The sequence below is a fragment of the Sturnira hondurensis genome, unplaced genomic scaffold, assembly GCF_014824575.4.
Source record: "Sturnira hondurensis isolate 20B ecotype Veracruz unplaced genomic scaffold, ASM1482457v3 Scaffold0021354, whole genome shotgun sequence".
In the NCBI taxonomy this organism is placed as follows: Eukaryota; Metazoa; Chordata; class Mammalia; order Chiroptera; family Phyllostomidae; genus Sturnira; species Sturnira hondurensis.
In genome coordinates, this window is record NW_028093985.1 from 8,210,869 (window position 1) to 8,787,584 (window position 576,716).

Genomic DNA, 576,716 nt, shown 5'->3' on the forward strand with positions numbered 1-576,716 from the left:
ACATCAAATTATAAAGGTAAAAAAGAATGGGACACCTAAAGTGCATTTTCTGGTAAGAGAAGGCAACCAGGTGATTTTTTCTTAAATGTCTCTAAATTAGATACTAATTTGTGTTATCTACAGAGAAACTTCTCTTCCCCAGGTAGCCGCTAAACCTCAGTGCATATATGACTAGGTAAGACAGTGAATTATACATGTTTCCCTGTATAATTCACCATCCTAAAATCATCCATGACTTCTAGCATCAAAGTAATAAACAATTAGATTACTTTTAAGATGTACTTGTAGATAGAGCATGTCCACTTTTGTAACAGGTTCTATTTTCAAACAAATGGAACAAGAAATTAAACTTCATTACTGATGCAGGCATAACATAACTGAATATTCCAGATAAGTGATATTTTAACAGATTACTTAGATTCCTCTCCCAAGTCAGTTTCTGAACCAAAGAGATTGACTGTTGCTCAATAATACCCAAAACACTGTGAAATAACTTAACAGTTTACTCCCATCCTGGAGCTGAGAGGGCCAAGAAATTGACCCACGTTACTGTTGCCCAAGACCCAGTGACAGGTTCTGCCACATCCCATGACACAGACAATGGACAAATGTTATAACTTCTATTTCCTGCTATTTGTGGAACATTCATGTCCTCACAGATAACTTTTTAGGCTTTCTCAACAGGTGCAGGCCCTCAATTTTTGCCAATAGGAATGTTAAGTGACAGCTAATAACTTAGAACGGAATTTGTCCCAATTTCATTGTCTCAAATCAACAAGACCCCCACTCGAAACTCCAGTGTGACAATGACCTGCCTTATCCTCGTTATCCAGTTTATTAAATGTCGATCTTATATTTCCTTCCCTTGATTCCTTCTTTGTCTTGGCTGCTGTACTGTTCATCAGAAAGAAGATTTAGAAAGAGAAAAAAATTAAGTTAAAATTTATGAATTATTCTTTATTACCAGGGCTGCAAAAACTAATTTGGATTGAAGTGTTTAAAAAATAAAATAAATAAGGCTTCAGTTTATCTATGGGTTTGCACCGTTGTCCCTATTGCAAACCAAGTTATGTAAGAAATAATATGGTATTTTTATAAATACTTACGAAGCAAAACCTTACTCTTTTCAAAGTACTTTCATGTCATCATCTCATTAGGTCATTCCAAAATTCCCACGATATATGTTAAACAGGTATTATTTATTTTTAGTTTAATAGAATCATTAAGCATTCCATTTTATAGATGAAGAAACTGAGAACAAAATGTTCAGTGTCGTTTAGTAGTGTTGAACTGGAGACCAGATACCAGCTCTTCTGCTCTGTGGTCCCAGATGATTTCTACTTGCCCCTCTGTCTCTGCTCTCTGCACAGTTACCCAGTTCTTAGCTGGACGGGTCTTACATGCAGTTAACCTTTCACAGCCTTCTGTGCTGCAAAAATGCAGTCGTAGGACTTAGAATGCGTTGTCTCACTAAAACAATAATGCCTACCTATATCCCCGTGTCAGTTCACAAGAACCTATGCCTAATCCACAAGAATTAAGTGTGTTACTTAAGTCAAAACATGTTTCACAGAATTTCCCTCAAGGAAGTTTCAAAGAAAAAAAGTTCCAAGGTCAAATAAGTTTGGGAAACAATGCATATCATATATCCCACTCAGAGATTCATAATGTACATTTGCATATTAAAGACTTTAAGAAGTTCTGTAGGAAAGAAACTGCTTAAAATTGTTCCATTGAAATTTATCAACCTTCTTTGACTTTGAAACCCTTTTATTGAATAATAGTTATTACCACCCAAAATTAACTAGAGTTCCCCAAAACACATTCTGGAAATTTCTCCTGTAGGAAAATATATTGAGTTACATTTGAGATGTTAGGAGCATCTTTGCTGTTCTGAGTTTGGGGATTACCCTGAATGTAAGATAGACACTGGCAATCGTTACTGTGATATCAGCCTGGGGCTAAAATTGGCAATAGATATTGAGTCAGATATTGAAGGGTAAGGAACAGAACAGAGAAGAAGAGGGATGAGATGAGAGCAGGGTAACGGGGCTGGGGACACACCACTGGTGAGAATGACAAGAGAGCGGCTAACTTTGAGATTTGTCCTGCCTTCATCTTTCTTATTCCTGAAATCCTGCTGCTGCAGACACTCCCCTGGACCACACCAAGTGTAGGAAGCAAGGACGAGACTGAGAGAAGGGAGGAGACCCAAGCACTAACGGCTGCCATGGAAGGGGAAGACAGAGGAAAGGCATGCCGAACAGCTGGAGCAAAGAAGACGCCTGGTAGGAGCAACTGCGTTTTGGTTGTCGTGCTCAGGAAAGGATGCAAGCCAGAGGCTGCCTTTAGATAAAAAGCCTGTGTCCTCCAATAGTCAGATGACCATCCCATGTGTCATCTATACTGGGACACTTCTGGAATGAAAGGGGCACTATTAATAACCTTGTGAGGACAATAGGCATAAACAAAACTATTCCAGGCACACCAAGATACGTGTCCCTCTTATCCAGTACAAATGGTACCCAAACATATGGAAGAGTTACTTGGAAGTGGTGCTTGTTTCTTTTGGAACTATGAACCATGGCATTCAGAAGGGGGGAAAAAGAGATATGTAATTGACATTGTGAATTATAATGGGTTCCACTTTAAATAAGCTGTTCAGACAAAAATGTTTTTGTGATCCTTCATCAGAATGTACTGAGCATGTGTGTTGTGGAGAGCAGGGTGGGCACTGCTCTGGAGGATGTAAAGATAAACGATACACGTTAATCCTCTCAAGGAGCCCCCAGTCAACACAGTGACTTAGGAGACTACAGTACTCTCTCGGCGCAGCAGCAAGTTCATGACTGGAGATGGTCATCAGAGAGCTGAGAACGAAATGCTGGGGAAGTTCTGAGAAGAGTAGAACTAGGGAGGCCCTGGAATTTTGGCGATGTTTGAACTAGTCTGTGAAGGACAAACAGGTTCTTAACATGCCCGTGGTGCAGGAAAGTGGAGATCGAGCTTTCCAGGTGACAAGACAGCACCAGCAAAAGTACAGAGGAGCGTGTTTGGGATACCATCAGCCCAATTTGGCAGGAGTATAGGATTTGTCGAGAGAAATAATGGGAGATGGAGTGGAGAACACAGGCTGGGGCAAGCCTATGTAGAGACTTGAATACCAACATAAATCATGTGGAAATAATTAATTCAGGAAGTGATCAAAGGCTTTAATTGTATAGTCGCAGTCCAGGACAACCACCAAGAAGAATTCAGCTCCTTACCACTTCGGAAATCTTTGGAAATGTTGAGGCCAGCTCTGCACTTTCACAAGGTTGAACCTAGAAAGCTGAAGGACTTAGAAACACTTGGATTAAATACAAGTGTTAAGATTCTTATCAAATCGAAGTTAGACAATTACGTTAGTTTTCTGCTGCTGCGGTAAACATTACCGCAAACTTAGTAGTGTAAAACAATAAGAGACGAACAAAACGAACTAAAACAAAAATAGAAATTTATTCTCTTTCAGTAGGTCTGACGTCCCACATCAGTCTCAGTGGGCTGAATCACGGTGTCAGCAGGGCTACGTTCTTCTTCAGAGGCTTGAGGGGAGGGGCTGTTTCCTTGCATTTTCAGCTTCTACAGGCCATTGCATTCCTAGGCTCAGGCCTCCTCTATCCTCCAAAGCAGAATTGTGGGTGGAGCCTTACTTACGAAGTATTACTCTAACCTCCTCTTTTGTCTCTTCCACTTTTAAGGATCTTTGTGATTATATTGGACCCATTTTGAATAATCTGAGGCGATCTCCCCGTCTATCGGTTAAGGACCTTACTGTTCCTTTGCCACTCAAGTGACACACACACAGGTTCCTGGGATTAGGACTAGACATTTGGGGTTGGGGGCATTGTTCTGATGACCACAGCAACCTACCTGACAGTCAGGATCTTCCATGACTTTTTCACTCTTCCCACTCCCCTTTGCCCCAAGCCTGGGCAAATGACCTCATCCTTTACTCCTCCAGGCACCACTAATACTCTTGGTTGTGTATAACATACTTTCACTGAAGGTGTGGAGGTCACCTAGGGCGATCACAGCAGAGTATGGAAAAGCACTTCAATTCGAGTATAAAATGTCTTTACTTCTAGAATGTTTAGCTCTTGGGAGTTTTTTTAAGACATTTTCCCCTCCGGTCTGCCCACTCTCCCATCTCTGAGGACCTTTTTTTCACCATTATTCTCTTTTCTTCAAGCTCTTGGCCTTTCAAAATACCTTCCTCCCGATCCTCACTGAAAATGGAAAATTCCTGTTACTTTCTTATTTAAAGCAGTTTGGCTTGCTTTGTCCCAGCCTTTCTTATCTAACATGTATCCTGGGCCTTCCCTTCATTATCAAAAAGGTCTATCAACATCTTTGGAGACATGCTCTGTGTCTGCAACCTGTTTTAATTCTTTTTAATAGCAATCATTTTGTTCTCCCTACATGCTACTAGAGCGGGCTTTAATACCAATTTTAGAAAGAACATCCTCTCTCCATAAAAGGTGGGTGACCTGTAATGCAGGGACTAATGGGACAGTGGTTTACAAAGAATTGAAATCATCTGGCGTGCTGTCACCTGGGATGGTGAAATCATCCTGACTCTGGGAATCTAGGAACCTGGGTACCGATTCAGTTGTGCCTCAAATGACCTGGTAACTTTAGGCAAGTCATAACCTTGAGTCACCATTTTGTCATTCCGTAATACAGGCAAGTTGAATCAAAGATTCTCTCTGAGTTCGAAAATTCTAGGTCTCTAGAGTTCAAACTTTACACTTTCTTGATGTCAAATGTGGCTCTGAGTGATCTGGAGAATGTTCAGCCACTGGATCACTCCTAAAAATTTACAGGATTTTGATGTAACAATGAAGCTGGAGTTGTATGTTAAGATACACTTTCTAGTGCCTCCAGGGTCTCTGGTCCTACTGTAAATACCTTATTGAATTAGTGCAGTTTATGTTCGTAGCCTGGGGAGTTTATTTGACATAATGAGAGTTGGAAGCAAACCAGTGTCACAGGAGCTTTGGGGGCCTCCCAGAAACTCTACTACTGTGATAAGTTATGCTTCTTGGATTGCATTCAAGTTGGGGACCATACGTTTTTTCTTTTATTTTTGAAAGAGCTGTTGAAATTGTAGCCAACCTGTGGAAGCAAGTCACAGTGGTGGACTAACAAGAAAAATATGACAAGACTGTTTTTTAGAAAGATTTATCTAGTAGTTAGGTATGGTTTGGAATGAAACGGGGTGATAGGCAGCAGGAAAACCAATTAAGAGACTGTTATAAAAGTTCAGGCATAATAAAAATGTAACAGGATGCTAGATGGGACTTTTCCTGTTGTCTCAGGGTTTCCGCCAAAGCACAGAGGGCTGAGGACAATAGGCAGTAAGAGTCCACACGTTCTAAAGGCAGTTGCTAAACACATCGACACAGGACTAGCTAAGTGTCCGCTCTGTCAGGCTCCCATCCTATACAAGTGAGTGAATCATTGAAAAGAACAGTCTGGGATGGAAGGGAATTTGCAAAAGTGTCAAGTACTATGGCTTGTCTTTTGTGTCAAATCCCATGTTCCCTGGAGTTTGAGGAACAGAGAGGCTGATGTCTGACTCTTGCCTGGACATGGGCAGGGTCAGAGAGAACAGCAATGGCAAAGCCTGCCCTTCCAGAAGTTGGCAGGAAAGGGGGAGGGGACCTTTTCTATAAACCAGATATAGACGGTGTGGGAGGTAGCTGGGTTCCAGGGCTGTGTGCTGACCAGAGTATCACTTTCTTGGGAGAAGAAAGCAGGGAGGTAGAGGAGTGGGCGTCTTAGAAGAATGCACTGAAGTGCTCTTAAAAGAGAGTTTGGTTTTTAGGAACAACTATCCAAGGCACATGGACAAACCCAAGGGGGAGTAGGATTGGGGGAAGGGAGGTGGGGATAGCTGGGGTCGGGGGTAGTGGTGGAGGGAAAATGCAGACAACTGTACTTGAACACCAATTTTAGAAAATTTCCCATTTACAACAACAAAAAAAAGGAAAAAATAGAGAGTAAGGGTTAACAGTTGCTGGGATCAAGGCCATTTGAGAGCATACATCAAGAGAGAACCAAGAAAGCAGTATAACAAGTAGCAGCTACCATCTCTTCCAGTCCCCTCCACCCCTTTCACTCCCCAGCCCCCAGCCAGACAGAGCCAGAAGCAGGTGACAGAGAAGGTACAGCAAGGAAGGACAAGGAACAGACCCCACGTTGCATCTGATCTGTGGACTCACTGGCCAGGCCAGAATTGAGGAGAGGAGAGAAGCTTTAAACTGGACAGTAAATGGAAGTTTTGATTTAGATAGGACTAGACTTTTTAAATCCTGAAAACAAGACTGTTGTCTGGTGTCCTTCTGTAACAGGAAAGCACACAGACTGTCCGCGGTGTCATCCAGGGGCAGGAAAGGAGGACGTAGCAGCACACATTCGAAGACAGTGAAATTTAAAAATAAAGCCGTTTCCTGTTTGTACCTCACAGAGGCCAACTCCTATAGCACATTGGTACCACGGAAATAGTAGTAAACACAATAACAGCAATAATAACCATTTGTTAATTGCTGGCACTGTGTGCCAAACTCTGTTAGGTGCTAAAGATACATTATTTCATTTAAACCTAGCAACAATCTCATGAAGTTAAATATAACCGCCTTTAACAGATGTTAAAACTGAAGCACAGAGAGGCAAGTAATTTGCTGAAAATATAGCTAATAAGTAGCTGATTTTAGACTCCACAACACATTTAGGGCTAGAATAGGGTGGCAGTTATATATAGAAGAGGAAAGAAGCAAAAAAATTAATGAACGAATTATCTGTGTTTATCATTGTAATCCAAGAATGGATGACATAATTGATAAAAAAGCAATGAAATAATTTATGTACATTGATAATACTTCAATTATCGTACAAGCCAGTAATGCTGTTTGTTGCTAAGTATAAAAGTAGTAAATGCATATCTTAAATAACTTGCTTTAGGTCGGTTGTCCTGCTTTTTTTTGTTTGTTTTTAAGAAGGGTTACCTGGACATTTTGAAATGAGTGCCCTGGAATATAACCAATATATTAATGTGTCATTTATTCCATGTAAATGTTTTATTATGTCTAGGATAGTCATTTCCATGTTGATGGAAATGACTGAGTGTATGTCCATTGTTTTATTGATAATACAGATGCTTTAAAGAAACAGCTGAATTCAAAAATAACCACTACACTGCAAACTCCTTGAAGCAAGGATCTTATCGGACTCATTTTTGTGCTGTAATCTTCATTCATGAGATAAGTGCCTGGCACGTTGCAGGTGCTCCTTAATCTGGAACCTTTTCACTGGGTGCCTGCTGGGTGCCAGGCACGGAGGTGAGTGTTGTACGTGTGTGACAGAGCAAGCCTTTTTAGGGGGGGTGTTCCTGGCCCCTGCCACACCCTGCTGTGATCTAAAGAGGATTCTGGCTTCTGGTCTATAGGGTCTACTCCCTGCCCTCTGACGGGAATCAGACTTTTGCCAAGTTCGGAATTTGTGATACAGCGTTGAGAGGCCCGGAGCCAGAGAAACAGAACTAATGAAGTGGGGGGCATGGGGGAGAGAAAGAAAGGACAGCCCGTGAAGGCAGCCTTTGGGGAGACAATGTTCTAGGGAGCACTGCTGGAGGACTTCCTTCTCCGGGCTCTGAGAAACACGAGTAAAGGATATGATTTGCTTCTAACTGCTTTTTGCTTTTGTTTCTTCTCCAACATAGGAAAATGGGGGGCCTGGATTACGTACATACTATTTCTCATCCTTAAAACACCCTGCCAGTGGAGACATTATCATCTTTAATTTCTGGGTGAGGAAGGAGCCTTTAAGCACATGCATGATTCTCTCAGGGCTGCACAGTGACGGCTAGGATTTGAATCCAGCTCCCTCCGCAACGCCACACTGCCCATAACCTGCTGTTAAACTGAACTGAATCAAAAGGCTCCCCCTGTGAGGGGCCTCTGCTTGCTCTGGCGCCATCCATAAATGGGAAAGCCTTGTTCCTGACGTTCAATTCGGGTGAGAAAAGCTTAACTCCTGGCCTGAAAAGCAGGCCTGCTTGCTGTGCTAGGGTTGCCTGTGGGCTTGATTTTGAAGTCCCGCCACTCTACACCCAGGAAATGGCACTGTTGACTGCAAAGGTCCAGCTAAAACTGTTGCTAAAATTGCTCTGCGGCCATTCCTGTTTCTGGAATTTGATTTTCTGACCAGGTAGCTCACTTGCCTGATCCTAAGAAGTGAGGAGTAAAATGTCTCTTCACACTGCCGACCAAATTACCCTAGCCCTTTCAAATGGCCAGGTGGTAAACAAAATTGTATGCACTTGTTTTGGCAAATTATCGTCTTAAATGGCTGGAAATAATGTTCTCATCCACTGTCGTCATAGAAACCATTGTAAAATTTCTTATAAATACCTCAGAAACAGGACTACCTACTCCTATGGAAATGGATAATGGGTACAATGGACCGCCAAGGAAATAAATGACTGGTTGACAGAAAAAATATATAACCCATTAAAATAGATCTCTTCATGACCCAGGTCCTAATGGGCAAGCTGAGTACGTGAACAGGTAGGGAAACAAAGGGTCTGAACGTAGGAGATGGTTTGGGAATAGGTTGTGGTTACCACTTTCCAGAGTTGAGTAAACTTCTCCTGTTGAGGGCACACTCCGTCGCGGAGTTAGCAGCAGAGGGATTCCGTCGATATTCAGAGGCACACGCCACGGAGCCATGACGGACCAGCCGGGAGTCGTCTAAAGGGACTTGCAGAAAGAAACCGCCGGTCTGCTGTGCCGGAATCCAGAGAGCTTTCCTTCGAGGTGAATCATGTCCCGTTCAAAATGTCAAATAGATTCAGTCATTGTAGTCTTTTCATTCGATTAAAACTTGATGCCTTTATGAAGGCTAAAGGACTGGCATATAGGCTCCACCTTCTTTTTCATTGAAATCCCAACTTTGATAAATTGTGTGATCTTGAGCACGTTGCCTGGCCTCTCTAAGCTTCAGTTTCCCCGTCTCTAAATTGAAGGCAGTGCTTATATTTATAGCAGGACTAAATAAAATTACCTGGGCAAAACATTCAACACCGTCTTCAGCACTAGTAACACCCCAAAGTGAATATTAGAAATTATTGCTATCAAAAGAAATAATAAATAGAGTAACTAATAATGAGTTTCTCAGCTCATCAACATATATTGTTAATTTTTATATTCTCTCTTTCTCTTGAACTCATAGGCAATATGTGATCTTAAATAATTGAAAAAAGCATGCCGAAGGCTAAAGAAAACATGGATCTTAAAGTGGAGCCAAAACCATTCCTGCATGGCTCGGACCAGTCTGGTATTGGTGGATCTGGAAGTTTCCATGTTCCACCGGCATCCTTGCAGTATTTCCTCCTAAGGCTTGAAAAGAAAGTCTGTTTTCATAAGACCTTGGGCCTGATTTCCAGTGGGAAAAGGGCTGAAGAAATTTGGTTTCATTTCCAAGTATCTTTGCACTTTTCCCAATTGCACAGAACCTCCAAGCTTCCCCAGATTACCTCGTTTCAATGACATCGAATCTTTCAAAGGGAATGTAATAATTCCACAGAGAACTTAGCATTTCTGACAGCCTGCCTCCCACTGTCCTCAGTGCTTCATAAATTATGCTGCCTCTGAATGTGAGCTGGGCAGCACCATTTTCCCGGCCCCTTATGATTCATGGTTTCTCTTAACTATGTCAGTGCCTCGTCAGCAGAGCTGTTTCTTTTGGACAGAGTATGATGTGATCTGCTTCTTGGAGGGCAGCTTACTAATTATGTACTGATTTTATATACCGATGGTATTTTTTTACAATTTCAAGGTAACTAAAGTGATTAACTTTGGGAATTACTTCCAAATTTAGAAAACATTACCATTTAATTAACAATCTGCTCTCTGCAATATACTGTGACCTGAGAAGCTACTTTAATGGTAGTATGGTGTTATCATTAAAATTAAGTAAGAAACCCCAAGAATGGTGCTGTTCAGGTCAGATATGAAGAGACCATCATGAAAAGAAAGTGAAACTAAAAACAAGTATTAGGCCAAAAGAACAAAACAGTGTAGAGAGAGCCCCTGTGCCAGCCCCCCTAATTTGCACTGCCGAGGCAGGTCCTGCCACTCTCCAGCACTTCTAAATCCAAGCCCTTCTGCAACACAGGGCTGAGCCAATTTGTTGGGTAGTTTGATAACAGAGGCCTAACACAAATAGGATGAAAAGTTCCTGAAAATAACTTGCTTCTAGACTACTTTCTTCTGTATCTGTTCTCTTTATATCTAAGAATATAAATCCTTTCTTGTGAATGTCTTCTTTCTCTAGCCTCCAGGACTTCCCAGAAGTCTTCCCGGTTACGTAGGCTCTTCCTGACATAGGAACCTTACACTGGGAGGCGGAGTGGAAGTTGGTAGGAGGTGGCCCTCCCAGCATTCCCCTTGGGGCCTTCTACTCAGAGAGGGTTCTTCCATTGCCAGGGTGCTTCTTTGGTCTTAGGGAATGCGGCACTGGGAGAAGGGGAGTGGGAGAAGAAGAAATGAAGATGCGTGGGGTATAGCTAGGAATAAAGTTTTTACAGGATTTGGAGAAGGGAATTCTAGAAAACCTACAAGATGAAGCCAATGGGAGAGCAAAAAATTTAAACAAAATGGTTCTGTGGACTATGCATTGGCAGCACAGTATTTGAGAGAGGCAAATGTTTAAATTATTTTGTGATTTCCTCTTAGTTGTTGGGTCATGTTTCTCCAACGATACGATAACCCTGAGATTGGGCCTTCTGATTTTCTGCCTCAGTAGAATTACTTCAGGAATTAACTCTGACTGACAGATTACCTGCTGCTACAACTTAGTTCTCCTACTACCAGAGTCCATCTGACTTCTGAAGCTTACACATAAGGACCCCAGAGTCACTATTGGTACAGGACTCCTTATATGACTACAATGCCCTGCTCTTGCTAAGGCTTCTCCACCCTTGCTCACCAGCTCCATCCTATGTCTCTCTCCTTATAGGGTTTTAAGAGACCCAGTTTTATAGGAAATGAAAATATGGGGACCATGCTCCCTTAAAAGGGTTTAGAAATAGGCTCAGGTTAGAGAGCTAAAAGCCATTGTGGATTAAAAAGAGATTTTTTTGTTTCTTTTTTTTTACTTGAATCGATAGCCTACCATTTAAACATTGTTTCTATGAGAAAACTGTGTTCTGATTTCAAAAAAAAATGTATAATGTATATAGGGACTTTAAAAAGATAACCCAAAGTAAGTCTAGGGTTGCCTTTTAGTGCTTCTTAAGTAATACTGGTATTGGTTACATATAATTTTTATTTTAAGGGACAACTTCATTTATCATTTACACACTTTAAATGAATGTTGCTATGCATATAAACAAGCCTATTGGATATATACCAATGTACTAATAATAATTATCTTTGGATGGTAGTATTATAACTAATACTTTTTTTCTATAGCCTTGTATGTTCCACACTGAGAAAACAAGAAGGATTTTAATTTTTTTAAAAAGCAAATAGAATAAAAAAATAAAACTTATAGTGGCATCTGAAATGTTGTGAATATGAAGGGATAATTTAATAAAAGAAGTACAAGACTTCTGTGCTGAAAAAAATATCCAGTATTGCTGAGAGATTTGAAAAGAAGAAAAAAGACCTAAACAGAGAAAAACATGTTCATGGATTGATACACTCTATATTGTCAAGATGTCAATTCTTCCCAAGCTGATTTATAAATTCAATGCAAACCCAATCAAAAGCATTTTGATAAAAATTTACAAGCTGATTCTAAAATATATATGAAAAAGCAAAGAACTTAGAGTAGCCAAAACAATTTTGGAAAAGGAACAAACTTGGATGACTTAATCTTCCTGATTCCAAGACTTATAAAGCTATGATAGTCAAAATGGAGTATAGTTGACAAAAAGATAGATAAACCAATGGAACACAATAGAGAAGTCCAAAAATAGACTCATATTTATAGGGTCAAGAGATTTACAGCAAAGGTGCCAAAGAAATTCAGTGGGGTCAGAAAGACGGTTTTATTCAGTAAATGGTTCTGGGACAAACAGATACCCATATGGGCAAAAAAAATATGAAAGGACTCATCTCATATCATATTCAAAAAATTAATTTGAGATGTACCATAGACTTAAATACAAAAGCTAAAACTAAAAAGCATTTAGAACAATATGAAGGGGTAAATCTTCATGAAGAGGAGTAGGCAAAGATTTTTCCTAAAAGGGAAATATTGACAAATTGGACTCTATCAAAGTCAACAAATCCCTGCTCATCAAAAGACATTGTTCAGAAAATAAATTGGCAGTCTACAGAGTAGGAGAAAATTTCACTACATATATTTGTCTAAAGACATGTTCAGAGCCCATTGGTAATTTAACAATAAAAAGATAACACACTGTAAAAATGAGTAAAAAACGTGGAAACATCAAAAGGGAAGACATAAATATCCAATAAATACATTGAAATATGTTCAACGTTATTAGTCATCAGAGAAATGCCAATTAAAATCACTGGTATACCACTATGAGCCCACTAACATGACTTAAACTGTAAAACACTGACAACATTCAACACTGGCAATGATGTAGAGTAGCAAGAATTCTCACAATTGCCGGTGAGAGTGTAGAATGGCATGACCACTCTGAAAAGCTGTGTCGTTTTTTTATATATATTCATTCTATGATCCAAGAGACATTTTTAAAAATATGTTCACAAAAGACGTGTGCTATATTCATAGTCATGTTATTTATTATAACAAAAAAACAAACAAACAAAAACCCTGTAAACAACCCAGATAGGAGGCTCTTTCTGGTCAGACCCCAGCTCCCTGTCCAGTGTCATCTTCCATGGATCCCATGCCCTTTCCACCATTTCACTTATACTCCGAGAACATGTGACTCTGTCCCATGTTCATGCCTCTGACCAGTGCAATTCCAACTGCCCAGAATTCTCCACCCCCTACTCCTCTTCTCTCAGTCCCTCCTCTCAGGATTGGCCTGAGTTCTGTGAGTTGCCTCCCTCACTCCTCAGTGCAATCATTAAGCTTGCTTTCCCTTAGAATCCTGGACTGATCATGCTTCGTTACAACTTTTATATGCATGTTCACCTTCTCCACTAGCTCATAAACTTCTATCTTCATATGTCCTTTACACCTGGCATTACCTCTAGTACACAATAGAGAATAAAATAAAATTTCAGTGTTTGCAAGAATCTAACTTACTTTGCATCTAATACTAAAATATATATTTCTCACTTATTTTTATTTCCAAATGTAGTTAAGTTTCAGAATAATGTTGCCAATTGAATACTTTACCTGGCATGACCCCTACCCCCCAAGCGGTGCCTGTGGGAGAAAGTTGAATAAATGCTGCTGTGATGCTATTAGCCAATTTTTGTACTGTGCGAATTACCACAAGATCTCACTGAATCTTACCACTTGCTCTTAGCCCTTTCGATTCTTTAAAGATTTACATACTAATGGGAGATTCTTAAGTAGATGATCCTCTGAAAAGTGTTCTTTTTGCTTTTTGTAGTGGCCTTGGCATGTAGGTTTTTAGTCGTTTATAATCTATATTAGTCCAAAGGAAATATCACCTTTTAAAGCAAATACTTTTCAAAAAAAGTGTGTTGTTGTTGTAGAGGGCTTTCTTGTACATTGTACAATGTTCCGCAGTGTCGCTAGCCTCTACTCGTTAGAAGCCAGGAGTATCCCCAGACTGCGACTACCCAAATATCTCCAGGCATTGCGAACACATGCCCAGAGACACACGGCCACTCCTGGTTGGGAACTACTGCCCTTTAAGTTCAGAGCAGTGTGCTGGCATCAGACAGATCTTGGCTCCAAGGGAACCAGGTTAGGCTATGACCTCTTCATATTGAGTTTCCTCAATCTATAAAATGTGAATTTTGGAAAAATGATAAAATCTTAACAGCCAAAAGATTGTAGGGTGCCTTCAGTGAAAACAAGTCACGAATGTGTAGCACATCCTAATGTTTCTGGTTCCGTGGGAACTTCCATTGTTTTTGTGCTGCTTCACAATTGTGTTACTCATAGAAAATTGATAAACATGCAATTCTTGATGATAAAAAGCGTAAATTGTGTCCAATGGGATGCAATAATTATTTGCCTGTGGATATCAGCACATTTTTCCTAATTTTGGATCTATCCTGAAATTCATTTCAACATGCTTTATTTGACCACATGTGTGTGGTATTGTGAATTCTCCTTTGAATTCACTGTAACATCTTAGTGGTTTCTGTATTAATTAATTAATGAAATGAAATCTTTGATGTGTCAAAAAAGTTGGTTACATCTGCAACAATACATTCATTCTTTTAGAGATGAAAACATGAGACACGTGTCTAAAGACCTCCAGGGCAGAGGCTTCCAATGTGCCTACTCCAACTAAGCAACTCCTTTCCTGATTCCATACAGTTCTTTAGTCTTGGTGTGCTTTCATCACATTAAGTGAGGGGAATACAGTGAGTGCTTTGGAGGCAGCGGTGCTGCCTACAGTGCTACTCAGATTCTCTGGATTCCTTGTTTGCACTGTAAACATGCATTAGTTTAAATGTCAACCTATACTATATAACACCTGACCCACTTGGGGACTGTAACTGGGAGAGGATCTCTGACATCCAACAGCACACCACTGCCTCATCATTTGCAAAACCGCATTGTACTTTGCCGGTTAATTGATAGAAGTCCTATTTCCTACGGAAGTCATTATTTATAAAAAACAGTTTTATTGTGTTAACTATCCCATAGTGTTTCAATTTTAACTTATTTATTGAAATGAAGTGTTCCACTGTACACCCATGGCTAAAACAGTTTCAAAAGGGTAGAAAATTTACTGGAACCACAAAAACACAGTCCTGAGATCTAGGAGAACTTTGGTTCTTTCTAGCTCTCTCCTTTGATGTGTATGTGATTTTAGGAAACTCTTGGGTTTCTGAACCAATCTTTCTTTCTTTCTTTCTTTCTTTCTTTCTTTCTTTCTTTCTTTCTTTCTTTCTTTCTTTCTCTTTGTCCTTCTTTCTTTCATCTTTCTTTCTTGTCTCTCTCTCTTTCCTCTCTCTCTTTCTTTTTGTCTACAAGGCATTTGAACTAGAAAGCCTTAGGTTATTGTCAGCTTCAAAATTCAATGGTGTTTTAATTTTTTCTCTCTGAGTGCTCTCTTGAGAACCAAACAGAATCAGAGGGTCACAAGTATAGGGAAAATGTGCTGATATTCCCTTACTCTCCACCCCTCCCAAGTTATGACTCCTTCTGCAACTTTTGACTGGTCTTACCTTCCCACTTTGGGTCAATAATAGTGTTGCCATTTGGGAACTGATACTCAGGCTCTGGTTCTTCCTCGGGCACACCTTTGTCAAGTCACCTTTCCCTTCCTTTGCCTTGCCCTCTGCATCTTAGTGAATTATTTCCTCATCACTATGGTCAAAGGGATTTTTATTGTTGGGGTGCCCTACTGTTTTCAAGCCTAGGAATTCTTCCTTTGTTGTTTTCCTTTTTTCCCCCGATTCCTTGTCCACCATGTGTTTTACTTTCATGGTTGCGTGTTTCTTCTTTTAGAGATGAGGGCTAGGTCAGCAGCTGCAGAGGACTGGGGGAGCGCCTTGCCTCTGTGCAGACGCATTTCCCCCCCGACAGCATTGATCCCGGGCACTTTCACTTTGCAGGCAGCTCCACAGAGGAGGAGCCTGTGCTGCAAGAAAGGGAGACTATTGTCTGGTCAAGGTGAGACTGGGACAAGCTACTAGTTCACTCCTCTTTTCTCAGTTATTAATTTTGCTAAAATAAGAACTGCTTGCAAATTTTTATTTAAAATGCACTGCTTGACTAAGATCTTGTGATAGCAAGATTCAAAGACAATTTTTATTGCTAAGTTATTAGTCCTTTGAAAGAAGGAAAATTTGATGTTTAATATTTAAACAGTTTCTATTTTGCTGAATTCTTTGATATCTGAATGTTAGCTGTGTAACCATTTAAGGTCCATTTATAGAGACTTCTTCAGACATTTAAAGCACTACAGGAATTTATTTGTAAGGCTCTTGCATGAAAAATTGCCATCCATTTCTTACCATGGTGGTCATTGCCAGTAGGTCTGTCCATTGGGAATGAAATACAGAAATGGTTTATTCTTTGATGCATTTCAATTTGTCCATTATACTAGACTGTTATTTTCTTGTGTACAGAAATAAATTCCTTTCACTCTTAAAATGTTATCATTTCTTTACATTTTGGGAAAATTAACAGAATTTAGCACAGGGGGCATTGCATTATCTCTGGACAAAGAGGGTATAACTCCAATCATTTTCATTCAGTACTTTTCTTGACTTTTGGTTTGAGATTCAGGAGTCATTGAAAAAAATGACTGGCACAAGTGTGCCTGGTTGTAGACCTGACTAAGGATTCATTTTTCCATGCATTTTAGAAGCATTATTTCAAGACATCCTCACTGTCATAGAGCCTGTGCTTCAAGGAAATGTTCCAGCTTCCCAAAACTGTGACGTGACATGCTGTAGGCCTGTTCTATTACCTGTACAAAATTGAACTACAGCTACTCCACATCCCCACACAATCTAGTCACCTTCTTTTTTCAAGGTATTGGTCATTCCTGCATGCCTGTGCTATACCACTATTAAAAAAATGCATTTACAAGCTTCTAATCAAGTGGAATTCTACTCCTTAGGGACAATACAATAATGGGGCATCATGAAGGGAAGACAAAACCCACTGTGGTTTCAAATCAGCAAATTCATTTCATGAATGCCAACTGTGAATTAAACTGCAGATTCAAGACCACTGCCACAGCAAATTTCTTCCATAAATTGTGTTCATTTCTAGGGACAAAGGGGCAGCCTAGTAGGGTGGAAAGATCTAGGCTTTAGCCTCTGGTACTGGGTGCTCCATTTATGTGGCCCAGTGACCGTCAGCAAATCGTTCAACCAGTTGGTCATATTTCCCTTAAGTGTAAAATAGGAATAAATATTTCTAGGTCCAAGGAACTACGTGAAAACACTCCAAAAGCTGTAAAAGCATGTTCACATACTTTTTGCTTATGGTCGGAGATGTATTTGGAGTGGGCATCATGCAGAGCCCCTCTCTCTAAGAACTGCCTTACTACACAGGCAGTTATAGCAGTCATGTTTGTGCTTTCCTCCCCTGTGACACTAGTGAACACCTGACCAAGGATGCCCAATGGCCACAAAGAATCAGATCTTCTCTTGAAATTAAAGAGACTCAAGAGTAACCCCGGGTGGCAATCCAGTGTTTGCGAGAAGCCGGGATCTGTAGTGGTCATTTTCAACAAAGAACGTGCTGATGAGTAAAGAGAAAATGCTGGAGAATGGAGGGATGTGCAGAAAGAAGCAAACCAGTGAATCATGAAGTGGCAGAAGTACCTTAGTTCTAGGTCTAGATCTTAATCTACTCCACTGTGTACATTGATTATTTTTCCCTAGGAAGTCCAGGAGGTGGCCCGTTTAACCTCACAATAAACTTCCCCTTGAGTGGCTTTCTTTTCCTGGCAATGACTAGAGCTTTGGCTAAAACATTAATACCACAATTGAAAAGGTCACTACCAAGTACACTGTAGATTTATTGTACCCAAAGCGAAAGTTTCCAACTGTTTTTTGTAGCTACCAAGATGAAACTCTTTCCAGATACGCATTTTCCAATTGCAAGCTGCAGACTGGACCCTAAGAGGTTCAAGAACAGGCCTGATTTCCACATGTAGATTTACTAACTAGGTTCGAAAATGCACTTCAAACAATATGAGATGTTATCCTCTAAATGAATTCTCTAACTCTGGCCCTCCCTACGTGAAGTTTCAGAATCCATAAAAAGCAGCACAATATAACGGAGATTACGTAAATGTTAGACCCAGGTGGGAGTTCAGGTTCCTCTAAAGATGAGCTCTGTGGATTTGGACAAGTTATTTAACCTCTCTTAGCTTCAGTTTACTCACCTATACATTGCAAATAATATTTCCCTTTTCGTTTGTAGGAATAAATGAGATAATTTATGGAAAGACCTTGGCCTGTATCAGGTACTTAGCATAGTTCATCTCTTCTTTCTCCTCACTCACCATGTGATTTCTATTATTTTCTAAACAAAACCCACATAGTATCACTCCAAATTAATAAGTAGGAACTAGGAAAGGAGAAAAAAAGATCTTTTGACTTCTTGACCTAGTCAGCCAGAAATCTTCTTACATTATTGTCAAAAAGAGGAAATAGGGCTTAAAATCAGACTTTAGGCAGAGGGACTGGGATTGAAGAGAGCACCACAGAGGCCCCATTTAATTCAGATACACATACTTCGGTCAACAGATTACCTTCCTAGTGCAATAACATCTGGTGCTGATGCATGCCCAAGCCAGTGTGTGCCTGTGCCTACATGTACGCACAGGGCACAGCCCACACAGTGGCTTTTTCATCCCATAAACTCAAGATTGACTGAAGTATATCTGCTCATTTCCGTGAAGGAAGCTAAAATGCTTCACATAACAAGCAGGCTCACTGTTTCAATGTCCAGTAATAAAATCTATTAAGCTTCGTAAATTGTTATTTAGCTTATAAGAGGACTGACTGCTTTTGACAATGAAGCCCTGTGAGAAATGTACTCATTGATATCACAGGGAATGATTTCCAAGGACTGGGATGAGTCCAACCAAATCATTTCAGGCACCTCCAGCCCTGTCAGTCCATGTAATGTTATAGAAAAGCATGTGTGTTCATTAAAATGTCTGATTTCCTACGTGACGCATATAGCAAATAATCTCCGGGAAGCCAGACTTCAGTGGCTATAACCAGTTTGAAGCCTAGTATTTTGATGCATGTTTTCAACATAGGGGTAGAGAAAGAAAAGAGAGCAGAAGGATCCTGCACTACTAGCTAAATACATGAATAATTATTCCTCGAGCAATCTGATACAAAGTATGTAAGAATCAAGAAATACTTTTCTAAAGATTAAGACCCAGACTTTCTTCATCCATCTATGGACATCCATCTCTCGACATCCATCTATGTCTAATCCTGGTGACAGGCCCCAATAACTTTAAAGTAGATACACATGTAGAGAAATATTTATATTCTAAAAGAGGCACTTTGTTAAAAATGAGCAAAATATCTACCATACTCTAATACATTGCATCCTCACATTGATGTTCTTTTGTGGTTATGGAAACACATGACTCTGTAAAGAATGAGAACAATGCAATTATGTTTATATTATTATTCTTATGCTGTGCACATTACATGCTAATTCAACATTGTGTGGAGAGGTATCAACAATGACAAATCAAGTTTAAGCAGGTTATTTAAATTGGAAAATTTAATAGCATACCAAAATTAATAACCCATAATCCACCAATCCATAGTTTTACACCAGCCTCTGTCTATTTAAGGTTAATTTAGAAAAGTTTTCAAGCAACTACTCTAAACCTACCCCCCTTTTCTATTTTGCTATTTGATTAGTGTTTAACTAAATAAATTTATGATATAAGCAGTATGACTTTCTAAAAAAGGGCTCCCTCTTCTACCCTAAAAAAAATCCTCACTAATTTAGGTTAAAAACAAAGTAAAGGCAGCAAAAGTGTCTTTAAGTTTTGCAATAATCCTTCCAGTACTTTTGCATCCCAAAAGGCTCCAGATGTGACCAGCCACTGCAAAATGGTAAGTTGTTTATCAGCATTCCACACTGGGAACTGGCACCTGTAATTTTACTCTTATTTTGCATCAGCATTATTAAAACACCTAAAAAATGACCAAGCGAAGATTCTGTGTAATCACACATACACCCTCAGGGTGAAAGGCCCTGTGTCCTGCTGAAGGTGCCCACACAGCAAGCAGCTTCTTTCTCTGTGGTCTGTGTAGCTATCGGCCTCCTTCTATAAGGAGTTTCTGCGGGTAGCTGTGGCTATAAAATGATGGTGAAACATTGTACTCACAGCCTTTAAAGAATCGATTATTGATCACTTTCAGTAATGCAAATAACCACGGTCCTTTTCTTTCATTCGTTCTTTTTCTTTCTTTCACCTTGTTTGTTGTTAATAGTCAATGGTAGTTTAAAAAGAGGCCCCTGTCCACCTCAGTCTGGGGTGAATGTTTAAGAACTAAACACATTTGGATCATGTGATGACAATTAACCACTTTGTTAAGCCATAGATGCGACTTCACCCTTTCCTTCTCTTTCTAACCCTGGGGCTCTATTGCATCCTGCCCACAGTTTTCCTAGCTGCCTGCTTCAGCCTGTTCCCATCTTGCCAGTGGCTTAGAAACATGACATGCTACCTTTTGCTTGCTGGCACTTTAATAATGCAAATTCTTGGAACTTCACTTTTGCTTAACTGCTGATTTCTAACCCTATATGGCAACAGACTGTAATTTGGTACCGGTGCAAAATCAACCCAGGCTAGAAGCTGGCTTTTTAAGAGTTCCCCTTCTTTGTTCCTGTAAAATGATTTCCCATTTAAATGCTTGAAAACGGGTCATTTTTTAGAAAGTCTTATGTAAGGTCATGTGTACACGTGAAAAGGAGACGAGTGGGAAAACTGAGGGGCAGGGGGTTGCAGTGACTCATTTGGGGCTGCACAGTGAGTCATTGCCATGCCGAAGCCGGGACTCGGGATTCCTGGCCATTGCTGGTCCGCACAGCGCACTGCATCGCATTGCCTTTGGAGCTAGAGCTCCAGAGTTCTCCTTTCTCGTGTCACCGGGGCTTTAACCAGTTTTGCTTCGGCTTCTTATTGATGGTGATTTAACATGTATGTATATATGGAAATAACCTTAAGACCAAGGACAGTCTAGATAAGTTATGCAGAAACTTACAATTGCTGCTTGCTGTGCATAAGCATCCCAGAGCTTAGAGTGCGGGGAGTACCCAGAAAACCCTAGGGCTATCTTTATTTTCTGAGTTAGTTAACTTAGCTTAAGTGTCAGTGATGGTTAAAATGTTTACATCCATCCAAAATAACTTACTGCAAAATAAACCTTATACCTCTAGCAGTTCACCTATTGCTCAATGTTAGGAGAGTCTCTTGCCAAGTATGCAAGGCTGTGAAATGAGTGGGAGTGCGGGAAGGCAAAGGATGTGCAGAGCAGTTACATCTCTGCTCCAATGTGACTAAGACCTCGTGAGTGACCAGCCAGATGGGAGCGACTGTGGTGTCCCAGCAAGGGCCATGCCAGGATGCGCTCATGCTTCGTAACTTATGGGGTCCCTCTTTCAGGATGCCTCTCTTTAACAGAATTGGGGGGCTGATAACCCCAGTCTTTTGCATGTCACTTCCTTTTAAAAGGCTATTTTTCAAAATTGGGAAAAACTTCCACTATCAGAGGTCTCAAAGATGAGTTCTTTAATGGATAATAGAGTATTTTCTGACAATATTAGTTATTTTAAAGAAATAATAAGGTGAGACTTAAAAGCTGAACCCCAAATAGCCTTCCGATTTGGATGCAGATGCAAAGAGCCGTACCGCCCCCAACATAAGCTCTTGGTGGAAGAGCGTCCCTTGAGAGCACAGAGAAGTCTGGAGAGAACCAGGATCCCCCCCGAATCAATCAGAAACCCTTGGAGGAGTCCTAGAACCACCTGTCTCTAATTAATCTCCTCCACTGTATTCCCTCAGCACGAACACAGTTATAATTATATTTATGATTGTAATTGTATTATATTACAGTTTAGATCCCTGTACAATAAATACCATTGTAGTGAAAACCTCACTATTTTAAGAAGATTTCCAGGGAAGGGGTCCTGGCTGATCCTGAGATAAGTCGTGTGTCCTAAAAATCAATCAATGGATAAGCCAACGAACAAGGGATACCCTTGTCATTTGTCTGGGTTCACATATATGTTACACCCGAATGCTTGGCATAGTGCCTGAAAAACAAGCTGTTTTCTCAGCTGTGAAGGCAAATATAACCTTTGAGCCTGTGGCACGGGTTCAAGGCAATAGTCAGCCCTGTGAACAGGAGGGTGAGCTGACTGTGGACTCTAGAATTCTAACAATGACGTATTACTAAAAAACTACCTAGTTCTGAGTATGAGGCAGAGCCAACTGGGCATTTTGTCCTGATAGACAGACTCTATATATGGTGGTTTGAACCAGTGAACCCTACTCCCTACTCATAACCACTGCAATCACTTGCCAACCTTTTAATCAATCATTTATTCAGAAATATTGTACATGCAGTGCCATGTAAGAAAGAGAAGTATTTGTGAACAAACCAGGCCAGAACTGAGAAACCTATTGCAACAGTTTAATCTGTGGTAGCCTTAGAGAGAGCAGATTTCACTGTAAACAAAGCCACTCTGTACCAAACGCTTGACAGGTGCCTGCAGATGTCAACGAGTCAAATCTACAGCTGAAGAAACTGATGCTGTGGGAAGTTTAATTTCTCTAAGCACATCCAGCTAGGAAATGATAGAGAGAGAACTCCAAGCCAGAGCTGCTCTTCATCATTACAATATCCTTCTTGCACTACAGAAAACTACCTTCCCGACTACTAAAAACCGTGTTGGGAGAAGTCTTCTGTCCTCTAAATCAATCATGGCCCACAAATTGATGAAATTGGAAAGTAACCTGATAGGACAGAGTTATAGAAATCTAGAAAAAAATAAGTAATTTAAGGCCATACCTTATGGGCTTCAACGAGGGTGATGGTGATCTGATAGAAAGGAAAACCATGGAGGTTAACATTAAAATTAAATGATTGAATCGCTGATGGAATTATAAGGTTATTAAATACATTACCCTTTCTATACTAGTCTTCTTATATGTCTCTACTTTATTTTTATTTATTTTTGCCATTTCTAAGTCTATTTTAAAAATTTTAATCTTTATTGTATCTTTTCCATGACCATTTAGTCCTATACTCCTTCTCCCAGTAATTACCACACTGCGGTCCATGTCCATGAGTCGTTTTCCCTTTTTGCTCAATCCCATCCCCCTTACCTTCTCCCCCTGCCCAACTAGCTGTCACCCTGCTCTCCATCTATGAGTCTGTCCCCATTTTTCTTGTTAGTTCAGTTTGTTCATTTAGTCCCACACAAGAGAGGAATGATATGATGTATATCCAAAGGAAGGGACTAAGACCCCCAAGATCTCCAAGAAGTGGGGCTGCTACAACGAGCAATATAACAAAGCATCTGGAGACAGACTTAGCTGAAATCCCAGCTCTCCTACTTAGTAATAAGCAAGTGTCATAGACTTTCCAAACCTGTTTCCTTATTAATAAACTATGGTGATCCTACTAGTATATAGTTCATAGGATGACTTTGAGTATTAAATGACAAAATGCAAAAATCACATTTGGCACATAGTAAGTGTTCAGTGTTATTTACTTATTATGTTAATTGTTATTTGTTTACAAGTTAAAATTTGACAGATATTTCTCTTACTAGATTTATTTTTTGTTATATTGCTCTCCCCAGAGGAGAGAAACTATTTTCTCTTAAAAAAGATAAATTAATGATTATGCAAACTTCATCTTTCAACACTTTTGTAGGACTTTTGGACTTTGTAGATTATTCAGGAAATAACACTAAAATTAGATTAAGACTCCTAACACTATTAGTGTAGTTGATGGTTTTCCTCAAAGTTAAAAACTTATCATAATTTATTCCAAGAAAGTATCATCAGTGCTCTAAAACTCCTTCAGATTCATATCCCTGACAAGAAAGAAGGACATCAGGAGCTTCAGATAGTAAATGGCACTGTGGGTTTAGAAGACGCTTGAGTAATACTGTCTTCAAAGTTCTCAAGAATTAAAGGATGTGCATCAGAATAAAACCAGTTCAATAGGTGGGGTATTTGCACGGCTGAAGTGCCCCTTTCCTGCCCAAATCACCTGCTCTAATAGGTCTTCCTGAGTTTGTCTCGACACAGGAGTCATCCAGCCCCTGACAGTGCTTTGCACATAGTTCAAACATAGAAGTTATCACACATATACCTTGGGTTTGGGTTTGGTTTCACATGGTTTGGCTTTTCTTTTATCCATTGAGTTTTTGCCTAAATAATTGAAATAGAAATATGCTAATATGTTGCCTGTCTGCTCAAAATTTCTCCCATTCACTTCAGGCAAACCAACCAACCGACAAACACCCCAATCTCTTCAATGTGGCATTGCAGACCATTTATGGTATTTTCTTCTCTAGGTTCATCTTCTTCCATTCTTTCCCCACCAGCACCTCCTCTCCCCGCTGACCCTCTCTCTGTACGTAGCAAATATAAACTGTCCAACTCTGTTTGGCCTTCTGAGTCCAGGACCTGTTCTTTCCTCATGAGAATGCTGCCTCCACTCTTCCCTTCCCCCAACACTCACTTTCTCCAGAAAGCCTTCCTCGACCTTCCTCCCTCAGAGAGGGGTGGGGTGACTTTTGAAAGTGTTCTCCTACAACCAATATATTCCCCCAATATACACTTGGCACTCTCAGTTGAAATGCATGTTTTCTAGTCTTTCCCTACTAGAGAGTAAGCTCATTCTGGGCAAGTCCTGGGTCTTGCTCATGCCATGGCCCAGCTTCTAGCCCATTGCCTGGCAGATAAAAGACCCTTAGTAAGTATCTGTTGAAAAGATGAACCTGGATCTATACACTTAAATTCAACAAACACAATTTTACCTTTCAAATAATAAAGGATATGTAACATATGGAGAAAACACTATCTTCTTGCCAGCTGGTGTGAGAACTCCTTTGCAGGAGGAAGAGGTTTGCTTTGCTATAAATACTCTGATAAGCCTGCAATGTGGGGTAGAAGCAAGGCTCCTGCTGGGCTCCAGGCTTTTGCAGATGAAAAAGATTCTGCCTAATGGCGGGGAGAGAGCAGGCAGGTGGAAGGCCAAGGGCTTCCTGGACGAAGAGGTCAAAGAAAAGAAGATTCCAGCTCATAGCTCACCTATAATGGGACTTTGGGGGGAAATGCATAATGGGGCTTTATTAAATTGTTTCCTATGTGGTGTGTGACAGAAACTCTTTTCTTCCATCCATCCTATTAAATCTTCAGTAGGTCTACTTTGATAGTGCTCTGTATAAAAATTTCTGTGATTTGCTATTTCAAAAGCTCAAAGAAGACAAGGGGGATATCAACATGTGGTTATTACACATTTTTTAAGTATACATCTTCTTGAGTGTCTCTATAAACTTTCAAAAATTTAGGCTCCTAAGAGCTTAAAATGTGGAGGTACCCAAAACCTGAATTCATCTTTAGATCACGTGGATCTATCCTTCTTCCTTGAGAGACAGGAATCGGCCAGGATCAGTTGGCTCACTTGGTTATATCTTGAGGATATAAACCCATCCCAGCCTACCATACAACCACATATAACTCAGGGTTCCTCTGAACAGTTATTTTGAACTAAGCATCCAGAAGTTTAGAGACATTATAGAAGCTCCGTGAAGTGCCTTATGCACAAAGCAATTTTACTGAAGTAGTAGGAGGCTGGGTGTGGAAGGTGGGTTTGGAAAGCTGAGCGTTGCACTACAATGGGGGAAAGAGGTCTGCTCTAGAGTGGGGCTCGTGTCATGCCAGACAGAGGGGCAGAGAGGCCCCTAGGCCCTATTGAATAGAAAGAAGGTTTATGAGAATATATCACAGGCAGGATGCAGTGTAAAACCTTCCTTGGTCTTCCTTTAAAAAACGAGTACATTTTACATGACTGGCTGATGCCTTTGGTTTGAGTGGATTATCTCACACCAACAGTGCTCGTAAGTGACTTGAGAGTGACTCTAAGGACTATACAGAAGGCTGTGTGACTGACAATTATAACAGTATTTATTCCACAATTTTTTTTCTTCTCAGATTGCAGAAAATTACTGCTCAAAATTCCCCACTTTTCAACTTATTCTTAGGACATTTTTTTCAGAAGCTTCGATCATCATCACTCCAGACTTTGCACTGAGAGGGGCCTAGAATCAGTATTGGTTTTCCTCCCCCAACAGTCAGCAGGGCTGGTGGCAGCCAGTGGAGCTGGGGTGTTGACGTCCCCTGAGGCACGGAGCGGGTGCTGGGACTCTCCTCCTGTCTCATGGGGTGTGGGGGGGTGGGTAACTACCCTTTGCCTGACCTGGAGTCATGTATGTGCCTTCAGTGACTAATGAAAATAACTACGATTTAGATTTAAGGCATTTCTTGAAATGTTGAAAAATCTTTTACTTTTAAAGAAAAGAAAATATTGTGCAAGGGTTAAAAGGCTGGTAAGTAAGGGGAATAAGGTTAATGTTAGGACCAGGTGGACGTTTACTTCTGACAAAACTAAAAGTATAAATATCTGTATAGTCCACCACCACGTGGGGCTGGTAGTGTTCAGAATAATTTTAACTATTAAGAAGAAGGAAGATCGTGAATCTAAGATAAAAATAAAATATTGTTTATTAAAATAGTGGCTTAATAAAAGGTTATTTGTTTTTTATTTAAAAAATTTGAATCACATAGTAGTATTACCTGGAATGAGCATTGCTATTAACCTTCAGCTGTAAAATGATTTTCAATAATCAGAAGAGCATAATAGCATAGAAAATTTTGTAATAAAAATAAAGATGTTTAGAAAGACTGAATAAGAAGTGACACTTCTTCATTGGCCAAAGGAAGATGTGAATTTAAAATTCATGTAAAATAAACTAAGAACCCATTTCATTAGAAGTAAAGCAAAATAAAGCCTTCAGCCAATCGAAGTCACACCCTAGTGATTTAATTGGAAAGGTCTTTCCGTATAAACGGGATTAATTCCAATTAATGGAAAATTCAAATTATGTTTATAAACACTAACAAAATGCTATCATTCTATAGCATGTTACTTGTACAGCATCTATCCTATAAGACAATTTATGAAAGACAAAGGTTCATTAATTTTGCTAATTCTCCATTTTATGGATGAAGAAACTGAAGCATAAAGTATTTAGAAAGCAAGCCACTACAGGTTTCCAGAAAAGCTGAAGAAATTCCTTCTCTCTTAGTCCTTTGTTCGTGATATTCCCCCAAGGGTAAAAGAAATTAAATTCAACAAAATGAAAAGGGGAAAGTTTTATAAGTGTCTATAGCAGCAATAGAGAAGAGGTGTGGAATTGAAAGTAAATAAACATTTACAAATTTCAATGACAAATTCCCTTCTCTCTGGTCCTTTTAATAAGGCACAGATTCAAGGTACTGCCTCAAGAGGAAAATCTTATTGTTACAAAGCTGTTAGGTTTGTAGCTTCTGACATCCTCCTTTTTAGCATCTGGTAGATATTTAGCATCCTTGGAATGAGCAAAGTTTATGCCATTGTTGACACCATCAGCCACAAGGTGACATGGCAAAGTGGGGTTCCTTTGTGGAGACCTACCCCTAAGTTATAGGGCCAGCTCAACCCTTGACCTGCTGCACTGGGACTGAGATCTCAATGAGAAAAAACCCACAGCCCAGCAGGAGGGATCAAAAGGCTGTCTGACCCACCAGTAGAAAAAGACACCTGCTGAGATTTCTATATGCAACCCAGAAGCCATTGGTGTAAGTGATTGTCCTAGGCTGTGCGTGAGAGGGGGAGGGAGGGGAGGGAGAGGGAGGGAGAGGGGGAGAGAGAGAGAGAGAGAGAGAGCGAGCTCAAGGGACCTTTGTGGCTGCTCTCTGCCTTCCAGAGGAGCTCCTGTGTTAGTTACCCAACAGAGCCCGGGGCAGGAGAGGAGTCCAAAGGATGTGGCTGGGGAGGAAGGAGGAGCTGGGTCAGAGAGGGCACGCACTGCTCTCCACGCTGAAGAGCTCGGATTTCATCCAGAAGGCATTTGGAAGCTGATGAAGATTTTCAGTGGAGAAATGCATTTAAGAACTATCGTTCTGGCTGAGTGCAACGTGGAGTGAAATGAACAAGGATTGCCTTGTTCATCATTATAGAACAGTGTCTGGAACAAAATAAGTAGGTGCTCAACAAATATCTGTTGACTGGATGAGTGAATGAATAAATGAGTGAATGAATAATTTTAGTGGGGAAGAAGAGGCTGGCAAAGCGCTCCCTTTGTTGAAGATTGCCAACAGATCTCAATCAAAAGGCAAATGAGATTTCTTAATGTGTAAGAAAGGGTAACACTGTCTGCTTCAAAGGATTGATTATGCCTTTTGAATGCTTTCATTAGAGTAGAGGAGGCAGAAACAAAGACAATTAAGTAAACTGTTAACAAGTTGTGATTGGTATCATGAACAAAACCAAGGGCCAACAAAGGGAATGACAAGAGACCTATTTAGAGCTTATGACGGAGGAGAGTCTTGCTGAGAATGATATTTAAGCTGAGCCCCAAAGGAGAAGAGGAACTAACTATGTGGAGAACCGAAGGAGGAGCTTTACAGAAGAGGAATGGCTGATGCAAAGGCTGTAAGGCAGGAAAGAAGTCATTTTGTTCCAAAAACTGCAAGTCAAAGCCTGAGCAGGAACGTAACAAACGCGGGGGCCAGAGAGATCACTCAGGGCTGGGAGATCAGGAATCCGACAACGTTGTCCAGCCGACACTCTTCTCTGTTCCAGCAGGAGGAATGAAAGGAATCTAGGAGAGGTAGCCGAACTGACAAGCCACAGGACGGATGAGAATTGCTGACCGGATTTACTCTAGGCCTTCCCAGAAGGGATCGCCGTAGCCTAGAAACACTCCAGGGGGGAAAGGGTTTGGGGGGTGAAGACAAAGACGTCAGCTTTATCAAAGGAGTTGCTTGGGAAGTCAGCCTCCTGGACTACCGACCTTTGCCCCCAGGAAAATCTCACTCACCTGCCTCATTGAAAGAGAAGGGTAAACAACGAACGAGGGGAAGGTGTTGCCAAGAATGTGCAGAGCGTGGAGAGGTAGAGAAAACGAGTAAAAGAACTAACCCCTGCCCCTCTTTTTTTTGCCCCTGGCTCCTGCTCCCCGTCATTCTCATCCTAGTGAACACAAAACCACCCGAGTGCGGCATTATGGGCCCCAGAGGAAAGAGAGGTGTTTTTTTTTAATGTCCTATCCTCCTTGAATTTGGTGTCTATTTTTCTCCTGAATGAAGTATACCTGCATAGGAAGTTTCCCTTACAGTGGGGAGGATGTTTTCTTTTATTCTCTTTGATACTTCCTGATTAAAGTTTCTTCCTTTTTTGCCTACAGCTCTATAGTTCCATAACTTGTCTAGGAAGAAACATTTTGTAGCTGAAAACAGATGGGATCCCAGTAGGAGGAGGAGGAAGTGTGTATCCTCCACGAACTGAGAAAGTCTGTGAGATGGACTTGTAGTGCCTTGGGTACCTCTGATGGCTACCTCCTCCCTGGAACTCATCCGCGTTCAGCACCAGAAATGTGGGGACAATCCTAGCGCCACCATTCAACAAATTATGTAGGCGGGTCAAAAATAACTTTCTTATAGCTCTGTGTCTTTCCAAGATTGGCCATCATTGAGGGGTCATGAAGTCAATTTATAGGCTGGACTATCATTAATTAAAAAGAAATAGAATAAGATAGAAAATGATAGGGTTCTTTAGTAAGGGTTAGGTATGCTCTATGAAACCAGTTTCAGGTATGTATGTGTACACACAAACATACACCACCCAGGTGTCTGCTAGTCACGTTGTTGAAGGCATTGTGTGTTGTATGCTGTGAGAAAGAAGTTTGATGAAGACAAATAACTTGGTTTCTAGCTCCCATTCTCACTAAGAAATAGGAAAAATATTGAGATTGTACATTCAATACTACTCAGCATCTTTCAGTTTCTAAATGCCTATTTTGAGAATATTTATGTCTATTCTCCCCCTCCTCTTTTACTTCCTTCTCTTCCTCTTATTCGTGCTTCTCCTCCTTTCCTTAGTGGAGTCCGTCTTGGCCTCAGTGCTTGGTGTTAATGGTATTAGAACTTGGAGGAGACCAACCAGCTGACAGCAAACCCTCAGCTTACCAAGAAGGAGAGAGACAGCAGGAATTGTATTTTAAAGTAGCACTCCACACTACATACATAGCCCATCCGAGACTCGGATTTCCTTATTTGTTAAGTGTGCTGAAGATCAAATAAGCTTAATATTTAAGTGCCTTAATGCTACACTTTAGGTGCAGGATAAATATGAAATCTTTTGTTCTTTGGGCCCTTATATTGCTCAAAGAATTTCTCTACGCTAGCCCTTACGCTCTGGGATCTTCAGCTGGAATATGGATGTGTATGGTACATAGGGACAGCTAAATGAAACGAATCAATACGTCAGTGGAGTGGAAGGTATTTATAGCATACTCAGGTCAAGTGCATTTTATGGCCCATGGCCAAAGGTCTAAGATTTCTCAGTTGGTGAATCCCCCAGGAAACTAGCTCTAACATATTCATATGTTTTTTAAAGTACTGTATTCAATTAAACTGCTTGGGCACAACACTAAGCAAAATTGGGAGTGGTGAGATGTCTGATCCTGAGCCCCCGATTGCCTGCCCTGCTCCCTCCTCCACAGCCTGGCGACAGTCTTCCCACTGAGCATGCGATTGTCCTCGTGCTCTGCTCACAACCTAACCCCAACCTCCCTTAGAAGATTCTGGTAGCATGAAAGATAATTGGCACTGCAACAAAGCCCATTCTCACTGAAGTGTTCCTGTGGGTGTATGTGCGTGTGCATATATATATATAATTTTTTTTCCAAAAAATTCCGACAGGATCAAAGGCGAGGGACCAACAAGGACCTTAATTTAGCTCCCTAGTATGACATAGCAGACGGGGAGTGGAGTGGAAGGGGAGAGGGCCTGCGGGCCCATAGTCTGGCCTGTCTGCTCACAGGGCACACCCTCCCCAGCTGCAGACCCTCTGCCCTGGCCCAGAAGCAGCTGAGACTGAGAAAGATGCCTCCTCCTTTCCAGGACTGAAGCTTTCCTAATGAGAACTAAAAGCCCTCACCCTCCAGGTCATTATGCCCTAAATGCTCTCCCATTTAACTACTTAACTGCAGCATTGGTCAGGTTTCTCCAGAAAATAGAACACACACACACGCACACATATATTTAGATATTTATATATATTTTCAAAGAGAGATTTATTTTTAAAAACTTGCTAACATGGTTATGGAGGCTAGCAAGTTCAAAATCTGTAGGGTGGGCCAGCGGCTGAAGACTCAGGGAGTAGCTGATGTTACAGTTGAAGGTTATCTTTTGGCAGAAATACTTATCGCTTGTGGGCATCAGTCTTTTTTTTTTAATTCAGGCCTTCAACTGATTGGATAAGGCCCACCCACATGGTAGAGGACAGTCTCCTTTACTCAAAATCAGCCAATATAAATGTAAATCTCATCCAAAACTCCCTCACAGAAACGTGCAGAATAATGTTTGACCACATATCTGGGCACTTTATAGTTCAGCCATGTTGACATAAAGTTAACCACACACAACCATCACAACTGCTACAGCCAGAGCTGCCCTTCCCCCACACGCCAACCAAACTCAACCGTGTTCCAACTCTGGCATTCTGTTCAAATTCCCAGGTTCAAATGTTGTAGTTTAGTGCATTCCAAGTTATTCAAAAGTTTAAAGATTTTTTTCATAGTTGTAAGTCCCTCTCCTTTTTTGACACATAGAAGCATTATAATGATGTATTGGGGGAGAGGATCATGACATACAGTTGTTCTCAACTTTTTTGTTTTTAGGACCCTTTTACACTCTCAGAATTTAAGACTGTAAAAGAGCTTTTGTTTTCGTGGGTCATAGCTCTAGATGCCATGCTTTAGAGAAATATATGTATCATGTTACAAATGAAAAAGGAGACATTTAAAAATATGTTTCTGAATTCCTTTCAAAATAATAATGCTAGCAAATGTGTTAGCATAGATAAAATATTCTTATAAAAATAACTGTTTTCCAAAACAAAAATACTTAGTGAGAAGTATATCACTCTGTTGCATTTTTGCAAATCTCTTTAATGCCTGACTTAACAGAAGACGTAAGAATTCTCACACGTGAGCCTGCATTTAACCGGTTCTGCTACGCTGCTTTAGTTACCGTGTACGAAGAAAACCCAGCCTCCCACAAAGGTCTAGGTGGAAAATGGAAGACCTGCACCACACATTGAGAACCACTGGTTTCATAGAACCGCCTCTTCCTGTGAGGCCCCAGGTCCTGGTCTGTTGTGCTCTCTCAGCGACCAGCTGTGCCACCTTGGACAAGTCACCAAACCATTCCGGACGGCAGCTTCCTCGTCTAAACAAGGGAAGGAAGTAACATACTGCCAAACACCTACTATGGGCCAGGCAGAGTGTATCTATCAGTTAATTGGATCTTCATGGCAACCTACAATCTAAGCTGTTTTGTGGTGGTACATGCTCATTATCTGGGGAGGAACTGGTCCAAGACCCTCTCATTTGCACAGTGGGATGTTGAGCCCCAGAACGACATCTACCAGCCTAATCTGCTGCCTGTGTGGACCCCTATTACTTCTTTCCCGTGAGAAGAAGTAGTGGTTTGGCATCAGATATTAAACCAGGAACCTGTTTAATACCAGGCACCATAAACCCCTCTATTCAATTAATAATTTTTTTCTTAACGTATGCTGTAAAATATATTCAATAAAATGTGGTTGGCCTTAAATTGCTGGTTTCTGTTTCTGGCTCTCCTGTTCCTCACCCCAGGGCATACGGAAGGGGTGAAAGAAGAAGCAGGTATCTGGTAAAACAAGGGCAGGTAAGGGAGGGGAAGAAGCAGATCAGAAAGGAAGACCCAAATCTAAACTGGAATAATGAGGTAGGGTACACCGGAAGTAAAAGGGAGGGGTTAGGGTTTGCCATGCCCACGAAGGTCAGAGGGTTAGGGCTAGCACGCCGGCCTAGGGGAGGCCTGATCTGTAGCCTTTGCCGATTTCCACGTATAAATACTTCCACCGTGGCCAACTTCAAGCTCCCAGCCCAACGTCTGAACGAGGAAGGCGTTGGGAAGAAACACACACAGTTGGCTTTCAAAAACCAGTGCCAACACAAGCTTCTCCTTTTTTACAACAACAGGAAGAAACTGAGGCTTAAGAGATTGAAGGGCTTGATCAAGAATGTACAAGAACTAATACATGCTTGCTACAGTAAATGAAGTGAGTTTCAGATTGTAGTTAGTATAAACTCCATTCCATAAAAAAATGCATCTGTGTTTAAATTAATTGTATGTAAATAATGAAAAAAAAGTCCAGACAGCAAACCGTGCATACTGACTTGGGGGCAGGGGAAGGGGATGAAATGATGAAATGTGAACGAAGATGATGAAGAATTTTATTTTTTATTCTCTATATTTCTGTGGTGTTTTAGTTTTTTACTATGAGCATGTAGTTATGCATTCATGGTATAATTTAAAACAGAAGTCTCTTTTTCAAAGAGATTCAGGGATATGATTAGGCATTTTGTTATACAGCTTTAACAGATAGGATTAACATTTTTCAGTAGTGGACTTCAGAGGGGGCTGGCAAGGGTTGCAGAGAGAGATTGAAAAAGACTTTGAGAGAGAAAAAAGACTATATATTGATGTAGTCTGTCCTCTGCCAGGTCCCTTAGCAATTCTCTCTTCAAATAATTTCTCTCTAGTGGTTAAACTTGAAGTATTGAACACAGAATGTCTTACATTCTCTGGCTAATTGGAAAGGCCAGTCGCTTCTTGAGTAGACTAATATTAAAATGAACCTTGAGTCCCATGTATAAACCAGGGCCCAGGTCTTGTTTTGTCAATACTTACTGAACCACTTAGCTCGATTGGCTAAATCTGGGGCCAGCATAAAGCAAACTTCGAATTGTTAACCTCTTAATCTCCAGGTATGTATTTGTGGGTATGCCCAAATTGTGTGTGTGCACAGTTCTGTGCGCATGTTGGTAGGGTGTTTTTGGAGACTTAGCTAAGTAAGGGAAAACAGAAAGACATTCCACCAAAAAGACAGTTTTCTTATATGTTCCACAAATTTATGACTAACTTGACCTGACCAATTTTTCGTGTAGGAATAAGAATAATCAATATTTCAGCACAGGTTAATTTAGCCAGGCAACTGTCTTGCTTTTATCCTTACAACAAAAACTTAAAGAATGAGAAAACATTATTAGTGAGGAAGGGTAAGGTGCTCTTTTGTAGTATAGACACTAAATTTGGGTGGACGGGTGGGTCTCTAAAGTGGTTTGGCAGGAAAAGCAACCTGGATGCGAATCTGGGCTTTGTCATTGTTCATTTTGCTACCTAGGGTAAATTTCGTCACCTCTCAGGTGCCACATTTTCTCTGCCATTGTGTGAATTGCAGGATTGTTGTAAAGACATATATTCAAAGCACCTGAACAGAGCCTGATACACAGCGACTGTGCAATAAATAGTAGTTAGAATTTGGGCAGAAAGAAAGGGCAACAGAAAAGACTTGAGGGAAAGGCTCTGAATCAAGATACATTGAAATAAGTTTCAACTCCATTAGTACGTACTTGGAATACTTTGTATCTGTTCTTGTGTTTTATAATTATTTGTTACATAAAATTTCTTGTACCACAATATGTTCAAAAATAAAGGCTAAAATTTCTTTATAATACAAAAGCCAAGTATCTAAATATAAATAAATAATTGAATGAAAAAATTAAAAGATTTTTTCCCTGAAAGTTTGGGCCAAAAAATGGGTGCGCGTTATACATGGCAAAATACGTTTACTTTTAACTGAAGCACCTACAGTTTAGAGTATCGCTGAGGTGTCAGAGTTGGAGCCAACCACTTTCTGAACACGGGTTCTTAGATAGTCATAGGTACACAGGGAGCCGAATGGTACAGAAGGGATGTGGAAAGAGGACAAGGGAAAACTCTCTTCCGTGGTCACTGAGGGACCGACCCTACCACACCCATCTCTGAAATGCGTGCCTGTGGGCAGGAGGAGACAGAATGAGGGCGAGGGCGGTGCACCATACCCTGTGACTCAGGAAACAACCCCAGTGGGTAGCCCAGAAAATTTGGTCCCCAATTCTATCTTTCGAGAGCAAGATCATAGTATGTTAATGCGTGCTGTGCCTTACCCATAAGTAGCAATCGTGGTACTGATGAGAAATTAAATGAGGGGAGCCAGTCCTCCTTGGGAAGCCTCAATTCATATAGAGGGCATTGGCACTGAGAAGAAAGGAATGTGTGAAAGGCAGAGCCTGCAGGCAGCAGGGAGAGATTACTTTCTGTCGCCCATCAGTCATCGCTGACACTGGACATTTCTGAGGTGGTTGTGATGGTCAAGGAAAAAGCCTTAGAGGAGAAAATGAATATTGTGGAGAGATGTGAGGTTGCTAACTCTGGAAGCCAGAGGAGGGGGTTGTAGGAGGAGAACAAGACCGGAGGGATGGAAGAGGAAGACTACTGGGAGAGGATTTTGAACTGGCGGAAGCCAAGAGGGGGCAGAAAGTGAGTTTGGAGCTACAGTTTGACACTGGTGGAGGTGGTGTGGTGACGCTCGTGCCAATGATTTCAAAGACTGTAAAGAGTATAAAATTCAACTACCCTCATAGCTTACAAATGGCTTTCACGTTCATCTTTCCACTGATTTCTCCCCATAGCGCCCTGGAGGTACAGAGAGATGGTAAACAAATCATCAAAATTCACCAGTGGAATGCATTAAAACAAAAACTGTCGATATCAGAACTCGCATGGGTGAAACAGGGCTGGGGGTATGGGGGTGTGGAGGGTTACTAAGCTATTTCAGATGCATCACCACTTTAAATGTGTTTGTAAGTGTCTGGAGAAACAAAGACTTTGCAAGAACAGTAAACTATATGGTTTTTCAAGGACCATGAATTAGCTAAAAAGTGGCCCTTTATATCATTCAGGTAGATGCTCCGTATTCCGGGCAGCAGTGGTAAAAATTCAACGTCTCAACAATGGTCATCCAATCAGGTAAACTGTCTATGTGGGCCGTTTTCCCTCCTCTACTAAACATTACTGTAAAATACTTGAAAATCTAAATTAAAATGGTCACTGTAAAAGCAGGCATAAAAAATTAAAATGGCAAGGACAACTGCTAGCAAAAGCACTGCAGATTGGCCAAATTCCATTTAACTCCACATTAATTCTCTGAAGGAATTTAACACAACTTCTCTCATTCTGACTCAAAAATTAATTTCTGTATATTGTCCTTGAGGTTTGGATTGGGAATGAAAAGGAGAGAAGTGTTGAAAGTGTGAAGATTTTGTATGAATTAATCAACGGAGAGCTCAGACACTGGGGACCGAAGATTAAACTTTACGGTTTAGAGACCCAAGGACAGTACTTTTTCTTGTGAGCACACCTCACAGCGTAAAAATCTCTGCTGATGGATATGCCTCATTTATAACATCCACCTCAGGAGGTAATCTCTGTGATGGCCCAAATGAGAAGGCACAAAGAGGTTAAACAATTTATAGAAAAGTCAAGGAGGAGCCCGAATTAGAATAATATGGTCCCAGTGCTGGCATTATCTGCGTTCCAGATACAAAGATAATTTGTCCCTTTGCCCATTCATGTTAAAGCCTACAGCAGATGAGATATTTCAGCATTAAAAACTCAGAGACCGAAAGTTATTATCAATAGGGTTTTGGTATTCAAAAAGAAACTTTGAAGGCTATCGTCACTGCTGTGCTATTTCTTTTCTTATTATTGTATTTTTTCGTTACTACTTATCTTCTTTATACCCTCTCCCACCTCCACCCACCCAAACCTACCCCCCACCACCCACAATCACCCCACTGTTGTCCTTGTCCGTGAGTCCTTTTTCTTTTTTGCTCGACTCCTCCACTCCCTAACAGTTCCCCAGAGCTGTCAGCCTGATCTCTATATGTGACTCTGTCTCTAATTTTGCTTGTTCATTCAGTTTGTTCATTAGATTCCACATGAGTGAAATCATATGGTATTTGTCTTTTCTGATTGGCTTATTTCACTTAATGTTCTGCAGGTCCATCCATGCTGTCTCAAAGGGTAAAATTTTGGTTTTGTTTTTTCATGGCTGAGTAGTATTCCATTGTGCAAATGTCCCATAGTTGTTTTGTCTACTCATGCACTGATGGACACTTAGGCTGCTTCCAAATCTTGGTGTTTGTAAACAATGCTGCAATGAACATAAGGGTGCTTATATTTTCCAGTTAATGTTTTGGGCTTCTTCAGATAAATTCCCAGAAGTGGAATTGCTGTGTCATAAGGCAGTTCCATTTTTAGTTTGTTGAGGTAACTCCATATTGCTTTCCATAGGGGCTGCACCAGTCTGCATTCCCACTTCTCCAAAGAGGACATACAGATGGCCAATAGACATATTATTTCTGTCTACTGGTGATAGCCTGTTGAACCTGTCAGCCACTGCTTGAAAGAATCCATCCTGGTCCTGGCCACACTACTCAGCTAGTTAGAACATCATCTCATACACCAAAAAGCTGCTAGTTCCAATCAGGGCACATACGTAGGTCACAATTCAATCCTTGGTTGGGGTGCATATGGGAGGCAACCAAGCAATGTTTCTCTCTCATTTGGGGAAAACCTCAAATAAAACACTTAAAGATACTGAGAATTTTCTACTTCTGGGAAGATGGAGTAGACATACTTTTTCCCATTCAACCCACTAAATACAATTAAAGGCTCTGGACCTTATATATAAAGCAGAGATAAAAAGATTCTGAAAGGCAAAGAGAAGAAGATGGATATAGAAGGATGTCAGAATCTGAGGAACAATGTGGTGGTGAGTACCCTGGGTTTCTTTTTGCTCATTTATCCCAGGCTTGGAATTGAAGATGCCAGGAACCCAGAAAACACCAATGGGCACAGATGAAAAAAACTCCAACAAAAAGACAAGGAAATGAGCCCTGGCTGGTGTAGCTCAGTGGATTGAGTGGGGGCCTGGGAACCAAAGGATCAAGGTTCGATTCCCAGTCAGGGCACATGCCTGGGTTGCAGGCCAGTTCCTGCCAGGGGCCAGTTCCCAGCAGGGGATGCACAAGAAGCAACCACACATTCATGTTTCTCTTCCTCTCTCCTTCCCTTCCCCTCTAAAGATAAATAAATAAAATATTAAAAAAAAAAAGACAAGGAAATGAGTAGCCAGAACAGAAAAAAAAAATATGAACAATGATTTGACTACTCTAGCCAAAAACCAAAGAAAAAACTCATACCCATACCAACAAAATCAAGTAGAAACCTAGACTTTTACCCTCATGAGACTGTGACAAGGCGCCCAATACTCTTGCTGGGTGGGGCCAGAGAAGGCAAGTAAGGAGCAGGGATGTTCATTGGCTCTGGAGGGAATAGAGATTCCATTGCGATAGTAGACTATTGTTTTGCAAGACACCTTTTTGAGTTTTTGTTCCAAAGGGAGAGCAGAGAGTTTCCTCGAGCTGGGGTCGGGGGAGTACTTTGATACAGAATTTTGGGGGTCCATTCCTTCCACGGTGTCTGACCCAGACAAGTGATGGGTGAGAGTTATTTTGAAATTATTTCAAACTGTGGATTTACTTTGAGTTACATGAAGTATGTATTCTAAGGCACCATCTGGGAATGGAGCTTCGTGGGCCATGATGTTTTTTCAGGATAAATTTCTATAAGCAAAATTGCTGGGCCAAAAGGAACACTTTAAATTTTGGTACGCAATATCAGATCTCCAGCTCAAGAAAGGTTATGTCATTTTGCACCCCAACAACTTGTTCCCCACAATTTTACCATGCTGAGTATTAATGCTCTTAATGTTTATCAATAATGAGTTCTCAATAGTATTTGAAAAATTCACATCTTGAAAATGTGAGAACAATGTCTCTTTCCTATGTTTACTGACCATTTGTATTTCTTCTTTGGCAAATTGTCTGTTCATGCCCTATGTTTTCTATTGGAACGTGCATCTTTCCTTACTGAGTTTGTTAGAACCATCTGTATTGGGGGGATATTGTGCCTCTTTTGCCTCTAAAACACTGGAAGTAGGTTTCCGAGTGTATGTACTGCTAGGGGTTCTTGGGTATGTGCAACAGGAAGTGTCTGGCTTATTCCCACAGAAAAAAAGAAATGTTTCGGAAGGATGTTTGGTAGATCACAGCATGGAAAAGCTGGGAAACTGGACTCTGAAAATAGGGTGGCACCAGGAGAGGCGTGGCAGACAGCAGCCCACACCACACTTAGAAACTGCGCGGTGAGGACCCTGCGAATGCTGCCATGGAACGCTGAAAGCCGCTCTGGGCACCTCTGCCCCCATTAGCTCTGCAGAGTTGCTGTTGCTGCTGCCCAAACAGACTGCCCTCTGTCCCTGATTCAGAGCTCCAGGCCAGAGGGTCTGGTTGCTGAGCCACTGTCACAACCTCCATGTTAGTTGCCAGAAAACCGAAAAAGTAAATAGGGGAAATTATCATGTCCTGTGGTGGAAGGGGAACCCTGTATTCATGGAGAGTCATACATTAGAGAGTTCCCAAAACATAAGGGGACATCAGAGGGAGAGGCAGAGAGAGAGAGAGAGAGAGAGAGAGCATCTTATAACCAGCTTCTTCTTTAACTTTCAATTTTGTTTATAGTGCTCTTAGCTTTACAGAGAATTTAAATTTTTGGTGGGTATAATCTAAAAATGTATTCCTTTATGATTTCTGACCATGATAATTCTGCTGTGACCTTTATCCTCTCCACGCTCCTGTATTCTCTGAGCTGAACCAACTAGGTCTGCATTCTCTCTGTTTAAGGATTTTGTGTGCTTGTATCAAGGGCTTCACAAACTCTTCTTTCAGTTTTTAGGCACCTCTCATGTTCCAGGCCTTCCTCTCATGTCAGAAATGTCCTTGATCTTGGGACATGTGTGGTTCTGCTCTGAACCTGAAGCTAATTATTTTAGATGGCAGCCTTATCACCTTCTAAACTGGGAGTCTATTGCGTCTCAAAATGTTTAACATTCTGCCTTTTAGACAGGGTGATTTTTTTTTTGACCTGTTCATCAAATATGTGCTTTTATATCTAAGGAGTCTCCTGCTTTAGGTGTATTTGTTACTCAGTGAGTTTCAATTGGCCCAATGAAACATCATGGAATACTTGACATTTCAATATCCTAGGCATTAAATTGAAAAGCGTCCAGAGGCACATTTTCCTACAGTAAGTCTGAGTTCGGCTTTCCCACTCAGAGGAATATGGCACAGTTTTAAGGACATCTTGAATATTTTTTACTGGTCTTGGAAGGGCTTAGTCATCTTTGTTCTTCTTGTGTACATGGTTGGAACCCTGTCCACACATGCTGCACAGACCAGTGCCCCTGATACATGATAGTCCACAGGAGCTTCTGGGGGTATCTTGGCTCATTCAGTGTGGAGTAAGAAAGCTAGAACTCTGGTTCCTGGTAATGGTTCTCTCCAGACTCAGCTGTGGAAAAAGGGGGGTGGATTAGCAGGTGTGAAAATGATGCGGCCATCCTGTTCCACAGCTGGGGTACTCCCCTGAAGACAGGAGCCCAGCATGACACCATCAGGAATGGAGCTTGGGCCATTGTAGTCAGAGCTACGCCTGGAGTTACTGGACATGTGGGACATCTCCAGCATGCCGGATGTGGGGCATCCAATGTAGGTGAGCAAGAGGCTTGGGAAACCAAAGTCCCTGAGGGTGATGGAGAAAGTCCCTGTCGGAAAGATGGCGTCTAGGATGTTTGGAGACAGGTCTCAAGCAGCATCCCAAGCAGGAATCTAAGGCAGAGAGGCCCATACTTGAATGGATGGATGAGGGCTACAGCCCAGGGCTCAGGGATGGACCAACAGCCCTCTGTACTGAGGGCTTAAGGAAGCTCATCACCACAGTCTCTGGGCAGGCTGCCCAAGTTGGAGACCTGATCTTTAAGACAGAAGAATAAGCTAAGGGCTGAGACTGAGGAGTAAAGGAGAAGTTCGTTGGAGAAGTAGTTTGGTGTGTGGTCTGTACAGCCAGCCTGCCTGGTTCAACTCCCCGTTCTGTCCCTCACTACCCCTGTGGTTTTGGTCAAGTTATTTTGCCTCTTGTACCACAGTTTCCTCCTCTGTAAAATGAGAACAATAACAATGCCTTCTTTATAGGGTGTTTGTGAGAAATAAATAGTTGATATATGTAAAGTGCTTAGCACAGGGCTAGCACAAAGTAGGTGTTTAAAAGTGTTAGTTATTACTACTAGAACCGGCACAAGCAATCAAAGCAGAAGCCACAGATGCCGCAGGATGGTCCTGAAATGGACTCGCCGGAGTTACTCTTATCCTTCAGTTTTCTTTGAGTGAGGACAGGATGAGCCACAGGTCTGGCGTGAGGCCGAGCTTGCAGGCGAAGGCCCTGGGAGCAAAGAGATCTGCCAAAGAAAGGAGCGGATTCTCGCACGTGCTGGTGGAGGAGTGGCATTTTCTTTTTTGGCAAACCGACGCACACTGTGCGCTCTGGCCTGTCCAGAATCGCTGGCCTGGGGCTTGGGTGAGAGCTATGAGTTGTGGGAAAGAAGAGTCTGGAAGGCTGTCTACCATGCTGGGGACCCTGCCAGGGGCTGGCTCCCCCAAACCTCCAGCGTGTGCCGTGGCCACGAGAAGGATCATCCACCTCTGGCCTCCTGCTGACCCTCTTGGTGGACCTGTGGGTCCCAAAGTGAAGATGGAGTTTGAGGCATTAAAGTACAGAGTGCAGGTGTAATTTGACAAATCATGCTGTCATGGATCCCTCCCATACACATGACAGACAAACCAGGGCTTTAAAAACGAGTTATTTGCAATAATGATAATGGCTGCTGTTGCTGGAGAGCCTAATCACAGGCCAAGGTATTTTCTATGACCTGAGTGCCACAAATGGATGACCTAGCTCATTTAGTCCTCCTAACAGCTCTGGGAGGGAAGTCCTATTATTATTCCCATTTTGCAGATGAGGAAGCAGGTTTAGGAGGGTCGAGTAGCTGGCTAATTCCAAATGGCCAGCAAACAGAGCCAGAATGCCAGCTCAAGTAGTTCAATATTTGAGCCTGAGCTTTTAATGAGAAGAAAGGACAAAATGCTTTGGAGTTGACATAGGAAAGGAAACGCTACATTTTGACAGGAATGAAATATGTGCTGTTTGCTCCCTTCCTTGGTGAGCTGACACCAACTTGAAACATTTGCCCCCGGGGGCAGCATCTGTTTTGACTCTCGGAGGACATTGATTCGCGCTGTGGAGACTCTCTGGGAGAGGCCAGAGTTTCTTCTAGCTTCTGGGACCACAAAACCCTTTTCAACAAGATCCCTTAGGCCCAGGCTCCTAAAAACTATGTAATAAATTTACCATCAAAACAATCTCACTTGGTCCCTCTGAGGCCATTATGCTACAAACAAAGGTAACATGATATTCCAATAAATATTTCTCTTGTGAAGTCATTAAGTGTTTCCTTCCTACACTAAACTGTATTCTTCGAATTTAATATAATTTCACAGTTCCCCTAAATCATTCACGGGTATATATCCAATGTTCAAGTGTTCTGCATCCTGTCATTTGAATAAGAAGAATTATTAAAGTTTAGGCTGAGCCTAAAATGCAATCGCATTTTACTGTTTTTATTATTTAAAAATGCCATAATGAAATATTTTAAAACGTGATAGCAATTATCTTTTCATTGCACAAACCTGCACTGTCAACTACGCCACATTCAAATGTTAAATCACTATTTTCATACCAATTTACACACAGAGGGGGAAACACTGCTAAATTCCTGTCTTTGTGCCACATAGTTCCCTGCAACATCCTAGTCCATGTGGTCTGTCGTGGCCGAGAGGTACCGCCTCACACAGGAAACACCACAGATTTGGGGGAGTCCCAGGAAATAATGGAGGTCTTGGCAATGTGTGCTTCTTCATTATTTTTTCAAATTGGGACAATTAGCCATTTTTCTGGGTTTCCAAACTCCAGCAGGACATCAGTGGGAAGCGAGCAAAACCTAAGCAGCCGGGCTTACAAAAATGAGAAGGTTCGGGGAAACCATTCTGGAAGTTGTATGCTTTGGGCGTCAACGTTGTGGCCTCTCTGGTCCTGCTGGGCCAGCTGCGCTGGGCCGTCACTGCTGGAGGTAAGAGCAGAACAGTAGGGCAGCTCTTGCTGCCCTGGAACCAGTGTTAACGAGGAAGAGGCAAGCAGATGAGAGATACTACATTCAGCCTCTTGCCTCTCAATGACTCCTGCATGGTTCTCACAATATTATCAGCATGTCTTCATCACACTGAATATACTCACTACACAGAGGACTTTGACCTGGGTCTTTGTCCCATTAGGTGATTAAAAAACAAAGAAGTACATTTTTAACAGATTTCGTGAGGAGCTAATTGAATATGACCAGTTGCTTATAGGATTCTATCAGGACAAGGTCCACACTGGGTCATTAACTCACTTTTGAGCCCTTGAAATCACATGATCTTCTATGCAGTGTTTAGAAACAAGCTTGTTATGGTCAAGTCTGAAAATCATCCGAATAGTACCGACAGGTTGTGCTGTAAACCAACTGCGTTGGTAATAGGGATAGTCAGAAACTAGCTGTCTTACAGGTGGCTAGTAAATACTTGACTAATGGAGTTACAACGGTGTTATTTCTATTAATAATTCAAATCAGCCTTAAAAGATGCTACAAATTGAGAACTTACCACCTAAAATATATTAAGATTGTCTCATATTAAAAAATAAGTCCTTTTATCTGCACTCCTACCTCTTCATCCCCACCACATTAACATCTTTGTTTAGTTCCTGGGGGTCTTTGGTTTGGGTCCTCAGGAAGCAGAGATGAAGATCTGTACACAGCATCTTTATCAGGGTGTGCTCTGAAAAACAACACTCGTAAATGGATAAGGAAAGCAGGATTGGGCAGAAGGGGAAGTTGAATTGTGATGCAGTTCCAAGGCCTCAGCCAATCCCCCCGGGTGTCTGACCTGAATGTAGACAGCCTGTCAGTGAGGTCTCCAAATTGAGACAAGGAGCAAGGACTGGGTACCCTTCATCAACCAGTCATTGGTTGATGGCTACTCTTACAGAGAAAAACATAACTTTGGGCAAGATGGCTCCTTTGGCTAAGGGAAGGACCTGGAGAGGGCCTCGGCTGCAAGCCACCAACAGGTAATGAGTTGAGAGGAACATCACAGAGCCCACTATGCTGGGAGATGCCACAGACTTGCCATGGGGGAACCAAACCCAGCCTCCTCTGAACAAGTTAAATCTTCTTTCTGACTTTCCTCTCTTTGTTATCAGCATCACAGTTTTTCCTTACCCAAGGTAGTAGATAGAAATCTGAAGATTTCTAAAAATTGCCTCGGGCGATTTTTAACAGTCTGTCACATTTAATTTCCAGCATATTTATCATTTTAAACAATTTTAAATAATTCACTACAAAGTGAAATCTGGCATAAGTCCTATCTGTCTTTTACTCCCTGAATTACAGAAGAAGCCAAAACAACAGATTTCTAGGCAGTTCCTAGGGCCTGGTTTGGGGACTAGTGATAAAACGAAGGAATGGGGAAGTGGCTGTCTCTTTTTCCTATTTTAGAGAAGAAAGCTTGAGTCGTTGGTTGGGCAAAAAAATATTCATCTCTTCTCTGGAAGTCCAGCTCTGTTTATAAGAATGCAAATGAATGACCTTGAAAAAGAGTGTTGTTATTTTATGTTAAAAAAATTTTTTTAGCATGAGTTAAATGTTTTCAGAGGCTTAGATTTTTAAAAGAACCTGGCCAGTAATCTTGGTGCAAACTCCCCTTCCACTAGTATGACTATGCTGTCCAAGTCCTAGCTGCCACCCCAAACACTGGCCTCGCCGTTCTCGCAGGGAAACACGGGAGATATTAAATTATCATGTAATTAAATTAAATTATCACTTTTCAATCCCATCAATAAGGCTAAGATGGCACTTCTGTTTTGAATCCCTGCTTGCAAATCCGTTTACTCTGGGACGAGAACTCCTTCCTGGCAGAAGCAGTGTTGGCTCACAGGTGAAGTTGTAGATTGAGGCGATTGTACAAGCCTTCTTGCACCCAGAGGATTCTGAGAACAAAAATTAAAACTCATTTGTGTTTTAAGATTCATGATCTCTGGTTTTTGAATAATTTTTCTTGCAGAAAACATGGGTCTATATTGTGCATATTGATGACTTCACGTTCTATATATAATGCTCTTTGAAATCTTAAGAACACTTTTTGGTTGGATAGTAAGTGGGATATTTTAATGTTAGGAGCTTTTAGATATGCAAAGAAGTATCTACTTCTGAATGAATGGGCTGGAAACCAGGGCTAATGGTTCGAAGCCACCGGATTTTGTTATCCCTTCCACACCTACTGCATACCCAGGACACACAAGATACCATAATTATGTTCAAACTGCGAAAAAACCCACGATCTTAGATTTCTAACAATATAAAAAGGAAAACAGGGCAGAAAAACACTTGGGGCTGTTTCCTCTTTAAGACCATACGGTCTCTTAAGTCCAGTTGGTACAGAGAGAAGGCAGTGTTCCCCCACGAGCCACCCACGATGTCTCTGGGACTACAAGGAGCCTCTGTAGCTGACACAAAGACGTTCCCCCAAGCACCCTTCAGATACGCTTGTGCCTGCACAGGAAAGGGCACATCCTCCTTGCAGGAGTGCCCTGCCATGAACGAGCCCTATAAGAGACGTATAGAATGGTTTCACCTGGCCTACCCCTTTCCCTCATACTCTCTCGGGGATCTACTTGGATGACCCAAATGGCAATGATGAATGCATAGTGCATAGTGGTACCACATAGTGGACACAAAGAGGCCTGCTGAATGACATGTGATGATAATATGCCAGCATCCTTGAACCCCAGGGTCTTCACTCAGAAATGCTTTGGAAACCGTCTAAATGAGGGGCTGTTGAAAGGATGGCTTAAAGTAGAAATTCTCAAATGTTCATCTGAAGGTTTTGTTAAAACACAGATTTCTGGGTCCTATCCCCAGGGTTTCTGATTCAGCATGTCTTGGGGAAAGCCTGAAATCTGCATTTCTAACCAATTCCCAGGTGATGCTGATGCTCCCGGTTTAGGGATCACACATTGAAAACCTGCGGTGTAAAGAAAAGAGAGTGTCCACCGTCCTCTTCGGAGGCCTTCAATTTCACTCAAGTTGCCCGGCTCCATGGTGAGGATGACTGTCAGGTAGAGGTGAGCGAATGTCTTCAGGGGAATGATTCTAATGTCTTGAGTTGAGCCAGTGATCTGAGATGGCAGCAGAGCGCGTGGAATACATCTGTACGGGTCCTTGGGAATTAGACAAAGGAATTCCATTTGCTCCTCTGCTATTTCTGTAAATGGCATGGTAAAGTTTTATAGATACACCTCTTCTCATAAATGTAGCTTATTTTGCCTGCTCAAAATACTGTTCCTTTGCAAAACTGCTCTTTCCCCATCATACATTGTTGGTGGGTTTAGAATCAGATCCTTGTGCTGATTCAACCACCCCACAGGGGTGGTTGCATGACCTTATTGCCTTGGCAAATTTTCCCTTGGTATGTGACTGAAGCCTAGCCAACCAGAGTTCTTCCCTGAGAAATGTGTAAGTTTCACTGGTAAGGAAAGTTCTCAATTATTTCTGGTCACAGAGCTGTAAGAATGAGTTCAAGAGCTGCTGTCAGCCGCATCCTCCGCCATGTAGACTGTGCGAGAGAATGGAAAAGACAAACGCTGAAGAAAAGGAGAAGAAGACTGTCAGCAATGCCTCCACTTTCAGTCACTAAGGGCTCAGCGCTCTTTGGGTTCTGCAACAGTTTTTTCAGTTCTGCATTCTCTATTGGTATAGTTGTAACTCCTACTCCTCCCCCATCTCCCTTCTCTACCCTCTAGCATTTATTTTTGTTGTTTTGTTTTTGCTTAATGTGGTTTTAGTTGTGTTTCTGTCCCTTGTGAAGGAAAGCATCTTGACTAGTATCCCTTGTAATTGATCCATCAAGAACAGAGGTAGGGAAAATAAGCCACAGAAGAGTGTTGGGAGTGGGATGCCCGTGCAGACTGTCAAGCTCTTGTAGCTGCAGGGAACAGAGCATCACTTGGGTCTTCCTGAGAATAAGTGCAAGACTGAAAGCTGCCAAAAAGCTGAGAGAGGTTTAGGGCCTGCTGGCCTCTCATCCATGTCATCTCCGCTCCTCGGAATGTCTGCTCTGTTCTCCATTTACTCCTATCTCATCAACACTTCCCTGACACTCTAGTCCAAACCCCAGGAGTTCAGCTAATTACTGTGCTATCCCTACCGCGCAGCGCTCTCCATTCCCAGCCACTCGTGGCCACTCTTTGGATGAGGCACCATCTCTAGTCCTATCAGGGTTCCAACCCTGAACAACAATAACAAGAGCTGGGGAATTTAGGATGACGCAGACCCTCTATTGTATCCACTGTAAGAGATGTGTTCCAGAATACCAGGAATGAAAAGTCATACCATGAAACATCAAACAAAATATTAAATAAAAACGGAAGACTGAAAGTGCACCAGGGAGGTGGGTGTGGAGGAGACACAGGGCAAAGACCTGCTATGGTGACCAGGTTCCCAGACAAGTGCTTCAGGTCCTGGGAGAGGCCGTGAGAGCAGGGTGAGTACTTAGCTCAGAAGCTGAGGCCTCTCACAGCCATAGCAAAGCCATTGGCTGCACACTTGGCTTGACTTCGACTGCCTGACAAGATAGAGGAAGCTGGGGATAGTCCCAAATGCATTCTACCCTTTCTACCTTCTCTCCGGAAGACGGAGCTGTCACTCGGACCTAGGAGGAGGTCCTAATAAGTGACCTTGGGCAAGATCCTTAGCTTCTGAAGCCTCTCTTTTCTCACCTGAAGAAGTGACATTGTCTGCTTTTTTAGTGTTGTTGTGAAGAGCCTGTGAATAAGACAATGCCTGCGAAACGGTTAGTGTAGCTTCAGGCACAGATAAAGTGCTCATCGAATGCTAGTTATCATTGCTCCCTCATCATCACCATCATCATCATCATTACCATCATCATTTTCATTATGATACTTTCAAGGTGAATGGATTTAATGTGACTCCAGGGATACATTTGTGAACAAAGCTTATCTCTCTACCTGTTTGCTGATACTAATCATTTTTCTAACAGACATCTCTCACTTACAAATAAAGTTAAAATCCAAATATATTTAAATTGTATAGCTATATGTCCAAAGTGAACACTACTTCATTTAGTTAGAATGTTTTTTAAAAAGGAAAGGAGGAAAGAAGACAGGAAGGAAGGAAGGAAGGAAGGTTGGCAGGGAGGAAGGAAGGAGAGAAGGAAATCACTTGTAAAAGTCCTTTTCCCCTTGTAAGATTTTATGCTTCTTTATAAAAGAGATTCCTGTTGTTAAATGAGGTCTCAGTACAACAGCAACAACCAAAAATACCAAAAATCCCTTTCACTCTGTAGTGCAGAATATCTGGGTGCATTTACCTGTGTGAGATTATGCATTTGGTCCAACGTGTCCCTAGTATCAACTACAGTTCACCTGAAGAGGATAAGAAAGGTTGGGAGTGTGTGGCTTAAACATAATCTACAATTTTAAAATTTAACTTTACACATCACCATGCTGTTTCATTATATATGCAGAAAAGAGAAGAACAGTATTCTTCAGACTTGAAAAAAATCCTTGTTTCTCAGCATGGACAACCAATGTTATATTTAAAATGTACATATATAATGTGAGACCCAATATCTAATAAAAATCATGAAATCTAGCTTGTTCGGTTTGTAACTTATAACAACTGGAAGTTGATCAAAGAAAACTACGTTCCTTTTTATTACATTTTTACCATTTTAGGGATAAAATTTAAAATGTATGATAAAAATTCAATACACAGTAATTGAAACATACAGTCTGACCTCACAATGCTCTGATAAATCTGTTCATTTCTGGCCATTTTCAGTGTTGCTATAGTGAACAGTGTTGACAAGTGGATGAAAAAAGCTTATAAATGGAATTCTGATCATAGATAAAACTGAACATAAACTACCCCCAACATTTCTGCATGTTAGGGGGCCTGGCGTGTGCCACAGATGGCCATCTCCCAATAATACATAAAGCATTTCTTGCTGGAGCTCGGCACACATTGTTGAATGTACAGGTCATTTGAACAGAACAATAATTCAATTCACATAATAATGACCTCACTGGGAAAAACCACAGACACAGGATGATGCTGTTAGAATAAAATCATACCAGAGTTTAAAAATGAAAATTTTTTAAAGCTGCCATGCTTTCTTGTCAGAATAGCACTTAAGTGTATTCCCTGTTTAGCGACCAGGCAGGCTCCCTGAGTTTATTTTAGTCTCTTGAATTTCACGGCTGTGTGTCTGTGCCACCTTTCTTCTGCTTTCAGACGGGTAGCTTTCCTGGGGAGGTCAGAGGTGCCCACCGAACCCTCTGTTGGCTTCTTGGCTGAGCTCATTGATAAAGAGGCCTGGAGTTCATCATTTTTTTCTTCTCTAAGAGCTGAGATGGCAGTCAATAAAGAATGACAGGAAAAAGTTTCAGAAGGACACATGGGAATCATTTAACCAGACCAATAAAATCAGCTATTTATGTAAGTAGCAGTTATTACAACCACAGCCATCGAGGCCATATTTTTATAGAATAATTTTTAGGTTTAGGGCTAATTTTATTTCTAGCTTGGAAGGCTTAAAATCCAGGATTCCCTGCATTGGCAGAAATGAATGAACTCAGCTGGGGGAAATCAGTATCTAGAGTGACCTCCTTTTAGCGTCTAGATACTTGCTAACATGGTAGTTTCATGTCTGACACCACTAGGACACATGAGATCATGCCCCATCTCCCCAGAATTTTTCAGCCATGTTGTTCATTTCCATGTATTAAAACTAAGCACAAGTACAATGGAATTGAGGCACCTTATTGTTGTAGTTTGAACTATTAATACAATGTTTTTTTTTGTCATCCACATTTACTGTAAAAGCACACTTAATAAACAGCAGGAGCTTTAAATATGTTTCTGTTTAATACATTTTATTAAAAAGGGCTCTAGCTTTTAGAATCCAAATCATAAATTTGCAGAATACAGGGGTTAAAAAAACAGATTAAAGATATAATCTATTCAATTCATTAAATTATTTTAATTTTGCAGAACAGGGAAAATTTGTGTAGGAATTGAGTCAATTATTTTATAGTTTAATTATTTTATTCATTATTATTTTACCCACTCCATCTACTCTAGAAGCCTTGAAAAAATGAAATTTACTTCCCTACAGAGTAACGCTTTTATGCTTGGGAAATACATTTCTTTATAGGAACTAACCCATTAGCTTATTTCTGTATGTGCCTCATCAATATCAGCTGGAATACCCTGTAAAAGTAGCAATTTATTAACCTCTGCTGTACAAAAGCAAGAGAAAGAACACTCAGGCTATTTTTTCATGAAAATGGCGGTGAGAGGAAGGGGTGTTTTAGGGATACAGTGATATGGGGGGAAGCAGAGAGGGAGTTAAAAAAGCCGAGTCCATTTGCCACTACACATATATAAATTTTTAAAGATTAAAGAAAAATCTATAATCCAAGCAAGACATCCCTTTTGCCTTCATCTTCCCCTCCCTCCTGTCACTGATACTTCTCCCAGAAGATACAGTCTTTGCCTCTAAAAGAACATAGTGTCCGAAGGAAAGAAAATGTACAAGGTAAATGAATAAACATAAAAGGCAGGGGGTAACTTAGGGGCCGTGCCAATATCACAGGAGTTCAAAGACACTGATATCAGGAAAGGCTTCTAGAAGGAATTGCTCGGCGCACGTGCTGATCCTGCTCCGGTAATATACAATAGGTTTGTATCTCAATTATTTGCAACCCGTAGGGGATTTCCCTTCCTCTCACTACCCCTGGGTGCTGCTTTCTCTTCCCATGTCCCAAGATGCCGGTGATGCTTCTGAGGCTATGTCCACCATTTCAGGGGCAACAGCTCAGCTTCATGGTCCACCAGGTACCTGTCCGAGGGCCCAGGAGGACTTGTAGAGGCTGAGGAGGAAGCTGAGGGTCCATGTACCAGGGAAAAGGAGGGAGGCGAGGCTCAGGAGACCACACTCTCCTCTGGGCTTCAGCACTTGGAAATGGGGAGCGAGAGGGAGGAAAAGTCCATTGAATGCTGCGGATAATCACAATAGTAACATTTACACAACACTCACTGTGCAAGGAACTGTTCAGAGTAGCTTACACAGGTTCCTAATCCAGGTGATCCACACAGGAACCCTATGAGAAAGTACTATTAATATCCCCATTTTACAGACGAGGCACAGAAATGCTAACTAACTTGCCTAAGATCATGGAACTATTTAATTGGCATAGTTGGGACCTGGGCCCAGACACAGACGGACTCCAGCACCTCCTCTCTTATGTGGTTCACAACCCAGGCTGCACATTAGCGTCATTTGGAGAGCTGTTAAGCAATATTGATACCTGGGCCTCAATCCCAGAAAAACCGATTTAATGATCTGCTGTGGGGCCCAGGGCAGGAGTACAGTTTAAAATTCCCCCCAGTGATTGTAACGAGCCGCCAGGATTGCTAGCTGTGCTACTCGGCTTCTCACGATCCTGTTTCCTCAGTGTCTCTGTACCTGTCCTCTCCTTCCGGTTACTCAGACCGCTCTGCCCTAATCTTAGAATCTGCTCTGCTTCTTTTTTCCTCCCACACAAAATGGTCCTCGTGGAGGTTTTAAAATATGCCCAGGAATGCTTTGACACTCCTCCCTTCAAAAGGTGGAGCCAAAGTCTCCTCCTCTTGAGCTTTGCCTAGATGTCATGACTCTCTTCTAACGAATGGAATTTGGTGGTGGTAATGGTCTGTGCTTTCCGGCATCACGTCATAAAAGACATTGCAGCTTCCTCTTTGTCCCATCTTGTCAGTTGTAGAAACCCTTCTCTGGTGCAGACCGCTTGCTCTGGAAGAATCTAGCGCTATGTCATAATAACACTCAAATAGCTCTATGGAGAGGACCTCATGGCAAGGAACTGGGGACTCCTGCCAATAGCCAATGAAGAACAGAGGCCCTGGAGCAATAACCTCTGAGTGAGCCAAGTCGGCAGGAAATCTCCCAGCCCCAGTCAACCCTCAAATCTACTGCAGCCCCAGCTGACATCTTGAATGCCAACTCATGAGAGACCCCGAACTAGAGGCATTCTACTGAGCTGCGTCCAGATTCCTGACCCTCAGAAACTGCGTGAGAGAATAAATGTTCATTATTTCATGCCGATGGATTGTGGGGTAGTTTGTTATGTAACAAGAGATAACTAACACAGCTATCTTCATCCCTCACCCATACCCAGGATCTCCCACACTGACTTGGAGCTGGGGAAGTTGCCAGGGCTTCGACAGAGAACTGTTCTGACATCCCAAGGTGGAATTCTGAATGTACGTACCATAGAAACATAGCTCCATGCATATTTATAAATGTGCATGCGTGTATGTAAATGGACCCGAAAAGTCTGGAAGAAACACGCCATACTATTCGTAGTGGCAGAGCCAGAGCTAGAAGAGGGGCTGGGATCCGGATCGGGGCGGGGGAGGAAGCCAAGGAGAATCTCCCCTCCTGCTGTGTAGACCACTGGGTTGTTTGGATACTTCACACAGAAGATGTATCTATATTAATTACCTGGGTAATTAATTATATTTTTCCTACATAAAGTGAGGGAATTAAAGTAAAAAGAAAGAAATATAATCATACCTGAATCTGGGTTCTGTAGGAAGTTACGTATTAGGAATATAGTTCTACAAGTATATTAATACTCTACCTGAGTATTTTGTAGCCAGTCCTGATGGCCTTAATATCAGGTAGAGCATTGCATCATATGCACATGGTGACAAAGAATTAAATAAGAGTTCTTAAAGCCTGACCCTGCTCTGGCTGTGACACCAACTGGCTTGGCACGTCATGTGATTGTTGTGCGCCTGTTTTTTCATCTGTAAAGTCAGGATGGGGGATAAGGATTAAAGAAGCTAAATATAGCAGGAGCCTCAGACAGCAAATGAAATATCACTCACAAAGTGATAGCTATCGTCCTATGAAAAATGTTCTTAGTTCCAAACAATACACTTTTTTATTATTATATGTAAATATACTGAGGGCTCCATGAATTATATGTTTGTTGATTTCCCTTTTGGGGAGAGAGACAAAAGTTTCATGACACAAAGTAGATTTTCAAGACACATTTATTGCATTAATAAAGCAAATTTCACAGTGGTCAAATACTTGTTTTCTATTAAAGTGATAAAGACCTGAACAATTCATATTCAGCTGTTACAAGAAAGAAACTGAGGACACTGGAGATGAGCATATAACCCCAAAGAGTTGAAACAATGCTAGTCTGAATTCTACTGGACATTAGCACCGAAGAGAGCAGGACAATCCCATCCTGTATTCATATCAAAGGGCACACACCAGGAGCCTACAGACCCCAAAATGTCAGCAAAGGTGTTCTGTTTAACCAATACGGTGTTTTCGAAAAACATTTGAATTTGCTGACCACACCTAAACTTGGAAAATACCATTTTTATCCTGCATCTAAAAAACAAACATATCTGGCTATTTTGGGCCAGCTGTCTAAGTCATGGATTCCTCCTTTGGTCATCACAGATGAGGGTCTCTGAGAGGCCGTAGTTCGAGCTGGACTGGCCTGGGTTACTCATAAGGATACTTACTTGCCCCAGTAAACAGTGAGTTTGCACTTCTGAAACTTTGGGTGTTTGCTCCAATGCTATAAGAGCGTTATTGGGATAGGATGATCACATGTTTCTAAAATTATAAAAACTGCCTAAGCATGCCTGCAATGTAGTGATCCTAGAAATGGGGGCCCTCTCTCGGTTTACTTTTTAACAAACTGAAGAAGAGAAATGTGGAGCTCTCTACCATGTCTCTATCCGGAAACGAAGAGCTGCTATTTATAACCTACTGCACACTTCTGCAATGAGCTAATATTTATCAGGAGGACCTCCAGCCCCTGCAATGCTCTGCAGTTGCATGCCATCCCAGCAGATCCACTGTGTCATCTTTTCCATTTGACTAAGCAGGCTGGGATTCTTTCCTTCTGCACGAGCTCAAATACGACAGATGGAAGCAAAAGCTGAACTATGACCCTTGCTTCTGATATGTAGAGTGTGATACTTACCAACTTTGGTCATACTGTGTTCATTTTTAATACCATGGAGCCACTTGTGAGCCCGTATGTGCCCAGTGCTTGTCTAGTAAACGTTCCTGTCTGATCGTTGTTAAAAAGACAACAACTCAGTCCTATTTTCTGCTTGAAGATCTCCCTATGATAAAGAGATTCCCCATAATTAGTAAAAGCAAAATATAAATTTGTGGTAAGAGAGTCTTTCAATTGCTAGTTATTGTTTAACCTAGGTCATTTCACCCAACGTCTTACCGAGAAAACTTTCAAATATACACAAAAGTTGGAAGAATGGCACAGTGAACACCCATACATTTACCATCTGCAATTTGCATTTGCTATATTTACTTTATCATGTATCCATGCATTCCTCTATCAATATGTCAATTCATCTTCATTTTTGTTATATTTCAAAAGAAGTTGCAGGCCTCAGTTCATTTCACCCCCAAACATTTCAGCCTGCAAGTCATTAGAGTTCAGTATTTGTTTATGTGTTTTTACAGTTTTTGTTTAGTGTGGCAAAATATGTATAACATAAAATCTACTATTGGAACCATTTGTAAGTATAGAGTTCTGTGGCAGTAAGTACATTCACATTGCTGTGCAACCATCACCACCATCCATCTCCAGGCCTGTTCATTTCCCACCTGGAACTCTGTTCTGATTAGACACTAAATCCTCAACCTCTCCTTTCTCCAGGGCCCACCAATCACTCTTCTACTCTCTCTTTCTATGAGTTTGACTACCTGGGGTAAATCATACAATATTTGTCTGTTTGTGACTGGCTTATTTCGCTTAGCATAATGTCCTCAAGGTTCATCCATGCTGTCGCATGTGTCAGAATTTCCTTCTTTTTACAGGCTGAATAATATTCCATTGTATGTACACAGCATATTTTGTTTACCTGTTCATCCATTGGTGGACACTTGGGTTGCTTCCACCTTTTGCCTATTGAAAATAATGCTGCTATGAACATTGGGTGTATGAATATCTGTTTAAGTCTCAGTTTTTACTTCTTTTGGGTATATTCCCAGAAGTGGAATTGCTGGATCATATGGTAGTTCTATGTTTAATTTCTTGAGCACCCTCTGGTTTTTATTTTATGCAAAATTTAAACAGTGAAATGCACACATCTTAATATACCATTTGATGGGTTGTGACAAATGCATACTATAGTGAATATTTTTTGTTTCTTTTTTAGGTCCTTAATATATGTAGAAATGTTTCAGTTAGAATGCTAACACTTTTTGCGACCAAAATTGTGATGGAAAGAATCTCATAGTCCTGAAATCAGAAATTTGCAAAAATAATTATGTCCATTTTTTACTACTGACAATAAACACTTTTTCTTGTGTAAGCAATTACTACAATAGTTTTGAAGAGGAATTTTTGAACCAAAAATTCATGTTGTGCACAATATTTGGGCTCCTGCCCATTACCAGGGATGAGATCTCTCCCTATACCTATCATGCAAATCTTCCATAGTCTATAATAAAGCTCTTCTGAAAGTATCTAGAAAACAGTGAGCAAAGTTTCTTGCAGATCAAGGATTTATATTATTAAAAGTGAAAACAACAATATATATAAAAATTTTTGCAATTGGTTTCACAAAAAGTTATAATAGTCTCATTTGTGAAGGGTGTGGAGAAACACATTCTCAGACACTGTAGGTGGTATGAAATGGTTTTCTAATGCTTATTAACATTTTTATCATGTTTTTAAGTTATATTTTATTGATTATGCTGTTACAGTTGTCCCAATTTGTTCTTCATACCTCCCTCCACCCAGCACCCCTCAATCCCTCAGGCAATCCCCACTCCAGTCTTCATGTCCATGGATAATGCATAGGTTCTCTGGCTACTCCATTTCCTATACTGTACTTTACATCCCCATGTGTAACTACCTATTTGTACTTCTTAATCCCCTCACCTCTTCACCCATTTTCCTATACTCCTTTCCCATCTGGCAATCACCAATAAACTCCCCATATCCATGAGTCTGCCTCTGTTCTTCTTGTTTTCTTAGTTTGTTTTTAGATTCAATAGTTGATAGATATGTATTTATTGCCATTTTACTGTTCATAGTTTTGATCTTTTTCTTTAACATTTCATATAATAATAGATTGATGATGGTGAAATCCTCTAGTTTTTTTCTTGTCTGGCTCTTGTCTTGAAGCTCTTAACTGCCCTTTAATTCTACATAATAGCTGTGCTGGGTAGAGCAGTCTTGGCTGTAGGTCCCTGCTTTTCATGATTTGGAATATTTCTTGCCACTCCCTTCTAGCCTGCAAAGTTTCTGACAATCTTATGGGAATTTCCCTGTAGGTAACTAACCGGTTTTCTCTTGCAGCTTTTAAAATTCTCTCTTTGTCTTTAAACTTTGGCATTTTACTTATGCTGTGTCTTAGGGTGGTCCTCTTTGTATCCATCTTGTTTGGGATTCTCTGTGCTTCCTGGCCTTGCACGTCTACTTTCTTCATGAAATTAGAGAACTTGGGTTTCATTATTTTTTCAAATAGATTTCCAATTTTTTGCTCTTTCTCTTCTCCTGCTGGCATCTCTGTGAAGTAAATGTTGGACCTCCTGAAATTGTAGCAGTTGCTCCTTACACTATCCTCATTTTTTTGGATTTTTTTTCTCCTTGTTTTTCTGATTGGTTGTTTTTTGCTCCCTTATGTTCCAAATCATTGATTTGGTTCTTGGCTTCATCCACCCTACTGTTATTTCCCTGTAAATTTTTCTTTATTTCAGTAATGTATCCTTCATTTCTGACTGGATCTGTTTTATGCTCTTGAGGTCCTCATCAAGTTCCTTGAGCATCCTTATAATCAATGTTTTGAACTCTGCATCCGATACATTGCTAATCTTCATTTTGTTTAGTTCTTTTTCTGGAGTTTTGATCTATTGTTTCATTTGGGCCATGCTTCTTTGTCTCCTTATCTTGGCAGCCTCCCTGTTAGTTTCTATCTTGTTAGTTTCTATGTATTAGGCAGAGCTGCTATGACACCTTGTCTTGGTAGCAGGGTCTATTGTAGTAGGTGTCCTGTAGGGTCCAGTGGCACAGCCTCCCCTATCACCCAAACTGGGTACTCAAGGTGTGCTCTTTGTGTGGGCTGTGTATACTCCCTTCTTGTATTTGAGCCTTGTTTGCTATTGGCAGTTCATTGGGAAATATTTACCCAGGATTAGTTAGCTGCAATGATTGGCTGTGACCACCTACCACCAACATCTAACTTCTGTGGAAGATCAGTTGTGCAGGGGCAAGATGGTGATGCTCTGATGTGGTCTGTAGCTGTCTTCTGGGTTCGATGCCCTGGGGTTTCCCAGGTGGTATAGGCCAAGGTCAGCCCCTATCTGTGTTTTGCCTGGGGCCACCCTCCCTAGGCTATAAAGCAATCTGAGGTGGCTGCTACTTTTGCTGGACTTGGGGATTTCTGGAAGAAGACAAGCTGTGAATCTAGGCTGGCTGCTGCCAGTGTTGTGCCTGGGACCACTTAGCAGAAAGCACAGGGGCTAGAGGCTCACTGAAGCTGTTGCTTGTTTGAAAGGATTTAGGGAGTTGTAAAACATGAGCCAAGACCAGCCATTCATACAGAAAAGTCACTGTTAACAGCTGTAAGTTGGGTGAAATGAAGCCTCAGGGGATCTCCAAGGCAATGCAAACAGTGTTAGCCAGGGTGATAGAGTCTCACATATGGTAACTGTCCGCTGGCTCTGTGGCTCTGTGGAAGGAGGGTTCAGAAAAGAGACAATGGCCTCTGCTCACCTTGTGTCTGGGACAAAGCTGTCCTTCAGCTCTCACCTTGGAACTAGACACTTCAGGTCTTTTCTGTATACCACTGGTGCCTCTGAAGCTGCTACTCCGGTGCTAGAGCTCAGAGGGAGTAGGCTAAGTAAGTCCATTGTGGGTTCTTTACAAGGAACTACTTGGGACTCCAGAAATTTCTTCCACCAACTCAATCCTCGCTAGTTTTTGCAGCCAGAAATTGTGGAGACTCATCTTCCTGGCACTGGAAACCTGGGCTGGGGGCCTGGTGTGGGGCTGGAACTCCTTGCTCCTGAGGTATTCCTCCTGAATTTTTATCTACCACATGTACGTGTGGGATTAGTATGTTGCACATTTCTGCCCCTCCTGCCAGTCTGGATGGATGTGGTTTATTTAATTCCATAGTCATCAGACTTCTATTCAACTTGATTTCTGACAGTTCTGAGTGATACTTGTTCTATAATTTAGTTGTGGTTGTGCGAGGAGGAGAGCCATGTTTACCTATGCTGCCATCTTGACTGGAAGTCCCCTATTAACAATTTTAATATACCCTTTTTAACCCCAGGAATTTCACTTCTAGGAATTTTTCTTACAGAGATGCTTGTAGAAGTGCACCAAGATGTATTCGTACACAGTTGTTCATTGCCGCATGGTTTGTAATAGTAAAAAAATTGGAAACAACCCAACTCTTAGTAGGTAACCACTAAAAATAAATCCTGATATGCCCACATTTAACTGGTATAACTTGCTTTACCAGCTTGGACACAAATAAGGTTACATCTTTTTTATTTTTTCAAATTACATTAGGCCCCAACATCTATGGTCCGGATTAGTGTCAGAGGAAGTCCACTGCCCTTGTCGTTTCTTAAGGTCTCTTCCCTCCCCTGAATGATCCAAACACCTGGGGCTTTACTTCTTGCAAAGTGGCCAGTCCTGTTTCTAAATGCCTCACGGAGAGAGAAGTAGGGAATCTGATTAGTCTATTTAGGAACCTTATTTTCAGCATCTGTTGTTTCTGTTTGCCATAATATCTGTTGAAAGCTGCAGAAGTAATAGAGTCTGGCATTGTAAAATAAAGAATAAAAAAGGATTGATTGAGACTTTGTTTTGAAAAAATAAAAGTAAGGATTATCTTATCTTTAAGCATAATTTATCTTTGAAGATATACATATAGCAACTCTAATTGCAACAATGCTCTAATTTTTAGAATAAACAAAGGATGAATCAAGTGTTGGTTTGGTGAGGGGGATAATTTTTCTAACAAAATTATTTGATGGCAAATTTTGACACCTTTCATTTCACACTGACTTTTATAGTCGAATCATACAAAGGTCATTTTGAAAAAAAGATGTGAGGGTTTCATCAATTTTCCTGAGAGCCTCTCTTAATCCTTTGATATTCAAATAATATTCCTTTCGAAGAATTTATCCTCTTATCATCCTTGTTGTTTTTCTCATCTTTAATTGTTAACTGGGCTAACACTGCCAGATACGCATTTGCTTACGGAACAGTCTTCCAAAATCACTTTCAATGACTTCATAAAATCCTGCCTCTTTTGCAAGATTAGCAGTTTTACGTGGCAACTGAAATGCATTTTATTTACCTTGTGCTGCTGGAGGTTTATAACGTCTACAATAGCAACACTGACTGGCTGAGCGGGGATAGTTGCTGATATTAAGTCAAGAGGGCTGAGTGGGGACTCATTTAGTAAGTGGCCAGTTCATTAGGGCACATTTTCCTGTATGACCAATTTATGCTTCCCTACACAACTTAACAACTACTGGCATTCGGATAATGATAATGAATAATTGGATAATAAGAAACTTCTGTGCTTTTCAGCATTAAAAAGAAATGAGGTATGTGTTGACATGGAAAAAATGTTTACAATTCATTGTTAAATGAAAAAAGCCAGTTCCAAAAAACTATGAATAGTATAATCATCTTTCTATGAAAGAATAATACATATTAGTATATGTATGCATAAAAAGTATAAATAAATACAACAACCTGGAATAGTTTACTCCAGACTATTAGCAGTCATTTCTAATAGGTGTGTGGGGAATGGAGCAATCCCATCTTGGTAGCCTTATTTTTTTTTAAGACTTTATTTATTTACTTTTAGAGAGAGGGGAAGGGAAGGAGATAGAGAGGAAGAGAAACATTGGTGTGTGAGAGAGAAACAGTTGCCCCTCACACACCCACAGCTGGGGACCTGGCCCGCCACCCAGGCATGTGTCCTGCCTGGGGGCTGAACTGGGGACATTTCAGTTTGCACTTCAGCACTCGATCCGCTGAGCCACACCAGCCAGGGTGGTAGCCTTATTTTTAATGAGTATTTATTACCCTTTCAAACATGATAAAAGTCAATTAAAAATATTTTAACTAGTATGGGACAAGAAGTAAAAAGAATAAAAACAAGAAAACAGCTGTTCCACTACGTTACTGTCCAAACAGGGTACTCCTAGAGAGTTTTATAGGTCCATTCTGAAGGGGCATCATAGGATTCTTCAATATAAATCTCTTCTGTTGTAAACACCCCAGAACTCTTTCTCAGAATAATCAAGCCAGAAACACTTGCCAAGCATCTGTTATTTCTCAAGGTCCTGTGTTGCACTTAGCACTCAGAGGAACATGGGGCCCTTCCTCCAAAAGCTAACAGGCCTGTTTCTAAGGTAAGAAGCTCCTCAGTGACTGAGGCTGGGCTACACCTGGTCATCGGTGACCCAGCGCTGAGAAAGATGCTACAACTGTGTGAGGGCAGAGAACACATTTGTCAGAGTCTGTGCCCCCGCTTAGGATTTTTTGGGTCGAGCATTAGATGAGAGTCAACATGGAGCATAAGATAATAACCTTCAGAGAAAAATGCAACCCATGACCCTGTATTGGAAAGGAAATTCACGGATTAGTCCAAAGGCTGGTTAGAACTTCACCCAGATGTGATAAGAGCTTCAGGGTAATTTTAATGGGCATATTAATGAAGTGAGAGAGTGAGCTGTGTGTATGTATTTTTTTTAATCTTCTGCCGCATTTTATCAATGAGGCCCTTGAGACTGGCTCAAGATTATACTGCTGCTAAGGACAGAACCAGGATTTAAACCCAGCACTTGCGATTCTAGAGCCTGCACTCTTAACTTTTATGGCCCACTCCTTCCTCACCGCAGGCTACAGGTTCCTCGGGCCCTGGTTCATGCGGGAGGGAGAGATGTTTGACGTGCTGCTCATCTGTGTATATATTTACTGTGCAGTTTATGCCAGAAGGAAAGAGGAAACTGGTTATGTGGATGGAATTTGGAGAAAGGTAATACCTCCTGGCCAATGACATATATCCGTGAAATCTCTATAGTCTTCCTGGATAAGAGGTTGCCAAGATTTCTGTAGACTTGGTCTTCCTTTCCACTTCTGGAAATAATCCCTTTAGGGCATAGTTGAGGCACATTAGCAGAGTAACACTTTCCCTTCTGCCTGTATTCTGCCTAAACTGTGGATAGTTGGAGGCGCTTTGAGTTCTGAAGTCAGCTGCAACAAAAATCATTTTCTTAAAAGTTACTATTGAGATACTTCAGTTATGGATTCTCTTAGTATGGCATATTCAATATCCAGGATAAAAGTGCTTTATATTTGCTATTACAGCATAACCTACAGTGATAATGTACTATGCCATAATATTTACCACTTAATTGTACCAACTTGTTCTTTAGAACTCTGAACTACAAGGGAAGTACCATTTAACTACCATTAGAGTTTAGCTTGGATTTATGGCCCATTCATAAAGAGTTAAAAAATTGAAAAAGTGCACATTTTTTAAAAGAAAAAAATCATTTGATCTTTTAGGTAAAGTTTATATGTTAGCTTGCAAAATAGTATCATAGAAGAACTAAACGGAGTCATTATGAAATACAAGACAAGTTATTTAGGTCGCTTCCCTTGCTTCAGAGTGAAAACAAACTGCTTCTTACATGCACTCTTGAGATAGTACATGAAATGCAAAACTAGTCCTTTTTTATGAAGGATGTCCGGGAGTCACTGGCTTGAAAAATTTCTAAAAAATATTCTCAACATCTCAAACTATAGGAAAATAACTTGTGGATAACAAACTACAAATTCTTTCCTTTTTGTTCTCTTTATCTGTGAGAGTGTGAAGACTTGGCGTTGAACATGGCAGTGACTTAGGGACAACCTCAAAGGTCGATGCAAAATAATAATTGGCAGTGTTGCTGAGGCAAGCATCAGAATCCCAAACATTATTGCCTGAGAACAAATCACTTGATTAGTGAGTGGTCCCAGTCATCTACCCGGTGTTCACATCTTAAGCAAGATTTTATGGTTTTCTCTAATTGTCACATCTGCAATAAATCCTGCAAAGAGACAATAACTTTGTTTCTTTATGAAAAATGGCCCTGAAAAAAAAGGCAACTGCTACTATAGTGCTGGAAAGTAATGGCATTTATTAATTTGCATGATTATATTTGGACAATTGCATGATTATATTTATATTTAGATTATAATTAGATGCATGACTGCTGAAGGTCTCTTGATATACATACAAATCTGAACATTTTCTGTGCATGTGGGCATTCCTCTGCAGGCTGGCATGTGCCTTCTTTGAACAGAGATGAAAAGATACCCTCTGGTTTCACCTGTTGGTTAGAAAGAAAAGAAAATATTTACTACTATGATATTTTAGGGGACATGCACCTTGTCCCTAACTGCTGGGGTCTGAGGTTGCTATTTGGCAACAAATCTCTCTTGGGTCAGTGAAGTGGTTGCCTTTCTTTAAATTTTGCTTTAAAAAAAAATCTTGTGTAGTTGACTTTGTTGCTCGCCATTCTGCAGCTGAGAATGGTCTAATTTTTTTTCAGTTGAATGTTCCATATAGTAATCACAATAATCCCAGAATTTTTCCAACCACGGAATGAAGGCGGTTCCCTGGCCTGAGATCATCAGACCGTAGAAAGGTGCGGGGCTGCTTCCCTCTTTGACTCGCATCCCCCTTAGCCACTTCCTGGAAATGGGATTAGGCACGTCAGGTTCTCTCACTGGGGCCCTACAAGTTGAATCACTTACCATTCTGCACATGCCCCTTACTGGTAGTCAGTGAAACTCAGACGAGAATACCTTCTCCAGGATTTGAAGGTGATGACAACATGGCAAGATGTCAAGCATTTCTAGAGATCTTAGATGTTTGGCCTATTGCCATTTGAGAGATGTCCTCTAATTTTCATTTGGCCTTCATGAGCATGTTGCAAAAAAATTATTTTCCTAAGTGGTTCTAGCTGTAATTTTTAATGGTTGTCTTGGAAAGGTGGTAGCATCATAAAGCTGGACTTGTAGATCCCGAAGAATCTTAGCTGCCTCAGAAGAATGCAAGAAAACTTAATTTCCAGGTCTGGAAAAGATCCATTTTTTGAATCACTTGTTTAGCCTTGTTGCCTTGAGTCACATAAAGTGAGTTACTCTTTATGAAGCATGAACAATGCCAGAAACACATCATTAAAATGTTAATTTAATTTGGCCTGTTGAGGTAAGAATCCAGACAATTTCACCTAAAAGTGATGGAGATTGATGATACTCTTTTTGGTCTGGAATAATTCTGGTCACATCGCTGAGAGTTCCAAGGTGAGGAGAGGGAGGGCAGTGATGAAGACTTCCCACCTCTGCCATGGATTCTGGACCAAAGCATAAAATGTGCTTTTCTCAGAGCTGTTGATTTTGTACTTTTGGCAAACATAAAACTCACTTTTAAGAGAAAAATAAATGTTAAAATCTACTTGACTAATACATTTAATTATGTGACCATGGGTTTTTCATTTGTTCTTCCCTTCCCTGCCAACTTCTCTGAACTGAAATGGGAAGATCTTTCTCCAATGCTATGACCTTATTTTGCAAATCACCAGCAGGTTCATAGCAGAAGTTAAAACTTTGCAGGCCTAGATATCACAAGAGTACTTTTTTTTTTTCTATTTGCCAAGATAAAATCCCAATTTACAGCTTGGGATCATACTGTAAAATGTAAATAACATTTTAATGAGCACTGTAGAGGAAGAGTGTTCTGGGCCAGTCGCCTACCCCTGAATGGCTGAGTTTAAGTGCACCTTGGGTCACAATGAAACTAGTTTGGTGGTCTTAGCCTCCCCTGGACATTTTCCCACACTAGAAAACCAGCACAGGAGTTCCTGCAATTCCCTACAAAGGATAATTGCAGTTCTGCTCAAAACCAGAACTGGAGTGTGGATGGGATAACTGGAGGAAAAGCTAGAGGAGAAACAATGGGGAGCCTCTTAATCCTAAATTAAATTCCCTTGACCTTAGCTTTAGGGGAGGAAAGAAGGGGGAAATAATTGCATGTGTATTTTTTAAAATTTCTGTTCATATTCTATAATTTCAAATTCAATCTAAAAACATCTCCTTGTTCCCATTGCCTTCACTGTCCATGTTCTTGACTCTGAGAGAATACATTTTCCAAAAACATGGAGTAAAAACATTGTGTTGACCTCGCTATACTAATAACTCCAGCTCCTGGGGCTATAGGACTAATGACTCCATCTCCATTGGATTCCATATGAACTGTTCATGTCTTTCTTACTTCTCCCTGATTCCAATTTCATCTTCCCTAACTAGCTGCATCTCATCTGTCCCTTAATTCAGGCCAAGTCCCTGTTCCTATTGGGAGCCCTCTGTAATGACAGGCACATACCTTCATCTCTTGTTGTTTACATTTGTCTATATGAAACAGTTAATGTCTAATCATATATATCTGATCATTGAATTTCCTACTACTACTCTATTTGACTGACTGAAAATATAAGTGAACATTTAAAAGGTAGAGAAAAAAATCCAAACATAAGATGCTACATTTCTGACCTCACTATAGTTAAACAAAGAGGATTCTTTAGCCCTTCTTCTCTTCAGAAAAAGACACTGGCTCTAAATCTTTGAATAATTCTCCCAGATTTAAATCCCACTTTAATCCTGCATGATAAATTAGGACTCCATACCTTTTCACCCTTGCCTTTTGGAGTAGTTTGTCTAACCCAACACCTGCAGAAACAGATCAGATCCTAAGTGGTCCAAAGGCGTTCTGGGTGGCATGGTGGCATCAGGTCTAAGAGGAACAAATGGTGCTGACTTCTACCCCGCCAGGGGACGCCTTCATCTGCGGTTGCATTTACAGACCTGCTCACAGAAGGGAAGACATCTGATCTCTCTGATTGCATGGAGAGTTCCCTGGACAGCCACTATAGGTCTCCTCTTACAGCATTACCAGTGCCCCCTCCAAGTCTCTCAGTAAAAAAACAGAGGAAGAAAGCACTGTCGCTGAGAGGATCCCCGGTAGCCGGCCAGAAGGAGAAACCCTGAGGTTTGTCCCAGCACAGTACTTCCCTGTAGCAGGATAATGTGCCTTTCCTGGAGCTGGGCCGACTTTGCCCTAAGGTTACGTTTCCACACAAAGAAGCCTTTAAGGGTGCAGTTGCAGGCCTTCACACTGGAGGTTTATGTCTGTCAATCTTAGGGGAAAAAGAGGCCATAATAAAACTGCAGGAGCCAGCAGTGGGGAATTACAACTCCAGAATCAGTGGAGGTCTGCCCCACAGCTCTGCTAGGTGCTGAGCATTGGCCTCTCTAAGGACTGAGAACAATAAAGGAGAAGGAATTTCAGTCAATTTGCTGCTAGATTGCATTAGCAGAACTCAGAGACGGGGCCATATGCTGAGTGAGGGTGGTGCATGTTCTTGGCCACTGCCCTAGTGTCAACATGCTAGGAGATCTAAAGTATGAAGAATGAGAGAAGTTCACCCAAGTCAAAGAAGTCAAGGAGGCCTGTAGACACCCAAGTTGGAGGCTGTATGTGCACCAGCCACTGCAATTCCAAGCGTAAGTCAGTTGATTTATGGTTAATAAGAACAAATACTAATTAAGGCTTCAGCTAGTGACCAGGATAGGCAGAAAAACAGGAAATACATCAAAAGATAGGCCAAAACACGTTGCAGAAACAGGAGGAAAAACAAAGGTGGTGGTATCTGAGAGCAAGGCAAAGAGAGGCATGGGTAGCTACTGGTTTGGGAGATGGGGGGAGCAAGAGGGCACCGCTGCCACCTGTCTGGCAGCTCTGCAGCCCTGATTTTGGCAGTGTGGGCCTGATGCTTGCACGGAAGGCTTGTTGGACCCAGTTTGAGAGCTTCCTAAAATATCCTTGGGCCTGATGCAATATCACTTTGTGATGGCACTGCATTGCAATGTGGTGACAAGATAACCTGGCGGTGTGGACGAAGGACCTTTTATATCTTTATATGATTGTGTATGAGAGAGGCCAAGTGAGTGGACCACTCCCCCCAAAAAATGGGTTCCTTGGAAGAGTGGTTAAGCTCTCTGATATGGAAGGAATAGTGTGTCCACCTGCCCACTCCCACTACAGAGGATGGACACCTGGGGAGGTCTCAGTCAGGGGATAGAGACTGAGAGGGCAAAACCAAGGGGCCCATCCGCAGTCCACAGGGAACTCTAAAAGCAGAAGTGAGGAAGGGCTATGCTCACACCAGCCTTCACACTGGAGAATGCAGTAGGATGAACAGGGTAGCTTTTCCCGGAGTAGGTCCTCTGGGCAAACCAGAGGGAGCTGGTTTGGGGAAGAGGAGGCAAGCCGAATCTGGGGAAAGCCACCAAGAGCCAACAAGAGCTTGCAGCAGCACCTTCCAGGTTGGGCCTAAGTCTCCAAATGAAAAAAAAAACCAAAACAATTTACCTAGCTCTAGGCAAACCCCTGTTCTACACAATGATTTGAATTTTGAAATGTGAATTAACCCTTGCAAAGGAATGCAACTCTTTTCTCCCTCCCTTGAGCCATTCCACCATCCTTAGAGGGTGAGAAGTGGGTCAGAAGGAGGAAGATTTAAAATTGTCCCTTTACCAAACGGTGGAAAGTGTCAACCACTGTCTCCCACTATCCCCTCCCCCAAAGCTCAAAGTGTTGAAAACTAAAAGCTGCAGCATCTTTTCAGCAAGTAATCAGCACAAGTTGAAAGGCACATGCTGTTGCATTTCTGATCAGATTGTATGATAAACTGGAAAATGCACCCCCCCCCCTTTTTTTTTGGCTAAATGCATGCCCGTTTAAAGAAGCCACCAGGCAGTGCCTCTCACTTTGTCTTGGCAGGGCACAACTATCAGACGAAGTGGGAGGAAGAAACATTAACTTCAACAGCTGTTTCTTGACCCCGGCTGTCAGTCTTCCCAAGAATAAATTTTGGAGAGTCCTATTTGAAACAAAGAGGGAGTTTGGGGGGGAGAGAAAAGTTGGTTGGTTCCAGGGCAGCCACCCAAAGAAACAGGGAACAAGATGTTTGCAGTTACCATGCAGCCTGCAAGCCTCAGCCGAGTGCAGAGATGGAGCAAAGTAACTTGAAAGCTCTCCTCTCGGCGCCCTGTGCCTGCAGCTTCCCCCCCTAACGTGCGCCCAGATCTAGCGCCGGTGGTAAGAGCCGTAGCTCGACTACAGTAATTCCCCAGCTCGGGCGGCTTGAAACTGCTCGGGCTGAATAGCATTTGCTGTTCCGTCCTGCGGCCGCCTCCCGCCGCCGCTGCCGCGCTCCCTGCAAAGCAGCTCTCATTATCCCGGAAGTTGTGCTGACACAGTCTCGCTGCCACCAGAAGTTTGTCAACATCAAACTTCTCCTGTGTGGGGTACGTTCACCTTCCACGAGTATTTAATCGCGCCAACAAGCAAACAAACAAACCCAAATAAACCTGCCGTGATGTCATGGTCTTTTTTCCCCGCTTTCCTTGAAGGCTGGGGCTGTTAAGAATTTCTTGTGGACGCCTAGAGTGCCTGTGGGTTTCTGGGGGGAGACAAGGGACAGCCCCCCCACCCCCGGGGTAGCGAGTGCAGGAAGGGCTGAGGAGGGGCACGCGGGTGGTTGGGGCTGGGCGCAGGGTAGCGAGGGAGGGGGCTAATTAAGGCTGGGGAGCCTGTTAGCTTCGGACGGTGGGAGGATGCACACAGACTGGGTCGAAGGTTGTCGCTTTGCGTCCCCCGACCCTGCAATAAAGGTTACCTGGAAGCCATGGCTAGGCAAAGCCAGAGGGGGCTGCGTGGGGTGGGGGTGGCGTTCTACACCACTGTAGGACATTTCTGAAGACACTTAAGGGATCTTTTGGAATAAAGGGCAAAAGAGTCATAAAATGTATTTTGAGGCTTCAACTGCAGCCTAAAAGAAGTCCTTGCGATTTGAAAGCAGGGATGTATCACCTTTTCTGTCTTTAATAAGTCTGTTATGATCCCTTGATTACACCATTGGGTCTAAACTTAACCGACTCAATGTTAAGGCAGGTTTACAGGTTTAGTTCAAGTCTCCCGCTGCTCAGTTTGGGTGTTTGTGGTTTCCAGTTGTTCCCCGCTGAGATGCTCCAGGCACCCCGCCCCCGCTCCGAGTGTTGGGGGACTCTGATTAACACTTTCTATTCCCTACTTTTATCCGGACACATTCTGTCTGCTCATACTGCTGGAGAGGACAAGGCCTGCCTGACTTGCAGAGTTGTGACTTGTAGGCATTCATGAAATAGTGCCACTTGGGGGCCACAGGTTTTCATGGAGGAGCTGAACACTGACGTTAACTTGGGGTCTCCTTTGGAAGGCCACATACTGCAGTCAGACCCAGGACGTCAGAGACTGCTGCTGTAACCCCCATGTACTGTTAAGTCAGACATGGATGGCTCAGGGTTCAGTACCCCTAAAGAGGGCAACCGAAGCCTGCTCCCTTGAGTTGGAAGTCTGTCCACTGTGGGTACAGCAAAATTCTTGTGTACTCTTCAACAGTAGTTAGAGGGACGAAGTATCTTTGAGGGGCATGCTGTCCATTACCCCACTATAGCTGAGGGGGTGGGGAGGCAGTTTATTTCACTTAGGGCGCCAGGCCCTGGATTTACTCCTTAATGGTTAGCTGTTAGTAACCATGTTCTTAGAAAAATTGTGTCTACAGTCATATAAATTTGATAACAAGAAGCAAGTTGCTTCCCCCTAATTTTCAAAGTGCCCCAAACGGAAAAATGTGCTAGTCCCCAAGGGCCAGCCCTACCTTAAACACAACACACAAAAAAAAGAAAATTAAAAAAAATGCAACTGAAGTGTTTCTCAGGGACTGGAAGGTACTTTTGACAAGCACAAGTAAAACAGATTCAAATATAGTTATACACAGGCAGTCTTTTTAAAACACATGCACAGAAATGTGTTTTCTTGAAAGGTTAGCTATTTGCTATAGGGAATTTTCCCATTGGCCATACCTCAAAAATTTCCCAGAATTATTCAGACTTCTTTGGGTAGTATTTTAATTTTTACTTATTTATTTTCTTACAATCCACAAAGTAGTGCTCACCATTGTACCTCAGTGTGGACATGAATCAAGAAGGACATGTGGAGGATTCCATTTCCAACTCCACATGCATGAATTATTTGCCCTGGTTGTTAATCTGTCCGCATGTAAAAAGCCTGCTGTACAAAGGCTGAAGGACTTCTGCAGAGCACGGTATTATATGGTTTCTATGGCTGGGCTTGTTTACAAATAAAACTATAAAACTACTTTGCATTTCTCTCCACAATTTCCTGGTTGCACAAGGGTAATTTTCAGAGTTTTCAGTTTCTAGTCCTGAATGGGAGCAGTAAACACGAGGAAACAATTTCTTTTTACAGTGATGTGAGCTCTATGCTCATCTGGATTTAGTTACTTCATAAGGTAAATATCACTAAATGTGCACGGGAATCTTTGGGGAACTAAGGTGCTGGATGGTAAAAACAGTCTACTGTGAAATCTTAAAGAATGTCACACAACCAAATTCATTTGCAGAGCTAATTGGGTCTACCATGGTATTCTTTAAAGTGGAAATTCAGAAATTTTACAAAAGTATTTTCAATTTACTTTTGGTTACATTTAAGTTATTTTAGTCACTATGATTTTTAGAATTTTACCCCAGGAATTCAATGAAAACAAACCCTTCTGAAAAATATTAGATCCTCCCATGAATGAGATCCTCTAGTGAAAACATAGGTTTTGAATTCCATGCTAATTACATTTTTAAAAATGAAACTCTTAAAATTATTTTTATTTAAAGGTAAAATATCTGTATAGATAATGACCAAAGCTAACCGAACTGTTTTAAAAATTAATGAATATTAATGAAGTTCATGAATGGCATGGTACTGCCCCTGCCTGGCCTTCAGGAAAACAGACGTATTGACTTCATTCTCCTAAAATAACAACCCTAGTTACTAATGGTTAAAATAATTTTATTGCTAAAAAGATTGTATATAATGCAATTTTTACAATTCATAAGACTAGACCTTGTTTTACTAGAATTAGATCTTCCAGAAACTAAGCACATTTTCTTTTAACATATCTAAATGCTATTTCTCTTTATTAATTTGCCATCTCAAGACATTTTATCATTTTTCTAGGTGCCCCTCCCTGTCACTTTAGTAGCTCACATGAATGACTCAGGACTTTCAGGCCTTCGTTTATATTTGGAATATAGATAATGGCATCATTAGTCAGCGCTTCCATTCATCTAAATTTGTCTAAGCGCATTGGAAGCTGCCCATGAAAATTTCCAGTGAAAGTGACAAATGGATGTCAGTTAAGTGGCCCCGCCCATTATTTTGTATGATGTGTAAATGTTTGTGCATATTTCTTCTAGAAGGATGGGTTATTTTTTGATAGGGACATCTGCCTGCTAAGGCAAGTTTCCCAGGCAGATCACTGGTTGGCATTAGACTAAATTTGTAAAATTTAATGCCAAATGAATGACAAAAGAAAAGAAATGGTATATAAAATTAAGTAATGGCAGAATCCATTTCCTTAAGATAAATAATTGTTGATGCTCTTAATTTGAAGATTCTACAGTTTTACATCAAATGAATTTGTAATGAGAAAGGTAAAATCACTTCAAGTGTGCCAGAAAATTTGGGTCAAAATAAAAGCAGTTCTGGAAGAGAGAGAGAAAGACTTTCCTGCTTCCCACAGGACTGGATGGAATTTTCTGTGCACGCACGCACGCACGTACGCACATACGCACGTGGACACACTATACTATACTATAGTCTGGTGTCCTACTTGTTTTTTCAATTTTAATAATCAATCCAATCTCTAGTGCTGTTTGGTGGGTGATATGTTTATTAGAACTTGATGCCATTTTTAATCTGAGATGACTTTGACTGCACTGGGACTCTATTGCTGTTTTATAACCTGTAACATGTTTGTACATGTTTTAGGGTGCTGCTGCTGCTGTGAAAAAACTCTGTGTTGATATTATGAGTTTATGTGTTTAGCCAAAAAATGCAGTATGCCAAGATTAGACAGTGAATATTCTAAAATCCTAAATGGATTAGTAAACCCTTGATAATAATTGTAGTTTTACAGAAAAAAATATTTTTAACACTTTCACAGAAGCGTAGTTTGTTATTTTTTTCCAAGTTGTTATGGAATTTCTTTGTCCACAAGAATATTAAAGAAGGGTTTATCATTCGAAGTTTTTTGACTTGCAAATGCTTTGGAGTAAAGCTAATCTTTACACCCAGGACTACAGATTACAATTTCATTTACCATTATCCATGGCAATATGTTTAATTTTACTCCTGTGACCCAAAGAATTCTTAGTGACTTTTTAAAAGTGGAATGTGGAAAGTAGCTCCAGCTAATTGTGAATGTGGGAATTTGATAAATAGTGCTCTCAATGACCATTCACTCCATGATCCATTATACAGGGTCCGGCAGAAGTAAGGCCTGCTTGAGTGTGGTTGGTAGGGTAATACCACAGGTGTAATGATTTATAGTTGTAATTTAAACATTTCACCTCAAGTGTCATATGGTGTGCTTGAGTGTGATACTGTGATGTTACAGAATTAGGTGCTGATGATTTCATAATAAGTTGGGGGCGTTACTTGTGCCAGACCCTGTGCAATGATTAGACGTGAAAGAGAAGCTGCCGACTGAACTGTGGGTGAGTAGTGTAGACTATTTTGTTATTGCGACTGTAGTCAGTTATTATGGCAATTACATTTAGTGTTTGGTGTGTTTTGGGTCCACTAGTGCTTTTCTTTCCAAATTTCCTGTATGTGAAGGTATCAATGAGATTTTTCTAACTGTCTATTCTGCAAATTTAACTTGCTTTCCAAAAAACCAGGCTGGGCACCTTGTTCTGTTTACATATGCAAACAAAGAATCCTAAATTAGAAAAAAAAAACTGGATCTCTTACTTATGATGTTAGAAACAAAGCATTATAATTTTATAGGTAGATTTATATCAAAGACCTAACTCTCTTTTTTTTAGGGGGAAGGAGCAGCCTTGGTTTTGTTAGTAGATAATACTAACCCAGCTTGGAAGTATTATTAAGAATTAGATATGGAAAGGTTCAAACTATTCTGACTTAAATTTTTAGATCTATAACATATGTGATGGCCACCCACCTAGTAGGTAAATAGTATCTTTACACTCCTACAATTTTCTGAGCCCATTCGACTTTGGAGATTTAAGTATGGCCTAAATCCCTTTGCTCAGGAACCGGTGTGGGAATTCTAATGCAGCAGGAGACCCCAGCACTGACTCCAGTCCTGCCAATGTTTTCTTTAGGTCAGTGGGTGGTGGGTGGTGCGTTCTCCCTTTCACATAGTTGGCTTTTTCTCTCCCCTTAGGCCATTCTCCTGTGGCCTGCCCCACCCCCCCACACTCACCCCCCGGGCCCATCTAGAGCACCCAGAAGGCAGCTGTTGAATGGCTGTATAATATCTGGGGGGTTATAGTTTGACAGGTTCAGCCTCACATACAAGCTCTTTGAGGCTATAATTAGCTAGGTTCACCTCCCCCCGGCCCCATTTCTGAAAGACTATATTTAGCAAAAGGATCTTAAGGATGGAGAAGTTATAGAAGAGTCCTGGAAGCTAAGGCTGCATTCAGGTTCTGGTTCCTGAAGAATCCACAGCCCAGGACCCAAAGGCCCTTTAAATGTTTTATGATCACTTGAGGGCTTTGCAGGAATCTTTAAACGCCTTTACAAGTCCCTGCACCCTCCCTTCTCATTCAGCCAGTGGTTGCAACCACACAGGGCCCATTCCCCTAACAAGGGCATGAAGAACTTTTGGGTAGGCTCAGAAAAATGGCGAGGATGGATGTTTCTCATCCCACTATTCCAAGGAGAAGGTTGGAGGTCAGACCGTTGAAGGGGCAGACATCTAGTGCAGACGCCTGACAACTCCTGGGCAGAGGTCCAAGCACTGGGCCACGCACTGGGCACAGCTCCAGAGACCGGGCCCATGCTTGGGGCACTCAGTGGTTGAAGTTGGCACTAAATGGACGCTCCTGCCGGCAGGAAACTGAGTTGAACAGATTGGGAAAGTGCAGAAACAAGCTGCCCAGGACGTTGTCTTCCTGGCCAAGAGTTTCCAGTTGTCATTGACAACCCAGGGTAGAGCAGATTCTGGTCTTCCTCCTGGCTGGGGTGCTGGTGGGCATGGGACAGAGTGCAGGGAGTGTGCAGTGCGCAGGGACCCAGCGTGGGAAGGCACAGAGGACCGGGCTGGCGGGCGCCCAGCTGGGAAGAAACCCTCCATCAACAGGATTCCCAGGTCAGTTTTCTCTGGGCTCTGGACTGCCCTCTGGGAGTGAGTTCTCGTGCTTTGTAATCTGTGTCAAATATTAGAATGTCCTCCTCACCTCTGGGTTTACCTCAGGAAGTTTCTTTGAGAAAGGTGAAGCACATAATGTTCTTAGCTTCTTACTTCATTTCTCCTATTTAGTGCTGACCTGTTTATGAGAAAAAGACAAAGCAAGGACTGTGCTTCATCCCTGCCTGTTGCTGTAGTGTACTCGTATTTTCCACAGCTGAACCACTGCAGTTATTTCTTAGGGGCTGTAAATTGGGGAATCACTCACTCCCCTACTCCTAGAAAAAGGCAGAATAGTATTGGAGTTTTATAAGAGAATTCTGCATGGGGTGGGGGGGAACCCAGGCATTGAGTTGGAGCCAAGTGAACCAGCAACAACATTAACCTTTGGATCTGCAGAAATCCAAATGGGCTTCAGGTTAATAGTAGGGATTTCAGCTGGTGGCTCACATAATTAACAGATGTAAAAACCAAAACCAGAAAAACACCTCCCCCACTCTTTAAGTAAGACATGACGGTAAAACTCAGTAATCAATCACCTTAGACCCCCTGAACCAGCATCTTAGGTGAGGGAGGGGAGGAATGTGCTCAGGAATCTGAAGTTTCAACGAGTGTCACAAGTGATTTTTATACACGCTGAATTTGAATGCTATAGCCACACAGCCTGAGAATAATGTCATCCTTCCATTCAAAGTCATTTCTCTGTTATTTTTGGAAGCCTTGTAATCATTTTGTGGCACATTTTTCTTCTTAGTTGCCTTCACTCAGAAATTTTACACTGGTTAATACTTGGCAGCAAGGGATTACTGACGTGTTTTAATCTGGGCATCAATAATCCTACAGCAAAAAGTTATGCTGCTCACTTTTCTAAGTGCTGACATATGGTATCCCCATTTACAGTTGGGAAAACTTGGGCATAGAGAGGTCAGCCCCCTTCCTGAAGGACAGCTAGCCTCTTCTGTGCTCCCACAAAATGCAGTTACACCTCTGTTATAGCACCTTCCACAAGATATTTCACTGAAATTTGTCTTGGGAGCACTTCCAGGCCAAGGACCATGGTTTACACATCTCTGTGTACGTCAGGAATCAGCACAGTGGATGGCACATTTATTTTTTTATTTTTACTTTTTATTTATTTTTATTTTCATTGTGTTACATAAATGCTTATTAAGTGAATGAAAAGTTTTTAAGTAGCACAGGATTTTTTTTAATTAAAAGGAATTTGATCGTATGCAATTATCTGACTGGTTTTCCTTGGGCTGACCTAAGGGTCCTGGGTCATTTATTGTGATAGAAGAAATGAACTCAAAGAAAGGAACCTGCTGTCCTGCACAAGCATTCTTTCTGTCCTCATCTGTAGTGGTGGAAGTCATGCTTAGGAACCTGACCTTGGGCAGATTAAAGAGAACAAATGACCAGCAGCAGGAATGATGACTGCAATTGCATTACTAGAGGTGGAAACCTAGAGCAGATGGCCTTGGCTTAGCACCTGAACAGCTGAGGTCAAAGTGAGAGATGATCTTGGAACCTTTAAAGACCAGTAATGTCTGTCATTCATTTTCAATTGTCCCCTATTCTGAACGATGCCATATTTCCCTCTTTCTTACCACTGGACTCTCTATAAAAAATTCTACTCTTCACAGTGGTCTTGGGCTAGTGGTGAACTGGAAATTAGGGAAAGAATAAAGTAAAGCCTTTTCTTTGTTTCTCTTTGGCTTAGACTAGCACTTTATCAAGAAAAACGGTGCCCTCTAATTCTATGTGGTGACCAGTGGTAGAATGAGTGGAAATTCTGGGCCCTGAACACTCTGAGCATCTTTTCCTTCCAGCATTATCACAGCACACTCTCTGTATCTCTCTGCTTCAGCCACATAGGTTCTTATTCTTTATGGCTCCTTACAGAGACTTTGCAGATGCTATTCCCATTGGCTGGGGAGCTCTTCCATTCCCTTTTTGTCACGTTCATTCTTTTTCATTCTTAGCTCAATTATCATTTATTCAGAGAAACCTCTTCTCTTCTTAATAGCCTCTTAATAGTAGCATGTATCTTAATTAAAATTTTATATTTATTTGTAAGATTTCCTTTAAGGTGTGTTTCCCCTCTGGCTTACAGAAATGTAAGCTCTGTGAAGGCAAATACCTTGTCTGTTTGGACACCATTAATATCCCCAGTTCCTAGAATAAAGCCAGACACAAAGTGGGTCTCAGTAAATGCCTGTTCAGTGAAGTCAGGCAGAGAAGCAGGTTTCAATGTGGACTGAATCAGAAGCAGATATGAGAAAAAAATTCCCCTTCCCTGAGATGTTAGAATAGGTGATTCCTAAAATGGAAAGCAACAGTCACTTGGGTACCACATCCATTCGCTGAGGCCCTCCTGTGTGTCAGAGTCTGTGCTGCATCTTAGCAGTACATGTTGAATGAGACACTGAGTGTTGCACTCATGGTTTCTTTAGAGCTTCTCTTAACTCTGCGTAAGCGAATGATAGTGATAGCACTGTAAAAGTGATAATGTGTGTAATAGATTTAGCATCTACTGTATACCAGATACAGTATAATGTGGGCACTTTTACATTCATCAGTTCATTTGATTTTTACACAATGAAGTAAGCATTTTATCACATCTAGTTGATAGCCAAAGAAGTAGAAGCCACAGAAAAGTTCAATTTTTTGCTCATGATTACTCATCTACAGCTGGGACTCAACCAGAGACTCTGGTCTAGATGAGTTTTTAAAATGTATTTTTGGATATTAGTGATATGAATAGAAAAAATCAGGCAGAAGCAAATCTGAAATCTCCCTAAAATATCAAACTCAATATTCTACTCTCTGACCACAACCTCTGTCCTTCCAAGTCTGTCTTTCTCATACTCCTCACCCCCAATTAACCCTTAGAACCTCAAGTTCTTCATCTCCCTCTTCCATTGGCCTCCTTCCAACTCCTCATCCACCCTTGGTTTTCACGAAGTCTTGACCCCCCGCGTAGCCTTCTGCTTTCATTGCATTCTTCAGTTGGATCTCAATGCCACGGTCAACCTCCTCTGCTCCTGCACAATTTGAACTTATAAAACTCTCACTGAGTTGTTATGAGGGTTAAATTAGTCAGTACAAGCACTTTCTAAGAACAATGCAAAGCACATACATAGTATTCTTGTTTTTGTTTACCCCCTGAGTATCCAAGCTCTGTTGGATGAAATCTTGTCTGTGATGACTCAGTCAACCGCATGTGGATACTTTGTTTCTGCTTGTCACACTTGTTACTTGGGAAAGAAAGTTATGCTCCCATTTTATTATTTTTATTTTTTAAATTGTATCGATTACTGGTATGTTATTACAGTTGTCCTGATTTTTTCTCCCTTCGATCCTTCCAGCAAGTGCCTCCCACTCCCTCAGACAATCTCCACACTATTGTTCGTGTCCGTGGGCCATACATATAGGTTCTTTGGCTTCTCCTTTATTATTCTTAACCTCCCCTGTCTACTTAGTACCTACAAATTATGCTTCTTATTCCCCTATAGCTTTCCCCCCATTTTCTCCCTCCCCTCTCTCTGCTGATAACCCTCCATGTGATGTCCATTTCTGTTCCTTTTCTAGGTGTTTGATTAGCATTTTTTTTTAGGTTCAATTGTTGATAGTTGTAAGTTTGTTATAACTTTACTGTTCGTAGTTTTAATCTTTTTTTTGATAAGTCCCTTTAACATTTCATATATTAAGGGCTTGGTGATGATGAACTCCTTGAACTTGACCTTATCTGGGAAGCACTTTATCTACCCTTCCATTCTAAATGATAGATTTGCTGGATAGAGTAATCTAGCTTGTAGGTCCTTGCTTTTCATGACTTGGAATACTTCTCTTCAGCCCCTTCTTGCCTGTAAGGTCTCTTTTGAGAAATCAGCTGATAACCTTATGGGAACTCCTTTGTAGGTAACTGTCTCCTTTTCTCTTGCTGCATTTAAGAGTCTATTTTTATCTTTAATCTTGGGTAATGTAATTACTATGTGTCTTGGTGTGTTTCTCCTTGGGTCCAATTTTGTTGAGACTCTCCAAACTTCCTGGACTTCCTGGAAGTCTATTTCCTTTACCACATTGGGTAAGTTTTCCTTCATTATTCTTCAACTAAGTTTTTAATTTCTTGCTCTTCCTCTTCGCCTTCTGGCACCCTGTGACTCAGATGTCGGAATGTTTAAAGTTGTCCGGGAGCTTCCTAAGCCTGTAACTTTTTTAAAAAAATTATTGTTTCATCTTTCTGTTCTGGTTCAATGTTTATTTCTTCCTTCTGCTCCAAATTGTTCATTTGTGTCCTCGTTTCCTTCCCTTCACTCTTGGTTCCCTGTATATTTTCCTTTATTTCACTTTGTGTAGCCATTACTTCTTCCTCTATTTTGTGTCTGTACTCAATCATTTCTGTGAGCATCCTGATTACCAAGTTTTGACCTTTGCTTCTGATAAGTTGGCAATCTTGTTGCTTAGTTCTTGCTCTGGAGTTTTGACTTGTTCTTTCAAATGAGCCATATTTCTTTGTCTCAGTGCACCTGTTACATTGTAAGGGGTGGAACCCTAGATATTCACCAGGGTGGCACAACCACTTCTCTGGGTTGTGGAGCTATATGTGGGGAAGGGGTCAGAGAAGGGAAAATGCCATTTGCTTGGATCTTGCTCCGCCTTCAGTCATTTTCCCCGCTACCCACAAGAAAATTATGCCTTTCTGGTGCCGATTCCTGGATGGGTGGGCTTGCATACATTCTAGGACCCCAAGAGTCTCTCCAGCAAACTCTTCTGTGAAGCTGGGAGTTTCTCCTGCCACCAAAATCCCCACAGGTTTTTACTGCCAGAGGTTTTGAGGCTTTAGTTTCCTGCACTGGAACTCTGGGTTGTGTGGTCTGTTTTGCTCCCCAGTTGTTCCCCCTGGCTTATCCACACATGAATGTGGGACCACCCGGTCCACCAGGGGTGCCTGGCCTGCCCAATCTGCCACCTTGGCAGGCATCCTCTTAGCCCCAGCTTCCCATCTCCATTCTTCCTACCAGTCTGGATGAGTGTTTCTTCTTTAATACCTTGGTTGTCCGATTTCCATCCAGTTTGATATTTCTGGCAGTTCTGGTTGTAATTTGTTTTTAAATTTGTTGTTGTCCTTCTTTTGGTTGCATGAGGAAGCAAAATGTATCTACCTATGCATCTTGGCTGGAAGTCCCCAAAACTACTAGATTCAATTGTTGATAGATGTGTGTCTTTTTGATCTTTTATTGTTCCTGGTTTTGACCTTTTTCTTAAATAACTCCTTTAACATTTCATATAATAATGCTTTGGTGATGATGAATTCCTTCCATTTTTTTCTTGTCTGGAAAGCTCTTTATTTGCCCTTCAATTCTAAATATTATCTTTGCTGCATAGAATAGTCTTGGCTGTAGGTCTCTGCTGCTCATGACTTTGAATATTTCTTGCCAGTCCCTTCTAGTCTGCAAAGCTTCTTTGGAGAAATCAGCTGACAGTCTTACGGGAACTCCTCTGTCAGTAACTCTCTCCTTTTCTCTTGCTGCTTTTAAGATTCTCTTTTTATCTTTAACCTTTGGCATTTTAAGTATGATGTATCTTGGAGTGGGCCTCTGCATCTATCTTATTTGGGACTCTCTGTGCTTCCTAGACTTACATGTCTATTTCCTTCATTAAATTAGAGGAGTTTTCTTTCATTATTTTATCAAAAGATTTCCAATATCTTGCTCTTTCTCCTCTCCTCTGGCACCCCTATGATGTGAGTGTTGGACCTCTTAAAGTTGTCCCAGAGGCTGCTTACGCTATCCTCAGTTTTTTGGATTCTTTTTTCTTCTTGTTGTTTTGATTGGTTGTTTTTTTCTTCCTTATGTTCCAAATCATTGATTTGATTCTTGGCTTCATCCACTCTACTATTTTTCCAGTAAATTGTTCTTTATTTAATTTGTATATTCTTTGTTTCTGACTGGATCTTTTTATGCTGTTGAGGTTGTTACTAAGTTTCTTAACCATCCTTACAATCAGTGTTTTGAACTCTGCATCTGATAGATTGCTTATCTTTATTTTATTTAGTTCTTTTTCTGAATTTGATGTGTTCTTTCATTTGGCTCGTATTTCTTTGTCTCTTTGTTTTGGCAACCCCCCAGTGCTTGTTTCTGTGTATTAGATAGAGCTGTTTTGACTCCCTGTCTTGGTAGTGTGGCCTAATGTAACAGGTGTCCTGTAAGGTCCATTGGCATAGTGTCCCCTATCACCCAAGCTATGTATTCAAGGTGTGGCTCTTTATGTGGGCTGAGTACACCCTCTTCTTGTAGTCGAGCCTTTGTTGCTGTGGAAGATCAATGGGAGGGATTTACTCAGGCCAGTCAACTCAAGTACTGGCTGTGAACACTTACCACCAACCTCTTCACTCCATGGAGGATCAGCTGTGCAGAGGCAGGATGGTGATTCTCCAGTGTGGTCCGTAGCTGTCCACTGGGTGTGCTGGTCTTGGGTTTCCTGGGTGGTGCAGGCCAAAGGCAGCCCCCACCTGTGTTTTACCTGGGGCCACTCTGTCAGAGCTATAAAGCAATGTCAGATGGCTGCTATTTATGCTGGCCTTGGAGATTCCCAGGTGAAGCCTAGATTTGTATCTAGGCTGGCCGCTGCTTGTGCTGGGCCTGGGGTTCACTGAGGCCAGTTGCTGCTTGTTTGAGAGGCTTTAGGAAGTTGTGTAGCCTGAGCCAAGTGCAGCCATTCATATGGAAAAGCAGCTTGGGTGGGCCCAAAGGTTGGGTGGGGTAGAGTCTCTGGGGGTCTCCAGTACAGGTCAAATAGTGTTAGCCAGGTTGGTGGAGTCCCAGATATGGCACGAGCTTGCCAACTCTGTGGCTCTGTGGGGGAGGATTTAGAAAAGGGACAATGGCCTTGGCTCCCCTTGATGCCAGACACTTAGGTTTCTTGTAGTATGCCAGTGGTGCCTTTTAAGGTGCTACCCGAGTGCTGGAGCTCACAGGAAGTGAGTCTAGGCAAGTGAGTCCATGTATTGGTACTTTAAGAGGAACTGCTTGGAACTACAGAATTTTCTTTCACTGACTCAATTTTCAATGGTATTTGCAGGCAGAATTTGTAGGGACTTACCTTTCTGGCACTGGAACTCTGGGCTGAGGGGCCTGCTGTGGACCCCTCGCTCCCGAGATATTCCTCCCGTATTTTCATCCACCACTCATGGGGGTGGAACCAGCCCATTCCATGTCTGTGCCCCTCCTACCAGTCTGGATGGATGTGGTTTCTTTAATTACATAGTTGTCAGACTTCCATTCAACTTGATTTCTGACAGTTCTAAGTGATGGTTTTTCTATATTTTAGTTGTAATTTTTGTGTGGTTGTGCAAAGAAGTGAACTATGTCTGCCTATGCCACTGTCTTGACCAGAAGTTCACTCGTGTTATGTTTTAAAAGGACTATTCCAAATCTGTTTTTCACAAGTTTTCACTCCCAATATCTTGGAATTGGTTACCTCTTATTTCTTGCTCAGCATCCATTGCCCTTTTATTCTGGTAATACAAATCCCCCATTCACCATTTTTATGTCTGTGGTTTGGGTGGATAACCAGAGTGATTGGTTCAGGGATAGGCATTTGACCCAATGTGAGCCAATTAAGATCTTTCTTGGGATTTTGGAAGCATGATTAGAAAAGAGACACTTTCTCCTCTTGAGATCATTTGTGCGAAGTAGTGTAAAAAAATGTGGATGGGGGCACATGGATAGAGCCTACCTGGAAATGAAATACAATAAATGGAGGACAACAGACATCAGAAGCAGACATATCTTGATGACATCACTTTGGTTATTTATTCTAGCTGCACCTGATAACAGTATACTCCTTTTCAGTTACACGAACTAATTCATTTTCTTCTTTGCTTAAGCTGTTTGAGGTTGGTTTCCATCTTTTGTGATTGAAAATGTCCGACTAATACACTTTGCCTCCCAGTCACTGATAAATTGGAGGGCAATACAATTGCTTTCCTTGATGCCTACTCTATATTGTATCATTTATTCTTGGTCCAGAGAATGAATGCCACCCCTTCGTTCAAGTCTCACCTCTGCCCCTTTGCCCTGTCTCACCCCGGTGCCTTCCAGACATAACCCCATATTTCATCTCTGTCCTCTCTTCAACTGTTCTTTTCTACTGGTTCTTTACTCTTCACCTAGAATGTGCTGGTTTTCTCCCTTCTCCAGCATACTCCATCTTTGCTTCCCCTTTCATCAAAATGACTCAGCGTGTTAGTTTATATCATTCTTTTGACTTCTTTACCTTCCATTCCCTTCTCCACTTACTGCTTTCACATTCCACTACCTCTGAGTCACTAGTGATTTCATATTAGCAGGTCCATGTCATCTTTAAATGGTGGCTAACTGTACCTTTCTTTCACATTTGACAGCATGTGTTACTTACTTCTCAAAGCTCTCTATCTTGGTTCCAAGAGGAGAAACTAATCTCTCCCAGGCTCTGTGAAACCTTCCTAGCCATTCCTCTATCTTCCTTACAGGTTCCTCTTCTGTCCACAGCTTTCTCATGCTACAGACGCCTTTGGTGACCTAACTACTTCATGGTTTTCATTTTTACCATATGATGAGGATACTCAAATCTATATATGTCCAATTCAGTGGGTTTTTTACTGCTGTTCTATTACAGTTGTCCCAATTTCCCCCCATTGCTCTCCCCTGCCCTGCCTACCTCATGCTCCCACTCAGTATTCTACCTGGAACTTCAAATGTTTGCTGTATATTTACACTCTAATATTCCAAAGATATTTCCAGTTTAACTTAATAAAAACAGAATTTATTATCTTATTCCCAAATCTGCCTTCTCTGCTATATTCTCTATCTCACTTTATAGTACCACAATTTGCCAGAGACACAGGCCCAAATTCATTCATTCATTCATTCATTCATTCATTTTTGTCTTCTGATTTTCATCTCCTAATACTTTGTTGATTTTCCAAAATATTTAGAGTCTTTTCCCTTCTTGTAGCAGACAGGGATGGTCACCTGCCCAATGCACATTCTCCTTGCCTTCTTCCTTGCTAACAGAATCCCAATTTTGCTCAGGTAGCCATAAGATTCTGTAAAGATATTTGCTTGAGGGAGAGCTGGCATCATTCTCTGTCCCAGCTCCAAAGTCTTGATTTGGAGCCTTGATTTGTCTATTCTAAGCCAATCATGATAATTCTTGTCAAAGAATAACTCAGAAATATTTAGTTATCTGCATAGAAATACTTGATTCATATACGAGGGAAACAGTAGATTGTCGTCAATGGACAAAGTCACAACAAAGAATTATGGGGTGGAAGGAGAAATACTCACCCCTCCCCTCCCACCAGACATTCAGAAAAGAGCAAATCTTGTTTTATATTTTGATAAACGGATTAGCCACATTTTGCAACCCCCTTTTACTCTTTCACTAGCTTAGCAGGTATCACCACTTTCTCTGGAAAATGTCCCTAGTCGACTCCCACCCTCTGTTAAACACCAGGTGTATTAGAAACCCTTCCTTTGTTAAGGAAACACACATACACAACATTGTAGGCTAGTGGCTGTGTTACTCTTTCTCCAGTTAGAGGCAGGGAAATCTCTACAGTTTAGGGGGCAAAATGTATGCTACATGCTAAATGTAGACCTAGTTGGGTATGGTGGGTGAGGTTTTAAAACAAGGGAAGAAAAGGCCATGTTCATTGCTCCTGATTAGTTGCGACAAAGGAAGCGTGATGCTTTACAATTCTAGAGGTTGGATGGGCTCATCTACGGCATTTCTTTTTTTTTTTTTTAACTTTTTTATTTCACTTTTTTAAAAGATTTTATTTATTTATTTATTTAGTTATCTTTAGAGGGGAAGGAGAGAGGGAGAGAAACATCAATGTATGGTTGCCTTTTGTGCGTCCCCTGCTGGGATTTGGCCTGCAAGGAACCAGCCGGCAACCCAGGCATATGCCCTGACTGGGAATCGAACCGCGATCCTCTGGTTTGCAGGCCCACGCTCAATCCACTGAGCTACACCAGCCAGGGCTCATCTACAGCATTTCTGATACGCGTGGCTCCTAAAGCCAACCTCCCAGATAACACAGAGGGACTCCCCAGGGAAGCACACACAACTAGACACCATTTATTTATCACTTTATTCAACACTTACAAAGTGTTTCCTAATGGCCTTGTTAATAGAGCCTTACCCAGGACGAGTAACAATTTATTGAACAAAATATAAAGGGTCCCATTTTATTTATGTACTATCATATCTATTTTTTATGGAGAAAAATGACTCCCAGAGCTTTCATTTTTTTCCCCTGACTTTTTATTTTGAAAAATCTTAAGTAAGATAAAAATGCACTTCAGCTAGAATCACCAGTTACTGATATTTCTCAATATAAGCACTCTCTCCCTTCTTCCACTCTACCTTTCCCAACATGAACACTCACACCACATTTTTTTATGGCTGTGCAGTCTGACAATAAGTTACAGACTTCATCACTTTACCCCTTCATCCTTCAGGATTATCTCCTATGACTGAGGACATTCTTCTACCAGCTGCAACATCATTGTCATATTCAAGGGGCTTAGCATTGATACAATAAAATTCCAGATTATACAGTCAATATTCAAATTTCCCTAATAGTCCCCAATCTGATTTTGCTTTATCTCACCTGGATCTTATCAAGAAAATGCATTGCATTTAGTTGATATGTCTCTTTAGTCTTTTTAAAATCTGAAACAGTTCCTCCACATTTTTTTGAAATTTTCACGACATTAACATTATTGGGTAAAATGTCCCACAACATGTATCTGATTGTGGTGTATGGCTAGATTCTGGTCAAGTGTTTTTGGCAAGAATACTATACAACACATGTTTTCCTCACAGCGCAGAGCATGAGAAAGTTGTTCCATTATTGGTTGTTCCATTACATGTTCAGTATACGCATACTTTTCTCCCTCTTTTTTAAACACTTCTGAAGTGAATTATTTATTTTGGGAACCTCATAGAAATGAGTCCAATATCTCTATTTATTGAACATTTAGTAAAGTAAAATGGAGACTCGGTAATTATTTTTTAAAAATACCTTAAAAATAAAATGTTCAGGTTTCAATTATCTGGATACTTTCATTAAAACATTTTTAGCCTCTTAGGACAAAGAATTACTTGCACTCCTGTCTCAGATCTGTAATTCTCTCTGTTCACGCAGATCTAGCCAAATAACCGCATCTATTGTTTCCAATTTGCATATTAGCACAAAACATAAATGGCTTAAAAGCCCTGTGGTATAGTGAACAAACGGGATTAACCCAGAATCCAGAGCTGTCAAACTTGTCTCATACCTTAAGTAAATCATGTGCTCTTTTTGGGCCTCAGTTTTCTCTTCTGTGTAATGGGGAAATAGGACTCTAGGATCTTCCAAATTGTATCATTTTAAAGTTCATTCAAACCTGTAGTTAACTGCCATAGACTCTATCATTTTGACTCCTAATTATAAATGTTTATGCCTTGTGCAAAATCAAATTAACTTAATGTAGTTTTTTTTTCCTAGTGGATATAGTAGAATTTGGGGAATAAGAAGGAACTATGGAAGTTACTTCATCAACCTGTTACTTGATGTGGGAATCCCATCCTGTTGTTGGCCGTCTAGTCTGTGCTTAAACCCAGAGGTGATGAGACAGTAATTGTCCAAAGCAAAGTGTTTCTATATAGATTTTCTCAAGTGCTGCCCCAGCCATTCAGATACTTCTTGATGATCCATGAAGTCCCTAGACTCACTATCTAAGCACCTTCGAGCTTCTGTAGCATATCATGGACTGATGAGTTATAAACAACAGACGTTTATTTCTCACAGTTCCAGAGAGTGGGGAGTCCAAGGTCAGATGCTGGCATGGTTGAAGCCTGATGAGAGCCCTCTTCTTGGGTCAGAGCTGGTGCTTGCTCTGTACCCTCACTTGGGGGAAAGGAAGGGATCTCCCTCTGGTCTCTTTTATAAGGGTGTTAATCTCATTCATCACATGATACCTAAGGCTCCACCCTTATGACCTAATCACTTTCCCAAGGCATTAGGATTTCAGCATCTGAATTTTGGAAAGACACAAAAATTCAGCCTGTAGCACTCACCTTCTCTTGACTTCAGACATCCTTTCCTTAACTCCCCTTCTACAATGCCCTACATGTCTATTCCTCGAGCTGATTGTGGGGGTAACTTTGTCGGCAAAGTCCCCCTGTCCACCTCGGATGAAAGTGAAACAAAGTGAAACTACCAAGACATGATCTGCTTGTGGAGGAGAGGTGGCCAGTCTCTCAGAGGAGAAAGGCCAAGAGTCCCTTTCTTAAGGGGCTTTTATTGGGTTCATTTGCATAAGAATATAAGTAAAGATCAAACAATAGATAGCATTCAAAGAACTATGAGGGCTTTTTCTCAGTCAGGGTCAGATAGCTAAAGAGCCATAAAACTTTGAGGAACAAACTTCTTGCTTGGGCCCTTATCAGTTAAATGAGAGCATTCTAAACAAAGCAGGTTTCACAGGATTTTACATATTCTTTCTTAGTCGTGATCACCCCATCCCGCTCTAGCTGGCAAAGGGCTACACCGCCTTCCCCATCATAGGTTTTCAGGTTTAAGTGGATTAGAGCCAGGAAGCACTTATCCCAGAGGACTGGGGACTTGGGCTATGTCAGAATAGCCTGGAGATGAGGGTCCATCACTCCCTCTTCGTTGCAACCTCCCAAGTCCTTCCATGATGGCCTTCCAAGTGATCATGTCTGGCTTAGGTTGCCCCCCTCTGAGGGGTTGTACCCATCTCTGACTAACCAACCATGCATTGGGGGCAGGGGAAGATGCAGAAGCAGTGCTTGCTGCCAGAGACAAGCTTTATCTCCTTAGTGGCTCGAATTCCGGAAGTCACTCACTCAGCCTTAGCCATGGGAAAACAGTTACAACTGAAACCAGGCAGAGCAGTTCCCAACAACTGATAGCTCAGCTCTTGTCTGCCTCTGAACTCTGGACTTCTTGTCTTCTTCCCTTTGGCCATCTCTCCCCTCCTTCTCATTGCTCTTGAATCACACTAGGGTGTAAAAAATCTCTGGACACCTTCCTTTCTCCTTACCCAATCCACTAATTTCTTAGGACTGAATTTATCTTTTGTCCAGCCTGGCTGATCACTTCAGCATTGTCCTTACAAGTTCCTCAAAACCCATAGAATTTCTAATTATAGCAAGTGTACTTTTATACTTATGTATGTGCCAAATACTGCACAATATAGAAGCATAACAGAACAACTGTGCAGGGAAACAAAAATGAATTTGTGAAGAATGTTGTCAGATGAGTATACGCTTTTTAGAATAAAGATATGTATTTAACTATATTGTAACATGACCAAGCAAATACCACTGACCAACTAATATACTATTCATATAAAATAACAAAGTTAACTTTTCCAGGTGAAAATGAGACACGTGCCAATTTACTAATATAAGACTGAAAATAGGTATATAATCTTAAAGGCTTTACAATATAAAGTACTGCAGACACACAAGGAAACAAATATGTCCTTTGATCTATAGTGATGTGCTATGGTTTAAATTGGAGATGGAATACAATCATCATAGATCAAGAAATATAACCCTGAAGGTTTAGTTCTTTTTTATTGTATTTAAAGATTTATTTATTTTTTAAAGATTTATTTATTAATTTTTAGAAAGAGGGGAAGGGAAGGAGAAAGGGAGAGAAACATCAACGTGTGGCTGCCTCTCACACACCTTGTACTGGAGATCTGGCCCACAACCCAGGCATGTTCCCTGACTGGGAATTGAACTGGTGACCCTTTGGTTTGAAGGCCCGCACAGAATCCACTGAGTCACACCAGCCAGGGCTAATTGTATTTTTTAAGAGGAAATAAGTATATCATATTTCAAAACAACATGTTGTTAATGTTAATGTAAATCATGGGTGCCTTTCTTCATATTTACTCCCAAATGATTTCTTTGCAGATCTTAATATGAATACTTATGTTATATTTAGAAACCAGAATAAAACCTTGGCACTAGAAGGAGTCTTAGCCATCTTTCATTTTATAAATGAGGGAATTGAGGCCCCAAGGGGCAAAATCACTTTTCCAAAATCATACAGCTCTGGTGACTGAGCAAGATCTAGACCGTGGTTTCAAGGTCAAGCAACTTACTCAGTGACTCTCAAACTTTCAGGGAGCTTAGTGGTTCCTGTAGGTGTGTTAGGACCGCCTTTGGGGAAAGAGTTGATTGTTCCTCACTTCCTTAAACTAGAACCGCACTACTTTTGGATTTATGTATTATGGTTCTACTGAAAAATTTGAATTAGAGAAAAGGAGCTTAATGATAAAATATATATATTTTATAAAAAACTGGTACCCATGCTATATCTGTCTAAATGGTGATTGAAAGTTTTCCCTATAGCAACTACTAAGTATTAGTATGAATTCAAATACTCATCATTTGCATTCACATATTTTTACTTAAGTTGATTCTTTAAGTAAATGCATCACAAATATTTAAAAATGCAGATGCAGATAAAATGTTAAAATCCTCTCTTTTGCTCTCTTCACAATTAGCAGCTTTCTCTTTGACTCAGCCACACACTCCCTAGCTCTTCAAAATTAAGAGAAAGAAAATAAAGCAGAGGGCGTAAGATAAAAATAATATTCTTTTTATAAGCAAGTTTAGTTTTCTAGAAACTCACCCAGCACTTACCTGGTGAGAACCTGATGTACTGTAGTGTATAAATGGCTAGAAGCCTATCAGATTTAGCAGAAACATTTCGTAGCAGAAACATTTATTTTCACGTCTGTCCTTCCTCAAGAATTTCTTCCTTAAGAATACAAATGTTGACGGATATCAGGTTAAAAAACAGCACACATTTTCCTAAGTTGTCTTGCATATTATCATGAATAGTAAGATTCCCCTTTCTGACCTATGGCGGCTGTAGCTCTCTATGTCTTCTTGGGGTCAAGGAATGACGTATACTTTCGTCCCTGTGGGCTTTCTGACTTTCTAGTTCACTGATAGTTTTGAAGTTAATTCAGACTATTTAGTGCCCCAAGTTTTTCATTAATCTTTTAATCCTCTCTTAATCCTAAAAAGATTTGATCACCAAAATAAATTTGAATAGACTGTTAAAAAACAAACCTCAAGCATGAACATGGTGGTTTTTTTTTTAAAGAATATGTCTTGCAGTGGTAGTTTTCCTCACTGGGACAAACTCAGTTTGCGCAATGAAAACTCACAAGCATTGCAGATTCCAGTAATGAGCCTCTTTCCTTTATTAGAACAATTAAGTTTCATGAAAATGAAAATATGTTTCAAACATACCAAAAACATAAATTTCCCTTAAAATTTTCCTAACTCTCATAGAAAATTAAGATGATCTGAGCTATAATTTCATTCTTTTGGCACTTTAATAGATGTATAGCTTTCTTCATTCCTGCTGTTTTCCTTCACTACCTGTGGTGATGTGGTTGCAATATTTAAAACCAAAGGCACACACTAAACTCTGGTAATAATATTTTAAACTAATCCAGCATGAGAAGAAAAGTGATTAGAAAGGAGACAGCTCCCAATGGAAGATGGATAAGCTATTTCTAGAAACTACTGTCACTACAAAAAAAAAAAAACCTAATTGCTTTCCTCTCATTTTTGGATATTTCTACCAGTTCAAGGAAGGACAAAGTGGAAAGAAACTTCCCCTTGCTGCTACTTACAATGTTGTTTTCTTCAAATTGTAGAGAGCTTTGGGTCTCCAAAGCAATTTTTTGAGATAAAAACTAATGTGCTTAACAGAGAAAAGATGAAAGTGTTTCTGTGTCTATGAATGATTAGATCAGTACTTCATAGTTCATTTAATAAATATGATGGAGTGCCTACTATGTGGTAGGCACTGTGCTAGACAAAAACAACTAATATAGTGACTTCTGGCCAAGATGGAGGCGTAGGTGGGAACACTGTGCCTCCTCGCACAACTAAGTTTAAAGACAACAAAGTTTTAGTAACAAAAACACAACCAAAACACAGGAAATTGAACTGTACGGAGTCCGACAACAATGAACCATTCAGCCAGACTGGTAAGAGGGGCAGAGTCAGCGGCTAGTGGAGCGGGGTCGGGCAGGAAAAATCAGCTGGACCGACCCAAGAGCGCAGGCAGTGGTTGGCAGATCCCAGGCGTGGGGTGGCCACGGGCGGACCCAGTGAGGGCACAAGGTGGCTGGCTAACTGCTGTCACACATTCACGTGCAGATAAACCAGGTGAAGGAGTGAGCAATGAGACAGACTGTGCAAACCAGGGACCCAGTGATGGGAATTAAAGCCTAAAAGCACCAACTGGAAAAACTTTCCAGGTTGAGGTGCCAGAAGAAGCTCCCAGGCTCACAGAGAGTTTGTTGGAGAGACCCACAGGGTCCTGGAGGGTGCACAGGCCCACACACCTGGGAGCCAGCACCAGGGGGGCCTGGTGTGCTTGAGGGAAGCAGCAGAGGGGACCAAAATCTGAGAGAGAGTGGAATAAGCACCATTGCCCCTCTCTGACTCCACCCCCACATACAGCATCACAACCCAGCAACTGGATCACCCCATACTGGTGAACACCTAAGGCTCTGCCTCTCATATGTAACAGGTGCAAACAGACCAAAACATTATGGCTCAAGAACAGCTCAAAGCCCCAGAGCCAATAATTCTAAGTGACCAAGAGATAGCTAACCTATCAGATGCACAGTTCAAAATACTGATGATCAGGATGCTCACAGAACTGGTTGATTATAGTCACAAATTAGAGGAACAAATGAAGGCTAAACTAAGTGAAATGAAGGGAAATGCACAGGAAACCAATAGTGATGGAAAGGAACTGGGACTCAAGGGAGTGGACCAGAAGGAAGAAGAAAAAAAGACCAAACAGAAAAGAATGAAGAAACAAGAATTCAAAAAAATGAGGCGAGGTTTAGGAACCTCCAGGACATATTTAAATGTTCCAACATCCAATTATAGAGGTACCAGAAGGGGGAGAGGAAGAGCGACAAGTGGAAAACTTATATGAGCAAATAATAAAGGAGAATTTCCCCAATCTGGCAAAGGAAATAGACATCCAGAAAATCCAGGAAGCTCAGAGAGTCCCAAAGAAGTTAGACCCAAGAAGGAACACACCAAGGCACATCATAATTACATTAGCCAAGATTAAAATGAAGGAGAGAATTCTAGAAGCAGCAAGAGATAAGGGGACAGTCACCTACAAAGGAGTTCCCATCAGACTGTCAGGTGATTTCTCAAAAGAGACCTTACAGGCAAGAAGGGGCTGGAAAGAAGTATTCCAAGTCGTGAAATCCAAAGACCTACATCCAAGATTGCTCTATCCAGCAAAGTTTTCACTTAGAATGGAAGGGCAGATAAAGTGCTTCTCAGATAAGGTCAAGTTCAAGGAGTTCATCATCACCAAGCCCTTATTATATGAAATGTTAAAGGAACTTTTCTAAGAAAAAGATAAAAATATGAACAGTGAAAGGACAGTAAACTCACAGTTATTAACAACCACACCTAAAACAAAAGCAAACTAAGAGGACAGCTAGACCAGGAGTGGAACCATAGAAATGAAGATCACATGGAGGGTTAGAAACAGGGGAGTGGGAGGAGGAGAAGGAGAAAGAAGGTACAGAGAATAAGTAGCATAGATGGCAGGTAGAAAATAGACAGGGGGAGGGCAAGAACAGTATGGGAAATATAGAATCTAAAGAACTTGTGACACATGGACATAAACTAAAGGGGAGGAATGTTGGGGGTGGTGCGCAGGGTAGAGGGGAATGAAGGGGTGAAATAGGACAACTGTAATAGCATAATCAATAAAATATGTTTTAAAAAAATAACTAATATGGAATAATTGCCCTAGGTGGACTTACATATTAATTGTAATATGACTTATGTAATAATAGACAGTAAGAAAAATTACTGTGGAAGTTTCAGGAGAAGAAATGCCTTTAAATATAACCCTGGTACCCTATTAAGGCTTTGCAAAATTTGTTTCAAGCCAGTTCTACCAAAACTTATATTAGGATAACAGTCAATTATTGGTATGGTTGATAGATTATCTACTTTTAAGTTCAATATAATGTGCTAATTATACCTCATGAGATCTAGGAATATTTGGGCTGATGGCTGAAAAAGCAGGAGCCTCAGAGTGGACCAAGGAACTGTTCTCCATGGGATGGTATTTTAGAGAGAACATAGGTTCTGATCTAAACCTAAGTTTCTTCAGCAATTAATTGAATCAATGGGAGCAAGTCACTTCCTTTTACCTAGTCTTGGTGTCCTTATGTGTGAAGCTGAGCTAAAAATATTACCTGCCTCGTGAGATTGTTGTGAGAATCAATTGACTTAATATATGTGAAAGCACTCCATAAAACTTGAAGTCTAATAACAAGTTATTTTTATAGCAAGTACACATATGTCCATTCATCAGCATGAAACAATATTGCTGTAGTCACACTACCAACTTTCAGATGACGGATGCTTGTCTAGTTTGCCAGAATCTCTAACTGAAAATGACTGCAATGCTGTGAGTGTTCATGGCTAATGTTACCATATGGCTAGTTAACATTTTTAAGTAATGACTATTTGATTTCATGGAAGGAAAGATTGTATTCTTGAGGTTACCAATTATTTAAGTTTTATATAAAACTGGATGAATAAACCTAAAGGGCAAATGCAATAACAATCATCTTCATAATCACATGACAAAGTAATAAAAACTGTCTTGAAAGGAAAGGAATTGTGTTGTTGGGATGTTTTTGATTGCAAATATCAGAAGATCCCCCAAAACATTGGTTTAAGTCCAAAGGACATTTATTGTTTATTTAACAAGAGTCTAGTTTTAGGCCATCCCAGGGCTTGTTTGGTGGCTCAACAATATTAGAGCTCTGGGTTAGCATCTTTGACATTATCTTCATCTTCTATCATGTTGCTGCCTCATGGGCAGTCACAAGATGTATGTTTCAGCTCCAAGCCTCGGGCCTTTACATCAATATCTCAGACAGGAAGAATAGGAGCACTCCAAGAAAATCTCCTTAAATACTTATCCCTGTTGTAACAGAAAGCAAAATATTACCCAGAAAGCCCCTGGAGATCCCCTCATACATCTGATTGACAAGAACTAGATCACATGACCACTACTAACTGCAGGGGAAGCTGAGAAAGCAAATATTCAGCAACAGTGGTTATGGCTGTAAGTAAGGGCCTTAGAACAATCATGATTCATTTCCTAGGGCCGGGCACATTGTGGCCAAACAAAATCAGGGTTTTAATAATTAAGGGAAGGGAAGGTGGAGAGACGGTGGGAAAACTCCCTGATGGTGTCACTCTGAGATACTTTGAATGTGTGTATACAAATGGTTAATGAGCTGGGCCCTATTCAAAAGAAATATTGTTTTGCCTTTTACAACAGATTCTGAAAACCACAATCTGAATGATGAATTTCTGGTAAAGAAAGCCCAGGAGGGAAGCAAATAAAATAATATATATTATAGCAAAACATTTTCAGACTAAAAGCCAGTTGCCTTTATCACCCCTGAAGCATGTCCACTCTGTGATGCATGGTTGCTTTCTCCCTTGTAAGTACTAATCCTATGAGATAGTTGTTTTAGTGTTTGAGCCAACAAGTTTTTACCCATCCAAGTATCAGTTCTGTGATTCATTACAAGGTGTATAGCTTGTCAACCCATCAGCTTTTTCTCTTAAGCCATTTAAAAATTTGTTTCCTAACCTACGCTGGGCTCTGTTAATACAAACAGAAACAGTTAAGATTCAACTTCTATCTCTTGATTCAAAGAGAAGGCTGTTGCTATTTGTTCTCATTTTATGTTGTATCTCATTGATAGCAAACTTTACATCATTGCTTGTTTCGCATTAAAGCTAGATCTAAGTCGTGACAAATTGATTTTTTTTTATAAATGCTATCTCTTTAACCCCCACTGGATCTAACCAGAGAAACATATCATCTCATGATTCCCCTGAATATCCTCTGAGAAGGAACATTAGTTTCAGAAGGAACATTAGCTGAGGAACAGCCTAGAAAGTTGATGACAATGTGTATTAGTTCAGACTTTGAATCCCTACTAAATTTTATAAAGTGATCTGTCTGAATGCTTATTTCTTCTGGCACTTAAAATTTTAAAAATCTTTCATTTTTCTCCTTCACAATTTTAATAAATTGCAATAGTATTTTTGTCATACCAGATAGCAGATGAAATGAGCCCAACAGCAAAAACAAAAAAAAATCCCCCAAAATAAATTTGTATAATTACAAGTTCTTACCCTCCCTCCTCTCATTGTACACCATCTCTCAGTCTTGTTTCAGATATTAGTAAGAAATGGACTAATACACAGGAAATGAATAGCCCCTCCCCCGCTCTGTAAATCAGAAAAGTCATTTACAGGAGCTGAGTGAACGGAGGAAGAGGTAAATGGCAAGGGAATGAAACCTTAATGGCCCCTCAAGGGCTATACCCGTGTGTGTGTGTGTGTGTGTGTGTGTGTGTGTGTGTGTCTCTCTCTGCTTCCTCCCTGCCCCCACCTCACCTTTTTCTTCACTCTCATTCTCTTTACATCTGTCTCAGTTTACAGATTTCCCAGGCACAAGGGCCTATCATGTTAACAAAAAGTGGTCTCTGTGTTTGTAACATTGAATGAATAGTTCTCCCAAGTATCGAAGTGATTCCTTGTGGCAAACTTCACTGTTTTTCAGACAGTGGAGTGCTTGGTGTCTAGTCCTCCCTAGTAGGAGGTTCTGTTTTTTCATCTGTGTAGTTTTCTGCAAGATGGTAATTGTGTGGTCTAAATTTATGTTGCCCTCAGAAGGTGTCAGATTCATGGAGTGATCAAACTAGTAAGTGAAAATGTCATCAAAACATTATTTTGGAATGCATTTCCTACTTATATTCAGTTATGGTCACTGGTAAACTAAGAGTTTTCAAAGCTTCAAGCAAGGTAATGGATAGTTCTATCCAGTTCTGAAGTAAGAGATATGAAGAGTTATCATTGTCCGTTATCTCCTTTACTACTTTGTACCAAATCCTTTCCTCCTTTCAACTTCAGACTAGAAGTGAGCTGTATCGTTTCTCAAGACACCAATAGGTCGTCTAAACCTTTTAAGCCTTGATTGCACATTGAAATCACCTAGGGAATTTCAAAGAAATTCTGATCATTGAGTCTCTCCCAGAAAGCTCTGGCTAGGCATCAAGATTTAATAAAAACACCCAGGGTGAGTCTAAGCAACCAAAGTTGAGAACCATTGATCTAGTCTTTGCATTTTCTAATCTCTACCAGCCTGAAGCCACGTGACTTATTGGTGCCACGTTTCTAGGACAGAGATCGAATTGTTCTACTTTGAACATGTTCTTTTAGAGCATCTGCCAAATCAGAATAAACGAAGACGTATTATTAGTCAGGGCTTTCCAGAGACAGGGAGGAAAGAAGGAGAGAGTGGGCTGGGGGCAGGGAAAGAGATTTTAAGTAACTGGCTGATGTAATTACAAAGGCTGAGAAGTCATAACCCCTGCAGTCATTGAGTTGGAGACCCCTGAGAGCCAATGGTGTAGTTCCAATCGGGGAGCCAGGGAGCTGATGATGTAAGTTCCAGTCTGGAAGTTGGCAGGCTTGAGACTCAAGAAGCGCCAATTTTTCAGTTTAAGTCTAAAGGCAGGAAAAGGCTGATGTCCTAACTCAACAGTCTGGCAGGCGGTGCTCTCTCTTATTAGTGGGAGGGTCAGCCTTTTTCTTCTATTCAAGTCTTTAAATGATTTAATAAGGACAACTCGCATTAGGGAGGACAATCTGCTTTACTCAGTTTACCAATTCAAAAGGTAATCTCACCCCAAAATAGCCTCACAGACACATCCCAAATAATGTGTGACTAAATATCTGGGCACCCTGTGGCACAGTCAAATTGGCACATAAAATTACCTATCACAGCCACATTATACTTAAATTAAGAGTGGATGGCAGCTTGGATGGAACCGAAGGCAAATTAAGCCAGAGACAATCCATGCTTATAATCTGCAGTGGGTAACAGATTAATATGTAATTTTGAACCCATTCTAATTCCAATTAAATAATTTATCTTCTGTTGAATTCTCCAAGACACGGGAGGTGAGCAAATTTCTCTTCCTTATCAGTTAACTGATTCTCTGTTATTGATATCTTCAGAGACTCCTTAGCAGTTGGAAGGGAAAGAATAATTAGAAGAGTTTACATTATAATTGTAAGATTTATGGACTTTCCTTCCAAAAGCTTGATTCATCAGTGTTTGAAGAGCACACAGTAAATTCTCAATAAAGTTTTTTGAATAGGTAAATAACTAAAATTAAAAAGTGGGACCCAGTCTGTGATTTCAGATAAATATTTATTTAAGGGCATTTAGAAAAAAAGCAAGAAATGTAGAGGAGGGGATATAAGAGAACCTTACGTGGTATGACAGGTACGAGATTTATGAGTGTGTGAGTATTCTCTGCTTCCTCACCCTAAGGTGAGTACTCTATCAGCCTGGTTTCTGGATCTGTTGAACTACAGAGTTGGAAGAATGTATAGAAAGAAAGAAGACCCACAGGAAGGTAGGAGTAAAGGAGAAGGAGGTTCGGCTGATCCACATAATAAAGATAATGAGAACGGACAAGGCATTTTGTGGACTCTTGTGAAGCGGGGTTTTTGGATTTGGCAAGTAGAAGATTTTAATTCTAAATCTGTAGGGTATGAGAGAATAGAAAAGGAAAGGGAGGGAGACCTGGAGACAGACTCTGTGAACTGAGAATTAAATTTCCTTTGGAAGATTTAGATTAAAAATAGATTTTCAAAAAAGATCCCGTTTGGCACCAGGACTTTAAATATAACTCAGTTTAGAGTTGAGCCACATGGAGCTCCAGGACTTACTCAGGTTACGTGTTTCAAGTCCTTGAATGCTCTTCTCCCCTCTAGACCCTGTGATCTCTTGATACCACATGATCTCAGTTATTTTCCTTAGGGAATGGAGTATTCTTAGTGTTTGCTTTTAATTTAGGGATGGGAGTTAGGAAGAAATAAGACTTTCTTGAAAATTAAATAAAACATTTTTTCTCATTGCCTCATATGAATATGAGAATGCAAATTAAATAAGAATCCCACTTACTCTTATAAATGGAAGTAGAAATGAAGGGGCTGAAATTTGAGTGTATGCTGGGGTTCTGAGCTCTTTATGTATAAATTATCATCATTTCATTCTCAAAACAGTCATAGGAGTGGGTACTATTTCACTTATTGTACTCAAGGTTATATAGCTAAGAATTGGTAGAACTGGAAATCTATTTTCTCTACTATACCCTGCATAATAGGAGCTTTATTATCTAGCCAGCTTTTAAAAAAATTTCATATAAGAAGTAATTTTTGATTTATTGGCTAATCACACCATCAGTCAGCCTTTCCTTGCTGGAATATATGTGAAAGTCTTATAAGGCATATCACTATTTTCTCCCCTCCAACTAAATGTCAAGCCAATGTTTTTGTAGCAAACTATTTTCCAACTCTTTCATTCGGTCTGTTTTGGAAGGAATACCAGTTACTTGGTTGATTTAAAGAGATGGAATAAGGCCTCTAGGTTATAAAAGAAGAGATTATCTCTATTAGTAAATGACATGATCTTGTATCTAGAAAACCCTAAGAAATGCACACATTTAACTATTAGAACTAATAAAAAAGTTCAGCAAGGTTGCAGGATATAAGACCAATATACAAATCAGTTAAGTTTTTATACATTAGCAATGAGCAATACAAAAGGCTATTCAAATGTACTGAAAAAGCATCATCACACATGTTAGTATAAGCCGCAAGAAAGTCTATAGCACTTCACAGATCTCAGTCCTTGGCCATGTCCTTGGGTTTGGTCAAAAATCTAGATGGAGACATGATTGGAAGATATTAAAGTATGATAAGGTATCAGAAAAATAAATGAAACAAGCTGGAAGAAATAAATGGAATGAATATTTGGAGTGGAATTTAGCTGCTATGTGACTATATAAGTGAGAAAGAAAAAAAGAGTTTTATATTCATTTGAAATTAAAGTAAGGGTTTAAATCCACAGTTTAGACTTATATAAATTAAACTCTATGCTTGAAGTCAACAGTCCTCTTCTTTGGAAAGTAAAACTTTTAAATGAACAGAAATTATTTTTACTCTATGAAAAATGTGCAAAAATTATGAGTGAGAGGCTAAACAAGGCACTGTGGACAGAAAATGTCTGTCTTTTTTCTTTTTCCTCAGTCTTGGTCCTTGCCCTTGAGGTTGTCATAGTTTAGAGACAGTTTGATGAGACATAGTATGGATCAGGGTCCCAGGAGAGACAAATAACACATTCAAAATGGTAACTTGAAAATAATTTAGTGATGAAACCATTTATAGATGAATAGATAGGATGAAGAAGGACCACGAAATATGATGAAGCAACTCAGAGACTAACAATAGCAAGAAGCTGTTACTGCCTAGCTACTTCTGCAGCCTGGTTATCATGGTGCCCACTAGGAAGGGCTGACAGACAGGAGCTATGACGAGGAGCTGGCTTCCTTATGTAGAAAACTAGAACCTGTCATATTGTGGCCTGACAGAGAGAAAGTTGGAAAATGAATGTCTTGACATCTTCTCCTCTTCTCCGTTAACTTTCAGTCTCCTGAACTCCATTGGCCAACTCCAACTGGAAGCCAGCGGTCAAAGGTCTCAGGGATATGTAACCTGTACAGACTTCTTTGGCACAGAGCAGAACAGAGCAGGTCAGAGAGTGGATTTGGAGAGCCAGAGAGAAAATATACAACATCAGTTGAAAACAGATAGTTACAATAAAAGATTGACAGTGCTATATTTAAAATGAATTTCGGATTTTGAGTGAGAGCTTAACAAATGGAGGAGATACTGATGCCGGAAGGGATAGCGTGTACGGACAGGGTACATGCTTGAGTGCCTCGCTTGGGAAAAGGCATGAAGTTCCATGTGAGTAGAGAGTTGTGTGTGAAGGGTGTAAGGAAGCATTTGTAAACCAAAGATGGAAAAATATGTCGGGTGGGCAGGTCCCTGTATGGAGGACAGTACAACTCAGGCTATAGGTTCGGCTGCTGTAACAGAGATCCAAAATAACAGTGGCTTATGTAGAAAAAAAGTCATTTCTCACACATATGACACTGAGCTGGGAGGCGTCTCTGCTCTGAGAAATCCCGAGATGGACAGCTCCATTCATCTCGTTGCTTTGCCCTCATCCACATGGTTCGGAACAACTCGCCGTGTCCACATTCCAGTTAGAAATCGCATGCTTGTTCCTTTCAGGGGAACAACCTACAGATTGCATGCGTCACTTCCATTCCCACCGTAATGGCCACAATTTAGTCACAAGGTTACACCTTGTCACAGGAAAGGGGGAAAATGTGGCCTTCAATGTGAGCAGCTGTGTGCCCTGATGAAACCTGGGGCTGCTATTAGGAAGAAGGAATATTGGAGGGAAACCGGCATTCTTTGTTACAACATCTTACTGTCTTCCCATGGTGAGATGCTGGTGGTCCCGAAAAGGATGGGCTCAATGGGAGGAAAGGACTAGTAGAAGAGGAAAGATAGAACTCGGTGGTTAGAACTCTTTCAGTGATCCAGGAATTGGAGTAGGAGCCAGCCAGGAATTGACTGGATGAGTCAAGTGGGGACAGATGAGATTCCCGGAGTAAAGGAGGTGCAGGGGCCTTGGGCCCCAAGTCCCACGGGTGGAAGCCACTAGCACAGAAGGCTGTTGTCACCTAAGCCTGCACTGTGAATGATGTTGCTTTTCCTGTTCCACGTATTTAACTAAAATAAAATGGGGGCTATTTATCAGGTCATATTCTAATCCCTGGGTTGGGCTTAGAAAGAAATGGTTTTTACGAGCATAGGATTGCAAAACTTAGTGCTGGATGAGGGATTTATACTTTCTTTTAAACACAGGCCACTGCTGGTGGGCATAGCACTCTGGGAGCGTTGATTGCTGACGTGATTTATGGCAGTCTCTGTGTGTTCAGCTACATCCTATGACCTTGCTTCCACAGTGTCCTCTGCCTTGATAAAAATCGGTCTATTTTATGTCAACTCCTTTTAATCCTTTTTTGGAATCAAATATGAAACAATTTCCAATGCATTCAATTCTAACTTTCTTTGCTTATTGTTTAGTCCCTGGAGGCTGAATAATACATTTAGAAGTTGAAAAATTGCAAGCTGCCACTTTGTGCACAGTGCCTATAATTTCTTAACCCAGGTTTTCAGCATGGCCTCAGATGAACTTTTTCAATTCTTTTTTACAAGCAAACTTTAGGTCCCCAAAGTTAAATACTTGGGTACACAATTAAGAATTTATAGCCCTCAAATAGACAAAATTATCCAATTGGGCACATGAGGGGACAATGTACACCTAAGAAAGAATGGTCATGGAGCAGCTATGCACAAAAGTAGCCCCGCAAAAAGGGGGGACTTAGGAAAAGACCTGGAAAGTGGGCCTTTGGTGGCCCATTTGTCCATTTATCCATCCATCCATCCATTATTCCATTGAGAAATCTTACGAACTGTCAATTGCTATAGAACTAACTAGGGTTCCAAGATTATTATGTTTCCAGTCATTGAGGAGTTTACATGTGATAACTTGAGTGGATTTCAGTTTTGAGGAATGGTTAGGAAGAAAGGGAGGAAGGGAGATTATGCACCAACTAACTATGTCTTAACCACTGCGCAAGCTTCACATGTATAACTTTATTAATTATTGGAACTAAGGATGGCAGTTCAGTAGAAGAACACAGATGTATAAATAACTATAACCCCATGTCATTGGTGCTATAATAAAAGTAGGAGCCCAGATAAGAGACAGGCTGCTTCTTTCTGGGGTAGATGAGGAAAGATTCCCACAGGAGCCCAACATTCAACTGAATGCTGATGGTAGATTAGAGGTGGCCCAAGTAGAAGGGTAGGAAGGGCACTGTAAGTGAAAAGAATAGTGTGCACAAAAGTGTAGACATGTGAGGAGCAGAGCAGGTTTGGACTATGTCAAATGGTTAAGTGCTAAGAATAAAGATTGGAAAGGTGGGCTGGGATTCTGTATGCCAAGCTGAGGCATTTGAATTATATTCTGTAGGCAATGGGCAGCTATTGAAAGTTTATAAGATGGGATTGATATGACCATATTTATATTTTGCAAAAATGGGAAAAATAAAGGGAGAGAAAGGCTAAGTTTGCTTATTTTCACCTAACAGATATTTATTGAATACCTATTATGTGCTGGGCATTCATTAGGGGCTAAGGATATAGCATTGGGTCAGTAGTCAAAAATCCTTGCCTTCATGCAGCTTCAAGTGGTAGAGAGACAGGATGTAAACAAAGGATACATACACATATCACCATTCCGGTGGCGATAAATGCTATGGAGAAAATAAAGCAGGGCATGGAGGTGGTTTCAATCTTCACTCTACTTAATATAACCATTTCACCCTACTTAATATAACCAATTTCTCACTGAGAAGGAAGGAAACTTTGAGCAAAGACCTGAAGGAGATCAAAGAGCAAAGCCATGAGCCTATCTGTGGGAAGAGAATTTGAAGTAGAAGGAACAGCAAGTGCAAAGACCTCTGTCTCATATGAGAGCTCTAGAAACCCCAAGATGACAAAAAAGAGGAATTTAAGACTTAAATTCCCATATTTATATGAAGGAGGCATTGAGCCAAGGAAATACTGATCACCTCCTATGTCTCTTTCAAAACCTATAGTCATCTGTTCACAAGTATTTGAGTTCGACAGACTGGAGCAAGATCTCCTATTATAGATTGTGTGGGGACAGAATTTTGGACAGAGGTAACTAAGCTATTCTCTGCTCTACTCAAGACCCAGGATTTTGCATTTAAGCAGTGAAGCCCAGTCATATGCCAAAGCCAACAAAATATATTTCTTCATCTCCTTTGTAATTTTAAACCATTCATTTTATGTTCAGTGCTCAAAATCTGTACATAATGACCACATTTAAGAGAACTTGCCCCCAAACCTAAGAGATACCACACTGGCTTGATCGAACATGTGGAAACCTTTTAACAAACAAGCAAAATGAGTGAAACCAGGAATGTGTCGGGCTGATCGTGATCTAGCTGAATGCATTGCACATGCAGGGATAAAAATAAAGCCAGAATCTGGAATGAGATCATTAGTGTGTACCCTCATGTTAATGTAGTCAGACCACACACATATTTAATGCACTGAACCCACCTTGAAATGCCCCTCAGCCCCAAGAGAACAAAGTGCTAGAAAAAATAGAGGCAAGGGGAGGGCGCTGAGTGATCCGTAATGCTGTCAAAGTCACAATCCATCCTGAACAGAGAATAAAGTTAATAAGGAAAGTTCTGTAGTGCTTATTCGACTGCCTGCCACTGTGGCAGAAAAGCAAGGAGGAAATAGATATATCATTATAGAATACATCAATAATAAATTATAGGAATATCTTACGTATAAGAAGTAGTTCCCTGTATTTATTTGAAGTGTGAATTTTTAGGACTTTTCATTTAAGCACCCAATGCCAAAATATAATGTAGACAGTCTTAAGTCATTTGTTTTTTTTAAGACTACTGGTGTTTTAATAATTAATTAAATTGAGTCGAAAATATTGAAGAACTGAGTTTTTAAAAATGTCAAAAATAGAAGAGTAGCAATATTTTCCTAGTGTTCAATAAATAAAAATTACCTTGGAATAAACACAAAATCTATGTATGGAATACAAAAAGGAACATCTCTGGAAGTCAGATATTTTATCTGAATTCTAAGCATTATCTTTCAGCTCAAAGGATTTCATGTTTTAGAGTAGACTACTTTTATTTCAAATTTGTGTGTCTTTTAATGTCTAAAAATATTCCCTACATTTTTCCAGCATTGCACTAATTGGTTACAGAGTCAAGAATATACAATTCAACTAATAGCCATCGAACATTTATTTAGAAGTTGAACATTTTCTATGTGCAAAGCATCCATTGGGCAGGGTATACGCAGGTAAACTGAGTAAACATAGGAACTCCTATGTTCCTAGTGCCCGCCTGAAGGAACATAGGAGGTAAAGTAAAAAATAACAGTACAATGATGTAGTGTGTTCTGTGCCCTAAGGGTTCAAAGGAAAGAGAGAGATGACCGTGGGTTAGAGAAATTCAGGAAGGCTTCAAGGTAAAGCAGCATTTGACCTGGGATCATGATGGATGAGTAGGGTTTCAGTAGGCAGAAATGAGGCTGATTTGAGTATGGTGGAAGGAAACTCAGGGAAAAACAAGAGCTTATTTGAGAAGAGTTTCCTGTTTTGCTGGAAAATGGTGTATGCACATGGGAGTAGTGAGACTAAGGTGGGAAGGTGGGCTGCATCATAGAGTCTCTGGCTTCGGGTGTCAGCCCGAGGAGTCTGGACCGGATTCAGCCAGCAGTGGGGCTCCATCCAAGTCAGTGTGACATGATGTGACATGACACATCTTTGTTTATGCTCTGATGCCCATGCTTTTGTACTCAGTCTCATTCTCCTGCTGAAAGGGTGAGGTTGGCCTCCAGCCCTGGGGGAAAGGTTGGTTCTGTACTATGGAGTTACGTGGAGGACAGAGCACAGTAGGGGTCATTTGGGTACGGTTCCCCCCGTACCCTCCCAGGGACAATCGAGCTGCTGAGTGTGGCCTCTGCATTCTGGCTATTTAGGTGTCATTTGAGCTCCTGAATATTTTTGTGTGAATGAAAGGAAAGTCATCATCCACAAATATTTAAATGTTTGCTAGGTGAACAGTGGCAGTTTTGTCCTGCTCTAGATTTGTGGGAAAGAAGCAATGCCAGCCAGAAGCCAAAGAAAAGCTGAACTCCTATCAGAATCAGAACAGGAAGAGGCTGAGGATGGCACAGCCTATAGATAGGCCATGGAATACTGTACTACTGTATAACAGCTTCTATGCTAATTTTTTTAAAGTTCTAATTTAGGAAAAGCAGGAACAGTGTTAGGTATTTAGGGAGATACCAAAAAAAAGTGATAGCTATTCTTTAAACACAGAAATTCAATAGGAACTTTAATCTATAAATAATGTACACAATAGGACATAATGTACAAATCGTATGTAAAATCCCAGGATGTCTTCTGCTGTGTTATGATGTTCAGCACACACCAACCTTATTTCGATAGCATCTTACTGGGCAACTGTGTGCCCCTGTGTCCATTCCGGGCACCAGAAGCTGGGCTGCAGTAGTCGGCTGGGTTCCCGCAGTGTGAATGGAGCCTTTAACAATACCTGAAACAATCCCTTCACTCGAGACTTTTTAAAGATGTAGAAACCTTAATTAAAATTGCCTGAAACTCTTGTACAATGATAACTTTGTAAAAACTATTTGATATGACCAAAAGCAGAATTGGGCAATTAATCCAGAAAATTTGGTTACAGCCCAAAATCCTAAATAAAACAATTTGCTTTGACAATATTTTTATGCAGAGTCAAGGCCTCTTCCCCACTGGGTGTACATCTGTGTTTTGGAGACTTTCTTACCTAAATCACATCCATAATTATCTATTTCGAGTATCAGTTTATTTAAAGTAAGGCAAACATTTCTGAGGCCATCTGATTCTAGAATCTGGTGGGGCTTTTTATGATTCCTATTACAGTTTTTCAAATTTTTTTCTCACACCTATTGTAACAGTAATTTTTTTTAGTGATTTGAGATGATTGAGACTTTCCAAAGCATTCAATTTAATTTTTAGAATAACTGCTTTGTTTTTAGCTCTCTTGGTTTGTTGATTTTCATTAAAATATGCTTAATTTAATTAATTAAAATACTGCAGGCACAAGTAAAATAATGCAAACACGCCTGGGAACAGATACCACTGACACTCGTTTAGTAAACCCATGGTCAGAGCAGAAGTCCTTGGGTGTACTGGGGAGGAGTTACTGCCCTCAAGTGCTCAGCAGGCTGTGCTGATCAGAAATTTGGTTTGCAAGGGAAATGGAGAGCATCTGTGAGTCCAGCAAGTCACTTAAGTGGAAGTAGTTGAGAGCTTCTACTGAAGGAGATTAGCTAAGCAGCTAATTTATGGATATTTAATTACCCAGAAAACGCTAACTGATTCTGGATTAACATCACTTAAGAACTGGTTAAACACATACAGACAAGTACATATACCTAAAAGCAAAAATATTTTTATCCGGTGTAGATCAAGGAAATGTTGGTTCTGGCCCTCTTGTGAACTTCTATTTATTTGCCTGTTGATATTCTTGAGAGTTTTACCTGGAATGTCCATTGTGCTGTAATATCTATATATCAGGACTTTTATGTTAATTGCAGAATTAACATAATTAACATAATCCCAATAATTCTGCAAAGTCTTCATGAAAAGTATATCAAACAACTTGAAGGACTTGCCCCTGGACAAAGAAAGCACCAGAACGAACCATGACAGGAATTGACTAAACACATTGAATTTTAAAAATATCTATGAATTCATATAGATAGGAAATAAATTTAAAGGAGAGGGGGAGAAGTCCTTTAGTGAAAAATAGCAATTAATAAATATAGAAGGAATAATAGAAATAAGGTATTACCATTTTATAACCATAATAGTAATTATGATTATTTATTCAAAAATTTTCAGTGAAGGCTAAAACACTGGGTAAAAGAGCATTGGGAAATGGGATTTCACAACATTTTAATCCATAGATTTCTCCTTCACTACAAAGAGAGGTTATGTCTTTAATAATAAAGAGAGCTGGTAAATACCACCTTCACCAAGAGAGACCATACTTTGCACCACCACTGAGGTCCAATCAGATATTTTGAGGCCCCTAAGTTGATGCACACAATGTCATCCAGTCGTATTCCTGCCCAACTCTCCAACACCTAGTTTAACCCGAGTCTAATTATGAGAAAGTAATGAAACAAACCCAAATTTAGAAACATTCTGTAAAAGAAAACAACATCGCCAGCAAAATATGTATATCAATGTTGTAAAAGAGAGAGAATGATTGTAAACTCATTTAGCTTAAGAGACAAAAACAACAACTGGGGACATTTAATATTTCCTGATATTATATAATGGTATCATATCAAGTTTGAATTTCCAGTCTTACGGTTATGTAAGAGAATGTCTTTATCCTTAGGGGTAAAGTGTCAGCAAAATAATAAACAAAATGTACATTTATATGTGCCTACATAAAAGTATACACACACGTGTCCACATGAGCAAATACACAAGTACTGAGAGAGAAAACCAATGCAACAAAATATTACTGACTGGAGATATGGGTATGCTTTGTACTATTCTTGGAAATGTTCTGTAGTCTTCTAATTTCCCCAAATAAAAGCTGCAGGAAATAAAGGTATATCTGTAGCTCCAGGTGTACTCTGCCTAAATTTGCTGTTACATAGATCTATACAGACCGCATGACTGTCCTCTGTCCCCCAGAAATAGATAGGTCTGCTTTGTCATCCGTCGTCTCTCCCTCGGCCACCACCTATAGCAGAGCATGCAGAGCCGAGAATTCCCTCTTGTAGAACAAAGCAGAAGCAGCCTCAATATCTTTAAGTAGATTGTATGCAGATTTTAACAAAACTTGGCAGTGGGAAAAGACAGGGAGAAGAGCAGGACCCGAGACAGGGCCTTAGGGTATTGGCTGGCATGCCCACTAACTGAATGGAATGTTAAGCTAGTCATCAGGATTCACTATGCAATACATCAACCTGCAGTATACATCATTGAGAAGATTAGGAAAAATAAACAGGTCATAAATCTGACATAAAAATCACAAAAGAAAATACCGTAGATGGCAATCATATGATAGAAGTTATCCCTGAGCAGAGTAAGACAAAAATTAGTAGAAAGTCTCTGCCCAAACAGGCCAAAAGAAGGAAGAGCATGCTCTGCCAGAGGTCTCCCCGAGAAGGTCCCAGGGAGCAGGAGCACCAGGGTCGTCCCGGCAGCTCATCAGCAGAATCACAAGGTATAACCACTCTGAGAAGAGTGGCGTGTTACTGCTGTGGAAAATCTGGGCTCTATAACAAAATGTGTAGGTGTTTTCTACACTCATCTCACCAATGGTTCCATTGGCAAGATTCGAGTATAAGAAAGGGAGTCCTCATGTTAAGGAAAATTACCAGGGTACAATCCAAAGCACAAGATCAGGAAATACACAGGCAAGAAGATGTAACAGAGTGGTTAAGGCTGACTTGCTGCCTGGAGGGTTGATTAAGACAAGTCTCCCTCTTCAGCAGAGTAACTGAGAGTGACTGTCTTAGAGACTGGCCAAAACCATGTGTAGCAATTCTCCTCTTCTTCAACTCAAGAACTTCTTTTGGTTGTAGTTAAAAAGAGGAGATACAGACAGAAAATCGTATTTACAAGAATAATCCCCACTTATGTGGGTTGTATCCTATAGTAAGAAATAAGAAATGTATATGCTGGCAACAGAGCCCTGGACCTCTGCTGTGAGAGAATGGTTATCTTTGCTTGAGCCAGAGTTTAGTAGCCTAGAATAGGAAGGCATTTTGAAAAACAACAAAAAAGCCAGTGTCTGGAGACATGTAAACCCAACGGCCAAAACAAAGCAGGCCATGGGGATTAGTGAACATATGACCTATTGCTCCATCTACTTTATTTATGTGAATGTTTTGAGTCCAGAATCAGGTCCTACAGAAACTGCAAACATTCTTAAGAATACAAAATATCCAAAAAAATAATTAAAGGAATGCTTTAAATGTGATAATTCAATAGGAAAATAATCCGTAAGCTTTTCAAGTCCTTACTATATGTAGGCACTGCTCTAAGCGTTTATCTCCATACTCCAATCCTGTGAGTTAGGCGCTACTATTACTAATGGAGAAACGAAGGCACAGGGCAGTTAAATAGCCTACCCAACACACAGCCCAGGTTTGAAGCCAGGCAGGCTGGCCTGTAACTACTGTTGTATGTTGGAGTGTTATAAAACTATCACAATAATTTTTAAAAGACTAATAGCATGGTAAAGTAGGAAAAAATTTTAAACAGTAGAAAATCTGTATGTGCAGTATTTCCCAGTTTTAACAAAATAACGAACCTGAAGGAGAGAGAGAGACTCAGACTGAGAGAAGCAGGAGCGAGTCCGCAAAAGGGAAGGTAAGAAGGCAGTCTACAAGGTGTAGGTGGTAATCTCTCAATGATGGTTTCTCCATGGTTTTTACTTTCTTCTTCCTGTTTTTATGAAGTTTACAAATTGTCTATAGTGAAAGTATAGAAATTTTCATATTTAAATATAGAAATGCTATATATAAAGAAATATTCTGGAACTTTAGAGATCACCATGCCATAGACTATTGGATACAGAAGATGTGGCACGTATGTACTATGAAGTGCTGCTCCACCACAAGAAAAGATGAAATACTGCCATTTGGACAACATGGGTGGATCTTGAGACAGCTGTGCTAAGCTAACTGAGTCAGATGGAAAAAGGTAAGAACCGTATGATTTTATTCATATGTGAGATATAAAACTGAAGACAACAAATGAATGAACAAGACAGACAAACAGAAGCTCACTAACACGGACAGCGGTGTGGTGGTTGCCAGCGGGGAAGGAGGGGAGGTGGCAAAGGACCAAAGGGGTCAAGTATATGGTTACAGAAGGAGATTGGGCTTTGGATGGTCAACATGATGCTCTGTACAGATGTCGTATTGTAGAATTGTGCACATGAAACCTGTATAATTTGATTAACCAGTGTCACCCCACTGGATTTAATCTAAAAAGTAATCATGTTAAACATTCGTAGAAGCAGTCCGAGTCCTTGATGCCCTGCCGCTCCTATTTTATCATTGTCGGCCACTTTCATATTGTTCTATGTCAGTTCTACTTCCACTATCATTTACTTCATAATATTTTCCTTTAACCCACTCTTTCTGTTTATCCTTCTAAGTAGTATCTATGAAACCATGTTGTGCCATTTTTTGAAAATTTTTAATGTAAACTAAAATAAACACGTAACTATGAAAATCTCTTAAGCCACCACAGTAGGAATGGCCCACTCTGGGAAAGAACGGGCCCCTCCTGTTTCTGGCTTGAGGATCGCGTGGGTGTCCTGGACAAAGAGGCAGACCCTGTGCCCACTGAAACAGCTGTAGAGAGGAAGCCTGGAGACCTGCCTTCAAACAGAATCTCCAGGACACTCTCATGCAATGTAAAATTTTATAATGTAAATCACACTATGGGTTCCCTATGAGGATATGTAACGGTCCAGGATTTGGTATTGAATCTGAAGCAATTGAAGAGCTGAGCAAGATAGCCAAGGTGAAATTCAGAACTGTACCACATCATCCCAGGGGATAACTTGGGGAGAGTGTTAGCAATAACCTGGATGATGGTAGAAGGGAAAAGCTAATTATTTCCAAATAAATAAAATCTTTAGTTTCCTCTGTTACCAAGAAAAACACCCCTGGAGAGCCGCTGTGCTGGCTTGTTTGAGTGACAGTTCTTACTGTTGACCAATCTTATCGCAGAAAGTATTATGGTAACAGTATGTGACAGCTTGGGTTTAGGGTAAGGTAGACCTATAGAGGTAGAGGCAGGAAACCGCCCCGAATCAGAAGTCCCCAAGGAAGGCAGACAGCTTCCTCTCCGCAGCAGGGAGAGCAGCAGAACCTGAGGAGAAGGAGCCCGGGAAGAGCTGGACACTGTGGGCAAAGCAGAAGTTGGCCGACCAGTGGAAATCAGACGTATGAGCCTATCTGATAGGAGTTCTGACAGGATTCAGTTCTGACAGGAGCTAAAGGAAGAAATGTTTCCAGTCTCCCAAGTGGTTGCCAGGAGAGATTTCCATGTAGGAAGAGACCAGCCTTTGTGGAGAAGACGTTTTGATAAGCCCACTGCAAGGCAGAAGGAAGCTGCAGGGCCTGGTTTCAAACTGGAGAAAAGCCCTTCTGTAAAACCAAGAGAAAGAGCTAGAAGAGGCCTGGAGGTTGGAGGCAGTGTCTGAGGAGGGGGCTCTGTGACAGCTTCCAGACTCTGGGAAGCTAGTGAGGAAGGGGTTGACAGTAGCATCGGTGTCATCTGTGCTAAATTAACCCCTGCACAAGAAGGGACCACTAGCACATGGGTCATACAATGAATGGAGAGTTTGTAGGTGCATATGACCAGGCAGAGAATAGAGATGACTGAACATGTCCTGGAGGTATGTGGTGCAATACAGGTTTGTGAGAGTCCCTAAACATGCTAAATGAGGCCCAAGTAACCTTGTCCAGCTCAAGGTGGGCTAGGAGAGGAGTATCACGTGAAGAAAGATTTTGGGAGGGATTTCTCTCAGGAACACAGGTAGAACATTCGCTGGGTTACTTCCAGGAGTAACAGGGCAAGGGAATCTGTAACTTGTTAGTTAAAATTATCTAGACAAAGAAACTTTCTCCTTGAGATGAACAAATATCTAAGAACTTAGAAGGAGCATTTTCTGGTAATATGAGAGGAGTAACATGTTACCTTTCTTGGGGCAATGTAAGAATCATGTTTTAATTCAAATAGACTTTAATAATGGGGAAACATGGAAAGAGGACCTTAAACCCCCAAATCAGTACCACCCTAACCTGTGACCTGGAAGCTGTCCTCTTTCTGTCACAGAGTGTCATGGGGCCCTCAGGACTCATTGACTTGGTTACCTCTGGCCTAGGAGCCTTTGGTTTTTCAGTGTAACAATTGCACATGCATTTTCCAAGTCACTTCATTTTCTCAAAGTCTGTTATTCCACCTCTGAAATTCTGAAATGATTAACTTTGTATTTCTAACCTCTTCTCTACTATACAAACATCATTTTGAATTTTGACTCCATTCTCAATATTGGTGATTCTTAAGGATTTTTTGCTCCAACATGTCCTTTGGATCCAATTTCCCTTAGTTTTCACATTAAACCCTTCAAAAACAGTCCACCTCCCACCCTTCATACCCCAGCCCACTCCCCAAAAACTCAGCGTAGCTGACCAGCAAAGGAATTAGAAGAAGGAGGGGGAGGGAAGTTAGTGTTCTGTGGAAGTGGTTACCCCAAACACCCAGGTTCTGGATGGTTGGTTGCAAGCGCACTCTGTCACTGTGCAAACGGACTCTACCCTTCCAAATTTGAATTACACAGTTGTCAGCGAAGACATGATGTGATACTAGGTCTGCCGTGATTTAATGAAGGCGCATCTGCTTCCCTACTTCCACCAAGGAAAATGTATTGAGGAAGTACTAAAGGTCAGTTGTCCAGGATGTGAAGTCTGCTGGGTGAAGAGAGTACCAAAAGGGGACTGTTGCTTCATTTTGTGTCCCCTGCCATGTCCTGCTGAGATTCCAACCAAATTACTTTATCTAGGGGCAGAACTACTCTGGGCCAGCTGCATCATCTAGACCTAACATTCAGGTTTCAGAAACGGTTTCAGAAACATTTTCTTGTATGTTACAGAACTATGTGGACAGACAGGCCAGAGCTAATGGAATAACACCTGGGTATGTACATGAGCAGCTACACCATGACACTGTGATGCTGATCCACATGTGGGCAATGCACTCTCATGGGCTCGGCGGGCCTCAAGGCAGAAGAGGCACTGAGCATAGCAGGTTGGACTGGCCACCACTGGTAGCTGTGGTCTGAGGAAGGAGGGGCCTGGGCTTGCAAATGAGCCTTCAGCAGTGAGGACAGTGGGACAGGGCAGAGTTGGTGGTATAGAGCTGCTCCAGTTGTCCCTCAGACACGGGGTTGAGAGAATGCCCAGCGATGCAGAGAAATGAATCGACTCACACCCACCGACCTGGAGCTCTCCAGCCAGAAGGCCACTCTCTAGATCACCATGACTCCTGCTCCCTCCTGGAGCTCCATGGTCACCAAAATCCAGATTATTCATTCCTTAGCTTGCTTCATGCCAGTTAAACTTGTCTTTATTATTAATAAATTAAATTAAACCTTACCTAAACATACAAAATGTGGCTGCAAAAAGAAAGTTGTTTCTATGAATACTTGGTAGAATATTTCGAAAAGGTCCAATGAAAGTAAGTTGCTGGGCAATGGTTAAAACAGAAAAATCTAAAAGGTCTCTGTAGTCCGTTTGTCCAACAGGAGTCTTTAAGTTTTTACTTTCTTTTAAAGAAATTATTCTTAAAAATAGTAAGGAATGTGTAGTGGCTGTGGTATATGCAAGGAAGATGAGGTGGAACTGTAATCAACAGACCAACTTTCAAAAACAAAAAGCCTGGACCTTTTATCAAAAGCTTGGCAAAAGGATATAGTTTTTTTTTTTAATTTAAAATAAAAATATGGTGTACATATCCATGATTTTTTATGGTTCACCTCTTAAATCAACAGCCTCCCTTAACCAGCCAACTCCCTGTCCTGACCGTGGATTGAGGGGGTATCTGTGGAACTTCCTCTCTCATCCTCATTCTGTTGAGATCCTCAGGGTTAGGAATTCTCGTAATCATTCTCTTCTTCCAGAGGAGTAGCACTTCATGAGGGAGGACTTTAGAAGAAGGACCTTTCTAAAGATCTAGTGCAATTCAAACCTCCTTTAATTTCACCCTAATTATGACAAAAACGGCAGGTATTCCTACTTGGCAACCACAAGCAGCACCACTAGAGTAACAGCATAAACCCAATTTATGAATCCCCGTCATACCAGCTTTGAAACTGAGACTTGGTAAATTTAGAAGGAGTTTCAAAGTTTTCTTCCTTCCTATTTTGTGCATGAAGAGTTTATTGTTTTATATTACCTAGCTTCAAATTGCCTTAATTCTAATTTGCAAATAATGAGATTGCCATCTCTCATTTCCTGGGTTGGTGGAAGTCAGCCTCTGAAAGAAGACTCTTCCAGTCAACTCCTCTCTTCTTGATGCTGCAGGTCTCTGCTCTTGAGCTTGGTTTTGCCCTAGAAACTTATGCTCATTAGAAGCAATAATCTTTTCTGACCTTTTTCCTGAAATGAGTCACTTTTTTGAGCTTTTCTCTTTCCTGAGATGTCTCTAGCAATATCACTGGGCTTTGGATTATTCAAGTTCCTCTATAAAGTTTGTGAGTGACTTTGCAGGTTGTTTTATTTTTGAAGTATAGAACCAACATATTTATCTACAAAAGCATTTAACACCTCTAGGCAATTAGATTTCTTCAACATGTCTTTCTTCGTCACTGTGTCTGTGACGGGAGTGCCAAACAAGGCAAGGCCACTTCTAATACTATCAGATGACCTATTACTGTCCTTCAGATTAAATGAAGCCCTGATGCCCAGCATCTTGGCTCTACTGAACGGCTCTTACTTACCAGTGTTTCTCAGACTGAATTCTAGGACCTGGAAAGGTCAACAGGAAGTTCTGAGGGCATTATAGAAATCAGAGGGAAGAGATGAGGACTCCAGCAAAAGGAACTGTTCTCCTCTTCCCTTGCCTCCTCTGAGTTTCCTGCTTTTATTATCTGGCGCTCTCTTATGCAGTTCCAGTAATCAGCTGGCATGTTTGTTGTATCCAGAAATTGGGGCAAAAAAAGGCTTCTGAACTCCCAAACTTGTCAAAATATCATGCTGTTTAGGCTCATGACTGTTTTTCTTTTTTTTTATTGCAGCTTTACAGAAATACTATTCACATGCCACAAAACTCAACCCTTTTAAGTGTACAACTCGGTGGTTTTACTGGGTATACATTGTTGTACAACCATCACCATTAGGCCATTCAAGAACTTCTTCATCATCCCCAAAAGAAAGCCCAAACTGATTAGCAGGCACTCCACATACCCCTCCCCACCCCCTCAGCTCTAGGTCATTGCTAATCCATGATCTGTCTCTATGGATTTGTTTATTCTGGATATTTCATACAAATGAAATCATATATGATTTGAAATCATATATGAAAGTCACAATGTGCCTTTTTGTGTCAGAGTTACTTCACTTAGCATAATGTTTTCAAAGTTTAGCCATGTTGTACCATGTATTAATAAACCACTTTTTGTAGCTGAATAACATTCTGTTGGATGAATACATCAGATTTGGTTTATCTATTCATCTGTTGAGGGACATTTGGACTTTTTCCACCTCTTGGTTATGGTGAGTAGAATGCTATGAACATCTGTGTACAAGTTTTCATTTGAACACCTGTTTTCAGTTGTTTTAGGTATATGCCTAAAAGTATAATTGCTAGACCATATGATAATTTTATGTATAACTTATTGAGAAACTGCCAAACTGTTTTCTACAGTGGCTGCACCATTTAACATACCTATCAGCATTGTCCAAGGGTTCCAATTGATCTGCATCCTCTCCAATACTTATTATTTTCCTTTATTATTAAGGCCATCTTAGTGGAAGTGAAATGCTAACTCATTGTGGTTTGCTTTGCATTTCTCAATGACTAACAGTATTCAGCATTCTTTTCATGCTCTTATTGGCCATTGGTACACCTTCTTTAGAGAAGGTGTATTCATATTATTTGGCTCTTTTTAAATAGTTGTTTTGTTTTGAGTTTTGAGTTGTGTAATGGTGAATTTCACGTGTCAGCTTGGCAAGGCTAAGCCTACATGTTGCTTTGAAGGTATTTTGCCAGTGTGATTACTATTTACAGTTGACTTTAAATAAAAGATATTACCATCAATAATGTGGGTGAGCCCCATTTTATCAGTTGAAGGCCTTAAGAGCAAAAACTGAGGTTTTCCGAAGAAACATGCCTCAAGACTAGAAATCATGCCTGAGCTTCCAGCCCACAGGCCAATCCCCATGATCATGTGAGCCAATTGCTTAAAATAATATTTGTATATGTTTGTTTATATATACTACAAGTTATATATAAATATGTCTGTGCAGAAAGTATCCAGCCATGGACCATGACAAATAGAGACACCTATTGAAGAAGATACAAAATACAAGAAACATTGTACACAGGACAATGATGCCTCAGTCCCCTTCAAAGCAGACCTCTTGGAACCTCACACAGTTCTCTGGGCATCTCTTCCACTGCAAAATCCTTTGTTGACACAGACATCAGCTGTCCTATCGAGTTCTCCTGAATCTCATCAATGGCCTGAAATCTCTTCCCTTTCAAAGGTGATTTTAGTTTTGAGAAAAGCCAGAAGTTGCAGGGTGCCAAATCTTGGCTGGAGGGGGCACTGAGTCACCCGGGTGATTTGATGTTTTGCAAAAAAATTCTGCATGAAATGTGATGTGTGAGTGGGCATGTTGTTGCAATGAAGGTGCCAAACACAAGTTGCCCACAACTGCTGCCATTTTCATCATATTGCATCTTTCAACTGATGAAGAACTGAGGTAGTAATTCTTATTAATTGTTTGGCCTGGAGGGGAGTACTTGTGATAGACAACACCTTTCTAATAAAAAAAAAAACACAGAGTTAACATGGTCCTGATCTTCCTTTGCTGTTCATTCTTCAGGCCTGGAGAACCAGGCAACTTCCATTGGGATGACTGGGCCTTTGTTTCTGGATCATAGCTGTAGGCCCATGATTCATCCCTGGTTATGACCTTCCTGAGGGAATCTGGTTCATTGGTAGTGGTTTGAATCAAGTCGTTAGCAACTGCAGCACGATGTTCCTTCTGCTCTGGTATCAGAAGCTGCAGAATGAATTTTGCCACTACACGTTTCATGCCAAGATCCTGCGCCAGAATCTCGGACTCATTTTTGGAATCCCCAGTTCAGCTTCTACTTCTCACACTGCCAGTCACCAATCTTTGTTGATTGCAGCCTGTACACGTTCAACATTCTCAGGTGTTCTGCTTGTTTCAGACCTTCCAGAATGTGGATCACTTTGAACAGATTTTCAATCGTCTTTGAAGCGTTTGTGCCACACTTTTATTTGCACTGCGCTCATTGCGTCACCCCTCAAAACCTTCTGAATCATCTGACTAGTTTCTCTGGAGGAATGTTCAAGCTTAATGCAAAATCTGGTGCAGATTTGTTGCTCTACTCACTCAGTCATTTTGAATGGGACGGCCATGCAGTCCCCATGCTCACCTGATGGCATCTACCGCCCCCAGTGACTAGTACAGTGAAGTCATCTTTGTTCACACATGTGCATTCCAGTCCACTCTCCTTGGCTGCCTGGTTACACAGATGTCGCACAAATTGTTCTCATTACATTAACAATGGCTGGACTTCTTCTGGACACACTTTGTATATTCACACATAATACACACACGATATATAAATATATCTTTTTGTTTCAGGTTCTCTGGAAAACCCTGACTGATACAAATTGTTAAATTCTGTGTATATTTGTGTATTCTGGATACTGGTCTCTTATTGAGTATATGAAACCTGTGTTGGTTATGCCACTCCAGTTGAGTTTGTTACGTGACTTTAATAGGTTTTCTGAGGATCAGGTAGGATAATGCATGTGAACCACTTAAACAGTGCTCGACACATAACTCAGTGTTATTACTATTATTTTCATCCCATTTGAATTCATTTAGACAGAGAAATGAGCCCTACACCACTCACTAGGCCTTAGAGATATTATTCATTACTCGGTAAATGCGTATGAATCCCTATTCTGTATAAGACACTCTGTGGGGTGTGATACAGGGTCGGCCCCACGGCGTGTAGCTTGTGCAGACATACTGGGCTGGTGCTGGGCTTAGCATTCTACTGTCAGAATTCTTATTAAGTTTTAACGAGAGGCTCTGCATTTTTATTTTGCACTGGGCCTTGCACATTGTGTAGCCAATCCAGTTATGGTGAATAGAAAGTTCTTTTTCTTCAGAATAATAACCAGTATTTCTAAAAATTACCAGGTGTTATTCAGAAAACATGAAATTCTAAATATATTTTGTTTAAGAAGGCTGAGAAATATACAGTACCTTTTGAAAACATTTTACCAAACATGATGTAAATAACTGAAGTTCTGACAGTTCACAGGTAAGTTTTAGTTACTGAAAAATGCACTTATTTAGAACAGTCAAGAGCCTGGTAAATTAAATGTTAATATTTTTTGCCATAACAAGAAATAGAGAAACTTCCAGCTTTGCTACGGCTCTGGTTATTAGGAGTTGGGGAATTTATATTGCTAAGGTTTGGGGGGATTATGAAATAACATTTTTGAAGTAGATATCTTGTCCCCAGTAACTGATGTAATACACAGGCACTTGCTGCGAGATGTTGGATAAGTTGCTTAGCTTCTCTTAGTCTTGTTTTCTCTTTCTGTAGTGTCAGGATGACGGACAGCTGACCAGTCTATTCAGAGGACTGGGTTTTTAGCACTGCATCATATGAGGTACAATAAATATCCTTTTTTCCTACATTTTCCCTTCCAAAGATATGTTGAGCACCTACTATGTGCTATGCTTCATTCTAAACACTCTGAACACACAGCTGAGTAATCTCTTATGCTCAAGATTATATTCTAATATTATAATCTAGCAATATTCTAGAAGAGATGATAAGCATCATAAATATGATCACTTCAGGATACAACAAGCGCTATGGAAGAGGACTAAGGCTGTGGGCTGCCTCAGTTAAATGGGTGGTCAGGGAAAGCTCCCTGTGAAGGCGACATATGAGCTGAATTCTGAAAGATGAAAATGAGGAAGTGAGGTGTGGAGCCCCAACAAGCTCTCTCACAGCAGAAAGGCCCAGAGGATGGGATGAGCTTGGTTTGTATGGAGACAGTGAGAAGTCACTGTGATGGGAGCACAGGAGCCAGGGAACAGGGGGCCTGTGAGAGCAAAGACAGACAGTGGCCAGATCTGGTAGGGCCCTGAGGACCAAGGGCAGGAGTTTGGACTTTATTCTGGTTTAGGGAGAGGTTTTTCAAGGGTTTCAAGCAGAGGAAATATGTAATGTAATTTATGCTTCAGGTGGATTCCTCTAGCAGGCTGCTCTGTGGAGGAATCAGATGCACTGCAGGTTGGCAAGAGTGGTGGCAGTGACCATTTGGGGGGGGGGGGCGGTGCCTGTATCCAAGAGAAAGAACATGGAGGCTTTGACTGTGGCTGTGGTCTTGGACGTTCTTGAGAAGTGGTTGGATTCAGGATGTATTTTGGAGGTGATGCTGATGGGACTTACTAGTAGACTGAATATAAAGGTAAGGAAAAAGACTTTATTTTACTCTGATGAAAAATTTAATACTTATTCACTATAGAAAACTTGGAACATTCAGGAAAGTATTCAGTGGGCTACCTGTTTTCATATGTAAACCTAGCTTTTTCTTGCACGGGAATAATACTGTTATTATTGCTACCCCTTTTGGAGATTTCAGTGCACTTTAACTTATTAGAAGCTTGGAGGATTATTGAAGTTGAAAAAAAAGGAGAGAAAAAAAGATTGTCTCATCCTTTTAAGTACAGTTTCCTAACTTCAGCAACCTTTTAATTTTTTTGATGGTTGTTTTATACATCTATTACTATCTCTATTTATTATCCCCAGAAAACATAATCTAATACTCATGGGATCCTTTCCTCCTGTTTCTTACTATTTTGCTTAACTATGGAAGTTAGATTTGTAGGTGCTAAGTTCAGGGTGATTTACTGAGTGCACCAAGATGGTTCTTCATGAGAACATGCTGAGAATTTAACCTTGCACTGCCTTTTATTCCTTCTCTTAACATTCCAGGAGGCAAATGTCTGGATGACATTGTTTTATACTCTTTGTAATGTGTCCCTATTCCAGAGGTATCAGTTGGTCTTATAAAAGAAGTGGGAAACTTATATAAAATTGTGTAAAACTGACATCTTCCAACTATCCTTCTCTTAATGTAGAAAGTGACAGCCAGTGGAATATGAACTACATGGGTAACACACAACTAGCAGAGATGAAGGTAACTGAGTTTTCAACCTGAAAATGCACATCTGGGTGTTTATAAATGTATTCAGTCAAAACGTTTTAATTTAGGCCCTGGCTAGTGTAGCTCAGTGGATTGAACGCAGGCCTGTGAAGCAAAGGGTCACCAGTTCGATTCCCAGTCAGGGCACATGCCTGGGTTGTAGGCCAGGTCCCCAGTGGGGGACATATGGGAGGCAACCACACATTGATGTTGCTCTCCCAGTCTTTCTCCTTCCCTTTCCCTCTCTCTAAAAATAAATAAATAAATATTTTTAAAAAAACTTTTTAATTTAAATCTCTATTTAGTTTTCAATTGGTTGCAACAACCATGGGTATTTTAGTAAGGCTCCAAACTTCCTGGGTTGCTGGTGGCAGGGTGGGGGTGGAGAGGTTGTAGAACGAAAATACTTTTTCTTTGTCCCTGCATGACTTGGAGTTGTCTCAGATGTCAAGAAGGAAAACACATCTCACTTAGAATATACTCTGGACAGATGCTGTAATAATAGCAATGGCTGCTTTGGTGCCCCGGCGACAGTTGGTGCTGCCTGTACACTTAGGTGGACGCCCATAATGTGCCTTGCACTCAGCTTAACGGTAAAATTTTAATGAAAGAAAATATCTGCAGAAAGTATGGTATGTATTATCACACTTAAAGCAGCCAATTTAAATTAGTCTTATGATAGAGGCTATTTTATAAACTCATTTATCACACAACCTAGCTTGGTCTGATCTTTCCATCCCTTCTTGGGTAAGGGTGGTAGCAATTTCTCAGTAGCAAAATTATTGATTTTCTTTTCACAGAGCTTCTTTTCTGGTTTGATTTTTCTTCTTTTCTGCACTTCTGCTCTTATGTCACCTTCTCATTTACACGTTGGCAAGAAAAATGCTATTTGGAAGGACATGGGAAGCTGGATCGTAATGTTCAAGCTAATTAGCCACACCTAAACAATTTACGAAGGCATTTTGCTCATTATTGAGTATTTTCTTTATTCAACAAACAAGAAAAGGTGTTGAGTGTCTGTAAAAGCTTGGCAGGCTCGCTGAGCAAACATTAATTCTTCTTTTGTTGCACTATTTAACTTCATGAGCTCTAATACCTTTTTCCTGAACTTGAATGCTTTTTCCTAGATGTTAAATGACAATTTATTTGTCACATGCAATATTGACGTAGATTACTTGCTCAGCTAGTAGACAATGTTCCCTTCTATCAGTAATTTTTCATGGTTTGGGCAAAGTGTCTCTTTCCAGGGAACAATTAGAAGGTAACTATGTATAGCCTTTTATCAGACTTGAGAGATTTAAAGAAAATAATTATCTTATTCCAACAATTGTATCTGAAGTCAATCTTTCTAAGCATTTGAGATCTTCCCAGTAAAATAAAGGGGACTGGGGTCATGGATGGAAGAAAACTTACATTTACTGATTGCCCATTATAAGCCAGAAACTATGCTAGGAGTTTTACATACATTATTTTCTTTAACACCCTGAGATGTGTCTTGTATCTGCATTCTGTGCTAAAACTGAGGCTCAGAGAGGTCAAGTGACTCCTGCAATCAGTGGATGGATGTTCGGTCTGGGATTTAACACCACACCTGTTGCACTAAATTCCACTCTCCTTTCACTCCACTATGCTCTGCTGCCCAGTTGGCATGATCTACGGGGACCCCACGTTCTGAGGGTGGCAGCCACCCACTGACCACGGCTGATTCAGATGCAGAGCGCTTTCTTGACTGCTGTCTTAGTGGTGTTGATAGAAGGACAGGAGACTCTTATCCCATGTAACTTTGATCTCTCACCCATGGTTAAAAGCAGACAATCTCCTGGTGTGAGGCTGAGATACAGACAATCTCTGTGTGCACTTACAGGAGGAAACAAGACTACTCATGCTTCGTAACAATGGTGGCTTCTGTTTTCTCTTGGTAGCAGGGATTTTGTTCTAAGGAAGGAGACTATTATACATTTTCTGCTGTGCTACTCACACCACTACTGGTAACCATTCATGAATTACTGATAAGTTCAATACCCTAATGTCTAGACTGTATTCTTAGTATTAACAAAACTGTTACAATGTCTGTTAACAGAAACTGACAATGAACCGTAAGAGTAGCTCTCCTGTGTTTATATACGCTTTTATAAACACCAATGCCAAGAAGAAAATTCTTATTGCTTCGGATTGTGTTAAAGTTTTCTAAACATAGTACAATTGTCTCAGTCCTTCAAAGAACTATTGAGTTTTAAAACAAATAAAACATATGTGTAGATCAAATTTGAGAGTTAAAAAAGGTAAAATTCTCAAGAATTTTATTTTTACAAAATATATTAGCATTTCTCTTACCCTGACACTCATCATTTGCCCAGGCCAAAGTCAAGTCACCAGCTACCTTATTCTAACAGAACCAACACAGATTTCACTTGAGTAATCAAGTTTATTGTTTTCCAACAATTAAAAGCATCAGAGATCCAAAGCAATATCAAATTGCAAAACCTTTTCTTTCTAATAAGATAGTATCATTTTACTAAAGTTTTAGGAAACGCACATCAGAGGAAAGAAGAAAAAAATGGCCTGTGATGCCACACATCTAAAGATAACCATTATTAACATTTTCTGCACATCAAGTCTTTTCTTTTTGCATTTTAAATAACACTGATACACTAGTCAGGATTCTTAGCTGCAAGCAACAGAAAGAGCGGTCACTCTTTAAGGAAAAAGGAACTCATTGAAAAGATGTTCGGTGGCTCCGAAAGCCACAGGGAAGCCTCAGGAACCAACCTCGGGAGAGAGTAGGGGTGGCAGTGCCAGAGGGAGGTTCCTAAACCAGAGCCACAGGCCGGGGAACCCCGTGGAAGTGGCCCAGCGAGGCCAGTGCTAAAAACCTTCACTGAAGCTAGCATTTCTGCCCCTGCAAGCCAGACTCTGCCAGGCCTGCCGCCCTCAAAACTGCCTTGCCCTCACTGATGGAATGGAGTTTCCACTATCCTCTGGGTCACTAGTTCTCAATTCCAAGTCTGGAGGGGTCTGGGGGCTTGATCAGCTTTAGCCCACATGCCTGTCCCAGCTGTCAGGGAAGAGTGACAGAAAGACTCTTAATTCCTTCTCTCTATACATGTAGGAGGCCTTTATAGACACATGGTGGGAAATTTACCAGACTTGGGGAACTTAGATGCTGAGCAGCCCAAATCCCACGCGATGTCTGCCAAAAAACTCATAAAGCTTTATATAACTCTGTATTCTGCTTTCCCCTCTAACATTAAGTCAAGACTATTTTCCTAAAACATGAAATATTTTTTCAAAATTAAGACTTTCAGTGGCGCTGTAATGATAGTCCTAACTTGATTAGTAAATACCATGTGTGATATTAACTATCTAGAAGCCTTGAAAAGCATGGCAGTCACTAAGGTAGAAACATCAATCTTAATATAGAGCTATCTAAATTATTTTTCTAGCTTCAGTTAGTGCACAGCTCAAGGAGAAGTCAGCTTCATGAGCGCAAATCTTCACGTCTGGGGGGCGTGGTCTGAGATGGCCTAGATAACCCGAGTGAGGCAGGACTGACTGGAAAGGGCAGGTTCAGGTTCAGGACCTGCCTCTGTCTGTTAGGCTGGGTCATAAAGGGGCCACCGGCCCAGATGCCGGAGGAAAGGAACTCTGTGCCTCACCCGGTTGTAGTCCAGCCCGGAGGCTCTCCACTTTGGGGCGTGACGCCGAAGGAAGAATCCAGAAATTGTCAGGGCTTGGGAGTTCCAGCCCTTTGCCTGAGTTTCAACAGCAGCCTGGGGTTGAAAAATAGGATCAAAATGGGTTTGAGGAACTAAATCTAGGAGGACACATAATGAGCAAATTACCAAGACAGGCAGAAGAAACATAGCAGGGCTGCAGTTACAAGACCAGTGAATGGGACGGCGGAACAGGTCTTGTAAGACCGGGTATCAGGACCGAAGCAGACATTGATTTCCAGGCTCAGTTTGCTTAAGTTGTTCCTAAGGTGGAGTGTGGGAGCTTGGTTGTAGGGAAGGGGTTCACAGAACAGCTGGACATGCATGGATCCCAGGGACCCCTAGTGAGGACAAGGTCAGGGACTGAGAATAGAGGCAGAGAAGACAAGCTCAGTTATCTGGGGGTTTGCATCTGTGCGTAAGGAAGTCAGAGCCTAAGGAAAGGTACTCCGCAGTTCGGCTCAGAGGAAACGTGCCTTCTCTCTGTCCTTCTGCGCTCTTTGAGCCTGTGGAGATATACCTCTTTTGTTCTCCCTGGGACCCCACTGAAAGGTGAGCTCCTCTTCCCGTCAATTTGTATGTGGTGTTCTGATCCCTACGTGTGTCCTGAAAATTCGAATACAGGTTTCAGGGGCCCTGGTAATAATTTACAGATAACACACCTCAACGACTTTGCCCTGGGGACTCTTATCTTTCAGATAGTCTGCACGACGTTGAATGTTGAAGGGTCCAAAGCAGAGCCAAACCACATATGGAGTCAGAGCCCCCAGGTACTAGTCAGGTACTAGAGTGAAATTGAACAGAGTAGCAGTTGTCATTCTATTTCTCGAAATTTTGTGTTTTCATTCTGTGGATTTTAGCCACAAGAATGCTACTCGTGGATCCTGTCTGTAGTATGTTTTGTACCACACAACAAAAAGAGCACTGCGTTGACCACAGCATAATTACACTTCCTTCTGCATAACTTCACCCACGCCTGACATGTGGATTCTGCCCAGGACGGGCTTTGAACCTTGCAAAATCGAGATACGGCGATCAGTTACCATCATGATTCTTCAGAAGGCTGTTTCATATTTGCCTCCTACCATTGGATGGACCTACCTTTTAAAAATAGATGTGTTTCTGCACTCTTGAAACGACTTATTTTTCTACTCTCTGTCACATTTAGCCTAGTTTAAGCTGACGGTAAAAAGAGGTTTTGGAGGTTTTCCACCACAAGGTTATTTAAAGTTCTTTGAGCAGCCGCCAGCCCTTCATTTAGCATCTTAATAAACTTCCTGGGCCAAGGAGTAATTTTCTTGTATCCTCTTTGTCCTCAGCATGAAGTAATAGTACAAAAGAGGGCCATCATTTTTAGGCCAGTCATCTGCATTAATTATAAAATTATCCTTATAAATAACCAGATATAAGATCTGGGATAGAGAAAAAGGGGGAGCAGGCTTCTTTCTGTGCTTAACATGTGTCATGGACACATCAAGGATTTAAGGAACCACCAACAGAAATATTTCTCACACAGATAATTAGAAAAAGCATTAAAGGAAGCTGCAGACAGTCACGTTATAGCATGATAACCAGAATTAAATTGCCTAGACGTTTGCTTACTTGCATCCTTATCTGGACTCTCTCTAAGGGCAGAGGTACCAATAGACTCCCATGTTTACACGGTGACATGGAAATAGGCCTCTAAGACAGTTAGTTGTGAGGATCCCCAGAGAGTTTTTTGGAACCTGCATCTCTGGTTACAGTGTGATGTCACTTTTTAGAGTTTCTAGGCATTGAGCCAAAACTCATTTTCAGGAAAATAATTGCAAAAATGTTTAAATAATTTGCATGAGGTTTGTGAAAGCAAAAGAAAAGCTGCTTGCTCCATTCCCAAAGGAGATTTCAAGACACAGTCAATGTTAGGCCACAAAACACTGTTTAGACAGAATAATTATCAGCCCTTCCCCTTCTCTTTCATTATTAAACTGAGGCCTAGTCCCTCTGAGGGTTTCACCTGGCATATGGGAAGGCTGTTGTTGCTAAGTCCCCTTTATGGATGTTCAAATAGGCTAAGTAAATTCAGAGTTTACTAAATTGGCTCATTCATGGGCATTATTTGACATGAAGTTGCTTCTGTGTCATGATTAGCCTTTCCATTTCTATTCATGTTATAATCAAGTATGATGGAATTATATGAGATGGTGTCACCAGACTTTTATTTAGCATCTTAATAAACCCCTGGGCCAAGGAGTAATTTTCCTCTATCCTCTTGGTCCTCAGCATGAAGTACATGAAGTAACAGTATAAAAGAGGATCATCATTTTTAGGCCAGTCAGCTGCATTAATTATAAAATTACCCTTATGAATAACCATATATAAGGGCTGAGACCGAGAAAAAGGAGAGCAGGCTTCTTTCTGTGGTTGACATTGGAAAAGAGGGTTTCACTATCCCGTATAATTCCATTATATTTGATTGTAACGTGAATAGAAACAGAAAATCTAATTGTGACATAGAAGCAACTTCATGTCAAATAATGTCTATGAATATTATGTGGATAATTCTTGGAAATGTATTCCAATGCTGAGTTTACTTTATTCATTGTTGACTCCTTAAAAGTGAGCTCAAAGATCTCTAAGTGACAGGATCATCAAAACAACACCCAGAAGGATGTAGTAGGTGGAATCCTATTAAGACAAAAAAGTGAAGCGGTGTTTAAATAATGTTACAGCTATCAATGCCCAAATTACATCACATTTCTTTAGGGAACTACTTAAAGCATTGTTTGAATTGAATCAGAGTTATTTTTGCAGAGATTCTTGAAATGACATTATCTGACTTAAAGAGACATGACTACTTTTCATATTACACTTTATTGATTTTGATAGCTCAAGAACGAACATATTGATTGAACAAGTGGCACTGCTGGAATGCACGTGAGTACAATTCTACTTTTCCCTCCCACCCACCTCGAACGCTGCCTGTTCAAACCCACATTGTGGAACTAGTTTTCCCCTGCTTTCGGCCTAACCTCTTCTTTCAGGGCAGAGTTGGGTAGCCTTTACTAATTCTTTTACAAGCCTCTTAGATGGCCTTGAAAGTCACTTTGGAATGTTGCTACAGACGGCATCCAAGACCACTGCAAGTGATTCTGCAGCCTGTGCCTTACACAAAGATACTGAGCTAAGTCGATGAGTGAATGCTAAACCCTAGCCTCTGCTCCTCTAGCAACACAGGGAACCAGAAAGGGCACTTTATTGTAATTCACTACAATAAAGTTGCTTTTTCGTTAATTTGCACAGAAATACCCATCGCCTTAGAGCCCTGGTGAAACTGAGACAGAGTCCCTTTAGAAGCCCATTGCAATTAAATAAATTGCAGGATTAGCAGTTTTTCTATACGAAAACCATCTACAGATATTAATGACACCCATGACAACATTCAATCTCATGTAAAAATTACCGAGAGGCTGAAGGATACCCACTGTCCCTACTGCTTTTTGTTAGAACAAAATATCAAGTTTTTAAAGCAGAGGAGTTTTTTTGTTGTTAATAAGAATGTCAAAACATTTCAATGGGGAGAGAATAGTCCTTTCAACCAAAGGTACTTGGGTAACTGATATCCATATGCAAAAAAATGACCCCTACCTCAATGTACAAAAATTAACTCCAAGTAGGATCTAGGCCTAAAGGTAAGAGCAAAAACCACAAAAGTCTTAGAAGAAAACATAGGAGCAAATCTTTGTGGCCTTGGGTTTGTGTGACCCCAAAGCATAAGCTACCGAAGAAAAATAAGATCAACAGGACTTAATCAAAATTAAAAATTAATTTTTTAAGACAGCCCATGAAATGGGAGAAAATGTTACCAGGTTGTATATCTCATAAGAATATATACAGAACTCACAAAAAAGATAAATAACCTAAAAATGAACAAAGGATCTGTATAGACATTTCTTCAAAGAAGTTGTTCAAGTGACCAATAAATGCATTAAAAGATGCTCAACATTATTAGCCATCAGGAAATGTAATCAAAACCACAATGAGATACCACTTCACATTCACTAGGATGGCTATAATAATAAGGACAGATAATAAACAAGCATTGATAAGGATACAGAGAAACTGGAAACCTCATATACTGCTGGAAGAAATTTAAACCAATGCAGCCACTTTGGAAAACAGTTTGGTGGTCCTTCACAAAGTTAAATATAAAGTTACTAAATGACCCAGAAATTCTACTTCTAATCATAAACACAAGAAAGTTGAAAACATGTATCATCACAAAAACTTATACATAAATGTTCATAAAGCATTATCCATAATAGCCAAAAAGTAGAAAACAACCCAAATGTCTATCAGTGGACAAATGAACAAAAGTGATATATCCATACAGTGGAATATCATTCATCAATAAAAAGGAATGAAAAACTGTTTCATGCTACAAGATAGAAAAGTCTTGAAAACATCATGTCAAGTCAAAGAAGTCAGTTACAAAAGACCACACAGAGCATAATTCCACTTAAAGGAAATTCTCAGCATAGGCAAATCCATAAAGACAGAAGGTAGATTAGTAGTTACCTAGGGCAAGTTTTACTGTTGGATAGTTCATTGATAATGTATAGACGTAAAGTTTCTTTTTATACATTGATCATGTATCCTGAAATATTGAAGAAATTTTTGGTTGATTGGCCTTTTAATGGATTCCTTAGGATTTCTGTACAAAGAACGCTTCATCTGCAGTACAGATAGTTTTACTTCTTCCTTTTCAATAGATACCTTTTATTTATTTATTTATTTATTTATTTTGCTTCCCTGACTTCACTGGCTAGAACCTCCGGTACTATGTTGAATAGAAGAGATGAAAGCAAGCGTCTTTGCCCTGTTTCTGATCATAGGAGGAAACTATTCAGTTTTTCATCATAAAGAATGATTTTTTGCTGGAGTGCACTTTCCATTTCCACCAAAGAATGAAGACTGCACCCTCCTGGCTGAGCTGAAACACAGATGTCTCACCAGAGCAGAGCAAAGCAGACCAGCGTGGAGTGGAGCAGAGAAGACCAACAAGGAGCAGAGCAAAGTTGTCTAGCGGGAGAGGGGCCCAGCCCCAGCGCTGTTCTACAGCCATGCTGTTTTCACAGCCACACGGCAACACTACTGAGCTATTTGTACTGAATCAGTCAAGGGTGGAGTCTGGGTCTGAACTCGGATAGCTTGGTTCCAGGACTTGCATTCTTCAGCACCCATTTTTACTTTCTCTCTTGCAGAGTTCATGGATGTGCTGGTAGAGTGACTACTGGAAGGTGGAGGAAATGCAGAAATCAGATATGACTTAGGTTTTTGGTTTGAGCGTCTTGGTGGATAGTGGTGTTACTAAGATTGGAAACATTAGGGAAGCTATAATCTACATGTAGATGAATGTGTTTGGTGGGGGTGGAGAGGGTGATAAAGGGAGGAGAATTTTTTGTTCCAATTTAAAAATATTAAATGTCAGGTATCTCCAATGGAATGGCAAGTAGGCAGTTTAATGTATGACACTGGGAACCAGGGTTAGAGCTGGAAAGAGTAATTTAGGACTCATCAGTAGGGGCCTGGTATTTAATGACAAATTCCTAGATAAGGTAGATCTAAAAAATAAAATAATATGGTCCACATTCAAGTTCTGATACACTTAGATGGAAGAGGAGAAACCAATAAATGAGATGGAAAACAAGTAGCTATCGAGGTTGGGAAAAATTTATACAGAGTGTGGTATCTTAGAAGTCATGAGGCAACTATTCCAAAATGCAAAAAGTTTATTGAACAACCCATCCCTTCCCCTGTTGATCTGAAATGCTACTTTTATCATATTTATTTGCCATATTTACCCAGGTTTATCTCTAGACTCTTACACTTACATGTTTATTCTGCCCTAAGTACCAAGGGCTTGCTCTAGCAATCACCACCGTACTTTAGGTTTGATTTTCAAGAAGCTTCTGCCTACTCTCATTATTTTTTCTAGATATGCGCCAACTTGTCATGTTCCAAATGATCCCATTGGAATGACGTTGAATTTATTCAACCATTTGAGGGAATATTGACATCTTCATAAGTCAGTCCTTGGCCCCTGGAAAAGGATGTGCTCCTGTTCTGTCCAGGTTTTTTCCTATGTCCTCAGCAACAATTTATCGCTTTCTTCCTGGAGGTCTAGCGTGCTTGCTCGTAAGTTTATTCCTAGATATTTTATGCTTCTGGTTGAAAATATATATCAGCCTCTTTTTATTGCACTCCTTAATTGATTATTGTTGGGTTTGTTAGAGTTCTTTGTTGTAACCTCCAGGTCTACAACCTCCTTTGTTGTAGACCTCCAGGTCTTTCTTCCTGGAGGTCTAGCGTGCTTGCTCGTAAGTTTATTCCTAGATATTTTATGCTTCTGGTTGAAAATATATATCAGCCTCTTTTTATTGCACTCCTTAATTGATTATTGTTGGGTTTGTTAGAGTTCTTTGTTGTAACCTCCAGGTCTACAACCTCCTTTGTTGTAGACCTCCAGGTCTTTCTTCCTGGAGGTCTAGCGTGCTTGCTCGTAAGTTTATTCCTAGATATTTTATGCTTCTGGTTGAAAATATATATCAGCCTCTTTTTATTGCACTCCTTAATTGATTATTGTTGGGTTTGTTAGAGTTCTTTGTTGTAACCTCCAGGTCTACAACCTCCTTTGTTGTAGACCTCCAGGTCTTTCTTCCTGGAGGTCTAGCGTGCTTGCTCGTAAGTTTATTCCTAGATATTTTATGCTTCTGGTTGAAAATATATATCAGCCTCTTTTTATTGCACTCCTTAATTGATTATTGTTGGGTTTGTTAGAGTTCTTTGTTGTAACCTCCAGGTCTACAACCTCCTTTGTTGTAGACCTCCAGGTCTTTCTTCCTGGAGGTCTAGCGTGCTTGCTCGTAAGTTTATTCCTAGATATTTTATGCTTCTGGTTGAAAATATATATCAGCCTCTTTTTATTGCACTCCTTAATTGATTATTGTTGGGTTTGTTAGAGTTCTTTGTTGTAACCTCCAGGTCTACAACCTCCTTTGTTGTAGACCTCCAGGTCTTTCTTCCTGGAGGTCTAGCGTGCTTGCTCGTAAGTTTATTCCTAGATATTTTATGCTTCTGGTTGAAAATATATATCAGCCTCTTTTTATTGCACTCCTTAATTGATTATTGTTGGGTTTGTTAGAGTTCTTTGTATCTGTGGAACCCACAGATACCGGCTCTGACCAACTTAGTCAGAAGGGAACTGAATAAGCGCAAATGGGGGAGTTTGTGTAATTAAAGGAAGATTGAAGAACTGGGCTCATAATACATACTGCGTTTTATAATAATAAGAAAACTGTTTTCATTAGTACATTTTGTAACACTTATAAAGTTAACATAGTTAAGAGGTCTAAAGTGGGAACATATTAATATCTATATTATATATGTAAGTACTAAAGTTGTAAAATACTATGAACTAAAAAGATAAATGTATAAAAGAAAACAAACCTTTAAAAAGTAGAAGAAAACAATTAAAGCATACAAAAAATTATTCAGCCTCATTGCTAGTAAAATAAATGTAACATAATAAGGTACTGCTTTTTCATCTGTCAAATTAACAAAGTTTTTTTTTCCTTTAATGTTTAATTCTGGCGAAGGTTTAGGAAAGTCATATTTCTATTCATTGCTGAAAAAATGTGTCAAAAGCCTTAAAGATGTTTGCAATTGACTTAGGAGTTATACTTTTAGGCTTCTGTTTCTGAAAGTGATTCTAAATATAGAATAAACTATGTGCAAAGATGTTCAGTGCAGCTTTATTTATGAAATAGTGAAAAATTGGAAGAAGCTCAAATGCGGGAAGTGATTAAGGATATTATAGCACATCCACTTGGTAGAATATTAAATGAACTTTAAATATGAGCATTATGAAAGCTAAATAACTTGAATTATAAATACTAATATGTGGAGGGAAGTAAAAACACCTAATTATCTAGAAGGTGATGCACTCTAGTGATTATCTTTATTTCTCAGGACTTAGGCAATCTTTCTTTCCACTTTTCTACAATTTCCCCAAACTTTATATGCATACATTTTACTTCTGGAATATAATAAAAATGTGAAAAAAATTCCAGTGGACCCTATGCCTACTTGCAATTGACTCTTCTTTTAATTCTTATTTCTTAAAGGCAAGGACCTCATAATTTTTCCATCTTACCTGCTCCCTGCCTTTAAATGTCTATCTCTCTACACCATCCTGGGTGTTCTCTCCTTTTTCAAGGCTAACTTGTTTCCTCTATAATCCTGCCCTCAGTTTTCTTCGCTCTCTAGCATCTTCAATCTCTTCTTCTTCTTTGGCTCCTTCCCCTCAAGCAACACTTGACACAGGTCCCATTTATCTTGAACAGCCGTTATTTGACCCTCTTGTCTTTATGCTCACAATCCTTCTTCTCTCCCTTTTACCGTCACACTTCCCCTTTCTTGCATTATCTCCATGTTTTTTTCCTCTCACCTCTATCTGAAACTCATCCTGGAAGGTCACTAGCAACCTTCTAGTTTTTATATATTAAAATGACAGAGCTACAAGGTCCTCCTATACTGGCCAAGCCACCCCATTTTACAGATTCTGGCATTGACATTTACTGGCTGTGTCTCATTGGGCTGTACTTCAGTGTCCGCTGGGCATCAGCTTCTTTGTTTATAAAATGGGAAGCCTATAATAAAAATATTGTGGGGAATAAATGTGTTAATACACATAGTGCTTGTAGAAACATACAATGAAAGGTAAATTTTTAATCCATAACAACCCATGACAAGGGAAGGTTTCACTGAACAGGGAGCCTTGCCTAAGATGTGGCCATGCCAAGACTGGAGGCCTGGTTCTTCACTTCTAAATCAGTCCTCTGTCACCACATTATACAATACTTCATCCTAAAGTCCTTTCTAGATCCTCTCCTCTGTGACCTTTCTGTGAGACTTGAGATGATGGTTTCCTCCTTGAAATCCTAATTAACTCATGATACTACTTAGTCACTCTTATCCTCTGACATGGAAATTCTGTTTTGCCCCCTATATTTTCCCTGAAGTGCAATCCTAGCCTTGTGCTCTTTTCTGTTTGCTCTCCCCTTCATCTTTTGTCCTGGCTTCATCTATTTCCTCCCTGTGGTAATTCCCTGCCCTGCCCAAGATTATAGCTTTGTATAACTCCAGGGGGAGCCGCTACATCCTAGTCTACGTGAATGCCATGCCCCTGGAGTTACACTGTGCACAGCCCACATCCCTAAGCTATGACTCTGATCCCTGTACCTCTCTCTTTAGTTTTACCCAATATGTTAGGCGCACATTGGACATTTTCATTTGCATGTCCGACTGTCTGTCACCTCTGATTTGTGTGTGAAAGGTGATTGCCTCACCTTACTTCCCAGATTAGTTAGTGGCTTTTCTTCGCCTTTCTACCTGCATACAGAGCCATTTGCTTCAACCAGTCCTCAACCCCAGGTCCTCCACTCCAGGACCCTATCCTCCCTCCTAATGTCTTATCACTCATTCCTGATCAGTCTGTCACACAGCTGAGTTCTGGTTTTGAAACCAGCACAGATCTAGAAAGAATACTGGTCTCAGTAGTCTGAGCTTAGGCCAGGATTCAGGAGAAGATGCACAGCTGGGTGAGGGAGGGGGACTGATGTGCACTGTAGTGATGAAGAGACATTACAGAACCAGACCAGACACAGTTTGGTGTCACGGTTACAGAACCAGACCAGACACAGTTTGGTGTCACGGTCAAATCCAAACTGTGAGGCAGAGGTACAGAGGCAATTGGACAAGGGACTGGTGCTGAAGACAGACAGAGAAAGTGTGAATACAGAGTGAAAGACTGGTGGGAAAATCAGGCTGGGAAGGAGCTGGGGACTAACGCTGAAATGTACTGCTTATGTAGCATGGGGACTGATCCCTAGGGTCTTCCTATTAAAAGTGGCTCCCCATTCCCACTGCCATTATCTTAAGTCACTGCCTTGGTGCTTTCCTCTCCTATTGAACCTCCTTGCTTCTGACTCCACCCCTCCTTCCACATTAGAGTAATTTTTTAAATTGCCTGCTTTAAGACTCTGTCTTTGTCTTTTTGAGTTGCTATAACAAGGATACCATAGCCTGGGTGGCTTATAAACAACAGGCATTTATTTCTCAGAGTTCTGGAGGCTGGCGCATCCAAGATGAAGACATGGGCGGATTCAGGATCTAGTGAGAGCACACTCCCTGGTTCATAGACAGCATCTAAATGTCATGTCCTGCAGCAAATAAACGCAGAAGAAATGGGGCCTCCTAAGTGGGTGAGGATAGTGTGTTTGTCTCCTGGAGGCTTTCGGTGATGCTGGGGTAGCCGCAGCCTGGGCAGAGGCAGTGGCATGCTGGGTTGCTGTTCATGTAAGAAGGCCTCCTAAGTCATGCCAGATGGGGGACAGAAAGAGGAAACCAAGTAAAGAACCAGAGGGTTTATTCAAAGAGAAGCCATTCAGAAGAACAAATATCTCAGATGAGAACAGTGTGAGAGCAAAAGTGGGAGGGAGGCGGGCCAGGCATTCTGCTGAGGGATTACAGGGTGCCACTGCTGCTGTCTCAGCCGGCTTGGCAAGACGCACCGTGACCTTCAACATAAATTGCACCTAAGTCTACACCTCCCTGTAAAGCAAGGCTTGAAAACACATGGTTCTGGGCTTTTTTTCTGTTGTTCTTTCAGCCATTTTTTTCCTCCAGAGCAGGACTTACCAATACCTGCACACCCCAGACAAATGCCTGTGGAGGTCAGGATGTGAATCTCTGAAGTAATCATGAGGCATATGGAATAAGCAGTATCATCACTGTCCAGATGATGCTTTGTTAGATTCTTCCCTTTCACCAACTCCCTGCAGTGCAGTTTCCTGCCTTGGACGATCCAGGCCAAACTGTGGACTTGGATGGAGGCCAAGCAGCTGAGGATGAGTCTACGTAAGATGGAAGGTGATGTTGCTCAGGGGAAAACAGCTGGCTAATGTTATTCACTTCATCTTGGCTCTTCTACCTGGGTAATTTTCCATTTTTATCAAATTTTGATATCTGATACTTCAGTATCTAGGATTGCTTTTGAAGTTGCAAATCATAGTTCAAAATATCAATAAAGCAATATCATAATGAGAGATGATATTAGAAGCAACACATGCATAATCTTATTCTCTTTTTAAATATATTTTATTGATTATGCTATTACAGTTGTCCCATTACCCCCCTTCATTCCCCTCCACCCTGCACACCCCCTCCCACCTACCTTTCCCCTCTTTAGTTCATGTCTATGTGTCAAGTTCTTCAGCTTCTACATTTCCCACACTACTCTTGATCTCCCCCTCTTTTCTCCCCACTGTTTATGCTACTTATTCTCTGTACCTTCTCCCCCCTTCTCCTCCTCCCACTCCCCTGTTGCTAACCTTCCATGTGATCTCTATCTCTGTGGCTCTGCTCCTGTTTTAGGTGTCCACTTAGTTTCCTTTTGTTTTTGGTCTGGTTGTTAATAACTGTGAGTTTGCTGTCCATTCACTGTTCATATTTTTTATCTTCTTTTTCTTAGGTAAGTCCCTTTAACATTTCATATAGTAAGGGCTTGGTGATGATGAACTCCTTGAACTTGGCCTTATCTGAGAAGCGTTTTATCTGCCCTTCCATGATAAATGAAACCTTTGCTGGTTAGAGCAATCTTGGTTGTAAGTTCATGCCTTACATGATTTGGAATACTTTTTTCCAGCCCCCTCTTGCCTGTAAAGTCTCTTTTGAGATATCAGCCGATAGTCTGATGGGAACTCCTTTGTAGGTGACTGTCCCCTTATCTCTTGCTTCTTCCAGAATTCTCTCCTTCATTTTAATCTTGGCTAATGTAGTTATGATGTGCCTTGGTGTATTCCTCCTTGGACCCAACTTCTTTAGGACTCTCTGAGCTTCCTTGATTTCCTGGAAGTCTATTTCCTTTGCCAGATCGGGGAAGTTCTACTTTATTATTTGTTCAAATGATTTTTCCACTGATTGCTCTTCCTCTTCCCCTTCTGGTACCCCAATAATTTGGATGTTGGAGTGTTTAAAGATGCCCTGGAGGTTCCTAAGCCTCTCCTGATTTTTTTGAATTCTTGTTTCTTCGTTCTTTTCTGTTTGGTTGTTTCTTTCTTCCTTCTGGTCCACTCCATCGATTTGAGTCCCAGTTTTCTTTCCATCACTATTGGTTCCCTGTGCATTTTCCTTCATTTCACTTCATTTGCCTTCATTTTTTCATCTAGTTTGTGACCAAAACCGACCAGTTCTGTGAGTATCCTGATCACCAGTGTTTTGATCTATGTATCTGATAGGTTGGCTATTTCTTGGTCGCTTAAAAGTATTGGCTCTGGGGCTTCTGGCTGAGCCATTTGTTCTTCTGATTGAGCCATTTTTGGTCTGGTTGGACCTGTTACATATGAGTGGCAGAGCTTTAGGTGTTCACCAGGGCTGGGCAACCCAGTTGCTGGGTTGTGACGCTGTATGTGGGGGTGGGGTCAGAAAGGGAGCAATGGTGCTTGTTCCTTGCTCTCTCGGATTTTGGTCCCCTCTGCCATTTCCCAAAAGCAAATTGGGCCCTTCTGGTGCTGGTTCCCGGGTGGGTGGGCTTGTGTACGTTCTAGGACCCTGTGGGTCTCTCCAACAAATTCTCCTGTGAGCCTGGGGGCCTCTCCCAGCACCTCGAGCCCTGAAAGTTTTTCAATTGGTGCTTTTAGGCTTTATTTGCCTACGCTGGGTCCTGTGCTACGCAGTGTGTCTCACTGCCCGTTTTTTGCCTGGTTTATCTGCATGCGAATGGGTGTCCGCGGTCAGCCAACTGTCTTGAGCATCTCACTGGGTTTGCTCATTTCCTCCCTGTGCTCTTGTCTGCTAACCACCACCTCTTCCTGCTGGGACCCCTCTCCACACCTCTTATAGGTCTGGATGAAAGGTTCATTGTTGTTGGACTTCAATACAGTACAATTTTTCTGTCTATTCTGGTTGTGTTTTTGTTTCTAAATCTTTGTTGTCCTTAAATTTGGTTGTGTGAGGAGGAAGAGTGTCTCCACCTATGCCTCCATCTTGGCCGGAAGTCCACATAATCATATTCTTGTGAGAAGACGTTGGTGTGTATGTACATATACAGACAACTGGGGACATTAGCATCCCTTATCCATGGAGGTTATGTTCCAAGACAGTGGATGCCTGAAACTAGGCATAGAATCAAACCCAATATAAACTGTTTTTTTCCCTATACATAAATACCTATGATAAAGTTTAATTTATAAATTAGGCACAGTAAGAGATCAACAACAATACCTGCTAATAAAATAGGACAGTTATAGTATACTATAATAAAGTTATGTGAATGTGGTCTCTTTCAAAATATCTCATTGTACTGTACTCACCTTTTTTCTTGTAATGATGTGAGAAGTTAAAATGCCTATGTGATGAGAAGGGAGGTGAATGAGGTAAGCATTGTGTCACAGAGTTAGGCTACTACTGACCTTCTGATGATATACAGTAAGCACTTTGTGACTCTTCTTTAGCATATCTGAATTCCCAGCATGGCTACACTCGAGACTTGGGGCCATTATTAAGTAACATAAGAGGAACTTGAATGCAGCAGCCAGCCTGATAACCCAGACACCTACTAAGTGACTGATGAGAGGGCAATGTATGCAGCATGGACATGATGGACGAAGGGATGATTCACGTCTTGCATGGGGCAGAAAGGTACATGAGAGATTTCATCACGCTACTCAGAATGGTGGCATGCAATTTAAAATTTATGAATTGCTTATTTCTAAAATTTTTCAGTTAGTATACTTGGATCATGGTTGACTGCAGGTAACTGAAACCACAGAAAGCAAAACCTCTATAAAAGGGGAATACTGATAGTTCAGCTCACCAAACCTTAAAAAAATGTAACATATGAAATGTCAAAGGGATTTTGTCTAAGAAAAAGAAGATAAAAAATATGTACAGTAAAATGACAGCAAACTCACAATTATTAACAACCACACCTAAAACAAAAACAAAAGCAAACTAAGCAAACAACCGGAACAGGAAAAGAACCACAAAAATGGAGATAACATGTAGGGTTATCAGCAGGGGAGTGGGAAGGAGAGAATGGGAAAAGGTATTGGAATAAGTAGCATAGATGGAAGGTAGAAAATAGACAGGGGGAGGGTAAGAATAGTATGGGAAATGTAGAAGCCAAAGAACTTACAATTATGACACGTGGACATGAACTAAAGGGGGGGGGAATGTCGGTGGGAGGGGGTGTGCAGGGTGGAGGGGAGTGAAGGGGGAAAATGGGACAACTATAATAGCATTAAAAATAAAAAATATTTTAAAAAGGTAATGTGGATTTAAAAAGTATATGTTGTTACAGGGACAACTAAAATGATGAGTAGATAAAAAAAAGCTGTAATACATTCACACAATGGAATACTATTCAGCAGTGAAAAAGAACCTGGAGAACATTATGCTAAGTGAAATAAGCCAGTCAGAGAAAGACAAATACCATATGATTTCATTTATGTGTGGAATCTAGTGAACAAACTGAACTAACAAGCAAAATAGAGACAGACTCACAGATAGAGTAGATGGTAGCTATTGGGGGGCATTAAGGAGTAGAGCAATGGAGCAGAAAGGAAAAAGGGCTCATGGGCATGGACAGCAGTGTGGTGACTGTGTCAGGGAGGGAGCAGTTATGAACTGGTGTGCTGTCTCTGTTGTTTGACATTGTAGCAAAATGATTTAAAATATATATACTCCCCTATGCCACTATGATTGATTGAGGGAAGATGAGATCACCTGCCAAGTAATTGGAAAGTTGTATTTAAATTAAATGTGAGAATTGCTTGATGGGAGTTTGTTTTAAAATGCACATTCCAAGGCCCACCTCATTAGTCTGATGGGAGAAACCCATAGTTTTAAACCACTTCTCAGCAGATTCTATGTAGTTAGTCCGCGACCATGGTTCAAGAAACAATGAAAAAGGGGGATTCCTTCAGCATCGTTGCTAGCCCATACAGTGCCTTCGTGAGGATTAGAAAAAGCCCCCCCCAACAACATTTGATTTCCATCTGCCAGAAACTGAATACACAGACCCACAGGAGTGAGCAGCACTCCAGAGCTGCGCAGGGCACAGCCTGCACACATGTATGTGGCCTTGTTTTCTTTCAAGCTTTCAGTTTAAAGCGTAAGCGTCCTTTGTGCATAGGAAGCACCAGAGAGTCAGTGCATCTGTCCCTGGCAGGAGGCCCTGGCAAAAGCTCCTTATTCCCTTTTCACCCTTGTTATCATATTTGACTTCTGGCCAAAGCACGGACATGAAGAGACACCTTGACAAAGCAAGGGGTAGGGAAACAGAGAGGTAGTTTTAGCTTTTTAATGAAAAAAAAAAGTAATAATCTTTTACACCAATAATTTCAAAATAAATCAGTAGCAAGTATGGTATTCATTTTAAAATAATAGCCAGACTAAGCCTCAAATCTGAGCCACAAAACAAGTTGCCACTTTTACTTGACATTTTGGAGTATTTGCCATTTTGTGCTTCAAGTGTTCCATCTACACAATGGCAACTTTCACTGCAAATTCAAATACTTTCTATTCTATACAAACAAGTGGCGTTTATGTTTCTCTATGGCAGCTATCATTTCTAACAATGCAAGTTTTATCATTATCCCTATCTACTTGCTTTCTTTCCTGCCTTATTTCCTTCCCCCACTCCCTTTGTGTCTTTCTCCTTTCTCATCAGTGACACACATTACAAGCCATGTGGCAGTTTCCTAACACTGTCACTCAGCTTCATTTACTCTCCTCCATCCCCGTAGTTGTCACCTCAGCCATCTGCCATAATGTCATGCTTGGATTACTCTGTCCAGCTCTTCTCAGTGTCTCTGCCTCCTGTTTCTTCCTCTGATCTGGACATCACAGACAAACCAGTTTCTTAAAATAATTTTTCAGAGTGTCTTCCTTGTTGAAGAAATAAGCAACTCAATCCACTGATACCCACCTCACCTGTCCAGTTTTTCTGTTGCTGGCTCCACGGTATGCAAGTGATTTTTATCACTAGTTTGGTTCCTTTGCATAAGTGCTCAACCGAGGCAAAGATTTTTTCACATATATTGAATATATGTACTTAAATACACCCTTCTATGGTGGTTGCCTAACTTGGCTGTGCATAAGACCCCCTGGGAGAGATTTTAAATAACACAGTACTGATCACCAGCCCTAGAGGTTCTAATTGGGTAGGTCTGGGTGAGGCCAGGGCCCAGAGACAGTTTGAAAGCCCCCCCACGTGACCGGTCAGAAGTTTCACTCAGTGCTGGGTAGGTAGCAAGTAATTAGTAATTACTCAGGGAGCTAATGCATGCCACTCTTTTCCTTAAAATATAACAAAAGCTCCCCATAACTCTTAGGAGAAATACCAAATTCTTTAGTTTAACAAAGAAGAGTCTTTATGATCTGGCTCTTGCCCACCTCTCTGGCTTCATCTTCCACCTTTTCTGCACATTCAGCCTCTATTGCAATCATATTGAATGTTTCCTCCCCTAAGATTTGTACTCCACATTGTATAGTGCTTCTTACCTTCTGTGTTATTATTTGTGGCCATGCCCTACCTCTCCTACTAGACTGTAAGCATTCTAAAGACAGATCTCTCTCTACTGCATCTTTTTCCCAAGGTGCTAGCACAATATCACACATACACATGTGTGGCCTTTGTGAATACATTTCACTAATGTTGTCACTAATATAAACTTGTATGAATAAATACATTTCCCTCTTCCTTTCATTGTTCATTTTAGATCAAAACTTATTGTAGAATGAGAATGTTTTTACACCTTTTTAAAAACATTCTCATTCTACAATAAGTTTTGATGGAATATTGACAATACTTTTAGTACATAGTTTGTATGTGAAACAGTAAAGGAGGTTAACACATACAAACTTTTCATTAAAAGTTGTTACAATTTTGTAATTTTGATCAAAATTACAACTAAAATGTAAAACAACCATCACTCAGAACTGTCAGAAATCAAGTTGAATGGAAGTCTGACAACTACAGAATTAAAGAAACCACATCCATCCAGACTGGTAGGAGGGGCACAGATGCAGAGTGGGCTGGTCCCACACATGCATGCAGTGAATAAACATTCTGGATGGATATCTCAGGAGCAAGGAGTCCAAACCCCACACCAGGCCCCCACAGCCCAAGGCTCCAATGCCAGGAAGATAAGTCCCCACAACTTCTGGCTTAAAAACCAACGGTCATTGAGTTGGTGGAAGAAACTGCTGGAGCCCCAAGCAGTTCCTCTTAAAGAACCCACACATGGACTCACCTACTCAGACTCACTCCCTCTAAGCTCTAGCAAACAGCTTGAAAGTCACCTGTAGCATATAGGGAGGAACAGAATTGTCTAGCATCAGGGCAAGCAGAGGCCGTTGTCTCTTTTCTGAACCTTCCCCTGACAGAGCCACAGAACTGGCAAGCTGGTGCCATATCTGAGACTCCATCAACCGGGCTAACACTATCGGACCTGCCTTAGACATCCCTAGAAACTCTGCCCCACCCAAATTACAGGTCCACCCAAGCTGCTTTTCCATGTGAGTGGCTGCTCTTGGTTCATGTTACACAACTTCCTAAAGTCTCTCAAGCAGGCAACATCAGGCTTCAGTGAACCCCAGGCCTAGAACTGGCAGCAGTCAGCCTAGATTCACAATTTGGCTTCTTCCAGTAATCTCCAAGACCAACACAAGTAGCAACCACCTCAAACTGGTTTATACCTCAGGCAGAGTGGCCCCAGGCAAAACAGAGGTTGGGGGCAGAACTTGGCCTGCATCACCTGGGAAACCCCAGGGCTAACATACCCAGTGGACAACTACAGACCATGTTGGAGCACCACCTGTACCTTCAAAATTGATCTTCCATTGAGGTCAGAGAGTGGTGGTAAGTGGTCACAGCCAATCCTTGCAACTGACTGGCCTGGGTAAATCCCTCCCATTGATCTGCCAATAGCAAACAAGGCTCAACTACAAGAGGAGGGTGTATCCAGGCTGTACAAAGGGCACACCTCAAGTACTCAGTGTGGGTATTAGGGAGGCTGTGCCTCTGGACCCTACAGGGCACCTTCTACATTAGGGCACATTCCAAGACAGGGAATCATAGCAGCTCTATCTAATACACAGGAACAAGCACAGGGAGGATGCCAAAATGAAGAGACAAACAAACATGGCACAAATGAAAGAACAGACCAAAACTCCAGAAAAAGAGCTCAACAAAATGGAGAGAAGCAATCTATCAGATGCAGAGTTCAAAACACTGGTTATAAGGATGCTCAAGGAACTTAGTAAGGACCTCAGCAGCATAAAAAAGATCTAGTCAGAAATGAAGGATACACTAATTGAAATAAAGAAAAATTTCAGGGAAACAACAGTAGAGTGGGTGAAGCTGAGAATCAAATCAGTGATTTGGAACATAAGGAAGCAAAAAAAAAATGAACAATCAGGATAACAAGGAGAAAAAAGAATTAAAAAATAAGAATGGAATAAGCAGCCCTGAGACGACTTCAAGATATCCAACATTTGCCTCATAGGGGTGCCAGATGGAGAAGACAAAGAACAAGAAATTGGAAATCTATTTGGAAAAATGGTGAAAGACAACTTTCATCATTTCCTCATTTGGTAAAAGAAATAGACATGCAAGTCCAGGAAGCACAGCAAGTCCCAAACAAAATGGATGCAAAGAGGACCACTCCAAGATACATCATAATTAAAATGCCAAAGGTAAAAGATGAAAGAAAGAATGCACACCAATGTTCATAGCAGCACAATTTACAGTAGCCAAGAGTTGGAAGCAACCTAGATGCCCATCAGTAAATGAATGGATAAAAAACTATGGTACATTTACACAATGGAATTCTATGCAGCAGAAAGAAATAAGGAGCTACTACCCTTTGCAACAGCATGGATGGAATTGAAAAGCATTATGCTGAGTGAAATAAGCCAGGTAGTGAAAGACAAATACCATATGAACTCACCTTTAACAGGAACCTAAACAATGAAACAAGCAAGCAAAATATGACCAAAGACACTGAATTCAGAATAGGCTGACAGGGACCAGAGGGGAGAGGAGAGAGAAATTCAGGGGGAAAGGGGAAGGATTCACAGAAACTAGAATAAAGGACACATGGAGAACAACTAAGGGGGGTGGAAATGGGAGGGAGGTGGGGAGCATGGGGGGGTGGGCTGGGATGGGAGTGGGGGACAGAAAACTGTACTTGAACAATAATTAAATAAAAAATATTTTTTAAAAAGAATTTTTTTAAAAAAGATGAAAGAGAGAATCTTAAAAGCAGTGAGAGAAAAAAAGTCAGTTACTTACTGGGGAGTTCCCATAAGACTGTCAGCTGATTTCTCAAAAGAAACTTTGCAAGCTAGAAAGGATTGGCAAGACATATTCAAAGTCATGAAAAGCAGAGACCTGCAGCCAAGATTGCTCTATGCAGCAAAGCTATCATTTAGAATCCAAGGACAGATAAATAGCTTCCCAGACAAGACAAAACAAAAGGAGTTCATCATCACCAAACCATTATTACATGAAATGTTAAAGGGACTTATCTCAAAAAAGAAGATCAAAACTCTGAAGAATAAAATGGCAAAAATACATATCTATCTTAGATAAGATCAAATTCAAGGAGTTCATCATCACCAAGCCCTTATTATATGAAATGTTAAAGGGACTTATATAAGAAAAAGTAGATAAAAAATATGAACAGTGAAAGGACAACAAACTCACAGGTACTAACAACCACACCTAAAACAAAAGCAAACCAAGAGGACAGCTAGATCAGGAGCAGAACCATAGAAATGAAGAACACATGGAGGGTTAGCAACAGGGGAGTGGCAGGAGGAGAAGGGGGGAGAAGATACAGAAAATAAGTAGCATAGATGGTAGGTAAAAATATAGATGGGGGGAGGGCAAGAACAGTAGGGGAAATATAGAATCTAAAGAACTTTAGACACGTGGTCATAAACTAAAGGGGGGGAAGGGGGAGGGGATGTGCAGGGTGGAGAGGAATGAAGGGGGGAATAGAACAACTATATTGGTATAATCAATAAAATATATTTTAAAAAAACAGTTGAATCTGAAACACCAACTAAGCAAACAAGAAAAACAGAGACAGAATCATGGATACAGAGAGCATTTTGATGGTTGCCTAATGGGAGAGAAGTGTGTAGGAATGGGTGAAGAGGAGATTATCTTAAGAAGTAGAAATAGGTAGTTACAGAATAGCTGTGGGGATGTAAAGTGCAGTATAGAAAATGGAGTAGACAAAGAACTTACAGACATGACCTGTGGACATGAACAATGGTGGAGGGACTGCCTGAGGGAGTGGGGGTGCCTGATAGAGGGTTGCAAGCACAGAAAAATCAGAACAACTGTAATAGCATAATCAATAAAATATAATTTTAAAAAACAATAAAAATAAAATCGCTACATTCAGGCTATAACAGAGAGTTAAAAATAAGAGCCCACTTACATTTTAAAGTATAATTACACTAACGGTAAGCATGTGGACAATTTGTGTTTCTATTTAAATTTAGGATAATTTGTTTTTCAAATTTGCTTGAAACATAGAATAGTATTTCTCAACGTGTGGTCTAGGGACTGCCTAGGTCAGTATCCTCTGGGGTATATTTTAAATAGAAAAGTCTGGTCCCACCCCAGATACTCCCTTGGTCAAAATCCCCAGGTGATGGGAACCCAGAATCTGCATTTAAAACAATCTCCACACATGATTCATAAGGCAAAAAATGTTTGATGCCCACCTGTCTAGGACTAAAATAAACGCTCCACTGCATTGATTTAGTGCAGATAATGGCCTGATTTTAGAGCCTATTCTTATTCATGAGAACTACTTAGGTAAAAATATATTAAATTAAGGACTAGTTTGAGTACAAAGTAAAAGAACAAGATAAGAATCTCCTTAATATTCACTAGAATGACAGCTACACAGCTCAGGTTTTATGCCTCTCTTAAAATTTCTGAGGTACTTTTTCAGCAAGAAAAATTTTAGAAAGGTCCCATGGAACATACAGATATCACAGTGGACTTTTTGCAGCAATTAAAAAATTTCAAAATGTAAATTCTTGGCCTTGAATTTTTGACCGGTTGTTGACTTCTCTAGTACGTCCGTGTTGCTGCTGAGATACCAGGATACTGTCTGTATTCTGTGGGGTCACACCAGCAACAAGGAAGGTGGTTGAAGACCTATAAGACTGGTTTTATAGACTCCTTCTCCAGAATCCCTTTTAAGGTTGTATTCATCTGCTTGAACTGCCATAATAAAATACCACAGAATGATCTAAACAAGACTCCACAGTTCTGGAGTCTTGAAGTCCATGATCAAAGTGCCAGCAAATTCAGTTTCTGGCGAGTCTCTTCCTGGCTTGCAAACTGACACCTTGTTGCTCCATCTTCTCATGGCCTTTCCTCTGTGCTCATTTTGGGTCGTGGAAGAGGTAGAAAAGTCCGACCTGGTGTCCCATCCTCGTTTTATTAGAACACCAGTCCTTATGACCGCATTTAACTTTAATTACCTCTCTCTACTTGAATCCATACTCTGAGTTCCTCCTTCCTTTTCTTTCCATAATCACATAGACAATAAATAATTCATCACATAATTCATACTGTGCTAGGTACTAAAGGGGGTATCAGAATATAATTTTTAAAAAAACTCCAACAGCCCTGACTGGTGGGGCTCAATGGATTGAGTGCTGGCCTGTGAAGTAAGGGGTTGCTGGTTCTGTTCCCTGTTGGCAACTGCTCTACCTGGTTCCAGGAGCTGTAACCACCCCCATGGCTAAGGCTGAGTGAGCGACCTTCGGACCATAAACAACTAAGGAGACAAAGCTTATCTCCCTGGCAGGAGCGCCGCTCCTGCTCCTTCATCCATAACTGGCCCCCAGTGCTTGATCAGTTAGCCAGTGACGGGTAAGATTCCCCAAGGGGGGAATGACCTAAAACAGGCACCATCACGTGGAAGCCCCAGGGAAGGACTTGGGGGGCTATAGAGAAAGGGGGTGATGGACCCTCGCCCCTCAGCTTTGACAAAGCCTGAGTCCTCCTTCTGTCTGCTATAAGTCTTCTAATCTCTTGGTTGCTTTACTTTCCCTACCTGATTTAAGCCTGAAACAATGACAGAGGGTGGTGCAGCCCTGTACTGGAAAGGGCGGGTTCCCTGGGTGATCAGGCCTGAGAAAAAAATACGTAAAATCCTATGAAACCTGCCTTGTTAAGAATGCTCTCAATTAAATGATAAGGGACCAAGCAGGAAATGAGTTTGTTTCCCAAAGTTTTGTAGCCCTTTAGCTAACAGACCCTGACTCAGAATAGGCCCTCATAGTTCTTTATATGCTATCTATCATGTGATACTTACTGCCTGACAATAATTAATGAACTTTACTTGTATTCCTGTGCCGATTGAAACCCAATAAAAGCCTGTCTGGGCAAGGGTCAGAGCACTGTCCCCTTGAGAGAGTGGCTAGGCCGCTCCAAGGCTCTCCCCCATTGAGGGAGTAGCCATGCTGTCCCTTTTCCTCTACAGAACTCAGTAGTCCCTGTGAATTTGTCTTGTATCTCATCCATAATGCCACGGACACTTCGGGCTGGTGCATGTATCAGTTCCCAGTCAGGACACATGGCTGGGTTGATGAGCAGGTCCCCAGTAGGGGGCATGCAAGAGGCAACCACACATTGATGTTTCTCCCCTTCTCTTTCTCCTTCCCTTCCTCTCTCTAAAAATAAATACGTAAAACCTTTAGAAAAATTAAAAAGTTAAAAATATTCCAACAATCATGACAACTTTTATTAGAGGCTAGTAGTTGTTGAGGAAACACTAAAAATGAAATTATTATTTTGAATAAAAGAATCCTTTTGGAAGCATTACTTATATATGGCTAGGAAAGTATACAATGAAAGATTCAGGGACGTGTAATTTTATTAATATGTAACTGTAGATCAAATGATTTAAACTTTTAGGATGTCAAATATTGATACACACATGAAGGAGTCCATTGAACATCATATAATGACTTTATAAAATGTGCAGGAAGAAATTTTAGGAAAGTATACCTGGGCAAGTAAGTTGGTTGCTACTGAATTCTAAAAGGAATTCAATGTTAGCACTAATGATAACAAGCTGCTTGAATAACAAAGTTTCATAATACTATTAACTGACATCAGTAACACATGCACACATATTAATATTTTTCCTGGTAGAACTGAGTGTGGAAAAGCCTGAATTGAAGGTGCATTTTTCTAGTGAGGATTTGTCTTTGTTTCTGCCAGATGCCCCAGGGCATCATTGAACCTGAAGCACTTGGCATGGGTTTTCTAGACCACACAAATCAATACCACACCCGTGGGTGGGCAGGTTTGTGCTCATGAATTCACCAGATAATTTTTCCCCCTTACCCCATGATAAGGCCTGTGAGAGACAGACTTCCTTCAATGTTACTTTTTCCAGCAGTGATTTTTCTTCTCTCTTATCTTTTCACTTCTAAGCTTCTGGCTAATGGTTGTGAAGGCCCAATTCTTATTCTCCATTGCACAGGTTCAAGGTTCCTCCTAACCCTACACTGCCATTTCATCCTGAAGCTCTAGGTTCCTTTTATTAGCAAATCCCTCCAAGTAGCCTGTGGTATTTCCTTACACTGGTTTCAGCTCTCAGTTCAACTTTGGTAGCTGTGGATTTCCCTTAATTGTACGGATAGGCTCAAGGTAAATGCCAGCACTAGCATTTGACAAAGGAGGTCAACAAGTACTGTGTCTATCTGGTGAAGAGGCAAGCTTGGTCTGGGGCGTTGTCCTGAGTCTTGGCTGCAGGCAAGGGTGCTGCCTCCCTTCGTAGTGGAGAGTGTGAGGATAGCTTTTCATGGGTTGGAGTGGGTGTTTTGTTAACTTGTAAATAATTTTTAGAGTATGGAATTCTTGATGACAAGTGATTTCATCTCGAGCCTTTATAATTATTATTATATTGACTTTTGTATAACGTTTATATTATCACATGCCACTCTACATTTTATTCCTTTATAGATAATATTTTCTTCCTATGGTAACTCTGAATAGATACTCTTTGTGTTTGAGGTTCTACAGTTTCACTATGATATGTCTGGGTTTTGTTTTGTTTTGTTTTTTAGTTATCTTTCTTGGTATCCGTGATCCCTGAATCTTAAGATTCTCATTCTGTTATTTTTAGAGCTCATGCTCATCCGTTCTGGAAAGTTGACAGTTGTTGCTTGGAGTATTTTCTCCCTCCCATTCTGAATATTCTTTCATCTTGCAAATCTTATGTTGGCTTTTCTCATTCTATTCTCTGCATCTGTTAACTAGGGTGACCGATCATTTACCTTGCACCGGAATGAGGAGTTTCCCAAGATGTGAGACTTTCAATACCACCAATAGCAGGAACATACCAGGCAGAACAGGAGGGGCTCTCACGTTTTCTTACGTGAGACATAGTTAACTTACGTTTTCTATGTCTGTCGTTGCTACATTCTCTGTAATTGTTTCCAATCTATCTTCCAGTTCACTGTCTCTTTAGCTGTGACTGTTAAAATTTGTAGTATGTTTCACTTCTTGAAGTTATATTTCTCAAATCAAGCTATTCTTTTTATAGTTCCTCAATTTTAAAAACAGAATTTGGATTTTAAATATCTTTAAAATGACCACATTTTTGTACTGTAGATTACTCTGTGAGATTTTTCTATTATATAAAATTATTAGGGCTGAATCTTAATATTTATTAGGTCTGCTGACTCCAACTCATGGTGGATTATTTCCATACACGTTTTGTAGTTTTATAATTTCAAGCCCATTTTCAGAGAGGTTTGATGTGTATCATCTTGAGTAGTCTGGTTAAAGTGCATCTCTTTACAGGGGTTGTATGTTTTTCCTCTTTGAGCCACCCCAGAGGTACCAGTAACCTAGGGTTAATTTTTCTGTTAGTTACTCAATTTGAAAGGGTCCAGAGCGGGTAGTAAGTATAAACTTGAACTCCATAGTCAAGTGAATCAAAGGCCTATGGTTTCAAATTTTTGAGGGAGCCATTTCTACCTGAAACTCAGCCCAGTGTAAACAAACGTTCTTATCTGGCAAATGGAAATCTTGTTGACTATTTTATTGGGGATATAGCTTTTGGCAGGAGTTTTATCTAAGTATAAAAACTCAAGTTCTTAGATTGTTGAGACAAGGTAGCCATGGGGCCTGGTCTGATATTTTGTTCTATTTTAGTTTGAACACCTGTATATTTTCCATATTTGCTTGACAGATAACAAGTCATGTTAACAACAACAATAACAATAACTACATATATATATATAATGGGCCAGAGAGTATTCTAAGCATTTTTCATTTAATCCTCATGAAACCTTCTATATATCATAAAATCATATTTTTCCCACTCTACAGATGAGAAAACTGAGCCACAGATAAGCTCATTGACTTGCCCAAAGTCACACAGCTGTTAAGCAGCAGACCCAGGGTTCAAACCCAGACATTGTAACTCCAAGTCATGAGATTTAATCATTAAAAAAACTCTGCCTCTTAATTATGGACTTAAAGTAATATTTTCCCAATATTTCTTAAAGTAGTGGAGTTTTCAGGTTATTTCAATTGTCATAGTTCCAGAAAAGCAAATACCAAATCCTGACTTTAACATTTCATCACTGTGATGATTAAATCTATGTGTCCACTTGACTGGGCCAAGAGGCAACCAGGTTAAACGTTATTTCTGACTCTGTCTGTGAGGGTATTTCCAGATGAAATTAGCATTTGAACCAGTGGGCTCAATAAAATAAATCGTCCTTTCCCACGTGGGTGGGCATCATCCAATCTGTTGAAGACCTAAATAGAAGAAAAATGTGGAGGAAGGGGGACTTCACTCTTTGCTTTCTGCCTGCCCACTGGGCTGAGTCACAGGTCTTCTCCTGTCCTTGCGCTGGAACGTACACCATCGGTCCCCCTGATCCTCTGAGCTTGAACTGCAATTATACCACCAACCTTTCCTGACTCTCCAACTTGCAAATCGTGGGACTTCTCAGCCTCCATACTTTGTGACCCAATTCCTTATGCTAAATCTCTTCTAATAAGTATATCAACTAATCAATCAATCAATTCTATTGATTATTTTTCTGGAGAACCCGGGCTAATACTATTTTACTCTAATAGTTCTGAACTTTCACCTTCCCATCACGTTATTAAGGGAATGCAATAAAAAATATGTTTATTATAATAGTCCATGACTATTCATTTTCAAGTATTTCTAAGGGATTCCCAAAAGAGATGTTTATAAAAGAAAATATTGAATTTTCTAAGATGAGAAGAAATGCTTAAATCTGAATGAAGGGTAGAAGGATACAATAATAAGTGAAATCACTAAAGCTATGGTAAAAGGAAAGGAGTTGCTGTGTCTACTTGTTCTCAATGTGTAGCCCCCAATAGGAAGCGTCAACATACTTAAGAACTTGTAAGTGTTACAAGTTCTCAGCCTCATCCCAGATTTACTGAATCAGAAACTCCAGAGGCAGAGGCCAGAAATCTGTGCTTTCACAATTTCTCAGATAGTGCTGATGCACCCTAATGTTTGAAAACAAATTGCCATAATCTATTCAGGTTTTAACTGATCACAAATACCAGTGTTTTTTTAATGGAGTGGGGTGTTGTTTTCCATGTGACCACAGAAAGTTTCCATGCACATAAAGCATTAACCCTCAGGCTAAGTTTGCTGCCTCTGTATCAAAAACAGGACTATTAGGTCCCCTTTCAACTTCTTTGACTTCTTCGTATTGTGTTGCATCTTGTAGTACTTCCCTTTAAACATCTGTGTGTGTGCGTGTGTGTGTTTTAAGGAGTCTTTGTCGTTTAATATAATAGGAATATAAAGAGTTTGGATGTTAACCCTTCTATTTATGTAAAAAAAGATATGAGCACCATTACTCTTAATCTCTTTTGCATTTCTATTTAGTAAGCAGCATTTAATAATATTTTAACTAATTGTCAGAATTGTTTCTCCAGCAATTATTTCTTCCCATGGGTAAATTGTTTTGATGATGTTCTTTTCTCTAGTAAACATTATTTATCACCCTGTGCCAGGCACTGCACTAGATGGTGAGAATACCACAGTGACCAAGACTGACATGGTCCCTGGTACCACAGAGCCTAAAGGGTGGTGGAGAAATAGACAAGAGCACAGGTGATTGCAATATAGCATATTAAGTGCTATGATAGGTGAAATAAAGGGCACTATTGGAACTGTTCTCAATAAAAATGCAATATAATTGCTGTCTGAGTGATTTATTGCTCTTGATTATAAAATATGCTCAAAAGATATTCATCCTTCAGAAGATATATCAGGTTGTTTTATCCTTACATCTTCTAGTGAGCCTTCCCTGCTACCTACCACCCTGCCCACCACCTTGGAGATTAGGGTCTTTCCTACATGCCTCCATCAAACTCTGCATATATTTTCATTACCGTACTTCTCACACTACATGCAAATGGTCTATTCGAAAATCTGTCACTCTGCTATACTCTGAGCTTTTGGAGGGCAAGGGCTATATCTTATGTGTCTTTGCAATTCTAACACAGTCCTAGCATAAGTAAGTACCCTTTTGTACTTTTTTATTGCATAATTTAGGCTTGCCTTTCCACTATAGATCACTGTTATATTCTTTATCACCTTGAAAAAAGTGTACTTTTTAAATTGATCTCTTCACTGCTAAGAACATGACCTCATTATAATACCTTCTCCCCAATAAGCTTACATAGAAGATCTACCTTAACATTACCTCAAAATCAGAACCAGCAACAACTGTCTCTATGGAGAACAAATTTCCATCACGCTAACCTCCCTTAGAAAAATAGGGAATACCGACAAGCTGCAGTGGCGATGACCAATGACTATAGCATCTTTTGAGGGAAATATGGGGAAAAGGGTGTATGGAGAAAAGTTGTGGGCTGAATTAGACATTTATAATTTTTTTGGTTATGAAGCATCTCAAGTCTCTTTCTATTTGAGGGAAATTTTCCCTTGTGTGAGTCTAGGGCCCTAACTCCCTTTCTAAATGCCTAATTAGCCAGATATTTCCTCTTCCCAAAGCCAGCATTGAGGGGATGAGCATAAAATCCAGGCTTGGCCAATCAGGATTGGGAATTTAAATCTGAAGTGAATCATTTAAATGGGTAAGGATGGTTCAAATATGCTCCCAGCAGCCAGTGGGGCCAGCATGGCATCTAGAAGTACCTTTACTGTGGCGGGGCCAGCAGTAGTAGCCTCACCAAATTTGGATGTGACCTTGTCGTAGTCGCATTTTACTATAGATTGCACTTAATCCTGCCTGTTTTTTAGCCTGGGTCTTCAGTCTTCCTGTTGATTCCATGAGCTATTTGTTATTCTGCCAATACATTCCTTTCCTGCTAAAATTAGCCAATTTCTATTACTTGTGATAAAAAAATTCATCTTAATAATGATTTGCTCAAAGTGCTTTGTGCTTACTGCGTAAGTATCAATAGTTATTAAATGATCAAGTAGCTATCATTTTTTTGTACCTTGCCCAGGTATGTTTTCTGTGTACCATATCCCCGATTTCACTTAATATAAGATAGAAGAACATTTATGTTATGAAATGTTAATGAACATTTTCTGGGATGCATATGTTCTATAAGACAAGTGATACCAATGAAAAATTTGCAGTACAGCAGGAAAGTAGGGGCCTCTGGCAACATCACATGGAGTTTGGGAAAGCAAACACAGGATTGAGATCCCCAAACCCGTTCTGAGCCAAATCCCTCTTCCTAAGGGAAGGACAGCTTGTGTTTCAGCCTGGTATTTGTTCACTGAGCCTCACCCACAGTGAAACGGGGGAGGGGGGGGCGGCAAGCCTCCCGAAGACTTTACTCAGCCCTAGAAGATTATGTTCAAGCCTCAGGTTTGGGAGGATGTGCTGAGAAGGCTAAAGGGAGCTGCTGGCTTCAGGGTTTGAGGCTTGAGCACTTTTGTGCTCTCAGAGTATGGATGCATCATCGTAAAAAGTTCTTGTTGCTTCGTATTCTTTCCTCTATTTTCTCCCGTCTTCTACAGAATGTTATAATCTATTAATGGTCTTGATTTTTTTTGTCTTCAATTTTATTAACCTGATGTTAATAAATTTATGTAATCATGGAGAACTTTATCTCTGATAACTCAGACTTTGTCAGTTTACATTTTATCTACTCAATACTATTTTTATAGAAAACTATTAGTATATTGATTATATTTATAGATATGGCAATGTAAGAAAGTTATTAGTCAAAGTGGATCTAAAATGATTGTCTCTGAAATGTATTGATTGTAATTGATAATACTATTATTAGGTAAAGCTTGTCAAAGGAACGATGATCTTGCATGTAACTTACATATGTCACATATTATCTACCTATAATTCATTTGTAGTTCTTTTCATTTGCTCTTATCATTTGGTACTTACTGTAGAACAGCAATCAGTAATTGTGCTTCTGAAAGCATCTAGAAAATTTCCATTCTGCATGCATATAACATTTAAATTTAACTTTCATGTGGTTCATAGGTATTCTGTTTTAGAATAACATTATACAGTTCTGTGGTTGTTTCCCTACTAAAGCATTCTTAACTGATTTCCATATCAATTCTCTGCCTTGTTGTAATGTAAATAGCTCCTAAAGACACAGTAAACTAGTGTTTGCTCTTCAGTAAACAGCTGTATCAGTGACTGTTTTGAAGAACAGGAAGCTTTATCAACATTATCAATATCGATGTCTGCCAGATTGTGTACATATCTTTTTTCCTGGGGAAGCTTTGGTGGATTTTCATCTTAATAGTTCCTCCAACAACCAGATCTGAACAACCTCATAAAATTCCCAGGTTGGAAAGTCTTTTCTGAGTACTGGTCTGGGATCTCGCTGGCTAAAGAGACTGTAAAGTCTATTCACACAGGGGTAATGTTTGTCTTGATCATTGCATTTCCAGCATCCCGCACAGTGCCTGGTATATACTATATTCTTGATAAGTTTGTGAAAAGAATGGATGAATGTTAATATGCTTACCAGTTTCAGTTTTGCAACGAGAGCCAGTATGATGTAGACTAACCATAATGGTTAATTTTACATGTCAACTACTGTGCTAAGAGATAGCTAGATAGCTGATAAAACATTATATCTGGGTGTGTCTGTGAGGGTGTTTCCAGAAGAGATTAGCATTTGAATTCATACGCTAAACAAAGAAGATCACCTTCACCGTGTGGTAGGCATTAGTCAACTTGTTGAGGGCCCAAATGGAACAAAACTGTTCAGGAAAGGCAAATTTGATCTTTGTGCTTGTGCCGGGACATTCATCTTCTCCTTGGCTATTGGCCCCAGTTCTTGGTCCTTTAGGCTTGGAGTGGCACTTACACTGTTGGCTCTCCTGGTTCCGCAGGCTTTTGATTTTAAATGGACTACCGGTATACTACTGACTTCCTGAGCTTCTATTTTGCAGGCCTTGGGATTTCTCAGTCTCCATAATCATGTGAGCCAACCACTCATAATCTTTCTACGTATCTGTGTATGTCCTATTGCTTTTGTTTCTCTGGGGAACCCTAAAACACCTGAGACTGGAAAAGCCGGTGTTCATGCTGCCTGTCACTACCAATGAGTAGAGACAAAGACTGAATTTTTATGGGCATTTTATTCAGATGTTGGCAATCTGAAAAGACCCTCAAAAACCATCTTAACATCTCATCTCAAGCCAAAATTTTTATAAAGAGAAGAAAGAGTAGGTAAGTGGTTTGGGAAAAGGGTTAACTGGTTAAGAGTTGCAGTCCAGTGGTGATTTTCTTAGTACTTCTTTATCTGTTGATCAAGAATTCTTCATCTGCATCCCTCTCTGGAACAGAATGGCTCAAATACTATCTCCCTGGGGCCCAGGGTTGAATTGCTGGTCCACCTCTGGAGTCTGTGTCATATTCGAGTTCCTAGAATAATAGTTTTCCACAAGCTTTAATCACTGAAGCCTATCAACTATGACTGAAGCCAAAATCTTTCATTCTTGAGTTCCCCTATTACACCTACTCATTTGAAACACAGGTTTCCTTGAGGTCCCCACTTCACTTTAGCCTGGTTCCTTTCCTTACTGCCTAAATGTATTACTAGCATTCTCCTAACTCCAAGGTGCCAATTCCAGATCATTTTATGGTTCTCCATCAAGCAAAATTTCTCTTGAGTTGGTTTTATACCAATCTATTTGTACCATTTTTTAGCTCCCTACCATATCTTTTTCTTAATCCTCCATGTTCATCTAGGTTTTGGGTACCACACTCATTGTCTTTCTCCCCCCCCCCCCCACTCCCNTGCCAATTCCAGATCATTTTATGGTTCTCCATCAAGCAAAATTTCTCTTGAGTTGGTTTTATACCAATCTATTTGTACCATTTTTTAGCTCCCCACCATATATTTTTCTTAATCCTCCATGTTCATCTAGGTTTTGGGTACCACACTCATTGTCTTTCTCCCCCCCCCCCACTCCCCGAATTCCTGCAAAAACTTCAATGCCTTCATGAATGAGCCCATTTACTACTATAGTATGGACCCCAAAAGGGACTCTATACAAGCTAACCTTATGGGCAATCTGATCATAAATTCTTAACAGGGTAGGTCATGGTGGGTAACCACACCCCAGGCATATAACTTTTTAGTAAAAGCTTTATTCTTCCTTAAGCAAGTCCTATTCTCTGTTTCTGTACATCTAGGTTAACACATCTTTGAAATAAGCCATAATCACCTTAGAAAAAACATATAGTCTTGTTAACTATCCTGTAAGCCAATCCCTGCCTTGCTTTCTCCCAACTTCATGTAGGCTTTCTCCTTTTCTTCTTAATTTCAAATGCAGAGCATTTGAGATCTTGCTCCCAGGCATATGTTGTTAGTCTGGCTCAAAGAAACTCATAAAAATTCTCTACAGGTTTGCATGTGCTACAGTCTCTTCAGTGCTATGGTTTCTTTTCCACTCTGCTTCAGCAACTCACTTTGGATTGACCACTTGGGTCTTGTCCTCACCTGGAGCTAACTGATACACCTTACCTGGAATCTCAAATATCAGTGCCCTCCTCTCCAAACATACCCTTCTATTTGGCTTCCCCTCTTACTGATACCATAATCTTTAGTTTCTTGATTCCTACCTCTCCTTTTCCAAATTCTTTTGGTCCCTCTTAAAATCACTTCCTCGCCATTCATTCCAGATCCTATGAATCTCACTTCTATTAATCTCATACCAACAACCATAGTTTACCTGACCTGTTCAATTCTCTTTAGCACCTTGCAAGCTTACAATTCTGGACTCATCCACACTCTTCTGTTTTATACTTCTTTACCCAAGCAGGGTAAGTGGTAGTGAAAAAAAAGTCACACAAAATATAGGTACTAATACCTCTGTGAATATAGGAACCCAGTCTTAACTATACCCTCACATCCTGTACTGTTTCTCAGCTTCTCTTATTTCCTTTGAAGACTATTAAGCCCCTTTCTCTTTCAGAAAATGGCTCTGCTAATTTGTCATTTCACAGAGAATGTAGGAACTATCAGAGATAAACTTTCCTTAACTCTTCCCCAGCAGCATTTCTTCCTCCCAAATACAAAGGCATTCATTTCCACTCTTCTCACTACATCTTTCTCCTTGGCCTTTCTTCCTATTATGCAAATTAGACCTGGGACTCAACCCCTTTCTTTCTTTTTGGGGATTGTGTTGCCTCAGTTATCTCCTCTCCCCCTTAAGTTTTTGTGCTTGGTTTAAGGACTGTTTTGAGTTACACCCACTTAGAAAATGAAATACCAAAGGGTATCCCCCACACACACACCTTGGCTCTAATTCTGGGCTGACACCCTATCTTCTCCTTCTCTTTACAGAGAAGCTTGAGGCTTCTACTTCCTTGCTACTTCCCTGTTTTGTTGCTTTTATTTATTGTTTCAAAGACCCATCCTCTGTGTAACCCATCAGACACTGGCTTAGAACACCACGTCATCAAACTTGATTTTGCTAAGTCACCAATGTCTTAATTTCCAAATCCAGTAGTCACTTTTCAGTATTTATCTTACTTAAATTTTTGCTTTATTTTTGATGTTGTTAACAATGAGCTGGAAACTTTCTTCTTGTTTTTTTTTTCTTTTCTTTTTATTTTTTTGATTGCACTAGCCTTTTCTGTCCCTATCCTAAATCTCTTAGAATCCTTGTGGAGTTTCTTACCTATGTTATTTTTTCCCTTCTCTTTTACTATATTTTATTTTTAAAATTATACTTGACATACACTGTTATGTTACTTTCAAGTGTACAATGTAGTGATTCAACATTTATATATCTTACAAAGTAATCACCACAATAATTCTACCATCTGTTACCATTCAAAGTTATTATATTATTGGCTATACAAGGTCTGTCCAGAAAAATTCCAGCCATTGTTAGTATAACCAGAATGGTTTGTGTGACATCCATGTAACCTGGCAGCAAGGAGAGTGGACTGGAATGTGCGTGTGTGAACAATGATGACTTCAGTCTTCTAGTCGGTGGGGATAGTAAATGCTGTTGAGTGAGCATGTGCACTGTGTGGCCATTGCATTTAAAATGACTGAGCAACTAGAGCAACAAATCTTCATTAGATTTTGTGTTAAGCTTGAACATTCCTTCATGGAAATGATTTGGATGATTTAGAAGGCCACAGCTATGGGCAACTGGTGATTGGCAGCTTCATCATGAGAACACACCCATTCATGCAGCATGTCTCATGTAGAGTTTTTCACAAAACATCAAATCACCCAGGTAACTCAATTACCCTACAGCCCAGATTTGTCACCCTGTGACTTCTGGCTTTTCCCAAAACAAAAATCACCTTTGAAAGGGAAGAGGTTTCAGGCCATCAATGAGATTCAGGAAAATATGACAAGGCAGCTGATGGCAATTGGGAGAACTGTGAGGTACCAAGGTGCCTACCTTGAAGGGGACTGAGGTGTCACTGTCCTACATACAATGTTTCTTGTTATCTTGTATCTTCTTCAATAAATGTGTCTATTTTTTGTATTACATGGCTGGATAACTTCCAGAAAGACCTCATATTCCCTATGCTGTACATTATATCCCTGTGACTTATTTTATAACTGGAAGTTTATACTTTTTAATCCCCTTTTAAAATATTGATGTTCTTAAGATTCAAACTCCCTAAATTTCTTTTCTTCTCAGTCTATATACTCTCTTGCATAGTGTCTTCTGTGACCATAGCTTCAACTATCACCTATATATCAATGATACTCCAATACAGAGGAGTGACTTTTCTGAGGGGGTTAGGATCTAAAGTCAGTGTGAAAGGCAAGAATAGAGTTAAAAGTACCTTTGAAAAATCTCTGAATACTGTACACATGATTTTGAATATATATACTTTCAATCAAGAAATCCTACACAGCCAGCTTTCCTCTGCTATTGGAACAGAAGGCTGTTTCTTGAGTAGAATGCCAGATGAAGTTGTTGGCTTGCATTTAAGGGCCAAGTTATAAGAAAAATATGTTTTTGTTTTTTTGCCAAGCACACATAGTAGAGTGAATATAAGTTAAGTAAGTATAGGAGATAACTTCACTGTATATATTTTCAGGCTGACCTCTTCCGTGAGTTCTGGACTTCTACACTAAACTGCTGAATGGATGTTGCCTTTTGGATATGCCAATCCAGATTGTTTTAGTTAGATTTCCGAAAACTGAAGAAATGCAATAACTTACAGTCTACTTAGCAAAAGCATTTATTGAAAGCACAGAGTGATGTTACGAAGACACAGCTCACGTGTGGATTGTTTTCATATCATCTGGATGGATGTTCTTATTCCAGGGAGATGTCCTCTAGCACCACACAGCTGCCCACACACCTGTATGCCCAGCTGGAGCCACAGGCAGCTTTAGATTGGTGGAAACTCTAGACCAAGCGTCACACAAGCCATTAACCTTTGGCTGAACAGCTTCACTGGGATTAGTGTATAAGAAAGTATTTCAATTCTTTACTGGACCTTTCAAAGTGCTGTACTTCACCCATGGCTGTTTCGTCACCCTACAGAGCATCCTCATGAGGCCACCATGACAAATCAAAGAAGCAAAATCCCATTATTTTCCCACTGACCATATTGAGCATCTGACTGACCCAAGTAGGGTGTGCTGTGTGTATTAAGTGCTAATATCAGAGTCAAGTATATATGGAAATAAGATTTACCTCCTCTGTATCACACACACCAAGCAGCATAAATACTGAAAAGCATCAGCTCTGACAGGTGTGGCTCAGTTGGTTGAGCATCCTCCAGCAAATGTTGCCGGTTCAATCCTCAGTCAGGGCACATGCCTGGGTTGTGGGCCAATCCCTAGTTGGGGCATGCACAAGAGGCAACTGATCAATGCTTCACACATTGATGGCTGCCTCCCTCTCTTTCTCCTTCCACTCCCCTCTAAAAATAAAATCTTCAAAACTATTTAAAAGCATCATAATACAAAGTAGTCAAACATTACATAAAAAAGTAGCAACACTACTCAACAGTGTCCTGTTTCACTTCACATTTAGCATTTTAACATTACAATTACAATGGAACTGGACATTTTTCGTGGTGTCCTTTTTCTTTCCCCATCACTACTTATGTTACATAATGTACCTTTTAATGTACTATGAGTATATATAGAATAATGATGTCTCTTTACATCCTTTTACAATCTATGCCTACAAACTTACACTATCAGCCCTTTAATTTTGTAACTGAAAGCAGGTCAGGCTACCTGTCGCTACAAAAGCCAGTACTCGAGAGGCAGGTGCTGATGATAAACCAGGAAAGTGGTTTATTTGCAGGTGCTGGCCATCTGGAAGATGGGGGACTCATGTCTCAAAGCCCATTTCCACCTCTCAGTGGAGGCAGAGGTTTTTATAAGGAGGAAGCAGTGAACAGAACAAATAGAACAAAAAGATTAAGGGAGGGGGATGCAAAGTTCTCTACATGCAGACAAGCACAGTCCATTCTGATAAAGCAAATGTTGGTCTGGTGTGTATCATCCTTGTGTAGTCATCCTGGCTTCACGTCATCCTGACTACATGTCATCCTGGCTCCATGGTTGAAGGTCAGCAAATCTCCTGCAACTGAGATGCTTGAAGGTCAAAGTTTGTATCTTTTGAAACTATTCCCTAGTATACTTATACAAACAGGCTGTTCATCGATAAGCTGCACATTAATCAGAGTCAGCACTTACAGAAACACTGTGAAAAATGGTAGAGTGGGTTACAATTTCCACCATGACAATTTTCCACTGTTACAATATAAAGAAAGCTGAACCATATAGGGGCATTCTCCATGGCCATCTCCGGGTTGCAGAAGGTAGGAAATCACACATTTGGAATGTCCTATAATCATCCTTTGATGACCATCACATTTTGGCTTTTCTTTGAAGTTGACCTCTTTACCTCCATTGTTATTCCATTTATAGAACAACAGGATATAATCTGTATGAGGATAACATTCCTTTCTTGTGTCAACTACATATTCAGTAATGTTAAGATCATAAATAATTTGCTCTCATTTAAAGTCCAGATAGCAATGTTAATTTTAATTTTTATTTATTTTATTTTCTCAATGTTTATTGGTTTTTAAGTTTTATTTTTTCTTAAATTTGTTAATTTTAGAGAGAGACATAGGAAGGGGGAAAGGAGTGGGGAAAGAAAAAGAGAGAGAGAAACATCAATTTGTTGTTCTACTTATTTACACATTCATTGGTTGCTTCTTGTATGTGTCCTGACAGGAGACTGAACCCACAGCCTTGGTGTATCAGGATGATGCCCTAACTAACTGAGCCACCCAGTCAGGGCCTCAATGTTAATTTTTTAAATTGAAGATAGCATTCTTTATTTTTATTATAAAAAGTAACACATTGATACTACATTTTTCCTTAAATCTGAAATATAAAAAAATAAATATGAAAAACAAAAGTCATTCATAATCCCTTTACCTAGGGATAACCATTATTAATTTTTGGTTATAACCTTTACCATTTTTCTATAGGAACATAAATAAGGTCATACTTTAACATGTTGTTTGTACTTGGCCATTTTTCCAGGTTAGGAAAACACAGATTACATGATCATATTCATGTTTGTATTATGCCATTGCCTCTGTGTATCAATCCAATAAATTTGAAAATATATGCCTTTTTGTTCTCCACAGCTCTGCAAAACTGGGATTATTACTAAGTCCATTTTATAGAAGTATAGATGCTAAGATACAGATTAAGTGACTATATAAAATTTACATATCAAGTAAGTGTCAGAAATAAAGCTTGCTCTATGACTCCTTGGCTCCAAATTGGTGCCCTTCCCTCTGTGTGACTCCTGTCTCTCTAATGCGATAATGCAGATGAAGGGGCTGTGCCAGTGTACGTTGTTATTTATTTTAAGAGAGAAGCTAAAGAGAGTCACTGCCATAGGAGCAACGTCTGATTTGGCCTGAATTGAGGGCAGTTTTCTGAATTAAATCTGTACAAAGGCTCTCCAAGCTGCAAACTGAATTTATCTTAATGTAAACATCATTATAACACACCAATATCAATACACAGTGAATCCTACAATGAACATTAATTCCCGATTTGTAAAGATAGCCATGCCACATTAAAGAACAAAATTTTCTCTACATTAGAATCATCAAACAAGACAAGCTCTAAGCTAAGAAATGTGATATATAATCATAGAACACAATTTTTATTTCCATATTGATCATAAAACGTCTAATTTATATCCATAGCTGCTGCAACATGTTAGGAAATTCATCTTTACTAGCAGTATATATTTAAAAAATTGAATTTAAAACTATTTTACATGCAGTAAAATCTATCGTTTTTATGCGTTTTGGGAAACAAAACAGTGGTGTAATCACTAACATAATGAAGATATAGAACAGTTCTACTGCCCCGCCCCCACTCCAAATCCCCTCATGCTTCTTTTTGGTAGCCCTTTCCCCTAGTCACCCCTGATGAGTCCTTTTTATTTTCAGTAACTATAGACTCACAGGAAATTGCAAACGTAGTACATTAGAGTCCCACATACCTGTCACCTGATGTACGTTTCTCTAATGGTGACTTTTAACATAACTTTCATATGAGATCAAAACCATGCCCTGTACATTTAAAGGCAGGTTTTCCTTTCACTTCCTTGCCTGTGTTTACTCTTTACTTTTCACACTAGTTTGATTCTGCTGTTAAAAGGAGCAGATGCTAGTTTCCCCTCAAATGTCTGCTGCTGCATTTTCCTTATTTCAGTTCGATCGCCTTTAATTCTCCTACATCTTTCGCTAGCTTTTTCTTTATCCCACCGTTTTCCCCTAATTTAATTCTGCTGCTACACTTTTTTCTTTCTGATATATGTGGTGTGGATTATCAATTCGATTTCTACGGTGCTATCAATTCGGTGTTTCTACGTCGGTGCTTCAGTTAGGTCCTTTCGTTTTAATGGCGGGGGACAGGAGGTGGGGAGTGGTTAGTCCTGCTTGGGCCTTCCTTAGGTGTTTACAGCAGTTTTGCAGTGTTTGTTAGCTGGTATGGTTCTCCAAGCTCTTTGAGAGTTGCTAGTGGCACTGCATAGTTCAGCCCTGTCCTAGCTCTCTCTCCACTGATCACCCTTTTATTTTTCAGCTATTTTGCTAACGTTGTTAGAAAGTGTGCAGACGCCCCCGAGCTTGCTCCCCGAACCTCCGTCAGTGGGCCGCCTTTGTGCTTCCCAGAGCGTACAGACTTCAGTTCCGGGGTCTGCGGGAGACGTGAGGGGCGTGGACTGGGCGATAGGGAGGTCACGCCCCCAGGCCCTCTCCAAGAGCGCGGGGACTAGAGAGTGTCAGCCTCCTGCTCGAGACAAGCCTCCTGGTGCGCGGGAGGCGCTGCGCGCATGCTCCAGCTTGGTTGCTAGCGGCGGTGGCTGCAGCGGCTGGGGGAGGGGCTGAAGGAGGGGCTGGGTAGCTACTCTGCTGAACCTCTCTCAACTGCGACTCTACTTCTACGCCACCATCCCTCCGGTTCTCTGGGGCCGGTCCCACTCCTCCCTGAGGCCGCTGGCGGGGCGGTAGCTTGTGCGATTAAGGGTTCCTCGCCCCGGCTCCCCTCCCCCAGCCCTGTCGCCCCGCCCTCCCGGGGCTGGGCGGCTGGGCCGGGCCGAGCGGAGCGGGGTGAGTATTCCCAGAGCCTTTGCGGGCCGCCTCTTCCCGGCCCAGCTCCCCGCACGGCCCTCTACACTCCGGAGACCCGGAGAAGGGGCGGAGGTGGGTGGGCGGGGACGAGCCCAGCCCTGAACAAAAGGCCGGGAAAAGGGGCTTCCGCACGAGAAATGCAGGCATGGTCCCCGCTGTTGCGGTGGAGCCGCATTTCGGGGTGATCTGTGGTCCGGGGTGGGGAGTGGAGGGGGCCCCCTTTCCTGGGGGTCGGGCTGGGCCATGCGCGCTCTGGGGACGCTGCCGGGGCCTCCCCGTCGACTTCGGTGGTTAGTGCCCTGTGGTTAAAGCTTGCTAGGGGATAGTAAGTCTTTATCCATGTAACCTTGAAACAAAGGGCATTAAATTACTGGGAAGTACAGTGGCCAAGCCCCACTTAACTTGAAGGCGTTTCAGGTGGATTGTTAGAAGGAATAACCTAACATTTATAAACTATTTCTCCTCCCAAGTAACCTATGTACTCATAGCATCTGAAATCACGAGGGGGTGGGGGGTACCAGAATAGTTAACTGATTTATAGAAATACTTTGGTAAAAATAAAGACTTCGGAAAGGCAAAAGGATAGCTACATATCTTTTTAAAGTCAAAATGGAGTCTGGTCTCTCTAACACGCCCACCTGAGGACGAGTTCTTTATCTAGGGGACTGTACTTTGCTTGACATAATACTGATTACAGCCCCAGCTGTGCAGTTACTTTTTTGTTTTTCTTGTTGCTTGAGATGCAAATTATTTCTGAGTGGGAGAACAAAATATAGAAGGTTGTGGTTTTTTATTGCCCTATTTCCAAGATTTTAATAATTTTTACCATTCAGCTTGTTCCTTCATTGTAAGTTCAATAAATCTTTGCTACAAGTTCACTTTGTTTTTCTGAATCATGTTTCTAAGTTTTAAAACATTACAATCTGACAACGGCTTCCACTTCTTAGTGGCAAGGGCTTACATTTGTACTTCTCAGGATTGGAAAACACAGCCCTGTTTCATACTCAGCCACGTCGTGGGACCTTTCCTTCTTGCTTCTTAAAGGTCAAATGTGGACGAAACATTTACAAAATGAAAACTTGACACCTCCCCCACAATGTTGAATATTGAGAAATTCGAATGAAAGTCTTGCAGTTACAAGGTTTAAGAGTTACTACTGATATTTTAATGGAGGAAACTAGTGGAAGTGGTTTGCTCCAGTTCTCAACTGGATTCATGTGGAGGTGGAAATTACAAGATTATTTCCCCACTCACTTTTCACTCCTCCCCACTTCCCTTTCCCCTTTATTTAGGATAAGGTTAACTGAGATTTTACTATATGATGAAGCCATCGAGTTGGGCAAAAATGTTTTGTGACAAATTATAAAGTGGTAGCAGTTCCTAATGCTTACATATTAATGAGACAAGATACCCAACCCCTTAGGAAAAGCAAGAGGGTAAAGTTTATGTAAGTAGATTATTTAAGTCTGGGCTTGGTTTTTTTAGTATCATTGGACTCTAGAAATGTTTTGGGAATCTAGAAGCATGGTTTGAATCATACACTTAGGGAATCATAACAACAAAGCACCATAGAGATTATTTGGTGATTCTCTCTTGAAAACAGATGTCTTAAAGTGTCAAGCAGGCCGAGTATAAAATGATTGGAAAGTAGGGGAATAGAGAATAAACCCTACCTAAAAGCATCCAGATTAGGGAAAGGTTGCTAGAAACTGCAGAATCAGAGTCTCCACGGATGTACATGGCACCCCAAGCCTTGAAGGGCTTGACCTCCTAGGTTTATGGGACGCAGGAAGAGACTTCACTAAAGTGAATTTATCACTGTCATGTAATAGCTTTCAGAGAAAAACTTTTTAGTCACCTCTTTTGAGCTCGAGAACCTACAATGGTTTCCTGTTGGTCACTGCTTAAATGAAATCTCTTTATAGAGTTTTAAGAGTATTTATAAACTGCCCCCCCTTTTTCTTGTATTTTTTAATCTGTATGCCCCAGTTGGACTCTTTCCCTATCTACCGTGCCTCATTTCAAACTCATTCTACCACCTCTACCCACTAATAATCCTTGTCACCCCATTATTTATTGTGTTTCTTCCTTTCAGTATCTTCTTATAATTCTTATAATTAATTCAAGAATTATCTGAAGTATAACTTCAGACTTACGTAGGTCAAGTTGCCACATTTAACAGCTGTGTTACCTTGGACAGATTACATAACCTATCTGTCCCAATTTCCTCATCTGTAAAATGGAGAAAATCATAGTAAGTACTTTAGGGTTGCAGTGAAGTTTCAACGAGTTGATAGAGTTTTTGACATATTGTAAGAGTGCAATGCATGCTACTAGAATTATTATTTTAATCTGCATTAATTCTTTAAGCAGTGGTTAAACAATTTATCACTAGTTTTTGCTGTCTTCTAATGTTCTTTTCAGTTTGAATCTTTTCTTACAAATTTGGTTACAAATTGTCAAGGTAAAGACCGTACATTATATTCTTTTTGAAAAGTCGCTTAAAGTTCTTCCAGGATGGTTCTGAGGACTCAATACATTTTTTCCTATCTTACTATCTAATATTCTTTTCTTTCTGTTTTCCATTTTATTTTATGGCTTATATTTTAAAATTTATCCTTCTTTGGTTCTAAAAGTATTTGAGTTAGCTTATAATCTATATATAACATAATAACATATGAAATAAAGATAAATCAGGGTCATGAAAATAGGAAGCTTAAATAGAAAGACTGGAGTGTGTTATACTGAAATACATACCATCGAAAGTTGTATAATTGTTAAAGATGGACCACAACTAAGTTCTCAGCTTCATGATGGTCAGAGAAAAGAACACAGCATTTCGCTTGTTCAGGAAAAATCACAGCTTCTTTGGAAGTAAATATTTTGTGAGTGAAATGTAGATTGTGATAGATTTCAAAACTAGGCTAAGAAACCCCAGGGTTAAATTCTCTGGACTTTGCTAAGCCCTAGCCTACTTCCCTGTGTTTTTTCAAAGGGGTCTTAATTGACATTTTTATGGGACTGTCTCATACCTTGTAGGATGCTTATTGTACCTCATTCCCAAACCTTAACCAGCAATAACAAACATGTAGCCCCTGCTTTTTGCGACGGCCAAGTATGATCCCACTCATTTCCAAACAGCTCCTTTAAAACTGGTCCCTCCTTATGCTGGGAACCATTGAACCTCATCTGCCCATATTTTACCAGCCTATGCTCCATCTACCGCCACTTTTTAAATTTTTTGAAATTTAGCGCACTCCTTTTAGGCCTTGTCTTGCAGGAGCTGTTTCATCTTTTGGGCATGCCTTTCTTTGTCTCCACTTTTTAGGCCCTGCTCAGACTCAAGATTCACTTCTTCAGGAATGGAACTCAGGCCTTTCAGACTCCCTTTTTGGGGGTCTTTTCTGATTTCACCAGGAAAAGTTTGATATTCCTTTCTGTAAGGACACACACAGAAAGCACTAGGATATTGTAGATGCTGAGTGAATGAATGAAAAGCTTGTGAAGATGAAAAGGCACATTAATCTAGTCTTCAGGGAAGACTTTGCGAAAAGAAAAAACTAAAGGGGTTGTCAATTCCGTTACAAAAATATCCGACCACTTATTTTCTTTTCAAAAAGTGTAACAGTACTTGGTGGTATATTTGAAAAACAGCTCTATTATCTACATTTAGACTAACAGCAAGTCTGTAGCTTATAAAACAGTGTTAATCGTTTTCTTTACCTTTTTGCTTGTTGAATGTGGCATTAGTTCTTGGTTCTGACTAGAGTCAAGTCCCTCTATTCAAAGGCAGCAAGAGAGTTTGAGCTAGTGGATCGGCTCAAACTAGTGGTGGAACAACTTCTCATGTACTTTCAGAGAAATCTTGTTTTGTAGTAAGAGATGATAACCTTCTGATACAAGTAATGACACTGGTCTCAGAAAGCTTGGATGTCATAAATCTATTGTTTAAATGGGAAGAGATACAACTTGTCTATGGGCTTGAAAGTTGATTAGGATAAAGATACTATAAAGAGGTAGGGGTATGTATTGATAGAATAAATTCATTTAAATTTTTCAGTTTTTCTTGGATTTATTATGACTTTTATTTAATGTTTATGGTGTGCCTAGCTTTGTTATAAGCATTAAGATACAGAAGGCTAAGTCAGAAACTCTCAGATGTTTGTTTAGACGTTTTAGTGCTCCTTGCTGTTGAGCAGATGGATGAGGCTACCCTTGGTTTTGCTTCTTTGTAGATTAACTGATTTTTCTGCATGCATTTTTGTTTTTACTTTTCAATTTTATTTTGAGATATTCCACTGGTCTGCCTCTGGACTTAGGTTTCTTTCCAGCCGTTTTCTCAGAAGCATAGTGAATTCTTTCAATTAATGGGAATAAATCTTGTTGTTTGTTTTTTTATTCTTTTTGTTGGGAGTAAATCTTTTTAATCCCTTTTTTTTCTAGCTCAGGAGTAATTTTTCAATTTCATGTTTGCTTATACGATTTCAGTTCAGCAAAGCCAGTTGTTTGTAGGTTACATCTGTGTTCTTTGTACTTCCTGTCAATCAATATGCGTTGTTTTCATCTTGGTCCTTTTCCTTCTGTGTGTTTTGAGATCTCACGTATGTATGCTAAAATACTAATTAGATTTTTTCCAGCTTTTAGATTTTCATCTGTTGCCTCTAATGTAAAATATATCTGTACTGTGAAGACATGCTTGGATTCCTTCCAATTTTTCTTTATCCAGTTTTCTTTTTAATCTCAGCTGTTGTCCCCTCCACCACCTGACCCTCTCCTCCACCATCTCTTGCTTTTGGAAGGTGGGTTTTTCTTTTTCCTTTTCAATTGGGTGCATAAGGCAGATATTCAGAGTTTTTTCTCCTGATTCCCAGTGTAAGCCTACTTCAGCAGCAGGCTTTCCGTCTTCCTCTTAATCATGGTGCTCCTCTTTCTTACGGGGCAAGAAGCTTCTTATTGGCCCAGTACTGTTACTGATGTTTTTGGTTTTGTGTTGACAGCACAGGGACTTGTATAGGGATGGTGCTAACCTGGCCAGAGTGTGCCAGCTCCCTTCGTCCCTTCTGCTACACCTGGATGTTGGAACATTCTTGTGCTCCATGTCGGGTTGGGAGAACAGGGTGACGGGTATAACCAAAATGTAAAGGATAGATCTTTTCTGTACTCAGAAACGTTCCTTCCTTTCTTATTGTTTAATCTTTTGCTCCTGTGTTTATAATGAGGGAAGTGATTTCAAATAATTTATGTTTTCTTGACATGTGTTTTTTTTAGGGAAAGGATAGTGATGCAATTATTCTGAGGCTCATCCTATTCCCACAGCTTCCCGTTGCTGACTTTATATCGCAGTGTGCAATGCTCCACTTGGCTTCACCTTCCACTTCTGGCCATGAACATTATATTTTGGGGTGACAACTGCCTTGAAAGAGAATTAATGTGCATTGGAAGCCAGTAGGGGAGGGGGCAGCTCAGGTTCTTTTTTCTGAAGGAAATATAGAACGTGGACAGTGAGATGTTCTCTTATCTTCTTTCTAACCAGAGCGCAGACTGCAGAGGTCATAGCAAGTGCAGCTACCACTGAAGATCCCTCAATTCCAGTCCAGGTACAGTTTTGTATCTCATTTAAACTTTGATTTGGGAATGTTTCAGTGGGAACCCAGGGGGAAACACTGAGCCTACTGTTCAGCTGCTGTCATGACTGAACACACATCCTCCCTTTTGCTGCTTCCCTGTTTATTGGGCTACCTGGGCCGTGCCCGCTGTGCCCCACTCGGCTGCCAAATGCTTTGACGTCTAGGCCCTTCACTATCCCCATCAAAATGATCCTTTTCTTTGTGTGTGTGTGTGTCAATTTTCTAGCATTATTCCTCCTCAAAAGTGTTTCTGGTGCTAATTATAAATGCTTACTTGAGGCCTTCAAAATCAGGTAATCCTTCTGGTCTGGGGTTAGGATTGCACAATTAAATTTGTACTCTGGGTGCTTCTTTGCATTCTAAAATTTGAGGACCATGAACAAGAACCCTGCTAGGTAAGTGATTAACTAATTAAATGAACTTAAGCCAAATTCTCATAAAGGTAATGGATTGAGTTTACCTTTCTGGCAAGTAATTGCATGCTTTGTTGGGAAAGAGTCTAAGTTTAAAGTTACAATAATGTAAAGCTGTTGCAGGAGGGACAAGTACAGAGGAAGCTGCTCACTTTTATTAGCTAAAAATGATCTTTAATGTATAAAGGTATCCGTAGTGTGTTCTGTGATAATCACATTTTTATAAATGATCGTAAGTTCTGCAGAAATTTAGTTATATTTCTTAAGGTGTTTTAGTCTCCTTATAACTCTGATACACATTGATTTATAGATTCATCAAAAGAAATGTCTCTGGCCAGAAAAAAAAAAGTCTGAGTTCTCCACACATTAGATTGAAAACCACATAAAAAATGTGGAGCATAGTAGTGAAAAAATGTTTTTAATTAAAAAGGGTCATTTGAACAATGATTATACATGGTGTTAGAATTCACTGGGGCTGCTTTTCTGAAAGGACACATTTAATAGCATCAGAATAGGCTGCTTCACACTGTCTAGTCCTAGGACTAACCTGCAGTTTAGAAAGACTGCTTTCAGTGGGTGGGCAAAAAGGTATGCTGCCTTTCCAATCTGCAGGCTCTGCCGAAGCAGTCAAAGACAGGCTTTGGTTGAGTTAAAAAGAATCAAACAGCTGTTTGGCGAGAGTGAGACTCCAACAAAATAGATGTATTAACTGATTCTTTATGACACAAAACAGCTCTCTTTTCTAACTTTTACTTGTAAGGACCAAGAGGCTCATTGTTTAGGATGAGATGAGAATGAGGATTCACCTTTTCGCTAAGAGTTCGCCTGTGTTCTGTGGTCACCCCTAGTCTAAGAAGGCTCAAGTCTGGGAACAGGCAGTTCGCATCTCAGGTTTTTTATTCGCAAATTAAGGATTATTTTTGCCATTGTTGCTTAATAAGCTGCAGTTGTGTTTGTCATTGTCTCGATCATAATTTAAGCCATTTCATAATAGGAAGTTTTAAGATTCTAATTCCTGCCTCTATTAGTCTATGAACTTAGAGGACCAGAGAGTATTGTGGCTTGAAAAGTACATATAAAAATGTTGATTATATTATATTTTTACTTTATTAGTCTATGAACTTAGAGGACCAGAGAGTATTGCGGCTTGAAAAGTACATATAAAAATGTTGATTGTATTGTATTTTTACTTTTAACAAGGTGAAATATTCTTACTTGAGCAAAGAAACAATGATTGTTCAGTACAATTTCATTAAGGCAAATTACAATGATTTGAATTGAAATGGCTATCATTTCAATACAGTACAGTTCCTAATTTTGTAATCAAGGCCTAAGTGTTTGTATTACTGTATATAACATCCTTCAGCAAAGTCCAGCCCGTAATTTTAAAAGTATTCAACCAAATATTAATTAGTGCTTTGATGTTCACTCATCTTGCTAGTGGCACAGTGTGTTAATTAGATAAACTATGGCTACTGAGTGAAATATTATGTTCCAACTAACATTCTGAATAGTTCAGTGAACCTCAAGTAACTGGAGGGCTTAGGGCATGGAGTGTTTTTACTTAGTTCAATTTTGTTGTTAAGTGAGGGTTTGTTTGAAATTTACGAACTGTTCCAAGAAATATTGGCATTCTTTGTGAATTAAATTCAGGTTTTTTTATTGAATAACTTTCAGTATATGTCAGGGTCATCACATGGTCGGCAGAACTGTGTCTCTGGCTGTCCCAGTTCATTTTTCGGATTCCAGTTTGGTGTCCTCTCACTGCGTAATTGAATGTGTTCTGTTGTCTGCTGTGTAATGTTGGTTTACAATCCGTATTTCCATATTTCTTTCTTTTTTTTCTGAGTTCCAGATCTATGCCAAAATGCCTGCTAGCTATCATCACTTGGGTATTCCACAGGCATTTATTTATTTATCTTTTTATCTATCTATCTTTGGGGTGAAATCTTTTCTTTCAAAAATTTTTTTCAGTTACAGTTGACATTCAGTATTATTTTACATTAGTTTCAGGTGCACAGGATACAATGTACCTGAACAGGTGCGCAGTTATACAATTATGTAATTTACAAAGTGATTCCCCTGATAATTCAAGTACTGACCTGGCATCTACACAGTTATTACAATATCATTGACTGTATTCTTTATGCTAAACTTTACATACCATGGCTATTTTGTAACCACCAATTTGTACTTCTTAATTCTTTCACCTTTTCTACCCATCTCACCAATTCCCTTCTCCTCCAGCAATCATCAATTTGCTGTATCTATGAGTTTGTTTCTATTTTGTCTGTTTGTTTATTTGTTCTTTAGATTCCCCATATAAGTGAAATCATATGGTATTTGTCTTTGTCCGTCTGACTTATGTCACTCAGCATAATACCCTCTAGGTCCATCCATGTTGTTGCAGATGGTAAGATTTTATTTTATTTTTTATGGACAAGTAACATTCCACTGTATAAATGTACCACAGTTTTTTTATCCACTTATCTGTCCATAGGCACTTGGGTTGCTTCCATATCTTGGCTATTGTAAATATTGTTGCAATGAAAATAGTGGTGCATATATTCTTTCAAATTAGTGTTTGGGGTTTTTTTTTTGGATATATACTCAGAGTGGAATCACTGAGTCATAAGGCAGTTCCATCTTTCATATTTTTTGGAAGAACCTTCATACTGTTTTCCATAGTGGCTGTACCAATCTACATTCCCACCAATGATGCACCAGAGTTCCCTTTTCTCCACTTGTTTAACGCTATCTAACACTTGTTTGTTGATTTAGTGATGACAGCCATTCTAACAGGTATGAGGTGATATCTCATTGTGGTTTTAATTTGGATTTCTGCGATGATTAGCGACATTGACAAACTTTTCATATGTCTATTGGTCACTTGTATGTCCTCTTTGGAGAAGTGTCTATTCAGGTCCTTTGCCTATTTTTAGATTAGATATCTTCGTGTGTGTGTGTGTGTTGAATAGTATGAGTGCTGTATAAATATTGGATATTAACCCCTTATTAGCTGTATTATTTGTGAATATTTTCTCTCATAGTTTGTCTTTTCATTTTCCCGAGGATTTCCTTTGCTGTACATAAACTTTTTAGTTTGATATAGTCTCATTTCTTTAATGTTTTTCTCATGTTCCCTTCATCCAAGGAGATATATCAAAAAAATATTCCTCAGAGAAATGTCAGAGACTTTATTGCCTGTGTTTTCTTCTAGGGTTATTATGGTTTTGAGTTCTACTTTTGCCTTTAATCCATTTTGGTTTTATGTGTGTGTGTAGTGTGAGAAGGTGGTCTAGTTTCATTTTTTCCCCATGTATCCAATTTTCCCGACACCATTTATTGAATAGACTGCTTTTACCCTATTGTATGTTCAATTGATCATATAGATGTGGGTTTATTTATGGGCTCTCTATTCTGTTTTGATCTGTATGTCTATTTTTATTCCAGTACTTTGCTGTTTTGATGGCTATGGCTTTGCAGTATAGTTTGATATCAGCTAGGATAATACCTCCAAATGCGTTCTTCTTTCTCAAGATTGTTGTGGCTGTTTTGGTCCTTTATGGTTCTATATAAAGTTTGGGATTATTTGTTCTAGTTCTGTGAAAAATGGCATTAGTAGTTTGATAGAGATTTTGTTGAATCTATAGATTGGTTTGGGTAGTACTGGCATTTTAACAATGCTAATTCTTCTTATCCATGAGCACAGTATATACTTTCAGTTATTTGTGTCTTCAAATTCTTTCTCAGTGTCATACACTTTTGAGTATAGATCTTTTACAACCTTGTTTAGATTTCTAGGGTTTTTTTATCCAATTATAAATGGGATTGTTTTCTTAGTTTCAGTTTCTGATAATTCATTGTGGGTGTATAAAATTTTAACCAATTTCTGAATATTTAATTTGTAACTTGCAACTGTACTGAATTCACTTACCAGTTTTAGTAGATTTTTGGTGGAATCTTTAGGGTTCTCTATATGTGGTATTATGTCATCTGCAAATAATGACTGTTTTACTTTCTTCTTTCCAATTTGGATGCCTTTTATTTCTTCTTCATGTCTGATTGCTGTGGCTAAGACTTCCAATACTGTGTTGAATGAGAGTGGTGAAAGTGGACATTTCTGCTTTGTTATTGATGTAAGGAAAACGCTTTTCACTTCTACTTAACAAGTATAATGTTAGTCAGAGGTTTGTCATACAGGGCCTTTGTTGTGTTGTATGTTCCCTCTAGTCCCACATCGCTATGAGTTGTTTTTTTTTTAAATAAAAAATGGGTGTCATATTCTTTTTCTCTATCAATTAAAATGATCATATGATTTTTTTATCCTTCATTTTGTTCAATTTGACCAGCCATTCATGTGGATAAGTCTCTGTTAATAGCTTGGGTGGACCTGTAATTTGGATAGAGTCTCAGGAGATCTCCATGGTAGGGTAACCCATGTTAGCCAGGTGTATGGAGTTTCAGATATGGCACCCACCTGCTGGATCTTTGACTCTGTGAGGCGGGGGGTGGTTCAAAAAGGATACAGTGGCCTCTGCCTACCCCTCTGTCTGGGAGAAAGCTGTTTCCCAGCTCTCGCCTTGATGCCAGACACTTTACTTCCTCTCCACATGCCACTTGTGCCTTTCAAGCTGCTACCCCAGTTTTAGAACTCAGAGGGAGTGAGTCTGAGTAAGTCCATGTGTGGATTCTTCAAGTGGAACTGCTTGGGACTCCAGCAGTTTTTCCCACCACTCATTCCCCGCTGGTTTTTGCTGCCAGAAGTTATGAAGACTTATCTTCCTGGTACTGGAACCCTCTGCTGGGAGACCTGGTGTGGGGCTCAAACTTCTAGCTCCTGAGATATCCCTCCCAAATTTTTATCTACCAGATATGTCCTTTCCTCCCACCAGTCAGGATGGATGTGGTTTCTTTGATTCTGCAGCTGTCAGACTTCCATTCATCTCTATCCCTGATGGCTCGAGTGATGGTTGTTCTGCAGTTTAGTTGCAATTTTGATGTGGTTGTGGAAGGAATCGCGCCTTGCTTACCTATACCTCCATCTTTCCAAAGATTTTTTAATTCTGATCTTTTCAGCTCTAAGTTCCTATTCCCTATTGTCTGTGGAAGAGTCCAGACTTTTGCATTACACACACACCATCCCTCCTTTGTGAGGGATCCGTCTTGTGCCTACTATAATCTGTGTATAGCTTCATTATTGTATAGATGTTAAATAGAAATCCCCCTTTGCAATGCTGTGAGAATTGAGATTTGAGCAGTTAATTGAAGAAGTTGATTAAAGGTAAAGGTAAAAAATGATACATACCAAAAAAAGAGTTATGGATAAGCAAGGAGTTTGATATAAAGGAAAATGGTGAAGAATATTTAAGATACTTTCTGCTTAAGGTTTATAAGTTACAGAAAAGTAGAATCTATAAACCTCTGTAAACACTCACTTATGTCAATAATGTTTGATTTTTCTTTATCCTAATGATTTTTTATTACATTTAAAAAGAATATTACTTTTATGTTAAAAAATGCATACTTGGAACATTTTGTTTCAACTCAAAACACAGAAATACATTTATTTGCCATTTTTTTCATATAAAATAACCAAGGCATTTTTTAAAAGTGTGGGTACTTAATGGGAATTTACTTGTTTATTCTTTGTTTAAAGATTTTATTTATTTATTTACCTTTATAGGGGAAGGGGAGAGGGAGAGAAACATCAACGTGTGGTTGCCTTTTGTGCGTCCCCTGCTGGGAATTGGCCTGCAGGGAACCGGCCTGCAACCCAGGCATGTGCCCTGACTGGGAATTGAACCCCAATCCCCTGGTTCGCAGGCCTGTGCTCAATCCACTGAGCTACACCAGCCAGGGCCTACTTGTTTATTCTTAATTAAACTGAACCTAGAATGTATCCTCTAGAGATTTTGTTTAAATGACAGAGCTTAAGCTGCATTATAGCGGTCCGAGTGCAGAGTTCTAGGTTTGTGTGATCCTTAGCACCACCGATTTTCCATTGCTTCATCCATATCTAGTTCAATAATAGTATGTTTTTCTAATGGAAACTTACTTTCATAAAGTATTTCCAAGGTCTTACATCTTAGAAATATTAGTTGTATGTGTTTTTAAATTACATCTTACTGGTTTGATTAGTGTAGTGTTTCATTAAAGTATACTTATATTATAATACAAGAATGTGGTTTGTGGACATACCCTCAACTGAGGCGGGTAGAGGTTGCTTCCTAATCAGAATGCTGTAGATATTAGTTATTTTATAGAGGGAATGGATATTGTGCTGATTAATATGGCAAAGTTGGTTGAATGGAGGTTGATTAAGAGAGTTTATACTGTAATTATTATTGTTATTATTTTTACTTATCTCTCTTATTACAATGTAAATTCTTATAAGGCAAGGGCTATATTTATTTTTCATTTTCATATATCTAACCTTTACCTATGCTAACCTTAACCTTTACCTAATGACTACCACTTAGTAGATACTGTATTTGTTGGATGAATGAACAAATTCTTATGTAGATCATACTACATTTGAATAACTGGAAAGGAGAGTGGACTGGGAATTAGCTGGTATAGACAGATCATTGGCCCAGGAGCCAAACTGAGGTTTACCTCCTTTCTCATTTATATTCTTGAGCAGCTTACATTGACTTTTTCATTTTAAAAGATTTTATTTATTTATTTTTAGAGAAAGAGAGAGGGAGAGAAACATCAGTGTTTGAGAAACATCAGTCAGTTGCCTTTTGTGTGCCCCCTCCTGGGGACCTGGCCTGCAGCCTGGGCATGTGCCCTGACCGGGAACTGAACCACAACCTTTCGGTTTGTAGAACAATGTCCGACACACTGAGCCACACCAGCCTTTTCATTTGACAAACGAGGATAACAACAACTTCTGTACTATGTGAGGATTAAATGGGAATGTGCAGTATCTAGTATAGTGCTTGACAAAGTAAGCAGTCGACAAGTACCACATTTTCCTGAAGATGCCTGTTACTAAGGAGAATGAGGGAATTCACTTGGTCAGTCTTTTCTCATTGAGAAACTTGAACTACGTACTTTGAGTTTTCCTCCAGCTCTAAAATTCTCTTTTAATAAGCAATGTTTTATGTTTTAGACAGATTTACGTAACAAATATATGGGGATTTCTTGATTTGTTACATTTTTAGACACAATTTATAAAGTAGGACCTTGAACAAATATTTTCAGACTTTAGAGCATCATTTGTGAGTTTATTCTCTACTAAAATGTAAAGAACAGCTCAGCTCTGCCTGTCACTGTCATACCACCTACATAAGAGCTGGAGAAGGGGCATAAAAGGAAGTTCTGAGACACATTAGTTTAGAAGAAGTGAGGTAAAAGTAAGCTCTTGAAACTAAATTCGTGGACTTGTATTTCCTGATTAAAAAGTGGAGATAGGATGAGAAAGATGGAAACAAAACACAATTTTTGGAATGGCTCTGAAGTTATTTTCCATTTACATTCCAATTTTGGTGTGTTGACATAAATAAGTGAATTAGCATTCCTTCCAGTATTCATTCTACAGCTGGTGCTAATACTTAGTTTTTATGTTGCAGTTATCATTTAGTATGGAGGAAGATGAGTTTTTTGGAGAAAAAACATTCCAGCATTATTGTACAGAATTTATCAAACACTCACAGCAGATAGGTGATGGCTGGGAATGGAGAACTTCAAAGGTAAGAATAGAAAATTTTATTTTTCTATTTTGGTGTTTTCTTTTTCTTTCTCTTTTTTTGTCATGTAAACCCTTAGTAATTGAAACTAACTATGAAAGCTAGCTTGATTTAGTAAAAGGCTTAAATTGGGGAATGTTTTAAAACAGATGTTCATTTTATTACTTCAACTATATGTACTCATTATAATTAGGCTAATGAAGTATTATCTAGAAAAGTCTTTAGGTGACCTGCTTTAATTTAATACATAAGGATGCTTAGCATGTTAATTATCTGAATATAAATAGATGCTTCTGTGGTGCCTCCAACCATTTGTTTACACTATTAATTTTCTTAGGAAACTGTCTTCATCCAGAGAGTGAAAAGATAATCCTGAAATCAAGCCACAGTCAAACAATCACAAATTCTGCAATACTGAGGACTGTGTTAATTGAGAATTTTTTAATAGTATAAACACGTTTCAAAACATTCTTTTGGTTTTATTTAGTAACAATAGTGAAAAGGTCTATGTACTCATTTATTTTTCACACATATATTTAGTAAGGTTTTTTGCCAAAAGCTTTTAAAGAATTCCTTGAAATGCCTTCCTCAGAGAGTAAATTTTCTCTACTTGACATCTTATCTGATTCTTGAAAAAGTGATGGATCTTGAGTCTCTGCTGACTGACTGTTTCCCATATGTACTCTGAGAAACATGAACAGTTTTGATCTGATTCCTGTTATTCAGAACTGGGCCAGGGAGATGTAGGTCTTGATCAGATCTGGAGTGTCACTGGTGAGAGAAGCCATAATTTCTTCTTAATTTCTTCTTGGGTCGTATGCCGTCCAGTCTTTGACAGGGTGATTCGGGGGATGGTTTGGAGGTTGGAAGATTCCAGCCCCAGTCGCTCCATGACTGGACAGCCCATAAGCCTGCCCCTAGGGCGTCTCCTGCTCCAGGGTAACGAGACCTTACTAACACCTTTTATTAATTTTTGTTTCTGAGAATTTTATAATATTATTTGCTATGGTGTTTGAGTTTTTGTTCATATTATTTCATCTATGATTATTATGTGCCAACATAGAAAAGAAGCGCTAAATTTTGTATATTAATTTGGTAACTACTCAATCACTAATTTATCCTTTTAGTTTTCATAAATTTTCATTGATTTCCCTGTAATTTTCTGGGTAGAGTGAGGTCATCTGGCAATGAAGAAGTTTTTTGTTGCCTTATTTGTAATATATTTTTCATTTTTATTTTATGAATGGTTTGATAAATGATAAATAATGGTGATACAAGTATTTTTGGCCTTTCTCTTTATCTTAATATTAATACTTCTGATATATAATAATTAAATAAAATAATTGGCTGTTGGTTGTTTATTTGTTTTATTTTTTAAAAAGATTTTATTTATTTATTTTTAGAGAGGGGAAGGGAAGGAGGAAGAGAGGAAGAGAAACATTAATGTGTGGTTGCCATTAATGTGTGCGTGCCCCAAACCAGGGACCTGGAACGCAGGCATGTGCCCTGACTGGGAATCAAACTGGCACCCCTTTGGTTCACAGGCCCTCTCTCAATCCACTGAGCTATACAGCCAGGCTGTTGTTTATTTATTGAATGAGTAAAGGTTTCTGCCCCCTTTTGACCTGCAATAATTTGTGTTGTTACTCCTAGGAAACTTTCCCTTTTCACCAGGTTTTGTTAAAAAAAAAAAGAATTTATCTTTTATCTTAAGCTTGAGGCAGAATGATATAGATTCCTGTTATCATTTCTGTGACCTAGTAGAATGGAGGGGGAGAAGGTTAGGGAGGGAACTAGGAGTAGACTGCACGCATGCACGAGTGTGTGTGTTGTGGGAGTGGTGGGGCACTGGGGAAGATCTCCAGGAAGGAATTATACCTGTTAGAAGTTTCTTCACTAAATTTGTTGAAACTAGTTCCAGGATTTGTTTATATTCTTGTTTTGGCCTGGGCTTCAGGTATGGGTATGGATATCTCTAACTTCTTGTTTGCTGCCACTGTCTGCTGAGTTAAGAAAGTTTCCTACCCTTTGGAGTGAGAATTGCACCTTTAATTAAGGATAGTTCTTTTTAGTCTGGGGGTGAGCCCAAAGATAGTATCAAAGCAAAACAAAACACTGTTGAGAAAAAAATTCTGCTGCCTGAGGGCAAGGCCTGCAAACTCACAGCTCTGCAGAGACCAGGCCTGGTCATGTAAGTGGGCAGAGCTGCCAGAGGCACAGCAGCCTCTGGGCTGTGCTGACCACAGTGGTGGGCCTGCTGCCAGGCTGGAAGTGTGGGCCGGAGGGTTACCAGATCTTTCAGGAAAAGTCTAAAGGATTTTGGGAGAGAAATATCTAAAATTTTAAATGTTGGCAAGTAACGGATGTTTTTTAAACATGGTGAGGAACAAAGACAACATGCCAGTGGTGCATAATAAAGGGGGGCACGTGTGGCCAGCTGATGACTTATGGAATGGGGGGAGCAAGCCTGGGGGAGGGACTGGGAAGAGGTCCCACCTCAGCTCGTCTAGGTGAGGAGAATGAGCGCATCAATGGCTGCGTGCAACTCTTTGGCTACCATTTCTACGTGGCTCGTGGTTTTGCTTCCAAGCTTCTTTTCCTAATGTTTTTATTCACATTCTTAAAAAAAAAATCACAAACTCAGTACCTTTTACAAATCATCAGAAAAGATGCCACTCTTCTGCAATGCTTGCAATGCAAGAATTAAGCCTTCTACCCTCTGTCTCAATAGTCTGGGGTGAAACTTGAAGAAAAGTTTTATTTTCAATCTCCTTATTTGTGTGTCTCAGTTCTTCAGAGGAAAGCCTCTGGGAGTGAGGGGTGGTCAGGGGAAATGGAAAGAAGAAGCCAGATCAAATCCATGGGTTGAGTTTCCAGTAGAGACACTTTTACTTTGAAAACCTTGGAAGTAATATTCAAGTGTGTGATGTACATGAATTTGTGCAACTATCTTTTTCAGTATTATTGAAATTATTGAATTAATGACCTAATTTTCTATCTGGTTGCTCTTGCTAGAGAATAAACTTAACAAAATACTAAATACACACACAATTGAGTGCACACAGAACTGATGAAATCTGAATAAACTGTGTATTGTGCCAATTTCCTGGTTATATTATCATATGGCAGTTATGCAAGAGGCTGTCATTGAAGGAAACTGGATGCAGTATAGAATATCTGTGTTATTTCTTACCATTGTATATAAATCAACAATTATCTCAAATTTATTTTTAAAACATGAATGTTTCTCATTAAGACCCCATATCCAATGAGTTTGGCCAAAATACCTTTGTGCTCTTTTTCTCTGTATGTATATAATTGGGGCATAGATGCTTGGCTTAATAATGTCCAAAGTAACAGCAATTACTTTAGACAATTAGAGCACTTTGTTTTTAGGCTCCTTGTATGTAGTAACTCATTTAATCCTCACAACCAACCTAGAAAGTATATATTTTATAAGAAAACTGAGGCACAAAGCAGGTCAGCAGCTTGTCCAAAGTTATTCGGTTGGTACTTAAAGAAGTTGAGATTCAAACCCAGCTCCTGAGCCTATACTCAAAGCACTGCTCTGTACTTTCTCTCAGTAAATATTTTTTTAAATAATTTTTTTATTTAATTCTTGTTCAAGTACAGCTTTCTGTCTTATATTCCCAGCCCTACCCACCCCCTGCCCAGTGCTCCCCACCTCCCTCCCATTTCCGCCCCCCACCCTTAGTTATTGTCCATATGTCCTTTATACTTGTTCATGTGAGTCCATCCCCTTTTCCCCTATGATTCTCTCCCCTCTCCCCTCTGGACCCTGTCAGCCTGTTCTGTATTTGAGTGTCATTGGTCATATTTTGCTTGCTTGTTTGTTTTGTTGTTTAGATTCCTGTTAACGGGGATATCATATGGTATTTGTCTTTCACCGCCTGGCTTATTTCGCTCAGCATAATGCTTTCCAGTTCCATCCATGATGTTGCAAAGGGTAGGAGTTCCTTCTTCCTTTCTGCAGCATAGAATTCCATTGTGTAAATGTACCATAGCTTTTTGATCCAGTCATTGACCGATGGGCATCTAGGTTGCTTCCAGCTCTTGGCTATGGTGAATTGTGCTGCTATGAACATTGGGGTGCATAGGTTCTTTTGGATTGGTGCTTCAGGGTTCTTAGGATATACTCCTAATAGTGAAATTGCTGGGTCAAAGGGCACATTCATTTTCAGTAAATATTGTTATGTTTTCATTGTTTTATCTATTATCTTAATGTGCTGTCCATGTTATATCTAGAGAGGCTTTAGATTTCTAATTATATGATCTGTAATTTGTAGTACTATTTCCAAAGTAAAATGGTGTACAATTGGATAGGGTTAGGACTAGGTTATCTTTGTTCAGTGTCATCCTAATGTTTTTGCACTTACGTAGGGCTTGGTGAATCCTCAGCTGCAGCTGAGTCTTCCCACAATAAACCTTTAGATAAGAACTTTAGTTTATGGAGGGCCCTAAACCTTTGGTGAAAACATTTACCTAGGCTCCCTTTGGATCTGGAAAAGCAGGTGGATTCTTCACATCTGAAATTCAAACTGGTTGTCAATCATTGGTTATATTAGAATGATTGGAAAGATGAGGGTAATTATATGAGATAAAAAGAACAATGTGTCTGGAACTCAAATAAATTGGCTAATTGGACTCCTCTGTGATGAAACCTCATTCAGGCCTGGTCATTTTAAGGGAAAAAAAGTGTTCATGGGTAATTTTCTTATACAGCTCATTAAAAGTTCATTTCTTTTTTTTTTAAATATATTTTATTGATTATACCATTACAGTTGTTCTATTCCCCCCCTTCATTCCCCTCCACCCGCACACTCCCTCCCCCACCCTTCTCACCCCCTTAGTTTATAACCACGTGTCTCAAGTTCTTTAGGTTCTATATTTCCCCCGCTATTCTCACCCTCCCCCCTATCTATTTTCTACCTACCATCTATGCTATTTTTCTTATCCAGCTCTTAAAAGTTCATTTTACTTTTAGCTTGTTTTTCAGTGCGGAGTGTAACCATTTACAAAGTTTTAATAGTTAATCAGACAGAAAATATGATATTTTGGAAGTAACATACTTAATGCTGTTTTACTCACAATTGGATTATCATTAGTGGTGACATTAAATGTTAAAATAAAGAGACTTCAATCATTGAAAAAAACAAAAACAAATCCCTGCTTTACCATTTACTAGCTGGATATTGGAAAAATTACTTAATGTCTCCAAACTTCATTTTTTTCATCTATAAAATAGGGGTAACAATACTACCAACCTAATATGGTTATTGTGTAAATTAAGTGAGATTTGCACTAAAAGAGTTTGGCATACTTTTTGGCACACGGAAAGCCATATATAGTTAATAATTTTTAGTTGGTTGAAATATTCAGTGTCTTTTACAGAAGAGTGCCATAAATGAAAATGTAGTTATGTTTTTAGAAAACTCTAGGAAGGTCTGTTTAACTCCAAATATACTGTCCTGGTCTGTAATATATTATTCAAGATAAGAAGGGGGAACAGAAGATGGCAAATAACAGTTAACGTGCTTGTTTGAAACACATTAAATATTTAAAAAATCTGTGAGTTTATAATGAGAGAGAAAGAGAGAACATCAGAGAGAGAGTGGAGTACAACAGTCTCCAAACCTAATTCACTGAATATCATTGGAGTATCTAGGCCATCAACTCCTTGCTCTGAAAATTGTTAGAAAGAAAGATGTGTTTATCCTATCTTTCCTTTATGAGCTATATTTCATGTTAACCAAATAGCCTAATTTGATAAAGGAAAATGTTTCCTTTTTAGAATTTTATCTGGTAAACATGGGAAAGATGATAGAATTTAAAACATCACTTTTCAGTCCCTAATGAAGTGAATTAGGCAGTAGTAATCAGTGGATGGAACAGTTAGATGAAAGGCTGATGGGGCGTTCACAGAGGAAGGACTGAGCTATCATCACCTGAACCCAGTGATCAATCTTGGCATTACTGAAAAGAGGACATCCAGGTATTATATACTTTCTGAAATTTTATAACATGAATCACAGAGCATAATCTATGACATATTCCTGTCCCAAAAGTTGAACCTGAATAGACTCAATTAAGGAGCTCAAGTGATGCAGGACCAAGTTAATTGACACCACAGGAAGCAAATAGAAAAATCCAGAAATCTGAAGGACAACTGACCCAATTTCCTTTAAAGTTAATGGCAACATAAAGAAGTGAGGAGGGCTGCATCTCTAACTATCTAGGATTGAAGACCAGGCTTTTGTTTGTTTGGTTTTGGTTTTTGGTTTTTCAGTATTCTTTGGGGGACAGTAACCAGTAAGTGGCCACAGGGCTCAAGACTTGTGTGCAGCTCAGGTTCTGTGCGAGTCACCCCAGGAGGGTGACGACTGTCATCAGTGTGGTTCAGGGAGATGGGTCCACTGACCATGCCGTTGGGTATTTAACAGTGTCAACTTGCCCTGAAAGTTTCTAAGTCCTCACTTTCTTTTTTTGGATTTATCTTATTGACCTGTAACAAGGAGTTTTTGGACAAGTAACACCTAGTTCTCACACTGGTCCCAGTTCACATCACACTTTGAATAGCACTACTCTAGATGAAAAAAAATTCAAACACGTAATCTAATGTAATGTGTGAAACTTATCTGGATCTTGACTCAAACAAATCAACTGTAAAAAGAACTATTTCAAACAACTGGGGATATTTGACTATCAACTAAAATATAAAATTATACCAAGGAGCCTAGCAAAGAAAAAACAAGCCAGGGATAGAAGAAGCAATGTGACAAAATCTTGGTATGTATCGAATATGGGTAATGTGTATATATTGATTTTGGAATTATTTTCTCTACTTATATCTATGTTGTATTATATGCTTCCCATTCTTCTGTTTTGCCACAATTTACTCTCTATTCTAAATTTTATTCATAATTACAAATGTTCTTAGCTTTACCTTATCTTAGATTCAAATGCCTTTTGGGAATTTGTATAAAGTTTAAAACTTCAAAGCAACTTCCCTAAATTTTTTTTTAAAAGATACATTTTAAAATTTTATTGTATTTGTTCCCATTACTATTTAGTCCCCTTATACCCCTCTACCTCTTGCAGTCATGACGTTGTTGTCCATGTCCATCAGTCCTTTTTCCTTTTTGCTCAATCCCTTTACCCCCTATCCTCCCTCCTCAATTTTTTCTCTGTGTGTGTGTGTGTGTGTGTGAGAGAGAGAGAGAGAGAGAGAGAGAGAGAGAGATTACTTGCTAGCCATGAGTACATTAGTTTAGGACCACACTTATATGATTCGATCGATAGGTGTTCAACTCTCTTCCCTCACTTTCATATAGCAGAAATAGGAAGAGAACACAAAACAAAATATTATACTAACATGGAGATTAGATTTTATGCAATTAATACTAGATCACTTTGTATGTTATTGTTAAAGGAGAAATAAAGCCCTCACCACTAATCCCTGTCTTTTCAGTTAAGCTGATTTGATTATATTTTGAAACTTATATAGCAACACAGAAGTATTTTGATTACTTCCTTTGCAGCTTGGAACTGCTGATTGAAAGAGCTTATTTTCTAATTTCTATAGAATAAAATTTTAAAATTTTGCTTATTCTTAGAAATTCAAATTGATTTTTCAAAATTATATTTTATTGATTATACTATTATACTTGTCCCAATTTTCCCCCCTTTGCTACCCTCTGCCTACCACCCCCCACTCACTCAGGCAATCCCCACACCTTTGTTTGTGTCCAGGGGTCATTCGTATAAGTTCTTTGGCTACTCCGTTGCCTATACTGTACTTTACATCCTCATGGTTATTCTGTAACTACCCATTTGTACTTCTTAATCCTCTCACCTCTTCATCCATTCCCCCATACTCTCCTCCCCTCAAAACACTCTCCTTATCTATGATTCTGTCTTTGTTCTTCTTGTTTGCTTAGTTGGTCTTTTAGATTCAATTATTGATAGGTGTGTATTTTTTGCTATTTTATTGTTCATAGTTTTGATTTTCTTATTTTTCTTAAATAAGTTCCTTTAACATTTTATATAATGATGGTTTGGTGATGATGAACTCCTTTAGTTTTTTCTCGTCTGGGAAGCTTTTTAACTGCCCTTTGATTCTAAATGATAGCTTCCCTGGGTAGAGCAATCTTGGTGGCAGGTCTCTGCTTTTCATGATTTTGAGTATTTCTTGCCAGTCCCTTCTAGCCTGCAAAATTTCCTTTGAGAAATCAGCTGACAGTCTAATGGGAAATTGTCTGTAGGTAACTAACTTCTTTTGTCCTGCTGCTTTTAAACTTCTCTCTTTATCTTTAACCTTTGGCATTTTAATTAGGATGTGTCTTGGTGTGGCCCTCTTTGGGTCCATCTTGTTTGAGACTCTCTGTGGTTCCTGGGCTTGTATGTCTGTTTCCTCCACCAAATTATGGGTGTTCTTTCAATTTTTTCGGATAGTTTTCCAATTTCTTGCTCTTTGTCTTCTCCTTCTGGCACCCCTATGATGGCAATGTTGGAACACTTGAAATTGTCCCAGAGGCTGCTTACACTATTCTTATTTTCTTGGATTCTTTTTTCTCCTTGTTCTGATTGTTGTTTTTCCTTCCTTATATTCCAAATCACTGATTTGATTCTTGGCTTTACTCATTCTACTTTGTATTCCAGGAAATTGTTCTTTATTTCAGTTTGTGTATCCTTTGTTTCTGACTGGATCTTTTTTATGCTGTTGAAGTCCTTACTAAGTTTTTTGAGCATCCTTATAACCAGTGTTTTAAACTCTGCATCTGATAGATTGCTTCTTTCCATTTTGTTTTGCTCTTTTTCTGGAGTTTTGGTCTATTCTTTCATTTGGGCCATGTTTCTTTGTCTCCTCATTTTGGCAGCCTCCCTGTACTTATTTCTATGTATTAGGTAGAGCTGCCACGACTCCCAGTCTTGGAGCATATCCTAATGTAGAAGATATTCTGTAGCATCCAGTGGCACAGACTTCCCTATCACCCAAGCTGGGTACTCAAGGTGTGCCCTGCGTGTGGGCTGAGTACACCCTCCTCTTATAGTTGGGCCTTGGTTGCTGTTGGCAGTTCAATGGGAGGGAATTACCTAGGCCAGTCAGTTGCAAGGATTAGCTGTGACCACTTGTCACCAACCTCCACCCTCTGTGGAGGATAAGCCATGCAGTGCTTCAACAAGGTCTGTAGCTGTCTAATGGGTATGCAGGCCCTGGGGTTTCTTGGGTGGTGCAGGCCAAGGTCAACCCCCACCTGTGTTTTGCCCAGGGCTACCCTGCCAGAGCAGTAGAGCAATTTGAAGTGGTTGCTACTTGTGCTGGGCTTGGAGATTCCCAAGTGAAACAAAGCTGTGAATCTAGGCTGGCTCCTGCTAGTGCCCTGTCTGGGGTTACTTAGAAAGTGGGGCCTGGGCTGTTGACTCATTGATGTTAGGGGTTGCTTGTTTGAAAGGATTTGGGAAGTTGTAAAGCTTGAGTCAAGACTAGCCATTCATATGGAAAATATATTGTTAACAGCCGTAAGTTGGGTGGGGCAGAATCAGCGGATTTCCATGATGGGGTATACTGTGTTAGCCAAGGTGATGCAATCTCAGATGTGTCACCTGCCTGTGAGCTCTGTGGCTCTGCCTGCCTTTCTGTCTGGGAAAAAGCTGTCCCCCAGCTCTCACCTTGATGCCAGACACTTTGGTTCCTCCCTGTGTGCCACTGGTGCCATTTAAGCTGCTATCCCAGCTGGAGCCTTAGGGGGCGGTGAGTCTGAGTAAGTTCCTCTGTGGGTTTTTGAAGCAAAACTGCTTGGGATTCCAGCCATTTCTTCCACTGACTCAGTCTCTGCTGGCTTTTGTAGGTAGAAGTTATGGAGACTTATCCTCCTGGTACCCTGGGCTGGGAAGCCTCGTGTGAGTCTTGAGACTCCTTAAGTTACTCCTAAACTCAAGTTACTTTAAGTTTATTTATCACTATATATTAAAGTTAATGAATACATTTTAAAAAAGATCTTACCCCTTGCTCGTGTGGTTAAGTGGATTGAGCACAGACCTGCAAACCGAACAGTCTCTGGTTTGATTCCCAGTCAGGGCACTTGCTTGGGTTGTGGGCCAGGTCCCCAATGGAGGGTATGCCAGAGGCAACCAACTAATATATCTCTCACATACTGATGTTTCTCTCCCTTTCTTTCTTCCTCCCTTCCCATCTCTCTAAAACTAAATAAAATCTTCAAAAAAAGAGAAAGGACCCTAGAGGCATAATATATTATTTCTACACTTTTTTATTTATTTAAAAATTGTAGTAAACAATAAGTAACATAAAATCTATCATCTTAACCATTTTTAAGTGTTACAGTTTAGTGGAACTGAGTAGTACATTCACACTGCTGTGACACCAGGTTCCTCAACATTTTTTTTCTTGCAGAACTGAAACTTTGTACCGTTCAACAATAACTCCTCACCCCTCTCCCTGCAGCTCCTGACAGCCACCATTCTGTTTTCTGTCTCTATGAATTCAACTGCTCTAGGAATCTCATATAAGTGGACTCATACAGAATTCATCTTTTTGTGACTGACTTATTTCACTCAGCATAATGTCTTCAAAATTCATTCATTATTTTTACTAGTTTTGAATTAGGATTTTATGAAGTAGGGAGCTATACAGAAAATTGGGAATGAATTTCTGTTAGATGACAACATCTTGAATTACATAGCTTCATTCTGTTAAGATATTTCATTTATTTCTGAAACACAATATTATTAAAGAGGCTTAAATTTTATACATATACATATCTACCCATATATGTGTGTGTGTGTATGTATGTGTGTATATAAATATATATATCCATGTACTGACACAGAGACCTTTTAAGAGGGGTGGAAGTGTTACTGGCTCAGGATGTTTGGGCATACGTTCAACCAATCATTGACCACAAAATTATGCATAAATGTAATGTTGAGAGAAACAACCCATACTCAAAAGCATATTTCTTTTTTAGTCATGAGTTGTGTATGCTTAGTTAAGGAACGTGAACTATATTCTGAAATATTGGAGACGCACTAAGGGATTTAACCAGGAGTAATGGATTGGAATTGCATTTTATAAGATCACTTTGGCAAGGTGGAAGGCAGGTTGGTAGATGGCTAGATTAGAGACAGAAAGCAGAAATAATGTCCGGAACCAAGACTGTGGCAATGGGAAAAGAGGTCAGAGGATGCAGAGGTATGCCAGTTTGAGAGATTTTTGAAGGTGAAGTAAACTGATATAATAATCCATTAGGTCTACATATTGAGGAGACTAGAGTAAAAACCTTCAGGTTTATGGCCCGAGCCAGAAGGATGTCGGAACCATCTACTAACACAAAGAATTCAATCATTAGGAGGTTGAAAGATGATGAGCTCAGTTTTGACCATGTAGAGTTCGAGGTCAACAGAACTCTAATCTATGAGACTGCTTAAATAATTAGACTTTGTGTACAATCTATTGTTTAGAAAAAGATAAGGAGTATAGAGAAATATGGGACTGTATTGGGTTAGTGCTCAGTTCTAGCTCAAACTTAGCCAAGTCAGTTGTTATCTTGGTGCCTGTGTTTTTTTAATTTATATTAGTTATCTTGATACAGATTAAGACAAGACTGCATATATATTTAGATGAGTGTTGTGAGCTTAAAAAGATGCTATAAAACAAGAATATATGTGATTGCTGCTACAGCACACAATTTGTTCTAGAAATTGTAACTAATGCAATATGACCAAAATGAAGCCATGCACTTTTTTTTTATCCTCACCCATGGATGTGCTTATTGACATTAGATTGAGAGGAAGGAGGGAGAGAGAGAGAGATAAACATGGGTGTGAGACAGAAACATTGATCAGTTGCCTCTTATTATGTGCCCCAACCAGGGACCCAACCTGCAACCCAGGCATGTGCCCTGACTGGGAATTGAAATTTTGATCCTTTGTTTTACGGGATGATGCTTCCAACTGAGCCAACTGAGCCAACTGGCCAGGGCAATGAAGCCATAAATGTTGAAAAAGAAACCACATTTTCATTATGTAAGGTGACATGGAAAGCACCAAAGAATTATTTTTAAAAAGTAATCAGTTAGAAAATATACCTAGCAAAATCAAGTTTTCAAATGAACAGCTGTGGTGTTGCTAAAAGGAAAGACAATGTTGTAGATAGGTAATTTCTCTCCAAATTTATAAATTTAAAAGAACAACCATTAAAATCACAATTGGGAAATATAGCAACACTTGTTTTTCTAATTAAGAGTACCTAAAAATGAAAGCCTACATGAAAGCCTACAAAACGACCACATTTGTATTAGGTTTGTGTGATTTTTTTTTAATGATTTTTTTTTAGTTTTACAAACATGCATGATTATAATAATGTCTGTAGTTGGAAGCCATCTTTTAGGCTTTGGAAATAAGCATTTTCTAAGTTCAAGGATGAAATTAACTCATAATTGATCAGAACAGATAGGCAAATTACCTGAGAGAAACAATGGCTTCCTAGGCTACAAGATTTGACTCTTACCCAATAGCAGCCAAATGAGAGACTAGGTCAGTCATTAAAACTTAGAAAAAAATTAGTGAAAGAGACATTGGCAGTGTCTATTACACTATGTGAAGAGAAAGATTCTTACCCTACAAATTTTAAACAACTTGGCTTCAGTGGTAAGAATACCTCTATTGCAGAGCAAGATATGTGATGCCACTATTAGATTATGCCATTAAATATTTCATTCATAGAACTACTCATGAGAATTTGTACTCATTCTGTACTCACACTATTGTGATTTGGCCATCTACAAAATGAAAATGAATAATCATGATGACAGGCACATTCTGGTTCATTTAAAAATTGTATTTACACATACTTAATGGGCAAAACCTAAAAGCTTTCCCACTAAGATCAGGAACAAGACAAGGACATCCACTTTCACCACTTCTATTCAACATAGTACTGGAAGTCCTAGTCACAGCAATCAGACAGGAAGAAGAAGGTATGTAAAAGGCATGCAAATTGGAAGGAAGGAAGTAAAACTGTCATTGTTTGTAGATGACATGATAGTGTACATAGAAAACCCTACAGACTCCACCAAAAAACTACTCAACCTAATAAATGAATTTGGCAAAACAGCAGGATACAAAGTCATGTTCAGAAATCAAAGGCGTGTTTGTACACCAATAATAAAATATCAGAAACAGAAATCAGAAAAAAAATCCCATTTGCTATAGCAGCAAGAAAAATGAAATACCTAGGAATAAACCTAACTAAGGAGGCAAAAGACCTATACTCAAAAAACTACACAACATTGAAGAAAGAAATTAAGGAAGACACAAATAAATGGAAGCATATACCATGTTCATTAATTGGAAGAATTAACATAATCAAAATGTCCAAACTACCCAAAGCAATTTATAGATTGAATGCAATACTTATGAAAATACCAATGACATATTTCACAGATATAAAAGAAACATTTCAAAAATTTATATGGAACCATAAATGATCCCAAATCATTTTGAGCTGTAGCAATTTTGAGAAAGAAGAACAAAGTAGGTGGGATCACCATACCTGACATCAAACTGTATTACAAGGCCACAGTGATCACAACAGTTTGGTACTGGCATAAGAACAAACATATAGATCAATGGAACAGAATAGAGAGTCCAGGAATAAACCCAGATCTCTGTAGTCAATTAATATTTGACAAGGGGGCAGAAGCATAAAATGGAGTAAAAATAGCCTCTTCAACAAATGGTGTTCCAAGATCTGGACAGCTACATAATTTTTTTCAAAATTTCTGGACAGCTACATAATTTCATTTCAAAAAATGAAATTTATCCACCAACTTACACCATACACAAAAATAAACTGAAGATGGGTAAAAGACTTAAATATAAGTCATGATACCATGAAAGTCCTAGAGAAGAAGATAAGCAGGAAAATTTCAGATATTCCATGCAGTGATATTTTCACCAATATGTCCCCTACAGCAAGGGATATAAAGGAAATAATAAACAAATGGGACTTTATCAAAATAGAAAGCTTCTGCACAGCTGAAGAAAACATTAGCAAAATGAAATGGGAACCAACTATATGGGAAAATATATTTGCCAATGATATCTCGGACAAGGGTTTGATCTCCAAAATAAAGAACTTACATGACTCCAATGATATCTCGGACAAGGGTTTGATCTCCAAAATAAAGAACTTACATGACTCCACACCAGAAAGACAAGCAGTCCAATTGAAAAATGGGCAAAGGACCTGAATTCTCCAAGGATGACATACAGAGAGGGTCCAGAGGCATATGAAAGGATGCTCAGCATTACTAGCTAGCAGAGAGATGCAAATTAAAACCACAATGAGATATAACTTCAAACTGGTCAGAATGGCCATCATAAACAAATCAACAAGCAACAAGAGTTGGACAGGTTGTGGAGAAAAGGGAACCCTAGTGGACTGGTGGTGGGAATGCAGACTGATGCAGCCACTGTGGAAAACAATATGGAACTTCCTCAAGAAACTAAAAATGGAACTGCCTTTTGTCCCAGCAATTCCACTGCTGGTATTATTTCCTAAGAATTATGAAATAATAACTCCAAAGAACCTATCACCCCAATGTTCATAGCAGCACGATATATAATAGCCAAGTGTTGGAAGCAGCCTAGGTGCTCATCAGTAAATGAGTGGATCAATAAACTGGCACATTTACAAAATGGAATGCTACTCAGCAGAAAGAAAGAAGGAGCTCCAACCCTTTGTGACAGCATGGATGGAACTGGAGAGCATTATGCTAAGTGAAATAAGCCAGGCGGTGAAAGACAAATACCATATTATCTCACCTATAAGTAGAACCTAATTAACAAAACAAACAACAAACCAAATATAACCAGAGATATTGAAACTAAGAACAAACTTACAGGAACCAGAGGAGAGTCGGGAGGGAAATAATGTGGGAAAGAAGGAAAAGGGTTGTAAATGGACATGTATAGAGGACCCATGGACAAATCCAAATGAGGGTAGGATTGAGAGTGGAAGGTGGAGGTGGAAGGTAGGGTAGAAGGCAGGGCAGGGGAAAGTGGTGGTGGGAAAATGGAGACAAGTGTATTCAAACATTAATAAAATATATATATGTATAAAATAAATAAGTGAAAAAAAGAAAATTGTATTTACAGTTATAAATTCATAATTGGATACTTGGATTCTATACAGATATCTGGATATTTATATAGATATATTGTTTGACATTGCTTTATGTGGATCCATTCCAATCTTTCCAAACCTGCGGGTCAGATCTTGGGCTTGATACACTCACCAGTAGAAAGACAATTTCCTGCAGGGCTTTTTTAAATACAGCCTACCAGCCTGACCAGTGAACCCAAATGCCACAGTTAGGCAGGAATGTACTTTTAATTGTTAAAAGTACACAGTTGCTATCATTATTTAAATTTTAATTTATAAATTTATAAAGTATTATAGCTCTCCTTTTTCTGATACTCCTGCTAATCTTTAAAAATGACATTAAAAATATTTAATTCACAAGTGACACAACCTGTTCTTCTGTACTGATTGCTTAAGTTTGCATATGCTTAAGTGACAAATCATATCATAACATGCACTAAATTATGAATGAAAAATTTAATGTAACTGAGTATGGTTCAGTGTTTATTACAAAAACACAGCATGTTACTTGAAGTACATTTTTCTCCTAATCTCTGAGGATAAACTAAAAAAAAACCAAACTACTTTAGTCTAATCAAGATACTATATGAGTGCAATATATTTAATTTTTATCTAGTGGCATTTGGCCCCAGAAATGATATTTCATTAACTCACAGAAGATAGTTTAAACAAATGCAGCATTACACAAAACTAATAGCAGTAACATGCTCACAGCCTCCATAAAAAGGATGATTAATTCAGGGATATGTAATTTTTTCAATAAGTTAAAGGAGAAAGGATAAAAGTTAAGGGAAAATTAAGTATTTCCAACCAACAGATGATTTATTTGTTACTCACATAAAGCAACATTATACCTAAGAAATTTGTGGGAAATGTCTATTTTTTTTGGTAAATCTTAAAATTGTCACTAAATTGTCAGATAGCAAAGACTCTAGCATGTTCTATACATAGAAATAAAAATTTAAGAAGATATTTAATATTTTTGCCTTTGAAATAATTTACTTCTAACAACTCTGTATAAATACTGTCAAAGGCAATATTGAATGGGTAAAATAATATAACTGTATTTAACATTAATTCCATTTTTTACTTTCAATTCCATTATTTACATTAAAAGTTCAGGCAGGTTTGTTTTAGTCTGCCCTGCCTCCTTTTGGCCATGTCCTCTGTGCCTGTGTTCAGCTGCACCATCAGCCTGGGACATGAGGACAGCGTTGTTTCCTAAGCATTGTGAGTGGAAGGCAGCCAGGGCTGTTTGCACAGTTCAAGCCTCTGTGGATTTCTGGCTTCCAGGATCTCCCTACTACCTTTCTGGTTTTGTTGCTGCTCCGTTGCTTGGCCCAGCAGAGATGGCTTCCTCAAACTGCTACTGGTGATGCTGCTGGACAGCATATTTTCCCCTTGGGCTTCAGATCAATTGAGCCTCTCTGGCCATGAGACTGTCCCAGCCTGCGGTCCAGGGAGAGTACCTGCCCTGACCACCAAGGTGGGATGGCAGCAGCCCCAGACAGGAGAGCCACAGACCCCCACTGTTCTTACCCTGATTTCAACAGCGTTTTGTGAATAAGTGTTTCTTAATATGTTATTTGACTTTGGTAGATTGCCAGATCCCTGAAATGGTGGTTTTTTGGAGAGGAACATTTACAGTCCTCTCTATTGAGGCCACTTGATGATTTTAATTTGCATTTTCTTGAAAACTAGTTCATTTGTACACCTTTTAATATATTTATTAGTTAGTTGGAACCTTTTTTAGCAATTTGTGTGGTTAAGTCTTTTGTCCATAATCACTACATATTTTTTCAAGATTAAATTTAAGCATCATGTCCTTCAGATAGGCAACCCTGACCTCAAGTTTGGCTAAAATGCTCATCCTCTGTATGTCCAAAAACTTGACTGCACAATTCTATGTGGTGATTATCTGCGTACTTGCCTGATTTCCCATAGTGGTCTGAAAGCTCCTTGACTGCAGGGATTTTTACTCCTATGTTTTTGTTTCTATATCTTGGCGTTTAGCATAGTAAAACCTTTATATATGCTAGCTTAATTGAATTAAAATCTTATAAACTTCAAGGAGTTTTCCCAGGTTTTTTATTTATGTAAACACATTTTATTATATTTCATTTTGTTGTATAATATATTATTTGAAATAAGTGGGTCATTGAGTAGTGCTTGAAATCCTATTTGTTTTAGAAGAATTTTCATTAAATAGGAAAATTCCTTTTTAGTGGAATGAGTCATTAGGTGCAATATTATTATGTAATGGCATCAGTAACCTCTAAGTTCATTGCTACCAAGTTCATTAGGAACTTCTTTGATCTTTTAGTAGTATTTGATGGGATTAACCATTTTTTCCCTAGTTGATATACTTCCTTCACTTGGTGTCTTCCTTTTCTTGGTTTACCTCCTGTTTTTCTCTTCATTCCTTTTCAGTCTCCTTTGCTTTATTTCTTTTCATAAACTCATAGTATTCATGCCCAGATCTCCGATGTCTTATTCTCTTCTCTAGCTATTCTCAGGACCATGGATGTACTCCATTTAAATTCCATCAAACGCCAATTACTCCCAATTGTATATCCCCTGCCCAGGCTTCTCTCTTGAATTCCACATGCATAAGGTCAAGTTCTCACTTGACATTTCTACTTTGATGTCCTTACTTAGATCCTAAAGTCAACAAACCCAAAATTAAACTAATCTCCCTCCTCCCAAAGTTGCTCATCCAACTTTATTCAAATTAACCTTCTCCTCTCAATAGACTGCAACTCCATTTTTCCAGTTGTTAAGCTGCTGGAGTTATCCTTAACTTCTCTATTTCCCTTACTTCCCCATACCCAGTCTATTCAGATGTCCCATTTCCTCCACATTATAATATCCAGAATCAAACCATTTCTCATCATTTTCCTTGCTACCACCCTGATGCAAACCACCATCAGCCCTTACTTACTTCACTTTCAATTTTCCTTCCTTTCATTCATAACTCACTGGGCACACTGACTTCCTTACTATTCCTTAAGCATACCGGATAAACACTCCTGCTGGGGGTAGGGGAAGAAGTCTGAATTACTGCGCCTCTCTGCTGTCTAGAACAGTCTCCTTCTGGATATGACTAACTCCTCTTCTTTCCACTTCCTTCATGTGTTTGCTCTTATGTCATCTTCTTATTGCGGTCTTCCTGACCACCCTAGTCAGGAGTTCAAACAACCCGGTCCCTCTCTGTATTAGCCTTATTCCTGGTACTTCTGATTCCCCTAATCCCACTCTTTATTTTTCTCGTTCTATTAGTTATTTTTAAGATTCTCTGTAATTTACTTACTTACTGTGTTTATTTCTTAATGTCTCTTTTTTCCTGCTTAGTCTATGAAGACAGGTATTTTTGTTTTGTTTGTTGATATGCCCAGGAATGTCACTGGGTATAAAGTAGGTACATAAATATTTGTTACATGAATAATTGACTGTCTGATTTTTCAGAAAAAAATCATAACTTATCTGGAGAATTTTATTGGACAAAAAGTTTTATTTGAAAAATATGAGGAAAAGTAAAAACCCACAATGTTCCTTTTCTACTTCTTAATTAATGAGCTAGGATTTGTGAAAACAACATAAAATTTACATGAAAGGTTAGTAAGTATCATTCAAATAACCTCTTTAAGGCAGTCTTTTAAATAAAACTGGTATTTCTGTAAAAATGGAATTTTTCTATAATGATATGCAGTATAGTAGAATTTAATGCATACTTTAGATTTTAAAATAACCATGTAACAGGGTGTTGAGTGGGACCTTTTTATCTTGTTCCAGAATTTCAGCTAAAGCCCCAAGCTGGAGACAAAGACTCTAAGGAACCAATTTTCTATATTTGGATTGCTATGAATAATCTAGTAGCCACTAGGGCCAGAAACCTGTCTGCAGAGAGACTGTTCTGAGGAACCATTCTTGAAGAACTGGGATCCTCCATCCCACCCCAAAATGAAAAGAAAATTCAACAGAGAAATGCAGAGTTAGTCCTGAGAAATGATTCCCTTCCCTCCAAAAGCCTCCCTTCTTTCTCCAAAGACCCAATTGTAAAGAGTACGGGGTGCTTTCAAGTAAGCAGGTAGGTCATTTCATTGCCTAATTGAACATTTGCTTAGCCATAGACTTGCTGATCTGCTCTTTTCTGCTGGAGCAGGGCTAGGCAAAATTGAGAGTGGTAGCAGGGGGCAGAGGACACCATTTAATCTGTATAATACGATCACGTCTGAGAGTAGCTAGGCTTGACACGTTTTTCCACTGACCTGTTCGAGGAGCTGTCAGCCAAGAGGTAATGGGACCTCAGGAGTGGTAGAGGATGGATGGTGACTGTGTAGACCAGGGAAGTATTCCAGGGGGTGGTCTCACTGCAGGATCCTCTGAAGAACCCATGAGATCACCCCATGAGGGAGCTGACAGCTGCATGCCTGCCAGATGCAGGGACATTGACGCCTAATTAGTGTCAGCCAGAGAAGCAGCAGCAAACAAGAAGACTGTGACTGCATCCTGTTAAGCAAGGGGATGACACTCCTTCCTACTTTGAATTCTCAAGCCATGGCTCCTGGGAGAAGTAGTGAGGGATAGGAAATTTCTCTGAGCAAGACCATGCTTCATTTCTCCATTCAAACTGCAGAATGTGTGGGTTGACTTAAGGGGAGAAAAGAGTTTCAAATTGATTTTGAGTCTGAAGTCTTCAAAATAACAAAAATAATAATGAGTCTTAATTTTCTGAAGGATAATTTATAATAACTGACAGCATCTGAAAGTTGTAGCCTGGAATCAAGTTGCTGTTTTATGTGCAGTTAGGTATTACTACGCAATAAACCATTACAAAACTTCATGGTTTTTGAAACAATCATTTATTATTTCTCAGAAGCCAACAAATTGGCTGGACCCATTCTGCTGATCTGTGACAGGTTCAGTTGATGTCTGTGGTACTTGCTTATGCATCTGCAGTCACCTCAAGAATGCTGGGGAGCTGTCTGGACTGAGATGGCCTCAGCCAGGGCTGACTTGGCTTGGCGCCACGTTCCAGCAGGCTGGCCTGAGCTTCTTCTCATGGTGGTGGTAAGGGTCCAAGAGAGGGAAGTAGAAACACTCAAGCGCTTTTTTGGACCTCTACTTGAGTTTTTCTTGGGGGCCAAGCTCAGAGTCAGTGTGGGAAGATATTACCAAAGGGCAAGGATACAGAGAAGTGTGAAAAATTGGGGTTGTTAGTGCAATAAGTCTGCCACAATTACTGGGTGGGAAAGGAGATTCCACATTGGAGAGTTAAGTGTAGGTATTGGAAAAATATAATCATTTCCTCTTTATACACACACTGGGGAGTAAGGACCCCAGAATCAACAGACTGGACAGAGCATGGAAAGGGGTAAGAAAGGGACGCTGATTTTTGATATATATATGTATATATTAGGGCTATTTGGCTTTTTAAGCTGTGTGCTGTATTACTATGATTAAAATAAGTAATAATTTTTTCAAAAAGGAAAGTCCAAATGAAAGTACTATCACTGTGCTGTTATTTACATATAATATTTCATTTAATCTAGTCTACACAATGTCCCTATGAGTTCGCTGTTATTCCACTTCAGATGAGGCATATAGGCTTAGAGAAATAAAGTGACTTGTTCAAAGTTATAGTCTTTATGTAAGAGGCAGGGTCAAGATTGAAATCCAGGTGTGTCTGCTTCTAAAAACTACCCTCTTAAATCCTAACCTGTAGTTTAATTCTGAATTCATCCACTTAGAAGCTGAAATTTAATCTGCTTCATTCTAGAGACCCACACTATTATGTAGTCAACACAATGGAACTGGAACATATGCATTTCTTCTCCACTAATGAACGTTAGTTGCTTCTTATCAACATCTAACCTTGAAATGAAAAAATTGCAGTTGAGTAAGTTCTTCCAGTGGGTGTATGATGAATATTCATCATGTCTCAATTTGCTCTAGGGAAAAAAATGTTTACTTTTATTTAATACTTTGCATAGTATGTTCTATGCTTATATTTCAGGTATGGGGTTATGGTAGTGCATGTATTTAGACTTTTCTAAAAATGTATACTTGTAGTTTAAAGAAAACATTTACATGTAGGCATTTCATTAAGAAGAACTGAGCTGTTTTTATTAATTTTCCAAGTTATCAATAAATATCCAGCTGTATTATCTTACTATTTTAGGTGTTAAATTTGATACAAACTTCATATCCTAATTGCCTTTAACAGCTGCTATAGATATTTATTGCAAAATGCCCTTGAAAAGACAGATTTAATGTATTAGTTTAGTATACATGGTGATTTAAAGATTAGAATATGTTAAACAAACTATGTCAGAAATTATAAATAAACTGAGTAAAATTATCCTTAAATTGCTAGACAAGTCTTCACATTTAATGTTACATTAATGAGTTTTGTACAAAGACTGTTTAGAATAAAATCCTTTTTCATCAGATGTTGCACATATGTTTTCACTGTTTGTTTTTCTTCAAAGCAAAACTTAATGAAACAGCTAATAAAACCCAATTTTACTCGTGATTCTTGAAAGAAACAAGCCCTTGAAGTGCACACACTGTTTATTCTTTTGCACTGGTTTTTGCTACTTTTCAGCATGTAAATTTTCCAGTAATGGAAAACAGTCAAAGCCATAAACCTTTTCTTCCAAGTCTTATAAACCTAGTGTTTATTTCTTATTTGTAAAGCGATTGCACAAGAGAGACGTGCTTTGCACACATACAGAGAAGTTTGTTCTCAGATCTTCGTGTTCACCTCCTGCTGGCTTCAGGAGGGTGTAGTTTGTGTGCATGTAAATGGATCTTTATTATGTAAATAATCAAGGACCAGAATAGGGGTTTTAACTACCTTAAAAAAATGAGAGGTTTCAAAGTGAAGGGCATATATGAGACTCCTGGATCCTGTTACTCTCATAAACCTGTATTAGATTGGTGAATAGCTTATGAAAAAGGATCAGACTTAGAAATCTGTAGATGGCAGATGTGTATGTACCCCGAGTGACTCTTTCACTAACCAGAGCATATGCCATTCTCTGTCTTCCTGCTTCTTTATGGAGAGGTCTGACTCCAGTGACTGGGTGGAGGCGGATATTTGTGTTGGAATGAGAGAGGCAGGACTACTCAGAGTGTGGTCTGGTCCTAGATTGGAACCAGTGCAAGGAAGTAAGTACAGAAATTGGAAGTGAATGCTAAAAAACGTGTAAGTAATTGGACAGAGTAATTTTACATTTGTCAAATATAGTTTAAAAACTGGTACTGATAATGGGGAGAAGTCTCTGCATATTGGAGGGCAGGTGGTCTATGGGAAATCTCTGTACCTTCCTTTCAACTTTACCGTGAGCCTAAAACTGCTCCAAAAATAAGTTTCTTTAGCTTTTTTTAAGTTGGGGGCTAGTATTTTATATGCTTTGAATTTTTTATTTCATTTTTTCTAGTAATTCATTTTTAGTGTTTTTTTCACAAAAGTATGTGTATAACAGATTGGAAATAAAAATCCTGCTCTTTCACCACAGATGGCTGGAGAAGCATTTGGTCCAGGATGAGATTTTCAGATGTTGATTTATGTCCCTTTGCCCCAATATACAACATTAGATATTAAAATTTGAATAAAGAGAAAAGATCATTACATATAATGAACTAAGGATTTGGATTGTAGAGCCTAAAGTGGAGATATTCTGTGTTTCCCATTAAAAGCAGGCCCATATGCTCAAGTGACCACCAAGTGGGAGTTGACATACTCATAAGAAAATCAGAAAGTCTGACCAAAATTTGTAGCCAAGTGGAGGTGGGCTATTGCCAAATTGAGATTTTTAAAAATCACTGCAGGTTTTAGGTGGAGGAAAGGGAGGAAAAGAGAGAGCTAAGTTATGTACACCGTGGCAATTTGGAAGGGTTAGGAACTTGGACCACGATGGGACATTATATGGGCAATAAAGTAGAGGTAGAAAGGAGAGTGCATCGACGACAAGTTTCATTCACTGCTTGGCTGTACCTAGGTGTCTTAGTGCTACTGAAAATTACTGCAAGGCATGCCTCTTTGGTATGCATTTTATTCACTGCTGATACTGAGACTAGCAATCAGAATATGAAGTTGAGATTTATGTATTATATAACCTTGAGCCCTAAAAAGGTTCATGAGTCATAGAAATAGAGGTTTGGAGTTAGAATGTCATATAATTTACCTTGTTCAGGATAACTGCTCCTGTTATGGCCGCTTATGATGCATTAGCTTTTTTGTAGCCATGCTATAGTTTCTGCTCATGAGGGTGGAGTGTGGCGAAAGGGAGAGACATTGTGCGTAACATTCAAGAAGCAGAGGTCCCAAGCCTGTGTCGAGCTAGGATGAGATTCACCCAGAGGATTATCCAAGAACATTCTAAGCTTGAGAGAGAGAAGGAAGCTTATCAGGGAGAAAGCTGGAAGTTGAATACTATGTCAGAGCTTCCTGATTGCTATGCCACGTCACTTTGCTGTGCCATGAACAGCCTATAGGTGAGTTCAAGACCCTAATGGTCACGCTTCATTACCAGTGTTCTGAACAGCCATTGAGGAATATGTAGTAGTGGACATGCTATGTTAGCAATATTTCAATTGCTCCCTATGTAAACTCCTTAAATTTACTATTTATTTTGGTCCAAAAAGTGTTAGTTGTGGCACCTGCAGGCAGGAAGTTCTCTGTAGTAGCCATATCACTTAGCATCTACCCTTGACTTTGGACCTTGAACTATCCCAGCATGTCTGATTACACACTTGTATTATCTTGTCATTGGTAAGTTTCTTTTTAAATTTTAAAATTATGTAAAAATATAAATACCATAAAATGTGCCATTTTAACCATTTGAATTAAAGTTAAAAATAATGATTAAAAAATACATTACAAAGTTTACCATATTAGCTCATTTTAAGTGGTTCAGTTCAGTAGTACAGTTCAGTAGTATTAAGTATATTCACATTATTGTGCACACATCACTACCATCTTTCTCTAGAATATTATCTTAGTAAACTGAAACTCTTTAACCACGAAACAACTTCCTCACCCCCTTACCCCAAGCCCCAGGCAACCACCAATTCACTTTCTGTTTCTATGGACTTGACTACTCTAGGTACCTCATATAAGTAGAATCATATAATATTTATCTTTTTCTAACTGGCATATTTCACTCAGCATAATGTCTTCAAGGTTTATCCATGTAGTAGCATGGGTCATAATTTCCTTCCTTTTTAAGGGTGAATAATATTCCATTGTGTGTGTGTGTGTGTGTGTGTATTTATTTATCTGTTTATGTGTTGATGGATATTTGAGTTGCTTTTAGCTTTTAAACTTTTGTTTTTTAATGCATGTAAAATATTTGTATTTTAATCAGCTTAACAATAACCCACAACCTTCAGACCAACTAGGAATATTTGTATTTTAATTTCAATTTTGTTTTCTATTTTTATTATCATCATTTTATCATTATCCTGACTTAGAACTTATGTATGATTACTTTTATTGCTTTCATTATCATTTCCTGATATTAAGTGTTTCTGATATTTTGTTTCTGATGAAACAAAAATTGATTTTTGTTACTTCTTGATTTATGTAGTTTTTGCTTTCATATTAACAATTAGCCAAAGTCATATGATTGATAGAATTCTGTAGTTATTTGTTTTTGAAAATTAAAAAATATATTTCAGACATCAAGTAATAATTGAAGATAATTTAATGAAGTTGACTCATTAAAAGGCTTTCTAGCTTCAGAAAATAAATTTGTCAAAATATTTTAATCATATACCAGTTTATACATTATATATATTTTGTGGCTATTTCCAAAGTTTTTTGAATAAACAAAATAATCAATAATTATTTTAATTTTCATGAAATTTATTTTTAAAATATTCCAGTGACCACAGAAGATTTCCCATTTCTGTAAATATATTTTATGTAGTTTTAAAAAAAGATTTTATTTATTTATTTTTAGAGAGTGGGGAAGGGAGGGAGAAAGAGAGGGAGAAACATATCAATGTGTGGTTGCCTTTCACGTGCTCACTACTGGGGACCCGGCCTGCAACCCAGGGATATGCCCTAGCTGGGAAGTGAACTGGTGACCCTTTGCTTCTCAGGCCGGTGCTCAGTCCACTGAGACACACCAGCTGGGGCAGATTTTTGTAGTTTTAAAAGCTTACAGGCTCTACTAGTTATTTCTATTTTAAAAAGATTTAAATTTTATAGTTATCATATTCCATTTTTTATCTTAATGGATAACTTTTTGTTAAAGCTGGAAAGCCATCAGTTTTACACACTAACACTGATATTTTTCCAGTGTAACAAAAAAATTGACGTGCCTAGTTAGGTAATGAAATGAGAATCATTTCAAACTTGGAAGTGTGTCCTCAGTAACTTTTTTTCTCCCAGCCTAAAATAGCCTTACTGGCAGGAAGAGTTATCAGATGGAGACAAGGTACCGAGCAAAGGGCACTGGCACCTCCCCACAAAAACTCCTCCTGTGCAGGAAAGACTGGAGCATTTTCAAAGTTTTGCAAAAGCAACAGAAAAAAAACCCCTGAGCTATTTTTGAGATTGGTTCCAACAATGAGCTTTTTCAGTTTATTTAGATAAAGTTAAATAGACAGTTACAAGGTCACAGCATTAAACACTGAAGCCAAACTGCCTGACATAAGGACAGAAGCCTTCATTTTAGCAGCCAATCTAGGAACTGAGGCCAGTAAAGCAAAAGAGGTGGGGAAGATGGCATTCCCAAGTGATCCTTGTAAATACATTGATATAGTAACAGTCTGGATTGTTATTACATCAAACAGAAATTTATTTCAGATTGATGAATCTACTCACATCGGGAGCTGCCAGATTCCAGCACGGTTAGAATTCCTAAAAAGAAATGCTGGGAATAATATCAGTTCACTGTAAAGAAGTATCAAAAAAAGTGGCTGGGGATGAAATATTGAAGGCGGTGCATTCAAACTTCCGAGCAAAGAGGTTCGTGCTTGAATTTGTATGCCGATGGAGTGGCTGCGGTGACAAGACATGTAACGGCTGCACGTCAGGAGTCGTGGAAACACCAAGATTCAAATAATATGCTGTTTTATTCCCAGAGGAACTCTGTTGGGTAAAACTTTGCTTATATATGAGTTACACATAGTCTGATGTATCAAAATGGAGACTCTAATATAACTGAGGCTATTTCTCTCACAGCTGTTCTTCAGCCTCATGTGTAGAATTAGGGTTAGAATACAACTCTCCACTGCTGCACAGTGAAGGGCCATAGAGGTCTGTCAGAAGTTTGTGATCTAGAAAGAGAATTAGAACCTTTTTCGGTAAACAGTTCTTGCGTTGAAGATTCGTTAAAAGGTAGTTGTTGGCTTGAAAACATGGCATAATTAGCTGAATGAATGAACCTAATAGAAAATTACCATGACCTCATGATAATGTATTCATGTACACTGATAAAATATATGGATTCAAGGCAAAAATTGGGACTTGGAAGTGTGGGGTTAAAAAATATTCACTTCAGGTGTTTAGTCTGTCACCATTTGAGTAGCAAAGAATTATTATTAAGACAAGTAGAGCAACAACTCATATACTTAAGAAAAGCTGCATTGTTGTTCTGAGATGCATGATTTCGGGTGTATTCACAATTTATTCGTACTCTCAAAAGAAATTTTCACATTATATATTTGTCAATGAAAGTACTAAAGTAATATCTATTTGATTTATTAAATGATGGGACTTTTGAGATACAGATTTAAATGACCCATATTCTGATTAGTGATGAGAAGGGAGTTTCTATTATTTGGATAAAAGTAATAAATACTCTTCTGTATATAAACAGAAACATTAGTCTGGGCCTGGGGTAGGAATGAGGATTAACTGAAAAGATTATATAATACTAAGAAAATGTACTTAAGATTTTTTTAAAAGTTACATGTAAGTACCACCAAATCCGCTCCACTTTACTCCATTATGCTGTTCAACTATGCATTACTGTGTGTGGCATGGTGTGAAAGGGTTAAGAAACAGTGGACTGACAATTCGGAAAGCTGAGGCAAGAACGTTAACTGTGACAGGTTCCAAATTCACTAAGAAATTTAAGCCAAATAGCTGTTCAGGTGTCATGTAAATGTATGTAGGGGAGGAAGAGTAGACTATCACAGTCTTCTCTCACTCGTGGGGATTGATCAAAGTCAGTGTACTCATGGAGGAGAAACCTATTTTGGGAAAAAAAAAACACTTGTTAACAATTATTTAGTGTCAGATTCTATCTCAAATGTTTTGTATGTATTAACTGAGTTTATGTTCACACTGGTTGGTAATTGTCATTATTATCCCCACTTTACAGATGAGGTACCTGAGGTAGCACTTATTATTTATGGCAGAGCTGAAATATGAATTTAGGCAGTCTGTACACTTGACTCTATGCCATAATGCTTTTCAAATCCCTGATAATACTAACTACCCATCTCCTTCTCAACTCCCACCCCTGGTCCCAAGGCATACTGGGCCTTCTCCTCTGCGGGGCATGGCCTCCAAAAATGCTACATGTAGTAGGGCCTACTTCTGGACTGTGACTTAGATGTTGCTGGGCCTCACTCACTTCAGTTGTTTTTTTGGGGGGGAAGCTAAAGAATATAGTCTGATCTTGAAATGTTTTAAGAACCTTTTACTCTGTAGCAGCAAACCATTTAGATAGCTGCACTTTTAGAGTATGGTGGCCACTAGCCACATGTGGCTTATTCAAATTGAAATTTAAATTTAATAAAATTAAATAAAATAAAAATCTTTCTCCTTAATTACACTAGCCCCATTTCAAGCGGCTACTGCCCATTTGTTCTGGACGCTGCAAACAACATTCCCATCATTGCAGCTGATTTCGTTGTCCGGTAGCATTCTCACCAGTCTTCTAAGTCCACTACGTCGGAAGTGAGCACTTATTTCCTCTTGACTTCTAACTCTTTAGGTTGTCTTACTTTAGTTGGTGCCCCGTTGATTCTGTCTTTCCTCACCTTGTGAGTGACAGCAGTACCAGAATATAACAGGTTTTTGTGGTCATTAGTTGTTGTCTTAAACAGTTCTGCAGTACATTGTTCTCCTTACCTCATCCTGCAAATGCAACAGTTACAAACTCAGGTCTAAGAAATCCCTATTTGACAGCCTGTCACACTTTGGCTCCTATTGAACTTGAAGGCATCTGGTGCTCTTGTGGGTTAAACGTATGTATTACTGTTAAGCAAGAACTCCAGTACTTGTGTACTTGGATTTTTAAGCCTAATTTTAGGATTTTATTTTTATTCATGCTGAATATCATCTTATTTTTGACTGTTGTTACTGAGGATTTTTTAATTAAATCTTGATTTGATCACCTGATAGATCATTACTATTATTGTACCCAACTTTGATAAGCACACCTTTGTAGGTTGGCTAAAAAGAAGTCCTGTCAAACTGATCTCTTAATTCCTTTGAAAAGGTTATCAGGTTGTCATGATGGTATAGGAGCAGTGAGTTTGATCTCAGCCAAATCATTTTGAATGTTTTCAGGGGCAGGCAATCAGGTTAGTAAGGGCTACATAAATTGTATCAAATTTGAAAAAGCTGAGAATATTTAATCTAGAGAAAAATAGACTATTTTAGACATTCATAGGACGGCGCTGAGTGAATAGTGTTGATCGGAAGGAGAATTTATTGTTATCAAAGGAAATTACGAAGGTTAGTATGAAAAATATAAAGTGTTTTGAGTGTTCAGGGGAACACACATAGGTTCTCAAGACCTTGGAGCAGCACCATGTAAGAAGAGGTAACTGCAGGATATTGCCATTCTATGACCATGTAAGTGAAGTGAGCCAAAAAACACAGTGGGAAATAAATGAAGTAGGGTTAAGTTTTCATTAAAGGCTATGCCTTGCATTCACCACTCCTGTTGCCCTGGCAACTAGGCTCCCTCGAATACTAATGACATTATAATGAGAACAAAACACATGCAAATACAGTAAATAGTAATTAGAGGCAGAGAGCCATATATGGAGTAGTGAGCTCCACCTTGGGAAGGTCTGGGGAGGAGCTGGTGGAGGATTTATCCTGAAGACAAAGAAAGAAAGAAAGGAAGAAAGAAAGAAAGAGGGGTGAAAGAAAGACTTGGGGTTATGCATAAAAGAGTTAAATTGAGTCTGCCTAGAGCATGCTTTAGCATTTGTCTCCTACAAACGCCTGTTGTTTCTTCAAGCAGAATTTAGTCAATGTCAGAAGCTATGCAGCTGTACAACCACATTGTTTTAAACATTCTACCTGTTAGCATCTCTGTATATAAAGAATCTTAGCTGTATTTGCATAAGGTTTGGAGCAGTGGAACAGCTTGCTACTTGGAATGCCCTCTCTGCCCACACGGGGTAGGGCTGGGCCTGCTTAGACAAGGCACTAGGGCTCGGATGTGTAGCCAAAAGTCAGTCTTGGTGAAGAAAGAGACTTAATTCTATGTTGCATCAGATGGGACAGGTAGGAACAATGAAGGACTATATTTGGTTAACTGACTACTAACTTGTGCTGTCTGTGTCACTGAAAATGTGTCAGGAGATGCTGGGTGACTGCTTCTTCAGAGGTGATAAAATTTTTTGAAAAATTTATTTACTTATTTTTAGAGAGAGAGGAAGGGAGAGAAAAAACAGAGGGAGAGAAAAATCTGTGGGTGAGGGAAACGTCAATTGGTTGCCTCCCACATGTGCCCCAACTGGGGACCTGGCCTATAACCTAGGCATGTGCCCTGACCCAGAATCGAACTGGTGACCTTTTGCTTTGATGGGTGATGCTCAACCAACTGACCCACTGGTCAGGATGACATAGGATTTTTGATTTGCCCAAATGATTAGATTCAAAGTCTATGAATTTGTTGTCAGTTTTATTCTTTTCCCTTTATTTCATTTTATTCAGGCTCTTCTGTTTTTCTATTTTTATTGCCACAGGTTTGTGTAACTTTTTTGGAAATGGTTAGGAAATGTTATATCGTCTGCTTCATATTATCCCAATTCTTTGATTTATTTTCTTGGTGTCAGCTAAACCATAGATTATTGATTTGAAATCTCTAGAAGTATGCATCAAGATCCATAAACTTGATCTTTGGACTACTTTTTTTTTTTTTTGCTAATTAGATTCACTCCTTAGGAGATCTTATCCAGCTCCTTGGCAGTAAATACTATACATTCACTGATGATTCTTTGACTTTATAATGTCAGCACCTATCATGTCCCTAACTGTAGGCTTTTGTATCCAGGAACTTAATTGACATTCTATTTGAATGTCTATGAGGCATATTTAACTCATTTTTACTTAACCCTCAACCTGCCACTTTCATATCTCAAGACAAGAACCTGAGTTCCCCTTGACTCTTCTCTTCTATTCTTTTTTCATTTCTTGGTTAAAAAATGTTTAAAAATTTTACAAGAAATGCACATATACTTTTGTAAAATTTGCATTAGTTTGTAATAAAAAATCCAGGTGTTACAGATGTGTATATATGGTAAAATCTTTATATTCCACTCAGTTGCCTCTCACCCTCTGCCAGCTCCCTGTCCAAAGTTCTCCTCTGAAAAACCAGTGTTGATAGTTTGGCGAATAAACCTCAAAATTTCTTATTATACACTTATATGTGCAGTTGTCATATATTATAATCCACACTATTAAGACATTACTAATATCTCACACTTGAGTGATTGCTCTCTGCCAGCAAGAAGAAACTGACGTTTTTGTATATTAGTTCCTTTAATCCTTAGAACCTGCCTTTGAGGGCTTTATGGAAGGGGAAAGAAGGCCAGAAGAAGTTATGAAACTTGTCCAAGGTGACAAGCCAAATTTATACCCCAGAAAGTCTGATTTGGAACTCATGCTTTCTCTCACACATGAGCCTGCCTGCTCTGCAGGTAACATATAGTACATATATTTTCTTTTTCTATATATCTGGAATCAGTCATTCCATATGATTATTCTTCAAGTAGTTTTTTTAATGTAATATTCAAAGGTCATTTTATAACAATAACTTACCTCTTCCAGGTTTTTTTAATCATTGCATTTTATTCCCTTGTTCAAATGTACCATAATTTAAGCATTTCTCTATTGACAGGCATTTAACTTGTTATTACAAATAATTTACTAAATATTCATGCAATATAATTTTTATGTGTACTTATATATTTCTGCAGAATAGGCAGTTCAAGATAGAATTGCTGAATGAGAGAGCATGTTTACTTTACATTTTGAAAGATATTGCAAAATTGGCACATCATCACTCCCTTCTTGAAATATCCTTTGCTTGGTATTCAGAACACTGACTCCTTGGTTTCCTTCTACCTTATGATTACTACTCCTTGGCTTCCTCTGCTGGTTCCTTCTCATTTCTCAACAGCTCAACACTGGAGTGCCCCAGGCCTTGATCTTTAGACTGCTTCTTTTTGCTAATTAGATTCACTCCTTAGGAGATCTTATCCAGCTCCTTGGCAGTAAATACTATACATTCACTGATGATTCTTGACTTTATAATGTCAGCACCTATCGTGTCCCTAACTGTAGACTTTTGTATCCAGGAACTTAACTGACATTCCATTTGAATGTCTATGAGGCATATTTAACTCATTTTTACTTAACTCTCAACCTGCCACTTTCATATCTCAGGACAAGAACCTGGAGTTCCCCAGACTCTTCCTCTTGCATTCCATGTTTAATCCTTTAGTACATCCATTTTCTCTACCTTCAAAATATAGTTATAATTAACCACTTCTCACCATCTCTATTGCACCATGTTACCCCAAGCTGCCATCATTTTTTGTCTGGCTTATTGCTATAGCTTCCTAATTAAGGCTCACTTAGAATCTCGTCTCTAAACTGCAGCTAAAGTTATCTTCTAAAAATGTGAGGGAGACTTCCAGGCGAGATGGCAGAGTAGGCAAACATGGCTTGCCTCCTTGCACAATCACATCAAAGTTACAAAATATAACAACCACCACTCAGAGCTGTCAGAAATCAGACTGAATGGAAATTCTGCAAGTATGGAATTAAAGAAGAAACTATATTGAGACTGGTAGGAAGGGTAGAGGTGCAGAACAGGCTAGTCCCACACTCACATGTAGTGGATAAAAATTGGGAGGGATATCTCAGGAGTTGGGGGTTCTAGTCCCACACTGGAACCCCCAGTCCAGAGTTCCAGTGCCAGGAGGTAAGTCTCCATACACCTGGCTGTAAAAACCAGTGGGGATTGAGGCTGTGGAAGACAGAAACTTCTAGATTCATAGAAGTTCCTCATAAAGAATCTGTGCACAGACTACTTGGACTCACTCCCTTTGATCTCCAATGTGGGGGCAGCCGATTGAAAGGTCTCAGAGATGTACAAGGAACTGAATTGTCAGGTCTCAGGGTGAGAGCTGTGGGCATCTTTTGCTCAGACAGAAGTGCTGGCAGAGGCCATTGTTTCTTTTCTGAGCCCTCCCTCGACAGAGCCACAGAACTGCCAGGCTGATGCCCTTTCTGAAACTCCATTAACCTGGCTATCATTGTTTGACCCACTCTGATGATTCCCTGAGGCCCTGCCCTACCCAACTTTTGGACCCACCCAAGCTATTTCCAGTGGCTTTTCATGTGATTGGCTTGTCTTGACCTATGCTTCAGATTTCTCTAAATTCTCTCAAATAGGCATCAAGCCCTGTGCCTCTTAATAAATTGCCCCTTGAGTAAAATGAAAAGCTTTGACCAAGGCAGTTAGTGCCCCTGGCCCTGCACTAGCAGCAGCTCACCTTGGTTCAAAGCTTAGCCTTGCCCAGGCACCTCCAAGCCAAGCACAAGTAGCAGCAATCTACAGATTACTTTGTAGATTATGTGACCCTGGACAGAACATAGGAGGTAGCTGACTTTAGATGTGCCAACAGTAATCAAGGCCCAACTACAAGAGGAGGATGCATACAGTGCATATGGTGGGCACATGTTGAGTAGCCAGCTTGGGTAATAGGGAGGTTGTGCCCCTGGACCCTACAAGAAACCTACTACATTGGGCCACTCTACCTAGCATGGAGACATAGCAGCTCTGCATAGTACATATAAACAAACACAGGGATACTGCCAAGATGAAGAGACAATGGAGCATGGCCCAAATGAAAGAACAGATCAAAACTCCAGAAAAAGAGCTAAACGAAATGGAGAGAAGCAATCTGTCAGATGCAGAGTTCAAAACACTGGTTATAAGGATGGTCAAGGAACTTGGTGAGGACCTCAACAGCATAAAAAAGATCCAATCAGAAATGAAGCATACACTAATTGAAATAAAAATTCATAGGGAATCAACAGTAGAGTAGATAAAGGCAGGAATGAAATCAGCAATTTGGAATATAAGGAAGCAAAAAACAACCAATCAGAACAGCAAGAAGAAAAAAGAATTTAAAAAATGAGGATAGTGTAAGTGGCCTCTGGGACAACTTCAAGTATACCAGCGTTGCATCATGGGGTGCCAGAATGAGAAGAGAGAGCAAGAAATCAAAAACCTATTTGAAAAAGTGACAGAAACCTTCCCTAACTTGGTGAAGGAAATAGACCTTCAAGTGCAGGAAGTACAGAAAGTCCCACACAAGATGAACCCAAAGAGGCCCACACCAAGACACATCATAATTAAAATACCAAAAGTTAAAGACAAAGAAGAATCTTAACAGCAGCAAGAGAAAGGCAGTCAGTTACCTACAGGTTAGTTCCCCTAAGACAGTCAGCTGATTTCTCAAACAAACTTTGTAGGCTAGGCAAAAAATAGTCAGTGTAATGAAAAGCAAGGACCTACAACCAAGGCTACTTTATCCAGCAAAGCTATCATATCATTTAGAATTGAGGAACAGATAAAGAGCTTCCCAGACAAGAAAAAGCTAAAGGAGTTCATCACCACAAAACCAGTATTATATGAAATGTTAAAGGGTCTTCTTTAAGAAGAAGGTAAAAAATATAAACAACATGGCAACAAATACATATCTATCAAAAATTGAATCTAAAAAAATAAATGAACAAGCAGAACAGAAACAGAATTATATACACAGAGAATGTTTTGATGGTTGCCACATAGGATGGGAGTCAAGGGGATGGGCAGAAAAGGTGAGGGGATTAAGAAACACAAATAGGTAGTTACAGAAGAGTCATGGGATGTAAAGTACAGCACAGGGAATAGTGTAGCCCAAGAACTTGTATGCATGACCCGTGGACATGGACAATGGTGTGGGGACTGTCCAAGGGAGTGGGGGGACTAGTTGGAGGGGGACAAAGGGTGAAAAATTAGGACAACTGTAAGAGCATAAAGAAAATATAATTTAAAGAATGTGAGTACAGTCATGTAAGTCTGTGGCTTATAACCCTCCAATGGCTTCCAGTTTTAGTCTGAGTAAAATGCAAAGCTTTGACCATGACTTCCAGACCTAAACAATTCTTGTCCCCTTTTCTCTCTAATCTCATCTTAATATTGTTCTTCAGCTCCTTCAACCGAGCTTCAACTGTACTAATATCCCTGCTGTTTTCTGCCACGGGACTTTGGCACTTCCCATTCTTCCCCCAGCTTTCTGACTGTTCCCTCGCGTCTTTCAGATCTTTACTCACCTTATCATGTAAAATAGCATCTTCCTAACCCTGTCACTTCCCACGCCCCTTATCTTAATTTATTTTTATTTCACTTAAAACCATCCTCTCTACAGGATCTGGCAGAAGTAAGGCCTGCCTGAGTGTGGTTGGTAGGGTAATAATATGGGTGTAAAAATTGGCCATTTTAATTCGAACATTTCACCTAAAATGTCATAGGGTGTGCTTGAATGTGATTATGTTATAAAATTACATGCTTATGATTTTGTAATAAAAGTTCTTGTAATAAAAAAGGCATTATTTGTGCTGGACTGGTAGTTACTTGTTATCGTCTCTGCCCTGCCCAGGCCCTCCAGGAGGCAAGCTCCAGGAGGGCAAGAACTGTTGGAGACTTTGGTCACCGCTGTATTCCTAGGGCATCCTATGACACATTGCACAAAATAGGTGCTAGTATTTATTGAATGAATGAATGAGTAAATGAGAACATGGACAAATTTTCTCTCCATCCTGTGGCAATTTATACTCTTATCAAAAAGTGTATGAGTATGCCCATTTTCTCATACTCTCTATAAAACTGGATATTACTGATCTTTAAAACTTTTTTCATTCTAAAAGAAGAAAATGATCCATTGTTTTGATTTACATTTTCCTTATTACACTGATATTGAGCATATTTTCATGATTATGGGTCACTGGTATTTCTTCTAGGAATTTCCTGTGTATGCCCTTTGTCTGTTTCACTGTAGGGTTGTTTATCTTTGTAGTCTTGATTTGTAGGAGTATCATATATTGTGACTATCAATCCTTCATTTCCTATACATATAATGAATATTTTTTCCCAGACGGTCACTTCTCTGTTAACTTTGTTAATAGTATCATTTGTCATACATGAGTTTTAATTTTTAATAAATAAACCTGCCAGTCTTTTGCTTTATGGCTTTTGGGTTGGTTTTGCTCAGGAAATCCTTCTTAATTTTGAATTATGAAAATGTTTTTTTATATTTTTCTCTAACCTTTATTATTTTATTTTTCATGTTTTAGGGCTTTAGTCCACCTGCAATTTATTTTAGTGATTGTGTAATGTGGTAATGTAGCTTATTTTATTTAATGTTGAACCAGTTGACTTTATATTTATTATTGACTCATCTTTTCTTCCATCAATAATCCAGAGTTTTCTTTTTATCATATATTAAGTTTCAATATATAAGTGAATCTATTTCTAGACTCCATATTCTAATCACTGATCTATTTTTCCTTTCTGTTACAGTTAATGATTTTAGTTATTACTAATGCTCTTTAGTTGATTTTGATATCTGACAATCTTTCTATTCATTAATCTTTTTAAAAAATTAACTATGTCTCTGTATTTATTTAGGATACATTTGAGAATCACTGTGTAAGTTTTAGTAAAAATATGGATTTTTTTCATGTCCTACAGTAAAGTTGTAGAGTTTTCTTGACATAATGGTAGGTATTTTCTTAGATTTTTGACAATTATTGACAAAAGTATACCAAGAATGATATATTTCATTTTTATGATTTTAATGGATTACTGTTACATTTGTAAAGTTACTGATTTTTACAACTCAGTAACACTCTAGAACGCTTATTATTTTTTCTGTTGATTCTTACACTAAGCAAACAATGAAACCATCTGCCATCTTATTTTTTCTTTTACAAAAAATTGCTCTAAGCAGTGAGCTGGAACATTTATAAAACTCACTTTGTTATTTCTCCTAGAGATCACTGTTTTTCACTGCCTATGACCAGTATCTGAAAAACCCTGATTTTATATATTTTTGTTTGGTTTTCTAGCTATTTAAAACGGGTGGGTAAATGTAGTCTCTGTTATTTCTACATGGTGAGAAAACCAAAGAAACACAAGAATGAAAAAAAATATTGGAGGGTGCCAGTATGTCCCCCCATTATGTGAAGCGAAATTGAATAAATACAGATTGCAGGCTAATATATTATTAGACGTATGATCATAAATCTAGGTGGTCTGTTTCCAGTCCTAAGGTTGGGTGCACAGCAGTGAGAGAATGTGATTTTCTCATAGAAATGAAGGACAGGAGGTATTAAAGGAAGAGGCCCTAAGATTTGTAGCCTAAGTGTGGGGTGAGATGCTGTGCTTCTGCTTCTGCCTCTGCTATTTCTTTGTCTGCCGAGCTTTCGGGCAGCCCCTACCTGATGCAAAGGCAGCCAGCTTCCTTCTTCTGAGACTTCCGATGTCAAGCTCTTGAAAGCATGAGTTCTGATGGATGGTACAGAAGAAGAGGGCATTTATTACAAGAGCTTCCAACATGCACAGACTTGGAGTGGTAATGACAATGAGGGCAGAGATTGTGACTCATTCTGGGAAATATGTCAGGAAACTTTTGTTACCTTAATAACAAAGGTTGAGTGGATAACACCCTCCCTGTCTCCCTCCTCCTTTTTCCTCTTGTCTGCCTGCAGTGTGGGTTTGCCATGCGTCTGGTATCAAACCAAGTTGTGGATACTGGATGCTCTTTTTTTGCAAGTAGAATGACCAGTAAAATCTTCAGTCTCACATTGTCTAGTCCCCAGGATAAAAAGCAGTGATTGTGCTACCATGCATCCTTCTCTAAAAGCTGCGGTGCCTCCATTCCCATTTTTGGTTGAAGTCCTTTTGGGTTCCAGCAGCAACCACGAGAATAGGCTGGTGTTTTCAGGCTGGCACAGCTTCTGAAACACTGGCCATTAACCCTGTCCCACCTCAGCTGTCCCTCTGGGCAAGGTGATTTTGGACTTTTAGCCTCTAGATCCAGCCCTGGGAAAGAATGAATTTCTCACTTCCTCTTTCTTTCTTCCCACCCTCATAGCTGAATCCTTCTCTAAGTAGGACTGCTGAAGCTCAAGCATCCTTTATTTCACAAAAAGTGGTAAAGTTAATAAATTACTTGTACTGCTTTGCAAGAATAGTGCTTTGATATCAAAGTGACAGCTTGCTACCCTAATAATTTTCTACTGTCAGACTATCAAGTTTCTTTCAATTTACTTTATTAAGTACAAATTACATTAATACTCTTAAGTCTCTTGAATAATTCTCTTATAACAGATAATATTATAAAAAGAAATAATTTATTTAGAAGAGGAATAAGACTTGGAGTAACTTTCAATCCAGAAATCAAGATGGGAAAGTTCAGACCTTGACTCATTTGTATGTTTTCTTCCTTATTTTCACGATGATATTGGAAAAGCAATGATAAACCTTGGAGAACATTTCCACTAGAGCAAAAAAGTATGGTAGAATGTCTACAAACTTAAGTTGGAAGTAGAAATGAAGATAGCTGGCTCCCCATACCTCCTCCAATCAGTTAAACCGTCCACTGGCCATTCCTTGGGCACCAAAATCAGCAGTGCTCTGGGAAGCGAAGCTGCCTTGTTTAGTACAATGAAAAGTATGGGACACACACGGAGGTCCTACATCTGTGAACTGAAAACTGAAAGATCAAAATGGGCAAGCTGGAAAACCTGAAAACAAAACTTTATTAAAAATTGAAAGAGGGAAAAGAGAATGAAATCCTACAAATGCTTACAAGTGAAACCTACCATTGTAGAGCTATCTGTTGAAAGTGTTAATAAGGAAAATGGAACCAGTATGATGTAAATTACCTTTGATGCTTTGGTTCCAAGAAAGAGAAGGCATTTAGCATCATTTACACTGTAACCATTTAAAAAACATGTGTGAAATAAGCAGACTGTTTAAGTACATGTGTTTACGTATGCATGCATACTTCTCCTCAAATAAAGTCTCTGAGAGGCCCCATAATCTTTTTTGGCCTCATACGTAGCTGATTGTCTTCTGCTCCATATCCCTTAGGGCTGTTGGCTTTGTTGTGCTTTGACCCATTCATGGAAGGGGAGAGGGATGAGTTCTACTGCTCATCTAGGAAGTGGACAGGGGCTGGAGGTGGTCCTGCCAGGAAAAGAGAACAGGACTGTAGTAAGAATACTAACTTTCTATACAAAGGAGCACAGGACTGGGATTCACAGCATGTCTTTATTGAACAGGATTGAAAATCGAGGCCTGAAATAGCATAAAAAAGTGTTCACTTAAAAAAAAACAAAGTGAAGGTATGCTATAATTAGGTTGCAACGTAGGAAAGAAGTATTGGCCTTGTTTTGGTTTAACAACTAGACAGTTAGTTTAAAAAGGAGAGGAAATAAAAACAAAAAGTAACATTGTATGTAAGAACACTTTATGGTCCCTAGAATAAGTTAGCCTTGGCCAGGATCCACACAAGCATTTAGAAGGTATAATAGTATCAGAAATTGAAACCAGAATTAGTGAAATTGGGTGGGTACTAGGAATGGGCATGAGGTGGAGATATAGGACCATATTCAGAACTGTGTTCTGCGGGATTCTAAATCCTTAACAATTACTTTCCTACACCATCTAATGTTGGCATTTTAAAAAATGGACAGATTAGTTTAATGTCTGACCTACTCAGTGTAACCATTGCTTTTGGTTTTCAGCAGCAGTTTTTACTTTTTTTTTTTTTGTACCCAAGATTAATCAGCTTTGGGCAGCTACTGGTAGTTTTGGTTTGATTGTTCACCAAGGGAAAAAGACAACTACTTGAGATCTGTGGCCTAGGTTTGGCCTGTTCCTCAGGGTTCCATTCACCCTAGGGTCGTGCTGCTCGGTGCCAGCAGTGATTTAGAAACTCCCACTTGTCTGAATTCCTCCCCAGTGGCCTTGCCGAGCCTATCCTGCAGCTGATGACTCTGGGCAGTTAACTTGAGTTTAAGTCCCTTATGCAATAATTAATTACAAGGCAGAGCTGAGGCCCTTAGACAATCACCCAATTATTTTAGGTAACAGTGCTTTTCTAGAGAAGATTGTTGAAAACTTAATAAAATCCAACAACAGAAGTCCTACAGTTATTGGGGTAGTTGGGTTCCAACAAGCACAACAGAGCTTCCTGGGTGGCCTGGCCCATGGCGGCCTGTGGGAAAGCAGACTCACACACGTTTTGGTAGGAAATCCTTAGGTCTCCATCCATGCCGCAGTCATCACTAACTAGAAAACTTGGTTATCTCTCTGGGGTTCTATCAAGCCTTCAGGACATTTTCTCTCTGGAAGTTCAAGATTGGAATGTATTGCAGCAATGTGATGGCCTGGAGGCCTTTGTTCAGAGAGCCGCAAATGAAGTATTTGTTTAACATAAAACATTACTTATGTTTAGGCACAAAAGGGGTTTGTACACTAAAAAAGTAAGTTTCCTTCCTAACCCTCCCATCCTCTTCACTCAAACCCTCAGAAGTAACCACCAATATCAATGTTTTGAATGTCCTTTCAGATATATTCTGTGCACATATAAGCATTTGCATTTATGTTTAAATAAATGATAATATAATATACATACATACATATGGTTCTGCACATCTTTTTCTTTACTTAATGACCTATCTTGATTATTATTTCATATCAATAGTTATAGAACTTATTTTTATGCCTGCACAGCATCCATTATTCGATATACCATAATCTATTTAACCGACCCTCACTGATAAGCATTTAGGTTATTTCCAATATTGTGTTATAAAAATAATACTTTAAAACATATCATTGCATGAATTCTATTTCCTGATATTCAACCTTATCTGTAAGATATATTCTTAGAAGAAGTAGTATTTCTGGGTGGAAGATATGTGGGGTTTTTTTTTTTGTACCTTCAATTTATATAATCTAACCTTAGGATACAGATAAAAACAGTAAGAGAAATCAACAAAAGCAATGCAAATGGTACATGAAAGTGTCATTACTATAAACTAGCAATCTGCCCTGTATCTTTAATTTACGCAGCTTGGACAACTTTGCAATTTGGAAGGTGGCCTCCTGCAGGGTGTCTCTGGTTTCGTGGCCTTTGGCTGCTCACTGGCGCATGAACTCCAGACCAGTACCCTGGGCGTGTGGGGGCAGGACTGCAACCAGCTTTGCCTGATTACATCCGCTGTCATGAAGTTGATTCTCAGACCTTGAATGAACATATTTGGGGATAGTGCAATTTGGATAGTTTTTGCCACCTTGCTCTTCAGGAGGGGATACTAATTTAAAGTACCCTACCCCTGGCAATGTGTGAGAATACCTGCCTGTTTTTCCCATATCTTTGTCTACATAGTATATTTCATGCTTTTTGAGCTTTGCCAATCTGACAAGTAAAAAAATGACATCAGGTAACTTTAATTTGCATTTTAAACATATTTTCATGTGATTAATATCATGTTGAACATATTTTCATGTGATTAATATGCACGTGTACTTCCTCTTTAGTCACCTATCTGTTTATGTTCTTCGCTCATTTTCTTATTGGGCCTTTTTCTTTTGATTTGTTGGTACTAATAATATATAGAGGAAATTAAAGCTATTAATATATTGATAAAATTAGTCCTTTTGTATAATATGGGCTATACATATTTTTTTCACACTGATGTTTGTCTTTCGATTATATGGTATTAAGAATTTTTTCATAAAGTAGAACTTACAATATTTTATCATGACTTTGAAGTTTTTGTTAACTTTTAAAATATCTTTTTAATACTATATATGTGTATATATATATATGTTCCCAGTGTTTTAATCCCAATGTTTTAAAGGATACATTTATGATATCATTTTTCTCATTTAAATCTTTATTCCTTATTTTGGTATAAGGTGAGAATGTGTTCTATGTAGATAACGAGGAGTTTTGACTGTGAGGAAGCATTCTTTTTGTTAGTGGTGTTTGGATTATAGCATTTTCTATGAGTTTTTCTTCTAAGAGATGCTATGAGAAGCATCGTGCTCTGTGGTGGAGGGCAGCAAGAAGTCCTGATGGTTGACATTCAGTTGGACGTGGGACAGTGACAGTTCTAAGTTATGAGATTGTGGGAGTTACAGAAGACGGTCAAGGTTGGGCAAGCTGCCAGAAGGCATGGTGTGAGGTGGTAGTGAAGACCACTTACAAAGCAGTCTCAGCACTTCATGGCTCCAAGACGGGCATCCACAGAGGTGAGCACATGGAGAATTCCAAGTGAGCTACCTTATTTCTGTAGGTCGGAAGTCGTTTGTGGCCTCTTCTCCCGCGGCAGCTGCAGAGTGCTGGGTTGACTTTTTTCTCAGAGTTCAAAAGGAGAACTCCTGTGAATTTAGTGCCGTGGTTCTCTGCTCTGGCTGCTGCATTAGCATCTACTGGGCAGATTCTGACTGCACGGGTCTGAGGGGAAACTTCTGCAACAGCAGTTTGCAAACTCCCTGCTTCTTCTGATGTGCAGCTGGGGTTGGGAAGCACTGTTTTATGCTTTCAGTTTGCAATCCCTTTGAGTCAGGTACTGCCAGGCAAGCTGCCTTCATGCTTCCAAATGTGTACACGAATCACCTGGGATCCTGTTAAGTACAGGTTCTAATTCAGCGGGTTTGGGGTGGGGCTTGAGATTGTGCCTGCCTAACGCTCCTACCCAAGTGGCGCTGAGGCTGCTTGTCCCCAGAGCCATATACTTAAGTGACTTGAGCATTCTACTCTATGCGCAAAGCGCTGGTTTACCCCAGCCCATGAGGTCTGTAGTGAGCATTTTTCTGCCACGATCCTGGTGTCTGGCAGAATTTGTTTAGTGTAGTCAAAGAACACTGGGGTCAACACCCCTGCTTTCCACTTCCAGCTCTGCCCCACACTGGCGGTGAGACAAGGCTCTTAAAAGTGCTTCAGTCCTTCACCCTCTAATCTCTGAAATGGGAGGGTGGGGCTGGATAAGCTGTAAGGGTCTTTTTGTTCCTGCTTCCACCCGTGCAGGTCCAGGGTGTTTTTATGGGAAATGGCAGATACGGAGGACTGGACTCTGGACTCTGTACGAAGGACCCTGACTTGCCTTAGTGGCCTTTCTATCCCAGGGGCTGCGCTGAGACCCTGAATTTAGCATTGACCAGAGGAAATAAAACTAACCAACGTTAAAAAAAATAAAGAAGATTTTATGTTAAATTGTAAGCTATAGTAAGTACAAAACGAATTCAGGGAAGCAAGAGTGATGCGTTGACTGGAAGAGTCAGGGGAGGTACGAGTTAAACTTTGTTTATTGTCCTTGATGGCCTGTAATGCTGATTCAGGGTGGTGGTTCTCATGTTTTCACATTTTTTGTCTTCAAAAAAACATTCTTCAACAATGAAGAAAAACCATATTTTTCTGTCTTAAACAGATGTAGGGGAAAGACCTACTTTTGTGGAGGTAAATGTTTGAAGAGAAACTAAAATGCTATAAACTCTTTCTTTTTTTTAGTAGTCTTTTTCTCCTCTCCTCTCTCTTCTCTTCTCTTCTTTTTCTTTTTCTTTTTCTTTTTCTTTTTCTTTTTCTTTTTCTTTTTCTTTTTCTTTTTCTTTTTCTTTTCCTTCTTGGAGGGAGAAAGAGAGGGAGAGAAACACCAGTGGGTGAGAGATACATGGATATGCTGCCTCTAGCAGGCCCCCAACTGGGAACCCGGCCTACAACCCAGGCATGTGCCCTGACCAGGAATCGAACCGGTGACCTTTTTGTGACCTTTCAGTTCATAGGTGACCTGCTCAATCCACTGAGCCACACCAGCTAGGGTTCTTTTTCTATATTTAATTTTTCAAGGCTGATCTTGACTTTTAAGAGATTGATACTGAAAAGATAAATCACTACAACCAAATATAGATGGAAACAAAAACCTTTGTGCACCTCCTTGTAGAACTAATAAACAGTATCAGAAATTACCTAAAATGAAATTAAAATTTTAAAAATTATAAATAATGTTAAAAATGACATATCTGTCTACCTTAACTCATTGAAAAGAGACCAGATAACTTGCTTAGATTTTATAGCTTAGGTACATAGGGATTTTTGACTTAACTCTTTTGATTTCAAAGGAGAAGTGTTTTACATTGTAAGTAGAGTTTTACCAAATCATGGCTTCTTAAGAAAAGGTTGTATGACCAGTGCTTAGGTATGAAAAAATATGAAATAATACAGTTACCCTCATTTGATGAATTATATTCAATATACACAATTTAGCTAACTAGTCTCTGAATATCTCAGAGTTTTGTTTTTTTCCTGTATTATTTAATTATTTTTAAATTGCATACTGTCAGCCCTTTTACTCAGAAACACATAGCATTATAGTTGTATTGTATTTGCTAAATCTTTATATAATCAGCTATTGATTTTCTGTCATAACAAGAGTGGCAATATAATAGAGTAGCAAATCTTCTAGTTTTAAACTAATAAACACAATGTATGTCATTTTATAGAAAGAATATTTTGGTTGCAACTGACAGAAAACCCAACCCAAACTGGGTGAAGCAAAGAAGAGAGTTTTGGGGGTCATGTAATTGAAAAATTGGAGGGTAGAGCCAGCTTCAGATATGGTTGGTTTAAATGGTCCCTCTCCATCTCATGCCCTTGCTTGCCTTTGTGTTGGCTTCATTCTCAGGCTCCATTTAATTACATGGTGGCTGCCAACACTGCCATGGTTTTATATTTCTGGTTCAAATCCTGTAGAAATGAGAACAGCCTTCTCCTTCTCCCCTGCCCCTCCAAGTCCTGAATCACATCTTATTGGCCCTGATGGGAGGGTCCTTTGCCCTCCTCAGTCTCTGGGGCCAGCAGGACTGGTGCCCTGATTGGCCAGATCGGAGTCCTTTGGCTGTTCCTGGAGCTGGGGGCATGTCCACACTGATGGAAGAAGGGAATGATTCCTTAGAGGAAAAGTGGCCACTGTACTGAGAGAATGGATACTCGATGTAAAAAGCATCAACAACAGAAACTACGTATCTCTTTCTCTGTTTAAGCCAATACTCAAAGTCACTGATACGTGTAAATACAGGATCTTAGTGGTAGAAGACAATCAGGAATATGCTTTGTCGTTGGATCATATAGAACTGGAATTTAAAATGACATTTTTCTTTTATTTGATGTTTGATTGATGAGTAATTATTTAAAACATATTTACTCAGAATATAATAAGAACCATGTTAAGTTGGACCCTGAGGACACAGCAGTAAAGAAGATACAGTTGTTTTCCTTTAAAGAACTTATTTGCAAATGGAGGATCTAGAGTGGCAAGCATAAAACAATATTGTCATCTATAAAAGGCAGAACCTTAATGAAATAATAAAAGATTGTGTAGTATTAGATACCTGATTGCTTACCTTACAGGCAGGAAAGATATTCAAAATGTTTAAGAACCTGTGGCAGTGGCATCAACCAATCAGAATGAGTTGGGTCCAGTCTATCAGAGCTGGTGCTGACCACCACCAGCCAGCAGGGCCCAGCTATCTGGGAGGCATTGTAATGGTCTTGCCATATGTCTAAAAACATGCAATATCTGTATTATTTTCATGGGGCTGCCATAAAAAGTATCAAAAACAGGGTGGCCTAAGACTCAAAAATTTATTTTCTTGTAGTCCTGGAGGTCAGAAATCAAGGAGTCTTCAGGGCCATGCTCTCTCCAAAGGCTCTAGAGAAGGACTGTTTCCTGCCTCTTCTAGCTTCTGTTGGTTGACGGCAGTCCTTGTCATTCTCTAGCTTGTAGATCAGCAACTCTAGTCTCTGGCTGTCTCCCTGTGGCCTTCTACCCTGTGTGCCTGTGTCTCTGTTGCCAAATTTCTCTATTCTTATAAGGACATCAGCCATACTGGATCTGAAATCTACCCTATTCCAACATGATCTTAATCTTGTCCTGATTATATCTGCACAGACCCTATTTCCAAATAAAGTCACATTCATAGGTTCTGGGGAAACATGAATTTTGGTGGGACACTATTCAATCCAGTATAGTTACCTAAAATCAAATGCTCTTGCATAGTTGGCATGACACAAATTTTTAGCATAGATGGTAGGTAGGAAATAGAGGGAGGGCTAGAATAATATGGGAAATGTAGAAGCTAAAGAATTTGTGACACATGGATATGAACTAAAGGGGGAAATGCTGGGGGAGGGGGTGTGCAGTGTGGAGGGGAATGAAGGGGGAGAAATGGGACAAGTATAATGGTACAATCAATAAAATATATTTAAAAATTTAAAAATATTCATTATTCAACTACTCACAAACACTATAATTTTTCTTTTTCTATTCTATAGAGGAAAACGATATTTGAATCTTAGTATAAGTATTTAAGTGAATTATGAATTTTTTAGTTGAAATGCTAATCTGTATTTTTTTACTGGGTCAGATTGAGTAACCACATCTTTCTTAATTATAGTTATTTTTTAATCTATAGTTACTTTAATCTGTGAAAATGTGAATGTTAGCATATCAGTTTGGGGAAAAATTTATAATTTTCATTAATATGTGAGTATGTTTGCGCATGAGGAGGTATTACAGTTTTATACACGACCTTATTGAATTCAAACAAGTGTAGCCTAAAAAAATAGAACTGACAACAATTAGATGAACATCATCCCATTAGTATATTTGAGAGCAAATATAAGAAACAGGACAGAAATGCAACTGATGAAGGGCTTGGATATTATACCTTTCAAAGAACACTCGAAAATGGTGGTAATTGTCTTCAACCCTTTGAACAATGGCTCTGTGGAAAAGAGTTTAGATTCTAGAGGGAAGAACTAGGACCAGCAAGTTAAGGTTAAAGGGAAACAATCCAATGCAAGGCAAGACAAAACTCTCCCAGTGAACAGTGTGCCGTGTACCAAAATTGAGGCAGCAGTGGTGAAGGGAGTAAAATGTAAGTTTCCGGAAGTGCCCAGGCAGGTGCTGTGTGATGACCTCCTTGGGACGTTTTAATGGTGATTTTGCTTGATCAAGAAATTGAAATGGAAGGTCCCTCATTTCAAGATCCGTTACAAGGTCTCCTAAAATTTCTCTTTTTGTATATTTTATGAAAATCAATATTACTTATGTGACGAGATATTTCTGTAAGTTTATATGCTTTTTAACAGCCGTGAACCTGAAGCATTGTGCTACGACTTCTATGCTAAGTGGTGCTTAGGGAAAAAATGAGGGAGAGGCGTGGATTTAATCTAAGAGAAGTATCAATAAGTGAGAAAGGTGGAGAATTAAAACTTTTATTTATTGGCCCTGGCTGGTGTAGCTCAGTGGATTGAGCGCGGGCCTGTGAACCAGAGTATCGAGGTTCGATTCCCAGTCAGGGCACATGCCTGGGTTGCAGGCCAGTTCCCAGCAGGGGACCCACAAGAGGCAACCATACATTGATATTTCTCTCCTTCTCTCCTTCCCTTCCCCTCTAAAGATAAATAAATAAAATCTTTAAGAAAAAAAACCTTCTATTTATTGGATGAGTTATCCATATTATCTCATTTCATTTAATATACTTGGTTTTTCATTGCTTGGCTTGGAACTTATGAGTAGCAATAAGTCTTAGAACAATGAATTCTTAAAATAACTGGCATTTTCTTGTGTATTTTTTGGTGATGGAATACAGGACTGTTCAGATGGATACATGTGCAAAACGCATTTTCAAATTAAAAATGGGACAGTGGTGTCACATCCAGGGGCATCTGCCCATGGACAGACGTGTCTTCCCCTGGAGGTGAGTGATTTAACATGCCATGTTCTCCTTTTCAGTTTGTGAAGTATAAACTTAAAAATTTAAGTCTGTTAAACATATACTTAAAATAATTAACTGCCACTGGGTCTCAGGCCTGCTGTTTAGGGAAAGTGAACATCATTTGTCAGGAGGTATTTTCTTCTATAATAGTTTAATTTTACTTTGTTTTATTTTGCTTTTTATTCAATCTATTGGAATGGCATTAGTTAATAAAATTATATAGGTTTCAGGTGTACAGTTCTATATTACATCATCCTTATATTGCCTCTCTCCCCTCTGATAGTGGTCAGCCTGTTCTCTGAATCTATGAATCTGTTTCTGTTTTATTTGTTAGTTTATTTTGTTCATTAGATTCCACATATCAGTGATTCCTATGATACTTGCCTTTCTCTGATTGGCTTATGTCACTTAGCATAGTACTCCCCAGGTCCATCCACACTGTTGTAAAAGGTAAGAGTTCCTTCTTTTTTACCTCTATAATGTTGAAAGCAGGAATTGTGGTAAAGTTGAGATCCACTCAGTCTGTACAGATTGTAGTGATCCTTCATGCCTTTGGTTCCACAGACGCCTTCCCTCCATTGCCTCTTGCTTTTTTCCCAGGAAATCCCCCAGGATAATGCAGACCTTCCCTCTGCTGTTCAATACCCGGCTGCAGACCTCTTTGCTTCGTTTGCCTTTAACTCTTTCCCCCTATGCTCTTTGAAATATGCGGGATCTAGGTTTCATTCTGTAGGGGGCTTTGACCTTGACTTGAAAGTCTTGCTAAATTAAATTTTAATATGGCTATAAAAGCTGAGTGGTTTTCTCGGATATTTTTAATTTAATTTTTATCAAAATGTAAATAACCTTATTATACTGGTTGTTATTAATAAAATTTTTATATATCAATTGTAAAGATAAACAATAGAGAAATATATAAAAAGAGTAAAAAACCTCTCATGTAATCTTCAACTGGAGGTAACCACTGTTAATATTTTAACAAATATCTATCCACACATTTCCGTCATGTACACACACACATACTTTTGTTTTGCAATAGATGTTTATATCATGGACATCTTCCTGTGTCAGTAAATGTAGAATTCCATCATTCTATGTTCATGGCTCCATTACATCCATTCCCGTGGATGCACCATAATTATGTGGAGTCCGTACTGAAGTGAAATACTTGAATTTGAAAATGGAATTTTTGAGCTCCAATCGCTTCAACACAAAGGAAGATATCACTTAGAATTATTTAGCATTCTGAGTATCCAGGTAAAAATGGGTGAGGAGACTTGTGAAGGAAAAGCTTCTCAGGATCTAGTAAATGAGATCCATTTGGCAATCTGGCACTAACCTGCTCTGCCTGTGTACAACACTGGCCTGGAAATAACTATCACCAATATAATTTGGCTCACAACTTATTCTTGAGGGTGTTGTACTTGGTCATATATTAAGTGCCCCCAATGGGTACTCAAATCTTGATCGCTGCTTTATAGTTTGAACAACCAACATCAAATCTGAAGCCAAGCATGTTAGGGAGCTTTTTAGTTCATTATATAATAATTTTAAAAATGCACATGGAAATGATGATTTAAAAGATGAATTATCAGCTTTTGCCTAACAAGTTGGCAGATATTTGAAAAGCACTAAATTAAAAAGTGGTGTTGACAGTGTGAGGGAATCGACACTTTCTGGTTGACGTTTTAATTTCACAGAGTTTAAAGATGTGCACATACTATGAACAATCTACTCCAAGTCTAGGAATTTAGTTTCATAAAATATAAATTTTTCTAACATTTTTCATTTTCAACACTTCCCAATGAATTTCAAACATAGGAAAAAAATTGAAAGAATTTTGCCGTGAAAATTCATGTACTCATCACCTAAAGTCTACCATTAACATTTTGCTGTGCTTGTTTTGTTGTATATCAATCTCTCTATTCATTTATCAGTATGCCTTTTTTCATGCAAAACTTTTACAACAAAGTAAATTGCAGGTGACTACTTACAAAATAATCAGAAATGAATACAGAGATTCACCTGCGAGTATGTTCATGTCATGATTATTTATAATAGGATATAATGGAAATAACTGAACTGTACAACAGCAATGGATTAGTTCACTGTGGCACATCTCTGTGATGGAGTTCTTTATTCACTAGCTCTGGACTGGGGCCTGAGAGTGTGCATTGCTAACAAGTCTTCAGGGGATACTGATGCTGCTGGCCCAGGGACCACACTCTGGGAACCACCGCACTACTCTATAATAGAATGCTTAAGTGCGTATCAGATGCTGAACAGCTGAGATGGTTAGTTAATATGATGTATGATACAGTTGATACTGCAATAATCTTGGTGCAGTGAAAGATGTTTTAGGTTGAGCCTGAGATGGAGAGTTCTGTTCAAGTGATTTGTTAGAGATGTGCCCTTAGGAGAAAGAGAGTGATGGAAGCAACATAGACACCGAGGAATAGACACCGAGGAAGAATGTGATCTCAGCTAGAGACTGACTTTAGTGTGATCCCCTGGGAAACTCTGGAGCACAAAATACAACCAGAATTGGCCCCACTTTGTGCCATGAAGCCAGCCTTTTGTGTTCTGTGACAGTTATTGATTTGTCAGTCAGCCGTTGGCTGAAGTGAGGGGGGCTGCTGTGTGTTGTCAGTCAACAATCACACCCACTGAATGGGGACAGGCACATGATCTTTAAGGGAACCTGGGCCTGGCACCAGTGGCATTTACTGCTGAAGAGTAACCTGAAGCCGACAAAATTGGATCTACAGAGAGAAATATATGTTTAAGGTTTGCATTTTAGATGAAAAGGAAGAGGCTTGGCAGTCCGACAGCAATTTGTTTGAGAAACAGCTGGTGATTTTAGTTGACTACAAGCTCAACATATGTGAAAAGAATGCCATGGATGTTGGGAAAAGTAGTTAGAGCTCAAGCTATGTTAATTAAAGCATAAGTGGGCCCCAAATATGGTCTGTGGGGACACTGGTGGGGTATCCCAGAGATACTTTCAGGGAGCCTACAACATCTATTTGCATAATAATAATATGTTATTAACATTTTTTACTCTCATTCTCCTTGAATTTTCTAACCTACCTGTTACATTGTAATAGAGTGAATGCAAAAATAGTTACCAGAACCCAGCAATCTTCTATGAAACCACACATGAAAAAGATTTACACAATGGAATTCTACTCAGCTGTAAAAAAGGAAAATTTTACCCTTTGTGACATATGGATAGACCTGGAGAACATTATGTTAGGTGAAATAAGCCAGTTAGAGAAAGTCAAATACCGTGTGATTTCATTCATGTGTGAACTAACTGCACTAATGATCAAAACAGAGACAAACTCATAAGATGACAGCTATGAGTTGGGGGGGGGAGGGATAGTTAAGGGATGGAGAGATTGAGCAAAAAGGAAAAAGGGCTCAGGGACATGGACAACAGTGTGGTGATTGCTGGGTCGGGGAGGGTGTAAGGGGACTAAACAGTAATAGAAAAGATCTAATAAAGATTAACTAAAAAAAGTGGAAAAAAATAAATCACACACATAAAAATCAAGTGTTAGGAGATTGTACATTTCCACTGGGAATTAAAAATATTATTTTATAAATAGTTTCTTTTCACATATCAATTTCTACCTGACTAAATGCAATATGTAAATTAGGAGCAGGATCATTGACAAATCATACAATTATTAAAATAGTTATAAAACTTAAACAAATATTTGCAAAACTGTGAAACAATGTGACTTACTAATTTATGTTTTGGAAACATAAATTGACACATATTTTAAATAAATTAACAAATATTTAAATATTTTTTAGTTTTAATTTCTAGTATAGTGAATATCAGTAGATATGTCTTAAATAAAAGCCCATTGGAATCCTTAATGAGTTTAAAAAATGTAAGAGAGTTCTGAGACCAAGAGTTTGAGAACCAGTGATCTAGATCAACTAAGTATTGCATTATTACATATTGAGAACATTGGTAAATAGAATGTATAATAAATGAGCACATAAATAATAGCTTAAAAATAAATTATAAATGCAATTCATCCATACAGAGAAGCATGCCAAGGGCCATGGTGGGCTTGGAAACATTATTATGAGGAATATTTGAGGGTTCTTCTGATGTTCAACTAGAACAGAAGACCTAGGAAAGTTAGTTGTCTGCAGATATATCTAGAAGTGTTTCTTGTGGAAGAGAGACAGTAGACTTAATTTGTTTCCAAGGGTAGAACTAGTATGTGTCTGGAAATTATTCTAGCCAAATCTCTCTAATGTTTAGAGTTGCCTTCAGTGAAAGTGGTCTATTGCAAAGTTGTGAGCTCACTCTCTTTCATGGAGATGTTTAGCTACAGAGTAGAACCCTCTCTCCAGAACAGTGGTCACCAACTGAAATGCTTGGATGTTTGAAAGCCTGAGGCAGATGACGAGTGAGTGACGTGGGTCAGTGGGAAGGGGTGGGAGCTATGGAGAAGCGGAGAGGGCACGACTCCTTCAGAGGGGCACCGGGCACGTGGCCCCCAGTGCATTTTCAAGAAAAGGCAATGATGTAGATTTTTGTGTGTTGGCTTAATTTTTAAAAAATCTGTACAGACCAAATAGACTATGTTTATGGGCTTTAAGTGGTCCTCAGGCCACCAGTTTATGACCTAGCTTCTAATACTATGGAAAGGAGTCCTGTATTATATAGAAGACTGATCTAGGGGACCTCTGAGTTATCTTTAGAATTTAAAGGCTGGTAGTTCTGTATCTGTTCTCTATCTGTACATCACATTTGCTATATAAAGATATTCAAAGGAATGCCTCTGCTAATAGTCATTTCAAAAAGCTTTTTGCTTTGGTCATACATGATGTGGGAAATCAACTCACTTCTTTGTTCTAACTAGATCTGGCAGTCTTGACTGTAGAAAGATAGCTGGATTCATGATTTTTATGCCTATAGTATATAACCATAGAGTTTAAAATATCAGAGTGAAGTAAAATAGAATATGTAAGTGAAATGATTTATGACAATTGTAATCTACACATTCTTTGACATTTTCCAATATAACTTAAAATGATAGTTAAAAGAATGAGATAGTATTTGGAAATCTACTAAATATATTGGGGTATCTTTAGTGCTAGGGAACAGGGGTTCTTATAGGTTAATCATATTAGATCAGGCATTTATTATTGAGAACAATTAAAATGATTTGCTTGTGACATTTCTGATTTTGTGAAGTAACAAGCAGGACTATGGCAATTTGTGAACAAGGTCTTTTCTTTACCAGCAATCAAAAGAAATTTATAGCCTCAATTTAAAATCTAAATATAAATGAGTATTTTTAACAAGAGCCAACATAATCAATGATGGGCCTTGGGATATCTTATTATATGGAACTCTTATTTCCATAAATTGGTGTTGGTGCTAACATGTCATTTTATCACTTATATTTTAAAAAAATTTTTGTAGTGAAATTAAGGTATAATAATTTAACAGTAATGAAAATATGATCCAATGATTGTTAGCTTTAACGAATATGAGCTTATTATCCACATCAAAGTTCTATTTATATAAATAAAATTGTAACTTGAGAATGGAACTGGGAACACTAGCTCTCTATGCCAATTAGACAATTTTTGATGAAAATTAGTCAATATTAACTTTTAAAATTCATATGTGCACCTAATTGCAAAATAACTGGAAATTTGAAAAATACTGTTTAAGATTCTAAATTAACTCACGAGCTAATAAAGAGTGCAAATGACTGGAGTTGGGAGACGAGGTGTGAGTTTCCGGCCATGTTTAGCATTAAACCACTGTTAATAAAAGGAAACAGTGAGATAAATATTCAATATTGATATTGATTGTTAATAATCAGCAGCAGAAATTGCTAATAAATGCTTAGAAGAGAAAAATACCTGAAAATGTGTAGAACTAATTTTCTGTCTGATGTTGCTCTGCTTTTTCTTTTGTTATCTCTAACCTCTTCATTTATGAAACTCTGAATTATTTTCATGGAATAGTGATAGCTCAGATTTTGCCCTTTAGGTTAATTCAATTCAGATACCCATACATATTTATTTTAAGTTGGTCAATGATCTTTTTTTTTATGTTATCGAAGTTTAGATTCTCCTGTCCGAAGTTAAATTACTAAACTTCCATTTCTTCCTTTTGAAGAGGTATCAGAGACAGGTATTGAGCACATTTTATTTATTCATCATGCTATCTTCATTACTTTAGACCCTCAGGTTGCACCTTTAGATTATATTTTTTAAAACTATGAAATGATAGAGTCATAAAAATAGCAATAGTATGCTACTGGGGAAAAGGGATTTTAGTCCTAGGGCCTTGTAGAACACTAACTGGGACTTTCCTTGGTCTGGGGCAGGTAGACTATCATAGAGAGCCCTCACCAAAGAAAACAACCTGTCATAAATTCCCTGGAGCAGAAAGCTGAGAAACAGGCACAGGAGATGATCTCAATTGCCAAAAGAACATATGCAGAGAATGATGGGCTTCTGAGGCAAACACGTCTTTGAATACACTCATTTGCCCTAAGGATTTTATTAAGTGGCTTCTAGGATGAGTTCTATTTTATATGTCCAAAATAGACTCATATGTCAGAATCTTGTGTGTTTTTTTAATAATGGAATAAACAACAAGCCACAGTTCTCAGTTAGTGTTAACAATTTCTTTGTAAAACAACTGCTATTTTTAGACTGAAGTATAGATTGTTGATAAATGTAAATGATGAGTAATAAGCATGATTGCCCCTAATATTTGAATATGCACTTATTAAAGCAATGTTAAAGCACAAGAAAACCTGTTGTGTGTAATGTACATAGGTACAAACAGAAGCATGTATAGTTGTCACTCAGTGTTTGTTTATTTATATGATGAATCTTATGCTAACAAATGGATTTGCAAAGAAAATAATTGTAGCCCTAATTCCACTTTTGTGGTTTTCTTGAGGTATTATGAAAAAGTTCCATGACAAAGTAAAATTCAATTCTATTTCATTTAGAGTATAAATATATACCATAGAGTGGTGTGGGGTTTTAGAGGGGAGAGTATAGGATATTTTAAAAGCCATTCAGGTCTGATTAGAATTTGCAATTCCAGTAAAATTGTGAATTATTGCACTAGATATAGTATTATGCAAATCATGTTTCTTTATTATATGTCAGAAGTATTTCTTTACTTGTTCTTAGAGTGCATTAGAAACCACATATAGAAATGTAGCACTAAAACTATTTGAACTGTCTAGTAAAATCTTAGGGGCCTGAAAGCAGCTTAGTGTTTCGCTGCGAAGCCCAGAAGTCTTACATAGAAGAAGGGGCATGTTCCACATTCTCCTGAATCTTCTTTCTTTTCTAGTTCCTTGGTTCTTGTCTATCACTTTGCAAAATTCACATAGTGTATTAGGTTTATTGAGAACTTATAACCTAAATGGCTTTTTAAGGTTACTTCTACCTTTGAAATTTTCTGCGCTCTGTTCTCCTTGGCAGAGCAAAAAGAGAATCTTTTTTTAAAAGAGAAATCGAGTTGAATCAACCCAGATAGGTAACAAATTCTCTTTCTATTTATCAAGCTGGTAGAAGAACCTTTTTGTAAAGGCACTTGCCATAGCCATTATATTTTAATTCAGCCATGAGTTATATCAGAATGTTTCCTTTATGTGCAATTCTAATATTGAGATGTTTTTAAAAATCAAAAGTAAGATAATTTCTAGCAGCAGATATGGACTTGAGAGAATACTGAGCTGATATTTCTGTATGAAAATTGGACTTTCAATATGAAATGCTTATGTGCAAGTTATAAATGTCTAACAGGACCCAATTGTTTCTGAGAAAGGTCACAGCGCCTTATTTTAATTGTTCTAATTTTATATTCTTCCTATTTCTTTTAATAAGTTTAAGTTGCCTTCTATGATATAGCTTTAAAAAAATTTAGTGGATTGATTGAAGGTTTCAGACTTTATGTGGGAGAATTACTGAGCCTGCTGGGGTTTATAATCAAATCTACAATAAGTGAAAGTGAAACGACTATATAATACTTCTTTCTCTCTTTAAATTATTTTTTAAGCCAGTGGAAACTCCATGTATTGGGATGGATGCATTTCTTGGAACATATTGCAATGAGATGTGGTCTAACAAAGGATTAAGTAGAATTTAAAGTATTTGAGTTTTCAAAATTATTTTATTAATTATATCTAAAATTCTTTTTCTTCCTTAGTTAAATGAAAAAGGTTAATTAAAAAATATTTTATGATATGAAAGAAATTTCCATTAGCATAATTTTCTATGCAAGGCTGAAAAATCAGTCCTTGTTATGTAGTCTGAAAAAATCAAATGTTAAATTGGAAATGTGGAATCTTGTGGTAAACTGAAATGTTCAGTTAGTAAAGGATTGTTAAATTTTTGTTGTTGTTGTGACTTGAATGAAATTAGCTCCTTGTCAGGATTTTTTAAACTGTCAGATAAAGACTATTATATAGAATAATATTTTACTACAGAACCGTTGCTCAGAGCTGGGGACAGCCGTACATGTGCATTGTTACTTTTATGAGGGGGCCCATAGAGCCCCCACCCATATTTACTTCAGTAATACTTGAAATGCTCATAATAAATAGCCTTTAGTAAAAATGCAGATGGGTTATTTGATGGGGAGAGAAGAAAACATTTTCAAATTGGAATAGTAGTTCAGAACCCAACTAATAGACTCCAAACACTGATCTGATTAGATCACTTCAGTCACCACTGTGTCCTTAACATTTATCTCAGTGCCTGGCACACAAATGCCAGAAACTAACACAGCCTGTGTCTTGGTTTCTCTGGGTTAGAACTACCTAGGATTTACCATCTCTCCAATATACCTTAACTAAAAGTCAGCAATGTTAGAATAAATATTTTGTCATTATTAAATTATAGTCTATTTAGCAAATGGTGCTCATCAAATGAAATGGACAAGAATATTTGTTAAATTTCATTTCTTTTTTTAAGCTTTTATTTATTTCTAGAGAGAAGGGGAGGGAGAAAGAGAGGAAGAGAAATGTCATTATGTGGTTGCCTCTCACACCCCTCCCCCTCCACTGGGGACCCAGCCTGCAACCCAGACGTGTGCCCGGACTGGGAACTGAACCAGTCACCCATTGGTTTGAAGGTGGGCATGCAATCCACTGAGCCACACCAGGCAGGGCTAAATTTTATTTCTAATTTCTGTGCCCAAAGGTGAATAATATTTCATTTTATCTTTAATTAAATTAAAATAACCAAGTGTTAGACTGAGTTAAAGGTTTTCGAAGTGAAAGGCTAAGGGGAAAAACTGTAAGGGGGTGGCATCAAAATGTTTTTAACAGTGTTGTATTTGATTGCAGGAGCCAAAATAATGGGAACTTCAATAATGTTCTTCCATACAGTACTTGCAAATTTGCTGTGTTAGAGCTGTTTTTCTAAGCAAACTGTTAGTCTTGCGTATTTGTGAGAGAAGATTTAATGTGTATGCACTGAGAAGAGTTACATCTAGTTCTAGCTGACCTCAAAGGAGACTTTGGATAGGGATTATAGGTTTGTCTCAGCTATACTTTAGAATGGCTTGAAAAGAGTAGAAAGGCTGTCAAGCTAGCAATATTACTTACATAAAGAACATCTGGATGGGCTGCCTGAAAGAATGCCCTCTTTGGCCAGTCAGTCAGATAGTACAGCAGCCTGGTCAGTTAAACTGGTCTCTGTGCTCTGGTTGCTCCACCCTACCTGATTTTGAAGAGAAAGAAAAGTAGTTGTAATCTGAAAGTGACAAGACAGCTTAGATGGGATTATTAAAATGATTATTGACTAATTTGAAGTGATATTATTAAGTGTTGTTTTTCCAATAATTATTTGTGAAATAGTCTAATCTTGGTTTCTCTTTAGGGAAAAAATAGAATGATGATCTTAAACTCTAAAATCTTCCTCTTTGTGTATAATTTCCTTATTGTTATCTATATTTACACCTCTCTCTGAACAAGCTTTGTAGAGTCTTTTTGTCTCAAGACACCCTCAGTGACACCAGTCCTTTTTGCCTTCTTACTTAGTGTTGACTTTAGCCTTCTCAGTAATGCCCCTCACACCAAGGTTCCATGGCTCTTGGCCCTATTTGTTCATGCCAGCCAATACTGACACCTCTCAGTTCTCTTCTACAATTCTCCCTTCTTCCTTTCACTACCTGATTTCTTGAATAAGTAATCTTTACTCTCTTGTCATTCATTCCAACTTCAGCTCTTTGTTTTGACTTTTACAAAAATCCACCTATGAAAATTGCTTCCAAAAACAACCAATGAGAACAACAAGAAGAAAAGAGAATTCCCAAAAATGAGGATAGCGTAAGCAACCCATGGGACAACTTTAAGCAATCCAATATTCACTTCATAGGGTTGCCAAAAGGAGAAGAGAAAGAGCAAGAAATTGGAAATCTATTTGAAAAATTAATGAAAGAAAGCTTTCCTAATTTGGTGAAGGAAATAGACATGCAAGTCCAGGAAGCACAGAGAGTCCCAAACAAGATGGATGAAAAGAGGCCCACTCCAAGACACATCATAATAATTAAAATGAGAAAGGTTAAAGATAAAGAGATTGCAGGACGGGTGTAGGAGAATGGGTGAAGAGGTGAGGGAATTGAGAAGTTCAAATTGGCAGTTACATCCAAGGGGATGTAAAGTACAGTATAGGAAAGAGAGTAGCCAAAGAACTGAACACACATGACATGTGGACATGAACAAGGATGGGGGGATTGCCTGAGGGAACGGGGGGGGTGCTGGGCGGAGGAGGGCAAAGGGGGAAAATCAGGACAACTATAATAGCAGAATCAATAAAATATAATTTTAAAAAAGAATAAAGGAAATTGCTTCCAACTTAATAGTTACCTTATAATAGTAACCTTATACCAAAGATACCACAGTTAGTGTCTTTGTCCTCCTTGACCACACTGCAACATTTGACACTATTGACTAAGGCCTTTCTTGTTGAAATTCTCCTTTTTGTCTCTGTAATATGGTGACAGTGATTCTCCCTTTCTAACAGGTTATTTGCACTACTCTTCTGTGGCAGTGGTTCCAACATCTTCCCTAAGTCAGAGTCTCGGGGAGTATTGAAGGTCAACCCATGCAAACCAAGGTGAATCCAGAGGCAGGAGTGGGAAAGTTGGAAATGAGAAACCGAGTCAATAGTCACGAGTGTAGTGCTAATCAGAGGACATTGTGTAGTTACCTCAAGTAAAGTTGAAGTGCCCCTAGCTTTCCAGTTTGGCAGCTGGTGTCTTAAGTTAGACGATTTAAAACCGTGGATAGAATCTGGCAACAAGAGACTTGAGAACCAAGGAAGGATTCCATTTGCACCTTTGACTGCCTTATGAACCTGTCACTCAATCTTAGTTTCTACAGTTGCTCTCAGTACTTAGGAGAGGCTGTAACACATTGTGGGCATTCTTTAGGTGGGAAACCAACTTCTAAACATGTTTCTGTAAATCCTACTCATTTGGTGGCATGAGGTATTAGAATTAACCTGCCAGAAGGAGTCTAGTCCCTTTCCCACCATATAGTACACTTTGGGTTCTTGGGAATGGCTGTAGGGGATATACATGGTAGTGAGCACAGAAGGTAGTGGGGAGACGCAAGAAGGACTCTGCACTAAAACAAAGAATTGGTGGTGGAATGTGAGAGTGTTAAGTTATGACTTTAGATTGCTCTGAGAAGTTGGAATTTTTAGCCTGGATTCTCTGGGGGTAGTAGGCTGGTTGTGCTGGGGCATTAGCCTGATTGATGGTGTGTTATTAGGTCCCTGATTCTGGGACTTGCATTCAATTTGGTAGGGAGAGTACAGAGTACACAGAGTCAGAGAGACAGACTGAGTCAGAATCCATTAAGGAAAGCTGAGATTGAAACACCAAGAATTCCAGTATAAAACACTAACCCACAGTGTTACAGGGCATGACAGTGTCATGGATTTGAAGCTGCACAGAGAAAAGACTACAGAGTTAAGTTAGATGGGGAAAAAGGGAGGATGATTCTGAGTGATTTATTGAGCCAGTTTGGGGTGTGCTGGATCTTCTTTGCCGTTAATGGATGAACAGTGTTCAATTGTGTCAGACAGGTTTAAAGGGTTAGGCAGAGCAGAGGCAGATAGTGTGAGTATGTGGGTAGGAGAACCAGATGGAGTCTGCGACTTACATGCTTTTCCTGACCCTTGTCCTTGTCTGTGTATTCCTTGTTCTAGTCTCTTGCCTGTTAGACGGTATCTCATGAGTCTTTCTGGATAGTCTGCATCAACTACAGGTACTGGCTTATAGCTTAGGTTATTTGTAGCTTTGCTTGGAGGTGCTGCACAGAACTGAGTGGAAGCCGTAGTGTCTAGTGTAATGTCTCTTCTCATAAACTGCTGATTCCTTTAGTGTAGGATCCATAGTTTGTTTACCTTTGTAGCACTTTCCTGGGGAATTATTTTGAATGAATGACATGATAAGAGAAGTATTATAAAGAACAATTTAGTTTTATTCTGTAGAAATGCTTTTTTTTGTGTGAAAATAACCAGTGTGGCATTAATGCTCTATGATAGGCATTTCATGAAATAATGAAGAAAAAATGAGAACATACTTGTCTGAAATCTGTTGTTTGTAGAAGCTCCAAGGTATGTTAAAGTGAAAATGCAATTGCCATTTATCCCAAAGGACCTAAAGTGTCATACTTGACAGAAGGTCTTTTTCAAGAAAAGTTTACCAGTTTCTACACTGGAACTTTTACATATAAGATAATTGGTAGTTTAGTGTTTTTTTGAAAAGTAGTAAATAAATGAATGTTTTATGAAACCTGTGATAGACTGAATCAGATGGAACTGATTTAATGTTATGAATAATTACATAGTTAGTGCTGTAAGAAATGAACCATACTGTCTCCTCGATGGACTGGAGCTACTGAGACAGAGGTGTGTAATCACACAATCGGCCTCCCCCTCCTCTGCTGATTCTAGATAATCCTTCTTCTGCTTCGATAAAGAAGGGGCTTCTGCCTTGTGTTTTCTGGTGTCATTTAGGTGAACAGAGCTGACTACTATAGTTTTCCAGACCTTGATAAGTCTCTCCATGATCCGGGTCTGTGTGAGAGCATCCTCTGAGACCAGTGGCTTTAAAACTTTTTTGATATAAACCAACCATAAGAAATACATTATTACATCAGGGCCCAGTGCACTTCACGTGTGCATATCTGAGACCAATTCTTATTCTTTCTGATCTACTCTACTGTATTCATCTATTCTGCTCTATCTTAATTTTTTTAAAAATGCTGGTTGAAGCCCACCAGTTGATTTCAGAACCTATTAATGGTGATTTGGAAAATATTACTTAGAGACCTTCGGTGATTGCTAATGTCCAGGAAAGGGCTCAGAGAGTAGCGTAATGGGGCTGCTCTGGGCTTTGGGTAGCAGCTGGTGGGCCATGGTTGAAAGAGCAAATTCGGTTCCATATCTCTGCTTTTCCTCATTTTAACTTTGTACTTTGAACTTCTTTGAGCCTCAGATCTCTCATCTGTAAACCTGGGTCCCAGATACTTAAAGGAGTCAGGAGGAGGGGCATTGGGGGCTGTCAAGAAGCTGGGTGATGTGTGCATTGAATGATCTCGTGGAAGAAAACACCTGGTCAATAGAAAGGTGTGGTAACAATCCTGCCTTCCGGGGTGGTTATAGGACCAAAGAGGACAATGGCAGCCAAGGATTAGCGAATGTCAATTTCTATTAGTGCAACCTGAAGGCAGCTTCACCATTTTAGAGTAAATCTTTGCACAAGTGGGATAGAATCCTACCACGGTAGAGCGACAACCCTAGAGATCAAAACTGGTTCTGAAACTTTTTGCAATGACTGTTCGTAGCAAGGATTGTTTGAGATACGTGGAATTGCATGTCGTACAGCTGTTATGCAGACTGCCGGAGGATGATTTATAGTGCCTATTATAAATTACAAATCGTTCCATACATACAGAATTCACGGACACTTTAAAATTATTCAGCAATGGCTTTTGCTTCATCAAGACCTGGAAAATGAACATCAGAAGACAATTAATTACCTAGTGTATAATAGTTTTGCTGTTTCCTTCACCTTAACTGGAATGTAGTATACTAATTTAATTGTGAGACTTCCAAAAATGTAACCTCTACCTCATAGCTTGAAATCTTTGGAGGGAGAGGAATTTTCATTGTATATTTTTGTAAAACCACTTTCTTTTCTTCAAGTGTGTCATAGTTTTTACTACTTCTGAACCAGTCCATGACTGTGAGATGCTATTTTCTTTCTTGAGTCAAAGGAAATTCCTTGGGTTTGATACTGTCTGTGTGTCTCCCATTCATCTTTTCTCTGGGATTCTGCTGATATTATGATTATTTAGTGGTAACTTGGGCTTTGTTGGTCATGAGGAAGGGACATAAATCAGCCAAGGCGAGTGTGAAGCATTGGCAGCTGCAAAGCACATTTTACATATCTCTTAATCTCTGCACTATCAAGTCTCTGGTTGCTTTGAAATGTTTCAGTCTCCCATTAGGCCTATGCTGGTTGATTACACTTAATTTCTATGCTATTTCTATGTTTCCAGTGCCTCAAAGAGAGTTTAGGAAATCACCCAACACTTCATGCTAAGTTCAAATCGCACTTGCATTCAGGGTGGGGATCGGGGGGGTGGTGGGGAAGGCCTGGCTCCTTCAAGACAGAAACACTTTTTTCTCTGCCAGAAAGCTCATTGTAAAACTGAAGTGCTTAACCAAAAAGGGCTTCAATGTAAATTGAATATTGATAGAGAAGGAAGGTTAATTGGCCTTAGTAACTTGGTTGCTAAGGAAGCATTTTTCTGATTGGGAGGAAACTCTCCTGGGTGTTCTGCAGCTTCTTGTGGGCCTAAGATGCTTTGTTTTATCTCTTGCTTTCTGTTTCTGAGTTGGAAGAGGAAAGAGCAGAAAGCTATCATAGGAATGAAAAGCTGTGGGAAGCAGATGGTTGCTCTCTCTCTTAGCTACAGAAAGAGAGAGCTAAATTCTGACTAGCAACAAGCCATTGCCAGCGAGGACTCTTTGTTTAAGGCAGACAGTTGGAAAATACCATGAGGGCAAGATATAAAGAGCCTGCATAGGAGAATGTAGAGAGGTTATAGATTAGTATTTTTTCAGTGCCTGCAAAATGTAGGTGAGAGAAATTAAGGATATTTAGAGTGGACATCTAACATCCATGTCAACTAAAGGGGTTGCATGTTTTCAATATGCTATGGCTTATCAAAAGAAAATATTTAGTTTGTATTTAATTGTTTGCACTTAGAAGGTGTTGTACTGTATTGTATATTAAATTTAGTAGATTTAGAATTTGTTAATCTATAGTTATTTTAATAAAGAATGTTTAGTTACAAACATCTATTTATGTTATTTATAGCCCATCACTTAGCAGTGATAAAAGTAACTTTAGTGTAAGTAAATTATAAATTTTTCATCGAAATATTTTTCTAAACAAAAGTATCTTTGAATATTGACTACCCATATATGCTAAGCTCTCTACTTATACTTTAAGTAATTTGTGAAGTACTATTTTTGCATACTAAATGATACTGCACTGACCTCAGGGTATTATTGCCTATATTTTGCTTAATTTTATATTTTTTAACTCAGCACTTCATTCAGCAAATATCTTTTGGGTTTCTATTGAGCATCAGGCACTGTGTTAAAGCAGTATTTAGGAATGAAAGCACCCCCCTGTCACTACAGGGAGTGGTGACATAATTCTCAGAAGAGTTTGGAAAGTAAAAATATTTTTGCTGATATTTTGTGGTCTGCTTTAGGTGTCCAAGGTTCTCTTCATAATTAGTATTGAATATTATCATTTGTACTGAGTATTATTATTTAGTTTTTTGTAGCACTTTCAATTATAAAATTATTTTTTAACTGCTTTTTAAAATTTAATTCTTATTCAAGTACAGTTTTCTGTTTTATATTCCCTGCCCTGCCCCCCCCAGTACTCCCCACCTCCCTCCCATTTCCACCCCCCACCTTAATTATTATCCATGTGTCCTTTATACTTGTTCATGTGAGTCCTTCCCCTTTTCCCCTGTGATTCTCTCCCCTCTCCCCTCTGGATCCGGTCAGCACGTTCTGCATTTCAGTGTCTTTGGTCACATTTTGCTTGCTTCTTTGTTTCGTTGTTTAGATTCCTGTTAAAGGCGAGATCATATGGTATTTGTCTAAAATTCTTTTTTAAAATAATTTTTCACTTTTCAGTCAAAGTTGACATACAATATTATATCAGTTTCAGGTATACAACATAAGGATAGACATTTATATAACTTATGAAATGATCACCCTGATAAGTCCAGTATCCATCTGACACCATCGTAGCTTTTACAGTATTACCGTTTTTGTAACTGGTAATTTGAACACTTAATCCTTTCACTTGTTTTACTCATGCCCCCCAAACCCCATCCCATCTAGCAACTATCAGTTTGTTCTCTGTATCTATGACTTTGTTTTTGCTTTTTGTTTGTTTGTTTATTTTGCTTCTCAGGCTCCACATGTAAGTGAAATTATATGGTATTTATCTTTCTTTGTCTGACTATTTCACTTAGCGTATTACTCTCTAGGTCCATCCATGTTGTTGCAAATGGCAAAATTTCACTCTGTTTTTATGGCTGAGTAACACTCCACTGAATACTTGTACCACAACTTCTTCGCTCATAGTCTATCATTAGACACTAGGCAGCTTCTATATCTTCACTATTATAAATAATGCTGCAGTGAATATAGGGATATATATATATATCTTTTTGAATTAGTGTTTTCAGTTTCTTTGGATAAAATTCCAACTGGAATCACTGGGTCCTTTTTTGTCTCTTGTTATAGCCTTTTTTAAAAAGTCTAATTTGTCTGGTACAAGTATTGCTACCCCAGCTGTTCATTTTTATTTCCATTTCTATGAAATTTCTATTTCCATTCCTTTCCTCTTTTTCCCTAAACTTTCTTAATTTTATTTATTTATTTTTAAAGAGAGAGAAAGGGAGGGAGAAAGAGAGGGAAAGAAATATCAACATGTGGTTGCCTCTTGTGCGTTCCCTGCTGGGGACCTGGCTTGCAACCCAGGCATGTGCCCTGACTAGGAATCGAATGGCGACCCCTAGGTTCACAGGCTGACACTCAATCCACTGAGCCACTCCAGCCAGAGGTCCATCCCTTTTCTTTAGTTTGTGTGGGTGTGCAAAATTTTTTTAAATGGTATTATTTGGATCATTTTTATGGATATATATTTTAAAAAGACACCTAGAATTTCTTGGCTCCTACTATAGTGCTAATGTATCATAGGTGGAGACTCAAGTCTTCCTTGGTAACCTCCTTCGGATTTACCTTTTGTTTTCTTGGACACATAGTTCTTGTCTTTGAGTGTGGCTGGAGAATCTTATAGGAAAAGCAAAATCTGATACATTTGAGGGTCTCTGATTATAATATTGGGTTTGCCAAAAAGTTTGTTTTTTCCGTAAGATGGCTATAGTATCATGTAGTTGTTTAAATTCATTAGAAACAATTTAGTTACATTGTACTGTGACAGCTATCATATCAGTGTGCATTTAAAAATATTTTATCAAAATTGGTGAATTTTTGTGTGGCCACTTTAATATTGAAGATAGGGGAAAATATGCAACATTTTGGCATATTATTATGCTTTATCATTTTAAGAAAGGTAAAAACACAACTGAAATACAAAAAAAGATTTGTGCAGTGTGTGGAGAACATGCTGTGACTGATTGAATGTGTCAAAAGTGGTTTGTGACGTTTCACACCGGAGATTTCTCACTGGACGATGCTCCACGGTCAGGTAGAGCGGTTGGAGTTGATCGTGATCAAATTAAGACACTAATTGAGAACAGTCAGTGTTATACCCTGTAGGAGAGAGCCGACATACTCAAAATATCCAAACCAATAAAGCTTTTGGTGAAAATGAGAAGTGTGTCCTTTGTTCTACAGAAAAAATGATACAGACTTTTGGCCAATCCAATAATATTCTCAGAGAAGGTAGTTTAACGTGGAAGTATTTCAGTATAACCAGAGGGCTTAGTAAATATGTGGGTTGTCATCAGTGATGACTCTTACACTAGAAGGCCAGACAAGATTAGCAAGTAAAAAAATGGATAAAATAATGAACTAAATTGGACTCCCACAATAATACAGTAACATAGAAGTATATTAAGTATATGAAAAATACTCAATGGTCCTCTTTCCTTTTTAATGCAAAGGTGCAGGCACATTCTGATAGTTTCAAAAAAATGTTTGCTATGTTTACATTTTTCTGAGTTATTTGCTGCTTAATTCTAATCTTGCTAGACAGTCCATTGGTTTAGGCTTTTTATAGCCTTTGTAACTTGGACTGTCTTTCAAAGCTCTGAGGTTTAGTAAATGAAGGGTATCTTCAGGTAGAAAGGAGAGCAACAAATACAAGTTTCAGTGTTAAAAGGTAAATATTTTATAGCTTTTGAGCAGAATGACGAACAAATTTGAAAAACCAGAGTTTGTAATAATAATATTTAGTGACTCTTTAGATGTCACATTTATTTTAACTCAGAATTCATTACTTTAGAATAAGTGTATTGCTTATTTTTTGTAGCTGTGAAAGAGACTGCACTGATTTGAGATTTAAAAAAATTTTTTAGAACTCGACTACTTCTATTAAGATGAAGCTCAACTAGTAAACTCATTAAGTAAGGACCCTAGGCAGTTCTCTAGTGCTGAGACTGAAAGCACAGTATTGCAGACATTTTTGCATCACCGTCATGAATGACCTTGAAGGAAGCCAGCACTTCATAAAGCAAAATCCTCTCTGTGGCACTTGGTTCTGATTTGATTGATGCTTTAGAAAAAGCTATAAGATTTTCTTTTCTTCATAGTGTGGAGAATATACTACTTATACCTCATAGATTTTGCACTTGTCTGGAGTATTTAGTTGGCAGGTTCTTATAGGTTCTGATCTTTCACTGGCTGCAGTACAAGTAAGCAGTGAAATCTCTCTCCTTTGATCAATTATTATTAGGGAAGAAGGTCTTGGTGCATTGGGATCATGGTTTTTAAGAATGGAAAAATACTGACTCTAACTTGAGGGTAATACAATAATTTTTCTTCCTTTGTAATCTTTCCGTATCTCAGTGGGTTGAAGGGTCTTTAATACTTTTTATGATTTATATTATTCAAAGGATATACCTTTTTGTCTAGCCCTATCCACTCTGCTTTCTTAAATTGATAGTACCCCACCCCCACTTTTTTTTTTAAGTTTTTCACTTTAGTGTGCAGTGAAGGTTTTTGGTATACATTTTTATATTCAAAGTAGAAGACACCAGAAATCTTAGAAGATAAAATGATTACCATATTTTTTGAACCATAAGATGCACCAGGTTTTAAAGGAGGAAAATAGGAAAAAAAATTTGAAGCAAAAAATGTGATAAAATATTTAATAACATAAATAACATAACATTTCACCAATGTAAATTTAAAGCTACACTCAGACTATAAGATGCACCCCCCTATTCACCCCAAATTTGTGGGGGGAAAGTGAGTCTTATAGCCTGAAAAATACAGTACTTTATCTCTTGGGCCTTACTTGGTCACTTCCTACATAAGAAAGACAAATACCATATGATCTTACCTTTAACAGGAACCTAATCAACAAAAACAAACAAGCAAAATATAATCAAAAACACTGAAATTGAGAACAGGCTGACAGTGACCAGAGGGATTTCAGGGGAAAAGAGGAAGGGTTTGCAGGAACGAGTATAAAGGACACATGGACGATAACAACCGGGGTGGGGGGGGCTCGGAGGGTGGACTGGGATGGGGGTAAAAGGCAGATAACAATTAAAATAAAAAATAAAAAAGAGAAGTTATAAGTAAGGATTATATAAAGGTGCAACCGTTATAAAAATGTTTAAAAGCTATGTCTGTTAATAAAGAATTGAGTGGATTCTACAGAGAAAATGTGAATAATCTGATTATAATTTATCATAAAATAATGGAATAAAAAAAGAGTGCCAATAGAATTAACAATATAAAACCATGAAAAACAACAATAGATAAATAAAATTATAATAGCATTAGGGACATGACTGGAGTAAAAAAATGTGTATTATAATCCTGTTCTACCTATGCCTGAGTGATTATGTTTTAAGTATACATTTTAGTTCTATATCACCTTAAAAACCACTGCAAAATGTAATGGCTTTAAACAACAGTATGGGATTAGAGTCTCATGCAGGCTCACCTGGGCTGGACATCCAAGGTGGCTTTTTCATTCAGGTGTTTGGCACTGCAGTTGGAATAGTTGGGGCTCGCAGGGCATCTCCGTTTCTACCTGTCTTTTCCACATGGCTATCTAGGGCCTCCCCAGGCATGGGTGTTTTGAGCAAGTTGGACTTCTTAGCTGGTGGCCTTCTCCCCTGGAGCACATAGTCCAAGAGACTCGGATGGCAGCTGTGGGACTTCTTATGACACAGCCTTGGAAATCGTGCAGCATCACTTCTTCCACATTTTCGTGGTCAAGAGTGAGTCTCAGGACCAACACAGATTCAAAGGCAGGAAACCACACAAGAGCATGTATACACTCAGAGGCATAGCTTATTGTGGGGGCAGGAGAGGCCAGGAGAAGGAGAGATATCTTTAGAAATTATCTACCATACTGTATCATATTTATTCATAATATATAACAATCATTTCACTGTATATTTGATAAAATTTATATCAGCATACTTCCAAAATTAAAATTCACATTAATTTTATAAGTAACTATGTTATAGCACAAAATACTTTTATATGTAGGTTAGTAAAAGTGTTAGTTGCAATGAGAAAAACAAAACTAAGTGCTTTCATTTCAATTTCATTTCAGGGTCATTAGGGAAAAATATCGTGAATTATAAGACCCTGCCTTACAAGACCTAGTATTCAATCAAATTTTAGTTTTTGAGACAAGGTTTACACATCAAGAGTAAAATAGAAATTGGCAGCAGTAACACAGAATTTCAAGGAAGGGAGAAATAAACATAGTCTGAAATTATTCAGTAAGTTTTCATAATAGAATTGAGACTAAGCTAAGGACTGAAGAATGAGTGAAAATTGGGGTAAGTGAAAGGTCCAAGGATTATGCAACTTGAATATGTGGAAACTCTTAGTATATTGAAAAGTACTCTGTACTAATGAAAATTATTATGAATGGGGCTTAGGTCCGTCCCCTGATGACTGAAACAGAATCATGTAAGTAAGGTATGGCTAGAGTGTTTAGAGCTTTTGTGGATGGTATCTGTTCTTTTTCCCTGTTCAACACTCATTTTCTACTTTTCTGATTAGGTATTTGTATTTTCTCTCAACCCATTCATTAGGTGAGTATTTACTGAGACTGCTGTATATGCTGGAGATAAAGTGGCAAGTCTCACTGTCAAAGCCCTGCCCTCAGCAGTCTTCCCCTGTGGGAACTGTTTTGGTGCCACAGTTAATCAAAGTGCTTGGCCTGCCCTGGCAGGGGTGAGCACAGGACTAACCTGACCTGCTCAGGGATGGAAGGTGATTAGAGTTGACTCATTCCGATGGTGGTGCTCTGCAGAGTCTACTAGCTCCTTTCATTCACATCCACAGAGCTAACATGTTTCTGTCTTTCCTCAGGCATAGTTGTTAAGTTTTTCCTTAAGTCCTAGCAACTACCACTAATCCTTTTAATAAATTCCCTTTTGCTTAACTTGGTGCCAGAGTCTTAGAGTGTTATTGCTTGTAGCCAGTGAGCCTTAAGACAGTATTACATGCCCATGTCTCTTCCTAAAGATTTGAACTATAGCATGTAATCAGTGAGATACTCTTGGCAGTTTTTAAACAGAGAGAGGGTTATTTTAAAGCAGATTTGGTGACATCCTGATAGGTTAGAAGAGGGAGTGATTGTAACTAAACTGACTTATCAGAAGGCTCTTAAATCCTGATATATAGAAATGAAGGGGTGAATTAGGGTGATTGCAGGTAAAGAATGAAGTGACAGGCAGGAGCAGGCTTGGAACTAGGGGGAAGCAAGAGTGATGTACTCATCCAAAGTGAGTACTTTACATTTTGTGCCTCAGGTCCCTCTCTTACATCATCCTAGCTCTGGTCCTGGGTGTGACGTTTGAAGGCATTAAAAGGCATACATATTAGATAGAAAGGAAAAAATAAAACTGCTTCTATTTGCAGATGATATGGCATGATTTTTATGAAGAAAATGCTGAGAAATCTACTAAAAAATCTTTGAACTAATAAGTGAGTTTATAGAGGTCACAGGACACAAGGTAAACATATAGAAATCACTTTTATTTCCATATACTAGCAATGAACACATGGACAATGACATTAAAATGATCACTTACAGTTGTGCTAAAGAAACTGAAAATATTTAGCTGTCAGTCTAATAAAATGTTCATAGGACTTGTATGCTGAGAATTATAAAACCCTGATGACAGAAATTGAAGAAAACCTAAATAAATGGAAAGATTTATTCCCTTCATTTGTTCATGGATAAGAAGATTCAATATAGCAATGATTTCAGTTCTCTCTAAATTGATATATAGATTATACGATTCTTGACAAAATTCCAGCAAGATTTATTATAGATATAGACAATATTGTCCTAAGATTTATATGAAAAGGCAAAGCAACCAGAATAGCTAGAACAATTTTTAAAAAGAAGAGTAAGGTGGGAGGAGTCAGTTTACCTAGTTTCAAGACTTGTTATTGCCAGCATAGTAACCAAGACTGTGTGGTGTTAATGGAAGATAGACATGCAGAGCAATGACATAGAATGGAGAACCCAGAAGTGGACCCACATAGAGAAGTCCAACTTATTTTTGACAAAAGCACAAAATAATTCAGTTGAGGAAAGATGACCATTTCAGTAAATGGTGCTGAGCAATTAGACATCCACAGACAAAAAAATGAACCCTGATCTAAGACTCATACCTCATATAAAAGTTAACTCAAAGTGGATCATGGACTTGAGGGTAAAATATAAAACTATAAAGCTTTTAGGAAGAAAGTAAGAGAGAGTCTTTGGGATGTAGGAGTAGGCAAAGAATACTTTGACTTGAGATCAAAAGAATGAGGCATAAAAATCAAAATTTATAACTTGGACTTTCTCAAACTTGAAAAAAACTTTTGCTCTGCAGAAGATTTAGTTAAGAGGAGTGGGAGAAAATATTTACAAACCACATATTGGGCAAAGGACTTCTGTTGAGAATGCATAAAGAAGTCTCAAATCTTAACAGTTCAGTAAAAATAGGCAACAGACATAAAGAGTCACTAATGAGGATAAACAGATGACAATCACATGAAAGATGTTCAATATTATTAGTTTTTAGAAAAATGTAAATTAAAATCACAGTGAGGTATCACTACACACTTGTCAAAATGGCTAAAATAATAATAATTTTAAAAGGTTTTAATACCAAATATTGGCAAGGAATTAGAGAAGTGAAATCACTCATATGTTTCTGGTTGGGATATAAAATGGTATAGCTACTCTGGGAAAAGGTTGGCAGTTTTTAAAAAACTAAACATGCAACTACTATATGACCCAGAAATTATACTCAGGCATTTATCCCAGAGAAATTAAAACTTATGTTCTTATAAAAATGTATATGCAAAATTTTACAGAAGTTTTATTTATAATAACCCCAAACTGGAAACAAATCAGGTACCCTTTAATGAATGAATGACTAAACAGATGGTGGTATGTTCATGGTATGTCCATACTATTCAGCAATTAAAATAAACAAAGTAATGATACACACAACAACCTGAATGAATTACTAGAGAACTGTGCTGAGTGAGTAAAGCCAATCCCAAAAGGTTGCATAATGTATGACTTCATTTATATAACACTCTTAAAGTGATAAAGTGGTAGACTTTACAACTTTCCAGTTGTAGACTGGAAAATAGGTTACTTGTTGCCAGGGTTAAGAAGAAGGTGGGGGTAGCTATAAAACAGATCTTGACTGCATCGATGTCAATATCCTTGTGTCAGTTTTGTACTATAGTTTTGTAAGATGTAATTATTAGGGAAAATTAGGTAAAAGATATGCTTGCTGTATTAGGCTTCTTCCTACACATGTATCTTACATGTGTGCCTATAATTACCTCAAGAGTAAAAGTTTAATTAAACATGATTTTAGATATCAAAGCCAATAACCAAGAGAATGAGGTATTTTTTAATATAATTAGGAAAATCCCACATTTTCTATGAAGATGATTTCCACAATCTGTTAGAAAAATCCAGGAAAAGGACTAATTAACACAAAAGTGATACTCAATAAGCTCTTAAACACCTAGAGATTTTTGTGTGTTTTAGAAAGAGAAAACCTTGATTGAAATGAATCTCCAATTGACGTGCTTTCGGACAACATGACCACATCAAGTGGAGCCGTTTTGTCAGTGTGGGGCATTTTTTGGAAAGGGAGGAATGTGTGAGCATGCTGTCCTTTCTAGGGATTCCAATTAGAAGTAAGTTTGTTTTGCTATTTCTGCCTTTTTAAGTTTTTGTTTCTTCCTCTGATTCAATGGCTTCCATGACACAAGGGAAAAAACTTCACAGTGGAGTAGAGCTAAAAGGAGGCAACTCAAGAGTGATCATTTGAATGCGGACTTCTACTTGTCAGGGTTGGATTTCTCCTTTAACATTGCTAGCATGCTTTTTTGGTAGAGATATATGGTTTAATCTTGTTATTACAATAATTTTCATAAAATGTCTTCCAACTCACAGATTTCACTTTATGGGACTGAGAAACTCCTAGGAAACCTGCATGTTGACAGTGTCCTACCTAGAATTTAATAAGATCTATTTTTCACATATTTTTGCAATGTGGAAAAATTTGATTTGAATTTTATCACTTATTTGATAAATTACAGTGAAGCCTTCTCAACTTCTCAATTTTCAGTTGTATTTGTGCTGACTTAAGGTCATTTGGTTAATACGTAGTCAGGGAGCTGTAAAAACCACATTACAAGACCAGGGTTAATTAGTACCAGTAAAATCATATTACAGTGAATATAATACTAAAAAGCTTTCTGAATAAGGCTATTTCCATGACAAAATGTTGCAAAACATGTGTTTCTGATTTTCTTCTTGAAATGTAGAAATGTTATAATAAAGTATGTAAATATATACATAAATGAAAATACGGATTTTTTATAAAAGTGCTACTAATTTGGTTTAATAGCATCTGTATTTGAAGGAGGGTTTGAATATTTTTCTTTTGGATTTATTTCATTAAAATGTTCTCAAAATTTAATACATAGTAAAAGTAGCATTCAGAACAATGTGGGGAAAGTGTGGTTATTTATTAAATGTTATTTGGATAACTAGATAACTATTTGGAAAAACAAGATTAGATGCCATTTTCATATTATATGCTAAAAGAACTTGAACTGCTCAGTGTACAAATTCAAGTATAAAAGCACTAGAAGAAAATATAGGTTTATATTTTTAAAATGTGAAGTGGCAAGGGCTTCCTACACATGACACAAATTACCAAAAAAGTATGTTTCCGAAATGTATTGCCATGTAAAAAATCATCTCAAAGCCCAGTGCTTTAAAACAGCAGTGATTTATTGTTTTTCAAGAGTTTGTACATTGGTTAAGCAGTTCTCCTGGGGTCTCATCTGGACTCATTTATGAGGCTGTTTTCTTCTGCCAAGTTGACCAACGCTGAAGGATCTAAGAGCCTGCCACCCTCCCTCCCTGTTGTGTCTCATTCAGTTGTCTAGCCCAGGCTTCTTTAATTTTTACATGGTGGCTGGTCTCGAAAGAGTAAAGGCAGAACCTAAGGGGTTGTTGGAGGCCTAGGCTCCAGAAGTCATATTCACTTCTGCCACATTTTACCGATGAAAAGAAGTTGCAAGGTCGACCAGATACAAGTGGGGAAAGAGACTCCCCTCCTTGAGCAGCAATATCACGGAGCAACGGCATGCAGGCATAGCGAGACATAATTCGTGGGGAAGTATTATTACAGTGATCCTCCTCAGTATCTCTATCTCTTGCTGTCTGGAAAGTCTGCCTGAAAACGGGAACCAGGTAGATTTGGATGAAGTTTGAGATAAGTCTCTTATTCTCTGGACCTCTGCTGCTCGCTGTCTGAAACTGAAGATCTGAGTAGATAGACATGTGGTAACCTCCATCTCCAAACTTGCCAGCCATATTTACACTCTCCTAATTCACAAACAAAATAGGTTTCTCACTGGTTTTAAGCAATTTGATCACGATGTGCCTTTATGTAGTTTTCTTCATGTTTCTTGTTCTTGGGCTTTGTTAAGCTTCTTACATATATTGGTTTATAGCTTTCTAAATATTTATTTGTCTACCCCTCCCCATTCCTCTCTTTTGGGGGCCCCGATTACACTTACATCAGGTTGCCTAAAGTGGCCCCACAGCCCCCTGATGTGTCTTCATGTCTGTTTTCAGTCTTCTCTCCATTCTGTTTTGTATTGTCTGATTGCTACATGTCCAAGTTTACCCATTTTCTTCTGCAATGTCCAATCTTTTTCAGACACTGTAGTTTTCTTCTTTATAAAGTTTGGTTTGGATCTTTTTTTTAATACAGTCAATGTCTCTACTTAACATAGTAAACCTTTCCTGTAGCTCAGGAGATGACACATGATAGCCTATGAGCCAAATCTGGCCCACCAGATTTGTTTTGTAAATACATTGTACTGGAACACAGCCAGGCCCATTTGTTAACATATTGTTTACAGGCATAAACCATCTTTTTTTGTATTACAATGGCTGAATTGAGTATAGTAGTCGTTACAGAGACTGTATGACCTAGAAAACCTAAATTATTTACTGTCTGGCCCTTTATAGAAAAAAATGCTGACCTTGGGCTTCTTGAACATACGAATACCTTTATAATACTTGTTTTCCTGTTTATCTGCCAATTTTATCATTGGTGTCATTTCTAGGTGAGTTTTAAATTGATTGATTTTTCACTGCACTGTGCCATATTTTTCTGCTTCTTTCCATGCCTTTTTATCCTTTACGTTTTATTAGATGCCAGACATTGGTGGATTTTACCTTGTTGGGTATCGGACAGCTTGTATTCCTATAAATATTTTGAACTTTGTCCTGGGAATCTGAGCTAGGTTATCTGGAAACTCTTTTATCCTTTCAGTCTTACTGATAAGCTTTGTTAAGTGGCACTAGAGCAGCCTTTTATTTAGGCCTAATTTTGCCCATTAATGAGGTAAATATCCTCTAAGGACTCCATTCATTGCCCCATGAATTATGACTGGTAAGAACTCAAACTATTATCAGTCTTATTCAAGTGTCAGCTATTATTTCTTCAAATTCTTTTGGGTGATTCTTTTCTTGACATGCGTTCTTTTTTCATACAAATGAGCTAATCCATACACAGCTGAAGGTGTGAGGGACTGCTTTTTCTGCCTGGCTTTCTCCCGTCTAATTCTTAGCCCAGCAAACTCTTAACTGGTGGCCTCCCTGGATTCCAGGTTTCATCTCCTCAACCTAATGGGCTTGGCCTATGTTATGCTTCTGTGCACGGGGCCTAAAACTCTCCCTGGGCAGTAAGCTGGACAATCTGAGGGCTTACTTTGTTTCTTTCCCATAGTTCAGGGATCCCTATCTTTTGTTGCCTGATGTTCACTATCTAGAAAAATCATTTTTCACATAGTATTTTTTTCATTGTTTTAGTTGTTTCAGGTGGTAGGATAAATCTCTTCACTGTTACTGCCTCTTGGCAGGATGTGCGGTTCTTCAGAAACCTAACTTCAGAGGACAAGTGATATTTGTATTTTACTATATTAAAAATAGATAAAAATACTATAAAAAGTCCTGTAAACGAAGTTGAAAGACAGATGACAAACTAGGAAAAGTATTTGTAATTATTTGTGCCCTACTATGGGTTAGTAGTTCCAGTTTATAAGTAGCTCTTGTAAATCAATAAGAAAAAGATCAACAATCCCAATAGAAAAATGGAAAAAGGTATTTTTTATTGTTTTGAGATAATTGGCAGTTGGCAAAGGAAGAAATGGAAGTGACCAATAAGCAAATGAAAATATATTCTGTCTCAGTGCTAATCAAAGAGTTACTAATTAAAATGACTAAGAAACACTACTTTTCACCTATCATATTGTCAAGGAAAAACACGATGCCATGCTTGGGTGGCAGAACTGTACTAATAGCTTTAGGTGAGAGTGTAAATTGTCACAGTCTTTCTGGAATGCAATATGGTAATATGTCTGAAAAATTTAAAAAGCTACCTGTCTTAGCATTTCTAAATCTAGAAACTTATTCTAGCAAAAAATTTGATAAGTTTATAAAAAAATGTACAATTATTGATAGAAACTGGAAATACTACAATGTCAATTTTTAGTTAAATAGTTCATCTTTTATATGTAATTTTTATTATTTTTAAATTCTATAATAATTATCTTTCCAATTTTTGCAATTATTTTGTCAATTGTTAAATATATATATACATTTAAGATAACACAATTTTATTATAAACAAGGACATAGGTATATATTTATTGACACAAAAAGATGTCTTCAATACATTAAGTAAAAAGGGAAGGTACAATCTAATATATATATATATATATATAAGATTCCACGGGAAATGTACATGCATACAAACATACACTATTTCTCTGGAAGAGAGAATTACATGTGAGTTTTATATTCCAGGTTTTGTTTTTACACTTTTAAATTTTTCAAAATAATGGGCATATATGGCTTTTACAGTCAGAAACAATCAAAGAAACCCGACAGGAAACCTCACAGAGAAGCTTAGACAGTTCTGAGACACTAGGCTGTAAATTGGAGGTGAGGTCTGTGATTTGCCTGTGGAAAGGTCTGGGAGGTAGAAAAATCAGGCCCCCAGTTTTAATCCTTTTAGGTGTGGGGTGATCTTGGGCAAGTTATTGAACATCTTTGTTTTTAATAGTTTATTAAAGTCATTATTTTCAAATTGCAATATATCATACAATTATTATTTTTGTCACAGGTAAAATACTCAGCAAAGTGTAGTTTATTCTTTAAAATTATAGTTTTAAAAAGTAAAATAAGGAATAAGAATAGTTTTTATCAGGCATAAAATATACTTGAATGATGGGATGAGTTTATTATTATCATGGTGCAATCAATTAGCAATTATTGATTATCTCTATGAGAGCTGCATGTTTGATTTCAGTTAAGCTCACCTTTTGTCTAAAATGTGGAGAGAATCACAGAGTATTTTGTTTCATTTTTTTTTTAACCAGGAGTGGTGTCTGTACTTGCAGTCAGTGTTTTCTCTTGTCTCATCTTCTCTCGGTGTGTCACAGCCCACCAGGGCTCCTGCTTGGTTCCTTCTGGCTGGGGAGGGATGGCTTTAGGCGGGAGGTGCAAGGCTTGTATCATTGAAGAAGTCGGCGAGTGACTTGGTGCCCTCCCTCCTGAGGATCTGCCAACCTTCTCTCAGTTTCTAACCACTCCTTCATTCCTAGAGATAGGCTGGCTCTGAAGAACAAGAGGATCTTTGTGTTTTGAAAACAAAGTATATTTCTTTAGTAGGAAAGTGAATAGACAGTAATGATCTTGAACTTTTAAAATAAAATCATTTCTTAGCCCCTGTGTACCCTTATGACAGCCCAACTCTTGAGACTTCGCAGAGGCCGTCTGTCAGGTTCTTTCCTTTGCCTTAATATAGTTTCTTGCCAGTAATGTTGTACAATGGGCACCAGGGTTTACTACCAGAGATGTTACTAATCTTTCAAATGGAAACACGGCACACCAGCTATCATGTGGGGATCGTTTCACAGTCAAATAAAGATTCATACAGCATCAGTTCTACAGTCTGTCTGGGTTTGGAGTATGTTTGTGCACTGCTGTGAGAAAGCCAGGTGCATTCACACATCTATTCTAAGATTTGTCTGTTTTGTCAGATGATTTGGGTTTAACATTTTTGCAGATGTCAATATCAGCCTTTTTTGGGAGGGTATTAGTAGAGCAGCTTAAAAGTTAGCTGTTAGAAGTGTAATTTTATGTTTACTTCAGAATAACGTAAACCTCACAATGTACTTTATCTCTCACATGTGTTTCCTGTGGAATCACAATGTGGAACCTCTGCCTCCTGGAATATTTCTGCTTCAGTGCCTCCCAACCTTCTCCAGTCTGTGGGAGCAACACTGCTTTGCAATTTCTCTCGCTGCTCTCCCTCTCCTTGGCTTCCCCATTGGTGTGTTTCTCTGATGAGTGTCTGTGCCAGGCTGCTGGGGGGAAGGGTCCCCAGGCTGTGCACTCACCGGGCCAGCTGTATTATTGAAGACTTGAGAGCTTGTAATGAGGNGTGAGAAAGCCAGGTGCACTCACACATCTATTCTAAGATTTGTCTGTTTTGTCAGATAATTTGGGTTTAACATTTTTGCAGATGTCAATTTCAGCCTTTTTGGGGGGTATTAGTAGAGCAGCTTAAAAGTTAGCTCTTAGAAGTGTAATTTTATGTTTACTTCAGAACAACGCAAACCTCACAACGTATTTTATCTCTCACATGTGTTTCCTGCGGAATCACAATGTGGAACCTCTGCCTGTTGGAATATTTCTGCTTCAGTGCCTCACAACCTTCTCCAGTCTGTGGGAGCAACACTGCTTTGCGATTTCTCTCGCTGCTCTCCCTCTCCTTGGCTTCCCCATTGGTGTGTTTCTCTGATGAGTGTCTGTGCCAGGCTGCTGGGGGGAAGGGTCCCCAGGCTGTGCACTCACCGGGCCAGCTGTATTATTGAAGACTTGAGAGCTTGTAATGAGGCCTATCTACCCAAAATATTACAAAATTTACTGGTATTAGCATTCTAGTGAGAAGTGTGAGTTGGCCTGGTAACTTAGCCTTGTACCCTAAAGTAAAAGTTCTATAAACATACTATATAGGCTAATGTCCTTACTTAAAAGTAATCACTAGTAATTTCATATACTTTCATATAGTCCTCTGCCACACCCCACTGCTCTTTTTTTTCTGTAAAACCATCTGATCAAATAATAGCTTCTGTCTTTTAATTACTGTGTTTCATGTGCATATTATTATATATATTTTTTCTTAAACTACCTTTAAAGAAATACATAGGGATGCCTATGAAGGGATTACCCATGAAGAAATATTCCTGAGTTACTTCAAGGTTAATGTAAAGTAGTTCTACTTACTTAGTAGTTGTGTATGCTTTTTGAAGAAATAATGCACTTTATTTTTACTTTATTTAGCAAAAGTAAATCCTTTGCAAAATTATGTCTCCCATAAATTCCCTGCCAGTTTATATCCAAAATATCTTAGACGAGGACTTCTTAGACCAAGGTCAAGATGGTGGCATAGGCAAACTAGGCTCTCCTCTTCGCTCAACCACATCAGAATTACAAGTAAAATATAGAGCAACCAGCACTCACAACTGTTAGAAATCAAGTTGAATAGAAGTCTGACAACTACAGAATTAAAGAAACCACATCCATCCAGACTGGTAGGAGGGGTGCAGATGTAGAACGAGCTGGTTCCTCACCCACATGTGGTAAGTACATTTTTGGGAGAGATACCTTGGGAGTGAGGAGGCTCAGCCCCACACCAGGCCCCCAACCCAGGGTTCCAGTGTCAGGAAGATAAGTCCCCACAACTTCTGGCTGCAAAGTCCAGTGGGGACTGAGTCAGTGGAAGAAACTTCTGGAGCTTCAACCAGTTCCTCTTAAAGAACCCACACATGGACTCATGTAACTCAGACTCACTCCCTCTGAGCTCCAGCACCGGGGGAGCAGCTTGAAAGGCACCAGTGGTATACAGGGATAAATGGAAGTGTCTAGCATCAAGGCAAGCAGAGCCCATTGTCTCTTTTCTAAACCCTACCCAAGCCCACACACAGTCACAGAGCCACAGAACCGGCAAGCCAGTGCCATATCTGAGACTCCGTCAACCTGGTTAACACTGCTTGACCTGCCTTGGAGATCCCCACAGACTCTGCACCACCCAACTTACGTGCTCAACCAAGCTGCTTTTCCATATGAATGAGTGGTCTTGGCTCATGTTTCACAACTTCCTAAATCTTATCAAACAACCAACAGCTGTCTGACCCAGCAGTAGCAGCAGCCAGCCTAGATTCACAGTGTGACTTCTCCTGGGAATCTCTAAGCCCACTGTGAGTAGCGGCCATCTCAGATTGCGTTCCAGATCAGGCAGGGTGACCCCAGGCAAACACAGGTGGGAGCTGACCTTGGCCTGCACCACCCGGGAAACCCCAGGGCCAGCATACCCAGTGGACAGCTACAGACAATGTCGGAGCACCACCACCATGCCGCTGTATAGCTGATCCTCCATGGATGATGGAAATTGTTGGTAAGTGGTCACAGCAAATCTTTACAGCTGACTGGCCTGGGTGAATCCCTCCCATTCATCTGCCAACGGCAACCAAGGCTCTGTACTCAGCCCACACAAAGCGTGTACCTCGAGTGCCAGCTTGGGTGATAGGGGAGGCTGTGCCACTGGACCCTACAGGACACCTACTACATTAGGCCACACTACAAAAACATGGAGCCAAAGCAACTCTATCTAATACATAGAAAGAGACCCAGGGAGGCTGCCAAAACAAGGAGACAAAGAGGCATGACCTAAATGAAAGAACAGATCAAAACTCCGGAAAGAAAGCTAAACAAAATGGAGATAAGCAATCTATCAGATACAGAGGTCAAATACTGGTTTTAAGGATGCTCAAAGAAGTTAGTGAGGAATTCAATAGCATAAAAAAGACCCAGTCAGAAACAAAGTATACACAAATTGAAAAAAAGAACAATTTATAGGAAAGCAACAGCAGAGTGGTAAAGCTGAGAATCAAATCAATAATTTGGAACTTAAGGAAGTAAAAAACAACCAAAAAAGAATTTTTAAAAAATGAGGATAGTGTGAGCAGTCTCTGGGACAATCTCAAGCAGTCCAGCATTCACATCAGAGGAGCATCAGAAGGAGAAGAGAAAGAGCAAGAAATTGGAAATCTGTTTGAAAAAAATAATGAAAGACAATTTTCATAATTTGGTGAAGGAAATAGACATACAAGTCCTGGGAACACAGAGAGTCCCAAACAAGATGGATGCCAACAGGCCTACTCCAAGACACATCCTAATTAAAATGCCAGAGGTTAAAGACAAAGAGAGAACCTTAAAACAACAAGAGAAAGGAAGTTAGTAACCTACAGGGGTGTTCTCCTACAAACCACTCTCAAAGATATAATTTAGAATCATAAGATAAAGATAAGATAAGATAAAGCACTTCCCAGACCGGAAAAAAAATAAAGGAGTCTGTCATCACCAAATCATTATTATATGAAACATTAAAGAGGCTTATTTAAGAAAAATAAGATCAAAACTGTGAACAATAAAATTGCAAAACATACAAATCTACCAACAATTGAATCTAAAAAATGAACTAAGCAAACAAGAAGAGCAGAGACAGAATCATGGACACAGAGAGCATTTTGATGGTTGCCAGATGGGAGGGGGTCTGTGAGAGAATGGGCGAAGGGGTGAGGGGATTAAGAAGTAGAAATAGGTAGTTACAGAAGAGCTATGAGGATGTGTACTCTAAGGAATGGAGTAGCCAAAGAACTTCCACATGTGACCCATGGACATGAACAGTGGTGGGGGGATTGCCAGAGGGAGTGGAGGGTGCTAGGTGGAGGGGAGGCAAAGGGGGAGAATCAGGACAACTGTAATAACATAATCAATAAAATAAAGTATCTTAAACTTTGTGTTCTGTTAAACAGAATTTTGACCTTTGGTTAAGAAGAAATTTTTTTCTTTGTTGAGAAAGAATACTATATAAATACAAAGTATTACTATTGTTATTATGGACACTAATGACCTTTATCCTTACAGAAATTAGTATTGAAATTTAAAAACACCTTCTTTTTGCTAAGCCCAAATATTCCTGGATAAAGATCAAAGGTCAGAGAGCTGTGATGATTCAGTAGTAAAATATCAAAGTATTTGGAAAGTCTTTTTCACAATTACTTAAAATTTGTGAAAAGGTTAATCAAAAGGTCTCAGACCATCTTAAATTATAGTATAATATTTCTCCAAAGAAGTTGAAAGAGAAATTACAACGAATCCATGCGGCAAAAATTTCAACCTAAGCAACAAAATAGCCATGCTTAAAAATAACCCAAACTAGAAACATGAATCATTTAATTTAAAAATACATTTATAGACATTTCCCATTATATTACCTTTATTTTAATAATAGAAGATGCCAGATTAGTTTGCAAAGTAATGGGCATATTTGTACTTAAGGAAAATTTTGTTTTACTACTATTCCTGTTGCTCACAAAACCAGTGCAGTCTTGTAAAACTGGGGTGTTGTTTATCATCTCCTGTTCCCAGTGGTGGGGACCAAGGAGAGAATTGGAAGCTAGAGTACTAGACAGAAGAGAATGGCATCTTAACAGCAATAACAGCTACAAAAATAATGATAAAGATACCTTATAGAAAAGGGAGAATGTTGCTCTAAGGAAATCTTATTTCCCACTGTGATGTTTAGTCTGTATTCTACTGCTGTCTTGGCTGTCTTACTCAACATGGTCTAGAAAGTTCTCTTTCAGTCAGACTTTCAAAGGCTAAATCCAGGTAAAGGTATTGAATGAAATTAATTTAGATAAACTAATTAATTTTGAAACAGGATAAAATAGTTAAGTCTTTCCTTAAGTTTAGTATTTTAATACCTAAAGAAATAAACTATATGGTAATAGTGAACTTAATTTTTTTTATTTAGCTCAGTTTGTTCTTTGCAATTATTTGCTAATGTTGGTTTTAACTAACAGTGCAAAAAAGGCAAATTATTGTTTCTAGACTTTCATACGTGATTTGACCTAAAGACAAAGCTGTTAGCTATTAGGACCAATAAAACCAATGAAACATTTTCAGGTCCTTTATTATTCAATAAGACTTGTTGACACAGACCTAGTCAGCTGCGACAACAAGTTTACCAGTACTGAATAGCTAGTTCCCATTCACATGGTCCCCAGCAAGTCCGCCTGACCAGACTGCACAGGCCTCAGTCCAGCTCAGCCACAGCACAGAGACTTGTTGACAGCATTGAAGTGAAATGGAAAAATGAACCTTAGAAGAGCAATAAAACAGCATTGCATCTTAAATTTAATTTAATTTAGATTTAAGTAGAGACTTGAACTGACATGAACCATGAACCAAACACTAGACAAAATCATGTTAATTGAAGATATTTTGTCCCTCACCAAAAAGGAATAGAAAAAGCTATTAAAGCTATTAAAGACAAAAAATGCATTCAGTTTGTCCACTACTTCATGGCAGTTTAATAAATTTAAAAACTACATTGATTGATAAACAACTTAACAATTAATTTTAAAGCAATAACTTTATATATTGAATAATTTCAGTTAAGATGTAACTTATTTAAGGGATTTTAGTATACTTATTAATTGATAAATTATTATTTACTTTATATGTTCATCTTTTAACAAAGAATTATAAATGCATATTTAAATATTTCTGTACATTCTTTTTATCAATGGAATAACATTTATAGGTCTAGAGAAACCTTAGTTTATAGTGAGAGAACCTACATCAAATTAACAGTGACATTCTAGTCAATATCCAAATGTTTTGCATTGTGTATGATAGACTGTGCTTCTTGTTCAGAAAATAGTGATATAGCTCTTTTAAAATTAATAACTATAATCATAAACAAGATAATCCCATCAGCATAAGTTAGTCCTACTCTGCATAAATTAATTTAGCACAGCACTACACTTAATAAGTTATCATTAATCATTAATACATCTTCAGATGTGCATATTTAAGTTCTTTAACATTTGCTGTCTTGGTTTTTCTGTAGGGCTAAGGTATAAGATACTCATTTCAAATCTGAAAAGCAGCATCATCAATCTTTTGAAGCCCAGTGCAGTCAATATCTATGCAAATTGGGTGGTTTTGGAATTTACATGGCTTTGTCAATCAATCGCTGATGGAGTCCCCCTTCCACCCTCCACTCAATATACTAATAGATTTTTTTTTCTATTTAAAGAGACAATGAATTCCTTTTATCTAAGTATTTGCTCTACAAGTGAGTGCTGTTGCTTTGATCACCTCTTTTCCCTCACCGTGTTTTCTCTGTACACGTACCCACCTGCACAAAAGGTTAAAGGTGGCTGGGCCGTGCTGCCAGGCTGTCACTAGGTGGTAATAGTTAGGGATGGGGCTTCCTTAGCACCACCTGTGGATGTGCTATGGCCCTGCCCTTGGCCCCGAGTTCTTGAAAGAAGGAACAACTCCTTGGAACTGAGAACTGGCTGGACTAGCATCTCTAAAGTGTTGGTTGTGTGCTTCCCACCACTAAGAGCGAGGTCTGCAGTGGATCACTAAAAGGCTGTTTCTTATCTTGATCATGTCAGATTTTTACCAGCGACATGGTAGGGACTCAGACACTTGCTTACCAAATAAGGAGAAAAAATAGACTCAAAGAAGGATAATTAATTAGGTTGGTTACCAGAATTGGACTTCTAAGTTTATTTCCATTGTATAGAGTAATAGACTATGACTAAGAATAAATGTAATAGGGAGAAATATGAACTACTACACATAAATTAAAGAGAAAAAAACCAAGTGACAATCTACACAAGGTAGGGAAAAGCCTGGCTTAAGATCGCTTCGAGGTGGAAAACAAAACAAGGTAAAAAAACTAGGGTTTTTTTACTGCCTTTTTAAAAGATTTTTCAAATTTATTTATCTTTAGAGAGGAAGAGAAGGAGAGAAGGAGAGAAATATCAATGTATGGTTGCCTCTCATGAGTCCCCTGCTGGGAACTGGCCTGCAACCCAGGCATGTGCCCTGACTAGGAATCGAACCGCGATCGTGTGGTTCGCAGGCCCAAGCTCAATCCACTGAGCTACACCAGCCAGGGCTTTATTTTTTTGACTGCTTATAACCACATATGGATATTAATCTTGAAGACTGCTGAAGAAGCTAATGCATAAAGCTGTTTTGGAATGGGAAAAAATAAATTAATAATTCTTCTGTTCTCTACTGGTCAGATCACATCTGGTGGATTACATTGAGTTTCATTCTGAAACTTTTGAGGGGGGAAATATCCCAAATATTTTACTTTATTTTATTTTTTCTCTTTTTTTATTGTTGTTCAAGTACAGTTGTCTTCATTTTCTCCCCACCACTTGATCCACTGCAGCCATCTCTACCTCCCACCCTCGATCCTACGCGCCTTTTGCTTTGTCCTTGTGTCCTTTATAAAGCTTGACTCTGTAGAGAAGAGGCCAAATTAGATGATGAAGAAGCTGAAAATGTTAAGTTTAATGTAGAGAGGATTTAGGTAGAATGTAATGTTCCTCTTCAAATATTGAAAGTGTATCTGCAGACTCACTATATGTGGTAGGAATTAAGTTCCTGAGTTATGGGAAACAAGAGTGTGCCCACAGGGTTATTCTCTTGTGAAAATTAAGTCTGGGATGGGTAGTCCATGTCTAGAGAAGCAGCTTTGTAAAGCCATTGAGGACTCTGACTCTGATATCTTCAATGAATGATTGTTTCCATGTTCAAGTGCACCTCATGTTAAGTTGCTGGAGCTCCTGCAATCACATCCCTGTGCCAGACAGCAAGAAGAAAGGTTGTTGTGGTGTGGGGGACACCTTTTAAGAAAACTTCCCCAAATTTCCACAAACACTTCCACTTACATTTTGGGGGGCCACAGCTTAGTTTCATGGTCACATCTGGCTGCTATAGATGCAGAATGGAACCACTAGGTAGAATATTTTTAAAACACAAATGTTTCTAAATACAGAGAAGAATTTCCTGATAGCATTGTCTGCCCCAAGTTAAATGGGATTTTTTTAGAGGTACTGATTTCATTGTTATTGAACATTCAAAAACAACTAGGAAATTGCTTATTAGCAAAGTTTTAGGGGGAGACCTGATATATATAGTTCCATACTGTGTTATGTATCACAATACATAATACAGTATTACAATACATAATACAGTATTATATGCTGACTGTTTCAGTACATGTGTGCACAGGCCATGCCAAGTTTTAGTTTGATTAAATTTTCTAATCAGAGGGACTCCCCCAAAACTGAGTTATCTTCTGGAGGGCGGGCCTCTTATAGGCTTTCCCCACTAGGTGTGTGTTCTAGGAACCCATCTGCATCAATGTACCAGCTGGCATTGTTATGACAGGTTGTGTTTGGCTTCAGTGAATTTTTTTTTGAAGACTCTCTCAACCTGTTCGCCCATTGCATGATGGATGATTTACAAGTACACCTGCTCACACCTCTGAGTGTTCAGTGGTTTTTGACCAAAAACAGCATGATCCCCATGCCCACCTACTTTATTTACCTGATCTTGCCCCAAGCAACTTTTTTTGTTTCCCCAGATGAAAAAGTCCTAAAAGGGAAACATTTTGCCCATGTGTAAGAGGTGAAACAAACAATGGCGGAGGCACTAAAAAGCATCGTAATCAACGAGGTCACAAACTGTTTTTAGCAGTGGAAAAAAATGTCTCAATAGGTGTGTTGCATCAAATGGAGAGTGCTTTGAAGGTGACTGAAGTTTAAACATGTAAATACACATTTTTAATAGATTCTCTTTTGGGGGTCCCCTCTTGTAAAAGTGATTGTAATAAAATTAGATATCTATTTGCTACATATTAATAATGTCAAATGCTCCTTAAAGTGAACACTTAGTACATGAGTCTTATTTTTATGTTATTCAGAAGCCAGCACATTCTTTTGATAGAAGCCACCGGTGAATAGTGAAACAGGATTCTGTGGATGTACATTGCCTTCACACACTTAGTCATAGTTCTGATACATGAGGCTCTGGCCTTATGAATTTTGTTATTGATTAATTTGCTACAGGAAATATTGATCAATTGACCTACATTTCCTTCACTGTAGCTATAAGAGATGTATTTTGATATTTGTGGTACATGAAGTATATAGCTTAAGTCTTATTTTGTGATAGATTTTTTATTTTACTTTGGTATTTGAATTATGCAAGTTTCTTCAGAACATGAAGTATATAGCTTAAGTCTTATTTTGTGATAGATTTTTTAATTTTACTTTGGTATTTGAATTATGCAAGTTTCTTCAGAAATTAATTGATGTGTGTATTTTTTTATTTTATTTATTTATCTTTAGAGGGGAAGGGAAGGAGAGGAGAGAAATATCAATGTATGGTTGCCTCTCGGGCATCCCCTGCTGGGAACTGACCCAGGCATGTGCCCTGACTGGGAATTGAACCTTGATACTCTGGTTCGCAGGCCCGCGCTCAATCCACTGAGCTACGCCAGCCAGGGCGATATGTGTATTTTGAATTTGCACTCACAACCCTCTAACTAAGAGATCTAACATATTTCAGTTACGAGTTTTGTAATTTTAGACTGCAGTACCCTGCCTGCACTGTAAGTCTATAGAAAGTAGCCTGAGAACACTCCGCTGCTCCTAGACCTGTTCTTATTCTTACTGATACCGATAACGATGAGTTAGACACAATTGTTATTGCATACCTACTGCATTAGAAACAGGAGAAAATCTATCACTTGCCAAATTAGAAAAATATCACATAAAAAAGAAAGTTTGTTTTCAAGATTTCAAATAGGAAAACCAAATGTCAATAAGAATGCAATGGTAAACACAGCTATATTGTACTTGTTGAGAGACATAATGAATTTTACATGTAAAAATATAGGTCACAAACAACTTGCCCTACTCATTTTCAAGGATTAGTTTTGATTATATATCTTTGTTTTAGTTACTCACAGAAAACAATTCTGGAAGTATTTTTGTTTTGACCTGGTATAAAGCATAAAAGAACTGGGGTGTGGGGAGGTCTTGGGGAGACCGTTCTTCCCACCAGTGTGTGGCCAGTGCCTAACCTGATACATGTTAGCTCGGCTCTGCTTTGTGGAAGCAGCTGTTTGGATCTCAGCTGTTTGGTTCTCCTCTTCCTTGGCATCTGAGCCGTATTTCACACCCAATTTGAATACTTTTACTTGGAGGAATTCTAACTTGATCCTCAGAGGAAATCCTTAACTAATGTGATATGCACTGTGTTGAACTAAATTGAGCTTTGCTTTCTAAAGATTACAATTTATTTTGCAGGGAAAGGATTAAATAAAAATGGAGGGATTGATGACCTTAGTCTCTTCTTTCTTCCCAAATCCTCCCCAAGAAAGGAAGGACCAAATGCCTTTTACCACTTGTTATTCTAAAACTTTGTGCAAATAACTCATTTAGGCTTTTAGGTTCTTTTTCTGCAGACAACAATGCTAATAATTAATATCTATTATGTAAGAATTATGGCAATTAAGTTAAATTCAATAAAAATCTTCTGAGCTTTTTCTGTACTCTTGGTCTAGTAAAATGTAAAATATATTTCTTTTTAATGTCTTTATCACAGCACTTGGCACACAGAGATCAACAATTGTGACCCCTTTGCATTTTAAAAGGTGTTTCTAATATAACAGGGACCCCACCGAGCTCATCCTCCCAGCCCTCCCTTATCCATTTACCTCTCATTTAGCTGCTCCCAGGTGTGCTTGTGGGGTTGCAGCTCATTCTTACATAAACCTGCCTATTTCTTGTCTTATTATACCCCAGGTCTGTGGCTTGGTAGTAGGTCCATTCCTAAGCTTCCCTCCCTCATCCTGCTTCCTGCTTGTCTCCCTCCCCCCAGCAGGTGTATGTATGCCCAGGTGAACTTCAGTGGTTCTTCCATTGCTTATGCCAGCAGTTTTTAAAAACTCGGTGAGTGTTCACAAATCAATCACACTCACATGTCCAATGCCAAGGGGAAGAAACAGAGTGTTGCCAGCACCTGGGACCTCCTGTTGACTCTTGACACTTTCAGTGGCCACCTGCCCCTCAGGGGTTACCCCTAATCTGATTTCTAACACTTAGGTTCATTTTTGCCTCTTTTTTTCTTGATTTCATGTAAAAATATCATACACTATATATCTTTTGTGTCTGTCTTTATGTTTGTAAAATTCGTCTGAGTTGTGTGTAGTTATTTGTTTATTCTACTTGTTGTATACTGTTCCATTGTGTGAATATGCCACATTTGTTTATACATTCTTCAGAATGGTGGGAATTTGGGTTCTTTCCAGTTTTGGCTATTAGAAAGACTTCTGCTGTGAGTATTCTTATATATCTTCTTTGGTAGATATTTAAGAATATATCTATCTGGACATATTTCTGCTGGCCTATACTTGGGAATGGAATTAATGGACTGTTGAGTATATATATATGCTCATCGTTAGTGGATTTTACCAGTCTTCCTAGCTAATTGTAATAATTTACACTCCCAGTACCCTAGTAGTTTTGAAAGAGCCTATTCTCTGTCTAAAAGGTGATGTAGATTATTTCTGTTTTGATATTTTCCCCTCTCTTCTCCTCTCTTCAGAATTAATTAATTTGTAGATAATGATAATACATTTTCTATCAATTTTGGATCAAACTGTGCAAATAGAAAATATAAAAATTTAAATACAAGTAATATTTTTTCTGTATAATATTCAAGAAACGATTTCACCTATGATTTTGCAGCCAAAATAAGTAATAATGTTAGCTAACCAGATTCTACTACTTTTGGCTGCCATATTGGAATTAGCTGAAGACAATAAATAGAATACGGTCATAACAATTTAAAACTACTAGTTCTTTTATTAAGCACCATTATTTTACTAAATTAACTTTTAAGCAAGGGTCTAAGAAAGCATATCTTTAGAGACCCGCTGTTCTAAAGGGGAGAACTTTAGGGACAGAACTTAAGCTTTTGTTATTATTTTCTAAGGGAAAGACCTCTAGAATATAAAGTTATGCTCATTTCAATGCAAAGTATCGTGTGTTTATTTATGTTAGGTGTTTTGGAACCAACGTGACAGACATAGATGCGTGGGTTGGTTCTCAGTTTAAACTGAGTTGTAGGGTCTGCACAGGACTCCGGATGGTGAACAACGTCAGTGCCTGATGCCAACTTGCACAGAGTGATACCAGCACCGCTGGGGCCTGACAAATGGCCTTCCTTGATACTTTGCCTATGGAAAATGTTCAGTAATTTCACTCAAAAATGAAATTTTCTTTACAGAAATGTTCAGAAATTGTTCAGTAGTTCATTGCAATGATTTTGGCTAATAGGGTCAATGGATTACTATAAGTAATGTGAGAAGCATAACTTTTATTGACTACTAGTGTTTCCATTTTGCAACAAACCACATCATAAATTTCCTGTATTCATTCAGTGTTGGATTATACATTAGGTTCAATGGAAATGAATCACATATTCTGAACATTCTTCCTCCACACTTCAAAATGTCTTTTGTAGATATTGCCTAACTAGCAGCTAATTTGCTGTTCTGAAATCTTATATCATTTAAGAATAGAGCATTCAGCCCTGGCTGGTGTGTAGCTCAGTGGATTGAGCGCAGGCCTGCGAACCACACAATCGTGGTTCGATTCCCAATCAGTGCACATGCCTGGGTTGCAGGCCAATTCCCAGTAGGGGACACATGAGAGGCAACCACAGATTGATATTTCTCTCCCACTCTTTCTCTTTTTCTTCCTTTCTCTCTAAAAATAAATAAATAAAATATTAAAAAAGAATAGAGCATTCAATAATTTAATGTGAAATGAATTGCTATATGATGAAGAATCCCTGTTAAATCTTTCGGGGTGTAAGGATTCCTTTGCTATAGTCATATATGTAATTGTGCATTTCCGTGAAGATGCCCTATGAGCATTAGAGGACACATTTGTGAGCTGAGATTCCAAAAGCAAGTCTAGTGATTTGACAGCCCTGCTCCAAAGGAGGAATGCAGCACTTTAGAGGTTGCCGTGTCCTGCATCACAGACTCGGGGTGAGCCTGGGACTGTCACTCTGTGCTCTGACCTTCTGCCTCCTCCCCTGTGCCTGGCTGCCATTGTCACATGGCACTAACAGGGAGGCACCCTGTCACCAACCTGTCTCTCGTCCCAACAGTGCCAGTGTGGGGGTTGGGGGTAGGGAGGGGTGGGGACGGAGAGAGTGGCCTGTGCTCATCCTGAATCCTGGCACCAGAATGCCAGTGGTAGCACACTGTAGTGGCCAAAGCCTGTTCTTGTTCAAAAATATGGTGATATCTTAAGGAAAAATAATTTTCAGGCTCTGTAGAATAGATTAAAAATACTATTTTGATATTCTCATAGCTGATTTCAACAAAATTCTTAGTGCCTTCATGTTAAGAATAGAATATGTATTTCATAAATTCTTTGAAGGTGTCCATAAACAGGTGCAAATATATTGACTCTTTTTCTTCCTTGGCTTCTTCCAACTAGACTACTACTTTTAATATTATTGAACTTCCTTTTCATGGATAATCAAGAAGGTGCATGAAACCTTAATTTCCAGCACAGAAGGATAATTGCTCAGTGATCATTTACTTTCTTTAAAACATAACTGAATATAAACTAAGACAGGAACTGAAAAAGCTATTTTTAAACATGACATTGAAATGGTATGTGAAATCAACTGGCATATGAAAAACACACTCACCTTAATGGATTTTTTTTTCTACCTTGTTTCTGTAAGTTAAAGTGGACCTAGAATCCAGTTGACCCATGTAGTTGCAGAATCACAGGTAACATCTTACTGGTCATTAGTAGTCTGAACTCTGACTTGGAGAGTTGAGAAATGGAGCTGACCACGTTAAGTGATTTGCTCAGTGACAGGTAGCTCCAGCACCCATACCACTTATTACATGAATCCATGGCTCACTCCCTTTGTCTGTGGGTTGCTATTGTTCTTTGTTTTACTGACGAGGATGGGAGCTCATGTAACATGTTTTAGATTAAAAAGATTGTATAGTACAGTTAAAAGCATGGAGAAGGTGAATTTATTAGAAAGGACACTGATTTTTTTAACAGTGATGTCTTTGCTGGTCTTGAGTTAATCTTTCTATGGTATCAGTTTTAAACCATTAAAAATTAATTGCCATAAGCCATATCATAGTTCTTGTGCACAATATGCAAAAACAACTGAACTAGTGTGTGAATAAATATTCCCTTATCCCATCCTGATTTTCTTACCATTTTTTTTTCTATGAGCAATCAGAGGGCCATTTAAAGTAAGAAAAGCAGAGGAAAGTAGAGAAGTGATAAAGGGCAATTTGAGCAGTAAGTACACGGCAGTATCCGTGGGACCCTTCTCCGACTCCCTGTGATAGCGTGCAGTATAGAAAAGGTTCTTTCAGTGAGTGTTTAGGAAAATGTGTTCCAAAAAGATCTGCATAACATTAGTGTAACCAAGTGTTCCTCTCTGTGGCTTCCTGTTTTGGAATTAAATGCCTTCAGGGTACTCAGAATAACTCTGTTTAAAAACACAAGAATTTAACCTGTTGTGTTCCTAATCATTTTTTTAAAACTATAGGCTAATTAGAGAACAAAAAATCATATTCTACTTTGTTTCTCAATAGTTTTTAACTAATATATAAAATTGTTTATACATAGAGTATGAGGTTTAGTTAGAAAGCAAAGGTATAAACAGAAATTGTGATCAGTTTTGTCTCTTTATAAACCATTTTTATGGACCAGCCTTTTTTGCAGATCGTCTTGTTTCCAAATGAACTCAATGAAAAACTTGTACTCTGGTCATTTGCAGGAGGTCCGTACAAGGGAGCATATAAACTAATTCTGTGTTTACTTCTCTCTGCTGTTATTGTTCAACATTTTTAAATTGCTGCTATAAAGCCATCAGAGGGAGCACCACACAATATTTTTGCGTAGTGTAAAACTTAATAATGTATTTTAAAAATGTCTCCATTTTCATTTAAAAAGATATCTACAACTAATCATTTATTGATTATACATTTCACTATAGCCTTAACTTTCTGTGTTTCTAATTCTTCTTTGAAATTGAGTCTTAAAGGGAACTTGTTTATGCAATTCAGTTCTATGTACGTCCATTAAATGCCTAATGAATACAAGACTTAGTAAGTGATGGAGAGTTGAAGGTGAATACTATGCAGTCCGTGTCTTTCAGGAATTTATAATCTAGTTGAAGAGAGAAAATTTTAAAGGTAGAACACGGACCACTTATCTTGATGAAGCATCAATGGCGCTATTATGGAAAAGGTGATATTTGAATTGGACCTTGAAGGAGAGGTTTTCTAAAATGGAAATTCTAGGCTGGAGGGAGCAGCATAAGTGCAGGGTATATGTGAGCAAAGGAAATTGGGGTTATGGTTTGATGGAACATGGGTGGTGTGGGAGGTATTGGAAGGGAGGTTAGAAGCTACAGTGGGGTCAGGTAATGGAGCACCTGGAAATCCATGCTGAAGAGTTTGGTTTTATTCTTTTGGCAAAATATAGCAGACTGTTGACCATTAAGGTGGTGTAAATGAGGTTTTAATAAAATAGTCATTCTGAGTAAAAAGTTGTGTGGAGAACTCAGGGATTAAAATTAGACAATTTTGTACCAGGTCAGATGAGGCGTAACAGCCTGGATAATGATGATACCTTTGTCTAGGTACTTACCATACATATTTGTGTGTGTGCATGTATATGTGTAGACACCTGTAATATGTGTGTGTATATATATTTTCACACACATGTAGTATATATAATCATAGTATTCCTATATCATATATACACATACAAATTCTGGCACAAATAACACCTTTTTTATTATAAAATCTCTTATTGCAAAATCATAAGCATGATTGTAACATAATAACATAATTGCATAATAACAAGCAATTTTGTAACATAATAATATCACACTCAAGCACACCATATAACATTTTAGGAGAAATGTTCAAAGTTAAACTATAAATGATTGTACCCATATTATTACCCTACCAACCATACTCAAGCAGGTATTACTTCTGCTGGATCCTGTATATAGAAATATATAGAAAATATATATATTCTATATGTCTATTATATATAATATATACACACACATATATATTGTTAACTGTTATTTTGTGATTTAATATTTATGCTAAAAATATGTTAGGTACTATGTACAAGGTCTCAAAGCAAAGTCAGAGCAAAGCTAGTACTCAAATTCTACATCTTTTGAGTCAAAACCTTTTTTAAAAATATATTTTATTTATTTATTTTTAGAGAAAGGGGAAGGGAAAGAGAAAGAGTGGGAGAGAAACGCCAATGTGTGGTTGCCTCTCATGTGTCCCCTACTGGGGACCTGGCCTGCAACGCAGGCATGTGCCCTGACTAGGAATCGAACCAGCGACCCTTTGCTTCACAGGCCTGTGCTCAATCCACTGAGCTACGCCAGCCAGGGCCAAACCTTTTTGCTATACTGTGCTGCTGTGGCATTAGATGCTGTCAGTGTAGGCAGGAAGGATAGAATGTGCGTGAGAGATATTGTGGAGATACAAAAGATGTGGACGCAAGGGAGAGGAAGGAGTCAAAGGCAATGCCCAGGTTTTTGTTCTCTGTGATCTGGAAGCAGGTTGTGTTGCCATTGCCCCCGATGGAGATGGAAAGGGGATGCAGGTTGGCCAATGTGATGACAGAGGGTGGGAGGTAAGGTAGGGGAGGGAGAAGATAATTTAACTCAGGAATGTCAGACTTGAGACTCTGGAGCGCATCTTTGCAGAGATGTCCAGCATATGCTTCCAATTTTAGATTTGGAGTTCACACAGAAGCCAGAGTTAGAGTTTGGGAGTGGATGAGATGATTCAGGGAAATTAGACTGAGAAGCAGAGTGAAGTGAGAACCAAACCTCGGGGGATGCCTGCATGTGGGAGGGTGAGGAAAGGAAGAAGCAGGGGAAGGAGGCTGCACAGATACTGACGGAGATGAGAGCAGTCAGGAGGACGCCCCTTCAATGCTCAACGATATTAGCGCTGCTGCTGTGTGCAAGGTACCGAGGCCTTGGTCCCGAGTGTGAAGAAGGGTGCCTCAGGGCTCAGCTGTACCACGGGACAGTTTAGGATGAATGCTGAGGGGAGGATAGTGGGTTGTTTACTCAGGAGATCAGGCTTCCCAAACATGCACGGAGCTTAGTTGTGTACTAAAATACCAAGTAGACTTCCACCTCAGAGTCCTGGCTGTGAGACGTTAGAGGGTCCCAGAGGAGCACCTGTTGGCTCCAAATCTGTGAGCTACAACAGTGATATCCATATGGGCTGTTTGTGGGTCATACTCACTGGTGTAGTTTCCACAGTGCCCTGTAACCTTGATTGTTTATCTTTATTTTATGACTACTTTTTATTTGACTTTTATAACAAAAAAATTCTGTTATCTTTGCATAATGATACATTTATGATGAGAACCTAAAGTACAAAGAAGAAATTTAAAAGTCACCCCTCAAATAGCCGTGGGTCACCAGAAGTACAACTTCCTTCCCTTTCGACTTCTTCCTCCCTCCCTCCCTTCTTTCCTTCCTATTGATCTGTTGATCATATTGTGCCTATTATTGAAATAAAAAGGATTAAACTTAATTTTGATTGAAGTTATAAAAAGGAAAAGAAACCTAAAAGAATTGTACAACATCTAAATATGTACTTTTTCACTACAAGAGGTAGCATATATTTTGGAAAAATTGCCTAAAGTAAAGAAATGAAGTACATGATGAGGTTAGAGTTATGGTTTTAAGTCACATTTCTATTTCTGCCATCTGCACTGATCTGCTTCGAAAAATGCACGTATACACTCTAGCTTCCTGCCCCTCCCTATTTTTGTTTGTTGCATTAGTTTTACTTATTTGAGCTTTATAACATTTGCATTCTGCTTTGTAAATAAGGTTTATACTTGTTCAATTCTAGTTCTAAATATTTCACTGGAATATAACTAACTAGAATTCGGTACTCGCTATCATTTTTTTACCTGGACTTTTTCATCCTCGAATTTTAATTTTGATTTATATTTTAGTTGGCTAGTTTTCATTATTAAGGAGAATTCTTCAGGAAGATCTCATGGGGGGCTGTTTTATGTTGAGAATGCCTTTTCTTCTGTTAATCCTATGCAGACACCCTGGTTAGGCAGACTGCTCTTGGGACATGGCCTCTTTATTCAGAACACTGCGAACCAGTCGGTCAGCTGTCCTCTGGTGCTGGAAGTTGATGTGGGTAAATCTCAGGCTGGCTTAATTGTTCTCAGTGTTATGCGTATTTTCCTTCTCTTCTCTTTTTAAAAATTTTTGGGTTTTGGTATCCTTTATTCAACTTTAATGTCATAAGCGTGTGGAAATGAATTAAATCGAAACTTTATTTCATAGTGTGCCCTGGAATAAACTCCCAGATGGACTGAATAATTAAATTTTAAAGTGAACCCATACAACTAGTAGATGAAAACACTGGTAACCCTCTAATTTTTCTAACAATGCCCTCAAGACAGAAACTAAAGAAATGATCTGTAGTTTTTTCTGCATCGACATTTTTTTAAAACCCGGAAAATAACATTCAACAACAAAATATGAATAATGTTAAAGAAAAAATTGCAACGGGTAAAATATTCACAACCAAGGGTAGATGATAGAAGTGTGTTGTGTGTGTACATATTTTATTCACATAAAACCAACCCTACAAAAGAAAAGTGGGTAAAGGGCATATAGAGGCATTTCACAAGTGGACAAATTCAAGAGAAGAGAAAATTCCTATTCATTTCACATAGGCATATAAGTGAACAGTTAAGAAATCAGAAAGAAATTTTTCTCTCTTGAACACAGGATTTCTCATGAGTAGTTACATATATTGGATTAAATAAACTTGAACATCCCATTCAACCTGTGGATTTCCATGGTTCTGAAAATGTGTGCCTTATCCTTGCTGTTCTATTGTTTTCTCCTGGATACACCCAAGAAAGATGTCTTATGCATCTTTCTGCCCCCACAGTGCATAGCTCAGAACTTTGCATGTACTTGTCCTGAAATAAATATTTATTGAATGAGAGTTGTAACAAGTTTTTAAAAATGAAATATATTTCAGGGGGCTTAGAATATTTTGCATAGCTACTGTAATGAAGAGGAATTTATTTTAGATTTTAAAATTTATGATGATTAGTTTTGTGCTTAGAATTTTTACTTTATTACATGAATAGAAAGATATATCATACAGTAATTATATACCTAAATCTTATTTTACAAAACCTGATGTTTGTCTATTTTATTAAATGATCATATAATGAATTGTATTCTTAGACCCTGATTCTTGTGAGCCACGAAGAATTTTGTTTACTGTGTACATGGTTTAGTGGACATTGATGCTATAATTATTTTTTAAAAACATTTAAAAACAATTTTAATGTTAAAATGACAAAACTGTGGCATCCAAATGAACATTATGTGTATGATTAGAAGTTAGTGATAATTGACTATTTTTTTTAAGTTGATTTAAATAGGAAACCTGAAGCTTTTCTTAAATGGAGGGGTATATTCAAAATGATAGAATGATTTTATAGGCCATTGAACAGCAAATTTTCTTTAGAGACCAATATTGTGTAAGTGGTTAGTGACATTAAAATTGGTATCAACCTTGGGATATCCAATGTATTTATTTTTAACTTTTATGCAGATACAGTTATTAAAATTTACATTTCATGTATATTTGGAGTATCTTTGAAAGTATTTCATATGATTTCCACTTGAAGAGTAAGGAGCTAAGTTTGTTAGTTATTAATTCAAATATAGTACTATAGCTTATTTTATTGATCATTCTATGATTTTAAAAATTAGGATTGAGAAAAGTCACAGTTTGTTGACATATTGCAATCCATATGTGTGCTTTTCCGACAAGGAGGGTATGGTATATACCATCTTCCAGGACATTTAGCACCAGGTTTATGATTTTGCTAATTTGGTTTGTAGCTTGCCAAAGAGCAGCATGTGAGTACATATTTGATCAGAAGCATATTTTGCCTGGAATCAGATGAAGAATACTTAATGAGTCACTGCCAACAAGCAATGTACAGAAGATGCAGACTGGCAGGCTTAAAAGGCTTTAAAATGCCTTAATGTGAAATATAGTAGAGATAAAGTAATGTTACATAAAAAGTCAAGTTTTTCATGCCCATCCCTTTAATAAAGTTGTCTGTTATTGTTACTGGAAATAATATTTTATATGTACGTGATGCATTTTGCATGTCCAGTGTGATGCAGACTCCTTTCAGCTGTGTTACACTCATTCTTTCTTGGGGGCTGAGAAGGACATGAGTTGGACCGTACGGGTGCCAACAGCTCGGCCTCTCTAGCAAGCCTGCCTCTAGGGATGAATGCCAGAGGTTATGAGCTAGTTATTTTTTTCTTTTTGCTTGTTTGATAGAAAAAAGTGATCTCTTTGTTTCAATTTGTATTTGTTTTACCAGTGAAGGTGCAAGAATGTCTCAGTGTTTTGTCCATTTTTTAAATAAAGATGCTGTCATTTATAAGATTCTTTATTTATTGAGGTTTGCGCTTTGATGTGTATGCTAACATATTTTGCCTAGTTTATTGTATTTTAAATTTGCAGTGTTTTGTGGTATACATAATTTAAAAATAATTATAGTCAAATCCAGTAATCTTTTAGTCTATGGTTTCCTTTTTGTTAAGATTTGAAAGACCTGCACCCGCCCTACATTGCGTAAAATTTTCTTTCTCTGGAGACCGTGGCACAGGGGAGAATCATCAGGGAAAGCCTTTCTGTTGCTTAAATAAGTTATAAAGGATTATCTTTGTTGGACTGTGATTTTTATTTATAATGGCTCCTGTATAGATAAATAAATATATATGATCTGACCAGAAGGTGCCCAGCTATGGAATGTGAAAAATAGAGATATTTATTGAAGAAGATACAAGATACAAGAAACATTGTACATAGACAATGATGACTCAATCCCCTTCAAAGTAGTAGTACTTTGGAACCTCACACAATTCTAGTTGCCATCAGCTGCCCCATTGTATATTCCTGAATCTCATCATCGGATCTGAAATCTCTTGCCTTTCAAAGGTGATTTTAGTTTTGGGAGAAACTAGAAGTTGCAGAGCACCACATCTGGGCTTTAAGGGGGCTGAGTCACCTGGGTGATTTGATGTTCGGCAAAAAAACTGCACAAGACGTGATGCATGAGCACACATGTTGTTGTGATGAAGCTGCCAGTCACCAGTTGCCCAGAGCTGTGGACTTCTAAATTGTCCAAGTTGTTTCCATGGAGGAATGTTCAAGGTTAATGCAAACTTCAATGCAGATTCATTCCTCTCCTTGCTAAGTCATTTTGAATGCAATAGCCACACAGTACACATGCTCACTTAACAACATCTACTGCCCCCACTGACTACTACAATGGAGTTGCCAGTATTCATGCATGTGTGTTCTAGTCCACTCTCTTTGGCCGCCAGGTTACATCGATGTTGCACAAACCATTCTCATTGTGTTAACAATGGCTGGAGTTTTTCCAGACAGACCTGGCTGTTTAACCTCAGGTTGTGGGGAGGGCTCTTCCCAAGTGAAGTGTCCTGAATGTTTTGTTTTCATTGTTGCTATTTCTTCCCCATTGTGAAAGAAGTGGAGAAAGAAGAGTGAGGGATTAGACATGTTTCCATTGACACTCTCTTCTCCACCCTGAAGAACACTTTACATACGGAAATTATACCATGCATAATTATTTGGTTTCCAGTCTAACTCACAATAGCAATGATAGTAGCCACCCCCCTGCCCCCACTCTGTTCATTGTATAACATTCCAGCCATGTTTTGAATTGATTGGGGTTTTATGGATAGGCTGGAACTTGAACAAAGTGGTTTCAGGTTCAAAACAGCTTACAAATAAGCTTTGGAAGCATAGCTCATTTGTAGATTGTGGCCTTCCAGTCAGTTTTCTTGAGCAACCGTATCTAAGGACCAGGAATGACCTAGTTGGTTTCAGATGACTGTAATGGGCCTTCAGTGATTCTGCACAGTAGATTTTCAGGGAGACTTCTTTTCTGAGTCCCCTGAAGTGAGACACAGTCTGAGTGGGGCATAGGCGTGTCTTTTCCTTAGGATCTGGGGCAGCATTGCCCAATAGAACCTCCTGCAGAGATGTGAACTGGACACCATAGGGGTGTTCACATGCTGGTGGGGGAAATGCTCTGTACTTTTGCTCTCTAGAATGGCAGTCACTAGCCACATGTGGCTACTGACCACTCGAAATGTGGCCACTCTGACTGAGCAACTGAATTTTTAATATTACTTAATTTTAATTCATTTAAATTTCAGTTTAAATGACCAGATGAGGCTAGTGGCTATTATATTGAAAGCTGTAGGCCCAGAGGCTTGTGATGAGTGGAATGAAGGCCTCAGTTTCATACCAAACTTGTAAATTAAGAAGTCAAGTTAATGCCCATTAGAGACTTTCTTCCTTATTATCGGATACAAAGTGTCATAGACTATGTAGTTCTTAGTTGAATCCTGTTTAGAAGAAATGATACTATGAAAATTTGAAAAGGCAACTTTGAGAGTCTGGAAAATTTGAACACAAATTGGGCATTAGGTGATTTTAAGGAATTAGTGTTACTAGGTATCATAATAGCAGTGGGTTTGTATTATTAAAATGCCAGAGTGAAGTTTTCAGATGAAGTAATGTGACGGGTGCCTAGGGTTTGCTTTAGGGAAAGATGTGTTGGCAGAGGAGTGGACGAGATAACATTGGCCCGTGTTCACAGTTCTGGAGCTGGCTGACGGGCACATGGGGTTCATCATACTGGTTTTACACTTTTGTATGTGATGGAAAGTTTTCATCATAAACAGTTTTGAATTGGAAGAGCTTCTTGTACATCATGCAGTTCAGTTGTTACTCCAAGATCATTTACTCAGCCATTAAATGTCAGTTAGGATTCAAATCTGTCATTCAGCTCTAAGTCTTATTAATTTTTTCTATGACACCACACTGTATTGTATTTTAGATACATGGTTCTCTATTCTACCTCTCAGTGACCCTTGACACATGGTCTCACACATTTCCCTCTTGTGTGGGGAAGGCCAAATTTGCTAGCAGAGCTGGCTCCGCAGGTCAGCAGAGGCTAGAGTTTCCCATGGCAAACTGGAAGAGGTTGGGATGTTACAGGATCCAGATCTGAGGGCTGAATATAAGCAGTAGTTTGGGAGGGAAACCAGAAGCAGTAGGAGCAGTTGCAGATTCAAGAGAGGAAGAAACCAGGTCAAATTCCTAAGAGATCTACAATGCATACAAGATGGGGCCAGGTGAAGCTGAGAGCTGAGTTTGTACAGAAAGGAAGGGTGCCGACTGCTAGCTTTTATTGGGAGGTACTTGCATTTCTCAAGGGCGAGTTAGCTGCCTTGGCATACAGCCAGATTGACATTCCTCACTGCGCCATGCATGTATCACTACATCTGATAGTTTCTATTTATTTAATCTAAAATGATTGTAATAAGATTGAATTTTTATCTAGAAGGAGCTGTTGAGGTCATCTAATTCAACCCATTCATTTCTAAGTGTTGTCAAATTCATATTCATTTCCAAAGGGTAGTTGGTATTGAATTTTATGCCATAAGGTTTGTAAACTCTCAGTTGTGAAAGGGGGACATGTGTAGTAGTGTCAACAACGAAAATGAAGTTAAAATTTGTTACGTTTGAGTAATATTTCTTCTCAAATTTACTCAGATATACAGATACTTGGTTAAATGGATTATTGGTTAAAGTAGAAGAAGACGAATTTTATTTATAAAATACATTTATTTTATGAAACATTATTTATTAGTTGTATTTGCACTTATGATTCTGGTCTTAGGGCTGTTGTTAAGCAAAGATTTATCCCATCAATAAGTGAACAGCCACATACTGTACATTTTATATGAATGTTGTAGGTCTTCATGTTTTGTATTTCATGCCAGGATTGGAGGGTAGTTCCAGCAAGGAAGCCATTAATGCTGGAAAATAAACTAGTGAGTGGGATGTCTATTGCAGCATTGCCCTACTAGGATGTAACTATTTAAAAGTTAAAATAACTTTTAACTTTTAAAAACAAAACATTTTTAACTAGCATAATGAGGGCATTGTGATAATTTTATAATTTTATTTATTTGCATCCCTCTTGGGATATTTGAATATTTCTTCTCGAGTCCTACTTCTGAATGTTTTAGTTAAAGCTAAGAAAAAGTATTGTTTCTCCTCCTATACCCTGACTATTCTATAGTCAATGCAACAAGCTCCCAGAGTCAATTTCTAGTAGCAGATATCAGTATTTATTAGGTATCATTGTTAGGACTACTATGCTCATGTTTGTTTACTTGGAATTTCCTTATATTTATTCATTAATGTAAAAAACTTGCTGTTATAATATTGAGGATAAAAGCATGAATAAAACACACCCCCTAGGCTCATGCTGCTCAGATTCTAGCTGAGTAAACAGATGTGTAAGTAACTGTGACTGAGTGTTCCGATTGCTGGGATAGTGGCATACGCAAAGGTCTATGGGAACATGAAGAAACAGTGAATAGCTAGGAGATGGAATGGGGTTGAGGTAAAGATAGTTTTCAGAGAAGAGCTTTGAAGAATTAATTTAGGTTGATTAGATTTCCTATTATATTAATATTGACAACTGCAAAAAGCAGATTTAAAGAAAATCTATAGGTGCTGTCTGTTTTTGGCTTTGAAGTTACTTCTGGTTCCATTTCCCCACTGTCTGCTTCATATATGTGTGTGTGTATATATATATATATATATATATATATATATATATATATAAATATATATACACACATATGTGTGTGTGAGTGTATGTACGTATATATATATACACATACAGAATATGTGTGTATATATATATACATACATATATATTCTATATATTCTGTGTATATATATATATATATATATATATATATATATTCTGTGATCTTTGATCTCTTTCCTGTCTGCTGCCTGGCTTCATTCTGTGGATCCTGGTTGACATCTCATTCATTTTAGATGATTGACCTGACTTTGAGCTATTACACGTAGTCTGATGTGGCACTCTCAAAGTACCCTGCTTCTGGTAATGGCTTTTCTTCTTGACCTATTGCAGCTTTAAGCAAGAGGAGCTTCTGTCACATGATCTGACAAAGTCTCCAGAATCCTACTCCATCCAATGTCTTCCATCCAATTTTGTTTATTAATTTTTTGAGATGAAGTATGAGAAAAAGAAGGTCTGAGAGAATGGGTATGTGATATGGCTAGAGGCTGGTGTTCAGGGAATTTGGAGGGATGCAATAAATTTGGAAAGGCAAGTGGTGGCTGAATTGTGAATGAGAAATGTGAATATCATGGATTTGAGGCTTTATTCTTCAGGCCAAATCAGACCCATGATTGGTTTTCTGGGGGATTGTGACATCACCACCTCTGTCCTGTAGAAGTATAATAGTGTCATGGCTGGACCATAAAGAAGAGAGATTGCAGTCAGAGAGGCCAGTTAAAGAAAAGAGATAATGAATCCCTGAATTAAACAAGACATTAATGATGGAGAAGAAGAAACAAATCAGAAAAATTTCAGAACTGGAACTAATAAAATTTGGGAACTAATTGGAAATGGAATGGGAAGGAAAAAAAAACTTTGAAGATATTTTTAAGTTTTCTGGTTTTAGTGATTTTTAGATTGGTTATTTTTTCCTTTGTAATTACACGTATAATTAATGTAAAACAATCACACTTGTAACTGTTTATTTAATGGCTGCCTTCTCCAGTGGACTGAACTTCACGAGGGCAGGGACTTTGCCTTTCTTGCTTGTGTCTACAGTCCCTAGCACCTGGCAGAGTGTCTGGCTGTACTAATATCCTCAATTAACAGTTGTTGACCAAAGAGTAGTTTCACTCATTCAGTAAGTTTTTATTAGTGACCTGACACTGTTCTAGATTAATTTTCATCCCTTTTACTAAGACGTGATACTTTAGAATAAACAGCTTCAGTGAAAAATAATGGATTATATTTTGGACACATTGAAATGAGATGCCATGGAATCTATCTAAACTTTAAATAGTGATCTTGGTAGAAGATTCAGGTTTGGGATATAAGTGAAACCTGCAGTTGTGGGATAGTTGAGATTAATAAGAACGTGAGTAAAGTGAGGCATGATAATGGCTCCAGGCAGAATTCTGGGGAAGACAATATTTAGTTAAGTAGAGAAAGATGGCTTTATAGCAACTGAGAAGGATGTCCAGAATTTTAGGAGCAAAATCATGGTATACTGTTGTCATCAAGAGAAATGGGGAGAGTTTCAAGGAGGATTATATCTTAGGATATAGTGTTCATAAAATTTGAATCTCTGGGAGAGTCCTGTGAGGATCAGGGATTCCTCAAGTATTCTTTTTGTTTTGCCTTCAATTTATGCCTGAGCTCTTTAATTAATGGTCAAATTACCTCAAACTGTGGTGATTTTTCCACTACCTTGTGCCTATAAAATCCAAATAAAATTCCTTCAGTGCTGGTGTTATTCATGTAATAAAGCTTTGTCGCCTGACTCTAAACTGCAGGAGGAAAAGACCAAACTTTGGAAAGAAGTGTTTACTTCTGATGAAGTGTATGTCCTAAACTAATTTTCCCTTCAAATGTTCATGGTCTATTGATTTTTTTCCACCCGAAGAAATTTACTTTTCAATTGTGATAACACTTTTAAAGCAATTAAAGGACAAATGAGTTTCTGGCCATTATAGATGATTGTTAATGCATGAGGTATTATTATAACATTTGTGCGTGTACTGGTGTGTGTGGTAGAGTGAGGGAGCTGTAATTCTTTGATTTGTAAGTCTTTTTGAGTTGCTGTGATTTTTTTCAAACCACAAAGAATATTGCAATCTCGCTTTTATTCCCCCGATTTTCTTTGGAAAAACCAGTTATTTTAGCAGTAGACTAGGTTCCTTAACATTTAATCACTAAGAGAGAGCTAAAAGCGGGGGTTGGGGGGTACTCCTCTGGAAATAGAAACACTTGAAGCACTGTTTGGCGGCAGGAATCCATGGCTTATTGTCTATGTGTGGGCGCAACCATGGAGATGGGTTCTGTAGCTCTGAATTTGTAAATTGTATGGGCTGCTATTCACTGAGCGTGAGATATTTCCTTGTAGATACATACACCCCATCAGTATTGCGCTGTGCTCCCACCTGATGACCAATAAATTTGCATTGAAAGATTGATAGTCGACAAGATTTAGAAACTACCTGATGTTTCAGAATACCTGATTCCTTGCAATTATATACAAAATCTAGAGCCTTGAAGGGTTTCTTGAAATGATACACTTGATTTGAATACAATCATTACTAATTAAGCTAATTAAGAAAATTGCTTTTGAGGGTTCAACTTCTAAGTGTCCTTTACTTAAAATATCTGTAGACTGCAAAAAAAAATGTGTTTTCTGCCTAACAACCTCTTTCAGGGTCAGGAATAATTCCAGTTTGGAAAGGGGCATAAAAGTGAAGAGGTCATGCTAAATTATTATTTGAAAGTATCTGTCACAATATACACAGAAAAGACTGAAGGATGAAAAAAAAATAAGCTAAATAGAGTAAAAAAAGCCCAGAGAGCCTGACAAATGTAGCTGGCTTTAGACCAAAAAGGAAAATAATAATGACTATATTAAACTTACTGGTAAGAGTCAAGAATTTCCCTCCTTTGTTCCAAGTAATCCCTTCTGTCTTAAGGACCATTCTTATATTTTTAATAATCCCAAATTCTAATTAAGGGGTACAATCACACACACACACTAAAGCCATTAAAGAATAGTGTGGAAGATCCTAGTCACCCACAGGAGAGCCTCATGTTGTGCTGTCAGTTCTTCGATGGCACGGGTTCTGCCTTCTTGCCCCGTCACGTTAGCATTTTCTCTCTGTATGCTGTTGAATTTTCTCTCTTAAAAGACACCAGTGATGACGGAAGCATCAGTTCAAATTGCCTTTTCAGGCTACCCTTTGTTTTTCTGTCACATCCAAGGCTGGTGACCATGATGTGCTAGAAGCTTTTCCTTCTGTGACTTCTATGTCATTTTCATGTCTTTATTTTTCTTCTTTAGCTGTGAATTTCTCCTTGCTAGCTTCCCTTCTCCTAGCTCTGAAATACTATATTCCTCACGATTTTTCCTTGGCCTTGTCTTTTTCTCTTTTAGAAATTTAGTCTATTATAGTTGTTCCAGTTTGTTTTTCTATGCTGATAATTCAAATCTAAAATATCTCCAAGTTTTAACGTTACATGTGTGGGCAGAATTCTTTCCCTATCTTTTACTGATTGTGGTCTTAGGCAAGTTTGTAGCTAAGATCCTCAGGATCTAGTTTGGGTGAAGTAATAAGGGCTTATCAGGTTGCTTTTGACACTGACACGCATCGTTTATAGAACGATGCTACACGCATCGTGTAGCAGATACTTAATGCTCAAATAATGGTAACTATTATTACAGCATTTCTGTAGCCCCACTTCTCATTAGACTTTTGCCCTGCAAATTCAGTGCCTGTGAGATCCAGTTGTCTTAAATCGGAATCTCCCAAATAGAACCTGCTACAAATGCCCCTTTGACTGTTGAGGACACCATCTTTTCAGTTATCTAGGCTCAAAACCTTGTGGTTGTCTGACAAACGGGGGTCTCTTTGAGGCCCCTTATAGTCAACAGTAATTTTTTCTAGGAGCACCTCTGTCATCTGTCCTTTCTTTCCCAATACCATTAAAAAAATCTCTTATGACCTCTCTTGAGCATCATTCTGTTTTAATAGGCATCTAATTTATCTCAGCGTGTCTTTTCTAATTTTCCATTCATCCTTCAGCTCATTTCCAGATTATTCTTTTTGAAACAAAGCTCTAATCACATTACCTACCACATTAATAATAATGATAACCATACTCTAACATTATTGTTTTCTTACATGCTAAGCAATGTCCTAAATGTCTTACATGGATTGTTTTATTTAGTCCTACCAACGGCTTCATAAACCGTCTCCCGTACAAATAAGAAAATTGGGCCTTAGAGAGCTGGGTTAGCCTGCCCTGTCACTCAGCTGGCATCAAGGGGATCAAGGAGTGGGGCCATCGAGTTCCACACCCAGGCAGAGTGACTCCGAAGTCCGTCCTCATCCTTTGTTAGATTGTCTCGTGACTGCTTCCTTATGATCCCCAGCACCTGCCAACTGTAGTTTAAGTTCTATACTTCAGTGCTCCACAGTCTGTTGTCAGATTAACAGTTCTATCCCGTGTCAAATCTCTTACACGCCACTACTTTCCAGACAGGGTGACTTGCTAACTTGGCCATGAGCTTCATTATCTTGCACCTTAGATCATGCCATCATTTCTGCCTGGAATAACCTGTTCTTCATTTCTAACTGTTGGAATACTTATTTATTTAGGCCAGTGACACCTTCAGTTTTTTAAAATCCTCACTTGAGGATATATTTATTGATATTAGAGAGAGGAGGGAGGGAGAGAGAGAAACAGATGTGAGGGAGAAACATCGATCCATTGCCTCTTGCACACACCCTGACTGGATATTGAACCCGAAACCTAGGTGTGTGCCCTGACCATGGATCGAACCCGCAACTCTCTGGTGCACAGGACAATGCTCCAACCAAACCACCCAGCCAGGGCTGAATGACACCTTTCAAACTGAGCCTTTGCATCATCTCAGCGTACAGTTAAAATTGAGGTCTTTATCTGTAATTCATGAATATTGTATACTGCTCATGCAGTCATTATCACAGTTTGCTGTGGGTTATAGTCCCTGTGGGTATAATTTATATGACTTGGCTCCCTTGCCTAATTGCACAACCTCTGTGTAACAAGTCGTGGGGTTTATCTTTCATGTTTTTAAAAATCTACTCAGCACACTGTCTTAGGTATATTAGATGCTCAATTAATGTTTATTGAACGCAGAAATGTTTGTGATTGTGGATCTCAATAATTAGGATAATTAGTTTCTCAAGGATATAAGCTTGAGAAACTGATATGGAAATTATGTAAATGCTAATTTAATAAAGTCACCTTTAAAAAAAAACTGAGACCTTTACTGACATTCATACTTTAAACTCTAATTTTAGTTGGATTTTAACTTTTTTGATGGAGTTTTTGAAGGTGTAGGGTTCTGATATTTTAAATGGGAATCTTAAGACTGTTAAACATGATAGACCATGGTAAGGAGAGGGCTCTGAGAATCCTGGTGAATAAAAATACTCATATAGCTAAAAAGTTTTACTAGGAACTATAGCTGCCATTCCATAATAAGCCTAGTGCACAGACACTTGAACATACAAGTATAATAATTGCAACATTTTATTGGTAAGGAGATTTGGTTAAACATTAGACCCATATGGTTGATTAGTGAAGATGTTCCAGGACAGAGGAACTCTAGGGCAGAACTGAATCAAGAGGAAGGCTTGTGTTCTAACGGGGAAGGGAGACTATTCTTGCACAGGGATGGGTTAGGCAAAGATCTGGAAGTCAGCTACAGCTGATGAGTGTGATGGTGGTTATAGGGCAGGGTGATTTGTTCCTACTGGATGCGTGCTGTGATCCCCATTTCAGTATTCATTGTTGTCTATTATCAGATTCCTCAATCAGGTCTTACATGCTTTATCTGTATGCCTAGCCTTTGTCATCTTCCTTTCTTCTCTTTACCCTTCTATAGCAAAGTTTTGGGGACTAGATTTTGGCAACAATGTAATTGGAGCATAGCAGTACAAAACCTGTTTGTCTTGTTATTTCACTTAGTCTTCATTTAAGCGCTCACTTTTTACTGATGCTTTTAGCTTTTTATTGTAGTATTGTTGTCTATCTCTCTCTTCTTTTCCTTTATCCTCATTTCTCTTAGTCTTTATTTTTCTTTTCCCATTCATCCGCTTTTTTCCTTTCCCCAGGTTTCTTAATCTGGTAATTGCTTAGAAATTTATTCAGTGCCTTTTTCTCAGGGAGGTCAATACAATTCTATCTATATTATTATGCTCAAGAAAAATCTAATGGAAGGGTAGAAGTCACCAAAAAACTGCATTCTTACAATCCTTGAGCCACATTGTGTTGTGGAATTCAGAATTTTGGGCATTTTAGATAAGTAATGTAATCTTTTGGAAGAAAATTCTGTATCACGTTTCATTCCTAACGGTGTCTGGACAGCATCCCTGTTCTCAAAGATGTTAATATTTGTAGTAAAACAATATTCATCAAAAGTAGAATAAATAAAGACTAAAAAGTTTTACATACAAATTGCTACGATGTCTGGTGCCAGACATATGAGAAGATATATTTTCAAAAAAAACTTCAGAGTGTCCTGGATTCCAGAATTGAGACCAAGGGGTTGGGCGCTGCTGTTAGGCTTGGCCCAGATCAGTATCAGTGTTCTCTTGCCCCACCCGTGTCCCCGGGCACTTCCCCTTCCTGTGGGATCTCGTGATAAGTCCAGTGACTTTGGCAGCCTGAAGGCACAGTGTGAGGTAGCCCTGCAATTCAGGGAGTTAGCATCCTGAAGGAGACAGTCCTCCACCAGTTACAGGTGTGAGTTGGTGAATACACATTTCAACTTCCCAGCTGCTCAGATGGGACCGCTCTGAAGTGTGTCCCCCATAGTGTCTTCGATGTTCTCGGTGGGAATCAGCTCTGGCTGCCGACAATGACTGCTGGCTCACTAGTGTACCCTGGACGCCTTTCTCTCCCACCCCTACAGCCTTACTTCCCCACACCCTCATGGGTGCTCCTGAAATTAGCACCTAGACGCTGCATTTGCACCCACCTCAGGAGGTCCTCTCTGGGAGGAAGCCACCCTAAGACATGGGTCCTGAATAGACCCTAGATCTTGGTTTAAAAAAACATTATTTTTGCAGACTTTCATGTGGTTGTTAACCACCAAAATTCATGTTTTTAAATTTCTTAGAGTTAGGGGATTTTATTGGACTAAGAACGTGCTACCCATTTGTAAGTGCTGCGCTTGTGTTGGTTGATGCGCAGTACCGGCTTCCCCCGCTGCGACTGCCGGTTCCCGTTCCCCTTCCCATACTGCGAGCCCACTGTCAGCTTGAAAATCTTGGCTGAGACTTTAAAAACCTTAGTAGTTTAATTATTTGCCCCTAGTCTCAGAGCAAATGCTTACTCTCCTGGCTCCGAGGCACAAAGAAGTTGATCTCCGGTGGCTAACCCTCTGGCTCGCCTACGGGGAGGCGGCCGAGGGATTTGGTCTGGAGGGGCCTTTTCTGCACCCTCAGATTTCATCATGCCGGGTGTGAGGCTGAGTCTGACCCCTTGTTTTTATTGCTATACGTGATTTTGTGTTCAATTTTTTGCAAGTGAATTGCTTGAGTTAAAAGTTGAAGTTTTTTTTAAAACATCTGTACTTGTTTTGTTGTTGGCCTTATTACACAATACCATAAATATTTATCACATTCCCCATTAAACTATGAGTTCCTTGAAATTTTTTTAAATTTAATTTATTGAGATGACATTGGTTAATAAAATTGTATTGGTTTCAAGGATACAATTCTATAACACATCATCCGTATGTTGTATCGTGTGCCCACCAACCCAAGTCTCCTTCCATCACCACTTATCCCTCCTGCCCTTTTCTATATCCCCCAACTCCTTTTCCCTCTGGGAATCACCTTACTGTTGTCTGTGAGGGTTTTTTTTAGTTCCTTCACAAAAGTTGAAGTTCACAACACAACTTTAAATCCATTATAAAACAAGTGAAATTCACTTCTTGAGGAGCTGAAGCCATTAGTTGTGCTGTAGCTCCTTATCTGGGGGGTGGTGCTCTCAAACATCTGCTCAGTCGTCCCTGATAGCCGGCACAAGAATGCCTTCCCATGAACGCGATAAAGTAGCAGATGCTTCTTAACGACAACTTCCCAATTCATGGAGGAAACAAGTCAGTGCTGGATTTGGTTTTTTCCTTCAAGTGTGGCAACTGTGCAGGCAAATGATTCCAAAGAGGTTAGAACTGACAAATCAAGTCATTCTGCATAATTTTTTAGGATGCTGCAAGTTAGTCTAAAAGCCTTATCTAATAGCACTTTAATAAAATTAGCATTTTTCTTACTATGCAAATAATTCTTTACCATTATAAGTAACCAGGAAAATACATTAATTCACTACTACCAGCATAAGCTCCTTTTATTTTCTTTGGAAACTTATGTTGAATGTTGATTTGTCATTAGCATTACAAATAGAAAAAGTGGTTGAATGCCCAGGCTTAGTAACAGGGAGACATGGGGATACAGCGGGAAGTCAAACATAGTTGCTTCCCTCCAGCAGCAATTTCTGTCACTTCAGAGACAAATCGTGAGGCCCTGGTGCTGTCCACGTGCCCTTCCAACTGGCCTTGGCAGGGCAGACTTTTCCTCATGCAGCAGGCAGTCACCCATATGGCATACTGACAGTCTGGAGGGCGCCGGAGAAGCCACTGCTGTCCCCCCATCCCGGCCCTGTCCCCTTTCCCATTTCAGGGTCTCTGTAACCGAAACTGCACGGCCCTTGATTCTTTAAGATTTCCCTGTTGAAGAAAGCTTCTCTTCAATGCAGAGGCTCTAGGCTCGATTAACATGCCTGGCCTGTAACATTACCCTTGGTCAGTGTATCAGGTCCCCTTCCTCTGGAGATCAGATCTGAAGAATTGAATTCGGGAGCTTTGTGTGAAAGGGGAAAGCAAGATCATGCAAAGTGAGGTGTAGGGGATGCCAAAGATCAATTCTGCCTTCTTCATTATTTTGTTCAACGATGGTCGGGGTCACCAGCACCATCTTTAAAGCGAATGGATGCATGTGCCCAGAGGGCTTGCAGATCAATCCACGGAGATGTGGGAAATAACATTAGAAAAGCTATATTTATATTTACCTCATTTTAAATGAATATTTACTAATATTTAAGCATGAACCCATGGTGGGTCATCACGGAGTTCATTTGTCTGAAGACCGACCAGGTGTCCGAAAGGTTACTTGAGGCACCTGGAGGTGAACAGAGGAGCCAGACCATGGGATGAGCTGACAGTGGTACTCTCACCCCTGCCAGTGCTTGTTACAAAATGTAGGTACTGTGCCCTGCGCTTACCAGGATGATGTGTCCAGTTCAAGCTAGCACGGCTCTTATTGGTCAGACTACGGGCTTTCAAGATGCCGGAAAAACTCTAGTGAAGAAAAATGTGGCAGTATGCAAAAGCAACAGTAAAGCAAATCTTTTTAAAAGGTGGCTCTCCAGATTTGAAATGAAGATTACACGAGACAGAATTATATTTCCTGTTGTTAGTAATGACTCCTGACCTGTGCGTGTGCTGTGCCGGACGACAGTATGAAGCTGTCTGTGTTGGTTAACACCTCACTGGAAATCACCCAGAACATGAAGACGAACCCCTTGCACCCGGAGGAGGGAACTGGAATGTGCGTGTCATGATTAGCTAAGCACAGCCCATGACAGACTTCTCCCGCGTGGGTCTGTGGGTCTTTCTTACGTATGGCAGCCATTAAAATTACCTATCAGAAAAATGGAAAAGGAACTGAAACTAGACCTTTGAACTGCTGTATCACAATGAAGATTTAAAAGAAAATGAAAAAAGGCAGCATATGTCATCAAATTGCTCTCATTAAGATATTACTGGCAAAAAAAAATGTTTTCACAATTGATAAATGAAGTAACCGCAACTTTCTGTGACACTTTATTTGCCGTGTTGATTTACGTATTAGAATGGGATTCTCATCCAGAGGAAGGAAATCACCTCCGGGATTTGAATGAAAGTTGCTGCCCTGAGGGCTGGACAGGGAAGCAGGCTGGCCGGGCAGGCAGGATCTGGGCGTTGGCCTTCCTGGCGTCTGATCGTCCAGGACTGGGATCAGGCCTGGCTGCTCAGCAGCCATGGTTCTGAAGCCGGGCGCTCAGTGTAAGGCAGGCGGCAGTGTGCTCGTTTGCATGTGTGACCGCTTTTAGGTGTTACCTTTTTCCGCACGTATCTTAACTGCAACTTTATTCAGCCACAACCCCTAGACAAGAAAGCCAGGTACCACCTGGGCAAGACTCCCACGGGGGCAGGGGGGCCGGCGAAGGTCCTCAGGTGGTCAGAGCAAAGAGCAGGGTGGGAAGGCTGCTCCTATTGGTGTTCCGATCATCACCTAACTAAAGTAATCACTTGTGAAATATTTTCCTTCTTCTTTGTCTTGTTCTTTAGGTTTTAAATTTTAATGTGTTTTACACATTACATGTTACACTATAGAGAAATACTGTTCATAATTGATGAAAAGGTAAATACACATTTTAAGCTGAGTGCTAAAATTTTTTGACTCTTAGAGTTACAATCAACAAAGACTAGAGACCTTTGATTTATAGGATGGAAATAGGTACAGTTTACACTCATTTCATTCATTTATTTTATTTAACAAATGCTGATAGGATGCTTACTATGTGCCAGACACTGTTCAAGATATGTGGGATACCTGAGCATATAAGATAAATGTATGAGGGGGACCCTAAAACCCAGAATTTGTTTATAAAAATTGTGTATTTATTTTTACGTATTTAAACTTCAGTCACCTTCAAAGTAATCTCTATTTGATGCAGTGTACCCACGAGATGTTTTTTCCTCTGCTCAAAATAGTTTTTGAGCTCCTCGGTTTTGATGCCTTTTTGTGCTTCTACTGTTTTTTGTTTCACCTCTTCCAAATGGGCAAAATGTTTCCCTTTGAGGACTTTTTTCATGGGGAAACAAAAAAATCATTGGGGTGAGACTGAGTGAATAGGGAGGGTAGGGCATGGGAGTCATGTTGGTTTTGGTCAAAAACTGCTGAACACTCAGAATGGTGTGTTCACTTGTAAATCACCCATCATGAAATAGGAAACACATTGAAAAGAGTCTTCAAAAAGAAAATTCACTGAAGCCGAACACAGCCTCTCACAACAACACCAGCTAGTACACTGATACAGATGGGTTCCCAGAACACTCACTTATTGGAGGAAGCCTATACTACTAGGGGCCTGCCCTCCAGCGGGTAATTCCGTTTTTTTGTGGGTCCTGACCTTGAGGTGCTCACATTCTCAGGGGCTTGTGTGTGCCATAGCAGGAGAAGCCTTCCCCTGACTCCAGACCAGATAAGGCCCTAAGATGCATCCTTACATTCTTACAGCGTTTGCAACACTACAGTCAAATAATTGTTTATGCAGCAGTTTGTTTATTCTCCATCTTCCCTCTAGTTATAAGCTCTGTGAGAGCAAAGATTGTGTCTGTTTTGTTCACCAGCATCTCTGCAGGGACAGCACCATGCCTAGTACATCGTGGATGCTCAGTGATCATTAGCACATGTCGGACATGCATGTGAATGTGAGCATGTATGTGAATATGAGCAAAGCTGAGAAAAAAATTTGAGGAGCCGTGTCAAGCTGAAACTGTTGTTGAGGGCAGGAGGACATGGAGTGAACAGAACAAAGTGTACATACAAGGTGACCTTTCAATGGGCTGCAAGGAGAGTGTGTTAGGAAGAAGTTTGGTTAGAGATGATCAGGGTGACAAGTTTTAGGCGATAAGGCAGCCTGGTAAACTTGGACAAAAAAAAAAAGAACTAAAGATCTATCTGGATAGAGGGTATGATTGTCAAACTAGAATTAAAAATAAACCTTGGCGAACGTGACTAGGACATCCAAAGGGTCAGTACTGCATACAACTGGTTGATACATAAACGAGGTGAAACAGAAAAGATTAAAGTCTCACACGCCAGTTTTATGGATGTGGTAAAATTATATGTAACTGGGAACTCTGCACGGGTTTTCTAGTAGTGCTCACTGTGATGGTAATTTTGTTGCTGTCTGTGTGGTGATTTAACACATCTCCTCTCCTTAGAGCACAATGCCTGCTGTTCTCCCCGCCTGTTCCCAGAGCCTAGGACAGTGCCTGGAACAAGAATAGGGAAACTATGGCCCACTGCCTATTTTCATATACAAGCTAAAAATGGTATCTAAACTTGTATGGATAAAAGAATCAAAAGAATAATGTTTTATGACATTAACATTATATGAAATTTAAATTTTAGTGTCCATAAATAACATTTTATTGAAACAAAGCCACACTCATTAATTTACATGTTGTCTAGGCTGCTTTCATGCTACAATGGCAACGTTAAGTGGTTTTGACAGACACATAATGGAGCTCAAAGCTTAAAATATTTACTGTCTGGCTTTTTAAGAAAATGTTTGCCAACCTCTGGCCTAGAATGCAGAAGATAACCTGTAACATTTAATGAGTTAATGAATAAGTTAATAAGTATACCTATTATGCAACAGTTTTACACTTTATCCTGTTTAATACCCTTTAAACAAGGGAAACGTGGGAGGAAGATGTTATCATTTAGCAAGTAAGGAAACTGAGGCGCAAAGCGTTTAGGGCTCTGCCCAACCAGTGAGTGGTAGAGCCAGGAACTGAACTCAGGTCGAACTCCAAATTGCATGCCCTTTGCCGCTGTTGAGTCTCCGTTTTCGACTGTTTCTCTAATGTCTGGATGTTTTTAGCTGAGATTTTGAGTGTGTCCTTACACCCCAGTAGAAAGATGGGAACCTTCGTTGTGCTTTTATCGCTGCTGGAATGTTCATTTGAAAGCAGCGCGCGTCTCTGTCCTGGCGCAGGCGCAGTGCCTGCCTGGCGTGCGGTAGGTACTTACTGGAAGTCTCAAGGATTCTCCTGCTTAGGAAAAGAAAAAGCCAACAAGCAAACCAATAACTCTCCATTCACATCTGCATAACCCAGAGACAGTTTTGAGGAAGGGGAGGGAGCTGATGGCCGATTGGATCCTTGAGAAGGGTTCCGTGCTCACTCCTAAGACGTGAGGTTTCCTAAGCGCAGGAGGCGCATGAGTGAGCTCAAGCTGCCCTCTGAATTACTGCGGGGCTTGCCTTTCCGCCTGTTCATCAAGACCTTATCATTTGAAATGTTGGCAGTGAAATTTATTCATGTGTGGATTTGAGTGCAGAAGTTTATTCATATGCTAAAGGAATTTGCAGTTTATTCATCGAGACATTTAAAAATCTCGCTTGTTTAAAGTGGGGTAGTGCTCTCTCTTACTTTAGAAAATGACTGCAGCCAAACTTCAGCCTGTTGGATTCAGTCATCATCGCGCTTTTAAGGCTCAGGGTTTACCACCCCTTCGGGGAATCTAATGTGACATCTGCAGACAGAAGAAAACAGAAAAGGGGGAAAGTTCACCAAATAGAGATGCAGGTCCATTAAAAGGTTCTGTTTACTACTTATAAAATTACAATAAAATGATGTTCGAGAGAGCCCGAAGATGGACTTGAAGGGGTGGCAAACTAAGGTCAACAGGCCGGAGCTTGTTTTGTAAATGAGTTTTCCCGGGAGCATGGCCACACCATTTGTTCACAGTGGCCCGTGGCTGTGCTCCCGCTACAGCGGCAGAGACCCACGGGCCCACACGGGCCTCAGACATTTACTATCTGGTCCGTTAAGAAAACCTTTGCAGACCTCTGCAGCTAGGGATATAAGAAAAATTAGAAGAACTAGGATTGTTTAATGTGGAAAAGAGAAATCTGAAGACAATAAATTGATTCATACTTTTGAGAGGATATTACATTAAAGATGACTCTTGTTTCTGAATTTTCTGCAAAGAAAAATCCAGTGGAAACTGATTTACCCTGCAGCACAAGGAAGTTTTCTGGTTGTGGGGTTCAAAAGTAGAGTGGAGTATAAAGTATTACACATGCATGGTGCAAAATGTACCCCTTGGAGCCACCCAAATTTCCCTTTGCAGATTCTTTTGCTTAGAGTTATTACTACAGACCTACCTCTGATTGTCATAATTGATAAAGGAGTAATAACATACTAAGGCATTAATGACCATTGATACCTTATCAAGAATTAATCAATACATTGAAAGGAAAAGGAGAACATGAGGAATTGTTTTTGGATAGAAGGAGGAAGGAGGAAGGGCCAGCCAAAAAGCCCCTGTCCCTGGGAGGAGGGATAAGGAGCTGATGTCTTAGGTTAGTGGAGGTGCATTAGGCTCCCACCAAGAGGAGACCAAGAGAGATAGCGATATTCCTGAACATGCAGCTGAGCAGCCAATGAGGGCAAAGGAGTTTGTGGCCTAATTTTGAGTCTTGGAAACTGGACTTCTCAATCCTGACGCCACAATCCTGTAGATGTTATCTTAGTGAAGGATGCTGAAATAGACCCTCTGTGTGTGTGACGCAAGGTTTCCTGGACTGGTCTGCTGACCACCTGCATTAGCATCACCTGGAAGGTAGTGAACGAGGTGGATTCCTAAGTTCCATCCCAGAACTACTCAGTTCAAAAGCAGAAGTTTGAGGGGGAGCCCTGAAAGGACGTATGTTTTACATTCCCTAACCGCCCCCAAACGGAACATCTTTGCAGAGTGAAGGAGCCCTAGGCTTGGGGCCTAGGGGCTTGAGTTTATGCCACTGCAGTTTCATACCTGCTGAGTGACCTTGGGCCTTCCTCCTAGAGTAAGGGAGCAAATGATAAAACATGCATAAATGTGTCTAGAAAAACTGTAAACCCTTGTGAACTGATGCTGGTCTCTTATGTAGCATGCAAAAAGTAGCTCTGACTAGAAATACATTTGACTGATTCTGAAGCTCAGACTACCAGGTACAAGTCTTCCCTTCTTCCTTTACTTACTCATGCTTTCCATAAAGAATTTCTGATTTTCAAATTTCTTCTCCTGCTAATTCTTTGGCTTTAGCTGCTCAGGAATCTTAAAAGTAGATAAGAAGAACTTAACTTTAAAAAAAAAAGTCCTTCTTAGCTCTTCTGATTTCTTGTCTAGAACATAACACTTTTTAATCTATTGTTCTGATTTATGGACTTATTGGCATTGGGATATGATAGGTGCTATTAAGCATTGTTATGATTTCCTCCTGCCAGGGGACCTGCCTCTCTGGCATGGAATCTAAGGGACAGCCTTCTCTGCAGTCCGCTTTGTACTCAGCCTATTCGCCAGCTGCCCAGCTTCGAGCTCGAGCTGTCTTAGTGTCTCCTGCGCAGCCCTGAAGGGAACAGGGCCTGAGAAGCAAAATGGAGCCAGACACTGACTTCCAGAAAACTGCCAAGTGTGCTTCGGCAGATTTCTGGGTCCCCTCCCTCCTGCCTTGTCCCGGAGCATGCCAGGCTGCAGAGAAGGGCTTAATCCCACAGGAGACAGATTCTTTCTCAGTGGGCACCTGCACTGGCCATGCCAATGCTAATTCACTCCCCTCTGAAGGACCTGGGACAGCAAAGAATGACACCTCTTTTTTTTCTTTTATTTTATTTTATTTATTTTATTATTTATTTATCCTTAGAGGGGAAGGGAAGGAGGGAGGGAGAGAAACATCAATGTATGATTGCCTCTTGTGCATCCCCTGCTGGGAACTGGCCCCTGCTGGGAACTGGCCTGCGACCCAGGCATGTGCCCTGACTGGGAATCGAACCGCAATCATCTGGTTCGCAGGCCCGCGCTCAATCCACTGAGCTATACCAGCCAGGGCTTTATTTTTTTTTTTCTTTGAAGAGTCAGGAGTAGTAGTGCTGGTATGACTGGGAAAGGGGACCCTCACTCAAGTGCTATTCTCAGGACCACCTTGTTGACCACCGCTTGTTTCATGGTCACCCCAGATGCTGTCAGTCACGTGGCTGCCTTACGTTGAACCCCCTTGTGATCTAGATACTACATTTACAGTTGCTCAGAGAGGACCATCACATGCAAAGGTTCTTGTGACAGTCACTTGCTCAAAAGCCACAGAGATCATGACAAAAGAGTCATTCTAGGAGTAAAGTTGGTGAAAAGACCACCTTGATGTAAAATGATAAGCACGTGAAACAAAAAAGGGTCTGCCTACCATACGTCTCATGTAGATGATTTTTCTAATTCGCCTTAGGTTTTAATAATTAAGTTTCTTTTTTTAAGGAATTGATGTTTTAGTGGTTTGTCAAAAGACTTTGACAGTCTTCATCACTTCTGAAAAAAGTGAAAGGGCCGTTGGTTCGGGAGAATCGGAGGGAGTCTGCTAGGTAGCCCGTGCGCCCTGGCAGGCAGGCGGCTGGTGTGTGCCCTCCCAGCCAGCGCTGCTCCTCTGTCCCTCCGGCTTTGTGCCTGTGAGTCCAACCCATTCAGGTCAGGTTGGAACTGAAGACCTCGCTGGCAGAAGACAAACAAATAGATGCTGTTTTCCTCGAGTGTTGTGAATAAAGCTTCTTACTCAATGTTTTCTCAGTAACAGTAATAGAGATTTTTAGGGATAGAAGAAAAGTTTTTTTTTGCATCAGTTACTTTCTCCTGCAGGCTGAATAGAGATATGGATCTCATTTCCTAAGCCCAATATACCATTGGGTTTGCTTTCAGTAAAATATCTATGAAGTGTCTCTAGCAATGATCCCTATTTAATGGGATTTAGTTGTGAAGCTTAATTCATATCAGATTTTCTAAGTGAGAGATCACTGTCAACTTATTGTTAATTGAATTAAATAAAATCAAGGTTTCTATAATTAATGTGAACCACTTAATCTTTTAGCTCCTTGAATGAATGTAATTTTCTCCACACAGGTATCTTCTCATTTAACAAAATAGCAACATTTGGAGGTAAATAAATGTAAACATGACTTCATTTTCTAATGACTAATAATATCACAAGTCCTTTTAAAAACATAGTAAAAGGATATAACTTATAAAATATTATCAAACTTACCCCAAATGTTGATATTACGTTGTTGAGAATGTAAGTCTAAATCAGCTACAGTAATGGGTAAGGAGTGGCCTGCTGTAGTGGAAAGAGAAATGGTTTCGGGGTTGGCAGACGTGGCTCATAGGCCCACCTGTGCCTCTACCCACATGGGTGACGTTGGGGGAACCACCAGCCTCTTCGGACCTTCCGTGTATCTGCAAGGCGAGTGTGTTGTGCTAGATGAAATGACTCAAGTTTCTTTCTCTATTAAGAGTTCTGTGATTCTGTATACTGTAAGGAGGTATCAGAAACTTTTATCTTAAGCTGTTTTTATTTTGGAGAATTTATAATGTTCACAAAAGTAGAAAGAATGATACAATAATGGTAAATACCCAGGGACTCGTGGAGCAGCTTCGGTGGCCAACACTCTGTGGCCAGTCACACCTCTCCTGCGTCTCTGTCCTCTGACCTTCCTTTTTGTTGCTGGGAAGCAAATCCCAGACCGTAGACACTATTTATCAATGTAATCCCTCTGCCATTGGTTTCGTTAGCACCTGAGGTCTTAGAAATTTTATTTTGTTTATAAAAGGCCTCATACTTCACAATTTCTTTCTTTTTCATTTTCAGTTGAAAATGTTGAGGTAACTGTAGATTTGTGTGCCTTAAGAAGAAATGATCTGAAAGAACCCATATACTCTTTGCCCAATTTCTTCCAATGGCATCATCTTGAAAAACTATAGATAATATCACAATCAGGATATTGCCACTGGTACAATCCACTGATCTGATTTAGATTTCACCAGTTTTACTCGTATGTTTTACCCATTTGTGTTCATGGGCACTGCGTTCTATATAATTTTGTCACACGTGTAGGCTCACATGTCCACGCCGACAGTCAAGATACACGGCAGCTGCGGAGCCACAGGGACTCCTCGTGTTGCCCTGGTGTAGCGATGCCCCACTCTCCTCCGTATCATCCACCCCACGTTAACCTCCCCTGTTCTTCATTTCTACAGTTGTATCATTTCAAAAATGTTGCATAAATGGAACCATACAGTCTGTAACCTTTTGATCTGTTTTATTTCAAGGGGATTTACTTTAATTTATTTTTCATTTGCAGTTGACGTACAATATTATATTAGTTTCAGACGTGCAACATAATGATTAGACGTTTATATATTTTAGGAAGTGGTCACTATCAGACATTTTTGGAAATGGAAGCAGAAAATATGTAAAAGTCTATGATTTTCAAATTTCATGATTTCAAGGGATGATATTTGCACAGGTATCCTAAAGCTGAACACAAATGATGGAAAGAGCGTAGCAGACACAGGCCGAGGATTCAGATTCATTTAATACGAGCTAAGTATGCGGCGTGGCTTTGCACATCATGGCTTCCCAGAGCGAGGCACTGGCTGACACAACAGCAGCCCTGAGAGAGGACCAGCACTCAGCCTTCAAACCCCACAAAAGGACTTGGCTGCCCGTGAGAACGGCGACGGGGGGAGACTGCTCACAGGCTCTTCAAGAAGCTTCTTCTGTCCCTTCTCTCTTAGTCCTTGGGCCTCCTAACTCTTCCAGAGAAGATAGATCTGTGTCTGGTTGATCACGTGGTGTCCACCTCAGCATGTGCCTGAGTGCCTAGTTTGAGTCTGGGTGAAGGTCATTCTTTCCAGGAATTTTATCTTCCCTAGTAGAACTGAGTCTCAGGCAGTGTATTTCTGTAGTTTTCTGCAGAAATTAAGGAGCCAATTCAGTATTTACTTAAGAATTAGACAGTGGTGGTCTAAAAAGATAAATAGCTCAGTAGAAGAGAATTGGGAATAAATATACATGAAGATCTAATTTACAGTGAAGGTACATTAAAAATCAGTCAGAAAAAGGGACTATTAGAAATCATCTGGGAAAAATTCCTACTCACACTGTACACAAAAACAAAACTTAAATGGATCAATGACCTAAATGTAAATTTAAAAATATGTGCATGTGTGTATGTGTGTGTAGGATAAAGGAGTTTTATAATTTTTAGGAGGAGGTGGGACATAGCAGGGTGAGGACAGGTTACCTAGAAGCTGCAAACAGAAAATGTACAGATTTAATGACATAAAAGTATCTCTACACATGCACACACATATACATATCACATATTCTTGCACACCTCTGTTTTTCCTATGATAACAGACATATAGATATATCTAATAATAAGTTACTATATCTAATATACAAAGATTTTATATAAAACAATAAGAAAAATGCAAACTAAACACCAGAAAATAAGCAAAGGATAAGAACGGGCAAATCGCAGAACAATACAAATTAGCAATAAATAGATGAATAGATGTTCACCAGTAATAAAAAAAAATAGAAATTAAAGCAATGACATTTAAAAATTCATCAAATAGGCAAAAACTTAAAACACAAATAATGTTCAGTATTTTGGGGGTATGGAAAAGAGCATTCTCATGCATTTTTCCTAGGAATACATTTTGCTGAGGACGGATTGGCACTATCGAAATTTTAAAGTGCACATGCCCTTTTGTACAGTAATACCTCCTTCAGGAATCTACACCCTGAAAAACAGAGGCATAGTAGAGGATGCATGTGCTAAGATATCCATCACAGCATTAGTTGTAGTAGCAGAAAATTATAATCACCCTGAAATACTCAGCAATATAGAACTGTTAAAAAACAAGCCATGGCGTAGTCCTAGAGTGGAATCCGCTGAAACCACCAGGAGAAGGAGCGAGATCTGGGAGCGAGGACTGACATGGCAGCACATGGCAGGATGTCCAGAGTGCAAAATCAGACCGAGAACACACGTTTACACAGCGTAATTTGGCTGAGGGTAGGCGGGTGGGTGGGTGGGTGATGTGTATATGTGTGTGTAGGCATTTGTAGACCAAGAAATTTTTTTTAAAGTCTTGAAAAGAAACCACAGACTGCTAAAAATGATTACATATCTGAGGTGCAAAAGTGCTGGGTTGAGGGGATTTTGACATTTCATTTTAGGTACTTATGCAGGGCTTGCAATGATTTTTTTTATCACAATGATGTAATGTTTTATACTGTTAACAAAGAAAAGAAGTTATAAATGCTAAACAATCCAATCATTGACCAAAAGAAAGAATTTGGTTAAAAGAATGGCTTTAAAAGAAGGTATAGATAACTTTGCCTAATGCAAATTTAAATAAACAAAGAAAAACCTCTTTCTTGCGACTGTATTAATTTTCTGTGCCTGGAATATTTATTTAAGTGATTTCTCTCTGGTTGTTAATTCTCTGTGTTTAACTGATAGTGTTTATGGGAGTTTAGTGAAAACTATTTTGTAACCATCTTCAGTTGTGATTTATCCCCCCGGTGAATTGACGGTGAGTGGGGAATTAGTACAGCAGATACAGATCTGGAGAGCCGCCGTTGGCTTTATTTATCTCCACAAGAATCCTCATTTCACAGTGATAAAGTCTGAAATCTTTTCTATAGCTCTTTCCAATTGTTTATTGTTGTTGTTACTGCTGTAATGAGAGGTAGAAATGAGCCAAGCCAACCAGCTCTTTCCTCCTTCTAAATTAATTTCAAAGGAAATTCTCTAATCCAAATAAATAAATGAATGTGGGTGGAATCAGATTCTGACTCAACATGTCCATTTAATTGCTTCTAAACAGTAAGATACATTCTTAAGAAACCTTCGAGTATGATTAAAAAAATCAGCCAGTAAAGAATGATTAGGTGAGATGTGGACTGGCTGTCACCATCTTTGCTCACAGATCCCTATTTTAGTTGACACTGATATTTGTCTCCTACTCTATTATTATAAATCAAGATTTGTTATAGAAATATACCAAAGACAGCACAATAATAAAACAGATTCAGTTCAGGTTTTGAAATGTACCTAACAAACTCAACCTCTTGCAAAATAACTTTCTTATTCAAAATGGAATTGGGAATTGTTCAGCACACAATGAATCATCTTTTGGCAAGTACAATAGAATCTTTAGGGACATTTCACAGTCTCTTGTTCAATTGTAAGGATGTTTTTAGCTTTCACAGGTAGGAAAGAAGGAGCTTGTATGGCCATCATCTTGTTGCTAAAATTGAACAGTAAAGATTTTTCAGAGTTGCCATTGCAATACATTTTTTTTCTTTTCTTTTCTTTTTTTTTTTTTTTTTGTTTCTTTACATTTCTCTCCTCAGAGCTGCTTTGTCTCTGAAAAACAATCTGGAATTACTTAATGCTAATGTTTTCTGGTTTTACTGTTTATCCAAGACTTGAATGGTAAACATTAATGTGGGAAACTCCCTTTTCCTTACCTCATAGTTCTATATTTATTTAACTGCTATTCTGTGAGGAGAAAACAGTGTCTTCTCTCTCCATGTTAGTGAACTTCTTCCTGTATTTTAATTGACAAACATTTTGATTCTGCTTGTGTTTTTTGTGTTTTTCAGGAGACTTTTGAGTTACCTCTGGATGATTCTGAAGTCACTGAGGCTGCAGCAGCAACTGAAGTGATTAAATATGAGTATCATGTCTTATATTCCTGTAGCTACCAAGTGCCTGTGCTTTACTTTAGGGCAAGCTTTTTAGGTAAGACCATGTTGGAAGCTAAATGTAAATTCATAACATTTACATATTAAGGCAGAAAGCAGGGTTGGAAAATTATACTTGAGAGAAAAAAATAGAGTTAAAAATACAAAAACTGTGGGTGAGGTAAGGTTTTACCAGTAAATTTTCTCATGCTTTAGAGAGAGTATTAAGACTTCGGAGTGAATGATATCATCCCAGCCATAAGTCTGATCTTCAGATTCTTGGCCTCCTGCCCAACGTTGACTAAGCCCCCTGGCCCTTTTTTCTGCACTTTAAACAAGTAGGAACAACTTAAAGCTACAATGTTTATTTATTTCTAACTTTATAGTAAAAATTCCTTTCAATCTCAAGTGATCCCATTAACACAAAGCCCCCATGCCTTTCCCCCTAAATGCTAATAATTGCTTCAAGAACCACTTATCAATCCGTTTAAGCTATACTTAAATATAGCACTAATATTTCCTTTGGCCATCTATACATCTCCAGTGCCTCTGCTCCCTGCAATGCTGTTACTCAACTCATTTCCCTTGCCAAGAGGGTGGAACACCCTGTCTCCTCCGAGGCCTTTGCTAATAAAACTTATTTAATCAGCAACCACATCGAGTGCTCGCCCTGCAGTGCAGCCATGACTGTCCCCTTCGTGCCCCTCAACTAAACCAGTCAGCGTTTCCAGGCCCCGCTGTCCCCAGGTTCAGGGACCAGAGGAGTCGCCTCTGCAGCCCACCCCTCTTCTAGTGCCCCTCCTTTCCTACCGGTCCTTATCAACAGCATTTTGCATTTTGAATAGACTTCTAACTTTTTCTGGGTAGCTAAGACATCTGAATTTAGCCAGTGATATTTTATTTTTAATTAAAAAGTAGCTTAAGCTGCTTTGAATGTGTATTTGGTAGATTTAATCACTTGCTGCCTTATATTGTTTAATGGTCTCTAATTTTGCAGTGTTGGCGATTTAACAAAGCACTTAGGATTTAAAACACAAGAACAAATTCTCATAGGCTCCCCAGTGAGAAGATTTTAATCTGAGGTGCAGTTCCTAAGAACTGACAATTTGGGGTAAATTTTCAACGTGGGACATGGGGAATTGAAGACACTGAGAGTTCACTAATCACAAATCCTTGCTGCAGATTTATCCACATGATTATGACAGGACTTTAAAAACACTTGTTTTTTTGCAATTCTGTTTTGTTTGAGCCCAGAGGTTAAAGCAGGTTTCTTGTCAGTGAGCTGTGTTATACTACAAAGTAGAAGCAAATACATTATTTACCGGGCTGAGGAAGAAAATACCTTTCTTGGTTTTGGTTTGCAATGGCTCTTACCTAGTACCTTCCAGATTCTAAGACATGTCCAGGCTGCAGGTAGGGGAAATAGGGCACTACTTCTTCAATACTGTACTTTTATATAATTAGTATTCACCGTAAGCAGTTAATCACCAGAGAAGAGCTCCCAGAGACAAAACAAGTTGTTTAGCTTGTCAGCATTAGGGAATTGGAGGTGCTGGAACATGACTTGCTTCTCACTGGAAGTGGGTCTTGCCGTGGCTGCAGGATGAGCTCACACGTGTGCTCTGCTCCGGCGTGCCAACAGCTCCCCTTAGAGTGCAGCCCGGTAATTGTTCCTGCAAGTCCAATTACATTTTAATGAAATTTGTATACTTCCTAAGATCTCTTCTTCGTGATGGTTTTCTATTTCTTAAAAAAAAAAAACTAGCATCCTTGAATTCCATTTATATACTTTTCAAAGATTCCCTTTATCATGCTTCACAAAGGAAACTAAACGAGTCATTGATTTTGTGTGGAAGCATTCCTCCTCCGTCCTCCCCCCCCCATTCTGTGTCGTATAGAATGAGTATGAGAAATTTTTTGACTCCAGAGTTCATTTAGTGCTTGTTCAGACACATGAAAATATCAAATTTAGTCTTTGTAGAGCACACTGAATGTTTTCTTGGGGAGAAATATGAACAAAAATTCTTTCCTTTATCATGTTCTAATAATCTTTTTCACCTAACTTAATAGGTGTTCTAAAAATGTATCCCTCTTTACTCTGGAGTCATAATTTTTCATTTTTCCCCCTTAATCCATTCCCTTTTCCTGTGATATCTGATTTCTCTGTTTTTGCATCTGTTTTTTAAACAAACCTCTGCCAGTGTGGTGCATGGATTCCCAACATCTTCCTATTATTCCAGGTCCAGATTTTTCTTTGTCTCATTCTAAGAGTTCGACCTAGAAAGGAGGATGACTATAAAATTTCTTGCCCAGGGGTCTTTTATTGTTGCTTCAAAAACAGTTCAGTTAGCCTTGTTTTTGACAGATATTTAGAATTTTTTTTGCATTTGATTGCTAGTAAAAATTAGTTTCTCTGACTTGCTCTGAATTTTCTTTCAATATCTCCTTTTTTTTGGAAAAGCAAACACTAAATATTCTCCTTTACATTCACATTACTTAAAAAAATCAGCTGGGTTATATTCCAGCAGAAATCTTTATTCTGGTTCTTGAAATGCAAATCCATTGTACTGTAATTATTCTTTATTCCTTTATATTGTTATGTCCACCAGGCCAACTATTGCCCAAGAGTCAGCCTACATGCTACTTGTTTTTGTCAATCATATGTCATTTTGTGTCCTGTATCAGATCACATATCATATCACACATATCAGATCACATATCACATCACACATATATCACATATCATATCACACATATATCAAATATCATCACACATACCACATCATATATTATATCACACACATCAGATTGCATATCATATCACACATATATCAAATATCATCACACATATCACATAATATATCATATCACAAGTTGCACAGTAACAGAATTATTTGTTTACTTGTTCCCTATAAAATGGTAAGCTAGAAGTTAGGGCTTTAAGTTAAAAGAAGAGAAGAAGAAACTTAATATGAGTACCTACAACCTCCAAAGCTATCAGCCTTATTCATGGCTGTATGTGTGTATTACTTGTCTTACCCATTTTGATACTCATAGTATCAATTGTGGCAGAGCATCCACAGGTAGTCATTGAATGAACCACTGAGGAGTTGCTAACCCTTTCTGAACACATACGGCCCCAAATGGAAACGTGTGGCAGCGCCTCTTCTGAACTGCTCCCATAGGTTGTATGGAAGGGAGGAATGCTGTCGTCTCCAGGAGATGCAGAGCCCAAACCATCTAAATATCTTTACTCTTTAGTGGGGTGCTCTCAGAGACAGTAGGATTCGTTGTCTAAGGAGAATAGAAAGTCTTGAAGACTCGAAGGTGGGCATCTAAACCAACAGAGCAGCTCCCTGCTCATGTAACAGGTTTTCATTCGATCTTTTAAGGCAGGCAACTTTCTGGGTGCCTCTCATTTCTGTTACTTGAGCTTCTAGGAGTTCAGGTTCATAACATGGATTTAAGGGAAGACATGCATCCTTTCTGCTGTTCCTTTCCCCCTAACAAGTCTCGCCGTTGTAGGTTTGGGAGAGGTGGTGGAACGTGGTCAATGCCACTTGCTGCCCAGCAGTGGGTTGCACTTCTGTCAAGTACTAATAAATAGCCTATATTTGAATAGTGCTTTGTAGTTTATGAAGTCCATTCTCACAAAGCACTGATGTCAAGCACCCACTGTTTTTTTCTCTCCTATTTTTGAAATATACTGTGTTAAAGAATTATTTGTACCATGCCAGAGGCTTCTATCTACACCTCATCATTCTCTCACCTTTTTAAGTCCCATCTTCCCTTTTGGGAACTTGGCTTTAGTCAAAAGCTGATGGAGAACAGAAATGTGGTAAGTATCTCAGGCATATACACAGTGGCTTTGGCTCACCACAGTCCTAAGCTTATATATTTTCCCTTTTCACTGATATAACTGGAGATTTATATATTTCAGCTTGAATTCTGATTTATTTCTCCTCTGTTCCTCTTCCTTTGTTCTCAACTCTATTGAAAAATAGACCAAGTGGTTCTTCTCATTTTCAAAATATTTAATTCTTTGGCTGACATATGGGTTCTTCTTGGGAACCATTTTGACATATTTCTTTAATTAGTCAGATGGGTCACTTTTGAATAAGGAAGGAAGCATTTCTTCCATTCAGCAACCGAATGTCTGTTCTTTCTGTAGATTCATTCTATTGTTGTCTCAGAGAGTAAGGGGACAGAATTAAATGTAACCCAGATATTTTACATGGAAGATTTGTCCTCTTGTTATATGCCTGAAGGTTGTTCATGGACAAATAGGGCAAAAGAAATAGCTGAAGAATAATTTCTTCCCAAAGGCAGCGTGAACCTAACCAAGAGAAAGGCCAGCACTAAGAACAAATAATGGAAAGTTTGGGACTAGAACAGTGTGTGAATCACTGAGAAGGAGGAAGAGGTTTGTCCGTGCTCTGGAACAAGAGGAAGCCTTTGGAGTACAAAGGAGAGAAAGACAGAAACACGGGAATGGTGGGGGTTGGAGGGAACCAGAGAAGAAAAGTAAGATATCTGTAGCCCAGACCAACAATCTGCAAGGGAAGGCAACATGTTGGCTTTTCGGAAGGGTCTGGGAAAAGCATTGGCAGAGGGGAGGAGGGCAAGTGCCCTTCTGTAGGCTGGAGAGAACACAGCATATGAGGGGAACAGAGGCAGGGCCAGTTTGGAGTAGGGTTTTCTTGAGATGAATTGTGGAAGAAATGGTTGAAAAGATATTTGAGATCGCATTGTGGAGCAGACATGGATGGGAAGGAATTGGAGGATATAAAGAAAAAGTGAAAGAGATTGAGCAGAGGCGAATGGGACTAGAGCAGGGATTTTTTGGAGCAGAAATTATGACTGAATAGGACAGAGAAATATATCAAAGATGATAAGAAATGATGAAGAATGAAATTTAAGTAAAAGGAACTTGGTTCTTTTTGGATTGTTGTTAGCATTGTTAAAAAATAACCTTGGGGAAAATGAGCTGGGGAGAACACATTTTCAGGGAGAAATTATTATGGCCAGTAGAGTAAGAGTTAGAGCAACTTGTTGAACAAGGAAAAAAGTGGATTAGAGAAGCACTTAAAGACTGAGGCAGAAATGATCTAGTTAATTATTATAATGAGCAGAAAATAAAAAAATGGCTTGATAGATTATTTAATTTAGAGTCTAATTTGATTATAGAGGCTTTAAGAAAGTTCATATATGTCACTTGTACTTATATAAACAGTTAGTAAATCTAGCCAGTCATAATAATGAAATGGAACATGCATTCAGGGAGATTAAAAAGAGATTCTAGGGGTTGAAGTGAAATTTGAAGAGCAAATAGTGAAAGGTATTAAAAATAATGAAAAATTATTTAACTAATACAAATATATTCAAACAAAAAAGTCCAAATAATAGAGGAAATTTAATAAGAACGATTTGTTGAACTATCTAAATGTTTGAAACATTATGGGAAATTAGGGTACGAGTAGAACGCTGGATTAGGACATGTGATGGGAAAAGAATCTCCCTGGGAAAAACCAAGCCCTGATTTAAAAGTGTGCTAGAGAAATGCGAATCAGAACTACAGGGACCTGTGTTAGTATAGAACAGCACATACATAAAAAGCAACAGGTTTTAAATGCATCTAGAGGCCAGAAAGTGGACATTAAAGGCACATGATTTATTCTCTTACTTGCAAGAGACTATACTTTAGCTTTCCTTGGCATGTGAGTGTCTGTTTTGTGGTCCAAAAAGAAGAAACATTTCTTTCTTACTCTTGGGAAAATCAGCCCCCTTTGAAACATCCATTAATATATACATAAATGCTTACTGTGTACCTAGCACAAAACCTCATTAGCCCATTTTTAAAATATGTGGAAAATTATTGCACAAGTTGAAACTAGCTTCTGGCTTTTCTCCTCCTTTCCAGTCACAGAGTTTTTCAACTCCGTGTGCTAGGTGTCCTGCTGAGGGAGGTAGAGACTGTGTTCTCGATGAGAGGGAGACCATGTTCGGTGGTGGAATAAGGGTAGTCAGGATGCTGCTATAGGCATGGTAGGTCCATGTGATGGGAGGTGTGAACAGAGCCAGAAATCAGAGGGACAGGGAAGTAGACGAGGGTAGAGGAGGGATGAATGGTGATGGGAGGGGACTTGACACGGGGTGGTGAACACACAATATAATATACAGAGGGTGTATTATAAAATTGTACACCTGAAACCTGTATAATTGTATTAACCAATGTTATCCCTATAAATTCAACAAATAAAAAACACTAAATTGTTATTGAAACAATGATTTTTTTAAAAAGACTGAGAAGCAGTTACCAGACACCCTTCCAAACATGTTTGTGTATCCACTTCAATCCAATGGACATGCTATGAATGGCTCTCCCTTTTAAAATGACTTTTGAAAAATTTGTTTGAACATGTATGTGTGTAGTTTTGCCTCTATATCACACTAAGAAGACTCATAATTCTCACTTCCTTTGAGTAATCCCAGATATTGTCAGGCATTCCTTCCTGTTTCAGTCATCGCAACGTGTGGGGAGGAAAGGAGGAGTCTGGGGTAGGGGCAACAGTTATTTCCTTACCGAGGAAAACAGACACCAATCAATCTGAAAAAGGCTCGAATCTTAAATCAGTTATTTACTTATTTATTTATATTGCTGTTCAATTAAGTTTTCCCTATGTTGCCTCTGTTACTCTCCTCTGCCCTGTCCACCCCCACCTCCTACATTCAACCTTCCCCCTCTGCCATTGTCATTTCCCATGCGTCCTTTATACCTTCTCCCTCTTTGCCTCTTTATCCCCCTCTGGTTACTGTCAGTTTGTTCTTTATTTCCATGTCTGTGGCTATATTTTGCTCGCATGTTTGTTTGGTTGTTTAGGTACCACTTACAGGTGAGATCGTATGGTGTTTGCCTTTTACCATCTGGCTTATTTCACTTAGCATAATGCTCTCCAGTTCCATCCATGCTGTTGTGAAGAATAGAAGTTCTTTCTTTCTGCTGCATAGAATTCCACTGTGTAAGTGTACCACAGTTTTTTGACCCACTCATTTACTGATGGGCACTCAGGCTGTTTCCAGCACTTGGCTATTGTCAGTTATGCTGCTATGAACATTGGGGTGCATAGGTTCTTGTGGATTCTTAGAATCCTGAAACACAGGAATAATGGGGGTTGGAGGGAACCAGAGAAGGTTATAATCCTAGCTTCATCAAATTACAAAGCTTGTGCATGGCTAAAGAAAACATTAGCAAAATGAAAAGGGAACCAACTGTATGGGAAAATATATTTGCCAATGATCCCTTGGACAAGGGTTTGATCTGCAAAATATATAAAGAGCTCACATGACTCCACACTAGGAAGATAAAAAATGCAATTAAAAAATGGGCAAAGGGCCCTGGTGTAACTTGGTGGATTGATTGAGGGCCTATGAACCAAAAGATCGCGGTTCGATTCCCTGTCAGGGCACAAGCCTGAGTTGCAGGCCAGTTCCCAGCAGGGGATGCACCAGAAGCAACTATACATTGATATTTCTCTCCTTCTCTCCTTCCCTTCCCTTCTAAAGATAAATAAATAAAAAATTTTAAAAAATAGGCAAAGGACCTGAATAGGCACTTCTCCTAGGAGGACATAGAGAGGGCCCAGAGACATATGGAAGGATGCTCAGCATCACTAGTCATCAGATAGGTGCAAATTAAAACCACAATGAGATACCACTTCACACTGGTCAGAATGACCATCCTTAATAAATCAACAAACAAGTGTTGATGAGGCTGTGGAGAAAAGGGAACCCTAGTGCACTGTTGGTGGGAATGCAGACTGGTGCAACCACTGTGGAAAACAGCATGGAATTTCCTCAAAAAACTAAAAATGGAATTATCTTGATACGGCAATTCCACTGCTGGCATTATACCCTAAGACTCCTTAACTCTTAAGGTTTTGATTTGAGAAGCCAAGGAAAGTTTCTTTCTACTAACTACCACCACATTCCACAGAAGTACAAGGCCTTACCAGAATGCTGTTTTGAGGGGAACTTATATTCACCAAGGCCTGAAGGTCTTCACTACGAATTTCATACAGCACAGGAGTTAGAGCCACAAAATTAGTTCTGACTGAGAACAAGAAGTGGCAAAGCTGAGTAAAGCGAATGAAGGATGGTGATTGGTTGAGGAACTACATTGCAAATTCAAATGGAACTCACACAAGACTCATGTGATAGACTCATGGAAGGACCTTACCTGCTGACGAGCAAAAATGAACATACAGCCATAACTGTATGGCCAGGAGAACCGTGTTCCCAGCCCTTCTAAAACTAACCACTTGGCCTTGGGAGAGCCACTTCCCCTCAAGTGTTGTGTTTCTCCTTGGTCCAGCACTGACAGCACTCTGGATAAAGTTTCCAGTTTCACCCAGGAGTGAATTCTGCGTTTTCCCAGAATGGTGCTGAGGAAAGACAGCGGGTCTGGGATGCCCAGGAACGTGTTTCCAACCGTGGCTCTGCCTCCCACTCCTGCGCGCACATCATCCGACCCTGGGGGGCCTCCTGCTCCTCACCTGTGAAATGCCAAAGCTGGACTAGAGGAGCCCAGGATCCCAGTCAGCTCAGAGATTCTGTGGCTGGAGCTACTCTGCTCATAGAGGAGCTACATATTTATCCCCTTAAAATACTTCAGACATCAACAAGCCATGATTAGCAGCCCAAGGAGATAGGAAAGGCAGAAAGTGAACAATGGTGAACCCAATGCCACTTACTAAGTGTTAGAATAAAATCCACCCGCAAACAGAAACAGAGAAATAAAACAAAATGTGAGTGGTAGGGTGTCAGGCCCGCGGGCTGGAATCAAACTTCAGAGTGCTTTGCAGAGGACTGAAAGTAGAAGGTCTCGTGCTTTGGAACCAGCAGACCCAGCGCCACTATTTGTGTGGCAGCGTGGACTCAGCGTCCTGATGAATATAGTGGTATCTCAAAGTTGGTATCTCGGTATCTTGAGAACCCAATGCTGTTCCCCTGGGGACATTTTCTGATTTCTTGGGAAGTCTTACTTGTCCTTCTTATGGTGAAGTGTTTAATTTTATTTTAAATGAGAGACTAGAGCATCAAGCATTGTTATAAGTTGCTTAACACAGTGTGTGAACGGTTTAAGGTGACTCAAAATTATCATTGTTTGTTGGGCATAAAAACAGACTGTAACATTCATAAACTTTATTGTGTAATTAAGAGACATCTTACATTTATTTTCTACTCAAAAATTACTAAGCAGAAACATAACATTTTAAAAATTGGGGCTGATAATTTGGAAAACAGATAATTAATAAGCCAGAGGTTTAAACCATTTGTTTGGGCTATATTAATTAGGTATGCTTGGTTGCAAACAATTTACCATGACCTGAGAGGCAGGAAAAGGATCTATTGAAGGTTGGATCATAGATTCAACGGAAGGCATTAGAATGACAAGATGAAGGAATGCCTCTTTTGGACTTTAGGAGTGCAAGATGGCTCTGTCTTCCACTGATTTTAGAATTAGTCTCTTAAGTTGGAAGTGTGTTTGGATACTGAAAAATGAAGTATCCATAGTATCTTCATCTACTTAATACTATGGATTTATGTATAAGTATGAGTTTTTAAAAATATAACAATGAAACACTTAACTAATAGATTTCTTATCATGATTGTTCAATCTTTATTCTCAGGAATATTGTGCTAATTGCTCTAGATTAATGTTTAATATTCATCTATCCAACCACTGGGAAATGTTTATGCATGAGATATGAAGATGCTCCTGGAATGCAGAGATGAGTAAAGGAAGTCCTAGGTGGATCATGCCCTCAAGGAGCTTACCATCTAGTAGGGGAGCTGGGTCTGAAATTCAGTGCAACAAGAAAGGATATGTTAAGGGGCCTAAGAGAGGTCAAAATTGCCAGCAGGCAGAGAGTAGATTGGTGTTTGCCAGGGGCCGGGAGTGGGAACAATGGGCAAATGTTGTTCAAAGGGTACACATTTTCGGGTATGAGATGAATAAGTTCTGGGGATCTAAAGTACAGCATGATGACTATCGTTAACAGTATTGTATTATGTACTTGAAAGGTATCAAGAGAGTAGATTTTAAAAGTTCTCACTGCACACATACCACAAAAGGTAACTAAGTGACATATGCATTAACTAACCGTATTGAGATAGTCATTTCTCAACACATATGCATATCAAATCCTCATGTCGTACACCTTACCTTACACAATGTTATGTGTTCATTATATCCCAGTAAAACTGGGTGAAAAGAATGGTCACCAGGGCTTGGAGGGCAGAGATTACCTTGAGCTGGAGAAATGAAGAGAGGCCATTGATGCGGACCCCGGCTCGTGGGGTCCTTGGCGTTGTGGATAAGACGAGACAAATTCACAGGGACTGCTGAGTCCTGTGGAGGAAAAGGGGCAGCACGGCCACTCTCTCAAGGGGAGAGCCCTCAGCCCTTGCCTTGACAAGCTTTTATTGATTTCCTGGGTGCATTGCAATGAGGATGGTCCTCGTTGACTATGCACACGTTCTTCATTTGTGTTAGGTGGTTACCTTTTATAGAAAACAAAGGAGAAGATGTTGCTAATTACATGAAAAAAGAAGGATGTTTGCAAATGCAAAGGGAAAATGGTTGAACTGGTTACACTCATTCTTGGAAGGTTTAGCACAGATTTTAGGAAATTACTTTAAAGATATGTGCTAAACATTTGCTGCCTCAATTCAGGGTGAGAGGGTACAATACAAAGTACCCTTTTTTAGCAAAAAGCAAGTCTCAAAGCAGCCCAGGTACAATGCAGGCCTGATTCCCCAGGGGAGAACCTATCCGCGGGTGTGCACCGGACCTCGATTTCCACTGGCCTTTCTGAGTGGGAGCTGGGCCCACGCCACGCAGAACAGTTTCCTATAGGCCATGGCTGCTGGACTTGGGATTTGTCCATGTTGTGATGAGGAGAAGGGTAGACCAAACCTATTCAGAAAACTAGGGAAGGCAAAAGTCTAGATACTCCTAGTTTAGGCAGTGTTGGTGGAGACTACTAGTAATGACAACAGCAGCAACAACTAACGTGTGTGTATGTGTGTGCTTGTTTATGGTTTACAGAAAGCTCCTGGGTACAGAGATACATAGCCTGGTGTTAAGTGCAGGGTCTGGAGCTGGAAAGCCTCGGTTCCCATTCCTAGTCTGCTACTGACTCACTGTATGACCTTGCGGAAGATATTGAACTTTCTTTCCCTTCTCTCATCATCTGAAAAAATTTGAGATAATAATAATAAAACCAACTTCATAGAGTTTTGAAGATTGTGAGCTAATATGTGAAATGAGGCTTGGCACATAGTACTTTTCAACAATGTTAGCTGAGTTATATTTCTTGATGCTCACAGTAGCATTAGGAGGTAGGAACTGTTGTAACCCATGCACAGGCATGAAAACTGAGTGCTCAGAGGAGCGAAATGATTTATTCAAGGCTACATGGAAAACTAAGGAGTTGAGGCTCAAACTCCGTAGCCTTTTCCCCCATATGACGCTGTCATTCAAGCAACAACCGAAATTTAAAGAACACGAGTCAATTAATTGATGTCATACATAAGTATAAAGAGTCTGTATTTGGGGAATTTTCATTCAGATTTTCTGAAATTAAGAGACATACAAAATGCAGGAAAAAAGTGTGTGTAGGGATAAATAAAAATTGCAGAATTAGTCAGCATAGTAGCTGATATGAATGCACATGTACAATTAACACTCATTATATATCACAATGTAATTTTCTCACTGAAGCAAAAATGAATTTCCCCCTTTGTGGAGCATCATCTCTGCCTTACTGTGGAGTATGACAGTATATTGAATAATGGCATTTTCATTATGAAAAATCCACTCTTTCCTTTTTATTTCTAGTGACCACATTGTGGACATCATTCTTAAACTTACTCTAAATAATTTACATTCTCTCCAATTTTCATTTTAGGAGTTATAAAACTCTAGTGAAATCACGTGCAATAAGATAAAGGTGACTTCAGCATGCTTGCACTCGAGTTCAGTAGTGCTACTGAACTTATTTGGTTCATGAAAACTAATAGCCTTGAGAAATTTAATTTAGAAAGCTGCACATTTTGAGTAATATATAGGTTACTTGACATGTAGGTTATTATTCAATCGAGAGATTTTATATGAAAATTTTAAATTAAATGCTACTGGCAGTTGCTAAAGATTGTATTTTTAATTATTCTATTTTTCACCCAGTGTCTCTTCTTTTGCTATTGACATTTTAGGTTGCTGACAGAATATTCCTTTAGCTCAAATTTGTATTAGGATTCTAGGTGATAGAGACACACAGTAGGCACCCGGTAAAGGCTTTGTTGTTAAGTAAATGACCTTCTTTACCATGCTCACTTTGTGGGTTGCTCCTGAAATTATTTTGGCTTCTACTTTGCTTTTTCAAGTATACAAGGGATTTCGCTGCGCTTCTCAGCCTCAGTGTGATTAATGAGATTTTTAACCACGTTCCAGTTGGTGCTATTGAATATCTAGGGTCTGAAACGAGAGAGTTGTTGACTGAGTATGCTTATGTCCCCTCTGACTGAGGCCAGACAGAAAAAATAGACCCTGTTAACAGGGCTTAAAGTTTCTGATTAAAGATACTTTGTACTATTGGACATGAAGGCCCAGGATGTGTTACATGGGTTTAAGCAAGTACTTGTTTGTGCCCACGTTTTAACTTAAGTTAAAGGTTTGTATTGAGATAGAGAGACATAACATTACAAAATCCTTCAAGTGTCTGCCATATTTTAAGCTCTCTTTGTAATGTGGGCATTTTTTGTGTATTTGACTCTCTCAGTACAACTATTTCATTGGGATTTCTGAAGGCTCAATTTTGTTTTTGGAATAATTAGCCACAATCATATTTGAGTTTATTTTAGGTGTCAGTAGTATATGGCACAGATGAAAATATTGCTGATTAGGTCAAACATTTTGTGTGTAAAAAAATGTAAAACTAACTTAAAAATTATTTATTTTTATTGTTTATGCTATTGCATTTCCCACTTTTTCTCCCTTTCCCCATGTCCACCCCTCCCTAAGTCAGTCCCCATATTGTTCTCCATGTCCCTGGGTTGTACATAAATGTTCTTTCTGTAATCACTTCACTGTCTTTTCCTTTTCAGCAGCTTTCAGTCTGTTTCATGTATTTAAGCTTCTGTTACTCTTTCATTCATTAGTTTATTGTGTTCATTAGATTGCACATATAAGTGAGATCCTGTGGTATTTGTTTTTCACTGACGGGCTTAATTCACTTAACATAATATTATTCTCCATGTCCATCCATGCTGTTGCAAAATGTGAGAGTTTCTTCTTTTTTTACTGCTACGTGGGATTCCATTGGGTAAATGTACCACAGGTTTTTATCCACTCATCTGATGGGCACTTAGGCTGTTCCCAAATCATGGCTATTGTAAATAGCACTGGGGTTATAAACAGGGATGCATATATTTTTTTGTATTGGTATGTTGAGATCCTTAGGATATATTCCCAGAAGTGGAATTGCTGGGTTGAAAGGGAGTTTTTAATCTTTAATCTTTAAAGGATATTTAAAGCATTTTTAATCTTTAAAGGATACTCCATATTTTCCATAGTGGCTGCACCAGTCTGCAATCCCACCAACAGTGCACTAGGGTTCCCTTTTCTCCACATCCTTGCCAACACTTGTTGTTTGTCAATTTATTAATGGTAGCCATTCTGCTGGTATAGGGTGATATCTCATGGAAGTTTTAATTTGCATTTCTGTGATGAGTAAGTTTTGATCATGAAGGTGTGAACTGTGACTAGGCAAACCAATGATAAAGTTTTAGGAAAAGAATCTACATCGTACTTTATTGAATCGTTTTTGTTGTATCTCTGTGTGAGAGAGAAAGCTATATCCCTTAACTCTTCTGTGGTGAAAACGGTCAGCAGAAACTGGAGAGACAGACACACTCACCAAGGTAGCGCACACAAGCTCATTATACTGTCATCAATGCATGTGTTTTTTAACGGTTCTGTAAATGCAGTAGGAAATGCAGTCACATCCATTCACTTAAAACACACCGTTCTCTTTATAGCAAGTGGAGGCACTCTTATTAACGTTCATACAAGAGTGTCATGCCTATTTTTATGTTTTGAAATTATTTTTAGCCCTGGCCGGTGGAGCTTAGTGGATTGAGCGTGGGCCTGTGAACCACACGATCGCGGTTCGATTCCTAGTCAGGGCACATGCCTGGGTTGCATACCAGTTTCCGGCAGGGGACACACCAGAGGCAACCGTACATTGATATTTCTCTCTCTCCTTCCTTTCCCCTCTAAAAATAAATAAATAAAATCTTTAAAAAAAAGAAATTATTTTTAACTCCTTGTGACTGTCTGCTGTTCTAAGTTGACCAGATTATTTCTTCATTTCTATATTTGAAGGTGTTAAATTTTTCCCTTAATTTTGTGTTGTTTGAGAACCAATGGCAGATAACCTCAATTCTAGCATCAAATCTGATGAAAATATTCTGTAACATTTGTTGTGGGTCTCTCCCAACTGCTGCTTTGCTGCTGATTATTGCATTTTGTACACTGTTCCTGGAAGAGTATGCAGGTTTTCGACAGGGGTGTATCCAAACCATTTACTCTACCCTTAGATTGTTGACAGAAATATTTTCAGTAATAACATTAAAATCATTAGGGATTACCAGATAGTAAACCAGGATTCTTCTCTAGGTCTCCAAAGCCTTTCTCTGTCTCAGAGGAAATAAAGTTAGGGAAGGCATTCTTTCCCTTATCAGTCATTCAGTGAATATTTACGAGTGTGTGAATGCAGCTGAGAACCACACAGCAGTGAAAGGGTAGATGCTGTCTTTGCCTTCAGAGGCAGTATGGAATAGCAGGAAGAGCACTGAATTGTGAGTCCTGGCATTTGATTTCCAGGTCTAGTGCAGTCATGAGCTAGTTTCATAATTTTGGTAGATGTGTATTTCCCAAGACTTTGGTTGCCTTATTTATAAAATTAGTAATCACACTAGCTGTAGCATTTTATTATCGTGCAACTTGGTTTCTTCTGATTTTGACCTCTGAAAATTATTTTAAAAGCATGTAATCATTTTATAATTTGATTATTTCATTTACTATTTGACACTGAAGTACTGAAGATCCCATTCTTCTCTTTCAACACCATACACACACATGTACCCACACACATGCACCCACACACATGCACACGTGCCTATTTTGAAGATGTGCAGTGCTTACCTTAAGGGCAAAATTTGGCCCAACTCTGTAAATGTGTTCAGAAAACCATATAACACAGATACTGAAGGCAGCTTGTTTTTAACTTGTAGCTAAACATGACATTCAAATGTTAATTGGATGAATAAATCTTGTTCATTTTACAGACATGGAAATGTCAATGGAATAAAACTATTTATCACAAGATAATGGTCGCCTGCCACCAGATAAATGCCAAGATGAAGATACTTATTGAAAATGTATCAAAATATTCTATTGCTATTTATTGAAAATAAAGGTTGAGGAAAAGTTCAACTTCTCAGGTCAAACATGAGAAATGCTCGGCCTATGGTATTAGTGTATTACTATATCAGACTCGGCGTGCGCGGTGTGGAAACATGGAGACGGCTAGGAAATTCTGGTCTACGAAGGAACCTTTCAGCTTTGCAGTATGAGCATCGCTGGAATGGTGCAGTGGGGGCTGGGGGAGGCTCCTGATATTTATTTAGCTCTTATTAGGTGTCTGACACAGTCCTGAATGTGTTCGCTAATGCAAGCCTCAGGAGAAAGAGATTGGGAAAGAATTACTGCCCTCATTTTACAGGGACAGCTAAAAGTAAAATAACTTGCACTCACATAGAGAGGAAGTACGAACACTAGGTTGCAAATTCAGCCCAGACTCCAAATCTTCCTCTTGCCCACCAAATCTCTTAATTATACGCTGTAAGTCTGAATGCAGTGCATTTTAGTTTTAAGGTTTTCTGGTAGATTATTTCCCCAAGTTTTGTTGCATTTGGTAACCAAATATTTCTTTATATGTAATGATTTAATACACTGATGAATTTCCTTTAAATGATGTTGTCCCCTTGCCTAAGAAAAACAGCGCACCCTCACACATAGAGTCTTGAGAACCCGATGGCTCCGAAAGTCGGCACTGAAGCCTAGCAGTTAGACCACTGCACACGTACTTCTAGCGGTGTGCAGTTACAAGTCTAGGTGAACTTCCCGCTTTCTTTTCTGACCTTAGATATCAGTTTTTCTATATTACTTATCATCTGCCATAGTGACCTTCATAAAATACATTTACTTGAGTGGTTAAGAATATCGATGAGTAATTGAAGCTGTTTAAACAAAGAAAAGAGGAATTACTGTTCACTAAAGCTTTTACTAATCTCTTCACGCCAGTCCCTTCTCAGGTCCCTTCAGCCCTAACCTCACTCTGTCCACCTGCCACCCACACTGGGTGTTATGTCCCCCTCCTCTGGACTGTCCGAGAACTGCAGTTTTCCTCTGGCAGCAACCACTTGCTTTCTACCCACTATTTTATGTTTAAATGTCCTTCAGGAACAAAGTAGTAATTCATGTAGCATTCTTTTGATATGTAGACAGTGTGTGGACAAGTATGGATTTTTTAAAGCCATACTAGTCTTCTGATAGGTTTAGATAGACCCCAAGCACCACTGCGTCACAGATTCCTAACCGACAGTCTCTACCATGCGCTTTAACAGATGGACGGCCTCTATCTCTGCAGGACATATGGGAAGGAGCTGGTGAGTGCTACAGGACGCGGCTGCAGCAGGGGCCCTGGGACACCATTACCCAACAGGTTGGACAGTGCTTTCATTTTATTACGTGTGGTCCTTTCCCTCTGCCTGTTTTTTCATCTAGTTCTCTTTTGCCTATCTCATTCTTCTACGTACTTACAAATTTTGATTCAAAGATAGTTTCCTTAAAAAAAAAAAAAAAACAAGAAAAAACACCTTCCCAGACCCAGGCTTGGGTTAGCCTCCCTGTTATCAAGTCTCATAACAATCTTTAATTTTTCATAGTGCTTATCACATTTTGAATTCTATATTTAGGTATTGAAAAAAATGAATGTCTGTGCTCTACACTGTACTACATGCTGTCACATGGACAGACCCTGTCTGGTTTAGTCTTCTTTGTACACCCAGTGCGGGCACAGTTCTTCAAATGTAGTAGATGCTCAATAAAAGTGTATTCAATAAATGAGAATAGAGGCTGAGTTGGCATATATACTAAAAGTGGGTGATTTAGCTGGTGTCACCTCTGATGTTTCAAAGTTTTACTTGTAGGAGTACTCACAAAAAAATTTAACTTTTGATTAATAATTGCTTTGCATTAGTGATCTAAAAAAGCAGAGAAAAATATATCTTCAAGAGTAAATATAAAAAGTAGATTTGCAAAAGGAGAGGAAATAGATCTGTCAATCATATATGTCATTATTACTGCCTTGCTAAAATCAGCAGTTAATTATTTGAGAAATTTAAAAATACTCATCACCTTGCAACCAATTATGGCTTCCTTAAATATAATTTTTACTCATATCAAAATCTTATTTCTCCAAAGCTCTGTTAAGCTTAATCAAAGCTTCCTTTAAAAATGACTTTATCAATCATTAGCATTTTTGTGCCTCTTCTGTGTTTGATCGTAATAGTGACAGTTTATCTCCCAATCAGCAGAAGAATCCTCAGCCTTTTGTAAGTAGTTCTTTGACAGTGATTACAAATGACCATTTTCTAGATTTTAATTGAGGACAAAACTAGATTTGAATGTATGTGTCTTTCACGTTGCCCCTCAAATTGATTTTTTCCTTTTCTGTCCCACTTTGACTCTCCTCGATGACACCGTGTGGCCTCACCTGAAACAGTCAGTAAGGCCTCTGCCTCTGGGCCTCTGCTCCTTTGCCCTCTGCCTCTCACCGCTAGTCACACCTTCCTATTGCTGCTTTTCTCTTACTCACATGCAAACCTGCATAAGATCCCCGAGGGCCTGTGGCATGTGGTCTAGATGCCTCAGCTGGCTTTCAGTGGCTGTCACTGCCTGGGTGCCACACGTGGCCATTCATGTCCCTGAGCCTATCTTCTGCATTTTATTTTTGTAATTCTTTCCAGGTTTAATACCGTCCCTGTTGCCTTTGTTCTGTCTTTATATTTTCTCCTCTTGTTCTCTGCCATGTTTTTTCTCTGAAATGCACCCAGCTCACAAGAGCACCCCCCCTTTGAAATCCTAATTATGTAGAATAGGCATGGAGTAGTCGCTGTGATAAAGGATAATGAGATATATTAGCAAATTCGCTGTAAAAGATTTTTGGCAAGAGCATTTTATTTTATACAAAATGTTTTAGATTGTCCTTTAAGTGTGTCAAGGTGAGTGCTAAGAGTTTCAATTTCCAATGTCTTGTCATTGACCACAAGCCATCCAAAAATGTACACTGCAACATCAGAACCCACAGGACCCAGAAAATGTTTGGTTGCAAGAGTGAAGGAGGATGGCAAAGGACAGAGGAGACAGCATCCAAAAATACATGTTTTTAACTTCAGTGCCTTTTTCTCGGCTCCTTCTCAGTTATATTTGCCGTTGTGTGCCTGAGCCTAATTCTCATCCTTTGCCTTTTTTGTCTCTAGCAGATCTATTATTAATCTCCTCACTGCAAGCCTATAGCACAATTGCTGGCAGTCTATGTCATTTGAGTTTTAATTCCACACGTCTCTCTTCTGGCTCATGTCATATGAACAAGACTTTGAACTCAACTCTGTTTTCCTAGTTTTCTAATATGATGTTATGAGTAGATTTCATTCAATTAATAGGACTCCTGAGTTGCTAAACCAACCAAATGTACCAGTCTGTGTCTTACCCGTTCTTAATCTAATTGATTAATGTCTTTCAATTTATAGGCATTTAAGTGTCATATTGGTAGACTATTAGTATAACATTTTTTCCTGCCTATTATAGCGTAGTAATAATTATCAAATCTGATCACAATGAACATTACTATTCCTACCAGCAATTGTGTTAGGAATAGTAACAGGAGAGATATTTGATATAACCCAATTACAACACAACTATAACATTTAGATGTTTCTTTGGGGTTTGTCTTACAGGGATTGATCTGCGAACAGCTCTCTCACTTTGGTAACAAACTTTATTTAAGCATGAGAATTGCTTATCCCAGTGTGTGTACAGGCACTAAAGACCTAGCAAGAGAAACACATTTGTTGTCCTTGTACTACTTGGCATTTGAAAGTCATGGTGAATATTTCCTTTGAGGTCTTGGCTTTTAATCCCAGATTGGCTAATGGGTTGGTATTGATGTCTCTTCTTCGCTTGAGATCTTTGAGACGATGGGCCTTAATTTTTGTGAGGCTGCCTGTGGGGAAAAAGCGGTGCGATGAAGCGGAAGTGTGGTGCAGCACAGGGGAAGAGTGAGCTGACAGAGTACAGGGAGGGGCAGAAGGAGGGTGACGATCGCCAGTTCACAAAACACAGTGTATTCTTGTGTTCCTACTTACTAACGAATGTATTATTTTTTGTACAAACAACTGTAAACCTACTTTTGTCCCACCCTGGATTGGTGGCCCCAAATATTAATAAATAACCATATTGCAGAATTACACTAAGGAACCACTAGCGTACAGACTGAACACGGTGATAATATCTTGTCCTCTAGAGAGACTTAAAAACAAAAGCAGCCTTCGCATAATAAAAAATGCATTTCAGTTCATCTTCAAGCTTGATTGTGCTTTTATAGTTTTTTTGCTCTTCATCTTTAGTAATCACACTTCTGTTCTCTCAGCATTTGTCTTGATGAGAAGGACCTGCTCACGTCAGACATGAACCCTCTCCTTTGAAGGCAAGCTGCTCGTGAATCTCATACATTTGATTATGGTGATTACTTATCTACTTTTGTCCAACATTACAGACTACCTAAGATCTCAACCCTGCAGCCTGATAAAGAACTTCCAAAAGAAATCGAACTGATCCCTGGGTGGGATCTGCCTAAATTGGTCCAGTGAACATTTCTGTAATGATCACTGGAAGGTGTGGGCTCTAACGCTGAGGCAAAAGCTCCTGTGATCTTGGCACCCTCTACAGTCATTAAACTAAAAATGCATACTTGCAATTTTACTTGAAAATATGTGTGGTTATGTATGTGGGTGTGTAGTGGTCAGATAACTGTTTTTTCTTACTGTTCTCTTTTTATGAACATACACGAAAGTAGAGGTGACAGTATAGTGTACTTACAAACTCATGGCTGGTAGTAGTATTGTTATTGTCAGCAGCAGTAGTAGTAGTATTTTGCCTAATGTGGAATTTTTGGAAGCAGATCCTAGACATCATGTTATCTCACCCGTAAATATTTAAGGAGAGACCCTTAAGACATAAGTGTCTACACAAATGTTTGTAGTGGCTTTATTCATCATAGCCCGTGGAATTAACCCAGACGGCCTTGCGAGGGTGGACAGTTAAAGTAACTGTCTTGGATCCTTACAATGGAAGATTACTCAGCTCTGCAAAGGAACCAACTGCAGATACACTCAACAGCCTAGATGAATCTCTGGGTTATTGCGCTGAGTGTGAAAGGCCAGTCTCAGAAGATTGCACAGTATATGATTCCATTTATTTAACACTTTTGAAAGGACAACTGCAGATTGGAGAACAGATACATGGTTGCTAGTGTATTAGAGAGGGAAGTGGGTATGGAGGAAAGTGCTATGTCTGACTGTAGCACTGTCAGAACCTTGGCTGGAATACTGGACTGTAGATTTGCAAGATATTATTACCATTGGGGGAACTGAGTGAAGGGCAGGAGGGATCTCTTTGGATTATTATTTTAAAAAAATTTTAAAACTCTTGTTCAAGTACAGTTTCTGTCTTTTACTCCCATCCCAGCCCACCCACCCAGTCCTCCCCCTGTCCCTCCCATTTCACCCCCCTAGTTTTTATCCATGTGTCTTTTATACTTGTTCCTGTAAATCCTCCCCCCTTTTCCCTGAAATTTTCTCCCCTCTCCCCTCTGGAAGTGTCCTGTTCTGCCTGTTCTCTATTTCAGTGTCTTTGATTATATTTTGCCTGCTTGTTTGTTCTGTTGTTTAGGCTCCTGTTAAAGGTGAGATCATATGGTATTTGTCTTTTAACACCTGGCTTATTTCGCTCAGCATAATGCCCTCCAGTTCCATCCGTGCTGTCCCAAAGGGTAGTATTTTTTTACAACTGCATGTGAATCCACTGTTATCTAAACATAAAAAGTTTAATTTTTGAAAAATGTAAGAACTCAAAAATATAACCACAATTCTATTATCACAACTAAAATTTTAAATTTCTTAACACCTTTAAATAACAATTGATATTTAAATTTTCCCAAGTGTTTCATTTTTTAATACTTCCTTTGATAAGGACCCTAATAATTTTAATACATTAAAATAATTAACATCTCTTAAGACATTTTGAGTCTAAGATTCTCATTTCTCTCTCTCTTTCTTTTTTGCATGCAGTTTCTTGTTGAGAAACAAGGTTGTTTGTTCTAAAGTAATTCATTCTGGATTTTTTTCCTAATTGTATCTCCATGGTGTTGTTTAGTGTTTCTCCCGGTATTTTGTATAAACTGTAGTTAGATCTTGAGGCTTGACCAGACTCAGGTTTGGCTTTTCAGGAAAGAATACTCCCTAGGTTCTGTATACTTCCATCAAGAGGCACATGAAGTCTGGTTATTGCTCTTTTTTTATGATGTTAGCAGCCATTAATGGTCACTGCTCAGACTCATTAGTTCATTAAGGAGTGCATAATGGCAATTTTCTAATTCTATCATTCATTATTTATCAGCTGGACTACTTTTACAATGATACATTTTCCCTCACAGTTTAGTTACCTGAGGCATGCTTTACATAGAAAAGGCAGAATAAGTACTTGATTCTTTCTCTTTATAGTCTAGCTTTCAAGACGAGCTGATTTTCAGCATCCTCCAGTGGTGACCAGGAACTTTTTTTAATGTATCTTTATGAAGTCATGGATATATTGTAAATGTTTTATGCAGTTGAAGTCATTGTGGTGATTATCTTCAATGATGCTTGATTTGCCTTGTCTTCATCCAGTGAACGTCCCTTTAACTTGGCTCCTGAGCTATTTCAATACTACTCAAGTAGCTTTGCTGGCTTGTTGCTTTTTGGTGTGACCGTTGCACATCCCTGCCCAGACTTGGGTGTCAACCGTTTTCCAAGGAGGCCTGCTTCCCCTCAGAGCCTTTGCCTGGGTGTGGGGGCCAGAGAGAGTGGATTAGACTCTGAGACCACTTACTGGCTGTGTGACCTTGGACAAATTATGAAGACTCTCTTATGCGTTCCTTAAAGATAATGATAGAATCTACAGAACCTTGGTGGAAGACTTAGAAAAGAAGATTTTATATAAAACTCAACTTGTATCACACCTCCTTTCAAACGTATTCAAATACATTTGTGCACTTTAAATCTGGAAACTCAGGCTTTTGAGAACACTGTTTTCTCCCTGCACACGCCTAGGGAAGTTTGCCTAAGCACAGGTAAATGAATGACCTTGGGTGGGTAAAACGGAAAGGAAGTCGTTGGTGATTTTTTCTCCGATGATCCTGAGGTGGTTCTCACTGTGAGAGAACGGGGTTGGTTCTCTGTAGGGAGGGGAAGGAGAGGGGCCCACGCAGTGCACAGTTTGCACGCTCCACACACCACTGATTTCCTTCCGTAGACTTTAGCGTGTCTAAAACAGGCAAACGATGATCATCACTTTCAGTGAGTCTTCATTATATTTCCATGATAAATCTCTCAAGGCAAAAAAAATCAAAACAACAAAAAAACAAAACTCTTCAGGTGCTATTTGGCGAGTAGGTTGCTTCAGACTCACAGTGATACAGGAAGTCGCTGGTTAAGGATTCTTAAATAATGAAGCTTGATATGTTGCCTGGTGATTTATAATGATGGTTGATACGCTGATGATTTAATTGAGCTTCCTCTAGTAATAATCTGCAGTGCTCAAGTGAAGTTCCAGTGATTGGCTTTCTTCTGAACTCAGTCTCCCTGGAGTCCTTAGGCATCTCTTTTACACAACATCCGATAACTGACTTTTAACTGTTCCTATTTTAAATAATACCAATCAATTAAAACACACAGCTGTTTAACAGAACTTCTTGGTGTTGGTATAGGTCTCAGTGGGTATTTCCTGATGGCTCATAATGACATCAATTTAGTGCACCTGGTAGGATCTGTGTGAACTCAAAGTGGCTTAATTCTTAAATGACTGGAAAATTAAGAAGCCTTTGTGGACCACTGGTGCTGCTTCAGAATCACTGCCAGTTCCACTGCCGGGCTCTTTCACTGTCGCGTTTTATTTAAATGGGATTGCAGATCTCACACAATTGTTTTCTCTGCTAATTTGTTGATTCCGAGTTTCTAGGTATTCATTTTGGACATTAATAAGTCAGTTAGCAGGCCGGTATATAAATGTCAAAGGATCTGTGTAGCCTATGTATAAATATCTACTGTGTGTACACAGTAAATGTGTGTCATCTTACAGGCTTCTGTGGAAACCTTCCAATGTTTTAAAAATACTCAGGGATTCCACCACACTTGCCGGCCTTAAGGGAGTGAAATAGGCTTTCATTGTGGTGTCTCACCTTCTTCAGTATCTTAGGGTAGCACTGGGAGTGTTATTTTTCTCTGTTTTCCTTTGCAATTATTTCTAGATCGTCAGTCTGCACATGCTGTGGGTCCTTGCATTATCAAAGTACTTCAATTTCCACATTCATTTTTAAAAAATTGATTCGGAAATGTCTACTTCCAAATGCTCCATTGTGCTTTTCTTGTTTGGGGGCAAAAACACATTTTTATAAATTTTGTTTGTTCCTTTGACTTTCCTTGAATTAAGAAATACATGGAACTTCTTTTTCACTATCTCTAAGTAATTTTTCTCAAAAATTTTTTGGCTTTATACCCTGGAGTGCTTTTAGAAAGTCTTAACTTCACACTAAATGCTGTTTAGACATTCATATGGTATTACTTTCTTATCCAGCTTTTGCTTTCTGAAGTTTTCTGACCACTAATCACTAATTAAGTATTCAAATTAAGCTAAATAAAAGAGAGCATGATTTATTATTTGAGACCCATGTCTTATGAAGGTAATGTCTAAGGTGTTTTGTTTTATTCCATTTTAATGAGAATTCAAGTTATAGAGTTAAACAAGAGATTGATATGGAGGGTTTCGAGGACTGACAGATGGGAGGGGCTGTGGGGGAAGGGCGAAGAGGTGAGGGGAGTAAGAGGTACAAATAGGTAGCTACAGAATAGCCATGGGGGTGGGAAATGGAGCAGCCAAAGAACTTACACGCGTGAGCCATGGACACGAACAATGGTGGGGGCACTGCCTGAGGGCGTGGGGGGTGCTGGGCAGAGGAGGGCACAGAGTGAAAAATCAGAACAGCTATAATAGCAGAATCAATAAAATAGAATTAAAAACTAAAAAATGTATTTCTTAGAACTGACCAGATTATAGTAACATATTTTGATTTTGCTTCTTTAAGTTTATTTCTGGAGACAATATAAACGAGAGACTGGTAATGTTCTGTTATGCGTATCTGGTTGAGCAGGATACTGCTTTTTCTGTTAGCTTTTTACTTCCAAAATCATACATGTGCCTTAAATTTATCCAAGGTCTTCGTTTAAAGAATTTCCCAGCATTTCATTGATCCTTGGAATTTTTACTCCTAAAAAAGGAGCAGCTTATAAATGTGAAAATAAAAGACCATTTAAAATATTTAATAATTAATTTCGATATCACTCATCTTAGCACATTTCATTTTGATAATTACCTACCATCAATTTTTAATTTTTAATAAACATCAAGTTTGAAGAATATTTATATTCTCATTTCCAGTTTTTGCGGAAGAGGTCATTGGTGGGCAGTGAAACAGCAGCTGGCTGCAGGGGGGCAGGGGAGCGACTTTCAGGTTCACTGACCCATATGGAGTTTGGGTCCCTTGTACGGGTAAGAGCTTCGGAAGGAAGATGCCATTTTTTCATCCTGTTTTGGTACAGTAGTTGCTGCAGATACATATTCTATGGTGCACTTATTGCGTCGTGTTTTCATTGCACTTCTTACCCCTTCTGCTTCTCATTTTACCTGTTGTTCTCCTAATTCATTTTCCTGTCAGCTGGTACATGTCCCATATCGCATTTGCAGTCTATATTTAATTGTTTAAAATTTAGCCAATAGAGATAATACCAAAGTATACAAAGCATTTGTGCAAGTAATTACAAGTATTTTATTGCATGCTAATATTATTTTTTGAGTATGTTAATTTAGTTCTATTTCCCTCTGTCCAATCTGACTTTCAAAAAGGTTTCGAGTGGTGTATATACATACACTATCACATAATACATATACTGTGGCCACCAGAGCAAGTGAAAAAGAACTGAATGAGGGAGGGAAAAGGCAGTGGTAACAGTAAACCTGGGCTAAGGAAGCTCCTGAGCTTTCTAGAACAAATAAGAGAAAGGGAAAGCTAATTAAATCCATTGCTAATTGAATTTATTCTGTTATGGAGGGAGGCAAACAAGTTTATAGGAGAGACAAACTTTTTTTAATATTATATTTTAGAAAGATAACTTTACAGATACAAAAAATTGTCTCCTTTTTAGACACCACTTAACTTTAGGAGGTGGTGAGGGAGGGATGTTCAGTTGTCCTTGTGTGAGAGTTGTAGTAATGTACTGTCCGTGTGGGGTGATACCAAACAAGGCCTAACTCGCAAATTAATGCTCAAACTGAGCCTGCAGTTGTATTTTGAGTGCTTGGAAATTTTTCTGAATTTGAATGCCTTTGGACTGGGATGTGCTCTGTAGTTCGTTGTGGTCACTTCCCCTCCCTATTGCCTCATACCCTTTGTATTTCAGTTACTCACTTTGCCTGCCTGTCTTCTAAAGGCACTAGAGTTTGCCTCTTCCTGTATCAATACAGCATAGGAAGAAAGAGCGTAGAGATTCTGTGTGATTCTGAATGTGTGAGTCTCAGTATGTCTCTTGGACTATCCTCAAATGAAAGTGTTACCTGAGCTAAAATTTTTTTCAAAGATTTTATTATATATATATATATATATTTATTTATTTATTTATAGAGAGGAGGGAAGGGAGGGAGAGCAGAAGGGAGAGAAGCATCAGTGTGTGGTTGCCTCTCGCATACCTCTTACTGGGGGCCTGGCCCACACTCCAGGCATATGCCCTGACTGGGAATTGACCCAGCAACCCTTTGGTTCATAGGCCAGCATTCATCCACTGAGCAACATCAGCCAGGGCTAATTTCTTTAATAACTTATTTTTTATTAAAAAAGTAATACATAATGATATTTTTAAATAAGATACAGAATGGCATAAATAAAAATAGCTATTCAAACATTAAAATTTATCACTGTTAACATTTTGGTGCATAGCTATCTATAATTATTCAGAATTCATATAATTATATATGTATGTAATACATATATTCACATATATGTATATGTTATATATAAATATACACAAACACAAATGAGATCATACTATGAACCTGGTTTTAAAAATTTACATCTTAGACAACTTTTTGTACCAGTACTTACATATATCTAAATTTTCCTTTTGATGACTGCATAGAATTCTATTTAAGGCCATGTCGTAACTGTTTTAATCAATTTTATGTTGTGAACATTGAATTCTTTTCCAATTGTTTGTGTTTTAAACAGTTATTAAATGAACATTCTTTTTTTTAAGATTTTATTTATATACTTTTAGAGAGAGGGGAAGGGAGGGAAAAAGAGAGGGAGAGAAACATCACTGTGTGGTTGCCTCTCGAGCACCCCTTACTGGGGACCCGGCCCACAACCCAGGCATGTGCCCTGAGTGGGAATCAAACTGGTGACCCTTTGCTTTGTAGTCCAGCACTCAGTCCACTGAGCTGCACCAGCCAGGGCTTAAATGAATGTTTTTATACACAGTTAGTGCAATTGTCAGACTAGTCCTTTGGAATAAATTCTTAGAAGTGGAATTGGTGAGTCAATGAATATTCACTTTCTTTTTTGAAGTGTTTTTGTTGTTTATGCTATTATAGTTGTCCCAAATTCATGCCTCTTTGCCCCCTTCCCCAGACTCCCCAGTCTGCAGTTAATCTCCACATCGGTGTTCAAGTGATGCATAATCATGGCTGTGTCTAATCCCCTCACCGTCTTTGAACCACTCCCAACCTCACCCTGCTCTCTTACAGCTATCAGTTTACTCCTTGTTTCTGTTCCTCTGATTCTATTTTGCTTATTTTGTTCCTTAGATTAGTTATAAGTGTGGTCAAATGGTATTTGTCGTCTAAAGACAAATGGTGTCTTCTTCACCAACTAGCTTATTTCCCTTAGCATAATAGTCTCTGGTTCTATCCATGCTATCTCAAAAGAGAAGAATTCCTTCTTTTTTACTGCTGTGTAGTATTCCATTGTGTAAGAGTACCACAACTTATTTATATACTCATCTACTGATGGGCACTTAGGCTGTTTTTAAATCTTGGCTATTGTAAATAATGCTGCAATGAACATAGGGGTGCATAGAGTCTTTTGAATTGGTGTTTTAGGATTCTTTGGATATGTTCCCAGAAGTGGGATCACAGGGTCAAAAGGCAGTTTCATTTTTAATTTTGTGATGAAAGTCCATACTGCTTTCCAGCATCGTCATACTAGTCTGCATTCCCACCAACAGTGCACTAGGGTTCCCTATTCTCTACGTCCTCACTGGCACTTATTACTTGTTGATTTATTAATGACAGCTGTTTTGGCAGGTGTGAGGTGGTATCTCATTGTGGTTTGAATTTGCATTTCTCTGATTGCTAGTGATGTTGAGCATTTTTCATATGTCTGTGGGCTATCTGTGTATCTTCCTTGGAGAATTGTTAATGCAGGTCCTTTGCCCATTTTTTAATTGGGTTATTTATCTTGTTGGTGTTGAGTCATATGAGTTCTTTATATATTTTGGAGATCAAGCCCTTCTCCAGTGTATCATTGGCAAATATGTTCTCCCATATGACTGGTTCCCTTTCTGTTTTGGTGATGGTTTGTTTAGCTTTGTAGGGGCTTTTTAATTTGATGTAGTTTAATTTGTTCATTTTTCCTTTGTTTTCCTTGCTTTAGGAGACATATCAGCAAAAATATTTCTACTCAAGATATCTGAAATTTTACTGCCTACATTTTCCTCTAATTTTTAACTTGTACTTAAATCTTTTCTCCATTTTGAGTTTATTCTAGTGTATGATGTAAATTGGTGGTCTGGTTTCATTTTTGCAAGTATTAGTCTAGTTCTCACAACACCATTTATTGAAGAGACTGCCTTTTATTTTTAAAGATTTCATTGATTTATTTAGAGAAAGAGGAGGGGAGAGAGAAGGAGAGAGTGAGGAGCATTGGTGTGTGAGAGAAACAAGAGAAACATTAATAGGTTGCCTCTTCCACGTCCCAAACCGGGTACCTGGCCCACAATCTAGTATGTGCCCTGACTGGGAATAGAAGTGGTGACCTTTTGGTTCACAGGCCAATGCTCAATCCACTGAACCATACCAACCAGGGCTGAAGAGACTGTCTTTACTCCTTTGTATGTTCTTGTCTCCTTTGTCAAATATTAATTGACCATAAAGGTGTGGGTTTATTTCCAGGCTCTCTATTCTCTTTTATTGATCTATGTCTGTTCTTAGGTCAGTACCAGACTGTTTTGATGACACTGGCCATATAGTATAATTTGATGTCAGGCATTGTGAACCCTCCAACTTTCCTCTTCTTTCTCAAGATTGCTGAAGCTATTTGGGGTCTTTTTTGGTTTCATATAAATTTTCAGAATATTTGTTTCAGATCTGTGAAATGGCATTGATCAAGTGAAATATGCCATTGATATTTTAATGGGAATTGCATTGAATTTGTAGATTGCTTTGGGTAGTATGGACATTTTATTATGTTAATTCTTCTAATCCATAAACACGGTATATTCTTCTACTTATTTTTATCTTCTTCAATTTCTTTCTTCATTATACTTTAATTTTCCAAATGCAGGTCTTTTATCTCCTTGGTTAAATTTGTTCCTAAGTACCTCAATTTCTTGCAATAGTACAATAAATGGTATTGTTTTCTTATCTGCTCTTTCTGGTAGTTCATTAATGGTGTATAGAAATGCCATCGAGTAATGATTTTGTATCCTGCTGCTTTTCCAAATCCATTTATTAAGTTGAGCAATTTTTTCTGTGGAGACTATAGGGTTTTCTGTTACAATATCATGTCATCTGCAAATAATAACAACTTTACTTCCTCCTTTCCAATCTGGATGCTTTTTATTTCTTTTTCTTGTCTGATCACATAGTACCTCCTGGTATATGTTGAGTAAGAGTGGTGAAAGTAGACATGCCTGACTTGGTCCTGATTTAAAGGAAACAGTTTTAATTTTTGCCCATTGAGTATGATATGATGTCTGTACATTTTTTGTACATGGCCATTATTATGTTGAGGTATGATCTCTCTATTCCCACTTTGCTGAGTGTTTTTATTATAAATTGATGCTGGATTTTATCAAATGCTTTTTCAGCATCTATTGATATGATCATATGATTTTTATCTTTCATTTTGTTTATGTGATGTATCACATTTATTGATTTGCAAATATTGTACCAACCTTGCTTCCTAGGGATAAATCCCACTTGATCATGGTATATAATTTTTTAATGTGTTGCTGGATCTGGTATGTTAGTGTTTTGTTGAGGATTTTAGCATCAGTGTTCATCAGTTATATTGGCCTATAGTTTTTATTCTGTACTGGGTTTACCTGGGTTTGAGATTAGGATAACACTGACCTTGTAAAAATAGCTTGGAAGTTCTTCTTTAAGTGATTGATAAACTTTGCCTGTCAAGCCATCTGGTCCAGGGCTTTTGTTTGCTGGGAGTTTTTTGATTACTGCTGTGATTTCATTAGTTGTTATTGGTCTATTCAGGTGTTCTGCTTCTTCCTGATTTAGTCTTGGAAAATTGTATGATTCTAGAAATTTATCCATTTCACCCAGGTTGTCCAAATTCTTGGCATATGGTTGTTTATAGTATTTTCTTACAATCCTTTGTATTTCTCTGGTTACTTGTACTATTTCTCCTCTTTCATTTCTGATTTTATTAATTTGAATCCTCTCTCTTTTTTTCTTAATGAGTCTGGTTAAAGGTTCATCAATTTTGTTTATCTTTTCAAAGAACCACCTCTTGTATTCACTGATATTTTGAATTGCTTGTTTTTTAGTTTCTATGTCATTTATTTGTGCTCTGATCTTGATTATTTTTTCCTTCTACTCCCTTTTGGCTTTGTTTATTGTTGTTTTTATTGTTCTTTTAAATATGGGGTTAAGTTGTTTAAGATCTTTCTGTCTTCTTGAGGTATGCCTGTAATGCTATAAACTTCTGTCTCAGGACTATTTTCACTGTGTCTCATAGGTTTTGGGTTGTTGTGTGATCATTTTTATTTGTTTCCAGGTACTTTTTGATTTCTTTCTTGACCTCCTTGGTGGACTATTCATTATTTAATAACATATTATTTCACCTCCATGTATTTGCATGATTTTGAGTTTTTTTAATTGAGGTTAATTTCTAGTTTCATCTGAGAAAATGCTTAATATGATTTCAGTTTTCTTGAATTTGTTAAGACTTTTTGTGTCCTACCATGTGGTCTGTCTTTGGCAATTATTAACGGGTTACTGAGAAGAATGTATTGTGATACTTTGGTATAGTTCTGTAAATATTAATTCAATCCATTTGATCTAGTGTGTTGTTTCAGGTCGCTGTTTCCTTGCTGATTTTTTTGTCGGAAAGATCTACCCAATGGTGACAGTGGGGTGTTAAAATCCCCTATAATGACTATATTGTTGTCAATCTCTTTCTTAAAGTCCACCAAGATTTTTAAAATATATTTAGGTGCTACTGTATTGAGCACAAATATATTTATAAAGGTTATGTCCATTTGTTGGGTTGACCACTTTAGTATTATGTAGTGACCTTGTTTGTCATTTTTTATGGCTTTTGTTTTGAAGTCCATCTTGTCAGATACAAGTATTGCTATCCCAGCTTTTTTCTTTTGTCTCCATTTGCATGGAATGTTTTTTTCATCCCTTCACTTTCAGCATGCATAAATCTTTTGTTCTTCACTGGGTCTCTTGTAGACAGTGTATATATGGCTCACTTTTTTCTTATCCATTTAGCTACTCTTTGTATTTTGAGTCAAGCATTTAATCCATCTACATTTAGGGTTATTATTTAAATGTAGTACCCTACATTTAGGGTACTTTTTCATTGCCATTTTATTTTTTTATACCTATGCCCCCCCCCTATTCTTCTTCTTATTAAAGCAGTCCTTTTTAATATCTCTTGCAGTGCTGGTTTGGTGTTAATGAACTCCTTTGGCCATTTTTCCCCTGGGAAGCTCTTTACTTCACCTTCATTTTTAAATTATAGCCTTGCTGGATTGAGTAGTCTTGATTGCAGATTCTAGGTTTTCATTACTTTGATACTTTATGCCAGTCCCCTCTGGCCTGATGTGTTACTTTTGAGAAATCAGCTGACAGTTTTATTGGAGCTCCCTCATAGGCAACTATCTGTTTCTCTCTTGCTGCCTTTAAAGATTCTCTATTTGTTTTTAATCTTTGCCATTTTAATTATGATGTGCGTTTCCATGGGTTCCTCTTGATTGGGACTCTCTGTGCTTCTTGAACTCGTGTGACTTTTTCCTTCACCAGGCTAGGGAAGTTTTCTGTCATTATTTCTTCAATCATTTCTTCTGTCATTATTTCTATCCCTTGCTCACTTTCTACTCCTTCTGGTATCCCTATCATATGAATATTGCTATGTTTCATGTCCCTAAGTTTCCTTAAACCATTCTTGTTCTTTTTAAGTCTATCTTTTTTTGCGTTAAGGGGTGTTTTCTCTACCTTTTCTTCCAAATTGCTGATTTGATCCTCTGCTTTATCTAGCCTGCTTTTAATTCCTTATAGTGTACTCTTCATTTCAGATATTACATTCTTCATTTCCAACTGGTTATTATTCAAGTTTCTAAGTCCTTTTTCATGCTGCTGTAGATCTCACTAAGCTCCTTATAATTCTCACTAAATTCCTAGAGCATCCTTCTAACCATTACTTTGGACTCAATGTCTGATCATTTGCTTGCCTCAATTTCAATTAGCTCTTTTGGGGGGGGGATTCCTCCTTTTCTTTTGTTTTATGGTTGTTTCTTTGTCTCCCCACTTTAGCTGACTCTTCTTTTTGTTTCTCTCTCTCTCTCTCTCTCTCTCTCTCTCTCTCTCTCTATATATATATATATATATATATATATATATATATATATGTATTATATAGATCTAGTCTGATTCTCTGTCTTGATGGGGTGGCCTCATATGGTAGGAGACCTGTGGGACTCAGTGGTGCAGCCTCCTTCATCTCCTGAGCTGGATGCTCTGGGAATGCCCCTTGTGTAGTTTATATGGGCTCCCCTATTGCATTTGGGTCTTGATTATTGTTGGCCTGTTTGTTGGTGCATTCTCCCTCTGGCTGGCTAACTGAGAGGCTCAACCCCACCACATCTTGAACACTGCTGTACCAGGGCTGACAGAACAAAGCAAAACAACACAGAACACAAAACTTACACAAGCCCCCCCCAAAAAAGCAAAATCAATGATAAAGGAGCAAAGAATAATAAAAATGGAAAGAGAAATAGTTGTTTATTTTGGGTGGATGTTTCCCTCTTTATTTTCACCTTGCTTCTGGGAAGCAGTGTGAGATAAATTCTCCTGCTGTTATCTCTGAATATTTACTTTCAAAGATTTTGTTAGATGTATTCATGTCAATCTCAGGAAAAGTATAATCCTACCAGCAATATATTAGAGAACACATTTGAACCCTAAGTGCTGACTGACACTGGTCATAATTGTTCTTTTTAATGTGTTATAATATGATGTCAACCAAATTTCTAATTGGAGCCATGTATCAAGCAATTTAACATGGAAGTTACTAACAAATAGATGAAATGTAGGTTGTCCTTGCTGTTGATTGGCACATACATTTTAGACAGCGGGGAGCTGTGGTATGGCCAGCATTAGAAGGTCTGATTTCTAGTCTTGCCAAGACTGAGCATCGTTTCTGCTGTGCAGGGGAGCCTCCGGAGTACCTGCCACAGGGCCAGGGCTTTTCTTTTAAGCTTCCTTACATGTGTGCAAATGATTAGACAGAATCCGTGGCAGCTCCTAAGTCCTGCTCCACTAAGCATGAAGGTAGGATCTTGGGTTGCAAGAGTTTTGTGAGCTGGAGATATCTGTCATCTACCTCCCCCAGATAACAAGACTTGTGTGGAATATTTGATTGAGTGAAATTTGATCAGAGTGGGCCTGCCAGAATGAGGTGACTATAAATACACTCCCCTCCAAATAATGAAAGAGTTGGCATTTTGAATACTTTGAAAATATTATCCATTTCAGTCCTGAACATCTTTAGGACCAACAAATTTGGTTAGGGCACCGTTGTACTGGAGCTATTCTTCCTGGTGGTAACTGGCTGCTGGATTAATGAGTTCTTTAAGTAGAACCAGGTCATCACCATAAAGAGGAGGGCTTGTCTTTCTGTCTGCTGTCACAGGAAATCAAGCTCTTACTCTTAAAAGCTCTGTGAAATTGGAAATGCATTTAAAAGTGTGGGGCTTGACTGCAACTCTATTATATAACCTTTTAAGATTAGACCTTACCTTCTCTAAAGATTATCCCAGTAACAATATTTCGGCAGAATTTCCCAACTACCAGGCATCCTTCTAGGTACTTTACACATATTATTTCACTTCATCTTCTGAACACCTTTATTAGGTTGATACTACTTTCCACTTTTTAGACAAGCAGACACTGAAGAACAAAAAAGTTAGGTAACATGCTAAGGGTCAAACACTTGCTAACTTATAGAAGCAGGCTTACAATTTAGATAGCTGTACTTGAAAGCTGACATCCTTGAGTACTGTTGTAGCTTCTCCCATAATGTTAATCTTATTTTCAAGATGGTATCATATGAATGGTATGATATTAAATGGGTCTGGTCCATTTGGGGTCATGGAGCCCTTGAGAATCTGATGAAAGCTCTGGAAACACAAACTTGTGCAGCCCTAATCTGGAGACCACTCCAGAGGACACCAAATCCTTGGAGCTTATAGTCACTACAGTGGATTAGAACTCAACATCTAGTTCGCCCTCATCTTCTGCCGCTCCTGCACTGCAGATGCTGGAAAGCCAAAACACAATTCTCTCTTTCCTGTTGGGGGAGAGGTCTGAACTTGAGTTAGACTCATCATATCAGGTGCATTTGTGCAGCATTTGGAAAGCAAAGATGTGTGGAGATTGCACTTGGTGGAAGCACTATGAGTCATGGAGGTTGTCTGCGTGGCTCCAGTGTCAATCACTAGCTTTGGGGGTGTCACGTGGCTGAGGATGGGGCAGTCATTTTGCTGGTGTGAATTGCAGTAGGTATGGCATGGCCTTGGAGGTGGCTGTAGGGGGTGTAATTCTAGAATGGCAGATTACTGAACTGAGAAGATTCAGTAGGTCCCATAGTGTTCAGTTCTCCAGTGGGACTTTGGGAGTTACCCCTGGGAAGTCATCTAGAATGTGTTTGTTCAGCCATTCCAATGAGAGCTTGAACTGGTCAGAGCAGATTCTGGGTTTTTTTGCAGCTGAATCTCGACTGGCACAGTAATATATGCTGCATCCAAGGACAGTTTTCTCAACAGGCTGGGAGTTTGGGGGTGAAGTCAGAAACACTCAGGTTCTTACTCAGGTTGTTTCCCTTATTAGCAGTGTGCCCAAAGACAAGTTATTTGACCTTTCACCTTCCTCATTTGCAAATTGGGAAATTATTTCTGTATAGGGACTATGTTAAAGACTACCTCATTGTGTTGTTGAGAGAATTATGGGTTAATGCATGTGATGTGTTTAGTGTAATGCCTGGCACATAGACATAGTCGATGGTAAGAATGTGTGCTATTATTATCATTAATCCATAAATACTATGAAAAGGAGAAGCATAAGATGTAATTTTTTCTGTATGAAATATACCACTGCAGTGGTCAATAAAAGAATGGCTGAACTTCACGTTTCCTAGAGCAGTATATTCACAGACCAAGGCTTCTACTTCCTGTAAAAGGGAGCTGGTGTAGAGTACTGAGCCAGTATAGAGTACCATAGCTGCCCTATGTACTCTGTATTTTTACTTGCTTAACTAGATAAGAGTTTTTGTAGTTCCCATTCAAAAGAAGACTTAAAAAGTTCTGCTAGCAATTACCTTTATCAGGAGAGATATTCCGTTTTAAATGACTGTTTGGATGTGCTGGGTTTTTTGTTTGTTTGTTTGTTTGTTTTTGTGGGACGTGGTTTGTAAATCCTGGGGGAAACGTCCCAAGGCTGTGCTTGGGCCTCAGTGAGCATGCAGCGCCACGTGCTTCCCCCTAAGCCATGCCGCGAGCAGTTAGTTACATTCTACAGTTAGTTGTTGTTGGGCTTGGGGCTGAACCTGAGCCCCCCACGAAGGTATAGACATGTCCTAATGTACCCTACAGTGCACCTGAAATTGAATACTATAGGTATGATAGTCAGTTTTTCAAACCACTTGTTGGTGAAAGGAGTTAAGTTGAATACGTGTCTAAGTAGTTTCCTCTAATCAATATGCTCCTTTCTGCCAGGTTTTCTCCCCACTCACACCTGATCAATAGTCACGTAGTCTTTAGTAATCAAGAATGCAGTGACCTGTCCCTTTTACCCTCCCCTCACTCCAGGCAGGTTTTTTGAACTCAGACTTGTTAACACACAGCCAGCAGGAACCTGCACAACAGGACAGCCAGGGCAGCCCATGCCTCAGACCTCCGCAGGTTCTTCTGTAACCCATTTAAAGCTGTTCTCTCCCACCTTGACTTGCAGGTCGCCACATAATCAAATTAATTGCAAATACTTGTTAAATGAGATCATACAGTTAAGAATCCTGCAAAATGATCACTTTTGATCCTCCAAAGTCTATCTCCTAGGTAGAAATAATCAGCAAAATGCAATTAGTTTTCACATTTTATTCAAATTCCTTACAGGTGCATTTGGCATCAGGGCCTTTATTAGCACCAGGAAAGGCTAAATGATCAGTAGAACTAGTCTCCTGAGTATGCGAATGATGTTTCCTCTTGGACTTGGGTTTGGGAGAATTGCGTTATAACTTTATACAAGCATGGACGCTGTTTCCCCATTCTCGCCCTTCCCAGAGGTGTGGACTACAGGGCACCAGTCTTCCCCTGAGAGAACAGGTCTTCTGGGAGCTTTTCCGCATGCACGTTAGGATGTGTGTGAGGGTGTGGGGGAAAGAAGGGCCATATTTGGAAGAGTCCCAAATAAATAAGTGGATGGGTCTTCAGAGCCCTCCAGCTTCCTTCAGTCCAGGTACCTCTACTTCCGTCTCTTTGTTGCTTCCTTGTAAGAAGCACTTGCAAAGTGTTCTGCTGCTTTTAAATGGTTGAAAACATCTGGATTGGAGGTCGTGTTGCTGATATAATTAAAAAGACTGTCAGGTTAAAGCCAGGCAACTAACATTGCCTTCTTCTTTCTTTTAGTATTGCGACATGCCTGGTGTGTCTTTTGAGGGAGTTCAATCAGGAATATATAAGTCTGTCTTGTTTCTAGCAGGTTGCTCAGAGAAAAATCCCTTTTGGACCTAACAGAGATCACTGTGCTCAGGCCTCCCTTTGTATCTGCTAAAGTTATTTTGTCAAGAGATTGAATAAATGCTTCTTAGACTCCACAGCCCTGGATATTCTTTCAGACTAAGGCAACTTTAACAACTAATGATATGACCCAGGGGAAGGTGATGAGGTTGTTTGAATTTCCACATAGGGACTATTATACAAACTATTGCATTGGGTTGTTGAGAGAATTGGTTGAGTTAATGCATGTTTAGCATATTGCTTGGCCAATAGCTGATGCTAAGAATGTGAGCTATTATAATAATTAATCCATAAACACTGTGAAAAGGAGAAGCAGGGGATGTGATTGGCAGTTCATGGGAGGAATGTCCCAGAGGCTGCATGAGCAGTAGCTTGGTCCTTTGGATATGTTCTGTAAGCTCCCTTAGAATCAGAAAATGTAGCTCATTAACTTTGGAAACTAAAGATCTTAAGTTTCTACAGCTGCCCATAGTGTCTGCCTTGCTCTTTAAGCCAGCTCAGCTCACTTGTCCCTCAGATAAAGACGGCCAGCCTGCACACACACGGAGGTAGCTCAGGAAAAGCACCCAGGACGCCCCCTCTTCTTCACTTGTGTGCAATCTGCTTTCACTTCTGTCTCATTCCTGCCTGGAGCACTTGGCTGTGTGACACTATGTTGACGCCTTGTGGTCCCATAATCTTGTATTTTTAAAGTATATTTGGTTGCTTAGGCTATTACAGTTGTCCCAGTGTTTTCCTCCCCTTTGTCCCTCTCCACCCTGCACTCCCCCCGCATCCCACACTATAACTCCCCCCACCCCCCACCACCGGCCCCCTCCTTAGTTCTTGAGAAAGGTCTTACAGATGCACAAACCTCAGCTCTCCCTAGCCAACGTTGGCTTTGGTTTTTTTCCCTGTGCTACTTAAAGAAAACTTCCTCTCTTGTTCTGGCCCCTAACAATGCTCTATCCCCAAACTTGGCAGGATCTACCTTAACATCCCAATCACTGTCCAGCCAGGACTGGACAGAGATTAGAGAAATCTGAAGCACAGCGTAACCAACCAGTCACTCTGAGGTGCGTGGGGGTGGTGGGGGTGAGGAGATTGAAACCAGTCTGTCTGACGGTTAGCAGTGACTTTTCAGGTAATGGATTAGGAATCTTAAGTACTCCTTATTTTATGTCTGCTGTCTGTCTCTATAAATAAAATGATTTGTGCACTCATATCAAGGTCACACTCAGGTGTTCTGGTGACTGACCTCAGCTGAGCCCGAGTGCCCTGAGGACACTGCTGAGGGTTGGAGTTTAGCAGGAAGTCAAGTCTTTTTTGTAACCTGTGACTATTCTCCCCAGGTCCTGGTTAGTGCATGGTGTCACACACCTGTCCATGGGAAAGAGAACCACCTGCACAGTTGGAAGTGACGACATGAGGAAATCTGGGAGGCAGGGAGAGGCTGGACCTGAGGTTTGAATTAGGGGATTCAACTAGCAATGCAGTATGTTTCTCTTGGGGTTTTATTTAATTCACCTGCCTAATTCTAGATTTTATTCATAGACATTCTAAGTAATATTAGACTGCATATAGGTGAACAGAAGAAACCAAATTTGCATTTAATAAATAAAATAGAGGGCTAGGCCGAGGATGCACATTTTCAATATGTTTTCTGCAGCTTTGGCCTTTACTTTATACTCCGTCCTACAAGCAGAGATTTTGCAACCTGAATCCACGGTCCAAGAGGGTATTGCTCTCATTTTGCACCGTTCTAAGGATAGGCAGCTATTGTATTTCAACTGAAAAAAAACTCCTAGAAGGGAGCAGTACTAGAATAGTTTCTTGGGATTTGGGGACTTGCTTGAAACTTTAATTGCTATTTTGCGTGACTTTTCACACTGGCTTTTCTGAAGACCTAATATTCTAATTTTGTCAGTAGAAGTATTACTTAATGTGATCGTTTACCTTTAACTTCGGTTAAGGAGCAAGATGTGCCCGAAATATTTCCAGGTACAATACGTGTGCACGTTGAGCTCTTACAGTGCTACTTTATGTAGCTCATTTCCCTCTAGGTTTTCCTGAAAATGCGTTGGTTAAAAGCGGGCAGGTTCCTCTGATTCTTTATTTTTGCCTCAGGGACTTGTCGATTCTAAATGCTAATATCAATTTCTTTTTACAAAGAGGTCTCAAAAAGTTTTGAAATTTTGAGTGGGAGTAATGAATGATTTCCATTAATATGAATGGAATTAATAAAGGTAAGAAATCTTTAAGTCAAACAAAATGTTTCACCAATATTAGTTAAAGAAACATGAAAAACGTATTTATGTCATGGTAGAATTTGTATGCTTGCTAGGGATTTTCTCAAACTTTCTTTTAATTAATAAATTCCATAAGTCTTAATAACTAGAATGTGAGCCACTAAGATATATAATTAAAAAGAGCATAGACTTGCCCTGGCTGGTGTAGCTCAGTGGACTGAGCTCGGGCCTGTGAACCACACGATCGCGGTTCGATTCCCAGTCAGGGCACATGCCTGGGTTGCAGGCCAGTTCCCAGCAGGGGACTCACGAGAGGCAACCATACATTGATATTTCTCTCCCTCTCTCCTTCCCTTCTCCTCTAAAGATAAATAAATAAAATCTTTAAAAAAAGAGCCTAGACTTTTGCAAGAAAGGGGCAGATGAATCCTGCCCTGCCCCTTATGAGTCATCTGCTGTGGGGCAAGTTCCGTAAAAGTCATTTTGCCTGATATGAATACAGCTACATTGGTTTTCTTTGGAATATATTTATCTGGCAACTCTTTCCCTACCTCCTTATTATTCATCTCTCTCTACTTTTTTCCAACTAAGTAATGCATTATCTTTAAATTTTTTATATATAGTAAAATTCACCTTTTTTTGGTGTACAGTTCTGTGAGTTTTGACAAATTCATAGAGGTGGGCTCCCACCACAATTAAGACATGAACCAATCAATGCCACCCCAATTCCCTGGTGCGGCCCCATGTCAATCCTTTTCCCATCCCAACCTTTGTTCTCTATACCTATGTTTTGCCTGTTCTAGAATGTCATATGTGGACCTGTACAATAGAGGGTTTTGATTCTGGCTTCTTTCACTCAGCACACTGCATTTGAAGTTCATTCATGTTGCTGTATCTATCAATAGTTTGTAACTTTTGTTGCCAAGCAGTATAGTATTCCATTGTATGAATGTACTACATTTTGCTTATTCATTTACTGGGTGAAAGACCTTTGGGTTACTTCCACTTTTTGTTAATTAAGAGTAACACTGTTATAAACATTTATTAACATTTTTTGTTGATATAAGTTTTCATTTCGCCTGGGTAAATATTTAGGAGTAAGATTACTAGTCCATCTGGTAACTTTTTGTAAGAAAACTGTTTTCCAAAGTATCTGAACCATTTGCAAACCCACCAGCAACTTCTGAGTCTTCAGTTGCTCCACATTCTGCCTTGTACTTGCTCTTGTCAGTTTAAAATTTATTTTATCCATATCAATTAGAATATAGTAATATCACAGTGTGGCTTTATTTTGCATTTACTTAATGAATAATCCTTTGGGTCTCTTTTTATGTGCTTGTTTGCCATTCTACATTTTCTTCAATGAAGTGTCTTTTTAAATATTTTGCCTGTTTTTTAATTGGATGCTCTATATTCTTATTGTTTAGTTTTGAGAGTTTTGAAAAAAATATTCTAGATACAAGTTCTTTACCAGATATGTGATGTACCAATACTTTCTTCTAGTATATAACCTGTCTTTTAATGGTATTTTTCACAGAGCAAAAGTTTTAAAAGTATATGAAATCCAGTTTATAAATTTTTTAATGTACTGTAATTTTAGTATTTTATTTTTGCCTAACCTAAGGTCACAAAAATTTTTCATAGACATTTTATGGTTTTATTTTGTATACTTATGTCTGTCATCCACTTTGAGTTGATTTTTGTGTAAAGTGTGAGGTGTGGATTCAGGTTTATTTATTTACTTATTTTCGATATGAATGTCCAGTTGGTTCAACAAATTTGTTGCAAAGACTGTTCTTTCTTAATGGAGTTGCCTTGCACCTGTGTCAAAAAACAATTGACCATATATATATATATATATATTAGTAAGTCTATTTGTGGACTCTCTTTTCTCTTTCTTTGATGTATTTTTCTATACTTTCACCAATAGCACACTGTCATGCTTATTTTAGCATAATAGTAAGTCTTAAAATCAGAGTATAAAACTTTTAACTTTGTTCTTCTTTTTCAAAAAGAAAAGCATTTAATTTTTTCTGTGAGATATAATTAATTCTATTTTTTGTGCAGTATAATGTTAGCTGTAGATGTAGCCCTTTCTAGATCCTCTTTAGAAAGGACATTCCCTTCTTCCCTAACTTGATGCAAATTTTTTAAAATCATGAATGGATATTCACTTTTGTCAAATGCTTTTTATGTCATATGGTCATATGATTATTCTTTTTTAGTCCATTAACATGGTGAGTTACACTGCTTAATTTTTTGCATATTGCTCCAGGCTTACATTTCATGGATAAATTTCACTTCATCATGATATACTGTCTTTTTAAAAATATATTTTTGGCTCTGACTTGCTGATGTTTTGTTGAGGATTTTTGCATTAACTTTTGAGAGATATTAATCTATAGTTTGTGAAGTTCTTTTTCTTCATCTTCTTTTTGAGACATGAATAGTCTTGGACCATTTTATATATTTCCACAAGTTTCACTTATTTAAAAAATTATTTTCTCTCTCTAGTTTGGTAATTTCTTTTGTTATATATTTGGGTTTTCTCCTTTCATCTTCCTTCTACTACAGAGCCCATCCAGTGAATTTACAATTTCAGATAGTGTACTTTTCAAAGTTTTAACTTGGTTCATTTTCATATTTATTTATGGAGAACCTCTATGGTTTTTCATTTATTTCAAGAGAGCTCTGCTTCACCTCATAAGCACGTTTACCGTAACTGCTTCATTGTCTTGCCTAACAGTTCCAGTGTTGGGACTTTCTGAGATTGGCCTTTGTCTCCTTCCTTAAGAACTGGTCGGATTTTTCTAATTCTTTGTTTATTAAATACTTTGGGATTACATTTTGGTCATTTTTACTATTGGGTTGTGAGATTTTGGATCTTGTTAAAATCCTGAAAAGAATGTTGATCTTGTTTGTTTGTTTATTTTAGCAGGCCATCAACACAGTGAGGGTCAGACTTTGAGTTCTGCCTTATCTTCTGGGAGTGGTGTTTCCAAGGTCAATTTAATGTTCCAAGCATTTGCTAGACTCCTTTGCATATCTTCTCAGGGTTTGCTCTGAGACTTGGGTAACAGTTCAAATTGTTGTGGTTCAGCGCTCAAAGCCTCTGCTTGGCTGGTTTGGATCTGTCCTGATAAGCACAGCTTACAGGTGAGCCTGGGACATTTTTCTGGTTGTGTACGGAGTCGGGGGACCTGTGTCCCCAGCCCTCTCTGTGCTGGGGTTGCTCCCACATTCCGGATCCCAGAGGCTCCTTTTCCAGGTCTTCGGACTAGAAAGCCTGGGGCCACCCTTGGGGTAGGACTGGGAGTAAAGAAAGGGGGAAAGTAAAGAAAAACAAGAGATCTTCCCCACCCTCTTCAACTTGGAAGGACCCCTTTCCCTGGTTGAGTGTCCAGAGAAGGGTTTCTCCCAGTGCTTCTATGGTGTGCCCTCCTTGCACAGTTCCACAATGGAGCAACCCTTTGGTCAAAGCTAGGAGGTGAAAGAGTTAAAACCAAGGAACTCACCCCCAGAGAAGTTGTTTTTAAAGTTTTGGCTATTCCCTCCAATTTTTTACTATTTTTAACTTTTCAGAGTCCTAAGGTAATTGCTTTTTAAATTCTGTCTAATTTTTTGGTTTAAATCAATGGGAGAGAAAGGCTGTAGTGAGCTCACTCCATCTTGGCTGGCACGTGGAGTGCGGTGTCCTTATGTTTAAGTGCTATATATAGTTTTTCTCTCATTTTGCCATAATTTTAAAAATCCAGTCTATAATTTTTGTTTTTAAAACTGAGCGTTTAAGCTGTTTACTTTTATTTCGATGACTGATATGTGCCCGTTTTCTCCTATGTCTTATTCATGCTTCTGTATGTCTGACCTTTTGGTTCCCTCCTGTGACATTCCTCTACATCTTAAGGAGGGATGTAACTTTTGCGAGACTACTTTTTTAAATATCTAAAATGGAGATAAAGAGGCCTGACTAGAGTGCTATTTTAAAGATTAAGATAAAGTATTTTACCTCTCAAGCACAGTCCCAGGTATATAGTCAATTTAATTTAATAATATTCAGGGAGTACCCATTTCGTATCAATTACTGCTCTAATGGAGCTTACATTTCTAGTGGGGGAAACACCAATAACCAAAATAGTAAGTCAATTATAGAGTGCAATGGAAGATGAAAACTGCTGTGGAAACAATAACCCAGGGCAGGGATTAAGGAGGACGGTGGCTGCAGTTGTCCTCCTGACAGCAGAGGTGGCTGTTGTAACCTGACAGGTTCGTTCTCTCCTGTATGAGAAACGGAGCTGCTTTAGTTTTTGCATGTTTCATTTGTAGAACTTTATATGCCATTTTGCAAAGCATATTAATACCTCATATTTTTATATGTATTCTCATTCATTAATATGCCAAATGCAGACCAGACTTGGGCTACTCTGGCGTACAAAGGAAAGCAGGAAGAGACACGTCATCCATGCAGTCTGTAGGGGATATTCCAACATTATTTCCGTATTAGATGAAGTCGGTGTTGCCAATTTATTTATCTCTTCCAAAAATATTTCTTTTATTTTACAGTGTACCAGTGCCTATAGTAATTGATAGGTTAGCAAAATAGACACGATACCCATTCTCAAGAATCTTGTAATTTAATGAGAAGACAAACATTTCAACAATGTGATCTTCCTCTGGCTATAGGATGGAGGAGATCGGAAGAGAGGACTGGAGGCCGGAGACCAGTTAAGAGCAAGCAAAAGTAGTGCAAGCAGAATACGGTGTATAGAAATAAGGGATGTTACTAGAGATGAAGAGAAACTATATTTTAGGAGGCAGAATTGACAGTGTTGCAGAAAGTGGGTGATGGAAAATGTCATTTGTAGAGGAAGGAGGGCTAGTCCAAGATCCTGTTTAGAGAGCATGCAAGATCCTGTTTAGAGAGCATGCAAGGCCTCCGAGTGTCATGTCTCTGACCTTCATGGTACGAGTCAGGAATAGAAATGTGGATTTGGAAAGTTATCAGCAACAAATAGTCATTGAAGCTATGGAAATAGGTGAGGTCACCCAAGCATATGTAAAATGGAAAGAGAAAGTGGCCTAATAGAGAACTCAGAAGCATGCCATCATTTAAGAGATTAGCAGAAGGCTGCCTACAGAAGGCACTAAGAAAGGGTGGCTAGAAGGGTGGGAGGAGACTCCAGGAGACACCCAGAGCCTAGGGGGGAGTGCACTGTGAACATGTCCAGTGTTCAGAACAGCCCTGTAAGGAAAGCCTGGAAAGGCTTGGGTTCAGCAACAACGAGGTCATTTGCATACTTGTGATGAGTAAATAGATTGTGTGGTTTGATATCTGAGTGGGGACATGACGAAGCAGACAGAATTAATATTTTTTTCATTAATTGGGAGAGAAAGACAGGATATTTCTTGGAAAGGAAAATAGAGGGGGAGGACAGTTTAATGTTCATTGTAATTGATTTGTTTGCTTGTAAGATGAAAAGGGCTTTAGTATTTTAAAACCTGATGGGTAAGAGCCAATAGAGAAAGAGGATATTGGAAGAAGAGAATTGAAAGAGCAAAGTCCCAGAAAAGGTGGGGCTGATGGAGGGACAAGAGATGGCTCTTCTGTTTTAACAGAAGTTATAGAGACAAGATATGGTTATGGATTCAGATGTATTTTTAGTTTAGCAAGAAAATTATGTTTTGTGGTTCTATATTTTCTGTGAAGTTGGAAGCAAATTCATCTGCTGACAGAGAAGGATTTCAGAGCTTCAGAAAGAATGGAGATTTTTCTTCCATGGGGGATGGAAGAGCAGACTAGAGAAATAGGTCAGGAAAGGGGACTTGTGGAGGGTCCACCTGAGGTATGTGAAGTTATGTGATCTTCTCAAGCAGTGCTTGGCAACCTGGTACAAGTGCAGAATAGACAGCTAGCAAACTGAAATTTTGCCAGGTGTCAAAATGGAGAGACAGTAAGCAAGGAAGATGAGAATATTGATAAGAAAGTGACTGAGATGTCAAAAAATAGAAGCTAATTTTAATAAAAGAAGAGAGGAGGTGAACTCATAAGAAATGTGGACTAGAAGGTCAAAGAACTGAAATCTTGGAGGTCTTCTGAGAGAGCTGAAAAGATAAGATATTTTGGTCTGAGGATAGATTTAGGAGTGGCATTTGGTGTTGACCAATTTCTCAGTGTGACTGTTGTAGTATAGTGTTGCAGTGTACTGGGTCATCCTCATGGATGTAAAGTCGCCCTGGGTGATAGTGGGACTTGTGAGGGAAGGAAAGACTATGGACCAAGTGCTAAAATCTTAGAGAGGCTAGATCAACATACCATCAATAAGGAAGAGGCAGAAAGTTCTAGAACCCAAGTAGTATATTCATCAGAGGAACTGATTTTAAAAGCATTTTATTATTGAAGTAAACCACACCTTCACAAAAGTACACAAATCAGATGCATACTAATCAGTAATTACCATGCAGTGATTCCACCTACGTAGCCCCCATTCAGTTAGGGCATTTAGAAAAGCTCAGAAGCTCCTATCTCCCACCTGCTCCCTCTTTCTTCCACTTCTCCATCAATGAAACCATTGTTTGACTTCTCCAACCTCATATGATTTTCCCTGTTTTTGAATGTTTTGTAAATTCTGGTTACTTAAACACAATGTTTGTGAGATTCATCTGTGTTGTTGCACATGTCAGGAGTTTAACTGTTATTGTTGTATAGTACAGTATTTCATTGTATGAGTACAGCACAATTTATCTTTCTACTGTTGATGGACATATAGGTCCTCCTCCCACCCCAAGTGTCCACTATGATCAGTCTGTGCATATATGCATGCACTTCTCCTGGGTATATGCCAAGAACAGAATTGCTGGGTTATGCATATGTTCCACTTATAGCAGTTTAATACCAGTTTTCCAAAACTACTGTATCAGTAGGTACTCGCATCAGCAGCACAGGAGTTTCAATTACTGCATATTCTGACCACTGTTTGATATTTTCCATTGTTTTTAATTTAACTGTTCTGGTGGAAGTCTTTTTGGTATTTCATTGTGATTTAAATTTGATTTCCCTTATGATTAATGGGGTTGTTACATTCTTTTATGAAGTACCTGTTCAGTTTTATTACCACTTATTCTATTGAATTGCCTGTCTTTTTCTTATTGACTTGCAGGAATTTTTGATATATTTGAGTATGAGTTGATTGGTGGGTAAATATATAGCAAACAGCTTTTCCTGACCTTTGATTTTCTCTTTTTTTGAAAATGTAATGTTTACTTAATTGGAATTATCAATTTAGTTTTGCAACCCCCAATTTTTTTTAGATGCAGGTATTTGGCAATTTGGAAGGCAAATATTTTAGTTGCCCTATGAAGGCCAGTAGATTTTGATTACTAATCTTGATTAGCTCAGAGACAACTAAAAGCCCACAACTATAATTTTACCTGTACTTGTCACATGGAACCCATGTTATATGGCACTGCTTTTCAGTCTATACTGTACATGAAAATCACAGGAGGATTTTGTTCATATGCGGGTTTTGATTTATTATATCTGGAACAGGTTAGAGATTCTTCATTTATAACAAGCCTTCTGGAGATGCCGGGTGTTCATCTGTGGGCACACACTTTCAGTAATGGTATAGTAGGAGATACAAGTTTTAAGCAGATATTTTTTCGTTAAGAATTCTGCAGCCCTGGCCAGTGTGGCTCAGTTGGTCGGAGCGTCGTCCTGTAAAAACTGAAGGTTAGCAGGTTTGATTCCCCATCAAGACATAGGTGTAGGTTGAGGATTCAGTCCTTGGTTGGGGTGCATACGAGAGGCAACTGAATAATGTTTCTCTCTCTCTTACATCAGTGTTTCTCTCTCTCTCTCTCAAATTAATAAGGGTGTCCTCAAGTGAGGATAAAAAATGTCCTGAGGACATACTGGGGAGACAAGATATAAAAACACACAAAATATTTTGTTAGAGCTGAATGTCTCAGTAGTTTAATCTGTTGACTTTTGATTTTCTTTTGATATCCAGGTGTTTTTAGTCCTAATGTAATCCAATTTATTTACCTAATTTGTGTTTTTTGTAGTCTGTCTGAGAGAATTTTCTACCTGAAGCTCGTGAAGATAGTCTGTGTTCAGCTCTACACAATGGAACTCTTTGCAAAGACACATATATACCCTACTGTCGAATGTAGTGGTCACCAGACATGGATGGCTGTCAAGCCCTGGAAATGTGGCTAATGTGACTGAGGAACCGGATTTTAACTTTATTTAATTTTAATAAATTTAAATAGCCATATTTGGCTGTTAATTGTGCTATTGGGCAGCTTTATATCTAGATACTTTATTATTTTACTTTCAGATTATGCCTGTGAGCCACTGGGAAGTGGGTTTTGTTATGGTATGAGGTATGGTGTAAGTTTTATTTTTTATCATATTGGCACAGCACCATTTATCGAAAAGATCACCCCTTCGACCCTGCTCCGTCGCCTTTGCCACATACTGAGTTCCCACTCACTCAGAGGTCTGTGTCCCGTTCTGCATCCCGTTTCATTGTCTGTCTTTGTATCAGAACTGCACCACCTCCGTAACCGGAGGGCAGAGGAGGTCTTGATATCCAGGAGAGAAAGTTGACTCATCTCATGTTTCTTTTTCTTAGTTACTCTCGACTGTTTTAATTTTTATTTAAATTTTATAAGCATCCTGTCAATTTCCACAAAACCATCCTGGGACTTTGGGATTAAATTGTATCTGGAGATCACTGTGGAGAGAGGGGGAGTTTGTACAGTGCTGACTTCTTCAATCTGTTCATACGTATATCCTTTCATTAGTTTAAACTAAACTTTTTCCCTTTAAGCCCTGGCTGGGTAGCTGAGTTGGTTAGAGTGTCACCCGATACTCCAAGATTTGTAGGTTCAGTGCCCCAGCAGGGCACATATAAGAATCAACCGATGACTGCGTAAGTAACTGGAACAACAAATCCATGTTTCTCTCTCTCTCTCCCCACTGCCTCTCTCTAAAATCAATAAATTAAAAATATTAAATTTTTTTCTTGAATATTATCTTGAAGTATACTAGTTATAGATCTGGCATATCTTTTGCAGAATTTTTTAGTCTCTTGCTTTGTTTAGGGCATCCGGTACATTGTTACATAGAAGTGGTGATATGGGTATCTCATTCCCAATTTCAGAGGGAAAACTTCCAGTATTTAAGTGGGGTTTGCCTTAGGGTTTTTTGTAGGTGTTATTTATCTGATTCAGGAAGTTTTCTCCTATTTCTTCTTTACTTGTTGTTTTTGAGATGTTGATTTTTAAATCAAATTATTTATCTGCATCTTTTGAGATGATCAAATGATATTTTTTCCTTTACTCTTTTAATATGGTAAATTGCATTGATTGATTTTTCAAATGTTCAATCAACCTTACATTTCTGCGACAAAATCCAACTTGTTCTTTAATTTTTATTTATCGAGAGAGAGAAAGGAAGGGGGAGAGAAAGAGAGAGACAGACAGACATCTATTTATTTTTCCACCGACTTCTCACAAACTGAGCTATCTAGCCCAACTTGGTTTTAATACACTATTCTTCTAATGTATTGCTAGATTTAGTTTTCTGATATTTTGCTTAGAATAGTTTCATCCACATTCATAGGAGAGATTAGTCTGTAATTTTTCTTTCTTATAATATCCTTCTCAATTCAGGTCAAGCATATGTTACCTTCATAAAATTGGTTGGGAAGGAAACTTTTTTCTGTTCTGTGGAGGAGTTTATGTTATGATGGTGTTATTTCTTCTTTATATGTTTGAGAAATTAATTGGTGAAGCTGTATGGCCCTGGAGTTTCCTTCATGCGGTTTCTAGATTTGGTTTCTTCCATACGTACGTATGGTACTGCTGTCCAGCTACCTATCAGTCCAGTTGTAGCTTCACTGAAGATACTCTTTCTTTTTTCTCTGGCTGATTTCAGGATTGACTTCTTCGTTTTCTAACTAGTATATATCCATGTGTTTTAAGTCTTTAGATGTGTCCTCCTTGAGATTTATGGTTCCCTTCAAATCTGTGGCTTGATGTTTTTCGTTCATTTTTTAAACTTTTGGTCATTTCATTTTTAAAGGTATTGCTTCTGTCCCAGCCTTGCTATCCTTTCTCTTGATGACTCCAATTATGGATATTTAGACCTCTTCACCATATCTCATGTTTCTGTGAAACTCCCTCCCCCACCCCTACCTCCACTTTTGTTTCTCTGTACTTCATTCTGGATTGTTTCTGGATTGTTTTTATTTTTTAACTTTTCCTTTTTATTATTGACACTATTACAGATGTCCCCATCTCCCATCCCCCCTTTGCTCAGCCCCCCAGAGCCCCCCCTCCCTCCCTCTGGCCATCACTACACTGTCGCCTGTGTCTGTGTGTTATGGATATGTGTTCTTTGGATTTTTTTCCGAACCTATCTTCCAGTTTCATCTATGAAAATCTGCTGTGAAAGGCTTTCATTGAGCTCTAAATTTGAGTGATAGTATTTTTGGGTTTAGCATTTTAATTCAGTTCATTTAAAGATTTCCAGTTTTCTACCAAAATGCTTAAGCCTGTGTTGAAAACATTAATAGAAATTCGAAGTTCATGTCTGCTAACTCCTTTATCTGAATCATCTGGGTTTTTTCTATTGTCTGTTTTTCTCTTGGGTTTTCATCAAGTCTTTTCATATATATTTAGCTTATTATTAGGAACCAGATGTTGTGCATATAAAATTTACAGAGATAATTTAAGACTCTGAGATGTTTCTTTTCTCCAGAGAGGATTTATTTCTACTTTAGGTAGGCGGCCAGCTTAGGGCCCTAGCAATTTCTGGTCACATCGATCCAGCTAAGGATTGAGATATTTTGAAGCTGGTCTTCAGTCACTATAAGGGCTGATCTGTTTCTAAGGCCCTTAGTTTTGAAGTGTAGTCCTTCCAAATCACATCCCAAATCCTCCTGTGGTTATCAGCTCCCGTCTTCTTTGGTAGGCCCTGAACTTCCAGAGTCAGCAGTCCCAGAGGAAAGGCAGCTGCAAATGCCAGGCCCACGTTGCTGGGCTTCTTTGGCCCACGATGCCATGTCTTTGTAACTCTCTCGTGCCTTCCAACAGAATATGAAATTTTTTCCAGCTGGTGGGAGCCATGCTAAACATGGAACTCACTGGAGCTGGGGCTTTTGAAGAGGGCTGGGGTGGGGGCTGCCGTTTGGTCCTGCCAGTGGGGAGGGGTCACACCTGCCCCACCTCCAGGCCCTGAGTTTCCACTTGACAGGCTGCAAGAGAAAGAGAGTCCTTACGGGCGCTCAGATTTTAGTCAGGACAAGAGGTAAAGGACATATGCTCAGAAAGTTAGAAAGTTTGGAGAACAGGAGGGTTAATATAAAAGGTGTTTCTTCTTTTCTTTTTTTGATAGGTTGGTTAGATGACATCTAAGTTTCCAGGTAATTTGAAATTCTAGAATCCTATTAAATGAGCTGGGCTTCCGTTCAGGTTAATTTAGAAGTTTAATTAGAACTTAAAATTTCTCCTATAGAGATAAGGTGGCTTATCATCATGAAGAAAACTTCCGGGTTTTAATTTTAGCACAATAGCTCCCAGTTGTGAAATACTGAGCAGCTTCTTCCCACAGTGCACGATGGGATTCTAAAATCTTAAGTCCAAAGGAAACCGGTGGCAATATTATCTGCTCAGAATTTGCTGTTCTGTGGATCACTGTGTAGTATACATTTATGGAAACTGCCTCATTTCCTCATATCTTATACTGTACAATTTTATTATTTCTCATATAGATTATCTACAGATTCTGGGTTTTTCTCTGCTAGTGATATAAGTTCCTCTGCTCATCTAACCTTCCTAGGTCTTCATGCTCCTTCTCTTCTGTCCTTTCTCTCCCCTGACCCTGCTTCCCACTCCTTGCCCGACACTGTGCTTTTCACTGTGCTCTCTAGAATTCCACTTCTTTGGGGGAAAGAGCTTCCAACATTCTCAACCTGGAACACTGAATGTTTCTTTGAGCTTTTTTTAAAAAATCTATTCCTTTCAGTTTTTGTCCTCAACTGAATCTTGGCTCTCTCAAGAGGACCCTGTTTCTCCTGCAGCCTCCTCCTGCCTGCACATCTTCAACTGCTATTTTAGGCTCCTGACTCCTTCATCTTTGAGTGAAATCTTCAGCTCCTTTAGGCCTGCACTATCTGCTGCCAGCTCTCCTGGGTGCTCTCAGGTGCTGCCTCCTAGGACTCTGCCTATGCACATACTCCTGTGTTCCTAGCAGTCCCCGACTTACCCTGAGTCCTTCCGTCCATCCCCTGCCCTCTGTTTACTGTTAGCACCTCTGCACCTCGCTGTTCTCACATCTCTCCGTACTCAGGGCACGTCCAGTGGCCCAGGTCAATAATCATTCTTGTTCAAACCCTTTAATATCTTGTCTCTCTCTCAGGTTGCGCCCATACCCAAGCGATCGAACTCCTCTGGAGAAAGATCACACAGACACATCGTCAAGGCTCACTTCCCATTCCCGACCACAGATCGCCAAAGGACATGTTGAACTGTCAGGTCATTTTATGCAACAGTTCTAGTAAATTCACTTTCCCACTCCTCAAAGGACTATTTCACTGTTGTCCCTCTGGTGGCTATGGCTCCTCCCCACCTCTCACACCTCCCAGTCAGAATAGGTACAATCGGGAGAGAGCCACCTCATCTTCTCAGCACCAGTGCTCCAGCCTCCTGACATCTGTGCCCACACACCTGCCTTCCCCTCTGTTACCGTGGGAAAGTGCACCTGCCCCCTTCCTAACGCTCACCCCCACCTTGTGCCCTGGATCCTGACCCTCTTCCCTCTCAAGGACGTGGCTCCTACAGCAATGCCCTTTCTTGCATCACCATGTCTCCCTGTGACGCTGCCATGGGACCCTTCTTATTGCTATTCAAGCACCTTTACTTTCACCTGTCTTGAGAAACCTTCCCTTCAGAGATTATGAACAGCCAGTTCATGGGTGAGTACCAACAAACATCTTGAATATTTGAAAAGATGCTCAAGCTCACTCGTAAAAAGAGTAAAGCACATTAGAACTGCACTGAAATACCACTTTTAACCTATCATGTTACCAAGGATAGAAAAGTTTGAAGCCCTGACCAGTGTGGCTCATTGTTTGGGTGTCTTTCCACAAAGCAAAACGTTGCCAGTTCGATTCCTGGTCAGCACACATGCCTTGGTTACAGGTTTGGTCCCCAATTGGGCCACGTACAAGAAGCAACCACTGTTTCTTTCTCACACTGATGATTCTCTCTCTTCCCCTCTCTCTAAAAATAAACAAATAAAATCTTAAAAAAGAGAAATGTTTGGAAACATCATGTTGAGATGGGTGTGGGAGAAAGGGTGTGTTCATATTGTGCTGTTGGGAGCAAATAGGTACAGTCTCCGCACAGGCCCGTCCCTGTAGAAAAATCAGCGAACGTGTGTGCACTTCCTGGGATTACCCTGCAGCAGAGCTCTAAGCGCGAGGGTGCCCCCAGCCCTTTGTAGGTGTTCTGTCTGTCTTTTCTCCCTAGATGGTTCTACCCAGTTCCACGTCTTTAAGTACCTTTTATATGCCAGTAACTCTTAAGTTAAGCCTTCATCTCAGAGACTCCTGTGCACTCCTGACTAGTTTGTCTAAACAATCTATGTGACAGTTTAACTGTATCTCAAACTTCAAGTGGCCCCGATAGGATTGATTTTCCTCCTACCTAAATTGTCTTCCCTTCTCACCACGCCTTTTGCATTTCAATAAGTGATTCCGCTATTCTCCTAGCCTCTCAGGCCAAAAAAACTAGCAACAACTTCTTTCACTTAGTCCTGAACTTTTTGCCTCTATTTATTCCTTGACTTTATTCCATTTTTAACTTAACTTGAAGATACTGACTTTGCTCCTCACTCTCCAATTTCTATTTTAAATGTCGCCCTTGGACTTAAGACAAGTGACCATTTTCCAGGCTAGGAGCTGGACTCCTCCTGACCATGACCCTGGCTGTCATCTCTCCCTGTCTTGGCTGCTTCCAGCTACTTCTCCCTCATCTTGTGGTGACCTTCCTTCCTTTGGCCACCACCTTGTTTCAGCTTTTGGGGATAAACTCAGACAGAATCACTAAACTCTTAAGTGATTGATATGGAAAACTTAGAATACCAGTGTATTAATTGATAATTATCAATTATAACTGTCAAGTAAATGGGAAAACTTTTGTCAACTGATTAGCACTTATAACAAGACTATTATCTGGTAAGCCTAGGAACACAGCAAGAAGAGTTAGATGATCTTAAAGATAACATCTAGCCTGGTGTGGCCAATCCACTCTGCATATTCTTGCCACTTAGACTAGTTACTCTGTTATCTGGTCTACCAGAATGTAGGGGTCATGAGAGAGCGGTCCATATCCTTTGTGCTCAGCACGTAATTCAGTGCTTAACACGTGAATGAATACTCCCAGAAGTCTCTGTCCCGGACTGTGCTACCTGAGCAGTGCCAATGTCTGCTCTCTGACTCCTGTTATCCCCTGATCTCTGCTAATTCTCTCCTTTCTGTGGACACATTCTTTCCAAATTATTCAAATCAGAGTTGTGCTCTCTCTACATTGGGACTTAGTATCTTTTCAAGGAACTTAACAAATTTGGTCCCCAACATTTGGGGTTGATTCCACCAGTGTAGTTACAAAGTTCTTTCTGGCCCACTGTCACCTCCGTGTACCACCTCAGCTGCTCCTCGGTCCGATTGTGTGTCCAGAAGCTGGAAGAGTAAGACGTCTACTTCCACCCATGAACTTCCACGTAGTAATGTTTGAACCCTACTGCATAATCCACAGATATTTAAATATTAATGACAAGATCTTTTTAAAAATGTAACTGGTCTTCAAGAATAAAGATTTACCACCAAAAGAATGTGCCACAAAATCTGAAGAAAGTGTGAATAAAATGGACTTTTTTAATAGGTAAATGAACATAAAAATAGGCATGATAATGAACCAAATATATGATGTCTTGCAACGCTAGGAATGATTTAGTAGAAGTAGATGAAGACTACTAATTTACAGAAGATTTGCAGTTGCATTTGTTGCTGCAACGATTTGTTGTTGCAACGATTATACTTAGGTTCTAATTATAATTACTATTATGATTAGACTAATGGGGTAAGGTTTTTTAATATGAGAAAAATTTGTTTAAGGCTTGTTCTTGTCCCTCTTGTGTCTGGGAATCTGGGTAATACAGTGTCAGTACTTACATATGCCAGGATGCTTGTTCCTGAGAAGAGCACTGTCAGCCCCTGGAAGCCGGTATCAGTGTTCCAGCCAGGCTGCGGCTTACCAAAGGCCTCTGAGGAGGCCGTATCTCTCAGGTGGAGGGGCTTTCTTGTTAAATGGCAGTGAGCATGCATCAAAGTCCCTTTGGGGATCCAAACGAAAATTGACAGCCAGGGCGCAGTGCACAGGTGATCACCTCCTGGGCCCAGAGGACAAGGACCACGTGTGTTTCATCCTCCACAGCATTCTCAGGGCCTCACCATGTGCCCGACATATAAGAAACTCTTGTAAAATAGTAACTAAATGGCATGAATAATGACATTGTATGTTTTAGAGCTTTTCTTCTTATTTATTGCTGTATAACAAATTATCCCAGAGGTCAGTGGCTTAAAACATTTATTGTATTCCACTTTCTGTGTGGCCAGGAAAATAGGCATGGCTTCCCTGGGTCCTCTGGGTCTGGGTCTTTCACTGGGTTGCAGTCCTCTCAGGGCTGGACTGGGAGGGGTCTACTTTCCAGCTCATGCGCATGATTGTTGGCAGGACTCATTCCTCACAGGCTGAGGGCCTGAGGCCTCTCCATAGAGCATCTCCCCACATGTCAGCCCACTCCATCAGCAAGGAAGTGGGAAGGCAAGACCACGAAGTCATAGCCTTTTGTTGCCTAATCATGGAAGTGACACCCCATCACTTTGGCCATATTCCGCTCATTAGAAGCAAGTCACTAGGTCCAGTCCACACGCAGGGAGAGGAGATTGCACAGGGAATGAGTATCAGGAGGTGAGGACTACTACTGAGATTTTAGAAAGCCGCCTACCAGATCTTGAGGTTTTAAAAAATTATATTCTCAGAAAAATAATATTAATTTATATATATATTTAAAACATTTTAATCAAATGTGCCATATTTGTTAAGAAACATGAGTTCATTTTTTTCTCAAATAAAAAACCCAACATTAACACTGGTAAGTACAGCACCTATACTGACCATATTTTAAAAATATTCCCAGATTGTTAAATTGTAACAGATCATGACCTTCTGGGAATTCAAAGACCCCAATACAAGAGAATGTATTGCAGCAGGCATAATCAGTATTTAGTGATGATGGAATGTAAACTCGAAAAGCCAAGGATGGAAATCAAATTGCCTTTCTGCCAAAAGATCCTCAACAATTGAAAAACTGCTCTATAAAACCAAAGAACAGCTTGATGATTGAGAAAATAGAAACTGCAGAAATATTCTGTAGATCCAAGATATGTCCCCACTGCTTATTAGCTTGTCTGTCTGAGAGCAAAGAGGAAGGGCAACAAAACGAGATTCAAATTGGTGAATTCTGCTCTGGCCCTGAGCCCCCCTGCCTCGGGACTATTAACTGCAAGTGTATCCTGGGGTAAAAATAAACCTCTGCCCATCCATTGTCAAGTAACTTTCCTTCTTCATCTATAAACCGGAACACAGGCACATATTATTAAGTTATATCTGTATTTACTTGATGGGTAAAATAAATGTGAGTGGGTTTTGATGTTCTGATATGGGAAAATTATTCACTATATCATCAGTGATAGTATTGTTTTAAAACAACATAATCAAGCTAGTCACCTCAGCAACTTGTGGGACTTCAGGCATGCTAATCGGATGTGTGTAGAACAGGAGGTCAGTGACAAACTGGCAACACTTCAGCGGAAGACACTTCTAGATACTTAACCTACAACCAGGAAATGTCTTAGTCCGGCAATATATTATTCTAATATGCCTAGCCAATAAAACTCACACTATCAGTAGTTTTAATTAGATTTATTTGAGTTTACAGCTCTTAAGCATGGAGATGGTAGCCACAGCAATATTCTTTTTACCTAAAACCCATTTCATAGAAGCAAAATGTTCACCCCTTCCATAAGAAAGCTTAGACCTCATGAACTTGGAAAGGTCGTAGAGCTTGCACTTAGACGGACTTCAGTCTCTGCCCACTCCCTTGGTGGCTGTGTGACTTTGAGTGAGTTACCTAGCCTCCCTGGAAACTCAGTGTCTTTGTTAAAAAATGGGAGAAGTGATGGTGTTGATGGTGGTGATGGTGATAATGACGATCACAGCTGCCATTCATCAGGCACTTGCTGTGTACCGGGCAGTGTGTTATTTTATGTGCATTAGTTTGCTTAGTCCTCATAATAACTGCATGAGGGGTAAATACTATTATATGTCCATGTCCTATTACACACACACAGAGGAATTCTTTTGATCCATTCATGACATGGTGATTTCACCATTTTTGATTTTACCTACCTCTACCCCAGAACCATAATCACAGATTTTGGCCAGATTTCTGCTTCTCTTCTTCTATTGAAAGAGGCACATTCCTTGGGGAAGCTTGTATCCCCATAGATTATAAGGGGTCATTCTTGCTTTCTCTACCATATGATTCTTTTCTCCTACATGTTCTAAATGCTATTTTCTCCATTCTTAATGCTGATCAATATGCTGACTCCTTTGGGGTGAATGACCTTGAATTCATGTGTCTTATTTTCATCTTTGAGTTATTTGTGTATGTATGCAAAGTGATCATTACTATGACTGCTTGCTTTTATTAATCAAGTTTAGTTGTTTTGGGTACAACATCCAGCATGGAGTGATGGAGATAGACCCATCATCACTGGAATGGGTCAGTCTCCTTCATCCTTATTTACTCTCCAGATCGGGGGCTATTTTTACATGAATCCAGAAGCTGTGCTTTTTCTAAGATGTAGTTAACAATCTGAATGACACGTTCTTTATAGTGCCACAATAATTCCGTCCATTACATCACTTAATTTATGGGAGTGCTAACACCAAAATCGATAAACATTATTTCTAAAATGTCATGAGTGTTAATGGTGTGATTAAAAAAGAACAGGATCCTAAAATCTCTCCACACAGAACCCTGTGATATACTGTTGTCAAGCGCACCTACCCAAAGCTGTGATATGGAAGACTTAAATCATTAAGACTCCGTCAACTTTTAGAATGTATGTCGGCAGCTATTTTTAGCCATATGAATCTTTTGTGCCATATTGTGGGATTCTGTTAGCAGAGAGAGGGAGAGACTACATGTCTCAGAGAAGATCGTCTCAGGTTGTTTTGAGACTTATCAACAGTTGCTAAGGAACCGTCGCTAATGCTTCTGGGAAATTTTATAACATTTCACTTAGAAATTGGGAGAAATTTTACAGAGCAAAGCTCCTTAGACACGGAAAGCATATGAAGGATGATATTAGGGAACAGTTTCAAACTGGAAAACGTATTTTAAAGTTTCCTAGAAGATTGAGCTAAAATGGGGTTTCTTAGTGCCATATAATCGCCTCTTACAGAATCCTGGAAGCTTTCATTTACATATGATTTTAGAACAAGTGGCATTTTAAAATCTGGTCACATTTCAGTTTATTTTCATGATTGATGCTTTAAAATGGAGATTAGTACTTCTTTTCACACAGAGAGTTAATTAGCATGCTAGGATGGCGATCCCACTGAATGTCTTCTTTTTTAGTGAAAAGGCTATATTAATGGTAAACGTTTGATAGTCACTGACTGTTTTGTAGATGCTGCAGAGACATAACCTTAGTGTGTAATGGTTGCATGCTCAAATAGTCCTCTTGATTAGTTGTGTCATTGTACATAGTGGAGGGACTTTCACCAGCTACTTTCTCTGGGGCTTCCCTTGCTGGGGGACAGGAACAAGCAGCCTTCCTAACACCAACTCAGTTAACCATCCCAGTGAGCGCTGTTGGGCTAATCACTTACACCTCCACATCCTATTAGCCAAAGTTTACCTGGCCATGGAGAGAAGGCTTGCTCCACATGAAAACATTACTTTCAGCGAAACTGATTTTAACTGTACCCTCTGATCTACGTACTTCATTATTTCTGGGCTTTTTATTAGAATCTGGGGAGAGAGTAGAAATTATACATTTTTCCCTCTCACTCACAAGCATTAAATGAGCACCTATTATGAGCAAGGAGCTGTGGTTAGTGATGGGGCCAGGAGATAGTTAACACATAGTCAGTCATTGCCTTCAAAGAATGTATATTCTAGTGAGGAAGCAGCTCTGCAAACAGGTAAATGCAAAACACCAAGATAAGAGCCACCGTGAAAAGGTGAACAAGGTAGGGAAGGAACAAGTACAGTGTTCCTGCCTGGGAGACAAGCCAAGAGGCCTTCAGGTGGCGTAATCCTCTAGCTCAGTAGGAGTTGGTTGGTAATACACATGGGGATGGGATTAAGGCAGAGCAAGCAGTGTGTGCAAGGTCCCAAATGCACGGCCAGGGAACAGGCTCCAGTCAGCCTTGAATGCTGGCACCTGAGAGCACAGGAGAGCATCAGAAATAGAGCAGATGGGTGAACAGGGGTCCTATCATGGAAGCTTGTTCTTTCCATTTAGAAGCAATGATTCTCCAACTGCTTTGAAACAGTAGACCCTTTTTTCCTCCTCCTCCTTCTTCTTCCTATTGTTTATGATACTACATTTGTTTCTGCTTTCTCTCCCCCTCCCCACCTTCACCCAGCCCTTCTTTCTCCCCTCCTTCAGTCAATCTCCATATCGTTGTCTGTGTCCATTGCAATGGACCTTAATAAGGATAGAGAGGAAGGACTAACATTAGGAGGGAAATAATAATGGAGAGAAATATCAGGAGGGGAAATACATGAGACTTGTATACCAAGAGCTGGGAGTGGGTGCAAGTTGAGGAATAAATATAATCCAACCCTGCCCCAACATGCATGCCTTCTTCCTCTTGTGTTCTCCATCTCCCCAGGGCCCCTCTGTAACCAAACTGCTTCATGACTCTAGGCCTCTGTTTTTGTGGTTCTCCTTGCCTGGAATGCTTTTCCCAGCCAGCATAGTGAACCTTTCTGAGGTCACATGGCTAGCCCTTGTGATGTCTCTGCATTTCTCTATTTAGGAAACCAACTGAAAGTTCAAGGCTATATCTCTCTTGCTTAAGGACATCCTCCTCCATGATAGGGGATATATTTTGTTTTGTTTTAGGTAACATGCATAAGCAGTTTGTAAGTTTTGCATAAGTAAGGGCTAATAAATATTCATTGACATGAACTAACCTGGTAGTTTTCGAAAAAACTACATAGGTGCATTTTTAAAGTTTTTTTATTTATTAATTTTAGAAAGAGGAAGGGGGGAGAGAGAGGAATGAGGGTGAGGGGAGAGAAAGAGAGAAAGAAACATTGCTTTTTACTGTTCTACTTATTTATGCATTCATTTGTTGATTCTTGTATATGCCCTGAATGGGAATCAAACCTACAACCTTGGCATATTGGGACAATACTCTAACCAACTGAGCTACCTGTCCAGGGACATACGTGCATTTTTTGCCTTCAGGTTGCAGATTGGATACCCAGATATCATATAAACACAAGGATAGGGTAACCCAGGCAACATGTCTTGGTTTTGCCACTTTTCTTGGTGTCTGTTCACACTGAGGCTTTTCCAACATCCAGAGAAGCCAATTGCCAAAGTGGCATCAGGCTATTTGACAGGATTCAGAATCCACAGTGTAGAGATGATTCCAAGACCTGATGCTGGCTATGTAAGATATGACATGCAAAAATGTAGATACAAATAAATAAAAACTAACGATAGCAGCAAAGGAATACTAAGAACCAAGTGAATGATTTAGATTGTTATGTATTAGTAGAATACAGAGGAGATAGAGAAGGCCTAGAGACCTGGAGTACGTAGTTAGCAGACTCAGTGTTTATTCCAAGACTGAAGCCCTGACTTTGCATCCAGTCAAAAGGAAACATTTTGCTAGTCTTTTACTGGTAGGTTAACAGAGAAGCTTGTGTCAGAGTTGTATTGAAGGTCATGCTTGAGGTAGGCCGCAATGTGAAATCGACCAGTGCCTTTCTTCCTAAGTTGGAGAAGCAGGAGCTATTGGGGAAAATGTCTGTGGTGGTTTGACTCATACCCTCTCCCCAGTGTTATTGAGAGAGCAGCGGAATTATTGGTGATGTTATGTTTGTTTTAGCTGAAACCATCCAGTCAGACAAATTGTTGGTCATCACAAAATCTATAATACAAACAATGGCATAGAGCCTGTTTCATGATATCTGAAGGAAAAACCAGAATGTTTAATACTAGATACCTGCCCAAGGTCATCCTACTGACATCAATATTTGGAGTTACAGTAAGTACCTGACACCATCTTTGCTGGGACACGGCAGGCCAGGGTAGAGCTGGTGATACCCAAACTTCCCGATTTAGGAATTGAACTAAATGGGGTTCTCATCACGAGGGACACATAAGCACATTTTTTTCTTTTTCTTTTTCTTTTTTGCTTTAACTATTTGAGATAATGGATGTTAAGTCATTTTGATGCGGTAACTATTTCACAACATATGTAAGTCAGATGAATCATCATGCTATCCACCGTAAACTTACACACTGCGGTACAGCAGTAAAACTGGCAAAAGGGATGGGATTAAATAAATGAGAAGCAATACAGCGGAGTGGTTAAGAAAATCTGACTTAGCTCCAAATCGCTTGGATTCAAGTGCTGGCTTTTCCAAGCCAGCTGTGAAAAGCTTCTCTGTGCCTCAGTTTCCTCGTGTGTAAGGTGGTCATAATAGAAGCACATGTTTCATGGAGCTGGCACATGGATTAAATAAAATAGAACATGTAAAATATTAAGGACAGGCTCTAGTACATAGTCATAGCACACACTGAATAGTAGCTATCGCTGTTATTAATGACCTGATCCCAAGTTGATGATGCACATGGCCTTCATTATTTGTTCACCAGACTCACAATTAACACTAGTATGTGGCTAGTACAGGGCATAAGCTCAAATAACAAATAACATTAAACTTTTTTAGAGGTAAATTCATATTTTCCCACCAAACAGTCATTTGGTAGACCATCTGGTAGTGATTATAGCTTTATGGAAGCCTGCCACTGGGGTAAACAGCACCCCGCGCGGTGACTGCCCCAGGCTCTGGGAGGTGGAAGACATTCCTCAGGAGTTCAAAGGCACACGGCGGGGCGGTTGCACAGGCATGAGGGGAACTGCGCTCGCTCGCCAGGGGAACAGTCGGGACATATTGTTCCTTCAGGTTTCAAAGAAGACAAGTATCGTGCTTAAGAAGTTTAGTCACCCCATCTCTGATACAGCCCTAAGAATAGCATTGTAATTTGTGTGCTGTATACTTGGTTTTAACAAGGCATTTTATTTGATTTGACTCTGTTAAGCACATTGGTAAGGTTAGAAAGTCTTGCAAAGGCCGGCTGTGCAGGGAAGTTTATAAGCAGTGTTTGTTTACTCTGCAAGGAAATGCTGGTGAGAGTCAGAGATGCAGACAGAGATAGTGAATGCGCTTACAGTGACTAATAGCACAAAACGAGGCTGTGTTCAGTACACCATTATCATCTGCTATCTGGTATTTTGTTTGTTTGTTTGTTTTAAAATGCCCTTGTTTGTCTTCGAAGATTGCAGTTCAGGTATTAACATGAAGGTTAGGTCAGATAAGAATGCATCCAATCTCTACTGTATGTAGATGGCAGAAGCAAATTGCTATTTAGAATATAAACCGCCTTATTACATCCTGTGCGCATGTCCGCGCCTGCGCACAGGTGGCTCACATCTGGAATGATGGATGGCAGCGGTCGGGTTGGTGCGCTCAGTTGTGCATCACTTCAGTCATATTATCAATCCTCAAACAGAGAAAGGTTCCTTAAAATTTCCCTGTATCGCCCCTGAAAGCTAGAGATAAGTTTCATCATCTCAGTGGCATCATCTCTCACAGTAAATCAGCAATAACAAACAAACAGAGGTTTAGGGGTGGCATGGGGAAAAGGCACTATGAGGGGCCCTGGTGCCCAGATCTACGGCATGGTCTCCTTTTCCAAAGACGGGGTGGTAATGCACAGGTCACGTAGCGGAGATAATCAATAATACAAGTTACACACTAAGCCAACTCTAAAGAAGTGCCACAGGCAGTATGTGAAAACGTGCCAGGTCGCTGATAGAGATTATAAGAAGAGAGAGTTTATTTATTGTGAGCTTAAGTGATTCTAGAAAGACTTCCTGGAGAGAGACACCCACAAGCTTGAGATTGTCTGGCAGGTAGAGAGACCTATGAAAGCTTATTCCAGTTAGGGGCCCAGGACAGAGATGAAGAAACGTAAGGTATACTAGAAATAGACAGCAAACCCAATTAACAAGAGTATAAAAATGTGAAGAGCCAGGTTTTGAAAACTAGGAATTGTACACTTTTGAAGATATGCAGTAGTAGGTTAGGATGTAACAAGGCACAGAGTAACAATGGGTCTATAGAATATGAGCAACGGAAGAACCTTTGTTATTTTGTTTGTGGATATGTATGTAGGCTTGGAATAGTCTCTGGTGTGTGGTAGGTCTCAAATTAGCTTTCACTCCTGTCTGCGATTAAGGGTGTGCTGATAGAAAATAAGACAAAATATTGTTTGAGGCAAGCTTGCAGAGAAACTGAATAGAGAGAGGGCTATGTGGTTCAAACTTGACTTCCTATGTATTTAGAGGATTTTTTTACCTAAGTGTCACACATTGCCATGCTTCGGCACATATGTAGGCAAAAACCTGTGTGCATTATGCACTATTTGAAGGGCCATAGTTCTTGTTGGGTATTGAAAGGGAGCCATGCCACCATAATGATTAAGCCTTAATAAACAGTGGGCAATAAGGAATGATTTTGAGCAAGAGAGTGACATACAGTTAGTAATGGGGGTGATGAATCAGGAATCCATGCAGAGTGAGGAGGAGAGTGAAGAGGCTGGAGCAAAGGAGACCAGGCAGGAGGCTGTGCAGACTGGAAGGAAAACGATGTCTGTGACAGCCCGTGTATGGGACCAGCTGTCTTCAGGGAGACAGAGGAAAAGGGGCATGTTTAAAGGAAAGCTACACTTGGAGGGATACTGACAAATGTTTGTGGAGAAGATGGAGAAATGGGAGGCACTGAAATTAGAATCAGTTTCCAAAGAAATCAGTCAATCAACATTTATTTGTTCAAGCCTCTCAAGTCTTCACTTTGTGGTAAGGCTTTTATGTAAGGACTCTATTCCAGCCACAAGGAGAACTTAGACCTTCCCTACAAGGCCCGATTGGAAGGATTGGGGTGCTCCCCCATGTATTAAAAATAAGGACATCAGTGAATTATAAGCTGCAAAATCACACGAATGCCGAGATTCAAGTAGTTTCTTTCAGAATTATCTGGATTCGAATTCCTGGTTAAATTCATGGAAGTTGTATTATCGTCAACTATTCGGGCAGCCTCTGTTGTTGTGGCTGTTTAGGAGAACGACTGAGTGATTAAGCTCTTTCCCTTTTGCAATGACACATATTTCCAAGTCAAGAGATTTCAAATTTTGTAGATATTTCAGACATAGAGTCCCTCACTGCCTCAGTGCAAATTAGTTTGGGTTGATCATACATACTGAGACAGTATTAAAATCCTGAAAAATAACATTTCATCCGACTGAACAGTAAAAAAAGAAAGAAAGAAAGAAAGAAAAAATCCTTTACCTTCCCTTCAAGTAATACAAACATTCTGGGACCATCTCATAAAAGGGGTGGTCCCATTTACCCGGGATCACCTGAGTCAGGAGGGACAATGGGCTTTCTGGGGTCTTAGTTGACCCCGCCCAACTTGTTTGCAGTTCATCTCATCTGGAAGGCAGAGGTCAAGGATACACTGACTTCGAAGGTAAAAGTATTTTGCTTTCCAAGCAGATTTCTAGTCATTCTAGCTGCCACAAGTGGTCTCAAAAACAAAATGGCCTTGGCCCAATTCTCTGATGTCAAATAAGGCTGTACCAGAGCCTCCTGCTGTAGCCTATGCTGAATCCCTTTTCAGCCTGGTGCCTTCCTTGCCCCAGCAGGTATATTAAGGAGCATTATGTGCCTATGGGTGTTTGGATGGCTCTCTGGCGGTCTCTGGTGGTCAATATTATATATGCTTCTAGAGGGCACAATGTAATACTATTTGAGCAAATGCAAAAACAAATATTTGAAAGCATATGCTAAAATTCTCTGGTGTGAGCCCAAGTTCAATACTAACCTCTAGTATACCCCCGAAGGATCATCTTATCATTTGCCTATGATATAGAGTAGCATCTTAGAGTGGGTTGTTCATATAGTATTTAAGCATTTCCCTTCTCTCTATCCCCCACACACATACATTGTCTTCCCTCCCCCCCCAAACCTCACATTTCTCAAATAGTTCTTCTAACAAGTAATTTTCAACATGCGTCCGTGTGCATGTCTGTGGGTGTACATAATTGTGTTGTTAACTTTCTGATTTCCAGCTCTCCATAGAACTGACTATTAAACCTCTTAATTACCACAGTTGCAATGTCCATTTTAGCAACTTGCTATGTTGTGCCAGCAAATGACTTGGATGTAGTGAGTTATTACATCAGAGAGAGCTGAGATGTATGCCTCAACACATGCATCTCCCCACGGCATGCTCCTGGGTGCATGAGGGTGCCTTTCCCGTCTTTTCTATTTAATTCTTGGTAGAGCGTGTAGAGTCAGTGACATAAACATCATCCATTAGTCAGTTCAGCCTTCCCTGAAGTGTTAGAATTCTAAACAATCCTATTACCACAGCATTATTTTGACACTTTATTAAAAATCCTGCAGCTCAAGTATTGCTATCCACAAACACAGTTTTATGCAATTAGGATTATAATGGAAGCTTTATTACAATGATATATAACTTGTATCATCCTAATAAAAGTTCCTGTACATAGCAATGCTTTAATAATGTTGCTTCTGTTACAGTGATTCCTTAGTAATGGAGCTTCTCTCATGGCAACTTCATTATTAGGAAATGATTTCAGTAATAGAAATGCAAATAAAGATTTTTAGAGGAGCACTTTGTGCATGGCTCTATTACTGACCTGCAAGCTTTTCATGCATTACATCTAATCATTGTAAACCTACCATGCAGATTATAGTTATGCTTATTACTATCCTGTTACAGTTTAACATTGTCCTTCCAAATTATTGAAATTAACTGCCATTGCAAAATAAAATTCAAGGGTTAAAATAATTTAATTTTTAATTAAATTTTGTTTCTAAAGCATTAAAATGTTTCAGAAACCTTTCCTAAAAACCTTTTTTATTGTATCAGTGATTGAATGGACTAATAATAGCATTCAAACTGGAGTATGTGTATGTGCTCTTGAGTGCATGTGAAGACTTCCAAAGGAAATGTGGGTATGGAGAGTTTTAAAACAGTTAGTTCCCTGATCTTCTACTTCCACGTGTACCCTCTCATAAAATCTATCCACCTGGAAAGGCACTTGTAGCCAGGGTTTTCCTTCCCCATCTCCCATTTTTGCCTTTCTCCACTGGAGAAAACAAAGGCATGCCTGACACCAATCCCACCCCTTAGGATGACATCTCATTCGGCCAGGGCTTCAAACAAAGGAGCAGTTTGACAGCCCTTTATTTACCCCACCTCACCCAACTCACAATTCTAAGAGTTAGGAAGTGTAGGATGGTGGTTAAGGGCCTGGGCTCTGGAGCCAGAGGGTCTGTGTGTGGATCTGCAAACTTGAGGTGCCCTTTAAGCTTTCTCGGCCTCAGTTTCTGCATCTCTAAGATGGGGATAATAATCACAGGGCATTGTGAAGAGTAAATGGATTCATACACATGTAAGAAAGTATGATATAGTATATGATGATGCTATTAACTCTTTTTTTCTCAATTTTTTTATTTAATTATTTTTCAAGTACAGTTTTCTGTCTATTACTCCCATCCCATCCTACCCCCCATCCTCCCCCCTCCCTCCCATTTCCACCCTTCTCAGTTGTTGTCCATGTATCCTTTATATAGGTTCCTCTAAATCCCTCCCTTATTTCCCCTGAAATTCCCTCCCCTCTCCCCTCTGGTCACTGTCAGCCTGTTCTCTATTTCAGTGTCTTTGGTTATATTTTGCTTGCTTGTTTGTTTTGTTGTTTAGCTTCCTGTTAGAGGTGAGATCATATGGTATTTGTCCTTCAACACCTGGCTTATTTCACTCAGCATAATGCTTTCCAGTTCCATCCATGTTGTTGCAAAAGGTAGGAGCTCCTTCTTTCTTTCTGCAGCATAAAATTCCATTGTGTATATGTACCATAGTTTTTTGATCCATTCATTTACTGACGGGCACCTAGGTTGCTTCCAACTCTTGGCTATTGTAAATTGTGCTGCTATGAACATTGGGGTGCATAGGTTCTTTGGGATTGGTGTTTTAGGGTTCTTAGGATACAATCCCAGCAGTGGAATTGCTGGGTCAAAAGGCAAGTCCAATTTTAGTTTTCTGAGAAAATTCCATACTGTTTTCCATAATGGTTGTACCAGTCTGCAATCCCACCAACAGTGGACCAGAGTCCCCTTTTCCCCACACCCTCTCCAACATTTGTTGTTTATTGCTTTGTTTATGATAGCCATTCTCACCGGTGTAAAGTGGTATCTCATTGTAGTTTTAATTTGCATCTCTCTGATAGCTAGTGATATTGAGCATCTTTTCATGTGTCTCTGGATCCTCTGTATGTCCTCCTTGCAGAAGTGTCTGTTCAAGTCCTTTCCCCATTTTTTAATTGGGTTAGTTGTCTTCTTAGAGTGAAGTCGTGTGAGTTCTTTGTATATTTTGGAGATTAAACCTTTGTCTGAGGTATCATTGGCAAATATGTTTTCCCATACAGTTGGTTGTCTTTTTATTTTAATGCTGTTTTCTTTAGCTGCGCAGAAGCTTTTTATTTTGATGAGATCCCATTTGTTTATTCTTTCCTTTATAGTCCTTGCTCTAGGGGACATATCAGTAAAAATGTTGCTGCGTGAAATATCTGAGATTTTCCTGCCAATGTTCTCCTCTAGGACTTTAATGGTGTCATGGCTTATATTTAAGTCTTTTATCCACCTTGAATTTATTTTGGTGTATGATGTAAGTTGGTGCTCGAGTTTCATTTTTTTGCATGTAGCTGTCCAGTTCTCCCAACACCATTTGTTGAAGAGGCTATCTTTACCCCATTTTATGATACTGCCCCCTTTGTCGAATATTAATTGACTGTAGAGATTTGGGTTTATTTCTGGGTTCTCTATTCTGTTCCATTGGTCTATGTGCCTGTTTTTATGCCAGTACCAGGCTGTTTTGATTACAGTGGCCTTGTAATACAGTTTGATATCAGGTATTGTGATCCCTCCTACTTTGTTCTTCTTTCTTAACATTGCAGCTGCTATTCGGGGTCTTTTATGGTTCCATATAAATTTTTGAAGTGTTTGTTCTATGTCTGTGAAATATGCCATTGGTACTTTAATAGGTATTGCATTGAATCTGTAAATTGCTTTGGGTAGTATGGACATTTTGATGATGTTAATTCTTCCAATCCATGAACACGGTATACGTCTCCATTTGTTTGTGTCTTCCTTGATTTCTGTCTTCAGTGTTGTGTAATTTTCTGCATACAGGTCTTTAACCTCCTTGGTTAGATTTATTCCCAGATATTTTATTTTTCTTTTTGCTATATCGAATGGGATTTTTTTCTTGATTTCTGCTTCTGCTGATTCATTGTTAGTATACAGAAATGCCTTTGATTTCTGGATATTGACTTTGTATCCCGCTGTTTTGCCAAATTCATTTATTAGTTCCAGCAGTTTTTTGGTAGAGTCTATAGGATTTTCCATGTACACTATCATGTCATCTGCAAACAATGACAGTTTTGTTTCCTCCTTTCCGATTTGGATGCCTTTTATTTCCTTTTCTTGTCTGATTGCTGTGGCTAGAACTTCCAATACTATATTAAATAGAAGTGGTGAAAGTGGACAACCTTGTCTTGTTCCTGATCTTAGTGGAAAAGCTTTTAGTTTTTGCCCATTGAGTATGATGTTGGCTGTAGGTCTTTCATATATGGCCTTTATTATATTGAGGAATGCTCCCTCTATTCCCACTTTGCTGAGTACCTTTATCATAAATGGGTGTTGTACCTTATCAAAAGCTTTTTCCGCATCTATTGATATGACCATGTGGTTTTTGTCCTTGCTTTTGTTTATGTGGTGTATTACATTTACTGATTTGCGGATATTGAACCATCCTTGTGATGCTATTAACTCTTGATTTTCAATTTTATATATTTATTGTTTCAATTAACCAAGTACCACTAACAATTATAATCACAACTCAAACATCTTAGTTAATGCTTAGAGCAAAACGGTCACAAGAAATTTTGGAAAATAAATTCCTTTGTATTTTTTGTTGACAAGAGTAAGATCAATAAAAAGCTTTTAAGTATAAAATATACATTAGGATAAAATTCTTTGAGAAAAGTGGAATGGGGATGAATTCAAGGAAGAAAATACAGACTATCCAATTGTTTGGATTTTTAAAAATGAGTGATGGTGAGTATTATAGCACTGTGATATTTATTTTCAATTGAGTGCATTTAAGACAGTGACATAATAGTGTTATTTTAAATTGTAGGTATATATAAAAGAGTATGTGTATTTAAAATTGTCAATATTTACAATACACTGGAAAATTACATCCTTTACAACTATTTAATAAAAAATTTAGAGGTCAACTTATGTGCTTAGGGATATATATATATATATATATGCATACATATATGTACAAACAAATATGCTAAAAACGTTGGAATAAGACACTGATTGATAGGAATAAAGGTGTTAGCAAAATTATAAAATTATCTTTATAATTTGTTTCCTGAGTACTATGCATTAAGAATATTATCTTCTTTACCAAGTTATAAAACTACACAAAATTCTAGAATTCTTTGACTCCCCTGGCAGAAAGTCAGTTTGACTCTGTGTGGCTAACTCGGCTGAATATCCCCAGTGCTTCACAGAGAAGGTTGGTCTGTGACGGCAGATTGTCCCCAAGTCCACCAGTAATGCCTGGGAGAGGGCCCTTGCCTTTCAGCGGGGAGTTGACTTTGTCCTTTGATCTGTCTGTGGGGTGGATTGTGCCCTGAGCAAGAAGTGGGGAGGCCATCCAGCTGGACACAAGCCCTGGAGGTTTACTTCCTGCTGGCCAGGCAGCTGCACCATAGTCCCGGGGGAGCAGCAGCTCGGACCAGAAAGAATGAATGGGCCTCGGAGGAGGAACACGCTAGGAGTGGACTATTTTCTACATTAAAAAAAAATGTAAGAAGTGTTGAAGAAAATGTACATGCCTTTGGGTGTGTTTTACTGCCAATTATATATTTATATCAGTTTGACTGCACAATTTTAGTTTTCATTCTTAATTCATGTAGTGCCTCAAGATGAAAGTTTGGATGCCATTTGCGTGCTGGGCAGTTTTCATGTCAGCATATCCCTAGTTGTAACCATAATGAATATATGATTTTATGTGCTAGTTTTTACACTTCACGTTATTTTCCAGACCCTTGCCAAGGAACGTAGAGCTTTTTAGAGGAGTGATATGATAACACTGTAGCCATATTTACACCAGCTGGCCCAGAAGCTGGTGAGAGCATGAATGTTAGTTAATGTGATTTGTTATAGCCTATATTCATGGCTCTTTGAGACGTGGGGACCAGCTTGTGGGAGATTTGGGTGGGATGATGCAGGCCTGCTCTGAGAGATCGGGGCTGTGGCACATCATTTCCTAGGAGTTGTTGACCCTGCCCCAGCCCATCTGGAAAAGCAGCCTCCAGGGACATAATGTGTTTATAAGCATTTGAGAGTCCCCCAGGCCCACCCGAGCCCCAACCCTTCTCCATCTGTTCTCCTGCATCCAGTGAGGAATTCACGAGGGCTGCATCCTGTGGCCAAGTCACAAGCGCTGTAAAAGCCTCAGCTGGTTGTTTAGAGCCTTTATAGAGTCTGTGTGATGTTTTTGTGAAATATTTCTTAGAAGGGTCTAAATCTAACATGGAGACAGTGGTACTTAAAATGGGGAGGGACCTGGCAGGCAGTTTTTATTGGTGGCAATATAAGTTTCATTAACTGTTTTGGAGAGAAACACTAATACAAATCAACAGCCGTATAAATGCCCCTCTATTTTTACTCATCCCTGAAATTTTATTCTAAGAGAATAATCCATAATCCATAGTATATGTATATTCACACAATTTATAGTAGTGCAAAACTGGAAAATCATCTAAATGTTTAACAGTGGAGTAATGGTAAAATCTGTTATGATATATGAACCGGGTGGAATATTATAGAGCTAAAAAGAAAGTTATAAGGATTATGCAAATTAGAGAAGTAAATATGAATTAATGTTAAGAGGTAAGAGGAAAAATTGAATTATATAGTCACTATGAAAGATAAGATGGTAGGTGGGTACCAAAAAAATTGGGAAGAAACCCGCCTTTAAGAGGAAGGATAAAAAGAGCTTGAGGATGACCTAGTCGGAAGCAGTCATGAGATGCATTGTATTGCTGGCCTGTGGGCCCTGGGGCGAGAGCAGTGGGAGCCCAGACTCAGCCCTTAATCAGGGTTCATCTCCTGAGTTCTGTGGAAAGACTTTATTTCCTGGTACTGATTTGCTTTTAGACTCTTTTGGGGGACCTAGACTTTCTTGTCTAGAAAATACCGAGATAGATCCAAACTATAAAAAGCAGTTCTTAAAATTGCAACATAATTTACTATGGAGGGAAAAAAATGGACTTGTTCAGGAAATGGGATTAGAGTATACATTTTAAATAAAATATTTAAAATAAGAAACTTCCATTTTTACCAAATATATCAGTTTATTCCTCTTTCTAATACTTGCTTGCAAAAATACCAGGATATCATTATTGTCTTTAAAAAATCTATGATTACATTTTATATGGAAGAATTTTATTTCTTAATACTGTAGCCTGTGAGTAGAATTGTTTTTGTTACCTCATTTCAAATTATTAGTAGTCTAAAAAGTGGGAGAAATATTTCATAATAGCTAAGTTTTTATAGGTCATATCTTGACCTAATATTTTTTATTATTAGGTGAGTAATAACAGATCTTGTGAAAATTTATCACATCCTTAGGAAATCTCTTCATGGAGTCTCTCTTGAGAACTTGTTTAAAGAGAAAAACTAATGAAATCACTGGGAAATCTGCTTTTGGGAATACAAAGAATCTTTTTATTATCAAAGTTGGATAGGAAGCAAAGAGGAAATATATAACTATCAGCTGTTAACTGGGATGTGTTTATTAGAAATTTACATTGATTATAAATATACTTAAAGAGAAGTATTATGTATTTTTAAAAACCATCTTGAAGATTTATCTGTATGGTTTTTGATTGATTTAAAATTCTATTTAGCACCATTCTAAAAAGAAATTGCTGTTCTATTTTGTGTTACTCATATCTTTCCGTGTGATAGACATCAGACATTAACATCTGGTCGTCAATAAATTAGGCTGTTTTGTGTGTTTGTTCTTGAAAATCCTTGAACTTTCTGATTGCTGATGTATTACTCTATTGTACCCCAATACACCTAGCTCTAAAGTGATGTCACTGTTTTAGTGAGTATCTCAGAAATAGACTGCTAAGCCCAAATTGTCACCATTATATAATGTTGTGGAAGGAAAAGATAATTAATGCTTGAAAAGCACAAGCTCCCAATTGTTTTCCTTTAAGATAAAGATGGAGTAAATGTAATGCCTGCAAGTTGTTTTTTCAGACTCAGGCTGAGGTGCTGTATAATCTGCACACGATCTCGGCTCCATCATTTCCGAGTGGCAGGAGCTTGGATAAACCAAGCCTCTGAGCAAAAAAGCGGGCGGAGCCTGGCTGAAGGTTCTTCTGTCAGGCCCTCCTAACACGCGGGATAGACTCACAGAGTGTCCTCTGCTGACGGGTCCTCCCATTGGGTATTTTTTTTGTAGTGCGTATTTCCCCGGAACAGAACATTTTAATAAAAACACTGATATGGAACATAACAAGGGTTTTAAATAGAGACTTAGAGTCCTTTTTCTTAATTTAAATCTATTTTATTTTCCTTTCTGTGACGCTATATAAAAATCTCATCAATATACAAAATCATTCTGAGTCTCAGATTTTCTCATTTTCTCTGGATGAGAGCTTTGATTAGCTTTTTACAAGTTCTTCATTAGTAATTGGCTTGCTCTTTTTTTTTTTCTTGGCTGTTGTCCCTAATAGGTTTATGTTCTATCAAAGAATTCTTTGAGGATGGTCTGAAATGTGCTACTCTGTGTTATGTTGCAGAATATTACAATTCAATGTTCTTTATAAAATGCAACCAACAAGTGCTATTAAGGATTAAGTGTTCATTTCTTCTTTTTGAAGCTGGTGGCTGGGGTGGGTTGTTCAGTCTTATCATCATGCCTGACCTAGTTGTGCAGCCATTTCTGTTTAATTAATACACATTTACATAAGCTCCTTTTTCCCTCCAGCAAGCTTTATAATGGTCTTGTTGGTGATCTCCTTTCACCCTGTGAAGTATCAGCAGTGCTATTTCCATTTTGCATATCAAAATTCGAGAGATTAAATTATGTACAATAAATTGATAACTGAATACGTTTGGGAACTCAGAGTGTTGGCATATTAATGGTGTTGCTTAAAGCAACAACCCATATAGACTCTATAAATATATTCAGACTCTATTCTCGGATCCAGGAGGTACAGTTGGGATTGTCAGCAGCCCAGGGTGGGCGCCCTCTGTGGGTTTAAGCGGGTGTGGGGGGAACCGGTTTATGGACTCCCCCTGGGTCCATGCAGGCAAAGTTCTGTTACCAGAGAAGATGGTGTCTGGAAACTATTGCTGGGATGTCTGCGATTTTTAATAAAAAGTTAGGAAGCCTGGTGGCTTCTGTGTAGCATATGAATTTAAAGAACTGTCTGGTTCTTTTTAATCCACCTTCACCCAAACCATTAGAATTTTATTTTTAATGAACTGGCCACAAAATGCCAACAGGTGCCCCCAGAGTAGAGCACAGCTTTACTTTGCTCCTCTGTCCATCCCAGGAATGAGGAGAAATTTCCTGGCCTTTCTCAGTATTTGGATGAGATTTTTATGTCCTTCCCAGACTTTTTTTTCTTAGATATTTTCAGACTGTTTCTCTCCCTGTATCCTCACTCCCCTCTCAGGGGCGGAAATCTGGATGGGGCACTTCTTCTTTCCACCTTTTCCTCTGTCGGTTTTTAAAACTAGAGAGGGTATCTGGTGCTTCCCAGCCTGAATCTTACAGGGATTGCCTCACTCATTTAACACTACCAACAACCACGCAAACAAAAATGAACACTGGTTTCTTCTCCAAACTCACCAAACTTAAAAGAGGAAATTCTTACTTAAGATGTGAATCTTCATCATCTTACTTAAAAGATGGAATTCTGTGAGTCTCCCCTGTTAAACTTGGAGCAGCCTCTTTCAATCTTAAATTTTACCGACACACTCTTCTCTTCCCCCGCCCAGGACCTGCCCGTGCTTTAAGGTCTGACCAGATTAAACACCACACCCTCAGGAAGTCTCTGCGGCCCTTCCTTCCGCCAATCACAGGTGACCTCTCCTTTCTCCAAATTCCCATTTTCTTGGATTTGCCCTGTTGAGGGATCTGTCGTGTGTTACAGTGATTTTGGTAACCCTTGAATTCCAGAGCATGGGCAGAGATGACAAGGAGATGATGAGATGTGCTATTTCATCCGATTTGAGGTCCCTCTCAGCTCCTGAAAACGGAGCACCGTGTGTACAGTCTGGTGTTTCTAACCACAGGGTGCTTAACACAGCACTACAGAAACTGCACAAGTACAATGGAGTGTTAGATTTGTAGGATGAAAACAGTAGTTGAGTTCCAGGCCTCAGGGCCTTACTGTGAGTGTCATTCTATGGGTGGTCTTCCCACCCACAGGGGCTCAGGCCCAGGCCGCCTCTCCGTTGGGATTTTCCCGCAGCTTGCCAGTGAGTTTCTCTCTGGCCTCAGGCACTTGTGGGCTTTCCCCAAATCACCCTCCGCCCAGATCACCCTCCATCACATGACAGAAAACATCTCATTTTTTTCCTCGTGCCACCTGATCCTACTCAGTCTTCTTTCCTGGGGGAAGTCTCCCCGTGCCTTCTTCTCCAAATAATGGAAAAACAAATCCCTTCTGTGGAGGTATCTCTCTTGCCAGCTTTGCTTGTCCCTGGTCACAAGTTCTCTCACTAACGCCCCCCTCACCGCCCCTCCAACATCAGGCCAAGTCAAACTGCCGTGCTCCCTGGGAACCTGCTTTTCCCTTTTCTTTACAAATTCTGAGGGGAAGAAAGTTACTGGTGGCAAACTTACTTGACCTTTGGAACTCTCTTTCTCGGAGATGCAACCTAGGACTCTCAGCGCTGGGGGTGAAACTGGACTATAAACCCCAGGAGTCGAGGTAATAGGGGGCTGTCTTTATATCTTTTTAGTACCAAACACTAAAACAAACTCTATGAGAGTAGTTTTTGCTCATATCGCCAGTGCTTAAAACAAAGCCTGGCACATAGAACCCACTCCATAAATATTTGTTGAATAAATGAATTAATTGGGTGGATGGATGGACAGATGGGTGAGTGCATGAGTAAAAAGCACATGAAGTAATAAGGAGCGAGCTAATTTAAAAAGCACGAACGTATGATATATTTTAGTAGCATTTGACTTGCTTCTTAGTCTGAGTAACACACCTTGCAGGGAGGCTGTGCTGTGGCCGAGGGCAGGCTACCTCAGAGCATTAAACTATGCATCTTGGTGCATCAGCTTCTTTAATGGTAATATAGGATGTAATTTTTATATGAAGACTAATAGATTTTGTAATACATTGCATAATTGATGTAAGTTTTTATGTGGAGAGTTATTCCTAATCATGCTTTCAAACCCTGTCCTTTGCTCTTAGATAGTTGGAAGAAATATTTGTGAAAACCTATTAAAGTTTTTATCTTATCTGGGGACTCCTATAAATGTATAGGAGTTACATTCCCTTGTTTTTGACAGAGAGAAAGAATGTTTCTGTCCCTCTCATGTCCCCATGCTAGCAAAGGGGGCCCTAGAGCTTTGTGCACGAATATTCTCCTTCATGGAACAGGCTGCATGTGCCAATAACAAGTTACTTTGGCACAGTAGGATGTCTTTGTTTATGCAGTAATCCTACAAATATTTACTGAGTGCCTACTAAGTGGAAGGCACTGTCCGGAGGCTGAGACTGAAATAGTAATCAGAATACTTCCTTTCCCCTCAAGGAATTGTAATGTGGTAGAGGAAGACTCTTGTAAACCGTCAGTCACCGCAGAGAGCAGTGTGGAGTTGAGCAGTAGGTTTAAGCACGGGGAGCAGTGAGAGCAGAGCAGGAGGGCGCTTGATGCAGGGTTGGAGTAAAAGAAAACTGAGACCCAGTGCCCTCCTCACTGCATATGTAGTTATGACAGTGTTACTGACTGGACCCCCTATGTCGGACTTCACATCCCTGTTTTGTAATTGCCAATTGGATACTAGATTTATTGGGGGACCATTCTGTAAGTCATGTGAATGTCTAACCACTGTTCTGTGCACCTGAAATTAATATTGAATATCCACTGTAATTGAACAATAAACAAATAAAAATTAAAAAGAAAGCTGAGATCTGTGGTAAAGTGGGCATTAGGGAGGGAGGGAGGGAGCAGTGGGTTCCCAGGCAGAGGGAATCACAGGTACAGAGGCCTTCAGGTGGTGAAAAGCGGTGTGTTTGGGGAACAGTGAACAGTGTAGGGTGAACTGAGCACAAATGTAGGTAAATTTTAGCATTCTAACTCTGAATAGGATATTTTAAACATGAAAGTGATAAAACAAATTATAAAGGAGAAAAAGTATAGATTTAACTATAAAATATTATATTCCGTGTCTAAATCATCACAAACAAATTTAAAGGCAAGTAAGAATCTGGAAATAAAAGCATTTTGGATATTTCAGCAACTTTTATGCGAGCAGGGGTTATCTGTTTATGTACCATTATATTAATAATGTTTGACCTAGAGCATGGCTCACAGTGATGGTGGAATGAATGAAAAGAATCAGTATCCTCAAAAGGTACTGAAGAGCTAATATAAATTAATAAGAAAACCCTTATAAAACCTCAACAGGCAAATAGTCAAGAAAACGTGAACAGACAGGTGTTTCACCTTGGACTCACCCGCGGCCCTTTTTCGCTGCCCCTCACAGAGCATATCCAATCTCTTAGCAAAGCCGGTTGGTTCCACTTTTGTCGTGAATCCCGAACCTGACTATTCTCCCCTACCACCCTACTATCACCTAGTACAAGGTACCATCATATACTGGTCTTGTCTGGGCTGCTTGGGTGCCTCCTAGCTGCTCCTCCTGCCTCTTCTCTCGCCATTTTACAACATCGAGAGTAGTATTTTAAAGTGTAGATCAGAACATGTTACTTGGTAGTTCAAAATCTTCCAAAGTCTCCCAGTTGCACTATTCCCTTTCATTTCACCGTACCTCACTGGCCGTCTTGCCATTATTTGAATACTTCCAGCAGTTTCCTTGCCAGTGACCCTTGCTAGGGTCATAGGGTTGGCACTTGTCATTCCCAAGCTGAAAAGACTCATTACCCAAAGAGTACCTGCACTTGACATCATTCTTTATATATTTAAAATGTTTTTCTCTTTCCCCCATTTGACCCTCACAGCCTTATTCTGTATAGAACAGAATCCCTTTCTGGCTAAACAGAATATTTAAAAAGAACATATAACCTGTAGACTAAACACAAGTCTACTTCCAGGTGAATATGGCATTGGAATCCCTCTTCTCTCCTCTCCATTCCTAGGCACCAGATAAAAGCATATATAAACTTCTTTGGAGGGATGCATTTTTAACCCTAGGCCTCAATGAATTATGTTTATAGTCAGTCACAATTTAAAAAGTACAGAATTCATAATAAGCCAGTAAGCGTGAAGGCCAGCAGGAACACCAAACTGAAGTATCAGATCCTCAAATTCATGTATTGAATTTTTTGTACAAAAATACAAAATAGATATGTTGACTATATTTTTAAATGAAAGAAAATACTGAAAGTATGATATGAGAGGAAAAGACTGTAAAGATGAAGTGGAAGGTGAAGAATTTATATACATTGTAGCATAAATTGGGAAGAAGGTGGTCAGTGTGTCAGGGTAAGAGCTGCAAGGGAGAGGGAGGACAGGCACACGTGTGACAGGAGCTCCAGAAGAAGAAACTGCAGAGCACTGGTATTTAGATTCAGAAAGCTCAGTGAATCCCAAGTAGGATAAATCAAAAGAAACCCACAACTAGACACATTATAGTGAAACACCCAAGGGAAAAATATCTGAAAAGAAATGGCAATTAGCCTGATCGTTGACTTCTGCACAGAAAAATGGAAAACAAGAGAGAATGGGATTGTATAATCAATGTACTGAAAGAATATATTTAAAACCTAAAATGTTATACCCACAAAATTTATTTTTCAAAAATGAGGGCAAGAGAAAGCATTTGTAATATGGGACCATTTACTACCTAAAGACCTTCACTAAAGAGGTGTTCTGAAGTACATATTTCAACAATAAAAGAACAGAGTAAATATCTGACATATAGAAAAATAGTAAGCAAAAATAATAAAGTATAAGCAAATCTCAACAAACAATGAGTTACAAAACACTGGTAATATATGATTTATGGGGTTAAAAAATAAGAGGTACAATTGAAGTACTGGACAGTTAACAGTACAGAAATCAGGAAGGATGATCCAGTGAAACCGCCTCAGGTGCTTATTTAGGAAAAAGGCAAAGACACTGAATGACTATGGATTTTACTGAGTAAACCACTTACTTAAAAATTGTGGGATAACTAGTAAAAGCTTAGAAATATGACACATACTTTTCAAAATAACCAAAAGTGTATAAGCAATCAGAAAAAAAATTTTGAGCCTGTACTCAATCAATCCAAAAGAAAGCAACTGAGCAGGAAAAGAAAGGAAACCAAGAGAAGAAAAAATCTAAAATAAGATGGAAAAAATTAAGTTGAATTACATCAGTAATCACAAAGCCTGTACATGAACTAAATACTTCATTTAAGGGACAGATTGTAAAGATGGATTTCTTTAAACAATCCATCGATCATCTTTTTTACATGAAATGCCTCAGGCATAAGGGCACAGAAAGATCGAAAGGCAAACATAATTTTTCACATGCTTAAGGTAAACAGAAAGTTGGCGTGGCTATATTAATATCAGATAAAAGTCCTTTTCTGGCAGAAAGTGTAATTGGAGGTAAGTGTGACCGCTTCATATTACTGTTCTAGGAAGGTATACTTCTTTGCATTTAAATAACACAGCTTCCGGATACATAAAGCAACCATTACAAACTGCAAGCAGAAATGGACAAATCAACGATCATAGGGGACATTTGAGCTTCTCTTAGCAACTGGGAAGTCAGGCAGCTGAGAGTGTAGAAGACGGGACGACGCGGTACCCCACTCGGTCTACTGACACGTGGACCGCCCTGTGGCCGACAACTGGGTGTTACATATTCTTTTTTGCCTATTCTTTTAATCACCCATGGAACATTAAATAAATACAAATAAAATACATGGAAAATAAAAATAAGCACAGAAATGAGTAAAATAGAAGACGAAGATACTTAGAGAAGATCAATGAAACACAGCAGGGAGTGGAACATACTGGGCCCTCGGTAACTATCTGTTCAGTGAGTCAAAAGCAACAAAACTACAAATGTGTGCGTTTGTGCATGAAAAGTCTGAAAGGAAATTCACCAAGTAGTGATTTCACGTGAGTTGGGCATTTTAAAGTTATTCTGCTTTTATTCTTTTTTTTCTGTATTTGTTAAATTCTCTGTATGGATTGCTCTTATAATTTCACGAAACTACATTACTTTTAAATTAAAAACATAGATTTTTGAAGATGTTGACTAGAGAGGATTGAAGCCAGGGGACATCCTTGACACCAGCTCCAGTCAGTGGGGTGAGGAGGTGCAGTGTGAGAGCAGGAACCCTGGCGGTGCTCTGCCCCTCACTGCGTGGATAACGCGAAGCGCAGCCTCTTTGACCCTGTTGTCCACAGAGGCAATAATAAAGCCCCCCTCAGAGAATTATTCGAATAGGCGACCCTGTACAAAGCACTCAGGGCTGTGCCTCACCCTGTAGGCACTCAATAGCCATTTCTTCCCTGTGTGAGGGGGCAGGATGCGGAAGAGACCCCTCTCCGTTTCCAGGGGATGTGCCCAGAGTGGAAGGCGAGTTTGATCCATCTGGAATAGGAAACTGGATCAAAACGTCATACGTGAAATTATATTTGTGCCTTCCTGGAGAGCCAAGAATATTAAGAAACGAATGAAGTAACTCATATTTATTAGATGTAAGGATGAAGGTGCAATATTATCATTTCCTTGTGATAGTCATAGCTAATAGTTCTGAAACCAATTCCCAGTGTTCACGTCAGACTTATTTTATGAGACATTTAACCATTGCTAAATTAAATTTCATAAAAGAATGTGCCTATATAACTTTTCTGGAGTTACGGAGATAGAAATCTGACCCATCATTTCTATTTTTGTGGAAAACCATTTAGCAGAACTTTGTTCCAGTAGAAGTGTTTATGGAGTTGTAAGCCTAACACAGTTCATTGGCTGCGTATATTTCCACACTGACATTTTTCTCAGCGCAGATTTGCATCAGTTCATTAGTACTGACAGCAGATGGTAGCACTTCCACACAAATTTACCTTCTGAATTGATCTAAGAAATGTCACCAAAAAGATCCTGACAGCTTTGATGTTCTTCCATTTCTGAAAATGGTATGTTAAACAAATAAGGTGTAGGATTTCAGATTTTTTTGAACACCAGAACGTCATTCCTAAACCAACAAAAGACAGCTTTCATCACTGATTCCGGCTGTCTGAGGCAGAAAGTAGAAAATACGGATAATCTTGCCTGATAGCATAAGCCTGTGCAAATCTCCATTGCAGAAAACAGCTTTTGGAGGATACTATCCAGATTGATTGTCTACACTGATCAAACGCTTCAAATTATTTCCATAGTCTCTGTCTTACTTTGAATACACACTGTTTGACTTATGAGATCAGGGGATTGAAAACGACTGACAAGTGGTCAGGTGGCAAAGCGAATTCTGTCACTGCTGCAGCGTTAAGATATCCATCCACAAGGTGAAACACAGAAATTACAGATCCTTTGCCTTTGGCTAGAGTCAAATCATTGTCAAATTATAGGGCAAGAAGCCTTAATATATTTGGTAAGTGGGCGAATGAAGGGATATATGAATTCTAATCACACCAGGAAAACTTGGTATTTTTCCACATTATATAACCATTGTTATAGCTCAGGGCCCATGTCCAGTGATCTTATACATTTGGAAACAGGATTTATTTTGAGTATTTAGGAAATAACTTTCCATCGGTGTCTGAAGACTAGCTAGTTATGTGGTTAGTTTGCCACAGCTCGGAAGCCGACGCACTGTAGAAAAAGCACTGAGTGCTGACTGTACACAGTTTAATGATCGTTAATTACAGATGCAATTGACATGTTGCCAGAGAGTAGTCTTGATTAACAACCTATTTAAAGGGTTTATTTAATGACAAGGAGGAGCTTTTGGGTTCCAGGCCTCTTCAAAAACAGCACCCTTACTAATGTTCCAACAATAGGCACACAAGTTAATACTGACTTAACTGAAGTAGAGCAACTTTATCCATATATTTTTGTCATTCCTTCTGTTATGCGACCCTTGTCATGTGTATTACATGTGTGTGGATGTTACGAACCCAACACTACAGTATTATGATTTTTGCGTATATGATCTTATGTCCATTAACATGATTAAGAAGAAATACTTAACTTTTCCTCTGTATTTAGCAATTAAAATGCTGTTTCATTTTTTTCCTGTGGATTTGAATTACCCTCTGGTACCAGTGCCTGAAGAACTGACTTCCTTCAGTATTACCTTATAAGGAAAGTCTACCAGCAAAGAATTCTCAGTCTGTTGCCCTGGGCATGTGTTTATATTATCTTTATTTTTTGAGATACAGTTTCGCTGGATAAGCAATTCTTGGTTGACAGGTCCGGGCTTCCCACCCACCCGCCGTGAGAACTTTGACTAAGTCCCCCTGCCACCCTCACACCAAGAAGCCAGCCGTTACCACATTGTTCTTTCTGTTTATGGGATGAGTCCCCCCTTTCAGATTTTCTCCTGCCTTTTCCTTCCAGCCTTTAAACTGTAATGTACCCACCTGCGGCTTTCTTTGTGTTTCCACTTGGGGCGATTTGTGCTTCTTGTATCTGTAGATTAAATTTTTTAAATCAAAATTCAGAAGTTTTCAGCTAGTATTTTTTCAAATATTTTGCCTCCCCTTTCTCTCCTCTTCTCCCAGACTCCTATTATGCGCATGCCAGCATGTTCGGTATTGCCCCACAGGTCTCTGGGACTCTTTTATTTTCCTTCATTTATCTCTTTTCTTCAGACTGAATAACTTATATTAACATATCTTCAAATCCACTACTTCTTTTTATTGCCATCTCCTATGTACTTTGAACCTATCTGGTGAATTTTCTATTTGGGTTTTACTTTTCAGCTCTACAATTTCCATTTGGTTCTTCTCATAGTTTGTACTCACTGACCAAGATGACCTACTTGCAGGGTCATTGTCGTCATTTTTATCTTTTAACTCTTTAAACAGTTTTCTTTAGTTTTTCAAACATTGATAACAGCTGTTTTGTAAGTCCAATATCTGGGTGCACTCAGAGTCAGTTTGTTTGTTTTTGTGTACTGGTGCTGGGTGGCCAGCTGGTGGTGAGACACTCACCTACTTTACACAGTGGGCCTCTTGGGTATTTCCAGCACCTCGGCTGGCACCACAGGTGGTTATCACAATATTAGTGACCATGTTTCCTGTGCTCAGCTACTTCCCTGTGGCTATTTTGTACCTACCAATGTTATTAGTAGGTACAAATAGTCAACAATGTTATTCTTTTCCCTGGTATGCTTCACATTTTTCTGTTTCTTTGCATGGCTCAAATTTCTTTGAAAGCTAGACACTTTAGATAATATATTGTAGCAATTCTGGATTCCAACATTTTCCTCTGAGGGTTTTCTTTTAGTTATTGCTCATGTTTTTGTTTGCTTGTTTCAGTAACTTCCCTAAGATTTACCTGCGGAAGCTGACTCTTCTGTAAGTTTGATCATTGATGTCTTTGCTCTGTTGCTTTTCATTCTTCTCTTCATATTTTATCCCGGCTTCCTTGGGGTCACCCAGCTATGTCTGCATAGTGTGCTGGTTGGCCAGTGATTGGACAGTGATTGTGTTCAGGTACCTAAAGGAGATAAGTCTTCCATCCTTTGCTGATGGATGTGTGTGGATGTTGGAGCACATTCAGAAATCAGTTAATGTTCACCTTCGTGTCAGCTTCTACTTCTCATCAGGACTCCTCCTCTCTCCCTGTTCATGGGAGTGACTCTTGTCAGCCAGGGATGCCTGGATACCTAGCCCTCCTACAACTGCCCGCTCTCCAAAAATCTCCCCATTCAGTTTCTGGCTGGTCTGCTGCTTGCCTCAGCTAGGACTGCAACATCCGCCTTGCAGAGCTGTGTTTTTTCCCTTTTCATTTAATACTGTTTTGCTATTTTTACTGCCAGCACCACTGGGCAGGAGCCATTGCTGTCTGGTGGCAATCAGGTCAGCCCCACTGGCGGCACAGCCGCTGGTTCTCACGGCCTGCTGTGTTCTGGGAAAACTCACCTGTTGGTGGAGCTGGTGAAGGTGGGAGGGGATGTGGGGGTATTTCTGGGCCAGAAGGCTGCAGGCTCTCTCTGTGTCTAGCTTGAAGTGCTAGCAGCTTTTCATGAATTAAACACATTTCAGATTTTTTTTATTTGCCTTTGGTGGATTTTCACAGCCTGGAAAATTTTTTTGGCAGTTTTTTCAGTTTTATACTTGTTTTTGAGGCAGAAGCTTTGCTGACCCCTACATTCTGCTGCACTTGGAATTTTACTTCTATTATGTATTTATAAAACTATTCTTTAAAGATTATATAAATATGCCTTCTTATAATTCCTACTATAAGTGGATCAACATATCATAACTTGGTTTTTAAAAAGCAACAGCATCTTTCCAAAACAATATAACTTAGAATCCAATTTAAACTTTTGATTTTAAAGGCAGTTATTCATGTTAATATTTTCTGTATAATTACACAGATATAAGTTCTCAATATAGTAAAAGGTTAAAAAATTAAGTTATTTTTTCCCAGGTGACTAACTATGCATTAATGTCCAGTCTGTTCTAAAAGCTCTTCTGAAGCGTGAAAGTCTCTATTAGTTAAAAAGGTGTTTCATATGACTATTGCTGTGCATTTTATTTTCTTAGAACATAACCTGAAATGCTAATACTACCGTTTTTATGTTGTTCAAGGAAAAATGAGTATTAAAATGTTGTAGATTACCGAAGTGTTTTTGAAGTGCCTAAGCTTTTAGTTGAACCTAAGTTCATTTAAATGATTTCCCATTAATTTCTTCCTGAATTCCAATATATTGATAGTTCTAGTTGCCATAAATGTAAACCTAGATTTGTTGTTTAACTAAGGCCCCTCTTGTCTTTGATTAGAATCAGTTGTCAAATGTTCCTGAACATTTAGACATTAGTCAGTGATATTTTCACCACCCTGCATACCTCCATAGGAGCTTTTTGGTTCTAGACGTTGAAACTGGGTGCTGTTATAGGATTTCAGACCTTACTGTGGATGTCTGGGTGCTATTATCCTTGTCATTTAGATACCAATGGGTCAAATTATAATAGCCAAGTGGGTGCCTATTATGTCAGGCATCATTTTGAGCACTGGTCTGGCATTTTCTCATTGAAGGATAATAATTGATCTATGAGATAGATGCTGCTAGTTCCAGGATGAGATGAAGAACTAGAGACATAAAATGGTTAAGGAGATTGCCCAAAAGTTCGCAGCTATTGAGTAGGAGAGCAGAACTTGACCTTAAACTGTCAAAACTGCAGAGCCCATGTCTGCTCTGACCCACTTGCTGTACAGACTGAGCAAAAGGTGACTTGTGGGAGCGACGTCCAAGTCTTTACTGAGCAGCATCAAATGAGCAGAGCTGCAGTGTGACACAGGCCTGTGATTGCTTAGGAAATGAACTGTAAGGGTGCGTGCATCTCCAGCATGTGTGTTGTAGTCGGATATGGTTCTTCTTCTGTGGTCTTGTAAGGATCAGTTGGTAGACCTGGAAGAGGCAAGTTCTTCGCTCTATAATGAAGCCATTCCTCATGAGCCACCAGGTCCTCAAGAAAAAAAACAAAGACTGATGTGTTAAGATTCTTGCAGGACACCCATGGGTGGAGGTTGTGAGTAGGCCAGGAAGGGAAGGCCCAGTCACAGTCTCTTCCTAGTGCCCATGTGGGCCGGGCCCCCCAGTACGGTCACACCTGGACCTGCAAGAGCCCTATTGCTTTGTGTGTTTATTACCCTGTGGTATTTCCAGGCTTTTGGTGGTTTCATTTGAACAGCCCATCTCCCTCAGCCATGGCTTTGGATTCCCATGGTTAAAGCTGGAGGAGTTTCCCCATGAGCATGAGAGAGGCCCTGGGACTCTTCAAAGGATGCCCAGAGGAGAGTGAGCCTGAGGAGCAGGGGAGGCCTCGGGTTGAGCTGGCTCCCAACGGGGTCCATGTCCAGCTGGTGCCGTCCCCGGAGGGCTAGGTGTCATTTTGTTAGAGAAGGTAATGTGCCTTCTCCTCAATAAGATTTGCTTACAGCTCTTTATTGCCTTAATCCAAAAAGAATTTGGACTAAACTTGCTTTTTAAATCCCTACCCTCCAACAGTAAGTATTTTAGTCCAGAGTAACCCTAAAATTCTCTTGCATTTTCTGTGCACATGTGCTTTTATGGCCTCCTGCCTCGAGGCCTCCCTGTCCCCAGGCCTCTGTGTGCTTGTTTCTGTCTTGTCACTCTGATCTCTGTTTAAAGATCACTTCTTCAGTAAGGCCTTGCCTTCCCCCAAATCTAAGCATCACCACAGTCCCTCCAGAATCATGCTACCCTGTTTTCTTTCTCTCATAGCACTTATTATTATCTGGATTATCTTGGCTTTTTTTATTTGTTCTTTGTGTTTATTGTCTGTCTCCTGCAATGGAACATAAGTTCATGGGACAGGGACTTTGTTTATCTTTGGGATACAGTAATCTCTGTAACTATATGCAGGATTGTTCCTGACAGGCACCTAGGAGGCGATCAGTAGATACGTGTTGAATTAATAAATACTCGTTAAGGCAAGTGAGGGAAGCCAGAATCAAGCTGGACGGGAGGGCTCGCTGTTGGCCTGACACCTATGGGCTGTGACCCCGGAGTCTGGTTAGGGGTAGAATAGGGTAAAGGCAGAGCTGGCAATGGGGAGCTTGGGCTCTGCTCTAAGAATCAGGCTACTGTGCAGAGACACCTGGAGGTGGCTTTTGAGGAGATGTAACAGCAGCCCACACCCTGTGGATCACTCCCCACTCCCACATATATACATTTCAAAATCCCCACGTCCTGTGTCTCCAATGTTAAAGGAGCCGTCCCTCCCATTTCTTGTGAGTGGGTGTGAGCACATACATGCAGGCATGAATGTTGTGCGGTTGGTGAGTGGAGGCCACAGGGACAACCACAAACAAGTCTTCCCATGAACATCTCTGAGTTCAGCTTCTCCCTGGACTGGCCGAGAAGAAGGGAAGCCAGACATTAGGCAACCTCTAGTCCAAATCTAGCCTGCAGGCTTGTTTTATTTGGCCCACACTGTGCTTTTAAAAAAATGTGCCAACATTTAAATTTAGGAGATTTTACATAAAGATCTGGATCTCTAGGCTATTTTGACGAACGGGAAGTCCCGGCACACTGAACCTGCATTCTCACGCATCACGCTTGGCTGGACCAGAGAAGCAAGCCCAGCCTGGGCGGGCACCCTCTCGGGGGGGCCCCCCCCATCCCCCGAGCCCCAGTGCCTGCAGTGGTGCTGACCTGGCCTCCTGCTTCCCGTCACCTGCCTGGTCTGCATGGGTATCTGTCATAGTCTCTTTGGGCTGCTATAACAAAATACCACAGACTGGGTCGTTTGTAAACAACAGAAATGTGTTGCTGCCAGGTCTGGAGGCTGGACGTCTGCGTGAGAGTGGGGTGCCAGCCCTCCTCCTGGGGCCTCTTGTGGGTCACTGGCTTCCCAATGTGTCCTCACGTGGTGGGACGGGGCGAGTTTGCTCTCTGGGGCCTCTGTAGTGGACATGTACTATTATATTAGTTTCAGGTGTACAACATAGTGATTTGACACTTATATTCCATACAGTGTGATCACCCCAATAAGTCTAGTAACCAACCATCTGTCACCATACAAAGATATTATACCATTATACCATATACTTATTTTATAACTGAAAGTTTTTACCTGATATTCCCCTTCACCTTTTTTCACACAGCTCCCCCTCCCCACCATGTCCCCTGTGGCAGCCATCAACTTGTTTTCTGTATTTATGAATCTGTTTCTGGGTTTTCTTTATTTGTTCATTTGTTTTGTTTTTTTAGATTCCACATATAAATGAAATCACATCCCTATTTTTATTACAGCTTTATTTCCAGCAGCCAAGTTATATGAGCAACCTAGGTGCCCATTGATAGAGGAATGGATAAAGAAGAGGTGGTGTATATAATGGAATATTACTTGTCCATAAAAAAGAATGAAATATTACCATTTGGGACAACATGAGTGGACCCAGATGGTATTAAGTGAGATAAGTAAGGCAAAGACGAATACTGAGTGGAGCCTCTTCTGTAAACTCCGTAACCTCGTTCCAGAGGGCTTCACACCCCTCACCAATCACCTCCAGAAGGCCCTACCTCCCAACACCACCACACTGGGTTTTGGGGTTTCAGCACATGAATGTGGGGACACAAACATTCACAGCACAGCGGTATTTGAATTTGCAGTCTCTGGCATACTGTCTAATGCACAATGCAAATGCTCAACTGGTTTTGTGTTGGTAGAATCTGTGCATAGATCATTCACTACCTGGAAGCCTTCCAGGACCCCGCATTGCTTGACAAATGATGCTCGCATCCCTGACCTGGCAGCAGTCCAGAACTTTGTCTTATATACAGTCGTTCTCTTATAAAGGTGGAGGAGTTCCACTCTGTGGACTTCTCACTTACAGAAACAGACCTGTAAGCTCGGGAGAGAGAGAATTGAGAGAAACAGGAAACATAAAAACTCAGAAGGAGAGATAGAGAGAAATAGATGAACTTGAATGATCAAGGCGCCCTCCTCCCCACGCCCGCCCTGCCCACCTAACATGTGCCGATGGCACTGAGTGCAGTTGAGCCTGAAACAAGGAACATGTTTACAAAACTTATGTAAAACAAAGTGTGCGTGATTTTAGTTCCCTTACCACTAACAGTGGATGAAATACTTTGTCGAGATGGTCAGGCTAACTGGGCTTCACAGATGTCCTTGAGGAAAAACTAAAGAATAACTAAAGAGCAAAGGGAAGCACCAGCTGACAAGGAGTTGGGGGAACTGGTAAAATGCGTTGACAGCGTGCGCGGTGCACACAGTCTTGGGCCCTGACTGTGCTCCCTCATCTGGGGGTAACCCAGGTGTGTCACACCCGCTTCTTCTGCTGTTTGAATCTGAATTGCATGTCCCCACTGAAATCTGTCTGTATCTTAATCTAATCACTTGGGTTTTAAAACCAACCTTCCTTTGGAAGACATGAACCAGAGCATGTATTTTAGCGTTTTCAAAGTAACCCCCGCTGATGACCTGGGACCCTCTCTGCCCCCTGCAGGAGCACCCCGTCCTGGGGCAGCCCTTCTTTGTCCTCCATCCCTGCAGAACCAATGAATTCATGAGTCTGGTGGTAAAGAATTCTCGGAAAATCAATAGGTAAGAAACACCATCCAGATACATGGGCTTTAACTCTTATTTTAAAATTGTAAATCTTTTTTGTGTGACTCTGGAAGCTAAGCTAAAAAAGAAATATTCTCTGTAATAATAATAATGGCTAACATTTATTGATTTTTTACTGTGTGCTAGGTGCTGTTCTATTTTAGATGTATTAATGCACTGGGTTTTTATAATGCCCCTATGAGCTGAATTCTATTATTTTACCCAGTTTACGAAGGAGGAAGCTAAAGAAAAGAAGGGTTAAATGATTTGGCCAAGGTCACAAAACTAGTTAAGTGGTGGAACTGGGATTTGAAAACTGGGAAGCCAGGCATTTTGCCTTGGAGCCGGGCCCTTCATCACTGCATTCTAGGACCTTAGCAAATGCTATAATTTTTAAGTGTAAAATTGGAATCATGGAGGGGAGTCTGGAGTCCCAGTGCTTCCTACCACCTCAGTGAGGGACCCTCCCAGTGTTTTGGAATTGAGTCCTCGTCAATGAACAGGACCAGCTTTAGGAAATGCCAGGATTTCCATTGGTGGGCACACATCTTTGAAGAAAACCTTGTTTCTTTTATTGCCGGTAACTGATTTTTTTATCATTCACTTGAACTACACTGGAAACATTAGAATTACTTGCATTTTCACTTGTTTCCCAGGAAGGTCAACTACATCACGTCTTGGCTGAGCACTGTCGGGCCAGTTGTTGGGCTGACTCTACCTCTGAGCTACGCCACAGCTTCCTCTCAGGACGAGTGAAATGTCAGTCTTCCAGGTACAAGGGAAAGGCTGGACCCTGTGTGTGACCATTACAAAGACCCCCGGGCCTCTGCTGCGTTTGGATACGTAGCCCTTGCCGGCCCCACATATATTCAGTTTGCCTTTATGTTTAATAGGCTGATTGCTGACTTGTTAAAATTTTCCAACCTACCAGCACTCGATCATTTAGGAGGCGTGTTCCTTTGCTATGAGTGACACTTGTGCAACTAAGAATTGGGTGGTTTCATTTTAGAATTAATATTCTTGAAATAAGTTTTTACTGCTCAGTAAATCTTCTTTTATTCTCCTGGCCTTTGTTTTGTTCCTGTTTTTCAGAGTCTTCTGTTGAGCCAGAGAGCCTAGAAATGGCAGCAGGAAGAGCACTGAGAGTTTATGTGCCCGACCCTTGTTTTCATACCACTGGTGCCGTGACTTTCCAGCTCACCAAGATTTTGATGTGGATTTTTTTCCCTTGGAAGCAAATGTCTGCAGCAACCGATAAACCGTGTATTTAGGAGGAGTAACTAGAATACACAAATCAATATAAATAGCAAAAAAAGTCTCTAACTTAATAAAGGACATACTGGCACCATTAGGGCATTTTCAAGTCATCCTTTTATGTTTCTCAGACTTGGTTTCTTCATCTTTAATGTAAGAATAACAAGCTGCCTCAATAGGCTGCTGTGAGAACCATACGAGATCATTAACACATGAAAAAATATTGTAAAGTTTACCCTTTCTATAAATATTCCTTAAATGGTCACCTCTCTTGATATTTGATTGTTATTCACCCAGGCTGTCAGTAGGTTTACTAGCCAGTAAGGTATTAAGATGAACTTAATCTCGGAAGAACGTTTGGTTGGGAGTTGCTTCTTTTGTCTTTCATTGTAACTTGCTAGGGGCTGAAACTAAGAGAAAAATGCAATGGGCTCTTTGGAGCATCTGGTTTAGTGTCTCTTAGTGAGGGACACACTTTGGAATCCCCTGAGGCTCCTTTACAAATGATGCCCACCCCCTTCTGAAACGGCCCCTCTGGGCTGAGTCTGATGCGCAGGCTTTGGGGAGCCTCTGGTCTGGATGTGCTTTGAGTTCGCATTTATCTTACTGTTTTGCTCTCCCAACAGGCCTTTTCAGGTTCTTTGTATAGCTCTGCCAGGTTGGGCCGACTTCCCAGTGTGCGTTGGCCCAGACGTCCACATCACTGCGTTCTAGTACCTTAGCAAATGGCTGTAAATTTTAAGAGTGAAATTGGAATCATGAAAGGGAGTCTGGAGTCCCAATGCCTCCAACCACTTCAGTGAGGGATCCTCACAGTGTTTTTGGAGCCCGAGTCCAGGAGGTGTTGGTGCACCAGGTGGGCCCCTGGGGCGAGCCTTCAGGCTGAGTGAGGGCTTGTCTGCTGGCGGAGGAAGAGGGCAGAGGCACTCCTCCCATCTGTCAGCTGAGGGCCGAACTCTCACAGAGGGAGTGGAAGCAGAGACAGGGTTAATCTGAATTGCTAGAAAAGCTAAAAGTAAAATTTAAAACGCTGAGCTATAGATATTCTTGCTGGGAGGAGAGCCTCCTTGCATGCTTGCTGGGCGTTTTGCTATTTACCACTTCACGTCTTTTCAACTTCTTCGGGGGTTTCCCTGCCCCCACTCTCCTTCATGGGGACACAGGTTTCTCAGCAAGTTGTTTCTCAAGCCATGTCATTTCTGGGGTAAAATTTGTGTGTGTGTGTGTGTGTGTATAATACACACACACACACACAAAATACTGTGTCATCTGGCTTATGTACTTGTCTGGGAATATTAGTTATCTTTTGCTAACAGATTCTGTGATAATAGTAGTCTGTCAGTTTGGGGCCAGTGTGTAGTTTTTTTTCAAGTTAAAAATTATTCTTCTCTTATCGATGGAAATCTGAAAATTCATGAGCGGCAGAAACGAGTTCCGAAGCGCGCCTGTAAGTTGTGGGGACCTCCCTTCCCAGATAGATCCCGCTCCTCAGGCCGCTGTTTCTTTTCAGATTATCGTTCACTTAAAAAAAAACTTAATTTTTGCTTGATAAAAATTTTCATTTTTAGTAATGCAGTTATATAACATGGGAAAGAACTTTGTTTTGTCAAAGTAACAGTCCTTTCTCTGGAATGTGAGGGTTTGCTTCCTCTGGTTTTCCTCTCTCCCTGACATCATTCAGAGCCCCTCCAGTCTGAAACAAGGCTGGTTAAAGCTGCTACCAGCCAGTCTCCTAGACTCTGCCTTTGTGCGTGGCCGTGGAAAAACTGCTTCACCTCTTTGGGACTCAGTTTTCTTATTTGCAAAGTGAGGACGTTTAGCCGTGTGACTTGTGAGCCCACTCCAGGCCTTGGGTTTGGGAAATAGGAAGAAATCTAGAGATCTACACTGTGAGTCTGGTTAGCTGCCAGCTGTGTGACTTAGGCCAATTTTCTTCATCTCTTTTGGTCTTTTACCATTTCTATCAAAAAATTTTAAAAAGCCTACACTGTCTATCTCACGTACCTAACAAGAGCATAGGGGAAGATCAAAACAGCAGGTAAAGCCGGAGGAGCTTCCCAACCAACAAGAGTGCCACGGGGCGTAAGGGGATAAGGGGTGGCTGGCCCTGCTCCCGTGGGGGTGCCTGCACCCACTCCTTCCCACCTCACTTCCTGCCCGACTCCTGCCCAACAGGAACATCTCTGATCGGGCAAGTCTTCTCTGCCCACGTGCTTACCTGACCCCATCGCGGACCAGCACAGGCCCCGCTGGGTGACCTCTCCCTGTGTTACTCACTGTGCTTATTCGCATTTCATTCTCTCCCTTTCACCCTGATTTCTTTTCCATCCTAACTACGGGTAGTAAGTAACTTAAAGTGATGACCCACTTTGGGGGGCATGTTCTAAGGTGGCGCTCACAGAAGGGTTGCTGTTCACAGTCGTGAGTGACCGAGAGAAGGCTGGGTCTGCGGACTCCTGAGGTGGCCAGTTGGTTGAGCAACCAGTGGAAGGGCCAGAGTTGTTGTTGATCCTCAGGTCTGAGCCTACAGGGTGGAAGTTAAAAATACAAGACTAACCACCCCTCCAGGGAAAATGTATTAAAATAAAGGATAAAAAAGAAGTCAAAACTCCCAAGATTGGTATAGTTTTTACTTCTACTCTGGAGACAGTAGGAAGTGGAGATCTATATGGTCCAAGCCAGCTCTTTCCATAATTCAGGGAGCTGATATTCCAAGGAGTAGGGGTTTATTTAGAATTCAAATTTGAGAATAAGAATATGCAAATATTCACTTCAGCAGAAACTTACTGACTTCTTATGTGCTGAGCCCTAAGCTAGGTTCCAGGGACAGCAAACAGAAAGGCGTGACCCTAGCTCATAAGAATGCCCCGGTCCACTGAAGAAGGAGACAGACCAGAGGAGGATTCAGGGACAGTAAGACGTGTACCATGGCAGAGGTGTGGAAGGCAGGTACAAGGGAACATCTGCAGAAGAGGAACGTGATAGAGCCACACGGAGAACAGAAGAGGGCCGTGAAGGTGCGCATGGGGGGTGGTGAAGGGAGAGGCTGGCTGGCAGGATTGGGCCAGGGCTGGGGGAGCCTTTATTGCCACACTGAAAATTTAGGTTTGTCCTGAAACCACAAAGAGCTGCTGAGGGACTATTCAAGTAAAGGAGTTAAAGTGACCACATTTGCAAATGGGAAAGAATGTGTATTTTTAAAACGATGACTGTGTGTATGTAGCTAAGGACACATACAGTGCCAGTTTTCCCACCAGCAGGTACTAGCCCATTGTCTTTAGAAGGTACAGCAGTGCAGGAAATGCTGGGAGCAGGCCAGTTCCTGCCTCAGCTTTGCCTGGAGCTGCCCGGGAAGAAACCTGCAGGTGGCCTAGGGGCCTAAACCCTGGCTTCCTGATTTATCTGGGCAACTCACTGTGCTCTCCGAGCCTCTGTTTCTTAATGTATTAAATGGAAGGAAGTGTATTAGATGAAGTAAAATCAGTTTACGAATTTATGACCAATATTTTTTTATGAAATAGAGTATGTGTAGGAAAATCCCTCCCCGTGTTTCTCCTTGAGTCCCACAGTACTACCAAACTCACTGCACTTCTGACACCAGACGTGTGGGTTTTCCAAACATCAACCAATGTGGTAACACCAGCTCAGTGTCCTACAATACAATTCCGATAGAGTCAGTTCTGATAGTATGTACCTGGAGTTAGCATCAGATCCTGTACATCAACTGTTCAGTCCCACAGGGTCAAGAGTTCAGTCCCCCATTTAAGACTCCAGTCTCAAGTCCCAGGTTGTCACCTGTATTTTTAACCAGCCAGGACCCCCTCCTTGGGTTCAATCATTTGCTGGAATGGCTTGAAGTACTCAGGGAAACACGTATGTCTACCAGTTTATTATATAATAAAGAGTATGATAAATAGGGAGTAAAGGTTAGATATACATGACAAGGCCCAGAAGGGTTCCAAGTGCAGGAGCTTCCGTGCCCATGGGGTTGGGGTGTGTCCCCTCCTGGCATGCAGAGGTGTTCGCCATCCTGGAAGCTCTCTGAGCCCTGTGCTTTGGGAATTGTATGGACGCTTCCTTTTGTGGCGTGATTGACTGTTTATTCCACGTCTATTCCCTGACCCCTTCCCAAATGATGGGGAATGGGACTGTAAGTTCCAGGCTACTGATCAGAGCTTGGTCTTTCTGGTGACCAGCCCCCATCCTGAAGCCATTCAGGAGCCCACCCAGAGTCACCTCATCAGAGCAAATGACACTCTGATGACCCAGAAAATTCCAAGGGTCGGGGGGCTAAGACCAAAAATATGTATTTTCTGTTATTTTAAAAATACATAGGAAAATGTATTGCACATATATAAGGATATTATTGTTTTGCGAAGCTTTGGTTTCAACTACATATGTGTGTGTGGATATATATATATATATATATATATATATGGATATATATATGTATGTAGGTTAGGTTGTGATGAAACTGTATTTCTAACTGCAGAGAGCATTCATAGATTTGAAAACCAGTAGAGAGATAAGCTTTCTTCCAATTCTAAGCCCCCTGATTTCCTCCTTATATTGCCGACCAATAGGCTGCTGAAGGTTGTGCTAGAAGGATATAAGAAGCACTTAATTATTATTGTGCACATTGCACTTGGCTACTTTAATATGTGCCTGGGTTCCCGTAGCAACCCCACTGGATATTTATGGGGCTTCTCTGTAGAAGTGCTTTCACATTTTTATTCTTGAATTTGGTAGTGTTCCTTCAAGCGGCGCGTGCTTTTATTCAACTTTTGTGTTGTCAATAGCGCCATCTAGTGGTAATATAGCTCTATTGCAGGCATCTTATTCTAGAGCATTAGAGCTGAAAGTGATTTTATAGATCAGGCCCATTTTATAAATCGTTTTTTAAAAAAAAAAAAACTCAAAACGCACATGTATTCATTTATCCCTTCATCAATTAACTTTACGTAAAAGTAAATAAAACCTATGACTTTTTGATGATTTCTTGGATTATTTTGAAGATTTTCAAATACCCAGAAATCAGTGTTACAACAAGGGAGAAATTTAACAAAGCATGTCCTGATAGGTTAACGGAAAATCATAGTCCAGTATATCTACAGCCTTTGGTGTATTGTTATTTACACATGTATGCCCGATCTTCAGGGCTTAGCATGGAGTCTGGTGCTTGGTAGTACTCCATAAATCTCTGGGAGTATCTGTGTATGTGGGTGATCACTGAGCCTGGGGAAGGCTGCCATGAGCTCCTTTCTGCAGGTGCCAGGGACTGGGCCTGCTTTCCTCTTTCGGGAACTGCCACCGACTCCATCCTTTGGGGTTTCTTTCACCAACACCAGCAGCAGAATGCTCTCCTCAGCCCCCTCCTTCAACAGGTGCAGAAAGAGACAATGTCCAGGCCTTTTCTGCTTATTAATAGAGAACTGACTAAGTAAAATGTGGTTCTGTATAGCAATCCAAGGAAATGAATTCAATCCCGTGTATCAAAATAGGCAGTTCTCATAAAGAGATTGTCGACTTAAAATGGAAAAATAACTAGATGCTATTGATGCACCTAACACTCTTTTATATCAAAAGTGCACCAATGCCACACATGCTCTATAGTGCATATGTAAGATATGTAAAAACACGGATGGTCTGGAAGGACACCTGGCAGACTTGTAGGGGAGGTTAGTTGCCTAGGAGGGTGGGGAGTGGGAACTTGGACTGCAGGTGATCGAGGACAACGTTGGCTCTTTTCAGAATGCTCCACTCATCTATAGACAGTGAAACTGAAAGTTCATTTTTGAAAAGGAGTATAGTCCTCATTGGTCTTTGGGAAACCACAGAAACATTTGAAGGAGAAAATTTAAAAATTGCTTAAGTATATATCACCCAAGGAAAAGCTGCAGCTAAGATGGCAATGTACGTCCTGGCTCTGGCTTCAACATATTCAATTAGGATCCCTCTGTCTTTGGTTTTACACCTGGGTTTTTCCCACTTAACGTTATATTTGGAACATTTTCCCATGTCATTTAGTGTTCTTTGAAAAAAACTTTAAATGACTAGTTTTTCTTTGATATCAAAATATAGCAAATCACTCCACTCTCATGGGGGTTTTAGGTGATTTCTAGTTCTTCACTGTTCACGTAACATCCATTCATCAAGCGTGTCCTGCGTTGTCAGAAACTGTGCCGGGGACACAATTAGTGGTCAGCGAGGCAGACAAAGCCCCTTTCTCAAAGAGATTTCAGAATTGAATGCAGCAAAGAATGTGTGCAGAAGCAGTTGCTACCTTTTGTTTCTTTTAAGTTATACTGTTATTAGGGTATTGAACAAATCAAAGATAATCAGTGTCTTAAGACTTTTGGTGTTGCTAAATTGTGCACCAGTAAGACCATACCAATTTGGGTTTCCACTAACTGTCTGTTTTACCATTTCCTACAATATTTGAAACTAATTTTCTTGTACTTCGCTTTTATTATTAAATCAAACATGTTCTCTTCTTGTCTTGCTAAAATACACATGCATTCTTAGCTTTGTTTCTCCCCAACATTGTATATTTGTCCATGGTGCTGGGTTAGTTCCCCAGCTTCCCTGTTGCCCACTCGATCACCTGCATCTCTCTTTTGCTCCAGTTGGAACCGATTGAGTGCTGGTTCTGGTATAATCAGAGGCATGGGAGTAAATAATTAGGATCTGTAAGTAATTTCAGAGAAGTATTGTGGAAAATTTCAAACATACCCCAAAGTAAAGCGTACAGTGACCTTCACATACTTAAAATCAGAATCAGCAACTACCACAATTATTGCCATGTTTGCTTCATTCCACACCCGCCTTTTTTCACTTTATAAGTATTTGTTTAAACATTTTAAGATTGCAGCCATCATGTTATTTGTTTTTACAGGTGCATTTTGAACATTTTCATTGGATGTATTCTGTCCTTTTATGCCATTCTTAGATGTTAAAATGTCTTTGGGTGTTTATCCTCTGCTTTTACTCCTGAGGGTGAGTCTTCACACCCTCTTTCTGATTCTGCCTCGGCCAGTGACACGGGGACCTCCCCTCCCAGGGCCGCTGCTCCTCACGGGGGCAGCCGGTGCTGCCGCAGTGGACCGTGAAGTATGTGCATTTTGCAGGCTCTGCAGACTGGATCCTCCCCACACTGCAGACATGTCATCAGCGATGTCAAACCACACACAACTTCTCGAGACTGTTGGCTCTGATTAAAATGGAAAATTATGTGATGTGACTGAATCTACTCACTGTTATACGGATTTAAAAAGTAAGTGGTTCCTTGAAAAGGAACCCATTTGAAAATCTAAAAAATGTGTAGAACACATTTTCAGAAAAATGTATGTGTGCCTGTGCACGCATGCACACATATCTAACACACACACACACACACACACACACAGTCCCCAACTTGCCATGTTTTGAGGATGATTTTTGACTATGTGATGGTGCGAAAGTGATACACGGTTAGTGGAAACTGTACTTCAAACTTAGAATGCTGGTCTTTCCCCAGGCTACCGATATGCAGTACGACACTCTCTTGCGATGCTGGGCAGCTGGAGCAGCAGCTCGCAGTGGTCCAGGCCGTGGAGGAGGTTAAACAATTGATCCAGCCTCCGGTGTGCTGTGCTGCCAGCATTTTTGGATGTTGTGTTTTGTGTTTTCACATCCTATCATGTCTACAAAATGCCCATCAGTGTCTCTCCTGCTTCTGGGGAGAAGAAGAGGAAGGCAATTGCTCTGGAGGTGAAACTAAAGATAATTGCCCAACTGAAAGCTAATTAAGTGTTCTGAGCGCATTCAAGGTAGTGTAGGTAAGTAAGCCATGATCTTCATTAAGTGTAGTTGTATTGAGTGGATTTTCAACTCCATTGGGAGTTGAGGAGTGTGTGTGTGTGTGTGTGTGTGTGTGTGTGTGTGTGTATCACAGGGAATTCTGCAGTTCCAGGGGGTTCCTAGACCCTTTGAAATATATGATACAAATCCGAAAGCCAGAATCAAGACTCCTGATGAACAAACCCCAATCACAGTGGCTTCCTTGTATTTCACACAACACACACACCATGCGCCATGCAGCGTGGGTGGGAGAAAGGGGGTACAGTGATGGGGTAAAAACTACCTAACTGTAAGCATAAGACAATGTGTGAAATACACAGTGAGCAAAATCAATGATTGCGTCCTAAAATTACAAACCTAGGGAAATACTTGGAACCTTTTGGGAACCTAAGAAGGGGGAAAGTGGTCTCACCTGCAAAAACACACAAACCAGCACACCTGAAGCTGCCAAATTATATAGAAAAAGTCTTTTTATAAGCTGGATTAAAAAATTCACAAAGCTCTTTGTGGGGGAAAAAGATGACATGTCACTTTCTCTAAAGCAGGTGTTAATGGACATGTTTCAGCAAGTAACTTTTCTCTCTACTGTTCTCAGCTGCTATTGAAGTGAGAAATTATGTGGCTTACCTTACCCACACTGTACACATTTAATTGTTGTCTGGTTGCTAAAAGAAGTGAGAATATATTATGATATACTCATTAGCATTTAAAGTTACTTGAAAATATGGATACGCTCAATATGTCCTATACTTTTAACCCAGCCACACAACATGACTCCTTGTTCTGTGTTTCCCCATTTATTTTATCTTTTCTATTTCTAATTAGCAACAGTGACAGAGGTTTTAGAAAGCTAGACCTAAAAGACCAGAAACTCCCGTTCTACGTGTGGACCACTCAGAACAGAATTTTTGTCAGCAATAACTTTTACCACAAATAACCAGGAAGGCCGCTGGCCAGGACCCGCGGAGGGGGCTGGCGCTGCTCTGAGCGAAGCAGACCGGAGGCGGGGACCTGGGGCCGTGGTGTCCTTCTCCCTCCTGAGGCAGAAGAGCCCGGCCCCCCGGTGGGTTTGGAAGCTTCCAGTCGTCAGAGGAGGGTGTGTTAAAGGCAGGTCTTTCCATGGCGCCCCGTGTGCCTGGCTGAAGCTCTGAGGCCTGCGGCGCCCTCGTTTCTGAAGATGCCCACCACATGTTGGAGGCTCAGGTGACAGTCTGCATGAGGTGACAACTGTGTGTGTGCATAGTTGGAAATATTGGTTATCGGTCCCTCATGGGTCCCTTCAAAGGTCTCACTTTAAAAATGATTTTCCCCATGAGACAATGTATGCTTAAAAACAATCCATTGTGAAATGTGTCAATGCTTTGCTCTAGAGCTCCCGTGGTGACATTACTGTGACAATAGTGTTTCATGTCTCTTTTACTTCTGTCTTTCTCAGTCCTCACAAACATACAGCACTTTCACAAATAACGGGCAGGAACGGTGCTGGAGACTGAGAATGCTCAGGCGACCCGCCGAGACAATCTCCTAACTACAGGGTCGTTAAAAATAGGAGTTAACACTCGAAGGACCTGTTTAGACAGATTTTATAGGTTAAAATAAAGATTATATAAGTGGGTGTCAGTGGAAATTTTATGGTAATTTGCGATATTGGTCTCTGTTCTTGACTTTGTGCAAAGCCAGAAAAGAAACAGTGGGGACTCCGACAGCCTTGAGGGAGACTCCAGGGACGTCGTTCGCAGCGCGACCCCTGCGACCAGTCCTGCCACCACTTTCCCGAAATGGGGCACAGGAACTCCAGACACACACAGACACACGTTCCTATTTGTGTGTCTGTTAAATTAGAACTGTGTCTCTCAGCTCTACCAGAAAATAAAAGGAACACCCCCCCCCCCCCCCCCCGTATATCTGAGGCACTGTGTATTTCCCTGGTAGAGTTTAATTTTTTTTCCAGAACATCACTAAAAGGAGTGTTTCAGTATATCTATATGAACACTGAGAAAATTTGTTAATCATATCATACTACCCGTCTTCCCTTCAAAAGGCCCCAAACAAAAACTCTCACCAGATACCCCGCGTTAATTTGCACCTTAACTGGCTAGGGAGCCACCTGTTGAAAGTAAGGCCGTGCAGTTTTGCCTCGTCGGAGGACGGACCACCGTTCTGACCCTAGCTGCGCCAATTACTCCGGGCAAATTATTTTTAAAAGTTCTCAAGAACGACCATTTTTGGACTTCTTATAAGACGAGGAGGCTGGACAAGATCAGCAGTAGCGTGCCCGATTGTCCCTTCTCCCCGCCCCCACCCCTGTCCCCACCCCTCTCTACGTGGGGAAAGCGAGGAGGTGACTGAACTAGGTGAGGGTGGCCTGAGATTCAAAAGACGGGTTTCCTGTGAAATGCCCTGAAGACTGGGGGGATTCGTAATCTAACAGATGCAGGAACTCTGATGTTCCCACTATCTGGGAACCACTGGTCGGGGCAATCTCCGGCTCTTCCTGCTCCATCAGTCCTTGATTTGTTTGGGCTTTGCTAGGCAAATATGAGAGGCAACAAATGAACTACTCAACCACAATTTTTTGAAAAGTTTAAATTTATAAATCATTTAAGTCTCACCCTAAGTTGCAAAAAATAGTGTAGTTGATGTATAGCCTTCGCCTAGCTTTCCCAAAGACGTCCGTCCACCTTTGACAACCAGAGTATATCCAGAACACCAGGAAATCGACATTGGAACGCCACTACTAACTACAGACCTCGCTTGAATCTCACCAGCGTTTACATGCACTCTTTTCGTATATAGGACTACGCAGTTCCATCGCAAGGACTGGTTTGTGTGTACACCACCACAGCTTGGATTCGGGACTCTTTGTCACCATGAAGAAACTCCCTCCTGCTACCCTGTTATAGTTTGACTCTATCCCCATCCGCAATCCCTGGCAACCGGCGATCTGGTCTCTGTTACTGTATCTTTATCGTGTTGAGGTTTTATTTAAATGAAATAATACAGGATGCATGTAGTCCTTCTAGATTGGCTTTTTGTACTTAGCATAAGGCTGATAGAAGTTGTTGCATGTAACAAGTGTCTTTTTTGACTCAGTAGTATTTCATTTATGGATGTATCACTATTATACTTTCTTAGCTGTCCCAAGTAAAGCTGCCGTGAATATGCTCGTACAGGATTTTGTGTGGGCAGGTATTTCATTTCTGTATGGTAACTACACAGGAGTACAATTACTGAATCATCCGTTTAACTTCATAGGAAACTACCATACTTTTCCAGAGTGACTATGCTATTTTCTGTTCCCACAATGGATGAGATCCCGTTGTTCCAGGCTCTCCAGTACGTGGCATGGTTGGTATTTTTAATTCTAGCTATTTTGATGGGTGCATAGTTACACTTCCCGATTTTAATTTGTCTTTTCCTAATGATGTTGACTTTTTCATGGGCTTGTCGTCTCTTTGGTGATGTGTCTGTTCATTTGCCCATTTTGTAACAGGATTATTTGTTTTCCTACTTTTAAGAGTTCTTTATATATTTTGGGTTTTTTTTGTTTTGTTTTTAGAATGTGCTTTTGGAATACCTATTAAAGTACCAATGGCATATTTCACAGACATAGAACAAACACTTCAAAAATTTATATGGAACCATAAACGACCCCGAATAGCAGCTGCAATTTTGAGTAAGAAGAACAAAGTAGGAGGGTGCTGCTGCCCGCAGCAACAAGGGTGGTCGAGAGGTGAGGCGAGGGACTTAAAAGAATGGAGAGGACCATAAGCTCTGCTGGCAAATGACAACTTTATTCAAGGAACTGCTGGCTTATATGCAAACTGCTGTGGCCTAAAGCAAGACCGCAAGGAACTGGAGACAATGTTGCTTTTCAAAGTTTGTACGCACCCTAGAGTTATCAAGAGGGCAAGATGTTCTCTTATCCTGAGAACATTAGCCCTAAGATAACAGTGTCCTCATGACTATCACTTTCTTGGAACATGACGCATATGCCAAGATCTTGTTCTTTCCTTCAAGGCTGAGAAGGAGAAGGTCCGGAAGATGTCAAGATACCCGCCGGCTCCAGGGACCAGAAACCAAGTCCCTCCACCATTTTCACAGTGGGGGCTCTGTCCTTGGTCCCCTGCGGCCTGGCGGGCTCCCACAGGAGGGATCACAATACCTGATACCAAACTGTATTACAAGGCCACTGTAATCAAAACAGCCTGGTACTGGCATAAAAACAGGCACATAGACCAATGGAACAGAACAGAGAGCCCAGAAATAAACCCAACTCTCTATAGTAAATTAATATTTGACAAAGGGGGCAGTAACATAAAATGGAGTAAAAATAGCCTCTTCAACAAATGGTGTTGGGAGAACTGGACAGCTACGTGCAAAAAAAAACAAAACAAAAAAACAAAAAAACTTGAGCACCAACTTACACCATACACCAAAACAAATTCAAGGTGAATGACAGACTTAAATATAAGCCGTGAAACCATTAAAGCCCTAGAGGAGAGCATTGGCAGGAAAATATCAGATATTTCATGGAGCAACATTTTTACTGATATGTCCCCTAGAGCAAGGGACATAAAGGAAAGAATAAACAAATGGGATCTCATTAAAATGAAAAGCTTCTGCATGACTAAAGAAAACAGTATTAAGATAAAAAGAGAACCAACTGTTTGAGAAAACATATTTGCCAATGATACCTCAGACAAAGGTTTAATCTCCAAAATATACAAAGAACTCACATGACTCCACTCTAAGAAGACAAGCAACCCAATTAAAAAATGGGCAGAGGACTTGAACAGACATTTCTCCAAGGAGGACATACAGAGGATCCAGAGCACATGAAAAGATGCTCAATATTGCTAGCTATCAGAGAGATGCAAATTAGAACCACAATGAGATACCACTTTACACAAGTCAGAATGGCTATCATAAACAAAGAAACAAACAAGTGCTGGAGAGGTTGTGGGGAAAAGGGGACCCTAGTTCACTGTTGGTGGGATTGCAGACTGGTACAACCACTATGGAAAACAGTATGGAACATTCTAAGAAAACTAAAAATTAACGTGCCTTTTGACCCAGCAATTCCACTCTTAGGAGTATATCCTAAGAACCCTGAAACACCAAAAGAACCTATACACCCCAATGTTCATAGCAGCACAACTTACGACAGCCAAGAGCTGGAAGCAATCTAGGTGCCCGTTAGTAAACGAATGAATCAAAAAATTATGGTATATATACACAATGGAATTCTATGCTGCAGAAAGAAAGAAGGAGCTCCTACCCTTTGCAACAGCATGGATGAAACTGGAAAGCATTATGCTGAATGAAATAAGCCAGGCAGTGAAAGACAAATACCATATGATCTTACCTTTAACAGGAAGCTAAACAACAAAACAAACTAGCAAGTAAAAGAAAAACAAAGACATTGAAATAGAGAACAGGGGGACAGTGACAAGAGGGGAGAGGGGAGGGAATTTCAGGGGAAAAAGGAGAAGGATTTACAGGAACTAGTATAAAGGACACATGGACAACAACTAAGGGGGGTGGAAATGGGAGGGAGGTAGGGAGCCCGGTGTGTGTGTGGGGGCGCTGGGATGGGAGTAAAAGACAGAAAAATGTACTTGAAAAACTAAATTTAAAAAATGCGCTTTTGGTGTAATGTCTAATAACCCTGCACCTAACCCCATTCAGTCAAGATAGCTTTGTATTTTACATTCACATTTGTAATATACTTATTTTTTGCATAAGCTCTGAGATTTTGGACTTTTTTGCAAGTCCAAATCCACATGATTTATTGAAAAGGCTACCTTCTTCCACTGAATTGCTTTTGCATCACCATCAAAACTCAGTTGGTCATACTTGTGTGCCCATGCAATATCTTATTAATCTCTGCCCCCTCTCTAATGCCACGCCTTCTGGCTTACTGTGGCTACAACTTCTTAAAATGAGGTTTTAAAGACGATTCCTCCATCTTCATTCTTCAATATTGTTTTACCTATTCTAGTACCTTTGCCTTTTCATATAAATTTTGTTAGCATTTGTATTTCTACCAAAAAAAGCTGCTGGGATTTTGCTTCAATTTTGCACCCAAGGCGAATGAGCGCTTCTCACCTTGCAGCAGGCTGCATCCAGTGGGGCACAGCACAGTGCCAGCAACCAAGGTGGGCATGGGTACACCTGCAGGGCACAGGTGGTGGGTGAGTTGGGTTGGGGTGGGAGGAAAGCACGGGGTAGGAGTTAAGGTCAGCTTCAAGCACTTTGGGTCTGTGCTGCCTGGGGTGTAGTTGAGAGCTAGTGTCTGTCATTTAGCCATATGAAAATATGTCGTGGGTATACCCGGGAGACAAGTATGAACCATTGTTGCAGGCTGCCTTACTTCCTTCTGGGCATGTTTCTTTACAGGTCTGACTGAGGTCTCAACCCTGCAGAGCTCTACGGGCTACAGGCAGGCAGCTGTTGCCTCACCCTCCTCTCTGCCTGGCAGGGAACACCTCCCCCATCCAGCAGCTCCTGTGAGCTCACCAGCATTGCCCACGCTTGATCCCCATGTGTAGCCCTCCCAGGCCTTTTCTGGTGTAGGCCAGGTGAGCAAAGCCGGGGATCTTCAGGGTTGGGTCAGGTACACCAATCCAAAAGCATCTGGTCACTGTGGAAATGAACACTGCGTACAAGGACACACACTAGGAAGTGCCAGGGTGGAAAACAAATACAGCCAATCTAATTACCCTTTTTAAAAGTACCACATTTGCCTTGGCTGGTGTGGTTCAGTGGATTGAATCACAGGGTCACTGGGTCCGTTCCCAGTTGGGCAACATGCCTGGGATGCAGGCCAGGTCCCCAGTAGGGGGCACGTGAGAGGCAACCACACATTGATGTTTCTCTCCCAGTCTCCCTCCCTTCCCCTCTCTAAAAATAATCTTTAAAAAAAGTATGAATTGTTTATGTATTTACACAATCCTGTCAAATATTCCCATTAAAAAGCAGACTCTCTTCCCAGTTGTGTAAAGACAAACTGCACAATCATCTCTGATTCAGATAAACAAGTGTGAATGGATCAGCAGGCAACACACCCATTACCTCCCCAAGCTGGATGAGGAAAGCAGATTTGAGGGAAGGAGATGGCGTCACGTTTAAGAACTCGTCTTGATCTTATGGGAAATCAAACATTTTCCCCAAACCAGATACCTAACCTAACCTAACACTAGGCTTTGGTCAGAGAGCAAAATAACCCCTTTTTACTATTGCTACCAATAGAAGTTTCTCAAATCAGACTTAAGGCTAATAAGCCTCATTCCAGATGAGATTTTGTTTTCCTATGAACATTTTGAAACTTGTGTGGACAGTGAACCCCCATGTACCCAACACCAGTGTCAACAATGACCAAAAAACAGCCCACCTCAGCGACTACCACCCAATCACCTCCTTTCTGTTGTTCAAAAGTCTATCAGTCACTGACATTTTAACTTTTGCACACCTGGTCTTCCGTGAACAAGTTTTTCCTTCTATGCCTTAACCTGCCTGGCATGCACTTCCATTAAATCATCCAATCCTTAAATTTTGCTGTCATAACCACAGACCCTACAATGCAGACAATGACCTACATATTTGAAAAGACCAGAGCAGGGAGCAACTTGAGTATACTATTTATCACACTGGATCCCAGGAAGATGTAGTCAAGTGTAGTCAAGATTAGTGTTCCCAAGGTGATTCCCACTAGTTCAGTGAATTTTTTTTAAAGCCCTCTGTAGCGGGGGTGGAGGATCTTTGTAATAACCCATTTATTCTAGAGAATTCTGAATTAACTGTTTTCCCAATCTCTAAAATTAGTAAATAATACATTACAAAAGTAACACACGGACACATTCTAGGTATGTGAAAATTTATTACTACTGTGTTTTCGCCATCAAAACTTATGATCTTGGTCGTTCCTTCTTGCCTTTGTATAAGGCCAAAAGAGAGACATTGGCTACTTTGACAACCTTAAAGCGAACCCCAGGAATGTCACCAACAGCATGACCTTTCCGACCAAATCCGGCAACCAGAACTTCATCGTTTTCCTGGAATAAAATGACAGTTTATTCTGGTGTCAGTGGCACTCACTACAAATACTCATTAAACAAACACACACACACACAGGGAGACCCCCCCCCCCCGCCCCCAGAACAGAAGCTACAACAGCCCGAAACACTTACCTCAATAAAATTCAAGCAACCATCATTGGGGACAAAGGCCGTGATTTTTTTGCCATTCTTGATCAGCTGCACCCTGACACACTTCCTAATGGCGGAATTCGGCTGTTTGGCCTCCACACCTCTGAAATGTAAACAGCACATGAGTGAGTTGGTCTTTTGAAAAGGGATACATTTCAGTTCATTAAGCATAAAACTTCCTAGAGACTGTACTGTTCTACCTGTTGTATCTACTACTAAGTCACTCAACTCCTGTGACTGCAACCGAGTTTTTCCTGCCTGATATCATCAGCACAATGGAAGACAATGCTGGCCCTTTTATAGTTGCAAAACAATAAACAAAAACTACAAATTCTGGATTTAAACACTGACTGCCACTAAATATGATGGACCATACAAAATTACCACTTTGTAAAGTCCCAAACAAGTGAGTACTGCAAATTCATGTGGCTCATCCTTAGCTGTAAACCTCAGTCACGGAACTTCTCTTTGCCTTTGTTTTCTCAAGTGGAAAGATGTGATTAGTTGCAAACATTTAATAAAAGTTCATGGGGGAACAGTTCCTACACTTAATACAAAGATTTGTCCTTTCAATATTACCATCTCTTCTCCAATCCTACCCCAATTCCTTCCAAGCTAATGTGACGTGATTAAAAACTTTGGTAACCTAACCTCTGAACCCTCACGTTACCGACTTTCTGACCAATACACTGTAGCAAAGCAATGACCTAGAATTTACACAATCTCCTTATATGCATTTGTCTGAGTTACCACAGCGAAATAAACTTGAAGACGCAGTGAACTCTTACTTACACTTTTTCCAGCACAATTCCCTTTGCATGGGAAGCGCCTCCAAAAGGGTTGGCCTTCAGGGCTGTGCCCAAATGGGCTTTCTTGTATTGCTTATCATGCCACTTCTGGTCTCGACGGTGGCTCCGGAGCTTCCTGGCAGTACGAAGACCGCGACACTTGCCTAAAAACCAAAATCACCTTAGTCTCTCCGCAAAAGCACTCCAGTCACACTTTACATCTTTTAAGAGACTAACCTCACCCGCTACGAGCCAGTAAGCTCTTGCGTTACATCTTGGTACAGGGTCCAAACCTCAAAGTTCCCCTCTTACCACCTAAAAGGTGGGCACAAGCGCTGCTGTGGGTGCATCCTCCCAGAGGCTCCACCCGTGCTCAGCAGCAGCGTGGGCCACCCGACTTCCCTCAGTTACGAGAGCTCCGCGGCCCAAGCTGCACGCGCCGCTTCGGTTTCTGGCCATGTGCTTGCAGGAGCGGCGCTTCTTCGGTCCTGCCTCACTAGCTCTCCCCGTGTCGTCCTCCTCTCTGCTCTGCTCTTACCCGCCTGCTCGCCCCCGAGCCCCCAACATTTGTGATCACATCAACCCCAACCAGCACCACTCACCCATCTTGCCAGGGCCACAGGCCTGAGCGAAAGAGAGAGGTAAGGCAGGAAGGAGACACAAGCCACAGCGAGCAAGCCCCGCCCAGTCGAGGACCCATGAGGCTGTCCGCGTAGCTCCTGGTCCGAGGCTGGCGCCTCTTAGTTGGGGGAAAAAATAAAACACAACCCAAATCTGCACCACTTCCAAGTATATGCGTCTTATTTGATTTATGTGAACTTCAGGGATTCCTAATTTTCATTATTGTTTATTTCTTTTTATGCCGGCAACTAAACGAAGATGGACTACTAATCCCAGAACTCTTTGCATGCGACCGCATTACGGCTCGGCGCAGGCGCATTCTGCAAATCCACAGGGGCGGGGCTAAGTGACACTCGGGAGAAAGAAGGAGAGGGTCCTCGTGGCGATCCGTGTTCCTGCGTGTGGGCCTTGCGCTTGTAGTTTGGATAGTTAGACTTCTGGTCCTTAACGACTCCTCGGAAGCAGCATGTACTAATTAAAATCCTAAGCTTTGGAGGTAGACCAGTCCTTAAACCCCTCAGCTGCCACTTATTGATTGCGCGACCTTGGGCAATTCGTTTAATGACTCTATAAACCTCAGTTTCTTTTGTACAATAAGAGTTTTCTGGGATTTTGGCTTACCCCACAAGTATTTTTTTTTAATTGCACTCTCTGTACCAGGCACTGTTCTAGGCAGTGGGGGTATAACAGCTAACGAGAGTGAAGCTTTCTCTTACAGTTATATTCTAGGTGTGAGAAGGCCGAATATACGTATAAATATTTTAAAATAAAAAGCATTTTTACATGCTAAATGCTATGGAGAAGATACAATTGGTTAGGTGATACTAACTTGTGGTACTAGTTGGTGATACTAATTGGATGGTGGTTACTCTGGGTAGGTGGTTTAACACAACATCAAATGCAGACATTGCATTTGAGCTGAGGGCCTGAAGACAGGAGTCATTCTGACACCTGTATGGGTTAGAGCCTCTCAGGAAGAGGGGTTCTCAGTAAGTAGGACGAGCTGGGGCTTTTCAAGAACTGAAGGACCAGGGAAGGGGAGCACAGTGAATGAGTAGTGTGGGACTCGAGGTCTGAGGGATACATGGGGTCAGGTGGAACCTGGAGACCAAGGTGAAGACTTTACTCTGAATGCTATTGGAAAATTTTGTTTTGTTTTTTTTAAGATTTTATTTATTTATTTAGAGGGGAAGGGAAGGAGAGAGGGAGAGAAATATCAATGTATGGTTGCCTCTCATGAGTCCTCTGCTGGGAATTGGCCTACAACCCAGGCATGTGCCCTGACTGGGAATCCAACTGCTATCGTGTGGTTCGCAGGCCCAAACTCAATTCACTGAGCTACACCAGCCAGGATGCCATTGGCAAGTTTTGAGTGGGGGAGTAACAAGATAGGATTTATGCTATAAAAATTACTCTGGCTGTTGAGAGAAGAAAAAAACTATAAGAGATGAATCTGTCAGGCCAGCTGAAAGATGATGATTGCTTGAACTCTCAGTGGAAGTGGTAAAAAAGAGGTCGGATTAGGTATGCTATTGGATGGTAGAGGTAACAGGATTTGCTAAGGACTGTAAGATGTGAGAGAGGAATTAATTAGGATTTTCAACCTGAGTAGTTGGGCGACATGCTATTTACTGAGTGTGAACTAGTGGGAGAGGAGCAGATTTAGAAGGGGAAATTAAGAGTTATGTATGTGTTAGGCTCAAGATACCTGTTAGAGATTCAGGTAGGGGTGTGAAGTGGGTAGGTGGATATATGCATATGGAATTTCAGGGAGTCATCAGTGAATAGATAGCATTGAAAGCCAGGGCTGTGAGTGAAATCACTTAGGGGGTGGTTATAGGTAGAGTGGAGAAAGGTTGGAGCCCTGAGCCCCAGGTGCACCAAAACAGTGATACAGAAGAGAAGCAGGTCAAACAAAATAGAAGGAGTGGCCAATGCTGTACTTTAGGCAAAGCCAAGTGAAGGAGGGTGAGATGAGGACTGAGAGTTGCGTTTGGATTTGGCAATGGGCAGATTATTGGAGGTTTTGTCAGGGGGTGATCCCATTGAGTCATGGATATGTAAGCCCTGCTGGGTTGGAGTCAATATATTATGAAAGAGAAGGAAGTAGAGGCAGCAACTATAAAGAATTTTTGCAAGGAGTTTTTCTATTACGTGCAATGGAAAGGGACTACATCTGAGAGAGATGTGGAGTTAGAATGGGTTTGTTTAAGACGGCAGATTTTGTGACATTTTTGTATGCTGATGGGATTGTTCTAGGAGAGAAGAAGAAATGGATAATTCACTAGAGAAAGAGGGTAATTGCGGAAGTGAGTCCTGAGGAGACTAGAGGGGAGCCCAAGTAGAGGAGCTGACCTCAAGAACAACACCGATTTATGTATAGTGATAGGGCAGAGTATAGGGGTGGAACTGCAAGTAAATTGGAAGGTTTGTTGGTGAAAAAATGTGGAACTTCTGAGCAAAGTTATCAATGAAGAGAAGGAGTATGAAGAAGTTTGAAGAGAAAGGTTAGGATGTGAAATCATCTAGGATAACAATGGCTAGCATTAAATAATACTTTGTGGCACATACTATATTAGATGCCTTACATTTATTAACTCATTCTCACAGTACGAAAAAAAAAGTACTTTTAGTACCCCTGTTTTCAGGAGGGTTAGTGACTTAGTCTACTTGGGCTACTGTGACAAATTGCCATAGACCAGTGGCTTATAAACAACAGAAATTTGTCTCCCACATTTCTGGACACTGGGAAACCCAAGATGAAGGTGTTGGCAAATTCATTCAGTGTCTGGTGAGAATCCTTCCTGGTTCGTAGATGATTCTCATTTTGCTATAACCTCAATGACAGAAAGGCCAAGGCAGCTCTCTGGGGTCTGTTTTATTTATTTTTGTTTCTTTTTTCAAATTCTCTTGAGATAAAACTGACACTGAGGTAGGCACTAATCCCATGTATGAGGGCTCAAGACCCAGTCACCTCCCAATGGCCTTACCTACTAATATAACATCATCATATTAGTGATTAGGTTTCAACATATGTTTTGCCTCCTGATCTAGAAGTGTGGGAAAAGACACTGACGAAAGGATGTGGGACTGTGGAACAGTTCTGAGGGCCCATTTGAAACCAGTTACACCAGTCAATGTGGTTTTGTGTCTTCAGCTTTGTTTAGTGTAGTGGCCATGTGGGTGTAGATAGTTGGGTTTTAACAGGGATTGAGGTAGAATCCAGTCAGATAAATGTGATGGAGAAAGGGCAAGGCAGTTGAGAGTGATTGCAAGGAAAGGCTTCTAATTAACCACGAGACCGAAACGAATAAAAAGCGAGGAATGGCCAGAACACTCTGAAGGCCTGGCCCTAGCAGACCTTGGAAACTTCTATGAAGCTAAGGAAGATACAGCAGTATCAGCACAGAAATAGTTAAAGTGACCAATGAATAGTTCAGAGAAGCCAGCAAGAGACTCAAATTACCATAAAGCATAATTAAATGACAATTCGAAGTCAGATTAATGTATTAAGGGAGGACTGTCAAACGGTTGGAGCCGCACAGAAAGTGGTTGTACAATTAAACCGCATCACCATCTCAGGCTAAAAACAAAAATGAATTCCAGGTGGATCGAGGGCCTAAATGCCAACAACAAAATTTTAAATTCTTAACAGATAACAAGGTTGATATCTTCTTGAACTCAGGGAAGGAAATCTCTCTAAACAAGAAGAAAAGAATGAATTTGGCCACATTAAATACTCCTGTTCAATAAAAACACCTGAAAGGAAGCCAAGAGACAAAGTTGAAAACTGAGTTAGCAGTCACAGAAGTGTCTGTGCGAGGATGGGGTGGTTTCTCCCCTTGGAGGTTGAGTGGACCGTCTGTGCCTGGTGTTTCTTTGTGGGAAGATGACTGGCCGTAGCCTAAGTCTCTTCAGTGGTCACAGAACCATTCACAGAACTGTGGCTTTTTCTTGGGTCAGATCTGGTTAGGTCATTTATCTAGGAGTTTGTCAACTTCATCTAAATTTTCGAAATTGCTTAATGCAGCTGATAGGACATTCGGTTATGCATGAATATATGTATATTTATATATATTTGTGTATTTGTTGTTGGAAGGTTTTTAATTATGAATTCCATTTCTTTAATAAATGGAGTACTCTACAGATTATTAATTTATTTTTGAGTGAATTTTGGTAATGTGTGCCTTTCAAGGAATTTGTCTCTCTAACTTGTCAAATTTATGCATGTAGAGTTGTCTGTAATATTTCTTTGTAATCCTTTTAATATTTGTAGAACTATAGTAAAGTCTCACATTCCATTTCTGATATCGGTAAACCGTGTCTTCTTTTCTTTCCTTCATCAGCTAGAAGTGTATTAATCTAGGTACGGATTTTCAGCTCTTCCCGTTTTCCTTCTGGGGCAGGAAGGAAACCTTCCTGCTCAGAAAGCCTTCCTTCCATACCCAGCCTGCCCACTGCGCATGCTTCCCTGCTTCTCCTGGGGCAGGGTTCTCTTCTCTACTCAGGGTCCCGTGCTGCCGGAACAGGCTCTGTGTCTCTCGTCCTGGGAAAGGGCTTAAGTCACAGGACATTTTGTCCCTGCACTGAGCTTTGCCCTCCATCCTGGCCTTTCACAGTAATAAAGGTGATGTTTGGGTCTCCACTTGTCTTACCCCTGGTTTTATTTCTGTTTAGCACTCAGGTGAGGCAGTAGGGTATTATTATTAGATTTCTCTCAGAGACTCCCCACCCCCAATTAAGAAGAAAAGTGGGTCTTTTTACAATAGATCAGTTGATGGGGGGACTTAGGTCAAGGGTGGTGTAGATTCTTTGTATTGTATGGGGTGGAAGTTAGCTTTTTAGAAAGAACAGCCAGCGGTTTTAATAATGTTGACAGTTGATTTTGGAGCATTTAGAATAGTTATAAATGATTCCTACTGCTCTAGCTATAAAAACTGAGGCATTAGTTGCTATGGAAATGTGACAAGTTAAAATAACAGCTTTAAGTGAAGAAGAAGCATTATGGTGAAACCAATGATTACCTGCTCTGTGTAACTACCACTGATGAATGTCGAGGGCTTCATTTTACCTGATTAAATTATTAAGCATAATTTTTTCTCTATCCAAAATGAATGGGGTCTCTTATACTCTCATTCTGGCTACTTTCTGGTACAGTGATTATCTTCTGCTATCTATTCCAAGGTGGAACTAAAAAAATATGGATGCAGTGCTATATAATTTTAGTAATTAATATTCAGGCCTTATCTTTAAAGTCTTGTCATCATAATCAAACCTCTGTGTAGAATCTAGGGGAATTAACAGTGCTGTTCTTTGATACCTTTTGTGAAATTCCTGGAAGGGAGTTACCATTTTCATATACATATTCAGTTCTTCTCTAGGTCTTCTCTAACTTGGCTGAGAACCAAACAAAGGAAACTAGAGTTCTATTTCAGTGGGGGCCATTGAGTTACAAGAAATAAAAGATCATTTTTCTTGCTAGGAAAACAAAGATACTTTTATCCAGTCAGTGGAATATTAAGTTTTAGAATTTCATTTCCTGGAGAGGTGTAAGACTCTGGTAGACAGGACAGTAGGCAGCAGGGTCCTGTCTGTGGGGTGGGGGCCCTGCAGCTGCCTGGTGAGAGCATTTTTGTGAGTGGTGGCTGGCTTTTCCTCCCTGGGATCCAGGTTTCTTAGGTTCTCCCTGACCCTCAGACCTTCCTTCCTGGTCCGTGCTTCTATTATTACACTAAATTGGTTATTTAGAAATTCCTTCCAGTAAAGGTTTTTTTGCAAATGTATTTCAAGCTGTGTTAAGAACAAAAGGTGAGCTGTTGGAAGGGCACTATGGTAACTCACACACCCTAGTACCAAGGGATGCCCACCGACCTCACGAAGTGAAGGTCACTGATTTGCTATGTGAAGCATCCTAAAGATGTTCACAGTAGCGATTGTATGTATTGTCATTTCTGTGCGTTACTGGGCTGGGAGCTGCTCTGGGGCAAGGACTGGACCTTTTTTACCTAATGGTCCTGGCATCTAGTGTATGACTGTCAGTGTTTATCCACTGGGCACATTTATGAAAGAGTAGGCCTTCTGTCCCAGTTTAGCTTGAGAGTGAAGAATGTAAATATGTGGAAGTAATATGACACATTATTCATGTTCTGAGAAGTCAAGGGGGATTCTAAAGTCAGAAACATTAACATTTAAATCAAAAGCACTTATAATTATTTCATTTACTACCTTGCTTCTAATCAACGCACAGGCTGATTTGATGAAAATTGATAGAAATCATGGTAGCAATTAGGCTCTGAACCTAAGAAAGAGCCCACATTAGTCTGGATTCTCCAGAGAAAAAGAACCAATAGGAGATACTTATTCATCCATCCATCCACCCATCCATCCGTTAATTACAGGGAATTGGCTCATGCAGTTGTAGAGGCTGAGAAGCCCCACGGCCTGCAGTCGGCAAGCTGGAGACCCAGGAGAGCTGGTGCTGTAGCTCCAGTCCTAGTGTGAGTCTGAAGGCAGGAGATGACTAATGTCCCTGCTCCAGCGCAGGTAGAGAGGGAAACCTCCCTTACTCCATCTTTTTGTTCTATTCTGATTTTCAGGGGAGTGGATGAGGCCTACTCACACAGGGGAGGGCAGTCTGCGTTACTCAGTGTACTGATGCAAATTAATCTCATTGAGAAATATCCAGAGACATTCCCTGAGTAACGCTGGATCAAATATCTGGGTACCTTGTGGCCCAGTCAAGCTGACACATACTACCCATCACAGAGTCGTCCCCACCCCCATCCATTTGCTAATGAACTGACGTTAACTTGAGTTTTGTTCATGTGACTTTCAAACTACTGAATTTGATGGAATACTTGAATTAGTTGATTTTTCTAGTTACGGTTACCTATATAGTTAGGCCCTGGGAGTCACGGTCTCAGGGAATTAATTATGTGACATTACTTTGTACCTTTTATTGAGCACCCTCTTGGAGCACCAGCATCTTAGCTTCCAGGTGAATTAGGCACAGTCCTTGCCCTCATGGAGCAGGCCTCCTGGTGTAGAATGCAATGTAAATAAACAGCAAGAAAACACATGTCTGGATACCAATGGTGGTATATGTTATGATGAGAGTGAAAAGAATGCAGGGAAAGTTAGAGGGGTGTGAGGTGATACCCAGAGCGGGAACAACGTGCAGATTCTCTGAGGTGCAAAAAAGCTTGGCACGGGGGAGGTGTTGAGAAGCTGAGTCCAAGCCAGCATGCTGGAGCATGGTGGGGGAAACAGCCAGTGCAAAATGAGGTGAGAGAGACCAGCAAAGGCCACATCAGGCAGGGCTTTGCAGGAAGTAGATGGGTTTGGATTTTGAATCAGTGTGCAAAGACTATTATAATTGATTTGAACATTGGACTCATGTGATTTTCAGTCTGAGAGCATTTGGATGAATAGAGACCATGGTCAGTCAAATGCTAGATACTCCTTAAGGCAAACATTAGAATTATGTTAGGTACACTTTCCCCCATGGGAATACCATTTCATATGGTCATATATGATTTATGAGAAGGTAGATTTTGATATTCAAACTTCCAATTAACATGTCATTTAATAATATATGGTAAAATAGGAAGTGAAGTAAACGCAGCTGTTTTCAGTTGAAAAGAGGGCAGCATGCATATACAACTTCCTGTTCTCCCATGGAAACCCTTGAGATATTTTGCATGTGCCTGTGCATTTTCTGCATATCTTGTGAGTGAGCCACTAACTGTTGTTTGTTCTGGAATATCTTCAGGATGTTTGTATAGTGAACAGCTTTGAAAGGTAGAAATGGTGTCTTCTTGTAGCAAACGCAGGTTTACTTATAGCCTTGGAAACAGGGTTTCTCTCCTCTGCTCAGCCACCTGAGCAGGCAGGTACAGTGCCAGGCAGGTGTTACCTAGTTACAGCAGGGCCACATGCTCCCCAGGATGGCTGTGAATGTGGCCCAACACAAAATGATAAATTTACTAAAAACAGTATGACATTTTTCTTGTTTCCATCAGTGTTTATGTGTTTAATGTGTGGCCCAGGACAACAATTCTTCCAGTGTGGCCCAAAGGTGCCAGAATGTTGGACACCCCTGCTACTTTATAGCCTGCAATCTGTCAGATTAGCAGTTTTTGTCTGTGCTTTTCTCCTACAAAGTCACAAGATGAGCTATTCTCAGACAATCACATCTTAACTGTGACTTCTATTCTAAAATACATGTGTGAAACCCAATAGCTACTAAATATTCTGCCTTAAATATTTTTAACCGAGTGGGAGAAAGTTTCAACAACAGAAAGAATGCTATATTAAAATTTTAGGAAAATCAAGTCGTAAAATATATTAACATGTTCCTTGATTTAAAATTTTAAAAAATTGTATTCATGTGTGTGTGTACTGAAAATATAACCGAAGCATATTTCCTCAGGAGATTGTTATGTGATAAGCACGGAGGAACTAAGGCTGAGGTTCCTTTGTGTTCACAGAACTGGCACCGTCACAGTGTAGGACCAGCATGGGCTCGGCCTGTCACCCCGCCTGACCAGGGATCTGAGGAGCAATGTGACAGAACACTGCTGGGGCCCCCAGGAGGGCCCGTGGGCTCCTGCTCTGGCAGCTGGACGAGAAGTTCAGTATTTGCTCTGACTAATACAGTGGCCGCTACCAGCCATCCGTGGTTACTGAGCACTCAAAGTTTTGGTTAGTGTGGATTGAGATGTGTGTAAGTGTAAACTGCACAACAGATTTCAGACTTAGGGTGGGAAAGGAAGGTAAAGTATCTCATAAATAATTTTTAAAATTATGTTCAAAATAGTATTTTAGAGGTATTAACTTAAATAAAGTACAAGATGGAGCACAAGTAGTTTGCAGTTTTTCATGTGGAAAATAATACAACAATTAATAAATAATAATACAAGAATTGGTGGAAATGCAGACTGGTGCAGCCACTGTGGAAAACAGTATGGAATTTCCTCAGAAACTAAAGATGGACCTGCCTTTCGATCCAGCAATCCCAGTGCTGGACTATATATACCCTAAGAAAACTGAATCACCAAATCAAAAGAACCTGTGCATCCCAATGCTCACAGCAGCATTATTTACAACAGCCAAGTGCTAGTGTGTATCAATAAATGAATGAATCAAAAATTGTACATTTATACAATGGAACGCTACGCAGTGGGAAAAAGGAACTCCCACCCTTTGCAACAGCATGGCTGGAACTGGAGACCATTATGCTAAGTGAAATAAGCCAGGTGGTGAAAGACAAATACATATGACCTCACCTATAAGTGGAACCTAATCAACAAAACAAATAAGTGAGCAAAATAAAACCAGAGACATGGAAATAAAGAACAAACTGACAGTGACTAGAGGGGAGAGGAAGACAGGTAACAGTGGAAAGAAAGGGAAGGGTCAAGCAAAGGAGCACAAATAGAGGACTTATGGGCATGGACAGTGATGGTGGGAATAGGCTGTGGGGGAAATGGGGGTAAACAATGGAGAAAAAGGTGGGACAACTGTAGCTGAACAACAGTAAAATAAATAAGTAAAAATTAATAATACAGGAATAAACTGTTTTGCATAGCCACAACTGTAAACCTACTTTTGCCACATCCTGTATATTATTAAAACTAGTCACCTGTTTATTTTTACTTCTTTCAGTGTGGCTAGTAGAAAATTTTAAATTATATTTGTAGCTCTCTTTATATTTTTATTAAACAATGCTGTCCCAGGTCCTTGCTACTCACAGGGCAGTCCTCAGGTAAGCCGCATTAGCATCATCTGGAAGCTTGTTAGAAACAAAGAAGCTCATGCCCCACTTCAGACCCACTGAACGACAATTAGCATTAAAATGAAACCTCATGACATTTGTATGCACGTTAAAGCTGCAGTAGTGGAGAGTCCCTAAAACCGATTTAGCAAATAAGAATACAAGATGTCCAGTTGAATTTAATTTTTAGATAAACAACAAATAATTATTTAATATAGCACACTCCAAGTATTGCATGGATTACACTTACTAGTAAAATTATTTATTGTTTATCTAAAATTCAAATTCAACTGGGTGTTCTGTATTTTATTTGGCAACCCTTCTTAACACTAAATTTCTGCAGTCCATACCTGTTGTGCTACTTGAAATTCCACAAAATCAGGAAAAGGACAGAAAGGTCAAAGGAGAGGTGAAGGGTAGAAGTTGGGTGAAATGAAAGAACTAAAGAAAAGGGAGTCAGATGGGAAGTAGAAATAAGATAGGGCACATTGATGGCAATGTCCTTTTCTGTTGTATAATTTTTATTAGTTGCTTCCTTGTTTCTGCATTCCTCCAGGTCCCCCATTATTGTCCTTGAAGCTCCTCTTCTCATTTTCTCTAGGGCTCCAAGAGCCGTGTTAGAAGATGGGGTACGTGTATGTAGTGTGGGCAGTGAGGAAGGAAGTGTCTCCTCAGGTCAAGTCCCCAGCCTCCCTCCCATCCATCATCTCTAAGATGCCACTTACAAATAGCACCTTTCAGCTACCAGTACTCGGTCTTTAAAGATTTCAAGGTTGTTACATGCCAAAAATGCTGACACTTGCATTGGAGGATTTTCTTCATAGTGGCATTTTAATTGTATTTTTTTTTAGTACAAGTCTTAGGGATTTTTAAAATGCTTTTTAGGTGGGGGTGGTGGGATTGGAGGGTGGCAAGGAAAGAATAACAACAGATCTTTTTTTTTAAAGATTGTATTTATTTTTAGAGATAGGGGAAGGGATTGAGAAAGAGAGGGAGAGGGACATTGATGTGAGAGAGAAAAACTTTGAATGGTCATACATGCCCTGATTGGGGAATAAATCTGCAACCCAGGCATGTGCCCTGGCTGGGAATCAAACTGGTGACCTCTGATTTGGGGGGATGATGCCCAACCAGCTGGCCACACTGGTCAGAGCAACACTATATATTTTTTATCTAACTAGACACTGAAGTAAGAAAAGGCATACATGTATGATATTTATTTACTTTTTATTTATTAAAATTTTATTTGATTTTAGTAAGAACACCTAACATGAGATCCATCCTCTTAACAAATTTTCAAGTGTACAGTACAATATTGTTAACTACAGGCACAATCGTGCACAGCAGACCTCTAGAATTTATTCACCTTTCTTACCTGAAACTTTATGCCTGCTGATTAACAACTTCCCATTAGCTCCAACACCAGCCCCTGTAAAGCACCATCCCACTCTTTGATTCTATACATTTGTCTATTTTAGATACCTCACATAATTGGAATCATGTAGTATTTGTGACTGGCTTGTTTCACTTAGCATAGTGTCCTCAGGTTTCATCTATGCTGTCGCAGAATTTCCCCCTCTTTAAAAGGCTGAATAATATCCATTTTGTGTATATGACAGATGCTCTTTATCTATTCAGCTGTCAACAGACACTTCGGTTGCTTCTGCACCCTGACTGTTGTGGACAGTGCTGCAGTGAACCTGGGAGCGCTCTTATCTCTTCGAGATCTGGATTTCAGTTATTTTGGACAATTACTTACAAGTGCAATTACTGGATCACATAGTAGTTCTATTTTTAAGTTTTTGAGGAATATCCATAATATTTTCCATAGGAGCATCATCATTTTGTATTCCCCCCAACAGTGCCCAAGTGTTCCAACTTTTCTATGTACTTTGCTAACACTTGCCTTTGTTCTTTCAGTAATAGCCATCCTGACAGGGGTGAGGTGATATCCCTTTGTGGGTTTGATTTGCAGTTCTCCCATTGGACCACCTTTTCATATACATGTTAACCATTTGTGTGTCTTCATGGGAGAAATGTCTATTCAAGTCTTTTGCCCCCTTTTAAATTGGGTTATTTTTTTATTTTATTATTATTATTGTTATTGGTCTGTTGCCTAAATATTTTGGAAGTTAATCCTTTATCAGACATTTTGTGATGTTACCCCATACTTTCCCCCATTCTGTAGGTTGTCTCTCACTCTATCGATTGTTTCCTTTGCTGTGCAGAAGCTATTTTGTTTGATGCAGTCTCAGTTATCTATTTTTGCTTTTATTGCCTGTGCTTTGGTATCATATTTATAAAATTATTGTCAAGACCAATGTCATGATGTTTTCCCATATGCTTTCTTTTAGGTTTTAAGTCTTTAAAGCATTTTGATTTGATTTTTGTGTACAATATGAGATAAGGATTCCATATCATTCTTTTGCATGTGAATATCCAGTTTTTTCAGGACCAGTTGTCGAAGAAATTGTTCTTTTTTCATTGTGTGTTCTTGGCATCCTATTTCTAGCCTCTCTCTTCTGTTCTACTGATCTATATATCTGTCTTTATGCTGGTACTGTACTGTTCTAATTACTCTAGCTTTTTAATGTGGTTTGAAATTAGGAATTTGATGCCTTCACCATTGCTCTTCTTTCTCAAGATAGACTTGGCTATTTAGGACCTCATTTAATCTTCACAATGATTCTCTGAGTTAAGTACTTTTGTCCCCTCTCTGCAGATGGGGAAACTAGACTCAGGAAGAAATGTAACTTGCCTAATATGCAATAGCTGGTCAGGGCTGGAGCCGGGAGTGCCCTCAGGTGCTGTCTGATTCCAAAGGCAGTGTTCTTTACGATTTCATTTCATGCTTCTCAGCAAAGGGAGAGTGATGAGTTCAGGAGGGAAGTGCGAACTAAGACACATAAGTAAAATTATGTAAGTTTCGGGATCTTTATTCTTTTATTCACCTGAAAAATGCATATAATAATGTATCATTCTTGGATTTTTTTTAGGAGAATCTAATTGCTTCCTACAAAACTGTATGAAATCCTTATTGAGTTAGAGTATCAAAAACAATGCCAATTTCTAAAAAGAGTTTTTGAAGCTTTCCTCTAAAAATCTGCTCCCTAATAATCTTTCATTGAGATGAGTAATCAAACAACCTAAATAGACCCATTGGTTTCACTCTGTACTCCAAATTAAGCAGTAGCAGGCTCCTCCCTTTACCCTGCCCCACACATAATACATCCTGGGAAAGCTGCCTTTCATTGGTTGAGTATGTTGTCAGTCACACGGCATGAAAAGTACTATCTCTGCTCTGTTTGCATTTGTGAATTAACAGATGTGCTTGGTTTGAAGAAACAGATTTATTTCTTGATGGGAAAAAAAGTCTTGTTTACTTTTTCACTTATTTTTTTATCTATGGGATTTTCACTAACTTTGGACCAAATATTTGCCAGGAAGAATGTAAGGTGAGTAATTGCATATATTTTAATGTAGTGCATCTGTGAACTTAAGTCCAAATGTGAAATTGGTGGTCCTATATATTTTTGAATATTGTTGCATAGTCACATTTTGTTTACAACTCAAAATAGAATTAGGTTAGATAATTCAGCAGCTGCTAAACTCATTGAACTAGAGTTTATGAATAAGAGATAAAGATGTAATCTTTATTATAAGAGAAAAAAATTATTTGTTCAAAATACCCAAGAGACATTTGTGTTATGTACCCAAGTATAAATCTATGAGAAAATGACTCAAATCAGTGTTCAGGTTTCTTTTAGACTTACAAGTAAATTTTATTTTCACAGTTTCTCCTGCAATTATTATGTGAGAAGAGAGTAAGAGAAAATTTTAAGCCTGAGAAATGTATAACCTGTCTTTCAAAAAAAAGGTGTTAAATAATTTTAACTGGTAGGAGACGGTAATTGTGTAGAGTACATACTATTTAAACTTAACCAGCAAAATTTGTATTTTTGTTTTCTTTGTCCTTTTGGCTTCTTTTCATACTATTTAAGGGTGCATATAGAGGTTTTTCTATATAAGGAATAATATTCAGAGTCTGAATAGCAATTAACTTATATCACATCTCTTAGTTACTCACTATATGCCATTTCAACTATGCATCAGGGAATTTGGCATAAAGGACAGAGGCAAGCAGGATGATCTGCCAAAACTTGTGTTAAATAATTCTTAAGTCACCAGCGGATAAAAGGTATAAGCACAGCCATTTTTAAATTTGTTTTTCCTCCTTGGTTCCAAATCAATTAGTATACTTCCCTTAGATTCACTTTCTAATGGTAAGTGACCTATATTCCTTAGCAGTGTTTCCTCACCTGATTTACAGAGAAATGACTGCTTTGTATACTGTTACACTGGTAAATGGACACCAAGAACTATAAAAACCCCATTTCTGTTTTTGAAGCAAGGTTAATGGGTTTTTAAAATAATCTTAGCTTCAGAAAGAACCCTAGAAATCACATAAATCAATGATTATTTGAATCTAACAACATGGCATATTATTTTATTATGAAGAAAGCAACAGCTGCTGTTTTGTGAATGTTCTTTTAAAGTATGGATCTGAAATTAAAAATATTTTCCCACTCTATGTGACATTTAAGGTCCTTAAGTCTCTAGGAAGGATGTTATGTTTTGTGTATAACATACGAGTGCACTACATGTTTCCTAAGCTGAGGAAGAGTAGGGTCATCACTGTCCCTTACATGTTCCTTCTTCAGTCTGTGTTTATGCACAAAAAGGAAGCCTTTCCCCTCTCACACAGGGTCCTGTGCGATCTCTCATGCCCACTTCCCTTTCAGAGTGTGTTCATTAATTTATTAGTTCATTCATAGATGAAACCAAGTATTTTTAATACTTGGTGTTTTTATATAGCTGGGAACGTTGCTAGATGCTGGGTCTACAGTGATGAACAAAACAGATATAGTCCCACCCTGGCTGGTGTAGCTCAGTGGATTGAGTGCGGGCCTGTGAACCAAAGGATCGCGGTTCAATTCCCAGTCAGGGCACATGCCTGGGTTGCAGGCCAGTTCCTAGCAGAGGACCCACAAGAGGCAACCATACATTGACCTTTTTCTTCCTCCTTCCTTTCCCCTCTAAAGGTAAATAAATAAAATCTAAAAAAAAGTTACTAAAAAAACAAGCAACAAACAAACAAACAAACAAAAACAAATATAGTCCCTGCCTTCAGGGAGCTTTAAATCTAGTGGGGGAGGTGCTCATTAGTGAATGATATTATTACAAATAAACTGAAAAACATGCTGTGAAAGCAAAGTATGGGAGGCTATGAAAACATGTAAGGGGGGATCTGAAGTAGCCTGAGTAGATAGGGACATTGAAAAGGTGATATTTAATGTGTGATCTGGAGGATGTGAAGGAAATAACTAGGAGGTAGGGGGAATAGGAGGATGGGGAACATTTCGGGTGGAGGCAACTGTAGGTGCTGAGCTTCTATGTGGAGAGAGGGAGAATGAAGCATTTGGGGCACTGAACTAGGGCATGCTAGTGGAGCTGGAGCACAGAGCAGAAGAGGTGAAATGAGCTGAGCACAGCTGGGAGGCTGAGGTCTTTCAGGGCCTCGTAGGCCATGGTGGGAATGTGGTCTTCATCCTCAGTAGAACTGTGAGGGGGCTGCTCGCCTCCGCTTTCATCAGGGCATACTCGAGCGATGCGTGCTGGAATACCTGGTGCATCCAAAATATGGCACTGGCCATGACAAGCCTAGAGCCCTAGACTACTTTTCAGATATTACAGAGATCCCTTTTACTGGAAAGGGGTCTGAATATTTTGCCAAAGTTGTAGGTTTAATTATTTTTAAGACAGTGTTTCTCAGTTTATTCCCACAGATAATTTGTTTAGTTCCTACTTTAGTCTAGAGCTTATGTAATGATACAAAAATGTGTATATATATTATCTTCAGTTGAGATAATGGCTTCCCATAAAACCTCATTCATTCAGGCTTATGGGTATGGGCAAGGCCTATCTAAATCATATACTTCTTTTTTAAATAAAAAAAGGTATAGCAGCATTATTGTGTGTTAGTGACCATAGATTTATTGAAATGAAAATAAAACTGATATCTGCTAAAAGTTTTTCATTAGTAAATGCATGGAAATTCTTAATTAGTGGAGTAAAGTCTCGAGTCAACTATGTTAATGATATGGTAGCTCATTCATTCATTCATTCACTCATTCATATACTTTTACTCAATAAACATTTATTAAATTCTTCTGCTAAATAGATTTTTCCAGATGACTTGATAAATTTTTATCTTATTTAGGTAAAACATATCTCATAGTTTTGTTTTTACTTATTAAGACATTTCAAATATTTTATTTATTTCTTTTTAAAGAGAAGGGGAAGGAGGGAGGGAGAAAGAGAGAAAAAAATCCATGTGCAGTTGCCTCTCACATGCTCCAAATGGGACCTGGCCCACAACCCAGGCTTTTGCTCTGACTGGGTATTGAACCAGTGCCCTTTTGGTTCGAAGACCAGTACTCAATCCACTGAGCCACACCAGCCAGGGCTATTCATTAAGATACTTTAAACTTGAATACTTAAACATGAATCATGAAATATGATTTTTGAATTAAAGAAATTAAAAAAATTATTTGTGTATAGTGATATTAGAAAAGTTCAAGCTCCTTAAGAAGTTTATTCTGGGCATTAGTGCTTCTTTCAAAGGTTCAGTTAATTTTTAACTTGCACTACAGAGTTGGGAATTTAGGTAGATAGAGATCTTTGGCTCAAGTATATTTCTATCGTAGTTACATGATTACTTTGATCAGAGCCTTACTTTTGCTGCTCAGGAAATTAACTTGCTTAGTATTCCTAGAAATGACTGGGATGAGAGGACTGATTCATGCTAATCCTACTCGCAAGAGACTTTGTATAAATTAGAATGCTGTTTGATAAAATTTTGTAAGAAGGCATCTTTCTAAATAGAATGAATTAGAAAAATTTATCAAAGTAATGCATGTACATGGCTTTTAAAAATTCAAATGCTACCAAGACACGTAATAAATTATAGAAAAATGGTCCCCTGTTTAGCCACTTTTCTCTAGCAACAAACAACTCAAACACTTGTTTCTTGCACGTGCACATGCCGTGTGTTGACAGCTGCAGGTGGGCTGCCATGGCCCTGCTTCAGTTCTGGGTCCCATGTCTTCCCACTCCAGGACCCAGGCTGAAAGAGCCGCCCCTATTTGGGTCTGTCACTATCATGGCAGAGGGCAAAGGGCAAGAGGTGGCAGACACGTGCAGACATAGGCAACTCCTCTTCAGTTTCTGCAGAACTGGCACACTCTTGCTCCTACTCATATTCCACTGGCCCAGCCATGTAGCCTAGTCTGATGCTGGGGCAGGAAGTACTCTTCACCTGCAGGGAGGTGCTGAAAGATATCTGACCATGGGCAGGGATGTACACATCTCTGCAACTGTTTCCAGGGAGTTGGGAACAATCATACCATCCCATACTGCCACGAAATTTAAATAATATGTGTAGACAATTTCTCAGTTTATACATTTTAGACAGTGCCCAACTACTTCCTGTGTTTATGGACAAAGTTTCTGTCTTCGTCACTGCCCTCTCCTTTCTTTCCTTCATCCCCATCACCCTCCAGTGTAGCTGCACTACTATTCTCAGTCAAATCTGTGTTTGCATCAGTGTGACTGTATACTGGTCCCTGACAAGCCAGTTACTATACTACAATTTTTTCTTTGTACAGCAATTACAGGATAGTAACAGGCTCGTCAGTGAACAGTATAAAATGGCTAAAATTAAACAGACTGACTACTAAATGTCACAAGAATGCAGAGCCACATGAAAGCTCATACACTGAAGCTGATTGGGAGGTTTTGTTTTTTTCAAGGTAAATGTTAATTATATAGCAGCCGCTCTACTTTTGAGTTAGAAAACATATTCCACATAAACCCCTGTGCCTGGCAGCTCTTACATCTTTATTTGTAATAGCTCCAAACTGGAAACATCATAAATTAAGTGTCCATCAGTGGGTGCACATACAAACAAAATGTGGCCTATTCCTAAAATGAAATACTTCTTAGTAATAAAAAAGCATGAAATGTTGATACATTTAACAACATTAATGAATTTCAGTCATTACGTTAAGACTGAAAGAAGCCAAGCTCTAAAGAATATGTACATGATTCTATTTCTAATATTGGAAAATGCAAACTAAATCTTGAGTGGAAGAAAGCAACTCTGTAGTTGCCTGGCCTGAGGGTGGAGGGAACATCTCTCCAGCACTGAAGTGCATGGGGAAACCTGTGGGATGTCTCTTCACTGTTGCAGGTGTCCTGGGCCTACGTGGATGCCCAAGTACATCTAATTGTACGCATTGAATGGATCTGGTTTATTGTACTTGAACTCCACCTCAATAAAGTTGGTAAAGTGAAAACATAATTTTATGCATTCATGAATATATTAACAGCAACTAATAGACATCATGATTACCAACCAATTTGTCATCTTCAGAAATTCTCATTAGATAATAAAGATTGTGTTACAAAGTAACTGGTGCATTTAATTTGTAATTGGTTCCATATAATTAATTCTGAAGCACTTTACTGTGATATAGACTTAATAACTCTTTGGCTAAAATTATGTTTTGCATATAGCTCAGGAGATGTGGTATACATGTTTTTCTAATTATAACAATATTATGAGTTTATATGCTGCCAATGCATGTAGGTGCTGAACAGAAACCGCTAAGTATATAGTTTGATCTGTGTTCTCATACACTGCAGTTACAACTTATGAAAAGTTTGAAATATACAATAAAATATTTTAAAAATTATGACATTTTTTATACAATTGGAGATTTAAACAATGACATGATACTTAATGTTAGTTATTAATGCTTTCTAGATACAATTGGTCTGCTATTTTAGAAAGTTCTTATCTTTAAAAAATATATACATAAATGGAATGATTTCTGATATTTTCTTCAAAATAATACCAGAGAGGGCAAGTGGGTGAACTTATAGGTGAAACAAGATTGGTTATGACTTGATAATTACCGACACTGGAGAATGGGGACAGGTATGTGGGCGTGTATACCATGTTTTTCTGTTTAAATTTGTGTGTGTTTGCAACATTTCATAATAAAAAGATGTATATATCTTATAACTTAGCAATAGTACTTCTAGGAATGTATCTGCAGGAACTTCTCAGGGGTATATCAAACAATCCACAATAACAGTCAATGTAGTATTGTTTATTAATTGTAAACATCTTAAATATTTAATAGGAATTTGGTCAAATAAATCAATGCATTTGTATAATATAATACCACATAGAATTCTATATTATATGAGCAAATATGTAATACCATGGGAAATATTTGTGATATGTTTATGTATAAGTATGTAAATATTTATAAAATTTATAAAATTGCATATTCCAAAAACGAATGTTTGTAACAATCTGTTTTTAAATTTTACAAAAAGGAAATCATATGTGGTGCATGTTTAGAGTGAAATCAAGAGGGATATATATTATAATTTACCTCTTTGTAATGTTCAGAGATACCTTGTTTGTGCAATTGAGTCTTTTCAATAAAAAGGGTTGGCTATTTTTCCTTTACTATGTGAACAGTACAATGTAGTATAAAAGTTCACTGTATAATATTTAATTATGCTTTATTTCTTTGAAGAACATACAAAGTGTGGGCAGTTTTGACAGGCTACCGTTCTGCTCTTCTAACTCTGAAATGTTCTTAAAACTTCATATAAAATCTGAAATGTGGGTATTTGTTCAGCATCTTTTAATTTCATATTTTTCTTGTTTCAGCTCTCCAACATCCTCAAACAAGGAAGTGGTCACACAGAGCGGTAAGACCTATGACTGCCTGTGATTGATCCCTTGGGGTGTCAGGAAGGGTCTCGTCCATGACGGTCTTCCCCTCACACCCATGCTGGCCTGGGGGCATCTCGGGTGGAACTCTTTTAAACTAGTGTGTTCTAAATGGTGAGCAGAGGAGGCTCATGCCTGGTATGTTTCACAGTGCCTAGCGTATTATTGTCACTGAGTTACATGACTAAATCAATAATGACATTTAGCCTCTGTACCCATTTTTTTGACAGATCAACTGAGTCATGGAAATATGAAACCAATCCAGAATTTCACCATACCAATCACACAGGTATGTCTGTGGTAGGAAAATAGATTATATCTTATAAATTTCAAATGCATTTTAATCAGGTCAGAGCCACTTTTAAAATATAAGTAATTCTATTAATAAATACAATTCTTGTTTGAATGTTGGGGAAATGTATTATAGAAATATAGTAGTTAAGTTTCCCTTTTCTTGTATTTAAATTTTTTTAAAAAATTTATTTATTTTTAGAGGGGAAGGGAAGGAGAGAAGGAGAGAAATATCAATGTATGGTTGCCTCTTGTGAGTCCCCTGCTGGGAACCGGCCTGCAACCCAGGCATGTGCCCTGACTGGGAATGGAACTGCGATCATGTGATTCGCAGGCCTGCGCTCAATCCACTGAGCTACACCAGCAAGTGTTTTTTTCTTGTATATTTTTATTGCAATATTTAGTGTGGCTTTTGCTGCTTTCCAGACAAGCTCCCTGTAGCACCGTTTTATCTTTCGTTACAGGCAAGCTTGGGTTGCTGCTGCCTGCCAATCCTCTTTTACTTCTACTTACCCTGGAGTAATTGGTATGGAATGGTTGATCTAGATGAGTAGATCTTCTTTAACATATAGCCCTGCCTTTGTGACCTCCAGAGTCAGGCACTAAAGTGCATTACCTTAGGCTTCTTAGAAACCAGCAAAGGTTTCATAAGAAGTAGAACGATATGAGAAACTAGTTTGCTAGTTTACATGCATTAAATGACCCAGAGCTGGCACTGTCCATGACAGTAGCCACTAGCCACTAGCCACATGTGACATTTAAACTTAAATTAGAATGAGGTGATGCTAAGTAAAAGAGAACAGTTAAGCTCCTTAGTTGCACTGGCCATCTCCAGGATTCAGGGCCACAGCAGCCGCTGGGCGGTGCAGACACAGAACATAGCCCAGTATCGCAGGTTGTTCTGCAGGACGTAATGGGCTGGAGAACTGTGTTTGATTTCTAAAAACCTCTTGTTTTCTTTAACACATTAACTTCTTTATTTAAAGTCTTGCATTATTTGGGTTCTTGTGATGTCATTTTCTGATGAGAATACTGCATTGGTATCATATGGCATGGTGAATTTTTTAAAGTTTTAAGTTTACGGAAAATTGACAAAAAGTACAGAAGGTTCCCATATTCCTCTTCAGTTCCTCTCCTCTCCAATTTCTCAGATATTTAACAGTTTTCATTAGTGTGGTACTTTTGTTAAAACTCATAAGCCACTATCGATAAATTGTTATTAAAGTCCACAGTTTACATTAGGATTCACTCTGTGTGTTGCACAATCTACAGGCTTTACCAAGTGTATAATGCCATCTGTCCACCATTACTGACTGTATCATACAGAATTTCAAACCCAGCTGTGCTCCACCTATTCATCCCTGCGCTCTGCCCCGGCACAGGGACTTTCTAAAGTCTTTATTGATGATGATATTTGCAAAGTTTTTATTTTTAAAATTTTATCTTTTCCACTTTTGGTGATTTGTGAACCTGGGCTTATGCACCTTTCCGGTATAGCTATTACCTCGTTGTGGTCTGGTCCACTCCTCTCCTTGTCCCACAATAGCATGAACTTCAGAACTAGAGAGGTTAGAGTTTCAACAGGCTGTGAATTAGCTGTTTGACTTCCAAAATGCCTGTTGTACCATGGAAACAAATTGTTGTCTCTCTCTCTCTCTCTCTCTCAATCAGGCCCTGAACTACAATCTGAGCAGACAAGCGCATTTAGAAAAAGAACCTTGGAATGCATTCGGCCATGATTGTCCAGTTAATGTCTCCAAGGATGGAATTCCCTGCATTCTCTTTTGGGCCAAAAGAATAACGATTAAGTTTAAGAACCAGACCTGGCTGGATGTTACGGAGGAAGCTTTCGGCCAGAAGGCAACCGTGGATGCGAACAACTCAAACTGCAGTGGAGAAAGTGCCAGGTAAGACCATTGCACTAGACAAAGCCCTAAGAATGAATGCAGCTCATTCACGGGGTGGTCCAGTTTTCTGTCATTTCAGACAAAAGAAGTAGGTTCCTTTGTACGTGACCCTGACATACATCCATGGTGGAATGTTTAATGTCTGCAATGGAAGACCAAGTCAGAAATTTTAAAAATTTTGTTTTTTTCTCAACAATTTTCTTCTGAACCCTTCAGCTGATTGCTACAGTACTTTGTGGGAAATCAGGTACCCGAAAATGAAGGCTCTCAAACTCATTCTGGAAAAGAGAAATAGATTTCAGGCCTAGTATCAGCTCTAAGTTTGAGGTCTCATCAGAGAAGAAATTTCCTATCACAGAGCAGAGCCATACATATGCTAGTGGGGGAAACAAAAAGCTGACTCTAGTAAGGGCAGATGTTTGATTCTAGGGAGTGTTCTGCGGGACTTTGCAAATATGATATGCAGAGATACGTTTGAATGTCCTAATGTCAGAGAGTTCTTCAGGACATTTCAAAATGATTAGAATAATTATGTTTGATTCGAGATGAGCATATTAAACAAATATCCTTTTTGAAGAGGAAATCCATTGCCAGCGCCTTTCTCTGCTTTTCAGTCATCCAAGCAAATTTGTTTCTTCTTGTATTTGTTTTGCTCCGAGGGGAGGAAGTCTGGCATGTCTCGCTCACTTTATGTAAATCTCCTTGCTTTCGATACCTTCTGGTATAATAGAGGCTTTAAGAAGACTCTGTTCTGGCCCGGTTTATATGAGCAGAATGCTTTGGATAAACCATAACATGCTGTATGTGTGTGTATTCTTTCTATCTTTATATACTTTGGCTATTCCTGAAATTCTCATGTAAAAATTCTTGATGTTGGACAAAATGGTTTACATTTGTATAGACTTACAAGCTCTATTACAAGTCTTAGTAAGCATCTTGTTATTTCGAACAACTATCTCTCATTAGGGAACTGGGGAGTTGTAAGCATAAACATCCAGGGTCCTCCCAGATTTGTTCATTCTGTTACAGCATGACTGTCATAGAGACTCCAGCCCTGCTGAGAATTTAGGGCTTTTCCCTCAGGCTCTAATTGATTCCCTACATGGCTCTCTTTTGCTGCTCAGAGAGCGTCTGGTTGCCTGGGGATCACCTTGCCTGTTCACGCTGACTGACTGTCCTTGATTCCATCCATCCTGACCTCAGGATATTTGTGGGGAAGAATGGGGCACCACAGCTCTCAGCTGGGCTTTAACATGATCGCTGGGAACCCAGAGACAGAAAGAATGAAAACTTGGCTTCCAGGCCCACGTCTGTCAATCAGCTCTGTGACTTGACAAAGCAGAACCACCACAGGATCCCCATCTGTGAGAGGGGCATGATGGCACCTGTTCATCGTAACTAACAGGCTTTACGTGCTCACCATAGGCCAGGAACTTCACAGCCACAATGTCTATTATTCTGCACAATTCTATTGCAAATAAGTCTCCGCGTCACGGGTACTATTATTATCCATGTTCCAGGTCAGAAAGTCAAGGTGCGTAGAGGTTGGAAACTTAGTGAGATTATACATTTTGTATGGTGATAGAGCTGGCCTTTAAAACATCTTTAATAGTGACATTTCACCTCCTCTCTCAGCCCTGTATCATAGGATTGTGAAAATTAACTAAGGAAATGTATGCAAGAGAACTCTGAAAATTTGTCAAGTGCTATTTGAAGTGCATGTTGGAATACCTTCCTAACATGCTGATGTTGGAATGCTGTTTTCCCACTAGAGGAAAATAGTGTCTAGTTACCTGGTGGAGAGGCCTAGAGAAGTTTTGGTTTTCACATGCGCACATTGATGATTGGGCGGGACCAGACTTTCTCTTCTTGGTCACCGCCCTAGAATTCTGATAGGGGAACTGAAGAGTTAAAGATTTTAGCAGTAGTTACAGTTGATAGGCTTATGTGATTAATGGGTGCGGACAGCTGTTATTCCAAGAACTGAAATACATGACCTAGTGACTGCAGGAGGCTAACAAGCAATCCAACATTTGTGTCCCGGGGGTCAGCAAGGGATCTGACAGGGATGGTATCTGAGCCGTTGTGTACCAGGGAGGGAATGCCTTTGATGTGGATAAAGAATAGTTGATCATCAGATAAAGGAATTCGAGGAAAATCGTCACTGCAGCTCTTACTCAATTAACCTTTTTCCCAAACCCCTTACCTGCCCTTTTCTTCTAGCTTGAGATGAGATGTTAAAACGGTTTTTGAGGGTACATTATCTGCTGTCCTCTCAGATTGCTGGCATCTGAATAAAGTGCCCAAAAAGGTTCACTTGTCTTCTATCCTTGTCTCTACTCGCTGGTTCTGATAGTGACAGGCAGCATGAATGCCTGACTTTTCTGATTTCATTTCTACTCAGAGGAATAACTGAGTGTAGCCACAATTATACTCTCTGGAGCCCTGCTCTGGTGAGTGCACAGTCATCCCCGAGAGCCCAGCCAAGGGGCTGAGTGGGCGGCTTCCCAGGATGTGAGATGGTCAAGGGGCAGCTGCTGGGACTGATGCTGGGACTGAGTGTCCCCAACTCCTGAGAATGATACAGATATGTGAGATGCCTTTGCTGTGCTGGCTAGGAATCTGATGTTCTTGGAAGCCAGAAAGGGAGTTGCTGAAAAAAGAAACCTAAGCAAAGACAAACCATGTAAGGTCAAAAACACAGGTTAAAAAAAGATAACCATGTTTTAGTGCTCAGAAACAATGTTCAGGGAAAAGCAAATTGTTGGCAGACAGATTTCCATGGAAGCCTCGTTAAACAAAGCCCTGCAAACAGAGCATTCTAGCCTCTGTCTGTATTTTGAATGTAAGCAATTATAGTCTGAAGGATTCAGAATCCATTTTAAATGTGGGCAGGTAGGGAGTTTGGAAAGTTAGAAGAAGCCTCTTTTTGAGTGACTCTCTAGGTTGTATTTCTCTCTTTGTTTCCAGGCTATGGTGCAGTGCCTGACACTTGAAAGATTCTCACTAAATGATGGTCAAATTTGCTTTGTCAAAATCAGGCCTCACGTTCTTTACTGTGCAGTGGAGCGTGTTAACAGCTTTCACTGAAACTGGGACTGCTGGAGAAGACTCTGGGGTGTCGAAGCATGGGGGCTGTTGAGCTACTCCATCAGGAGAGGGGCCCAGAGATTAGGCTGGTCTCCGCATGGCTGTGTTTAAGGTTTAGTTTGTTAGTTGTAGAGCCAGTTTATGGTCACTGAGCTATTCTGATTATGGACAGATGAAGAGACAAAGAATCCAGTCCCCATCTGGAAGGAGGAAAGAAGGTTAGAGAGCCCAGTGTCCTGGGATCCTAACCTGAGGGCTCCAGGCCCTGAATATCCAGAACAGACATCTCCAGTATGACAGATCCTTCCAGGGGATGAGAGTGTTTGTCCCCGTCTTCCTTCAACAGATGAGAAGGAGCTTACTAATTGGTTGGTCTTGGAAAAGTGTGCTGGTGGCCCCCAGAGGGGAACAGTTTTGTGAGATGGTAAAGGCATCCCCTCTCAGACACCGGGTTTCCAGGACAGTTAACCTGACTGTGTAACCCAACCCTGGCTGGCTGGAGGGTTTTCAGAATAGTTAACTTGACTGTGTCACCCAAACATTTCAGGCTGGAGAAGCCTTGTTTCTGAGGCCCCCCCGTGCATCTCCCTCTCGTTCTCAATGGGGAACTCCTTCTCCTGTACCTCACTCTTTCCCTGGGGGAGATTTCAAAGGGAACTTCCAGGCCCCCGGCTTGTGCTCCTTCCTTATGTAGGTGACAGGTGTTTACATTATTGGCTCTGACTGATTGCTAGACTCCCTGGTTGAAACATGAGACATGGAGCATGACGACTAGCCCATCAGTGTAAACCCCAGCAGCTCCTGTTATATGTTGCTTTTTATTACAGTGTAGCTGTGGAAGAGAACTGTTTGTACATCATTCCAAGTTAGGTCATAAACCAGTGATTACAATTAATGAAGGATTTCGTTTTCTGTAATAACATTTGAATAAATAATTTGTTTTCCATTGTCTAATTGTACTTGGGGTTTCTGTTGGGTCATAACAATTGGCTTCAGAAAGTCAAAGGGAGCTCTTGGGTTTTTCATTTGTCATTAAAATTATCTTTGCCATTTATCTCTGTGCCTTTCCTTTTCTTAGTTATTCCTACTTTTCCTTGTTTCCATTTCCCTCCTTGAGTTTCCTACTCCAATGTCCTTTCTTTCTGCGTGTCTCTTCCTCCATCCTTTCTCACCTTTTTCACCTCCTCCATTTGTTCTCTTTTGCTCCTTCCCTCTACATGATCATTTTTTGACTTGCACAGACCCTCTTCAATGCATGCAATCCTTCTGCAACTTTCCTAGTCCCTTTTAACTTGTCTAGAAATCACTAACCCAGTTTCAGTTTTATAATTTATTTTTTATTCCCAAAACCATTTTTTCTGCCAACTTGATTAGAATTCTCAATTTTTCGTGATAACCAAAAGTAATTAATTATCATTCTTGAGATTAATCAACTTATGATACCTTTCAGAAGCAGTTCTTTGCCCCATTGGCAGATACACACAGTGCTCATAAGTGAGCTGTTTTATCGTCTCCTTACCTTGACAACTGCAGTGAGGCTGGAGAAGAGGGGGAGGAGATCCTTCAGTCTCCAGCATCCTTCAGCTTTTTTTTAAAGATGTTATTTATTTATTTATTAGAGAAGGGAAGGGAAGGAGAAAGAGAGGGAGAGAAACAATGTGCGGTTGCCTTTTGCATTCCCCACTACTGGGGACCTGGCCTGCAGCACAGGCATTCGCCCTAGACTGAGAATTGAGCTGGTGACCCTTTGATTTGCAGGCCAGAACTCAAATACTGAGACACACCAGCCAGGGCTGCTTCAGTTTTAAGAGTACTGTTTTTTTCCTTTTACATTGAGGGGTAGGCAGTTATTGCTTCTGAGGACAGTGAAACAAAGAAAAGACCTGGGTAAGAAAAAGTAGAAAGAGAGAGCCTAGGCAGCCGGCTTTGGCTCCCTAGTAAAGTCATAGGGAAGGAGTGAGCGAAGGCGGGGCTGCCCTGGTTCACCTAGAAGTCTGAGGAAAAGGGAGCCTGGAGACAGAATCAAGGGGTAAGCCTGGGTCAAGCTGCCCCTTCCCACTGCTGCCCTGGCTGCAAGGATTCTCTTGGGGTCCTAGAATTTAGGAGGAAATGAAAGGTTTATGCCCCAAAAGGGCCATGACTATTTCTTAGAGAAGGAGAGAGCAAGACAATTGCATCAAATACAACACTACCTCTCGGGGAAAAGATATAAAGTTGCCAGAAGCCTTCTGGGGCAGAGAGATTCAGCAAACTTACAACAGAGCAATGATTCAACTCTATTCTTCCCTCAGCCAAGTTTTAGAGGCAGAAAAGACTAGGGACTTGTGTGTAGGTCAAAGTGTGCTGCTGGTGAGCGAGGCTCACTGAGGCCATCCGTTACACCTTCGGTCACCCCCCACTCTCTTATGTGCCTTGGTTTCTTCCCTGGTTGTCCAAAAACATTCAGGGGGGCTCAGAGTGCTGGGTGACAAACCCTTATTTTGCACGTCCTTGGATGAGCCAAAGTTACACTACAGTGATGAGAGTTCCCTATGAGGTCTCTACAGATCTTCGGGATTAAATCCCAGATGCCTGCACAAGGCCCCCACTCACGTACGGGTGCCTGAGAACTCAGACCAGAGGGAGGCTGTTCCTTTTCAGTGTTCAGAACCCAGGCAAACCCGAGCACTCAATTTAGATCGCATCTTTGTTTCTGCTTCCAAACACAGGCCCAGTATGTTTGAATAACCCTTTCTCCTACCACTGTATCGCCCTGTTAACCCTGAAGGTAAAACAGGCAATAAAATGTTGCTGGTGGGACTACGCTCACTGTGCTTTGGGCAGTGGAAGACAAGGGTGGGGTCTGAGTCAAGGCACCAAAAGATGTTCCTGGGAGACCTGAGTCAGGAGCTCCCCCTCCTCAGTTCTTGCCTTGCTCACAAGATAAGAATCCAGGTGAGAGACAAACACACATACATGGATAGTGGAATGAGAGAGCAAGTTTATTTATGAAAATACATGAGCACAGAGCTGCAAGTAGGCACCTGGCTAATCCGAATGCCCCCTGTAGTGGAAATAAAGTTGGTAGTAAGTTTGTTAGTAAGCTGTTCTACACCTTTGAGCACCTGGCTATCAGTGAGCACTCAGCTAACCTGAGTGTGCTGACCATTGCGTTCAGGGCTTACCGTTGTATACTTCGGTCAGTTTCTGTGTTTTCCCTCCTCCTCCCACCCCTAGGCCTTGGGACAGTTACAAAGGCTTTCTTTCCTGGCTCGTGGGGATGATTCACACAGACCTCCAAGGGCTCCCCTCCTCCTGCGATATCACAGTTTTGCTTGTGACGTTCAGAACAATGGGCAATCTTGTCAGACCAGGCTCAGGCCTGCGGAGTCAATTAGTGAGACAAGTCTCTCTTTTGTTTCCAGCCTCCTGTGTTGAGTTCTTCGTTAGATTGTAATGGTCCGAGCCCTGCCTTCTTTCCCCTCCGGCTGCTCATTGCTAGCTGCCACATCACAGAACTAGAGAAATTTCTGTTAGAATGAGCGACCACTCAAATTTATGAAGGCATGCATTTTACTTCTTTAAAGCATTGTCAGTAATTTGTAACAGACTGTCGAAATATTGCTGAAAACTTGCTTTACTGAGTAAATCAGCTTCTAGTGTTTGTTAATGAGTGTATCTAAGGTGGCTAAACTTACCATGTTAGAAAATAAAAATATTTCTCTTGGCAATCTTATTTATAAAGTTTATTTTAAATATTCCTTTCTTTTTTCATAAATAGAATTAAAATAGACCAGCTCAGTCACTGACATTTCTATTTCCTAGTAAGTAGAACTAAATGAATGAGGATATATATGTGTGGTATTTTTAAAACTTGTAATTGAACATCTTATATCTAGGTACTTTTGCTTTTTTGTTTTATAACATATTGAGATGTTGTAACTTCTTTGTGTTATAATTTCATGTGCCATTGTCATCTTTGAGCATTTACATTTTTAATATTTTCCCCTTTCAATTATTTGTATAGTTTATCATTCCTATTTCAACCTATTGAAATGTAAGTGAAATGTCCTAAATAGCACTGCAAGGGCACAATTGAATCAGCTCTGACCCATGTGTCCGCCTACGAGGCCCTCACCACAGTGCACACAGCCAGAGCTCCCGTCACCCTGAGAGTTCCCCGCGCTCCTCCGGGCGCCCATTGCTCCTGCCACCCCACCTGCCCAAGCAGCCCCTGAACTGCTCTCTGTCACCATGTCGTAGGTCAGTTTGTGCTTCCTCCAATTTTATATAAATGTGATCATATAGCTTACATTCTTTGAGTTTGGCTTCTTCCACTTTAGCATAATGACTTTGATATTCTTCTCTGTTGTCGCACATATTAAGGGCATATTCCTTTTTCCTGCTGAGTAGCAAATACTCCATTGTGTGCACACACCACAACTTTGTGAGACCATCTACCTCTTGATGGAAATTTTTTTTCTGAACTTTTTAGATAACTTTCCAAATAAACTGGCAGTAAACAGTCAGGTATGTCTTTGTAGGAACATGTGTTTCATTTCTCTTAGATAAATACCTAAGAGTGGAATGGCTGGAACATATTGTAGATATATGTTTAGATTTTTAAGAAACTGCCAAGCTTTTTAAAAACACTTATACCATTTCCCTTTCCACCATCACCATATGAGAGTTCCTGTTGCTTCACATCCTCACCAGCACTTGGTGTGGTCAAAGTGGACCGCGGAGGAAATATTTTTGTTTTCCCATGGTTCGTAATTTCTGAATACCTTTCATTGAGACCTGGGTTAAAAGATAAGCCTCGTAGTTAAGTAAGAGATTCTCTTTCAGAGGAAAGTGTTTACACGTCAGGGAATAATGAGCTCAGGACTGGAGAGGCATCCCAGGGCTTGGAAATTCGGGGAGGCTTCTTATCTTCCGCTTGGAGACACGGGTTGACTTACCGCGGTATCAGACCGGCAGCCCTCGGTCTCCTTTATGGTGAACTGTTCACTCCCATACAAAGGCTGGTGAAACGCATCTGCTTCCGTTCTGATGTGGGTACCCAGGTACGTACCCTCTTTCTTTTCAAGGAAAAAAAAATTATCTAACCTTTATTTTATTTTTTTCCATTACCGCTTAGTCCCCTTAGTCCCCTTACCCTCTCTCCCGCCAGCAGCCACCACACTGTTGTCCATGAGTCCTTTTTCCTTTTTGCTCAGTCCCTTCAGCCCCTAACCCCCACCCCTCAAGAACTGTCTTCATGCTCTCCATCTATGAGTCTGTCCCCATTACCAAGGAAAATTTTGACACTAAGGAAGCAACTGTGTCTCTCTTCTCTCAGGAGGTGTTGCGGAACTGCTGCCTCTCGCCTTTGTAAATTCCCAAACTCATAATGTCACAGACGGGAGCCGGGGCTGGTGTGGGCCTGGAGTGGGCCTTCCTCGGGTTGGTGGTAGCGTGTGGGCTCTCGACTTCACGTGGAAAGACTTCACAACACGAATCTGGGAGATTTTGAGAGTGTGTTAGTGAAGCTGGGGACAGTGAAACAAGGGAGGGCTTAGGACAGAAGAAGCCGCAGGAGAGAGCCCGTGCTGGGTGCTTGGACTCATGGAGAAGTCAGGTAAAAGGGGCTCTTGGAGATGGGTTCAGGGGTTAGCCGGGCGGAGCTGCTGTTGCCCACTGCACCCCTGGTTGCAAGGCCATGTTGGGGACCTTTAGGGTATAGGAGAGTGCACCCTGGGAGAGAAGAAAGGCGTGGGCTTGCCCCCAGGAGGGAGAGTGCACCCTGGGACTTTTGTTCTTCTCAAGGATTTTAAAACGTGTGAGAGTTTAGGACAGGTTTTAGGGGATGGTCTTAATACAGTGTTCACCAGCTTTATGCTGATGCTCCCAAATGGGATTTATTTCCCCTACTCCATCCATCCTTGGGTGTGGGGGGCACAAATGGCACTAATCGGATTTTTGTTTTCTGTCTCCCTGAGGAAAGTGATTTAAGTAATTTACCCTCTGATGGGGGAGAAGTGTGAAGAATTTACTCTCCAGTGCCCTTGGTTAGGGAAGATGGAATTTTGCAATCTACTAGATGGCAGTAAACTGGTCATTTAACCATCTGTCTCGGTTGTCTCGTTTCACTTGTCCTGGTTTACTAGCCACTCATAATAATTCTGGTGTCCCTCACATGTATCGCGAACCTGTGCTGGGGTGACATCTGGCTCCCAACATGCTGTCGGGGACAGAACGGTGTTAAAAGGGAACCAAAGTGCCTATTTCTATGGATAAGTAATAATTTGTCTCTGCCCAGAAAATCTCCTGGTAACTTTTAGGCAACTGTGAATAATAGATATTGATACAGAGATCAGTAGTGATCAGATCAGGGAGGATGAGAAGGGAGGGGCTGTAGGAGGAGGTTGCCCGAGGCAATGGTAAGCAGTCTAGGACTGGACTGGCTGAGAAGCTGAAAGACTCTAGTGTGTGGAAGTTTGGGCAGATTTAAAAGGAAAGGAGGGCAGAGACTGGCTCTCGGGCCCCTTTCCTCAGGGGTGCCTGGCTGATCAAGCTGCAGCTGCCTGTGTTTCCCCAAGGATGGAATTTGGGGTGGGGTGGCTGGGTTATTCTTCTTTGGGAGTTCTAGAGGGGAAGGGTTCAGAGGCAGAAGCCTGCCATTCTCCCAAAATTGTGTAGCTTTTTTATCTTATGTTGTTTTTATTTGTAAACTAATCCTATAGAAATAAGATAACTAAAAACTAATAAGGAGAACATAGGGGAACTCAGGAGTCAAAGATTTTAGCCTTAATTGATAAGCTTAAGTGATTAAAGCTGTCATTAAAGAATTAACGATTTTAGCCTCAATTAATAGGCGTAAGTGACTAATGTATGGAAAACTGTTATTCCAAAACTGTGTAGCTTTTGAGTAAAGACCCCTCTCCTTTATCACCAAAACGTTGCCACCTAGAGGGTAGCTGCGGGCGGGGGAACCCCATTTGCTGTTCAGTAACAGTATTAAAAACTTCAGAGTAGTTTTTTTTTTTTAAATTGAGCCTTGCTGATTACTGCACCATGGTATCATACAGTGGTTTCACTTTGTATTTTCCTGATGGCCAATGATGCTGAGCATCTTTTCATGTTCTTACTGGCCATGTGCATATCTTCTTTATGAAGAGCCTGTCTTTTGATCAGGTTAGGTTTTTGTTAATGTAAGAAATGTCCAAACCTATGGAGATTTTTTTATAAGAGTTTATTATTTGAGCCAAGCCGATGACGTGTGCTAGAGAGTCAGATGTGGTGCTACATGCTAAGTGCTGTGTGCTGAGGTCCCAAATGCTCTGGAGGACGTCAGTGTTGCAGCTTCTTTCAAGCGTCTGAAATTCAGGCGGGGTGGTGAGGAAGGTTGCATGGAGGTGGGGGAATGCAAAGCAGTGACTGAGTCACAGGATAGTAAGATCGCGGGCTGCCTCGAGGGTGGTCACACTTATTTCAAAGTTGTGATAACCTAGCTGCAGGGAAACAAAGGGCAAGGCTTACTGAAGGCCCAGATAAACCTCTCCATAACAAGTTCTATGCCTGGGACACGACTACCCACCAGGACCAGCCCAGCTAGGAATTTATAATCAGATCACCTTGTGAGGTAACTTTCCATGGAACCCCCTTTGTGGTGCACAGGTTGTCTTCTTATTATGGAATTGTTAATGCTATTTGTTATATTCCAGATACAAATTCTCTGTGTGTGTTGTGAATATTTTGTCCCATTTGATGGCTTGCCTTTTTTGTGTTCTTAATGGCATCTTTTGAAAAGCAAAGTTTTTGAGTTTAATAAAGTGCAATGAATTGATTTTTTTATGGTTCATACTTTTGTGTTTTTTAAAGAAATCATTGTCTAACCACGATGGCAAAGCTGTCCTATTATATTTCTTTAACAAGTTTTTTAGTTTTAGTTGTTACACTTAGGTCCATGATTCATTTTGAGGAGATTTTTGAGTACAGTGTGAAGTTAGGGTTATTCCTACTTTGATGGATTGTGTTGTTTCTGTGTTCGTAGATTGTCTCTGAAATTTGACGATGCTGAAAATCCCAAAGGTCTTGAAATAAGGTAGGTATGGAGACCACTTTGGGGTTCCATAGGTTCAGCACTTCATAGTAGCTTCACATACGGTGTAATTTATTCACTCAACACGTCAGCACCAAGGCCTTGCTGCGTGCTAAGCAGTGATATGTGAAATGTCACATCTACCTAATTACCCTGAAAAGTGGTGGTGTCATGTGATGGGATCTTATAGTAATGCTTTTCTTGGTTTTCACCAAAGCGTCTGTCGTTTCCTCACTGAGGGACCTAGAGAACCCATGAAGACACGAATGTGAGAATGTGTTAGTTACCCTTTCCCTCTGAGCAAAGGAGAAAGTATATTTAAAGCTCCAAGGGCTGAGGTTCTGGGTTGAAGTTATGTTCTGTGTAGCTCCTTTCAATGAACCACATGTCATTTAACGATAATGAAAAAGTGTCTGTTAGCTGAAACCCCTAGCAGAGGGGCCTACATTTTTCAAACAGAGGCCTACATTTTTCTGTGTTTATGTGTGGACGTGCACATCCGACAAAAGCAGTTTATCCAAGCAGTTAGGGGCTGCTCTAAGGAAGGGTACAGGTTGGCAATTTTAACAAATACGTATTTTTCTTATAAAAATGTGTTTCCATTCCCGTAAGATCCACCTTTTAGTGGAGACAGCAGCTGTGTCTTTCACACAACCTGACCACCGGCAGAATGTTTAAGGGCAGCCTTCCCTGAGCTGTGATCTGTGACCTGTGTCCGCTCTCTGCAAGCGTGTTTAGATGATTGCCCCGAAGAGGCGTTCTGGGGTCAAACGCACTTGGGAAAGACTGCACGCCACGTGTTCCTCTTGGACATGCACAGTGTCAATCTGTACATTCAGGTGTGAAGACAAGCTCCGTAGGAAGGTTGTTGTACTTGGTACCTTTGGTTAACCCAGTGTTGACCGCATTTACCCTTGGAAAGCTCTCTCCACAGGACACCTGCCTACATACAGTGGAACGCCAGCATTTCACTGCTAATCACTGACGAAATGCATGCCTTCCCCTTTCAGAGAAACTCTGTAAGAAGAGTAAAATCCCACAATAAACACATGTACGGGTATTTGTTTGATATGGAAATGAATATTTTTAATCCAAATCATACTTTTTTACCCAAAGGAAAAGAGCTTCTGATTTTTTTTCTGGTGACAAAGGTGTTTGCAGACACTGTCAGTGCCCGTATATCCCCTCGGGCGTCTCCACTGGAGAGCACAGCAGTCCATTCCCCCAACTTCCAATTGCCAGTCTTTCTCTGCCTTAAAGTTTTCTCTGGCCAGTCGGACCCCCTGCCTCCCATCCCTACCCCAGAAGCCGGGAACCAGCGACCAACAGAGGTGCAGAGATATCCCGGCTCCCTCACCCTCTCTGAGTGACTCGGAGGCTTGCCTTCCACTGCGGCTCCCACGGTTCCCCGTGGGCATCAGGCCCCATCTGCCCAGAGCGGAAACTTGCTTAGTAATGTGTCCTTTTTGGCCACCTTCCATTCTTTTGTTGTTTCTCTTCTCTCCACTCTATATATTTCGAATGTTTTAAATCACTCAGGGTCTGCTTCTATAGGAACTCAAACTAAGATATGGTAATATATGTCCATTGGTAACAGAACATATTGAGCCATCATCAAAAGAAGAAAATAAAAATCACCCATCATTCAACCACCATTGGTAATCACTATTAACATTTTGATCTCTGTCTGTCCAGAATTTTTTTCTGTGCAGTCACACATTTTTTTTAAGAATAAAAATGATCATGGCATATGTACATTATAACATGTTTATGGCTGGAGAACATTCAATTCTAAAATGCCTGAGAACTAGGGCTCTGGTTTCTAGATTGCATTCAAAGCCTAGCTCTAATACTTGCCCTATAAATGAACTTGCACAAGTTATAAATTTAACCCCTCTGTGTCTTAGATTCCTCATTTGTAAAATGAGGATAATAATATTATCTATCTTTTGCATTTTTGTGTATGTTAAATAAAATATACATAGAAAACAGATGAGTGCTTGACACATAATAAGAGTCATTACTATAATATTTGACCATTATTTATTTAGGTAATTCCATATTGATGTCCATTTAAATTTTTCTCAGTTCCTTTGCAATAACAAAATCAAGTGTTGATTCTAAAACAGGAAAAACACCAAGCTTTTTGTGTCTGTCCTTTTGTAGGAATTGCATTGCTCACTTTCGGGGGCTGCCTGGTCTTTTGCTTTCATTCCCACCCAGCCAGAAGCTCCTGTTCAGAAGCAAAGCGAAAGGCTGTCCTTGAGCCAGTTCTACTATCTGACAAAAGAGGGCGCCATTGTACTGTTTATAGTTGATGTCCTGTGTCAGCAAATGTAGCAGTGCTTGAGGGTAACGCTGTTTTATAATTATTTTCAGATTCACCCTAACCAATTACAACAAGTTTTCCAGGCAGAGCTGGTTTAGCTTGCACCGAATTGAAATTATTTTTAATAATTCAATCCAAGCAACTTTTAATGCAACTGGTGTATATGCTCCTTCGAGTCACTCCTATCACTGCCAGCGTGTCAGCAGCCTACAGCAGTATGATGCCCTCCTGTTGCCCAGCGACGTGGACGATGGGTCCCGCCTGTGGGAGGTCACTTTTGTTGATTTCCAGGTAATAAACACAGAAACATACTCTCCTGTGTGTTTGGTGCCTAAGAAACTCAGTGTTTGTTTGAAAATATCTGAAATAGAAACACCTATGTTTAAGGGAAAGAGAGGAGTGGATACCTTTAAAGAAGTGTTTTTTTCTTTATCCTCTAAGGTGTGAAACTGGATAGGGCAGGGTATCTCCTCTCCCTACACACCCGCCAGCCCGCTTCATTTTACACTCAGGTGCGTCCGCTCACTAATAAATTACCAGGGACGAACGCCAGCAACCTTAAGCCCGAGTGAAGCTGTGGCCTGAAGCCCAGCAACGGACACTTCCTGGAGTGGGAGGCCCTTCTAGGAAGAGGGATTATCCGACAATTACTTTATTTCCTCCGGGGAGTGGAGCGGTGATCCTATCGGGGAGACAAGCAGTACAGCTGTGGCGTGAGTGACAGCGTTGACGGTTAGTGCAGCAATGGAGCTCAGCCAGGGAGTCAACAATGTCTGCAAGATCCTCTTGGAAGTGTTTGCGGAAAGGCACGCGGGCAGGAGAGGTTCCTTTTCACCACCAGAACCTCAGGCTGAGAGGCATCTGTCAAGTTCTTCTGTTTACCTGTGAGAAAAACTGACTTGTTCTTGCAACTCACTGAAATGCCAGACAGGATTGTCCCTTTTATGGGCATTTTCCAGTCTTTCCTGTATATATACATATACATGGAAAAAAATATGTACATACACACACAGACACATGTACATACAGAGTCTGGCACAAATAATGCCTCTTTTTTATTATAAAACCTTTTATTACAAAGTCATAAGCATATAATTCTATAACATAACAATATCACACTCAAGCACACCATATGACATTTTGGGTGAAATGTTCAAACTGCTGTCCATCTCATGAAAGATAGTCCCGTACCCTGCCAACCACACTCACGCAAGCCTGACTCCTGCTGGGCCCTGCGTATATATTCACACCCCCAGCCCGGCCTTGGAGAGGCGAGAAGCAGCTGGGGTAGGGAAGGAGCTGGCATTGTGGAGCCCAACAGCACTGGTTTCCAATTACATCTCAGCCACCTGGGCGTTACTTCGCCTTCTCAATTTCCTACCTATCCTATGGATGTAGAGAATTCGTTGCCTAATATATGTGGCAACACCAGGACCCTGTCAGGCATGAATTAACAACGACTACTGCTCACGAGTCCCCTCTGCGGTCAGCACTGTGGCCATTGTTTTTCAGATGAGGTGACTGGAGCACTGATGATTACGTGATTTTTCAAAATGATATCACTGCTAAATGGTAGAATTTGAGTTCTGGATGGCCCAGCTCCAAAGACTCTTTAACACTTTAATATATATATATATTTTTTCTCTCTCATGCCCTTTAAAGAAAGAAGCAGGAAGAAAGGACAATAAGATGGTAATAGGAAAAGGAATGACTCACACATAACCCCACCCAATTAGAACAGAAGAAGTAACTGATTTATGCCTCCACCTTGTTGCAGACATGACTTGAGGTGACTTATAGATATGCTACAAGAAAAATAGTTTTGCTAAGTGGGCAAAGACAGGAGGGTTAAGCAAAACAAAGAAAGGAAAGATCAGTTAGATCTGGCGAAGCTGGTGCAAAAAACCACAAGCGCATCTCTCTGCCCTGGCTGGAGCGGACTCAGTAATTTGTCTTCGAAGCTTTGGGGCAGCCAGCTGAGGAGGAATCACCCGGGTACACGTCCATGGGCTCCGTAAAACTACTGAAATGTGTGTGTGAGCAGTACCTCCATCCCTGGCGTTGTGTAGCAGGTGCCAACATCTCGGACAGCAGCCTTACAGTGAACACAGCACTGGGTGTTGTTGAAGCCCCGTTAATGTGAGCGCGTGGCAGAATGCAGCTCAATCCAGGGAGGGGCGATGGGGGTGAGGTGGCTCAGGGTGCGCAGAAAGGCTGCGGCCCACCCATGCAGCTTTGCTGACCTGGCTTATTCTAGGACTGAAGTGTAGGTGTCCTGCGTAGGCCAGCTGGGAATGCTGGCCAAGTGTGCCAGCATCGCAAAGAGCATGTTTTGTTCAACTACAGATAACTTTGCTTTGTAGGAATGCAGACCAAGTGTCACTAGATCTTTTGACTTTTCGGTAGAAGCTGGACATCTGGGTTCTAATGGGAAATTTTCAGGGTGTTCAGAGTTCTGGGCCAAACAAAACTCATCTGTGGGCTTGATACATAGTACTTGCTACCTCTAGTCCAGAAAACGGACAATATAACCTTGAGGCATTGTCCATAGATACCCTTTGACTCACCAAGCCTCGTTAAGAATTACAGGGCAGTCAGTGTGAGGACATTCTCTTTGGCTGCAGTTGCAGCTTCGAGTGAGGCCGTCTTTGGTAACTGACGAGTTTGACCGGTCAGACTCTGATCTGAAGACTAGGCCAAGTGACCTCCTCACAGAGGGGCAGGCCAAGGGTCCCAGAGACCAGGCCGCAAATCTGCTTCCGAAGCTGTGTTAAATTCACTCTAGAGCAGACAGTCGGGCGAGCAAGGCCCTGTGGCCTGGCGAGTGGCTATAATCATTTTAGCACCGATAAACGCTGATCTGCCCATTTAAGTCATAAAAATGACTTCTCAGTAAAGCACGCATGGATAATTCAGTCTTCTGATGTACTTAAAAAAAATTAACCAGGTATCCAAATGAAGCGAGGCAGCATAGGGTTATACTGCAAAAGTCAGCTAACTGTAGGGGCTGCCTTTCAGAACCGATTGCTCCCTTTAAAGTAATTACCCCAGAGCCTTGTTTCTTTCACTGTGACAGTATTTAGCTATCAGGGCCAGGCTGTTGACTTGAGCCTCTCCGGTTCCGTCTAATTAAACCACTTCATTTGCACATGTGGGAAAGCTTTCCTTTGTACTCTGTCTGTGGGAAGTCAGGAGGGGCTGCGACAGAGCTCCTCCAGAAACTGTACCAAGTCTGCGGGGCACAGCAGATAAGAAGGGAGAGGCGATGATGGGAGGGAGAAGAGACAGAACACACCGGAGTTCGGAGGAGTGAGCTGGGAAGGGACTCTGAAGCCAGACTGGCTCCCTTTCACATTAGAACTTTACTATACTTATTGCTGTGTGACTCTGGGCCAGTTACTTAACTCTTCTGTGCCGTAGTCTCTTCATCCATAGGAGATAAAGTAGTAACTCACAGGCTCCTGTAAATATTAAATGAGTTAGGCAGCGTCTGATACATAAAAAAACCTTCAATAAGCGCTAGCTTCTATTATTTTCCATGTTTTACATAATTGGGAATCCCGTTATTTTTCCCTTAAAAGAGTTTTCTTCTGTGATTTCTGTGAACAGAATCAAAGGGAGAAGAACTGAGATGAAATTCTTTGTGAAATTTATACTAACACATAAAATTTTGAGTGTGATTGAATTCTAGAAATGCTACAGCCATCGTGGTTTATGAATGAGAACATTCCTAAGGATCAGACTAAAAGAAGTTGTGTTTCAGATAGTTGAAATAAAGGTTTTATTTCAGAGCCTTGAATTTCACGAGTCTCTTAATTATGACAATCGTGTATCCTGGAGGTGTTTCTGGGTCCGCCTTGATCGACAATCTAGTTTTACTGTCCCCTAATCACACTCACATTTGTTAGATCATGTGCTTAAATTATTTAGCAAATATGGGCACAACATCTTCAGTTTGGCAATGAGGGGTCCAGATCCCCCAGCCCGACCAGAAAGCAGCCCCGGGGGGGAGAGTGGGTCACTTCCGCTCTTCTTTCTCTCTGGACAGATTCAAGGCTTTGCCGTCAAGGGGCGACGGTTTGCCAAGGCCCGAGACTGCGCCCCTTCCTTCTCGCCCGCCATTCTGATCGGCCTGGCCATGTCCCTGATCCTGCTGCTGGTTCTGGCCTACGCCCTGCACATGCTCATCTACCTGCGGCATCTGGACCGGCACTACGGTTTCATCCCCTCGCCAGCCCACTTTCCTCAGCTGAAAGCTCGAGATGCAGCAGAAGAGAAGGAGCTGCTGAGGAGCCAGGGAGTTGAGTGCTATGAACTGAGAACCCAGGAGATCTGCAAAGTGTACGTGTAGCAGCACAGGCCTCTCCTCCCTCACCAAGTCCACAATGGGCTCTGAAAGGGGCTGTTTCTGTTCTTGCTGTTCTACTTCTGATGCAAGGTTTTCACCAAATGGTTTGATTTAAAATAGAAATACATGCCAAAAGCACATTTTAAAGTATCCACCTGCTTAGGTAGACTTGGGGCAATGCAAAAAGAAGTCTCACCCTGGCTAGTGTGGCTCAGTTGGTTTAAGCATCATCCCATAGACCAAAAGGTGGTGGGTGTGATTCCGGTCAGGACAGTGTACAATACACCGTTAACTGATGCCCAGCCCCCTCTCTGCAGGGCCCTTCTACCCCAGGTCTCTCATTTGACCTAAGGCAGTGGCCTGGCTACCCAAGCCCGCTATTCCTTCCTTGTCCCCCTACCTGAACCCCTCTTGCCCTGCTTCCTACCTTGTACAGAACCTCGAATCCCAATAGTTATTAATACAAAAAATTAAAAATAAAAAGGAATTCTCAGGAATCCCAAAGAGATAAATATGATTGTTCATTGCCCCAAAGCTACTTTGAAAGCAAAAGGATGTTTCACGCACGTTGTGGAGATTTAAAAAATGCCAATCAAACAAAAAAACCACCAGTGTGATATAAAAAGGGGAAACACAGTTTTTCCTTCTTGCCTGTGCCGATTCGGGTGTGAAAAGTATAGAAATGATAGACCCAAGGTCATCTAGAAGATCTGAATTTAAGATACTCTTTAACATAGTTTTCATTGTTCAGGAATTGTGTCCCAATTTTGTTTTAAAAACTTGTCTTTTTTTCTCTTTCAGAGAATTATTTAGCAGGGACTCCTGTCAGTATGATAGAACACTTTATTCAAGGGTTTTTCTATCATTTATTTTGCTACTCAGAGGCAGACCAGGTCACTCTGTGAAGTAGGGGTGATAATCTTGGTACCATTTTACCTGTCCTATTTGGCTGTGGCGTGAATGTCCATTTCATTTGTCGATTTAGACCTCCATTGGCTCTCCTAGCCGCCACTTGAAATAAACAAGCGAGCTAAGTAAGAACAGTGTGCTCGCTATGATTCAAGGTAAATCCCTGAACCCCCTTCCATTGAGACAGTGACCTCAAATCTCTTCTTTAATAGAAAATATGTAGCCACCACTAATCTTTCTCCCATTTCCTTCCATGTGAATTTCCCCATAATCTCTTTCAGTACGTAGCAGATACTGGAGATTGGCTCACTCTCTATCATTGCCAAATCCTCTCCAATGAGCCTTCTGTGTTAAAGAGATCATAAGTATATAAAAAATACATTGCATTTCCCTAACGAGATTTCCGTACATGACCTTGATTCTAAGACCCCCATACAAAACTCAGAATACAGATAGGAACAATGTCGGTTAAAAGTTATGCACAGAGAAACCGAATCTTCTGGATAGCTGTGTGGATGGGTCCATAATGTAGTCCCATTTTAGAAGTCAAGTAGTGAATGACAATGACTGTGAGATTTCTGTCAGGACAGTCTCATGTTGGACATTTCTTCTGGAAGTATTAATGGCTGGGAGTGTAGGTTTGGTTTCTGTGACCGATCTGCAAGGATCTGTTCACTCTTGTCAAAGGGGTGACATAGTTGAAAATCAGACCCAGGTCTATGACAAACTGCATTACAAGTGGAATTCACAGCCTTCCCAGGTCTCTTATATGAACATAAGAGCATTTACTACAAACGAGAGGAAACTTGAAATAGGGGTGGTAACTTTGGGGAGAATTTAGATGACTTTAGTAAGAATGTTGAACCCCCAAACTCCACGAAGTTTTTCTTGCTTGCAGAAGTAACCCCCCAGGGAGACGAATCTATTCCTGCCCTGCTTGAAAACTTTGTAATAGTCTTACTGGAGATAGTTACTTTTTTGGTGGGTGCCAGTTTTCTCTAATGCCTGTAGGCAAGTAGAGTCATGTTCTAGCATATCCCAGGGAGCCAATTGCAAAGCCAAATCTGGAAGAATAAAATCACAAGGTTTTGCTAATTTATGCAGCAAAAGACTTGGGGGAATATATGTGGGAATGGATTCTGGAGGTGCTAACTCAGGGAGTGAGGTGAATAATTTTAGATTGGGCTGAACTTTTCTGAGACAGTTTTTCTTGCTAGATTTTGCATGCAATGTACTAGTTTGAACAGCTGGGAATATTTTTAACAGTTTTCCCAGCTAGTCGATTAGATTTTTACTCAACAGTGGTATATACCAAAATGAAGTTGCTACCAGAAATCTCTTAAAGAAACTAAATCACTTAGAGAATTGGGATGTAGGAATAGATTTATCATGCTCCCCACCCCCCCCGCCCCCCATAGCTGTTTTCCTCTGTGGAGGCCCAGAAGACACTTCTCTTGTCAGAGCCCTGCGAAATACGTTGGGAACACAGCACCAGCAGTTTCGAAAAGAGCCGTAGTGGCTGCCCTCTGTAGGCCATGGGTGAAGGTAGGAGATGCCACCCTTGAACTGGAATCCTTAGTCTCAGTGAGGATGCTGGGGGTCTGGAACAGCAGAGGTCAAGTATCAGCACAGCAGCCTTAAAGGGCTGAGGGGCAGGAGTATCAATCAGATTAGATAATATCTATGAATGGTAAAGCAAGGTATGATGGATGTGGCTGGGAAGTCCACTGAAGTACTCATTAATCTGAATCATTCTCGTCTAGTTCTACTTTAAAAAGGCCTTACTCGAGCCATCATGCTGGATTCCCAGAGCTGAGACTGCTTGTAACTCAGACTCCTTGAATGAAAAGGAGACCTCTTAAAAAAGGGTCTGTGGTCTTCGCATCTAAGAGCATTATCATGAACAATCTTATACTTGTGTACTAGTTTCTGTATTTTTACCTTAGTTCTGGTGTGTTCTGATCTTCAGATATACAACTTACACTCTTCCCATGGGTGCCTTTGTTATCAACCCAACAGATAGGTGATTACTGCCCTGTAATTGTTAGTGTTGCAGGAGCATAGCCTGAGAGATGTCTGCCCTCCTGGTACATCTGGAACCGTATGGCAAAAGAAGTGATGTTGGTTGGACATGAGTAGGAGTTGTCCAGGTAGGGAATGTGAAGGAAGACAAACATGGCAGAAGGAAACACATCCGTAAAGATTGGACTTCATTGTTTGCAGAGAACAATGAATGCGTGCACGTGGGCAGGCTCATGTAGTGTATTTAGAGTAAAGAGAGATGAAACTGGAAATGAAGAGAGGGAACAGAAGACTGCACTCAACTGAAGACTTAGAGTCTTGCCGTTAGGTAATGGTGAGAATTTTAAGCGAGATAATTACATAGTTTGTAAGTGTTAATAGAATAGAGACAGAAATGCTAATTAGGAGATAATTGCAATAGTTTGGCCAAAAAATAATAGGATCTAAACTGAGACAATGAGACAGGAGGAAAGAACTGCCCGAGGTACTTAGGGTGTTAGTTTAATAAGGCTTGGCAACCACTGGCACAACACACGTGACCGGTCGGGTCTCTCATATGGGGTTCTGGGCGAATGGTGATGCTGGCCTCCGCAAAGAGGGAGAAACAGGTGAGGTAGGCTTGGGAGTGGGAGACGGTAGATTCCTGTAAGCAGGTCCTCTAGTAAAGGTCCAAGCACGTAGTTGGATGTGTGACTCTGGGACAAAATAGGAAGATCTGGACTAGAAAATCGGAAACACAGACAATGCTATCAGCATCCCGCCCACGTGCCTTTGGTCCTTATCATTTCAGTGCGTTGTGATGGCCCACGGTGCCATGGCAATAACTGCCCTTAGAGGCTGTGCTGCTGCGTTTGCGGAAGGCTAGAAGTGCTGCAAAAGTGATGCCCCCGGGCAGTGGTCTTCGTCCAATCACTCCCGGGGGTTGTGTATAAACACTCCAGCTCATTTGCCCCTTGACTGGAATCACTTTAGAGTGTGTTTTACACCATTTCCTGGAGTTCCCCAGCAAGACTGAGCCTTTGTCCATCGTGGTTCCATGGTTGATAATGTCCACTTTATCGAACACCTTCTCTGCCCTGTCTTACTTCCCTGCTTCCCCGATGATATTTCTTGCCGCAGCCCGCCGCAGCAAGGGTGGTCACGAGGTGAGGCGAGGGACTGAAAGAATGGAGAGGACCAAATGCTCTGCTGGCAAATGGCAACTTTATTCAAGGAACAACTGTCTTATATACAAACTGCTGTGGCTTAAAGCAAGACCGCAAGGAACTAGAAACAATGTTACACACCCTAGAGTTATCAAAAGGGCAGGATGTTCTCATATCCTTGGAACATTAGCCCGAGGACAATGGTGTCCCCATTACTATCATTTCCTTGGAACATGACGCATATGCCAAGATCTTGTTCTTTCCTTCAAGGCTGAGAACGAGAAGGTCCGGAAGATGTCAAGATACCCGCCGGCTCCAGGGACCAGAAACCAAGTTCCTCCACCATTTTCACAGTGGAGGACTCTGTCCTTGGTCCCCTGCGGCCTGGCGGACTCCCACAATTTCTGGTGTCACTTCCAAAATAAATGACTTTTATTCAAATCCTTGTCTCAGCTTCTGCTTCTCAGGAAATGCAAACTAAGTTGAGCAGCATGGGCATAGGGGCAAAGTTGGACATGAGTGATGTAGTGATGTTGGGGGAATGAATGAAATCGCCCAAGGAGAAAGGATAGGCTGCTTGTAGACCCCTGGGGATCCCATCATTTCTGGAGTTGGATGAGAAGAAGTCTGTGAAGAAGCTGGAGTAGGAGCAATCAGAGAGGGAAGAAGTCAAACCATGAAAAGAGTAGTGTCTCGGAAATCAAAGGAAAAAAGGCTTTCAGGATGAAAGAAATAGTAGGTCATGTCAAATTATTTTCCTAAAAAAAGCAGAGAAATAATTAAGAAGTGTTTATTCCTTGGATTTATCCAATAGGAGTTCATTAATGAACATCATACTTCATGGAAAAGAGGGAGTCAAGATAGCTTAGTATTTATTCCCCTGGTTTCCTCCCAGAGGGAACACCTTGAGCTGGTTACATTCCTTCTCTGAAGATCACTGCTTCTCTCAAGATTGCCTCCTCCACAAGACCCTCTCCTTCTGGGTTTCAGTAACTTCTTCCTTTGTCCCTCTGGGCTCAGAGACAGTACCAAGTCCATTGCTACTAGTCCCAGATTACTGTACCGTTCCTTGTGAGTCTCCTGTACCCTTCTGGGATCTTCATAAATGATCCCAGGGTACACAAACCCTCCTGAAATTTGAGAGTACTCACTTCCTATTGGATATCAGACTTATATAGAGGTTTACTCAAATTAAAATTTATTTGTTGCTTATTTGTTTTGTATCTAGCAGTTTTTCAGAAAATTTAAAACAGCTATTTTAATAAGATGGAAAAAAACTGGAGCATGTTGTACAGTAAGACAGTGGTTCTGAGGTTGTGGCGGTTTTTTGTTTATCTGTTTTGTATTCTGCAGAGACATGAACGATGATGCTCATACACGTAATGCACTGCTGTAGATGTGCCCACATATTGTTACCCTTTGCCCCAACTTTCAGGGCTCTCCAGCCCAGTAGTCCTTTGGCGTCCCTGCTGCAAAAAAAATCCATGTGTAGGCAAAATTTGAAGCTGGAGGCTGCAGACAATTCCCAGGTAACAAACAGGCTTTCTCACTTAAAAATGCATATCTTAATGTGAGAGTGGTATTATTATAAGGAAGCCCTTGAGTATTCTCTAATGTTTGCAAGCAGCATAAAAATAATTGCTAACAAGTTGCATGGGCACCACATCAAGTCCATCATCTCTGTAGCTGGGAGCCTCTGAGTTAGATAAAGATTAAAAATGTTTTCCAAAGAAAGCAGAAAACTGGTGGGATGAGGTCCTCAGAGAAAGCTTCCTGTTACACATTTCCTACTTCAGGGTGTGGAGAAGCACTTTTCCCACCTCCGTGGAGGGACACGGCCTCTGGGAACGACACTGAAGAGCTGCCTCTTTGCCCTCTGTCCCCGCTTGTGCCCTGCACACCTCACACCCTAGAGTGAGAAAGATTCTGAAATGAGCAAATCCAGCTTTCTCTACTTTTTTGGACAGTCGCCTTTTTGTCAGATTTTTCTCTGTAGAGTAAAACTTGCAGTGCCTGCTACGTGGTGCTTTCAGTTACTGAGTGCAATGACATTTTATAACAGTACCAGAGCAAAACTTCGAGATCCAAATAAATAGAATTGAAAATATGGTTTGGACCTTCTGGCATTTTATGAAGGCAAAATAGGACAAATGTAGCTGGTGAAATTTAGTTGTTATAATGGTTATTATTTTGCAACACATGTAACCCTGATGTTGGTCAGGTGGATGTTCCCCAAGGCCATGGCCTACTGGATTAACATTTATTTATTTATAAAAGTATATTTTATTGGTTATGGTATTACAGTTGCCCTGTTTTTTTCCTCCACTTTATTCCCCTCCATGCTGCATCCCCCTTCTCACCAGCATTCCCCCCTTTAGTTTATATCCATGGGTCATACATACAAGTTCTTTGGCTGTTCCATTTCTTTACTATTCTTAACCTCCCCCTGTTTATTTTGTACCTACAATTTGTGCTTCTTACTCCCTGTACCTTTTCCCCCATTCTCCCTCTTCCCACTCCCTGCCAATAACCCACAATGTGATCTTCATTTCTTCTGTTCCTGTTCTAGTTGTTTGCTTAGTTTGTTTTCATTTGTGATTTTTAGGTTCAGTTGTTGATACTTGAGTTTGTTGTCACTTCACTGTTTACAGTTTCAATCTTCTCCTTTTTCTTAGATAAGTCTCTTTAACATTTCACATAATAAGGGCTTGATGATGGTGAACTCCTTTCACTTGACCTTATGTGGAAAGCACTTTATCTGCTTTTCCATTCTAAATGAAACCTTTGCTGGATAGAGCAATCTTGGATGTAGGTATATGAGTTGGAATACTTCTTTCCAGCCCCTTCTTGCTTGCAAGGTTTCTTTTGAGAAATCAGCCGATAATCTTTTGGGAACTCCTTCGTAGGTAGCTGTCCCCTTATCTCTTGCTGATTCTAGAATTGTCTCCTTCATTGTAATCTTGGGTAATGGTAATTATGATGTGCCTTGGTGTGATCTTCCATGGGTCCAGCTTCTTTGAGACTCTGAGTTCCCTGGACTTCTGGGAAGTCTATTTCCTTTGCTGGATTGGGGAAGTTCTTCTTTATTATTTTTTCACATAAATTTTCAATTTCTTTCTCTTCCTCTTCTCCTTCTGGCACCCCTATGATTTGGATGTTGGAACATTTAAAGATGTCCTGGAGGTTCCTAAGCCTCTCCTAATTTTTTTGAATTCTTGTTTCTTCATTCTGTTCTGTTTGGATGTTTATTTCTTCCTTCTGCTCCAAATTGTTGATTTGAGTCTTGGTGTCCTTCCCTTCACTGTTGGTTCCCTGTATATTTTTCTTTATTCCACTTTTCATAGCCTTCACTTTTTCCTCTGATTTGCAACCATATTTAACCATTTCTGTGAGTATCCTGATTACCAGTGTTTTGAGCTCTGCTTCTGATAGGTTGGCTGTCACTTCACCACTCAGTTCTATTTTTGGAGCTTTAATGTATTCTTTCATTTGGGTCATATATATTTTTGTCTCAGTGGGCATATTATGTTGTAAGGGGAAGAGCCTTAGGTATTTGCCATGGCAGGGCAACCCAGTCATTGCATTGTGGCACTGTATGTGCAGGAGGGGTCTGAGAGGGAACAATGTTGCTTGCTCAGCTCTTGGCTGGCTTTCATTTACTTCCTCTGCTACCCACAAACAAATTGGACCCTTCTGGTTCTGAGTCTCAGGTGGGTGGGTTTGTGCATGTTCTAGGACCCTGTGTATCTCTCCAATGAACTCTCCTGTGAGGCTGAGAGTTTTTCCTGCTGCCAAAATCCCCACAAGTGTTTACAGCCACAGGTTTTGAGGCTTTATTTTCTTGTTATGGAACCCTGGGTTGCGTGCTCGGTCTCACTCCCCAGTTGTTCCTCCTGATTAATCCATATGCAAATGTGGCACTGTCCTATCCCCCAGCTACCACCTCCCTTGCCTATCTCTGCCGCTCCTACCCATCGAATGAATGCTTCTTCTTTAACTCCTTGGTTGTCAAACTTCCATACAGTTTGATTTTCTGGCATTTCTGGTTGTTTTATTGTCTTAAATTTGTCGTCTGTCTTTTGGTTGCGCAAGAAAGCAAAGTGTATCTACCTACGCCCCCATCTTGGCTGGAAGTTGGAGTTAACATTTAGTTTATTCTCCCAGCAAAGCAGCTTGAGTCCTCTTTGTGTGAGAAAGAAGTCTGCTCCAAAGACAGTTGACAATTAGCAGGAGGGCAGAATGAGTGCCACAAGCTGTGGTGACTTCTACTCTTGTTTCTTTGATAGTCAGTTTCCTTGTCTCTGTTGATTTCGGTCACCCCTCAGTGGCCTTGCCTTCTCTTTTTGCTCTCAGTTCCTGGGGCCGCTGTCTGACATTGACATGAGCATCACAGACTTTTAATAAAAGTTAGAGAATCACAGGATCATAGTAGCACTGGGCAGGGAGTAATTTCAGATTCTCTGTTCGTGGACATTCATGGCTATTCCCAGTTACTGGGAATTTCTCACTGGCCAGCTTCCTCTTTTGACCTTGAATTTTCACCATCTGGGAGACTTCTCTTTTTCTTCCTCCAACTCCCAGCCTCTCCAGTCTTGGAGATTGGGTCCTAAAAACTTCAGTTTTCGTAAACAATATGCTCGGTATGGGGCTGCTCTTAAAGAAAAGAGCCTTTCTCCCTCATCAGAATTCTTCCTAATCCACTCAGGTGAAACTCGGCCATTTAAAAAATAATAGCTCTTTATCTGACTCTTCAATTTAAAGTTATAACAAAAGTTTAAAAGCACACAAAAAAAGAAAAAAAAACCTTTGTTCTTAACAAAATACCTGACTGTAGAATATATATTCTTGCAGTTTGGGGTTTAGAAGCTAAACTTTATATCCAAATACTCAGTGATAAAGTGTTTCCCAAAATGTTCATTTTTAAAAAATCCAGCAATGGCATCACTCTGAGCAAAACTCTTCTCTGGCCTTGAATTCGTTGTCACATTTATGTGAGGCATTAGATTTAGAAGCCTATTTAGAGGTCTCAAATTCTCCTTAAACAAGGCATATTCTTGTTCCTACCTCAGTGAATCATTCCAATGAACATATCTCTACGTGCTATTAGTTTTTCTGCTCTTTAGGAGAGTCCAGATCCAGGAGAACATGCCTGTGGACATTTGGACAAATGTGGCAACCTCGACCAGCCTTCCCTTCCTTTCCTGAGCTCCCATGCCCCCGACTCTGCCCCTCTTCTGGTTGACAGTGGGCATCTCCTCAGACTGGGCCTGGTTTCCCAGCACAGCCCTCTGTCTTCCCGGGAATGCCTCCCGAGTGCAGACTGCAACAACGACTGAGTGGCTGAATTCACTTCATGTCCATCTGCCCTGTGGCCGAGCTCAGGACCTGCTGGCCTTCTCCAGTTGTTCGCCGTTTGCATTCATTTCATCCTGCAGGGCAGAAGTGTTTTGTGTTCCTTCTCTGGGATATTAACTCTGAACTGACCTCAAGTGCAGAAACAGACACACATGTTCAAAAACCTACTATTTAGAAATGCCCTTCAGGGAAATGAATATAGAGTTGGAAATAGAAATTAGGCACAAAGGTGATTATCTATTTAGAAAGAGAAAACAAATTATAACTAAAAATATTAAAAGTTGACTACATTTGTAATAACTTAGTTTTATAGCTTTTACAAAAACACACAGTCATAAGAACCCAACATGAAGGACCCTTCCAGGGCCACGGAAGAGACCTATAGCGTGTGCGTGTGTGTGTGTGTGAATGTGTGTTTATAATTTTATAGGGATTTGACCTTATACACAACTGTGGACCCAGTTAAATAGTCTCCATGTCTCCACGGGCCTGTTGTCTTCATGTCTGAGGCTAGAATTTGAAGTCTGCATAGCAGGCAACTGGGAAGGGAAGATGGGTGTAACGTCGGGGAGAGTGAGGATGAGCTAGAACTCATGGAGAGAAGCTAGGACCGTGAGAATGAGCCGGGGCCTGTGTTAGTTTTTACCGCCTCCAACCCTGATAAAGTAGTGCGCTTGGTCACAGAGCTAAGCAAAGGGCCAGGAATTGAAGATGTTGAAGGAGGGTCCAGGAGAAGGGGGAACAGCTGCAGGCCTGGGTGCTGCTGCCCTGTGCCCACAAGGTGGGTCAACAGGTAAATGACAATGTGCTTAAGCTACCAAAGCACCTGGCTCTACTTTTTAAAGGTTAAAAACAATACAGCTGCTGCTTTACTTTCATATTCTATTCTAAATCGCACTCAAATTGGTCTCTGAAACACGGTCCACCTTAACCAGAAACATACAGGGGCGTGAATCTGGGAGTCACAGTTCAGCCTTAGTTTTTGGTGTTATTACAAAGCCACCGTAGCCCACCCACTGTCAACTTGGTGTCCACATCTATCTCTGAAAATAATACTTACTTTAAAAATACATATATTAACAAAGCCATACTTCTGCCTAACTATAGTGTGTACAACTGAAAATGTGCTAACCTTTTCTTTAAAAGTGAATACTGATTTGTACTTTTGGTCACACTCATTATTTTTATATGTTATTTAACCTCTTACTTTGATATTCTGTACTTTAAATGCTATGATATAAGGTTAACAAATACGACACATCTTATGTTAGGTGGCATGGGGGTAGGAGAGAGCCCCCCCCAAATATATATATATATATATATATATATATATATATATATACACACACACACATACACACATATATACATATATATAATGTTCATATAGAAATAAGGAAGACATACTCACAATGACCATACTCCTTGTTTCTACAATGAGTTGCATGATCTAGCTGATACTTAAAATTGCCTTCTTTTGCTAGTTGGAGTTCCTTGACTGTGGGGTAACACAAACATTTACTCCTGAAATTTCTGGGCTGTTAACTTTTTGCTTGAACCAACCTGTTGCAAGGACTTTAATCACAGAACATGAGAATCCTGAGAGGTGCCCCAGGGGACCCTCTGCCCTTACTGTGCGGTGACAGCCCCCCCACCAGGACCACTGGGGTAGATCTGGAGTTTTCATGCTATTGGCATTTTGGACTAGATAATTCTTTGTTGACAGGTGGGGAGGGAGCTATCCCATCTGTTGTAAGATGTTTAGCAGCATCCTTGGCCTCCACCCATGAGGTGCTATGGCACGCTCCTCCTGCAGTTGTGACAACCAAAATGTTTCCAGGTATTGCAAATGTCTCCTGCATAAAATTACCCCAGTTGGAAACTGGAGTAATCCCTCGCTTTGCCGGTTGGTTCACAGACGCACAGACCAGAAAGTGGCTGTGTGGCAGTCACAACTTCCAGTTCAATGGAGTCATTGTTTCCCTTCCTGGTGAAAGCATTCCTCTCTTGGGAACTAAGACCTTCAAGCCAACTGAGCCTTAAGCTGCAGGGATAGGAAGCGAAAACATCGTTACCCAAGGAATGTTAGTTGAGATTGCACACAAAAGTGATACTTTTTCTACTTTGGTTTTCTTTTCTCATTTCCAGCTTCACCAAGATGAAATTGACGTATAACATTGTGTAAGCTTAAGGTGTACAACATGTTCATTTGATACACTTATACACTGGAATATAATCACCACCATAGCATTAGCTATTACTTCCACCATATCATATAATTACTATTTCTCTTTTGTGGTGAGAACATTTAAGGTGTAATCACCTGGCAACTTACAAGTATATAATACAGTATCATTAGCCATAATAAGCATGCTTATTCACTCACCAAAACTTATTTCACTTATAACTGACATTTATAGTTAAAAGAGACAGCCTTTAAATTGCCATGGTCAAAATGCAGCATCTCATATCCTGACAGTGTTTGCAATGCCGTTCTTTGGATGTCTCCTCCTAGACTATTAAAACCAGCTGCCGCTGTTTTCCAGCTTTTCGGCACTGGTCTTGCAACTTTCTCAGTCCGTCACTCAGCATTGTGAGCCCACGCCCTGGGTTTGGTCCTTCAGTCCCCTGTTTCTTATGACTCTGTACAGGGCAGGGGGAAGCTCGTAGGGAGATAGAAAACAGCTCTTTTCCTGAGGTCTTACAGCAGAGATGGACTAGGCCACCGTTCTCCATCTGTTTTGTTAGTAGACTCTGTCTGGGGGCTGAGAGGCCACCGGTGGCAGACGGTTTACAAAATGGCCACTATTATTCCCCCCTCTCTATCTATATCCCTTGGATATAACATCAAAGTTGCTCCCATTAAGAGATGGAGTCTATTTCCCAGCATTTGAATCTGGGCGACCTGATGATTTACTTTGGCCAAGAAAAGGCAGAAGTGTTTCTGGGGGGATCCTGAGCCTAAGCATCCATTTGTTCTCCTGGAACACTGCTCAGCTGCCAAGTAAACAATTATGGGGGCAGAGTCTGCTAGAGGATGAGAGACCACCTGGAGGAGAGATAAGCCATCTGGGCTGAGGTCATTCTAGCTTCGCCAGTCCCCAGCTGACCCGGCAGCTGTCCACGGATGTCTCACTGAGCCTGGCTGAGACCTGAAGAACCGCCAAGTGAAGTGAGTCTAATTGCCCACGTGCAGAGTTATGAGCTAAAAAAATGGTTCTTTCCAGATACTATGTCTTGGAGTGATGTGTTATGCAGCCAAAACTTACTAATATGTCATCAAAGTTAGAAGCATTTCCAAGTTAGAAGTTACGTCCACTTCTGAGTCACCACACCTGCCACAAGAGGATAACCATATATGACAGGAAATACAAAAGGAGGAATTGCTTTCATATATGAAAGGAGAAATCAGGTAGCTATTAGTCTCCGCCAGTTATGGTTATACTCCAATTTGTTCTCCCACTAGATAGACCCCTTACAACACTCGGAGACCCTGCACACTGGGTATCTCATGGATCCCAAGGCTCAGCACGATCTTGAGTAGCTGCACCAGGAACCGGAATACAGTCTGGGACCAGCGGAGCTACTTTCTCTGCACGGTCCTTCCCCCCTCTCTCTCTCTGGTAGAAGACCTCTTGTCACTTCAGCATGTTGGCTTCCCTGTTTCTCTCTTCAGTTCTCTGCTTGCACTGAGCTGCATCATGGCCATTCCAAAGTAGCAGCCTCAGCCCGTCTTCATGAGCTTCCACCTCATCTTCCACACATTCAAACTCCCAGTCAGAGGGAATCCGACTGTTCCCCGTGGTCCTGTCGGGTGTGTCTGGGTGTGATTGTCAGGGTTGATGAATATACCCTTTCCTTGTCATTGGGCAGGTATCTTTTGCAGGAACCAGAGGGTTGAGTCGCTCTTTTTAGTAATGTCTGCTGTTTGCAGGAGCCCCACCCTGAGTTTCTAGAACTTGATTTCTACCCAATCACCAATAGCTTTTTGCCTGTGCTTGCCAGTGGAGGGTCAACATCTTTGTCCTTCCATGGGAGGAATATGAGTGAAAATGATCAGTGGTTTTTCACTGTCAGGCTGGGGTGGGGGTGGGAAGGCCTTTGCTAGCCCAGTGCCCTGCCTTTGTGTCTTTATGGTGCTGCTGGTGTCCAAGACTCAAGAGTTCTAGGCTTGTTTGTACGAACTTAGCTTCCAGGGTCCATAACATTCTTTTTAGCATATGGGTCTGCCTTCCTTTAAAAAATGTTTGTTTTGTTTTATGCTACTACAGTCAATGTTTAGAAAGCTGCCAGTTGAGGTACTCTCTAGTGGCAACTTATACTTACATGGATTTTACCAACTAGCACATTTTAAAAACAGAAAACCAAATCAGGGCACTGATATCTGGTTACCAGGTCTATATGTCACCACATAAGACCATTGTAAGCTCCCATGTCCAATAATCACCATTCAACATTAGACTGAAACCTAGGAAACTGCCATTTTTTAGGTCAAAAATAATTGAACACTGGCAATTTCCTGTGGTTCAGTGTACCATGTTAAAGCATATTTTACCTTGAGAACTATATGAAGGATATAATCTTATAATAAAAGAGTGGCCTTTACAATGAATTTATTTAACTTTATAAAAATGCACTCTATGTTCCTTAATTTTCTTATTTCATTATGAATCATGAAAACTTAATCATGGTCTGGCACTATTTTCTGATGTGTCTTTTTTTTTAAACGTGGGTCTAGTGAAACACATCTTGTGGTCCTCTCAAGATCATGCTCGTTCCCCAGAATACTTTTTCCCGAGCCTCTGAGGCAGGGTTCTAGCCTTCCCTTGGTTCCAAGTGATGCTCAAAGAGCAGTCACCTTCTCTGAGGCCCTTTCATGCTGATGTTAGGTAAATTCATCACTTGCACAAAACTTGGGCGTTCCGGAGACATGTTCACAGAACCCGATTCATTGTTGTATTCCCCTTCCTAAAGACCACGGCCACGTTTACTAAGGGATCCTGTGTGACCTCCCATGGCTCCTGAGTGGAACACAAGCCCGTTTTTCTATCAACCATGAGTTAAAGATACGCCACTTTGGGTTGTGTTTTGCACAACTTTTCTGTCATCTCAGATGACTCCCTCAGTGCTACCCAAGGGGTCCTCATCTCTTACAAGTAAGGTCCAGACAGATTGTATAACAAACCAGTTTTGGTTATTAGAAACATCTTTTTAGCCCTTGGCACAATGAGCAAAACCACTCTTGATGAAAAGAGTGTCTCTCTCCCACATGGTTTTTGAAAGAAGTTCAATTTTTTGAATTTACTGTACATGTGAAAACAATAAACAATTTGCATTTCTTTCTTTTTCTAGTAATTCAAACTCTAACCTGAGGGTTTTTAAAGAATGGGTTTAGCAATTTCAACATTGTGCCACTTTCTGAAATATTACTGATTCTCAGTGAAGTAACTAAACCTTAGCCAAATGTTTCAGTTTATCTCTCTCTCTTTTTGTGAATCTGTAAATGCATCAGAAAAATGTTTACTGAAATGTTAGAATGTGCGTGTGTTGGCATTAAAAGTGTGGTTTTGTCCCTACGGGAAATCAAATAGAAACAAAAATTACAGTTAATTCCTAGTATCTGTGGTAATAGGGAACAGATTGAGTTTATACCAATAATATTTGATTATTTTAAAAATAATGTTGAAACTTCTCCTTCACTAAGCTTTTTGCCAGAGATCCACAGATAGTCAGGTTGCTCTCCCTCTTTTCCTGGCCCAGACAGACTCCGGGGGTAGAGAAATGACCAGAGGAAAGAGGGGTAGAGTGGAAAGACTTATTCACAAATCTCATGGTCAGTAGAATCTCCTCCATTGGTTGACTCCAGCCTTTTTGTGGGAAAAGGAAATAACTCTGTAGAAGAACAGGAGAGGCCTCCCACTCCTTCCGTAAGGCCTCTTGTCTATCCTCACGATTTCAGAGATAATTATCCCCCCAAACTCACGTTACCTCCCTTGCAAGTTCAGTTTCCAGTTAGTAACTGAAAAAAATAAGTAGTAGGTTTCAGAGAATTCTGACACCCCTGTAAAGATATTCTATCAAGAAGGGAAGATTTGGAATATAGAAATGGGAAAAATACCAGCACAGAGCCATGGACTTGCAGCCAGTAGCCTGCAAGAGAAAGGGTTTATCTTATCTGGTTCTGTCACTGACCCTCTGGGGAGAGGAGGTGATGTATAAGCACTTTATGGCCTCACGGCTTCCACAAGGGTTTTCAATAGACCAGACGGGTAGAACCTCCTTTACTCTGGGTCTGTAGCGTTTCTTGAATGCAAAGAACTCGCACATTTGCAGGAACAAGAGTGTATTGCACTCATGGTGTCCAGATGTGATGCTCTGATGATGTAAGCTACTAATTGTTTCTGGAACTATTATTATTATCTGTTGAAAAAGGCTTAGATGATGACTTCCAGTTGTAAAAAAATCCTGAAAAAATTTGTAACTGTTTGTCGCTCATAGTGGTAATCTTGACACAATACTGCAAAAGCTTCAGAAATATATCTATGTACATATATAAAAATATATATATCTATATATACCTTTATATATTATTATATATAGCTTTTTTATGTGATTATAGTAGGGATAGGGAAAAACTTAATGAACTGTTTTAGAGAAACTCAAAGCACAAAGTGATTTGATGGTTTTAAATAGGCTGGCTATCTTAATTAGTCCCAGATGGTCCCTTTATAGTCAGGAGAGTTCACCCAAACAGCCACATTTCTTCATTTGAATGTCAAAATAGAAACCAAATTAGGCTCCTGCGTTGTGTCCTCATACTTCCGGCTTCTTTGGGGCCTTGCTGTGTGTGGGTCCTGTGAAATGTCTGTCCATGGAAACAAAAAGATTGTGTTATCCATAATTTACTTTTTTTATTGTTGTGCTATTGCAGTTGTCCCAATTTTCCCCCATTGCTCTCCCCTGCCCCGCCCCCACCCCCTACAGTCAGTCCCCACCCTGTTGCCCGTGCCCACGGGTCATTCATAGCTGTTCTTTAACTAGGCCCTTTCTCTTCTTTCCTCCCTTATCCCCCCACCCCCTGTTGTGTTTTCAAGGTAGCGGATGTTCTCTGAGTCAACCTCTTCTACAACCTCAGAACCAAGGGGTTCGCTTTTCTTCTGGTTTTCTGCATTTCCTTTTGGTAAAGCCTTTTCTCTTTCCATGGTTCATCTATTCAGAGTGCTCACTACCCTGGGGGAACAGGCCTCTTAGGGCGTCCCCCCTATCTGCTGTAGGAAACCAGACTTGTCATACACAGGGAGCTCTAATTCCTGTGCAGAATAGTCAGGCAGATTGAGAAGAGTCTTTAAGCAAATTTTGTCTGTCATTGAAAACCAAGAAAAAAATAAAATGAAAGAAAACACGAAACTGATTGCCCAAAAGGTTGTTGTCTTCAGTCCTTTCCAAGAGATATCAGTTTTTCCTCAATATCTTTAATAGAAATCTTGTGAGAATAAGTTAAGTTTGTTTCCAATTCTGTCCTAGTAACAGGTTGCAGATTAAATTACTCAATTGGTAAGGAAAATGTAGAGAAACTAGTGTTTTCCTATAAACAATTACCCCAAATTTGCATTTATTTGTTTTGGGATCCAAGGTTCCTTTTAAAAATCTTTAAATGGATTAACACACACGGTCTATTTCTTCCTCACTCGGAGAAAACTAAGCTAATGATTCATTGTGTTTCCATTAGCTGGTGCTCCATTCAGAACAGAGCAAAGCAGACCTCATCTCCTGTGATGCAGATGGTGGACTTCTCCAAGTCCATGAGAGAGATAGCAAAGAGTGGACAGGGTAAGAGACCTTGTATCAGTCAGGTTCATGTGTATTTAGGGTCAAGAAATGATATTTATTATCTGGATGAGTAAACAATGTTATTTCCTCCCTCTCAGTTCTCATGTTCATTTTATATGCTCATGTATTTTTAATTAGTAACATGATAAAATGTAACCCATTTTGTAATACATGTGATGTATAGTTGACCAGTGAGTCACACTAAATTTTCCCATGGAATAAAGATTATTCCATTGCCTGTGTCTATCACTCTGGAGAAAACTGGAGCTGTTTCCAGACCATGGGGGGCGACACCAGGCCTCGGTTCTGTAAGAGATACCTAGCAGAATAAGTAAAATAGATTTCCCATTTTGAAATATCTGGACAATTGCTGAAAGTTTCTACTTTGCTATTTAGTGAATATAGAACCCAAATCTTCAGTTATAGAGATATGTATTTCCCTTGCTGATATAAAAACACTTTATTTCTGTTTTTAATCACATCATCATTTGTATTGTCCATCATTGAAACAAATGATCAAATATGCAAACATCAATGAACCAGCAAAATTGTCACGAAGGTGATATTAGTTATATAGTCAATGCCTGAGTAGTATAATAGCATCTAAATTATAGTGCATCTATTAAATCACAGTAGATATTTTATTAATATTCATATATTTTATTATCACACTTTTGATTTCAGAATCTGTGTCTATAAGCTCATATAGGTTCTCATGGCCCTATTATTATATTCAACAACTTCTAACTGGAACTGATTTCCCAAACCACAGCACGTTTTTTAGCTTAGGAGCACTGAAAATTTGGTATTAGAAGTGCGAGAAAATGGGCAAGTTATTTCCATTTTAATTTTATATTCTTTATGACTGCAAATGCTGTAAGACAAAGCAAATATGAAGTATCTATATTCATGCTATATAGCATTTGCCATCCTTAAAATAGATAGTTGGAATAAGTGATCTCTAACTTATCTGTTCATTCAGTTACTCATTCATTTGTTCATTTCTTTTAACAAGCAGCTATTGAGCGTCTACTATATGCCAGATATTGTGGTAGATGCTGAGACAGACTGATGAGAAAATCCAGGGATAGGCCCGGCTTAGAGTCTGGTGGAAAACTAAGTAACGCTTATTGAACACGTAATCTCTAGTGACCTTTAGAATTCTGATATTCCATGAATCCAAGGGCCACTCAGTTATATTATGGAGTCTGTAATTCTGGTGGAAGTGAGGGTGATGCCGTAACAGCCCTCCTATTCCTGGCTTCCGCCCTTGAGCCTGGCGAGCAGAGGGCTGGGAAAGGGTCACTGCAGGAGTGTTCACGGAGGAGCGGGCAGCTGCCCTAGGAGGTGCGGGGTAGAAACGGGCTGGTTTTCCTTGGAGGGTGGGGGCGGCTCTCCGTGTGTGAGAGGAAAAGCAAAGTTCGAATCTCTCTGTCTTTTGGTGGTTAAAGGAAACGCAGCACCAGCCTGGGAAAGAAAAATTCCAGAAAAACACCTCTGAGGCCTTTTGTTTTGAGGCCTTTCCATTCTTCCCTTGCCTAAAGAATGTGTTTCCTCTGAGATTTTTGTTGTACAGGAAGGGGAGTGAAAAAGATGCCTTGAGGCCAATAATGTAAAAGAAGTCATTTCTCTGAAGGGAATTCATGCGCTAACCTCTCTCCAATCTCTGGAATGTCTGGGGGCTTGTCACGAGTGGAGTGAGTGATAATATTGCTTATAATTCTGTTTCTAAATGAACAAGTCATCTGCACACACTGAGTACCATTCTCGGTAAAAATAGATTTGTTAGGGCATGAAAGAGAGCCGCAGTAGATGACTTGACTGGATTTCAGTGCAGCATTCTTTCTAGGGTTTGATGAAAAACGACCTACGGAGTGACTTACGGATGCGCTGGATGTGCTGGTTTTCTGACCCACGGGGAGGAACAGACGGTGGGAATCAAGGGCTGAGACTATGGTGTTTATACATCACCTTGTGAAGAGATGCCTTGGCATTGAACAGATCAGTGAGATGCCCGCTGGTTGACCACCTTTGGACATATTTTGCTGAAGTCAGTGACCTGTGCTGACATTAGGCCAAGAGCCATATCAGGAGAGTCTTCCAACACCAGCAAGCACGGGGAGACGGCAGTCTGAAGCTCGGGAGGTGATTTTTGGGAAATGTAGTTCATCTGGGGAAGAGGGCAGACAGGCTACAACTTCATGAACTGGACACAAAGCTGATGATCAGGTGGACACTGATGAATGACAAACTGTGTGTAGTGGGAAAAGTAACTCAACTCAAACCTTGATTTGTAAGAAAAGTAAATGGACAGAGAGAAGTTTCAGATGAACAATTCAAATGGGGAACATGAGAAGTGTTTGAAAGAAACAAGTAGAAGAATTAAATGTGAAAATATGACCATAAGCAGCTCCTTACCTATCTCAATCTATTACATATGTATCTATATTTTTCCAGGAGGAAATGTACTTTAAATAGGATATGTATGCTGAGAATGAGCCCTCCTTAAAGAGGAGGGCTCTTTGAGGTGGAACGCTGCCAGGGATCAAGGAATACAGCCTGTGATCCTGAATGCAGGACTTTGCCACAGCCTGTCTCGGGGCAGCGGCCCCCGATGCTTGGACTGCACACCACGCAGTTTCTTCCTTTGGGGTATGTCAAGAACCTTGTATTCTGACCACTTCATCCTCTCAGATCTGAGGACACGAAGGAAGGAAGGAGCCCACATGGAGGCTGCCAAGAGTAAACAAATAACTGTGATGGCTTCTTTACAAATTGGTTTGACAGCATGTTTATGAGGTCTGTCCAGAAAAAGTCCAACCATTGTTAATATAACAAGAATGGTTTGCATGACATCCATGCAACCAGGCAGCTAAGGAAAGTAGACTGGAAGGAGCATGCATTCACTGTGCTAGTCAGTGGGGACCGTAGATGCCGCTGAGTGAGCATGTGTACTGTGTGGCTGTCACATTCAAAATGGCTGTGTGAGTAGAACAACAGTTCTGCATCAAATTTTGCATGAAGCTTGAATTTTCTTTTGCAGAAATTACTTAGATGATTCAGAAGGCCTCAGCTGTGGACAACTGGTCATTGGCAGCTTCATCATGACAACATGCCCATTCATGTATCACGTCTCCTACAGGGTTTTTTTTTTTTTTGCCAAATATCAAATCACACAGATAACTCAGTTTCCCTACAACCCAGATTTGATGCCCTGTGACTTCTGGCTTTTCCCCAAACTAAAATCACCTTTGAAAGGAAAGAGATTTCAGATCATTGATGAGATTCAGGAAAATATGGGAGGGAAGCTGATGGCAACTGGGAGAAGTGTGTGAGGTCTCAAAGTGCCTACTTTGAAGAGGACTGATGTGCCATTGTCCTGTGTACAATATTTGTGTCTTGTGTGTCTTCTTCAATACATGTCTCTATTTTTCACATTACATGGCTGTGTACCTTCTGGACAGACTTTTGTATATACAACTTGAGTACTGAACAATAAAAAAATTGAAATTGTTCAGTTCATTTAAAATAACTTTACAGGTAATTAGTAAATATTTGAAATAAATCAGTTGAAAACTAGCATTTTTTACATGTCTAGCATATTCCTAGAACTCTGATAGGATTGTAGGAAGTTTTAAAAAAATGTTTCAAGTTTATAATAATATTAACTTGTTTAAAATGGATAGACTGAATTTTTAAAATTTTATTAAAAAACATTTATATCTCTATAATGCCAGGGATCTAAGTGCTTTATAGATATTAATTCCTAGAATTTACTCCTAGTTTAACTCCTAGATTAATATCTTAACCTAACTCTAGATTAAGTGACTCAATGATTGGTTGTGCATTTATGAGGGACTCTTTTTTAAGAATCCATTTATTTATTTATTTTTTAAATTTTTAAAGATTTTATATATTTATCTTTAGAGGGGAAGGGAAGGAGAGAGGGAGAAAAATATCAATGTATGGTTGCCTCTAGTGCATCCCCTGCTGGGAACTGGCCTGCAATCTAGGCATGTGCCCTGACTGGGAATCGAACCGCGGTTGTTTGGTTCGCAGGCCCACGCTCAATCCAATGAGCTACACCAGCCAGGACTTATGAGGGACTTTTATAGATAAGTTTTCTTGAACAGAGTGAATTCAGGATGCTGGTTATGTTCTGTGGACATATGAAAGCCTAAAAATGTATTGTGCCACACTATTGTACTACACTTCAGAGATACTCTATGTAAATTTGTTAACTTGGCAAAATTTGCCCACATGTTACTTTGCTTTCAGATGTCAACTGAGCCCTAAGGTTGTTTTTTGTTTCCTAAAGTCTCTCACTCTGGTTTCCTGATTGAGTTTGTCTCCCTGCAACCTGTACGGCACTGGAATAGGCCATTCACTGATACCAGTGTTGGGTGTCAGGAATTGTGGCAAGCTTTTTAGGGAGATATTTGGGGTTTGTTTTGGGGATGTGTCCAGTGACTCTCTTCATGTTTAAAGTTTCCATCTTTCATCAACGGAAGATGCAGTGACTCTAACCAATTCTCACAATGGTCAGGGGTATGCTGACTAAAAAGTACCCCCATCATTCATGAGGAAACTCAGAACCATGTGGAGAGATTTGGTTGGGCTTCTACTCACCTACAAGGTGGTTTAAAAACATTCAGATTGAAGCTGCAATCTCCAAGCTCCCCTCCTCACCAGAGCAGACATTCCTCTAGAACAGGCGCCAACCTGATGGCATCCAAATTCAGTATCATTCCTGGAACAGCTAAAACCACTGCTAAATATTTTCCCAGTAAACTCGGCTAAGAATAGTATCTTATTTCTAGAGCTCTGACACAAGAAACTCAACACCCTGTTGGAGTCAGATAAGCTGAACTTTTTTTGAGAGCTTTGTCCGAGTGAGATAGAGAAGGATGTGTCTGAGAGAGACTCAGGGTGAGGGAGAGCTGGACGAGACTCCCATGTCATCTGTGAGGTGGCAGTGGGTGGTGCTCTATGAGACGAAAGTGGCCACGGGCAGGCCTAAATGCTGAACTGACTACCCGTCAGTGCCTTGGGCACCAAAACCATTTTCATTCACTCATTTTGTTATCAAACAAAAAACTTACTCTTACTGTCTCACAGTTCTTAAACATTAGTTGCTATTCTCGAGGAACTCTCCCCCTTGTTCTGTTACAATTTGCTGGAAAGCTGGAGCTCCATCTTGCTGCTCTAAGCCAGAAAGATGTTTCCTTCTTGAGAGGTTCAATATCTAAGGACTTATTATTAGTCCCCAGATTTACTATCACCTTGCAATTGATATTGTACTTGATCCTCTTAAAGACTTTGGGGGAGCAGGAATTATTATACCATTTCTGTTCATGAGAAATAGAGGGTCAGATGCATGTCTACTCATACTTCATATTTAGCAAATGGCAGAATGGGACTGTATCTCAGGTCTTCGGACTGCCTTGTGTAATCTTCCCATTACTTCATCCCACTCTGCCCTCATGCCTAAGTGTCCAAAGGCTAGTTCCTCACCTGCTCTTGTTTATGTATCTGCTTGAGATTTGGAAGGAAAAAGCATTTGGAGCTAGGAATGGTTCTCTATTTACAACACAATGTTTGAGGCGAATGCCCTAATTTTTGCCAGTACCAAAAAAGATCACTTCTGTAGTATTTCTCATATGATTCTTTGTAACCTGTAAGAGTATCACAGGTTCTTTCTTTTCTTTTCTTTTCTTTTCTTTTCTTTTCTTTTCTTTTCTTTTCTTTTCTTTTCTTTTCTTTTCTTTTCTTTTCTTTTCTTTTCTTTTCTTTTCCTTCCTTCCTTCCTTCCTTCCTTCCTTCCTTCCTTCCTTCCTTCCTTCCTTCCTTCCTTCCTTCCTTCTCTCTCTCTCTCTCTCTTTCTTTCTTTCTTGTCTGAACCACACACTATTGTTTCAGCATGGCTCCATTTATTTAATGTAGATGGCTTGCATTTAGAGTGTCTTTGCTTTCTTCTCTGGCCTAAATTATTCCGTCCACGTTAGAATGAGTTTTCTTCTTTGGCTTCCATTAAAAATCATCAGCAACATGGCTGCCCTCCAGAAACACTTCTGTAATGCCAACCGCAGGACTTGGCGTCTAAAAATAAGATTTGAAAATGAGATTTAAGTTAATGCCCAGAAAGAAATCTTTCCATGTGTCTTTACTAAAATTTGGTAAAAAGCTATTCTAGGGAAAAGTGTGAAATACATGAAACCCTCATTACTACTTCCTAGAAAAACTTTGGCTGCGTAATTAGTGAGAGCTTGTCCTTTTTGTTATTAGAACTATGCTCTAACCAACTGAGCTAACTGGCCAGAGGTAAAGCTAGTCCCCTTCAATCTGACTGTCTCCTAACAGCCACCTTTCATTCTTCGACTGGAGATTGTGTGAATTCAGAAGAGATTCTCATTCTCTCCAGAGCCCACAGCTGAACAGGACTCCTCACTAATGGTTTCCAAGCTCTTCAAAGTTTATATTTTAATTTGGCCATCATTTCTGCTTCTATTATGGAACTGATTAGACTCACCAAACACTGAAGATGAAATAAAGTAGTTTGCGAATAGTGTGGGCAGTTGAAAAAATTTTTGAAATGTAGTGTGGAAACTCTAAAATTTAAAAAAATTAAAATTAATCAGCTGAAATCTCTTCATCCTTTCTTCTACCTAAAACTCCTTCTAGTTCATTTCTTTAGAATTATTGTTTTATAAAATGAATTATTCTTATTTGCCTTTATATGTCTTTACTCAACTTTCCACTCTATTTTTCGTCTTACTTCTGGTTCTCATGCACACAGTCTAATGATGAAGTCCTGTATGCAGTCCAATCACTTATAATCCCTCAAATGCTCAAACTGTGGTGTGTTTCCAGTCCTTCCTTTTAACCTCCCTTTCTTCCTCCATTCCTCCCTCCCCTCTTCTTTCCTTCCCCCAACAAACTACCACAAACATTCCCAGGCTGTTAGGTATTAGTAATAATTACAATGACCTTTTCTAGAAGATATAAAAATAAGCCATGCTCAATGCAAAGATGAGACAGTAAGCCCACTCACTATGTAATGATCACTGACATTTTTTTTTCTTACTGCATATTCACCGCCTTTATATGTCATTGGAGAAGTATTATGGATGTTAAATCTAGAGAATAAGTCAGGATAATTCTGCAGGTGTTCGTGCTCCTCCATCAATAATCTACAACTCTTACACTTCCTTGTCTCACACGCTGACCCAGATTTAGATTTAGACTGATGGACTTACTCATGCACCCAAGTCTGGAATGTATCAGCCTTACTGCTACTTGCACGAGAAATCATTGTTTCTGACTTTCTAAATTTGTGCATCTTGTCTATTGTGCATTACTGTGGATTCATACAAACCTAAGATTTAATTATTTTCCCCAGAATAATGTTGTTCCCTTTTGGTCTTTTAGATTCAGATATTTCTGACAGAACTACTTCTGTGTGCACCGATCATTGTGTCACAAAGTTATAGATTTTAATTTATATCATGGTCCTTAGGATATATCTTTATATTTTAAAGTAAGACAGTCTTAGCTTTTGTCCTAGTTGAACCTAAACTGATCAGATTTCAAACTGTTGAGTTTCCCTTGCCAAGGGAATTATGCTAGGACTCCTTGAACCAAAAGGAGATTAGTAAGTCTGTGGTTCATAGCCCATAGTTGACTTTTTTCCATTTCATTTCACTCCATTTCATTTTTTACCCTAATAGACTCCTACTATTTTTAACATTACTATGGTATGATAGACAAGTAAAACTTGTATATATTTAAGATATAATGTCATGATTCTATATACATAAATGCTATGAAATGATTACCAAAATCAAGCTAACATGTCTATCTACTCATATAATTACCTTTGTGTGTATGTGTGTGTAGCAATAATACTTAAGATCTATTCTCTTAGCAAATTTCAAGTACACAAGACACCATTACTATAGTCACCATACTGTACATTAGGCCTCCAAAGTTATTCATTTGACAACTGAGACTTTGTGCCTTTTGACCATGTCTCCTAATGTTTCCCACCCCAATCTTGTGATGACCACCACTCCTCTGTTTTTGTGTAAAAAATTTTTGTTCAGCATTTTTAGATTCTCTTTATAATTGATGCCATGCAGTATTTTCTTTGTCTGTCTGGTTTATTTCACTTAACACCAGTTCATCCAGGTTATTGCAAATAGCATTATTTCCTTCTTTTTTAAAGGCTGAACAATACTCTATTGTACATTTGTAAGTGTGTGTAATATATATACATGCTCATGAAGTCTATCCAGAATGTATCCAGACATGTACTATGAAAAATAGAGACATGCATTGAAAAATATAAGACACAAGGAACATTGTACAAAGCACAATGATGCCTCAGTCCCCTTCAAAGTAGGCACCTTGGGACCTCACACAGTTCTCCCAGTCACCATCAGCTGTCCTGTTGTATTTTCCTGGATCTCACTGACAGTGTGAAATCTATTCCCTTCCAAAGATGATTTTAGTTTTGTGAAAAGCCAAATATTTCAGGGTGCCAAATCTGGGCTATAGGGGACTAAGTCACCTGGATGATTTGATGTTCAGTCACAAACTCTGCATGAGATGTCACGCATGAGCGGGTGCATTGTGATGAAGCTGCCAATCAGTAGTTGCCCGTATCTGTGGCCTTGTGAATAGTCTGAATAGCTTCCGTGGAAGAGTGCTCAAGCTTATTGCAAAATTTAATGCAGATTTGTCGCTCTATTTGCTCAGTCAATTTGAATGTGATGGCCACACAATACACACCCTTGCTCAATGGTATCTGTTGTGCCCACTGACTAGTACAGTGAAGTCATCATTGTTCATGCATGTGCATTCCAGTCCAGTCTCCTTGGCTGGACTTTTTCTGGACAGACCTCATATATAAATTCAAAAGACTGAGCCCCAATTATGAAATTTCAGCTGCTGACCCAATCTCCACAAACATCCTTGTCTTTTTGTATTGAGTCTACTGGCTTTACCCATTAACACCTTAAATCCACAGCAGAAAGTACACCAACGGATGGCAGCCCATGGGCAATGCTTTTGAATGGAATTATTTTCCCTACTTGCCAATCACCTACCTCAGGGAAGTCAAAGCAGCTCCAGACTCAGGACAGAACCAGCCTGATCTTTCCCTGCTGACTGGCTTGGTGTGTGTTTGGTGTGTGTCACATTTTTCTTTATCCAGTTGTCTGTCGATAGGCACAGGTGATTTGCCAATCTTGACTAGCATAAATAACGCTGCAGTAAATATGGGAATGCAGACATTTCTTTGAGATTGTGATTTTATTTACTGTGCATGTGCATATATATATGCGGATGTGGGATTGGTGGACTATTTCATAGTTGTGTTTTTAGCTTTCTGAGGAACTGCCGTGAAATTTTCCATAAAAGCTACACCAATTTCACATTCCCATCAACAGTGTAAAGGAGTTCACGTTCTTCACATCTTGGCCAAAACTTATCTTTCTGCTTTTCTATAATAACTAAGAGGTGTGAGGTGCTATCTCATTGTGGTTTTGACTTGCAGTTCCCTGATGATTAGTGACACTGACCACGTTTTTTCCCATTGCGTAAGTTGCCGTTTCATTTAGTTGATCATTGGTTTTGGTGTGCAGACGCTTTTTAGTTTGTAGTTCCACTTGCTTATTTTTTTATTTTCTTATGCTTTGGTGTCAAATCCAAAAAGTCATCACTAAGACCAATGTCAAGGAAATTTCCCACTGGGTTTTCTTCTAGGAACTTTATGGTCTTAGGTTTAAATTTTTAATCCATTTAGGTTTAAGTTTTGAGCTGATTTGTGTGTGTTTGTGTATAGTATAAAAAAGGACCCAGTTTCCTTCTTTTGTATGTGGGTGTCCAGTTTCCCCAATTTAATGGGTGAGGGTTGGAGATGCGTCCACCTGTGGACACCATGTGTCCTGCAGGCTGACGCGCAACTGGGAATCAAGGGTGATCTATCACACAGTTTGCACTCATTTGGTAAACCGAACATGTGACTTGTCAGAAACATTTTTCTTCAGTGTTTTATCATGTGCCTTGTAAGGGAAATTTAATCCATATGTGTCAAAGATTCATTTACACTTAAATCATTAAAGCATTGTTCTGAGTTTTTGATGTGTATAAGTCTTTTGACTTTTTCCAAGCCGTTCTAAGTGTTTTGCCAAGGGCAAACACAATGCCCAGGTCCAGAAAATCCATGTTTCCTTCTTGAGTCTAAAATTCTTGCTCCCATCTCAGGGAAAAGTTCCTGAACGGTCAGCTTTTATTTGCTCCCATTTCTAAATGTCTCAGAGGAACCGAGCTCTGAAAGGGTAAAACATGATATAGCATGATTCGCACATCTGGCCCCAATCTGGGCCTGTATTCTAACTTGGCAGGAGGTGCAGGATGTCTTTCACTTTCATCTACCTCTGCTTCACTGAAGACATTGTGTGACGCAAACACCAGATGAGTCTGAGTTCAACTGGTCAATGGAAACAGAGAGGAAGAAGCCTCCCTTTATTGCAAGGATTTGGGGCAAACTTATTATTAAAGAGCATGAATGCTCGGAGAAGAAATATTCTATGCCTACTATTTCCAAGCCAAGAGCTACTCTGCTGCCAGTGGATCTGTGTTTTACCAACAGTCTCACATCCTCACCTCACTAATAACTTCAGTTAAGGCGAGGCAACGTGGCAATGCAGCCTTTAGAAAGAGGATATCTCTTTCAGTGTCTCTTCACCGGTTGTTCCCTTTTGGCATTTTCCTTTAACCCATTCCCTTAGTAATCCTGCTGGGAAATCATCCCAGGCCCTTCTGGTCATCTAGGAAAACAAGAGGTAAATTAAGTCCTATGCAGTTGTTACTGCTGTGCTCCCAGGACTGGTGACAACTTGCGGCAGGGGTCATTTCTTTTTCATTTCTGTGTTCCCAGTGTCTAGTGCAGTGCCCAGCATACAACTGGTGCTCCAATCATGTTTGCTGAATAAATGCAGTATCTTGGTACATGAGAGAGTCATGCTACATTCAAAAGACTGAGCCCCAATCATGAAATTTCAGCTGCTGAGCCAATCTCCACAAACATCCTTGTCTTTTTGTATTGAGTCTACTGGCTTTACCCATTAACACCTTAAATCCACAGCAGAAAGTACACCAACGGATGGCAGCCCATGGGCAATGCTTTGAATGGAATTATTTTCCCTACTTGCCAATCACCTACCTCAGGGAAGTCAAAGCAGCTCCAGACTCAGGACAGAACCAGCCTGACCTTTCCCTGCTGACTGGCTCGGCCTTCGGGTTGGGCAGTGTGTGGGCTGAAGTTCTAACGTCTGTAATGGGAGTGGTGGGTTAGTCAGTCATTCTATGCCTTTCATCCTTTATGTCACTTTTTCTGAAGATATTCAGACTATTGAAAAGATTAGGCTTCCAACTGTTTGGGAGAGGGACACAGCCAGGGTCTTTCTGACTATGCCTACTGGTCTCTCTACTACGGTTTTGAGAATTCCTATAAGCCAGGTTAGCCAATGACATCAGCTTCCTCTGCTGATCACTGGAAGCCTCCAGCAGTTAGAAGTGGGAACTGGGAAGCTCTGCCTCACCCTAGCCATGAGGTGTCAGGGACCATGACAGGAAGTCTTGGGCAGAATTCTACTATTATCCAACATTTGTTAGCAAGTGGTCATGTACTTGGCTTGAGAACAGTGTATTTGCCCTTTTAGACACTCAGGCCATATATTTTATAAGGACATTCAAGATAGAACAGTGCTCTTGGAAGTAAAAAAGCCTTCTAGTTTAAATGGGCCACAAAGTCATCAAGTGGCAGACAACTGAATGAGATCTAGGGTCTCACACTGGAGGTGAATGTGACACGCAGCAAATTTTTATGCATTTGTTCACGCAAAGGCTGAGGTGTCCACATGCAATTTCCATCTCACCACACGCTTAGAATACCTTTTATTTCACCAATGAAAATTTATCTTTATGTGAATTATATCTTCTGGTGCAGATTTGTAAAGCCATATTGAAAGTTGCTTGCAATCATAGTCTTCTCAGAGAATGGTTGATTAGGATCTTTTAAATGTTAACTAATTGCTCCTGGGGAGTTCAGGTTAGTCAAGGTTCACATACAAGTATAATGTATTGCTCTGCTTGAGTGCAAGTGTTTTGGAATAAATTAGACACTAAAACAACATTGAGAACTGAAAGTCTCTATGATCCCAACAATAAAACTGATTGGTACATAAAGGACCAGTATGTACATAAAGGACTAAAATATCAAACTAAAACAATTTTGAACTCAGATTAGAGAGTTTTACATGGTTCTTTTATCTTAACATCAAACAATATATGGAATGATCTCAGGCATCTGCTGTTTTTAATGTGCTTACATGAAAAATGGAAATAATGCCTTTTGAAATGAAATTGTTTATGTAATAAGTGTATTAGTCACTATTGGTTAACAGATTTTTTGAAAGTCTTAAAATGAAATATTTTTGAATAAGTCATTTATTTTGATATCTTTAAAAATTATATAATGTGGTACCATTGTGACATTATGTATCTGTATGAGGAAATGCATTTTAGAAATAGTAGGGGAATTTCCTCTAACTCTTTTAAGCATGACTCTTACATTTGTTAGGAATATGGTAATTGTATTCTCCTTGTAGAAGATTCTTTTACTCTGTCATTATATATTGTGATTTTAGATACAGAATAAATTTCTATCATATCTTGCCAAAAAAACTTGGCCACATTTTCATGCAATCCACATTATTTATTCATACTCTGAGCACTTTTTCTCTTATAAAAAGGTCTCCCCTTTATCAGCCATGCATAAATCCTGACCTCAAAGTATAGGAATGTTTTCATGGGATGGTTAAATATGGAGGCGGGACTACCTGAGCCATTCATTTTCTTTGTAGGATGCCCACTCTGTGCCAGCCTCTATGCTGAGCACAGAACTGAATGTCTGCATGTAGCTAAAGCCAACAGATGTGTCTCCTGCTTCCTGGAGCTACAGCCTTGTCACAAAGGGGAGATGGGCTTTGGTTTAATGGGGCAGATGACAATCCTTGTGTGTTCACAACTCTAAGTTCTACTGTGAGGTCAGGGGTTAGCTTGCTAATTTTGTTTTCAGGCTGCATGTGGTAGTAAAATATAATAGTGAGTTAATTCTGTATGTAAGATACTATATGCTTATGATCGAATTGACAAAGACAGAGTGAAACAACCTTCTACAGACGTCTCCCAGGGGGATTACACCCACGCTCAATGTTTTAATTGCTACCCATATACTGATGATTCCAAAGTATTTTTCTGTAGGTCTGATTTTTCAAACTGGAATACAGAAATGCTTTCCGAGCATCTCCATAGAGATGTGCTTCCAGATCCTCAAATTCAAGATGAACGAAGACCTTGCTCTGTCTAGATCTGCGTGCCTCCCTCCCTCAGTTAGTGGTGGACTCAGTGCCAAGTCAGAGACTTGGGAGCCAGTCTCGCGTTTTCCCACACTTTCAGATCTGTTTCCAACCCGTTCAACTCCGACGGATTCTAGCCCCTAAATACTCATGCTCGTCACTTCCTCTTTATCTCTAGTATTTCTGCCTTAGTGCAGTGCCCTCATTGCAGACCACCTTGAGATCAAAAGAACTTCCTTCCCGATCTGCCTCCTTCCATTTCGCCTTTTCGAAGTCAGACTGCACAACCCAGAGAGTGATATATTAAAACCACAAATCTAACCAGGCTCCCGCTTCTTTGCTGGTATTTCCTCTCTGGCTCTACACTGACAGTGGCAGCAATTTTTACAGCGTTGTGGGGAGGGGACCCACCAGTGGGTTCTGGAATGGGTTTAGTCACTTGTGATAAGAGTTTTAAAGAGAGTTGGATAAGACAGGATAGAAAACAGAATGATTCTCACATACTGAGAATAAATAATGTTTGCAAAACTTGCTGAAATTGTGTTTTTTGTTTGTGTATTTTGGGAGACTATAAAGTGCTTTTTTTCTTTTTAACTGGAAATTCTGATTTGAAAAAAATGAAAGTTATTGATTAAAGAACTTCTCAAAATTTGCCACAGAAATACACTATGGGACTGAGGGGGATGGGTGCAATTCTCAGGAAACGTGGAGATATCCTCTTTATAAGTGAAAAACATTTCCCATTTTGTCTTCATAATTTACTCAAATTTTGCATCTTTGTTACTAATAACCTACATTTGTCCCATCATAAATGCAATGGTTTAAATTGCTTATCTTTAAATGTGTCTCTTTACCCTGGGCCTTGAATAGTCCCACCACAAGCCTAGGGCGCTCATTCCTTAGTCTCAGAAGGAAGACAATGATGTTAATGACGTTAATGGCCAAGCTGCTGAGCACAGGTATGCCAACCTTTTGGTGGTCTTCCTCTGCCTTTGAGAACTTTTTTGCCTGGTACTTTGGGTTCCAGAAATACCTAACTGCTTTTGTGTCTCTCTCTTCCTCCCCTTCTATGACTGTGACCTTCATCCTTTGCCCTTTGCTCTAGCTTCTGTCTCCAGTGCTCTCCTTTTCTGCACTTCTCCAACATTTCTCCTTCTTTATGTTACAGCTCAGCTCAGAAGTCATTTCCTCAATGGGAAGCCACCCTGACCTCAAGCTGGGATTTGAACCTCCCCGATCCCCATATCTGCTGAGTGACCAGGCAGCTGCACTATCCTGCCCCAAGCTGGCAGGCGGGAAGATGGCATAGAACACAATCATGTTTAAAAATCCTTGGTTCCTGGTGACCCTGTCATCAGCCTGGCAGAATTTCCTGCTGTGTTATTGCAACAGAATGTTATCTTTGAATATTAATTTGCATTTTTCTGGCTGCATGTAATCACTTCCCCCTCTAAGCAGGTGGCTGACAGACCCTTTGGAATCATTGCCTCTGGGAGGAAAGTAGAAGCTGCTTAAAGTCTTCTCGAGTTTTGTCTAGTGGATCCTGTGAAGTGTCCTGGATGGGATGGAGATACAGGGATGGGGCTAGGAGGATATCTTTGTGGACAAGCAGAAAGAGAAGAGAGACCCCCAAGAGAGGAGATAGGAAGACAGGTTGATAAATACGGGCAGGCCACAGGCTAACAGAAAGACCTCAGAGGTGGCTGCACAGGATATTGAGGGGGGCAGAAACTTTCATGGGTCCCTAGCCTTGCCAAAGGCTCCTGACCCCCAGAAGAGGCAGGGAGGGGGTATAGCTGCTGGTGCAGAGCGATCAGGTGGCTGGGTCATCAGGCACCTCAGCAGAAACTGGAGCACCGGGCAGGGCGTGTGCCAGGTGAAGAAGGCTCCCTGCTGTCCAGGAGCAGGGTAAAGCTCAGCCCCGGGCCACAGGGACCCCCAGCAGTGACTGTGTTACATTTACTGAGAGATTAATTTGAATTAAGTTGATTTCAGGGAAATGAAAGACTTCCCTCTTATTCAGCTTGGTTTATGACTAAGTTTTGTATCTGTCATGTTATCTTTTTTTGACTTTATATTTGACATTGGTTTTCTTATTTATTTCATTTATAGCTCATGTTTATATAGTAGTGCCTCATGTACATTGGCTCATTTAATTCTCGTAATTCTTGTAAGGTTGACCTCAATGCTATCTTTATTTTACAAATCAAAAATGGTGACGTTAACAAACTGCCCTGTTTTCTGGCGAATGAGTGGTGGAATTTGGATTTAAGCCTAGGCCGGCTGACTGGATGTGGAGTCCACACACTCACCACCACACCACGCTGCCTTGCCCGCTCTGGGTTGCTGGTTGGTGCCATCCCCTAGAACAGTGATTTTCAACCGGCGTGCCACAAGGGTTTTTAGAGCACGCATGCAGGGCTTGGCTGTTTCCCCAGCGGAATTGACCTCTCTCCTTTGATCATCAAAAAAATGACAACAGCCTACATAACAGTGGCTGTCCAGTGTGAATGAATCAAAGTTATACCTAATTTTTGGCCAGATCAGCAAAAGTTTTTAGTTTGGGGGGTGTCACAGTGTTTTCGTGATTGGTTTGTGTGTGCCATGAGATGAGAGGGTCATGCCTCGTGCTTCTGTCTTCTTCCAGGACTCAGCTCAGTGAGGGGAATCAAAGGTGACCAAGAAATGCAAGCTGGCTCACTGGTTGATTTCTTAGTGCCACAGGCAACTTCCCATTTTGTGAAAGGGTCCCAGCTCCTTGTCCTGGCCCTCCGCTGACATTGTTTGGCCAAGCGGAGGAGGGGGGTTCGTGTTGAGCTTTTTACCATCTTGATCTGCCCACACTTTTGTTGCCTGCCCAGCCATGGGAGAGCAGCAGCTGGGTGACCCACAAGTAGGCTGTGTGTCCTTTCTGTGGTTTTGGCCTTTCAGGCTTCGTGAGGGGGTGTCCAGTGGACTCTGAATGCCAGTGACTCTCCTTTCCCTGACAAACTCTGCGGCAGTGCCCCTAGGAGTCCGCTTAGTACCTGGGAACAGAAACCCAGGGAGCATCAGATGAGTATCAAGTGTGTTTTGTTGGGGGCTGTGGTGGTCACAGAGGGAATCCCCGAAAAAAGTTTGCTTGTGATTTTTAAAATTTTTTTGTTCTAAGATATTTAAACGTCTCTTCCAATGCGGAGTGATAAGACTCCTGTGGCGAGCCGGATCTCTCTCAAACTCACCCTCTTATTTTCTGGGGAAGAGGTCATGTTCCATTTCTGTGACTTGATTTGAAACCACTGAAAGTGAATGTGTCATCCAGACAGAAGCACTCTGTGCCCGAGCTGTCTGCACAACAAGGGTGACAGTGTGAACTCTCACTGCAGGCCACTCCTGGCCAGGGACGACACAGGGGCAATTCATGCTCATCTGGCGGCCCCGCCGCTATGCTCTGTGAATTCCGGGAGGAAGCCGCATGACTGAGGGCTTTTGTAGCTCAGGGGCTGGAAGATGAAATATGAACCACTTTTGTTTCCTTGCCTGGTTCTCATCTAAGCCCAGGAAGTAGAAGGAGCTGAGATCTGGGAGACAGTGGAGCAAGCTGTTTCTGGAAGGCTTGTGCTGGCTCCTGACAGGACCACGGGCCTTTTCTGCTGACCCATGTGAGGCTGACTCTAACCCATTCAGTGTCACGGATGTCAAACATTTTTTTCAAGTCAGAGCAACTTATCCAACACGAATGACAGCAGGCAGAATCGGCCTTCCTGGAGGAGAATTCAACCTTGGTTGTTTGGGGTATTGAATTTGGTGGTTTCTGAAAACTGCTCACGCTGCTGCAGGTGATGTTGGGGGATCTATCACGGCTGAGCGCTCAACTCTGCAGCCTGTGTGCTTGCCCCACTCCCGAGCAAATGAGGCCGTATTACTAATAATAGGCCGTGCTCTCCAAGGATTGTTGGAGCGAGGCAGCCATGTACTAATCTTCTGGCTTGGCCCTGGCTTTAAGTTCCATGTTTGTTCAGTTTTCCAAATACACCCCTTCTCCAAATCTGATTGGAGGGCCCAAGAGAGCCTTTGTTTCCTTGTGATAACGCCACTTTTTAAACTTTAGAATGGAGCTGCTGGAACCTCATTCACTTCACCCCTACTCTGTGTTTAAGGCCAGTTCAGGTGGTCCACAGCAGGATGGACATCCCAGGTTTCTTGTTAGGTACATTGGTCATCTCGCTACCCACCCGGCAACTGGAGGGACACAGGCTGTTAGCCCCCTCCTTGGCTCAGTGCTAGGCAAGCTCCTGGGATCTGTGGATGGAGTGAAGGGGGGACCCACATACTTACCTCTGACCTCTTCCCTAGCGTGGGTCTCTCTCTACTGCAGCTGCTGGATGGTATGTGTTTCTGCAGACATGTCTTTGGATCTCAAGATGCACAGTGTCGGCTGGTCCAGTGTTGGGGGTTGCCAATGGGGATGTCAGGTGTTGTGTGCATTTTTGTGTGATTTTTTTAAACTACCATTGACATGCAATATTGTATTAGTTTTAGAAGAACAACCCTGTGATCTGACATTTGCATAACTTACAAAGTGGTCACCCTGATAAATCTAGTACCCATCTGACACCATACATAGTTATTACAATATTGTTGACTACTGTACTTTACATCCCTGTGAGTAATCTGTAAGTATCAATCTGTACTTCTAAATCCCTCCCATGATGCCAACCCCCCCATCCGGCAACAATCAAAATGTTCTTTGTATCTATGAGTCTGTTCCTGTTCTGCTTGTGAGTTTATTTTTTTAGCTTCAATTTTCGATAGATACGTATTTATTGCCATTTTACTCATATTTTTATCTTCCTTTTTCTTAAAGAAGACCCTTTAACATTTCATGTAATACTGTGGCGATGAACTCCTTTAGTGTTTTTTTGTCTGGGAAGCTCTGTACCTATCTCCTTCAATTCTGAAGGATAGCTTTGCTGGGTAGAATAAACTTGGTTGTAGGTCCCTGCTTTTCATCACTTTGAATATTTCTTGCCAATCCCTTCTGGCCTGCATATATTCTGTTGAGAAATCAGCCGCCAGACCTATGAGAGCTCCCTTGTAGATAATTACTTTCCTCTTGCTGATTTAAGATTTTTTCCTTGTCTTCCAACTTTTACACTTAATTATGATGTGTTTTGGTGTGGGCCTGTTTGGGTTCATCTTGTTTGGGACTCTCTGTATTTCCTGGAATCATATGTCTATTTACTTCATTAGGCTAGGGAGATTTTCAGTCCTTATTTTTTTCAAATAGGTTTTTGATTTCTTGCTTTCTCTTCTGGCACACCATTATGTGAATGTTGGGCTGCTTGAAGTTGTCCCAGAGTCTCCTTACATTATCCTTTTTTTTTTTTTTGGAGTCTTTTACTTGTTCTGATTGGATGTTTTCTGCTTCCTTTTCTTCCAAATTGCTGATTTGATCCTCTGCTTCGTCTACTCTTTTGTTGATTCCCTGTAATGTATTCTTTTTATTTAGTGTATTCTTCATTTTTGACTGGTTCTCTTTTGTGGTTTTCATGTCCTTTTTTATGCTGTTAAAGTTCTTACTAAGTTCCTTGAGCATCTTATAATCATTGTTTTGAACTCTGTATCTGGGAGTTTGATTGCCTCTATTTCGTTTTATTCTTTTTCTGGAGATTTCTCCTATTCTTTCATTTCAGCCATATTTTTTGTGTCCTCATTTTATCAGCCTCTCTGTGTTTATTTGTATAAATTAGTGATAGCAGCTACATTTCTTGGTCTCAGTAGAGTGGCTTTATGTAGTAGGTGTCCTGTAGGGCTCAGTGGCACAGCTCTCCAAAGTCACCCAAGCAGGGCACTTGAGGTGCATTCCCCTATGTGGGTTGTGTGCACCCTCCTGTTGTAGTTGAGCCTTGATTGCTGCTGACAGATCACTAAGAGGATTTGACGCCCCCCCCCCCCCCCNCCCCCCCCCCCCCCCCCCCCCGCCCAGGCCAATTGGCTGCAAGGACTGGCTGAAACTACAGCAGAGGAACTGCTGCTGTGCAGGGGCTGACCCTACAGAACAGAACTCACTTCAGTGGGGCTTTAGTGCCTGCTGAGTTTGCCACTTGAGTGTATTTGAGTGTGTTGCTTCTGGAGGTGGTTGGGTTGTAATATGGTGTGATATAAGGCTGTGTACCAGGTGCAGTGGCTCTGGGGCCTTCCAGGGGCTGCAAGTCAATGTCAGCCACTACCTGTGTCCTGCCTGGGGACACCTGGTATAAGATACAGAGCTATCTGGAGGTGGCTGTGACTCATGCTGAGCTTGAAGCTGTCCAGGAGAGTCCAGGCAATGAACCAAGCCTGCTGCTATTAGTGCCAGGCCTGACGCCACTTAGAAAAGTGGTATGGGGCATACCGAGGCCAGAGTCTGCTCATTTGAGAGATTTTAGGGCATTGTAAAGCATGTACTAAATGAAATGGTTTATATGGAAAAGCCATTAGAAATGGCTTGGGTTCACAAGTTGAATGGGGCAGGCTATCAGGAAATCACCAGAGCAGGCTAGCAGTGTTAGCCAGGTTCATGGAGACTCAAATGTAGCACCTTCTGTAGAGGGGAAAGCTCAGGAAAGGAACAACGGCCTGTCAGCAGTTCTGCCTGGGAGAAAGCTGCCCTCCCAGCCCTCACCCTGAGGGCTCTTTAAGAGAAATGCCTTAGGCCCCAGCAGCCCTCTGTCTCACTCAGCCATAATACCAGGTGGTTTTTGCAGCCGGAGTTTATGGTTTTTTTTTTTTCTAGGCCTGAAATTCTGGGTTGAGGAGGTCTGGTGTTGGGCTGCAGCCAAAATATTCCTTCCAATTTTTAATAGTCACATGAGGGTGTGGGACCAGCCCTTTGAAAGAAAGCATCTCAGTGCTTTCTACTAGTCTCAATGTGGCTGCTTCTTTATATCTTTAGTCACAGCACTTATGCTCAGCTAGATTTCAGGTGGTTCTGAACGATACTTTTTCTGTACTTTAGTTGTAATTGTGATGTAGTTGTGGGGCATTCTGAGTATCGTGCTTACCTACGCTGGCATCTTGGCTGGAAGCCCTTTCTTTGTGTTTGATTTTAATGTTCTCACCTTCTCTGTGTGTTGGTGAAGGAGAAAGATGATTGCAAGGGCACTGGATAAAGTAAGAACAGATGTCTCTCACCTTCTGCCCCACCATCAATATTCCTTGTGCCTTGTCTTTCCTGACAAAATCCAGCTCTGCTCTGGGCAGTCTGACCTGGAACTGGCCATAGACAGGACCCAGGGCTCAGAGCTCAGTTTGGGACCACGTGGAAAGAGTGTCCTTCACAAGAAGAGTGTGGTCTCCCATTCAGTGACAGAGCAGGAGATGGTCACCCTGAAGGGTGTAGGAGGCCTGCACTTAAATGCTGTCTGGGTTATGCCTCCTTCATGGCATCTGTGGCTGAATTATTGAATGACTCAATAAGAGAATTACATGGAAACAAGGAAAGGTATTATGAGCTTGATTCTTCTGTATTCCCGCATGCTTCCCTTCATTCCCAAGATGGCATAAGATGAGAGATGGAGCCTGAATGTCAGGCCCTCTTTGACCTTATATCTACTTTGCAATCAGGCCCTGGGTCACACTTCTAATTTCAAAGTTTCATGAATTCTAATCTCTGGTCTATGGCCTACTTCTGATGTAGTTTTCATGCCCAGGTTGACAGTAGCCTATCTCATTTAAGGATATTTCTTCTTATGGGCAGGCTTAGTCATTTTCTCTTAACTTTTTTGCTTAAAGGAGACCTGTAGATATGTACAGTTGTCAGAGATGATTTCTCTGGGCCTATAGTCTATATCATTGATCCTGTCTCAAAAAATGAGTCTGGTTCTTGAATTTCAGGCACTTTGACATTTGGGAATGGAGGAGTGAACATCAAAGCACTGCATAGGCCATGATGACAGGCAGACGAACCAAAGCCTGGAAGTGATTTCATTCTCCTAGCACTAAGACAATCGATGTAATTTGCCAAAAACTAATTTTCCAGTTGTTGAATGATGAATTTGCTGAATTTGCTGAATTTACTAATTTACCAAATTACTTTTACACACTTATAAAGACTTGAGCAATTAGAATGGGTTGGGTTGGCATGGCCTGAAAGGGCTCCAGGGAGTCAGAAACAATGGTCTCTGAGAACAGCCCTGCAGGCAGCACAAAGGAGACTGCAGGGGGCGCCACTGCCCAGACTGCAGTGTATACTGGGTAAATAGGTGGGAAGTTAAATGGGCATTCATTGCAGAAACCTAAAATCATTTTTGACTACTCAGTTTTTGTTTTTAAATCACTTCTTTATTTTTTTCTTCCTTTTTTTTTTTTTTTTTTACTTACCAGACTGCATTCTTCACTGGCTACTTTGCCTTATACATTTCCCATCCTTGCAACATGGCATTTGTTTGGCTCTTCCTCTCTCCGCTTTTCCCCTCCCAATATGGTGCAACACTCTGTTCCTCTCACTGTCTCCTGGGAAGCACCAGCCCAACAGAGCAGCCGTGTCCTTTAGCGCTTTTGTTCCTGATGCCTCTCGAATCCTCAAGGTCTACCTCTGTCAAAACAGCCTGTCCAAAACAAAAGTGGTTTCTTTCCCAAGAGTGAGTATGGAGCCAACTCTTTATGTAATATTAATTTTTTTTCTATATGTAAGCACACTCTTGATTTTGGAAAAGAGAAGAAAAGCAAAACCAAAGATTTTGCAAACTCTGTGTGATAACCTTCATATATAGGCACTCAATAAATATTTTGGAAATTAACCAATGTTTGGGTTTTTGTATGAATTATGTGATAGCTCTTTACTCTCTTCCCTCTGAAGTCATAGACTTGGAAGGGTCTTAGCAGATGGATGTTCAGAGCAAACAGCTTCCCTTGGATTATCTGAGAGTTTAAAGAACAAAAAGAAAACTGAGCTCAGCGGACTTGGCGATCAGATTGGAACTTGACACAGAAGCTCTTGCTAGGAGATAAGAATTATGTCCAGAATCTCTCCTGATTTCTTAGAGTCCTCAAGTGTGGCAGCTGGGGCTGAGTGGGTAGAGGCTACATGAGTTCTTACCTTCTTTGGACCGAAGGTAAAAACATTAGACATCGGGTTTTATCTTGCAAAATTAAAATGTATTTTTTCTAAAAGGGATTTAAAGGACTGGCTTACTTAAGTTTTAAGAGCAAAGGCAAAATGTCCCATGGGGAGAAGATGTCTACACCCACAAGGGATCTAGATTGATGCTTTGGGCTAGTGGGAATCAGGTCTTGGTGGGGTCAACTACTAGGTTGGTGGTGTCTGCACTGTGGATGAAACTGGCTCTCTTAGTCTGCTTGGGCTGCTGTAACAAAATACCATAGACTGACTGGCTTCAACAACAGAAGTGAACTTTCTCACAGTTCCAGAGTCTGAAACTACCCAGATGTAGGGCCACATTAAGTAGGTCCTTCTGGGCCTGCTGCTTCTACCATTGGCCTGACTCCCTCTCATTCTTAAATCCTGACCCCTCAGAATCAATTGGAAAGGGTTTCATCTGAAGTGAGGATTTTATTTTAATGAATTAGAGTAACCTGTTCATGATATTGGACTAGAACTTCAAGGCAAAATAAGAGGTCACAGAAGATTAATATGCTATAGGTGCAGCCCACATTCTATTTCTAGTGACGTTATCCACCTCTTTCCTTTACTAAGATGTGATTAGTTCAAAGCTGGGAGGAATTACAATCTAACTCTAGAAATGTCCTTCCAGTACATATTTGGTGAATATATATGATTTTAGTAGTTGAATAAGAAAATCTAGGATGGGAAAACAAAACTGGCAATTAAAGGTATACCTAATAAAGCTTCAGATTAACATGCTTATATTACTTCTACCACAGGTCTGTGGAAATGGTTTTTACTTGTTGGGAAGGTGATCTCTGATATTTTTGTAAAGTGTGATTTTGTTTTGAGTCTTTCTCTTAAAAAATCTCTCTCTCTCTCTCTATATATATGTTTATATCTGGCTGCCTCTATTTCCTGAGCTTCACAATGAGTGTATAAACTACCAGTAACTAATAGCTAGCACTTAAAACTTAATCCTCTGGGATAGTTCATTCCATGCTCCTGAAGGAACAGTGCCCTGGCACAAGAAAGGTGAAAATCACAGTCAGCAATAGCACAGCTTTGTACTTCTCTGAGAGTACATGCTGGTATGAGGATCAGCTAATGAAAGGCCAAGTGAATGTCAGGATGACAAAAGATGTAGGAGCCCTTGGAATGAATGAGAGAACTGTACTAAACCACTCCCCTTTGAAGGTGGCTTTCGTGTGGACGACCGAGATAATAAAATGAAAATGACCACAAGGGCCCATTAAGGACAAAGGCCCTCAAAAGCACTAAGGCAAATGGGATTATAATACAGATAAAAAAAAAGAAAGGAGAGAGAAACAAAAGTGGGTAGAAAGGCAAATGACACAAACTGCCTATTATTGAAAATTTCAAATATTGTATTTTCTCAATAGAGGTCACTGATTTGTGGTTTTAATTTTGCCCCACTAACGTCCCATTATTTTTCTACTTACTACAACAAAGAGTTCCTACTCTGACCACTTGGGGTCTCTAGAGAATCACTGATCAGTGTCTGAAGCCAGATAACCTCTTGGTTATCAACCGCTTTAGTTGGTGTGTTAATTTTTAAAATAAGAATAGTTGCAAAGTCATAGGAAATCCAAAGCCTGAATTTTAAGTTTCCAATGATTAAAAAAAAAAAAAACCCATGTAGCTACACATTAGTGGGTCGCTATTCCTCAGCTAGAAGCTGGCACGGACCACTAAACCTCAAGAACATCCCTAGCTATACTGATAGTAGAAATTCCACTACTTCACTGTTAGTTCTTCAAGCAATAGCACTGCTTCCTATTAAAAAGGAAAATGTCCATGGGACACAGATTTACACAATCATTATAAGATTTGTAAACCTTAGTAGGAGCTACTCTGTTTAGAACTTCCTGGGTATGGTTACCAAGGAAGATCAGGGTGGCCAGGGAGACCGCGGAGGAGGGCAATAAAGAGGTGAAGACAAATTTCATCTACTTCACGCCACTGCAGAGGTCTGACCCTGGTTCCTCTGGGGACTTCCTGCCCTTTGGTAAGTGCTAACCCCGGGGTCAAGAGAATAGTCTGCCCTCAGCTTTCTTAAGCCCTTCTGTTCGAGACGATGACTTCCAGATTTTCCAGGGACACCACACTATCACCTCCGGAGTCCTTAGTGAGACTCTCTCCCTGGTCACACAAACTGCGGCTATTTTTGGGTGGGACTGACATTTTTGATAATGTCAACGACACATGTGCATTTCAACACGATTATTTGTAGTGAATCACTGATAAAATCTGGGGAACAATGGAGTTGTTTCTCCATGTTTAGATGATTTGCTGCAAAAAGTTTTACTTTGGTCGTCTCTCTCATTTTTATCTCAGGAATTCTGGATAGTATTTCCTGATGTAACTCTGGTACACATTAATACTTCATACATTTATCCATCCATTGAACATTCATTGAGAGTCTATTGCTTTCTGCTTACCCTGAGGGCTCTATGGATATAAAGATGAGTAAGAACGGGGCAGGGACCTTATGAAGCCCTTCAACCAGTGGGAGAGACAAGGGTGTAAAATCAGTTACAAAGTTCAGGGTGAATAGGAAAGTACACTGTTTGGGACCCAGAAAAAAAAACTTATAGGAAAGTAAAGATCTTTTTCTCAGTTTGTTTGAAAGAAACCATGTGTCGTCGTTTTGTTGCTCTTTTTACTGTTCTTGTCAGGGAACACTAGTCTTCCTGGCAACTCACCTTGATGCCTTTGATGCATTTTTTTAATTGCTCCCACCTGCTTTCAAAGGCATTCCCCAGAGGGTTATGGGGTAGTCAAGCAAAGCAATCTGGCCGGGCCTGCTGGTATAACCCATTCTGCAATAGTGGCTGCTCATCTATTTCGAAGGAGACCAGGGACTGCTGGGGCTCCCTATGCTTTCACATGGAGGTCCTGGAACTCCTGGGTCCGCGTGACTGGAACACAGGCACTTCTCTACTGAACAGGATATTATAAAGTGCCTATGTTCTCCACTTCTGTAGTTTTTCAAAAATGTGGCCCTCTCTCAGCAACCTACGCTTCTTTCGGGGAGACTTGCTGACAAGACAGATGTGTAGGTGGGTCTGGGAGGTCTGGAAGTGTGCACTGCAGGATGGAGAGTGGGGAGTCTGTCTTCTGAGCAGAGAGGAGGAGCAGGAGTTCACCAGCTCACTAGGCCCAGTAGCCTCAGTGCGCAGTCTCCTCCCACTGAAGACGGTTTCTGACGTTGTGGTGTGGACTTGTTTTATTTCCGACCCAAATAGCATTTGTACTTAGTTCTCTTCATGGGAGAGCAGGGAGAGCAAATTTCATCTCTTCCTTATGTCTTATGTAGAAACACACACACACACACACACACACACACATATATATGTATGTATGTATAATCCATTCAGCCTTTTACTTTTAGGTGGGCATGGACTTCCATTAATTCCAGATTGTTATTTTTCCTTTGGAGAATCACTTTTGTTCATTCTTAAATTAAGTAGATCCATCATTCTGTATTTTCTTTCCTCCGATGCTCTTCCTATAAAAATATTATTTCTCAAATGTCCAAACCGCAAAGTGAAACAGCGGGAAACAATGTCCTTACAACTGGGAAGATGTGTGTGCATGCGTGTTTGTGCATGGGAGAGGGAGGGGAGGCGAGGAGTGGGTGAAAGTGGCCGGCATCAGACTGTTCTGATGCAATACAGACCCGGCTATTAAATAACTGAGCGTATATGGGGGCCTAAGTGGGAAACTTACTGACCAAAAATTGAATCTAAGCTCTAACGCATTTCCAAATTACTAATGTTCTTAACATTTACCACGTGTACTATGTACCTAGCATGGTGAGACCAGATTATGGAGAACTTGGGAACCTGAGATCAGTTGCCTACTTAATGTCTTCATGTCCTTGAAGGGAGGAAGGGATGAGGTTATCATGAGCCAGGAAGCCCGATACATGTGCTTCCTGTCTCCCTTACATCATTAGCCATTTCTTTGTCTTTTTGCTTCTGTGCTTTAGGGGACCTTGTGGCAGGCAATCATCATGTGGATGCCTAATAAAGCCCAGAGCATGTAATTATATCTGCATATGTAAATGTATTATGTACATATGTAAATTACACAGGTTGCCATCATCATCTCTTTTCCCCACCCCACAGGGGCTTGGGCTACACAGGTGTTCAACTAGTCATCATCTTTAAGGAACCAGTTCTCCTCTTTGATGCCCTTGGATGCTGGAGGCTTAGAACAAATTTGTTGTGTGTGGAAATGATCATCTGGAGGGGGACAGAAGAAAATGAGGCCACTGGCAGCTTGATAACCCAGGAACAGAGAAATTATTTTAAAATAGGCTTTTTTGATTTGGATGTCACGTGTCAATCTAAGTTTTGAAAAGAGGGTCTCCAAGGTTCGTGGGGCTGAGATTTGATTTGAAGCCTTTGATTTGAAGTCTCTCACCCTGGGTGAAAGCTCTTGGTTTCCCACACCTCTGGGGCAGTCAGGACTGAGGGTGCTGGAGTTGAGTTCACATCAGTGTCTAAAACAACCCTGGAGACATCTGGTCCGTGCCAAAAAGTCCTCGAAATCTAGTCCTGTCAAAAATGTCCATGAGCATATTTGGTCCATGTCCCACGGTCCTTGGTTTTTGGTCCTGTCAGAACATCCCTGCTTAAAAAATATCACTGGGTTCAAAGAGCCTGTAGTATTTATTTGTACTTTTGGTTTATAGGATTAACACGTAACAAATACTAGCAGGGATCAAGGACCTTTGAGCGTGGACCGAATGTCTCAGTGTACATTTTGGACAGGACCACATATCCTGCAAGGGAAGGGATGTGCTCCTCACCTTGTTCTTTGCTCAGGTTTACTCACGTTTATCACAGGGGTGGGGATAGAGGGTTATTGGTCTTTGGTCTCGTATTGGCAAAAGGCCTCAAAATTTGACTTGTGAAACTATCCTCCAAAGAAGGTATACATATGGTTATTAAAATTATTCTTGGGTCAAAAACATTCATTTGCTAAATGTAAACATATGAAAAACATATTTTTTGTAGCAGTGTTTTGGGCATTTTTTCAGTTTTTAATATATTTGTTAAGTTTCCAAGTTTGAAATTGGCTCAGATCTCTCAACCTCGGAGAGGCCCTGAATTTACCAGCAAACAGCAGCCAACGTTTGAGGCCCCATGGGCTTTTGTCCCGGGCCAAGTGACCCAGCTGGCCCCTCTGCTCAGAGATCCGAGGAACAGATTAGATTCAATGCAGTTCCTCATCTTCTCCTATGAATACTTCTAAGTGGGGTTTTTTGGACATAAGCTTTTAAGGTTTGCTCTGTATGCTTTTGGACGCTAGCACTTTTTGACTTATAAGAACTAATATTCTACCAGTCGAGAACGTGCCTTCATTGGGGACATTTCTAGCTATTTAAGGTGGAAAGGAAAATAGAAAAGGCTGAAATGTCCAGAGTGCACCAAGAAAATAGTGAAATGAGGTCTGTCAGTATCTGCTCAGTGCTCGGTCGGACCAAATCAGTGGAAATGAAACTCAGGGCTTGGGCTGTGTGAGCGAAGGAGTGTGTGTGTGTGTCTTTGTGCAAATGGCAGATCAGCACTAAGCAGGGCTTATGGGGATGAGGCTAATTTATGCAGAAGTGGAACTAGCTTAGGAGGTGGCTTCCAACTGCAAACAAGTCTTTGTTTTGCTTTCCTCTGGGCTGAGATCACTGCCAGTGATATTTGAGCACTATCTGGAGCCCGTGTTCATTTGGATTCAGAGACTTAGGTCTCTCTCAGACTTTCCAAGAGAAAATGTCCATTTGGGCCAGTAGGGGAAGCTATGATGCAATTGCATCGTGTGCATTTATTTTTAGAGTACAGTTTCTTGTAGATACCTGTTTTTATAACTATAAACCACATTTTGCTAAATTTTATTATATATGTATTTTTGTTTTAATTTCTCTGACTCTAAAATAATACATGGTTTTAAAAGAAAATTTGAAAAGCATAGGACTGTATACTCTAAAGAAGTTTAAAAAGCATCTATAATCTTAGCAAACACTGTTATTTAATTTTTAAATATATTTTATTGATGATGCTATTACAGTTGTCCCATTCCCCACCTTCAGTCCCCTCTGTCTTACACACACCCTCCCACACACATACCCCCCCTTGAGTTCATGGGGGGGTGAACTAGTTCAGTTTAGTTCCCCCGGTGTTTAGCTCAAATACTGTTATTTTAAGCTAACTTAATTCTAAAAGAATTTTTATTAATTCTTATTCATATCAATGCATATAATTATTTCACCAAAAATGATAGCACAAATATTAGAGTTTTATGCTTGACCCTGTAAACCTATTTACTGTGGCCCTAAAATACTAAGGGACCTATTGAAATGCTATTTAAAATCCAGACAGCACATACGATATATGTTCTGAGTCTTCTGTTTTAGTTTTAAAATGAACCATGATGGCCAATACTCATTGCTTAAGAGCACCAGCTATTGTACTAGATTCTTTACAGTGTGGTAACATTATAACAAAAGGACTATTGCTAGATTTCCATTTTACAAGTGGGAAAGTTGAGACGAGGGATACTAAGCAACTTGACCAAGGTTACACCGAAGTAAGGAGTCCTCGGTGGGCTTTGGAGCAGCCCCCGGGTTCTGGAACCCCCAGCATCCTTCTCCTAAACTTGAAAGTGCTCAGTTCCTTAAAGAGATAAGGGCCTGGCCACGTCAGTCAGGACGTATTTGAACACATGAAAGGGCAGCAAGGCACATCCTTTTGCTTTGATTTCAGCAGAAACACGTCTCCTGTATCAAGTGGTGACAAGCCGCCTGGGGGTTTTGCTCCGGTGACAGGCTGGAAATGCATGTGTGTGGCAGACAGGCCTGTGAGATCACATCCGAAAGCTGGCTGGACTCATTTCAGGCCTTTGGAGTGTTGATGTCGACCAGGGGGAGAAGACGCAAACCCCTGCTCTCTGGCTTAGAAGATTATGGATCTGCGACTTCAAAAGCTGTTTGCAATTTTATATTTGCATCTCACTGCCAAGGTGCTTGTCTTATCTTCAGTCAGTTGGCTGGGGCCTCTCTGAGTAAGTTGGGCGGTTTCCTCCTGAACTTGGAAGGGAGTGGCAGGGCAAGAAGAGGGCGGGCTGTGGCTGAGACGATACTAGCGGAAGGAGGAAATTAGGCCGTGGGGGGGAGCAGGGGATGAGATCGGAGGGGTGAGAGGAGGAAAGGCTCTGTTTCAGGGTGTGTTGGTGTGGGGGGCCCAGCCCGCAAAGCAGAAAGAACACGGATCCCAGATTCAGACGGACTGGGTCAGAACTCTGCCTCAACAGCCTTGGGACCTTGGTCAAGTCGCGAAACCTCTCAAGCCTACGTATCCTTTTCTGCGCTGTTCACCCTGTTGTCTCTGTTTCTTGCTAGGCTCAGGTTGAGGTTGCCCTTAGCGATCCATGCCCAGTTCACTGGAGAAGGAAGAATGTTGGCTGGGAAGCAGGCCATCAGGACTGATGTTCTGTTCTTACTCTTCATCAGTTCGCTGACCCCGAGCAAGACAAAGCTTCTGTGACACCTAGTTTCCTCACCTGTCAGTCTGTAGTAGTACACACCTTTCTTGCCTCATGAGGCTTTGGGGAGGCTCACGGAGATTGGGTATTTGGAGAGATTTGTAAACGTAAAAGGACTACACGAACAGCTATTCTAGGTGCTGGGCGAAAAGGTGCAGCTGAGCACGGAGTGTTGGTGGGTTGCCAGGTTCTCACTCAGGGATGGCAGCAGGGCTCCGTTTGTGAGCCAGCTCTCACCCAGTGCTGGTGGGTGCTTGAGTTTCATGCAGAGAAGGCTCTGGCTGGGCTCAGAGTGCTGGTATTGATTATTAATGCCTGTCATGGACACAGGAGTCCGAGAAGTGGCTCATATGCCATATGTTTGCACTTTTTTCTCTAGCCCAGTGATTCCTAACTCCGGTTGATCAGTCTACCTCATGCTGCATCTTTCTGATTTAGGAGGCCAAGGGTGAGACCTGGGATGAGGGCAGAGAATCTTCACGTTTTTTAAAAAAGGGATTTCTTTCCAGGTTGTTCTGATAGTGTGCAGTTCTGGGCAACGTCACTCCCCTCTGAAGTTGAGGAGGGCAGAGGCTGAGTCCCTTGGAGCTCTGAGGGCTGAAGGGACAGAGCACAGACGAGCCGTGCAACTTCTAGACACAGGGATGCAAGCTTTGAACACGAACACGTGGGTCAGGCCTGCGGTGTTTTGTAGGGTCCCTAACTCCTTCCTCATTAAACAGATGGGTTTTATCGTCCTTTACGATGATTCTGCCACTGGCTTCAGGCCACACTCTTTTTCCTTGTGGTTCTGATACCAGCTCCAAAAGGGCTGGATCCTGAGATCTACTGCCCACCCCTGCCGCCTGCTGTGAACATGCATCAGTTTTCAACTAGTAGTTTTCATGAATCAGGAAGAAGAAAAGATGACATTAGCCTCTAGGTTCACTAGATGTGCTCTCAAGTCTCTGTTTTACATGTACCCATCTCGACTTTAGTTTTTATTATGAGCCAAACCTGCAAACAGCACTGTGACTGTGTGTGGGCCTCCCGAACATGCTGGGGAAGCAGCTGGCACTTTATCAGATGAGTGCACTTGTACCTGGACGTGGCAGGTGGAGGAAGAAAGGGACACCCATGTCCCATTCCTGTTAACTGCTGTCACCTGAGAAGCAGCATGCTGGCTGAGAAGACTTTGGAGAGAGAAGGAAAACTTAAACTTTAATAAAAAAACAACCCCTAATTCCTTCTCATTCAAGAGTCAGAAGAAAGAAACCAAACCTTTGGAAGCTCCGGTGCTAGTATCAGCAATTTTGTCAGAAGACACGGACCATCTGCCTCAGAGGCAGATGTGGGGCCCTCTTCTTCATTCGAGCTCTGAGGGGAGCTCTGGGAAAGGGCCAAGGCCTTTGCTCAGCGGGAGTCACTTAAGCTCTGGTTGCTGAAGGATGAATGTGGGAGAGTTGCAGTTCTGGATGCCGGAATGGAGTCTGTGTTCACAGAGTCGAGACGGGAACAGGCTTATAAGTTTTGCTACTCTCGGGATGTCGATTCCTTAGCAAGGACTACGGGTGTAGGAGGTCTTTTTTCTTTCAATGGGAGGTCAGGCCTCTGAATCCTGTCTCTATGAGTGACATACAGGGTGAGGCAAAAGGAGGTTTATGATTTTTCATGTGACAAATAATACAACAATTAATAAATAATACAAGAATAAACTGTGTGCTTCTCATCCTCACAACAATAAATCTTTTGCCCCACCCTGTATAAGCTGAGAGTCTGAATTCATTTTTCTGCTCTTTCCTTCAATCTGAGTTTGTCTGGAAAAAGTATATTTAAAAAAATACAAGTGTGCCCATGGGTGAGAAAGGAGGAGCTGTAACGCTCAGGCATGTGCACGTGCGTTAAACCATGTGTGTGTGGGGGGTGCAGACTGGCAGCCCGGCCCCTGCGTGCATTGGCCCTAGAGGTGCTTTTCTTGGTCAGCGCAGTGTCTGAGACACTGGAGTGGGGAGGCACTGTCCAGGTTTGCACAGATCCCTACCTTCTGACACCCAGAACTCTCATGATTTATAATTCAGGTCACTGAAGCTGTGGAGGTAGTGAGCCCATGGACTAAGCCTTTGCCTACCTTGCACTTTTTGAGCTCTTGTGTAAGAGCAAAAACTAAACTCCAAAGCCTTCTGACATGAAACTGTAGTGTTCGTTTCTCTGAGGCAGTGTGTCGTTTTCTAGCTTTAAATGTCCCAAGGAAGAGGCACTTAGTTGTAGCCAATGACTCTTCAAATTCCAGACACTCCAGGGTGTGTACTGGCTCAGACTTGGAGGTATTTTACGTTTTTGTTTTATTTTGCTTTGTGTTAAGGATGGGAGTGGGAGGAAATTCAGGGGTGCACAAGAAGGCAAAAGGGCAGGGATGACTGATGGTCACCGAAAGTCCTGACAAATTTGTAGTCCATATTGTTTGTCTAGAGCAGCTTGTATGACAAAGGAAGTGTCAGCAGCTGCCTGACGTCTCATTCTTCAGGACTTGGCCTCTGTGGGGTCGGAACGGGGGGCTCCAGTGCAGTGCCTGTCACGGTTAATTGGGAGGATCACTCCAGATGAGTGAGGGCAGCTGACAGTTGTGCATTACAGGGAGAATTTTGTGTGCCTTACAAGGTTGATCCCGGCAGCAAAAGTGACTGGTTTTAGTCTTTTCCTCATTAGGAAGGCCACTGGAAGGAGAAAACCCAAGGAAGATTCATATGCATGCTTTTAAAGACTTCCGTTACTTTCAGTGTTGCCCTCAATCTTTGCCCCAGTTCTTAGGCTTTTGCTCTGTGTTTGCTTTCTAATGACTCCATGGAGCAGGGACCAGGTAGTTTCAGGGAGCAGGAAGAGGAGGAGGGGAATGGTGGTCTGTCCTCCCAACTCTCTGACGGGCTTGCCTAGCAGCCGGACCTGGGCATGAGCCCTTCCAGCCACCGCTCTGACGCACACCAGGCTCTGCTCTCTTTGTCATTTATGATTTGCTTATCTGTCAACATTTCTCACCCTCAAATGGTGAGACCTTTGAGGGAGCTGTGGTTTCTTGCCCAGATGAAGTCTGAGAGCTGATACTCTATAAAGGCTGGACAGTTTGGGGGGTGACTGGTTCTCTGACCTCTCAGGGCCATTTCCACCAACATTTGGGTGTGTTGGGTGCCAATCAGTCATGGGCCCTTCAGTTTACCTTTCATCTCTGTATTGTGTGTTTTCTGCAGCCTCATGGGTTTTTGAGACGTGCAGGACAGCTTTTTGGCTTCGGGCTTCTGAGCCCTCTGGGCTCCTAAGGCTTCAGCCTTCACGCTGTGAAGTAGCTCTTTGGCTGTAGTCACGGGTGGAGGCTGGTGGCACTTCCCGGAAAGGACGGGGCCCTGAAAAAGCATAATTAAAAATGTGCATCACCTAGGCAATATCTTCAATGTAGGTTTTTTTTTTAAATTTTATTTATTTACTTATCTTTAGAGGGGAAGGAGAGAGGGAGAGAAACATCAATGTATGGTTGCCTTTCATGCGTCCCCTGCTGGGAGTTGGCCTGCAGGGAACCCGCCTGCAACCCAGGCATGTGCCCTGACTGGGAATCAAACTGCGATCCTCTGGTTTGCAGGCCCGTGCTCAATCCACTGAGCTACACCAGCCAGGGCTCAATGTAGTTTTGCAATTCATTTGGCTTGCCCACTTTGAAATTATGTGAATCTTGAAAAGAACTTAACTTTGGGGCACTTACATCACTTCAAATTTTGAGCATGAAGGGATTTTAATAACATCTTAATATCACTCTGTTTCAAAGTTGTGTAAAATATAACCACACTAAGACATTTTATTGGAGTTTAGGTCTGGTAAGTCTCATAATTTAGAAAAAAAACATAATCTAATTTGTTAGGCCAAGTATCCTAAATCCTGCCTATAGAATATAAGCCTAAATCTTTTGTGTGTGAAAGGGTAAGCTAACAGGACTTGGGATATATTTTGAGACCCATGATGGGGTGGCTATTACTACCTTTATCTGTGGCCATTTGTAAATGCCTCCAAAACAAATCATTTTAGTTAAATTCAGTGAAGATTTATTTAATACCAAGGATGGGGCAGTGTAGCAGAGGTTGAGGCTACTATAGGACCAGGAGTTGAAATAAAGCCAGTGGATTAAAATGAAATGATCCAGGAGTTTTAACTGAACTCTACTTTAACCGTGGCCCTGAACATTAGTTAGGTTTTTTATTCTCTACTTTTTTATTCCATTCTTTTATGAAGCTGAACCTGACATTGCCACATGATGCAAGGAGAAATATAAAAGTATTTACATTTTGGGGAATGCCCAGCAAGGTAATGGAATGTCAATGAATATTTCATTTGAGTCTTAAGCTTGTGACTTGTACATCTCACCATGGAGGCCCCACGCCACATCCTCACTGCATGTCTCGGGGCAGGTCGCTTCTCTGTGCCTTCATTGTAAGAGTAACTCTCACTAAGGGGCTGCTAGGGGGATCGAGTCTACAAAGTTTCAGAACACACTGGCCATGTTGAAAAATAATATCTTCAAAAATGTTTCCCTCTAAGTTTCTGGCTTTGGTATGTATGGAGGGCTTACACAGTGGGAACCTTGTCAGTGACACAGAAATCCTTCAGTGCCAACCCCACTTCCATTGGCCACCACGGCAGCTTGCACAGCTCTGGAAAGCGGAACTTGGTGTGCACTGGATATAGAACTCACACCAGACATCAGATTGTTTAGGTGACTTTTATCTCTCTAGTATGATGCAGAAAATATTATAATACTGGTTAATGTGGTTTCAATCAAAGTTTCGCTGTAGTTTAGGAATGTAGTATTTAAGTGGTGTTTGCACTATCATCAATACTGAGCTTCATGGCTGTATTGATGGTCTTGAAAAAATGGTGTCAAATGCTTTTTGAAAGTAAAAGAAAATGTAGCTGATCTGTTCAAAATTAAGTTTCTTGGAAGAACGTCCCATTTTCTGCAATAAACATCCCATTGAGCCTGTTGGTACATATATTGATAAATATGAATTCACTAAATGTGGGTTTGCTTCAAAACAAGATATGCCCAGCTAACCTCATTTCCCTTTTTTGATAGAGTGGGGAGACTGGTGGAGAGGGGAAATGCCACAGACACAGCGTGTCTGGATTTCAGGAAGACGCGTGATAGAGTCTCTGGTGATGTCCTTGTGGGAAAAATGGAGACACATGAACCAGGTGGGAGTGACCCTAAGAGGACTCGTGGCTCGTTGACGGTGATGTGCAAAGGGCACTCAGGAGGGAGACTTTGGGGCTCCACTTATGGACCCCACCTGTTCAATATCTCGACCTGAGGTGTGGATGATCCTAATAGAGAAAAAAACTAGGAAATGAGAACAGATAAGTGCATGAAATTTAAAATAAGCAAATTCTTCCCTTCGGTTAAACATGTAGTGTGCGTTTGTAGGCTGGGGGAGGCCTCACTTCCTGTGAGAGAAAGGCTCTGCATTCCTGTTGACTGTGAGCTCTGTCTGAATGTCAGGGTGATCTAGCTGCTGTGAAAATTAAGGCCATTTTCAGCTGCCTTTTAATAAGAAATAGGTTTTGATGGTGAGGAAGGAATAGTCCTGCTATGCTCTGCTGTTGTCAGACTGCATTTAAAGTATTGTTCAGCACTAGGACACTGCACTTTGACTTTGTGGATGGAGGTGAGAACATGCTGGAGTGAACCCCGATGGTGAAAAGGCTGAAGAACTTTTTTCTACAGGAATGAGTTGGAGCACCTGGGGCCATTGAGGTTGGCAGAAAGAAGACTGGGAGTTGGGGCTGATGACCTGATACTTGGCTTGAAATAGTTAAAGGAATGTCAAGTGGGACAGAAATCATTCTTCTGCATATTGTTAGTAGACAGGGTGAAACCAAAGGTGCAAAACACAGGGCAAAAGGAGCTTTCTAAGCAATGAGAGCTGTAGAAAATAGGACCATTTGCTCATTGGATACATTCTTGGAGAGGGGATGGGAGGGCAACTGGGAACACTCGCGGGGCCACGTGTCGGGATGGGTAGAAGCAGGAGCTGGGGGCTGATGAGCTCGTTGACACTTGAGTTCTGGTGCCACTGGTGGCTGTGTGAATTTGTGCTATTTACTTACTATCACCGTGTCCCTGATTGCTCATCTTTATAATAACAGTTCCTTCCTCCTGTGTTTGTTGTGGGGACTTCAATGAACTAATCCACGTAAAACGATACCTAGCCAATGTTCCACAAATAATGAATCCTGATATAAAGGAGTGTTTAAGCAGATGGCCTCCCTTCCTAACACTTTACATTTCTGATCCATATAAGGCTCACATGGGACACATATATCTCGGTCATCGTCCTAGAAAATGTTTAATTGCATTCGACTGTGTCTTCCCATCGCTTCCACTCAGTGCTCCTTTCAGCTTCTTCAGGAGTGTACCTTGGAGCGTGGGTGTCAATCTTCTTTTTCTTGTGTGTATGTCACTAGACATATAGTGGCAGTGGCCTCAAGAAGGTGGACTGCCTGCGGAGGGCCTCCGGGGGTGCTTTTGCTCATTTTCTTGGGGAATGGTGATCACATCATACAGTAAACCACAGGAGGATATGCCTACATTAAAATTGTGTTAAGACATTTTTATGCCTACCAATTTGTCATTGTTTCTATGTCTTTTATTAACATAATACGAGTTTAGTAAGTATTGAAATAGTTGTGCAATTAAAAAGAATTATAGTTATTGTTACAGGACAAGAGATAAATGCAGCAGAGATGTGATCATGCTTTGTGGTTTTATCTGACTTTCCAGTTGGGTCCTACTGCAGTCTGCTGACAGAACACCCAGGCCACATTTGTTGGAGAAAACCATTTCCAGGAGTCTAACTTCTCACCCTCAGCCACCCATCTCCCAATTGCCTGAACATGCAACAGCAAGACACCAGGGGGCACTCTCGGACCATCTATTATTAAGGTGCTATAGCTGAGCGGTACAAATTTTTACTTGGGTCTCCCTTTGGAGGAAGAGGCAATTTGCAACTTTCACTTGGAAACACTTGGAGTATGAAGGCTGCTTTGCTAAATAAACCACCACCTAATCCTGGGGTAGCAGCAGAGACATTTCACTGAGTGACCACAGACTTCAGATCTTCTGTTCCTATGCTGAGAATGTCTTCTTTTGAGGGCAGGCAACTTGAACCAGCAGAGACCTCTGGTCTGGAAATCCAGAGACACGATGAACGTGGTTCCAGCACTGATTTCTTAACCTTCAGCAAATCACTTTCATGCTTCAAATTTCAGTTTTCTCATCTGTAAAATGGAAGACGAGGAAAAATGCTCAAAGACCACTTTGAGTTCTAACAGCCAATGATTGAATTCCTTCCTTTTCCCTTTCTTCTTCCCTTCCTTTCTGGTTAAACAAAAGGAGGAACGAACATTTACTGACACTGTGTTGGGAGTAGGTTTGCTAAGAGCTCGTTTTGCTGAAGAGACAGTCTGAAGGACTGGCAGAGCGCGCTGTGTATTGCAGAGCTGGGAGCTGAGCGCCCAGGGTGGACCTCCCTGCACCTCCGTTCAGGATTCCCAGGCTCGGGCGTGCCTACCCTCATGGATGGAGCGGCCGTGGGCCACTGTAGGGCACTACACTGCAGCCTTGATTTCATTCAAAAATTCTGAAGAAAAGGAAGACATTTTTAATGTTATATGCAGATATTATAAAACATAGTTTACATTTTTACATGCATTTTTATTATGAAATAGAAGATATCAAAAATGTGGTGTTTGTACAATAGTCAGATGCTTGAGGTTATACTTCTAGATCTCCTGGGATGAGAATTACTTCTTCATTTCATTTCATTACGTCTTCATTTCAGGGGTGCACTGGGAAAGTTGGGGGAAGCTCGACCCTCGGGGTTTGTTAGGTTGGGTTCCCCAGAAGTAGAGCCTGAGGCCGGCATTCAACCGCATAAATTTACTGCGGGCATATGCTATGATAAGTGAGGGAAACAGGATAGGAAAGGGGAAAGAGCTGACCGGCGATGTGGTCCCAAGGAATATGATCTGATTTAAAATGTGGTGATGAATAAATCACATCACAGACTTGACTCCCCTTGAAGCAAACTGGCTGGGATTTTGTCCCTCCGTATCACTTAGTCACTGTCTGCCGGCCACCCCTACATGAAGCCTGAGTGGGAGAGGGGAGGACAGTGTGTGTGCGCACGTGTGCGCAGGTGTGTGGGTGGATGGGCAATCCCCCAGAGATGGGAACACCTGTGAACTCCAGGCAGCCAGTGGTGTGCTGGAGTCAGCTCGTACAGCTCTCAAGAGCTGACTATGTGCACTGCTTCCCAGCTTCCGTTCAGTTACCTCATCCTGGTAGCTTGGAATCTGCCACGAGGGCAGCATCTGCATCCTGAAATTCAGTAGCAGCTACCAATTGGAGGCTTTTACGTGCCCACGAAGAGCCAGTTGTTACGCGTTAACCAGCACACCCTGGGCCAACACTCTTGGCAGCACGGGGATGGAGCCCTGGCGGGGAAGGGGATCTGGATGGGGCGCCGGGAGGGTCTGCTGCACAGTGGTTACAGAAGCTGTGCCCACAAATGGTCTCCCCTACTGATTTGTAAGTTGATAAACCATTCATTTAGAGCTACTTTTCTTAACCCCTTTCAAAATGCATACAGTATTGGTAGTACGGAACTAATAATTCACAATGTACTGATCAAAGCAACTGATTATGTTTTTAAAGTGCAAGAGAAGACTGGAGTGGAGGTGAGGAAAGACCTTGTAAACTAAATGACCTGCAGTGAGGGATGAGGAAGGACCTGCTATGGTACTTAGGGACAGGATTTAGAATAACTATGGTAGTATAGAGTATTTTCTGGGAGATAATTTCCAGAACTTATATAAAATACAGCCCTTTACTGAGATGATGGAGGGTTAAACTTTTTACTAAAATGAAAAATTTATTAGGGAAAATTTAAATGTATACACAGAGAGAAAAGTACAATAAACTCTCACCACTCAGATTCAACAGTTATTAATTTATGGCCAATCTTGTTTTATCTAAATCCCTATTCACTTTCCCTTGGGGGAAGGGGAAATTTTGAAGACTTGGTTAATTGGTTAAATGTTGAATGTGGCCTAGAAAAATAAAAGCCAAATTCAGCAAGCCTGGGGTGACGGGTTTTGAAGACTGAGGGCCCAGCAGCTGTGACCACTTTCCCTAACAGCGGTCACTGGGAGGCCTATGAAATGCAGTACACGGGGTGTGTGTGCTGACTAACTGAAAATGTATTTTTTTTATTAATCTCCAACTCCTCCTAAAATGAAGAGCTGGTGATGGAACAAAAAGAGGAGTCCCATGGATCCTGTTGTAGGAGCTCAGTGTTCTCTGCTGTAGAAATCCTTCTTTTCTTCCAGGCTTTTTGTTTTTATCTAGAGATCCAAACACAAACTATCAGGACTGTTCTGAATACAATTTCTGAACGATTGTCCACCCTAAGAACAAAGATTGCCACAACCATAGTAAAATAAGAGTCTTGACTCTTATTTAATGGGCAAAGAAAATTCCTTAGAAAACAGAAACAAGCTTGAGCCTTCATAGGATGGTTTTCTTGTACTTACAATGATGGGTCATGGCCTATGTACTTTTTTCATTACTGTCTTTGGGGATTGAGATGAGAGATGGCCTCTGGCCTTTTCCTAAGAATAGCAGGTTTCCTTCTCTTTTTTTCTGGCCCTTCTGTTTTCCCTCTTACTGGTTGCAATCCCAAAGATAATGCAGATGTGCACTGCTGACCAACTGGAGTTGAAAGAATAAGTAATGGGGCCCTGGGAAGAGAATGTTTAGAAATCAATAATTAACTCAGTATGGATGAATAAGCTAGGGAAGACTTGGTTTAGTCATTATATATTTATCACTAGGCCTTCTTTCAAGGTTAGTTGGAAATGGACAAATGACTTGAAAAATTAGACCACTGGGAGCTTCAGAAAGCCAGTGCTGGAGTGGATATAATAACGGCAGAGAAACAGCTCTGTCTCAGTTGTTGTCTGGCTATTTTCTAGTCCATTGGTGGCCACCACTTTATGGGAACGGCCCAGGGCCGAGCCTGGTCCTTTGTGCCCGTGGAGAACCCGAGGGGGGAGCTGCTCTGATGCTGCAGACAAGTGTGAGCTGTTTATCGATGGAGGGTTTTCACCTGCTGGGTTTTTGGGAGAGGCTGCTGACAGGTTGTAAGCCCGGGCCCATATGGATCAAAGGCAGAAAATAAAAGAAAGCATATTTTCCTAAGGGATGGTTACAGCCCAAATTGGAAAAGGCTGTGCAAGTATCCATTCCTACAACTCATCTCTTCTAGCTGGTAAATCTCGAAGATATATTTGTTAAATTTAAAATTGACCATATGCTGGCTGAATTTCTTTTGAGGTTTTTCCCACAGTTATTGGGAATCAGAATTAATCCTTTCAGTGGATTTCTTGGCTTCTTTCTTGGAGCCCACTTTTCATTGTTTCCTTTTTTATTGAAATGTCATGATGTCAAAGGAAAAACGGTTTGCGATTGTGGTACATAAATATTTCTGACATCTTGTTCAACAAAAATATAAGTTTTCTAGAACATGCACATGTGTATGTATATTAAGAGAAGTTAAATGTATTTTTGAAAATAAAGTTTACTTTTTAGAGGAGCTTTAGATTTACAGCAAAATTGAATGGAAGGTACAGGGGTTTCCCGTGTGTGCACACCCTCTCTGCCACTAGCAACATCCCACACCGAGTGGCACCTTTATCACAATGTACCTGCACAGATGCATCATTGTCACCCAGACTCTGTAGTTTGCACTGGGATTCATTCTTGGTACGTACTGTGTATTACATGGGTTTGAACAAACGTACAATGACATGTATCCACTGTTACAGTATCATACAGAACAATTTCAAGATTTTACTTTTCAAAACCTAAATTCTTACATAAATTTTGTTCTCTTAATCTGCCTCAACCTGTCCTGGAACAAAGCAGCATTCACATTACAATATATATATAGAAGTGCCTATAAAAAAAGTGCCTATATATAGAAGTGCCTATTATAAAAAGTGCAGTTAGATCAAAATTTTTTGTCAGAGCATATACTTAGTGAACAAGGGGGAGGGGAAGAATTTTGCAATGTAAAGCTGATTTCTCAAACAATAAAATCCATTGGCAGAATGAGTGTGTTGTATGCATTTAGTCAGCCAGGTAGGGGACTCCTGAAATGCAAAGCCATCACTGGGCATTGGTCCTGAGTAAAGGCTATCAGACAGCAGGTCTCAAAAACTCGTTGATGAGGTCTACCTTTGAGTTCCTGTTGGACTGCTGTTACCCCAGCTCTTTCAAAACTTAGAAAACTTATTCTCCTGGGAATGAATTCCAATCAGCTAGACTCATAATAGTTCATCTTTATGATGGAACAAGCACAAGCACCTTGAATTTCCTTAAGACATGCAGGAATCATCTAAGGCAATGTAAGTGACCAAATGCTAAGTCTGCTTGACAGTGAATACATGGCAGTGACCTTAGACATCCTAAAATTCTAACTATGTGGGGCATTTATGACTTAAAGTCCAAGTTAAAGGAATCCAGATTCTTATTATGCACTTAATTTGTTGTAACATGCATAAAGGGTAAATAGTGGGTTAAGATTAAATAAAGGTGTGGGATGATAAAGCTGAAAGCAACAATAAACAAAGAAGAAAAACAAACAAACAAAAACTCCTAGACACAGACAACAGTATGGTGGTTACCAGAGGGAAGGGGGTGGGGAGGTAGGAGAGGGTAAAAGGCATCAGATATATAGTGACGGAAGACCTGACTTCGGGAGGTGGGTGCACAGTGCAGTAGACAGATGATGTGTCGTAGAATTGGACACTCGAAACCTATATAATTTTATTAACCAGCACCACCCCGATAAATTTAATTTAAAAAGAAAAAATAATATTTGCTTAAAAAAGATTAAATGAAGGATAGAAAAATGTAGATTAGGAAAGTGGTGGGACACAAATGTCGAAATTGTAGGAGAGAAAAATAATTTTTCCTCTATTCTTCATTGCTCTTGGCTAAACCTGCCCTGTAAAAAAATTAACAGGAGGAAAATATAACTATGTGTGTACAAAAGTCCCCCCAAAATGTGAAGCTCAGAAGGCAGCCGGGCTTCCACCCCATCCTGAGCTGTAAGGAAAGGGACAGGAGTCTGGGGCTTCAGGATGGGGAAATCATGGAAGATGAAAAGGAAAAAGTGTGGTAAGCAATGGTTGCTCTGGGTAGATCTTAAAATTTCTCACCGCAAAAAGAAAGGAAATGATGTGAAGTGGTAGTTGTTAACTAAACTTACCGTGATCATTTTGCAATATATAGAAATATTGAATCATCACGGGGTATATTTGAAACTAATATAATTATATGTCAATTATATCTCAATAAAAACAAAAATGAAGGTTACCTGTCGCACAGATAAATCTCTCAGATGAAAGTGCCATCTTCGGTAATAGACCTTTTTCTGGTCTGATACAGGTCCCCTTTCCAGTGCAAATTCCCTTACAAAAAGGTAACTATTACCCTGTTTCAGAGCTTCTCCTGTGTCTGCAGCTTAAAGTAATTTTTATGTCAAAGAGGCATATTTGGGGGCAGCATATTTTGCTACCCTTGAAAGAACATATGGTTAAAGAGAAATTGTGAACTGCTGGTGAGTGTACATGTGAGTTCTTCCGTCCATTGGCATGTATTAGTGTTAGCACGTGTTAGCACGTGTTAGCACGAAGTGGAGGCGTGGCAGCAGGACCAAGGAAGGGCATTGGCTCTGAGGCTCGTAACACAGGGTAGATGCAGATGTTGTTGCTGAGAGGGTCGACAGGGATAAGGTTGTGTGAGAATACGTTATTTTAACACAAGATTTGTCACTTACTCTTAAAGGTCTTCTGATGAGATTTACATGAATGAAGCAAAATGATATATAATCAAATTCTAAATCTAAGTCTATGCAGATGGTCATTACCATAGGAGACCAGGAATGAAAAAAATCTGTGCAAATTGAAGTGCCTTGTGACTGCCCCATGGAAGAGAACAGACCTGAGCTTGTTCTTAAAGTGCAGGTGAAATAGACCAGTAGAATGGTGGGTTTGGGGAGAAGCATTCCAGGGGGGAGGGGGCATTAGTTAATGTAGGCGGAAATGGGAAAGGTATGTGCTGGGACCTGTGAAGAAATCTAGAAGAGCCAGTACCCATTCTCTCATGCAGTCATTACGTATGGAGTGACAACTCAGTGCCCAGTGCTGGAGGTACAATAGACAAGGGTCTCTGGCTTCAGGGTCTCGAGTCTGAAGCACGTGTGTTGGAAAGGGCTGGGTAGGACAGCACAGATGGGTTGGAGGCCTACAGGAAGTCTATTCGGTGATGAAACATGGACTTGAACAGTGTATGGTCAAGGAGCATGAATGAAAAGTTCAGAAGTAGAAATAACACTAAGGTCAGAGTTAAGATTAGTTTCTAGACTGCATCCAACTCCCTGCTATTAGTGGGTCCTTGGATTGGTTGCCTAACTTGTCCTCTACTCAGTTTCCATAAATGTGAGTGGGGATGGTAGATGGTATGGGCAGTCCACGTGTCTTTACCCGATATTACTGCTAATGTGAGGATCCGAGGCACCCAGTTCCAAGGGGAAAGTGATTGGAAAGGAAAGCATAAAGAATCAAGAGTATAAAGAAAGAAGTGCAGAGAACTGAGGAAAATAGAAAAAACAAAAGCATGAAGAAAATAGGAATAAACAGATAAAGCCACAAAAAGATGACCTCAGAAAGACTCAGGAGCACATTCAAATAAAAAAGTAATAGAAGAGAAAGCCAGGGGAGAAAATGGGTTTCCAAATGGTGGGTGCTCGCATGGGGAGGGTGGGGTCTGGGGCCTGAATGCCTGATCTACTGGATCAAGCAAGTCACAGCCTCCTCCGGCCGGTGGAAAGCTCTGTGGACAGAATGGCGGCAGAGAATCCCCTGACATATGGTAGCCACTCTGCAGATATTTAAATACATTTAATTTAGGAATCTATGGCATATTTTTACTGTCCATGTGAGTACTTAATGACCGTAAAACTGAAGAGCATGTAAGTGGAACGTGAGGCACTCGAAGGAAGGCTGAGCAAACAGAAGACTCGGTGATGGAGCTGTGAAGCTCAAAGTCCGTGATTTCAACATACCTTGGCTAAGGGTTATTTGTTTCTTTTTTTCTCCCAAGACAGTGATATTTGTTGATGAGGTGAACCTAATGAGCCTCTACTAGACTTTCCTGCCAGTAGCACAGTGACGTTGCCCACCTGCTGTTTCTCCTCGGAGGTCACTTCATTAAGCGGTGCTGTTTTATACGACACCTCATTACGCTCTGGATACCTCCGGGATGCCTTATGAGAGAAGCCGTTCAGCAGGAACCCTGGTGCTTCCCAAGCACACTAGGGCTGCTTGGGAGAAATGCTCCTGACCAGAGGGGACCCTGCATTTAGCAGCCCTTTGAAGGCAAGGTCCGTGCGGCCACAGGCCTGGCCCTTGGTCCAAGTAGCTGATGCCGTGGTTGTGTTGAGGGCTGAGGCAGGAGAATCATGAAGAGGTCTGGGTTTGAGGGATGCGAGATCATAAAGCACTATGACCACAGCGAGGGTTTAGTAATCAGTGTCTGTGACTGCGCCAAGGAGCTGACAAAGGCATGGATATCCCCATACTTGGTACTGGAGGGAATCGGACATCCTCAGAGGCGGCTGCTTGTGGACCCCGAGAAGCAGGGTGTTTGTGTGTTTTTAAATCTGAATTTTAATTAGATTGTTTCAACGGAACCTGAGAGTCAGAAACTGAATAAATCTCTCCAAACCTAGTTTAAGTAATCTGAGAACCTATTCAACTTGCTGTCTGGAAAGCTCAGACATGAATTTTTTATTTTATTAACAACTCTATTCTCTGCTATTTGCCAAGCTTTGGTTCAGGCATTTTGCTGAGTTGAAAACTGTGGAAATTTGTTGTAATTGGAGGGGAAAGAATCACATGTGGTTTCTTCCAAACCTTTTTCCAATTTTTTTTCTTTTTGTTCTGAATTCCATGGGAAAATTACCCAGAAGGGTCATTTTCTCCTTTAATGATGCAACGATGCTCGGTTTGCTTTGCCTGTTTTTATTTTCTAGCTGCATTATAATTACATTTTCCCACACAACTTACTTTTTTTCTTCCAAATTAGTAGATATAAAATTCTGATGGCTCTTTAGAGAGCTAATCTTCAGATATCCTCTCCTTGGGCTGTCCTTTGTGTGGGAATAGATGAGGCTGGCCAGCCAGGCCCCAGTCTGCCTGCTTTGTGGCAATCGATCACCCCAGCCTTTTAATTAGCAGTTGCAGGTGAATCACTAATTGGCCCCACATTTGCATACATAAGCCAGAGAGTTGCAGGGTTACAGTTATAAATCTTAGTCATTTAGGCAGAGTGTAAATGTTACATTTCATTCCTCATCCCTTCTAATTGCCTCATCAGCTCTTTACAAAGGCTTGTCCTATGTTGGTAATTTCAAGTGGATGAAAAATGACTTGCTGTATTAATTTGTCATGAAAACATGGTATTTTGCAGAAGAAAGGACCAAGAAAAAACAAAGCAAAAGCATTTACACAGAGCTTTCTGAGATAGCGTCAGGGGAACACGGTGCTTGAAAAATGGCCCGTGGTTTAATTGTTTTCTTGCTCAGAGTTCTTTGGTGGTGTTAGCACAGCAAACACTAGCCAAGAGCGGCCTCTCAAGAAAGAGCTGCTTTCCTGAGATAGGTCAGTTTCAGCAACAACACTGAAGGCTTCCCCACCTTGGGCCCTTATTGACTCCAAGCTCTAGAAACACGTGAGAAATGCAGGTTCACTAACGTTGGGTCTGAGCAAAGGGTTGAAGTATTCTCAGCACTCACCTTGACTTCTGGTCAGTGAGGATACTGTGGGCCTTCAGGCGGTGACTTTGCTCCTCCAGGTTTAGATCCTCCACGTGAAGGCAGAGATGGTCCTGGCTTCCAGTTGTTTGTAAAAACATCCCGATTAGTATCTGAATTAAAGTCAATTACCAACATGAAATACTGTTTACTAAAAGAACCACATGTGTTAAGGGCTAGACACCTCCTAGGACAAAATCTGTATAGCTACCCAAGTCCTTGGTCTGCAACACAAGCAGTATGCAAACACAAAGGTAATATTGGTGTGACAGATGCACCGGCTTAGTTAATAAAGAACAACCACTGAATTATATATTATGTTGTATTCAAAAGGTAATATCCATAGTTCTTTCCAAGGCCATGACCGTGGGCCACATGGGGTTCCCAGGCAATACCGACTAGGGTACGATCATGTCAGTGTGGACTCTAGTCAGAGGTATGTGTGGCTTACATTCCTACCAATCCAATTCCTCCTGCCAGGCCCCAGATGCCTCTTCTTGCTTGCAAACAAGTAAGCTAACGTGGCTCCTGATTTTATTTGAGATGATTACAGTCCTCCAGGTGGACGTGAGGTGATGCTGGCTCTGCATCTCTCTTTGCTGATTGCTGGGCTCACTGATGGCCAGTTTGATTTTACCTCTCAGTCCTCGAGGCTGCCCACTTTGATGTTGTATGATGTTGTTTTTACAACCATTACCTAGAGAATAACTTTTTCTCCTCCCAGTCTAATTAATCTTGCATTGTCTCTTCCAATTTCTCTCTCCTATAGATGCAGGGTGCTTGCTTGCTGGGGGGTAGAAAAAGGGAAAACAGAAGGAAATGAGAAAATGCACCTTGTGTATTATGTTTTGATGCCGTATGCTATGTAATAAACAACACTGAATCTCAGTGTCCTATGAAACAAAACATTAATTCCTCACTCACAGGTTTGTAGTTGGCTCTGGTGGCCTTTCTCCAGGCTCTGGATCAGATTCCTATCTGACCAGGGTCTCTCATTTTAGGACTACAGTGGGGCTATCTCACAGCAGGAGGCAGGTAGAAGTGAGCATAAGAGACCACGTCAAACCATACAAGTATATTTAAAGGCTCTGCTTGGTTGTGTCATGAGGGATACGTTATGTCTGTTCTCATTCCACTGGTCAGAGCAAATGACATGGCAAAGCAGAATATTAATGGGTAGGGAAGTATACTCTTCCCACAGGAGGACTCAGAAAGGAGAACGTGTATCAATAATGCAACCTACAATTTATGGCTGTATTTTAGCAGAGTGTTCTTTTTTAAGATTATATTTATTTGTTTTTAGAGAGAAGGGAAAGGAGAGAGAAAGAGAGGGAGAAAAGCATCAATTGGTTGCCTCTCGTATGTGCCCTGACTGGGGATGAAACCCACAACCCATGCGTGTGCCCTGACAGGGAATAGAACTAGCTACTTTTTGCTTTGTTGGACAATGCCCAATCAAATGAGCCAGAAATTGGGCACAGTAGAGAGTTTTAGAAAATTTAGTGATCCTTACACTCTTGGAGTGGTCCTCAGTCATAGACAATTGGGAAAGAGCAGAAAGATGATTTAAAATTTATTTTTACAAACCTGAATGAAATGAATAAATTCCTTGAAAGATACAATCTTCCAAAACTAAATAAGCATCAGAGAATCTGAATAGACAGATGATACCTAGTGAAATTGAAGCAGTCATCAAAAAACTCCCAACAAACAAAAGCTCTGGACCAGATGGCTTCACAGGTGAATTTTACCAAAGAGTCCAAGAAGAACTAACACCTCTCCTTCTCAAACTATTTCAAAAAATTCAAGACGAGGGAAAACTCCCAAGCTCATTTTATGAGGCCAGCATTATCCTAATTCCCAAATCATACAAAGACACTACAAAAAAAAGAAAATTATAAACCAATATCTCTGAGAAATATAGATGCTAAAATCCTCAACAAAATATTAGCAAAGAAAGTAGAGCAATACATTAAAAATATTATACATCACGATCAAGTAGGATTTATTTCCAGGAATGCAAAGTTGGTACAACATTTGCAAGTCAATAAATGTGACTCACCACTTAAACAAAATGAAGGATAAACACCATATGATCATATCAATAGATGCGGAAAAAGCTTTTGATAAAAATCCATCACCTATTTATGATGAAAAGTCTGTTAAGTGGAAACAGAGGAAACATACCTAAACACACTAAAGGCACTAAAGGCCATACAGGACAAACCCCTGCCAGCACCATACTCAATAGGAAACACTGCAAGTGTTCCCCCTAAGATTAGACACAAGACAGGGGTGTCTGCTTTCTCCACTCTTATTCGACATGGTACTGGAAATGCTAACCACAACACTTGGACAAGGAGAAATAAAAGGCATCCAAATTGGAAAGCAAGAAGTAAAACTGTCTTTATCTGCAGATGACATGGTAATGTACAGTACATAGAGAAACCCAAAGATTCCATCAATAAACTACTAGAACTGACAAATGAATTCAGCAAAGTAGCAGGTACAAAATTGATGTCCAGAAATGAGTTATACTTTATATGTAAATAATGAACAGTAAGGGAAATTAAGAAAACAATACCATTCACTATTGCTACAAAAAGAATAAAATATCTAGAAATAAACCTAACCAAGGAAGTAAAAGACCTCTACTCTGAAAATTATAAGACACTGAAGAAAGAAATAGAAGAAGATACAAATAAATGGAAGCATATACCCTGTTCATTGATAGGAAGAATTAATATTATTATAATGTCCATGATACTCAAAGCAATCTATGGATTCAATGCAATTCCTAGGAAGATTCCAGTGATATATTTTACAGAACTAGAACAAATATTTAAAAAATGATGGGGGAACCACAAAAGGCCCACATGACTACAGCACTCCTAAAAAAGAAGAACAAAGTTAGAGGAATCACACTATCTAATATTAAACTATACTATCAGGCTATAGTAATCAAAATAGCATGGTACTGGCATAAACACAGAAACACAGATAAATGGAATAGAGTAGAGAACCCAGAAATAACCCCACACCTTTATAGTCAATTAATATTTGACAGAGGAAGCAAGTACATACAATGGGCTAAAGGTAGTTTATTTGATAAATGGCGTTGGGAAAATTGAACAGATAAATGCAGAAAAATGAACTAGATCACCTTTTTCACCACACATAAGAATAAATTCAAAATGGATCAAAGACTTAAATGTTAGAGCCATATAAAGGAAAACATAGGCAGTAAAATCTCAGACATTACCTGTATCGATATTTTTTCTGCTATATCTCCCAGGTAAGGGAAATGAACAAACAAATAAAACAAACAAATGGGACACATCAAACTAAAAAGTGTTTGCACAGCAAAGGAAAACAATGACAAAATAAAAAGACAACCCACAGAATGGGAAAACATATTTGCCAATACTTCTGGTAAAGAGTTAATATCCAAAATGTATAAAGAACTTATAAAACTGAGTAACAACAACAACAAAAACCAAACAACCCAATTAAAAAATGAGCAAAGGACCTGAATAGACACTTCTCCAAAGAGGACATTCAGATGGCCAATAGACATATGGAAATATGCTCAATGTCACTAATCATCAGAGAAATGAAAATTAAAACCACAATGAGATATCACCTCACACTTGTCACAATGGCTATCATCAATAAAGCAACAAAAAAGTGCTGGTGAGGATGTGGAGAAAGGGGAACACTATTGCACTATTGGCAGGAATGCAGATACTGCTGCAGCCACTGCGGAAAGCAGTAGGGGAGTACCTCAAAAAATTAAAAACAGATCTGCCTTTTGACTCCACTTCTCAGAATATATCTGAAGAAACCCAAAACACTAATTCGAAAGGACACGAGAACCCCTATGTTCGTTGAAGCACTGTCTATAATTGCCAATATTGGGAAACAGTGTAAGTGTCCATCAGTAGATGAATGGACAAAACAACTATGGGACATTTACACAACGGAATACTACTTGGCCATAAAAAGAAGAAAATATTGCCGTTTGCAATACCATGAGTAGACCTGGAGAACATTATGCTAAGTGAAATAAGCCAGTCAGAGAAAGACAAATACCATATGATTTCACTCATATGTAGAATCGAATGAACAAACTGAACTAACAAGGAAAATGGGGACAGACTCATAGATGCAAACCAGGATGATAGCTGGCTGAGGGGAGTTTAGCAGTGGATGGATTGAGCAAAAAGGGAAAGGGCTCATGGACATGGACAACAGTGTAGTGATTGTGTGGGAGGGGAGAGGTATATAAAATGGCTAAATGGTAATAAAAATACAATAAAATAAAAGTAAAAAGACAAAATAAAAAATACTATCTACTATTATGGATTATGAATACAGTCTTTCAGAAATACAAGTAAATTATTTAATTTACTTAAAAAATTACTTTTGGTGTTTGGACTCTTATTTTCTTTAACGTAAGTTTTCCTAAGCTTGTCACATAGGTCTCCTGGGTTTTGTTGGTTAAAACTTGGTTAAACCATAGTTTTGGTTAAAACTCGGTGGCTGACCTGTGAAGGGTTTGAAGTGAATTGGCCCTATCACTGAATTGTTTGTGATATTCTTACTCTCTGTCTAGGCCTTTGTTATTCTTCCATGCCTATTCACTCCTTAGAAAAGAGAATATGATTTTTATTGGCACACTAATATGGACGTGTCTATGGAGTTCTGAACAGCAAGAATATTCTGAATTTTTACAAGATTTACCTATCATTCAAGAACTCTATAGGCATATTGTGTATACGTGTTTTGCTTTGTCAAGTGATCTTTTAACATAAGGGCTATTTGACAATTTACTCCCAAAGGGACTAAGTGCCTTGAATCGAGAACCTCTAAATATTATTCAACATGGTGGACCTGGAGGACAGTGTGCTAAGTGTAAGTCAGACAGAGAAAGACAAATACCACATTGTCTCACATGTAGAATCTAAAAATGACAACAAATGGGCTTAGATACGGAGAACAGATTGGTGGTTACCGAAGGAGGGGGAAAGGATGGGCGGAATGTGTGAAGGACATCAGAAGGTACAAAGTTCTCATTATAAAATAAAGAATTCATGGGGTGTAATGTGTAGCATGGTGACTATAGTTAATAATACTCTATTGTGTATTTGAAAGTTGCTAAGAGAATAAATCACAAAAATTCTCATTACAGGGAAAAATCTGTAACTATGGATGATGACAGATGTGAACTAGACTTACTGTGGTCATTTGGCAATATACACAAATATTAAATCTTTATGTTGGTCATCTGAAACTAATATAATGTATATTGATTATACCTCGATTTTTAAAATGTCAAATAGTGAAAAGAGAAAAAAAGAAAGAAAAATTCTATGTTTAAGGCCCACCCCTGGGTGATCTTATCTCTTTGGTCTTGCATTATTGAGAATCTCTGGACTAGTGCCTGTTTCTGGAATCTCTCACTCCCTTTCTTCTCTCGGCTTTTTACTATATAATCAAGCCTTACCTTCTTTAGAAAGCTATCTTTGATTTCTCAGGAGAGCTGTGGTTAAGCTGCAGTGCCAGCTCTTACGTCTTAGTGGCCTAAAAGAACAAAGGTTCATTTCTTCTGTCACTGCGTGTCCATCTGCACGAGGGCAGGGCCGCTGTCCCTGGCATCTTCAGGATGCAGGCTGGCAGCCTTTCCTCTCTCTGGAATGTTGTCAGTCCTGGTGTCAGAGGAAGAGGGCCCAGGGACAGCAAAACTGGCAATTAAATGCTTTAGCCCAGAAATAACGTATGTTATGTTTCTTAAAACATTTTGCTCAGAATTGGCCACACGTACCTTTAAGGAGGGGGAACATGGAAGCTTACCATGTCCCAGAGGAAAAACAAAACACTGGTGACCTGGTGAGCAGCACCAGCCCCTGACACATTTGACGACAGCTTGCCATACTCTCCTCTTTTCTGAAGTCCCATTGCGCTCATCTGTGCCATACAGAAATTTGTCATTTCATTGTAAGTTATTTTGAGTTTTAGATCTGGAAGAGACCTTAGACATCATGGTGCAACTTTTTTTTTGCCAACTTTGGTTCTTAAAACCAAGGTAGATTCCAATTTGTTTATTTTTAAACAAAATTGTCAAAACAGCAAATGTTGTAATTCCTCTTTTTTTTTCAGTGACAGACAAAACAAACTTATTGTTGGAGTTCGGGGCTACTGAAAGGAAATGCATTTTTGCATGAAGCTGCTGCTCAGTGTTTTCCTCATTACAGGGCGGCCTATGCTTCACAGCGTGTTTGCAGAGTGGCCGCCTCTTGTTCCCTGTTGGCCTTGTGCCTACTTGCACGTTAGTGATATTAGCGGCTACTCAGGAAATAGGACTTTGGAGAAAGCTTTGTAATCCTGATCATTCCAAAGTTTTATTGAATACATTTTTCCTGTGAAATAGACTCAAGAGAAAGGCAGAGAAGTAAACCAGGCATGATCATCACATCATGTGCACGCTAAAAATTGTGCTTATTCTCCAGTGAAATAAAACTTCTCAGGCCTCAGTGGAGACAGATGAATACATCATTCTGTAACAGCAGGGAGGGTCATAGCCTGGGTGGCAAGCTATGTAAATATTAATGGAGATTCCAAACTCCACTGTGTCTGCAGTGATTTTGATGTTGTGTTAGCAGCTGAGGGTCAAGGGAAAAAAGTGAAAAAATGGCATGGGTGAGACTTGGATTTTTCCTATTGTAAGGAAAAATTTTCTGTTTATTTAAAAAATTTTTTTGTCTCTTCAGTGTCTATGGCCATCCTAAACCCACTATATGATGCTGGAACATACTTTTCTCTGGAAACCCACCGATTCTCTAGCCATAAGGTTATTTGACCTCTCTCTGCTAGTTTTGCAGTGTCAGTCTTGGAGCTCAATAATTTCAAACAGATTTGCCTCCCAAGAACCCTTTTCTTTGTGGAGCAAACCATGAAGAAACACTTGACTGGTGGTGAAATGATGAATACTCTGAACCTCACAAACTATTAAGAATCAATTTCTCAAGCATCATATCTAATTATTCTCCCTCCCCCATTTCAATTTAGAATCTCAGGATTAAGGAAAAGCAGCTGAAAAAACAATATTCTTGGTTGATGTTCATGTACTGCCCATTTTTGGTTTTATGTAACTGAACTATAAGAAGGAGAGACAACTTCCAGAATTTGCCTATTTAACTTCCAAAAAAGGCATAGGCTGTGCAAAGAGAGAAAGAAATGTGCTATATTGTGCAGAAATAACAGTGTTGATAGGACCTTCAAAAGTCTTCTTGTCTAATGGCTCTCAAAATGTCCTTATGGTAACACCAGGTCTTCTCTGAGTTGGAAGGAAACCAAGAAGGCAGGGCTGGAGGTCCAGCTGATGTGCTGCTTGGATGGCCTAGAGGAAAAAGGAGGTTCAACTAGGTTGCCATGAAAAGGCAGAGAATACGTGGGTGACACTGGAATATATGTGTGTGGAGGGGGGCTGCAGAAAAGCAGGTGACAGTAAAATGGGGTAGGTGGTCTTTGGATAATTCCAACAGGTCTAAAATTTGAAGAAAAAATCATCTCAGACTTGCTCATCCAGTCTAGCCCCTGCTTGTGAGTGTTTAGTTACTCAAGATAGTTGTCCAACAAAATTCGAAGGTGAGGAATAGGTTGCATACACACACTTTATAGCAAGTTTAGTGTCTGAGCTCCTTTATAGTCACACTTTATGTGTAAAATAATAGTCATAGGCATCATGCAGCTCTTGCTAACGTTTAAGATCATTCTTTGTTTAGTTGCTCTGGAGACAGAGAACAACTGATGGAGTCGTAACGACCGGTTTGGGCTGCAAGTGACAGAAGCTCAGCTTCGATGAGCTTGTCAAAGAGGGACCTTATTGACAAATATAACTAACTCATCTGTGGGCAGGGCAGGGGTGTGACTTAACTTGCGGTCCTGGAAGAAGAGTCTCTCTGCTTCTCTCAGTATATCGGCTCTATTCTCCCAGCCCAGCTTCCTCTCTGAACGGCAACCTTAGCCGCTGAGAGCTCCGGTCTTGTACTTCCCCAAACTTTCCTCCTGAGAAGAATCAGCTCCCCTTTAGTTTCCTATAAAACCATTCAATGGCAGGACTGTGATGGCCTCAGTTTGTGTCACATGAACCCCTCGTCCCCTTCTCTCTCCACCCCCCTCTCTCTCACACACACACACACACACACACACACACACACACACACACACTTATGACCTGGAGGGAATGGATTGGCAGCCACAACTCGAATAGCATGTTTGGAATCAGGCAGAAGTTCATTTCTTCAAAAGGGCAATATTGCTACTTTTCATTCAACTGATGGAAATATTTTTTTCAACCTGAAAACTCTGTTATCTGTTGGACTTCAGTTTTCTAAAATAGTAATCCCAAGAACTCAACTGATATGGATAATCTGATTAGAAACCTCTTGAGGGGAAGGATTGTAGTTTATAATACTTCTGTATCCTCAGCTCTTGCTTAGGAGAGTTTTGAAAATGTGCTCAGTGTTGATTTGGTTTGATTAATTGTGATGATGGATGGATTCATCATATTAGTAATAATGATGGTGTTAGGGTTACTTATGAGAAACATTATGAATTTGTTTTTCTCCAGAAGATTTAGTTCCATAATTTGCTCAGTATAGGAAAATATTTTTAAAAATTGGATGAGGTTGTGAGTGGCCTGGGTGATTAGTGGAAAGTTAGTTTGCAGCTTTATTTATGTGTTAGGATTTATTGAAAGGTTTTCTTGGAGGTGGTGGTTTAAACAAATTCTGTTCAGAAAACAATCAGAATCCTAGATTTTGGGTAACAACAGATTTTGCTACATGACATACCTCACTTGAGATTTTCAAAGTAATTTTTAAAAGTGCCTTTTTCAGTTTTTCATATCACAATGCAGGAATGGCCCGTGTCATTCTGAACGCTATTAACCATGCCTGGTACCACCGCGCCATCATAAATTAAGGTCAAATGGTCGAAGCAAAGCTAGATGAAATCAACCTGTCAAAAGCACTGATCTATAGTGCTGCTCCTCACATTTGTTGTTGGCTCCCACAACTTTGAAGTACACAGGGAACGAACTAACATAGTAGCTCCCATACCTAACTAATCCTGTCTAAAGTGTCTCCACAGGAAGTATTTGAGAGCAGTATTTATTTTCCCAGTATGATTTATGTAAACATTTGTCCCATTCGCAAGTAGCATATTAATACCTAGTTCTGGCAAAAAAAAAAAAAAGAGAGAGAGAAAAGGGTAAAGCCCTTCCCGGCCTGTCTAGACAGAGGCCTGTTAGTGTATGTCTGATCGCATGGGTGCTCACGGCAGCAATATTAATGGGTGGGAAATGAGCCAAGGAAAGACAACCCTCTCTACCAATTAAATTTACGGAGCTTACAGGATGGTTTATAAAGTCAACATGCTGGGCAAGGTTTACATCTGACCAGGGAAATTGTTGTTTTTTGATCCCCAGTTGGCTCTCAGCCACTCCAAACACAAGACAGATGTTGGGTTTACTAGGGTCAGGGTTATCGCAGGGTGGGATGAATGCTCATTGGCTCTGGGGTATGCTGCTTTTCCTTTGCTGATGAATAAGAGAAAACAACAGTATTTCTGTATGCTTTGGTGGGGATGGGTGAGCTTTGCAAAGATGGATACAGCCACCAAAAATCATCATCGTAGGGACAAACTTCCTGTGTCCTAGATGTATCTCAGTTGTGTGTTTGATCTGAGGAAGACTGACTCTGCTGTCTCAGAGTGCAAAGGTTAATGCCGTCTCATAAAGATAACAGTGATAAACACGAACAAGGATTCCCTCTGATATATTGGTTTCTTATCTGGGGATTAAAACAGAGAAATGAAAGCACAGAGTTAGAAGTAGCACCAAAGTAATTTGTTGGTTTTTGAAGTAGGAAATCTTTTATTAATATGTTTACTTCAAATAAAGTGGAGGTATATAATAGCATGAAACAAATGAAGACTGAAATTGGGAGGTATTTTCTGTGTTTGCTGTGTGTCAAGTGTGTAAAGCTTGCATGTGTGATTCCCCTTATTTGTGTTTGTCTTTTGGGAGGGTTTCATTTCCATCAGGTGCTAAGAAAACTAGCCATGCACCATTGTCCACCCCGGGACAAGAGCCAGACCTGAAAGAATCCTGTCTGTGGCAAGGCAGACTGGGGGTGAAAGCAGAGTGATGAGGCCCAGTGCTGGAGCCTCAGGATCTGAGTGGGTGACAGCCAGAGATGTCACCTGACGCTGGGCAGCAAAGGAGAGCTGGAGGCTGAGAGTTAGTAAAACTTTTGGTGCACTTCTGGGAGAGGAAACACACATACAACTTTTCATGAGACTGGAAATATAGGGCTAGGTTGACATAATTTATTCTGGGAATTGCATGTTAAATTGTATTCCAGATACCAGGTTATATTTGGTGGTTGACTAGAAAATAGTATACCGTTTGTCTATTTAAGGCTAAAAATCTCCAAGATTGCCTTTTAAGCCTGCAATTGCCCATGAAAATAAACAGATATTTCCCTCCTTGCTCAAACTGCCTTTCTCATCTGCTCATTCCAGAATGCTCTTATAAAAGTTATCTGCTTTGCCGACCACATTTATCTTGGAAATTCTTTTCTCCTTCAATGGCTGGTTCTCATGTCATCTCACCCACCTTATGCTCCAGACTTTGTCTCACTGTGGCTTCATCCAGGGTTTCCAGGCCAGGTTTCATTGCCATCCTCCTGGCTCTGCATATATGGTCACCCCAGGGCCCCTCTGTTCCCCGAACTCCTCCTTGGTCTTCCTGATGCTTCCTCAAAGCCCCTGTGGCATGCCTAACTGAACGCCAACCCCCTACTTGTGGAAGATCCTTTTGCTCCCCGTACCTGTGCTCACTGAATTGAGGGCTCTCAAACCCTGACCTTTTCCAGCTGGAGCCTTTCAACCTGACTGATGCCTTCTAATTGTGCTTGCATGCCTATCATGTGTTTTCTTATTATGTCCTCCATTTGTCAACCACAATGTTTGGGGGTGATTTTGAATTACTTCTTCTTGCTTCTTCTCAGTTGCACTAACATGACTTCAGTGTTAACATTTACAAGGTATGCTGCAGCGACCTTCCCTCTGTAGACACTGCCAGGGCAGTGTTGGCAAGCCCATCTGCTCACCTCTGGGCTGAGGCAGACAAGGCCTTGAGGACATCGGTTATGTTCCAGTGAAGCTAGTTCGGAAGTTATCATTTCAGACAGAGCTCTGCCCTGCATGTGCTCCTCCATGAAGTGTTTAAAACACTACATGTGATAGTAAAATGGTGAGTCATTGGGTTCACAGAAATGTTAGGCAGCAGGGATGTAGTTGGGGAGCCCCAGCTCATAACTTTTTGTCATTTCTTTTTATTTATTTTTTTGATTCTGGGGCATCACCACTGTCTTATGGAAAATTTTCTTTCTGCGTGCCATCTGGCTGTGAGTCAAGTTCTTTGCCTGAGGACATTGTCTGGGGCATCAACAGAGCTGTATTTTTCCTTCTGCCTCCCTGTATATTTCAAAGGAAAAATTTGATCTAATTATCTGACCTGTGGATTAGATTCTGGGTTCACAATGAGCTGAAGGAAGCTTTTGCAGATAGAAAGGGGGAAGAGAGGATGGGGAGATTTCCCTGGGAAACACTGCCCCTGCCTGCCCAGCAGGGCCACAGATAGCTATTCCCTTCTCACTTGTTGGGAAAGTGGCCGACGTGGTATGAAAGAGCCCTGGGCATTCTTTCTGTCCCTTTTCAGTGCTGCTTGACACAACAGAGAATGTGGACTCCAAAGGGCTTTCACCCAGTATAGAGAACCTATTTCTGTAGCATAATTGGACTACATATATTTGTTTAAAAAAGATTTACCACAATTTAATTTTAGCTCCTAACTTTTCTAAAAGGAATCCCAAGTTCATGAATGTCAGGGACTGGTTTCATATGTTCTTATGAAGATAAGTCAGAGTTGCATACACACCCACACACAGAAAGTGATTTCCCATGCTGTGTACTTCTGCTGGGCATTCATTAGCACTTGACTTGACACTGCCATTAACCTTCAAAACAAAATTGTTCTCAGATTTTTCATTTTGTGACACCATCGTTCTCCTAGGACTCACTGTGAAAACTAACACCTCTATGAAAAACTTGTATCTCATGTTTAGAACTACACACACACAGTGGACTATTTTTGGCTGGCCACTGAGAGCTACATTTGAGGCTTAGTGGTAACATATCGTTAGCATAGGTTTTTCTAGTACATTTATTCTGTACAAAACTATCTTCTTTGTATATGACTTTTTTTTGGTCTTTGTGTTCATGATCCATTTGTATATTTATCTTTTATTGTAGCTTAAATAATTTTTGAAGAGATTTTAGACTTAAGGGATCATTTAATGGCAAGGAAGAGACACACAAATCAGTATTTATTAACTTAAGAACTTCTCACATTTGGGCAGTGAACAATGGACATCAAACTGTAATGCAAATATGAGCAATGTCTTTGCTGGCCCATTGGGGAATTCTGGGGCAAAGGCCGTCTGCTGGAGATCCCTATCAGGTGAATATGGCTGAAGCTTTCTCCCAGCCCCTTGCTCAGTCATCATTTGGACTTTCATAAAAAGAATGTGACCTTGGATACCATCACTGATCACTGGCCCCACCCCAGGAAGAATGCAGTTTCAAGGGGCACCCTAAGGGGCAAATTAATGTTGTTGACCATGGCAGCTGTCGGCTCACTGCACCCTTTGAAACTGGCAGAAAGTTCTGGGCAAGGGGTCTGAGTGACACAGCTTCATGTTCACCACACAGGATAAGGAACCAGGAATACTTTTTCCAATTGTCTCATATCTTTGTTTTCCTATAAACTCTTATATACTTTTTATATGTCCACAGATCTTTTTTTTGGCATTCTTTATGATTGAGCCAAACATGACTACCGCATTTTCTCAGTTGAAATATTAACAGAGTTTTAATAGACTTAATTGGACATGGACTCAAAGTTCTTATGGTCTTTTTGGGCCAATTGGGTTAGATGTCCACTCATTGGTCAGTCGACTACAGGGTCATGTAGAACAAACATGGTTGCAGGGTGCCACTTCTGTGCATAGAGGTTCTCAGGGGTGGAAAGCCATGGTCTTGGATGAGCCTCCACAAGTCTCTACTGCAAACATGTGTAATCATGTGCAGAGTTGAACTTGAAACCAGGTCCTATGACTTTAAGTGAAGTACTCTTGCTAAAAACATGGTGCCTTTCTCTTTGCACATTTTTTCTTTCATTTTAACCATTGTGGAACATTGGATCCAAAAGGAATCTTTTCCATCATGGTTCTGTGGCTCACTATAGTCAGTATGATTAATTCTAAAATAATTGAAAACTCCTCAAGTCTTACCCCGTTTAGTATTACAGACTTTTCCCCCAATTTTCTTATTTAATTATTTTTCAAGTGCAGTTTTCTGTCTATTACTCCCATCCCATCCCACCTCTGTGCTCCCCCCTCCCTCCCATTTCCACTCTTCTCAGTTGTTGTCCATGTATCCTTTATATATGTTCCTCTAAATCACTCCCCTATTTTCCCTGAAATTCCCTCCCCTCTCCCCTCTGGTCACTGTCAGCCTGTTCTCTATTTCAGTGTCTTTGGTTATATTTTGCTTGCTTATTTATTTTGTTGTTTAGCTTCCTGTTAAAGGTGAGATCATATGGTATTTGTCCTTCAACACCTGGCTTATTTCACTCAGCATAATGCTTTCCAGTTCCATCCATGATGTTGCAAAAGGTAGGAGCTCCTTCTTTCTTTCTGCAGCATAAAATTCCATTGTGTATATGTACCATAGTTTTTTGATCCATTCATTTACTGACGGGCACCTAGGTTGCTTCCAACTCTTGGCTATTGTAAATTGTGCTGCTATGAACATTGGGGTGCATAGGTTCTTTGGGATTGGTGTTTCAGGGTTCTAAGTATTACAGACTTAACATTAATCCCTACTCTGCTGGTGCATGATGGATTGCAATGTCTCTTAAATGTGGGAACACATTCTTTTTCCGTCTTTGAGCTTCCACCTGGATTGCCCTATCCTTTTAAAAGCAATATATTGAGTGTTCACTATGTCAAATAATACACTTGCATTTGTCTCCATCCTCCCAACAACACTGTGAGGTAAGAATCAGTATCCTTATTTGATTGATTTTTATTTTATAGAAAACCAAGTTTTAGAAGAGTGAAGTGATTTGCTTGAAACATCACAGCTATTGTGAAGAGCTATGGGACAGAAACTGGTCTGTCCAGCATCAAATTCACAGTATTTCCACTTTTCCTGCTCCCTCATTACCTTGTTAAATTCTATATAACTAAACATCAAGTTCTATTATGTCCACCTACCTCTTTCTGATAATCGCAACCTAGATCTTAATTATGTTTTATATTTAATTGAAACACTCAGTTAGTAGATAATACCATTACCCTTCATAATATATTATAATTTAAGTGATTATGTGAGTATATTTTCCCACTAGACCTGAGCCGCTTGAAGACATAGTCATAGATTTAGTGCCTCATTTAAAGAAATGGATAAGAACGACAATAGGTTTGAGATTCAGTTGAGGCAGAAACCAAGTTTACTATAAAAGAGAATGAGCCCAGAGCAAGCTGTCAAAGTACAAATGAACAGAAAATGAAATATGATAAGAGATTGTGAAAGGAAGATAATAGGACAAGGTAAGGAGACATTTTTAAGATGATAATAAAATTCTGGAAAATAAGTAAGCAAGAATAAGTAACTTGTTTTTGATTATGTGATAAGGCTCCTGACTATATTAAAAGTATGCAGCAACATATCTCAACTTTGCAGTGAAGTTTTGTTCCTCTGAATGAAATCTTGCTGTTAGAGTGAACTCAGATCAGCGAATTGTCTCCAGAAAAATTTATAGAAATGTATTGTAAAGAGATTGTTCCTTATTATTCATTTTACAAACAAGTTTTAATTGCATCAGAGCCTAGTAATTACAAGCTGATGCTAAATTCGTTATATGTTGAATGAATTATGGCACATATAGGTAAAACACATATATAATACAAACATGATGGCATATAACAACCTATTTAAAAGACATTAAACAACCTATTAGTATATGTTATGTATTTATGTATTCTTTATTAATATTTTAATGTTAATAATTGCTGTTGAAAATACTAAATTATTTTAAAATCATGTAATTAATACTGCTGGATATATTAGAATATTACTACTGATTAATTTGAATGGATAGTAAAAGCTTCAAAAATGAAAATACTTCCTTGATACGGTCATGCTCAAAATACTGTGGCAAACAAAAATAATTAGGTAGAGCAGTTATTTAATAATAATTAAATCTAAGTAACAAGAAAAATTACAGTTCATGTGAACAATGTCAGATGAGATCAGCAGATAAATAGAGCATTATAGGTTGAATGGTGTCCAAGTCTTTACAAGAAAACACTTTGAATCAATTTACAAAGGACACAAATGTGGTAAAGGGGATAGATGCAACATGGTGACCAATGGAAGAGTCAGTGAATAGAACCTTTTAGCATGAATCAAGATTCCTGTATGGGGAGAGTAGGAAGGTATATTGGCAATATATTGTGGAGCATTTTCAATATTAGTGTGTAAATTTGAACAATGAAAAGCTATTGAGCACTATAATGTCCATTTCTGTTTACCTACCCTCACTCAAACTATAATTACTGAGCATCAGCTGTTTGTAAGAGACACTGGGCTAAGTGTTATAGGAAAGTAAAAGAAAAATTACAACTTCTGCCCCCAAGCAGTTTAAATTCTAGCATATAGAAGAAAATACATGTACACAAATGACTTGAATGAGATAGAAGATGACAGGAGTTATAAAAGCAGTGTAGACCAAGTGTGAAGGTAAAATGGGAAGAGAAATTAATTTATACTCAATTGGGAGGTTATGGAAATGTTCAGGAAAGAGCAGGCATTTCAGTTGGTTCTTGAAAGATAGATAAAAATATGGTAACACCTCCCCTCCATGAGGGGAATAAGAAAACCCTTAGCTTTTAAGTAGAAAAACTAAGGGCAAATGAGTAGAAAATTGCAGAACAAATTAGAGGCCTAGGAAGTAGTTTGGCTTGGCTAGAATTCAAAAAGTAAAAAGAGGAAGAGTGAGAGGTAAGGGCAGAAATGTAGGAGACCTGGATGTGGAGGGGATTTAATGTCAAGCTAAGGAGTTTGCACTTTATTTTTTCCCAGGATTCCCTATGTTTTCTATGTTTTGTTTTTCTGCACTTCCATATTATTTACACATGCAGCAATTTCATTAATAGCCTCTCTTATTTCTCAACCAAGAATGGTTGGGGAGAGGATGAGTCTTAATAAAAGGACTCCTCTGATGTTCTCATAAGTACTTCCAGGAGTTCAGGTTCTAGTGATTGATATACATGTAGTAAATAATTAATGTACTTTGGGGGAATACCTAGGGAAGGAGAACAGTAGCTGGGATGAGTTAGAAAAGCAAAGTTACTGGTAGGAAGAACACCAGGAGCTATCTCAATAATGCCAGTGTGTCTATGAGGGTCAAAACTACTAAGATCTCCCGGCCCAGATTTATTTAGACATAACTGACATATAACATTATATAAGTTTTAGGTGATTTGATCCATGTATATATTGTGAAATGATTACCACAATAAGGTTAGTTAACACACTCATCACTTCATAGAGTTACTACTAAGTTCTTAATTAGCTTTTCATTAATCTACACTTTCTATAGGGGTAGTGGGAATATTAAACAGAAAATAAATTTAAAAATCTTTACCAGGGTATAATATATAGGATTTAATGACTGATTAGGTGTGCGTATCAAGGTTAAGGAGGATGTAAGGATAATTTCATGATTTAAGACTTTGTTAACTAAAGGATAACATACTCCTTAAAGTGAAGTAAAACATGGAGAAAATAGATAAGGAGGTAATTTTGGTTGCTTGCAATGTAATGCATTTAGGTCTAAGATTTCAAGATGGCGCACAAGTGTGTTTATATACTTGCCTTTCACCTCTAATCCCATTGAAATCACAGTAAAGTAGTGGAGCTTAAAATTCACAACTATCAGGAGAAAGGAAGGCAGAGGTCCTAAGAAGATGAGAGTTTATAGAACCTAGATGGTGCCAGAGTAGATGGAAGCTACACTCCCAGAGCCAAACTAGAATTACAGCTAAAACCTAGAACAACAAACCTGAATAGCCAATTGAAGAATAGTTGAACAGAAGTCTTATATTCAAGGATTTACAGAAGAAGCCACATTAAGGCTGGTAGGAAGGGCAGAGAAATGAATAAGGCTGGCTCTGCTTCCACAGGAGACTGCGATTCCAGGTGGTTGTCTCAGCTGCAAAGGTTCCCCCTGAGTAGCATGAGGCTGAAAACCTGTGCTGGGCCCAGAACACCATAGCCAGGAAGATGTACCCACATAATATTTGGCTGTAAAAATCAATGGGGATTCTGTCCACCAGGGAAAGATGGGAGGCTGCTGAATGCACAAGTGCCCTCTTACAGGGCTAAAGCACAAACTTTCATTTGTAGGCACTAACCCTAAGCTCTGGTAGGGGGAGGGTGGAGCAGATTAGAATCATGGGAGGAGAGACTGAAGTTTGTGGCTCTGGGGAGAAACCTGAAGGGTCAGCTGCCAGGACCCCTGTGCTGAGTCATTCTTCTACATCACAGACGCAATCTTTCTTGGGTGGAGCACTCTCCTTGTTACAGCATCAGCTTGGGGGAATGCAATAACCCCACCCTCTGGTCTTCCTGTTGTCTCACCCTGTGCAGATCACACCCTGTTGAGGAGTTAGCCATCTGGGCAAGGGAGCAGGAGTCTGGGCAGACTCAGTGGATGCCAGTGACTGAGTTGTGTGGCTATGAGGCAGGGCCCATTTCCCTCATTTTCCCCCAAACCAGATATCCACTAGCCCAACCCTCCAGGCTCATGGTGAATCTTTCCTGGGGAGAAGGTCTGGGAAGAATCCAGGACATGGAATTGTGGGGCTCTGGGGTGGTGGCCACCCCTCCTACCTTCCTGTAAGCCTGACCTTCACTTCCTCCTTGCAGTAGAGTCACTAGTCCCACCTTACCCACTCCCAGTGGCGCACCCTACTGAAGCTGGGCTCCCTGCAGAATCTGGGACAGACTAAGTTGTGTGGCTCTAGGACAGGACCATTTTACCCTTACGTGCCAAACTGTGCAGAACTCTCCCTTCAGATGGCAAAATCTTGATTTGTTTGGGCCTTATACACTCTGCTGACCTTACCCTGATGACTCCCTGAAACTCTGTCCCACCACAATTGTCTCCTGGAACCTGGCGGTTAGCACCTAGACTTGATATACCCTGGGAATTTTGCTGAGTGGCCTCAAGCTCAGCATTGGCACTGAATTTGAACTTGTATCAATTGGGTGAACACTACTCACCCCTAGGTGACTCACTGAGAACCTACCTCATGCAACTCAAGTACCACCACAGGTTCTTCCAATGACTGAGCCTAACAGGTAGTCAGCAACTGGAGGCAGGCAGAAGTGCATCTAAGGGTACAATGAGCCTTCTGCTGACCTGCCCCTGGCCTCAGTGCTGGTGGAAACCAGTTTTGGTATATAGCTTGGCCCATTCCATGCACACCCAGGCCCAGCAGAGGCAGCCACAAACTGTGGATTGCTTTGTAGCTTCAGACAGATTGCCTGGGGCTAGACACAGGTTGTATCTAAAATTGATCTGCACCAGAGTCCCTCCCGGGAGGCTGAAGAACCAACATACCCAGTGGCCAGCTTCAGACAACATCAGAACAAAATTCAATTAGCCTCAAAAGCAACATAACCAAAGGGAGATATCAGTAGGCACCAGATCCTACTGAGGTGAATTTTGCTTAGTGTGGTCAGCACCTGTAAGCAGCCTGAACAGGGTGGTCAGGGTCAATTCTCACAGCCAGCCAGCCTGAGGGTTGATTCCATACATGAATATGCCAATAGCAATCAAGACTCAGTTACAACAGGAGGGCTCAAATAATCTACACAAGGGACAGTCTTAGAACACTCAGCTCAGGTAATCAAGGAGACTAGGCCACTAGGTCCCATAGGATACCTACTTCGTAAGGCCACTCTACCAAGACTTGGGGACAAAGCAGAGCTACCTGATACATAGAAACAAACACAAAGAGTCAGCCAAAAATGAGGATACAAAGGAACATACACTGAATAAAAGAACAGGAGAAATCTCCAGAAAAAAATGCTAAATGAAATAGAGGCAAGCAATTTACCAGATGTACAGTTAAAAAAAATAGTTATAAGGATACTCAAGGAACTTAATGAGAATGTTAAGAAAAAGAGAGCAAGTATAAAAAACACAGAAAGCATAAAAAAGAACCAGTCAGAAATGAAAAATACAACATCTGAAATGAAGAATACACTAGAAGGAAGAAACAGTAGGTAGGATGAAATGGAGGATCAAATCAGTGATTTGGAAGACAAGGTAGCATAAAACAACAAATCAGAGCAGCAAAAAGAAAAATAATTAAAAAATGAAGATAGCTTAAGCGACATTTGGGACAATATGAGGTTCAACAACATCCACATCATAGGGGTACTAGAAGGAAAAGAGAAAGAGCAAGGGATTGAGAAACTTTGAAGAAATAATGACCAAAACCTTCCCTAACCTAGTGAAGAAAAAAGACACACAAGTGCAGAAGCACTGATTATGTCCCAAACATGATTAACCTAAAGAAACCCACACCAAGACACATCATAATTGAAAGGCAAAGCCTAAAGACAAGGAAATAATCTTAAAAACAGCAATAGAGAGATAGTTAGTCATGTACAGGGAACTCCCACAAGACTATCAACTTACTTCTCAACAGAAACATTTTAGGCCAGAAGGAACTGGCATGGAATATTCAAAGTGATGAAAAGCAAGAACCTAGAACCAAGACTACTTTACTTAGCAAGGCTATTATTTAAAATTGAAGGAAAAATAAAGAGCTTCCCAGACAAGAAAAAGGTGAAGAAGTTTATTACCACCAACCCAGTATTACAAAAAAATATTAAAGGATCTTCTTTCAGAAGAAGAAGAAAAAACAAAAACAAAAAACAGAAGAACTTAGTTACAAAGACAAAATGTCAATAAGTTTGTAACTATCAACAGTCATTTTAAATGTAATTGACTTAATTTGTCTAATTAAATGAGATAGGATATCTGACTGGATAAGAAAACAAGGTCCATATGTACATGCTGTCTACAAGAGCCTCACCTCAGAACAAAAGATATACACAGACTAAAAGTAAAGGGGTGAAAAAAGATATTTAATGCAGATGAAAATGAAAAAAAGCTGTGGTAGCAATACTTATATCTGAGAAAATCGACTTTAAAACAAAGGCTATAAGAAGAGACAAAGGATATGAAATAATAACAAGGAAAGCAATCCAACAAGAGTACGTAACTCTTGTAAATTTTATGCACCCATCTTAGGAGCACCTTAATATATATAGCAAATCTTGATAGACATAAAGGGGGAGATCAACAGTAACACAGTTGTAGTATAACTGAAGAAAAATGGAGCTTTCATTGGTTGTTGCCACAAAAGCCAAATTGATGAGGCAGATGCTGGTACAAAAGGAAAGAGGTTTTATTTAGGTACTTTATAACTTGGGAGAATGGTAGACTCCTGCCACAAACACCATGTCATCTTTTTGCCATGGAAAATGTCCGACTATCCTGAGCAAGACCAAGACAAAAGCCTGTGTCCAATGTTCATGGGCCATTTTAAAGTACAGTCTATAGATTCAGCCAGGATGGAGGCGTAGGTAGAAATGTGTCACTCTCTTGCACAACCAAAAGAAGGACAACAACCAATTTAAAAACAATAAACAACTAGCCTGCCAGCATAGAAAACCACATGGAACTCTGAAAACCAAGGAGTTAAAGGAACATTCATACAGACCAGTAAGAGGGGGTGGAGACAGGCAGCAGGTGGGCAGAGAAGACATGTAGCGAGGAGTGTGTGGGTGAGAAGGGGCTGGCTCATTGGGAAACTAAAGACTCAAAGCCTCTAGCAGTAAATAGTTTGGGAGTTGCAAAGGCAGAAGGAACTCTCAGTCTCACAGGAGAGTTCATTGGAAAGTGAGGCTAGAGTGGAGCCAGCAAGCGGCATTGTTCTCTTTCTGACTCCTGCACCGCAGACAGCACCACAACACAGCCAAGAGGGTTGCCTCACCCTGGTGAATACCTAGGGCTCCACCATCTTACAACTTAACAGGTGAGCTGAGACAAAGAAATATGGCCCAAATGATAAAAACAGATCAAAACTCCAGAAAAAGAGCTAAGTAATGAGGAGATAGCCAAGCTATCTGATGCAGAGTTCAAAACACTAGTAATCGAGATGCACACAGAGTTAACTGAGTGCCACTGAAAAATGAAGGAAGAAATGAAGGCTACACAAAGTGAAATAAAGCAAAATATACAGGGAACTAACAGAGAAGGGAAGGAAACTGGGATTCAAGTAGACTATTTGGAACAAAAGAAAGAAAGAAATATCCAACCGGAGCAGAATGAAGAAACAAGAATTAAAAAAAAATGAGGAGAGGCTTTGGAACCTCTGGAACAACTTTAAGCACACCAACATCCAAGTTATAGGGGTACCAGAAGGGGAAGAGGAACAGCAAGAAATGGAAAACTTATCTGAACAAATAATGAAGGAAAACTTCCCCAATCTGGCAAAGGAAATAGACTTCCAAATAGTCCAAGAAGCTCGGAGTCCCAAAGAAGTTGGATCCGAGGAAGCACACACATAAGTAAGTTACCCAATATTAAAGATGAGGAGAGAATATTAAAGGCAACAAGAGGAAAGTAGAGAGTTACCTACAAAGGAGTTCCCATAAGATTATCAGCTGGTTTCTCAAAAGAAACCTTATAGGCAAGAAGGGGCTAGACAGAAGTATTCTAAGTCATGAAAGGCAAGGACCTACATTCAAGAATACTCTATCCAACAAAGCTATCATTTAGAATGGAATGGCAAATACAGTGCTTCCCAGATAAAGCAAAGTTAAAGAAGTTCATCATCACCAAGCCTTTATTATGTGAAATGTTAAAGGGACTTATCAAAGAAATAAAAGATCAAAAACTATGGACAATAAAATGACAACAAATTCACAACTATCAACAACTAAACCTAAAAAACAAAAACAAAAACTAAGCAAACAAATAGAACAGTAACAGAATCACAGAAATGAAGAACACATGGAGGGTTATCAATGGGGAGGGGGAGATGGAGCATGGGGGGGATTTCAGGAAACACGGAGCATAATTGGTAGGCATACAATAGACAGAGGTAGGTTAAGAATACTGTAGGAAATGGAAAAGCCAAAGAACTTATAAGTACAACCCATGGACATGAACTAAGGGGGGGTGGGTGCTGGATGGTGGGGGGTACAGAGTGGAGTGGAGATAAAGGGGAGAAAAAATTGGGACAAGTGTAATAACATAATTAATAAAATATATTTTAAAAAAGTACAGTCCTCTGGAGCCTGTATGCGGAGCATCTTTGTCCCCATCCAAGTAGCTTAACTTGTTCTCGGCTGCTGTCCATTCCAGACTCCCTTCTGGAGGAGCCTGTATGTGGAGCCCATATGGCCAGGAGCCATGTGACTGCTGGACCACATGGTTATATGCTCCTGGTGAGACTGCATATGAATGCATGGGTGAATCCATCACCAGGTCTGTGTGTGTGTGAGAGAGAGAAAGAGAGGGAAAGAGAGAGAGCGAGAGAGATTCTTTGTTCCCCTGGGATTATATTTGTTTGGGATTATATTAGCTTGGACCAGGTGCCTGCTCAAAATGACCAATCAACTTCCCAACCTAGGTGTAGGAAGCATGCTTTGGTGGAGTCCACCTTTCAACCAATCCCTTTTTTACCCAGGCTAGACTGGCACGTCTTTTTGGTCCAGTGCTTCCAATGTACCTATTTGACTTCTTTGGCTCCTGGGCCTGCCTTCCACTTGCCCCACCCCCAATCTGGTAATGTATGTGGGGGGGACTTTTTTCTGTATCCAATTATCTTGCTAACTATTCATGCATTTAGTGTAAGAACCTTTCCCTGCCACCATCTTAGACAATGGGGAGACTCTCCAGGACTTCAACTGACTGTTTAGTGGTAACAATAGTAGGGAATTTTAACACCCTATTGACATCGATGGATAAATATTCTAGACAAAAAAAATCAACAATCAGCAGCCTTATGTGACATACAAGATCAAATGGACTTAACTGATATCTTCAGAGCATTTTATCTCAAAGCAGCGAAATACACATTTTTGCAAGTGCATATGACATTCTATGATAGACTACATGTAAGAACACAAAAAAGTCTTAATAAATTTAAGAAGAATAAAATATCAAGCATCTTCTCCATCCATAATAGTATGGAACTAGAAATTAGTCACAAGGAAAAAAACAAAAAGAAATGAAGGCTAAATAACATGCTACTAAACAATAAATAGTTAACAATGAGATGAAGAAAGAAATTTAAAGACACCTTGAAACAAATGACAGTGAGGACACAACCACCCCAAACCTATGGAACATAACAAAAGCAATCCTCAAAGGAAAATTCATTGCACTACAGGTATACAGAAAAAAATGAACAAAAACTCCAATAAAAGCCAAAATTACACTGAAAAGAATTACAAAACAACACAAAAATAAAGCCTAAAGTGAGTAGAAGAAAATAAATAATAAAGACTAGACCAGAAATAAACAAAATAAAGTCTAAAAATAAATAATAAAAGATCAATGAAACAAATGCTGGTTCTTTGAAAAGATAAACAAGATTGACAAAGCTTTAAACACATTCATCAAGAAACAAAAAGAAAGAATACACAAATAAATAAAATTAGAAGCAAAAGAAGAGAGTAGCAAAAAAAGAAATACAAATGATTGTAATGAAATATTACAAGCAACTATACCCTGAGAAACTGGACAATCTGTATGAAATGGATTGATTCCTTGAAACAGAAAAAACTCCCCAAAAGCAAAATTCCTGGACCAGATGTTTTCACAAGTGAATTTTACCAAACATTCAAAGAGCTGACACCTATTCTTCTCAAACTATTTCAAAAAAATGTAAGGGGAAAGAAGACTCCCAAGCTCATTTTATGAGGTCAGCTTTATCCTAATTCTAAAACCAGATAAAGACAACATACACACAAAAAGACAATTATAAACTAATATCCCTGAGGAACATAAATACTAAAATCTTCAATAAAATATTAGCAAGCCAAATATAACAATGCATTAAAAAATCATACATCAAGATCAAGTGAGATTTATTTCCGGGATTCAAGGTTGGTATAATATACAAAAATCAATAAATGCGATTCACCACATAAACAAAATGAAGGGTAAAAATCATATGCCAGTACCATGCTATTTTTATTACAATGGCCTTGTAGTATAGTTAGATATCAGATAGCATAATTTTTCCAACTTTGTTCTTCTTTCTCAAGAATGCTGTGGCTATCCAGGGTCTTTTGTGGTTCCATATAAATTTTTGGAATATTGTTCTAGTTATCTGAAATATGTCATTGAAATTTTGATAGGAGTTGTATAGAATCTATAGGTTGCTTTAAGTCTTATGGACATTTTAATTATGTTAGTAATGATCATATGATCATATCAATAGATGCAGAATCAGCTTTTTATAAAATCTATCACCTATTTATGATGAAACTCTCAGCAAAGTGGGAATAAAGGAAACATACCATAATAAAGGCCATATATGACAAACCCACGGACAACATCATACTCAATGGGCAAAATTACAAGCATTCCCCTTAAGATTGGAAACGAGACAGGGATGTCTGCCATCATGTCTTTTATTCAACATAGTACTATAAGTCCTAGCCATAGCAATCAGACAAGAAAAAGAAATCAAAGACATCTAAATAGGAAAAGAATAAGATAAATTGCCATTATTGGCAGGTGACATGTACTGTATATTAGAACCTTAAAGATTCTACCAAAAAATACTAGAACTTATAAATGAATTTTAAAAAGTAGCAGGATGCAAAAATATATTCAGAAATTGCTTGCGTTTTTATATATCAATAATGAACTACCTGAAGGGCAAGCTAAGAATACAATCCCATTTACAAATGCATAAAAAATATACCCAGGAATAAATTTAACCAAGGATATGAAAGACCTGTACTCAGGAAATTATAAGGCAGTAAAGAAAGATTCCTGGTTGTGTGGCTCAGTTGGTTGGAGCATTGTTTATCCACCAAAAAGCTGCTTGTTTGACTTCTGGTCAGGGCTAATACCTGGATTGTGGGTTCAGTTCCTGGTTGGGGCATATATGGGATACAACTGACTGTTGTCTCTCTCTCACATCAATGTCTCCCTCTCACATCAATGTCTCTCTCTCTTTCTCTGTCTCCCTCTTCTCTCTCTAAAAAAATCAATGAAAAACATGTCCTTGAGTGAAGCTTAAAAAAAAGACATTGAAGAAAGAACTGAAGAAAATATAGATAAGTGGAAGCATACACTATGCACATGGAAGAAGCTAACATAATTAAAATGTCCATGATACTTAAAGTAACCTGTAGATTCTATACAACTCCTATCAAAATTTTAATGACATATTTCAGATAACTAGAACAATATTCCAAAAATTTATATGGAACCACAAAAGACCCTGGATAGCCACAGCATTCTTGAGAAAGAAGAACAAAGTTGGAAAAATTATGCTATCTGATATCTAACTATACTACAAGACCATTGTAATAAAAATAGCATGGTACTGGCATAAAAATAGACATATGGATCAATGGAAAAGAATAGAGAATCCAGAAATTAACCTAGGTATATATGGTAAATTAATATTTGACAAAGGAAGCAAGAACATGCAACGAGGTAAAGACAGCTTATTCAATAAGCTATTCAACACCATCTGTCCAATGGTGTTGGACAGATGCATGCAAAAAAAAGAGAAGAAACTAGATTACTTTCTTACACCATTCAAAAGATTAAACTTAAAATGAATTAAAAAGTCTTAAATCTTAGACTTGAAAATATAAAAATCCAATAAGAAAACATCAGCAGTAAAATCTCAGACATTTCTTATAGTTATATAAATATATATAATACATATATATATGTGTAGAAACATATATGAGATATATGATATGTATCATGTATTGTATATAATGGGAAATACACATGATGTATAATCTCATATATAATATTATAATCTCATATATAATGAGAGCTATAATATAGATATATAATAGATATGAGATATATATAATAGGATATATATATACATACATTTATATATGATACATCTCCTCAGGAAAGAGAAACAAAAGAAAAATTAAATAAATGAGACTGTGTCAAACTGAAGATTTTGCACAGCAAAGCAGACCATCAACAAAATGAAAAGAAACCCACTGAATGTGAGAAAACATTCACCAATATATCTGAAAGGATCTATTATCCAAAATTTATAAACAACTTATAAAACTCAACACCAAAAGACAATTAAAATAAAAAATGGGAAAAGGACCTTGAATAGACACTTCTCCAAAGAAGACATACAAATAGCTAATAGACATAAAAAAGATGCTCAATGTCACTAATCATAAAAGATATGCAAATTAAAACCATAATGAAATATCATCTCACACCTGACAGAATGGCTATCATTAATAAGTCAACAACCATTAGGTGTTAGCAAGAATGTAGAGAAAAAGGAACTTTTGTGTACTGTTGATGGGAATGTAGATTGGTAGAGGAGCCACTATAGAAAACAGTATGGCGTTTCTTCAAAAAATTAAAAATAGAATTGCCTTATGACCCAACAATTCTACTTTTTGAAATCTATCCAAAGCAATCAAAAAAACAAATTCAAAAGCATATATGCACCCCTACATTCATAGCAGCATTACTTATAATAACCAAGATTCATAGCAGCATTACTTATAATAACCAAGATTTGGAAGCAGCCCAAGTACATATCATTAGATGAATGGGTAAAAAAGCTGTGGTACATTTACACAGTGAAATACTACTTGGCCAGAAAAGAGAAGGAAATCTTATTTTTTGTGACAGCATGGATGAGCCAGGAGAGTATTATGTTAAGTGAAATAAACCAATCAGAGAAAGACAAGTTCCATATGCTTTCACTTACATGTGATTCTAATGAACAAAACAAATAAATAAACAAAAAAAAATAGAAAAAGAATCATAGATACAGGGTACAGACTCACAGGGGAAGGGTTGGGGGCTGGGTGAAAAAATTGAAGGGATTAAACAAGCATAGAAATAAACAAACAAACAAAAATCTCAGATGCAGACAATTGTATAGTGATTACCAAGGAAAACGGAAGTGTGGGGAAATAGAAGAGGGTAAAGGGGAGATAAATGGTTATAGAAAGAGGCTTGACTTTGGGTGGTAAACACACAATACAATATTCAGATGATGTATTTTAGAATTGTAAACTTGGAATCTATGTAATTTTATTAACCAGGCCACCACAATAAATTCAATAAAAATAAACAAATTTCATAATTATAATGTTCAAATTTTACAGATAAAAGGCTGTTTTCTTCTTTATTTCCTAATTTCTCAATAAGTCTAAATCACATATATATTAAAAAAAAGAAGATTGCATGTTACCAAATTTCTGGAAGACAACACAGATACATGTGAAGAGGAGACAGACTAAAAAAAGTAGCTGATGATTGGGCCTATGGGAAATAGAATGGAAGATTATAGGCTCAAGTTGGCAGATGTGGAGTGCCGGAAACTGAAGTGATGATTTCAAGATTGGTCGACGCAACGTGATAGGTGTACCCTTCCCCACTGTCATGTCCTGGGAGGCCTGAGGGGCCTCGGGAGCTGGAACTGCTGGTGATCTTCTCTAGTTGAGAGTAGTCCAAGTGTCCCAATATAATATCTCTTCTGATACATTGGATTGTGTGAAAGAATTTGTCATGCAGTGCTCTCAAGAACTCAAACAGTTTGGAGAAAATGCAGGCTTCTAGAGAACCTCTGTCTTTACTTGGGCATCCAGTTTCCTTCCTGCCCAGTCAACATTTGGAAACCTACCAGCCCCTACTCCTTGCCTATGAACACAATCCAGGGTCCTTCTTCCCGCTCAGGGTAGGGGGCTACCTAAAAACAGTGCAGAAGAAACTCGACCAGCTACCTAGAATAATAAACCCAGACCTTCATTCTTAAATAGGCAAGATACCAGAGAGTAGAGTAAAAGTCACACTAAAGAAAACAAATCAAGGTAACCAAATATATGTGAATATACTATATTAAATGTATTTTTAAATATAAAAATAAATATTCACTTTGTAGATAATAGAGTTAAATTAGGAAACAGAAGAGAATTTTGAAAGATTATCTTCTATTTGTACAGGCATTAAAATTTGAAAAGATATTACAGCCATAAAACAAAAGCAAGTTTCCATGAAAAATGAATAAGCAAACTGAGGAATGATGCTTATAAATTACAAATGATTTACTGAAAATTAAAATTCCAAAAATATTAAGCAAAAACAGACAAAGCCACAAAATTATGAAAGACAAGATATGTTAAATCTGGAAGGTACAAAATCAGAGTAATAGGAATCCCACAGATAAAAAAGTAGAGAAAAGATGGACAAAGAAATTAAAGAAACTTGGAGAAAGAAAGAAAGAGAAAAAAATTCAATTTTTTTTCAGAGCTGAACATAAGATTAGGAGAATTCATCAAGTTCTGTAAAGGACAACTAAAAACACCCACATACAGATATGTTCTTATGAAATTTCAGAACTTTTGGGATACAGATAAGATACTAAGTGGTTCTGAGAAAGAAAAAGTTTCCCTGAAAGGACAGGTAATCAAACTGGTGGTATCAGACTGACGTCAGCCACACATGTTGTTTGAATGTAATAGAATAATGCTTTTAAAATTTTGATGAAAAGTTATTTTGACACAAAAATTTCATAAGCGATCTACGAATCAAGTATTAGGATAGAATAAAGACATTGTCAGACAGCAAGGCCTCAGAAAATTTGCCTGCAATGTATCATTTATGAAGACATTTCTCAGTGATGGCAAAATAAGTAGAGAACCAAGAAAGAAAGCCAAGTATCTGAGCCAGGTAGGAAAGCGCAGGAGGAGAGCTGGGTGGGAGGCCTCCAGCCGGCTCTGTGGAAGTGTCTGTGGAAGTGCCTCTTCGCAAAGGTGTATCTCGTTACATGGTTGAGAGTTGAGAGAAATTTCAGGATATGGTGAAGTATACGCAGTTAACCCTTGACAACATGAGTTTGAACTGTGTGAGTCCACTTTTATGTGGATTTTTTTTCTAGTAAATGCAGTCAGCCGCTTGTATCCTTGGGCTTTGCACACATTGACTCAACCAACCATGATTAAAAGCAGTGGTTTTGCATTTCCAACCACGGTTTTCAAACTGCAGATTGAAAATAGTTTTCAAATACAGATGTTTTTAAAAATGGGAAAAAAAGAAAATAGTTTTCAATTTGCAGTTGGTTGAATCTGTTGACACGAGAGGACAATATATGGGCAAAAATTATACTCGCATTTTTTACTGGGGTAGGGGTTAGTGCCTCTAACCCCCACATTGTTCGCCATCAACTGTATTTCCTATATTTACAAAGAGAAAAGAAAGTAATTAACCATCTCTTTCCCTCTGTTCTTCAAGTCAAATCGAATATAAAAGTAAGAGAAAACTATGGCCCAAATATAGAAAAAAACAAGCAGAAACGTGATGAGTTTTAGAACAATCAAGGCCACCATAAAAGAATCCACTTAACTCTGATTCTGGAGTTACTCTGGGTGAATGCTGTCCTTGGAGTCACCCAGCACAGTGACATAGGACTTGTCAAGAAGTAAAAGTTAAAAAAAAAAAGAAAGAAAAAGAAGTAGTAAAGGTATAGCATATTTCTTAGCTTTGCAGAAAATAACATCGATAGTCACAATGACATGTTTTCTGTTGTTTTTTCAATTTACCACTTACTTATTTTTGAAATATATTTTCTTGATTATATTATTAAAGTTTTCCCAATGTTTCCTCCTTTGTCCCCTCCAGGCCCCCCATTTTCTCCACAATTCTGGAGGTCTACTCTGTACCTACCAAGTTGTACTTTTAATTCCTGCAACTTTTCCCTGTTCTCCTCTCCCCCCTCCCCAATTGATAATCTTCAAATGATCCCCATATTTATGAATTTATTTCTGTTCTGCTTGTGTGCTTAGGTTATCTTTCAGGTTTAGTTGTTGATAGCTGTGAGTTTATTGCCATATTAACATTCACAGTTTTGATCTTCTTATTTAATAAGTTCCTTTAACACTTCATATAATAATGGCCTGGTCATGATGGACTCCTCTAGCTTTACCTTCTCTGGGAAGCAGTTTATCTGCCCTTCAATTCTAAGTGATAGCTTTGTTGGATAGACTTATCTAGGTTGTAGGTCTTTGCTTTTCATCACTTTGAATATTTCTCGCCTGACCCTTCTAGCCTGCAAAGTTTCTTTAGAAAAACTTTGTTCCTTTAAGCTGACAGTCTTAAGGGAACTCCTTTGTTGGTAACTAACTGCTTTTCTCTTGCTGCTTTTAAGATTCTCTCTTTATCTTTAAACTTTGGAGTTTTAATTATGATGTGTCTTGGTGTGGACCTCTTTGTATCCACCTTGTTTGGAACTCTCTGTGCTTCTTGGACTTGCATGTCTGTTTCCTTCACCAATTAAGGAAGTTTTCTTTCACTGTTTTTCAAATAAGCTTTCAGTTTCTTGCTCTTCCTCTTCTCCTTTGAGCACGCCTATGATTCAAATGTTGGTACATTTTAACTTGTCCCAGAGTCTCCTTCCCCTAACCTCATTTTTTGGATTCTTTTTTTTCTTCTTGGTTTTGACTGGACATTTTTTCCTCCCTATGTCCCAAATCATTGATTTGATTCTCAGCTTCATCCTCTCCACTGTGGTTTCCCTCTACATTTTTCTTTATTTTAGGTAGTGTAACCTTTGTTTCTGCCTGGGTGTTTTTTTATGCTGTTGAAGTACCCATTGGGATCTTTGAGCATCCTGATAATCAGTATTTTGAACTTTGCATCTGATAGATTGCTTATCTCCATTTTATTTAGTTATTTTTTCTGGAGCTTCATTCTGTTCTTTCATTTGGGCCACATTTCTTTGTCTCTTCATTTTCGCTGCCTCCTCATGTTTTTTTTTCTATGTATTAGGTAGAGCTGTGTTAACTTCCTGTCTTAGTAGCATTCCCTAATATAGAAATGTGCGCCCATAAGTTGGATAGGGTGGAGTCTTAGGTAATTGCCAGGGTGGGACGACCCACGTGAAACAAATTGATTGAATCTCAGATATGGTGTTGCCGCTGTGTGGCGCTGTGTGGCTCTGTGTGGGGGAGAGCTGCCGGGCCTCTGGAGTTTTATCCAGGAAGAAGCTATCCCCTGGCACTCACCCTGATGCCAGACACTTCAGTTTCGCCCCAGTATGACACTGGTGCCCTTTCAGCTGTGGCCCTCATACTGAAGCCCAGAGGGAATGGATATGCATAAGTTCTGAGGTTGTTGTGGGCCCTTTAAGAGGAGAAGCCTGAGAATCCTGCAGTTTCTTCCTCCGTCCAAACCCTCACTGGTTTTTATAGACAGAATTTATAGAGCTTTATATTCCAGGCACTGGAACCATAGACTGTATGGTTTGGTTGGGGCTGGGATCCTTTGTTCCTGAGGTATGTTTCCCAGTTTTTATCTACCACATGTTGATGTGGGATCACATGATCCACATCTCTGCCTCTCTGCCCCTCCTACCAGTCTGGATAAGTGTGATTTCTTTAATTCCATGGTTGTCAGTCTTCCACTCAGCTCAATTTTATGATGATTCTGGTGATAGTTGTTTGTAATTTAATTGTAATTTTTGCTGTGGTTATGTGAGGAAGTGAGCCATGTTTACCTATGCCTCCATCTTGACCAGTCTATTGTGTTTTTAATTTTTAGAATAAATTATACACAAAACCTTAAAAACTGTTATGGTTATGGTATGGACTATAACTTTTAGAATCAGAGGTTGATGGGACAGCATTTAGAAAGAGCAGGAGGAAAGAGTGTAGTCAGGTGGAGCAGAGGGCAGGGTGCCGTCGTCTTCTTCACCTGACACGTGGGAGGTCACTGGGCCACGTCAGAGATGGCACAAAAAGGAGTAGAGATTTAAAGTGTTAAAATTGTGGATGTGACAAGTAGAGTAATTCATGATGATTCCAACAGCAACAACTATAGGTTGGATGAGGAAAGATTAATTAAATGAGCCAAATGCTCACCTTTCTTGTGTTTATGTTTGATAAGTTAAAAAAATGTGTAAACAACAGACTTATTAAATGAAATCAGAATGGCTAGAAGTGTTTATATCTAGGGAATAGGTGGGGCAAGCCATTTATTTTGGTGAAAAAAAGTGTTCAGTTTAGTAAAACTAAACACCGCCCCCCTCAAAAAGAAAATTTTTAATGGTCTGTAGGTCTGAACATTTTCTTAGAAGAAATACAGGTCCATTCACAAAACTGAAATCTGCCTATTTATTTTTTGTTTGCTAATGTAATTATTTTGGCATTTATACATTTTCCCCCAGTTATGGTCCAAATGAAGATGTATTTTATACAGTTACATAACAGATATACAGCACATTAACCTTTCTTTGAACATTCTATCCTAATCATAGTTGTAATATTTATATAGTTATAGTTATTACTTGAATGATGGAATCTGCCTTTTTAAGAGGCAAGGATTAAAGAAATAGTAGGCAAGAATTTCTAGTAGGTGAAATCTAGAGATAAAGTTTAAGAATCATAAAAATAACTTAGAGTACATAAAAAAGCTAAATATCAAAGGAAAGGTATTTTCAAGTACTTTGCTGCATTAAGGAATATGGAATTCTATGGTAGTATATTAAGTATGTGGTAGCCCCCGTTTAAAAACTTTAGAAAAATTTTCTTTTACTGATTATGAAAGTAATAGGTGTTCTTGTAGAAAATTACAGAAAAGGATGAAGAATATCCAACCTAATTAGTTGGTGGCCTTTACTGCCCCCAGTATTTTCACTTCCTTTCTTGAGGTACCAAATAAACTCCCACTTCCATCCCTACCACTATGTAAAAATCACTAGCAGGAGGGTAAAAGTCAGTAGTTAAGAGAATAAATGTAGTTTAGTTTACTCATAGTGTTTTTGAGCCACCATTCAAATGTACTGGATGCAGAATACAACTTCTCCAGCTACACTGGCTGTGGCGGGAAGCTGTCGCCGTAGTAACTACAGGCTGATAGGGGCCCAGGTGCTACTTTCCCAACAATGATTCAGTGCGGTCAACAGGGAGTGTGAATTAAATACTGTTCAAAATTTAGTGTGTGTAAGAATCATCACAAGAACTAAAATCATCACTCTAAAAGTGATGATTTCCATAGCTTCCATCCATTAGGGTGGGCACCTAGAGATACAAAGTTTTAAACAAGGACTCTAAGGAACGTGTACTCAGATGTGGTCCATGGACCAAGACATTTAACATCACCTGGGAGCTTATTAGAAGTGAAGAATTTTGGATCTTCCCCAGACCTACTGAATCAAAACATAAATTTTGATATCTCCATGTCATTTGAGAAGCACCAAGCTAAGTGATTTTATAATTATTTGGGGTACTTTTTTTAAACACCAAATAGCTGCTTTTAAAGTGATCTACTATGAGTCAGGGGCAGTAGCTTCCCACCACCATCTCTTCTTCTTCTCTTCCTCTGTAGGGTTTTAATCTTTTCACTGACATTTAGGAGGATGCTTACCATAACTGTTTGGGGTTTAACTAGAGTCAGAATCAAAGGAAGTCTCTTCCTGAGACTCCTGAAGACTTGCAGGATGACAGGCAAGCTGGCGCGAGTGAAGACAGACACGCACAGTGACAGCAGCTGGAAGGCCCCGGGGGATCCTTTCCAACTAGGTCCTCCCTCATTCACTGCCAGGAAACGTATTAGATGTTGGCCAGAGTCCCACAAGTGACTTTTTGTGGTGCTCTCATGCATCGTGTACAGTAAGTAAGGCAGTTAGGTAAATTAACACTTGTTCTTAGGTCTCAGCATAGAGAAAACAAGCTGAAAACAAACATAATTCAAATTCACACCTGAGGGGGTTTTGGTAGGTGATGCGCACTGAGAAGCTTGCCCTCTACGACAATGATTATCCTGGGAAAGATTTGCGCAAGCCAGAAAATGTGTAAGTGTTACTAACATTTTGAAATTCTAAAATAGGAACCCTTTGATCTACTGTCATTTGGGGATGAAAATTTAAATTTTTGTGTTCTTTACGTACTTAACTTTCTTTGAAATTTGATTGAAAACAGTCTGGAGTGTGTGCATTTCACTCCAAAGTTGTATTTCACTGGTTGCTGGCTCCTCTCTTGCCTCTGGGAAAGAGTAGGTGGGGTCCGTGCTGCCCAACAACGAGATTTCTTTTTATTCTTAAGATATTCTTCCTCCGAATGGACTGTAGACGTTATTTTAACCTGTGGTGATTCCGTTGCTTAGCACACAGTTCACTCCCTGGCTGCTCTGGATATGGGTTCGTCGTGCTTACTTTGGGTTTGAGCCAAGTCTGAGCTGTGTCTGGCTGCACAAGCTGGCCGGCTGTGCTCTGACCGCTGCTAGCCCTGGCTATTACTCTCCTAGTTGTCTTTTTATCTTCCTGGGCAATCTCGGGCTTCATTTGGTTCCTGCCTTTAATACGTCCATCTAGCTACTTTCTTTTTTCAAAAAAACATCTGTCTGAAACTTATATAGTCATCCTCGTGACCACTTGGTTACTTAGAGTAATGTTTCTCTTGTGCGCAACTGTGGTCCATGATAACTCCTTACACAGAACACAGAAGAAATGAACTGCAAGTGTATGTGACTCTTCACACGCTACAAAAATGCTCAGTTCATTTTCTTCTTTGGTCTCTCTGGTTGGTACTTGTTCACAGAAGTTACCTTGGGTAGCAGAAAGTTTGTCTCCTCCACAACATCCATTGTCTTTGAATATCATTGTGTAGGTACTTAGATTGAACTGCTATATACAGTTTGAAGTCACACCTATTACATAAATTAACTGTTAGATTACCTTTCTGGAGGAAGTTTATCTTTCTGTAGTCCATGCCTTTGTTATTAAGTATCACCTCTTGATTTCTTGTCATCTATCATGATACATTTGCTGAGGGATTAATTTAAGAGATTACAATTAAGAGGTAACAAGGTTTATCTTTTGCTTAGTTGTTTTTAATATTAGTGACATATTGATCTCAGTACTTCTTTTACTTTTTTCCATCAAAAGTTTATTGAATTTTTTTATTACCATGTAGTCCCCTTAGCCCATCCCCCTCACCTCACAATCACCACACTGCTGTCCATGTCCATGAGTCCTTTTGACCTCAGTACTTCTTTTAAAACATATGCTGATGAAGCATGTGAAGGCTTTGGTGTGGTAAACATGTACTGTATGTTGATTCTGTTGATAGTTATATCATATACATTTACCATATACATTTCCCAACACATGTCAAATTGTACCTTAAAAACTGGTGAAGTTTGTTGCATGTAAATAATACCTCAATAAAATTGATTAAAAAGAAACAATGTCAAGTAAAAAAATTATGCAAATCTGAGATTTTCCTATGACATATTAACATTCTTATCCCCCAAACCACCCAAAATGATCTTTTTGCTTTTGCTCCTTCGGTATTGTCATAGCCATTTGGGGCTCCTGCAATAGATTAGCACAGATGGCTATAAAAAGACAGAAATCAGTACTGAGAAGCTAGGGTGCTGCCATAACAGATACTAAACATTCAGAAGCAACTTTGGCACTGGGTAATGGGTGGAGGCTAAAAGAGTTTTGAAGTGCATGCGAAAAAGAAGTGAATTAAAGTAAATGGACTTACAAATGCAATTCTGGTGAGGGTTCAGAAAGAAAAGATGAGAGCTGTAGAGAAAGCCCCTCTCTCCTTATAGAACACCTAAGAAATTCTGGACAGAATATGGGTAGAAATATACATGGTAAAGGCCAGTTTGATGAGGTCTCTGAGGGAAACGAAAAAGATGTTATTACATAGTGAAGAAAAAGCCATTTTTGTTACAAAGTAGCAAAGAACTTTGCTGAATTGTACTCATGTTCTAGGATTTTGTGGAAGGTAGAATTTGCATGTGATGTAATTGGATATTTAGCTGAGGACATTTTTAAGCAAAGTGTTGAAGGTGTGACTTGAGTCCTCCTGACTGTTCATAGCAACATTTGAGAAGAAAGAAATGACTTAAAGATGTGTTAGGCAAAAAGGAAGCAGAATAGAGATTTGGAAAATTCTCAGCCCATCCATATTGCAAAAAAAATGAGAACATGAAGGGTGTGGCCAAGTGGCAGAGTGATCAGATTGGCATAGATTAGACATGCAACAGAAGCTAGGAACTGCTCACTAAGGCAATGGAAAAATGACCCAGAAGGCGATTCAGAGGTGATCAGAGCCACCAGTCTCCTTACACGCCCAGAGTGCCAGGCCAGGGTGTTGGGGGGTGGGCAGAATGGTTTCAGAGGAGGGGCTGCTGGTGCTTTCAGGACCTGGTGGGTGCTGCTCTGCACTGTCTCACATCACAACTCACTCCAGGAACTCCGGTACAGCCCTCCTTGGCAGCTACAGTGCAGCTCATGCTAAGGTGGCCATTTCTCTGGGGGCACAGGTGGTAAATTTTGGCAGTGAGGGCGTGGTGCCATCTCCCCCTACACACAGAGGACATGGTGTCAGTGGAATGGCTACCTCTGCCTAGGTGTCAAAGGACTGAGATGTCTGTAGCCACAGACATAAGAGAACTGTGTGGAGGGCGCGGGCATGTTGCAGGGAGCCACTGTGGAACCACCTGATGAGTAGTCGAGTAGTTGGGATAATGTTGCCACCCAAGTGGGTCAGGAAAGCAGAGCATTGAGCCAAAGGGAGTCACTCTTGGGCTTAAGAATAATATCATTGGCCCCACTAGGTTTTGGAATTATGTGGGAATTTTGTCTTTCCCTTTTGGAATAGAAATGTCTACTCTATGCCTATCCCCCCATAGAGTATTTTGGAAGTAAAAAAACATGTTTGGTTTCACAAGTTTGCAGCTGGAGGGGAATTTGCCTCCAGATGAATCACATCTTGGGTCTCCCCCATGAATCTGACTTAGATGATATTTAGATGAGACTTTGGACTTAGACTTTAAAACTGATGCTGGAACAAGTTAAGACTTTTAGGGTTGTTGGGATGAAATGAATATGTTTTGCATGTAAGAAGGACATAAATTTGGGGGGCCAGGGGCAAGATGCTATAGACTAAATGTATTCCCCTAAAATTTATTTGTTGAAACCTGATTCCCAATGTGATGGCATCTTGAAGTGGGGCTTTTGGGAGGTGATAGGTCTTGAGACTCATGANAGTAAAAAAAACATGTTTGGTTTCACAAGTTTGCAGCTGGAGGGGAATTTGCCTCCAGATGAATCACAGCTTGGGTCTCCCCCATGAGTCTGACTTAGATGATATTTAGATGAGACTTTGGACTTAGACTTTAAAACTGATGCTGGAACAAGTTAAGACTTTTAGGGTTATTGGGATGAAATGAATATGTTTTGCATGTAAGAAGGACATAAATTTGGGGGGCCAGGGGCAAGATGCTATAGACTAAATGTATTCCCCTAAAATTTATTTGTTGAAACCTGATTCCCAATGTGATGGCATCTTGAAGTGGGGCTTTTGGGAGGTGATAGGTCTTGAGACTCATGACTGGCATTAGTGCCTTATAAAGAGACTCCAGAGAGTTCAATTACCCCTCCCACCACATGAGGGCTCAGTGAGAAATTGGTCATCTATGAACCAGGAAATGGGCTTTCTCCAGACACTGAATCTGCTGGCATGTTGGTTTTGAACTTCCCAGAACTGTGAGAAGTTAATATTGTTTAAGCTACCCAGTCCATGGTATTTTTGTTAGAGAAGACAAAGAAAGCTATCACATTCTTGAATTCACCACCCACTTTCCATCACAGAAAATGGTTTTCAGGGTCTCAACAGCTTATTTGAATTACTGCTTGTGTGTCTTAGAGAGGTCAGGTAAAAAATTAGTATGAGGTGGATCCTTGTTAGCTATCACTCTTGCTGCTCACTAAGAATGGTCAGAGGAGAAGCCCACTCACCAGCGATCAGGTATTTGCCAGTGTTCATTCAGTGTTCATTCATTCAGCTGTTCTTAAATGCCAATATGTGAGCTTAATTAATTTCTCTGGTCCTAGTTCTTTAATCCATGGCCTAGGCTTGTTTTGCCAAATGAAAGTAGTCTCTTGGATTCTCATTGCTCAGTTGTCTTTCTGGAGTTAAAAAACTAAATAAAGAAAATCCTAATCTTCATGTTATCTCATTTTTATCTCCTTGCATACCAGAAAAATAAATTTTATATTTATATTCTATCTTAGCACATGCATGCTTGTATTGTAGTATTTACCACGCTTTACTGAAATTATCTCCTTATGTTTGTGACCTTGTGAAATCATAAATTCCTAAATGGCCTATGTTTTTTATTTATTATATTCTCCGCATATAGCCCTAAAATGGTAAGATATTTAAAAACCTTACTGACAAAGCACATTCTCCATTAATATGGAGAATGCTAAAACATACCACTAACCAAAATATTTACCTTTCTGTTCCACATAAGCACTTGAAATGGCTACCTCAATCGTCATGCTTCATTATCTAAAGATACTGTGACCTATTGTGGATATGTTATCTGGGTGGAATAATAGACTAACACATCAACATGGCCAGGTTTAGCTCAGTCAGCCACAGAATGTTTTTGGTAGTGATCTATTTCAAGAAAAATATTTAATTCTGAAACCAGAAAAAAATATATTCTACCCCTTTTTACAGTAAATATTTGCATACATTTGCATATGTAGTATACCTACATATATACAGAATATATATATATATATATATATACACACACACACACATATATATTCAGAAATCATACTTATACTTACCGCTAACCTTACTACTATGATACACTCTGATATTTTTTTCTCTATTGCGTTTTATTCTATTTCTATTTTTTAAAATATTGGTTGTCAGGATGCATTTTATTGATTTCATGACTCAGTGATGTAGGTTGAAAACCACTGGTTTGTTTATTGATTTGCCTGTTGACATTATGACATCTCACTATGTTAGCTGTTGAAAAGAATAAAGAGAATTATGAATCTAGATCTGGATGTTGAGTGCTGTCAGGGGATGGTTGGTAAGCAAAGACCAGGCCCTGGGCCCCAGAGTTGGATAAAGGGAGGACATTCCAAGAAACGGAGATGTGAGAAGAGGGTGCCAAATACAATTTCTCCCTTTTCTTATTGTGTTTTTAGTCCAGTGCATGCCTATCTTTCAGCTGGACTGTGCCTACTTCCAGAGCCTAACAAGGGTTCTAGGCTCACCCTAGAATAATTGCTAGGGAGACATAAAGAGCTAACATTTATCAAGCACCACACAGGCATGCGCAGTGGATGCTGTTGGGGCCCTGCTCACATCCCCTTACCTGCTGTGTGTGTTGGTCATCAATGCTCACAGCGACCCTCTTCTCCATGGAATTACCAACTACCCCCTCTGTCCCTCTCTTTTCCTAAACCTCTAAAAAGTGCCCAATGACCGACTGACTATACAATTAAAAAACTCAACCTCTGCCTCAAGATGAGGACAACTCCACAGCATAGTTCCTGCTCCAGAGCTTCCCACAGGGTTAGGCTGAAGCTTGTCCTCAGCTGAGACCATGAAGTTGCTCAGCTTTCTTTCTCTGCCTTTCCCTTGCTCTCTCAAAAAATCACATTTACAAAAATCCCCACTTCAGGCTCTGCCTCTAGGGAACCCAACCCAGACAACCTGGGTCTGAGCAATTTACAGTGTTATCGATTTCATCCTTAAAATAAGTCTTGGAAGTAGCTGTGCATAGATGAAGAAACAGGACCGAGCAGTGTGAAGTCACACAGTGGTGCCCTGGTGCACACCTGGGCAGTCCCATCTGTGTCAGTGCTCTGCCCCCCAAGACACACTGCACCCAGGGACAAGCCTGTGCCTGACTGACAGGACTGGTGGGCACAACCCTGACATGTGGGCATTTAGGGAGGTGTAGCTGGTTCCCTAGTACTGTACATTGATTCTCATTTACTATTACTGATGAAGTTATGTATGTAGGTATTAAAGTACAACAGAGAAACATTTATTAGTTCATCCCAAATTTGCAGGTAGATATAGAAAATTTCAACTGCTCTACTATCAGTTCAGCACCAGAGAATTCATTTTAAAGGAAAACTAACATGATGACATGATATTTGTATAATCTCAGTTTTTCATTGTGTTTGACAAAATCCATAGACATTTGATTGAAAACTTGCTTGTGCTGGTGTGTGGAATCCAATTTGCAGTAAGTCACTTGTTCACTGTCAAGGTTAATAGTTTCTAGGCTACAGAGAGAGATGAGGAAAGCACTTGTAGTCAATAAATTACCATTGTACCTTTTTGAAAAATGTTGTTTCGAGTTTCTGTGCTTCATTTATTGGCTCTGTGGTTGCTGCTGCCTGCTTTCTATAACTAGATTGTCATTTGCCATGGCCAACACCAACTATGCTAATCACAGTATAGGAGGTCTTAGAATTTTCTTTTTAATGCTCAACTATAGATAGTTGAGTGCTTGGTTATTTCCTTCCCAAAGTTAATAAGAGAAGCAAAATAGCATAGTGGTTAAGGACATTTTTGGTATTAGATTCCATTTCACTTTTCTAGCTGCGTGACACAAGATATGTTACTGAACGTATCTGAGCCTAATTTATTCATCTTTAAAACTGAAGTAACAATATTTTCTACCTCATAGGATTTTGGTAATAGTTCAATTAGATAATAGATGTAAGGCGCTTAACATAGTGACTAATACATATAAAGCACTCACAAATAGTGTCTGTTATTACTCCTAATATTTATTGCTGCTATTGTTGTTGTTGTATTCTAGCCACCATTTATTCTTTTCACTGTGGTAACACTACCCTATCTTCCTTACGGTGAATGGCTTCTCTGCTCTCATGGACAATTTTGTTGGGAATGTAACTTAAGGTGATTTGACCTTCCTTAGCAAAGTAGGTGGTATGTGTCCTAAAACTGGTTAGACTCTCTCTCTGGTGTCTAAGACGGAAGATACAAGCTAAATTAACAAGAAGTGGCTGAAGCAGATCCCTTCTCACGGCGGCTCTGATGAGATGGAAAACTCGGGAATGGCTCTGGGCCCACGAGGCTGCTGCTCTAGGCCTTGGGTTCTCTGGGCCACACTGTATCTTTGCCACACATCGTCATTTGCTCAAATTACTCAGAATGGTGTTTTGTTTCTTACAACCAAAGAATGCAAATGATATTAATTATATTGACATGAATTATGCCAATTTTTCAAGGCAAGAAAACTGTGCTGTATGCAATACATTATTTCTTTGAGCTGCTATTATATTATTCTACCTATTATAGGAATCAATGAGTGCAATATATTTTCCACTGTGGTAAGATGCTCACTCTAATTCCTTGCTGTACCCCAGCAGAGGAACTGGTGCACTGTAAACATTTGATGAATGAATGGAAGAAACTTCTCAACTTGTGTTCTGAGTTTACATCATTCTTGGGGTTAGAGTGGTATTCTAATTCTTGTATGAGAAGTATACCTTTATTGTATACAACTTCTGATGGTAGAGTTAGGTAGTATGCCAGTGCTTTGAATATATTACTCCACTATCCCACACAGTGACTTCAAGAGCTGAGAATTTTTCACTTTCATTTTAGATTAGTAAACTAACTCTCAGATAATTTAAGAAAATTGCCTAAGATCACACACTTGGTAAGAGATGGAGCTCAGCTCTAATATGATTTCCAAAGTTTATGTATTTTTTAGTACACTATGGAAACCTCTAAAATATTTCCTTCATTTCAAGTCCCTTTGTTTCTTATTCTTTTCATTCACAAAATTGTCTGGCATCCTATTTTTGTGCATTTCCTTAGAGTAAATATCAAGTAATGAAACTGACATCTAAACAAGCATGTCCAAGCTTGCACATTCCCATGACAGTCTTCCCTTCTCCTCATGGGAAGTTGTGCTCTCCATTGCTGCACGTGTCTACGTGCCTGAGCCCCAACCTCTTGAATGCCCTTAATGCAGCAACTCATTCTTTAAGAAAGTATCTGATCTTTAAAACAACCAAAAGCATTTGGAGGACAATCTAGTGAAGAAGATGGATAAGCGTGTTGGGTAGGACCGTCTTTGGTGTAAGTGTGGAAACTGGCCCATTTGTGGCTATTGGATTGTTCTGAAGACTGCTCTCTAGGAGAGATCCTTAAACTCTTTTTTATGCAACAGCTGTGCTGAATGGTGACAAATTAGGCAGGCTTGAGTTTGGTCCTCTTGGAGCTCTTAGTCTACCCCTGAACACAGATAAAACAACAAAGCAGATTTTCATTACATTTGCAACATGTGCACTAGAAAGAGCCAAGGCTGGGATGAGAGCCCTGTCTCAAAGCCTGGAAGTTTTCCTTGAGTAATCGCTAGGTGAAGAGAGCACAAGGGTAAGGCAGGGTTTCTCAGCCTCTACACTTCTGGCACCTTAACTGGGCAGTTCTTTGTTGTTGGGCTGTCCTGTGCTTTGTAGGATGTTTAGCCACATCTCTGGTCTCTACCAACTACATGGCAGTAGCACCCCTTTCCAGTGGTGACAATCACCATAGTCCCAGATATCATTAAATATTTTTCAGGGAGCAAAATCACCACAGGTGAGAACTACTCATGCAGGTGAAAAAGGAGCAAGAGTGTTGTGGGAAGAGTATGTGCAAGGGAGCAGGATGTACAAGGCCCTAAGATGGGGTGGAGGAAGGGAGGCATTTTGAGGGAACTGCAAGAATGCTAGTCCATGATTGGTTAGACAGTTGACAGTGTTAGAATAGTTTGTTGTTTCCCATAACAGAGTCAGTCACTCCTGTCCTAACTTAAAAATACTTTTATTTCCTTCTAACTATACTTTATACTTAGTCCCCGCCCTCATTTTTCTTCTCTTCTTTCTTTCTTTTCTACTCCTATATTCCTTCTTCCCCAAAGATTTTGTAGAGGCTACTAGGCAGCTTAAGTGACAAAAAGTCACCTAAGCTAGGTCATTCTGAACACATACACTGAATATCCCGGTAAATTTCCTGGTAAAAGCCTCCTCCTCAACTGGTTTATGATCTTCTTTCATTAAACTAAGCGTGATTTGAGTTAATTATAAAGTAAAACAAAAGCATAGAAAGAGGTTGGGGAGAGGGATATAAACCAGAGGTCATAACAAGAAGCAAGGGGCTGTCATGTGCATTGCAGGATGTTTAGCAACGTCCCAGCCTCCATCTGCCAGATGCCAGTGGAACGAGGCTGAGAAACTTCAATATCAATGAGACGACTTGCTGTAGATAAAACAGCCATTTTTGCAAAGCCTCTTCTAGTGAAGCAAACAGACAGGCAGCATGGGGATGGTGAGAGGCTTACAGCTTACGGATGGGATTGTAAAAAATTGGATTGTTTGTTTTTTTGATGTTGAGATGTGATGCAGTGCATATATATATATATATATATACATACATATGTATATATGTGTGTGTGTATATATATATATATATATATATATATAATCACTCAACAATAAAAAATCAAATCCACTGTCATTTGCTACACCATGAGGGATGTAGAAGTATTATGCTAAGTGAAATAAGTAGACAGAGAAATAGAAATACTGTGTGATTTCACATATATGTGGAATCTAAACAAACAAACGAACCAACAAAACAAAACAAAAATGGACTCACAGAAACAGAGAACAAACTGATGGTTGTGGAAGTGTCAGTGGTAAAAAAGGTGAGGAGTGATAAGTTATATGAACTTCCAGTTATAAAATAAATAAGCCCTGGAGATGTAGCACAGCAGAGGGAATGCGGTCAATGATACTATAATAACTTTGCATGGTGACAGATGCTCACTAGACTTTGTGTGACGATCACATAGGGTATATAAATGTTGAATCTCTGAGTTGCACACCTCAAACTAATATAATAGTATATGCTAATTATACCTTAATAAATTTTTTTCCAATGACAGGTGTGGGCTGATACTAGTCCCTAAGCCCTCATGGCACTCGGGAGGGTCCGGGGTGCCTGAGCCTTCAGTGTAGTTGCCTTCTATTTGCAGCCTTGGTGGCTTACACATGATCATTGTCTCTACGGCCCGTGTGGTGAAAAAGCTAGAAAGCAGTGCTAGGTAACCAAACTTGCTAGAATTCTATATGCAATAGTATACATTGGTTGTGAATGAATGGCCTCTTCCATCTGTAAAAGGTGTGCACAGCAGGGCTATCACTTAGCAGCTCTTCTCCACAAGGTTATTTACATGTTAAGGGTTTTGTTCTGATGACGTTGTTCACACTGATGACAGTTCAGTCATTTGTTGTTGTTTGTGGCCCCTCGATATTTGTTTTTGGAGATCACTGACATTCTCAGGTGCATAATTCCTTTCAGTGGAAAAATCATCTACTATTGCCCTGGCTGGTGTACCTCAGTGGATTGAGCACGGGCCTGTGAAGCAAAGGGTCACCGGTTCGATTCCCAGTCAGGGCACATGCCTGGGTTGCAGGCTAGGTCCCCAAAAGGGGACACATGAGAGGCAACCACAAATTCATGTTTCTCTCCCACTCAGACATGAGTTTCTCCTTCCTTTCCCCTCTCTCTAAAAATAAATAAATAAAATATTTTAAAAAATCATCTACTATAGCTTTCCTTTTCTTAGAGAGACTGACCTTAAGCCTCTGCCTTTGTGTTTGTTGCTGTATGAGCCCCAGAGGGTGTGGGCATCCCTGTTTTCAGCCTGTGGTCCTCACCAAACTGTAAGGTGGGAGCGGCTGGCACCTGTCTTACTCACGTAACATTCCCACTGCCCAACGGGCATATGATGTGGGTCCCTGTAAACACTGGTGAATTATAACGGCAGTTGACTTGGGAAAGAGGAGGAACTCAAGGGGAGAAGATTCAAAAGAGGGTAAGCAAAGAGGTGAAATTATTATTATTATTATTATTATTATTTCCTCTTATTTTTTTAACTGGACATAGGATGGAGTCTTTGGAGTCTTGGGCCATTTTTACTTACCCTTTAACAGTTTGATGTCATCTCATATCTGGGTTAGAAAGAGATTAGATGTGATAAGAATTTGGCTAGAGTTTATGAAGATTAAAAGAGCTTTTTAAAAATTGTTTCTTTGTGCTGAATAGGTACTTTACCACATTGTGAGAACATAAAGTTCATGGCCTGACGTTTCGTATCAGTGTATTCAAACCTGGCTTTGCATGTGAAACAATGAAACAATGAAGGAGGGCTGGTTCCTTTACCCCAGAGTAAGATGAAAAAAATTTCTTTTTTCAGTCAGCCTGAACTGTGAAGGAGCCTGAAGTTCTTAAGGTGGAGGTTGTCCTCCTGGCAGGAGGCGGGGCTGAGGGTGGGGGCTGGTAGTTCCCTCCCCCCTGCCCAACTCGTATTTATTTCCTTAACCAGGTTACTTGTTTTCATGTCTCCTTTACTTTCCATCCCCAACCTCAGAACATGTCTGAGATAACAGAGAATTGGGGGAAAGCATTAAATTTAGGCCATTATTTCTTCTAGAATTTTTATGGTTTTAACACTTAAGTCTTTGATCCAGTTTGAGTTTATTCTTGTGTATGGTGTAAAAAGGCAGTCTAGTTTCATTCTTCTGCATGTATCTGTCCAGTAGTCCCAACACCCTTTATTGAATACACTATCTTTACCCTTGTATGTTTTTTGCCTCCTCCATCAAATACTAATTGACTGTAAAGGTGTGGGTTTATTTCTGGGCTCTCTATTTTGTTCTATTGATCTATATGTCTATTTTTTGTGAACATACCAAATGTTTTGGTTACTATTATTAAAGACCATTATTAAAAAACAAATTACCTTAAATAGTACAAAATGAATGTTTTTCTGGGTGTCACTATGTTAGGTAGGAAGCTCCTTACTGCTCTGCAGTCAAAAGGTTTCCCACAGGAATAATGTAGGGTGTAAAACATAAAAGCATAGTCACTGGGGACTAGTGACTCATTACTAGTCAGATTCATGAACACAAGCCTCTAGGTTGAATATAGTCAGGCAGGATTTCTATTTAAGTCAGCGATCACCGGTGGAGCAAACGCTGTGCATCTGTTAGCTCAGCCCCACGTACACGGGCTGAGGCAGTGTGAGGTGCAGAGAAATTGTTTCTGACAAGCACTGCTGTTTGGAAGTAGTTGACCTAAGTTGGTTCAGTTTTTCCTTGAAAGTTCAGTGACTAGCTTCAGCTGTATATAAAACAGAGAAAGAGAAATACAACTCAAAGCACTTTGCCAACTCTTGCACCTGAATATATTTTTGTTTCTGATATGATTACTTTTTAAAACTGTATTTGTATTGTCTACACTATTACAGGTGTCCTCGTTTTTTCCCCTCCAGCCATCTCCACCCCACCCTCGTCTCCCCTTCCTTCAGTCCATCACCATACAGTTGTCTGTGTCTGTGGGTTGTGCATATATGCACATCTTTGGCTAGTCCCTCCACCTTCTTTCATACAATCCCCCTTCCCCCTCTCCTCTGAGAGTTGTCTGTTCCGTGTATCCATGCTCTCGTTTCTATTTCATTTGTTTATTTTGTTCATTAGATTCCACATATAAGTGAGATTATATGGTATTTGTCTTCCACTGACTGGCTTATTTCACTTAGCGTAATAATGTCCAGGTCCATCCATGCTGTCACAAAGGGAAGAGTTCTTTCTTTTTTACTGCTTCTTAGAATTCCGCTGTGTAAATGTGCCATATATAGCTTTTTTATACACTCATCTACGATGGACACTCTGGCTGCTTCCATATCTTGGCTGTTGTAAATTACACTGCTATGAACATAGGGGTACATATATTCTTTTAAACTGGTGCTTTAGAATTTTTAGGATTTATTTCTAGAAGTGGGATCATTGGGTCAAAAGACAGTTCCATTTTTGGGGGGGGGCGGGGACTTCCTACTGTTTTCCACAGTGGCCACACCAGTCTGCATTCCCACCAGCAAGCAGTACGTGAGGTTCTCTTTTCACCACATCCTTGCTAGCACTTGTTTTTTTGATTTATTGATGGTAGCTGTCACTGTCACTAATCTCTCTGATGATTAGTGACAGTGAGCATTATTTCATATGTCTATTGGCCATCTGGTGTCCTCTTTGGAGAAGTGACTATTCAGGTCCTTTGATGATTTCTTTAAATTGGATTGTTTACTTTCTTGGTGTTGAGTTATGTAAGTTCTTTATATACTTTGGAAATTAAGCCATATCAGATGTATTATTGGCAAATATATTCTTCCATAGAATGGGTACCCTTTCCATCTCGTTGGTGTTTTTTTTTAGCTGTGCAGAAGCTTTTTTAATTTGATGTAGTCCCATTTGTTTATGTTTTCTGTTTATTCCCTTCCCCTAGGAGAGATATTGGCAAAAATATTGCTATGTAAGACATCTCATATAATTACTTTTTAATTTCCCCAATTAAGGTTGTCAATCATTTGAAGGGAAGAAACTGAGGTTAACCTGTGCTCCTAAGCATGTATTGTAGTATAAGTACCTTATAGCCTCTTGGGTGGACACCGACCAATGAAACGAATGTGTTATTCCCAAGGGTGCATCTTCCGTGCTGGTATTTTCTGTTAGAAGTGAACCCAGTGTTGAAGCATCATTCCTTCAGATTGGGATGATTTCCTGAAGGGTTTCAGCACAATGACACTGATTAGCTGCCAGAGTAATTGCTTTCCACCACCAACCTAGTTTCACAGGCAACTATGGCCAAGGATAAAAAAAATACACATGTGAGGAGAACTTTTCCAACATGTGCTCCTAAACCTTCCCCCTTGAATTGGGAAAGGGACCTTTTGGTGAACAATGTTCTTTCACCTTCACTGTCTAAAAGTCATCAACACTGGGCCAACCACATGACTGGTGCAAGAACTTTCCTCTCCTTGGTGGAGGAGAGTCTGCCCTGTCAGAGCTATGAGCTTTTTACATTGTTTTCCTTTGATGAGGTGGCTGGACTACTCATATATTTGAATGTATTTTTTAAAAACCTGGTGGCTGCTGAAAGAATGTTTTATAGGTTCTGGCTTGGTAGGTTCTGGCTTTTCTTCTGTAGCTCACAGTGCTTGCTAAACCTTTTGTGAATGTGCCCTTCTATCTGTAATCTGTTGAACATTTAAAGCAAATTTAAGCTGGATTTCTTACATATGATTGGGACAAGTAAGAATCTCTTCTTTTGAGTGTATTAACGAAGGAAGATCTTTTAAAGTCAATCCTAACAATGTTCGGAGTTTTTCAACTGGAGAAAACATTAAAAAGTTAGAAAGCCCACTACCAATGTTCTTTAGTAATTTTTAATTTGGGCACATGAGGGTGGAGAGTGAGGGTTGGTACATGCTTAAAACCATTACTACACACATTGACAAAGATAAGGATTGAGTGATTAAGAATATAGGATCCAAGGGTTTACCGTGATCTTGGGCAAATTACTTATCCTGTCTATGCCTCAATTCCCGTGCCTGTAAAATGGAAATAATAATAATAATAATAATAATACCAACAGGTAAGCATGGCTCGTCTCCTTGCACAACCACATAAAAATTATGACTGAAATATAGAACAGCCATCACTAATAACCATCAATAATTGTAGTGAATGGAAGTTTGACAACTACAAAATTAAAGAAGCCCCATTCATGCAGGGGGTAGGAGGGGTGGAGACACAGGATGGGCTAGTCCCACATCCATGTGTGTCTGGGATATCTAGGGGGAGAGGAGTCAGCCTGACACCAGATCCCCCCTCCCAGGGTTCCAGTGCCAGGAAGAGTAAGTTCTTATAACTACTGGCTGCAAAAACCAGCAGGGATTTTGTCAGTGGAAGAAACTACTGGTGTTCCAAGCAGTTCCTGTTAAAGAACCCACACATGGTTCCACTTACTCAGACTCACTGCCTCTGAGCTCCAGCACCAGGGTAGGAGCTTGAAAGGCACCAGTGGCATACTGGGAGGAGCTAAAACATCTGGTATCCAGGTGGGAGCTGGGGGACAGCTTTCTTCCAGGTAGAAAGACGCCCAGAGGCCACGGTCCCTTTTCTGAGCCCTCCTCCTACAGAGCCACAAAGCTGGGAGGTGGTTACCATCTAAGACTCTATCGACCTGGCTAACACTGTTTTGCCCCACCCTGGTGATCTCCTGAGACTCAGTCCCTCTCACCTTATGGACCCACCCAAACAGTTAACTGTGACTTTTCCCTATGAATGGCTGATCTTAGCTCTTGCTTCACAACTTCCTAAATCCTATCAAACAAGCAATAGCTGGCCCCACTAAGCTCCCAACACCTAGATCTCTTGCTAAGTTGTCCTAGGCCTGGTACTAGCAGGAGCCAGCCTAGATTTGGGGCTTGGCTTTGGATGGAAATTTCCAAGCCCAGCACAAGTAGCAGCCATCTAGGTTGCTTGATAGCTCATGCAGAGTGGCTCTGGGAAGAACACAGGTAGGGGCTGACCTTGGCCTGCAACACCCAGGGAACCCCAGAGCCTGCACACCCAGTGAACAGCTACAGATCACATCAGAGTACCTCCACTCTGCCCCTGCACAGCTGATCCTCCACAGAGGGCAGATTGGTGATTAGTGGTCACAGCCAGTTCTTGCAGCTGAGTGACCTGGGTAAATCCCTCCCATTGGCCATCTAAAGCAATCAAAGCTCAACTACAAATGTAGAATGTACTCAACCCACACAAAAGCACACCTTGAGAAGCCAGCTTGAATGATAGGGAAGGCTGTGCCACTGGATTCTACAGGACATCTACTCTATTAGGTCATGCTACCAAGACAAGGAGTCATAGCAGCTCTACTTAATACATAGAAACAACCACAAGGAGTCTGCCAAAACAAGGAGACAAAGAAACATGGCCAAAATGAAAGAACTAAACAAAATGAAGATAAGCAATCTATGAGACGCAGAGTTCAAAATACTGGTTATAAGTGTACACAAGGAGTTTAGTGAGGACTTCAACAGCATAAAAAAGATCTACTCAGAAATGAAGGATACACTAATTGAAATAAAGAACAACTTATAGGAAAACAATAGTAGAGTGGGTGAAACTGAGAATCAAATCAATGATTGGGAACATAAGGAAACAAATACAACCAACTAAGACAGCAAGAAGGAAAAAGAATCCAAAAGACAAGAATAATGTAAGCAGCCTATAGAACAATTCCAAGCACTTCAATATTTCCATGATAAGGGTGCCTGATGGAGAAAAGAATAAGTAAGAAATTGGAATTCTATTTGAAAAAAATAATGAAAGAAAACTTCCCTAATCTGGTGAAGTAAATAGATATGGAAGTTCAGAAAGTACAGAAAGTCCCAAAGAAGTTGGATGCAAAGAGGTCTACTCCAAGACACATCATAATTAATATGCCAAAAGTTAAAAATAAAAAGGGAATCTTAAATGCAACAAGAGAAAAGAAGTTAACTTTCTACAGGGGAGTTCCCATAAGACTGTCAGCAGATTTTTCAAAAGAATTTTGCAGTGTAGAAGACATTGGCAAGAAATATGCAAAGTCATGAAAAGTAGAGACCTTCAACCAAGACTGCTCTACTCAGCAAAGATATCATTTATAATCAGAGGGCAGATAAAGAGCTTCCAGGACAAGAAAAAACCAAAGGAGTTCATCATCATCAAACTGTTATTATATAAAATGTTAAAGGGACTTATTTAAGAAAAACAAGAAGATCAAAAGGATGAACAATTAAATGACAAAAAGTACATACCTATCAATAATTTAGTCTAAAAGACAAACCAAGCAAACAAGAAGAACAGAGATAGAATCATGGGTGTGGAGAGTGTTTTGATGATTGTCAGATGGGATGCTGGTGTGGGGGAATGGCTGAAGAGATGAGGGAGTTAAGAAGTGGAAATAAGTAGTCACAGAATAGCCACAGGATGTAAATTATAGTATAGGAAATGGAGTAACCAAAGAACTTATGTGCATGACCCATGGACATGAACACCAGTGTGCAGATTGGGTGAGGGAGTGTGGAATGCTAGTTGGGGGAGGCCAAAGGGGAAAAATTAGGACAACTGTAATAGCATAGTTAATAAAATATAATTAATAATAAGTAAAAAGTAATATTTATAGTATCTACCTCATAGGGTCATTGTGAAGAATAACTTGTTTACTATATGCAAGTGCTTAGGCCAGAGCTCTGGGTGTATTGTAAATGCTATCTGAATGTTAGCTATTGTAGAGTCTCCAACAATTCTGTAATCTCTATAGCCTTAAAGTCAAATAATGGTTCTTTGTTATTTTTAAAATATCTTATTTAGTGGTAAAACAGAACTTAAATAGTCTCATAAACTCATATGAGACTATTTTTTTGTTTACTTATTCCATTTAATGTGAATTTTTGTAAGTTTGGCTATGGAAATAATGTATTCAATATATGGTGTTGCCCTACTAGGTGGGTTATATATGTATGGTATACACTGTATACATTTCCAAAGTCAGAAGAATTCTGAAACACATCCGGCTACAAGGCATTCAGGTAAAGGACTGGATGTGTGCTGAGGTAGGACAATAGGTTGGTAAAAATCCTTGCTGTTTGATCACCCATCCTGTTTCTACTTGGTTGCATCCCTGTGGCATTTTCTTATAGGAATTAAAGAAAACAGAAATTTTATAAGCTGTCCACATATTCATTAAATATTTACTGAATATAGATGTGTCAGATTTTCGTTGTATCCTACTTCTAGGGAACTGATTGGCCAGTGGTAGCTGTACTTTATTGATGGTTTACTTTTTTCAAGGTCTTAATGTGACACACTATTAACACAATCTCTGATCCTGCAGATAATCAGTTCTTACAAATGAAGAAACAGAGGTTCAGAGAGATGCTAAGTAACCTGCTGGAACCTGGTGAATGCTTGGGCTGGTCAGAGTGGCTCCATCGCCTTTGTTCTTTCCATCTTACTATGTGGCCTCTTGCTGAGAGCACATAGAACTAATGGTTCTTAAAAGGGCTCTTGTAGATTTTAATCTCTTTTGACATGCTAACTTCTGTAAGGGCTTGCAAGCCGGAAGGGCTGAGCCCTGGTGGGCTCACTGGTGCCATTTCTGCTTGACTTCCCTGGAATGGCTGTGTCACCTCGTGCAGAAGGCAGCTGGGCAGCCAGTGGGCAAGTAAAATTGGAAATTGCAGAATAAGGTTTCCATGGAACAAATATTGGAAAACTGCAAAGTCAGTTTTGTTTAACAACTCTTAATAACATTTTTATGGAAGTGACATTTATATGAAATGAAAATGACAGGTCTTAGGTGTTCAATTCAATGAATTTTGTTAAGAATTATGCATTTGCATATTTACCACTCTAGAAAATCTCTTACTCTTTTTCAGTCAAACTTGATGCTATAGCACCATTGTTCTGAATTTTCTCTTCACAGTTGAGTCTTACTGGTTCTCGAGTTTCATACAGATTGAATCAAAGAGAAGGCACTGTCTGTGCCTGGCTTCTTTTGAACAGTGCACTGTTTTAAAAATATATGTAAGTTGTCGTGTTTGTCAGTAGTATTGTATTGTCTGAATATACCATTATTTATTTTGTCATTCTTCTCTTGTTGGACATTGGGGTTGCTTCTGGTTTGGAGCTAGTAAGTAAAGCTGCTGTAAACATTATTGTACACGTCTTTTATGCACACAATTTTTCATCTCCATGGTAAATACCTAGGATTGGAATTGCTGGGTCATAAGGTAGATATTTAGTTTTATAAGAAACTGCCAAATAGTTGTTGCACACATTTCTCACCACTGGTGTCTGAGAGTTCTAGTTGTTCCACACACTTGCCATCAGATGTTGTCAGTTCTTCATTTTAGCTATTTCATTGTGTGTCAAATGGTAAATGTGGCTTAAATTTTCATTTATTTGGTAATTAATGATGTTAACTAAATATATTATGTGCTTGTTGGCTATTTATATATTATCTTTTGTGAACTGACTGTTCATTTTTTATTGAGTTGTTTGACTAGTTATTATAGATTTTGTGAGTTCTTCATATACTGAGCTACAGAGTCTTTCTCAGATGTATGCATGTATAGCAAACATTTTGTTTTCCTGTTGTGTGAAAAACTACAGTCAGTTCTTTAAAAGTAAAATTCCCTCAGAGGAGGGGTTTTAGTGACTACCGCATGGTGATTATACTATTTGTTGGAATATCTTTTTTTTTCAAGAGGTATCTTTGCAAGTGGTAAGAGGGAGGACACTTGCAGGAAGTATACATTGCTTGTCACCCCCAAATTATTCTCCTTATAGACACTCCCTTGTAGTTATAATGGGAACATGTGATTCACTCTTCATATTTTATTTTACCCTGTTTAGGATTACATTTAATTAGGGGGGGTAAACATTACTAGTAAATTGAAACAACAAAAACTAAAAACTTTTTATCCAAAAAAGGAATTTTTAGAAAGACATAATGACAATTATTTAAACGTTTTTTTGTTAATTATAAAAGTAAGACATTTCATGGAAAGAAAGTTAGCGAATGTTTTTTAAAGAGAAGAAAACTAGCGCTGAAAGTTAAAATGACTAGTTATTTTTAAAAAACAAAACAACCCAAGATTTCTAACTTTAAGGATTAATTCCTAGTGTACTTTTGTTAGACCATACTGTGTTTCTGAACAGAAATGTTGGGAACTGCTCTGCCTGGTTTCAGGAATTGTAACTGCCTCCCACGGCTAAGACTCAGTGAGCAACCTCTGCAATGCGAGCCACAGGAGACAAACCTTGTCTCTGGTAGCAAACGCTGCCTCAGCTTCCTCCCGCTGCCCCTAAAGCATGGTCGATGTCCATGATGGGTAAGACTCCTCACACAGAAAGGGGCGACCTAAGCCAGACACGATAACTTGGGAGGCCATCATGGAGGGACTTGGGGGCCTGTGACAAAGAGGGAGCGATGAACCCTTGCCCCCCCTCCCCCCGCTTTTGTGGCATAGCCCAGGTCCCCATTTCCATCTGGGAGAAGCACTTCCTGGCTCTAATCCACTTAAGCCTAAAAACCTATGATGGGGAAGGTGGCGCAGTCCTGTGCTGGAAAGGGTGGGTTCCCCAGGTGATCAGGACTAAGAAAGAATATGTAAAAATCCTGTGAAACCTGCTTTGTTTAGAATTCTCTCATTTAAATGATAAGGGTCCAAGCAAAATGTTGGTTACTCAGTTTTATGACTCTTTATCTATCTGAACCTGACGGAGAATAAGCCCTCATAGTTCTTTGAATGCCATTTATTGTTTGATCTTTACCTATATTCTTGTGCAAATGAACCCAATAAAAGCCTCTTGAGGAAGGAGGTCTTGGCCCTTCTCCTTTGAGGGATCAGCCACCTTTCCTCCCCAAGCAGATCTTGTCTTGGTAGTTTCACTTTCATCCATGGTGGATGGGGGGAATTTGTGGGCAAAGTTGCTCCCCCCACCATAGAAATATATTAACAATTGAGGAGCTATCACTAGAATTGCCTCCTGCTTATATAATCAAGCAATATTCCTTGAAAGCTAGAGAGAACAGGTCTCATTAATTTCTGACATCAAGTTTACTGCATGTATCTTCCTATTTAAAGTCTCACCTAATTCAACAGAATCAAATAATAGTTAAGGCCATCAGGAGAAGGAAGCATGAATTTCAACCAAAGAATATCTGTTCTCTTGAGCATATATGCGGTCTGTCTGGGAAAATTCCAGCTGATGTTAGTATAATGAGAACAGTTTGTGAGATATGTAAACTGGCAGCCAAGGAGAGTGGGCTGGAATGCACATGCATGAACAATGACAACTTCACTGTACTCATCAGTGGGGAAGTAGATGCCACTGAATGAGCTATGTGTACTGTGTGGCCATCTCATTCAAAACGACTAAGTGAGTAGAGCAATGAATCTGCATCTAAATTTTCATTAAGCTTGAACATTCTTCTGTGGGAATTATTTGGATGATTCAGAAAGCTGCAGCTATGGGCAACTGGTGGTTGGCAACTTCATCACAATATGCCTACTCATGTATCACATTTTCTACAGAGTTTTTTGGCCAAACATCAAATCACCCAGGTGACTCTGTCCCACTACATATTAGATTTGGTGCCCTGTGACTTCTGGTTTTTCCCCAAACCAAAATCACCTTTCAAAGGGAAGAGATTTCAGACCATCAGTTAGATTCAAGAAAATACTATGGGGAAGCTGATGGAGATTGGAGATCTGTGTGAGTTTCCTATGTGTCTACTTTAAAGGGGACTGAGGTGTCATTGTCCTATGGACAATGTTTTTTTTTTCTTGTATTTTGTGTATATTCTTCAGTAAATGTCTTTATTTTTCATATTACGTGGTTGGATACCTTCTGGACAGACCTTGTATTATGCATAGCTATGAAGCATTTTTCCCATTTGGAGAGTAGCAAAATTGGGCAACTATTCTGAACTTCCTCTCCTATTCCTTGGGTCCCATCTCTACAGGACAGGGCACATCTGTTTTTGTTATGGGCTGAATTGTGCCCCTTCAAAGTTTAAATGTTGAAGTCCTAACCCCCAGTACTTCAGAAGGTGACTGTATTTGGAAACGAGAGCGTTAGGGTGGACCCTGTTCCAATATGATTGGGGTCCTTATTAGAAAAGGAACTTTAAACACAGACAGGTACAAAGGGAAGACCATGTGAAGACATACAGAGAAGATGGTCATGGACAAGCCTAAAAGAGAGGTCTCAGAAGACACAAACCTTGACAGCACTCTGAGAAAATAAACACCTGTTTTTAGGCTACCCAGGCTGTGGTACATTATTATGGCAGTCCTAGCAAATAAATCCAGCCTCCAGTGGACTGTCACTTCGCTGCTGTGAATATTAAGTGGTCAGTGAAGAGATGAAGCTAAATGGCAGCCCAAGTATTATTCAATCACTCAGATCATGTATATCACTTACTTCTATTTTATCCTATTTGGTATTTTTTAAATTCAAATAATTATTAGTTTATTTGATGGTTTCAAAATATTACGTAAGTTTGGATTAATATGTATCTCCTGAATTCCGATTTTCTGTAAAATAGGCAGTCATGTAGAATGTATCAACAGTTTTATTTTTGAACTTTTAGAGCAAGGGAAAAAAAATCTTTCTTTAGCTGTTTTACCACAAAACATTCTTTATTCTTGGAAGCAATTCTGAATGCTTCTGTGCCTCAGTTTCCCTTCTAAAATGGGAATAATACTACACACCTACCTCATGGAATCTTTTGAGGGTCAAATAAGATTTTTACTTAGAATAATGTTGGCATATGAGGTTTATTACATCAAATGCTTTGGAATATTACTGATTTTCTAAAGATTTAGCAGCTCAGGAATAAATCTGCATAAACACACATACACGCATTTTTTTCCCCTAAAGTGTTCATGTTAATTTAGGACAGAAGATAACCTGTTAAGATGCAAGTACCTACTCTGGGAGTGGTGGTGTATTTTTCATTTCTTCTTAGTGTGTTGAACTGCTTGCTTTCAGGAGAGAGTTATGATTCTTCATAAATACCACAGGCCTTTCCATTACTCTCCATCTGGACTTCAGCCCTGGAGAAGGAGGCTGGGACCACTCCTGGGGACTGACTTTCGATCTCTCCTTCCTATCCTTCATCTCCAGTTCATGAATGCGGAATTGAGGGAGGTCATTTTCCTGAGGGTCAGTGAAAACTTGTTGGTCCCAGTTCTTTAAACACACGTGGATGTGTCCTCTCCTCAGAAATTTAGTTCTCTTTCAACTAATTCACTGGAGTCGGTAAGCTCTAAGGGAAACACAACTGCTAGCTATTGACACCTCAGAGTTCATTACTTAAATCACATGTCACATTTCTTCTCTGGATATGAAGGTGGAGGAATGTGATGTGCGGACCTAGGTAATAAAGCAGGAAGGGGAGGCCTCAGCAACAGGAATTTTCTAGAGTGCAAGAGGCCGTGGGAAGGAGAAAGAAGCACTGGGAATTAGAAGGGAGCCTTTAAAGGGACCGCAGGATAAAGCTATACTGCTTGCAATGTTGTTCAGGTCCTAGGAGCCTTGTGCTTGCCTAAAAAACGGCAAAGTTTCCTCACCTGTCTCCTTCCTTTTTTGTTCCCCTTACCCCCTTATTTAGTTATGGGTACAAAACTAACCTGAGTCACAGCAGTGCTATTGATGGATGCTACCTTCCTCCAGCCTCATATCTACTACCTGCCTTCCCCATTTCTCCCTCTGGCTTCCCTCCTGCTGAGCCCAGCGTAATCTCAGTTCAGAGCCTACTGTGTTTTTTCTGACCTGGCCAGGGTCAGGGCTTCCACTGGGATCCCATATTCAGCTTTGTGTTCCTCCTCTGGAAATGCTCAGCACATCCTCACCCCTTTACCTATTTCTCCTTCAGAGTTACCACAAACACCAGTTCCTTGGAGAGCTCTGTCTGAGTGTCTGAATGGGGTCAGGCTTCTCTGGTACGTATCTCCTGGCAGCATATACATCCCATGCCTACCACAGTTGGCAATGACATCTTCTTTTTTTTTTTTGCATGAATGATGATTAACTTTTACATCCTATGCTAGACTATAAAACCCAGGAGGGGTTTTACATCTGTCTTTTCCACAACTGTGTCCTTAGGCCAAGCACAATGTCTGCCATGAGGTAAACTCTTGGTAAATATTCTTCTAATGAATAAATGAGGGCTCTTTAGAGCACCCTTATGTGCTCTCTGCTAGGCATCCAAGGAATGAAGCCATCCTTACCTTCTGAGGAGGCCAGAATGTGAACATGAACTAGAGCACTTGAGAGGAGTAGACCAGGCAGTTTCAGAGCTCTGGCTCAGGTGGCTCCTGTGCCCGTGGGTCTCGGGAACATTCGGTAGGAATGGGTGTAGCCTGGGTGGTGGAGCCCATGGCTGGTGCTCTACGGAGAGCGCTCACTGGTGGTTATGGAGCACACAATTGTGAATTTGGGTTTATGAGATGTTTTCAGAGAAATAGAAATTTAGTAGAAGCAACTTCAGGTCTTTCTCCTGTAATTCTGACTGTTGCTTTCTTCCATGATGGAAGACTGTAATAACATAAAACTTTATCTGGGCTGACTTTGCCATTGTTGACAAATGTTACAGATTTGCACTTTCTCTGGATTTTGCACAATGCTGGTGTATTCATTACTTTATATCAATATACCTCAAAGACTTTTATAGAATGGCTTGCTTCTCCTTTCTGTGCTTAGTAAAAACAGAAAAGCAGAGTGTCACATACTTTTGTAGCCTACTGTGGAATTTTGCTGATTTGTTTTTAATGAAGCTGATTTTTTTCACAACCATGAAATAACTGCCAAACCTCTCTTCAGTGTCTCAGATGCATGAATTATAATGATGAGACCTGTTTTCATCTCTGGTCTTACAACACTATGTCTGTGAGCATCACAAAGTACCAGTGAGAAACCCAAATTTCAGATACACTTGCAGTTCTCTGGGGTCACCTTCTTATTTTTTGAGATTGCAAGCTAGACTGTTTTGCACTCAGTGAGTATTTCTAGAGCTTTGCACCTGGAGGTGAAGGCGTGGGAAGTGAAGATGGCTGTAAAGGTGTGAACTGAATGATTAAAGTTCAAGGAGCAAAAATATAATTATACAATTCAGAACAAGAGACCTCATCTCCTGGTTGAAATGGATCCCATTCTATTGAAGAGTTTTGCCTTCATAGTTGATTTCACCATTTCATAATTGGGAGAGCCCCTCTAGGTTAGTGGGAGTGCACTGGGTAAGGTGACAGAAGACCAGTTCTAGCTCCACCAATTTATTATTAAGTGACATTATTCAAGACATTTAACACCCTGTAGCTCACTTTCATCTGGAAAATGGAATTTGTAATAGCTGTCCTAACCTACGTCACAGGGCATGTTCTGACTGGGTGGGGGAGTCCTGAATGCTTTCATATAACCCAGTGGAGATACCACAGCCATTAAACACTTTGTTTAGTAACTGGCAGAATTTTGCCTCTGTAAAATTAGATACTCTTTCCCCATGTGTTTGGAATTAGACTACCCTGTACTTGAAATTATAATTTGTATTTTTGAGTGAGGGGTGTATCTGTATGTGTGTGTTTATGAGGTTGTGTTTTGTTGTACATGTATGTTATTTAATCAATTGTTTGTAGGAAATTGGGAGTAGGAACATGATTATGTCAAAAATGTACAGACTTGACCGTCTTCCCTCCCAGTGGAGAAAAGATCAAGAGCTTGATTAAGTGATATAAGACATGCTTGGATGGATTGCTGGTGTCCTGCATATGATTTTATCTCTGATCGATTAGGCCACACTTTGAAAAATGTGTTCTCCATCTTAGAGAATATTGTCGAGTTTTTGGCGTCAGACCAAGTACTTGGATTGGGATGCAACCCCAGGAGAATGGTTACTCCAAAAGCTAAACACCGTAGGAAAAGGTTACTTCTGGAATGAAAAGGAGAGAGCCTTAGATTGGAGGTGTTCTATTTTCTTCCTAGTGTCAGTGATCAGCTGGCTCCTGACTCTCAGGCATGAAGATCAATGCGTGTGGAGACAGGGAAGGAGCCAGACAGCTGGCTTAGGAAGAGCCTCCAAAGTTCATTTGGGCCTCTGTACTATTGGAGTAGCTAATTTCAGCAAGAATGTAAGTTATTCTCTGTTATCCTTCTATATATTTTACCCTAATCATCAATAAAATCTTTTTTAAAACTTTTTTTATACAAAGATATTTTTTTCACTGCTTTTAGAGAGAGAGGAGGGGAGAGAAGAAAGATGAGAGAGAAACATCAATGTGAGAAACATTGATTGGTTGCTTCCTGCATGCACTGGGACCAAGATCAAACCTGCAACTCAGTTAACCTGTCCAGACTGGGAATCAAACCCACCTTTCCATTACAGGATGATGCTCCAACCAATCCCGGTCTGTGCCATACCAGCCAGAGCCCTCAATAAAATCTTATTAAAAGTTACAAGCTGGTCTTTGGAGACTGAGGAGTCCGGTCCATGTTTCAGAAAGACTAACAAAAGAGAGAACATTGTCCCCTATCAAAGGTCAGAGTGGGACTTCTAGGAGAGGACAGGTAATTCATCAGTAGAGACTCTCATGAGGGTGCAATTAAGAGAGGAAGCAGTGTGGCAAGATGACAAGGAGTCTCCAGTGCAGGAAGTTGGGGACTTTTTCTAGGGCAGAAATTGGTGAGCGTTCCTAGAAACTGTTAAGTAAGTCTAGCCCTAGATTCCAGGAACTGGGATCATGAGAACTATGTCATAGTGAATTGGCAATAGGAAACCAGTGCAACCTCATTTCTTAGTCATGGGTTGGTAAGGGATTGATTGTGAGCTTCCATCTACCTCTCCTCTTGAAGACCCTTCTCTCAAACTTCTTAGGTTTTCCATGGGATGAGGAAGTCTCCTCTGTGGAGGTGAGGTCTAGCTCTTCTGGTGGTTCCATCTGCATAAAAAAAAGAGGCAAAGGAGCAATTTCAAAAGGGAGGGATTGCACAGTGGAGAACGGGAGAACGCTTTTAATGTCTTATCTTTCTTCTGCTGAAGACTTCGTTTCTAGCTCTGCTTACCTGTGATACACTGAAGACTCTATTAAACCACAGACCTACATTAGTGCTTTTCTCTGTGTGTGTCCTAAGTTGGTTACTGTCAGACATTATGGCTACCACCACCCAGGTCTTTTTTTGCAGCTGTTCTCTGCTCCTCCATCCCCTTCTGCCTCCATAGCCTATCTCATGATTCTCCTAGCTAGGGCTCTGCACCCATCAAGCACTGTGGGCATAGTGGTGAAGACGTAGGGATTTCCAGAGGCTTATAAGGAAAAAAGTAACCTCATTGCCTACGAAATACGGCATACAAATGCACACTTTCAAAATTAAAGTGAATAAAACTTAAATTGAATAATACAATCTTGAACAAATTTTGAATAAGACCTCTTGCATAGTTATACACAAATTCCTTTTAGTATAAAGTGTGGCTATATTCTAAAATATCTGTTGTTATGTAGATTAGGTGTGGCTTCCAAGTTTGAGAGTTCCCAGGCCCATTAGGGTCTTAAATTAGAAGCTAGTTTTCACTGCCTACTCTAAATTATTCCCTGTCTCAAATCTTTTTCATATTACTTTGTCACCCACTCAGATTTGTTCAGCTACAGTTAATAGCTGGGATATCATCCAGCAGAAAAAATATATAATAAAAGCCCAGTGAGGAAAGAAGTGCATTTCCTTCCCAAGGCCAAAGTCCCTGGTGTGTAGACTATTCATACTGCAGAATGCTGACTTGGAGGACTTGCCATCTGGCCTGGGGTGATGCAGGTGTTCTGTTGAAAGGGAAGTAACTCAGGCTGGAGAGAGAAGCAAGATGCTGCATGGCTGATTCTCTCTCAGCCAGTCCCCGATGAGCAGTCTCCCTTTTCAACCTGCACCTGCACCTTCCATCCATTCAGAGCTGGGGTTGCCTGGGATTTGGAACAACTGGTTGCCATTTTGTTTGGTCCTTGGGGATGGGTGGGGGGTAGGACCTTGCCTGATGCCCACAAGGCATTTTCCTTTTCCTGAGTCCTGATGCGGAATATATCATTGGAGAAAGAGTTGCCAATTACAAGTAATGGACCTTTATCATCAATGTTTTTAGATTTGTGGTCACTGTTATTGGTGTATGTAATTTATGAAACAGAGCCTAGAAATCTGTGCCTCCTAATCAATGTGTCTGCCCAACTCCCAGGTTCAAGAGCAGAATCCCAAGACCCCCTCTTCCTAGCACTGTAGCCCTCAACTAATTTGGGGAGTTGACTCCATAGTCTGAAAGATGCAAGGCGTGAAATATAAACCAGGAGCCAGGCCTGGCAGGGTGGCAGATTCCAGCAGTGGAGTGTTAAGGCCAATAAAGCTTAATCTGAAGCAGAAGAACCATTGAAAATTGAAAAATGTATCCACACTGTGTCAACACCATCATTCTGAGTCTAGTGTGCTTACGGCAAAGATGTTATCGTGGTCTCTCTGGATGGCCTGGCTCCAGCCACAGCCTGATTTTATTGCCCATCCCTGCTAGGGGATCACAGTTTGATGGCTGTTGTCAGAATGCCCAGAGAACATTGGATTGGGAACTCAGGAGACCTGGATCATGGCCATTAATTAGTTGAAGGATTTTAGGAAAATCCCTTAATCCTATGTATAAATTTCTCATCCCTAAAAATGAACATATCTTACAGAGCTGTGTGAGAGTAAAATGTTGTAAAATGTGTCAGGAACTTTGGGAGTAAATGTAACACCTTCCCAGGAGAGGGCATTGAGGTCAAGTAGAAAAATGACAAGCTAGGAGCTCCAAGGCTGGGGTTCTAATTTGCACTTTGCCATTTGTTAACTGTTTGAACTTGGGCCTTTAGTCTAGCTGGGGCTGTGGTTTCTCAAGATTGCATACCGATGCAGAACCCTGGCTGGTGGTGTCCGAGACATCGTGGATCGGGGAGAGACATTCACATGGACTACCGAGGCCTGTGTAGGAAAAGGGACAGCATGGCTTTTTCTTTCAAGGGGAGCAAAAGCCGAGGCCTCTGCCATGACAGGCCTTTATTTCTTTTTCTGCTCACTTTACCTGATGGTCCTCATTTACTATTCACAGGTTGCTTCAGGTGGTTATCTTTCATAGAAAACTAAGGAGCCAATGCTGCTAATCACATCACAGAAGAGGGAGATTTGCAAATGAAACGGAAAAAATAGTTGAACCAGTTACACTCCTCCTTGGAAGGTTTAGCATGGATTTTAGGAAGTTTCTTTGCAGTAAATGTTTGCTGCATATCAGAGTGAGGGAGTTTTTAGCAAAAAGCAAGACTCAAAGTGGCCTAGGTGTCAAAGCAAGACACTGCAGGCCTGATTCCCCACGGGAGAACCTATCCGTGGGTGTGGGCCCTGTGCATCTCTGAGTGGGAGCTGGGCCCATGCCACACAGAAAGCATACTAATTTCTATACCTCAGAAGGGTTACAAAGGTTAAATGAGATGCTGTATGAGATTATCAAGTACACAGTGCTGTACAAATGATAGTTAATCTAAATAGTGATGAATGTGGTATTTTGCTATTCTCAAGCTGATTAGCTGGCTTATTTAGCTTATTTTTTTCTTTAATCAAACATTTTCAGTATTATAGTCTTGAGAAACCTCCTATTTGTTGGACATTAGATTCTCAGTGCTCACCTGTAGCATTTCCCATGCACAGTGAGCAGAGGAGACACCAGATGTGGTACTGTCACAGGGTGCAGGCAAGAGTGGGGACCCCTGCCGCCATGTGAAGGAGTGGCTTTGCCAGAGTGGCGACCCTACCCTCCCTGCAGCTTTCTGGGGGAGGTCCACAAGGTTTCACCAGATTGCAGACCCCCACAGCTTAGGTGAGGAGAGAGACACAGGCTTCTGGCAGAGTGGGGACCCCCGCAGTCACATGAGAGGGGGAGAGCCACACGCAGCCCTGGTAGGAGAGAGGACCCCTTGACTGTGGCTGTGCAGGGAGAACCATGTGCTTTTGGCCAGAGTGGGGACCCCTGCAGCTTTACTAAGGGAACCACCATGAGGCTTTGACAGAGAATCACCACTTGGCTTTGCCAGAGGAGGGACCCCCCCGCAGCTTTGGTAGAAGAGGACCACATGGCTTTGGGGTGCTCGATTTGGCCTAGGAAGCAGGAGAGACTTTGCCTGGAAGAAGGGTGAAAGGACTCTTGCCAGTAGGTCATGAGAAGGTGCCATATGGTTTGGGATTAATTGGAGATCCTGGCTGGATTGGGGACAGCTGATGGTGCCAGCAACCTGAGTCATGGACACCTGCTTCTTTACCAGAGTTATGACACCCCAAATTAGGGCAGGGGGAGAAGGAAGCACTATGGGTGTCTTTGGGTATCCAAAAAAACTTTGATATTTTGGTGAGGACGTTGGGTCACTACTTTAAGCCTGTATAGCATTGAATAAACATTTCCTTTCCTTTTCACAAATTTCTGGCATTGAGAGATGTCTTTCCTATCTGGCAGTGGACATAACGAACCTGTATGTGTCTGTTCTGTAACAGCTTTTTTTGGCGCCTCTGGTTGGGCCAGTAATTGTCCCCCCTACGTCCCTTGTTCAGTTACAGTACTCCGAGAAGCCCTTTCCACTCCTCGGCTTTTTGTGCCACTCACTGGATAGGTTAGCGCATTCCAACACTGCCCCTCTCGGCAGTTAGTATAACTGGATGTTTGGAGGTAGGTTCTGAGAGGATTGCTCAGCTGACACTCAGAAGGGATTGACTATTTGGAATCAGCTACCTGAATTGAGGAGCTTCTGCCAGAGCAATTGGCCAAAGGCCCCTGGAGTTTGCCAGCTGACTGGCTGGACGTAAAACAGAGAGTCGGATTCAACATGTCTGGACAGACCTCAGAAGGCTGCAGGCACGTTGGCTTCAGGAGGAAAGGAGCCGTGCTTTAGACCGACTTTGTGGAGCACTTGCCTGGGCAGCTGTGTGCCCTGGAAAGCACTGCTGCGCGAAGAATGAAGCACCGAGTAGGCTCTGCCTGCTTTGCTTTTTCTTGCCCTCTGCCCCCCTGGCTCATCAAAGCCTTCATTAGCGATATCGGCAGTGAACAGGGCAGAAAGCTCAAGATTGCTGCTCCTGCTACTTTTCCCTCTCACCTGGCTTGGCTGCTTTGGGATTTGAAATATGCTAAATTTCAGCTTCAGCTTGTTAGGGCTGCAAATGGATAACCTTGCTTTCTTTGCTGAGGGGCACAGTGCTATGAGATCACAGCCTGTTCCATCTTTCCATCTGTTTAGCCGCATAGTGTCCCATGAAGGGCAGCTGTAGCCAGTTGGGGAAAAAAATCAAACCATAATTTTTCTACATGTTAAACTCTGAGAAACCTCAGCAGTTTCCGGGAAAGATACTCTCGTGCCAGGGCTTCAAGACAACTGTTAATAAACCAGTGGTCATGTTAATTGATTTATGGGCTATACCCAAGTAAGACAGACTCAGAAATACATAAGCTGAAGTAGACAGATGCTTCCCAAAGAAAGGTGGGAATAGATATGTGACTTCAAATAGGAGAGAAATAAAAGCAGGTCATCTTGTTCCCATATCTTACTGAAGGTTGGAATAAAAAATGCCAGAATGATGGAGCCCGAACTGGCTTTTGTGCGCTTACAGGATGTAATGAAATCAGTGCTGCCACAATGAATTGTGTTTATAGGAAGACAGTCAATTGCCCATCATTGATTTCGTTTCTGGTTTGATTTGTTCTCTAGTCACCCAAATAAATAGCTTGAATAATAAGTGAAGAAAACAAACAAACAAAAAGTAATGGAAAGGAAAGCAAGAACCAGGAGGTGAAAAATTCATAGGCTTATCAAAAATCCACAAAAGGACTGGAGGTGGTTATTCTAGGGTGGGTTTTTCTTCTGCCTTACGTCATGAAGGGTCTTTTCAATACATTTTGGTGTGATTCTATGGAAGAAACTTATTTGCTTTTTTCCCCTTAGGGGTAGTGTTGGTTCTCGTTGGTCTTCACTTCCCTGCTCTAGAGCCTGTTCAGAGGGAATTTAAGTTGGAGGCTACTCAGGCATGGGGGGAAGCTTGGCATAGTGCCTCAGTCAGTAGGCTGCACGTCCCATGGGGAGCTGAAATCATAGGCCCTGGGGTACTGCAGGGGGAGCTCCCTACTAGAAGGCTGTTCACAGAGGAGGGAGTTTAGCTATTGAAAGATATCTGCAGGTTTTATAACATGTCCCTATTTATTAATTTATTTATTTAGAGTTAATTGTGTTTCCCTCAGGGCAGGCTGTGAATCAGAATAGGAGTCGGTGCCACACAGATGTGACTCTTTTCTCTGCTGACAGGCGGTAGAAACAGAGAAAGCTGACCAGAACTAGGAGCCTGTCCTGAGGACAGCCTGTTTCTCTAAGTTCTGCCTGCAAAAGAGAAAAAGTGGAAGAGTGTTTTCTTCTTTTCACTGGATGACCTAAATGTGGAAATAGGGGCAGTGAAGTTTCAGGCACTGCTGTTGGCAAAGGGGCAGTCTAGTGCCCAGAATGCCCTTAGTTTCTGCAGGGCACCTGCATTCGAGGCAGGATAGGTGGGGCTGCACGGTTCTCACCTTAGACAGGTAGCTCCACAGCTGTCTGCATTCAGTCTTCCTGGTGGAGACACGAGACTCAAACAGCTGTTTTTGTTATCCAGCAAAGAGGCACAATGGCAACTTCCCGGAGCGTAACATGACCTTCCTTGTCTTCACCCAGTGGCAGAGGGCAGTGCCACGAGGTGGAACAGAGAGGCTGTGAGGGTAGAAAGAGCTCACGTGGTATGAAACGCTCAGCCTAGTTGTGTGTAAAAGGAGGATGGTACTGACAGAAGGCTCAGTCCCCAGTTTGCAAAAGACTAAAGAATTCCACTCGGATCTGAATAACTGGAAAGAAGCATCTTAGTGAGGTTGAGACTGCTTATCAAGCTATCAGCGTTAGCATGGTCTCCACCATCATAGTCAATCCGTGGAAATTGCCCTCTATGAATGTTCTGTGACAAATGCTGCCCTAAGTGTTTTGTAAATACTATTTCGCTTTTGAATAATGAGACAGATACAGTTTAAGTCTGAAGTCATTATGTGTTCTTACTTGTTGCAGCTAGAATTTGAACCCATGACCACTTGATGTAGGCCTGGGCTTTTAGCCGCTGTGAAATTCTACCTCTGAAGTCAAGTTGTGGAACCTTAATGGAAGGAAGGAACCAAGAAGCTTCCTTGGACATGGATCTGGGCCTTTCTCAAATCATTATTTTTAAATATTTATTTATCTTTAGAGGGGAAGAAAAGGAGAGAAATATCAATGTACGGTTGCCTCTCGTGAGTCCCCTGCTGGGACCTGGCCTGCAACCCAGGCATGTGCCCTGACTGGGAATTGAACTGCGATTGTGTGGTTCGCAGGCCTGTGCTCAATCCACTGAGCTACACCAGCCAGGGCTCAAATCATTACTTTTAATTTTATTTTTTAAACTCTTCACTCGAGGATATGTTTATTGATTCTAGAGGGGGGCGGGAAGAAAGAGAGAGAGAGAGACACTGACTGGTTGTCTCCTGTCCATGGCGCAACCAGGGATAGAACTCTCTTGCAACCTTTTGGCATCCTCTGACCAGCTGAGCCACCTGGCCAGGGCAAATCATTATATTTTAACCTAAGAAGTACTAAGTCTCCCTGAGTGGGTCTCACATCTATAAAAGAGTTAGGTGCCTAGTGGGACCATCTTGAGACCGCTGCCAAAGTAAGGTAGGAACCACCTTTGTGTCTGACTTCCTGCCAGGGAGGAAGTATGAGCCTGGGGAAATGGGAGATCTCTATTCCAAGGTTCTAACTCCTGTCTCAGAACTCTAATAAAAAGGAAAGATTATTTTTCCATAGAGCCAGTGGAAGCTTGCCTTGCTGTGACTCTTGGGCCAGTACAGGCAGAGCTGCACAGTTCCCTTCTTTAAATTTTTGGTTCTGTAGACGTCTATGCCCAGTCTTCCTGTGGCAGGACTAATTGCTTTCCCTGAAGGATCTCAATGCTCAAACACTGCAGGCCCTATTCCAAGCTGCGTGGACATAGCCTCTGGTTGAGTACCACTGCTCTACACAGTCTGGGACTACGTCACTGCCCGTTGGCCTAGAATTGTTTCATCTCCCTGGTGCACTGCTCCTTTGGTCATAATGTAATAACCATCTTTATTCTTAACATTTTACCTTAAACTCTATTCAATTTGATATTAATATAGTTATATCAGTTTTCTTTTTATCTGTATTTGTCCTATATATTTCCCTCATCTTTTAATTTTAATGTTTTTAGTTTTAATGTTATAAATGTATGTATTCTAAAGAGTATAGTGGAATGTTTTGCTTCCCCCCTCTAATCTAGGAATCCTTTATTAATTAACAAGTTTACTCAATTTATTACTAATGGATTTTGATTTATTTCTATCATTTTTGCTTGCCTTTTTTCCTGACATTTCTTTTTTTTCTAGATAACATCCTTTATATTGATCGACTTTGCTTGATTACCTCTCGAGTTCAGAAATTACATGTTCTGGTCCTATGCCTTTTAATGATTATATTGAAAAA

At 40.0% G+C, this 576,716-nt stretch overlaps 3 protein-coding genes and 2 long non-coding RNA genes across 10 annotated transcripts; 3 read left to right on the top strand and 2 right to left on the bottom strand.

Moving 5' to 3' along the window:
* Positions 1-54,023: 54,023 nt before the first annotated feature.
* Positions 54,024-67,352, bottom strand: LOC118977412 (uncharacterized). 2 transcript variants are annotated; one of them, XR_005064525.1, is made up of 3 exons: positions 67,187-67,352; positions 62,383-62,475; positions 54,024-54,215 (listed from the first exon to the last, which is right to left on the bottom strand). It is a non-coding gene; the product is annotated as an uncharacterized LOC118977412 (long non-coding RNA). The 2 variants fall into 2 exon arrangements; XR_005064524.1 differs by lacking the exon at positions 67,187-67,352 and adding an exon at positions 62,903-63,762.
* A 93,806-nt stretch (positions 67,353-161,158) lies between these two features.
* ATG10 (autophagy related 10) lies at positions 161,159-388,001 on the top strand. Of its 5 annotated transcripts, XM_037032250.1 has the most exons (9): positions 161,183-161,266; positions 166,821-166,884; positions 174,908-175,027; positions 222,227-222,334; positions 298,411-298,549; positions 315,244-315,341; positions 386,550-386,647; positions 387,307-387,422; positions 387,743-388,001. In XM_037032250.1, the coding sequence occupies exons 3-8, from the start codon at positions 174,920-174,922 to the stop codon at positions 387,404-387,406; spliced, it is 651 nt and encodes a 216-aa protein (XP_036888145.1). In that variant the 5' UTR covers positions 161,183-161,266; positions 166,821-166,884; positions 174,908-174,919; the 3' UTR covers positions 387,407-387,422; positions 387,743-388,001. The 5 variants fall into 5 exon arrangements, with proteins under 5 accessions (XP_036888144.1, XP_036888145.1, XP_036888147.1 ...); XM_037032249.1 differs by lacking the exon at positions 166,821-166,884 and having other exon boundaries at positions 161,159-161,266; XM_037032252.1 differs by lacking the exons at positions 161,183-161,266; positions 166,821-166,884 and adding an exon at positions 173,862-173,939.
* A 6,537-nt stretch (positions 388,002-394,538) lies between these two features.
* Positions 394,539-402,627, top strand: LOC118977517 (uncharacterized). Its single transcript, XR_005064540.1, has 3 exons — positions 394,539-394,550; positions 395,491-395,493; positions 402,512-402,627. It is a non-coding gene; the product is annotated as an uncharacterized LOC118977517 (long non-coding RNA).
* A 978-nt stretch (positions 402,628-403,605) lies between these two features.
* RPS23 (ribosomal protein S23) lies at positions 403,606-405,443 on the bottom strand. Its single transcript, XM_037032376.1, has 4 exons — positions 405,344-405,443; positions 404,746-404,905; positions 403,936-404,056; positions 403,606-403,800 (listed from the first exon to the last, which is right to left on the bottom strand). The coding sequence occupies exons 1-4, from the start codon at positions 405,345-405,347 to the stop codon at positions 403,654-403,656; spliced, it is 432 nt and encodes a 143-aa protein (XP_036888271.1). The 5' UTR covers positions 405,348-405,443; the 3' UTR covers positions 403,606-403,653.
* Positions 405,444-418,497: 13,054 nt separating this feature from the next.
* On the top strand, positions 418,498-445,041 carry LOC118977385 (V-type proton ATPase subunit S1-like protein). Its single transcript, XM_037032351.1, has 7 exons — positions 418,498-418,592; positions 424,949-424,989; positions 425,242-425,300; positions 426,974-427,209; positions 438,314-438,364; positions 440,741-440,981; positions 444,739-445,041. Exons 1-7 carry the CDS (start codon positions 418,498-418,500, stop codon positions 445,039-445,041), a joined length of 1,026 nt encoding a protein of 341 aa, XP_036888246.1.
* Positions 445,042-576,716: the final 131,675 nt, after the last annotated feature.

Coding starts and splice junctions, on each gene's coding strand:
- ATG10 (XM_037032249.1), top strand. CDS start 174,920: ATGGAGGAAGATGAGTTTTTTGGAGAAAAAACATTCCAGCATTATTGT. Junction 298,550..315,243: donor CTTTAGGGCAAGCTTTTTAG/GTAAGACCATGT, acceptor GCGCTTTAACAG/ATGGACGGCCTCTATCTCTG. Junction 315,342..386,549: donor GGGACACCATTACCCAACAG/GTTGGACAGTGC, acceptor TGCCCCCTGCAG/GAGCACCCCGTCCTGGGGCA.
- RPS23 (XM_037032376.1), bottom strand. Junction 404,057..404,745: donor GGAATTGTGCTGGAAAAAGT/GTAAGTAAGAGT, acceptor TTTACATTTCAG/AGGTGTGGAGGCCAAACAGC. Junction 403,801..403,935: donor GTTGCTTGAATTTTATTGAG/GTAAGTGTTTCG, acceptor ATTTTATTCCAG/GAAAACGATGAAGTTCTGGT.
- LOC118977385 (XM_037032351.1), top strand. CDS start 418,498: ATGGGAAAAAAAGTCTTGTTTACTTTTTCACTTATTTTTTTATCTATG. Junction 424,990..425,241: donor GGAAGTGGTCACACAGAGCG/GTAAGACCTATG, acceptor TTTTTTTGACAG/ATCAACTGAGTCATGGAAAT. Junction 438,365..440,740: donor CCCAAAGGTCTTGAAATAAG/GTAGGTATGGAG, acceptor AATTATTTTCAG/ATTCACCCTAACCAATTACA.